The 403,763-nt window shown below is 39.9% G+C and overlaps 1 protein-coding gene and 1 pseudogene across 1 annotated transcript; one reads left to right on the forward strand and one right to left on the reverse strand.

Annotated features, from left to right (window-relative positions):
• Positions 1-95,437: 95,437 nt before the first annotated feature.
• LOC149203916 (26S proteasome non-ATPase regulatory subunit 13 homolog B pseudogene) lies at positions 95,438-95,857 on the reverse strand (annotated as a pseudogene).
• A 10,366-nt stretch (positions 95,858-106,223) lies between these two features.
• Positions 106,224-389,758, forward strand: LOC149203917 (histone deacetylase 15-like). The gene is made up of 16 exons (XM_089402027.1): positions 106,224-106,599; positions 168,340-168,963; positions 169,103-169,199; positions 170,945-171,075; positions 206,141-206,216; positions 206,308-206,372; positions 206,912-206,967; positions 269,147-269,270; positions 269,448-269,573; positions 269,930-269,980; positions 270,072-270,140; positions 325,444-325,488; positions 325,637-325,673; positions 389,065-389,144; positions 389,439-389,521; positions 389,635-389,758. The coding sequence occupies exons 2-16, from the start codon at positions 168,406-168,408 to the stop codon at positions 389,756-389,758; spliced, it is 1,722 nt and encodes a 573-aa protein (XP_089258153.1). The 5' UTR covers positions 106,224-106,599; positions 168,340-168,405.
• Positions 389,759-403,763: the final 14,005 nt, after the last annotated feature.

The raw sequence follows: 403,763 nt of genomic DNA on the forward strand, positions 1-403,763 counted from the left end.
CGATCAATAGAGGTAGCTATGTGTGAATATAGTATTTTCATATAAATACCATCTCTAATCATTATGCTAGATAAATGATCTATGAGGTCTCTAAGAAAGAATTCCTTCACATGTTCTAGTTGTCTGTGCATCATTTTGTAGAGATCCATACAATATTTTTTGTACCCTCTAGTCTTTGTGCATATCATCTCTAATGTCTCTACCTATATGGTCTCTAAGATTTCCATGTCAGATATGGCTTTGGTTTCCATTCACTTGACAATTCACATTGAATGCACCAAGTGGCCAGACATAAATTAGAAGTGTTTCTCCCTTTTGTGTTATTTGTATGATCTATGCTCCCCCTGAGGCTAATATTTTTCTAAATTGATGCCATATTTTTTTCTGATTGCTTTCTCTTCGTATATAAATAGAGCATTCTTCATTTGGTAACAGTGAACTTCAAAATTAAAATATATTTCCACTGAGATTTGATATATATGATTGAGAAAATGAGCATAGTATCCAAAGTCATCATGGCCGTAATGACTATGCTGGAGTTTTTTGAAGAAATCCTTATGCAAGTGTCATATAACGCTTTGAATTTTACTCATATTCAAAAAATATATATATATGCAAGTGTTAAGTTTTGTTGAAGATAGGTCATATGTACTTTGATCATGCTTAATCTTTTACTCTTTTCGGACTCTCAATATACTTTCACTACTTCCTTTCTCTATGCATATAAAAAGTTGTTGCCATTAATATATCTCTTCTTGTAAATATGTCTTGATAGATCCTTATAGTAAGTTGATTATTCATTTATTGCATATGCTTTTGTATCAAATGTTGGCCTTCTGAATGTTGAACCAAATTGATGGTTCCCTACATGAGAAAATTGGCCCAACCTTTATAATTTTTTACTTCTACATTATATTCAAATGATAATTCTAAAATGTATGAAGGCTTTTGTCCTTTTCTTCTTTTATTGACACTTTAGCTTTCTTGATGAATACATCGTGTAGAGAATGAGTTGAGCTTCATATTTCTAGCTTCATATCAATCATTCTTCTATTCTTCTTCTTCTTGTTCATGTGACTGTAGAAGCTCCCCCTCAAATCATTCGTCTCTTTCAAGTTTTCTATTGTCCTTAGATGCTCCTCTTTGAAGTCAAACTAATGAGAAGGAGTAGGGACTACTCCCAACTTTTTCCTTAGATATTCAAATGGATCTCTTGCTAAAGGCTTGGTGAATATATCAACTATATACTCTTTAGTTGATATATACTGTAATGGATCTGACCTGCAAATATATGAAAATGACGTCAATATACCCAATAACTGTAAATAAACACAAAATATAGAAATGCTTCTCTTTATTGATAAAAACCCTTAAGGTAGGGAACCACTATACAGTCACTCCTTAAGGAAGGAGAACACTCCAGAATCCATATGCTTGTCCATACAATATTTCTTGACATCTCTCAATGGGGAGTCTCTAGCCTCTATATAGGATTCATACATACAATACCACGGGTCATTACCATGGTTCTCTCAATACCATCCATCTAATACCATGGGCTTATCACATTATTGCTAACTACTTGTGGTCCCTTACATGATGTGGATTAACCACTTTCTTTATTAACTATGGCCCATCTCATTATTACATTATTCCCTTCGGTACCTCCCTCTGTACCCCATACTATCCCCCCTAGGTATACTACATTCCACCCCCTTAAACATGTTTCGTTCCCGAAACATAAGAAGAACACAAGTAATAAGATCTACTCAAAAGAGTAGTCCAATGGTACCATGCACGTGCATCTAGCCATCCAAGAGAAAGGTGATCCCTCAATCTAGTCGGTGCCTTGCTCGCTTGAGATGGAAGTTGACCCTGGCGGCTCTTCTCTATTGATGTGTTGTGGGTAGATCGTTGCCCCTCTCTATCTGTCGTGCGGGGGTTGTTGTCCTTGTGGCTAATTTGTTGCCATCATGTTGGTTGTTTTCTTGCTAGGTGATGTGGGTGGTGATATGCTAAAGTTTTAACCAACGGTGTATCTTTCTTTAATTCACCACCTAATGGAGCCTGATGGTTATCTGGTACATGTTGTGGCGCTTGCACTTGTTTCTTATCTGCCAGTATTACTTCAACCACTGATTCCTCATTTGATGTGTCCGTACATGCAACATCTTCTACTTCAGCCTCCTTAGACTCTACCTGTTTATTGATGGAAATATCCTGTAATGTAATTTTCTTCTTTTTATGCCAGAGCTTCAGGAATTTCTTTTGCACATTAATATTGATAGTACCCACAGATTCCATCCAAGGGTATCCCAAAACAACATCCACATTATCCATTTCTGAAGCATAAAAATTAGAATGCAATACATACTTATCCATAAAAATCTTCAAAACTTTATAAACTTGAACACCCTCATTATCAACCTGTGTGTTTTCCATGTGTTTTGCTGAAACTTGCATTTTTTTGTCAAATTAACATTTATAAGATTTTGCTTGCAACTAGGATTTATAGAACAATGATCTTATCCTTCTGAATACATCCATGAACTTGTAACAAGGGGATACCAGTAGAAAATAACCCCACATGTTTCTCATTAGCTTGTTTTCCAGCATGAGACCATTTGTCTAAAAGGAGTTTTTCAAATTCTTCATCTAAAAGGTTGTACTTCTTGTTGTCAAGTGAGCTCCACCATATGGCAGCCTCATCTTGTAAACCCCTCCATACACAACTTTTCCAATGTTTTGGCCATAACCACTTTTGTCTGTTTATGAATTCTTCAATAGTAGGACCATTATCGTTTCCTGTAAAAAAATTCTGGCTAGAAGCCATGAAGAGGGTTTTGAAAAAAAATCACTTACTTGGCGAAAAATTTACAATGGCCACAGTTTGGTCAATATTGCTCAGAATATTTATTATGACCTATTTTCGGAAATGGAATGACCATTCTGCATGTTCTCATGTGATAAAAATCCCAATCTAGGCACTGTGGAATTCAGATTTGCATTGCAACTGTCCTACCGTCACCAAAAATCTCTGAAAAAAAAAATAGTTGATTTTAAATCAGCAATATCTCCCTCATCCGGACTCTAATTCGACCGATTTTTTTTTTGAAATTGGGTAATTTTTCAAGAGAATCTAATATATGCAATCGTTTTCTCATAACTCCCCACAAAAATGACAAAAATTAACCAGACATCTGCCATCCATGAATTTTCGTTTAAACAATTATGCAACACAACTGATTTTTAAATCAACAATATTTCCCTCATCCAGACACTGATTTGGCCGATTTTTTTTTAAATTGGGTATTTTTTCACAAATAATTCAGATCTTCAATTTTTTTCTTCAAATTTTACAACAGGAGTTACAGATTTGATCTGCAAACTCGCCGCCCCAAAAAAATCCCTAAAAAAAAAAATTTCTATGTTTTGCCCAAGAAAGTGCTCTGATACCACTTGTAATGGATCTGACCTGCAAATATCTGAAAATGATGCCAATATACCCAATAATTTTAAATAAACACAGAATATAGAAATGGTTCTCTTTAATGATCAAAACCATTAAGGTAGGGTAACACCATACAATCACTCCTTAAGGAAGGAGAACACTCCAGAAGCCATATGCTTGTCCATACAATATTCGTTGACATCTCTTAATGGGGAGTCTCTACCCTCTATATAGGATTCATACATATGTTGGAAAGTTTGCAACAAGATGATGGAGCTTAGTGGAAAGGAGTCGCCTTCACTAAGTGGGCCCGCAGGCAAATTATGGCGCAAGTTCTATTTTTGGATCCCAGCAGGGATGATCACAGCAGGAGTGACCACAGCAGGGATGATCACAGCAGGAGTGACCACAGCAGGAGTGATCACAACAGGAGTGATCACAGCAGGAGTGATCAAATTCTATTTTTAGACTGGATGTCAAAAATAGAAAAGTCAAATATTATTGTCTCATAATAATATTTGGACTATAAACTTGATCTTATTCTCTTAGAGCACTTCAATTTGAGCTACAGATGTGGCACATGCAGCTGTCAGAAGGAAATACGTTTTCTTATGTGTTAGTTGAGCTATGGCATGCATGACTTCAGTTAGAACTCAATCAGTTGAGTTTGGCGGACTTGATTGTAGAGTTGATGGAGTTGTGTTCAGTTTGACTTGGTTAAACTAGTTGTAATTAGTATAACTGCAAATAGACTAATCATGAGTTGTTAAACTAATTGGTAACTCATAATGAAACTATAGAATACATCAATTAACTCAGTTGCATGTCAGTGCATGTTCAGTTCAGCAGGGACAGGTGTTAGAGGATCAGATTGCTATCAGTTGTGACTATAGTTGTGCATGATGATTTGCACAATCAAAGGTATTGAGCTGTGGAGGCAGGCAAGTAGCGGGGGAGATTTGGAGATCAGATCTGAGTTGTATTGTGTGTATCATGTGGAGATAGTACTGAGTACTTGTGAGGAGTATTGTACTATGTATTGTTACATGATTCAATCACTATAATATACAGATAGTTGGGGTTTTTAGCGAGATGCTTTCCCCGGGAAAATACTGTGTTGATATGTGTGATTGATGCTTCTATGTACGCCTGTGAATGGTTCTGCTTCTATAAATTGATGATCAACATAGAGGAGGTTATGTATTATGCATGTTTCGCTTATAAGTGTATAATCAGGATAATCTCTGTGAATGTGTCATATTATTCAAAATTTCTACAACATACAATACCATGGGTCATTACCATGGTTCTCTCAATACCATCCATCTAATACCATGGTCTTATCACATTATTGCTAACTACTTGTGGTCCCTTACATGATGCGGGTTAACCACTTTATTTATTAATTATGGCCCATCCTATTATTACATTATTCCCTTGGTTAACTCCCTCTGTACCCCATACTATCCCCCCTAGGTATATTACATATACTCCAACTTCACTATTTGCTCAGGAACCTACTCTCTAAGTAAATGATACTTTACAAGAAAGGTTTAGTTTTAGAATGTAGCATTGGATTCTTTGACATGCGTATTGCACTTGTATTATAACACTTAATAGAGATGGATTCATTGTATGTTACCTTCATGTGCAATAGAGCTTGCTCCATCCAAAGTACTTGTGTGCAATAAGCTATTGCTACTATGTATGGCTTCAGAAATAGATAGTGAGAATGAGGTTTTCTTCTTGCTCAACCAAGCAACCAATGATTCTCCTAAGTAAAATGCATCGCCGCTTGTACTTCTCTCTCATCTATACAACTAGCCCAATTTGCATCTATGTAGGTTGTCAGCAAAAAATATTTTCCTTTTGGGTACCACAATCCATAATATGTTTTTCCTTTTTAATATCTAAAGATTCTTTTCATTGCTAGTAGATGGATTTGCTTTGGTGTTGACTGATATCTTGCTACTAATCCAACAGCTAACATTATGTACGGTCTGGAAGCTATTAGATATAATAGGTTTCCTGTCATAGACCTATATAGATTTTGATAAACCTTAGGTGATTCATCATCATTACATAGCTTGCATCCAACAACCATGGGAGTGATGACGGTTTTACAATCCTCCATTTTAAACTTCTTCAACATTTCCTTTAAATATTTCTCTTGAGAGATGAATATGCCTTCTATGTTTTGTATGATTTGCACACCAAGGAAGAAAGAAAGCTCTCCAATCTTTGAAATTTCTAACTTTGACTTCAATTAATTAGCAAACCATTGAACTAGAGAGTATTTCTTGCTTCCAAACATTATGTCATCAACATACACAACTACAAATAGAAGTTCTTTTTCATCCGATTTTATGTACAAGTTACCATCTGTTGTACCTTTCTTCAAGCCCTGTTTATTGAATATACTTGTCCAACCGAGAATATGATGCCTATGGACCTTGTTTGAGTCAACAAAGTGCGTTCTTTAATTTACAAACATCATTAGGATTACCTGATAGTTGAAATCCCTCGGGTTGTACTATGTATACTTCTTCTTCGAGCTCTCCATTAATGAAGGAAGGCTTCACGTCTATCTAGTATACTTTGAATTCATCGTGACAAGAAAAAGCAAGAAACATTTTGATTGCCTCTAATCTTGCCACTAGAGCAAAACTTTCTTCATAGTCTAATCCTTCTACCTATGAATAGCCCTTGCATACAAATCTTGCTTTATTTCTAACAATCTGCCCTTGTTCATTCAGTTTATTTTTAAAGACCCACTTTGTGCCCATGATGTTTTTGTTTTAGGGTCTTTATATTAGCTCCCAAGTCTCATTCTTTTCTATCTGGTCCAGTTTCTCGTTCATGGCATCTATCCATTTTTCATCCTTACTTGCTTTAGTAAAGCTTTTGGGTTTAATCGTGGACAACATGGAAATCTGAGCTTGATTTGATGTTTATACTAGTTTTCTCCTTGTTTGGATCCATGCATTATTATCACTACTAAATTGATTTGTTCTTTTGTACATACATTGAAGGTCCTCTACAATGATTTTTTGCTCCCTCTACATCTTCAATTTGTTATTCTTCTTCTTCTTCTTCACTATTTGGTTTATCAAGGGGATTGATAAAACTTGTTTGCACAATTTTTATAGGTAGTTCCTCGTAAAATTTCACATCTATAAAATCAACAATTTTATGTAGTCTTTTATTGTGACTCATGTACCCTTTTCTTTTTGTTGGGTGCCCCAAGAAGATTCCTTCCGCTTCCCTAACATCATATTTTCCTAATTTCTCATCATTTTTTTTATATAACATTTACTGTCAAACACTTTGAAGTGTTTGATTGATGTTGGTCTTTCATTGCATAATAGGGTGTCTTGTCACTATTAGGTCTGGCATGAGCTTTATTTAGTACGTGAACTGTAATGTGAATAGCGTATTCCCAATAGGTTTGAGGTATATTCCTTTCCTACATCATATATTTATCCATTTGTTGAATAGATCTATTTTTTCTTTCAACAACTCCATTCTATTGAGGTGTGTCTGCGATTGTATACCACCTCTTTATACCATGTTCATCACAAAAATCTTAAAATTCATTTGATGTAGACTCTCCTCCTTTGTCTCACCTAATACACTTTATCTTGCAACATGTTTGGTTTTTTGTCAGTGCGTTGAAGACTTTGAATTTCTTGAATGGATCTTATTTATTTATCGAAAAGGCTACCCACGTCAATCTAGAATAATCATCATTCGCTAACATGAAATAACACTAACCTCCAGGCGAATTTGTTCTATATGGTCCACACAGATCCATGTGTACTAGTTGTAGTGGCTTGATGGTTGATAGTTGATATTTTGTCTTCAATGGAACACGATCTTGCTTCCCCATTTGACATGACTTATAGATAGGATTGTGTGGTTTTTTTTTTTATCTTAGGAAGGTCTCTACATATCTCTTTTTGTTGAGACTGATGATGTGGTCAAATTTTAAATTCTTTATTCTTCTATGTTAAAAATAAAAATAAAAATAATATTCCTCCATTTAAGATAGGGATATATTTTAAGAAATATATTATTCATGATTTTTTTATTTTTTCCAAGAGTGGTAAATGGATATAAAAGGGATGAATTTTGTATTTAACGATTTTGATTGTAAAAATTTTTAAATTTCATTAAAGAATTTACTTGTTTAAAGGGGTACAATTTAAATTTGTGAAGATAACAAGTCTTGTTGAATGATTAAATTTTGAAAGTTTTTATTTCAAAATTGAGTTGTAATCTTGAAACTCAAGAAGTTGAGAAGAGCCTAGTGAAATACTCAATCAACTATTTTTAACAATACTATTAATGGGTTAATGTCAAACCCTTGAAAGTGCTCTTTTTGGGTGGAGTGCATAAATGTTTTTTTGGGGCTTTGTGACTAAATTTCATGGTGTGATTACTCTTTCAATCACTAGCAAAACACTTTTCAAGGAAATCTACTATCAACAAAATGTATAAGTTTATAAACCTATTTATTGATTCAGATAGGTTGGATGGCCCCAAGAATTATAAATATTGAAAAGCTATATGCAAAATATCTTAATGTATAATGAGCTATGGCATGGTATTTGTGATGGTGATACTTCTCCAACAAATCCCATTGATGATACTCAACTAGCCAAATCATGATTAAAAGATGGGAATGCTCTTGCTTTACTTCTATCATTGTAGTTGAACATTTGTTTCTCCCTATTGAGAATTCATCTTTTACTTAGTCTGCTTTTAATGAATTTGGAAAGTTTTTTGATACTCCTACATATTTTTTAAAATTTGGTAGCTTGGGAGGTACTCCCATAAGTCTTAGGTGCTTGACTTCTGAAGAGAAAACCCACAAAATGGAGGTTTGCGGGAAAAGTACCCAAGCATGGAGGTTTTGGACCCAAAGTGGGGGCTTAAAAAAAAAAGAATTTATTGTTCATTTTGAGTCATGTAAGCTTAGGTCAGCCAGCAAGGCCAAGGGACATGATCGTTGGGGTTTCCACCCCTTAAACAAGTATATATATGAGGCCAATGGAGTGGCCAAATCACAACAGTGAAGGACTACATCTTGTGGAGAAATTTTTCCCTAAAGAAGTCGTAACCTAGAGATATAACCGCATAAGGAGATAGTTATTCAAGAGAACCGAGTTTGGAAGCTAATTTGTTTGGTAGATGTCGAATTCTATCTAAGAGAGGTTGAGTTATGTTCTTTGAGAGTCGTAGTAGAGGGGCCAGAGGGCCATAGTAAATGGGTCGCAAGGCCCTAGGATTTGTGCCCAAGTAGGTCGAGAGGCCTCGGGATTAGGACATATTTGACCGAGATCATTTCTGGCTAGGCAGAGGGCCTCAAACTTCAAAATAAGGTAGACAAGGGTCTTTTGTTGGGGAGCGAGTGGCCTAACAACCTGTGTAAAGGCTACTGTAGGTGTAAGATAGACTGGTTGCATTGATTGGTTGGACAGATGGCTGCAAGGAAGGTTGTTGAGCTATGTAGGGCTGATACAGGGTTTAAAGAGAAGTTTGTTAGCCAAATGATGGGCTAAAAACAAGGAAAATAATGTTGGCATAGTAAAGGTGGCCAAAGGAAAATCCTACCTACGAATAACAAGTTAACAGTGATAAAAAGCAATTGATCTTTGCATGAGAATTGGAGGAAAAGGACAATTAAGTAAAAAGGACAAAGAAGGACCGAAAGAGTTTCTTGTCAAGGATTACATTAGCAAGTAAGTCAAATTGTTTTGTTTATTATTTTGTGGCTAATTGAGGACCTAAAGGATAAGTCCTCAAGCCCTAGTTGTCTTTGTGTATCATAACATTGTATAGGGGTTGTAAAGGGCCATGATCCCTATTACAGGAGCCCTTTAATTTTCTTGTTGATGAAATGATAAGAAAAATTTTGGGCCATATATATCTTGTGTACTTTTATTGATTTCACTATTGATAAATTTCATTGTGCAAAGTTTTTTTTCTTGAGCAATGCTAGTTTGTTTATGTGTTATTATAGTTATAGACAAGAACTAGAGTGTGTTAGGTTCCTATAATAACAGGCTTCATAATTTTGAATTGACTATGTAAAGTCTCGTAATATTGTACATACTTTTGCTTTCTGCAAAATGTTTTCCCATATTAAAAAATATAAAAAGGGTAAGTCCTAAAAGAAAAGGATCAAAAAAAGAAAATAAAATATGAACCCCACCAAAAAGAGATAAAAATAGATCATGAAAGTGTGCACATTCAAATGCCACTACTCTTAGTTTACTTTTTGCAAATAAGATTGTGTGCAGCTTGTCAAAATGCCACAATCCATGATGATCAAACAGTTTAATCTTGATTCATTCATGCTTTAAATTTCATGCTGATAGATAGACAAAAAAGATCTAGACAAATTGTTTAATCTTGGCAGATCAGTAGTTAGGTAGAGAATAATAGTGAGCTCATTAGTTTAATCTGAGCCATTGGAAGTTATAAGATTAGAATTAGATAGTTTGATTATCAAAGAAAAATAAAGGGTCAGCAAGCTCAAATGCACCCAGTAAATGAAGAAAAATGTTAGGGTAAATGATGGGTAGGCAGAAGCAATTTTCACAAGGCATGGAGAGCATCAATTGGCTCATTTCATATTACTAACTTCCTTCCAAACTCATTTTCCCTTGTAAAAATATCCCTTCCCTTCATTTTAACCTTTTCTCCTTACTTCACTTATTTTCCCTTACTAAAACCCTTTTCCCTAGTTAAAAAAGCATATTTTCATTAGAAAAGTAAATTCCCCTTTACTAATTCCCCCTTTTTCGATTAAAAATGTAAAAACCCACTTACATGTTTAAAAACTTTACCCAATATCCTTTTTTAACTCATGTTCTTACTGTATTATTAACTCCCGCATATATATTTTCCCAACCCCATTTTTCATTAATTCCCCCACTAATTATCCTGGGTCCCCACTTCTATTTTAATACCCATCACATCACTTATCCCCAGGCCCCGCCTATCAAATCCCCGACTCACCTCTCCTATTTGTCCATCCATCGGATCTTCATTCCTCAGATCCAATGGCCAATAGAGCCTATCACACCACCAATTGCCCAACTTTTAACACCATCGATGGGTTGCGAAATGAGTAGTTTCGCAACCTCGCTCCCTTGCTACGTGGCAGCTCCAGATTGTATCACATCCTCCAATCTAAAACCGCTAACCCGCTTTTCACCATACGATAACCACAGTCCATCATTCGAACTGTATGATGAAACCACCCTGCCATTTGAATTTAACCCCATGCCCATATGTTTAACCACTGTTGGTTAAAAGTAATAAACCTACCCTTTACAGTCTTTTCACCATTATTCTGTTGAAGTTTGCGAAAAAGAGCTCTGCCGACCTGTTTTCAAGAGCTTTCACACCATAATTCAAGCCTTTCACCACCAGGAGATAGTGCCGACACAACCTAAAGCTTTATAAAGACCATTGAAGCCTATTTCGTTGCCAGAAAGCCTCAGTTGCTTCCAGAACCCCTTCTACATACTAAAAGCTTCATTTTCCAAGTATTCCTAAGTGTCGAGGCCTGTACTTAAGCAAGAAAGTAATAACTGCTAAATTGAACAAATTAAATGGCCTCCGAGAGTATTATAAATGTCAATCCCCTGCAACCACCTGTAATCGATGTTGAACATAACCCCCTTACTGACAAAGACTTCAAAATCAGTGATACAGTCACTGATTTCAACTTCCTTGAGCTCCACTGCTAGAGCCATGATAAATTCATAGACCAGGCTGATGATATCATCCTCTGGGATTCAAACCTACCCAAGTATATCTTCCCACAAACCTTCCAATTTCCAAAAATCATCAGGCTTTGTCAAGTCAATTATCTGCCCAATGAAAGAGCCCTAGTAACCCCTAGCAAAGAGATTTTGTTCACAATTACTGTAGAATCAATAAACCAGATGTTGCAAATTCAACCTAAGCCTGATGAAGCCCCTTTGTCAATTGAAATCCTCACTGAGTTATATCTAAAGCTTGACTTTCCCAAGAGATTTCAAATCTTCCAAAATTTTCTTCCTTCATCTGTTGAAACCCCAAAGAGTAATCCTCCTTATTTAGCCTCAATTTTTTCAGAAAGAACAAGACAGATTGTTTCAATGTTGTCTTGTATTCTAGGCTATTTTACAGATGAGTATGTTGATGCTTCAATCCTAGGTTTTCTGTCCATTTTCTGCCCAGGACAGCCTCCTGCTTTCACATTTAACTTTGCTCAATACCTATCAGATTCTATCCATGAGCAGTTAGTTAAATTACCTGAAGAAGGTGTGTTCAAGTATTCATCTGTTTTGTTTCATATGTTCTTATACTTCCAATCTGAAAGGTTTGCAGTAAGCCTCCAAAAACTGGACATTGAGGGTAACCCACAATCAGTTGTCTTCTGGACTTCCCTAATTAGAAAAGATTCCACAAATTTCACCTACAAGGACTTCATTGACTCCTTTATTCATCCAGTTGCCAACATGCTAAGCAGTAGCAGTCAACCTAGGATCAATGAAGAAATGAAGAATGGAAGAAATTATTACAGTTGTCAGAGCACAATAGAATAGGACACTGGTTTGTACCAGAACCACACTGAAATTAAGGTGTATGGATGTCAACTCACTCCTTACAAGATGCCTAAATACCTTCCCATGAGGTCATTTGTACTAGAATATATCAGGCGAATCCTAAATTCAGATGAGGTTAATTTTCTATCAGCCAAGAAGAAAACACAATTCAAAATCAAGAACTAGATTGGTCCTTTCATTATCAACAATAGAAATGTTGGTCAACAAGCAGATAAGTGTTTACAAGAATTCAAGTTCAGTGATAGTTTCAAATGGCAGTATGATCCTTTAGGAGTTATCAGCAAGTTAAGAATCAAGTTTAAATTAACTCCTTTTGTCCATGATTCCAAACTAGAGATTGAGAAGTACTCCAACCAGTCAAAGTGGTTGGAGGGTACTTTGAAAGAGGTGGAGAAACCAGTTGAGACAAGTCTTGTCCTACAGACTCCAACCCTACAAGATAGGAATTCCAAGAGACCAAGAGAAGAAGGTTCATATTCAGCTCAAACCACCACTGAAACTAAATTCAAACTAATGTACAGGAAGAAGCCCAAGCTAAATCTTGTAAATGAGCAAGAAGAGATAGTTGAGACAATTTAAGTCATTAATACAGACTCAGTGGTTAAAGAAAGTGCACCTCCAGCAGTGTTAGAGGAAACTCATCAGCCTTCAACCTATAATACTCAGATTATTTAGAAGCAGCATAGTGTTGAAGTCTCTTCATCAAGCAAACCAGTGGATAAAGAAAAAGACATAAGGGAGAAATATAAAGAAATCAAATTGAGAAATGAAGCATTGAAAGTTGAAACCTATGCCCAATATATGAAACAGACTCCTAGTGATCAGAATAGGTTATTTTCAGTTTTCGACTACAAAACTAGAAAGATGCAGATGACTTTTCTACAACCACTGATGCAAGGCCCAAAAACAACAGCAGATTACAAAAAGAAAAAATTTGAAGTTTTTTCCAAGAATGTTCATCCTATAGATCAAATTGAATTTCATAAGAAAGTAGGAGAAATGCTATACTCAACTATGACCAACAAAGCTATGAGTGTACAAAAACTACAAAATTCTCTAGAGAATATCAAAGCAGAGTTAAAACTAGAGAAGTCATCCTCACAAGAAAAGAATAACATAATCAAAACACTTGAAGAATTCTTCATGGGGGTCGGGTATGATCCTAAGAACATCAAAGCAGCTGAAGAGCTTATCAAAAAGAAGAATGAAGACTTGCTGCATTGAACAAGAAGCAGAAGAGATTATAAAAAATAAGAATGAAGACATTGTTGCATTGAAGAAGCAACTGAAATTACCTCCTACTGAACATCCATAAGCAAAAGAAGTTTTGGAGAATGAAGGCCAAAAATATGAAATGATGAATCTCATCATTCAGTTGACAGCTCAACTGAAAGAAATGGAGAATGAGATGGACAAATTGGTGCAGGAAAAGAAGGTCAGCATGGAAGCAGTTATTGTCACTACCATTCCTACAATTACTACAGCAGTTCCATCTACTTCATCAACTCCATTACCAACAGCACTTACAGTTACTACATCAACCACTACATCAGCAATAGATTCAACAACAACAACAACTCATCCCAGTGATGAAGCAGGTAAACTGATCAAAGCCATGCAGGATATGTCCATCCAAACAAATGAAATAAATAGACTTAAAGAACAAATAAAAAGTCTAGAGGATGAAAAGAAGCTAGTTCAAATCATGCATAAAGATGAAACACAGAAGTCAAATAGATTGAATGAAAGGTTACAGAAGTTAGAGAAAGAATAGACACCGAAAGAGCCATTAGCCCAAGCAAAGCAACAATTATGGGCCAGTATCATTAACTCTGTTAATGATATTTGGCCATCCATCCAAGTTATCTTTGATCAGATAGATTTGATCAAGGAAGCAAGTGAGGAAATTCAAAAGGTAAGAGCATAACTTAGAAAGAAACCAGAAGAAGCCTCCAGGGCAATCCAGTTCCTAAATTCTAAAAACAAGTATGAATTGCAGGAGCTTGGAATAACTCACAAAACAGAGACCATATTATAAGTGAAGTAATCACCAAAAGAAATCTGATGACATAGCTTGAGGTGAAATGTCAAAACATGCAACTGGCAGTAGACAGGTTCACGGTCAAATTTGATGCTTTGAGGCAGAAAGATCTGCCTAATCCTTTGGTGATTAATGACAGGTTAATAAAACATGAAGATTATGACAAGAAAATCAGAGAAGTGGCCAAAGAACAGTCCAACAATTCCTCCATGAAAGGAATTCCTACAGGAAAAGTGCTCTATCATACTTTTGAGAATCTCTTTTACCTCCAGCATGAGGTAAAACATCTCTTTATAAACAAGCCTACTTTTGCAAAGTACACAGAAGCTAATGAAATCTACAAAAGAATGGTAAAAATCAAATTACCAGATGAAGAGGCTTGGGAGAAACTGAATGATTTACTTTGAAAGGTAAAAGTAAAACAGGTAAAAGAGCAGTCAAGGTTAAAACAGAGCATGCAGGTTAAAACAGAAACAAAGCAGTCAAAGATTAAAAGTAAAGCAGTGACAGAGTTTAAAGAGTATCAGATGAAAGACACTAAACAACAAAAGAGATAAAGCAACAAAATATCAGTGAAAGCAAACAGCAAAGCCAAATAAGCAGGGACAACTTGCATTAGTTAGATAGCTGTCTCTATCTTCTTGCATGAAGATATTTCATTTTCATTGAAGAAATCCTAAATCAGTTTTAGGATTTTTCTAGTAGTTTTTGTATAAATACTTCATAATTCGAAGTATTAAAGGGTGGATTTCAGTATATTTCTGTAGTTGAACTCATATACAACCTTAGGGTTTATTGTACTTTCCCAGTTGACAGAGAGGACAAACAATAGAAGCATTTCTTTACAGGATGTTGAAAATAGCAACAATAAATGATAAAAATAGAATCCATAATATTCCAATTTTAATTTGTCCTTGAATTAAAAATTGTGAATTAAAATCAAATTTAGTCTCACCAACTACTTGGAAATAATTAATTAATTAATTATGGATTAATTAGTTGGATAAATTTAAGTTAGAAGTCTTTCTAAAGTCATGCAACAGTTATCCCTTAAATTAAGGAGATTACCCCTTAATTAAGGAGATAAGATTGAGTTATACTTGAGTTGTAATTAGGTAGCTCAGTTTACTAAGTTAAGTCCAATTAAATTATTCCAAACTGTTTGAGGAACTAATTGTGAGTTATCAAGAGTTATCAATCAGCTGATGCATGCATGCACTCAACTAGTGTACTCCAGATAATTGAAGATTCCCTCATCGGAAACTCATGCATGTCTATTCTGAGAAAGACCCAGTTGAGCTAAATGTCAAGGACAATGTACTATTAGTTGCATGTGTTTTCCTATAAAGGAAACTCTTGCATGCAGTCAAGGTAAGGTTCTTTGAGGATTATGCAGTTCTGACAGGGTGTGAGATCAGTGTGAGAGATCAGTGTTCCACTTGGTTGAGAGTTTTCCACTTGGTAACAGGAGGATCACCCAGGAGAAACAGCGCAAGGAAATAGGAGCTTGGAGGGCAGAGGAGAAGGCTTGTGAGAAGCTTTGATTGCCTGTGAGCATCCAGGAGGATTGTACTGAGAGCTAGCTAGCCGTGAGATCTAAGGCTTTGTATAATTCTGATGTATTTCCACCTTGTATGATAATACAGATAGTGGGGTTTTTAGCTGAGGCTTTCCCCTGAGTATTTTTTGTGTTTCATGTGCATTGATTCTTCTTCTTCTGGTTATATGTGTTTAGCTCGATCTTGCTCAATCTTTAAGCTTCCGAAAAGCAAATTGATAGTAGAAGTAGATTATAGTATTTTGCTTTAGTTATATTGCATTATCAAGTTAATCTACAGTTAGATTTTCTACATAAGTCTCAGTGTTATATTTGTAGAGAATTTGTAGAATTTCTACATGGTATCAAAGCAAAGTTTATCAGAGCTGTGAACAGTATACTGAGAACAGAATTCGAAGTTTGAAGTTCGGGGTTGCAGGTGAAAATCGAATTCTTATCATACTTCAAGGTTGGCCAATGGCGTTCTATGGCTTGAGACTCGAGTATGCCTTGGAAGGCAGCTCGAATTACATAGCATGGAAAGATAGTATGGAGGTTGTATTAGAAGACAACGACTTGAATGATTTCATTGATCAAGATATCCAAAATCCAGCTTCAACTAATGCACAAGAGTTGGCTGAGTGGAAGAAGTGTGTGGCGAGGGCGAGACGGATCATCCTTGAGGGAGTTTGAGACCATATTGTCTCGAGTCTCCATGGGAAGGATACTCCATATTCAATGTGGAAGACATTGAAGGACCTCTACCAGAACAGTAGCGACCAGAGGAAATTGGCGCTCAAGGATAATCTTCGAAGAATCAAGATGGAAAAGGGAGATACTATTTCCACATATCTGAACAAGCTCACCACTTACAGAGATGAGCTTGGAAGTGTGGGAATAACTATTGCAGATGATGATATGGTGAGCCTCACTCTCCTTGGCCTTCCAAAGAGCCAGAATAGCTACCAGGACTCTATGAATGGAAGGCAGAAACTGGCGGATTGGGAACAATTGTGGTCGGATATCATGCAGGAGGAGATAAGGAGGAGCACACGAGATGGTTTTTCATCCAAGGATGATGATGAAGAAAATCTGGCCTTAGCAAGTGAGGCAAGGAAAGGGAAGGGGAAGGATTCCCATTCCAAATCGAATTCTTCTCATGGAGGGAAGAAGGGTGACAAGTCTAAAGTGAGATGCTTTAATTTTCACGAGATGGGACATTATGCGACTAATTGCCCATCGAAGAAGTCCAAGAAGGGATCCTCGGAAGGATCGAAAGGTGAGGCATTAGCCTCTCAATTCGAAATGGAATTTACCCTCATCGCATGCATGGTATCATCGATGATGGGTTGTGTCTAGTATCTTGACAGTGGAGCCTCATTCCACATGACCGGCGATAAAATTTTATTCAGTACCTTGGAGGGGAAATACCTAAAGATGTGCATAAGGATGAGTGACGACGAAAGGTATAGTGTTTTAGGAGTGGGCATGGTTGCTTTTCAGAGGGAGCATGGAGCTCCTATCACCCTAACATATGTGAAGTATGTGTCTGGACTGAAGAAGAACTTGGTATCAATCGTGATGTTCGAAGACAAAGGCTACGATGTTGTCTTCAGTAAAGGAAATGCATTCCTTAGACACATCACCACGAGACAAGTGAAATAGATCGGTTCATGAGTCAAGAACCTGTATGCTCCTGAGGTTCAAGATGCATGCAAATCCTTGAGGAGCAAGGAAAATGTTAGAGACTTGGTGGTTGAGAGGGAGATTAAATAACCTCTCAACATGCAGTCCCAGAAGAAGTCTCAGACAATTGTGGAGGAGCCACAATTGGAGTGTTGAAAATAGCAACAAGAAATGCTAAATATAGAAGTGATAAATTTAGTACTACTATAAATAGCATTTCGGGATACCTTCCTATTTTAGTTAGTCCCAAAACTAAAATAGAGAAGTAAAAATTTAAATTGTATCTTAGCAGCTGTTTGAAAAATAATTAATTAATTCATCTTGAGTTAATTAGTTGTAGAAAATCAAACATGAAGTCTATGTGGGGACATGCAACAGTTTCTTCGTTGATTGAGGAATTTATCCTTCAAGTAAAGAGATAACGATGAGTTGTAATTAGTTGGCTCAGTTAACTAAGTCAAGTCCAGTTAGATTAGTTCAAATAGTTTGTTGAACTAATTGTGAGTTCAATTAGTTAATCCATGCATGCATGTAATTTCTGCACTTTAGATAACTTAATATTCTCTCATAAATAACTCATGCATGTCAGTTCAGACAGAGACCCAGTTGAGATCAGATGGAGGGACAGTGTACTATAAGTTGCAGGAATATTCCACTGTGAATATCTCTTACATGCAGAAGGAAATCATTCCTTGGTGATTGCGTAATTACTTCTTCATTTTTAGTGAGCGTGATGAGGCCAATTCACACATGTGGCATCACTAAACCCCAAGGAAAAATACGCAAGGAAATAGGAGGCTTGGAGGGCTGAGGAAAGGCATATCTAGTGTCTATTTAGTCTGTGAGTTGTATTGTTTGATTGCGGAGAGAGCAGGATAGCTTGTGAGTTGATTCTTTTTGTAATACTGAACATATTTCCACTTGTATGATAATACAGAGATTGGGGTTTTAGGCTGAGGCTTTCCCCAGGTTATTCTTCTGTATTCATGTGTGATTGATTTCTCATTCTCAGTTATATGTGTTCTATTTTATTTTGATCATATTTGATTAAGCTTCCGCAAAGTTTTTTGTAGAAGTATATCTTGTATTTTGCTTTAGTATATTGCATAATCTATTGATCTACAGTGGGAATTTATGCATGGTATCAGAGCAAAGGTGATCAAAGGAGAGAACTATATACAAGAAGGGAGAAGTTCAAAGTTTGAGGTTCCTGAATATAGAAATTGATTTCTTATCACATCTCAATTTCACCAATGGCGTTCAACGGTTTAAGACTCAAGTATGCCCTTGATGGCAGCTCAAATTATATAGCCTCGAAGGATCACATGGAAGCATTATTAGAGGATAACAGTCTAAAGGACTTCATTGATCAAGAAGTCCACAAGCCGACTGATGTTACAGAATTGGCGGAATGGAAGAAATGTATGGCTAGAGCAAGGAGAATCCTTCTGGAGGGAGTTCGAGACCACATAGTCTCAAGTCTCCATTGGAAGGAGACACCATTTTCGATGTGGAAAACATTGAAATATCTATATCAGAATAGCAGCGATTAAAGGAAGCTGGCGCTAAAAGACAAGCTTCAGAAAATCAAGTGTGAAAAGGGCGACACGATATCTACATATCTAAACATGCTCACCACTTGCAGGGATGAGCTTGGAAGTGTAGGGATCACGACAGCCGATGATGACATGGTGAGTCTTGCACTCCTCGATCTTCCTAAGAGCTGGCATAGCTACCAAGACTCAATTAATGGAAGATAAAAACTGCCAGATTGGGAATGACTTTGGTCGAATCTGATGCAGGAGGAAATAAGAAGAAGCACCAGAGATGGATCCTCATCAAAGCAAGATGATGAGGAAAATCTAGCCTTAGCGAGTAAGGCGAGGAAAGGGAAAGGGAAGGCATCCCATCCGAAATCTGGTTCTTCCCATGGTGGGAAGAAGTTTGACAAATCGAAAGTGTGATGCTTTCATTGTCATGGAGTGGTCCATTATGCTACGAATTGTCCAAAGAAGAAATCTAACAAGGGATCCTCGAAGGGATCTGATGGTGAGGCACTGGCCTCATAGTTTGAGTTGGATTTATCTCTTATCACATTCATGGTTTCATCCATGGTGGGATGTGTGTGGTACCTAGACAGTGGAGCTTCATTCCACATGTCAGGTGACAAGAATATTTTCAGTACCTTGGAGGAGAAGGATCTCTAGATGCGGATCGAGATGGGCGATGATGGAAAGTACCGTGTTTCAGGTGAAGGCACGTATGTGTTTCAGAGGGAGCATGGAGCTCCCCTCACCCTGACTGATGTAAATTATGTACCAGGTCTAAAGAAGAACCTTGTGTCCATTATTATGCTAGAAGATAAAGGCTATGATGTAGTCTTTAGTAAAGGAAAGGTATTCCTGAGGCATATCGGCACTAGACAGACTAAGTGAATCAGGATTCGAGTAAAGAATCTCTACAAGCTAGAGGTAGACGACTGTGCTGCATTGAGTTCCAAAGCTGAGATGGTGCAGAGCCAAGATGTTGGCGAGCTATGGCATAGAATATTGGGCCACTTGCACCATGGAGCCCTGAAGATCATGCAGTAGATTTCTACCGGACTTCCCAAGGGAAAACTGGAGCAGACGAATACATGCAAAGGTTGTACCTTGGGTAAGTATGCAAAATCTTCCTTTCCAGATCGAGATAGTAGAGCTGGAGCAATCCTAGAGCGAGTTCACTCAAATGTTTGTGGACCTTTCTCTACAGCCTCCACCGCTAAACAAAGGTACTATGTTATTTTTATTGATGATTTTTCTCGTAGATGTTGGATCTACTTTATACAAAAGAAGGATGAGACCTTCTTGAAGTTTTGTGAGTTTAAAGCCTTGGCAGAGAAAGAATTTGGAAAAAAAAATAAAAGCTTTGTGTAGCAAAAATGGGGGAGAGTATGTCTCCCAACAGTTTAAAGACTTATGCGCTGCAGAAGGAATTAAACAGGAATTGACGGCACCCCATAACCCACAGCAGAATGGGGTGGCCGAAACTAAGAAAAAATCAATTGTGGGAGCAGCTTGAGTGATGTTGCATGACCAAAGCCTACCACTGCATTTGTGGGCTGAGGCATGCAATACAGCAGTATACATGATGAACAGAAGCCCACACTGTATACTTGGAATGAAGACACCTATGGAGGCCTTTTCCGCGAAGTGACCGGAGGTGAGTCATTTCTGAATCTTTGGATCATCAACTTACTGTCATGTGACCAAAGATGCCCGGAAGAAGCTAGATCCAACAGCTGAGTTGGAAATACTTGTGTGGTACACGGATACACCCCACAACTATCGGGTGTACCTGCCTACCATTCAGAGGACAGTGATACGCATGGATCTGAAGTTTGACGAGCAGAAAGCCATGCAAGTATCACTTAAGAGGGAGCTCAAGTTGCATGCAAAGGAGGAACTTTCAGTTCCTAAGGAGGAGGAGCCTCAGATTGATACGGAGTAGTCGCTTGTAGAGGATCCGGGAGTGGAGACATCCACTCATGCTGAGACTTCCAAAGATGGGTGGAAACGCTCAAGCGAAGCTAACAGGTTGATGCTGGATGTGCGGGAGAATGTGGGACAGCCATATTCTGAGCACAGACAGAGGAGGTCACCCGAGTTGTACACTGGGTACATGGCCCTGGTTGGGGAGTGTGTAGATACCGAACCTTCTTCATTCGAGGAGGTAGTGCAGCAACTAGTCTGGGTTGATGCAATGGTAGAGGAGTACGACTCTATCATTCGGAATAGTGTGTGGGATGTTGTCCCAGGACCTCAAGGCAAGTCAGTGGTGAGTTCCAGATGGCTTTACAAGGTAAAGTAGGCAGCTAATGGCAGTGTTGAGAAACATAAGGCAAGGTTTGTTGCCCGTGGTTTCTCACAGGTCGAGGGGATCGACTATGATGAGACCTTTGCTCCTACAGCAAGGTACTCATCTATCAGATCGATGTTGGCACTATCAGCTCAGATGGGTTGGAAGATCCATCAGATGGGCATGAAGACAACATTCCTCAATGGGAAGATTGAGGAGGAGGTGTACATTGAGTAGCCAGAAGCTTTCGAGACCTTCAATCGTGAGTCACATGTGTGCCGACTCAAGAGAGATTTTTATGGGCTGAAGCAAGCACCCTGTGTTTGGTACACCAGGATCGACAGCTATTTCACCAGGTTGGGCTTCCCCAAGAGTGAAGCAAATGCGAACCTTTACCACATCATGGTAGAAGGTAAACCCTTGATCATTGTTCTTTATGTAGATGATTTGATTTTGATAGGTGATGATCACCTGATCGAGTCTTGCAAGGAGGACCTTGCAAGAGAGTTTGAAATGAAAGACATGGATCTTATGCACTACTTTCTAAGCATGGAGGTGTGGCAGAAAGATGGTGAAGTATTTGTGTCTCAAGGCAAGTATGCCAATGAGATACTCATGCACTTTCACATGGAGAAGTGCAAGCCCCTGCAGACTCCTCTAGTTGGGAACTAGAGGAAGGAGGATGCTACTTCAAGTGAGGTAGTAGTTGCTACTGTTTATCGGCAGCTAGTGGGTTCACTTATGTATCTAGTGAACACATGACCAGACTTATGCTTTGCGGTGAACCAGCTGAGTCAAGCTATGGTTCAGCCTCCCAAGCTGTTTTGGAAGGCAATGAAGCATGTGCTAAGATACCTCAGAGGCACATCTCAGTTTGGATTGTGGTACAGATGAACAGAGGGAGTGAGGCTTCAAGGCTTCACATATGCGGATTGGGCAGGGATTCCATCAGATAGGAAAAGCACTTCTGGAGGAATCTTCAACCTTGGTTCAACCATAGTTTCCTGGTACAACATGAAACAGAGGTCAGTTGCACTTAGCTCAATAGAGGCTGAATACATGGCTGCTAATTAGGCTGCATGTGAGACCATTTGGATGCGGAAGATTCTAGTGGGATTGGTTGGTCAGAGGATGGATCCAACCATGATCTATTGCGATAATCAGAGTTGTATCAAACTATCTGAGAATCCAGTTTTTCATGACAGGTCCAAGCACATTGATATCCGGTATCACCATCTTCGAAACTGTGTGGTCAAGAGGATCATGTTGTTGCGGTATGTTTTGACCAAGGAATAGGATGCAGATATTTTGACGAAGGCATTATCAAAATGAAAGTTCGAGTTCCATAGAGACAGGATTGGGGTTACTGATAATCCCTTTATTCTTGAGAGGGAGTGTTGAAAATAGCAATAAGAAATGCTAAATATAGAAGTGCTAAATTTAGTACTGCTATAAATAGCATTTCAGGATACCTTCCTATTTTAGTTAGTCCCTGAACTAAAATAGAGAAGTTAAAATTCGAATTTAATCTTAGCAGTTGTTTTAAAAATAATTAATTAATTCATCTTGAGTTAATTAGTTGTAGAAAATCAAACATGAAGTCTATGTGGGGACATGCAACAGTTTCTCCATTGATTGAGGGATTTATCCTTCAGTTAAAGAGATAAGGATGAGTTGTAATATTGAGTTGTAATTAGTTGGCTCAGTTAACTGAGTCAAGTCCAGTTAGATTAGTTTAAATAGTTTGTTGAACTAATTGTGAGTTCAAATAGTTAATGCATGCATGCATGCATGTAACTGCTGCACTTCAGATAATTGAATATTCTCTCATAAATAACTCATGCATGCCAATTCAGACAGAGACCCCGTTGAGATCAAATGGAGGGACAATGTACTATCATTTGCAGGAATATTCCATTGTGAATATCTCTTGCATACAGAAGGAATTCATTCCTTGGATATTGCGCAGTTACTTCTTCAGTTTTAGTGAGTGTGATGAGGCCAATTCACACATGTGGCATCACTGGACCCCAAGGAAAATTTCACAAGGAAATAGGAGGGTTGGAGGGCTGAGGAAAGGCATATCTAGTGTCTATTCAGTCTGTGAGTTGTATTGTTTGATTGCAGAGAGAGCAAGATAGCTTGTGAGCTGATTCTTTTTGTAATACTGAACATATTTCCACTTGTATGATAATGCAAAGATTGGTGTTTTAGGCTAAGGCTTTCCCCAGGTTATTATTTTTTGTTCATGTGCGATTGATTTCTCATTCTCAGTAATATGTGCTCTATTTGATCTTGCTCACATTCGACTAAGCTTCTGCAAAGTTTGTTGTAGAAGTAGATCTTGTATTTTGCTTTAGAATATTGCATAATCTGTTGATCTACAGTGGGAATTTCTACATGGAGAAGTGGGAAGAGGGATCACATGCAGCCATACCTCTAGGTGTGAGGTGGGGCGATGTGAAGTGATAGTTCCAAGAAGGCTGAAATTGGGCAGGGTCCATTGAGAGGTTTTATCTCATGGATCATACCTTACTATGAGAGCCCAAAGTACATAGTAGCGGGAAGAATTAGTGGGATTGATGCAGTCAGAGATCAAAGTGGCAGAGGCTAGAGCAGTCAGATAATGAAGAGCGCAGAGAAGGATTGACAACAGTGCATAAAGCTAGAGTCAACCAAATCGCAAAGTTTTCAATTGACATAGGAAATAGCAGTCAGATACTTTGATGACAGATGCATCATTTTGATTCAGGTTGGATGTTTTTTTTGTTTTTGGAGTGTCTAGAGCAAAAACACCAGAGAGAAGTGTTGCATGCATAACATTCCAAAGGTTCACGATCGGGATCGGGTTGAATTCCTTTCTTGTTGAGAGGCAGTGTTGAAAATAGCAACAAGAAATGATAAAAATAGAATCTGAAATATTCCAATTTTAATTTGTCCTTGAATTAAAAATTGTGAATTAAAATCGAATTTAGTCTCACCAGCTACTTGGAAATAATTCATTATGGATTAATTAGTTGGATAAATTCAAGTTAGAAGTCTTTCTGAAGTCACGGAACAGTTATCCCTTAAATTAAGGAGATTATCCCTTAATTAAGGAGATAAGATTGCGTTATATTTGAGTTGTAATTAGGTAGCTCAATTTACTAAGTTAAGTCCAATTAAATTAGTTCCAAACTATTTGAGGAACTAATTGTGAGTTATCAGTCAGTTGATGCACGCATGCACTCAACCAGTGTACTCCAGATAACAGAAGATTCCCTCATCAGAAACTCATGCATGTCTATTCTGAGAAAGACCTAGTTGAGCTAAATGCCAAGGACAATGTACTATCAGTTGCATATGTTTTCCTATAAAGGAAACTCTTGCATGCAGTCAAGGTAAGGTTCCTTGAGGATTGTGCAGTTCTGACAGGATGTGAGATCAGTGTGAGAGATCAGTGTTCCACTTGGTTGACATTTTTCCACTTGGTAACAGGAGGATCACATAGGAGAAATAGTGCAAGGAAATAGGAGCTTGGAGGGCAGAGGAGAAGGTTTGTGAGAAGCTTTGACTGCTTGTGAGCATCCAGGAGGATTGTACTGAGAGCTGGCTAGCTGAGAGAGCTAAGGCTTTGTATAATTTAGATGTATTTCCACCTTGTATGATAATACAGATAGTGGGGTTTTTAGCTGAGGCTTTCCCTTGAGTATTTTCTGTGTTTCATGTGCATTGATTCTTCTTCTTCTGGTTATATGTGTTCAGCTCAATCCTCCTCAATCTTTAAGCTTCCACAAAGAAAATTGGTAGTAGAAGTAGATTATAGTATTTTGCTTTAGTTATATTGCATTATCAGGTTAATCTATAGTCAGATTTTCTACATAAGTCTCAGAGCGAGATTTGTAGAGAATCTGCAGAATTTCTACACAGGATTCATGTGTTGAGCCACTTCAGTGAAGTATATTTCAATTGTTCGTGTTCTTTTCTAAGTTATTCCATAAACTTGAATGTTTTTTTTAAATTTGAATGGTATAACAGGGATGTTATTGCAGAATTTGTTTAAGTGCACTCTATTCTGAACTGTTATTCATTTTTATGTTTTCTTCTGATATCTAGTTTAAAGGATCCTTAATTTCCCTCTAATCCCGATTGACCTCTTTCACCTTCCTTCATTATCCGGTTTAAGGAATCCTTAACTGCTCCTTGATCCCGATTGAAACTCATTTCACCATCTTAGCCCTAAAGATCTATTGTTGCTCAGTTACCTTGCCCTGTAACACTGCTTTTATAATTGGTTTATGTTTTGTTTTCTTGATATATTGACTCCATAGCCCAATTCAAAATAGACAAGCACCTATCCATCTAAATCAGTAATTCCACCAACTGTTATTGGGAAAACTAGTACCCATTCAGAGCTGCTAGTCCCACTAAGACGGGTAGCTATCTTAGAAACAAACAGATTAAGGTTACTTGTGTTTTCCTTTATGAGAGATAGATAAGAGAGAAGCAGAGAGTACCAACCTCGATCTTTCGTTAGTCTTCTTGCTTGTTTCCTCTCTCCTTTGATGAAGCCTTTGCCACTCCTTTCTCGCTTGTCCCGCTTCAAAGAACACCTATAGAGTCAAGGCAGCAAAATACCATCTAAGCATAGAGATCTATAACCATAAATAATGTAGGATCAGATGTACATTAACCATATAGATGCATATACAAACAAGATTCAAAGATATACAAGCATATGGAGGAAAACTCAAATAGCTTTATTGATAAAAGTAGTAGAAGAGAGGATTACAACCAGGCTGTCTAAGCATGAAAGCCCTCTTCACCTCATACAAAGAAAGATCACCCAACAATGTCTTCAAAGAGAAACCAACAGCACTTCCTTGAAAATTACAAAATTCCAGCCCCTGGATCTCTTGGATGAGGGATCCATATATAGATGTTTTCAAGAGAGTGAGTCAGCTTCTGGGATTTTGATTAGTGTCATTTCACTTATAGTTCTTGGTTCCACTTGGAGATTTTAGATCTCTTACTCATCCTTGGGCGAACTCAGAGAGGCAAGTGTCATATGAGCAGTTTCTAGAAGATTCTCTGGGTTTCCACCTAGCACACTGCTTCTGCCATTTATCTGCTCTCGTTCATCACACCCTACAGAAGGGATTTCCAGTATGCATCGCAGCCCCCGTGTGTAATAGGTGGGATGCATCGCACCCTATGCATGGAGCAGTCTGTATGGTCCAATTTTGACCAGTTCTGAGTAGTTTTTCATGGAGAACTTCTGGGAGATGATGTAATCAGCTGACCTTGTTCCTTTAGGGTATGAAACAACACTTTTAGAGGCTTAGAAGCCCTCGGTTTATGGACATACATGATTGGGGTTGCAAAGCCCAAATATGTCTATAACAGTTGCCCCTAAAGCATGAGGTCATAAATCCTTTTGATGTCGGGTGAAATGCTTTATAATGAGGATCCGAGGTTTTTCGAACTGGAAGGTGACTTGTAATAAGATACAATACAATACATTATCTTCATAATATTTTCATGATCTAGCTGAGGCGGGCATTCCCATGCTCAGCTTTATAAATTCATACTCATGTACATAAGACAGACAATCGTCTGTGTGGCAGACTGATGATTCTGGTAGAGCCATCATCCTTTAGTTTGGATGATTATCTGTGCAGCTGTGATGTACATTTGATGTCTTTATTTTCCTGAATATATCGCAGCTCGGATGGATGAAACTAGATCCGGGGTCTTCAAACTCGTTCAATCTTTGCCCGAAGTACAAGTCGATCCATGTGAAAAGATGTTCTGATGTCGAACATGGAAAGACATCACCTGATTACCAGCCAATGATGTAAGCTGTTAACAGGCGCGAGAGGAATCACCGATAATGATAATGACCCTCAAGGTACTGCAGTACAATTCACATGGTGTGAATACATGAGTTGATGTCGAACACCACGTAAAATCTTTCGGTCAAAGGCCATTGATGTAAACCTGTCGCCGAAAGTGAGAAACTTGCCATTGAGGCATGCAAGCTTCAAAGTACTGAAAGGGTTGTCCCTAAATCAACTTCTTGCATAATGAGCTGATGTCGACAAGAAGCGGCCCATTATAGGAGGGCCTTAATGAATCCCACATCTACGACACGGAATGGAGGAAATGATTTTGTAGAGGTGAAAATGATCTGAAGATACAAGGTTCAGGGTGGCGGTCATGAAAAATGAAGAGTGAAGGTAATGCAGCGGATGAGACGTTGGCTAGGTTGGTGAATTCTCTGGGCGACTTCTCTTCAACATATTGGCAACACTGAAATGGATTGGTAGCATTAACCCCAAGGTGGATGGTACGGTGCAACAATGGTGATATGACTGGTGAATGGAATAACCCAACCCGACTCAATCATGGTGACGGAGTGAAAGTGTCATGTTCAAGAGCGACCTGCTACCAATGAAGTTATTCAAGTTTTCTTCCCTTTTTCCCAAGTCATTGCTCACCAGCACCTCTTTATTTTTGTCAAGCTTGAGAAGGATAACATATGCGTGTTCTATAATTTGCCCTTTGGGCAAACCCATCACTATATTTTAATGAGCTTAGCAACAATGAAACTCGCACTTCTTTGCATGGACAAGTTTGTCGCTATTGTTTTAACAAGTTTAACGACAAAGATAACTCGATCCTTTTCAATTTTAGAGAGTCTAAAAAGGGACGTAAAGGCAACTCCAGTGGTCCTTTTTCGTAATGTAATCCCTTAAGTCCGAAAAAGTGTAAAATAATACGAAAGGGATGACTTTTCGATAATTTGAACGAGTCGAACAAGACAAGTGCTCTATCTTTTTGTGTAATAATCCCTCAGGTCCAAAAAGATTAAAATCTAGAGGAGGGATAGCACTTCCGGTCACTTTAATGAGCTGGAGAGGCCAATTGCTCGGCAATATTTTCATATTTTACGAGTGAGATGAAAAGAGCTTAAAGGAGACTCATTTTTTGAGGAACAAGTGATGTTTTTGGATAGCAACTAGTTCCAATTAAGGTTTGGAACTTTTTAATCACGGCAGTGGAAAAAAGGGTGGCTAATAAAATCACTTGTTGCAGTTGTTCCTCAAAAGGGTAAATAATCAAATGGAGGCGTATGATCAGCTAAAAAAAGAGTGGAGGTGATCGTAAGAACACGACCAAGGTTCAAAAGCTAATAGTCATGCAATCAAAATGGTTATTTACCGGAGGTGGGGTTCATTTTTTAATGAGCTTAAACTCTATGGGAACACTTGCTCATTGCTAGGTTTATTTTTTTACGAGCTTGAACTTCGCGTAAAACTGCTCATGGCGAGGTTTATTTTTTTAACGAGCTTGAACTTTACGTAAAACTGCTCGTGGCGAGGTTAATTTTTTAATGAGCTTGAACTTTGTATAAAACTGCTCGTGGCGAGGTTTATTTTTTAAAGATCTTGAACATTGCATAAAACTGCTCATGCCAGACGTATAATAAGGATGTCTCATCGATAGATTCATTTTTTAGGGAGCTTGTCCTGTAGTGGTTCTAGCTAGGGTACTAGACTAGACTCTATATTTAATATCGACCGAGGTGCGTAAGCTTAGAGGCGTGGTCTAAAATATATAGACATAAAGAATTACCGCCCAGGTGATTATGAGGTAAATTGCAAGGCTTCTTTACGGAAGACCGTGATATGCAGCCTATCCTTCACACACCTAGATTGCCCTACTGATGTACTTGACTACAATGCTGGTTATGAAATGCATCTATCAAAGCAACCCATGAATCTAAGTCCTGTGTATGACTGTGGCAATGATTCTAACCTCCTTACAGAGGTATCACTCAGAAAACCTTTGCTTGGTAAACACACACAGCATGCAAGATATTTACACTATTAAACTATATAAAAAGAGCATAAATGATCTATAAACTGAAACAGAGTTTATGAGCATGCATCTATAAGTCGCACAAGGACCAAATCCCTTACAAGATTCTCGTTCCAGATCTTAATGCGGACCATTCAACATAACAATAAACCCTTCAGATGCGCACACCATATACATGTAATGAAACTCAAAACATAAAGGAATCGAAAGCTTATATGACTACAACCCGTATGCTATGTGAATCAACAGTTAAGTAAATCGAAACTATGATGCAACCTGTGTGATACATAAATCGGATTCAATACAACGTTGTGCAAACATACAAATCGAATCTAATACAACGCTGTGCAAATATATAAGGACTGAAATGTAACAAAACGAAGAGCAGTATACCAAACGAAGAACGCAGGGCCTGTCCGCGCCTAAGGGTATACTGACTACCACCGTTCAGCAATCAACCAATGCAAAAGAGTATACACACGTTGTGACTGTAAATGGTTTTGTGTATTAACTAAAACTCTGTTCCGAGCAAATGTTTCAACAACTGATTAACCTTCAAAACATTGAACTAACTGTATTTACACATGCGTACATACAGCCATGTCATCGATGCAGTGAATGTACATAGTGCTGTTGCCGCGTTTATTACATAGCTTTTTCAAAATGTTTCCATACCATAAGTTTCAAAAAGAACAAAAATCAAAATGAAAATAGAATGATGTTGTTGCTGCTTTTATGCGCCAGAGTACCCTGCTTTGACTGAAGTTGACCGCATGCATAGGAGGCTCGATTTGGGTGGGAGATAGGTGTTTGTCCATCCTTGGACATTCCAATTTTCGCCCATGCTTTTCGTTCTCGCTCATCCGCTGCGCCACATGTCAAACGGTAAACTCATTACAGGTTGTGGGTACTTCCTGTAGTCATGTCATCAAAAACCTCTAATTCTGGAACATAAAACCCCTAAATTAATTTCTATGCAATTTAATAGCTATAGAACAATTAATAATCAATATTCAAGGATTTTGAGGGAAATATGATGAAAATGTATGGAGAAATGATATGTTTTGGGGAAGGAAAAAGGGTCTCAGGATGATACCAACATGCCCCATTCGAAACTTTGCTCTGGATCCTTTCATTATGCAAGCTAGGAACGACCAATCCTACGAGTTTAAAGGGTTAAGAACCTACAAACTAAGAAAATAAATGGTCGCTTTTCACTTGCATGCAAAAAGGTTTGCATGCCCCCAGGTATAACGAAGTAGAGTTTCCAGGTTACCATTCAATTTGTAGACAAAACACTTCCTTGGCTCTGTCGGGAAAGGCATACCTTCTGACAGAGGAATCTTATTCTAGTCTAATCCCATTTTCCTAAACAGACGGGTGTGTCAGACTAGTCATATTCCTACGCGGAAACCTACCTTATAACTGGGGTTTTCCTGCCGAAGCAGACCAGGGTGCATGCCTCCTGGGTTTCAGTCACAATCACCGAATCACTCGCGCTCATCAGGTGGACGGATTGGAGATTGATGAGACATTCCTTGCGCAAAAAGACCAGATAGGGATGGAACTTGACTATTAGCTATGTGTGAACCGGGGAATGAAAGCTGGTCTACCAGTTGGACCACTCTGCCTTCATGCGGAAAACACATCACTTGAAAGAGTGAGGAAACATTAGCTCCCATGCTATAAATGTAGTCACACCCAAGGAGTAGGTTGTAATCTAAAGGTCCCTGGACTACCATCACATTCAGATAAACAATTTTCCTTCTCAAAGTTATAGGAAAATTTGGAAGGATCCCTAACGATCAACTGGTTCCTTTGTCGAAGCCTATCATATTTCGCATCTCAGGCAGAAGTGATGGCGAACCAAGCGCTTTCCAAGTAGTTGAGGAAAGGATACTCATAGAAGCCCCTTCATCTATGATAATATCGACCATGACCATTCTGTAAGCTTGTACTATGATTCGGAATGGTACATTAGATGGTAGACAGGGTCTGCCTAGTAGATTCCAGTCGAAGGAAACAACTAGGTTGCTTGGAGGTGGGACCAAATAAATGGTTAGGTAAACCTCTGACGAACTTCCTTCCTGTGGTAAAGGAATGGGTAGATTGCCCCCATGTTCATCGGAGTCTGTGTTTATGAAGAGAATTTGAATGGTGTCGTCCTCATTCTCTTTGGTGACTGTATCATCTGAAGTAGACCTTCTGAAGATAAGATTGGGTCGACTACCGTCTTGACCTGTTGACTATGGTCCGATGTGGACTCAGAGGGTTTATCTTCAATGATAGATGCTTCGACTAACCACAAAGGTGTGTTAGTCAGATTTTCAACTAGCTATGGACTCGGCAAGAGTTTCTTGTATCCAGGAGGAAGCCATAGCGGTGAAGCAGGATGGTTATCCAAGACTCTTTTAGCCTCGTCTAGGAAGGGACAATGGTGGATGGCATGATCGCCTTCACACAATCTACAAGGAAATTTGGATCTTACTTTTTGTCCATTGACTTCGTTTTCACTAGTTGACGGTGTGCTTTCAACATGATCGTCAGCGGTTGAGGACACCGGGTTGTGCAAGCGAGGAGACCAGTCCCTCAAGATCCATGGGATGCAAGGACAATCTCGATAATAGTGGTCTCCCTTGCAAATGACACATGGAGATTTAGGTTTGGAAGGTGCAGTGCGTGGATTTTCACCAGACGATGCATGGTTGCCCCCTTTCACCATTGGCTTCTTCTTCTTCTTCTCCTTCCCTTTCTTCTTCTTCTCAGTTACTTGGTTTTTAGTGTTACTAGCTTCACCAAGCGAAGAGGAAGAAGGAGAGGGAGAAACAAACGAAGTGGAAGGTTGGGGAGCAGCTTCATCTGGTTGTTGATTGGATTGCTAAGGAATTGCAGTGTTTTGAATGATAGAGGTCGAGAAAAGCCATACGGGCAGGCCAATTGTGAGTCCAGGAAGGGACAATGTGGCCATGTGTGGAGCACCAACATCCCCCCAAGAGGAGAGGGGACTAGGATTTCCCTCAAGGGGAAATCCTTGATTGGTAGACTCCATTTCTCAACCTAAATACCAACGAGGGAACAGTGACATTATTTCGATTAAAATAAATTTTATGACGCTTTGACACAACTTGCTTTTTCAATTTTTAAGAGTCGAGAAAAAGCTGAAGATGACTCTAGTTGCCTTCGATTTTTAATGAGAATGAAGTGACAAGTGCTCAAATGGACCTTTTCTTTTAAGAAGTCTGAAAAGGAACGAAAGTGACTGCTTTAGAAATCTAGATAGAGGGATTACCAAACCAATCACAAAACTGCAGAATACTTTTTACAGTACGGCAGTCAATCTTCCCGAATGCTGTGTTCAGTGCATTGCGATCGATAGGGTGGCAGACACGGCTTCCTAAGGATAAAGGATGTAGTCTATTGTGGTCTCCCAATATATACTCAACGGTACGTCTCAAAGAGGAGGAATCACCCAACCTACGATGAAAGCGATAGTTACCAGGCTTTACGACGCCGGAATACGTCTCTAGCCTAGACTTCTAAATGTTGTGCGTTAGGTTCCAAAGCGTTTTTATGTTCATTGAAGTTTATTTTACAGTTGATCTTTCTTAAGAAGTTTGCCTTTAAGGTTCACCGCGTGATGTAGATATACAATTCCTAAATATGCAATCTAAGATGATAAACAGTCGTTTACTTTCTTTTTGCAATGAAAATCCTAGCTACTAAGGAAAGAGAGATGAAATTCTTTCAACATAGAGCAGAGAGCACACACTAGATGCACTTTTCCTAAATCAACTTCAGCATGCAGTCTTAATGCAAATGCACATGCATGTATTGTTTTTCAGTTTCCTTAATGTGAGAATGACAAAAAGAAAACAAAGTATAGATCTGAACTATTCTCTTTCAAAGCGACAGTACTAACAATTTTCTTTTCAAAAAACGAAAGTAGGGTCAAGACGACACTTTGCGATTTTGAATTTAAACTGCTTTTGACACTTGAAATACTAATGATTCAAATCAAATACAATGGCAAAAGTGTAATCGACTATCTAAAAGAGGAATGCTTTGTAATACTCTTTTTCTTGACTGAAAACGACACTTGCGACACTTTCAAATCAAAAGACAACAGTTCAATTAAGCTACTGTTTGCACAAGAGAACTGTAAATGACGAAAAATACATTAAAAAAACATTCACAATTATTTATCGATGGAGGCTGAATAATGCAAAGGAAGATGGTTTCAACAAAGATATATTGATCATAGACAGCAAAACCACTGAATAAAACTGAAGACAATGAGGAAAAAACCAAAATCTGGAGGCAGAAACAGTGTTATCTGATCATCGCACCTATAACACAGGGAAACAGGGATGCATCTCACCTACAACATATGGGAGGTGCAATGCATCCATACTACCAAGAAGAGACAGTGCGATGGTCTAGGGACGAGACTGAGCTTGGTTTTTGCTCACGGTTTGCAACTAAGTTCAGGGGTTTAGGCTGAGCTAGTGATAGGCAGTAAACACAAAGTATAGGGGCTAATATAATGAGGTTATTTGAGCTACCATCAGGGCACTTAGGATGTTTGCAAGCTAGATGTTCAGTTTATAGACCAAACCAGAGATTGACTGAAGCAGCATTGATCTACTTTGCAGTTGCATAGCAAAAGCAGTTCGAAGGCTAGCTGGCTTGACTTCAGGCTCCATCTGTGATTTATAAAGCAAACAACAGTAACAAAACAAACAAACTATTCACTCCCCAGCGGAGTCTCCATTTTGTTATCAGGAAAACTAGTGTCCATTCAGAGCTGTTAGTCCCACTAAGACAGGTAGCTATCTTAGAAACAAACAGATCAAAGTTACTTGTGTTTTCCTTTATGAGAGATAGATGAGAGAGAAGCAGAGAGTACCAACCTCAGTCTTTCGCTAGTCTCCTTGCTTGTTTCCTCTCTCCTTTGATGAAGCTTTTGTCGCTCCTTTCTCGCTTGTCTCGCTTCAAAGAACACCTGTAGAGTCAAGGTAGCAAAATACCATCAAAGCATAAAGATCTATAACCATAAATAATGTAGGATCAGATGTACATTAACCATATAGATGCATATACAAACAAGATTCAGAGATATACAAGCATATGGAGGAAAACTCAAATAGCTTTATTGATAGTAGTAGAAGAGAGGATTACAACCAGGCTGTTTGATCCAGCATCATCCTCCCAGCATGAAAACCCTCTTCACCTCATACAAAGCAAGATCACCCAACAATGTCTTCAAAGAGAAACCAATAGCACTTCCTTGCAAATTACAAAATTCCAGCCCTTGGATCTCTTGGATGAGGGATCCATATATAGATTTTTTCAGGAGAGTGAGTCAGCTTCTGGGATTTTGATTAGTTTCATTTCACTGATAGTTCTTGGTTCCACTTGGAGATTTTAGATCTCTTACTCATCCTTGGGCGAACTCAGAGAGGCAAGTGTCATATGAGCAGTTTCTAGAAGATTCTCTGGGTTTCCACCTAGCACACTGCTTCTGCAATTTCTCTGCTCTCGTTCATCGCACCCTACAGAAGGGCTTTCCAGTATGCATCGCACCCCCCGTGTGTAATAGGTGAGATGCATTGCACCCTATGCATGGAGCAGTCTGTATGGTCCAGTTTTGACCCGTTCTAAGTAGTTTTTCATGGAGAACTTCTGGGAGATGATGTAATCAGCTGACCTTGTTCCTTTAGGGTATGAAACAACACTTTTAGGGGTTTAGAAGCCCTTGGTTTATGGACATATGTGATTGGGGCTGCAGTGCCCAAATATGTCTATAACACCAACAAATCAAAATCAAACCAAATAAAGCAAACCTAGCTAGCCAAAAATCCATTAAGTAAACAAAGTTAAAACACATAGAAAGAGCCCACTCTGAGTTTAGGAAGGCTAGATCCTAAGCTCCAAAGTAGGTTTGTAGTTACCTCTGATATTTCTTTTTAACACATTGAACAACCCTTAGAAATTTTGGAGTGATAACATAGTGCAAGGGATTTTCAACATGGTATTAGAGCTACTTTGAAGGGCAGGTGGATCAAAGTGTGCATAGAGAGAAACTTAAGAGGAAGTTGGTTGACTTATTTTTAAAGGACAAACAACATGTCAAAGATGATTGTTGGCTTGAGGTATGAGGACAAGTTGGATGAGTTTTCCAACTACTGTCCATGGAAAGAAAGAATCGACTAGTATTATTGGTGAATGAAATATGGGAATTTTCTGAAAAGAGTATTTCCAAACCAACAAATCCAGATGATTTGGAAAAGCAAGAAAAGTCACATGGGAAGTCCAAGTTGAACATTCATGATGGAGTTAAGGATAAATTGATACCTCATCTTTCTGAGAAGACCACTGCATATGAGATGGGGAAGGCTCTTCAAGATTTGCTCCAAAACAATAATGAGAATCAGAATATGTTATTAAGGGAGAAGTGTGGGCCACCAAGATGATAGATGGAGAGAATGTGACTTTGTATCTTACAAGGGTTCAACAAGTTTGTGACAAACTTACTACCATTGGTGATAATATTCCAAAAATTGAATTAGTGAGAATTGACTTGAAGGGATTCTCTGAAGAATGGAAGCCATTTAAGAAAGGAATACTCTCTCAAGAGAAGCTTCCAAAGTGGAACAGGTTATATCCAGGAGGAACTTTAGGATGAGAATCTTCCAAAGACGAATTCTGATGAAGAGAATATGACCATTGCTAGTAAGTTGAAGGAGGGTAAAGGGAAGTTCGACAATGGCAAGAAGAAGAAGGATCTAAGTAAAGTGAAATGCTTTACATGTGGCGAGTTTGGACTTTATGCAAGTAAGTTTCCATAGAGGAAGAAAGGAGGGAATGAGAAGAATCAAGAGATGACAATGGAAGCTTTAGCTACAACCAAATAGGATAATTTCACAAGAAATATTGAGGAGGAGTTTTCTATGATCTCTCTCTTCTAAGGGAGAACAATTCATAAGGGTGCATGTTTCATATATAACGGAGCGTCAAAGCATATGGCAGGGTCACGAGAAGTATTTGACACTGTGATAGAATGGAACACTGATCTACGCGTGAAGAATGGTGATAAGAGTTAGAAGGAAGCTAGAGTAGGGATTATACCATTTAAGATGGAGTCAAAAGGGTTGTTGCGAGTCTAGGATGTACTTTGGGTACTGCAACTTAGGTGCAACATGTTCTCTATCTCAGTGATTGAGGCTAAGGGGTTTGAGGTGATATTCTAAGATGGAAAGATGATGCTCAGGCCTCGTGGCTCTATCTATTATTCAAGGGTGGTTCTTGGAGTTGAGGATAATGGTGTATAAGCTAAAGGGAAAGCCTATTCACCAAGGAAAGAAGAAGGTTTCTAAGACTTAGAGGGAGTCGATTTCGAGAGCGAGTATGTGGGTTCAGAGGTAGAATCTGCAACCCAAGAAGAGTGCATCATCAGAAGGAAAAAAGGATACTTTCATAGTTGACAAGGAGGAACCATGGAATGGCATAAAGGCCTATGCTGGAAAGAAGAAGCATGAGGCTTCTAATGCCAGAGACTCTTCCAAGAAAGAGTGTTGTTCATACCACAAGTTATGCTTCTACGATGGATAATGAAACATAAGATTATTGTTGGAGAACAGTCTTGAAGGATGATTGTTCGTCAGCATGGGAACATGAGATGCTTCCAAGGAATGGAAGTACCTACCTCACCATTGGCAAAAATTGTAAAATATAGAGACCCTAGGTTCAGACACAGGGAACAATAAAGGATCCGTTGTCGTCTAGTGTAATGCCAACATTTTCACCTTATTTTTTAGACAGGTTTTCGGCAATAATCACATCAAAATTAATTATCACTGAAAACCTGTCTCAAAAATTGATATGGATCAGAGAATGCTCAATTCAATAATTTTCACCTTACTCGAGAGAGGTAAGGCGTGTCACGCTAGACAGGTCACGACCTTAGTAGGATAGGGATTAGGACCAAGAATCAATGAGATTTGTGCAAATATTATCATTCATGTCTACTCTAGAAATCATGGCATCTAACATATAACCATCACAAAGTGTAACTTGAAAATAATCCAAAGAAAAAAAATACATCTACATTCATTCATAAGAAAAAATTTAAAGAGGTCCATGCAAACTAACACATTCAGAACCATAGATAAATCTTGCAACTCTTCCCGTTAACTTAAAGCATCATTACATTCTAGTGCTATGTCCCTTTAGATAGGAGTAGAAGAATAAGCATACACAGTAGCTCAAAATTATATAAACATAGAACAAGGCTAAGTCCAATAGACTCAACGAAAAAATCTTAATTATATAAACATAGAACAAGGCTAAGTCCAATAAACTCAGCGAAAAAATCTTACCATATGAGCTTTGCCTAATTATTGTTGTCTTTTCCTTTAGCTTTTATAAAATTCGGTCACCTGAACTACCAATATCTTCCTCGAATGCCACGCACTTTACTCCTTGGTTGCATTTGTGGCTCGAATGCAACTGCTCCATCTCTCATTGACAGCCTTTGCGACTCAGTTGCGCTTGCATGTCCCCTTATTTTCTGCTTGCCAACTTTAGTATCTGACAGATTTTGGTGTATTTTCTCTCTTTCCCTTATTTGTTTCCTCCACAACTTCCCTTCGGTCAGACTTGGTCAAAATGTGTCAAAAACTCTATCCCCTAAAAATTAAGGACCCAACAAACCCCAACCACAATCGATTGACTCGTCCTGAGTCAATCCTTAGATGTTGTTGTTGTTTCTTGTTGTTGTTGTAGGGCTCTTGCTAGTTTTGCTTATTCTTGAATTGTTCCTACATATGCCACAGGTTCTCCTTCAAACGAAGGACCCAACTATGGGATAGATTGGATGGCTATGGTCTTGAATTAGGTATATTCACCAAGGGTCGACCGCTAGGGATCTATTAGAGTGATAGCTTGCTCAATAAATTTTGTGGTAAGTTTAGTTGTTGATTGGTTGGGTCATGCATTCAGGATAGAATTACATTGAGTATCTGCCTTTGTGTTGAGTTGCTGCAAATTCTCGAAATGGATCTGTGCTGGTGGTTTCAGTTCGCGGAGCAAAGCCTTGGTGGTGCACTAGTCATCCTCAATTTGTTGGATTTGCTTCTCAAGCATATCATTCTGTTAGAATCTTGATAAGTTTAGCTTCAGATCTAAGAGCTCATCATTCTGAATCCAACGGTGTGAACGACACTCAAATCCGACTTTGTATGCAGAAGTTAGAGCAAGTCAAAGTTCAAGTTTGACTTGTCTACATGGCAAAATTGGATGACGTGGCAAGTCCTTCAGCGAATAAGGAGGAGCCAAGTGGCAGCCCACCATTGGCCCTCACAAATCATAAGCCACAAGTGGAAAGGCATCACAAATCAGCCCCGACAGGTTCAAGGTTTCGATGTGATAAGGCCATCGCAAATCGCAATCACAAATCGGCGAGGGGAGAACATGTCAAAATCGGCCCCCGGCAGTTACTAGGTTGCAATGCGATAACTCGTAGATTGTAAATCACATGTTGCAGGAAGAACAAGTCCGCTTAAAAATGTCGTTGGTTATCTGCCAAACTAAGAATGTGATAAAGTACACAGACGTGAGGTGTTTATAAATTCCGGTGAAAACTCTCGTCTGGTATACCGATATCGTAATCGTAGTGTTATGTCGTCTTAACATGAAATTCAACCCGCTGAACTTCATCGATTCCGATTTGCAATACGAACGACGGGTTATGGCCTGCAGTGCGACAAAATGTTCGCTCTGTTAGTGGATTTTGGAGCAGAAATGAGGATTTCTGTCAGCTTTGGAGCAATTTGTGGAACAAATAGTGGGAGAACTAGGAGAAGTCATAACTTCTTTAGTTCTTATCCAAATGGGATGCAAAAAGAGGCTAGATAGCATTTTTTCATATTATGAACGCATTGAGACATGTTTCAGAGGCATCTGACCATTGTAAATACACTTTTCCTGTAATTTTGAGCATTATAGAGAGGCCCAAACCATTGGAAGCTAGACCAAGGAGACGTAGCCCAGGAGGGGTGAAATCCTTTGTCATGCGCTTTTTGTGTGTTGTATTTTTATGTTCTTTGCTATTATATTGTTGTTGTTCAACATATGTTTTATGTTAAATTATTTATAACATTTACATAAGAAACTCTCATGAGAATTAGTTAATTAAGCAAAAGTATTGAATCCTTAAGCACTTGATAAGCAAATGATAAGCATCATGGGTTTTATTCTGAATGGGGAATTATCATAGCATTACTAATCTGCTCCATTTCAGATCAAGTTGGTATCAAAGCACTGATTTTTTCTTTCTATATTTGCTTGTGAAAATAAGGATTTAATTATTTTCAAGTTTATGTCATGCTTACAAGGTTAAAACTCAAAAGAGGAGACGGGAAGCTGGTTGGAAACCATGAAGTTAGGTCAAGTGGAAGAAGAGAAAGGTTGCCAAAGTCTTCTACACTAGTACATCCTCAAGTTGCAGAATTTGCAATTGAGTCTTCACAGACCATGTCTCATGAAGGAGAACCTACAAACATGACCAAAGATGAGAAGACCTTCAAAAAGGCTTTATTTGATATGATAGAGATGCTGAAGGTCCTCTATGAAGAGAGGAATAGCATATTGCAATGAGAAAGTTCCAAACCTCCCAAAGGATAAGGTTCTTCAGGAGGAGGTAATGGAAAAGGAGTTAATGGCAATGGAAGAAAATCTGCACCATCTTCTTCATCTTCTTCTTCACAAGCATCTTCACCCTCTTCCACTACGACAACCCATACTAATACTCATCATCATTCCTCAAAAGGAACTAGTAAATCACATTTTTTAAAGTTTGATGTTAAATTCGAGTTGCCTATGTACAATGGTGAAGTGAATGCAGAGAAGCTAGATCACTGGATTCGTCAGTTGGAGGTGTATTGTAGAATTCAGAACCTTTAAGAGGATGATATCAAAATTTAGTTGGCTTCATTAAGAATGGAGGGTGGAACCCTCATTTGGTGGGAATCAAGGACTCAAGATGAGATCAAAAAACATGGTAAGATCTCTATTACTTGGTTTGAGTTCATTGTTGCTATAAAAAAACAATTCTGCCCTTTAGGTCATATGCAAAAAGTTGGTGTGAATTTGCAAAATTTCAGACAGTTAAAAGGTCAAAATGTGCGAGTATACTCAAGAGTTTAGGAGAAGAGATATTATGCTAGGAGTAGAATTACAAGCACAAGGCACTCTGCTAAAATACATAGGAGGCTTGCATAGTTATCTTTGTCATACCATTCTTATGTTTAATCCCACGAATCTTGATGGGGTTTGTGTTCAAGCTACACACCTCGAAGTAAGAGGGGAAAATGTACAAGAAGAAGGTAATAAGAATCCATTCCAAAGTCGTGAAAAAGGGAATGAATTTAAAGGAAAGCATAAGAAAAATGCTTCTGTTAAGAAAGAAGAGGAGAAGCCCGTGTGTAGGAATTGTTCCAAGGAGGGTCATGATGAAGCGCATTGTTGGAAGCTTCATCCCAAATTAAGACTAAATAAATCTAACAATAAAGGGAAACAGAGGACAAACGTTGTTGTACAACAAGACTTGGGTTTCGACTCAGGTGATGAATCAAAAATTGCAACCACAGTCACTAAGGGAAAAGCCGTGGAAAAAACAAGCAAAGAGGAAGTTGTGGCAAGCACCATCACAACACATAACTCCAACAACGTTTCAAATGAGGAAAATCGAATTGAGTTGTTCCACATATGAGTTATTTCCAAACACACAAAAATCGATACGTTGTTTGACAGTGGATCTCAGGAAAATTTAATCTCTACAGATTTGATCAAGAACTTAAATATGGAAATTGTGCCTCATCACAAACCGTATCTATTGGGATGGATAACCAAGGATGCCAATTTTCAAGTCACACGAAAATGCTTATTCGGGTTTGCAATCACTCCCAATTTTGTTGATGAAGTCGAATTAGATGTAGTGCCACTAGATATTCCTAGGATTGTGTTGGGAATCCCGTATTTGCGGGATAGGAAAGTTTTTTTCCATCGATTTGAGAACAAGTATCATCTATTCAAAGATAGAGTGGAGTACATTGTAAGAGCCCATCGCATAAAGCTTAATCTATCGTTGGCAAGCACAGGGAAAATGAAGTGACTGGTCAATTCCAGCAAGAGTCTTGTGCTCCTTATGATCAAGCAGAAGAATGACATGGAGCAGGAATCCTTTACAGGCTGTGATGTAAAGCTGAAAGCTGAACTGGTTGATGTGGTCAATCAATATGGAGACATGTTCCAAGAACCAAAAGGATTGCCACCGAAAAGGGGAATTCAGCATGAAATATAGCTACAGCAAGACTGTCCACTCCCGAACATTGGTATGTATCGAATGTCAATTATGGAAAGTTTAGAAATTAAAAAACAAGTCCAAGAATTGTTAGATAAAGGAGTAATTTGTCCCTCTACTTTGCCATGTGGTTCACCAATTGTTTTGGTACCCAATAAATATGGAACCTGGTGCATGTGTGTAGATTATCAAGCTTTGAATAAAATTGCCATAAATAATCGATACCCACTGCCCAGAATAGATTATTTGCTAGATCAAATGAAGAATGCAAAATATTTCACTAAATTAGACTTGAGAAGTGTATATCATCAAGTTATAATAACTGAGGAGGATATTTGGAAGACTGCTTTTAAAACCAACAGGGATTGTTTGAGTGGTTGGTTATGCCTTTCGATCTTTGCAATGCTCCAGCTACATTCATGAGAGTTATGAATGATGTTTTAAGATCCTTTCTTGATGAGTTTGTAATTGTCTATTTAGATGATATTTTTATATTCAACAAATCACAAGAAGAACATGTCAAGCATGTGAGGAAAGTGTTAGATGTCTTGGGAAAAGAACAGCTATTTCTGAAGATGTCTAAATGTGAATTTGGGAAAACTTCCTTAGTGTATTTGGGCCACATAGTTGGAGGATTGTTATAGACATATTTGGGCACTGCAACCCCAATCACATATGTCGATAAACCAAGGGCTCTTAAACCCCCTAAAAGTGTTGTTTCGTACCCTAAAAGATCATGGTCAACTGATTACATCATTTCCTAGAAGTTCCACCTGAAAAACCACTCAGAACTGACCAAAACTGGACCATACAAACTGCTCCATGCTTACGGTGCGATGCATACTAGCTGCTACACTGGCCAGGTGCGATGCATACTGAAAGAGCCTTCTGGGGGGTGCGATGGGCGAGAGTAGACAAATGGCATAGGCAATTTGCTAAGTGGAAACCCAGAGAATCTTCTAGAAATTGCTCATATGACACTTGCCTCTCTGAATTCGCCCAGGGATGAGTAAGAGATCAATGAAATCTCCAAGTGGAACCAAAAACTATCAGTGAAATGACACTAATAAAAAACACAGAAGCTTACTCACCCCTCTACAAATATCTATAAATGGATCCCTCACCTGAGAGATCTAGAGGGTGGAATTTTGTAATTTGTAAGGAAGTGTTGTTGGTTTCTCTTTGAGAAGAAACATTGTATTGTTGGGTGATCTTGCTTTTCATGAGGTGAAGAGGGCTTTCATTCTGGGAGGATGATGCTGGATCAGACAGCTGAGCTGTAATCCTCTCTTCTATTTCTACTATCAATAAAGTTTCTTTGAGTTTTCCTCCATATAATTATGTATTTGTGAATCTTGTTATTTGTGGATGAAATTGTATGGTTAATGTATTTTTGATTCTGAATTGTTTGTGATATCATAGATCTCGATGCTTTGATGGTGTTTTGTTGCTTTGCCTCTACAAGTATTCTCTGAAGTGGGACAAGTGGGAGAAGAGTGGCGAGCTCTATCAAGGGAGAGAGGAAACAAGCAAGGAGCCAAGCGGAAGATACAAGTTGGTCCTCTCTGCTTCTCTCTTATCTATCATACATAAAGGAAATCTTGAAGTGCTTTGAATTGTTTGTTTCTAAGATAGCTACCCATCTTAGTGGGACTAGCAGATCAAAAAGACACTAGTTTTCCCATAAATAAAATGGCGACTCCACTAGGGAGTGAATAGTTTGTTTGTTTGTTACTATTGTTTGCTTTATAAACTACAGACGGAGCCTGAAGATAAGCCAGCTAGCCTTCGAAGTGCCCTTGCTATGCAAGTGCAAAGTAGATCAATGTTGCGTTAGTCAATCTCCGGGTTGGTTTATGAACTGAACATCTAACTTGCAAACATCCTAAATGCCCTTGTGGTAGCTCAATAACCTCATAAGATCATACCCTTGTACTTTGTTTTTACTATCTATCATAGCTCAGCCTAAATCACTGAACTTAGTTGCAAATTTTGAGCAAAAACCAAGCTCAGTTTCGTTCCCTGGTCCATCGCACTGTCTGTAACTGGCAGCCTAGATGCATCGCACCTCCCATGTGTTGCAGGTGAGATGCATCCCTGTTTCCCTTAAGGACAGGTGTGATGACTGAATGATATTGTTTCTCTCTCTAGAATTTGGTTTTTTCCTCCTTGTTTTCAGCTCTATTCAGTAGTTTTGCTGCTTATGATCAGTATACCATTGTTGAAACCTTCTTCCTTTACATTATTCAGCCTCCATTGATCAGGATTTGTGAATTTTTTTTAATGTATTTTTCATCATTTACAGTCCTCCTTTGTCAAAAGTAGCTTAATCGAACTATCGTTTTTGATGCAAAGAAGTGTCATAACTGTCATTTTGAGTCAAAGGAAGAGTGTCGTAAAGTCTTCCTCTTCTAGATAGTCGATTGTACTTTTTCCATTGTATTTGTTTTGAATTATCAATATTTGAAGTGTCGAAAGCAGTTTTCCATTTGAATTTGAAAGTGTCGTCTTAGTCTTCCTTTCGTTTTCAAAAGAAACCATTAAAGTGTCGCTTTGAAGAAAATAGTTCAGATCTGTACTTAGTTTTCTTTTTGGAATTCTCACATTAAGGAAACGGAAAAACAAATACATGCATGTGCATTTGCATTTAGACTGCATGCGGAAAATGATTTAGGAAAAGTGCACTTAGTGTGTGCTCTCTGCTCTCTGTTGAAAGAATTTTACTCTTCTTTCCTTAGTAGCTAGGATTCTCATTGTTAAAAGAAAACAAACGACTGCTCATCATTTTAGATTGCATATTTAGGAATTTTACATCTACATCACGCGGTGAACCTTGAAAGGCAAACTTCTTAAAAAGATCAACTCTAAAATAAACCTCAATGAACATAAAAACGCTTTGGAACCTAACGCAACACATCTAGAGGTCTAGGCTAGAGACGTATTCTGGTGTCGTAAAACCTGGTAACTATCGTTTTTGTCGAAGGTTGGGTGATTCCTCACTTTGATACGACAAGTGCCAGTACGGACTTGTGCTCCCCATACCGTCGAGTATATATTGGGAGACCACAATACGCTGATATCCTTCATCCTTAGGAAGTCGTTTCTGCCGCCCTCTCGATCGCAATGCACTGAACACAGCATTCAGGAAGATTGACTGTCGTACGTAAAATCCTTGGTAATTTCTCTTTAATTTACCACCAAGGTGTATATTGCAATTTTACGATTGGTTTGGTAATCCCTCTGTCTAGATTTCCAAAGTAGTCACTTTCGTTCCTTTTCGACTCCTTAAAAGAAAAGGTCCATCTGAGCACTTGTCACTTCAGGCTCATTAAAAATTGAAGGCGACTAGAGTCATCTTTAGCTTTTTCTCGACTCTTAAAAATTGAAAAAGCAAAGTTGTGTCAAAGAGTCATAAAATTTATTTAATTCGGAATAACATCCTTGTTCCTTCATTGATCTTAGGTTGAGGTAATGGAGTCCACCAATCAAGGAATTCCCCTTGGGGGGAATCCTAGTCCTTTCTCTTCTTGGGGAGATATTGGTGCTCCATATATGGCTACATTGTCCCTTCCAGGAATCACAATTGGCCTGCCGGTATGGCTATTCTCAACCTCTGTCATTCAAAACACCGTGATTCCTCAGCAATCGAATCAGCAACCAAATGATACTGAAGTTGTCCCCTCACCTTCTACTTCATTTGTTTCTCCCTCTCCTTCTTCCTCTTCGCTTGGTGAAACTAGTGATGCTAAAAACCAAGTAACTGAGAAGAAGAAGAAAGGGAAGGAGAAGAAGAAGAAGAAGTCAGTCAAGCAAGGGGGCAACCATGCATCATCTGGCAAAAATCCACACACCGAACCTTCCAAACCCAAATATCCATGCATAATTTGCAAAGGAAACCACTTTCATCGAGATTGTCCTTGCATTTCGCGGATCTTGAGAGACTGGTCTCCCTGCTTGCACCATCCGGTGTCATCAACCTCTATCGATCATGTTGAGAGTACACCATCGAATAGCGAAAACAAAGTCAATGGACAAAAAGGAAAGTTTAGATTTCCTTGTAGGTTGTATGAAGGCGATCATGCCCTTCACCATTGTCCTTTTCTGGACAAAGCCAAGAGCGTCTTGGATAATCATCCTGTTTCACCGCAACGACTTCCGCCTGGATACAAGAAACTCTTGCCAAGTCCATCGCTAGTTGAGAATCCGACTGACATAACTCAATTGTCAATCGAAATGCCTATCATTGAAGATAAACCCTCTGAGTTCATACCGGACCAAAGTCAACAGGTCGAGACGGCAGCTGACCCAGTCTTGCCTTCAGAAGTTCCACCTTCAGATGATACAATTTCCAAAGAGAATGAGAACGACACTATTCAAATTCTTTTTGTTAACACGGAGTCTGATGAACATGGGGGCAATCTACCCGTTCCTTTACAACAGGAGGAAATTTTCCCATTTCGAGAGATTCATCCAGCCGTTTATTCGGTCCCCCCTCCAAGCAATCTAGTCATTTCCTTCGATTGGAATCAACTAGCGAGACCCCGCCTTCCATCTAATATACCATTCTGAATCATAGTACAAGTTTAAAAAATGAAAATGTTTGGCACTATCATAGATGAAGGGGCTTCTGTGAGTATCCTTTCCTCAAATGCTTGGAAAGCGCTTGATTCGCCATCACTTTTGCCTGAGAATCAAAAATTTTCAGGCTTCAACAAAGGAACAAGTCGACCATTAGGGATCCTTCCAAAGTTGTCTATAACTTTGAGAAGGAAAATCGTTCACTTGAATGTGATGGTAGTCCAAGGGCCACTAGATAAAAATCTACTCCTTGGGCGTGACTACGTTTACAGCATGGGAGCTATTGTTTCCACACTCTTTCAAGTGATGTGTTTCTCGCATGAAGGCAAAGTGGTGCAAATCGTCGACCAACTTTCATTTCCCGGTTCAAACACAGCTACGAGTCAAACTTCATCCCTAAATGGTCTCTTTGCGTCAAGAATGTCTCTTCAACCTCCAGTTCATCCACCTAATTACTACGAGTAATCCGGTGAATGTAACGAAGCTTAGGGGGCATGCACCCTGGTTTGCTTCGGCAGGCGAACCCAGCTGGAAAAAAAAAAGGCTGAAACACCATTTCTGAAACATTTATCTCCTCGCACATTATGTGATTGGAAGCTCACACCATTCACCTTTGTCTATTTCGATGGACAAAGCCAAGGAAGTGTTTTATCTGCTCCGCAGACGAGACAATCCTACTTAAATGCAGGGACTTCCATAAGGTAACCTGGAAATTCTCATTTTCTCAACACCTCGGGGCATGCAAACCTTTTTATGCAAGTGAAAAGCAACCAGTTTAATTCTAACCTCGTAGTGTTTTAGCTTAGCTTTTAGTTCAACTGCTTAGGTTAGGTGGATGGTCTGATCCACCATTCACCTTTGTCGGCGGCGCGCAGGCAAAGCAAAGGAAATGTTTTATCTAGGCAAAAGACAAAACTATCCTACCTAACCTCAGTAGTTCTTTAACATTTAGTGTAGTTAACTCTGTAGTTTGGTCATTTCTAGCCTGCATAAAAAGGGGCATGAGCAAAGTTTCGCATGGGGCAAGCTCACTAAAAAATGAACCTACTAATGAGAGACATCTTTAAAACGACTTGCATGAGCAAAGTTTCGCATGGGGCAAGCTCACTAAAAAATGAACCTACTAATGAGAGACATCTTTAAAACGACTGGCATGAGCAAAGTTCTGCATGGGGCAAGCTCACTAAAAAATGAACCTACTAATTAGAGACATCTTTAAAACGATTGGCATGAGCAAAGTTTCGCATGGGGCAAGCTCACTAAAAAATGAACCTACTAATGAGAGACATCTTCAAAATGACTATTGTGAGCAATGTTTCCGCAAGGTTCAAGCTCGTTAAAAAATAAACCCGCCACTGAGCATATGTTAACGCAAGGTTCAAGCTCATTAAAAAATAAACCCGCCTTCAGTAAACGACCTCTGTGATTGCCTTGCTATCAGCCTTTTGAGCCTTGGTTGTGTTCTTACTGTCACCTCCATTCTTTTGGCCGATCATACGCTTCCACTTGATTGTTTACCCTTTTGAGGAACAACTGCGACGAGTGATTCTATTAGCCACCCTCTTTACATTGTCGTGTTTGAGAAGTTCCAAACTTACCTGGAACCAGTTGCTACCCGAAAACATCACTCGTTCCTCAAAAATGAGTTTCTTTTAAGCTCTTTTTAGACTCGTAAAATATGAAAAGATTGCCGAGCCACTAGCCTTTCCAACTCGTTAAAGTAAGGGGAAGCGCCATCCCTCCTCTACATTTTAATATTTTTGGACCTGAGGGATCATTCCACAAAAAGATCGAGTGCTTGTCTTTTTCGGCTCGCTAAAGCGATCGAAAAGTCATCCCTTTCGTATTATTTTATACTTTTTCGGACTTAAGGGATTATGCCACGAAAAAGGATTGCTAGAGTTTCCTTTTTGCCTCTTTTCAAACTCTCTAAACATGAAAAGGACTGAGTTATATTTGTCGTTAAACTCGTTAAAACAATAGCGACAAACTTGTCCATCCAGACAAGAGCGAGTTTCACTGTCGCTAGGCTCGCTAAAACATAGCGACAGGTTTGCCCGAAGGGCAAATTATATAACAAGCATATGTTATCCTCCTCAAGCTTAACAAAAATAAAGAGGTATTGATCAGAAATTACTAGGGAAAAAGGGAAGAAAACTTGAAGAACTTCATTGTTAGTAGGTCGCTCTTGAACATGACACTTTCACTCCATCACCATGATTGAGTCGGGTTGGGTTATTCCATTCACCGGTCACATCACCATTGGTCATCCGTACCATCCATTTTTGGGGTTAACACTACCAATCCATCTCAGTGTCACCGATATGTTCAAGAGAAGTCATTCAGAGAATTTACCACCCAGCTAACACCTCGTCCACTGCAATACCTTCACCATCCATTTTTCATGACCGACATTCCTAAACCTTGTATCATCAGATCGTTTTCACCTCCAGAAAATCATTTCCTTCATTTCATGTCGTAGATGTGGGATTCATTAAGGCCCTCCTACAATGAGTCACTTCTTGTCGACATCAGCTCATTATCCAAGAAGTTGACTCAGGAACAACCATTTCAGTACTTTGAAGCTTGCATGCCTCAATGGCAAGTTTCTCACTTCCGGCGACAAGTTTACATCAATGGTCTTCGACCGAAAGATTTTGCGTGGTGTTCAACATCATATCCTATATTCACACCACGTGAATTGTACTGTAGTACCTTAAGGGTCATTATCATTATCGGTGATTCCTCTCGCGCTTGTTAACAGCTTACATCATTGGCTGGTAATCAGGCAATGTCTTTCCATGTTCGACTTCAAAACATCTTTTCACATGGATCAACTTGTACATCGGGCGAAGATTGAACGAGTTTGAAGACCCCGGATCTAGTTTCATCCATCCAGGCTACGATATATTCAGGAAAATAAAAACATCAAATGTACACAGAAGTTGCACAGATAATCATCCAAGCTAAGGGATGATGACTCTACAAGAATCACCAATCTGCAACAGCGGACGATTATCTGTCCTATGTACATGAAAATGAATTTATAAAGTTGAGCATGGGAATGCCCGCCTCAGCTAGATCATGAAAATAACATGAAGATAATGTATTGTATTGTATTTTATACAGGTCACCTTCTAGTTCAAATACCTCGGATCCTCATGATAAAGCATTTCACCCGACATCAGAAGATTTACGACCTCATGCTTTAGGGGGCAATTGTTATAGACATATTTGGGAACTGCAACCCCAATCACATATGTCGATAAACCAAGGGCTCTTAAACCTCTAAAAGTGTTGTTTCATACCCTAAAAGATCATGGTCAACTGATTACATCATTTCCCAGAAGTTCTACCTGAAAAACCACTCAGAACTGGCCAAAACTGGACCATACAGACTGCTCCATGCTTAGGGTGCGATGCATACTGGCTGCTACACTGGCTAGGTGCGATGCATACTAAAAGAGCCTTCTGTGGGGTGCAATGGGCAAGAGTAGACAAATGGCAGAGGCAGTTTGCTAAGTGGAAACCCAGAGAATCTTCTAGAAACTTCTCATATGACACTTGCCTCTCTGAATTCGCCCAGGGATGAGTAAGAGATCAATGAAATCTCCAAGTGGAACCAAAAACTATCAGTGAAATGACACTAATCAAAAATCCAGAAGCTGACTCACCCCTCTACAAATATCTATAAATGGATCCCTCATCTGAGAGATCTAGAGGCTGGAATTTTGTAATTTGTAAGGAAGTGCTGTTGGTTTCTCTTTGAGAATAAACATTGTATTGTTGGGTGATCTTGCTTTTCATGAGGTGAATAGGGCTTTCATGCTGGGAGGATGATGCTGGATCAGATAGCTGGGTTGTAATCCTCTCTTCTATTTCTACTATCACTAAATTTTCTTTGAGTTTTCCTCCATATAATTGTGTATTTGTGAATCTTGTTATTTGTGGATGCAATTGTATGGTTAATGTATTTCTGATTCTGCATTGTTTATGATATCATAGATCTCGATGCTTTGATGGTGTTTTGTTTCTTTGCCTCTACAGGTATTCTCTAAAGCGGGACAAGTGGGAGAAGAGTGGCGAGCTCTATCAAGGGAGAGAGGAAACAAGCAAGGAGCCAAGCGAAATATATACGTTGGTCGTCTCTGCTTCTCTCTTATCTATCATACATAAAGTAAATCTTGAAGTGCTTTGAATTGTTTGTTTCTAAGATAGCTACCCATCTTAGTGGGACTAGCAGATCGAAAAGACACTAGTTTTCCCGGAAACAAGGAGGTGAGCTGAAGATTGACCCCTCTAAAGTTTCGGCCATGTGAATTGGCCAATACACAAATCAGTCACAAAAGTAAGGAGTTTTCTGGGAGCAGTGCAGTATTGGATGAATTTCATTGCCAATTTCTCTTCCATAGAAGCTCCAATACATGCTTTGACTAGCATGAAGGTTATCTTCCAATGGGGAAGCAAACATCAAAATGCATTTGATGCTTTAAAACAAATGATCACTTCAGCCCCAATTTTAGCATTTCCATATTTGAAACAACCATTTGAAGTACAAACAGATGCAAGTGACTACGGCATGGGTGTAGTTCTTTTACAGCATGGTAAGCCCATTTCATTTCATTTTGAGATTTTTAATGGTGATGTTATTAGTTTTCCTACCTATGATAAAGAGCTTTATGCATTGGTGTAAAGTGTGAAGAAATTGAAGCCTTACTTGATGAGAAAAAAACCATTATTCACACTGATCATCAACCTTTGCAATATCTACAATCTCAAACAAAATTGGAGCAATCAAGGCACTTTCGTTGGATGGGATTTTTACAAAAATTCCACTTAGTAATTAGGTACAAGAAAGGTATTTATAACAGAGTTGTTGATATGCTTTCTAGATCGATTGCTAATGCAACCATTTTACTCAAGAATCATTCTATTTTGCCTGAAAGTTATGTTGAGCAATATGCACATGATGTTGACTTTCAAGATCTATATTTAAACTTGAGGGCCACCAAGTTGAGGAATTAAACTACCATGTTCATGATAAGATGTTGTATCATTTGGGAAAACTTTGTGTTCCACAGGGAGAGAGAGTAAATGTCACAAGGGAGGCACACACTTCTCTTATTGATGGACATTTTAGTGTAAGTAAAACAGTGGCAAATCTTTAGAGGTATTTGTACTGGCCTCATATGCTTGAAAGTGTGTCACGTTTTATCAGATTTTGTTCATTGTGTGCAGTCAGTAAGCCTAGTAATAGAAAACTAGGAGTGTACACAACATTTCCAGTGCCTTCACGTCCATGGGAGAGTGTTTCTATGGATTTTTTGGGAGGTCTTCCTTTATCAAGAAAAGGTCATGATTATTTGTATGTAGTTGTGGATAGGTTCAGCAAGATGTGCATATTAATTCCTTGTAAAAAACAAATTACAGCTGAACAAACAGCTCAACTTTTCTTTCAAAATGTATGGGTTCATTTTGGATTACCTACTTCTATTGTAAGTGATCGTGATTCCCGATTTGTTGGGAATTTTTGGTCAAGTTTATGGAACTTGATGGACACCAAGTTGAAGAAAAGTACAACCTTCCATCTGCAAACAGATGGTCAAACTGAAGTGGCTAACATCCTAAGATGTGGGATGAACAATTGGATTATATTCAAAATGCTTAAAAACAAGCAAAACACTCTTCTACTCTAACTTAACCTTTTGAGGCATGTCTTGGTTATTTGCCTAAATCGCCTTTGGATTTCATCTTTGAGAAAGATGTATTTATAGATGGACATAGTGTCATAGACAGAGCAAAGAAATTCATTGAGAAAATTTAATTGATTTGCCAAACAGTTCAAGAACAACTAGAAAATATTCAAGGCAAGTATAAAGAAAGGCATGATAAGCATCGTGGATCATCAGTTTCAAGTAGGTGATGAGGTTTGGCTCTACATTAGAAAGGAAAGGCTTCAACGTGGAGGTAAAAAGTTGAAACCAATCTGTTATGGTCCATATAAAATTCTCGAAACGATTGGTAATAATGCTTTCAAGCTTGATTTTCCTTCATATATGAAAATTTATTCCATCGTTAATGTTGAAAATTTGAGATTGTATGAGCCTCCTTCGATTGAAGATCAAGGAGAAAGTGTACAGATTCCATCAATTGAAGATTTTTCTCCAAAATTCCTTGATGTGCTTCAGCAAGACATTATACTTGACAGAAGAACAAGAACAACAAAAAAGGGAAATATTGATTATCTTCAAGTGGGTCTCAAATGTACAAATCCATCAAAGGCCAAATGGATTGAAGAGGGAAAGGTGAGGGAACAATACTCTCATCCGTTCCATAACTGAAAGTGATACTTTTGGGGTCCAAAAGGCTTCCAGTGGGGAGGAGTGATCAGGTGCTCAAGATTATGCTCGAAAATAAAAGTGTCAGAATCTTGATACATTTAGCTTCAGATCGAAGAGCTCATCATTTTGAATCCAAGGTGTGAACGACACTCAAATCTGAGTTCGTATGCAGAAGTTAAAGAAAGTCAAAGTTCAAGTTTGACTTGTCTACATGGGAGAATTAGATGACATGAGAAGTCCTTCAGCGAATGAGGAGGCGCCAAGTGGCAGCCCACCATTAGCTCTCGCATATCGCAAGGCACAAGTGGAAAGGCGTTACAAATCGACCCCAGTAGGTTTAGGGTTGCGATGTGTTAAGGCCATCACAAATCGCAATCGCAGATCGGCGAGGGGAGAACAAGTCGGAATTGGCCCCCAACAGTTACTAGGTTGCAATGCGATAACACACAGATCACAAATCGAATGTCAGAGGAAGAATAAGTCCCCTTAAGGCTGCCACTGGTTCTCCACCAAACTACGAAATGCATTAAAGTACCTAGATGCGAGGTGTTTATAAATTCCGATGAAAACTGCCGTCGGGTCCGCTGATATCGCAATCGCAGTTTCCGTTGTGTTAACAACACCTTCAGCCCGCTAAACTTTACCAATTGCGATTTGCGATATGGCTGATAGGTTATGGCCCGCGGTGTGGCGAAATATTCACTCAGCTAGCAGATTTTGGAGCGAAAACGAGGATTTATGCCGGTTTTGGAGCAATTTGTGGAACAAATAGTGGTAGAAATAGGATAAGTCATAACTTCTTTAGTTCTTATCGAAATGGGATGCAAAAAGAGGCTAGATAGCCATTTTTTAGTATTTTAAACTCATTGAGACATGTTTCAGAGGCATCTGAGCATTGTAACATACTTTTGTTGTGATTTTGAGCATAATAGAGAGGCCCAAGCTATTGGAAGCTAGACCAAGGAGACGTAGCCGAGGAGGGGTGAACTCCTTTATCATGTGCTTGTTGTGTGTTGTATTTTGATGTTCTTTGCTATTATGTTGTTGTTGTTTAGCATATGTTTTATGTTAAATTATTTATAACATTTAGATAAGAAACTCTCATGAGAATCAGTTAATTAAGAAAAAGTATCGAATCCTTCAACACTTGATAAGCAAATCATAAGCATCTTGGGTTTTATTCTGAATGGGGAATTATCACAGCATTACTAATATGATCCATTTCAGATCAGTGCAAAAAGGTCATTTTATTGGTCGAGGTCAGGGGTAATCAAGGCTTGGCTGAACAATTGGTGAATTTGTTGTCATAGAGCATAGATCGGTTGATTCTTCTTAGTAAGGAACCTGACCAATCATGAACCTGAGTGAAGATTTATTTTGCCTCGTTGGTAGCTTGATGAAGGGAGGCCTTTAGAGAAGCCACATAAGTAATCTTATGCTTAATATCATTGACATATTGGGTGGCTAGGCCAGGGAGCACTCTTTGGATGACTATGATAGTCCTTTGAAGCTCTCGGTTTGTTGAAACAAGGTTGGCGCATGCAGTTATGATGTGGTCACAACAATCTAAGGTCGTGCAGCATGAGAAGTCCTTCGATGCATTTGGTAATACCTTAGTGATGGTAGGCCTAAGAATCTGAAATTTGGCGCTGATATCATCAACTTTTTGTTGCAACGCTTTCTTTTCTTGGAGAAGTTGATCGCGCTCAGCCGCAATGAAGAGAAACTATCAAGGTATTGTTCAGTGCTTTTGCTTTGTGAGAAACTAGTTTAATGAAAGTAAATAACTAAGAGGATGACCAATTCTAAAGGTTATTGGGTGTCATGGTAGCAGGTGGAGGGTATTGGGATTGCAGCAGTTGTCCATTGGCAATCGATCTCTCAGATTGTCCTTGGGGTGAATTTTTCCACTCTAGGGACTTTATAGTGTGGGTGTTGGTGTGGTTTGGAACAAAATGTGGTGGAGAAATGGGAATGGGGTTGGATGTCGGAGGTAAGATGTTTATAACTTCTTGGCCCTGTGGACTAGAGTGAATATGCTGGTCGTTTTTCGGTTGAGGGCTTGATGCTAGTAACAAGGATAACAAAGGCATGGTAACCGAAACCACGATTGTAGGGTGAACAGTGAGGGCATCACAGTAAGTGTCGATGATTGATTGAATTATGGAATCAACGTAAATCTTGGTCTCGACACTGAGGAGGTTTTTAGTTGAAGGAACATCTGAAATGGTTGTGGAGTGGGAGGTCATTCGCGGTGATGTGTTATGAGGCGTTGGGGACATAGTGGGGGTTGATTTTAGGGTGTTGGATCATGAAGTTCCATAGCAATGCAGAAAATGTATCATTAATGAAGTGGTTCCCTTGGTCATAGGTGAGGCTCCGAGGGCACCCAAATTGAGTGATGATATTCTCTAAGATGAACAAGGCTTTGGCCTATCAGGTGAGATAATTTGTAGTAGTAATAATGTACCTAGCATGTGAGTGATGCATCAACGGATTAATAGGACCCGCAAAGTCCACTACCTACTTTTCGAACTCTTAGAGTTCATGTATAGGTTGTAGAGGAAGCTCATCCCGATGCGATGGTCATCCCACCCATTGGCAAACATCACATTTCTTAATGTACTCTTTAGCATCACGGAAAAGTGTGGGTCACTAGAGTCCTACTGGTAGTACCTTTCTTGTAGTGGCTTTTCCCCTTATATGTCCTCCCGCAACTCCCGAATGGAATTTCCATAACACCTTGTTTTTCATGGTTGAGGACACATCATCGCAATATCTAATCAAGACCCATCTTGTAAAATTGACCTACATTTAGTTGGTAATTTGCAGGTTGAACCACCATATGCCTTCTGTAGGTCGTTGTGTACTCTTTCAGACATTTTCCAGTTATTAGAAATAGTGCGATGTCTTCCAAATAGTTAGGTATGGCCTCAAATCAAAACATATCAACATCTTGTAGTTGGTCATCTGTTGATCCCCCAGCTTCGCCCAACCCTATCTAGGAGAGATGATCAGGCCCTATATTCATCCTTCTTGGTTTCGTAATGAATTCGAATGTAAAATCGTCAAACAGTAAGAGCCATCTGCAAATCCACCCTTTGAGAACAGGCTTATTTACCAAGTACTTTAATGCAAAGTGGTCAGTGAAGAACTTGAATGGACAAACCAGAAGATAGTGTCTGGATTTCTGTAGTGAGTAGACCATTATAAGAGCTTCCCATTTAGTAGTGGTGTAGTTCCTTTCCACAGTGGAATTTTTTCTGTTGGCAAATTAAATCGGGTGATCTAGGTTACTATCTCCAGACTTGGCTAAAATAGCTCCTAGAGCGATCCCTGATGCATCAATATGGACATGAAATTCTTTATTCCAATCCGGGTAAACCAGGATTGGTGCACTTGCCAACTTCTCTTTTAGCATGTTGAAGGCAACGTCACATTCATTGATCCAAGAAAATTGCTCATATTTTTTCAACAACTTCTCCATTGGTGCAATAATCATGGAATAATTACAAATGAAAATGCGGTAGTATCATGTGTGGCCAAGAGTCGATCTTAGTTGCTTGACACTAGTTGGTGGAGGCATATTCAGAATGAACACAACTTTGGCAGGGTTGACACACACTCCTTATTTGCAAACTATATGCCCCAACAACGTTCGAAGAGGGACAACAAAAATGTATTTCTTCAAGTTCAAAGAAATTTGCAGTTGTCTGCAGTGATCAAACATCACTCTAAGCAAGTTGTAGTGTCTTTTCAATAAGTTATACATTTTCTAATAGTCCATATACACCCACAAGAAACTATGAATATAGTAACAAAAGGCAGCAATTATGATCCTTGAAAATATTGTCGATGCATTCTTCAACCCAAATGGCATGACATGATAGGCATAAGATGTAACACCCTCCTCCCACATTTACCCAAGCTAACCAACCCACCGAGGTAAACATGTGATGAAGAGTTACTATGATATGATTCAACTCCCCATGTATAGTTAAGGAAGTGGAATCAACAATATAAGACCAATCTGACCTTCCTCGGGAGCTTCAAAACCTTAAGGATCCAACCAACCCCTCCAAGTGTCCAACTCCCTAAGCCAACTTGGTTTTGTTGAATTAAACCCCCAGTTGCTCCCATGACAAGCCTTCCATGCAACTGGGACCCTCCAAGTTCTCCCAGAGCAAGGCATCCATGCGAGTGTGGCCATTTTTAGGCTATTCTGTGACCAGCGACCCATAATTTTGAGCCACTTTTTTAGGCATAGGACTTAGGCCTTTGCCAAGAACTTCATGAAACTTCCAGAAATGATAAATAAAATTGAGATAAGTCTACTAATACAAAAAAAATTAAACAAGGACTTGACCTAACCCCTACCAACCATGACAAGCATTCTGTCAAACATATCATGAACATGTAATATATAGGTTATAACAACATATCTGAACATTTGGAGCTCATACTTATCTGAGAATATTCAAGAAGGGTTGATGCCTCCTCATAATAGCTGTAAGATCATCCATTAGGTCATGCATTCATCAACATTTCATCTACTAATCAAAACACTATGAGAGCCATAACTCAAGTCTGTCATAAAACATGCTAATAGCTAGTAAATAACTAGAGAAATATTAGTGATGAAACAATTGTTCAAGCCATATAATGACAAGCACATTTACTCATATAATACCAATGGAAAAGGAGCTTATATTAACATATGAAAATCCAACCAAGTCAGGGACTTCCATGTACCACCCGATCATAGATTGGGTTGAACAAAATCTCTCTTTCAGCCAATCACGCTTGCACCATATTCCAAGCATGAATTTGGGATCTCATGGAATAAACCAAGAACACCAAACCAAGGCTTCTAGAGGCCAAACCACCTCAACCCTCCACCAATGATTCCACCTTACAGTTGGACATCACTAACCATCACCAAATCCATATCTACCCAATCTATCCAGGGTTCTAGAGATTTTGTTCCAACCAAGGCTTCCAAGAATAGTAACTCAACCCACATCTATTGTTGGGCTCCAAATAGTTTTTCCAACCAGGGTTTCCAGGACTAGTAACTCAATCCACCAAGGGCTCGTAAGCATTTGTCCAACCAAGGCTTCCAGGATTAGGAACTAAACCCTAGATGTTATAGGGCTTCTAGAGCGTCTGTCCAACCAAGGATCTAGGAACTAATAACTCAACCCACATCCATAAGGAAGATGAGCACCAAATAAGAAATCAAAAGGAAAAAGCCACAACACCATGGCTATCTAGGAAATGGCAAGACTAGGAAAAACCACTCTAAATGCAAGCAATCCTCCATGCCAATGACAGATCATAACCAAGAAACCACATCCATATGCCATACATGCCAAAACTAGCAAGGAAATCATACTTACAACTCGATACTTGCAAGGAAACCCCATTGTAGTTGTTGATCCCACTGTCCCTCTGTGATTTCCTTCTCTTCCTTTGCCTTCTTGCTCCAAATCCCAAGTATGTCACACTCCTCCAAGAGTCCTCCAAGAAAACTCTAAGTGTGCAAGAGTATGAGAGAGAGAATAGGGAAGAGAGATCTAAGCTAAACTTGACAAAAGCTATGAATTGATCCTCAAAAGCCTTTTTATCATTGAGGCCTTTATTTTCTTCATTTTCCTTCAATTTCCCTCTCATGCAAACTTGTGAACTTTCACCTTCCTTTTCTCCTATTTTCCATTATTTTCATAAATAAAATGTTAATTAATGCCTCTTGCCTTTGCCAATTTCCTTTAGCCATAATAAACCAAATGAACACCCACTAGGATGTTTTTACCAACATTGAGCTTGGAATACGTGTCCCATGACCTTGGTCTTATTTGTTTTTCACACGGAAAATCAACCAGGGTTGTTATAGAACCCTCCCCCTTGGGGGAACATTGTCCTCAGTGTTCATTGACACCTATGACCAACAAGATCGTTGAAAACCAAAACATACTGCCCATGGAGCTTTATAAACCAACTCGCTGCAATATTTACAATGAGATCTGTTGAAAACATGACAATCATATTGTTTACAGAAGCTTTACAAGACAACTCATTACAATATTTACAATAACAACCATATATACTCTCATGCACATTTGCTTCAACCAACAAATAAACATATTATCTATGGAGCTTTATAAACATGACTCTATACCATATTTACAATAATATACACATATGCACATTTGCTCAACCAACAAATAGGACATGATGCCTGCATCCGCAATAAGGGAATCCAGAGGCTCACATCTCCACCCTCAAACAAATACCAGGATTCACCTCCTTCCGAGGAAGTCCAAAATCCACTGCTCAATTCAAAGTTGCATCCAATGTCCAATGCTACAATCCTGCCCCACTTTTCCTCTCATTCAACATTTATCGGCTCATTGTTCCAAAGCACACTCCCAATGTGCATCTGATTCCATCTGGCAATGATAATGACCAAAACAAATCCTCAACTTTCCCTTCTCTGCTACATAGTCCCATGGGCAATCCGATCACCCCCTTCCATGAAGTCACACACCTTCCAAGTTTCGCAAGCATCCATTTATCTGTTACACAGTTCCTCGGGCAACCCCTCCCTTGGCAAGGTTTCCTCGCATCAGAAGGTCCAAAAACCAAGGCATATCCCTACCTCAAAACCATCATACAAATCATAAAATGATCATGGAAATCAATGGACACTATTGGGTACCAGTGTCCCGCAATGGCCATGCTCCTGAAGTGCTTTACCAATGTATTGTTGTATGTTCCAATTCCTTTCACTGATGCTGCTAATTCTTGCAGCCGGTTTCAACCACCTATTCGGGCATTTCCATGTTTTCTTGTACCAAGCACATAATTCCCATTAGATTCAAAATGAATTGAAATAAATCCAAATCATACCTTATTGGTGGCCCATCAATAAGATACACTTTCACTTATGTTCACTTCCTGTCACAATAAACCAAACCAGCGCTTGACCAAATCATCATGTGTAAACATATAACATTCGGTTAGTTTAAAACACAACTATCATAGATCAAAATCATGAATCACATGCAATCATCAAAAACTAGAACCATAGATCACATGTAACCATCATAAAACAAAATTATAGATCATATGCATAATAAAACTGAAATAAAATATTGATACTTATCCTTTAATCGGTCTTTTACTTCTACCTTTGTCCTTTGTCCTTTCCATACACACACCAGATTGGTTGCCACAACCAACAAGTGCCTAGTGCCTTCTCTCCTCTTAAATCACGTACACATACACACAATATACATCACAACACACACTTACACTCGATGTACAAAACGACACAATACATACAACTACACCCGACGTACAACACAATGCATATACGTGCACAGAGTACAACACAACGAATACACATGTCACAATACAACAAATACACAATCCTCGTAACATAATAACATAGTACCACACGTGCATAACACAACATGTACGACATGTACACAATACCACATGTACATAGTGCCACCTACACAACATGTACACATCACCACATGTACACAACACCACTTGCACAACGTGTACACAACACCATATTCACGACATGTACACAACACCCCATGTACACAAAACTGCATGCACACAACACCACATGTACAATCATGCACACAACACCACATGTACAATCATGCACATAGCACCACAAATACAACATGCACGCAACGCCATATGTACACAACACCGCATATGCAACATGCACAAACCACCAAATGTACACAACACCATATGTACACAACACTGCATAAACGACATGTACACAACATTATATATACACAACACCGCATGTATACAACATCACAGGTACAACAATATGTACAACATATACACAATAATAGTACTGCACATCCAAAGACCACACTATCTCTACCAAGCAACCTTGCTTATAGTGTCTTTCCACAATCCACGCTTTCCCCAGCATGTCACAGATCACACTTATTTCATTCTGCTGATGTATCCCTCAGCATTACCTGCGATAACATAGACATAGTATAATCACATAATATCAATTCATATCCACATCATATTGACCTCGTTGATCTATCAGGACTACTCTCCCCGCTTGATTCCTCATAAGACCAGGAACCCCTTCATGTCATTCACCTACATAAGCAATCATTCCTCCACAAGAATGATCCCTGACAACCCTATCCGACAATGACATACATATATATAAATATTAGCATAAAACAATCATGATCCTATTAGACAACGACATACATACATACATGTATACATATATAGACATTAGCATAATCATGATCACAACATAATTACCAGATATCATAAGGTCAAGATTAAGAGAACTTCCTTTATCCATGGACAACATACACAACATTGAGAACAACAGTTCCCAACATATACAAGGCATATGTCACCTCAAATCTATTTACTTTACCTTTCATGTTACCTTTCTCATGACTATCCTACCACAATTCAGTTACCTCAATGGGCCCAAATAATCCAACTAGTTGTCATACTCTTTCCTTCAATCGCCCTTATACATGCACTGAGCTTCATCTGGGTCTTACATTCCCTGTCGGGGTTTCATTCAACTCTCCCCAAGCTCCATTAACTTCCTCCTTCCCAACCAATTCCCAAGACCCTCAAAACACAAAAGGCAAGAACAAGAAACAAACAAGAAGAAAACCATGAAAAAACAATAACAATACAACACCACAAACAAAGTGGTATGGCCATACACTAGACATAAACAAAATTGCAAATCAAGAAAAAACAAATCACAAAAGACTAAAAGCACAAAACTAGCAACAAACACCATGACTCAATTCCCCATGGGTTCCCAATGCTTCCAAGGGAAAGCTCAACCTAAGCCTTCTTCAAGATTTCATGGCAGTCTATTTTGCCATGCAATCCTCTGCATCATACTGCCATAAACACATAATTGTCAATGTATAAATAAATATAACAATATACTAGTTACCTTACCTTGTTGTACCCAACACACTGACCTGCAACTAAACCCTTACATATATCATCTCTCAAGGGACTCCATTCCCTTGACGAATACATCCATAACTTAAAATCAATTGTTATACCTGTCAAATACATGTTTAGGAATATACCATATATCCACATAATGTCAGACAAAATTTGGGTTAAGAATACTTCCTATATTCATGCAAAGCACTCATTCATTTGGAATTGCAATTTCCAAACATAGCCAAAGGAATTCTCATCCAATTCATTTTTTTAACCTTGCCTTGCTGCAATTGAACCTTATTATGTACTATCACATCACCCAATTGTTAGTTATATAAATAAATAAATTGTTACATTCTCATGCTATTACCAAGCATGGTGCCCTGTAGTTGTTCACACATGTCAATCATATGTTTCAAAGATCAAGGCATCATGCCTATTAATTATCTTTTACCAAGACTGACAACCATGCCAAAATCAACAGTCAACTCACAATCATTAATCATAATATTAGAAGTAGCACTCACTTATACTCAAGTACCTATCAATTGTCTTAGCACATAATGTTTTAGTACAACCATCTTAAAAAAATATCATTCCTTCATGCAATATTTTAAGCACATTCTCATATCATGCACTAAATCAACAATAAAACAAACTGTAAACATACCATGTTAAATAATCTAAATAAAATCATAATCAAACTCATACCTCAATGTATCTGAACGGAGGATATCACATCCGCACAAGTTAGTCCAAATTATTGCAACACAATATCACAATTATATCGACTCATACTTGACTATCATAACCACAAGCATCTACATATACCCATCTAGATAAACATGATACATATAACATCAATATCTTAAGTACAATTATCATAACCAGCATGCATGTGACCTTAATGCATATAACAATAAGTTACTATCATTCATGACTAACCGACGCATGTACATATGATCACACTGATTAACTAACATCTATCATACATGTAACCACAACAACAATAGACTGACAAACATGTGCTAACATACCTACTACCTACTATCCAAACTTGTATGACGATCTTGTCTTACCCTAAGGTCTAGTGTTGCAACCTCACCTTATGATCTGCATTTCCTACTCCATCTCAACCAACATATCAACATCATGGTGACATAAGTTGCAACAATGATTCTCACAATGCATCTCTAACCTACTATGCATGCATAACCATACAAATACAAATACATATATAATAAACATACGGACACTTGCATGCATAAAAACACATATTTAACCGACATGTATGCATGAAAAACACAGCCCAACAACAACATAATTAACTTCTACATGACGACACAATTGTAAAAATGACTATCACCATGCATACATAACAAGCACATATACAACCTACATGCATGCATGACAAACACACTCCATTCATCCAGTCCAAGTGTTGAACCATGCTCTGATACCACTTTGTAACACCCTCCTCCAACATTTACCAAAGCTAACCAATCCACTAGGGTAATCATGTGAAGAAGAGTTACTATGATATGATTCAACTCCCCATGCATAGTTTAAGGAAGTGGAACTGACAAGATAAGACCAATATGACGTTCCTTAGGAGCTTCAAAACCTTCAGGATCCAACCAACCCCTTTAGGTGTCCAATTTCTTAGCCAACTTGATGTTTTGTTGAACTAGACCCCTAGTCGCTCCCATCAAAAGCCTTCCATGCAACTAGGACCCTCTAGTCGCTCCCACAACAAACCATCCATGTGACTATGGCCCTTTTCAGGTAGTTCTGTGCCAGTGACCCCAGATTTTGAGCCACTTTTTTAGGGCTAGGACTTAGGCCTCTGCCCAAAACTTCATGAAACTTCTAGAAATGATAAATAACATTGAGACAAGGCTACTAATACAAAAAATTGAATAAGCACTTGAAATGACCCCTACCAACCATGAAAGGCATTCCGTCAAACATATCATGAACATGTAATCTACAGGTCATAACAACATATCTGAACATAGGGACCTCATACTTATCTGAGAATCGTCAAGAAGGACTAATGCCTCCTCATAATAGTTGCAAGATCATCTATTAGGTCATGCATTCATCAACATTTCATCTACTAATCAAAACATGATGAGAGCCATAACTCAAGTATGTCATAAAACATGCTTATAGCCAACAAATAACCAGAGAAATATTATTGATGAAACAATCATTCAAGCCACATAATGACAAGCACATTTACTCATATAATACCAAAGGAAAAGGAGATTATATTAACATATGCAAATCCAACCAAGTCAAGGACTTCCACATACCACTCGACCATAGATTGGGTTGAACCAAATCTCTCTTTTAGCCAATCACCCCCGCGCCATATTCCAAGCATGAATTTCGGATCTCATGGAATAAACCAAGAACATCGAACTGGGGCTTCCAAAGGCCAAACCACCTTAACCCTCTACTAAACCACCTCAACCCTCCACCACGTCTCGGGCTCTAGAGCGTTTGTTCCAACCAAGGCTTCCAAGACTAGTAACTCAACTCACAGCTGTTGCCAGGCTCCAAAGCGTTTGTCCAACCATAGGACTAGTAACTCAACCCACCAAGGGCTCCAAATCATTTGTCCAACCAAGGATTCCAAGAGTAGTAACTCAACCCAAGTTATTAAAGGGCTTCAAGAGTGTTTGTCAAACCAAGGGTCCAGGAACTAATAACTCAACCCACAGCCATAACAAACATGAGCACCAACCATGAAACAAAAGGAAAAACCCATAACACCATGGCTATCCAAGAAATGGCAAGGCTAGGAAAAACCACTATCAATCTAGGCAATCCTCCATGCTAATGACAGATCATAACCAAGAAACCACACACATATGCCATGCATGCCAAAACTAGAAAGGAAAGCATACATGCAACTTGGTTCCTACAAGCAAAACCTATTGTAGTTGTTGATCCCGCTATCCCCTTGCACTTTCCTTCTCTTCCTTTGACTTCTTGCTCCAAATCCCAAGTATGCCACACTCCAAGAGTGCTCCAAGAAAACTCTAAGTGTGCAAGAGTATGAGAGAGAGAATAGAGAAGAGAGCTCCAAGCTAAACTTGACAAAAGCTTCAACTAACAAAAGCTATTAATTGATCCTCGAAATCCTTTTTATCATTGAGGCCTCTATTTTCTTCAATTTCCCACTCATGCAAACCTGTGACCTTTCACCTTCCTTTTCTCCTATTTTCCATTATTTTCATAAATAAAACGCCAGTTAATGCCCCTTTCCTTTCCAAATGCCTTTGCCAATTCCTTTGTCAATTTCCTTTAGCCATAATTAACCAAATGAACACCCACTAGGATGTTTCTCCCAAAACTAAGCTTGGAATACCTGTCCCATGACCTTGGTCTTATTTATTTTTTTACACAGAAAATCAACTAGGGTTGTTACATAAGAGCCACATTTAGTCATGAAGGTGGTTTTCTTCTTATATTAACTTGGTGATAACCAGAGAACCTATCTGTGAAGGAGTAGGTTTCATTACCTGCAACATTATCAAGGACTTCATTATTGAATGGAGCAAGAAGGGGGTCATGGACGCACGCATTGTTCAAGCTCTTGTAATCTACATGGACAATAATTTCTTTAGAATATTTCTTGTTTTGCATGACAATCAAATTGACCCACTCAGCTTCATCAACTAGGAAGATGAGGCTTGCTACTGACATATTATCAATCTCTCCTTTCACCATTTCCTTTACCCTTGAGTTTAATCAATATGTTCGATGTTTCACTAGTCTCACATCTGGATTCAACAAGTCTTCATTTCTCCTAATACCCTTTAATTCCTTTGATCTCTACAACGGACGAAGGGAAAATATCCTTATACTCCTTCAGGAGATCGAAGATTTCCTTGGCGGTATGTTCATCCCAATAATCCTCGATGGAGGCTAGTTTTGGTTTCTCTTTCGTCCCGATGTTGCGATTTCGCAACTTCATAGGTTTTAGTTGTGGACCGACCGTTACAGGCCCATATTCTATGTTTTGTTCCCCTTCAGATTCCTCAGAGGTCAAATGCCTTAACCCTTCTAAATCGTCTCCCTCAGGTTCAAGATTTATCTTCCGTAAGCCACATTTTTATGAAATCTGGATTAATAGGTATGATTGAAGGTAGCCTGGTCGCAATAATCCTCAGTGAGATCTCCTGTTGGGAACAAGACCCTCTTGACTGCTTTCAAGGAAATTATTATCCTTTCGTTATTGTCAACAAAGGAGAAATCATGGATGAATTTGGTTGTCATGTGATCCCAATCACTGGTTTGCCTCCTTCTTTCTTCCTCAAGGTACCATGCCTGGGGAATGTTCCCAGAGTGTGGAAAAAGTTATGCACCCATGGACACTTAGGGAGTCCTTCCTCACTCCACGTATATTTACAACTGTGTATATGTTGGTGAGGATCAGTGTACCCTTCATACTTAATGAGATTGGGGGAGCAGTCTTCTGAATACCCGAATCTGCATATCAATGTGGATTTAACCGTCCCCCACCCCTTGAGATGGTTGTGATGGAAACCCCGCCACCTTGTCAATGTCACTTGAAGGGAAACATCCAGTAAGGGTATCTTGTGTGCTTCGAAAATATTCAAATCAACTCCATCGATAAAATCAATAACTAAACCCATACCCTTAAAAACCAGGAAATTGTGTACCTTTCTACCAACCCAGTGGATACGGTGAATAGTTGTGCATTACCATGAGTGGATCTCATGACCTCCTTGCTACCAATCATCCCACACAACTTTTGATCCATCTTTGGAGCTCTGAATACTTCTCCAGCTAATCGACCCATTCGTTATAGGATTGATGTAGTCGTCCCTCTTTCTTGATGTGAGCCTGAATAATTGATCTAGTAGTTCAGGTTTTTCCCTATCGTCCACTGACTCATTGAACCTAGGGCCTTGATAGGGATCCAAGGGTCGAATCACCCTGACTCCATCTACCTTGAAAGTCATTGTTTTCCTCTTTAGGTCAATCAATGCATAGTTTTCGAAGGCCCCATCTATCACCAATAACGCCATATAGGGGTCTTTGTCTCCCATTATGTCTATGACCTCAAATTTTTGATATGTCTTTACCCCTACTATGTTTACTTGTACATCTTCTAGGCATCCAACTAGGAGGATACAATATTGATTCACCATGCACAACTGACTCAAGGAGAATGCCAACTTAGGTCTTCCCAAGGCTTCCCATGTCTTACTTGGTAAAATGTTCACGTCTAAATCCAAATCTAGCATACTGTCCTTGATCTAGAACCCTACGATCTAGGCATCGTCACAAAATTCCCTCCTTATTCTTTTCTTGTTCCTCTACACTCGTCTAGAATGCCTTTTAAGAAAATTGGAAGAGATGATCCCTTCCAAGAGCTCCCCATCTTTAACAACAACTTTAAGCTTCTTCTGCAACTGCCCCAACATCTGCTCATCGTTCATGATCTATAAGAACAACTTGAACCATTCTACTACATGTTGGCAATTGTTTTGTGGTAGTTTTGGGCTTCTAACCTTCAAAAGTTCTCTTTTCTCTCCTTAGGTGCCATCAGTCAGAACCAACTGGTTGAAGATATCTGTGGCATCTTTATAGTACTACTTATGCTGGTTGGAATCATAAGAATTCTTTGGCGAGTCAAGATTTATGATCCTTGTTTGTTCGACATCCCCAGAGTCAGCTCCAGTCCCCCCCCCCCGAGGTGACTATGTTAATGTTTGACATCAAAGTTTGTTCAAGTTCCCACGGTTGTACATTAATGAAATTTTATCCTCTCTGCTAGTTGTGCTCCTTCCATCTAGCGATTAGTTTCGAGCAATCCTTTGTTGCGTGCGTATTGACTATGCATTATGAGCACCAGGGTCTTCTAGGTAGTGGGAAGTCTCTTGCAATGTGCCCCTCTTTATCACAATTATAGCAACAGATCGAACCTCTGCCTCATGTTCTCCCCTTGTTCCTCTTCGCCCTCAAGGAGCTTCATTAATCCTAAACGCAGAATGATCCAACCGGTCATCTAGAGCGTCTAATGCCCTACATTGATCAGTGTGGTAAGTCGGTGAATCGTAGAATCCATAGAAAACATTGTTCGGGACATTAGAATATTTCTGTAAGATTGGACAAAGGCATGGAAGATGTCCATATGTTCAATAAATTTCATCGTATTTGGTTGGAGAGGCACCCTGCTCGTTGGGAAATGCATGAAATTGTGTGCAGCCTAGGTATAAACCTTGCGTACCAATCTGCGCAACTCTGGTGGTGGGTAATGATGTAGAGGTCCCCGCCACTATGGAGGGAGTGCTCGTCCCCCTCAGTCTTGGGCACTCTGTGGTGTGATGCCCTTCAATGTGGTAGTTGGTACACCACATGTGAGTTCGTGCACGTCGTAATGGGTGCATGTCCCTCAGCTTCTCTGTCAGATCAACGATTTGATGCTACAATCGTATGAGAGTAAGATCGTTGGAAACTGATCCTCCTCAATGTCCGTGTGTGTAACCACCCCTGCCACATTTACCCAGTTTCACCAGCTTGTCGAGGTAAACATGAGACGAGGAGCCATTGTGACATGACCCGACCTCTTAGGTTTTGTTGACCGTGCCGCCTACGCCTACCTACAAGTCAGTGAGAAAAGCCTTCAACCCCACAAGGTATGGTTGGTGGCAGGGTACTAACAGAAGGGGTTGTCACACTAAATCCACTCTCTCTTTGTTTAAGCTATCTCCTAGGTTACCTATGGGGGGTGGTCCCTAAATGGAAAACTAAGTTAAAAAAATGTGAGCTTCTAGGAGAGGTGTCAAAGCGAAAGTGGATTACTTTTAGGAATTATGAGCAAAATATGACATGAGCAATAAAAATCATTAACATGATAAAACCATAAAACCAATGCCTTAAGATAAAGTGCTCGAGAGGAATGAAAGATACATTTTCACAAAACAAAAGTAGAATGCTTCCAACAATGAAAGCAATGCAATCCTGAAATAGAAACAGAGATGTTAGCATGATAATTGGTACAAGATATAAAATGATTTCAAAATATAATCAAAGCCTAAATCAAAGCATATAGAGATATCTTACAAAAGGAAAAACAATTAGTGTTCTACTTGTAAAAGGAAAATGAAACAATGCTTGCCAACATAAAATATTCAACAGTGACAAGTAGAATGGATGATTGCAAGGAAAGCCATAAGATGTATTAGCATGAGATGCACTTATATTATATTTGGATGCAATTAGTCTTGGTTATTTTTAATCTAAAATGCCTAATCTAAGTGAGAAGTCCTCCTCTTGAGCTCTTACCAAAGGGTAAAAATTGGGGTGACTGTAAGAAAGAGGGGGCGAGGGCAAGAAGGTGCCATTAACGATACTCGTCCCTTGAGTCTTATGAGACAGCGCGTGCCTTCGTTCCTACAAGGGGATAAGCCACCTTCATAACTGTAGGGTCACACACTTTTACCTTACTTCGTACCAGATGGAAGAACTTTCCAAGAAATCCTTTTTCCCTATTCTTTCTATCAACCAAACTTATGCTTGGAGATTAATTTTATCAAGGATGCAACTATACTAAAATGCCTAATATGGTATGCAAATAAGTTTTCCAAATAGAGATTTGCAGTGCATTCAATATAATAGAAATAGTGCTCAAAGTAAATTGCAAAATCTAAACTCAATTGGGAAAGGAAATTAGCTTACACATTAATTAAATAAGATTACTAAATGCTTTGCTTCAAGAAAATGGAAATGTGCTAAGAAAGATAACATGGATAGTTGCTCAAGATAATGTAAGATACATAAGCTTCATGAACATATAATATTGTAAGTTCCTCAAAATAATTTCTTTGACAAATGGGTTGGAGGTCCTGATGGCGACCCTGCAACAAACGGAATGGGTTAAGAAGGATGGCGTTCGTGGGTACGGGGTACTGCAGTTGACTGCATCGGTCCTGCAGCTACCCCTGTCACCTCCTCGGTACCCGAACCCAGGCTGCAGTAAAAGTCCATTTATTATTTTACCTCTGCCTAGGGTTTTTACTCCGTTGTTTTTACAGCTTAGGGTCTCGTATGCAAGAGGAGGGTTGTGCACAGGTCGCTCTCGCCCCCTTCCCGACGGTTACTCGACTATTACTGCCTAGCTCCCGTATCGGTCTATTCTTCACTATCTGGGTCTTCCGCTCCAGGTTGGTTCCATTTCACATTGCTGTCGGTGCCGGTTTTCCGTCGGACAACCGATTCCAAGGTGGGTAGCCATTTTTTAGCGTAGCTGTCACCATGACATAGACAAGGTGGATTATTCAGACTCTCCCCTGGTGGAAGGCTCCATCTGGCGCTCCACGTTTGCAGCTTCTGAAGGTTTGTACAATGAAAGCCTCTCTAGTAATTTTGTCAATTTCCCTCAGTCCTCAGGTCCTGTTCACTCCACCCCTGCTCTGCCGAAAGCACCCTCATCCTGGCCGCCTTCCTCCATGCCATCCCCGGCTACCTTGGGGTTTCTCTCGGACTGCCTTCACTCTTCTCCGAAAATCGTGGGCCCATCTGAGACGTTGGGTCACTTGCCTGCATCTCTGTCAAGAGCCGTGCCTGAAGTCCCCCCACCGGCCGCCCCCCTCCCAACCTCGGCTCCTTCCATCCCCTTGGGTAGTTTTTCCTCGGTTCCCCTCCTTTCTGAAGTGGTCCCCGATTTACCCCCAAACCCTAACCCTATTCCCCCGCCCGAAGTTCCGGCAGAAGCGAGGGCTTCTGCAAGCCCTAGACGCATGTCCTCCCGTCCCTTGAAGAAACAGAGGTGCTTCAAATCCAGGCCTGTAGACATTATCCTCCGGCTCGAGGAGTCTTGGTGGGGCGTATTAGAGGCAGGAATTATTCTGTGGCCAGACTGAAATCTTGGGCTACGGAGATCTGGGGACAACGCTTGGCGGACATCCCTTTCGTCCAAACCTTCATTCGAGGTTGGTTTGCCCTGCATTTTGCTAGGGCAGACCATACGAGCTGGGTTCTCTCTTCATTTTGGCATTTTGAAAATGCGTCGGTGCTCCTCAAGCGGTGGACGCCACTCTTCGACCTAGAGACTGAACAAATCGGGGTCGGGCTGGTTTGGATTAGGCTCCCTGGGCTGCCTCTTCAATACTGGTCAGAGGACATTTTTCGGAAAATTGGGAACTCCTTAGGCACTTTCATGGAGATTGATAAGTCATACCAGACCACGGGAATGATGGCCTACGCAAGGATCCTTGTGCACTTAGACACCAGAGGTGGACTTCAGGAATACATCACCATTCAATGGAGATCTTTCTCATGGAAACAGCCGCTGGATTACGAAGGTATCCCCTATTGTTGCAGAAGGTGTCATCAGGTGGGTCATCTCTACAAAGCCTGCCCCCTCCTCAAGAAGCACAATCAAGATTCACAAGAGTAGGAACATGACCCGGTAACAGAACAACCCCTTCTTAAGGCAGCAGAGACTCAGACAGTGTAGCAGAACAAAACATCGGATACGGTGGAGGCACCGCCTGCACCAGCATTGAAGAAGAAAGGCAAGATCCCAATTAGGCCCCCCTCTCCACCTCTGACGTGCTCCAGGGATGCAAAAGGTGACGTCTTCTCTTTGGGTATGTCTCTTTTTACTGATGCCTCTTTTTCACAACTTTCTACATCTTTTTTATCGCTCTCTTCCCAATTGCCTCCCCCGGTATTGATTCCCTCGATCCCTCATCTCCCCTCTAACCTTGCTCCGAGCCCCCGAATCCCCCCCCCATCGGATAGGACATTCCTACATGTCTTGCTCCCTCCCGGCGCTGCCGCCTTTATACACTTCATGCTCCCTCTCCTCCACCCCGAGTGCTTCCCACCTGCCTCCCTCCCCCTCTGTTAATTTTGCCCCGAGGTATGCTACCCACTCCAAAACCAAAGAGAGAGAGCTGGATGTAGTAGGTTTGGATGTGGTTCCTGCCCTGCTTTCCCCCAAACCAGGAAGAGGTAGACCATCCAACCTAGACAAGGCAATTGTAGTAGTAGCTGGTGATGAGGTTGCTCAGGGTAAGCAGCTAACCATTGAAAGGGTTCTTAGAGCAAAGGATACCCTCCCCCCTCCCCCTCCATGAAGCTCCTGTCCTTTAATTGCAGAGGGTTGGCTAGCCCTGAGAAAAAATTAGCCTTGAAGCGACTCTTTCAATCTGAAATGGTCGATGTGATTCTCCTTCAAGAAACCTTAAGCATGGCGGACACGATCATTCCCCTCCTGAACTCTTGGCTGCCGGACTGGACTTTCCATGCTCTAGATGTCTCTGGCCGATCTGGGGGGATCACAATAGGATTCAGGAATAGGTCCATTGTTATAAGGAACATCTGGGGTGGTGGGGGATTCATAGGAGCAGACATTTTCTCTAAGGACTTGGAGGATGAGATAAGGATCATCAATGTCTATGGACCCTGCCATGATAGAGAGACTTTCTGGAGAAGACTCTTTAGCACCTCTCTCCTCCAGGCAGACAATGTGATCCTAGGCGGGGATCTGAACTTCTCTTTGGGCTTCATGGAATCATGGGGCCACAGGGCCCAGATAGACCCGCTATCTGTATTTTTCGAGCAACTGCTAGAGGATCATCGCTGGATTGACATCCCTTCTGCTAAGATCTAGCACACATGGAAAAACAATCGCACTGGAAGCCAAAGCCTGGCCAGGAGATTGGACCGTTTCATTATTAAGGAGGCTTTCCACATCAGGCACTCTCGATCCAGGCAATGGGTAGGCAATGGAGGAATCTTGGACCATTGGCCTATTTTTCTGGAAGTTGATGACCGATCCCACAAGACCTCTGCTCCTTTCAAATTCAACTCCACCTGGCTAAGGGACCCCTCTTTCATCAAGCTGATCACCAAGTTCTGGCAATCCCACCCAATCTCAGAGGAGGAGGATCTTGCAAAAGGGTTTGTTAGTAATCTCAAGGACCTTAAGGGCTTATCCAGAGAATGGGCACACAAGAAGAGGGAACAGGAAGACACAAACTTAATACAAGCAGAGCAGGCCATCTCAGTTTTTGAAGAACAATGGGAGGGTACTTTCACCTCTCTGGAGCAAAAAGAGCAATATGCACACTTAACAAAACTGAGGAACCAAATCCTCAAGGATAGAGAAGAAAGTTGGCGACTCAGAAGCCGAGCGATCTGGCTTTAGGAAGGAGATGAAAACACAAAGTTTTACCATCGCTTCGCTAATGGGCGAAAATCTATCAATACCATCTGGGAGCTCCAAAATGATCAGGGACAGAAGGTCAGCACCTCCAGAGAATTGGCATCTTTAGCTAGCTCACACTTCAAAAGCATATATTCGGCCCCAGGAGAGGTCAACATCCTAGAGATCATGCGTGTGGCTGAGCTTTTCCCCCGTCTTGTGGAAGTAGAGGAAGCAGAGGAGTTTACTAATGAGGTAACCTTGGAGGAGCTTGAGGCAACCATCAAAGGGTTTCAAAGAGATAAGAGCCCTGGGCTTGATGGCTGGACCGTAGAATTCTACCTAGCTTTTTTCGACATCCTGGGCCATGATCTACTCAAGGTGGTGGAGCACTGTCGTCTCTCTGGAAAGATGTCCCCAGCTATCAAGTCCACTTTCATTGTGCTCATTCCCAAACTAGACAAGCCTGCCTCTTTCAATGATTTTAGGCCCATCTTGCTTTGCAACTGTCTTTACAAGATAATTGCCAAAATCATAGCAAACAGGCTCAAGCCCATTCTCTCGACCCATATTTCCCCCGAGAAATTTTCCTTCCTTCAGCACCGCCAAATTCACGAAGCTGTGGGAACGGCTCAAGAACTTCTCCACTCGGTGCAAACTAAGAACCTGAAAGGGATGATCTTAAAGGTGGATCTATCTAAAGCTTTTGATAGATCAAATTGGCTCTATATCCGCCTTCTTCTTACACATTTGGGCTTCCCTTACTTGTATATCAAATGCATCATGAGTTGCATTACTGATGTCTCATACAGTGTTCTGCTCAAGGGTGCTCCCACTCCTTTCTTCTCGGTTGAAAGGGGCCTAAGGCAGGGATGCCCTCTTTCACCCCTGCTATTCCTTCTTATCAAGGAAGGCCCTAGTAGAACTATAGAGGCTAAGCACAGGAGGGGAATAATAGTGGGTATAAAAATTATGGACAACTACTTCCTAACCCACTCGCTATTCGTGGACAACGTTCTCATATTCCAGAATGGCAGCATTGGTGACTCCACAGTTCTACAGAATGTTTTTGATCTCTTTCAGAAGGCAACAGGCATGGTTATCAATGTTCACAAGTCCACTCTGACTGCAGCAAGATGCTCCCAACTCGAGATACAATTCACTCTCCACCGTTTCCCTTTCACCTTACATTCTCTGGAGGAGGGGCTGAAATACTTGGGGTTCCGGTTGAAGACTTTAGGCTACAAAATTGCAGATTGGACTTGGCTCATCTCTAAGGTGGCAAAAAGATTGAACTCTTGGTTCAACAAATATCTTTCTCGAGCTGGCAGACTTATCCTCATTAAAGCCGTACTGGAAGTGACACCGGTATATTGGATGACTCTGGCCTGGATCCCTAGGGGGATTCTGGCCAGAGTATAAAAGATCTGCAGCAGGTTTCTATGGAAAGGCAACAAACAGGGAAATCTCTTTGCCTGGGTAAAGTGGGACACTATTGCTAGGCCCAAGAGATGGGGGGGTTGGGGCTTAAAAAGACTGGACATTTTCGCCAAAGCTTTGGCAGCTTATCAATACACAAAGTCTATGGACAAAGGTAGCCTATGCTAAGTATATCTCCCCTTCAAACACTATGGACTGGATTCAAAGGGATCATAGGAACAACAGTAACCTTTCCATTATATGGAAGGCGGTGCTAAACTCCCTTCCCCTCATTCGTGAAGGTTTAACTTGGAGGATTCATGAGGGGAATGCAGTTCGGATAGGTGTGGATCCCTAGATTGGATGTGGGAATGTTCACAGGCTCCCAGCAGAGGTGACGGGCTTACTAGCGGAACAAGGCTACACCCATCTCTGCCACATTGTTGACCCGGCAAACACAACACTTTTTCAGCAGGCTTGGAAGTCGGCACTGGACCTCCACCTTCCAGCCCAATGGCATCAGGCTTGGGAGGGATTTACTGAGGCCCTAACTCAAGCTCACATTAGGATAGTAGAAGGGGAGGATGAAATTGTGTGGGCATATGCAAAAAATGGGAGATACTCGCCCAAGGATGGGTACCTAAAACTCATGGAAGCTACTAAACCTGAGCATACAGAGCCCTAGTGGAGAGCCCTCTGGAAACTTAAAGCTGCCCCCAGAATGCGATTACTCATGTGGACCATCCTCTTCAACAAAATTCCCACTGGTTCAAACCTAATAAAGTGATCCTTCCATGGTCCTTTTTGGTGTCACCTATGTAGAAACAATGAGGAAAGCATTGAGCATCTATTCCTGGACTGTCCTGTTACCTCTGAGCAATGGGACATTGTCCTAGCTCTTTTCCCCTCCCTACAGCGATGGCAAGGAAGGACTATAAGTGAGGCCTGGCTTGGTTGGTTAGACGGGCATCAGGGAAAAGACAGAAATCTGCCCCTTCTGATGTGCTGGGCTTTTTGGACGGCACGGAACCGGGCCATTTTTTACCACAAGGATCCCCACTAGCTCTCCATCAAAACCAGAATCATTGCAGACTTTGACTCCCTGCCTGAAGAAACCTCTCAGGCTCCCCCTAGGAACTTTCAACCTGAACTCATAGATAAATCTATTCCTTGGGCCTATTTTGACAGCTCAGCCCAAGAAGAGGGTTGTGTGGGGGGGGGGGGGCATACTCTACCTGAGGGAATCCCACTGCTTCAAGATCCAAATGAACCTGGGAAGAGGCACAAACAACTATGCTGAGCTAGCCACTGCCAAGCATCTCCTCCACTTTGCCCTAGAAAAACATTGCACACAACTCCAACTGTTTGGGGACTCCAAACTTGTTTGCAACTGGCTTAACAGAACTTCTCATTGTACTGCTTTCTCATTGAGACATATATTGGATGAGGCTCATAGACTCATAGCATCCTTTGATAACTTTGTCTGTCATCACATTTACAGGGAGCGCAACACAGGGGCAGACTTCCTATCAAAGGAGGCAGCACGCAGGCAGGAAGAGGACTGGTTGATTCAGGAAGAAATTGATGGAACTTTCCACCAATTCTACCATAGACCATTCATAGATCTACACTTACATCAGGACACATAATCACTCTGTCTCTTATATATCTGGTTATAATTTTGGATCTTTTACCAGTTTAGTTTATGTTGTCTATACTTCAGTACGTACGGCTTTACAGAATGCTCTTTAAAAATTCTTTTTGACAGACTTTCAGCAAGAACTGTTTCAGTGATATTATTTTTGAGACCTTCATGATCTCCCTGCGTGGAGAATTCATATTTTTTTTGGTACAACTGTTCACCTAGTCGGTTACAGTAGTTTTGAGACCTTCATGATCTCCCTGTGTGGAGACTGCAGTATTTCTCTTTTTTGATTGTTGCTGTTACAACAAAATGTTTCGGAGAGGCAACCAGCCTCAATATGCATATGCTATACGCATCTACAGAATGTAATTTCTCATCGTTAATAGAAATTACGACTTTTCCAAGGAAAAATAAATAAATAAAATAAATTTGCTTTGACAAATGATAAACCAATAACCAACTAAAGCAATGAAGCTTGAAATTTATGTGCTTGCAAAATGAGAAAATAACTTAAATAAATGAACATGTAAAAAATGAGCCTATTGTGAGGCCAACATGAAGCAAATGGTTAAACTTTTCTACTCGAAATTAGATGTCTTGCATAAAATAAATTGCTTCCAAAAGTAAGATTTAGAATTGTACTTGAAAGCTAAACTTGAAATGGCAAAGCATGAAAATAAGTAACAAAAAGCAAATTCAAAAAATTAGCTTGTGAAGGTGATGTTGTGTTAATTTTAAGGCATGCAAGATGAAAAACTTATAAAACAAGCTCAAAATCAAACCACCCACATGTTCCTCCTTTTGCAAAAAGGAGAAAATGATGCCTTGGGTGAAAACCCAAGCTCCCACAAGAAAAACTAAGCTTTTATTAGATGTTACAAGATGAGAAACCTTGAAAAGGTCTAAAGTAAATCTTTAAGAGGAGTCTTTACAATTAATGGGGCTTCTCAAGCTCTAGATCTCCTTCTTGAAACTCAAATTCAGAAAATGAAGTAAGTATAATGAAAAAACTCTCAAGATTGAAGAAGTTAAGTGTCTCTTGGTGCCCCAAGGCTTGGCCTCCAAAGGTGAATGAAATGTTGCACAAAACAAGGAGTCAATCCTCCTCAAAAGCCCACGGCCTTGCCAAGTAGCAACCCTCCTCTTTATCCACGACCTCCTCAAAAATATCAACTTTGAAAGGGTAGAGAGGTCCTACAAGGAAAAGTGTTAGAGTTTGTGTGATCCTTCCTTGATGCTCTTGTCACCAACACTCTACCTATGGGCTGCAAGATCAAGAAACAAATTATTGTAGAGAGAATATGAAAACAATTAATAAAATACAAATAATATACAAGAAACCAAATCAAGTGATGGGAGTGAACCCCATCACTTGGTTTAGTTTAGAAAAAGCTCTCAAATAGCTAATATGAATCAATGAAGCATTATGTCAAAGATTTAAATTTTTAAAATAATTGTTTGTATACAAGTTATGCCCAAACGAATCTTTGCAAGACACTTTTTGTAAGATAAACTAAGTGAATCCAAATAACAAATGAGAGTTCCTTTGAATGGTGCTCCAAGAGTGGGTTGGTCTCCCAAAGACTTCCCCTCACACTTGATCCAACAAAAATTCTTCTACAATATTCAAATAAAACATTAGTCCATATAGATTTAGATAAGCAAACAATGAATTGAAACTTCTAGAAATTCTTTTGAAAATAAACTAGAATTTTCAAACTCTAGAGCCTACTTTCAAATCAAATGCTAATACAAGATAATTGTGCACTAATAAGTTTACAGGAAAAATGAAATAATTCAAAGCATATAAAGATTATATCAATAGCTCATAATGCACCATGCTCCAAAGGAATAACACCCGTGAATGTAGCCACAAAATCTTTTTATTGATATTCTTGAAAAATGTACAAGGTAGCAGTGCTTCCACAAGCACAAGAGCTAGTAGATAATGATACAATATGGGAGCCCATAGCCTCATTACATAGAGAGTTGGGAGAAGATCCCAATTTAGAAGTGATTAAACAAGTGACATGAGGTGACAACCCCAAAGATAAATTCGAATTTATTGAATGAAGTTCCAATGCCAAGTGTAAAAATTGAATTCTGACAAGTGGACATCATTTTATCTTCCCTTATGTACCAAATTCGAATTTTGTGATGGAATGACAAGTGTAGATGGGTGGTAACCCATGTGGGGATAATTTCCCACAAAAATCTCTACCACATATTCTCCCAAATCCTCCCAAATGTGCATTAACTTCACAAATTCGAATTTCCAAGTAAGCAACTTTCTCATTTAATACCATAAATTCGTTTTTGTTTGAGCACATGTCATTTCCTTGATTTTAGGAGTCCACGTCACCTTGGGACTTCACTTTAACTCCTCCATAATTTTCCACCTCATTTCCACAACATTTAGCATGTGCGGATATTTGTTTTTCTCCATTTATTTAATTTATGGCTTAATTAATTGCCAAATTTCCCACTAAACTTTGAAAAAATGGGTTTTGAGGGTTCAAAACACATTTTTAACCCCTCAAAGTGTCTCATAGTAGAAATTTGAGGGTGATAGGTGCAAATTTTATTACTCATACCCCACACAACTTCTCTAGACATCACTTATTACATTATAAACACATTTTTTATTGCAATTTTTGTAATGCGAAAAATCTAAAAAATTAAAAAATGACTACTTAAACCTAACCAAATTCCACGAATTTTTGTGTGTGATCTAGTATGGTAATATACATTGACTCTAGACACTAACATATGTTATGGGTTCAACCTTCAAACCGTCACCCCAACTTTGGGTTAAAAAGTGAGTGAAAGAAACCTAAAAAATTATCTACCTCTAAAAAAAGGAATAATTAAAAACAAAAAAACAAAAAAAAACAAAAAACAACTCCAAGGTGTGCTTGTTTGCTGATCGATTCCCAACATCATGGGCCCTTTACAGACTCAAAACTCATCGTTATTAGTATCACTTATTACAATTCCTTGCAGGGTGTGGAATCTAGGTACAAAAAACATGATGAGAAATAGAAGTAGAGTTTAAAAACTCCGTTAACTGATCATATTTGATTATACAAGTGTCCTTCGGATCATCCTTGGGCATGGACTCTTCGTATAATCATCAAGTTCCACTACAGTGGTCAATAGGCTCCATTAAGGAAGTGGGGTCAACCACATAAGACAAATTGACATCTCATAACATTCTATAGGGGTTGCAGGTCCCTCAGAGGCTGAGTAACCACCCCAGGTGACCAAAAGCTGAGTTGGACACCCTTTTCTCTGACCTGGGTCCTCAAACGCTCCCACAACAAGGCATCCATATGGTTAGGAGCCTCCAACCGCATGCACAAGCTTGCATCCATGCAGTTGCAACCCAAATTTCTCAGTTAGGAGCATGCGGTCCCAAGATCCGAGCTTAGATTCCAGGTCCATACCACTGCCCATAACTTCCTGTAACTTCTCATAATCAATAATGGCATGGAAATAATGTTAGACATACAAGTTTGAAGGTAGAACATGACAAGAATTTTGTCAAACATATTGCAAACAAGTAAGCTATAGGTCATAAATTCATATCTGATCATAGAAGTCTGAGATTCATATGAGAATCACCTAGAAGACCCTATGATCTCTCCACATAGATGCAACACGACTCATTAGTCCATACCTTCATCACTTGTCAATAGCTAAACATTTCATAACAAGAGCCATACAAGATACACATCATATGAAACACATTTAACGAGAAAAAAACCAGCATATAAACCATGGCAACTTAGCCATAATATCACCAACACATTGCCAATAAATATACATGAATCATAATGGAAGAATAACACTTATTAACATAGGAAAAAGTCTGAGACTTCCACATACCACCCGACCATAAATTGGGCTACACCAAATCCCGCTTTCAGCCAACCACGCCCACACATATTCCAAGCATGAATGTGGTATCTCATGGAATAAACCAAATCAAGGCTTCCCGAGGCAAAACCACCTCAACCCTCAATGAGTGATTCCACCTCACGGTCAGACATCACTAATAACAACCAGATCGGTCTCTACCCAAGTTGTCTAGGGCTCTAGAAACTAATAACTCAACCCACAACCTTCCAGGGCTCCAGAGTGTTTGTCCAGCCTGACTCCAGGACTAGTAGCTCACCCCACCAAGGGCTCTAGAGCATTTTTCCAACCTAGACTCCAAGGCTGGTAACTCAACCCAATTTGTTCTAGAGCTTCCAGAACGTTTGTTCCAACCCACAGCCATAAGGAATTACAAGCACCAATCAGAAAATAACAAGTGGAAAAACCCACAACACCATGGCTATCTAGGAAATGGCAAGGCTAGGCAAAACCACTGTCAATCCAAGTAATCCTCAATGCTAATGACAAATCATAACCAAATAATAACATGCATATACCATGCATCCATAAATCAACAAGGAGATCATACATGCAACCTGTTACCTTCAAAGTAATCCAACTGTAGTCGATGACCCCGCTGCCCCCTTACGCTTTCCTACTTTTCCTTTGCCTTCTTCCTCCAATTCAAATGTATGCCAAAATCCTCCAAGACTGCTCCAAGAAAACTCTAAGTGTGAAAGAGTATGAGAGAATGAAAGAATAAAGAGAGAGCTCCATCATTGAATTGTCAAAATCTCAACTGACAAAAAATTGTGAACTGATCCTCATAAGAGTTTTTATTATTGAGGCCTCTATTTTCTTCATTTTCCTGTATTTTTCCTTCAGTTTTCCTCACATGCAATTTTGTGACCTTTCACCTTCCTTTTCTCCTATTTTCCATTTTCTTCATAAATAAATGCCAATTAATGCCTCTTTGCCAATGCCTTTTCCAATTTCCATAGCCATTTATTAATCACCAGTGATCCCCATCACTATATTTTTTCCCAACATTCAGCTTGGAATACGTGTCCCATGACCTTGGTTATTATTTTTATTTATTTACATAGGAAATCAACCAGGGGCTATTACAGTGTGGATATCATGCTATATCCTTGATCTTGGTTGCTTGTTCAAGTGCATCTTATAGGGTGTCAATGTTCTGCTGAGTCAGCGGCATGCAGATGAGTGGAAACAATGTTTTGATGAACCAATCCCGCTGGCGATTAGGATCAATGGGGTAACTCAGCTTTCCAATGGAATCTGTAAACCTTTGCATCATTTCAAATGTTGTTTCTCCCTTTCGCTGCTTGATTTCCCACAGTTCAGATAACCCTGTTGGTTAGTCTGTGGAAGTTTGAATTCTTGAATGAATTCCCGTCGAACTTCATCTATTGCAAATTTTGATGCAGGGTGGACCACTTGATGAACCACCTTACTGTTCTTTCTTAGAGAGGTATGAAATTCAATTAGCTTAGTGGCATCCTGAGTTTGACGCGTCCTCCATATAGCCTCACATAAGTACCAATGTTGTTCGACATCATCATTCCCTTTCCCAGAGAACTTAGGATACCGAGTAAAATATCCTACCATGTTGTCAACCATACACGGTTGAACCGGTGAGACATGTATGAACCCTTGTGAACCAGGTTGCGATGACCCTTGGAGACCTGAATTACAACTATTATTTATACCACTAGAGATACTAGTCTTGTAGGTGTTATGTACTTTGTGAACCTTTCTAATTTTAACTAGCCTATAGATAAATTGAACAAGGTTTTGATAAAGTACCAAAGGAAGGTCAGGGGAAGTGCTACTTGAACTGATAAGCAATGAGTTACTATTCTTGGGATACACACCATCTTCAGAAAATAACCTCCTCGTAGCATAGTGTATGTCATCATATGGGCCCTCCCTTTGGCCTGTAGGGCCCAATCCTTTTGGTGTCTCCATCTCTCTTAGTGGGAGGAAATATCTATTGTTTCTTTTGACCTACGTCACTATAGTGGTCTTGTCCTCTCCCGCTGGGCCAGGCATCACTTTATCTCTATCCCCTTGTTCTGCAACTCTAGTCGACTTACTCCTTCTCGTGCTTCTAGGTTACTCAATACTACTCCTACTTGGTGCAACCCCCTTTGTCGTTTATGGATCTCCTGCAAAGCCTTCTCCTGCCATTCCTCAGTTATCCATGCCCTCCTTTTTTCCCTCAAATATCTAGCCTTCTACAAGTCATCTGCGTCCATATCTCCACCATTTTCATAGCTCATATTTAGGTAATTTTCCTCCCCCTATACCCCTCCCCTAGTACTGAGGCTATAAGTGGCCATGGATTAGCCTTGGATCAGAAGCAGGTTCTCTTCCACCATTGAAACTTTAACCCACGACAAAATATCCTTTAGTATCCTTCCGAACAACCCTGAATTGAACATAGCCTTAACCTTGGAAAAGGACGGGTGGCCTTATGCAACAAACTCAATAATGTAGCCTTCTAAAGTAACTTGTACCCAGAAATCGACAACCCAAGTAAGGACCGTATCGAGCCGATGTAGATCGAGCAAGTCAACCTGAGTCCAGGTACAGGGAGATATAATTTAGCTACCCATCTTTTCTTTTGTTTGCAACCTTCTTAACCAAATGTAAAGATCTTTTGGGAACTTACACCAGAATATCTCGTACTGATCACTCACAAGCTCCACATACAAAACTTCTTCCTTCACTCGCTTCACACTTTATGAACAAAGTTGCACTTGTTGAGAAGTAAACCACTCTACTTGCTCATGCCACAAATCCTGAAGGTCCTTATTAAAAATACTTGACACCATGTTCTAGATCCCTTTAAGACATTTCAGGCCCCTATAATAGAACCATTAATTGGCGGAAAATTGTAAAAGATAGAGACCCTGGGTTCAAACATAGGGGGCAACAAAGGATTCGTTGTAGTATAGCGTAACACCGACATTTTTACCTTACTCAAGAGAGGTGAGGTGTCTCACCTGGGTGTGTCGCGACCTTACTAGGATAGAGATTAGGATCAGGCATCAAAGAGAGTTGCGCAAAGATTATCATTTACATCTACTCTATAAATCATGGCATCTAACATATAACCATTGCAAAGTGTAACTTGCAAAGCATCCAAAGAAACAAAAGACATCTACATTCATTCATAAGAAATTTTTTAAATAGGTCCATGCAAATTAACACATTCAAAACCATAGAGCAATCTCGCAACCCTTCGCATTAACTTAAAGCATCATTACATTCTGGCACTATGGCCCTTCAGATAGGAGCAGAAGAATCAACATACAAAGTGGCTTAGAATTAGAGAGACCATAACAAGGTTAAGTCTAATAGACTCATCTACAACATCTCGTCATATGAGCTTTTCCTACTTCTTGTTGTCTTTTCCTTTAGCTTTTATATACTTCACTCACCTGAACTAGTAGTCTCTTCCTCGAATGCCACATACTTTCCTCCTTGGCTGCTTTTGTGGCTCGGCTGTGACTGCTCCATCTCTCATTGACAGCCTTTGCAACTCGGTTGTGCTTACATGTCCCCATATTTTCCTCTTGCCAACTTCAGTGTCTGATGGATTTCGGTGGATTTTCTTTCTTTCCCTCTGTTGTTTCCTCCACAAATGCCCTTTGGTTAGACTTCATCAAAATGTGTCAAAAACTTTGTCCCCCAAAAATGAAGGGTCCAACACTCACTAAGAGGGAGTGTTGAAATTTGGGTACCTTAGGAGGTACTCCCACAAGTAATTTGTGCTTGACTTGTGAAGAGAAAGCCCACAAAATGGAGTCTTATGGGAAAAGTACCCAGCCTGGGGGTTTTGGACCCAAAGTGTGGGCTTAAAACTAAGAAAATGAATTTATTGTTGATTTTGAGTCATCTAGGCTCAGGTTGCCCAGTAAGGTCGAGGGACGTGACTTTTGGGGTTTCCACCCATCAAACAAGTATATATAGAGGGCCAATGGAGTGGCCAAATCACAAGAGTGAAGGACTACATGATCTCTGTAGAAATTCCTTGTAGATTCAAATTGCTTATGTAATTTGCTAAAACAATTGACTTGAATCTACTCTACTCATTAGCGGAAAATTAAAAGATCAAGAAATCACAACATAAATATGAGACAAGACTCAATCACATATGCTTAGAGATTTATCTAAGGGGAAAGAAACTGCTCAAAACCCCTTCCTATTTTTATTGCATTAGCTAGAAAATAGAGAAGATATACAATGCTTTCTCAATCTGTAGAAACCTTTGCACTAGTATAATTTATCTCACCGCTTCCTAGACAAGCTCTATTCAATACTTAACTAAGTACAAACCTGTCCAAGTCCTTATTTCCTTACATTGTTCCTCAAGGAATTAGCCTCCTATTAATTAGGGAAATTCCCAATTAGAATTATGTAATCCTTGTAGACCGTTCTCTGACTACATGCACCACCTGTACAATTTGAAATTGTCTACAATTGAAGTACAATGCCCTTGAACTCCAAGCTCAACTGGGTAACTCGAGTTATTTGTATGCTGAATGATGAGTTAACTGAAATACCAATTAAAGTTATACCCCACTACTGGACCCTCCACTAGTTCTTAATCAGTTAGAACTAATTAAACTCATAATAACTCAAATTAACTGAACCTGATTTCTAGAAATTAGCAATAAATCATAACTAAACATAACTCAAGTGTCTCCAACTCGAATTAACCAAATTAACTGAGTGACAAGTCCATGTCACCTCATTTAACTACCTCTAAGTATTTTACTGAAATAGAAATTCAATTTTTCTCATAATTAATTTTGTGCAAAAATAATTTAGGAATTTCTTGCTTCATTTTCAACACTCCCTCTCAGCAAGAAAGGGATTATCTGCAACCCTGATCCTGCCTCTATGGAACTTGAATTCGCATCTTGACAATGCCTTTGTCAAAATATCTGCATCATGTTCATTTGTAAGAATGTACTCTTACAACATGATTCTTCTCTGCACACCATCTCGTAGATGGTGATACCAAATGTCGATATTCTTGGATCAACTATGAAAAACTAGATTCTCAGAGAGTTTGATAAAACTCTAGTTTTCACAGTAAATCACTATAGGATCCATCATCTAACCAAATAACCTAACAAGGATCTTTTTGATCCATATAGCCTCAAATGTTGCTTAGATAACAGTCATGTACTCTGCCTATGTTGCGCTGAGTGCAACAGATCATTGCTTCCTATTGTACCAAGAAACCACTGCTGACCCAACACTGAAAATTCCTCCTAATGTGCTCTTCCTGTTTGATGGACTGCCCACCCAATCTGAATTTATGAAGCCTTGCAACTTCACTCCCTCTATTCTCTTGTACCAAAGACCAAACTGAGTGGTGCATCTAAGGTATTTCAACACATGCTTTGTTGCCTTCCAATATAGTTTGGTTGGCTTAACCATAACTTGACTAAGCTGGTTAACTACATAACACATGTTCAATCTTGTGCTCACCAAGTACATAAGTGAACCCACAAGCTACATGTAGATAGCAGCCTCCACTACTTCACCTGAAGTAGCATCCTCCTTCCTCTAATTCCCTGCTAGAGGAGTCTCCATGGGTTTGTTGCTCTCCATGTGGAACTTCTTCAATATCTCGTTGGCATACTTGCCCTGAGAGACAAACAGTTCCCCATCTCCATGCCATACTTCCATACTGAGGAAATAATGCATGAGCCCCAAGTCCTTCATCCCGAATTCACTTGTAAAATCCTCTTTGCAAGACTTGATTAGATTCTTAGTATTGGTTAAAATTAAATCATCGACATATAATACTATAATCAATAGTTTACCTTCAACAAAAATATGGTAAAGGTTTGCCCCTTCTTCACTTTTGGTGAAGCCCAACCCGGAGAGATAATTGCCAATCCTAATGTACCAAGCACAGGGTGCTTGTTTCAATCCATACATAGTTCGCTTGAGTCTGCACACATGCGACTCTCCGTCGAAGGTATCAAATCCTTCCAGCTTCTCAATGTACACATCTTCCTCAATCACTCCATTGAGGAATGTTGTTTTCATATCCATCTGATGTATCTTCTATCCCATATGCATTGTAAGAGCTAAAATTGATCTAATTGAATAGTACCTTGCAAATGGAGAAAAGGTCTCCTCATACTCAATTCCCTCCACCTGAGAGAACCCCTTGGCCAAAAATCTGGCCTTGCATTTCTCGATGCTGCCATCTGCTGCTTGTAGCACCTCGTAGATCCACTTGGAACCTACCACTAACTTGTCCTTTGGTATTGGGACCACTTACCAAACATTGTTTCTGATAATGGAGTCATACTCCTTTACCATGGCATCAACCCATATTGGTTGTTGCACTGCTTCCTCGAATGAGGATGGCTCAGTCTCTACATGCTCACTCATCAGAGCCATGTAGCCAATGTACCAATCTGGTGACCTCCTCTGCCTGCGTTGTGATGTGGGTGCTCCCACATTCTTTCGAGCATCATGAAATAATCTTTTAGCTTCTCTGGTGCACTTCCTTCCATCTATATATGTCTCTGCTTGAGTGGAACTCACCACTCTCTCTACCTCTACGTGTGGTTGCTCCACAAATTCCTGAGGTTCCTCCTTTGGAGCGGAAAGCTCTTGCTCTGAATGCAACTAAATCTCCCTTTCAAGGGATGCCCTCATTGCCTTCTCCTCATCAAACTTCACATCTCTTATGAGAACTCTCATCCCGAGATATGGCAAGTACACACGATAGTCGTGGGGTGTATCAACGTACCCCAAAAATATGCTTAACTCGGATGTAGACTCTAGCTTTTTCCTTGCATCCTTGGAAACATGATAGTAAACTGATGATCCAAAGATCCTAAAGTGTGACACATCTGGTTTCTTCCCTGAAAAAGCTTCCTCTGGTGTACTCATGGCAAGAATCCTGTGAGGACTCCTGTTCTACAAATAAACAATTATGTTGCATGCTTCAACCCACAAGTGCAATGGTAGGCTCGGATCATGCAACATCGCCCATGTAGCTCCCACAATACTTCTATTCTTCCTCTCATCCACCACATTCTATTTTGGAATATGAGGTATTGTCAACTCTTGTTGAATGCCTTCTTTTCACATAAGTTATTAAATTCATTCGACACATATTATCCACTGTTGTCACTCCTGAGAGCCTTCACTTTCCTGCCAGTCTCTTTCTCAACAAGTGCTTTAAATTCAACAAATTTGGAGAATGTTTGGTCTTTCTTCTGCACTTCCTTGAGAAATCATCTATAAATATCACATAATACTTGTGCTTGGTCATGGAGGTTGTCGAGAAAGGTCCACACACATCCGAGTGAACTCTTTCAAGGACTGCTTGCCCTTTACTGTCCCACTCATTGAAGGTGGATTTCGTGTACTTACCTAACGTATACCCTTTTCATGCATCTCTCTACTATAATGCACCCTTGGGAAGTCCTGTAGAAATCTGTTGCATGATCTTCAAGGCTCCATGGTGCAAATGGCCCAATCTTCTATGACATAATTCATTGATGTCTCAACTCTGCACCTTCTCTTCTTTTGTGCTCAATGTTGCACAATCTTCTACATCCAATTTGTAGAGGTTCTTCACCCGAACCTCGATCTGCTTCACCTGTCCTGTGGCGATGTGTCTAAGGAAAGCCTTTCCTTTGCTAAATATCACATTGTAGCCATGATCTTCCAACATAGCAACTGAAATGAGATTCTTCTTCAGACCTGGAACATACATCACATCTTTTAATTTGAGAGGGGAGCCAAACTCCCTCTGAAAAGTAATTGTACCAATACCGATAGCACTATACCTTCCATCATCTCCCATTTCGATGTGCATATGGAGGTCCTTCTCCTCCAAGTCACTAAAGAATTCTCAGTTGCCCGTCATATGGAATGAGGCTCCACTATCTAGATACCACACACTACCCATCACAGTGCTCACCATACAAGTGATGAGGGTGAAATCAAGTTTGAATTGTGAAGCAAGAGCTTCACCTGCCGCTCCTCCTGAGGGCTTCTTACCTGCCTTCTTGTGTGGAAACTTCATGGCATAGTGTCCTAGTTCATGACAATGAAAGCACTTGATCTTCAACAAGTATTTCTTCTTGTTGCCCTGACTGGAATCCCCTTTGGATTGGGATTTCTTCCCTTTCCCTTTCTTTGCCTTTCGAGCCAAGCCACGATTCTCCTCATCATCATGATTGGATGAGGTTCCATCTCTGGTGTTCCGCCTTATCTCTTCTTACACCAAGTCAGATCATAATCGCTCCCAATTTCGTAGCTTCTCCCTCCCATTTACTGAATTCTTGTAGCTGTGCCAACTCTTGGGAAGGCTTAGAAGTGCTAGGCTTATCGGATCATCTTCAACAACTGTAATACCAACACTCCCAAGTTCATCCTGACATTGGGTGAACTTGCTCAAGTACTGTGGTATTGTGTCTCCCTTCTCCATATTGATCTTCCGAAGATTTTCCTTCAATGCCAACTTCTTGTGGCCACTTTTGTTCTGAAATGATTATACCAAGGCTTGCCGCATTGCATATGGGGTATTCTTCCCGTGCATATTCGAGACAATATGATCTCAAACTCCTTCTAGTATGATCCTCCTTGCCTTTGCCACACATTTATTCCACTTTGCCAGATCTTGAGCATCGATTGTTGGAGGCTTAGGAATATCATTGTTTATGAATTCCTTCAACCCATTATCTTCCAACACTGCCTCCATCCTATCCTTCTGAGTAATATAATTCGAGCTACGCTCAAGGGCATAAAGTCTCAATCCATAAAAAGACATCCTACTGGTTCTGAAGAATGATACTGCAAATTCGATTCACCTGCAAAGACAAACTCAAATTCTTCTCTTCTATTGTGATTCCTTCTCTGATACCATGTAGAAATTCCTTGTAGATTCAAACTGCTTATGTAATTTGCTAAAACAAAAGACTTGAATCTACTCTACTCATCAGCAAAAACAATTAAATGATCGAGAAATCACGATATAAACATGAGACAAGATTCAATCACATATGCTCAAAGATTTATCTAAGGGGAAAACAACTTCTCAAAACCCCTTCCTATTTGTATTGCATTAGTCAGAAACTAAAGAAGAAATACAATGCTTGCTCAAGCCCGAGCAACCTTTACACTAGTATAATCTATCTCACCACTTCCTAGACAAGCTCTGGTCAATACTTAACCAAATCCAAGCCTACCCAAGTCCCTATTTCCTTGCGTTTTTCCTTAAGGAATTAGCCCCCTATTAATTAGGGAAATTCCCAATTAGAATTATGCAATCCCTATAGGCCCTTCTCTGACTGCATGCACCACTCATACAATTTGAAATTGTCTACAATTGATAGTACACTACCCTTGAACTCTAATCTCAAATGGGTAACTCAAGTTATCTGCATGCATCGATTATTCTGGTATGATTGATGAGTTAACTGAAATATCAACTGAAGTTACACCCAACCACTGGACCCTCCATTAGTTCTTAATTAATTAAAACTAGTTAAACTCAAATAACTCAAATTAATTGAACTTGATTGCTAGAAATTAATCAATCATAACTAAACATAACTCAAGTGTCTCCAACTCGAATTAACTGAGTGACAAGGCCATGTCACCTCAGTTAACTACCTCCAATTATTTTACTGAAATTGAAATTTGAATATTCTCCTAATTAATTTTGGGAAATTAAATTAGAAATTTATTGCTACATTTTCAACAATCTCGTGGAGAACATTTTCCCTAAAGAATCCACATCCTAAAGAGATAATCGAGCAAGGAGATAGTTGTTCAAAAGAAGTGAGTTTGGAATCTTTTATATTTGGTGGATATTGAGTTTTATCTATAGGAAGAGAGAGCGAGTTTTATTCTTTGAGGGTCACAATAGAGGGGTCGTAGGGTTACAATAGAGTGGTCATAGGGATGCAATAAAGGGGCCACATGGCCTCAGTGTTGGCCAAGCAGGCCGAAAGGCCTCAGGATCGGGACAGATTTGACTGAGATCATTTCTGTGTAGGATAAGGGCCTTAGAATTCAAAAATAATCCATCCGAGGGTCTTTTGTGGGTGCGTGAGTGACCTAGCAACCTGTGGAAATGTTGTTGTAGGTGTAATATAGATTGGCTAAGTTGATTGGTTGCGAAAAGGATAGAAAGTAGGGTTGTTGAGCTATGTAGGGTCAGTACAGGGTTTCAAGAGAATCATGTTAGCTAGAGGAGGGGCCAACAACAAGGAAAGTAATGTTGGCATATTATAGGTGGTTGAAGGAGAAGCCTACCTGTGAGCAACAAGTTAACATTGATCAAAAGGAATTGATCTCTACATGAGCATTGGAGGCAAAGGATAACCATGTATAGAGGACAAAGAAGGACCGAAAGGGTTGCTTGTCCATGATTACATTAGCGAGTAAGTAAAGTTGTTTTGTCTCTTGTTTTGTCGGCACTCGAGGACGTAAAGGATAAGGCCTCAAGCCCTAGTTGTATTTGTGTATCATAACATTGTACAGGGGCTGTAAAGGGCCATGATCTCTGGTACATGAGCCTTATGATTTTCTTGTTGATGGACTGATATGAAAATCTTTGGGCCATATATATTTTGTGTGTTGTTATTCATTTCACTGTCGATATATTCCATTGTGCAAGGTTGTTTTGGTTGAGCACTGCTAGTGTGTTTATGTGTTAGTCTAGTCATAGACCAAACATAGAGTGCAAAGGATTCCTGCACGTGAATATAATTATTTGATCTCTATATTGATAAATGATTTTCCTCCATCTTATAAGCACTTTAATGAAATCGAAAAGCATTAATAAACTATCAACTACAAATTTTGAAACACTCAATTAACGGTTGGCTCAACACTATAACATTTGGTAAACAAAAACAATCCAATGAGGAACTTCTCTTCTATAGTTCAAACAGAGTTGAAAGCTCTAAAGGGTGAGGTAATAGAAATTCTAGGAATTTTCAAAATAATTCTTCTAATCATGGTTGTGGCAGAAGTCATAGTCAAGGTAGAGAACGTGGTTATTAATAAATTTTTCAAAATAGTCATAATCCTCCCAATGCACAACCTAGAAGAACAAGAAATTTAAGTTAAGTAAAAAATGTTTAATAAAATGATATTATGCATTAGATTACTTTACAAGTAATCAAAATTGTAAAGAACTTCAGTTTTCAGATCAAATTCAAAGTCTACTTCATCAACGTAATTGCAAAGGATCAGGTTAGGATGAATAATATGAGTACGTTTTACTACAATACTAGAGGTTGATTAAGTAGCACAAGTTGACACATGATCTGTAAAGAAATTCATTTGAAGATAATTGGATATTAGACGCAAGAGCAACTCAACATATGACGTTTCAAAGGGATTACTTTTGGATCTACAAGGATATTCAGCTAAATCCCATATATTTAGTTGATGGTACAACACATATACCCCAAGGAAAATGTTTACTTAAAGTGCTTCTTCCTAAAATTGATGAAAATGTATTTTATGCACCTACATCTGAGAAAAATTTGCTATCCTTAGTCTTGATTAGATAAGTTGGACATCAAATCATCATGCAAGATGGTTTGATAAAGATAAATTTAGAAAGGGATAACCCATATATGAGTGAGGTCTTATTTCTCAGAATAGGCATTGAAATTGAGAGACCACTTTTTCATAGTGAGAGCTTGTGAGCTCGGGGACCACTTACAGGCATAATTTTAGAAGTGTCTTCCTCCAATGTGAATTGCCACCCCATCCAACCTTTTTCGAGTATCATACAACATAAGAAATAACTAAGAAGCCACTTGAAATTTTGTTCAGACCACCTTTTCAGTAGGGCAATGGACATACACTTGTTGCGAAGCATTCAACAACCACCAAGTTTTCCATATTTTTTAATGTCATTGAGCTAGACATCCTTCCCAAGAACTAGGGAGGGTTCTTCTAACCATCATTTGGTGCATTTATGATTTGTCTTTTGCAGGATGCTGACTAGAGGCCCCTAGTGAATTATTTGCTGCTACTGTAGACAACATCACTATGCATGTCCGGGATTAGAAATCCACTGAGGAAACTCGATGAGCAAGAGGAATTTCTAGGAGTTGGTAAAGTCCTTCTATGGATACCCACCAAATCTAGCAGAAAACCAGAGTTGGGAAAGTATAACGTCAATATTGATAAGGAAAGGTTGTCAAGGGTAGGGAACCACTTACCAGAGGGGGAGAGAGCATCGAGGTGAGCTAAGGGAGACATGTGAAGGGAGTGCAGAGAAAACAACAAAGGTGGGACCGCAGGTCCATTAGCTAGCACAATCAATGAGCTTTGGGTCACAAGAGGGTACAAAAGCTTGCCTTACCGTCATCAAGGTGGCTAGGGAAGTTTATGCCCTAGATGCGACAAATGTATCCAACCATATATTCGTTCTTTCCCATGGATTTGGGGATAAATACACTATATTAGCATATACAGTGATTGCAACAGGTATAGATGGCCAAGAAGCATGATGGATGGGGAGGTTTGAGGCTGCACAACTATTGTGAGAGCTCCTTACAATTGTCCTATAGATTGCATATTTCTATTCATTTCAATTTAAAAAGAAGGTCTCATTCTCTCCCTCCCCCTAATTCAATGTTTAAATTCAATAATGGATCTTTATATGTACAACATTGTGGAGCTAACTTTCCCACTTGGTTAGTTAGGATTAGTTATTACAATATTGTTTCCATCATTATCTATTTGGTTCAGGGAAGTTTCTTGTCTCATTATGTTTAAAACTTGAATATTGAAGTGTATTAAGGAAAAGTGGAGTAGGATCAACATTAAGGGATTCATATCCAAACATCCATCATGACCAAGTAGGTCCCCCTTATAACCCAATGGTAGTTATAACAAGAAGATGTAACCTAATCCCAAAGATTGAAGTGCGGTGTTCTTTAAATTTGGTTTATTATGGTCCACCCTAGCTATAAGATAATTTCATTCACAACAATTTGCCACCTATCATAGGCCAAACCCTAGGTTTGAATGCAAACATAAAAGGAAAAGCAGAGTGTTCAAGGAATGCTAGAGGATTTGCACTCCACATTTCACATTGTGAAGCAATGGCTGCTGAGGCAAAGACAATGGAATGGATGAAGGATATGCAATATGGAGGGAATTGATGGAAGGGTTTGTAGAGGATGAGATTCAATGTAGGAATGAAGAGCAGTGACCAGAGGGTTTGAAGCAAAGGGAGCTTTGTGCTATGCACTTTACATTGGGACAAATGGTTAAGTCATTGAGGTGATGAAGTGAATGTTATGCATAGCAAGAAATGTAAATGTAATGGAAGGTATGGTGAAACAAAGTTCCCAGTATGGGGTGGTATGGGATGTGATGTAGGTGACACATGGGAGGCAACATGCCAACCATCCCTCCCAACACTCATGTGAGTGGACATGCTAGGTAACTCTTACCATGGTGAATTAATGCCACTAAGTGGCAACAAGTTGTTCCCAAGGATCCATTATTGTTGTATGTTTCCTTCTATCTTGTTCTAACGTTATAGTGACTTGGGGTTTATTAGTGCCTTGGATCCACCTATTCTCGTGATTTTCCTTTGTTTATTTGAATCATGCTTGCTTTTTCTATGGTTTACTCCTACCTAGAATGAGCGACCTCAATAGGGCACCCTCCAAGGCATGTTGATTAGGTAGCTACTCCTTGTTATTTTCTTTTGATTTGTTCTGAAAGCTAGGCGGGTATTGCTCATTGTTAGAGATTTTTGTTTTACTTCCCTCTCCCTTCTATGCAGAAGCTTGTGGTTCGGGTCTCTAGTTCAAGTTATCCATCAAAGTTTGCAAGCTTTTGCTTCTACTTCTCTCACACCACATATGTTCACCCTCTCTCTTATTTTTCTGCCCTTGTTGTATTCTCCCCTAGCATGTTGTCCTATTCTTATTTTGGGCATGTCGACCATGCCTTGACAAAAAACAAGATGCTGCCTAGTATGAGGCCCATGGGAGTTGTCAGGCACAACAATGAGCTCAATTAATTGCCAATCTATTTCACTTACTCGCGCCGCTTGATATACAAGTTGACCACGAGGAAGTAGAAAGGGAGATTGATGGAGAAAAAAGGTCCTTATTTGACACAAATATCGTGCAGGAAGTGGTTTCTTGGGTACCTAATACTAGCCATACCCTAGGGAGGCACAACCAATACTTGCAAATGGTTGATCCATATTCGTAAATGAAGACATTGTTGTGGTGCATTTTGTTGGATCACAATGATGCCAAGGAGGAAATTCTCTTGGTGTTATATGAGATTCATTGGCTTTTCAAATTCATGGATAGGCATCTCCAACAAATTGAAGACCAACTCAACTTTATTCCTAATCCCATAAGTTTTCTAGTTAATAGCAAAATGCTTATTGAAGTAATCCTATCATACTCGTTTCTGTTGGACACCTAATCCTAAATGGGTTAGTGTGGAAGCCGAATGGACAAAAGGAGTCCAAGAGACCTTGGGATGTGAAACCCAACGGTCACTACATGTACTATAAATGTAAACCATTTGTTAATAAAATTGTACTGCATGTTTTATCTTTCATATTCTCTCTTGCTGTCCATGTGTGTTTAACATGGTATCAGAGCCATGATGTGTGGCCTGTGTAGTTTTCCTCCTCATGGTTTATCCTCTAGTTAAAAAAAAATAAAAAAAATAAATAAATAAAGAAAAATGACATGTTGGTATTCCTTGAGCATCTGGTCTGAGCTGCCTTGAATAGCACTGGCCTGGTCTTCATTACCTGTAACTTTCCTGACTACCTAACGCCCCTGACAACCTAAAACATTGAAGCTGAGCGCATCAGACTGCGTGCATTGCTGCGAGAATGGCATGATTGAGTGTGAAATGTCGAAATTTTTATGACTTGAGCTATTTGGTTAACGCCCGACCTATACCGCCTCCTCAGCCTATATTTGATTGAACGTTACCTGAGCACTCCTGCACGTCCAGCTTTTCCATTATGAAATTCTGTATTAGTTGAACGTTACTTGAGCACTCCGACACGTCCTGGTTTGTTAGATAAACGTTACCTGACAAACTGCTGTCTCAATTCCATATGCCTGTGCGTTATTGAATGGGTTTATATGCCTGTGCGTTTTGAACGCTGCTGCCGACAAAAGGAGTTCATTCCATATGCCTGTGCGTTATTGAATGGGTTTATATGCCTGTGCGCTTTGAACGCTGTGGCATATAATACATTACAACAATAAAGGCCTTGACAAGTCTCGGGTAACTCAACAAAGTCTACAAGAGGATTATCCTCAAGGATAAGACTGCATTCAGTTCCATCTGCATCCCAGTTAGCTACGCTTGTTGTCACCCCCAGGAACATTTTGAAGCCTACCTTTGCAATAGCTTCTGCTGTCTCTTTAAAATCAACACATCTCGTAATATTTGATTTCGCTAGAAATTCATCTATAAGCCGAATGCCAATGATATAACCCATTTGATCAAGCTGCTTATTAACTTCTTCAACCTCTTCAAAATCAGTTAGTAGCTGGCGCACAATGGCTCCATAGGTGAGAGTGAAGAGCTCGGCATTCACGCGTTCGACATTTGCAAAGACTGCATCGCCTGATCTCGAGGCATAAAGTATCTGGAGGACCACCAGCTCCGGGTATGCGTTGTTCAAGTTTGAATGCGTTTGGTAAGGCAGTTTGAATGCGTTATGCGTTATCAACGTTTGGTTTAATGAATGCATATTGCATTGATTATGGGTGCTCATTTTAATGCTGTCCCATTAAACTGCGGTATTAACGCTGTCCATAACTGTTGATGCCTTCGTCTACGCTTTACTTTTCAATCATGATGCCACTAAATCTGGGGTTCCAGCTTCAACAGCCAACAGAGTTGTGTGGACTTTTTGCAGCCAATTGTCAAGCTTATCCCTTAAGGATTTGATCTGGGGTATTCCCGCACTCTAGGCTGTACCCAAGATACATGCACAGTCGCATCAACTTGGTCAATAACCCCTTCAATTAAATGAACAGAAAGGCTTTTCATGAGGAGATACTCAACATCTTCAATTGATAATTTGGTTCGGTCTGCAATGATACTCAGTGGGACTGTTCTATCTTCTGAAGGACGACTAAATATGATCTCCATCAAGCATAGGATATTAATCTTTTCCAGCAACTTTTTCTCATTCTCTACAAGCGCCTGTTGTGCATTGAGAGCATCCCTATGAACATGACATAGTTCTTGATACCGAGCTAAGTCACCAGCATTAAAAGCTTGTAAAATATAATATAGCCACTCTACACTCGTACCCAGAAGACTCTTCACAATTGGATGTGCGTTGAATTTCATATGCAGTGGTGCAGTGGTGCGTTTGACTGCGTTGAATGGTTTTGAAAGTCGCGGTGTTGTGTGGTCGTGTTGATTGATATATGCCTGAACCATGCATTGGAGAACGATTTTGAAGAGAATGGGCTTACTCTGCAAGTGAAACACTGATCTTGGAATAGTGGTGCGATGAGTGTAGAAGCGTGGTGTGGTGCGGTCGTTTTGGTTGGATGCGTGCCCAAAGTTTGTTCCGCGTTGAAATGTTGGTGTTGGGTTTTTTTCATTTCCGCAGCACAGGAGGAGGATCCCATCAATATCTGATCAATTATGGAGGTTGTACAAAGCTCGGTGGAAGCTAAGATGCCACTTTGCTGGGCGGTGGTAAAATACCATTAGCCAGGCAGCATCTGATATTTCTGGTGGGTTCATCTCTGTGCATTCATACATAAATGAACATGTGGAATAATCCTTTCATTGGCGCGTAGCTCCTACAAGTGGGTCACTGTTTTGTTCATCATTCTTATTGGAATACTGGAGGTATCGTTGACTCTTTATATATTGCATTCTGGCATATGCGTTGTTAGCCCTCCATAAATTCTGTGTGATTTATGAGGGCAGATTGTTCTCTTTGAAGAAGTAACAAGATCAGAGAATATTTTGAAGGAGTATTTGAAGGATTCAAGCAAGTTTGTAGTTGTTATTGCCCCAGTGTGGCATTGTATTTAAAAATTATTATAGTGCATTAATTCCTTGCTTCGACTGCTGCATAAAGAGTTTGGTGGGCTGATTGTAATCGGTTGTTTTGTCAGAACATAATGCTGGTCATGAGTAAACTCTTATTTTCATGTAATGGATTGTAATCGGTGCTCGCTGGTTGAACTCTGATCATTTGCTGCACATGTATAAAGGATATTGCTGTGTACTGTGAGTAGGTATTACTTTTCTGCACTGAGTAGTAGTTGTAAGGTGTAAATCTGACATTAAAAAAAAATAAAAAATAAATGGCTAGAATCAGTGAAGTATTAGAGTTCCTCAAAACTCTAATGTCGTCTACTACTCATGATACATTAAAAGTCAGCAAAGTTTCTCTCACAGATATTCAGGTCTATCTACAAAATGCACAGGAAAAGATTGATTTTTTGCAGATTGAATCATAGCTACAGCAAGAAGAGCTACATCAAAATAGACATCATTCTGAACCTGTTTTTGTTCAGAACATTGAGACTGCAACCCATCAACAGCAAGTCAATAATGTTACTGTTCATTCAAATAAAGCAGCAATTGTACATGCAGATGCAGAAATTCAGCTTGCACTTCCCAAGCCCATCATCAGACCTTGGGAACAACTTGTCCACAACAAGCACAGAACTGGTCTTGGATATGACAAGGACTTGTCCTTTCATATTCCAGACTATGCCAAGCCCATTCAGTTTCAAAGTGCTGGATTCATTCATGACAGTTCAGCTGCTCCTCATGACAGTTCAGCTTCAGCTGTTCCAGACTCTGCCCTTCTTCCACAGCAACAACAACAACAAAAACACATTGTGAAATGCCAACACTATGACCGAGTTGGCCATCTGAAAGATCACTGTTTTGATCTTCATCCATGTGAGCACTGTCATAAAACCAGCCATTCTTCACACAGATGCTTCAGAAACAAACGTCCTGCAAGAACAAAGATTCATCTTGGATGGATCGCTTCTTGGCAATGGGCATCAACAGCCAAGAAGATATTCCAAACACATGTCAGAACTTGTTCCAGAGTATTGAACAGTCTTGCAGTTGAGTTTTCTCCATCTTCTCACCTTGTATCTGACAGGGGGGGAAATGATGGTCATCTACAAGCTTCAAAGCCACATCAAGCGAGCTTGAGCCACAACCTGCCACACCAGTTTCAGAGTTGTAGCCAGAGACAAAGATGCCCGTGAACATGCCTTCAGTTGGCAATCTGGGACACTTCCTCTAGCAGAAGACTTCAGCTTCTGGCCAGTTTTGGAAGAATTCCATGAACAAAATTGAGAACACTTCCTCTAGCAGAAGACACCAGCTTCTTGCCAGCTTTGGAAGAGTTCCAGGAATTGCATTAAGCATTCCAGAGTTGTTGGTCATCCTTAAACCATCACAGGTTGAGACTTCCCTTTTCAAGTTGAAGTTTTACCTTTTATGCGGGGTGAGATCTCCCTTTCATGGTTGAAGGTTTCCCTCTTTAAAACAATAGGATCACTTCCTCTAGCAGAAAACTTCAGTTTCTTGCCAGTTTTGGAAGAGTTCCGGGAACTGCACTAAGCGTTCCAGTGTTGGTGGTCATCCTTAAACCACTACCCTTTATACCAACATTTCAGAGAGCACATTCAGCCTAGTGCTGCCATGCATATTTGCACATTTTGTATTACAGCTCTCTTCTTGGACTCATACATAACCCTTCAGATTAAGGGGGGGAATGTTGGACACCTAATCCTAAATGGGTTAGTGTGGAAGCCGAATGGACAAAAGGAGTCCAAGAGACCTTGGGATGTGAAACCCAACGGTCACTACATGTACTATAAATGTAAACCATTTGTTAATAAAATTGTACTGCATGTTTTATCTTTCATATTCTCTCTTGCTGTCCATGTGTGTTTAACAGTTTCCATTGACATGATTGAGCACAATTTCCCTATTTATTACTACTGGTCATTTGTTTTTATATATATCTCATTTGATAGGTTGAACTATAGAGGTATTTGGACCAAATACTCGTAAGGTTTTTGCTTTATTTTTAAAATTTTCAAGTATGGTTATCTTAGGACTCAAGGTTTTGTCATTTGTCTCATTTCCCTTGTGGTAAATGGGGGCAAAATCAAGACTATGTCGATTTGGTATATCGATTTAATCGATAGAATTCTTGTTTTTTTTAAAAGGTGAATGCAAAGTGAATGACATGCATAATAATGGATATAAAAGTGGTATGGATCTTTACAATCAAATTCAAGAAATTGACTTATGAAGCTTTGCACTCAAATATTATGTATTGAATAATTATGGAGAGAGGTGGAAAAGGCTTGGTGCAAGAGGAAGGACTTTGGTACAAGACAAAGAAATGGTTAGGGCATGTGATGTTGAAAATGCAACAAGATGATGGAGCTTAGTGGAAAGGAGTTGCCTTCACTAAGTGGGTCCGCAGGCTATTTTTGGCGCAAAGTCTATTTTTAGACATATGGATCATGGTCTATGAGTTGCAGGATGTTGTTTATGGATGATTGGTCATGTTGGGAAAAATAGATGGACTTCTATTTTTGGTTCACAGCGGAGTGATCAGAGTCTATTTTTAGACTGCGAGGCTAAAAATAGAAACAGTGAAATATTATTAGCCCTTAGTAATATTTGGACTCTAAACATTATCTTATTCTCTTGGAGCACTTCAGTTCGAGATACGGATGTGGCACATGCAGTTGACAAAAGGAATCACGTGGTTTCTTATGTGTTAGTTGAGCTATTGCATGGAGGACTTCAGTTAGAACTCATGCATGTGAGTTATGTGGAGTTGGATGTGGAGTTGATGGAGTTGTGTTCAGTTTGACTTAGTTGAACTAGTTGTATTTTAGTCTAACTAAAGAATACACTAGTGATGAGTTGTGTGAATTAAATATTAATTAATTCACTAATTATTAACTCATAAAGAAACTAAAGAATACATCTGTTAACTCAGTGCATGGACAGTTCAACAGAGACAGGTGTTAGAGGTAAGTGAAGGGGTGAGTTGTGACTATCAGTTGTGCATGGGATTTTGCACATGCATGGGATTGAGTTATGCCAATGAGGACTGCGCAGTGTGGGCCAATATCAAGGCAATTGTAGCCTGTGCTCATGTGATTTCTCTTGCAGGATTGCGCAATGGAGGCAAGCAAAGCAACGGTGGAGATTTGAACCTGTGGCTTATTCGGATCTGAGCTAGTTTGTGCGTAACAGGTGGAGATAGTACAGAGTACTTGTGAGGAGTATTGTACTATGTATTGTTACATGTTCTCAATCATTAATATATAGATAGTGTGGAGTTTTCAGTTGTAAGCTTTCCCCGGGTTACATACTGTGTTAATGTGTGCATGCGATTGATGTTTCATTGATTTTAATGCTACTAAATTGATGATCAACGTAGAGGAGGTTATGTATTATGCATGTATTCTGCAATAGTGTATAATCGGGATAATCTCTGTGAATAAGTGTTTATTATTCAAAATTTCTACATGGTATTGGAGCAGTTGATCATCAGATCTACTATTTAGGAAGTGTTTACATTCTATTTCTTCAGGCAGAGTCTGTAATCGGGCCAGGTAGCCTCTGGATTCATCCTTCCTTTGGAAGGTGAGATATCCGGTAAAAGCCCATACAGTCAATCTCTGTACGAGAAATACTTTGTTCTCACGAATTTTAGATCAGAAGCGGTAGAGTTTTGAGCTGGTGGAATTCGAATTTGCAGCAGTGTTTTCTTGGTGTCAACGTTGCAATGTCTTTCAACGGATTGCGATTGGAGTATGCTCTTGAGGGCAACTCGAATTATATTGCATCGAAAGACAGGATGGAGGCGGTGTTAGATGACAATGGGTTGAAGGAGTTCATAGAGGCTGAGGTCCCAAAACCTACTGATGCGGCTGAAGCTGTGGTTTGGCAAAAGAAGACAGCAAAGTGTCGAAGGATTCCGTTGGAGGGCGTGAAGGATCACAATGTGTCCAGCCTGCATGGAAAGGCTTCTCCATACTTGATGTGGAAAGCGTTGACAGATCTATTCCAAAGTAAGAGTGACCAGAGGAAGTTGGCGCTCAAGGATAAACTCAGAAACATCAAGTGTGAGAATGGAGACAGTATGCCCCAGTATCTCACGAAGTTCACCCAGTGCAGGGATGAGCTGGGAAGTGTGGGGGTGACTGTCGATGATGAGGACTTGGTGAGCTTGGCTCTCCTTGGTCTTCCGAAGAGTTGGCATTCCTATCAGGACTTTGTCAATGGTCGGGAGAAATTGCCAAGATGGGAGAGACTTTGGTTAGATCTTGTGCAAGAGGAGATCAGATGAAGCACCAGAGACAGTTCTTCATGCATGCATGATGAGGAGAACTGTGCCTTAGCGAGTAAGGCAAAGAAGGGGAAGGAGAAGGTTTCTCTTTCCGAATCCAGTTCTTCCAATGATGGGAAGAAGGTTGACAAGTCAAAGGTGAGATGCTTTTGTTGTCATGAATTGGGCCATTATGCTACTAATTGCCCAAAGAAGAAATCCAAGAAGGGATCCGAGGAAGGATCTGAAGGTGAGGCACTTGCTTCACAGTTCGAGTTGGATTTCACACTCTTCGCATGCATGGTTTCATCCATGGTGGGAAGTGGTTGGTTTCTTGACAGTCGAGCTTCTGTCCACATGACCAGTGACAAGAGTTTGTTTAGTACTTTGGAGGAGAAATATCTCCAGATACTCATAGCGATGGGTAATGATGAGAAGTATAGTGTCTCAGGTGTAGGCACGGTTATTTTTCAGAGGGAGCATGGAGCTCACCTTACCTTGACCGATGTCAAGTATGTACCAGGACTGAAGAGAAACTTGGTGTCGATTGTGATACTAGAAGATGGAGGCTATGATGTAGTCTTCAGTAAGGGAAAGGTTTTCCTTAGACACATCATCACTAGACAGGTGAAGCAGATTGGTTCACGGGTCAAGAACCTGTATGCTCTTGAGGTTCAAGATGCATGCAAAGCCTTGAGCAACGAGGCAACTGATGGAGCCTTGGTGGTTGAGAGGGAGGGTATATTACCTCTCAACATGCAGAGCCAGAAGAAGTCTCAGACAATTGTGGAGGAGCCACGATTGGTGCAGCAGCTTCAGGAGGTTGTGGAGCAGCCACAACAAGGGAAGCTGAGAGGAGATCGAGTAGAGACATCTACTCATGTAAAGACCTCCAATAGGGGGAAACTTCAAGCCAGGTGGGCAGAGGGATCACATGCAGCCATACCTCCAGGTAGGAGGTGGGGTGATGTGGATTGATCGTCCCAGGGAGGAGGGGTAGGATCCTTGAGGTACCCAACCTCTTGGATGAGACCTTGCTACGGGAGGCCCGATGTGGAGTAGCAGGAACTGACTGATTGGGTAGAGACAGATGTGGATGGAGCAGCAGAGACAACGCAGTGTAGGGAATCCCAGGACAGCACATAGCTAGCAGGCTGCAGCAATGCGAGAGGCACAAGTGTTTTGCACAGTGCTAGGTGGCACAGAGAGGTGTGCAATGGTGCGAGATGCATGGAGATGTTGCAGTAGCGCAGATGTCAGAGAGGGAGCACTTGTCAGCAGCAGGTAGAGCTTCAACATCAGAGTATGTTCCTAGCCCAACAGAGTGGTCAGTTGGGAGTGTTTTTGTTCCAAGTGTTGTTGGAGCAAGTGGACCGGGCAAATGTGTTGCATACAGAACAGCACAGAGGCAAGATAGGGGTTGCAGATAATCCATATCTTGAGAGGGAGTGTTGAAAATGCAACAAGATGGTGGAGCTTAGTGGAAAGGAGTCGCCTTCACTAAGTGGGCCCGTAGGCTATTTTTGGCGCAAAGTCTATTCTTAGACATATGGATCATGGTCTATGAGTTGCAGGATGCTGTTTATGGATGATTGGTCATGTTGGGAAAAATATATGGACTTCTATTTTTGGTTCACAACGGAGTGATCAGAGTCTATTTTTAGATTGCCAAGCTAAAAATACAAACAGTCAAATATTATTAGCCCTTAGTAATATTTGGACTCTAAACATTATCTTATTCTCTTGGAGCACTTCAGTTCGAGCTACGGATGTGGCACATGCAGTTGACAAAAGGAATCACATGGTTTCTTATGTGTTAGTTGAGCTATTGCATGGAGGACTTCAGTTAGAACTCATGCATGTGAGTTCTGTGGAGTTGGATGTGGAGTTGATGGAGTTGTGTTCAGTTTGACTTAGTTGAACTAGTTGTATTTTAGTCTAACTAAAGAATACACTAGTGATGAGTTGTGTGAATTAAATATTAATTAATTCACTAATTATTAACTCATAAAGAAACTAAAGAATACATCTGTTAACTCAGTGCATGGACAGTTCAACAGAGACAAGTGTTAGAGGTAAGTGAAAGGGTGAGTTGTGACTATCAGTTGTGCATGAGATTTTGCACATGCATGGGATTGAGTTATGCCAATGAGGGCTGCGCAGTGTGGGCCAATATCAAGGCAATTGTAGCCTGTGCTCATGTGATTTCTCTTGCAGGATTGCGCAGTGGAGGCAGGCAAAGCAGCGGTGGTGATTTGAACCTATGACTTGTTCGGATCTGAGCTAGTTTGTGTGTAACAGGTGGAGATAGTACTGAGTACTTGTGAGGAGTATTGTACTATGTATTGTTACATGTTCTCAATCATTAATATACAGATAGTGTGGGGTTTTCAGTTGTAAGCTTTCCCTGGGTTACATACTGTGTTAATGTGTGCATGCGATTGATGTTTCATTGATTTTAATGCTACTAAATTGATGATCAACGTAGAGGAGGTTATGTATTATGCATGTATTCCGCAATAGTGTATAATCGGGATAATCTCTGTGAATAAGTGTTTATTATTCAAAATTTCTACATGTGAATTAGAAAGAAAAAAAATGAGGATCAATGATATAAAAGGGGTTAAAGAAGAACAAAGACAAGCATAAAAAAGACAAACCCATGAATTGCAAAATTGATAGATTTTTACTAGTTAGCCATATAATTTTGATCATGTAATTTGATAAGCTAACAAGTCCAAACCCTCCACTTGGGGTGGCCAAAGGAACACCATTAACCCGAGTTCAAAGGAAACATTAATCAAATAACTTCTCTAGCATGGTAATTAACCATTTGTGTACATAAAAAGAAGCAAAATAATTTGTTTGACCAAAAACTCCACCAACCTCAAACAAATCAATAAATAGAAAGAAATTCCAAAGAAAAGATAGGAAATGTAAATGGACAAACATCCACAATCCTCTACCAAAAAAATAAATAAAGAAAACATATTTTCAAAAATAATTAAATAATCAATTCAAAAACATAAACTTCATTTATTATAACATATAATTAATAGTTAAGTGGATAAGGGCATTTATTTTGGAATGCAACTTTCAAAATTTTAATTTAGTGTTCAATAATTATTGGGTGGATGGTAGGAATTTAATCTCCACTAAATATTCTAATATTCAAGAACATTCATAATAACGTACACAGATCAAAGGTGGAGATTTATCTCCAAAGTAGTTATCTCTTTTTTTTTCCTTTTAATTAAATTGATTAATTAAAAAAGAAGTCATGTTAACAAGTGCCATTTGAAGTGAGTTATGGTTTTCTGGGCATGTGGTATTGATAAACCATGGTATTGGTCCATGGTAATTTAACAAAGCCTATTTAAGAATCTATATGGTAAAGTGGGGATAAATCTCCATGGTTAATAATATTGTTCTTTAAATGCATAAATGTTTAATTTATATATCAATTCTTTTATAATTAATAATAATAATAATTTAAATTAAAGTTATAATTTAGTTAGTTTTTATGATTTTTTAAATTTTAGAATTGTCAAATGTATCATGTTCTAGAGGGGTAGCTCAATTGGTGATTGAAATTGTGAAAATTGAGAGATGCAAGGTTCAAATGCCACTGTTTGCGACCTTCCAAACCCTCCATTTGAGGTGGGTAATATAAATTGATTTAGCCCTTCCAAAGGGACCAACTCCTCATTTGTAGGTTAATTTGGTTGAACACTCTTAACATGAGATATAAAGGCAACATTAATTAAATAACTTGGATCCATGATGAGAATTAGCCATTTGTTTAAGCAAAAAGAAGCAAAATAATATGTTTGACCTAGAGGTTTATTAGTAGTAGTTATGTGTTAGGTGGAAAATGCAAATAAGGGTTTTGATGTTTATTATGCAATGATGTCTATTAACATTTACCAACATCCAAAATTCACCTAAATAAATAAAGAAAGCATATCTTAAAAAATAATTAAATAATCAATTCAAAAACATACACTTCACTTATCATAACTTATAATTAATAGTTACTCTATAGGTTTATTTATTTTGGAATAGAGTTTTCATAATTTTAATTTAATTATCAATAATTATTAGGTGGATGATATGAATTTAACTTGGATAGAGTATTCTAGAATATTTATAATAGTATACACAAATCAAAGATTGAGATTTATCTCCAAAGTAGTTATGCCAATTTTCCCTTTTTTTTTTGTTAATTGTCAAGTTGTCTGTGTTCCTCTAGGCTTTGACTTGTGGCTTGAGAAACCGTGTTCCTCTAGGCTTTGACTTGTGGCTTAAGAAATTGTGTTCCTCTAGGCTTTGACTTGTGGCTTGAGAAACAGTGACCCAGGGGCATCTAAGTCGTCAAAGTCATATAGGGATCACACTCACGTGGGCCACACCACACCAACCCTAAGTTGATTGTATTTTAGAATGTCTACTCCCCCTAGCACATGTACAACAACCTCCATGAGGTTTGATCTTGAATTGCCTTGCTAAGGAAGCCCATCCTCAACCGTTTATGCTAGTGGGACTTGACACCCTTTTATCCCTTTTAATTAAATTGATCAATTAAAAAAATGTCATATGAATTGATCAATTTAAAAAATGTCATATGAATTGATCAATTAACAAAACTTTCATATGAACAAACGTCATTTGAAGTGAGTTATGTTTTTTTGGGCATGTGGTATTGATAAGCCATGGTATTTTAATAAACCTATTTACAAATTAAGAATCTCCATAATAAAGTAAAGTAAATCTCCATAATTAATAATATTGTTCCATGTTTTTTAAAATGTATACATGTTTAACTTATATTAATTTTAATAAATAATAATAATAATAATTTAAAATAAAATTTGATTTAATTAGTTTTTATCCTTTTTTCAATTTTTACATATAAAGATATATTATAAAATAAATATTTTAATACTTATTATAAACTAATATCTATAAACATTTCTCAACAATTTAATTTATAGAACTATACTAATTAAATATTTAAAAAACAATTTAATTTATATAACTATACTAATTAAATATTCAATTTAATTAATATAACTATACTAATTAAATATTCAAAAAACAATTTAATTTATATAACTATACTAATTAAATATTCAAAATCTACGCACAAAATTCCAATTCACATCTAAATGCTTAACTATCCCAACTAATAAAAAATAATAAAACTTATAAAAATGAATTACCCTTGAAATCCTTATGCATCAATTAAAAAACCAGAGAGGGTTGTAACTTTTTTATTTTTATTTTTTATTTTCACCCAACTAAAACAATTTATTACCTTTATTTACTCACGTCCGCCCAATCCAAACAATAATGGTGAAGGAGATATCATGACTAAAAACACACTGCGAAATGAACTAATGATTAGAGCATGAGTTCGATCAATGCACATGCTTTAATAATCATCATGTCGCTGGTTCATTTAAGGGCAAAGAGATTCTAGCTTCTTCTTTCTTTCCCTGCCTTAAACCGTCTTTCTAATTTAGTAATCCATCTGGGCTCCTTCTAGTCGTCAGGTATTCAATTTCTGTGATCGAAGGGATCAGAACGGATTGGGTCGATCGGTGTTGGTGTTGACGTTTGGCAGGCGTCGATCTGCAGATCTCTTGTTCGCCACATCGCCCCGGGAACCCATTCTTCTTTCAGTTGGTCGGGCTAATTGCAAAATTTAAAACCCTGGGGTGAAATCCATCAACTTAAGGTACCAGCCGTACCTTTTTTCCCCGGGAATTTTTTCGGTTGTTTCTGTTCACTTTTTAAAAGAGCGTTCTCATCCCAGGGTTCAACCACTATTTCCGAGCATTATTCGATTGAGATTGATTAGGGTTTTGAACAATTGGGGAAATTGAAACGGTTATTTTCCTTTTGCAAATTTTTGAAGGGTTTCATAAATTTTTAGCGATTTACGCTTTTGGAACTTGGTGGTTCAAACCCATTGAGGTGACTCACTGGGGCCCTTCATGTTTGGAACATTTTGTTCACCCATTGAGGGTAACCTTGCCAACCTCATAAATTGTGGGGCCTTTTATGCTTGGAACATTTTGTTCAGTCGTTGCGGTAACCTTGCCAACCTCATAAATTGAGGGGCTTACTGTGCACTTCACATGTGTTCCTGAATGGACTCAAAATCCCCCGATTTCCCAATGGAACAAACCTCATTGAATTGAACCTGGATGAGCAAGGGAAAACTCCTCTTGCTTTCCCGTTGCACCACATTTTCTTGTGCTACATATATTTATATATCAAAAATGTATACGCATATATTAAAAATTACTCTACGTAACTGCTACTTACAGAATGGCAAACGATGTGCATTGCTAATTTTTAAACTCTCAGGCAATTTTACTTTTTTATTTTTTGAGGTGTACAAGGTAGCACATCAAATTTCAAACCTTGCTTGTACCGAATGTACCCATTGACATGTGTAGAGATGTGCTTATCGCAACAAAGTAAAGTACATGTAATTATAATAATCTTAACATTGAAAGGGCACATCTCGAAAAAACATGTTTACTCATTTATGTTTTTTTTGGTAAGTAAGCTGTTCAATTTCATTGCTATGATATAAACCATATAAACCATATATGGTTGTGAGCATGAAGTTTACCAGGTAGGCCTATTCAAAGAGAACTGCCTCCCTTATCAAAATAGAACAAAATTCTAATGAAGATTCTCTCAGCACAGAGTTTGTCCAAAACATAAAGAACTAAAAGGGTCTGCCCTGTGGGAAACCAGACCATTCTAGAACGAAAGGTTAAACAAGCAGCATGGGGAGGAGTAGGGTCTGTTGGGTCATCACAAATTTCTGAGAGTTCAGTGGGATTGTTTTGGGAGCAGCTGGGGACATCTAAAATCATTATTCCCCTATTCCTCCTCCAACCAGGAGTTGAGAATGATTTGAAAGTGATTTTGTTTTTCCAAATTTGTTAAGTTGCTTTTGGAGTTCAACCTTGTCACATTCATGGTCAAGAAAAGCATTGGCAATGAATGTGTTCATATGCCAATAAAGTTCCACTGTGCGGTAATACGTAGTGTCTTTGGAGCTGCTAGAGCCTAGATCTAGCACGAAGTCCAGAACAATCTAATTGACAGAGTCATCATCCTAGGAAATACGTTCCTTCTTCAACTTTTTATTTATAGAATGGCTGGTGCATTGGACAACGACTTTGGCTCAATTGCTGGTTTGAGGTGTCTTGGTGCAATTACTATAGAGTAGAATGAGGGAAAACTGAAGCAATAGGGGAACAAAACTGAACCTAGCTGTAGTTGCTTTATTCATGACTACCAAAAGAGGGGGGCTTAATTGGTATCATCAGGAAGCGTGGGAGCCAAGGAGGATAGGCTCTAGAACAATTCATCTGTTTCTGCATGATGATTGCTGTATCTTGCGTCATCATGTAGATTGTTCTACACTGGTGAAACCTTAATTCTCGACCCTCCCAAAGTGGACGGTGATCATTGAACTGATGAGCTACATGTTGGAGGTTTTCCTCATGCTTGCAATGGGAAGTCGATGGGAATGATCTAGTTGAACCATTTGGCATCCAATATGGGCAATGCCTATTCATGTACGCTACCATTCAATGTATATTTCTATCTAATGTCACATACTATTGAAAATCATTCAATCATTCCTATATTTTCATTATCAATTGTATAGTGATGTATCCATATGGATTCATTATGTTATCTTTTTTATGTTGGTTGTTCCCTTGTAAATGAAATGAACTATTGTTTATTACATTGATATTACACTCCCACTTGACCTTTGGTCAAATTTTATGGGTCTTGGCAATGATACTGTTGGCTTTTGGCTGTTTCTCTCTAGTGAAGCATTGTTAAAGAATCCAAAAATTAGTTTGCTACAAAATGAAAGAACAAAATCACAAATCAAGAATGTTTATTTCAAATATTTTTTGAAGGAAGAATATAAAAATTGTAATGTCCCAAATGAAGAAAATTTGGAACAAACCCTTCACACAAAATTATCATGCACTTAACAGAAGATTGCCATGTAAAAACCCAAATACCAAAAATTTGACAGAAACAATAAACCCACAAATTGCACGAAAATCTCATTAAAGGATCACAACATGAAGAACAATGAGAAATGCAGCAACAAAATCCAGCTTTATTATATAGAAATAGATGCCAATACAATAGCTGGGAATGTCCCTCCAAGATATTAATGCTAATGCCGGCCTCCAAACTGAAACAGGAAATCACCTCTCTCCAATCCAACTCTTTGGCATAAACCAAGGTCAATCTCATCATGCTGATGCTGTGCCGAAATACTAATGAGTGGCCAACCTACATCCTACTGTCAAGTGAAGCATGTAATATCCCTCACCTCTAAGGGCTCTTGCAATACAATGCTTCTGACTAAAAATGATACTCCATCAATAGGATACTAGCTCATGATCTCTCGCTAATCTAATGCATAGACATCTGTGTAAGGAACAAGTCTACTGGGTTGATACGGGTCCGTGCTCAACAAATGATGCTCTATCTGGTCAATCAACCAGATCTGTCTAAGGAAACATGCCCCTCACTATAATAGGCAAGAGCAGGCTAGATGTGCCACAAGCCCTATCTATGTACTCTTGGAGAGGGATGCTGCCTGAAAATGCTGTAGCTCAGCTGACTGCCACTACATTGGTTTGCACCTCATCAATGGGTATACCCAAAGATGGATGCACTGCCATCTCTGTGGCCCGATAGGAAACTCCATGCTCCTCCAGTCCACCAATTTCCCGCCAAACTGTCCTGTCATACTCCAACATCTCTTGAGGACAAGTGTCAGTGAACACTGTCACCCTGCCAGCTGTCTGCACATTTGTCTGCTCCTCATCAATGGCTACCCATCCTCCTCCATCACAGGCTCTATGAACCTCCAACTAGCTCTCCCCAAAAGGCTCATCACGAATACTATGCACATCCTCCTCCTCAGCTGTCTCATGCTCCATCATACGCTGCTTAGGCTGACTCATCACTGGTGACACACTAGCTTGAATGTCTCCCATAGGGTCCACTCACTGCTCATCGTAAAAATCTGGCTTGCTGTCAACAACTTTACATGACTCATGCCCCTCGGAAGCATCCTCGTACGAACCCATGGACTCATCCAAAGAAGAATCCTCACCTTGATGGTCAGAAGGAATCTCCTCAGCGTCACTCAAGCATGAGTGGTCAGGTCCCCAAGGTCCCTTGCAGATGAAGCAAATTCCCTTTCTCCTCAACTCATTCCTACTGCATGATACCCCAAACCTGAATAGCTCCTCCTTAGTCAATTGTCTCTTGAACAACCCAATGTTCTGCTCAACCAACCTTTCGGCTAGCTCATAAGCAACAGGTGAGACCAATTGCTGTCTCCTCCAAACAAACAACAATCGAGACTGCAGCTCTCAAAAAATGGCATCACGACCTCTCATACATGATGACAAGATGGACTGCATATGTGATATGACTGTGTCAGAATGATGTTTCCTAATGCTGAAGAAGCATTGGAACATCTGCAAGATAAGATCATCACGCTCAAGATCAAACATGACTTCGTAAGTCCTAATCATGGCCATGCCTCCTAAAATATCAAGCTTCTTCCCAAAGGTAGAGCCTGCACTGTTGTCCAAGTCCTGAAAAGTTTCTACTATTAGCTTGAAGACTCTCCTCATAACGTCATCATTGTAAGGAGCTATAGGGGCGGTCAACATCATGATGCTACTAAGACAAGAGGCAAGTGGAAGTCTAACCCCTTCACAAGGTTCCTCCAAGAACTTGTGTTGTATGAGAGCAAGCATCGTTGGTTTTAGAACCCAAATTAGTTTCTTCCCCTCTAACTGGCTCACTTTGGAAAGGAGGGCATCTAGTTCATCAAGTTTGAAGAGAACTTTCCATGTGACCCTCATGTGCCTCAACTCTGTTCCAAGTGCAAAAATCTTGTGTCCTATTTCCTTCCCCTCCTGCACATCTTGGTTGTTCTTTTTAAAGGCTAGCATAGAGTCCATTTGAGAAGGGTCTGCTGATTTCTGCTGCTAGTTTACTAAGGGGGTTTATAAAGGTTTGATCCATGTTCTGTTTAATAATGACAAGTACGACAAGGAGTGTACAATAGTGACTAGCTGACTCAATTCATAAGCTTTGACTAATAACACACAATAATTGGTTGACTGAAAACATTCAAATGTTTGTGATAACCTCTCTACAACTCCACTGTGTCATAATATTTCTGCTCAACAACACCCTAGCAGTATATATGACACTAGCAACAATGTGCATACACAAATACAATCGAACAATTATTCTGATTCAGTATACTCAACCAACTATGTATAAAGAAGTTTGCGGTTTACACAAGCAAGTAAACTCGGCCCATAGCAGCCAGAACTCAAGACAGGTAATGTTTCTTGTACGTACTCAAAGTGTAGAATTAGACCATGACCCAACAAATGCTCGAATATTCAATTTAGTAAAAATCTCAGCAATACACTATTGTCTCTTGTACCCAAGATTACATCAATTACTATGGACACATGGAGAATATATTTCAGATTTGCAAGCTGATAAGAAAGTGATGCATAAAGTAAAGAACCTGGTTACGCTCCCGATGACTAAAAACAGAGGCTTGTCAAGATAACAATAGTCACATAAGCCCGGAATACATCAGCATACAAAGTTCAGATAACAGGTATGAGGCATTGGTCTCTAGCCAAACGGTGACTGTAATGGACTGTATCATCTTTAGAAACAACGCCTCGAATAACACCACTCGACTAATATGCACACACTCGATTTTATTGCTAGCAGTATGAACTAATTGCGTAGTCCGTTTTGAAGCAAGCCATGTCCCCTTTAAGTCTGATTCACGGTCTCTTATTGCATGTGCACCAGTAGCTTAAGGTCAACTTGCGTGGTTGTTCCTGTGTAGTGTGCGGCCCAATGGATTTGCTTCATATCATCCCACGACCCCATTGTAGTCACACTCAATAGAAGAGGAATCGTGCTAGAAATCGTGTTTGCTCCACTGATAGAACTCGACCTAGCTATGAACTTAAGAACTTGGCCTCTCGGAAAAGAGAAACTAATTTTGGACGTTTGATCTAGCATCGCTAACCCGTTGATGGCAATTGCGATGTTTAGCACCACGCATCACCTCCAACACACGATCTGTTGACTAGACTCTCAACGACGCAAGCCCGATAGTTCGAATACGGCATGAGACTGATGCAACCTTCGTCCAACTCTTACATAGATTTGACCATAATGCGACTATAGTCAACCAGTGTTTGGATTTTGGTCAACGTGGAGAAAACTTGGTTCCTAGTTGATTGATTTCTCGGTTGGCTCAAGTAGCGGCGACTGTGACGGCAATGGCGGCCTTCACTAATGCGGTACTTTGATGGCTTACGTCGACAGCAACACAAATTTGGTTCCCCAAAAATTTGTCTCGGGTTGCTAGCAATTAATGTGGATCCCATTACAAAACAATCAATTCATAGATTGTTATCGGTCTTTAGTTCGTGACAACAAAAATGATTGATACGGTCGCAACAATTATGAATTTCGCCCATCGACACGGTTTTCTCATAACAACTCATGCACAAGATTAAAAATCTGCCTTACTTCAGTGCACAACATTACAGGGAAAACACATTTAGATATATTTCCATATCGCATAGCTCTTTGGACTTTGGCAACAATTACGTTCTAGTGTCGCTTGGTTTACCAATCAAATGTGCCTCGCCTCCCTGCAAATGAATGAGTTTGGCTTTGAATGATGCAGCAAAAATTGTGCACGGCTTCATACGCACTGAATCGAACCACATTACTAATTGCCCATGCCAAAGGTATCTCTCGGCTCTGGGAAAGAATAACATGACTTCTGCAATAAAATTACGGATGGTTGCCCTGACTGGAGATAAATTATTGGACGACTTTTTCTTTTATATCAACGACAAAATTTTGCTTGGTGTAAAGAGTACAAGAATGTGTCACAGTAAAACAAATCAATCTCCAAACTGAGAGAATAACCCTCCAACTCCGCCTTTGGATTAATCAATGCAATTCGGCCTTGACGGGACAATAGCTTCGTTATCTTAGTCTTCGACACATGAAAAACAGCTATAAGATTCCTCAATAATCACTTTTACTCAGAAATTCAGTCTTCTGATCAATGGTTTCTCTATTATCTTCAAAAAAACGAACTTGACTTTAGGGTAATTTGTCTTTTGCAATGACTAATAAAACTGGTCCAATAAGATTACCAGAAACCCTCAAGCTGAGCCAGGACCAAGGCTCTGATACCATTGTAATGTCCCAAATGAAGAAAATTTGGAACAAACCCTTCACACAAAATTATCATGCACTTAACAGAAGATTTCCATGTAAAAACCCAAATACCAGAAATTTGCCAGAAACAATAAACCCACAAATTGCATGAAAATCTCATTAAAGGATCATAACATGAAGAACAATGAGAAATGCAACAACAAAATCCATCTTTATTATATAGAAATAGATGCCAATACAATAGTTGGGAATGGCCCTCCAAGATAATAATGCTAATTCAGGCCTGCAAATTGAAACAGGAAATCAATCACTACACCTGTGGATTCTGAATGAATCCACCAAGGGAAGATGGGTGATCGCCCAATCTCACTAAGTCACCCGAGGGTTTCCGTCTTGGGGCTACCAGTGGAGTAGAGAACCAGTTTCTCAACCTCTCATACAAGAAACAATGTCAAATCCAAGATGTTTCCAAATGACCTTTGCCTCCTCTTTTATAGATCTAATGGATAGATCTCCAAGCCTCTAGAAGCATCTTATTTTATTATTATTCTAGAAGCTCCTCCTTTGACTTTATCTTAAGTGACCCTTTTATTTAATTTTTTTTACTTAAGTCACTTTTGGCCCATTCCCCTAATTAATTATTTTTCCTTAATTAAATGACTAATTAAGGAAAATGGTAAATCTCCCACCATACTCTCTTTGGCCACTGGAAGTCACTTCTCAACATCCCATCTTGTAGATCTTCTCGTCCCAGTTCGAACGAGCTATTACACTGAGCTGTTCCATCAATTAATCTCTTCGGAATGCCACCTCGAGCATAATTAATTAAGTTAGGCCCCATAATAATGCTCATTTTTGAAAGTTGTGGGAATGCGACAGAACGAAAGGCAAACTATGCGAATGATGAAATATGCCGAGTGAATGCCATTAGATCCCATAACAACTCCCTAAAACTCCATCGGGACCCCTGATGACATAAACTTGCTCCATTGACCTGTCCATCCCCTGCCCTAGAAATCCACCCTGGCTGTACTATGAAGAAGAATAAAAATGGGGACATTACAAAAACTCTCCGAAGACGAAAGCACGAGGATGCAGTAGCGGGACATTAGGAGTATAATCAAGATCATTTCACTACAACCAATATATATATGTGTGTGTGTGTGTGTGTACATATATACATACATAGATATATATGTAATATGTATGCATGCATATATGTATGTATGTATATCATAATATTCAAAATTAGCTCGGTAGAACCAGTAATCTGTCAAAGTGGCTTATTCATTAGCCTCCAGCAAACAAACCCGGTTCATCCCCTTGGATGCCTAGGGTTTGCATCATACCAGTGATAAACCAACTGATTTATGATGGAACTGGCTGATTTTTCCATAAATTAGCCGGTTGATTACCAACACGGCCGTGAACCCCATGCGTGGCAGTTTTGGGCATGCATTTTTGAGGGAAACTAGGGGTTGTTTCCCTCCAAAAACAACCCCTCCAAGCCTTTAAAAGCATGTCTCCCCTCTCATTTGCCTCACACATCTCAACCCTAGCAATGCTGACAATCAATGGTAATGCTAAATTCTTAAAGTAAAAGTAACATTTCCTTATCTTTTATTTTCATCCTTATACTTAAATTTTTAACATTACCATGAAATGACTCAGAATGTTGGAGAGTGGTTTTGATTTCATTGGATTTCATATGGAGAAACAAGAATTTTAGATCTCATTCAAAATCCAACAGACTTAATGGTTTTTAAGATTTTAAGATTTGGGGGATTGCCATGTTTCCATTTGATTCTATCATGTGTGAGGGTATGAGTTTGGCATTTGATTAAGAGCAAGAAAATACCTCATTGTTGTTGGCATTGATTGTTGAACTTTGTTGATGTTGGTGGTATTGATTGTTGAACTCCTCTATCATGGCCTTAACAGAAATGTACCCTTCACTCAAAGGAAAACAATTGGTTAGGCATGCTAAGCTTTTTCTACCATATTATAAGGTTGAGGAGATGAACCTTTCACTCAAAACAAAGTCATTGGTTAGGCATGTTAAACTTTTTCAATTTCGACCATATTATAAGGTAGAGCAATCCAAGTTTGAAGACCTTGAGCTAGATGATGTTTATGTAGCTCTTGTTGATGATCCCATTTCTAGTAGTGCTAAATCAATAATGACTTTCATGAGTGATCATGTTGATCAGTGATTTATAGTTTTGATGGCTAGTTTTGCTGCTGCTACTACTACTACTACTACTGAGGTTGCGGCAATGTTTTAAAAATCGGAACTGGTGACTGGACCGATCCACCTAATGAACCGGGTTACTGACCGAAACCGGTTGAACCAGGACTGGTTAGGTCTAAACGAACCGGTTTTAGAAAAATACATTAAATAATGTTTTTTAATGAAACAAAACTATTTTTAAGATTTAAAACCATGATTCCAAGCCAATAAAGACAAAATATGCAAAGTTTGCTCATTTATATACCATGTAAAGGTGAATATATCAAAATGACACCGAGTGCAATACATATCATCGACAAAATACATAAGCAATGAGGCTCTAAATGGCCTCTAGAGTGCAAAAAAAAGCCTACAAACTATGGGGCCAGTGGCCTACTACAAGACTCAAGTCTACATATATGATAATAGTGATGAACATTATCACTTGAAACTTCTCATGAGTCATCATGATCAAACTCGGTTGAGTCTCGACTCCCAAACTTTGCAGTCACAAACTTCTCTATTGGTTTAGTGACTTGAGTCTCAAACTTCTGAAGGTATTCTGCCTTAATATGCCCTATTACTTCATTTGGTGCTCCACATGGCTTTACATGGCCTCCTATCCCAGCCAAGTGTTGCTTGAACCTGTTAATACCTCCTCCTTCAATGGATTTTTGTTAATATTTGCAGATCATTTTGCCAGCGATCACATCACAATGAGCCCATGCAATATCTTTGGCTTTTGGAGGCATGATGACTATTACTTAGCTTAAACTCTCTGTTGTTCCACTACTCTAGCAAAAACTCAACACTCTCCAAGCTCCCAATCAAACTCACAAATACTCCAAATGAGATGTGTGAGACAAATGAGAGGGAGAAGGGCCTCTTAAAGGCTTGGAGAGGGTGTTTTTGGAGGGAAAGGACCCTTACTTTCCCTCCAAAACACCCTAACCACCTTGGATAAATCGCTGTGTGGGTCCTCTGCGGCCGTGGCAGTTAACCTGTCAGTTTAGGATGGAACCAGCCGGTTTGACCACAAACCGGCCAATTCTATCCAAAATCGGCCAGTTCCGTCCTAAACTGGTTGGTTAAGACTGATTAGGGCTCAAAATTGGCAAAATGGGGTGGCTGACCGGGTTTTTCAGCCGGTTTGGACCGGTGGCCTTGCTGACTGGCCAGTTTGACCGGTTACCGGTTCCGACCGACCGGTTTTAAAAACATTGGGTTGCGGAGGAGTTTGAGGAGTCCTCAAACTCCGATCAAATGATGTTTTTGTAGCTTGTGTTGATGATCCCATTTCTAGTAGTGGTGATAAGTTTGATCATAATGAGGAGTGATCATGTCGATCATTGATATGTAGACTTGTAGTAGGCCAGTGGCCCCATAGCTTGTAGCATTGTTTTTGAATTATAGAGGCCATTTAGAGCCTCATTGATTATGTATTTTGTTGCTGATATCAGATATGTATTGCATTCAGTGCCATTTTGGTATATTCACCTTTATACATGGTATATAGAGGAACAAACTTTGCATATTTTGTCTTTTGGTTTGGAATCATGGTTTTAAATCTTAAAAATAGTTTTTTAATTGAAAATTAATTATTTCATGTATTTTTTGAAAGACCGGTTCATTCATATTTAGATTTGACCAGTCTGGTTTTTTTGTTTCCAACTAAAAAATTGGTTTGATAGGTGGACCGGTCTAGTCATTGATTTTGGTTTTGAATACACACATACACATAGACATTTAACTAAATTTTTGTTTGATCTAAAACATAGAAAAACCCTAAACATAAGTTGTGTGAAAGTAATAAGAAATGTTAGGTTGGCCTTTTGTTTGCCACACTTGAGAAAAATGCAAACAGTGTCTACAATTTTTGCATTGTTTGCAAATCATGGCACCGTTCCTAAATTGTTATTGCGAGCATCATAGGAGGATAGTTTAACTTCATTAGATCTATTTGAATATGCTAAGCACTAGGGTAACCATAAGAAAGTATAGAGGGACATCATTTGTTGTGCTCGTATAAGACAAATAAAAATGAAAGTGTAACAATTCAACTGCCAAAACTATCTGATCTATGCTGGAAATGCAAAGTGGCAACTTATTGATTCTTATTTTCCTTAACCTTGATACTTGCTTGTGAATCTTAGTTAATCTTCTTTATGTTCTTTAGTTAGATCTTTTCATCAAACAAATATCAAGAACGAAACAACAACAAAGGACACAAAAATTAGGCTCTCAACCAGGGCAAAACCCCTCCAAGGGGAAAACCCGGAAAATTCCTCTTCTTAGAATCTGCTTCAATTGAGACACAAAGACCCAAACCCTAGACCAAGTCCTTCTCCAAGTACCAAGCCAACCCTCCAACAAGTCTTTTCTTGATTCTGCACCAACCAACTTCAAACTGCAACTTCGACTTGCTAGCTTCAATACGGCAAGTCATCTTGCTACTTCGACCCTGCAATTTCGGCCTTTTAGCTTCTATGGAAACCCTAATTCTGCCTCCTCCTGAGACCTTCCTAGAGCAAGACAACTCCTCTTAAGGTCAACGAGGTCAAGGTAGGGTTTTCTCCCTTCCAGCTACAAGATTTTGCACTTCGTCCTACTGCAACTCAGACCTGCAACTTCAACCTCCTTCTGCAACACTAAAAACCCTAAAAGTTCGCACGTGTGAGAGAGATAGAGCCCCAAAACAAGATATTTCGTCCTTCTTCCTTCTCCTAGACTATCGCTCCTCTTTTATGCTTTTTCTAGCTTTAGATCAAACTTCTTTCTTGATAGATCGAACTTGTGGATGAGTGAGTGCTAAGTGAGGTCAAACTGCTTCTTTATATAGCCTTTTGAAGGGGTCGACTTCTCTCCTTTATGCTGACTTGTAACTATTAGAGCCGACTTGTACTTTTGGAGTTTCCAGGACTTTCTGGACTAAAAAATGATTCTTTTTACAATTACATTTTGCTCGAAAGGGTCTTATAAACATGATGTTGACTCCTTTGGCTCTTGACAATAAGTCCCGAGACATAACAAACCCTAGAAGCATGAAGAACATGCTTTTATCTAAAAGACCACCAGTAATGAACATGAAACCCATGCTTTAATAATAATAACTCTTTCTTTTCTTCTCTTGTTTGTTACATAGGATACATATTGAAATGAGTACAACAATTATGAAGACCAAAACTAGTTACATTTTCAACAGTCTACTCATTGAGGATGTGTGTGACTACGTGCCAAGGTCGAGAGGGATTTCTATAGTATTATATTTCTAAATTGACTAGAATTCCTATTGTAAAAGAAAACTAGTTGCCATTCTGTTGTAAAACTAGCCACCATTATTTTCCAACATGTCTATTGTTGTCACAATTGCCATTCCAAAAAAATAACTAGGAGCATGCTGAAATTGTTAGCTAACATCACCCATGAATTTCCATGTGACAAAATTGAATGAGAAGTGAATCAATATTCAAGTGTGAAAGTATTGTCGTGAATCATCTGTCACATATTTTGAGTTTATATCAAATTGAAATAGAGAAAAACAAAATAGTAATGTAAAGGTTTATTATATATCTAGAAGGAAAGTTATAAATCATAGTTTCAAGGGGGGATATATTATAAAGGGAGCATTCTGGCATTAGATTAAGACAAGTTAATTTTATTATCCAACTAATGACCATTGAAGCAGGTCATTGGGATTGCCAAATATGTCGGTTTTAACCTTTTAAAGTGAATTGTTACAAATAGATTCTTAATAAAAACAGAAAAGATGCAATGGTACACACACATATTTCACACAGGGATTTTACCTTGGACAGCCAAAATTGGGAAAACTAGAAATATTTTTCAATATATTTTTATCTTTATAGGGTTACAATACAATATGTATATCAGGTGGCATCCATAAATTGCCAAACAATCTACCTTAGATTATAATACCACTGTAGTTCCTTAACCAAAATTACAAAACCATGGGTTGAACCACCATGGGCCACAAAACTGTTAAAAGCGAAAATCGTGTGCCAAAAATCGTAAAAACGGACACAAAAATCGCTCATTTTTTTAGGGGGCAACAAGGGACTTTGTCCACCTTGTAGACCCCCTCCCCCCACACTATGTTTGACGCATTGATGGGGATAGTCGAGCAAAGAATATAACACATACCCAACACAATATAATGATGTTGATACAATGTGGGAGCTCAAAAATGGCTCGTATTGAAGTGTTAATCTATCTAAAGGAATTAAAACACTAGAAGTGGAGAGCAAATCTAAAAGAAGGATGTACACTATACATGGATCCAAAATATGAAGTGCACAAAAGGCCAATGTATCAAGAGAAGTGAAAGAATTTGAAGTATATCATGAGGTAATGGTTTAAAAGCGTGTCAAAATCTAAATTGTTTAGTCTAAGCCACTCCTATCATAAATTGTAGAGTTAAGAAAGTGAGAGCCTATTATAAAAGTAAAACTGTATACAAGTTGCAAATTGGAAAAATGTAATTTTAAAAGCAAGAGTTTAATAAGCCAAGGATTTAAAAAGTGAAATGAGAGATTGTTAAAATTGGCAACTAGGGCCAAACTCGATGTGGGTCACCTTATTTATGGCAGCTGATATTTTTCTTGGATTCTTCTCATCGAGAGGTGTAGGATTGATATAACGATTATCCGGTTCCGACATGTATTCATGGAGATATGAATTTATTTCTATTCTTGACAATTTGTCAAGGTCGGCCAGCGCAAGCAAAACAATGTTTTAACTTTTACTCCCCCAGCTTATCCTCAACGTGGCATATAAAAGGAAGAGACCTTGTGGCATAAACTCACTCATCTCAACACACATTCTTCTCTCTCTCTCCTACGCATTAGAGGAGCATCTCTCTCTCACACCTGTGGCTGAAAGGAGGACGCAGATCTGAATTAGGGCAGCGTTGATTTGGGTTGACCGTGTAGCAGAAAGGCTGATTCTTTGCAGCGTTGACCAGCGTGGGTTTGACTGCGGTTTGGATTGGGCAGCCTCTCTTAGGCTAGCCGCATTTCTGTTCAGCATTTCGGACCCGTGTTTGACCACCCTTTGACCAGCGTTGACTGTCAAGGGTTGACCGCAGACCTACACCTTCGTTGACTGCAGTTTGACCATCTTTTTCAGACTGTTTTGGGCTGTCTATCATTGCTGTTGGAGGCTGAGTTGACTGAGGTTGACTTGAGATCAATTTTGACCTGTTTGACCAGCCTTGAGTTTGCTGGTTAGGGTTTTGTTGCAGCTGTCATAAATTACATATTTGTGTAATTGTACTATCTCTCTCTCTCCGCTGAATTATTGAAGAATATAAGAAGAATTGATCAAGGAAATTGATATTGGGCTAATAAGAAAATTTGAAGTAAATTGCTCTTAAGCATAGAACATACCATAATTTACAAAGATCTATATCTTATCCTAGTTGGAACCTCACACTATAGCATGTCCACTAAATCTCAAGCAACAAATAAATTTTCTTGAAAGAAGGGAAGCTTCAATGAAAACAAAATGAGATTAACAATGAAGAAGAAATTTTTGACATTCTCCTACAAGGAAAAGATAATATTGCGGGACTCACAATGAAGTCATTCTTAGAAGCTCCTTCTCTAGAAGACATGAAGATATATTGATTGTGATCCTTTTCAATAATTATAAGTCATTAGAGAAGATGTGGGATCTTTAGAGAAATAGTGAACGAAGATGAAAAAATTTCTCACCTTAAGAATCGTGCTCATAACTTGCTCGTTCATAATGAAATTTCCATTACAAATATTGATAAATGGAAATGTTGTAAGATATGAATGATCCCATGAGAAACCTCAATAGAAAAATTAGGGTCTCATTTTTTTTTCAACAAAGATCTATTAGGGAAAATTGAAGAACTTTCTTGTGTCAAAAATTATAGTAAAAGCTTGATTACATGAATCAAAAAGTTAAAAAACAAAAAGAACTTACGCAAAGATTCATTGATCGACAACGAAACAATGATCAATCTAATTGAATTAGGATATGTTTAGATGTCGAAGTACAAACAATGGATATAGATACCTTAGCAAATTCAAGTGTATCTAGTAATAAAATTTCAATAATCAATCGAGCAACACAAGTGTATGAAGAACTTACAATACTGAAATTGAATCAAGAAAACTCTAAAATTATGATAGTCAATTTCGCTGTTAGTCAATATAGCCGTTGCCTGGTCAAAAATTATAACTGTTGGATGTTCTGCTCTGACTATTTAACATGCAAACTAGATCTGATTCTTCAACTTGTCCTGACGATGAACCACACTGGTTGGTTCGAAACACGTCGACAAATGAAATATCATGTGATTTACGCCAAAAAATCTCTCATAAACTTGATATGGATCACAGAAGCCTCAATTCAACAACAAAGGATCATATTACAAGGACACCTTATTGGTGCCCTAATCATAAGAGTCAACACTTTAACCAATCATTGAATCAATGTTGCTTTGAACAAAGACAATATTTGACCTACATTTGAAAGAAAATCAATTCTATTGCAATTTGGTTTTAGAAATAGCACTAATCCTTGGAATCACATTATATTCTAGAAAAAGTACTGTGTAAAACCATGTAAACACATAGTTCCACAAAAGATTGAACTAGAGTGAATTGAACCTTCAACAACTTTACAATTTTGTCTAATGCTTCAACGATTGTATTGTCTTGTTTGTTGCACCATGACAACATCAAGATCATAGCATTAGGTGAAAGCCTTACATGTAAGAATGAAGATGTAGCTTTTATAGAAATTTGATTTTTTTGGGTCATTTTGCTTACTTCATCTTTTGTGGGAAGCCATAGCTAGCATTATTAAGTTCTTAAAGTAAAATTCGACATTCTCATTTATCTTTTCTTTTCTATCTTTTTACTTAAACTTTTAACAATAACATTAACATTAATAATCTTAGGATGCTCGAGAGTGTTTCTAACCTCGTTGAAGTTCATATGGAGAAAGTAGAATTTATATCCCATTCAAAATTCAACATAATTGATAGTTTTTCAGGATTTCAATGTTTCAAAACTGGTGGGATTGCAAATGTCAAGATTGGATTCTATCATTTTTTTTTCAAAAGAAATATCTTTATATTCCATATGAAGAATATACATGTTTTAGTCCTTGGGGGATTACTCAAACAACAAGGTAGGCTCAAAGCAATTACAAGACATACTCATTATGAGCTCAACATGTCACAAGCAGGAATGAAACTCGGTTGGGGAGGATAACAATCATCCTCCCAACCACTCGAGATAAACCCAGTTGACAAGATTGGATTCTATCATGTATGGGACTATCATTTAATCAAGAGCACTAAGCCCCCTATGCACGTTGTTGTTGGTAGTGTTCATTATTGAGCTCATCGACCATGATTGTAGTGAAAATATACCATTCGTTCAAGCGAAAACCCATGATTAGGTGTGTTAATCTTTTTGCCTCACACATGGTTGCCAATTTGATCAAAATTGGAGGTTGTTGACTTTATAAACAACAAGGTGGATGAACCTAGATCCACAGGTAGTACCAAGCACTAGTACTAATGTCTCTACATGATCAAAGGCAAAGGCCAAAGGAGGACGCAAAGGGTGTTATTGATGATGAGGATCCTGATTGAGGGGATGATTTTGATGATTTGTATTTATTTGTTGTAAGATGATGTTTCTTGGATTTTGGAAGCTATTTAGAGCCTTAATCCATTTTGTTTCAAATATGTATCTCACTTGGAGCCATTTTGTTATATTCCCCTGTACATGCTATATACATAAGCAAACATTGCATATTTGGTGTCTAATGGTTTGGATTTACATTGATATACACAATAGACACACAATTTTATTATTATAATTAAAACTTGCATGGTTGAGAATGGAGACTGAGAGGCTTGTTATGAAGGAGGCACTTGAGTAGTTACCTGAGGAGGAGTAGGGCGAAGAGATGGTGACCCACAATTGCTTGGGGGGAAGGAGGAGATTGAGAGCGAGGAGTCTGACATGCTGGCCTTAACACCACCTTCTATATAGAGTAAGACATCCACCAATGGTCATCCATCTTTGGTGATAAGGGTGTAGGAAATCAGTAGCTAGTTGCTAGTCTAATAATTATAGATGACTCATGATATTGAGATACATTTATTATATTCATGATGTAATTTCATATCTAATACTCAAATATGAAGCATAATGGTTGGTGCTTATAGTGGGTATTATGATTTTTTTCTCTTCTATCTTATATCAATCGGTTTGGGGGAATTAGTAACTGGGCAAAATCTCAACCTTATGACACGGGGTCAATCCTCCGGGTTGCCATTATAACTCCCAATTTTTACATGCAAAGCCCACAATCCTTTGCCAGGGTTAACCAGGGGATTTGAACTGAGGTGGATGGCATTAACACCATTAGTCCCAACCACTTGGGTTGCCCTTGATGTACGACATAATGGAAAGTTAACCTAGTAGATTTCTTTTCAATTTGCATGACCTCATGTGGTTATTGAAGTGACTGAATGTTGGTGATAAGATAAGATAATTTTATCCATGTCCAACTAATGATCACTTAATGAGGTCAATGGGACTACCAAATACAATGATGTCGATACATAGTGGGAGCTCAAAGACGACTCTTATAAAAATCAAGATGCATAAAGTAGAGTGCATGAAGTGTCGATCTAAGTTGAAGCATGAGCGTGAGAACTAAACTCTAGAAGTGGAGAGCAAATTTGAAAGAAGGGTGTACAATGTGCATAGATCCAAAAGTTAGAGTGCTTGAAAAGAAGCCCAAATTTGAAGTGCCAAAAGATTTGGCATATTAGGGTCCATTAGAGCTAGTTTCCATGATATTTGAGGTTGAGTGAAGAAAACTCATAATAGAAGACTACCTAAAGGAAGACGTAGAGAAACATCTGGATTGTGTACTATTCTACTGGTTAGAAGAGGTCAATTATGATTGGGGCCTAGGTGGTCTAGTTTGATTGTTGGAATGGGATATAGTCTAATAAGGTCGTTGAGGTATTTGAGAACTGGGATAGTACCACAAGGCTGCACTAAATTGGACTCGTAGCCAAGGCTAAGATATCTACATCTCTTGGTGCCCCTAGCAGATGGGAGCACTGTAAAAAAAGAAGTGATCATCTTGGTGGAGACTGGTGTGGGAGGTGGATGAATAGTATGGCATCGATGTTTGAGGGCCTCCTGCATGTAAAAGAGAAAACATCTGTGGGTGGGGTACTTGAAGAAGCTGGAGAGGGTCTTTAATCCTATGAATAAGTAATGGTACCTCCCATATATTTTGTAGTAAATGTGGTAGTGGAAGATGAAGTGCACCTTATCTCAACCTCCCAAAGGTGGCACAATTAACATATCTTGTTTAAATGTTTGAGATGGTGCTTTGCCTCTTATTGAAGTCTATGCGAGCCCATTTTGAACTAGCCTAGAGAAAGATGAAGAGTATGCATCTAATGATACATATGTAGAGAGGCCATGCATGTTGATTTTTGTAGCTCGGACAGGTTGTTCTACACAGGCCTTGTGTCTAGGCATGCAAACGCTACCCACATTCTCCTTAGAACACTTGCTCAAGTGTGAACAAGTTGCTGATGTAACTTAGCCTAAGTCTAACTTAGGAAAAAACACATGTTAATATGTTGGCTTATTGAGCTAATAAAAACCTGGGAAAAGTGAAGTAATTTACTTTACTGAATAAGTTTTAATCTTTGTTATTAATCTCAAGTGAGGCGAGATCTAATCTCGACTGTCAATCATTTAGAGTTTAGGGTTAGGGTTAGGGTTTTGGCTTAATGTAAAATTATAAAGCAAGGCTAGGGAGAGATAGAAGACACACTATACAATGGCACTAGCATTAGGAAGAGGAGGAGTGTGATACTCTAGTGTGCTAGGTTTGAGGAAGGTGCAAAGAGCAGCGAGGGAGACAGGTCCAAATTAGTCGAGGAAGATCGAAGGACAAATCTAGGACTTGATCAGGGGGATAACTTCAGGTTTATTGTTGTATATGTAATTCCTCAGTTGGGCCATTATCCTAGGACAAGAGCCCAAGTAGTTTCTGACTAATTTATTAATGAAGAACTATTGATTGGGTAGAAATCCGTGCATCATATGTGATTGAGGTTGGTTGTGTCATTGTGCTTTTGTTGAATATTTTGTTAGGAACCTAATTGTGTGTTTATTTAATAATTTTTTATGCTAGGAATTAAATGCCAAGTGTTGGGTTCAAGAAAACTAACATGGTATCAGAGTTAGAACTTTCAAGAAAAAATGAACTTAGAATCACAGATGCTAGGTTTGTTTTGGATCGTTGGGGCCAGGTTTAGCCACGATCATATGAGTGAAATTCTTGGTCAAATGGTCGAAGATAATTTTTTTAAAGAAAGGGCTGAAATTATGTTTAAGGGCACATTTTAATAGAAAAAAGAAAAAAGAAAACAAGGGATTGTGGTGGTTTCCAACTGAGCCTTTCGACAACCCGAGTCACCAAGGCGACAAGATGGAAAGGTGATCGGCCTTGCGACTGGCAGTAGGGGCTTGCTATAAGCACCCAACTTCCGCTAGCAGCAACCACCAAGCCCGCATCGATAGAGGTCTGGGCATCAACATGGCACACTAGTCAGAATATGTGCGGGTTGGGTTAGGGTTGCTATAGTTTGAAAAAGTTCAAAAAAAGTACAATGCAGGTTGGGCGATGTTGGGACTCAATCTTGGGTCGTGGCAGTTATAGCTGATCAGTGGTTGGTAGATTGCAGTGGGACAACTATCTGGGGCTAAGCGACAAGCTGCAGAATGGTTGTGTGAGAGGCTACGAGTAACGTCGAGAGGGTTGAGCACAAAGAGAATGTCAACTGGGCCAATGTAAGGAATTGAGGACAAAATTGTTGGCATAGACAGTCTGTAGTAGGAGAAGCCGTTGACAACAGTGGGTTTGGGCTCATTAGTGAGTGCTAGTGTTGCGGGGGAGCGCTCCCCCCTCGCTCCCGCTCCCAATCCGCGCTCCGGGCAGGAGCGGCTTGGGAGCGCGCTCCCGATAAAAAAATTTGCGCGCTCTGCCAATTTAGGGAGCGACATCGCTCCCGTTGCTCTCGGAGCGAATTTTAATGCTCGGGAGCGATTGGGGAGCGATTGGGGAGCGAACGCTCCCGATCACTCCCGAACGTTAAAAAATCGCTCCGGGAGCGAATCGCTCGACGCCGGGAGCAATCCGGGCGGGAAAAAAGCCGCGTACGCGAATTTTTTTTCCAATTTAAAAAAAAAAATTGTTTTAAAAGCCCAATGGGGCAAACAAAGAGTTCATTATCACTTGAATGAGAGCTAGAGCAAGGAGAGCAAGAGCAAAGGAGTGAGGAGAAGCGAGGAGCAAGTGCCGAGGAGCGAGGAGAAAGCCTACAGAGAGGTAAGTAACTTAGTAATTTAGTTAGTTTAGTTAGTTTAATTTAGTTAGGTAGTAATTTAGGTAGTTTAATTTAGTTTATTAACTATATTTAGTAAAAAAATTATGAATCTAAATTAAATTAATAGATTAAAATTATTAAATTAATTAATCTAAATAAATTAAATTAATTTGCAGATTCAAAACCCTACAAATATCAAACATCATGGACTTGGCTATATTTCTTGGGATTTTCCTCTTCTTGGTCCCTTTTATGGTTATTATGGTGTTGGAGAGTAGGAAACGGAGGGGCCAAAATGAAGAGGGGGATGAAGAAGCTGGAGAAAGTGGATTTGATGAAAACCCCGGTGAGGAGGAGCTGGAGGAGGGTGAACATGACTCTCATAAAACTAAACAAGACCAAACCCCATTGTGGAAATATGTTAACAGGCCTGAAGCAGGGAAATGGGGTGGAACCACTAAATTTCATTGCCCCCATTGCAACAATGATTACACAGGTTCATACACCCGTGCCAGAAAACACCTCTGCGGGAAAAGGCCATGGGATGGAGACAAACAAATAGGAATCAAAACTTGTCCAACGGTGTCAGCAGCGGATAGAGCCAAATACATAAGGGAAGAGGAGGAAGCCCAATACAAATCAAAAAAATCAAGGGGTTTCTTTGAACCAAGCTCACAATCACAAGCACAAAGAACTCCTTCAGCATCCTCCCAAGGCAGTGGATATGGAGGCACAGGGTCATCAGGTTTAAGGCGTAGAACCATATCAGATTTCCTTGATGAGGGGTGTAGGAATGATGTGGATTCTAAGGTTTACAGGTTTCTCTATGCATGTGGGATACCATTCAATGTTCTTCGCTCACCTTATTGGCACGAAATGGTTTCTGCCATAAATGATGCCCCTAAAGGATACAAGAGCCCTGGGTATGACAAGGCAAGAATCGTTGGACTTGATCATGAAAAAGCAAAAATATCACATTCTTTGAATAGAATGACAAGTTCTTGGACTGACCATGGGGTGTCCATTGTATCTGATGGATGGACAAATGTAAAAGGCAAGCCATTGAGAAGTGTTCTTGTTGTGTCTATTAGTGGTGCCATCTTTCTAACTACACATGATTACTTAGACAAGTTTAGGACCGACATCAACATTGCAGAAGCACTACTTGAAACAATTGACCGTATTGGGCCATACAATGTCATCCAAGTCATCACTGATAGTGCTCCTAATTGTAAGGCAGCGGGAGCAATTATTGAGGATAAATACCCCAACATATTTTGGTCTGGATGTTTCGTTCGCACATTGGACCTTCTGATGCATGATGTTATCAAGAACAAAAATGCACAATACCAATGGATTGGTGATTTGTACAAGAAAGGCAAACAAATGATAAAATTTATTACAAATCATAGCAATACACATGGCCTTTTCCGTAGTCACTCAAGATTGGAGTTGTTGAAGATTGGAAAGACCAGATTTGGTAGCTATTACCTCACCCTTAGGCGCCTTTCGAAGGTAAGAGAGTCATTGGCTAGCATGGTATCAAGTCCACATTGGCAGGTATTAAAGGAAAGGGGTACAAATGCAGTTGACAGGGAAGGTTTTGAATTGGTGGAGGAGGCCGCTCTTGATGGTCAGTTTTGGACAAGTGTGAGGCAAGTGTTGGATTTCACCAAGCCCATTTATCACATGATTCGGTTTGCAGATACAGACAAACCAGTGATTGGCGAGGTGTATGAGCAGATGGATACCATGTTGGGGCAAATAAAAGATATTGTTCATAACAGAGATCCGGACTTGCACAAAATGATTCACGATTTTGTGTGTGTACGGTGGAATAAACTTAATCTTCCACTACATTGCTTGGCGTATATCCTTATGCCAAAATACTACTCTACATCTTGGTTGGACCAACCTGCACCAGGGGGTGGGATTAGGACCAAACCGCATTTAGATGCAGAGGTAACTAGTGGATATTTGCAAGCATTGGAAAAGTTGATACTTGACAGGGAGGAATGTGTAGCTGTGCGCTTTGAAATAGGCAGATACTTCAGTGGCACTGGTTTGTTTGGTACCTTCCATGCAATGGAAGACAGAGACATATTTGATGCTCTCACATGGTGGGAAACATATGGCGGCCATGGACTTTTGCCAAAATTGGCAAAAAAAGTTCTATCACAGGTTGTGAATACTTCTTCTGCAGAGAGGTGTTGGAGCACCTACAGCTTCATACACAATGTGAAAAGAAACAGACTTAATGAAAACCGAGCAGAAAGCTTGGTTTATGTGCACTACAACTTGAGGTTGTTGAGTCATTACTGTGATCGGGCTTATGAGGATCCCACATATTTCATTTGGGACAATCACCTAGAGGATGGTATAGTGCATCTTGAAGAACTGGAAGAGGAACTTATAAGGGATGAAGATGAAGCAGCTGCAGCAGCCATGCCACCTCCACCTCCACCATCCAGTAGCAGTGCTTGAGGTCCGAGTCTTGTTCCTTCGCTGTCGCCACCTCCATCTACACCCTCACGTGGAGGTTCTAGTTCTGGCCGTCGGTCTGTGTGGGAGACTCCTAGAAGACCACCACGACCTGCTTCTACTCCTAGAGATTCTCGTGGCAAGGGCCACATGTAGATTTACAGTTTACTTGTCTTTTCTAGTTTCTATTAGACTTTAGTTTTCATAACTATCGAGTTTTGAGTCCTTGACTCTTGACTCTTGACTCTTTCATATCACAATGATATTTTTTGTAAACAATATATGATTGTGACAATGAAAATTTGAAGTTTGAAGTTGGCAATTATAACTCATTGGTAATGATTGTGAATTATGAATATGATGCTTTGTGAAAGACTAAAGTTGTTTCATTTCATTTCATTATTCATTGTTTCATTTTATAACATTTCATTTCATGTTAACAGTTAGAAGTTAGGACTTAGAAATATCTAAGATATTACTTCTTGTAATGGTTAACCGTTAAACTTAGCTTAGAAGTACAACTTTGGTGATCAATGATGATAAATGTTATATATTGAATTTTCAATTTTGAAAGCTTGAAGTTGAAACTTTAAGATTGAATTTGATGAATCATGATTCACGAGACTCATTATGTTGCAGTTGTAATATGTATTTTACTAACTTGTGGACATGGTTGATGAAAATTATAATTTCTAGAATCTAGATGATTGATGTGATATGGTTTAATGATCAATCTATGTTTTTTTATGTTTTTTATATCTAATTCATCTTAACATGTTTTTGTTGACATATATGTATCAAAAATTAAAAAATATAAAAAATATATATATTTTTAAAAAATCGCTCCCGGATTCGCTTCCAAACCGGGAGCTTCTGAAAATGGTTGCTCCCGCTCTTGTTTTCGCTCCCGCTCCCTGCTCCCGCTCCCAAGTAACACTGATGAGTGCTATAGGTATACACACGAGGTGCGTTACAGGTTTGAGCATGTCACATGGAATCGATAACCACCTAGCAAAACAAAAAGAACGTGGTCAACTGCCCTTAGTAGGCATCAAACCCACCCACAGTTGTCGAGAGGCATGTGAGAGCGAGAAGGTAGGCACAAGCCGTTGGGAGGGCAACAAAGGGCATAGAAAAGGATCATTCCCTTAGGAGCATTGATGTATAGGGAGTTCAAGGAGTAGTGTTGTTCAAGAGTGATCAACAACCACTAGTGGTGTTGGTACGAAGAAGAGTGCAATTGCCGAGATACAATGCTGTAGGTTGACACGACGGAAAGAACAACCTATGCAAGGGTGGTCACGTGAAGGTTGTCACAACCACGAGGTTGAGTAAATGATACCAAGAAATCATGTGGAGGAAATGTAGCAGGGTGTCCTCATACAATGGGAGACATGATCACCAGGGAAATAGCTCGGGGTTAGCTCGTGGGTAGTGAAGTGGTTGATAGCAAGTTGCGCAGAGGTATGATTGTGTTGACGCTAGTAGTAGCCAACCTGACCAGATCGAGGATATCAGTAATCCAGAGCCACCAAAGGAGTTCAGATAGTAGCGCAAGTTGTGGGTATAGAGGAGGATCGTGCTGTGGGCAAAATGCCACGCTGGGCATGATCGAGTAATTGTGGGATGCAATGGGCATCAAGGAGTCACTGGGCAGGGGGTCTGCTGTGAGAAGTTGTGAGTAGAGGTGCTGACAAAGTTCAACTAGTTGAGCATGGTACGAAAGACAGTACTAGTAGAGCTTGCTAGCAGGATTGGCGAAGGTCAACCCTCAGAAGGAGAGAGGGAGATTGTACCAATTGGGGAATTGGCAACAAAGTTTGTGGGTGTCTCAAAGGACCGAGATAACCCATAACAATGCTAGAAGGACCTAACACAGGAGCAATGGCAAGGAGCATTGCAGTGACAAAGAGTAAGGAGTGGGAGTCTTCGAAGGTTGAGCAGCTCAAAGGGAGTCAACCTTCAGGTTCAGGTAGGGAGGAGTAGCCGGTGGTTTCCTCAAAGTTTTTCAAGAAGGTCTCTTGGTACAAGATGACCTTATAGGATTTTCAGGAGCAGGAAGCTTCTAGGAACAACACCAAGGGGAGTTGGACTTTGAGGATCTTTCCATACTAGGTGGTAGAGAAGGCTTCCATTTCAAAGGGAGCAGCGAAGGCTTCCATTTCAAAGGGAGCAACCTACGCAGTGGATGCTCGTCCAGGATCAAAGCTAGTTCCAAGTGGTAGAAGTATCTTCCTTGCTAAGAGAGAGTGTTGACTTTTGTAGCTTGGGTAGGTACTTCTGCACAGGCCTTATGTCTAGGTGTGCAGAAGTTGCCCACATTTTTCTTAAAACACTTGCTCAAGTGTGCACAAGTCACTGATGTAACTTAGCCTAAGTATAACTTAGGAAAAAACACATGTTAATATTTTGGCATATTGAGTTAATAGAAACTTAGGAAAAGTAAAGTAATTCACTTTAGTGAATAAATTTTAATCTTTTCCACTGATCTCAAGTGAGGCAAGATCTAATCTCTATTATTAATCACTTTGAGATTAAAGTTAGAGTTAGGTTTTTGGCTCAATGTAAAGTTATATTGTGAGGCTAGGGAGAAGGAGAAGGCACACTATATGACACTAGCCTTCGGAGGAGGAGCAATGTGATACTCCAATGTGTCGGGTCCGAGGAAGGTGCAAGGAGCAGCAAGGGAGATAGATCTAGCTTAGCTGAGTAAGAGCGAAGGATAGGTCTAGGGCTTGATTAGGTGGATAACTCCAGGTTTATTGTTGTTTATGTAATTCTTCAATTGGGGCATTATCCCAGGACTGGAGCCCAAGTAGGTTCTGACTAATTTATTAATGAACTATTGGTTGGGCAGAAATCTGTGTGTCAAATGTGATTGAGATTGGTTGTGTAATTGTGCTTCCGCTGAATATTTTGTTAGGAACCTAGTTGTGTGTTTATTCAATAAGTTTTTATGCTAGGATATAAATGCCAGGTGTTGGGTTCAGGAAAACTAACAAGGCAAGGTGTCCATCTCTCAACTCCATGAAGTAATTTGCATAAAAGGCCATGCTAAGATGTAACTCGTCCGATGGGTTCATTCAAGTAACTTGCATGAACTACTTGTAGATGTCGCCCTAGATGATCTTGTTCATCTCTTGCATAGTAGGTAAGAGGTGACTTGGTGCATCAAGGGAGTATCTGAACAGAGGAGTCATGTCCATCAAAATACCCATAGACTTTAGAAGATTTGAGACCCCCACAAGTCAACATCGAGCATAGCACATGGGGCTTTTGTATAGAGTTGGAATGCCATGAGACTTTTGTATAAAGTGGGAATGAATTCCAATTTGCTACAAAAGGTTTTGGAAGAATATGGTGTCCATAAGCTCTATATATTTGATTCAAGATTGCAACTGGGAAGTAATCCAAATTACATAATATAGTGGATGATTTTTTAGGGTTGTGAGATTTATGGTGGTGGTACAAAAGGCAAGGATTTTCATTGGAAAATTCTTATAGATTTTCTCCATTTGTTTGAAAGCAAATACTTTAACTAGCTATTTATACCTATATAGTTGGTTTTAGGGTTATATAAAAAACATTATAAATAGTCTTGGGTGGAAAATTCTTATATTTCTTCATGCCCATAAATAATGCCCCTAAATGAGATCCTCAAAATTAAAATATTTTTGGGGACAAGGAATAAGGAAAATTTTGAAATTTCAAAACTAAAAATTTGTAGTTAAACAAAGAGGAACACTCGATTGTAAAAGTTCATGGGAGATGTTGGCAAGAAAATAGTATCAAATTCCCATTGAATACCACCAATGACTATTGAGTGCCAATAGCAGACACTTGGCACCATTGAGTATCATTTGGTTACCAGGAGTTATTTTTGTGAAGTTTTGTATCATTAGCTATTGTTATTGCCTATTAGTTATGATCGGCGATGACAATCATCACTAGAGGCACATACCACTAGAATAACACCAATATATGTTGAAAAGTGTAACTAGGTTTGGTCTTCATAATGTCTAATGTAATCATGATTTTATATATTTGATGAAAAGAGAATTTTATTATTATTATTATTTTAGCATGGGTTTCATGCTCAAGATTATTTTATTTGTGGGTTAAGCACCCATTGAGTGCTTCTATGTTTTGTCATTGAGTGAAAGAAGTCTATTGAGTCATTGTAATATGTATGAGACCCATTTGGGCATCATGTATTAACGCAAAAGAATTTTTATGTAAGTCAAAAGTATCATAAAAGACTCTCCAACACCTTGTCAACAAGTCGACCTATCAATCAATGAAGTCAACATCCTAGAGATGACAAGTCAGCCTATTAGGGCTCCCTAAGAAGCCTATATATAAGATGGAAGTCGACCACATTTGAGGACATGTATTTAGCACACAACAACTTCGATACAACAAGTGAAGAAGAAGAAAAAGCGAAGGAAGGAAGAGGAAGAACTTAAGGATTGTTTTTAGGGCTCCTTCATCTCACACGTGTGGATTGTCTAGGGTATCTTTTGCAACAACAAAGATTGAAATTTCAGTCACTATAGAAGGACGAAATCAGGTGGCAAACGTATCAAGTCTACAAGCCAAAATTCTAAGGAGAAGGAAGAAATTTGAGCGAAGGAGGAAGAAGATCAATACTACCCTAAATCTGTCACACGTGCGAAGTAGCAGTGATTACAGGAGTTCGAAGATTACAGGGCTAGGAGGCCGAAAATTGCAGTCAAGAGTGCAGGTTCAAATTTGTGAAGCTGAGGCAGTTTTTTGAAGGAGTATGACTTGGATTGACTAAGTGTAGAAGCAAGTTCGTTAATAAGAGGGTTGACTTGTTCGTGGAAAGTCTTGGTCTTGGGTCATAGGTCTTGGAATTCGTCATCTGAATATTCTATAAGAAGAGAATAATTCTTGGGGGTTTTTCTCTCAAGAGGAGAGGTTTTGGCCTTGGCTTGTAGCGTACATTTTGTGTCCTCTTGTCTCATTGTTCTTCATTGTTTGATAGCTATTTGATGATTAAAGAACACAATAATAATCAAGTAAAGAAGAGCTGACTACAAGTACATCAAGTTAAGTAAAAGAACATCACAAGATCTTATCAAAGTAAGAGAAACCATCTAATCTAGCTGCCCCTAGATTTCTCAACATCGTATTAGAGCTAAGGTGACTACATTAAGAAGAAGAGGTAGCTTGAAAAATCACTCCATTGAAGAAGGATACATAAGGGACAAGTACAAGAAGAAGCATCAAGAAGGACCGTCCATCACATCACAAGGACAAGGATCACATCATCACAATAAGAAGACGACCTCAAAGACCCTACCTCCATTCTAAAAGAACCTACCACACTTGAAGCATTCTTGGAAAGCTTATACACTCTATGATCATCAACCAAAGGAAGCAAGAAAGAGCATTTCATCATCAAAGTGATCTCCCTCACCTTGAAGAAAGGATCATATCTCAAGCATCCTTGAAGAAGATCATCAAGCAATCATCAAAGAAGTCATCCTCAATTGTCAACATCAAAGGAGTAGTGGAAGCAATCATCATCAAGAAGACATCTTCAAGTGTCAAACATCACCAAGAAGGCATCAAGTTGAAGATATCACCTTCAAAGGAGCATCTTCACTTGAAAAGTAAGTATTCTATATGTTTATGTCGCAATCCTCAAACCGAATGACTTCATTCTGCAAGGAGAACAATAAATTGGTTGGGACCTCGAACTACCTTGCATGGAAGAAGAGAATTGATTTAATTCTCATGGAGAATGAAGTTATTGAATATGTAAAGGGCTCCATCACTGAACCATCTTAAGAGCAATCTCAAGCACTATCGAAATACATGAAAGGAGAAATAAGGGCACAAAGGATCCTCATAGAGTGAATTAAGGATTCTCTCAGCCATTATGTTGCAAAGCTAAAAAACAACGAAGGATATCTATAACAAATTGGTGGAGTTGATTTCTGTGAGAACTGCAGGAGAAATCATATCTTTGAGAACCAAATTATACAAGATGAAAATCTCAAGGGAAGAAGGGATAGCTTCATATTTCATGAAGGTATCTGAAATCAGAGACCAACTACAAGAACTTGGAGAAGTAATGTCTGATCAAGAGATGACCAACATTGTGCTCAATCCACTACTAGATGAATGGGGCAATTTTGTGTCAAGTATCTATGGGAAGAAGGAAACCACTCCATTCAACGATCTGTGGTCATTATGCAAAATTGAAGAATCTAGATTAAAGGCGGAGAACGATGTTGTGTCAAATGAACAATCACAAGCATTTGCAACTATGGCAAGGAAGAAAGGGAAATTTGGAAAGTTTGGGCCTCGAAAGAAGTTTCAAAAGAAAATTGACATGTCTAAGACCCAATGCTATGAGTGTAATAGATATGGGCATTTCAAAAGAAATTGTCCTAAACTTAATGATCCAAAATGGATCTAGTTTTGCCTCCAAATCAAAGTCTTCAAATGCAGATGAAAGTAGGATCAAGTCGAAGTGCTCGTCGATATGATTCCAACAGTGCAAATGGTGCGTAAATCCAAGTCCGGATGAAGAAGTTAAAGCCAGTCAAAGTTTTTGGAAAATTAGGGCAAAAAGTAAAAAAAAAGTCAAAGGTCAATAGTCAACTGTCAACAAGATGATGTTAGCAGGACACGTGTCGTCTCGAGAATACATCACTTGTCTTGGATGATGTCAACAGAGGAGGTGATGTGTCGTGGTGTGATTGGTTGATATGGGCCAATCTAGTGCTGACACGTGGCAACCCGGATTTTTCCCAATGTGGCCTTATTTCCAAAATTTTGGGGATCAGGGAGGATCGAACCCCTGACCTCCCGAAATGGCTAATTTTTCGTTGGAGGGCCGCACCGGACGAGCTATGATAGGTCTTGTTATCGGATATGATAATGTTGTATTTATTGTATTACGGGAGGATGGCCGGAAAAACGCTGGACGGTCAGGGTCAACCCCACGACCGTCGGACCTTTGGATAGGTTAGTTATTATATAGTCCGCCGAACTTATGATATAAACCATATATCACCACCAAACATATTATATACGTTGTATTACCATAATCAATGGCGAAAGGTAGGGCGGGGGTTTCGAACCTCCGACCCACCAAAATCATATATATGCAAGCGCCTTCACACATTCGGCCTAACCATTATGCCAAGGGCGGGACTTGGTTAACCAAGCCACCAAAACATTGTTTAAACTTTATGCAGGTGCTGAACCAGCCAAACCACTAACGCGCAAACCGAGGCTGTTTTTGTTAGCAGAAAGTGGTTTTGCAGGGACAAAGGCGGTTTTGGATTTCTCCAAGGGGTTTGGAGGTCACAATGGCCAAATATGGACAAGTTTATACTCGTTTGACTCAAAATTTCGAGCTAAACGCAATGGTGAGGTCCATTTTCTCATTTGAGCTACTGTTTTTTTGCTCATACCTGTAAAAGCATTTTGAAGACAATAAAGTGGTCAGCGCTGGAAGTTAAAGGATTAGGAGACGTAGCCAGGAAGTCTGGTGAACTCCTTTATTAAATTTTGTTGTGTTGATGTGATTGAATGTTCTTTAATTGCTTATGTGTTTATGTTATTTGCAACCTTTTCGATCCATTGCACTAAGTAATATAAGCAACTTCACAAAAAGTCTATAATACCTTTTTCATTAACGGATCAATTGGTATCAGAGCAGCAAGGTTTTTAAGGTCTGACAAGATTGTGTGAAGATTTGAATGCTTACTAGGTTAAGGCTCAGATGAGGTGAAGGTGAACTTGTTGAGGCGAATCCAGAGATTGGAAGGGTTTTTTCACAAAGAAGGATGGCAGATGAAACCCCACTTGGGTCAGAATCTCAATTCCTGGATAGTTTCATGACGATACATGCAATGGTGGAAGAGATGTATCGCGAGTTTAAGAAGAACAAAGATGAAGGCACTTCATCACCTAAAGACCAAGAAGATAAGGGAAAGGGAGAAATGCTTCCTCCACCATCTCCTCCATCATCACCATCATCGTCATCATCATCCTCTTCTTCTCATAAATCTAGTCCTTCTAAGAAGAAAAAGAAGAAATCCTCCTTGATCAAATTAGATGTAAAATTTGATTTGCCAATTTATGATGGAGAACTTAACGCTGAAAAGCTTGATAATTGGATAACACAAATTGAAGTGTATTGCAAGGTGCAGAAAGTTGTTTTAGAAAGGAAGAAGATCCAGCTTGCTAGCCTTTCGACTTGGAGGAACCACACTTGTATGGTGGGAAGGCAAGACACAAGTAGATCTCAAAAAGCATGGTAAAATCATTTCAACTTGGAATGAATTTGTTTCTGCTATTAAAAAGCAATTTTATCCTTTGGCTTATATGCAACAAGCAATGATGAGTTGGCAAACACTACGTCAATTAAAAGGTCAAAGTGTTCAAAGTTATACTCAGGAATTTCGTAAGAGAGCTTTAACATTAGGCATATCATTGGACTCACCAGAGACATTATTGAAATACATAGGTGGTCTTCATAGTTATTTGAGGCATACCATACTTATGTTTAATCCAACTAGCTTAGATGATGTATTGATCCAAGCAATTCATCTAGAAGCTAGTGGTAAAAATGTAACCCATGATGTTGGGAAATCATCCAAACCTATTGAAAGCAAGAATAAAGGCAAGGAGAAACTTAAATGGAAGGAGAAGAAAGCAAACACCGTGAAGAAAGATAAACCTTCATGCACTCATTGTAAGAAGGAAGGCCACGATGAGGCACACTGCTGGTCATTTCATCCGGAATTGAAATCTAAGAAGTTTGGGAGTAAGGAGCGGAAGAATGTTACTGCTATTCAAAAAGACTTGGGATCAGATTCAGGTGACGAGACAACGGTTACAACTACAGGTATAAAAAGTAAAGATTCTAAAGCATCTACAAGTACCTCTTCGCATTCTGTTGATAATGATAATGATGAAAGGAAAAGAAATGAGCTATTTCACATTAGTGTCATTTCCAAGCATACTAAAATTGATACTTTATTCGATAGTGGGTCACAAGTTAATTTGATTTCTGAAGCATTTGTAAAGAAGTTGGGTTTAGAAACAAAACCTCATAAAAAGCCATATCCATTAGGTTGCGTGTGTGATAAAACTAAGCTACAAGTTACAAAACAGTGTAAACTTCGTTTTGCTATTGGGTCAAAGTTTGGAGATGAGGTTGAGTTAGACATAGTCCCATTGGACATATGCGGAATTGTATTAGAAAGTCCATACTTGTACGATAGAAATGCTATCTTCTATCGAACTGAAAATAAATATCAACTCACTAAGGATGGAATTGAATATATTGTAAGGGCTCATAAACTTAAAGATAACTTCTCTCTCATAAATTTAGGACAGATGAAAAGAATTGTAAATTCAAGTAAACAATTTTTACTTATGATTGTAAAAGCAAAGGATATTGATAAATCCCAGTGTGGAAAAAGTCTGCAAAAAATCCCAATTTAATCATAAAAATGCGATTTTTTAACTGAACGATTTAATCCCCCGACTTTTTGGCGACTTTTTCAGAAAGGAAAAAATCGCGATTTAATCGTTATACTCCCGATTTAATCGGGAGTCGACCCAAAAAGTCTGCCTCCCTCCCAAGCCACGAATAAAGAGGCCGCACAGGTGAAAATGATATAATTTTCTCCTGTTTAATCTTAAGGTAGAGAGTGGAATCTTTCAAACATAGCCCTAGAAATTTGGTGATAACGTTGTGCTATGCAATTTGTTTTGTTGTTGAATCTTAATTTCGAGCATTATAGTTGGTTGGTGTTACTGAGAAAATTAATTGCTTGGTTGCTATATTCTGTTGAATGTTGAAACATATACGACTATTATTGGTTTGCTCTTGCTGGATGTTATGTCTGCAAAATAATAGGGATCTATATGAGATGTGCAAAAAAATACAGAGAAGAGACATTAGCCAAAGGTTAAGTTGTCAGAAGGCTACTATAAGAAACTGAGAAGACTATGAAAAAGAAGTGCATACCTACCTCGACGAGCATAATTGTGAGACATAAGAGAAAGAGAACAAGGAGTATCCAAACTAGCAAGCAAGGAAGTGTAAATAGCTGATGAACATTCCTAAGGATCAACACAATTATGATCATATTTTTTGTGGATAATGTTGAAAAACATTGGTGATAAAATGCACTTAGAATGCAGACTGCAAGAGTGTAACATCCTTTTAGTGATCGAATTCACATGTAAAGAATGACATTGTAGTAAAACATTGAAAACACCTCTAAACTATGACTTCGACTCTAGATGTTAAAAAAAAAAAAAAAAATGAATAATTTTGTGTTTTTTAAATTTTGCCGACTTTTTCAAAAAACTCCCGACTTTAACGAGTTTTTCAACTTTTGGACCCTTGCTGAATTAATCCCGACTTCGACTTTTTCCACATTGATAAATCTAATGCTTTCCAAGGCTGTAATCCTAAACAGAAAGCAGATCTAGTTAAAGTTGTTTCTGATTATGATATTCTGTTTCAAGAGCCTAAAGGGCTTCCACCCAAGCGAGAGATAGAACATGAGATTTATTTGCAGCAAGATGCTCCACTACCTAACATTGGAATGTATAGGTTATCAACTCTAGAGAATGCAGAGATAAATAAGCAGGTACAAGAGTTGCTCGATCAAGGGTTTATTCGACCAAGCACATCACCGTGTGGATCACCTATTGTGTTAGTGCGAAAGAAAGACGGTTCGTGGAGAATGTGCATTGATTTTAGAGCATTAAATAAAATCACAATAAAGAATCGTTATCCTCTTCCTCGTATTGATGATTTGTTAGATCAGTTAAAAGATGCAGTTTACTTCTCTAAATTGGACTTGCGAAGTGGCTACCATCAGATCAGAGTTGTAGAACAGGATGTATGGAAGACTGCTTTCAAAACAAAGCAAGGACTCTATGAATGGATGGTTATGCCTTTTGGCTTAACTAATGCTCCAGCTACATTCATGCGAGTCATGAATGATGTATTTAGACCATTCATTGATGATTTTGTAATAGTCTATTTAGATGATATTCTTGTTTTCAGTAGAACATGGGATGAACATGTAAAGCATGTAAAGCGGGTTTTAGATGTTTTGAAAAGAGAAAATCTCTATGTAAAACTATCAAAATGTGAATTTGGCAGAACATCTTTGAATTATTTGGGTTATATTGTAGGGGGTGGTGAATTGAAGATAGATCCCTCTAAGGTCGAAGTCATTGTAAATTGGCCTAAGCCCAATACTGCTACAGAAGTTAGAAGTTTTTTAGGGCAAACACGATATTGGAGAAAGTTTATTGCTAACTTTTCTTTGATTGCAGCTCCTTTACATGCTTTGACAAGCGTGAAACAGGTGTTTCAGTGGGGAGGCAAACAACAGAAAGCCTTCGACACATTGAAAGAAAGGATCAGTACAATGCTAGTACTAGCACTGCCAGATCTTCAACATCCATTTGAGATCGAGACATATGCAAGTGAATATGCCATGGGGGCAGTGTTGATGCAGCACAGAAAGCCTATATGCTTTCATTCTGAGACATTCACATCAACAGTAGTTAACTATCCTACATATGATAAAGAATTGTATGCATTAGTTTAGAGTGTTAAAAAGTGGAAATATTACATAATGGGTAAAGAAACAATCATACACAAAGATCATCAACCGCTACAATATTTACCCTCACAAACTAAATTGCAACAATCAAGACACTATCGGTGGATGGGTTTTCTACAACAATTTCATTTTGTTATCAGATATAAGAAGGGCATACATAATAAGGTTGCAGACATGTTATCAAGACCAATTATAAATGCATCCACAATACTTAAGCATAATTCAGTAATTCAGGAAAATTACATTGAACAATATGCTCAAGACACAGATTTTAAGGATGTATATGCAACTTTAAGTCATGGTAAGCAGGTAGAAGAATTGGATTATTTCATAAAGGACAAACTCTTATATCATTTGGAAAAGTTATGCATTCCACAAACTAAAAGAGTTAATATAATTCGAGAAGCACATACTTCTCTCATATCATGTCATTTTGGTGTAAGTAAAACAGTTGCACAATTACAAAGATTCTGCTATTGGCCACGAATGAATGAGACAATTTCTAGATATATTAAAGGATGTACTATGTGTGCTACAAGCAAGCCAAGTAATAGAAAATTAGGCTTGTATACTCCACTTCCAATTCCTTCTCGTCCTTGGGAAAGTGTTTCCATGGATTTTGTTGGGGGATTGCCAATGTCTAGAAAGGGTCATGATTATTTGTATGTAGTTGTGGATAGGTTTAGTAAGATGTGTATTTTGACACCATGTAATAAACAGGTCACAGTGGAACAAACTGCAAAGTTTTTCTTTCAAAATGTATGGGTTCATTTTGGGTTACCCACTTCTATTATATCCGATCGAGATTCTCGATTTGTCGGGAAATTTTGGTCAAGTCTATGGGAGTTAATGGACACAAAGTTAAAAAAGAGCACGACATTTCATCCGCAAACAGATGGTCAGACAAAAGTGGTCAACAAGACAGTGATACCGTTGCTTAGAGCATATTGCAGCAAGCATCTCAAACTTTGGGATGAGCATTTGTGTTATGTGCAGCATGCTTACAACCATGCAACACATTCTTCTACTCAGAGATCTCCTTTTGAGACTTGTTTTGGTTCTATACCAAAGTCTCCTTTGGATTTTGTCTTTGGTAAAGACATAACAGTTGATGGACACAGTGATGTGGACAAAGCAACCAAGTTCATTGAACAAATCCAGGAAATTCACTAGGCAGTACAGGAACAACTGGAAAGAAGCCAAGCAAAGTATAAGGTGCGGCATGACAAGCATCGAGTTGAGCATAGTTTTCAAGTTGGTGATCAAGTCTGGTTGTACATCAGCAAAGAAAGACTACAAGGGGAAGGTAAGAATTTGAAACCAATTAGATATGGTCCTTTCAAAATACTTGACAAAATTGGTGAAAATGCTTTTCGCCTAGATCTACCAGCTTATATGTAGATCTATTCCGTCGTAAATGTTGAAAACTTGCAATTGTATGAGCCTTCATTGATTGAAGATCTCGAAGAGCAAGGTTAGTTACCTTCCATTGAAGATATTTTGCCCAAGTATCTCAATGAGCTACAGGAGGATACAGTTCTTGACAGGAGGATAAGGACTCTGTGACTGGGAAATGTTTAGTATCTTTGAGTTGGATTCAAAGGTACAAATTTGAGTAAAGCACGATGGATAGAGATTGGAAAAGTGAAGGAACTTTATCCTCACTTACTCGACAACTAAAACCAACTTTTGGTGGTCAAAAAGCTTCCAGTGGGGAGGAGTGATCCAAAATGGATCCAGTTTTGCCTCCAGATCAAAGTCTTCAAATGCAGATGAAAGTAGGATCAAGTTGAAGTGCTCGTCAATATGATTCCAATGGTGCGTAAATCTGAGTCGAGATGAAGAAGTTAAAGCTAGTCAAAGTTTTTGGAAAATTAGGGCAAAAAGTCAAAGGTCAACAATCAACGGTCAACAGGATGATGTCAGTAGGACACGTGTCATCCCGGAAATACACTTGTCCTGGATGATGTCAGCAGAGGAGGTGGTGTGTCGTGGTGTGATTAGTTGATATGGGCCAATCCGGTGCTGACACATGGCAACTTGAATTTTGCCCAATGTGGCGTTATTTCCAAAATTTTGGGGATCAGGGTGGATCGAACCCCTGACCTCCCGGAATGGCTAAGTTTTTCGTCGGAGGGCCGCACCGGACGAGCTATGATAGGTCTTGTTATCGGATATGATAATGTTGTATTTATTGTGTTGCAGGAGGATGGCCGGAAAAAGGCCGGACGGTTGGGGTCAACCCCACGACCGCCAGACCTTTGGATAGGTTAGTTATTATATAGTCCGCCGAACATATGATATAAACCATATATCACCACCAAACATATTATATACGTTGTATTACCATAACCAACGATGAAAGGTTGGGTGGGCGTTTCAAACCTCTGACCCACCGAAATCATATATATGCAAGCGCCTTCACACATTCGGCCTAACCATTATGCCAAGGGCGGGACTTGGTTAACCAAGCCACCAAAACACTGTTTAAACTCTAAACTTTATGCAGGTGCCAAACCAGCCAAACCACCAGCGTGCAGACCGAGGTGGTTTTTGTCAGCAAAAAGTGGTTTAGGAGGGTCAGAGGGGGTTTTGGATTTCTCCATGGGGTCTGGAGGTCACAATGGCCAAATATGGGCAAGTTTATACTCGTTTGACTTGAAATTTCGAGCTGAACGCAATGGTGAGGTCCATTTTCTCATTTGAGCTACTGTTTTTTTGCTCATACCTGTAAAAGCATTTTGAAGACAGAATAAAGCGGTCAGCATTGGAAGCTAAAAGACCAGGAGACGTAGCTAGGAATTCTGGTGAACTCCTTTATTAAATTTTGCTGTGTTGATGTGATTGAATGTGTCTTTAATTGCTTATGTGTTTATGTTATTTGCAACCTTTTCGATTTATTGCACTAAGGAACATAAGCAACTTCACATAAAGTATATAATACCTTTTTCATTAACGGATCACTTAAGAAAGACAACAAGAAGAGAAAGGAAAGAAATGAAGCCCATGTCATCAAAGAAGTGGAAGAACCAGAGAAAAAGAAGTCAAAGAAGGAAGAAGTGATAGACCTCCACTACTAGAAGATCTCTCACACATTTTCATGTACATTGAAGTTAGCAAGTAAAAATAAGAAGTGTCTCCAGAATGATGGGATGCATTGTAGCAAAGAGTGAAGATGACATCATCATAGAAGCATGGAAGGATAGCTGAAGTAGAAGTTAATATGATTGAAGCAGTCATCATGATAGAAAGGAAGTAGCTCATGACATCTTCAATGAAAGCATATTAGGATAACCGAAGTAGCATTATATATGGTAAGTCATTTAACAAGATAGAAGATAAAGAGATAATCATACATCATCATTATTAGGATGAAGCATTTGCAGAATAAGGATCATTAAGATCCTCCATTGGAATTTTTGTTAAAAGGTTCACCTCTACTTAGAAGAAGCAAGTGCCTCGCAGATAGTCTACATTCCACCTTGTATGGGATCCACTGGTTAAGAATGATGATGGCATGATGACAAAATTGTGCAACATGTCAAGTTGGTTGAAGTACTCTCATCTTCAAGCAAGGAAAGGAAGTTGCCATAGGAAGTCTAGATGACCAAGAGAAGGAAGAGGTATGTATATTTTTGGTAATAAATAGATAAAGTCATGTCATCATATGGTTGTAGATAGTATGGGTTAAAATGCTCCATCTCATGAGTATGATGAAAGAAGAAGAAAACTCTTCCATTAGAATGATGCATGAAGGCATGTAATCAATGTGCCTTGAACTCTTCTACATATTGATAAGATAAAATCAACATAATATGACCTCTCGGAGAATATGAGGTGGTTAGCAACTATGGTTCCTATGATGAAGGAACTATGAAAGATCCTGAGGAAGCAATATGCGAAGAAAGATGAAAGAAGAGTTCATGAAAGATGCATCTATTGTCACGTAAGATAAGATAAGTGATCAACATCTGATGATGGTTAGAAGGATTAGCTATGACATCTCCATGAACAAGGTATGAAGACCCTGATATGTATGCTGAAAAAGGAGAACCTTGGTATTATATGTCTTGGAGATGGATTCATACATGTGCAGGATGTTGATGTTGCAAGAAGCCGATGTCATGATGAATGACCATCATAAAGAGGTAACTTTGATTTGATGTTCATTTTGATTTTTGAAATCATCTGGTTGGCTTGAAACGGGGCTACTGAAAGAGAGTTGTAGAAGTCACCTACAACTAGCACTCATGAGATTGGATGGAAGATCTTGGAAGAATGATGATTTAGAAGAGGTAGTTGTGTGAAGGAAATCTAGATGTGGACTAGAAGGTCACTTCCCGATGAAGAGAAGTATGACATGACTATTGGTTCAATACGATGTTTCATTGAAGGGAAGTGATGAAGAAGATGGTCTATGCCCGACAAGAAGAAGGCTCCATGATGAAGAAGCTGAAGTTCATGACATGATGCTGAAAGAAGGAGCTGAAAGAGGAAGCTTGAGCAAGTCCCTTGTTAAGAGGGAGCTTGGGTATATTCCTTTTATAGGAATGAGTAGATCCTCCCTAGTTGAAGAGGAAGAGATAGACACATCATTTTTGTCTTCATGTTTCGAAGAAAGAATGTAGGATTGGGTAAGCATCTAAGATTGATTCTGATACTCTTTGAGGATGAGGTAGGGCATCCAATAGGTAAGAGTAGTTGAAGAGGAAATTCCATGAGGATGTGTTAATCCAAGATGGGAATGGTCCTAGATGGACATACCTTGAACATCCAGATGGGGTATGTGCTTTGAGAGACAATGATGAAGGTGTCTATAAATCATTGTCTCCCGAACATTGTGCTCTATTCTTGAGGAAGAGATAGACACATCATTCTTGTCTTCATGTTTCGAAGAAAGAATGTAGGATTGGGTAAGCATCTGAGATTGATTCTGATACTCTTTGAGGATGAGGTAGGGCATCCAATAGGTAAGAGTAGTTGAAGAGGAAATTCCATGAGGATGTGTTAATCCAAGATGGGAATGGTCCTAGAAGGACATACCTTGAACATCCAGATGGGGTATGTGCTTTGAGAGACAATGATGAAGGTGTCTATAAATCATTGTCTCCCCAACATTGTGCTCTATTCTTGTGGAGATACAAAGTTGTTAGTTAAGGCCTTGCTACATGACAATGTTGGTTGATATGATAAGATGCACTAAGATGATAAGATAACATATGAGATGGCTTACCAATCCAACTCTTCTTATGAGAATTCTTTAGTATGAGAATGTCCAAGTACTTTGTATGGATTATGAATACCTCCCTAGTTAAGAGGGAGTGTTGAAAAGTGTAACTAGGTTCGGTCTTCATAATGTCTAATGTAATCATGATTTTATATATTTGATGAAAAGAGAAAAATAAATTTTATTATTATTATTTTAGCATGAGCTTCATGCTCAAGATTATTTTATTTGTAGGTCAAGCACCCACTGAGTGTTTAAAGGTTTTGTCATTGAGTCATTGTAATATGTATAAGACCCATTTGGGCATCATGTATCAAGTCAAAGAAATTTTATGTAAGTCAAAAGTGTCATAAAAGACCCTCGAAGATGTTGTCAACATGCAGTCAATGTCATGCCCCTTCTCAAATGTATTAGTCACGGGGTGTAGCTACACATTTTTGGCATCATTTTTGGCTTAGGAGGAGGACCCCACACGCAGACTTAGGAACTATAGGGGAATTCGACTTTATTTTGGCAGCTAGTGGAATGTGGGGGCCACCCACATGAATAATTCGAACTTGGCCATTGCATGAGCTTGGAGGGAATCGAATTAGTGGAAGGAGGGGCCCACATGAGGCTAAGGGGGCCCAAGGTGATAAAAGGAGAAGGAGCTCTCATTTTGCAGCATCTTGATCATTTTACAAACAAACTCATCTTTGTACGCTCTGCTGCTTAGCGAGTCTACCGGCTGTTTAGCCACGAATCTTCCAAGCGGGAGATTCAACCTCTTCTTCGGGGGACCATCCATGCCCGCCCTAGGGAGGCTGTTCCACAGGGATTTCAGAGGATTCAACATAGTCACACACTTCATCCAGCCACGCAGAGAAGGAGACTGCGTATTTCCTGGGTAGCCAGAAACACGCAGGAGGAGTTAGAGCCAGCAAGGAGGTCCATAGCTTGCTGGGAGTTCCAGGATCTGGGAAGGTTGTTGGTTGAGGACATTTTCGCTGGGTTTTGCAACTAGCTAGACAGGTGTTTCAACAGTACGATTTTCTGGGCAGAGGGATTGCGTAGAGGCCTCTGGCAGCAAATTCGTGGTGCTTGGGAGAGCAGTCATCTTGGCCAAGAATCATCCGAGGAGCAAGGAGTCAGTTAGCACAGGTGAATCCAGCATTCTAGTGGTGTTTTCAGAGGGATTTGCAGGTTGTTTCCTGCAAGTCGAATTTGGCAGCAACAGTTGGGGAGAGGCTCCAAGGAGGCCAAAAATCCAAAGTCAAAACCAAAGAAATTCCCTTCTGGGTTTTGTCCAAGGAGTCCGGGGTTGAAAGGATATAATTTTCTGGGCAGTTCTTGGGAACATTCCAGTAGGTCGAAGTTCAGAGGGCAGTAGTTTACTGGGACAACGTAGTGCAGGGTGGTGCAACAACTGGGCAGCCTTCAACTCAGCTATTTCATCACCTGGGTTTTGTCAAGCTTGTCCTTGAGACAAGCCCAAGTGCACCATTCCATTTTATATTGTACCTAGCTCTCAGATTTTATAATATATGGCTCAGCAGTTCCAGATTTTCGGTGTTTCCATGGATGCCTAATGCATGTATTTAATTTTATGTTGCTGCACTATTTATTTGAAAATTATCACTCATATTCCTACTTAGGAACATTACAGTCAACAAGTTGGCCTATCAATCAGTGAAGTCGGCCTCCTAGAGATGACAAGTCGGCTTATTAGGGCTCCCTAAGAAGCCTATATATAATATGGAAGTCAACCACATTTGAGAACATAGATTTAGCACATAATAAGTTCGATATAGCAAGCGAAGAAGAAGAAAAAGCGAAGGAAGGAAGAGGAAGAACTTAAGGACTGTTTTTAGGGCTCCATCTCACACGTGCGAATTGTCTAGGGTATCTTCTACAACAACAAAGACCAAAATTCAGTCACTATAGAAGGACGAAATCAGGTGGCAAAAGTATCAAGTCTACAAGCTGAAATTCCAAGGGGAAGGAAGAAATTTGAGCGAAGGAGGAAGAAGATCAATGCTACCCTAAATCTGTCACACGTGCGAAGTAGCAGGAATTACAGGACGCCGAAGATTGCAGGGCTAGGAGGTCGAAAATTGCAGTGGAGAGTGCAGGTCCGAATTTGTGAAGCTGAGGTGGATTTTTTAAGCAATCTGACTTGGGTTGACTAAGTGAAGAAGCAAGTTCATCAAGAAGAGGTTTAACTTGGTCTTGGAATTTGTCATTTGAATATTCGATAAGAAGAGAAGGATTCTTGTGGTTTTCCTTTCAAGAGGAGAGGTTTTGGCCTTGGCTTGCAACCTACATTTTGTGTCCTCTTGTCTCATTGTTTGGTAATTGTTTGATGATTAAAGAACACCATAATAATCAAGTAAAGAAGAGCTAACTACAAGTACATCAAGTTAAGTAAAATAACATCACAAGCAGTTATCAAAGTAAGAGAAGTCATCTAATCTAGCTGCCCCTAGATTTCTCAACAATATGTTGATGGATTATGGCTAATTTTTGAGTTTCATTTGCATGTACTTGGTACCATTTAGTATCATTGGATTACTATGACTCCTGAGTTACTTTTGAGAAGATTTGTACTATTAGCTCTTGTTATTGGCTATTAGTTTGACCGATGACTACCAAAGATTACCAGAGACTCCCACCACTAGAATGACACCAAATTGTTGATGGACTAAGGCTAAGAAAGATAAACATGTAGATTAGAGTAATAGAATATATGTTAACTATAGCTTTTACTTTTTTCATTTGATGTTTATTGTAATAACTAGGTATGGGGGGTTATATTGTTATGTATTAGATGTATTTTGAGTATAAAAACCTAATGGGTGATAAGTTAGAGGGTGGATGTTTAACTTGGTAAGGTTGGTTGTATAATATCCCATTAGGTAGTTGGCCTATATAATAAAGAAGATGATTAATCTACCATTGTATATGGAAATTGAGAAGCACATTTGTTGCTCTTTTCCAAGTTGACTAGGTTGAAAAAATAAATAAATTTGTCATGGTTTTCAAATCCTAAATTTAGAGAAGCATATCTACCTAAACAATGCAATGCCATAACAATTTGTGTTTAGTTTATAACTTTATCATCGTTTATGTCTACTATGTGTTCATTGATTACCTTTTGGTAGAAGGTTGCTGGGAACATAGATTTGGTGAATCTACTAACTTATTGATATTTGTTTTACACGTAATCAAGCACCTCACCCTAAAGCACATAAGCAAGGGAAGAGACTCAATCAATAATTGGCTCATGAAGTGTCATTGTGAACATGTTACAAATGAGATTTGAAATTGGGTTGGGAGGAAAACAATTTTTTCTCCCAACCATCCGAACTAAACCCAATTTATAGTGCTAATTTATTAATATATTTCCTTGTTCGGCAATATTTTTGTGCATTTGGAGTAGAGAGAGATGTTAAATTTTGACTTTGGCTATGGTAAAATTTGACTTATGAATCATTAGTTAGCAAACAACACAAGTATTCTTTTGTTGGTCGATGTAAATATTTAATAAACAATGTCTAAAGAAGTTTCATAAAAAGTTATTTCTATAAATACCTTGCACAATTTGCATTTAAATCATGATTAATAATTTATTTTGATCACGATCTCTATGTCTTACATATTTAAAGCACTTTGTATGTATAGTAATATACGTTGTTAGAGTATAAAATGAAAATTTAATTCCATTGAGATGGATGGAGTTAGTGGAGATGATTTTTTAAGGTTTTGTTGTTTTATCTGTGTGTGTGTGTGTACACATACATCCATCCATACATCCATATATACATACACAAGTATTCTTTTGTTGGTTGATGTAAATAAATCATGTCTAAAGAAGTTTCATAAAATGTTACTTCTATAAAGACCTTGCACGATTTGCATTTAAATATGTTTAATAATTTATTTTGTTCATGATCTCTATGTCCTACATATTTAAAGCACTTTGTATGCATAATAATTTACGTTGTTAAGAGTATAAAATGAAAATTTAATTCCATTGAGATGGATGGAGTTAGTGGAGACGTTTTTTCTTCTTCAGTTTGTTTTTTTATCTCTCTCTCTATGTGTGTGTGTGTGTACACACACACACATACATACATACATATATATGTGTGTGTAAAATATAACTTTTGTTACCAATTGGGGAAATTCTAGAATCTCAATATAATTTATTCTTAAGTCATTTGTGATAAGTATAATTAAAATAGTGATATTGCCCATTGTCTAGACTCCATAGTGAAGATGAAGTAACTAGAAATGTTTGAGATTTGAGAATTCTACGATGTGAATTGTGTTGAATTATCTCCGGAGTCATCGCATCGGGTTTTTCTTCTTCTTCGGTGTTTCAAGCCATGATATGTGCCTCATCATCAGGAACGTAAGTTAAAGGATGGGAAAGACTGATCCACCAGGCAATAATATATATGGCATAATGAAATGCCATACTAGAAATGTTTCATTGAAGTGTGATTTTGATTTGAACTTGATTTCTATATTTGATGTGTTCTGATTTGGTCAGAATAGAGATCTCTACCAGGCAACCAAGTTTCAATTAAATAGATTGTGATTTTGAAGTGTTGCATTACCCAATATATAGGTGTGATTTTGAATTGAACTTCTATATTTGAAGTGTTGTAATTTGGTTGGAAGAAAGATCTCTACTAGGCAGCAAAGTTTCAACTAACTAGAGTACTACTCTTGCAAACCCATGCATACATGTATTTTATCAATAAATGAGAAAACGATTTAATGCTCAACCTCTTAAAACACTAACTATTTTTATCACCATTCAAGAAATTACACTTGTGGCAAACTATCCTTTTACTAGGTAATCTTCCTAAATATTGTTTTGAAATATAATAAGTGCTTTAGAAAAATCAGCATTTGCACATGTTGGTGATTCTGTTGTATGAAAGAAGAAAGTTGATGAGATTTATTAACTATAGCATGAATCAATGGTCCAAGTTAAAATCATGATCCCAAGGCCTATTTAGATTCGAGGTGCAAAAATTTTCCACATTGAAGAGAGTATCCCTCAGGTGTTGGTTCATTACCTCTGAGGATCCATAGCCTTGATAAAGCATAAAATCATTAGAATGTTGGAGAAGCGGGAGAAGTATGTTTTCATTCTAAGATTGTCTTTCTACCTGCAAGTTGCAACATATCATGCAGTTGACAGATGTTCTTGTTATTCGACTTGAGCATACCAGGTCTGAGGTGACATTAGCACACAATGTTTGGATTCCTCTTGGTTAGCTCCAAGTTTGTTCTTGTCACTATTGGATGGAATTTGACCATCAAATCTCACACCTTGATAGGATCTGTTAGTGGGTCCATTTATAAGAGGTTGAGTCAAAGGGGCACTTCTTATTTAGGTGTCAAGTACGTTACAAGATCTTGGGGTGTTTTCATCGTTTGTATTGAGAATCTTAAGGGTCACTTATTTCTTTTTCTGCTATCTAAATTAGAGATGCATGTCTATGTTTATTTGGGAGAGGAATTTACATAGGGAACATATCCTACATTGCCCTCCTAGGCATGATCATACTAATTTTATTATTTTGTTCTTTCCCAATGTCACAGTTGCCACTCACACCAAGAGGCTCGTTGAGACCCCACACACATTTAGCACTGTATTAGTGAAATTGCACATGTCCTCTTAAGCACTAGGGAATGCCATGAGGTTTTTGTAAAGTGCATGTTGTGATGATACTTCGGTTGGTGGACCTGTGAGTGCACTCACTCTCCATAACAAGAATTGTCCTAGTGGCTTCTAGTATTAGGAGAGTTTCAGTTGAATTTTTCATGATTCCTCTTAGGATCTCCCATCCAGCTCCTCTCAGTTGGGGATTCTCTTGAGGACATCCTTCGATGGTGCATAGGGCTCATCTCTATGGTAAACGTAGGCTTCAGAGTTCCCCCTTTTGTTACAATGATATCTTCATCCTCTGCAGGTTTCAAGGCAAATTTTTCTGCATATGACTCTTCTATGTCTCTTTCTACTTGTATTTGATTGTGGAGTATTAAGCCATTCTTAAAATGTATTGATAGATTTAATCATTTTTTCTTTTAATGTCGCTACTATGTAACTTCTTTCTTGACTGTTCTAGCTGTTAGGAGTTTATCACTCCTATTGGTTCTTATCTCTATTGTTTTATTTGCATCATTTGAGGACATTAGTAAATTATCTTATCTTATCTAAAAAGGGGGGATGTCAAACATTTTCAATTTCAAGATAAAATACATATGTGAGAGAAAATGCATGGTATGGAATGAAATTATTATTATTATTAATTATGAATGCATCTAACAACGGTCATTATTGGATACAAACATAAGTTATTTGTTTGGACTAATCTTAAAATCTTAAAAATTATAACGCTTCTTTTATAGGTACACTAAAGACATACAATTGGGAGTGGGAAATATTTTGGGAGGCTGTCAATCTGTGATAGAAGAAATACTGTTCATTTTGTAGAAAGAGGCATGTTTTAAAATAAGAAGTGATCACATGCTTAACATAGCAAGGGGGTGCACTTGTAATAAAAGCTACAAAGTTAGGATAATTTGTTCAAGGAAATACTAGAGTTCAATTTTGTGTTGTATGGATTTTGGAAGGGCGTCAATTCAAAGTTAGTGTTTCTTCATTTTATCATTTATGTGTCGTCTAATTACTAACGTGGTCAAAATAGCTTTGAGCATGTGAGTCTATTTGGTACTTGTAGCTTTGTGTTAAGAGGTGGGGGAGAAGCAAGCCCCCTCGAGTGTTAAGTGATAAGATGGAGAACTGCTGCAAATAGTTTTGAGATTTGGACCATAGAGTTGGAGGAACTCTTGAAATATTTTTTTTTCATTTAGGGTAGAGCTTCAAAACCAGGGGGCAAATTAGGTGCATAGCTTCATGAGTGGCCAAAGGAAATTCATGCTTCGTATGGAGAGTTCAAAGTCTTTTGTCATAGATTTAATGTCATTGAGAATTTCAATGAAGGTACTTGGAAGAGATGGCATGAACTGCTCAAGGCACCATATTGCTAGACTCATGCAATCTTGATATCTAGAATTATTTCATTTGGAAATTCAATTTGGAACAGTATAGAATCTAGATAGAAAGTTGCTCAGGCCAAATTATGAACAAAAACTTATGATAATAGGATTTGTAGGAAGCTCTTAGAATCATTAGTATGGTACTGTTAGATGACATTACACCCCATGTGCAAGATGCAAAATACCTCTTTAGAAACTTATGATACAGTGAACAAATCAACATGGCTTTTTTTTTCTCATAAATTTGAGAAACTAATTGCATAGTCTAAGGATGGCATAAGGTGATTCAATCTTGATCACACACCAAACTATAAGAGATCAGCTTATTTATGTGGGTGAAAGGATGAGAAGAGGGATTTTCTGTATATGCCTTTAACAATTTCCCTCTTCTTATAAATATTTGTTACAAGTCTCAACTTATGGGTAAGAGCTATACCATAAACATTTGATAGGCTAGGAAGATTGCTTTTGTTAGAGGGGCAAAGGATAAGCTCTATAATCAAAATGACAGTTCTGAATATGCATTTGTAACAAAATGTAAAGGAAAAGGGAGAGAGAGCTTTGGCCAATGAGACAGAAAAGGAAATTAGCGAGAGTGTATCACCAATAATTGAGATTCATTAAAAAAAACTCTAGCTCAAGAAACCATTACAAGTGTTTTGATTGTGGTAAAAGTGGTCATTTTGAGAAAGATTGTAGAAAAAGGAAGTTCGTTTTTCTCGGTCAAGGAAAAAGGGTATTCTGGTAATTATATAGAAGAACAACATAACATCAATGATAAATTTATAGACTATGAACTCGAGTCTTTTCTACTTCACTAGAGCAAAAAATGCATCTAGAATTGCATGGTATATTAACTCAAGTTCCAAAGGGCATATGTCATGCAAAAAAAAGTGGTTTACTATATTGGATGACAAGAAAAGTCTAGGAGAGAAGGTTGCATTGGGAGATGACAGAGTACATGTAGTCAAGGGTCAAAGACAACTTCTAATGAAGATGAGAAAATTAAAGCGGAGTGTGATGTATTGTATCATTGTATGTACAAGGATTAATGGAAGAATTAATGAAGTGTATGATGTGTTGTATGTAATATGCATTAGGCTTAATGAAATACGAATGTTTATTTATGGGATTGGAAGGTTGAATTTGATGGAGACAAGCACCTTGTAATGTACATAATGGAACATTAAGTGGTTGCAATAGGGGATTACAACGTCAATAAGAAGACAACAAGCATTTGGTGAAGATAGCTCCAAAAATGGACTTTGATGCCAAAAGTTTGGACATCTTAACTACCAAATTATAGTTTATGGTTGGCCTCTTGGTTAGTGATAGAAGGGTGTTTGTGAAGCTTGTACGCTAGAGGATCAAAATAAAGAAAAAAAATGTTAAAAGTGCATGAAGAGCAAGCAAGCATTTAGAGTTGGTGCATAGTGATCTTTATTGTCCTACGAGAGTGAATGGGCAGTTGAAGTTGGTGCATAGAGATCTTCATTGGGAGATTTGAATTACTTTATTTCATTTATTGATAATTTCTCAAGGAAAGTTTTGTTTTACTTCTCAAGTTTAAGTTAGATGGTCTTCAAAGTTCAAAACATTTAAAGTTGAGAGGCAAAGTGGAAATGAGTCCATGATTCATAGAATTGCTGTTTGGGGATTGTTACTGCTCAAACTCTTTCTAGATGGAGAATTCCTAACCACAACCACAGAGCGTAGAGGCAACTACTAGGCAAGCCACCCACTGTGACTTTGGTGGTCTTGACTCTTGCCCCACACTTTAGACTAAGGATAGGTCTAGGGGGTTATCCCTAAAGTCAATCTGGCTAGTTCGTTGTAAACGTGGGATGGAAATTAGCTTAGATTGATAGTGTGTTTGGTTAAACAACAATTAATTTGCTCTAGGTGTGAGGGGTGTGATTAAGCATGCAAATTATTGTTTAATCAACACCATTATAACACAAGTTCCAATTACCAAGAGAAGAATGGATTTAAACAAATTTCCAATGTGAACTTGTGTTAAGAATACTGAAAATGATCAAACAAATTATGACAATGCTGAGATGACAGATGATTCACTTAGTATTATTACAATTAGTGCTGAAAGACCAATTCTCAGAATTATACCTCAAGAGTCAAAGATAGACAAACCATTCAACAATGAGTGCTATGTCAATATGCTGTTGAATCACAAGGATGTATGTGAGTGCTGTATATATTCCAGAATGCCAAATTTTTTTGGATGTGTTCAGTATCTAGAAAAAGTGCTTGTAAATAAGCAATCACATCATTGATCCATAGTATAGTGTGAAGTTGCAAGTGTAATTGTACCCCTTAGAATATGAACAGTGATGTGATTCAAACCATTGACAATTTGAGCAGGACTTAAATGTGATAAATGGTGGTTTAAACTTTAGATACTCAAAATTCAAGAGTTATGCTGCTGTTATGATATTTCCAAGTTATTGCACTTCAGATCTAGAAATCATTACTTATGTCACTATCCAAACAACCTCCACTGTAATATTCCTTTTTATTTATTTGGCTAAAAGTTCCCAGAAAAAATTACAGCATAAAATTTTGTCAAAAATATTAAATAAATGCAACACAGATCCACAGAAATTGCAGATAATAATTGATGCAAGAAACCCCAATAATTTTACTAATGACTTTCGAAAGGAGATTACATCAAAAACCTGGAAATATTGGGTCCTGGTTCCCTTACTTCTGCAATATGATTTTCAGCATCTCGGCCCACTCGCTGGATGGATAAGATAACTCCTTGCTGGACCACTTCAAACTCCCTGTAGGACCGATGATTAACTCCAGTGGCTTTACTGCTTGAAATACTGAGAGGGGGGTTGAATCAATATTTCTTAACAATTAGTAACTTATTAATTTTTTCAGAGCATTAATTAATCTTTGATATCAATTCAAAACATAAATAAGCAATAGACAGTAGACACAAGAAATTTTAGGTGGAAACCCCCTCCGGGACAAAAACCACTGAACACTTCTCTAATAACTTATGAGTACATCAAAAGCTTCAGCTCCAACTGAAAAGGGAAGCCCCAACTCCCTAATACTCTAGAAAAGCGTTCAATTTTCCAGCTCCTACTGGAAGGACGCTCCAACGCCCTGGTTTTATTAGCAAATGCTGAAAGGATGCTCCAACACCCTAGCAAGCTTCATCTTGCCCTAGCATCAGCCTACCACCCTGAAGTGTTTTCAGGCTCCAACCTAAAGGTGACTTCAACCACCTGCCTAGCACCACCCAACCTCCTTGAAAATGATAATGAATTTACTACTGTGGACTCCCATACTAGGGATAATGGTCCACTTACAGTAAATCAACTTCCGAAATTTTATGTGGGCTCCCGTACCAGAGACAATGACCCACTTACAACAATTTCCAACAAAATTCTTCCTGTCTATTTTGCTTCAGATGTATATTAATACTCAGATCATGAAGCCCTTGTGCCAACAACAAAACCCTGACATAAACTGTAAGCCAAGTGACTCCAATGAAGTGCTGATCAAAAGTACCTCTGATGGGGATATCAATAATGAAGGCCTGAGTGCTGATGATGATAACCTTATAGTTGTCAGATGCAAATTCTTCTACAAATGTTCAACTTCTATCAACTAAAGAAAATGTCATTGTATGCTTCAAATAATAGGACAATGCAGCCGCAACATAAAAACTCTTACTGCCTTCTTCAGGAATCAGAATGATAGAACACAGCTGCAAGGATGATAGTGAAGAGACTTTCCTCAATTGCAGATGGATGAGTTCTAAAAACTGCTGTGTATAGCCACTGGTAAATTTGCAGAGACCTTTGTTTACAATGATCAGTTCATATACTTCACAGAAGGGACTGATAAGTCTAGAGAGCTTCAAGCATTAGGATCCAGGGCATAGAAAAAGGATCAGTGCAATACAAACCTAATTACTTGCATACCTGTAGCTCATTTTAAATTTGGCTTCTTTCTGAACCGAATTCCCAATTTACAACAATGATCTCAGTTCTGCCTCATATCACCAGATGACAGACCGCAAGTATTCCAGAGAAGTCGCCTCTAGGGATGCACATGTAGTAAATATATATATTAGGCTGCAATGTAAACAATAATGAGCATGCTTCTGGACTTGGACGAAAGCTTCAAACATAACCAATTGACAATTGAGAAGAGCCGCAGAGAACAGGACTTGAAGTTAACCAATACCACTGTGATTTCTTCAGGTTTGCATAGTGATCCACCACAGATTTTGCCAACGCAACTTATGATGAGATGATCTTTCTTGCACAAGAATAGGCCTTTAGAGGTCTGATAAACTTCAGAAATCAAAATGAACTTTGAATCATTAATGGAAGTGCTCAACTCAGGTCATGAATCTCAACAGGAAAGTATGCCAAGCAGTAATAAATCCATTAGCCAAACAAATCAGCACTAAGCCTCCGATGGTGGTGACTGTACTCAAAGTGCCTTGAAATGGATAATCAATGCAAAAACCCCAGGCCGAAATTTTTATAGATCTTGCAGAGTCTAGAAGCCATTCAAAACGTAAATACCAAATTTTTGTGCTCAGACCTTACCTTTGTTCTAGGCCTTAGGCAATTTCAAAAGAAATTCTATTACTGGTTCAAGGCTTTGGTTCCAAAGGGTTAATGCCCTTATTCATAGGTCTGAAATAAGTTCTATCCTTTTATAATTAGTAGTCCCTTATTCTCAGAAAACAACAACCTCAATCCGAAGTATCATGCTCAAGAAGGGTTCTAATTAGCACCAAAGAGTGTCATAACAAAATGACGAAATGTTCCAGAACATGTGTGTTGACTGCTTCTTCAGGACTGTGGCTAGGTAAGTAGACCTTGAGCCACCACAATCACAATGCTCATCTGTTGTATTAGGATTTGATGCCCTAAAGAGGGCCAAAGTGCTTGCTCCTGCAACAGAAGACAACAAGTCCCACAAAACAAACCAAAACACCTTAAACCCTCTCGTCTGATCTGATCAATGCTTCTCAGTGCCGAAAATAGTAATTCAGAATAATGTCATGTTGAGTTTAGGTATGTTCTATGCTAGAGCAATTTATTTCAATTTTCACAGCTAGCTCAATATCTTTTCCAGATTAGCAATCACATTAGCATTAAAGTAAACTGCTGATAGAACATAAATATAAATCGCAGAAAATAAGCCAAGACAAGAGAACGCAAGATGTGGCACCAGCTAGGGACAAACCCCAATGTGGGGAAACCCTTGATCAATTCTTCTTTTATGTTCTTCAATAGTTCAGCAGAGAAAGAGAGAGAAAGATAGTACATTTACAACAAAAGTCAACACTTTGACTTTCTATATCTGTATGAGATCAGTTGAAGACATGTTGCTTCAACTGATTCTCCAAGGTGACTCCTTCACCTATCATAGTGCTGCCTTTCGTCCATTTGCTGCACATAACCGTGTGACACCATGCTGTACTGTCACAGTGTTGAACCTTGATGACTGAGCTGCTCTCATCTGCTCTCATCATCATGCTGCCCATTATGCTGCATCTTCCATCATCATGCAGCCCTATTCATCATCATGCTTAACATGCCCATCATGCTGCATCTTCCTTCATCATTCCTTCTGCTGAGATCATCATGATGCACATTCATATTAGTGTCATCGAGATCAAGTTTGTGAGATCATCTTTTATACAACAAGTCAGCAAATCATGGCTTCCACAGGCTGCTCAATAATCTGATTCAAAACTGATCAACACATTGACCCAATACACAACAACCTTGCCTCCAAATCTGTTGTCCCATGCTGCCCTTGACTGTTCCTAGTTAGGGCACTTTAGCACACTGCAACAGCCCTCAAACAATCCATGAACAGTCCTCAAACAGCCTTCAATCCCTGCGGCCCACCTTAGTGTGATCCCTCTACTTCTACGCTGGAGATTAGGGCACAATACAGCCCCAAAACAGACCCACGCAAGTGCTTTGCTGTGGTGGTATGGCCTGCAGCCTACCACACAGCCTACCTGTAACTTACGTTCTGCCCAAACAGAGTTCTCTTGCCCTTTCAACGTGCCACAACAGACCTGCCCTTCTCCTTACCTAACTCGGCCTCCCAGCAAGTGTGAACAGACTTCAATACAGCTCCAAAAGGCTCCTACGCTGCCTCTTTCCCACGCTGAAGTGTCCTCTGCCTGCAGCCCAATCTAAGGTAAGAAGTTCGAGTTCCTTTTCTGCGGATTAGGCCTCTTCTTAACAATGATATGACCTGCGTATAAGAGTCTTCAAGAACTGCGTATAAGGTCTCCATGATCAACGTATAAGGTCTCACCATGAACAGCGTATAAGGTCTCTGTTTGCTGCATGGATCATCCTCATAAGCCTGCAGCTTACTGTGGTTAGGGCATCACTGCGGTTAGGGCATCATCTTTAGGCCAGCGTATCTTCATTGTGTCTCCTTCACCAAAACCCAAAGACGTGGAGAGGAGGAGACCACACATGAAGGGGATGTGTGTTCCAAATGATTTCAAGTCCTCTATAGTTATACTAAAACATAGATGATGAATGGACACAACTATTGGGCTTCTGAGCCTGCATAGGATGCTGGCCGACTTGACAATATGTCTTATAATACAAATAAATTCATAACTTCATAAATACTTATCGAAATCGGATGATCTTTAGATCAATCCTACACCTCTCGATGAGAGGGATCCAATGAAAATATCAGATACCATAAATAAGATGACTCACATGGAGTTTGGCCCTAGTTGCCAATTTTAACATGTCACAAGATAATTGCATTTAAGTGCATGCCTTGGGAGGGAGGATACACGCCTTTGTATAGTTTTTGGAGGGGCTTCCATAAGGCAATCAAATTCCCTTTTTGGAGGGAGAAATTTGAATTTTAAATTCAATTGTAGAGGGAAAACTCCTTTGGGGTTTTTAGAATTTGAAATTTAATTGCCTTTAAAGTTTAAACCCCCTTATTGATTTGGACTTTCACAATAGATTTGAAAACCCTCCAAATTAGAATTTTGCCATATATAATATTATTTTAATCTTTGGAGAAGAGCCTTGTTGCTTGTGCATGTGTCTTGACCTAAGAGATGCTGCCACCTCAACACCCTTTGGGGTTTTTGCCCACAAGTTGGGTCCTCCTTCAAACAAGCATAACTCTCAAATCGTGAGGACTCTCGGGGCGTGCCACATACCACTGGAATCAGCTTGACGAGGAGAATCCAATAAGAATGATCCACACTCGAGACATCATGAATTGCCATTTCATTTTGGTCAGCAGAAAGTGGGGCATCACCTTGTGCTGCTTGGGTTGACATCAATGACAACCACATATCGACACTTTACAACTACAAAAACCAACCACCACCAGCTAGGGTGTATATTTCAACACTGATACCGGGAAATACATCGAGGGTCTCTCCCTCACACGCAAGCTATTAGAGCTCTCAGAACAATTATTAAAACATCAATACTCAATCATATCCCAAATGAATTTCCATCTTCTCTTTTATAACTTCCCCCTTTCAAAATACTATGGGTGGCATAATATTACCATGGGTCACTGAAATACCATGGTCAGTACCATGGGTCATCAAAAGATCATGGATTTTCTCTTTATATCCCCTTTCAATTTAATTATCCATTTCACTTTTTTGGTGTGGCTTTTCTCTCCAAGTGAAAATGATCAATTAGATCAATCTTCTTGGAAAGGGACATTACAACAACATCCCATTTACCAATTGCAAGAAATTCATAAATTAAATTGTGAGGCAAGTTGAGTGCTTAGTGAGCTGAATATGGCATGTGAATTGTGTCAAATTCAGACATATATATTAGTCCATAAACCATCATCAAACCATTAAGAACATTTAGTGCTTGAAATGGAAATTCCTATTTATGATGAAATGCCTCCAGTTTATGAACAAAACTTGAACCATATCACAATTAAATGGCCAACGTTTTAAGTGTAGTGATTATGAGTTGTCTTGTAGCATAAGAGAATTATCAAATTCTGTGAACACCTTACTTTTAGTGTAGCAGATTTACAACAGCAGTGTATACTAAATGTTTAAAAGTTTATTTCAGATCTTAGCTGTGAACACTGAAAAACATCAATATTAAGCGAATACCCCTGATCACATGAAATATTCCAGTCAAGAAAAGTGCGATGTTAGAAAAAAGATCAAGTCATTCAGCACTTAGGCATTGATTTATTGCCTAAGTGTGATTAGATCATGAATCAAGTTAAATTTTTAAAAGATGAGTGCCAAATATGCTCTAATCCTTAACCAAATGATAAATTTCAGCACTTGAAAATCATGAAATAGACATAAAACATGAAGTCATTGGTTTATTTATAGCATTGTTTTAGTCCATTTTGTCATGTATTACTTAGATCCATCCAAAATGTTGAAGTTAGAATAACTAGATCCAAGTTACTCTCCCTTATTGATATTTATTATGACTATATCAAGTGAGAGATGCAAAAAAGTTCTAAAGATCTAAGCATGAAATGAAACGATTTGAAAACTCAAGTCATTTTCTAGATCTAAATCACTAGGCAAAATAACTTGAGAAAAACAGTCTATATCTAAAAATGATAGCACTTCAAACCCTAGATTGCAAGGAAAAAAATTAAAAGGGGAAATTTTAAAGCTTGTGCTTGGAAAAATAAAAGGATTAGACCAATGCTTTTATCCATTGGGCCATAGGGAAAGTCTAGCTTGAGGCTATATACAAGTGTCTTGGTTGAGGCTTACAAGGCATTCCTTAAATGGTGTTTGTGGGCAAATTCATTGTTTGGTGAACCATACATAATCAATCTAAGCTAATTTGCATCCCACGTTTACAATGAACTAGCTAGATTGATCTTTGGGATACCCCCTTAGACTAGGATTTTCTTTCTCCTTAGTCTGAAGTGTGGGGCATGGCCATTGAAGTGACAGTGGGTGGCTTGCCTAGTAGTTGCCTCTAGGCTCTCCGGTTGTAGTTAGGGATTTTCCATCTAGTGAGAGTTTGAGCAGTTACACAGAGAGAGTTAAAATGGATCTATGTTGGAGAAAGTTAAAATGGATCTATGCTAGTGAGAGTTTGAGCGGTAATAGGGATAATACAAACCCAAAGCCTTCTACATCTAGTGTAGAGTTCATCATACACAAACTACTTGTTTTTTGGCTCTCTTGTAAAATCCTGCTACAGAGACAAAGAATAGGAGCATTGTGGGGATAACAAGGGGCATGCTTAAGTGTAAAAAATCGACCTATGTTACCAGAAACAAGAAACACAGCAAAATGAGAAATAGGGTCAGTGTGCAGAAAACATAAATTCTCTGTTTTGCAATATGAAACATCTAAAGGTTTTTCTAGTACATACACAAAAAATATTAAATTTTTTAACTATCAACACTCATATGAGTACAAATATGGCTGATTTTATTGGTGTTTTAATAATGTATTAAATACTATCTTGAGTTGAGCAGGGACCCATATCAACCTAGTAGACTTGTTCCTTACACAGGTGCCCATGATTGGCAAGAGATCATGAGTTGGTATCCTATTGATGGTGTGATATTCTTAGTCAGGGGCGTAGTAGAGCGGGGACCCCTAGACATGTCAGATACTACATGCCCCAGTTGGCAGTGGGATATAGGTCGACAACTCTTCAACGTTCCATTCTAGCGTGAAGAGAGTGGAATTAGCATTGGATTAAGTTAGGGGTTGGAATGGAGAGAGGTGATGAGTTGGTACACAGTTGATGGGGCAACATTCACAGCTGGAGCTACATCGCAATAGGAGCCATGGAGCATTGATGCTTATTCTTGGTGGCAATGGGATCCAGGAGGATTTGTTGATGACAGTTAGAGGTTGGTTTGAGATTCGGGCATTGAGGGGTCTGTTCATGGTGGGTTGACACAGAGGCATAACGTCACCCAGTGGTTTGTCTGGGATCTGGGCATTGGGTCTGAGTTGCATTGGGCCAACAGATTGGTCCACAGGTTTGGATTGCTTGAGGGCAAGCAATCTTGGGGGAGGATTTGTGATGTTCCTTTTTTTGTTGTTCCTCATGGCATGGTTAGGATGCACTTTCAGGGTTGGAGGTGGACAGGTCATAGGTGCAGGGTTACTTCATCAGCAGGCCCAGGGGCTTTTGGAGATGTTTCATGGGGTTTCTATGGGATCCGATTACATTCACTTGGTGTATTCCATCATCTGCACAACTTGCCTTTCGTTCAGACAGCGTTCGAAAAACAAGGTTATTATTGGGCCTAACTCAATTAATTACACTTAAGGTGGTATTCCGAGAGGAATAATTGATGGAACTCCTTAGTGTAATAGCTCGTTGGAAGTAGAACGAGAAGATCAATAAGATGGAATGGTTAGAAGTGATTTTCAGTGACCTGAGGAGGCGTGGTGGCCAAATTACCCTTTTCCCACGTTAAAAAGAATATTTTAATGAAATAAAGAGAGGGAAAAGTGCTCAATGATTAAAATAATAATAAAATGGGAGGTTCTAGAGGGGTCCATCAAATCTAAAAAAGAGAGGAGGAGGCCATTAGAGGACATGTTGGATTTATGTTTTCTTCTTGTGGAGAGGTTTGAGAACATGGTTATCTACTTCAACGGTAGCCGCAAGGCGGAAACCCTCGGGTGATTTTGGTGAGAGTGGATGAAAACCCACGTCATCTCCTTGGAGGATTCAACCAGAATTCATAGGTGCAGTGATTGATTTCAGTTCAGTTTTGGGAGGGCTGGTTTCAACATTGGAGCAGATCAGTTTGGAGACCAAATTATCTATCTCAGCTATTTCAGTTATAACATCATGTTTTATTATAATGAAAGTTGAGATTATTTCTGCTCATTGTGTTATTGAATTGCACACACTCTACTTGTTATATTTTACATGGCAATCTTCTGTTGATTGAATAATAATTTTATGGTGAAATTTTGGTTGGGTTAAATTTCTGCAAAATTAGTCAAATATCCTGTTTGGGATATTACAAAACTTGAGGCACCTGCAACTTCCTAAGATCTTGCCAAGAGATTAGTAATCATAGGTGAAGCTTTGCATATGGAGACTGAATAAACATATCAATCAAACTAGAAGCATATGTGAATGTCAATTCCAAAATACAATACAATCAAGAAGACAAACAAATAACCAAGATTGTTTGTCTTCTCCTTTGGACAAATGCCCCTATTAAGGCCTACAATAACAAATTCTAGGCCAATGCAATGTAAAGCAAAGTATACCTCCAATAAGATTCCAAGCCACAACACAAAAATCAACACACCATATAGCCTCCAAAGCCTTTTATTATTTCAACAATGATGGAACAATACAATAGCAACAATTCTCCAAGCTCTTCCACACTCTCCAACACTAGCTTGAACAAGAGGGGAATGTTTCAATTTATAGAAAAAGGAGGAGATCCCAAGGCAAGAGCACAAGTTCCATCAAGGGTGCATGCAAGTGCCAAGTGATTAATGCGTGTCTCCTTAAGAAGGAATGCGTATCAATGAGAGGGATGCGTAAGCATGAGAGAGGAGTGAAGAGGGAGTGAACTCCCACACTCTCCAGTTAATTTGTGGATCTCTCACATAAACTCAGCCTAATCTTGGCCTCCAAACTCGACCTTCAAACTAGCCATTCAACTCGGCCTATAGCTCACTTCAACTTGGCCCAACTGGATCACTTTAACTCGCACTTATTGGCAGCCAACTCGTCCTCTAACTTGAGCTCCAAATTCGGCCTCTTAACTCGGCCTTGAGTGCTTACTGTCCCCATAAGTGATTGAGAGTCTCAGTTTGACTAGAGACATGTTTCCAGCATGTTCCCAATTATTTAATATTCTGATTTTTATGTCTTTTTCCTCACATTTTTGAGTAAAAGTATCTTTTCATGAGGAGAAATTAATATTTCCACCCAAAAGTGGGTACAAAGGTACTGTTGGTACTCTGAGCATACACACATGCCATATGAGTCTTCTTAGTACCACTTTTTTATTTGTTACATAAATTTAAATTAAAAATTCTCATTCTGCAGGAAATTTTTAATTATTAAAAAATTCCTAATAAAAACCTAATGCAATTCTGTGAGACTCAATATAATGCATAGCATGGTAATATACATTGACCCTAGACTTAGAAAACACACTCAAGGCCTAGTTATTAAGACGCTGTCCAATTTTGGAGGATGTGAGTGAAAAAACTCAATTAATTATTTATCGCTAAAAAAACAAAAATAACTAAGTGAAAAAACACTTTGGAGCGACTTTCTTAGTAACTAGGTCCTATGGGGCTAAGTCTTTTACATAAGTTCATCATGCTAGTAACATTTTTCACAATTCCCCTATGGGGTACGGAATTTGCATAGAGAAAGAAGAAAGAAGAGAGAAAAGGAAAGAGGGGAAAATTGCCCTGCAGGACTTCTGGATTTGAAAATTTGACAGGTGCCTTGTCCAACTTGATGGTTGAATTCTTCCTTCTCTATTTGCTAGGGACAACTGAGCAGGTAACACAACTAATCTAAGATGCAACTGCGTGCATCCAAACATGACTAATAATAACCAGGAAGCAAGCATAGGACCATGCATGCTCTTGTCAATGACCCAAGAATTAGTTTGCTAAGAATAAAAACAAGAATAAGATTAAATGATTGCAAACCCAGAACAATCTAGTGTTAAGAAAACCATCTACAGTCCTATGCTCACAGATTCAGATAAGCAGTTCCAGAGAATACACATAAGAGTGCAACAACTACATATAAGAATAGTTTATAGTGTCAGATACATTCTTACACAACTCCACTGACCAACAAAAACAACAAAATAGTCCAAAACATATGCACACATAAAACAGAGTGCTCTAGTAAGTGGCTTGGCAAAAAGTGGCTTCTCCTCATTAAAAGTTTCAGTAGTAGTAAATGTAAGCCCTTAGAGCAGAAAACCCCTTTCTCCTTAGAGTTTATAGCATTTATAATCATTTACAAAATAATTGCCCACTCTTGGCCTTGTGGCCAGGTGGCAATTTCAATTTAGATAATTCTTTTGTGTAACTGTCTCGTTAGAAGTTGAGCAGTTTCTTTTGTGTAGCTGTCGAAACTGCTCGTATCCTTTTATTTTTAAATGGGATCCTTTTACATTGATCTTTTCCCTATAAAGTATGGCTAAAGTCATATTTCATATCTTTTTGTCCTTTATGACCTTTAATGGTCAATATTAAAGCCTTGTGATCATCACTCTTTATGGAGGTCAACGACGAGTTAGGTTCTCATTGGCTTGGCTCGTTCTCTTATCCATCGAGGACTTCGATTTTGGTCGGTCCTAAAGTGTAAGCATTCTTCCATTTTTTCTTGTTTTAAGTCTTTTGAATTTGCACATACAAGAGCAATGCCATTATTGATTTGATTTTATATTAAAAACAATAACTTTGGAAGATTTCATGTTATATTAGTATTAAAAGGCCAAGAGTCTAAAGGTGAGGCAACTCCTTGTTTAAATTTTGGCTCATAACTGCTTGAGTGGACCCTTGGGGCTATTCACTATATATATATATATATATATATATATGCCAATGTGCTTATTTTATGTTGCTGTTTGTATATATTTTTTTTCTAGTTTAAGACTAACCTAAGTACCCACGGAGATTTGAACCGGTGACCTATCGCAAGGAGTGCCTTAACAGTGCACCCATTCACCGTCAATCCAAAGCCCCGTGGGCCTGTTTGTATATATTTAACAACATAGGAAAAAATGAATTTATTTTGTATTTTTGATGCTTATTGTAGTTTGCTGATTTTTTGTAACTTTTGGTCGATGTTCCTGATGTCCAGACCCTCACTAATTTTTTGCTGATCCAATTTTTCATAAATGATTTCAAGTCCTGATAGAGATGCATTGTTAGAGTGACTCTCCTCATGATCTATGTCACGGACTAAACCATCTGTGCCACACACTGCATATGCTCTTGAAGATGTGAAGAAGAATAATTTAGAATAGTGCTCCACCACCTTGTATTTACATTTATTTGCAATACATACACGAAGGGTCAGGCCCAGCCATTCATATTTAGTGCATTCTTTCACATAGGTTTGCCCAACCCTTAATATTTGTGATTTTTTTGGCACAGGTCTGACAACCCCTTCATCTGTTGAACTCGTGGGCAGAAAAAGGCTCTAAATGGCTCATTGGAATGGAGTAAACCCTCCTGCAAACGCTAATAACTTGCCGTGGTCGTCCTACAGGGATGGTTTAGGCTTGAACCTGATTTTGGATAGCAACAGCCCTCAACAAGCAATATCAGAGGATGTGAATAACCTTTCTGTAAATCTTCCATAAGTTTTTATGCCTCCGAGTCTTTTGTTGGTTGAAATTTGACGTCATTCCATATTCAAAATCTAGACATGCCTTGTGGCAGAAATACACTCTAACTGCATGTTCTTTCACTGTCTATGGCCTCTTTTTAGTGGTTCCCACTGACTCCTTTGCAATATCTGCACCAGACCAACACTGATCAAACTTTAGCAGCAAGGCCTCAAGGGTAGAGAACCTCTCAAGATGTGTGGGAACAGGATTCGGCCTGATCTTAATCTTTCCATGAAAGTACCGAGCCTAACCCTTGAGTGAGCAAAAATTAGTGATAACAGGGTGGCAAAGCAGTAACCCGGAGAGAGTAGAGTGGGGTGAAATTTGGCTGTATTCCTAGGAGTATTCTGGACTGTTCTAGTTTTGTAGGAAATAATTTCTGGTGATAAGTTCTAAGGCTATTGGTACTGGCTTCAGAATGTCAAAACGACAAATATTACTGCAAACGGCATATATGTTGCTTTTGGGGATTCAACCTAAGATTATATTGTGATCGAAACATTGGTTGTTTTGGGAGGATTTTAAATTTAATCTCTTGTTATTATGTAGAGAAATATTGTATCATATCGTCAAATTGAAGTTATTTGTTGCAGAACCACTTATTGGGCAGAAATTTATATATCTACTTCTAGCCATTCTAAGCTTTTTTTTTGTATGTCTGTTATCTTGCATTTTTCTGAATTTATTTGGATCAGTTTAACAGGTAGCAAGGACTGGATGACTTACGAATAATAATATTATAGAGGTGAACTGGATAGAGTATGATCGACAACTTCCCAATGGCAGCTGAACAGAATTCACAGCCTCCAGAAAAAGGTGAATGCATGGCAGAGCAAAATGGTTGGCACTACAAACATAAGGTAGATTTGTCCTCTGAAAGTAGCATGGATGATGATCAACTTTGTGAAAATGAAAGTGAAGCTGATGACAATGAAGAAGATTGCTCAGACGATGAAAATGATGGCACAATAGAGGATGCTGATCCTGTTCTTCCAGTTTGCCTTAATATTGATGGTAGGATCGAGCATACCCAGAGTTTTGGTGCAGTAACCAGAGAGGACAGCATGTTGGTTGACTCCTCAGAGGGAGACAAGCTGCAAGGCACTGTTGACTTTGGGCAGAACTCTTTATCATCTGAAAGAGAGCAAGTCCATGGCAGGACTTTAGATGAACTGCTGGTTCTGTATGGGCACGAGGGGTCACTGGAAGATTATGAAGATGATAATGGTTGGAGCCCTTATGGAGATTTTGCAGTTCACACTAAGTGGTTTTGCATAAACTGCACTATGCCGAATCTTGATGACACTCTTCATTGTGGTGTATGGTGCAACTTCTTTTTGCATTCTGTCCTTGAAACATGGATATGGCTTATGATTTTTTGCCTGGCTCAGTTTTTTAGTAAAAGTCTATTTAAATATCTATTTGTCTCTGAAATTAGATTTGCTTGTCCCATTGAAGATGTGTGGTGAACATCGTGAGTCTGGAATCCTCAATGAGGGGTATTTGGCACCAGCAGAAGTGTCCAGTTCTTCTAAATTATCTCTGGAGATGCCTGGTGAGGTTTGCATTGAATTTTTTAATACATCTTTATCCATTATGTGATTTCCTTTGAAGTAAGTAATTTTTGACATTATTGGAGGCAGATTTTTTGTTTTTAACGGGATAACAAGATATAAATGACTTTTGGGGCATGACAGGCCTTGATGAGTATGATTTGAGTGTTTTATCCAGTAACTTCTTTCGTTGTGTATACTATTTTGTTGTCAATCAATAATATCAAAATGGTACAGTAAACGTTGGATAACCCCAACTGGGATTTGAGCTTGTTATGTTGTGGTGAAGCAATCTTCCTTTGCTATTTTTACTGTTTTTGGATTGTACCATGAATAACCATGACACCAACTTGTTTTGGCTATTTTTTTCCTTAAATACTCTAATATGTCATAGTTGCAAATTGTTTCTCTGTTAATAGTTGTTTTTGTAACACTAAGCTATGACATCTTTTCTGAATCCTGGTTTCTCTGTTAATTGCTGCTTTTGTAATACTAAGCTATGATATATTTTCTGAATCCTGTTCCATAGATCTGAAGTTTTCTCTGTTCAGAGCTAATTTCTGGTCTTCAGTTTTAGAAATTTGTTTTAAATGAAGTCACGAGTTAGGTTCAACTTATTAACATCTATTGCCAACTAGACGTTCTTCAATGCTCTTTTATCTTGAAAATTAAAATTGTAAATTATGAAGGATCAGGTTCATCATACATGCAATCAGAGTTGGTTGTGAGAATTAATGAATGAAGGGTAGAGGGGGAAGAAATGAACAATGGATTTGCAAAGCCGAAAAGGACATGCGAAAGAAAATATGGTAGATTAGTGTTTAAAGAGGCCCCATATTTACCTTGAATTCATCTCTTTACAAGTATGTTCTGTAATCCATTCAGAACTAGTAATCTTAAGAATAAAGATATCAGCATGGAAATGTTTTGCCAATTGCTATCGGTGGTCATTCACAAGATAAATATAATAGGAGGCTATAAGATATGTTAGACCATCTTCTTATTTTGAACTTGGACGTTAAGAGTAGAGTCATAAACCCATGTTGTTTGTTGGAAAAATAATTGTCTGAAAACTCTACAAAATTTGTTTATTGCATGTTAGGTGGCAGTGATTTATTGAAGAATGTTATATCACAGGTGAATTTCATAAGGATGCGATATATGTTTGGTGCATAACCTTGTGTTGTTATTATTGGTTATTGTTAGATTGGTCTGCCTTTTGTAGAGCACATATTGCTTGACAGAGTTAAACGGACTGTTCTCAAAATCAGATTATTTATCCATGTGTTTCAGCCTTTTACAGATTACATCTGCACTTTCTGGTGATAAAAGTTTAAGAAACTGGAACAGGGTTTGTGCCATACTGTTTCTTTAATTTCTCTTGGAAGTGCCCATCAAATGTATTGTCCATACTCTAAAATCACAAGTAAATATACTCGCATCTGTAAAACATTGTGACAAGAATAAATGTACATTGTAACATCAGAAACCTTTAGTTATGTTAATAATTTCTTTCTTCATGTATCCTGGTGTTTTACAAACTTTATATTTGACCTTAGATAATTCAAAACGATTGTTTTAGGTTATAGGTTAATGATTGACTTAGACATCTGTAATTACTGTGATCACAATGCCGGATGGCTTACTAGGTACTAGGTCGTTTCCTTGAGATGGCTTTGTGACATCCACATTATTTTGATGTTTAGTGTGTCAGACTCTCAACCTTTTTGTTGTCTAATATTTTCAGAAAATAGCAATGGAGTGGCTACTTGTATTACACCTACTCCAACCTCTGCAACTGGGGAGTTGTTAACATTGCTATTACCAGAGAGGCGCACAGTTATTGGGTTTGATGAGAGGATGCTGCTTCATTCAGAGGTAAAAATATGACTAAGGACAACATAGTTAAACAGAGTGAAAGTTGTTATTTTATGCTGGAAATTTTCAACTGAGATTTTCCTTTCATCTGGAATTCTGGATGGAGTGGGAAAAGTCCATGGAGGATTAAGTAATAATCTCAACTAGTTAAATATATATTGGATCTTATCACTTATGTATACCATAGAACTAATGCCATGGATGGATGTGGAAATGATAAAAAATGGGCCTCTATATTATAAGCTTGTAATCACAGTTGTTTCCTCACATCCTTTCTGGTTACCCAGATTAGATCTCATTCAAGGAAGTAATTTTCTGGGTTTGCCTCATTTTTCTGAATGTAATTTTCCTTCAAAAACATGTCACAATCTGCAATAATGAGAGATTTCGATTCCTTTCTATATCCTTGTTTCTCCTCAAAACATCTGATTCCCCTAAGCCTTTTTTAGTTTCACACTGTTATCACCTGAAATTGCCCCTTGAGAAGTATGCCACAAATTTCTTAAACATTTGCAAATGGACAGTTTAGGGAAGGTGCCTTTGTCACTGACACACTCTCTTGTGCTAGATCAGTGCTTGCTGATTCTATGGGGCTATCCCTATGGAAATTTGCTGATTAGATATCTTCAAATTTGTTTTTTCAAACTTCAAAATCAGCAAGGAAAACTTCAGATCTGCAATTTTGTGCCTTTAAATGGCGAATAAAATTCACAAATGGATAAGTTTAAGCTCCTTCTCTTAATGCGACTGCCCCCTTAATCCATGGGGTGAGTAAATGCATGTTGAAAAGTTCTAGGAACACTAGTTACATAATGGGAAATTCAACTAAACCATCAAAGAACTAGTGCAGATGAACTTTTGAAAGAAAATCTTGAAATCCGAATTCTAACCCTGGTGATTTTATTCTGTTTTGAAATAATTGTCATGATGACCAAAAATTACAATTGCCAATGAAATAGAGCAATTCCTTCTTCCGTATTTACTATTTAGAGATGTTCACTTGCACCTAAATTACCAGGAAACAGATCTGGATATGGATCCACCAGATTTTTGAAAAGCCAGGGTCTGGATACGGTGGGGAAACACCACGTACAAAAAATACAACAATAATTTCTAAAAGAAATAAAGAAACATTCAAAGTTAAAAATCAAAACCATTCATAATTCACAACATTAGAACTGAAACCATTATATAATTTATAAATTTGAAGTCTAAAACCATGATGCGTCATGCCTTATAAAAAAGGATAACTGTAGATAAAAAATTGAGTGTCTCACTAATGATCGCTCTAATGATATGGATGTAGAGTAGGTCTAACTATATATCCAAAGGTGGGTCTACGTTCTCATCACCTGAATATTTCAACTCTACATCATGATCAACCTGTCATCTTGAAATCTGTCTTAAAATCTAAAAATTCCCAGCCAGTTATGATGTTAAATGAATACTGTACACTGTTTGAGAACATGCTATAGTCTATGTATCATACTTTTCTAAGGGGAGTCTTCGCCTAGAGATGGATGGTATGGATTTAATTAAATTATTAATTATTAATGACACAACCATCCTTTGTACACAAAGAAAACTGAAAACTTAGTATATACTATATACTATTATGATTTATCTATATATTGTCTCAAAGCTTTCCCAGAGCTTTTCCACTAGCATTATCAAAAATTGAAAATTAAAATTTTAACGTCTCAGACCTTTCTCGCTAGCATTATTATGTGCTGTACTACCTATAGGCTACATGTAATTAATAACTTACAGAATTTTTATTTATTTTTTTTGTTTTATTTTATTTCCAAGGAAAAAATGGCAATTTTATTCATCTTGAATACAAGGAACAAAATTACATTTTGTATATGCTGAAAGCATTCGGTAAGATAAGCCTCTTGGCTTATGAGCTATATGAAGGAAAATTAGTAAAAAATGCATAAAAATGCATAAAAATGCCAAAGTTAAGTGTGATAATAATCACTTAACTTCTCCTTTTCCCCTTTCTTTTGCTGGACCTTTTGCCACCCCCCCTGGGTTGGGATCAACTGAAACCACTGCCAATTCATTTCCTGATGCCTGCGGTAGGGTTTCTTTGTCTGAGTCTGAGCTCTCCAAAACATGAGCTCTCTTTATACCCTCCGTCCCATTTTTGTTGTGTGTCTCCTTTTTCAGCTGTTTTGATGCTTGTATTTCTTCTGATTTGGTGTCCTTCTGCATATGCGTTGCATTGCCATAGTGAGCTGCTGCACCCCCTTCTGCTTGGTTTGTAGGATTCTCCATGGTTTCCTTTTGTTCCTCCTCTGAGAGGTAGGGATTAGAAGTCTGCCATCCTTTTCTTTTTCAGGTCTGCCCCTTTTATTTTTGGCATCTTTTTTGCCTCTGGGCACGTGTTTTGTAGGTGTCTTGTTTGGTAACATATACAACATTTGAATGTTATATTTTCATAATGTAAACATGGGGTTCACTGTACATTTTTGTGTTTTAGCTGAATCCGATTTGGTAGACCTTTACTAAGGTCTAGTTCAAGTTTCAACACATATTTTGGCAAAGGTGAAAAAACCTTTTTCCAATTTTTCAAGGTTCATCCTTTTGAATGTTCCTAAAGTATTCCCGATTTCCTCTAAGACCTTGTGGTGTATTCCCGATTTCCTCTAAGACCTTGTGGTGCCAGAAAGGAAGGGGAAGGTTTGGTAATCTCATCCAAACTGGCATTGTTGAGACCACAATTTTTGTGGCATCAAAATCTGGGAACCAATGGGTGATGAAAAGCCCAACTCTTCCCCAGAACCAGAGCCCATCTTTCATTACTCTTTCCAAATCTTCCTGAGTATCAAACTAAACAGTAAAGAAACACTTGGAACATAGATAAATATCACAGTTGGGTGTCCAATTTGAAAAGACCCACTGGTGTAACACATCAGATCGAGGCCAAAAACCATTGAATCTACAAATCACAACTCTAGATTGGAGAGCAGAGAAAAGATGGTTTACCTCTAATAGATTAACCTCCATGGAAGGTACTTGTTTCATATATTCAACGATGTAGGGTCCTGTGTTGTAGTGGGGCAGATTCGCTAGCTTGGAGCCTTTCCTTTGCGCTGCATCCTTATATGAGACAAGACCTCTAGGGTTCCTAGGTCTTGAAGAACCTCCATGCAACCTCAGGTTCAGGATTATAGTGGAGTTTCTAGAGATGTAGTAATCCCTCATTTGATAAGAATCCCGAAGCAACTTACCTTCAAAAAGAAGGCATTGGGAAGCTACAGGAATGCCCATTCTAATTTCCATACTCAGCTTCAGATTTATTTCTGCGTGTGAATTAGTGAGCCAGAAGGGCCAGAACAATGAGGACTCCCCATTTGGTTTCTTGATAAAGATTTGGAAGGTTTCCTGATCTGACTCTTCCTGTCTTTTGTCCAGCTCAAAACTAAGAGATCGAGAGTGATCTCCTTATGAAATTGTGTCACCCTTGTGCACAAGTATCTGCTTTGCTACGAACTGCATTCCCCTCATGGTTGTGCATGCATATGAGCCCAAAATTGAAGGAAGAAAGTATTCGGGCAACAATCCTGTAATGTTAGCCTAGCACGACCTTTCCATACTTTCTAAGCCTCTGCCAACGACACAAGCTTTGAAGCACTTATTTAATCATTGAACCTTGATTTCATTCTCATTACGAGCCCAGTCGAGGGTGTCTTCCAAAGGGCCTTCGCCTGCCCTCTTGGGCCATAGGCGCTCTGCAGCAGGAAGGTGGCCATTTTGATACAGACAAAACCATATTCAACCCTTGTCTATCGGCATGGAGAAAGCTGATCTCATCATCTCCATTCCTTGGCATGCTTTCGATGCGTGTATCAAGCTTGTGTTCAATGGTGACGCATGTCGAAGCTCTGTAGAGGAAAAGAACCCTAGCACTTTGCGTGAACTCCATCGCTCCCCAACAATGGTTATAACAATGCTTACACAATTATATAACTTAGAGATTAATAATAAGTAATGTAACTAAAAGCCAAAATATAATATTGGCTTTTTAGGGTATCAAATAGGTTGCAGACACCCTTAAAAAGTTGAGAAAAAAAACCTAAAACTCTAGTGTTATTTGCTTGGGATCCAACTTGTGAGGGCTAGCTAGCACACAATCTGTTTCATTTGCATGGGATCTGTTTGCGAGTTTGAAGGATCCATTTACATGGCATATTTTACATGGATCTGCATGGATTCATATTTGTATCCATATCTGAAATGTGGATTTGTGGATCCAACATCAAGATCCTATGGATTTGGTAACATAGATGAGCACAGTCTGAAATATTTCAGCTCAAAATCTCTCTTAATCAAAGAGTCTAAGTGGATTGACAAGAATCACCACTCAAACTTGTTGAGTATGTTGTCATTGATGTCAAAGCCAGAGCAGGTGCAGGATGTCTTCGATGAGATGATGCAGGTGCAGGATGTAGAGCGAGTGCAGATATCGTCATTGATGTCAGGGTTTGAAGGCTATTGATGTGATGATGTCCAGCTTGAGAATGCAGTGATGAAACCCTAGCTAACCCTAGCACTAGGGTTTGGTTTCCTTGGAGGATGCATATACCCTGCATTTGTTGGTGTTCTTGTAGCAGCAGATCAGTGAATTTTTCTTGGAGACCCTTGCCAGTAAATTCTCCTCGTCATACTGGTTCTGTTGATGTGTGGAGCGTCTTGCGGGCCTTCACGTTTTGAGAGATACGCTCAGTCAAAGTTGGTGCACCCAGCCAGTGGTCCAAAACTCCAAAGGGTTGCTGATGTGGCAGCATTCAATTGGCTTAGGAGGGATGCGCGTTGATGTGGCATCATACTGTTTGTTGGATTAATGTGATGATGTGCCAAGTTTCTTGCTGGGCAAAATAAAGTTTAAATTCATAGGGTTTTTGTCATAAATTAAATAATGGGTGTTTATGAAAAGTGTCATCATTTATTAAACGTGAAGAAAGGGTTTGTGGAAAGAATAATTCGTGGCCCCAAAGTCAAAGGTGAAATCAAATAAAAACAAGGCATGAAGAGATAATGAAGGTCGACCCTAACCTTTGGCCCATCAAATTTGAAATTAATATTTCAATGTTCCCTCCAGATTTTTGGGTCAGCTGACCTATCCGAACATTAAAAAAAAGGCACTGGTGCATTCAATTGAGGTATGTGTATTTTCTGCAATTATATTTCGGCACTGTGAAGTAATTTGCTTCTTCCATCTGTGGCAGGAAGGTTCTAATGGTTTGAGGAGCAACGAATTTTTGGCAAATGGTCTGGACCTTATTTTTCTTTGATTCGTCTTTCTTTTGGGACAAGGATTTCATGGGAATTTCTTTTTGCAGGGTTTCGCTGGAGATTATAATTTAGCCTTGGAAGCAACGTATTTTATAATTCCCTGCGGCACTATAGCAGAAGTGATCAATGTTTCGAGTGAAGGCTTATTCTTGATCATAGGGATTTGCTGTTTTGACTCAATCTTACAGATGGCATTCATTCCAACACCAAAGACTTAATTTCAAGAGGTCGTCTTAACTGAAGCACCTTCCTGAAGTTGAAGCAGATCGAAATAAGTCAAGCTGAGCACTATCGGAAGTAGACTAATCTTGAGTGGAGCTGAAGTCCTCCAAAGCCCTTCATTTGAGGTATTCACATTTTCTGAGGCAGAATTGAAACAAATACGGTCTTGAAGTTGTTTGTCCAATCTGAACCTGCATTGATCTTCTGGTTAGGGTGTCGCTGAGCTTGTTGGGTTTATTGGATCTACAGTTGTTGAACACACATTGTTGGATGGTGATCTCTGCAGTTATAAATTTTATACAGACCTTTATTTATGACCAACAACTCAGAAATTTGTTGAAGTTTCTAGCTTACCTGGATTAGTTGTGTCCTCCATACACCGTATAATCACAAAAATTTAGTTCTGGTCCACTATACACAGAATTGTGTACTCATTATGACCAGATCTAGTCTTCGGTCCTCATGAGGTTCATAACTGTATGGTAGTCTGCATCTATGGTTCACTTGGCAACTCTGGGAGTCATGCTCATCATTTATACACTGTAACATGATCTGAAAGACGTAATGCATTAAGACTGTTCTTAATTTGATAGTGACTGTGAGCTGTAGAAGAAAAGCATACCTTCAGTTGTCGCTTCAAATTATCAAATAAGAATTCTATTCACTTGTGCAAACCTTCATACATTGGACAGACCTCCACACATTGCTTATTGAACCAAGTATTGTGCAGACCTTCACACACTGTATGTAACCTTCAGCGCTGATCCTGATTATTAAAGCACAGAATGTCCTTGACTGCAAAAGACTGTTAGCATGAACTAGATGACTAGGCTACTAATATCTGAGAAGCTGGCGACCTTGATGACTTGACTGTTATGGCATATAACACTGATGCAAAGACTGCAATTCCTAATCTCTGTGCGAAGTCTCAGTAAGTATTAAGAAAAGGACCTAATTTTATGCATAAGGAGTAACCTACAATGACCTTGTTGAGGGAAATACAGTGACCCTGTGGATAGTAGGACAGAAACCTTGTTGACCGTAGAGCAGAGCCCTATGTCACCATTGAAGCAGTTGGGTTTTATTAATACATCACAGTTGCAGATTGTGGTCCAGAACAGTGATTGAAGGAATATGGTGGCATTCTTGATCACAACAGTGGAGTATCATCATGCATGGCTGTCCATTTGTGTATGATTAATATGTGTAGGGATTGCCAAGAAGATTGTTTATTGGTCTCTTTCAAGTTTCAAGCTATTACAACTTGAGCAGTTACAGAAGTTGTGTATAAAAGTGAGTTCCATAGAACTGTGTTGACAGAACCTTTAAGAAAGTATTCTAGATGGGAATACTCCTTTGGCAGCAAGTGGATGTGATATTTTGGGTGCCTAGCAGACAGCAGTGACCTTGATGATGACACCAGCGATGTTGATGTGATTTAGCAGTGATATAACTCAGTAACCCTAGACATGACAGTGACCTGCTCTTGTGATGGCAGTGCTCTCACTCTTATGATATATATGACATCAATCTTCGACAATACATATGGTACATGTATAACAGTGATCTTCTATGGTACACGTGACAGTGATTCTCTAAGATATATATAATATATATATATATATATGACAGTGGATTTTCATAATACATATGGCAGTGATCTTGTACCTTGACAATGAAGCATTGGCATGATTATCTGCTGCTAACACTAATACATGTTTTGAGACAGTGAGTGGCAGTGACGTGTGACAGACAGTGTTGACTTTTACATGGCAGTGAACCTTGGCAGCTTGCTTTTGTTGATGCAACTAGGACAGTCATTTGTTACAGCTGGGTTTTGATATAGCAAGAACAGTAGTATGCAATTGCTGTTGGAAAATGTAACTATGTTTGGTCTTCATTAATGTACTTGAGTCATCATGTAATGTTGTCAAAAGAATAAAGTAAATAATTTTTATTATTGTAACAACGACTTATTAAAGCATGGGTTTCATGCTTGGGTCATCATTATATTAGTCAAAGTCCCCATTGTGGACTCCTAGAATTAATATTGAGTTTATAGAGTCATTGTACATTCAAAAAGACCCTTCTTGGGCTTTTGAATCATGTAAAAAGGTTTAGTATTGAGTCAAATATGATTTATGTACCTTCGACATCAAGTCAGCCTAAGGATCCTAATTCAACCCACAAGAAGCCTATAAATACAAGCTAGTCGAAGTCATTTGGAGCATCAACTCTCAAGCAAGTTTGATATCTCAAGAGTAGCAGGAGAAGTGCGAAGTTTGTTGTCGGGAAGCCGAAAGAAGTGCGAGTTTGGATAAGTCTAAGGAGAGGAAGAAAATCAAGATTTTGGTGCCTCTCTCTTTGTGTTTTGTGGTCTGGATTGGGAGATCGAAGTCTCCTAAGTTTCGTTGTTGCTGACAGCTGCGACCTAGTTGAAGTTGTTGGAAGGGGTCAAGATCTAGGAGGCTGACTTGGTGTGGAGGGAAGGTTTGGCCTTGGTCTAGGGTGAAGAGTCTCAAAGAATACTATTGGAAGGAAGAATTATCTTGACTGGGTTTTCACCTCGAGGGGGGTTTTGCCTTGGCATAGTGCCTATATCTTGTGTCTCTTGTTTTGTGATCTTCATATACACATAATATGGTAATTGCTTGATGAAAGATAAGATAATAAAGAAGTAAAAGAATCCAACACATTCACAAGTAATTATCAAGAAAGGAGAATCAAACCCTAATATAACTACTTTGATTTTCCAATATGGTTTCAGATCAAGGTTAGGAAGAGTCGAATATTACTTTGTTGGCATGGATTCTCCCTCGTTGATGAACTATATAAGAATGGGTTGCAACACTGCTGGAAGTTGGATCAAGAGGATCATCTACTACTTGTTCAACAAGGTCAAGAGTCAAGGATTCCTGACTGCCCTTACAGGTTCTCTTACTGATGACAATGCATGGATCATTGATAGTGGAGCATCGAGACAAATGATAGCTGAAAGGAAGCAACTTCATACACTATCAAAGGAGCCATCTTCTCATGCAGTGGAATTGGGTGACAACAAAAGCTATGTTGTTACAGGTCTGGGATCAACATCGTTGAAGCTAGATAATGGATCAAAGTTGTATCTCAACAACATTCTATATGTTCCAGGTTTGAAAAGAATTTGCTTTCTATTTCTGTTTAGAAGATGAAGGGGAAAGAGTTGCGTTTGTTGATGGAAATGTATTGGTTTGGGGAAAAGACTTTAGCATTGATAAAGCTAAGGTTATTGGAGTTCGTGAAGGAAGTCTTTATAGGTCATTACACCACCTCTTCAAGCTTTGGTTCCTATGGAAATAAGTCCTATTGAGCTATGGCATAGGAGGTATGGTCATCTACATTATAAGGTCATCCCTCTCTTAGTCAACTGGTTCATGGTATTCCTAATATGAAGTTAGATCATGAAGGTGTGTGCAAGGGATGCTCTTTGGGAAAGCATACTAGAAAGCCATTTCATAATAGTGAAACTAGGTCTAAAGAGATATTAGACCTCATCCATTCCGATGTGTGTGGGCCCATGTCTGACAAATCACTTGGAGGTCATTTCTACTATGTGACATTCATTGATGATCATTCTAGAAAGTCGTGGCTCTACCTCAAAATTAAAGATGAAGTATTTGATAAGTTCAAGGAGTTTAGGGCTGAAGTGGAAACCCTAACCGAAAGAAAGATAAAAACTCTGAGGTCTGACAATGGTGGGGAATACACTTCTAAGGAATTGATTGCATATTGTAAGGAAGCAAGTATTAAGAGGGAGCTCATTGTTCCCTATTATCTCGAACAAAATGGATTGACCGAAAGGAAGGATATGTCTTCGAACTATGCTCCTTTATCAAGATCTACCGAAATTCTTATGGGGAGAAGCAGCGATGACTGTTGTATACATTAAAAATAGAAGTCCTCATAAGAGTCTTGATAATACAACACCCGAAGAAGTATTCACAGGAAAGAAGCCAAGTGTGGATCACCTTCGAATCTTTGGAAGTCCAACATATATCCATGTTCTAAAAGACCAGCGAAAGAAGATGGACTCTACAAGTATCAAGGGAATATTCGATGGTTATAGTCTTTCCTCAAAAGCATATAAAATCTACGTAAATGAAGGAAGACACATTGAAGTAAGCAGGGATGTCATATTCGATGAAATACAAGCATACAAGAAATAAAAGGATATTCCTATTGATTTTGATGACGAAGAAGTTCCCATATTTGAAGAAGAAGAAGTTCATCATGGAAACTCTACTACAAATATCGAAGAAGGACCAAGTGAGCCTATTCAAGTGGCAGTTATCCCAACCACAAGGAAGAGGCCAAATTGGTTGAAAGCTACATTAGAAGATGCTGAAGGACAAGAAGCTGCGAAAGGTGCCTTCATGGAAAGTAAGAAACCAAAGAGATATTTTGGCTATGTTGCATATATGACAAATTTAATTGGTCTACATTCAAGGAAGCTGCGCATGAAGAGGTTTGGAAGAAAGCAATGCAGGAAGAATATCAATCCATCATGAAGAATGGGGTTTGGGAGATCGTTCTTGGCCCTAGTGACAAATCGGTTGTCACATCTAAGTGGATCTATAAGATTAAACATGCTGTTGATGGAAGTATAGACAAGTACAAGACAAGATTCGTTGCAAGGGGTTTCTTCAAAAGGAAGGCATTGATAATGAAGAAACCTTTGCACCTACAACAAGGTACACTACCATTAGATCGTTGGTTTCATTGGTTGCTACAGTGGGGTGGAATATCCATCAAATGGATGTTAAGATCACATTTCTAAATGGGACCATTGATGAGGAAGTGTACATCGAACAACCCAAGGGCTTTGAAGTGAAAAGCAGGGAATCTCATGTTTATAGACTTAAGAAAGCCCTATATGGTTTGAAGGAAGCACCTAGGGCATGGTATGCAAGGATGGATGCATATCTACTTAGAATTGGGTTCGTGAAGAGTTCTGCTGATCCGAATCTCTACATCAAGGTCGTGAATAATGAGTCCGTCATTATTCTACTATATGTGGATGATCTATTCATCATAGATGTAGAATGAAGAATTCAAGAATGAAAGAAGACGTTGGCAACTGAATTTGAAATGAAGGATCTAGGGTTGATGCACTATTATGTAGGTCTAGAAGTATGGCAAAGACTTGGGGAGATATATTTGGGGCAAGGAAAGTACATCATCAAGTTATTGTAGCAATTCAGGATGATGGATTCCAAGCCGATTACTACTCCTATGATCACCAACCTTAAGAAGTTGAGGAGCTTTGACTCTAGTCTCGTGGATCCTATCACATATCGGCAGTTGGTGGTTTCCCTAATGTATCTGGTAAACACTAGGCCAAATATGTGTTTTGTAGTGAACATTCTTAGTCAGTTTCAATTGGAGCCTCATCATGATCATTGGATAACTACCAAACATATATTGAGGTATCTTCGTGGCACTATACATCAATGCCTAAAGTATGATAGTAAGGAAGTCAAACTAATTGGCTTCACAGACTCTGATTGGGGTGGCAGTGAGACCGATGGAAGGAGCACTACTGGAGGATGCTTTAGTCTGGGAGCTGCTATGATCTCATGGATGAGTAGGAAGCAAGATCCCGTTGCATTGAGTAGTGCCGAGGCAGAATATGTGGCTACATGTGAAGTAGGAAAAGATGTTTGTTTAAGGAAGCTTCTGACATATTTGTTCGAAAAGTCTCTAGGTCCTACTGTGATTAATTGTGACAATCAAAGCTGTATGAAGATGTCTAGAGATCCCGTGTTTCATTCGAGGACGAAACATATAAATTGCCTTAAGATAATTGCTCAATAGAAATGATAGATATATTTGCTCAAAACAAAAGTAGAATGCTTCAAAAAATGAAAACAAAGCAATCTTGAAATGGAGACAAAGATGTTAGCACGATAATTGATACAAGATATAAAATGCTTTTAAAATATAATCAATGCCTAAATCAAAGCATATAGAGATATCTTGCAAAAGGAAAGTCAATTAGTGTTCTACTTGCAAAAGGAAAATGAAACAATGCTTGCCAACATAAAATATTCAATAATGACCTGTAAAATGGACAATTGCAAGTGAAATCATAAGATGTATTGATTGCTGCAAATTTGTTTCTTGTATTTTCAGATTTTGTCAAAGACTCTCCTGTAGTTGTTACTTGTTCGATAGATGAACGAGTAACAGACATACTGACAAAGGCTCTTCTTAATAAGAAGTTTGAATATCTAAGGAACCTGCTTGGTTTGGTAGATATTGTTGATTATATTGATGATAATGATGATTTGGGGTAGCATTGGATGTGCTTTAGCCATGAAAATTGGTGGAGAGGCTAAAGCACATGAGATCTCCAAGACCCAGAAATGGTTCGGACAGATTGTACTCGGTTTGGGAGATATTAAAATAATTAATATTTTTAATGGAGTTCCTAAGTTTAAACTTAGGAAAAATAAAATATTAATGGATATTAATATAAAATTGGGTTAGAAGGTTCCAAAAGTCATGGATCAAGCCAAACCTAATCTTAGTCGTTGATTAGAGATATAATCTCGGCCATTGAAGGACCAATGGGAAAAGTATAAGAAGAGGCTTGAGGGTTAGTTGGAGAACACACCAAAGTGATCAATGATTCATTTTGCCAGAGCGAGGTTGCTAAGCAAAAGTGAAGCAGTGATCAGTGACGAGGGGCAGTGAGTATTGGGCAAAGAGGTAGAGACAATACTGAGAGACTAGCGTAGAAGCAGGGAGGGCGAGGGCAACAATGAGTTTAGGCCACTCAGAGCCCAACAGAGACAACGCAGAGGCCGGAGGGACTGCGTCATCCACGCAGAGGCTGTTGGAGTGACGCAGAGGGTCCCAGAGGCTGCGCAGTGCCTCAGAGGGCTGACACAGAGGGACTTGGGGTTGACATAGGTCAGCAGGAGGCTGGCATAGAGGCCAAAAGGGCCAACGCTGAGCTTTTGTTGTGCCAGAGAGGGTTTCGTTGGACAGGTTTTCTAAATACCTGTTTCCGAATATAGAGGTATTGTTGTCGTGTATTTTTCTTTGTCGGGTGAGCCAGTTAGGCACCCAGTTGTACTCAGAAAGACTGCATAATAATATAATCCTTTGAATAGTTGCACCGGTTTTCCCGCATTGGGATTTTTTGGGGACATTTGTCCAAAAATAACGTTGTCACTTGTGTGCTTGTTTTCTTTCAGTTGATGATCTGTAGATGTTGTGACTGTATTGTGTTTATTTTGTATTTAAATGTTTTAAACAACTTGTTCAGAATTTACAAGTAGAAGAAATAAACCAGTAGAATACAGATTAATTTTCTAACGGATAGACTTAGAAAATTCAACATGGTATTAGAGCATGGTTGTAGATCACAGGAAAACTGAAGGCATCAGTTGAGCAGAGCATTTGTAGCAAAAACAGTTGTCCCGAGTGACAGTAGTTGATCCTTGCAAAAGCGACAGAGGAAGGGTTGACGCAGAGGGGCTGTGTCATTAGTCTGGGCTAGAGAGAGGCCAGTGCAGAGGCTGAGGAGGGCAGAGAAAGGCTCATGCAGAGCCACACAGAGGCTAGGAGGGCTGACGCAGTTGGCTGAGGGAGTTATTTTGCCGGTGCTAGGATTGCACAGACCCAAGAGGCTCAATCCTTCAGTTGTTGGGGCGAAGGAAGCTGTTGGCAGTTTGCGGGAGCGAAGCTGGTTGGGTACTGTGGTTAGAACAGTACCTAACAGGGCAAGACCAAGGCAGAGAGAGTTGCTGTCGAGGCGGATTTTCTAGCCAAGGAATCCGGATCAGTGTTGCAGTTGCACAGACGATCGGAGAGGAGCAACTTGACAGTCGACAGAAGGATTTCTAGGAGGGAAATCGGGACTTAGAGGGAGTCTAGAAGAGAACTTCCAGACGGGAAGTAGAGATATTCAGCAGGAGTTGAACTGAGAACTTCTAGGCGGGAAGTAGAGAGACTCAACGGGAGTCGAACCAAGAACTTCGAGGCGGGAAGTAGAGAGACTCAGTAGGAGTCGAACTTAGAACTTCGAGGCGGAAGTAGAGAGACTCGGAGGAGTCGACAGAGAAGAGCAGTGAGATGGCCATGAATGGGCTGAGAGATCAGGACAGGCTAGACAGAGCGTCCAACTTTGTGGTTTGGAAGCCCAGGATCTTGTCCATTCTAGATAGAGATTGTATCAAGGGCTTCGCCTTGAGAGTGATGGCTATCCCAGTTGACCTGGTAGTTAATGAAAGGTACGAGGAGACAATGGCTAAAGCAAAGTGTATCATCCTTGATGGGGTCAAGGATCATGTGGTCCCACATATTGCTGATAAGGAAACGACAAAGGAGATGTGGGACACTTTGAAGACATTGTACCAGCATACTTTCGTGCAGAGGAAGATGCTCCTGGAGAATCATCTAAGATCATACCAAATGTAGAAGGGAGCACAGATAGATGTTTTCCTCGGTCAGTTGAAGGAGATCTGTGACCAACTGACTTCCATAGGGGCCACGCCAGATCAGGAATTGATGGTAAGGACCACACTTAACGCAGTCTCCGAGGATTGGGAGACATTTGTCCAGAGCATACTGGGCAGGACGAGTCTTCGGATTGGGAAGAACTGTGGGCGACTCTTTGTTAAGAAGAGATCAGATGGCTGACCAAGGCGGGAAGTAGCGGCAAAGGGGTCAAGATCAAGAAGGAAGAGGAAGAGGATGCGGCTCTAGCATTTGCGAGAAAGCAAGAGAAGAGGAAGAAGAAGGACCTCTCCAAGGTCAAGTGCTTCCATTGTGGGGAACTGGGTCACTATGTGAACTAGTGTCCGAGGAAGAAGAGTAAGGGAGAGGCTTCTGACTCGAAGGCAGTGTCAGGGAGGGTGGAGAAAGAAGTCGAGGAAGATGACGATTGTGCCATGAGTGCTCATGTGCCACTTGAGAAGAAGTGGGGATACATTGAGTTGTAGTCAGGAGGACTACAGGCGATGAGGGGCAGGATCCTTGAGGTACCCAACCTCTTGGATTATACCTTGCTACGGGAGCCCCAAAGAGAGAGTAGCAGGATTGGCAGATGTCGGTAGAGATGGATGCAGATGAAGCGGCAAAGAGTGCTACAGTGCAGGAGTCCTTGGACAATGCAAGGCTAGCAGGCTGCAACTGTGCGAGAGGCAAGGGAGTGTTGCAACGGTGTAGGATGGCACACAGAGGTGTGCAACGATGCGAGATGCAGGGAGTTGTTGTAGTAGCGCAAAGGTCAGTAGAGGGAGCACTTGTTAGCGACAGAGGGAGCTTCAACATCGGGAGTGTTTCTAGCCTAACAGGGATGTTAGAAGTTGGGTGGATCAGTTACTTACTTCTCAGTAACTGAGTTGCAGTGCAGTAGCACGATGCAACATGATGAGAGGGGGATGCACTGCTAATGCAGTGTTGGGAGGATGGACCAACATCGAAACGGATGCAGAGGGAGTTGCCGTACAGATGCAACAGTGGCAGTGGCAGGGCCATGGGCAGTAGTACAGGATGCAATAGTGTAGAGGATGTTGGGCGGGGAGGCTTAGTATTAGCACAGGTACCAGTGCCAGATAATCAAAGTGATGCTTAGTGAGGAGAATTACTAGAGCACAGTCCTCGCTAAGAGGGAGTGTTGATTTGGGGTAGCATCGGATGTGCTCTAGCCATGAAAATTGGTGGAGAGGTTAAAGCACATGAGATCTCCAAGACCTAGAAATGGTTTGCATAGATTGTACTTGGTTTGGGAGATATTAAAATAATTAATATTTTTAATGGAGTTCCTATGTCTAAACTTAGGAAAAATAAAATATTAATGGGTATTAATATAAAATTGGGTTAGAAGGGTCCACAAGTCATGGTTCAAGCCAAATCTAATCTTAACATTGATTAGAGATTTAATCTCGACTGTTGAAGGACCAACGAGAAAAGTATAAGAAGAGGCTTGAGGGTCAGTTGGTGAACACACCAGAGTGATCAGTGATTCATTTTTCTAGAGCGAGGTTGCTAAGCAAAAGTGAACCAGTGATCAGCAGCGAGGGGCAGTGAGTATTAGGTTAGGCAGAGAGGCAGAGATAATATTGAGAGACCAGCGCAAAAGCAGGGAGAGCGAGAGCAGCAACCAGTTCAGGCCACACAGAGCCCAACAGAGACAACGCAGAGGCTAGAGGGACTGCTTCATCCACGCAGAGGCTGTTGGAGTGATGCAGAGGGTCCTAGAGGCTGTGCAGTGCCTTAGAGGGCTGACGCAGAGGGTCTTGGGGCTGATGCAGGTCAGTAGGAGGCTGGCGCAGAGGGTCCTGGGGCTGATGCAGGTCAGTAGGAGGCTGACGCAAAGGCCACAAGGGCCAATGCGGAGCTTCAGTTGTGCCGGAGAGGGTTTCGTGGGACAAGTTTTCTGAATACCTATTTCTGAATATAGAGGTATTGCTGCCGTGTATTTTTCTCTGTCAGGTGAGCCAGTTAGGCACCCAGTGGTACTCAGAAAGATTGCATAATAATATAACCCTCTGAATAGCTGCATTGGTTTTCCCGCATTGGTTTTTCCTGGGGACATTTGTCCAAAAATAACGGTGTCACTTGTGTGCTTTTTTTCTTTCAGTTGATGATCTATAGATGTTGTGACTGTATTGTGTTTATTTCGGTATTTAAATGTTTTAAATAACTTGTTCAGAATTTACAAGTAGAAGGAATAAACCAGCAAAATACAGATTAATTTTCTAATGGATAGACTTAGAAAATTCAACAGATAAGAGTATGGAAGAGATTTGTTTAGGCTCTGCGAGTGAAGCATTGCTTGGGAAGACATCTGGCCAACCCTTTTTGTTGATGTCTTGGTCCCAAAGTTGGAAAGGTGGTGTTTGTTATTGAGCTTTGTTTTTGGATACACACTTGGATATTTGGGTTGGTGTTTAGCAAGTATGATGGTACCTAGAGGAGCTGAAAGCTTGAGTCCACCTTATTCCCAATTGGATAGATTTCCCTGGTTAGGATTCTAGTCCATGGCATCATGGTGACTAAATTGTTGAGAGACCAATGGATAGATTGCCCTAGTTAGGAATCTAGTCCGTGGCATTGCGATGCCTAAACTGTTGAGAGACCAATGGATAAATTGCCATGGTCAGGAATCTAGTCCATGGCATTGTCGCGCCTAAAGTTCTTCATGGTTCATATAGTTTGAGATCTTCCATTGTATTTGTACATTATGAATATCTCCCTAGTTAAGAGGGAGTGTTGGAAAATGTAACTATGTTCAGTCTTCATTAATGTACTTGAGTCATCATGTAATGTACTTGTCAAAAGAATAAAGAAAATAATTTTTATTATTATAACAATGACTTATTAAAGCATGGGTTTCATGCTTGGGTCATCATTTTATTAGTCAAAGTCCCTATTGTGGACTCCTAGGATTAATATTGAGTTTATAGTCATTGTACATTCAAAGAGACCCTTCTTGGGCTTTTAATCATGTAAAAAGGTTTAGTATTGAGTCAAATATGATTTATGTACCATCCACATCAAGTCGGCCTAAGAGAGATCAAGTTGGCCTAAGGATCCTAATTCGACCCACAAGAAGCCTATAAATACAAGCTAGTCGAAGTCATTTGGAGCATCAACTCTCAAGCAAGTACCTGGAGATGTGCGAACTTTGTTGCCGAGAAGTTGAAAGAAGTGCGAGTTTGGGGAAGTCTAAGGAGGAAGAAAATCGAGATTTTGGTGCCTCTCTCTCTTTGTTTCGTGGTCTGGATTGGGAGTTCGAAGTCTACTAAGTTTCGTTGTTGCAAGAAGTTATTGCCTAGTCGAAGTTGCTGGAAGGGGTCGAAGATCTGGGACGCTGACTTGGTGTGGAGGGAAGGTTTGGTCTTTGTCTAGGGTGAAGAGTCTCAAAGAATAGTATTGAAAGGAAGAATTATCTTGATTGGGTTTTCCCCTCGAGGGGGGTTTTTCCCTGGCATAGTGCCTATATCTTGTGTCTCTTGTTTTGTGATCTTTATACACACATAATATGGTAGTTACTTGATGAAGGATAAGATAATAAAGAAGTAAAAGAAGCCAACACACACTCACAAGTACCTCCTCTTAAGCCAAAAATGATGCCAAAATTGTGTAGCTGCACCCCGTGACTAATACATTTGAGAAGCGACATAATAGTCGTCCCCTCCCAAATGTTGCTTGCCGTCAAGCAACCTCAAATCCAGGTGCTCCAGTGTATGCTCACACTCCCAGGTGGCATCCTCATTCGGCAAGTTCTTCCATCGTACCAAGAACTCCCTGATGGTTATGCTCCTCAGTCTCCTCTCCCTGCTCTCCAGAATGGCCTCTGGTTCCAACACCAAATGGCCCTCATCATCCAATGGGGGTAGATCAGCTGCTGCGGTCACCTGTTGTCCCAACACCTTCTTCAGGCATGAGACATGAAATACGTTATGGATTCTACTCCCCGGAGGCAGCTCTAGCTCATAAGCCACCTCTCCAACCCGCCTAGTCACCCGGTAGGGCCCATAGAAGCGTGGCTGTAGCTTCTCAGCCCCCTTCTGTTTTAGTGTAGACTGTCTGTAAGGCTGCAACCGAAGGTACACTAGGTTCCCCTCTTCAAAGTGCCTCTCTATCCTGTGCCAATTTGCATACAGTTTTCACTGATTCTGGGCTGTCGCTAGATTATCCTTGAGAGCTTTGAGGATATCTTGGCTCCCTTAGACCTAGTCTTTGGCGTATGGGCCTGACTGTCTCCGAAAATAACATCTGCAAAAGTCAGAGCATCATAACCATAAAGGGTACGGAAAGGAGTCATACCGATAAACATGTGGTGTGAGGTGTTGTAGCAAAATTCGCCCAAGTGCAACAATCGAATCCACGTCCTTTGTTGACCTGTCACATAGTTTCTCAGGTATCGCTCCAACCATTGGTTGACCCTCTCCATCTGGCCGTCCATTTGAGGGTGATAACTAGTGCTAGGAGTGAGCTCTGTCCCAACCAACCTGAAGAGCTCCTGCCAAAAGCCACCCATAAATCTACTGTCTCTGTCGCTCACAATGTTCTTGGGGAGTCCATGTAGTCTGAAAACCTCCCGGAAGAACAACTCGACAACCTGGGCAACCGTGTATCTAGTGGGGATGGCGAAGAAATGGGCAAATTTGGTCAGCTTGTTGACCACCACATATATGCAATCCTTCCCCTGTACCATGGGGAGCCCAGTGATGAAATCCATCGAGATACTTTCCCATTTCCCCTCTGGAATGGGAAGTGGCTGTAATAGCCCTGTAGGGTGAGTTAGCTCCCCCTTGTTCCGTTGGCAGGCCTCACACTCCCTTACGTGCTGCAACACGTCCTCCTTGAGGCCTTTCCACGTGAACCTCTCCCGAACAACCATGTAAGTCTTTCGGAACCCCTGGTGTCTGGACATGGTGAATCGTGAGCTGCCTGGAGTACCCTCTCCCTCAACTGCGAGTTAGGCACCAAGTAAATGCGCCCCTTGTAATAGATGACCTCATCCATCACATGGTAACGCTCATCTGCATGTGTCCCCTCCAGCACCTCGCAGGCCTTCCTGTCCTTGGAGTACTCTACCAACAACTGAGCCTTCCAATCCTGGCAGATGCTCATAAGAGATAACCCAGTCGGTCTCCTGGATAGAGCATCGACCACCACATTGTGCTTGCCCCGCACATACTCAATATCAAAGTCGTAGGCCTGCACCTTGCTGACCCATCTTTGCTGCCTATCATTGAGGCCCTGCTGCCCCATGAAATGTCGAAGATTGTTGTGATTAGTCTTCACTCGGAATCGGTTGCCCACCAAGTACTGGCGAAACTTGGCCAATGCATGCATAATGGCCAGCATCTCCTTGTCATATATGGAATATGACAGCTCATGCGGTAGGAGCTTCTGACTCTCGAAAGCTATGGGGTGCCCCTCCTGTGACAATATGGCTCCAACTCCTACCCCTGATGCATCACACTCCACCGTGAATGGCTGGGAAAAATCCGGGAGTGCCAAAACAGGGCAACTGCTCATCACCTCCTTGAGGCGATCGAAGGCGGCCTGTGCTCCCTCAGTCCATGCGAAGGCCCCTTTCTTGGTCAAGTCAGTCAAGGGTGTTGCCAGCTATTAGAACCCTTTGACAAATTTTCGGTAGTAAGTGCAAATGCCCAAGAAGCCTCTCAGTGTAGTCATGTCTCGGGTACTGGCCAATCCCGGATGGACCGGATCTTCTCCTCATGAACCTTCACCCCGCTTGCCCTAATGATATGCTCGAGATAAAGCATCTCTATCAATCCAAACTCACACTTGGAGAGCTTGGCATAAAACTGTTGCTCTTCCAGAATGCGCAGTACCTCCTCCAAGTGTTGGAGGTGCTCCTCCCATGTTCGGCTATAGATCAGGATGTCATCAAAAAATACTAGCACGAACCTCCTCAACTGCCCCCGAAAGATATGGTTCATGCAAGACTGAAATGTGGCGGGAGCGTTGGTTAGCCCAAATGGCATGACTAGAAACTCAAAGTGCCCATAGTGGCACCAGAATGCTGTCTTCGGGATGTCCTGATCCCGAACTCTAATCTGGTAGTACCGCAAACGTAGATCGATTTTAGAGAAGTACTTGGCTCCTCTAAGGTCATCCATTAGCTCATCAGTGCGAGGAATGGGGTACCGGTTCTTGAGGGTCTTCCTGTTAAGAGCTCTGTAGTCGATACACATCCTGAGGGTCCCATTCTTCTTCACCAGCGCTACGGAACAAGCGAAAGGACAAGAACTAGGCATGATGTGACCCAAAGCAAGCAGCTCCTGAATAGCCTTCTCTATCTTGTCCTTATAGGCTTTGGGGTGCCTGTAAGGAGTAATGATGACTGCCTGTATACCTGGCTCTAGCTCAATGGTGTGCTCAAACCCTCTATCTGGTGGCTACCCTAGTGGAATGTCCCCAAACACTACTGTGTACCTGTCCAGTTGAGCTTGTACGTCGGCTGGTGGTGACTGTGCCTGTCTCCTAACCTCTGAGATCCTCAACTCATTTGCCCATGCAATGTCCCTGTAATATTCCTAATTAGCCATGGCTAATTGGAATATCCGATTTTGCTCAATTTCGCCTTCTATAGCTATTTATAAATAAAAAGGTGAGGAGAGGGGGACATACTCACTTCATGAATAAGGACACTCCCTAGTAGCACAACGTTGTAATTTAAAAGGTGAGCCAATGGGGGCCAAAGAACCACGTAGAGGAGGGGCCCACGTAGACACTTGGAGTGACTGCGCAGATGGTGAGAAACACGTGGCAAGAGGAAAGCTACGTTGGAGGAGGTGAGCTTTGGGATTGAGAGAGGCCAACGCTATAAAGGAGAGAGGAGCCTCCTCATTTTGGTATTCGATTATGTGCATTTGAGCTAGTCACTTCGACTTAGAGCATGCTCGCTGTTTAGCTAGTCTGTAGCACTGTTTAGTGCATTGAGTGTCTCCGTTCGGAGATCTCACCCTTGGCCTCGGGGGACTTTGAGTGCCTACTCGGGCAAGGTATTTCCATTAGTATTCTTGCAGTAGTTTCATCAGCATTTTGGCAGGAGGATTGAGCATCTTGGATGACTGCGCAGTCTTGAGAGGGATGACGCAGTTCTTTCTGGCAGGAGTTCTGGATTGAGGTTTTGCAGGGGGATTTGTGCTGAGAGGTTGAGCAGGGGATCAACCCTTGCATATTGGAGGATTTTGGCTTGAGTTTCAGGCAGAGTTAGGGTGGGTTTATTTTAGTGGCAGCGCAGAGCCTGAGGGATTGCGTGGGTCCTCAAGGGGGCGATTTTCGGGGGTTGGCCATTTCAGAAAAGTTTTCTGGGTTTTTTTGGGTTTCTTGAGTAGAGTCCGATTCCATAGTTTCAACATTTTCTGAGGAGGGGAACAGTGCCAAATCCTCATTTGGTTTCCAGCAGCAGCAGCAGCACGACAGTTCTCCAGCAGCTTGGACGCAGTTCAGAGAAAGGCCATTCCTTTGCTATTCTAAGTGTATTTCTTCACTTGCCTTGTGCAAGTCGAGGTGCCATCTTTCTGATCACCTCTTGTACTCATTCTATTACTTAGTATAACAAAATGGCTTAGCATTTCTCTCTTCATTTCTTGAGTATCTACTTATATCTCATGGTTATATTGTTATATGTTGCACCATTGTTATTTTCATCACTTTGAGCTTCGTGGTTATTATATCATTTATACGTATTTGGTTGGAGTTTACTGGGGTTTGGGGAATATCTCGGAAACAGGATATTACAGTGGTATCAGCGCATAGATCTAGCTCAGCCTGTGGAGCTAGCAATCTATGACACCAGGGGAAATGCCCTACATCTGTTACAGAGGTAGGAGATATAGAGACACTGGGCATAGGTTGGAGAACACCTACGGAGAAGGAGACTGTGTTCCAGCAGTGGATGCAGAACAAGAGGAGCCTGTGGTGGACGCAGGACAGGAGGAGCCTGTGGCGGACGCAGAGCAGGAGGATCTGATGGCAGATGAGGACAGGAAGAGATTTGCGGACATGCTCCTCAAATCAGTACAGGATCTGTCGAGGCAGATTGAGGTGATGGGGCAGAGATTCACAGTAGTAGAGGCTAGATAGCGTGCGAGCCCACGGGTTTTCGAGGTTGGTGGGGGATCAGGTGCATCACACCATTTGCCAGAGTAGCGTGATACTACTTAGCAGGTGGCCTCACATGCCCCTACACGCTCTACCATGCCCACTTTCTTAGGAGCAGACACCGGGGCCGGAGCCCAGCAGGAGGCAGAGCCCGGTCATATGGGCGATTATTTTGCAGAATACCAGGCCTATGGGCAGGAGTTCAGGGAGGCTCTCTCATCCAGAGACTTTGTTCAGCTCCAGCGGGATAGTAGACCCCGCGACCATCACAGAGGGTATCGGCATTATCATGATGGTGACACCCACCGTGCAGCTAGTAGATTCCACTTGCCCACGTTTGATGGTTCATCAAATAGTTCGGCAAAGTCTTGGGTGGAGAAGCTGGACATCTACTTTCAGCTTAACCAGATGTCGGAGACGGAGGCCATCAAGGTGGCGACATTACATTTGGATGGTGAGGCCCAGGATTGGTGGTTCCATGGGATGGTTACACTCGGACACTCCACAGTGACGACATATGCCGAGTTTAACAGGAGTTTGATGGAGAGGTTTGACCGGAGGGATCTGGAACAACACTTTGTGGAGCTGACGAGGCTCAAACAGACTGGGAGCCCAAAGACCTACATTTCAGATTTCTTGAGGGTTTCAGTGATGGTGCCAGATCTATCCACGGCACGAAGGATCTACATGTATGTTGAGGGGTTAGCAGAGCCACTTCGGGGTCTAGTCAGATCTGCTAGACCAACCACCCTTCAGGATGCTATTAGCAGGACCCGGGACTTACAGGATGTCTTACCCAGGACCCGGACACCTTACCCCCAGCGACAGGCTTTTTAGCCTAAGGGGAAGGATGTGAGGATTCCGCCTCCGAAGGGGAATCCAGGATGAGTACAGATTGATGATGATGCCAGGAGGGAGTTGAAGAAGAAGCGGTTGTGCTTCACCTGTCAGGAGCTGTGGGCACCGGGACATAGATGTGCTGTTGGCAAAGCACATTTTATTGAGGTCTTCTCCAAGAGCAGCGGGGAAGAGGATGAGGAGGATGATGTGGAGGTAGGAGGTAGTCATGCCGCGCAGGATCGTTTGCCACCTCCACCACCAGCAGCGGGTGGTGCAGCGTTTGCACCTACCGGAGGGGCCCTTGCAGCATTGCGAGGAGTTCCCAAGTATTTGAAACTGCGCGTACAGGGGACAGTACGTGGCCAATGGGTATCAGTTTTGGTTGACAGTGGGGCAACCCACAACTTCATCGATGCACAGATGGTTGAGCGGAGAGGTATATAGACAGAGAGCTTCAATGGCTTTTCAGTTTTGGTCCCAGGAGATCAGACCATGGTGTGTGCTCATTATGTTCCAGAGTTATCGGTGACGATGGGCACCTACACACTGACTGACCACTTTTTCGTGGTTGATATTCCAGACACCAACATGATATTGGGTGTTCAGTGGCTTGTCATTTTAGGGAAGGTCACGACAGATTGGAAGACCCTAGAGATGGAATGGGATGATGAGAATATAGGGAGGCATGAGAAGATACGGGGACAACACACATATCCGCCTCAGACTGTTTCGGCTCATCGGATGGAGGCAGTCTTCCGGAAGGGAGACGTAGAGTGGGCAGTGGAGCTGTGTGCATCAGAGGCAGGGACTACAGGGCAGACAGTGCACCCAGAGATACAATCCATCCTTGACCGGTATGCCATAGTATTTGGGGAGATTCCGCCAGGACAACCACCGGACTGGGGGTTTGAGCACACCATTGAGCTTGAGCAGGGCATACAAGCAGTGATTACTACCCCCTATAGGCATCCCAAGGCCTATCGGGATGAGATTGAGCGGGCCATTCAGGAGTTGCTGGCTCTTGGGCACATTCGGCCGAGCACGAGTCCTTTTGCTTCTTCCGTGGTGTTGGTGAAGAAGAAGGACGACACATTGAGGATGTGCATTGACTACAGGGCCCTGAACAAGAAGACCCTGAAGAACAGGTACCCCATACCTAGGATCGATGAGTTGATGGATGAGTTGAGAGGAGCACGGTTCTTCTCAAAGATTGATTTGAGATCTGGGTACCATCAGATTCGCGTGAGGGAGTAGGACATTCCCAAGACTGCCTTCAGGTGTCACTATGGGCACTTTGAGTTTTTGGTGATGCCCTTCGGGCTAACCAACGCCCCAGCTACATTTTAGTCTTGCATGAATCACATCTTCTGTAGTCACTTAAGGAAGTTTGTGTTGGTGTTCTTTGATGATATCCTCATTTACAACAGGACTTGGGAGGAGCATCTCCAGCACATTGAGACAATATTACGCATCTTGGAGGAGCAGCAGTTCTATGCCAAGCTCTCCAAATGTGAGTTCGGGTTGACGGAGATGTTATACTTGGGACACATCATAGGAGTGGACGGAGTGAGGGTCCACGAGGAGAAGATCAGGGCCATCAGAGATTGGCCGGAGCCGAGAAACGTGACGGAACTTCGAGGATTCATTGGCATTTGTACTTACTACCAGAAGTTCGTTAAGGGTTTCTCACAGCTTGCTGCACCCCTGACAGATTTGACGAGGAAGGGGGCATTCAGTTGGTCGGATACAGTGCAACGAGCCTTCGACAGGCTCAAGGAGGTTATGAGCAGCTGCCCAGTGCTTGTGTTGCCAGATTTTACGCAGCCATTTGTTTTGGAGTGTGATGCGTTAGGAGAGGGGATTGATGCAGTGTTGATGTAGGGAGGTCACCCTATAGCCTTTGAGAGCCGAAAGCTCCTTCCGCATGAAAGGTTGTATTCTACATACGACAAGGAGATGCTAGCCATCATGCATGCATTGGCTAAGTACCGACAGTATTTGGTGGGCAACAGGTTCAGGGTGAGGACTGATCACAACAGCCTCAAGTTCTTTTTGGAGCAGAAGCAGCTACAGGAGAGGCAACTGAAGTGGATCAGCAAGATCCAAGCATATGACTTTGAAATTGAGTATGTCAAGGGTAAGAACAACGTGGTAGCAGATGCCCTTTCACATAGGCCAGCCACGTTGTCTCTTATGAGCTTGGACGCAGACTGGAGGGCTCGACTCTTAGTAGAGTACTCCAAGGACAGATTTACATGTGAGGTTTTGGATGGGCAGGGGGCGGATGACAGGTACAGGGTGGTCGATGAGATCATCTACTACAGGGACCGGATCTTCTTGACTGAGAGACCTCAGCTCAAGAAGAAGATACTTCAAGCATCACATGATTCACCATTTGCAGGCCATCAGGGGTTTACCAAAACCTACATGGCCATTAGAGAGAGGTTCTCATGGAAGGGCCTCAAGGAGGACGTACTCCATCATGTACGGGAGTGCGACGTTTGCCAGAGGAACAAGGGGGAGATGAGCCATCTCGTCGGATTATTGCAGCCTCTTCCCATTCTGGAGGGGAAATGGGAGAGTATTTCGATGGACTTCATCACAGGGTTGCCCATGGTGCAGGGCAAGGATTGTATCTTTGTCGTCGTTGATTGACTGAAAAGTACGCACATTTTTTCACCATATCCGCACACTACACTGCAGCACAGGTGGCCGAGCTGTTCTTCAGAGAGGTCTTTAGGCTACATGGTCTTCCTAAGACCATCATCAGTGACAGGGACAACCGTTTCATGGGCGGGTTTTGGCAGGAGCTTTTCCGGTTGGTGGGGACGGAGTTGACACTGAGTACCAGTTATCACCCACAGACGGATGGGCAGACATAGATAGTTAACAAGTGGCTAGAGGGTTACTTGCGTAACTATGTCAGTGGGCAGCAGAGAGCATGGCTGAAGTGGCTGCATCTGGGGGAGTACTGCTACAACACTACACATCACATGTCCATCGGTATGTCACCATTCTATGCTTTGTATGGATATCATCCTTTATCTTTTGTTGACGTGATGTTTGGTGCTAGCAAGGCTCCGAGAGCCAAGATTTGGATCCAAGAGAGTCAGGATATTCTCCGAGCTCTCAAGGATAATATGGCTACAACGCAGAACCAGCAGAAGCTGTATGCTGACAGGGGTCGGGTGGAGAGACAGTTTGAGGTAGGGGACTTGGTCTACCTACGATTACAACCATACCGACAGTCGTCACTTAAGTAGAAGGGGGCTGAGAAGCTCAAGCCTCGCTTTTATGGGCCATACAGGGTGATACGTAGGATTGGACAGGTTACATATGAGTTGGAGCTGCCCCAAGGCAGCAAGAGTCATAACATTTTTCGTGTATCATGCCTGAAGAAGGCATTGGGGCAGCATGTGACAGTGACAGAGGAGCTACCACCCACGGATGATGAGGGGCATTTGGTGTTGCAGCTAGAGGATATTATTGATGCCAGGGAGAGGCGGCTGCGGAGCAGGATAGTCTGGGAATTCTGGGTGAGGTGGAAGAATTTGCCGGATGAGGATGCCACTTGGGAGAGTGAGAAGATCTTGCAACATCCATCACTTCAGTTGCTTGAGGACAAGCAACATTTTGCCGGGGGAGACTGTAATATTCCTAATTAGCCATGGCTAATTGGAATATTCGATTTTGCTCAATTTTGCCTTCTATAGCTATTTATAAATAAAAAGGTGAGGAGAGGGGGACATACTCACTTCATGAATAAAGACACTCCCTAGTAGCACAACGTTGTAACTTAAAAGGTGAGCCAAGGGGGGCCAAAGAACCACGTAGAGGAGGGGCCCACGTAGACACTTGGAGTGACTGCGTAGATGGTGAGAAACACGTGGCAAGAGGAAAGCTACGTTGGAGGAGGTGAGCCTTGGGATTGAGAGAGGCCAACGCTATAAAGGAGAGAGGAGCCTCCTCATTTTGGTATTCGATTATGTGCATCTGAGCTAGTCACTTCGACTTAGAGCATGCTGGTTTAGCTAGTTTGCAGCACTATTTAATGCATTGAGTGTCTCCATTCGCAAATCTTACCCTTAGCCCCGGGGGACTTCGAGTGCCTGCTTGGGCAAGGTATTTCCATCAGTATTCTTGCAGTAGTTTCATCAGCGTTTTGGCAGGAGGATTGAGCATCTTGGATGACTGCGCAGTCTTGAGAGGGATGACGCAGTTCTTTTTGGCAGGAGTTCTGGATTGAGGTTTTGCAGGGGGCTTTGTGCTGGGAGGTTGAGCAGGGGATCAACCCTTGCATATTGGAGGATTTTGGCTGAGTTTCAGGCAGAGTTAGGGTGGGTTTATTTCAGTGGCAGCGCAGAGCCTTGAGGGATTGCGTGGGTCCTCAAGGGGGCGATTTTCGGGGGTCAGCCATTTCAGAAAAGTTTTCTGGGTTTCTCGAGTAGAGTCCGATTCCATAGTTTCTGCATTTTCTGAGGAGGGGAACAACCCCAAATCCTCATTTGGTTTCCAGCAGCAGCAACAACATGACAATTCTCCAGCAGCTTGGACGCAGTTCAGAGAGAGGCCATTCCTTTGCTATTTTGAGTATATTTCTTCACTTGCCTTGTGCAAGTCGAGGTGCCATCTTTCTGATCACCTCCTGTACTCATTTTATTACTTAGTATAATAAAATGGCTTAGCATTTCTCTCTGCATTTCTTGAGTATCTGCTTATATCTCATGGTTATATTGTTATATGTTGCACCATTGTTATTTCATCACTTTGAGCTTCGTGGTTATTATATCATTTATACGTATTTGGTTGGAGTTTACTGGGGTTTGCATATTGGAGGATTTTGGCTGAGTTTCAGGCAGAGTTAGGGTGGGTTTATTTCAGTGGCAGCGCAGAGCCTTGAGGGATTGCGTGGGTCCTCAAGGGGGCGATTTTCGGGGGTCGGCCATTTCAGAAAAGTTTTCTGGGTTTTTCTGGGTTTCTCGAGTAGAGTCCGATTCCATAGTTTCTGCATTTTCTGAGGAGGGGAACAGCCCCAAATCCTCATTTGGTTTCCAGCAGCAGCAGCAGCAGGATAGTTCTCCAGCAGCTTGGACGTAGTTCAGAGAGAGGCCATTCCTTTGCTATTCTGAGTGTATTTCTTCACTTGCCTTGTGCAAGTCGAGGTGCCATCTTTCTGATCACCTCTTGTACTCATTTTATTACTTAGTATAATAAAATGGCTTAGCATTTCTCTCTGCATTTCTTGAGTATCTACTTATATCTCATGGTTATATTGTTATATGTTGCACCATTGTTATTTCATCACTTTGAGCTTCGTGTTTATTATATCATTTATACGTATTTGGTTGGAGTTTACTGGGGTTTGGGGAATATCTCGGAAACGGGATATTATAGTCCCCATGTCGAAGATTTGCCTCCATCCTGTGGGCCAAAACTATCTGAGGCGGATAACACTACATGCCTCTCAAGACCACCAGTTTGCCATCTGGCCCCATGAACCCCATCTCAAGTTTCCTCCTGTCTATCGTGACTCGCCCAAGGGAATACAACCACTGGACACCCATCATCACGTTGGTGTCTGGCACATCGACCACAAAGAAGTGGTCCGTCATCGAGTAGTTTCTACTGTCAAGGAGGGCACGTATCTGGTACACTGGATGGTACGGTCACCAGGCACTAGGATGGAGAACCCGTGAAACTCTGCTGTGGTGAGGCCCCTCCTCTGGACCAGCTACACATCTATGAAGTTGTGGGTAGCCCCACTGTCCACTAGTACCGACACCTTCTGCCCCTATACCATACCTCTGATCCTGATTGTCAAAAACCTAGGAATCTCGCATAGAGAAGCAAGGACTCCTGATGAGGCAAGGGATGCCCCTCCCTGTGGAGGAGGTGGTGGTGGTGACCCTCTGTCCCTCGAACTCTCTCCATCTGTCCCACCACAATCCTGCTCCACCTCGTTGTCCTGGTCATTGTCAGAAAAGACCTCAATGTAATGTGCTCTACCTGCGGTGCACCTATGGCCCGGTGCCCAGGGTTCTCTGCATGTGAAGCATAGCTTCCTCCTCTGGAGGTGCTTCCATGTCTCATCATCTAGCTACCCCCTCCCCTGTGCGGTCCTCAATGGTGGGGGTCTAGTCTCGTGCCCCTTCTGTGGGAAAGGGGTTCGTGTAGGAAATGGCGCTCTGGTCTTCGGGATGGCCCCCCTGCAAGTCTCTGGCCAACACAACCGCTTCTTGCAGCATAGAGGGTTTGCGTGACTTCACTAGTCCACGCAGAGGCTCAAGCAAGCCCTCATTGAAGGTGTATACCCTCCTGGCCTCGGACAGATCCGGGACTATCACTGACACGCATAAAATCGGAAAAGTATTGCTCTGGGTTGCCTGTCTGGCGCAGTTGTGTCAGCTCCCTGAAAGATGCCTTCGGATCCCTTTGATCAAATTGCTCCACCACATTCTAGTGAAGTCTTCATAAGAAACTATCTGGGCATGCCCCAAAGTGGTTGGGCCGTGAAACCACCAGTCATGGGTGTTCCCCTCCAAGTGCAGCGTTGCCATCTTAATGGCTTCCTTCTCCGTCATCTGGTTGAGTTGAAAGCATGTGTCCATCTTTTCAACCCAAGCCTTGGCTGTGCACTTGGCAGTGCCATCAAATGTAGGGAAGTACATCCTCCCTATAGTTCTCTGCAGCTCATAGTTTTGGGTCCCTTGTCCTCCGTACCCCTTGTTCCTCTCACTTTGCTTAAGCTTGTAGTGATCTCTGAAGGAGAGTGCTTCTTTGAAATCTTCATCCATTGCCTGCCACTTTCTTAAGTAATCCCTTATCTGGGGAGTGTCTTCTTCCCTTGCTGGTTCGATTTGTGCCATTAGCACGAAAGAGGGTAGTGTAGCCCTAGTGGGCACACTCACTGAAGGGCGCTGCGTTGCTGGTGAGGGATGATCGAAAGGCTGAGAAGCCCCGGAAGTTTCTCCACACAAAAACCCTCTAGGTGTGGCTTTGTCTTGGCTCTGTGATTTGATCTCCTCCAACATGTCTTTTTGCCCCTTGGCCAAGTCACTCAAAGCCCTCAAGAGGCTATCGAAAGCCATCTCCTCCCTACTCTTGGGCTCTGTCATTTCCTCCTCTCCGGCCATTGTTTTCCCTTTTTCCTGCGTGTTTGGTGTAATTTCCAGCTCCCTTTCTTTGCTCCTGCACCTCTTCCTTCGGTAAGTGATGTTCTCCATGTCTTCTCCTCTCATAGGAAACCAACCCCACACCTGAGCCAAGAACTAGGCTTTGATACCACTGTAATGTTCCCAAGTAGGGATTTAAGTGATATTCCAAATAAATAAACAATGCAACAGCATAAAATTAAAAACAAACATTAAACACCCATGAAACACTGTAAATCTGGAACTGCTGAGCCATATATTATGAAATATGAGAGCATAAGTACAATATATAAATGAAGTGGTGCACCTGGGCTTGTCTCAAGGACAAGTTGGACCAAACCCAGGTGATGGAATAGTTGAGATGATGGCTGTTCAGTTGCTGCACCACTTTGCACTGCGCTGTCCCAGTAAAACTGCTGATCTGCTAACTTCGACCTGCTGGAATGTGCCCAAAAACCGCCCAGAAAATTCTGTCCTTTTAGCCTTAGACTCCTTGGAAAAAACCCAGAAAAACCCAGAAGGGAATTTCTCTGATTTTGACTTTGGATTTTTGGCCTCCTTGGAGCCCCTCTCCGGCTACTACTGCCAAATTCGATTTGTAGGAAATAGCCTACAAATCCACTTGGAAACACCCCTCAAATGCTGCTTTCACCTGTGATAGCTGATTCCTTGCTCCCTGGATGATCCTTGGCCCGGATGGCTGCTCTCCTAAGCCCCACGAAATTGCTGCTAGAGGCCACTGCGCAGTCCCTCTGCCCAGAAATGCGTACTGCTGTAATTACTAACTGGCTGGCTACAAAACTCTGAGAAAATGTCCTCAACCCTCTACCTTTCCTGCTCTCGAAACCCCCAACAAGTTAGGGACCTCCTGGTTGGATCAATCCTCTTTTGCATATTTTTGGCTGCCCAGAAAGTATGCAGTCTCCTCCTCTACGTGGTTGGGTGAAATGTAAATCGATGCTGGAGCTCTTGCAATCTTTGTGGAACAACCTCTTTAGGGCGGGCACGGATATTCCCCCGAAGTAGAGGTTGAATCTTCCCTGCAAAAGATTCGTGGCTAAACAACCAATAGACTCGCTAAGCAGCAGAGCGTACAAAGTTAAAGTTTGTTTGTCAAATGATCATAATACTACAAAGTGAGAGCTCCTTCCTCTTTTATCACTTTGGGTTTCCTTAGTTTCTTGTGGGCCCCTCCTTCCACTAGTTCAATTTCTCTCCAATGTACCCCTTGGCCAATTCGAATTATTCATGTGGGTGGCCCCCACATTCCACTAGCTGCCAGAAATAAAGTCGAATTGCCTATAGTTCCTAAGTTCTACTTGTGGGGTCCTTCTCCTAAGCCAAAAATGATGCCAAAATTGTGTAGTTGCACCCAATGTTGCACAAAGCGCGATCGGGATTTAATCGGCGCCGGGAAAAAAGCGGAAAAAATCGTTAAAAGCGGGAAAAAAGCGGAAAAAAGCGGGAAAAAAGCGGGAAAAAAGCGTTTGGCACAAAAATATTCATTTTTTTTCAATTTTTTTAATATCTAAACCATCTACAACATAAAATAAATACATTGACACATAAATATGATAAAAAAACTAATATATAAGATGTTTAATATCATTTCTAGCGCTAAAATCACACATAACATTGAATCATGTCCTGAATAGTAAGTCCTGAGTCCCAACTCACCCTCAAAATATCAACAAAAAATATGATAATGTATCTCATCATGTCATAATGTCATATACAATAAAATGAAAGTCTAATCCTATTGATTTCCTCCAGCTCCTCTCCCTCACCTCTTCTCCTCCTCCTCCGCGCGCAAACAGCAAAATGACATAAAAAAAATCGATTTTCGCCTATTAAAAGCCCGCTGCCCCGTGCCTCTGCGATTTTTTCTGTAAAAATCGCGATCTTTTCCGAAAAAATCGCTATAAAAAAAAGTCCGCGATTTTTTGGTATAAAAATCGCGATTTGATCGGGCAGAGGAAAAAATCGCGATTTTCCGATAAAATCGCGATTTTATCGCGATTTTAACAACACTGGTTGCACCCCATGACTAATGCATTTGAGAATGGACATGACAGATCTCTCTTTCTGAGTCTTCTAGATTTCTTTGAATACCATGTTAAAATGGTAATACCAACTAGATTTATTTTCTCACGACAAATTAATTTATCCCTAACTTATTATTTATTTACCCAAATAATAATTGAGTCACCAAAAAATAAAATCACTAGTATCTTTAACTTCTAAAAGATGCAGCAGAAATAAACTAAAGAGATCAATCACATATTGCAAAAATTAATTAACTCACAAACAATTTTATGTCATTTCATTATCTGGAAAATCTGGGTTTTTCGACCCACAAAGATATAAGGAAAAAATACAATTTGGAACTTGCAACTCGACTCCCTTAGAATGAATTCGGCCCAGGTAAATCGGCCTCAAGGAAATTTGCCTCCAAATGAAATCGGTCTAAAGAAATTGGCATTTAGCAATCATATTTGCATCCTCGAGCAACTCAATCTGTTGTGCCCTATCACTAATCCACAATTGAAAATGTGAAAAATCGATAAAAAATTGCTTATTGCAATTAACCTGTAATTATCCAATGTATTCAATTGTGAGCAAAATTAATATATTGCAAATACTGAATAAAAACACGATTGCAATATTCACAAAAATAAACTGTGGAAATTCTGATAGAAAACCAATCACAAAATGGACACAATATTTTTGGACAACGCCCCTACAAAAACCTCGAAGGGAAAACCAATTCTTCAGTTCTGAGAGTTTTATTAATCTTCAGCAAATTGTGCAATTGTTGAATATTACAAAACTTCTTTGCCAAACCCTGACAAAGCTCCGACAAAATATTCCTTCATCGCCACAAGTCAATCTGCCACTGGAAGGCTCATGGCCTCCCTTTGCAACCTGACACGGCCTCACACTAGTAAATATGGCTTGTACGACTTGACAACGTGCAGATCCTCTGGCATCTTTGATGCTCAAGACCCTCACTGGTGTCAAACCACATGCTATCAGTGCACCCTCTTCACTGCAATGTATGATCTCCAAAGCCCCCATCTATCTCCTCTTATAATCTGTCATTGTGCAATCAAAGACCACGAGCTATTCACAATCAATGGCTAATATCATCTTGACTTTATTCAATCACTTTTCTAGAAGTCACTAGAGAGAAATCAACCATGTCTCAATTATTACTAATTAATTAATCTATTTCCCCAACTCAAAACTCAGGAAAATAATTAAAACTGATTAATTAATTTAATTAAGACATTTCCATTCAAAAGAATAACTTTGTTTGGAGATATTTTCTGTTCTTGTGTTCTTAGCCTCACTGACACCACCCGAGGCTAGAACAACTGTCCAAGCTACATCAACCAATAGAAAAACCCCAGCACTCCAGCAACACGGCCTCCTTTAGACAAACTCGACCTCCTTCCGACAACTCGGCCCTCTTGGATTCGCTCAAGCCCACTCTCACTTCTTCCTTCTCTATGCACTGGTCATGGAGCCACTTGCACTATAGAGAAAATCGCTCTCTCTCGCGATGACTTGCTCACACACTTGTGCTCTTAGTTGTGTCTTCACTTCCATTGCTAACCTCCATTTATAATCTTCATTGAGTCCAAATCTCTAACCCCAATCTCCTCCCTAGAAACATCTTGAAGGTTAATGATTGAGATTATTTCTAAGTCACTTAAATAATTAAATTATTTATCCTTAGAATATAGCCCAATAGCCCACAATAATTAATTGACTTTAATTATTGAACTTTTCCTAAGTTAAACATAGGAAAGAAGACATAAATCACTAGAAGAGGCAAATAATGTCTTCTACATGCTAAGACACCAATCAATTGTAGAAGACCTTCCGATGCTACTCACATCAACAAGACTTTCAGGCTTACTATTTTTCACTAAGTGCCCATTTTCCTTCCTGCCAGTGAAAAGGCACGAGATTCTATGTGAATTCTTTTTTCCAATGATCAATGTAGTGTGCTGACAGCTTTAGACTACGTAGCACTAAAGACCGTAAGCTGGCATCTGGATTTAATTTAGTCTTCTGTAAAGAAATCTTGGTATATTGTGGTAGGTTCAATCAATTAAATGGAATTTGTTCCCTTAGCAGTGACCTTCAATGAAGAAGTGAAGTGAATTGTTATCTAGTTATTGTTTTTGGTGTCTGCTATGCCCACTTTTTATTATATGATCATTGTGTCAACTATTTTCCAGGTATGTCTCTTCTATGTGATTGTGATCCGTATGCTTTTGATGCTGTCACCCTTTTAGTGTGATTTCCAACTTTGGTTTTCTTCAGATGGAAGCTCTATGCATATTGTTAACCTGGGAAATTATGCCTTGGCCTTTCCCCAACCACAATTATTTTAGCTTACTATGTTTTCAACCATTTGTTTGTGAAATTCAGTTGTGATTTAATGCAGGGAGACAAATTTCAAACTAAACAAACAGCATTTGGTAATAAGACGTTTTTTTCCAGTAATAGTTTTTTCCCAAGTCTTATTTTCTAGGGTGATAGTAGAAAAGCACAAGTAGCAATTTCTTCTTGCGTTCACTCTTAGATTTACATGTCTACATGTAACTTTCTTTTATCTGAGGTTTGTAAGCATCAGCATCTGGGAAGAAGCCTATGACATAACTATAATATATTTCTTATTTGAAGTTATGAACTCAATTGTCTGTGATTTTGGTGTTTCTGAGGCAATTGGGCTGTGTTGTAGCTACTTTTATTTGAAGGGACATGCGGCTTCTTGATATTCCTTTCAATCTTTATGTGGAGTCTGTACATAACATTTTAATTAGTTAAACCTTTTTTCTTACTGTGTTGGAGAAGCATTCGTATCTGAGCAGTTCTATTGCCTATTGAAACAGGCTCAGATGAAATCTCATCCTCACCCAGAAAGGCCAGATCGTCTTCGAGCAATTGCTGCTAGCCTTAGAGCTGCTGGTAAGTCCATGTTCTTATCGAAAGTCATGTCCTATTTCAGATTTCCATGTCTTCTTTGGTAAGAGTTGGATGCTTCTGTCTCTCTGAACAGGAATATTTCCAGGAAAAGTATTTCCTATACCTGCACGAGAGGTTACATTGGAAGAGCTCCAAAATGTGAGTGCATCTTGAGTCAAGGCTTTTTGATTTTTCCATCTCAGAAATCATTTGATTCCCTTGTTGCTGTTTGTTCCAAGTAATTTTAAATTTTAATACCAATTGGCTGGGTGAAACTTCGTACATGCGAATATGTGTTTGGGAAATATGTAAATTTACTAGCATCAAAGACTAGCAGGGTAATTGATATTGGATTACGTTTATCTTCATAAGTTTGTTTATTTTGGATGAACTAGAAGTAAGGCAATTGGGTAAAGAAGAGATTATTGTATGGAAAACGAATGCATTGTCTATTCTCAATCAGTCTTTCAAGTTAATATTGTGACTAAATACCATTAAAGCTTTGAAAACTATGATGCAGGCTGTTTTATATTGATTTACTTAGAAGAGTTTATAGATCTATGGGAACTATTTTCTTATATTTCAAGAACTGCATTTGTTTTGTTTGGAAAATCATGTGGAACATATACCAGAGTTTTGTGTCTAAACTGCTGAATTTATATACTATAGCTGTGTTATTAAAATGGTCAGTGGTGCAGATTCATTCCCCACAGCATGTGAGTGCAGTAGAAACAACAAGTTGCAGGCTATCAAGGTACAACTATCTTCCAGTTAGTTCCATGTATGGTGCAAATTTTCTCATAGGTATTCCATTTGTCTGGATTTTATGATACTGTTTCAAACTCCCTTTGCATTTAAGAAGCTTATTTGATCCAAATTTTTGTCACAATGAATAATGTAGTGATGTACATATAAATAAGAGTGATGATGTAATAAAGAAGTCATGTAATAATCATGGTGGTGATTAGTGTACATTTCATGTACGTGGCAGTAATGTCCATTGTAGATATGTGTGCTTGTGTTGTGTACATTGGTGAACTGAAACATTCCCAACATAGTCATAAAGTGTGTCACCTCATTTGCTAAGTCATTGTGTTCATTGAATTTAATCTGTTACCCCTTGAAAATGCATTCTCCATTTCAAATTTTCATGGGCTTTCATTTCTCACCAGGCATAACAGAGGACCCTTGGAATGCAGGAGCAGTTACAGCGTGATGGGGATTTTTGGAGGCATATTTAACCTTTTTGGGGTGAGGACATATTGTCTGAGGCCTTCCTACATGTTTTCCGAGGCACACTCTTTGCATGAGGAGATGCCTTGTCATAGTATGAACCCATTCTATACACTCAGAGAGAAGGATCAAAACTTCCCACATTGGATGAGACGTAGAGCATGATGTGGCAAGAAAAGGGCTAGAGAAAGAATGCCCTTTCTTGGAGTGATGCCACGCGGTGTTAAAAATTGTCTCTATGTTTAGAGAAGGTCCATTGGGGGTATTACACATGCTTCATTGGCATTGTGGTGACAAAAGGAGGTAATAAATGACCTTAATGGAGGAGCATCTAAGCAAAAAGAAGGCTAAACTCACTTGAAAGGATATAGTTTGATGTTGTATTTGATGATGATGAGGTTGGCCCAAGTTGGAAGGGCTCCAAATAAAAGAAAAATCAATTTATAAACATAAGTTGCGGAGAGGTCAGCCCTAGTAAAAGGTCAATAATTAAATACAATTTGAAGTTATGAACAGGTTGGCTTTGTTGAAATGTGTAACTAGGTTCGGTGTTCACAATGACATGTAATTGTGATTTTTATGTAAGAGATGTAAAGAAGAAAAATAAAATTACTGTAATGTTTGCATCATGGGTTCTGTGAGCAAGAGATTAAATTTTTAGTAAAAGATCTTAGGGTTTTTTGTCATTTAGTCATAAAAGTCTAAAGAGTCATTGTCATGTAATGAAGGCATGTTACACATTGTAAAGAATCATATTTGTCTTTGTAAGTAACATTCCAAGATCTTGTCACTAGCCCTCACTCAAGTCGGCTTACCATGTAAAGAGGATTCAAGAAAAGATCATGTCGGTCTAATGGACATGGACAAAAAAGTATATATAGGAGTGCTTGACCTAATTTGGTGGCAAGCAATTCTGTGAAGCAAGTCCAAGAAGAAGTGTGAGAAACATACTAAGAAAGAGCCTCTAGATCAGCGAAGGAGGAAGAGAAGATAGCAAAGGAGAGGGTCATCATTGGAGGACTGTTTTTGGGCCAGATTACCCTCACACGTGTGAGAAATTGCAGGTCCGAAGTTGGCAAGGACAGACTGAAGTTCACAGTCATACAGGGGTGATAAAAAATGGGAAAGGACTTTGCTCAAGGAAGCCGAGTAAGGAAGTGAAAGGAGTCTCCCTCTTGAGGAGACTATTCAAGGAGCAAAAATCATCTAGGGTTTCTGTTGTAGGGTTGCAGACCTACAAGAAGAGGCCAAGAATCTGAAGGAAGCCGAGAAGAGGAAGAGGAAGAGCAACATTGAAGAGGAGGCTAGTGACTTGGTCTTGGGAGGACTCTAGTGTCAAGGGTCTTTGTCATGGTCTTGGTATTCCTCAATTGAAGGTTCAATAAGAAGAATTTCGTTTGAGTTTTCCTCTCAAAGAGCGAGAGGTTTTGGCCCTGGCAGACAAGCCTATACACTGTGTCTCTTGTCTCTTTATTGTTCACGATTTGGTAATTGTCTTGATGAAAAGAACATAATATTAACTTAAGAAAAGAAGACCATAATCAAGAAGTAAAAAGACTATCACAAGAAATTATCATAAGTAGAGAAATCACCTAACTATTGATGCCTAGATTTCTCAACATGGTATCAGAGATAAGGTGCTAATTTCAAGGAGCGGCATCTAATCAAGGAGACACACAAGGATCGAGTTTCAAGAAAATGATCAAAGCAAGTCAAAAAATACAAAAGCGAAGGTTCAAGATCTACATCATACCGAAACCGTAGATCAAATAACTCTACTTCAACAAAAGTCTTGGAATCATTATCAAGGAGGAAGCATAAAGAAAGAACAAAACCATAGAAGCATTTCCAAGATCATCACTCGTCCAAGGAGTGGAAGCCTATTCAAAGACTAAAAAGAAGGTTAGATTGAAGAACTTCATCAAAGTGATCTCTCTACCAAAGGGATCAAGGGTTACTCTTGTAGAAAGAATCTATCAAGGAGTAATCTTCTACTATCTATATCACTATCAAGATTAAGGAGGAAGCATGTGGAGAAAGCAACATCTACTCAAGTAAGTATATGACTTCATCTGGATCTATCAAAATGTCTTTTTGCAAGGAAAGCAACAAATTAGTTGGGGCTTCAAATATTCTTGCATGGAAGAAAAGAACAAACCTAAACCTCATTGAGAAAGAAGTCATGGAACACATCAAGGGGTTAATAACCCAACCTCCCAAAGAAGATACTCAAGCACTTGCAAAATTCATGAAAGGTGAAGTGAGGGCCTTGAGGATTCTAATAGAATCCATCAAAGACTCCCTCATCCCATATGTATCAAAACTAGACACTTCAAAAGAAATATATGACAAATTGGTAGAGTTGTTTTCCGTAAGTACTGCAGGAGAAGTTATCTCTCTAAGGCAAGAACTCTACAAATTGAATATCTCAAAGGAAGAGGGAATAGCCTCATATTTTATGAGGATTTCAGAAATAAGAGATCAACTTCAAGATCTGGGTGAAATAATGTTTGACAAAGAAATGACCACTGTAGTATTAAATGCACTACCAGAGGAATGGGGCAACTTCACTTCAAGTATCTATGGGAAGAAAGAAGCCACTCCTTTCCAGGATCTATGGTCATTATGCAAGATTGAAGAAACCAGACTGAAGGCAAAAACTAATGTAGGATCAAATGAGCAAAATCAAGCATATGTTGCCATGACAAAAAGAAAGGGGAAGATTGGTAAATTTCTTCCTTAGATGAAAAAGAAGAACATGGCTAAGGTTCAGTGCTATGGATGTCAAGAATATGGGCACTATAGAAGAGATTGTCCTAAACTTAAAAGGGACAATAACAAGAGAAATAAGGAAGAAGCCCATATTACCGAAGAAGTGGAAGAACCTGAGACGAAGAAGCCTAAGAAGGAGGAAGTGAGAGATATCTACTATGACTAAGATAATCTCCTTCACTAAAAGGTACTCTTATGTTGTGTAAATTATAGATAGGAAGCATTGTAAATAAGATAGGATGCATCATATTAGAAATTGGCATCATGATAGAAGCATTAGAAGAGCTCGTGACATAGGCAACATGAAGGATGTCTGGAACAAAATCTATGACAATCAACTATGTAGGATATAGCTCTTGGAAACCTCATTGAAAGCTCAAGTGATACTTATGGAAAAAGGAAGAAGTCATCTAGGAAAAGGGTCATCATACATCTATCAAAAGGAAACATCTGTTGATGGGGATACTTTAGATCCTCAAGATTCTCTGATGGAATCTTCATTGAAAGGATCATCGATCATGAGGGGAAGCAAGTGTTTCATCAAGAATTCCAAACTTGTGGAATTCATGGGATGATGGTATGATGACCTGACAATGAAGTAGATCAAGGGAATGAAACTCCTTCATTCAAAGGAAGCTGCTGCAGGAAGTTTGGATGACCCAAAGGAAAGATGAGGTATGTATGCTTACATTTGATATTATGGGAGTCATGTCATATGGTTGCAGGCAACATGGATCAATGCTCTATCTTGAGAAGCATGATCAAAGAAAGGATCTCCTCCCTCAAAGTATGCAAGAATGCATGGGTCACATATTTACTAGATGAAATCAACATAATATGTCCTCATATGGAGTATGAGGTGATTGACTACAATTGAGGAACTCTAATTGGAAGCTCCTGGGAATGAAATATGTGAAGAAAGAAAGGAAGAGATCGTGGAATATGCAACAATGAAAAAGGTAGTCAACATCTGAAAGACCAAGAAGATTTGACTATGATATCTCCCAGAAAGATATGAAGACTCTGATGGAAGTCTGGAAAAGATGGAGACCCTTGAAAATACATATCTTTAGGAGATGTGTCAACATGTATGCTGGATGCTGATGCCTACAGGAAGATGTCATGATGAAAGACCATCACAATGGTAATTATGATTTAAGTGTTAATTTCTTATTTGTGAACTAGTATCTTGATAGGCTTATGCAAGGCTGCCAAAGGGAAGAACTGTGGATGTCTTCCGAGAGGATCATGTAGAAGGATATAAGATCCTTCCAAAGAAGAAAGCATGATGAAGGCAGCACAACGTGAAGCAAGACTAGATGTAGACTGAAGGATCACTTTCTAATGAAAGGAATGATGACAGGACTGACTCATGGATGAACGTGATGCATGGTCTGTACCCTATGAAGAAGTCTTAGAAGATGAAGACTCCATGGCAAGGAAATTCATGAAATCGAAGGAAGGAGTTCTTCAAGCTGTTGGTTATTCCAACATCTCCATCTGAGGAGTTGTTGTAGGTCCTTAATTAAGAGGGAGCTTGGAAACAAGTTTCTTGAAAGAAACTTGGAAATTCCTAAGCCAAGAGGGAGCTTAGGTACATTCCTTCTCTAGGAATGAGTACATTCCTTTATTGGAATAGATATATCCTCCCTAATTGAGAGGGAGAGATAGACACATCATTGTGGTCTTCGCCTGGGAAGATAGAATGGAGGATTGGGTCATCATTTGGCATCTGATGCTCTTTGAGGATGAGATAGGGCATCCAAGATAAGAGTAGTTGGAGAGGACCGATAGTATTTGAGGACTGGGAATCCAAGATAAGAATAATCTTGATGGAACACACCCCGAGAACCCAGGCAGGGTATGTTCTGGGAGAGACAATGATGAGAGTGTCTATAAATCATTGGTCTCGCCAGCATTGAGCTCAGATCTTGTGGAGAGATAGAGCTGTTAGTCAAGGGCTTGCTATGTGACAATGCTGGTTGATATGATGCTATACAAATGGGTTACCAATCTGATTCTTCTTATGATGAATTCTTCTTTGTCATGGTCTTGGTATTCGTCAATTGAAGGTTCAATAAGAAGAATTTCGTTTGGGTTTTCCTCCCAAAGAGTGAGAGGTTTTGGCCCTCGCTGACAAGCCTATATATTGTTGGAAAATGTAACTATGTTTGGTCTTCAGTAATGTACTTTAGTCATCATGTAATGTACTTGTCAAAAGAAAAAAGAATTTTTTTATTATTATTATTGTGACTTATTAAAGCACGGGTTTCATGCTTGGGTCACTATGTTTTAGGTCAAAGTCCCCATTGAGGACTTCTAGGATTTATTCTGAGTCAATAAAGTCATTGTACTTTTAAAGAGACCCTTCTTGGGCTTTTGAATCATGTAAAAAGGTCAAGTATTGAGTCAAATATGAATTATGTAACCTCCACACCATGTTGGCCTAGAAGAAGATCAAGTTGGTCTAAGGACCATATTTGACCTCACATGGAGCCTATAAATGCGCTCATTGAACTCATTTGAATCATTTTTCACACACACAAGTTCGATTTCTATTGTAGCTGGGAAGAAGTGTAGAATTTTATTGTAGCTGGGAAGAAGTGCGGAATTCTCTTGTAGCTGGGAAAAAGTGCGAAGTTCTCTTGTAGCTGGGAAAAGGTGTGAAGTTTGTTGGAGGGAAGCTGAAGTGAATGCGAGTTTGGGGAAGCCTAAGGAGAAAAGAATAATCGAAATTTTGGTATCTCTCTCTCTCTCTGTTTCGTGGTCTGGATTGGGAGATCGAAGTCTCCTAAATTTTGCTGTTGTCGGAAGCTGCTACTTAGTCGAAGTTGCTGGAAGGGGTTGAAGATCTGGAAGGTTGACTTGGTGTGGAGGGAAGGTCTTGTCTTGGTCTAGGGTGAAGAGTCTCAAAGATTACTATTGAAAGGAAGAATTATCTTGACTGGGTTTTCCCCTCGAGGGGGTTTTTGCCATGGCATAGTGCCTACATCTGGTGTCTATTGTTTTATGTGTTGCTGCTTTGGTAATTGCTTGATGAACTAAAAGAAAGAAGATATAAAGAATCGTAATAACATGAAACATTACAGGTAATTATCAAGAATAAGAAAATCTTTCTACCTTTCTGATTTTCTAACATGGTATCAGAGCTTTGGTGAAGAAGGAAGAAAAAGGCAGTCTCAAGCACTTGATCAAGGAACCATTCAAAGGGACTATCTCAGGGAAGGAGTCTACTATATTCAAGGAAGATGTCTAACACAATCAAGGGAGAGAACAAACTTGAAGGGGCCTCTAACTTCAGGTCCTGGAAGAAGAGGATTGACCTAATCCTTGAAAAGAACAAGGTACTGGACTTGGTCAGAGGAAAAGTAAAGAAGCCTACAGAGGATTCCAGTGATGCTGACAAAGTGAAATACAGGGAATTAGAATTGGTGGCCATGACTCTGATGGTAGAAGGAATAAAGGACAACCTTGTCCCATTCATAGCTAACATCGATCATGCTCAGGAAATGTATGAAGCCTTGTTGAAGTTGTTCACTATTAAGAATATTGGTCAAGTAGCAAGTTTGAAGAATGAGCTAAGGACTACGAAGATGACTAAATAAGACACTATGGCAACCTTCTTTGTGAAGATAGCTAGAATCAGGGATGATCTCTTAGCCATTGATGAAATTGTTCCAGACAAATAACTCGTGATCATTGCTCTATTAGGATTGCCACCCTCTTGGGGTGCATTTGCTGCAGGTCTCAACAGTTGGAAGGTAGCTCCCACCTTTGAAGAATTATGGATTGCCTGCACTCAGGAAGAATAAAGGATCTCAATGGTTGCCAATCTTGAAGGAGTATCAAATGCTTACATTGCTTAACATAAGGGAAAGAGATCGAAAGGACCAAGGAAGAAAGTTGACATGTCCAAGATAGAGTGCTATCAATGTCATAAGAAGGGTCACTGCAAGAGTGATTGTCCTGACAATCCAAAGAATAAGAAGAGAGATAGAGATCATGCTAACTTTGCTGAGGAAGGAGACTCAAAGAAAGTCAAGCCCGAAGATTCCGACATTAGGGACTTACACTACTAAGTCCTTTGCTTAGATATTTTGTTTTATATGTTTTAGAATTTATAGGTTTTTAACATATTTTTGGAAAATACATTTTTATTGTTTCTTATAAGTTTGTAGGTGTCCCTCAAGCTTTGGAGGGAGCCCCCAACAACTCCCAAAGATAAGTATCTCATTTCCTTTCAGTTTTGGGTTCATCTACTCTTTTAGTTTTGATTATATTAAATACTAATCACCATTCTCCCTCTTTTGTCTTGATTAGGAAAAACATTTGCAAGGAGTATGAAGGACGATCTCTCAAGACAAGGTTGGTCAAGGAACTAAGATATGCTTTAAATATATTGATTTTTTTATATTGAAAGGATTATTCATTTGATAATCTATTACTGTTAGGATATTACGACACATAGGAAATGGTTAAGTATAACTTGGTCTAGTGTAGAGTTAGGTAAAGTGTGTTTCTTTACTATGTACTTTTGTAACTTACAAGCCGACGGTCACAATATGTAGTGATCCGACGATTCATTCTCTCCTCGGTATTACCGACATTTGATCTGTGGCTTAATACCCGATTGGTCCATGATCTCTATTTAAAGAGCATGGAGGCTCATTTGTAGGGTAATCGTTCATGAGAGAAGCTTATGTAAATTTTCATTCTTTTATTAATAAATTGCCTGAAGTGGCCGTGTTGGCTCAAGCCGTGGACTGTTTCCCTCTTTGAGGGTTTTAACCACGTCAACAATACTGGTGTATTGATTTGTGATTTGTTTGTGAGCGGTGTCCTCTGGTGTTCTGTCTGAGGAACTTACCTTGTAAATTCCTACATGGTATCAGAGCCAAGTTGAGGGACGCATTCATTGGTGATCCAAATCTGAAGCCGGTAGAACTGCATCCGATTGCCGTTTCCTAGATCTACTGTCTCTGACTGCTTTCGGGCCGAGAGGACTGCTCTATTGTGTTAGGAGCATCTGTTCCAGTGAGGAACCCCTTTCGTTTCACACGAAAGGTTTCTGGTAGCCCTAGCTACGTCATTTTTAAGATCTGGAGGTATACAGTGTTTATTTGCAGTTTTTAGTTATTTTCTCTCTGTTTATTTTAGTTTATTTAGCTCTTTGTTTTTTTTATTACCGGATCTATACCTTTCATTTCTGCGTATTCTCCTCGCCCTGCGACTCTGTGCGATCTGGGCAAATCAGAAATAGAAAGGAAGGATTTTCCTCATGCGTATACTCTTTTCTGCTGCGCCTTAGTGTGATCTCGGAAAATCAGAAACATTGAGGAAAATATTTAGTTTCTGGCTAAAGCTAACTTCAAGCCGTAAGGTTTGTTTTTTTTTTGTATGTCTATGTTGGGTTTTGTGTTTTTTGTTTTGTAGGCAAAAAAGAGCTTTCTCAAGTAAGCACACACCCCAAAGCTTCAGTGACTAAAAAAAAAAAAACTCCTTCCTCTTTTCCAAAAATTACTAACCTTTTAATCTAGCTCACTTGGTCCAAAGCTACTTTATGAGAATAGAGGTCTTGAGTTCAAGTATTTCTTTTTGTTGAGTTAATTAGATTAAGTTTGGAAATGGGGCATAATTTTTTTAAATATAACATTATCATTCATTTCCGCACATTCCCGCACTTCGTCGGCATCTTCAACAACTTTTCTTCAAAAAGCCATAACATCTTCATCTGGAAGCCGTTTTCAGAGCCGTTTTTTTTGAGTCAGCCTATTTTTTCGAGATCTTTCCATTGGAACACTTATTTTTATCATCTACAGCTTTAGTTTTTGTTAAAATGGAAAGTCCATGCCAAGTTATTCTTGACAACACCAACTACTTCCAATGGTGGTCCTACATTGTGGATTTACTTAGAAGTAAAAATCTTTACAAAATAGTCTCAGGCCAAGAAACCAAACCGAAAGATGAAGATAAGGCAGTCAACTGGGAAAATAGGCAAGATCAAGCACGTGGGTTGATAGGGACGTCTATTTCTCCAAACCTTAGATTCCATATCGCAGAACTTGATACTTCTAATGAAGCAATGAAATAGATCACTAAAGTTTTTGGAATTAAAAATGAACTTAGAGCCCATCAACTCGAAAATGAGTTGCTTACATTGGACCCCAATAACTTGTCTTCCATTGAAGATTTTCTGTCCAAGTTCAAGACCCTTAGACTTCTCTTGGAAGGTGTTAAGGTTAAGTAAGAAGATGGTAACCTTATCTATTCCATTCTTACTAAGTTGGGACCAGCCTACTCTGTGTTTGTTTCCACCTTCCATTCTACAAGAGAAGCCTTCATTTCTCAAGGACAAGACTACAAGTCCCCTTCCTTTGATGCCTATTGTGATTCTTTAATAAGGGAACAAGAAAAAATCTTACACCTTGGTCTTCTTAATCTTGGAAACTCTTCTAAGAAAGCCTTAGTCGCCCAACAACAACCAAATTCAAAGAATCCTAAAAAGCCGTATCCTAAAAAGAATGGTCCTAAACCAAACAAGGGTCCTAAGCAATTTCAGCCTCAAAATGAAAAATCATTTCAACAAAATGATAAGGCAAATAAAAACAAAGGGAAGAAGACTGATAGACATTGCCACTTTTGTAATCGAGATGGCCACTTAGAATCCAAATGCTTTAAGAAGATGGAAGCCTTGGAAGCAGCGATGAAGAAGCATAACATCCATTTGGAGCACTCTTCAACTTCAACTTCATCTTCAGGAATAACACTTTCTGCATGTGGTTGTCAAACATCTCAGTCTGGATATGCACTAAATGTATCTTCTTCTTCTAATTCTCATGAGTGGCTCATTGATTCTGGAGCTTCTTATCACATGACCAAAAACAAAGCCATGTTTTCTTCTTTAAATGATTGTAACACCAAAAATATATATGTTGGTACAGTTCAGTTTGGAATTCATTACAGTGCAGAAGCATCTCCTCTATTGGTTGGTTTCACTGATTTTGATTGCGCTGGTGACCCTGATGATCGGAAGTCTACTACAGGTTATGTGTTCACTCTTGGTTCAGGACCTATTACATGGGCTTGCAAGAAACAAAGTGCCATTTCTCTTTCTTCAGCAGAAGCAGAGTATCGTGGTGCCGTAGAAGCTAGTAAGGACGCCCTGTGGCTTCATCAGATCCTGTTAGAGTTTGGCTTTCAGTAGCAGCATTAGACTTCACTTTGGTGTGATAATCAAAGTGCCATTCAACTATGCAAATATCCAGTGCAACATCAGCGCAACAAAGACATTGAACTGCACGTGCACTTCATCGGAAAGCTCATTTACGACCATGTTTTTGAAGTGCAATATTGTTCAACAGATGATCAAGTTGCATACATCTTTACAAAGGCTCTCACAGAGGCGAAGTTTACTAAACTTCGATTTATGGTTGGAGTTCAGGAAGTTGTCACTAAGGGGGGATAGGCTCTAATGCCTCCTTCTTTCTCCTATTGTGTCATATTTGTACATCCTTCAATCCTATCCCAAGTTGTTCTTAAGGGGGGGATGTTAGGATATTCTGACACATAGGAAATACTTAAGTATAACTTGGTCTAGTGTAGAGTTAGGTAAAGTGTGTTTCTTTACTATGTACTTTTGTAACTTACAATCCGACAATCACGATATGTCGTGATCCGACTGTTCATTCTCTCCTCGGTATTACCGACACTTGATCCGTGGTTTAACACTCAATTGGTCCATGATCTCTATTTAAAGTGCATGGAGGGTCATTTGTAGGGTAACAGTTCATGAGAGAAGCTTATGTAAATTTTCATTCTTTTATTAATAAATTGCCTGAAGTGGCCGCATTGGCTTAGGCCGTGGATTGTTTCCCTCTTTGAGGGTTTTAACCACGTCAACAATACTGGTGTATTGATCTGTGATTTGTTTGTGAGCGGTGTCCTTTGGTGTTCTGTCTGAGGAACTTCGGTTGTAAATTCCTACAATTACTAACGTTGTTATGTCTAGTGACATGGAATCATAGTGATTCTTGTTTTGGGTGATTCATCACTTGATAAATCTACCCACCCCACTCATATTCTTAACTGATTGTGTAGAACCTTAGACAGGTTCTGGAAAACCCTAACCTAAGGGTATAGTAATGTGAATGTCTGAAACCCTAGGTTGCTTAGGGATATTGTGAAATGCTATTTGAAGTTTTATTGAGGATGTCATGTTTGGGATTTTGGTATGATCAAGAAAACCTAACTTGTCAGGGTTGAATGATAAGGTCTAAAATCCTGAACCTTTGAAGTTTTGGTAATGTTGGTTTTGCCATGTTTCTACATTGAAACCCTAGCTCATTAGAGTTTGGTGGAATGTGTGAGAAAGACACTTATATTGTCTTAGAAATGTTTTCCTTGGTATGGGTGTGTTTGTTTGATCAAACCCTAGTGTAATCGAGATTGTTGTGTGTCTAACTCTTATTGATCATTGTGAAGTTGGGTTTTGACTAACACATGATATGAAATGTCTTTGCATGATGATGAAATCTAGGCATATATAGATCTGTCCTTTTGGTTGAAACCCTAGCTTGGTCTAGATCAGATGTATTAATGTTATCAGACATATGATATGCTTATGTATGGTTATGAATTCCTAGTTATGTGTGTTGACCTAGTTATTGATGGTCATAAGTCTTAGGATCTAATGGAAGTCCTTGCCTGAGATTCTAGGATGACGATATTTGGAAATCTAGTGTTTTGCAGCTAAACCCTAGTAGTAGTTAAACTGTCTAGCATGTGGGATATAACAATCTGAGATCTATTTATATAATGATTGTTGAGATTGTGAAAATGGGATTCTTGGGTTTTGGAGTTGAACCTTAGTAGAAATAGAAATCTTTGATGTATGATGAGTATATGATAATTTGAGATTTGTGTAAGATTGTTGAAATTTGAGTTTTTGGTTGGGATTGATGGTTGATCGGAAATCTAGGGTTTGCAAATAACCCTAGTGGAAGCTGGTCATGTTAGTGACTACGCTGTGATTGGTTTTGATTAATTCTTTTTTATGAAATCTAGGATTTGTATAAAACCCTAGTGAAAGGTCTATCATATGAATTTTGAAAGGTTGTTGTATACTTTATATTTGCCTGAATTGTTTCTAGGGTTTGCTATATGTTGTAGTAAGGTATGTCATACCTTTGGAAGTAACATTGAAACCCTAGATGGAATGAAAGTTGTTATGAAGTAGTCTAGGGTTTGTGACTAAGTCCCTAGCAAGATGATGAAGAGTTTATGTCTCTTTTTTGTAAATTATGTTTGGGTATTTGATATGTATAAATTTGAAATGCTTTCGTGAATTTGATATGGCTAACGTCATGCTTCTATAGATTTGGTTGTACTTTCTATCTAAGTTGTGTAGGTACACAATCTTCAACTTGGTGAAGATGCTTGATGTGACAAGCATGGTGAGGATGATAATAACTCTGATAAAATGGTTGGAAGCCACGAAAGATTCTCCGATGACTAAAAGAAGAAGATGATCCCCTTAGGGAAGCATGAATAGAAGAGATCTCCCTAAGATTAAGAGGGAGTCTGGATAAAGAGATGCTTCTTGATTAAGAGGGAGGGCATAACTTGGTTTTGATTAATGAATTTCGGAGGATATGTTGCTGCATGAGAAGTAGGAAAGGAAAGTATTGAGGAATCTTCTGTCAAAGATTCAGTGGATAGTCCTACTGAGTTGAGGAGCAACATCGAGTATGATCCCGAAGGTTTGTTTTGATCATGTACATGTGAAAGTATATTGTTGATTGGGGTTGTGTTTGTATAGGTAAATCTCTCGAAGGTTTTGATAGCATGTTGGTTACTGATTAGTTTGATCTGCTGGATCAAGGGGTGTTGAGGCATTGTGAGTGAAGCATTGCCTGGGAAGACATCTGGCCGACACTTTGTGTTGATGTCTGGGTCTCGAAGTTGGAAAGATGGTGTTGATTATTGAGCTCTGATTTAAAAACATACTTGGATTTTTGGGTTGGTTGTTAGCAAGTAAGCCTGATGGTACCTAGAGGGGCTGAAAGCTTGAGTCCATATTAGTCCCACCTAGATAGATTGCCTTGGTCAGGAATCTAGTCCGTGGCATTGCGGTGCCTAAATTATTGAGAGACCACTTGGATAGATTGCCCTGGTCAGGAATCTAGTCCATGGTATTGTGGTGCCTAAAGTTCTTAATGGTTCATATATAGTTTGAGATTTTCCATCGTATTTGTACATTATGTATACCCAATGTTGCACAAAGCGCGATCGGGATTTAATCGGCGCCGGGAAAAAAGCGGAAAAAATCGTTAAAAGCGGGAAAAAAGCGGGAAAAAAGCGTTTGGCACAAAAATATTCATTTTTTTTCAATTTTTTTAATATCTAAACCATCTACAACATAAAATAAATACATTGACACATAAATATGATAAAAAAACTAATATATAAGATGTTTAATATCATTTCTAGCGCTAAAATCACACATAACATTGAATCATGTCCTGAATAGTAAGTCCTGAGTCCCAACTCAGCCTCAAAATATCAACAAAAAATATGATAATGTATCTCATCATGTCATAATGTCATATACAATAAAATGAAAGTCTAATCCTATTGATTTCCTCCAGCTCCTCTCCCTCACCTCTTCTCCTCCTCCTCCGCGCGCAAACAGCAAAATGACATAAAAAAAATCGATTTTCGCCTATTAAAAGCCCGCTGCCCCGTGCCTCTGCGATTTTTTCTGTAAAAATCGCGATTTTTTCCGAAAAAATCGCTATAAAAAAAAGTCTGCGATTTTTTGGTATAAAAATCGCGATTTGATCGGGCAGAGGAAAAAATCGCGATTTTCCGATAAAATCGCGATTTTAACAACACTGTGTATACCTCCCTAGTTAAGAGGGAGTGTTGGAAAATGTAACTATGTTCGGTCTTCATTAATGTACTTGAGTCAACATGTAATGTACTTGTCAAAAGAATAAAGATTTTTTTTTTTTTTATTATTATTGTGACTTATTAAAGCATGGGTTTCATGCTTGGGTCACCATGTTTTAGGTCAAAGTCCCCATTGAGGACTTCTAGGATTTATTCTGAGTCAATAGAGTCATTGTACTTTTAAAGGGACCCTTTATGAGCTTTTGAATCATGTGAAAAGGTCAAGTATTGAGTCAAATATGAATTATGTAACCTCCACACCATGTTGGCCTAGAAGAATATCAAGTTTGCTTAAGGACCCTATTCGACCTCACATGGAGCCTATAAATGCAAGCTCATCGAACTCATTTGAATCATTCATCACACACACAAGTTTGATTTCTATTGTAGTTGGGAAGAAGTGTGAAATTCTATTGTAGCTGGGAAGAAGTGCGAAATTCTCTTGTAGTTGGGAAAAAGTGCGAAGTTCTCTTGTAGCTGGGAAAAGGTGCGAAGTCTGTTGCTAGGAAACCGAAGTGAATGCGAGTTTGGGGAAGCCCAAGGAGAAACGAAAAATCAAAATTTTGGTATCTCTCTCTCTCTCTGTTTCGTGGTCTAGATTGGGAGATCAAAGTCTTTTAAGTGTTGTTGCCGGAAGCTGCTGCCTAGTCGAAGTTGCTGGAAGGGGTCGATGATATGGAAGGCTGACTTGGTGCGGAAGTTGCTGGAAGGGGTCGATAATATGGAAGGCTGACTTGGTGCGGAGGGAAGGTCTGGTCTTGGTCTAGGTGAAGAGTCTCAAAGATTACCATTGAAAGGAAGAATTATCTTGACTGGGTTTTCCCCTCGAGGGGGGTTTTGCCCTGGCATATTGCCTACATCTGGTGTCTATTGTTTTATGTGCTGCTGCTTTGGTAATTGCTTGATGAACGAAAAGAAAGAAGATATAAAGAATCGTAATAACAAGAAACATCACAAGTAATTATCTAGAATAATAAAATCTTTCTGCCTTTATGATTTTCTAACATATACTATGTCTCTTGTCTCGTTATTTTTCATGATTTGGTAATTGTCTTGATGAAAAGAACATAATATTAACTCAAGAAGAGAAGATCGTAATCAAGAAGTAAAAAGACTATCACAAGCAATTATCATAAGTAGAGAAATCACCTAATTATTGATGCCCTAGATTTCTCAACGGGCTCTGACCCAATGAAGAAAAGTAAGTATAAGTTGAACTCAATGAAAGAATAGAATGGGTTTAGTGTTGGAAATTTTGAGACGGGTGTGAATCAATATTTCTCTTCAGTTATTTAATTTTCAATCATCAAAGCATTATTTAATATTAGCATCAAGTCAGAAGCATAAATCAACAACGCCATTTAACAATACACAGTATCAAAGACAATAGACATGAGATTTTTTAGGTGGAAACCCTTCAAGGAGAAAAACCACCGAACACTTCTTAATATAGGTCTTTTAAAGATTACATCAATAGAAAGCCCCAACTTCCAAGATTCTCCAGCTACAACTGGAAGGATGCTCCAACTCCTTGATTTAGCAACTCCAACTGGAAGGACACTCCAATGCCCTTGTTTACAAACTCCAACTGGAAGGATGCTTCAACGCCTTGGTTTGCCAACTCCAACTAGAAGGATGCTCCAACGCCCTGGCTTAATCAACTTTGACTGAAAGGATGCACCAACGCCATGCGCAGGCTTTGACCTGCCCTAGCACCCCCCTGCAGCCTTGAAGTGTTCTGAGGCTCCAACCTGAAAAGGACTCCATTCTCCACCTTGCATCACCCAGACACCCTTCAATTCGCCACAGCGGACCATGTTCCACAATTTTTAGACTGGATCCACCCGTGCTCAAAATCAAAATAAATAATACCAAAAACAATCTGTTGACTTTGTCGTTCTGCAATACTGGCACAAATTCATCAGCAGCAACAACTTCCTCTGCTTCAAAAATCAAACCTCTCAGTGTCAACAAATGGCTGCACTACTTATTAACATTTATATCAGTTGACATGCTGACTGACACAATAACCTGCTCATCATACTACCATTTTACTCAATTATCTAAGACCCGCAACATATTCTTCAATGTCACTACTCACGCATCATGATCTTGCTGGCCAACATCATTTCCAAGACAATGCATACACTGTCAATGACAGAACTCTAGCATCATGTTAAGCTTCCTGACAAACCCTAGCAACACTTCTGATCAGCCACAGTGCAAGATACTTTTACAGCTCAACAGAAGCTAACTCAACAATTCTCATGCAGTCGTATATCAGCATGCAAACTTAGTCATTACAGACAAAACTCAGTCATATATGAATACTTGCAGCACACTGACCTAGCTATTCTGCCAAACTTTGCCATCAACAACATATCGAAGGAAATAATGAAGACTCTCTGCACTGTAAACCCTAGATATCACATGGGACAATTTGCAATGATCTTCGATGAGCTGGCTTTAGATTTCCATCAGACAGTATATTTCAACACAACAAAGAAGATTTCACATGTTATTTGCCCCCTTCACTGTGTCACTTATGACAAACTGTCTCAGTCCAGAACCTTAATCAATCAGCTCAGGTCTTTTCTTTGTAAAGATCAACCCTTACAAATCATTACCTTCAGTATAGATTTGAGTTTCTAATACAAGGTTTTATCATTGAGATATCATACCTCAGATTTGCAGTGCTTTGAAATTGATACCTTCAGCAAGCTTTCTTTTGCTTCATATTTCACTTTGGACAGGTTCAAGCAATCACAGATGCAGCTCCTTAACCATTCTCTTAGCTTTGAAGATAGTTTCGCATCTGGCCTGAATCTGTCTCTAGGTAGCTACTTTGCCCACAGACTATTCAGAGGGCAACTACCGTTCAGTCTTAGTCAGTCCAACAAATTAATTTTATAACTGATGTAAATCAGCCCAAAAATACCACTGAAAGAATACTAGGTTTCAGATTTAACTCAGAAATTACGTCATCAAAAGTTGCTTCAGATTAAGAACTACAACTGTCTGCCAAGAAAGGGCCGAATAGGTCCCAAAGTAGGCCTAAAGATCAGCCGCTGGAAGTGCGAAGATGACCTCAGAGGATTTGCATAGAAGAGTCATAAAAATGCCTTAGGCTGCCTGGAATTGTTCAGAGATAGCCATAGTGAATTTACAAGTTGTCGCTAAAAAATGATTTTACAATTCGCTTCAAGGTCTGTCCGTAACTCAGAATACTGTCTGTCCCTTGGAATGCCGAAATAAGCCTTAGGCTTTAGCTGTGACAAAGGAATTGAACTGCAGCCTTCAGGATGCCTAATTTAGAAGGTCAAAACTCTGGGAAAAAAGACCTTTGTTCCTTCAACAATAGTCTGCAAAGAGGGGTCTCAGAGAAGTATGAGAACAAACCCAAAATATCTGAGATCCACTGAAGTTTCTACACCACAGACAGAGGGCGTCAGGAGGTCAAGAAAGGCCTCAGAAGAAACACAGGTCTGCACTTACATAAGCCCTAAATTGTTCCAGACCTTATGCGAATAGGAGCCTCAGCCTCTCAAAAACAAGCAATAAAACTTATAAAAGTTGCTTATGAACTTGCCATGAAATTGCTCCAAAACAAGTTCATATCATGCTATCAATTAACCGCAGATAAACCATCCAGCATAGTGAGTTCAGCCACAGGAAGTCTCAGAATTTATGCCTCAGGACAGAACCTCAGTAATCAATGAAATACTTCAGGAGGATGCCCAAAAACCAGTCAAAATGGAACTTTGGATCAGGGCTAATGGCTGAAAATTTTACCACAGAAAACCCTAGGACAGGTCTGAAATTATGCCCAGAACTGTTTCAGATTACCCAACAAAATTGCCATAGAAGGATGCATATATTCGGCCTTATTCTTCAAAGTTCAGATAAATGTGACTATGCAAGGCCTCAGACTTTTTGCTTGAATATTTCAGGTCGAATGCATTAGTTTCTTGCTAAAAAAAAAGGCAAATGAGCCCTATTTATAAAGGATGTGGAGGCTTTTTGAGGGGGCAGGCCGACCTATTCAAGGAGGGAAGCTGACCCTTCAAAATTTAAATTTTGAATTTCAAATTAAAACATTTTGGAGCCATAAACCCCATGGACATTAGGGCTGATTTACTTTAAAAAATTAGTTGATATGCCCTTGATATTTAATTAAGTCCTTCAATAAAGAATTCTTCTTAGCTTTCAAGATTTGAACAAATATTTAGTCAATAGTTGAACTACCCCATCATCTCATTTTGGGGATTTTGACCACATGTTTTGGGGCACAAACATTAATTGAGCATATCTCCCCAACAGAGATGAGCCACGAGGCATGCCATATATCGTTAAAGCCGGCACAACGAGGAGAATCAAATGGCGACGGTCATGGGAGCGAATTCACCTATCTTCATCCTCAAATTTTTTAATGAGTGTGGGGCAATATGATCAGGTATTTGGGCTTCTAGGACATCTTGACCATTGGATCTTCAATCAATGCAATCCATGACATATATTAGGAGTGTTCAAAGACCAACGTTGGCATCAACGACAACACCATTCAACATTTAACGAGATATTATCAAAGGCTTATTCGAAGCTATGCTCATGTAACCACACCCCTAACAAACCTTTTTTTCTGTAGAAATTAACGAGTAATTTTATTCATCAAAGAAGAATGAAGTTACATTATGTATATGTGAAATAACATTCAGATACAGACTAGAAAAAATAAGCTAAAACCAGCCGAAAATAAACCCCAAAAGGGCCAGCCTGAAGACCATTTAAGGACGAAATAGCTAAACATTCTAACAACCATTTTAAAACCCTAGGGTTTGCATAAGAGTGATAGACCCCAGGGCACAAAAAGGAAAAACTTGCAAAAAAGAGACAGGGCCAAGCTCCCAACGACAAAAGGGCTGAGAATAACACCACAAATACAAAACAAGGTAGAACAACCCACTGAAAAACCCAGGGAAACCTAAAACTGGGCGTAGGCTGCCCAAAAAGCCCCAGTAGACAACCCATAACCAGGCATCGAACATATATGAAATAGGGTAATAAAGCTCAACAACAAGGTCGTGACATCATCCTTGTGAGGAGGCATGAACGTCAAATGATATGGGCATGAACAATTACGACATGCGACGACACATCTAAGCGAGACCCTGAGCAACACCAAGGCCCGAACTAGAACATCGACGCTAGCAAAGAGGATTTCAGCGAAACAAAGAGTCGTAGCGAAATTCAAGCAAAATGAGAAGGCCACAATGAACCATGAACAACATAGAGAGCACCGAATAATAACGATGCCAACATTACAACAAGAGAAGAAAACCCTGATCGCTCGAATGGATGGAGGCATGAAATAGAGGGCCGGGGCAACTAGGGTTTTCGCCCCCCAGCCCTCCGCTCCCTCAACTCTTTAACAAACCTTTTAAAGAAGAACTCATTCCAATGGGTTGACAAGGCAAAAAGGTGTTTTGAAACCTTAAAGGAAATTATGTCCACTACATTTGTACTATCAACTCCAGATTTTCAAAACCTTTTGTAATCGAATGTGATGTCTCAGGTTTTGGAATAGGGGTAGTGTTGATACAGGATGACCATCCTATAACATTTGAAAGTAGGAAGCTCAATAACAGAGAATGTCTAAAATCTATATATGACAAGGAAATGCTCCCCATTATGCACACATTAGCCAAATGGATAAGATATCCTTTGGGAACTAAGTTTTTGATACAAACAGGTCATAATAGTCTTCAACACCTACTCTAACAGAAAACACTTTCTATAGAACAATAGAAATGGATTGAAAAATTTGCCACTTTTGACATGGAGATATTACATAAGAAAGGAAAAGACAACATAGTAGCAGATGATCTCTTTTGAAAACACGAAGAGTCACCATTGCTTACAGTGTCAGTTGTAGTTCTAGAATGGCTCAATGAAATTCAAAGTGAGTATACAGAAGATCCAGAAACATCTCGCTATAATCAATAATCCTGTTTAAAGTTCAAAATTTGAATGGAAAAATGATATTCTTTGGTACAATGGAAGAATTTACCTAAGTCCAAATTCAGAATTTAAGTCCAAAGTTCTCAATGAATCCCATGCTTTTCCAGCTGAAGGACGTGTGGTTTCTTGAAAACCTACTAGAATGCACACCAATCAATTTTCTGGAAAGGGATGAATTCCAAAGAAATAAAAATGAGAACATTATGACCCCCAGATTGCTCCTTCCCTAAATATTTCAAACAAATTGTGGGAAGAGATATCAATGGGCTTTATTGAAGGACTACCCGTGTTAGATGGAAAAGACAAAATTCCCATAGTAGTCGATAGGCTCACTAAGTATGCACACTTCATGAGAATAAAGAAATCAGATTGTGCAAAACAAATCATTGAAGCATTTTGCAAAATTGTCTACAAATTACATGAATTTCCAAATGTCATTGTTAGCGATGGAGAGGCCAAATTTAAAGGGAATTTCTAGAAGGAATTTTTCAAATAGATCGGAGCATACCTCAACATGAGTTTAGCTTATCATCCTCAAACAGAGGGTCACAAAAATTGTCGATAAATGTTTAGAAGCTTACCTTCATTGTTATGTAGCAGACAAACAGAATAAGTGGTTTCAATGGTTACACCTCGCTAAATCATGGTACAACTCTACTTATCACACATCAACCAAAATGACTCCATTTCAAGCTCTTTACGGTTATGAGCCCCCTAAATGGAAGGAATTCGTCATTAATGAAACAAAATTGCCAATAGTGAAAGATCAGTTAGAAGAAACCCAAAATGTCTTTCGGACACTAAAGGAAAATCTAAATATTGAAAGAAATCGTATGAAACAAAAAGTCGATCAATGCAAAACAAAAAGAAAATTTGAGGTTGGAGAATGGGTATTTGTTAAGCTTCAAACTTTCAAACAATTATCCTTGAAGCAACAAGGAAAAAAAGTTGGCACCAAAGTTCTATGGACCATATCAAATAAACAAAAAGATCAACCAAGTAGCATACAACTTGACTCTTCCTGATAAAAGCCACATTCGCTATGTTTTCCATGTATCTTGCCTCAAGAAGGCACTAGGTAAGCACCAAGCAGCGCAAACGCCACTCTCCACATTTGATGATGAAGGGAAGATCGTTTTAGAACTAGAAGGAATCATGACCACTAGAGAAAAGAAATTATGATCACGAGTAATTAATGTTGTAAAGTGTAACTAGGTTCGGTCTTCATAATAACATGTGTAATTGTGATTTTATGTAATTGAAGTAAAGAAAAAAAATAAAATTATTTTTGTAATGCTTGAATCATGGGTTTCATGATTGAGGAATTTTATTTTAGTTAAGGTTCCCATTGTGAGCCTTTAGGTTTTTTCATCAAGTCATAAAGTCTAGGGACTCAATGTCATGTGTTGAAAACATGTTACATATTGTAAGAAGTAATTTTGAATGTGTCAGTAACCCTCCAAGACCTTGTCACAAGCTATTCATCATGTCAGCCTAAGGATGTTTCTAGAATGACATGTCGGCCTAAGCTCCAGTTCAAGTCGACTTATTATGGATGCACAAACCACTATAAATAGGTCAGCTCAACCTCATTTGAAGGACAAAATTTTGATCAAGGAAGAAAGAAGTGCGAGAAGCTCAAGAAGGAAGCCTCATCTCCAAGTGAAGAAGAAGGAAAGATATACGAACTATTTCAGATCTGTTTTTAGGGCTCATATACATCACATGTGTGAAGGAAAGATCTGCCACAGAGAAGGACCGAGAATAGGCTAGTCTAAAAGTCGAATCAAGGAAGAAGGCATTGCATTCATCAAGCTGAAGTGAAGAAGGAAGTCACCCCATCCAAGCAAAGTGGTAATAAGGAATAAAATTTGGTCAATCTACTTCACACGTGTTGTAACTAGGGTTTCTGAAGGAGTCAAGAGTTGCAGGTTTGATCCGAGGAGCCGAGATAGTCAAGAAGGAAAAAGAAGCAAGCAATTTGACCATCGTTGACTAAAGGAAGAGAAGAAGGGTTGTGACTTGGTCTTGGAGAGGTGAATAGGTCAAGGGTCTTGGTCTTGGAATTCGTCAATTGAAGTTCCTATAAGAAAAAGAATTCGTTTGGGTTTTCCTTTCAAGTTGGAGAGGTTTTGGTGTTGACTGATCGCCTACATTTTGTGTCTCTTGTCTCTTTATTGTTTATGCATTGGTAGCTGTTTGATGAAGAATAACACTATAATAATCTAAGTAAAGGGAAAATCCTAATCTAAAGAAGTAAAAAGCATTCACAAGCAATTATCATTAGAAGAGAAATCACCTAATTGCTATGCCCTAGATTTCTCAACATGGTATCAGAGCTAAGGTGACAAAGTCAAGGAAGGGCATCTCATCAAGAGACACACAAGCAATCAAGGATCAAATCTCGAAGGATATCAAAGTGAAGTCAAGAAGTGCCAAAACCCTAGATCGAAGAAGAAAGACTACACCAACAAGAAGTCTTGGAATCCTCAAGTCATCTCAAGAGACCACAAAGACCCTACTCAAGTTGAAGAACTTATACATCAAGTTTCTTACTAGAGAAGCAAGATCAAGGACGTTGTCATCATCTTCAGAAGTTTTAAGGCAATTTTCTCTTGTTGAAGCAAAGGCCTTACTATCATAGAAATTCATCCAAGAAGCATCAAGAAGTCATCATTGATCATCATCAACAAGGACATCTCCATCAAAGGATCTAAAGTGATCTCCTTCATTGTGAAGTCAAGGATCGCTTTTGAAGAGATCTATCTTCATCAAGGAGAAGTTCTCTATCATCTATATTATCATCAAATTCAAAGAGGCAGCGAGTGGAAGAAGCACCTTCACAAGTAAGTATATCTATGTCTGAATTTGTCAAAATGTCTTTTTGCACGGAAAACAACAAATTGGTTGGGGCTTCAAACTATCTTGCATGGAAGAAGAGGACAGATCTAAATCTCATTGAAAATGAGATAATGGATCATGTCAAAGGATCTATCACCAAAGCAGTGAAAGAAGTTGCTGAAGCGCTTGCAAAGTTTATGAAAGGGGAAGTGAGGGCTCAAAGGATTCTCATAGAATTCATCAAGGATCGCCTTGTTCCACATGTATCTAAACTCGACACCTCAAAAGAAATATATGACAAATTGGTAGAGTTGTTTTCTGTAAGCATTGCAGGAGAAGTTATCTCTCTATGGCAATATCTCTACAAGCTAAGGATATCAAAAGAAGAAGGGATAACCTCATACTTTATGAGGATATCCGAAATGAGGGATCAACTTCAAGATCTGGGAGAAATGATGTCTGACAAGGAGATGACCACTGTAGTACTAAATGCAATACAAGAGGAGTGGGGTAACGTTACTTAAAGTATTTATGGGAAGAAAGAAGCTACTCCATTCTCCATTCCAGGATCTGTGGTCACTACGCAAGATTGAAGAAACCAGGCTGAATGCTAAACTGATGTGGGATCAAGTGAGTAAAATCAAGCATATGCTGCTATGACAAAGAGGAGGAAAGTTTGGAAAGTTTGGCCCTCAGAAAAAGAGGAACTTGGCTAAGGTTCAATGCTATGGATGTCAAGAATATGGGCATTACAAAAGAGATTGTCCCAAGCTCAAGAAGGACAATAAAAAAAGAGGTAGAGAAGAAGCCCATATCATCGAAGAAGTGGAGGAAGCTGAAAAGAAGAAGTCCAAGAAAGAGGAAGTAAGAGATCTCTACTATGATTGAGATAGTCTTCCTCACCTAGTTCTTTTCAAGTTCTTGTTTTCAAGTTTTTGTTGTTGTAAGATATGGCTATCATGATGATAGGATGCATCATGGCATCATAGAAGCATTAAAAGCAAGATCTCGTGACATCATCATAGAGAAGCATGAAAGATGGCTGAAATAGAAGTCTATGGAAGGATATAGCTCTTGGTAACCTCATTAGAAGCATAAGTGGCACTTATGGGAAAAGGAAGAAAAAGTCATCTAGCACAAAGCTCATCATACATCAGTCAAAAGGGAACATTTTACTGGATGAGGATACTCAAGATCCTCTATTGGAATCTTCATCAGAAGGTTCACCAATCAAAAGGAAGCAAGGGTTTCATCAAGAATTCCAACTTGTGGGAATTCATGGGATGATGGTATGATGACAAAAGAGGTAAAGCAAATCAAGGGATTGAAGTTCTTTCAATCAAGGAAGCTATTGAAGGAAGTCTAGATGATATAAAGGAAAATGAGGTATGTATGCTTGTGTTTGATATTTGTAAAGTCATGTCATATGGTTGCAGTAACGTGGATAAATGCTCTATCTCGAGAGCATGACCAAAAGAAAGGATCTCTTACTTTGAAATATGCAGGAAGGCATAGGTCACACATTGTCTGGATGAAATCAACATAAAATGTTGAAATATGAGGTGGTTGACAAAATTGGAGGAACTATGAGTGGAAGTTCCTAGAAGGAAATGTGTGAAGAAAGAAAGGAAGAGATCATGAAATATGCTGCTATGAAAAATGCAATCAACATCTGAGGACCGAGGGAAATTGACTAGAATATCTCCATGAAAGCTCTGAAGACTTTGATTAAGTTTGCAAAAAGAAAGAGACCCTTGACAATATATATCTTTTGGAGATGTGTCAATGTGTATGTAGGATGCTGATGCGAACTAGAAGATGTCATGATGAAAGACCACCATCACAAATGTAATTTTGATTTAATGTTCATTCCTCATTTTTGAACGATATCTAGATGGGCTTATGCAAGGGTTCCAAGGGAAGAGCTATGGATATCTTCCACCACTAGGAAACATGGCATGAAGAAGGAAACATGGCATGAAGGAAGGCCATATATGAATTGATGGATCACTTTCCGATGAAAGGAATAGTGACATCACTGACTCATGGGTAAAAGTGATGGATGGTCTATGCCCTAAGAAGAAGTCCCAAAACATGAAGACTCCTGAATAAAGAAAATAAGTTCATGACATCGTGAGAAGGAGTTCTTCAAGCAATTGGTTATCCCATCATCTCCACCTAAAGAGCTGCTGTACGTCTCGAATTAAGAGTGAACCTGGAAACAAGTTTCTAACTTGGTAGAAACTTTGAAGCAATTTCCTAAGCCAAGAGGGAGCTTAGGTACATTCCTTCCATAGGAATGAGTATATTCCTTCATTGGAATAGGTATGTCTTCCCTAAGTTAAGAGGGAGAGATAGACACATCATTCTTGTCTTCACTTGGGAAGACAAAATGGAGGATTGGGTAAACATCTGGCATCTGATGCTCTTTGAGGATGAGTTAGGGCATCCAAGATAAGAGTAGTCATAGAGGACCGATATTCTTTGAGGACTGGGAATCCAAGATAAGAATAGTCCTGGTGGAACATACTCTGAGAGAACCCGGGTGGGGTATGTTCCGAGAGAGACAATGATGAGGGTGTCTATACATCATTGGTCTTGCCAGCATTGAGCTTTGATCTTGTGGAGAGATAGAGTTGTTAGTCAAGGCCTTGCTATGTGACAATGCTGGTTGATATGATGCTATATAGATGGGTTACCAATCCGACTCTTCTTATGAGAATTCTTTAGATTGAGAATGTCCAAGTACCTTGTATAGATTATGAATACCTCCCTAGTTAAGAGGGAGTGTTGAAAAGTGTAACTAGGTTCGGTCTTCATAATGACGTGTAATTGTGATTTTATGTAATTGATGTAAAGAAAATAAAATTATTTTTGTAATGCCTGAATCATGGGTTTCATGATCAAGGAATTTTATTTTAGTTGAGGTTCCCATTGTGAGCCTTTAGGTTTTGTCATCAAGTCATAAAGTTTAGGGAGTCAATTTCATGTGTTAAAGACATGTTACATATTGTAAGAAGTAATTTTGAATGTGTCAATAATCCTCCAAGACCTTGTCACAAGCTATTCATCGTGTCGACCTAAGGATGTTTCCAGAATGACATGTCGGCCTAAGCTCTAGTTCAAGTCGGCTTATTTTGGATGCACAAATCACTATGAATAGGGCAACTTGACCTCATTGGAAGGAAAATTTCAGTCAAGGTCTGAAGTAAGAAAGAAGTGTGAGAAGCTCAAGAAGGAAGCCTCATCTCCAAGCGAAGAAGAAGGAAAGATATACGAACTATTTCGGATCTGTTTTTAAGGCTCATATACATCACACATGCGAAGGAAAGATCTGCCACAGGGAAGGACCAAGAATAGGCCAGTTTAAAAGTCGAATCAAGGAAGAAGGTGTTGCATTCATCAAGCCGAAGTGAGGAAGGAAGTAACCCCATCCAAGCAAAGTGGTAACAAGGAATAAAATTTGGTCAATCTACTTCACACGTGTTGCGACTAGGGTTTCTGAAGGAGTTGAGAGTTGCAGGTTTGATTCGAGGAGCCGAGATAGTCAAGAAGGAAAAAGAAGCAAGCAATTTGACCATCGTTGACTAAAGGAAGAGAAGAAGGCTTGTGACTTGGTCTTGGAGAGGTGAATAGGTCAAGGGTCTTGGTCTTTGAATTCGTCAATTGAAATTTCTATAAGAAGAAGAATTCGATTGGGTTTTCCTCTCAAGTTGGAGATGTTTTGGCCCTGGCTGATCGCCTACATTTTGTGTCTCGTCTCTTTATTGTTTATGCATTGGTAGCTATTTGATGAAAAAGAACACTATAATAATCTAAGTAAAGGGAAAATCCTAACCTAAAGAAGTAAAAAGCATTCACAAGCAGTCTTCATTAGAAGATAAATCACCTAATTGCTATGCCCTAGATTTCTCAACAATTAAAGAATATCTTATTAAGTGGAAGAACCTACCGAAAGAAGAAGCCTCTTGGGAGATAGAATATTTTCGTCAACAACACCCTTTGTTACAAATGCTTTGAGGACAAAGCATTTTCTTGAGAGGAAGGCAATGCTGTAAATAAATAATAATTAAGATAAAATGATTGATAATTAATTATAATTAGTCATGACTATTCAGAAAAGGTGCCTTGGGCTGTATTTAAAGCTGAGCCCTTCATTGTAAAACATCATCTCTTATGTACATTTCTATCCAATATATATATATTATGGCTTCTAGGAGAAGTCTCTTTGTTTTAACATTTTCTTGTTGAATTCGGCCAACACATCTGGAGTAGTGGGTGATGTCACTATCTTTTCAATAGTGTCCCACAACCCAAATTCTCAAGCAACAAGACAATCCTCTCCTTCCATGGATTAAAATTAGCAGCCCCATTCAACCTGTTCTCAACCTTCAAACCTGTAGCCATTTGACCTGCTCAACCCAACACAAAGTCTAGATCTGAACAAATGTAAACAACTTTTGATCTCTCTTACAAATCCCTGTGTATGCTTGCTGATATTGCTTGTTGTTTGTTGAGTTCCCTTTCTTGGCTTTTTGGCTCACTTGGCTATGATACCATGTAGAAAATTTTGCTTAGACATACCCCGGTTTCAAGTTTCTGTGAAATCACATTTAATGCTCAACCTACATGTTTTTACTGCTATTATTAAATGCACAATTTCATAAACTGAAACACTGTAACGAATAAAATATATAAATAATATAAATATAATATAAAAGATAATAATCATAAATAATAGTTAGTTAAGCTAGTAATTAGGTTGAAGAGGCATGTCTAATAGGACATGACTCTTCATGAAGAGACACTTGCTTGGTATATAAGCAAGCCTCTCGTTCTCATTTGTAAATCATTCATTCTCATTCTTATTCACATATTTAATATATAATATTTGTATCCTCATGGATATCTTGATATTCCAAGTCTTTTGGAGTAATTAATTTATAGAAGGAACTTTGTTCGCTTCATTTGGTATCAGAGCAGTTCGGTCCTCTAGGTTGTTTGACTTGTGCACAAAGCTCATTCTTCGATCCAAGTCTTTGACTATCGAAATTCGTCAACCTCGTTGCCGTAATAATTGAAGCATTTTGCTCAATATTTGGGAGTTTCTCCTTTTCTCCGTTTTCTAGGCCTTTGGTCATATAAAAATTTTTTAACCAAAAAAGAAGATATATATATATATATATATCTATATCTATATATATATATATATATAAGTAAATAAATTAAAAAAAGAAGAAGAAAAAAAAGTAAAAGAAAAAACAAAACGGATACAAAATCTCATACCAAGTATATTTAAAACTTTTTATGTGGAGAAGCCCGTGGTTTTAAAAACAACCCATGGTAATTGCCCATGGTATTTTAAAAAGTTAAAAGAAAAAAAAACAAAAACAAAAAACAAGAGGAATATGTTTTACTTTTTACATGGAGAACATTTTAACGGAGGTTTTAAAAACAACCCATGGTATTAGCCCATGGTATTTTAAAGTTAAAGAAAAAACAAGGATACAAAAGCTCTTACGTGAAAGGTAAATATCAATGTGGAAAAAGTTGAAGTCAGGATTAATTCGGCAAGGGTCCAAAAGTTGAAAAACTCGGCAAAGTCAGTAGTTTTTTGAAAAAGTCGGCAAAAAGTCGGCAAAATTAAAAAAACACAAAATTATTCATTAAATTTTTTTTTTTTAACATCTAGAGTATCCACAACATCAAATAAATGCATTTCCACATAAACATGTAAAGAAAGCTAATATATAATATGTATATGAAGTCTAGTGCTACATCACATATCAAAATAGTGAATCAACTCCTGAATTTTGAGTCCTGTCTCAGTCTCAACTCTCAAGAGTCAAAATATCAACAAAAAATATAATAAATGTACATCATGAGTCATCTAAAAGTCATCAAGTAATCAGTCACTGAGATCCTCTTCCCCTTTTACGGGAATAGGGAATGGCTTTGCCTTTTCCTCTAGAGGAAGAAGACCCTGCCCCTGGGGATACAAAATCAAATGGACTCAATCGTCCTCTAGAAGTTGATGGAAGAGGTGGCCTCTGTGCTATGCTGCTACTGTTGCCCATCCTAGATGGTGTCACCTCCTCCTCAGCATCCTCATCCAGCTCTGCTACTGCCTCCTGACCCTGATGTTGCTCCGCCTCCTCCTCCTCTATCTCTGGCTCTCCCTCCTCTGCAACTGCTACATCCTCTAGATCCACACCTAACCAATCTGGGATCGAGTCCAAGATCGGCCTCTCAGTCTCGACTCTCCATGAAGAGGTGGTATCAATATTGTCCAATGAGATGGCTTCCACATCAGTAGGTTTCTGAAGTTGTCTCACCCACAATCAAAGATTGTAGTAGACGTAGACCATGTCATTGAGGCGTTGGGACTCCAATCTGTATTAGGGTCATAGATTGTAAATTAGTACTTAGAAAATTTAAATATTAAAATTAATCAAATGAATTCAAAAAATTTAATTTGAAATCTTTTTAGTTTTTACTTGTTGTGCTTTTTGGAGTGTATTTTGTCAAATACACTCCAGTTGCGCTCACACCCAGAGGAACTGCATGTTTGGCTGAGCACTCAAATGGCAAGCTTTTGGAGATGGGGTACTCTGGCACCATAGCTTGTCCACCAAGCGTCTACAAGTTAAAAGAAAAATGAGAAACATAAAAAAACATTGAAATTCTAAACTTGAAAGTTTGAAACAAACTGAAGCTTACCTGGCATTTTGGTCGTCCTATTCTTAATAGCCATGTTAAAACCAAATGTGCCACCTCCCATCCTATAGACCTCCATCTCTTTAAAAATCTCCTCATGTTCTTGGTCAGATGGCACCATCCTCTCGACACAAGTGAAGAATCCATCCATCACCTCGGCATCAAATCTGAAACCACAAGCGTAAGAAAATGTAGGGTTGAGATAGACACCTGCAACATGAATGGGGTGATAGAGGGTATTGTTCCATCGCTGATCAATCACTCTCCATATGACCTGTTGTTTCTCTAACCCCTCGTCTCCCTTATCTGCATAATAAGCACGAATGGCTTCTTTGGCTCTATCCATGACCTCATACAAGTAGCCCATTGCGGGATTGTCTCCATCAACCAACCGAAGAACCTTTACCAAAGGTTCTGAAATGGGACACACCTCCTCTACTCCTGCCCAAAAGCTTTGATCATATGAAACTAGTCTGCATATGCCCTCTCCCTTTGGTTTGCGGCTAATAGCTAAAGAATGCCAATCCGCTGAGAGAAACATGCTCTTCACCTCCCACATAGAATTCAATAGAGACTGAAGAGATATGAAAGTAGTGGCAAATCGTGTAATGCCAGGCTGCACCAACTCTTTGTTGTTGGTGAATCTTCTCATCAAGCTAAACACAGATGAATGATTATATATAAATTTTGTTATGCTCTTGGATGATTCAATAATATCCCTCACAATAGGAATCTTACCTATATCCTCCAACATCAAGTCAATGCAATGAGCAGCACAAGGTGTCCAAAACAAGTTAGGATACCTCTCCATAAGCATCTTGCCAGCTGCAACATAATTTGCAGCGTTGTCCGTTATGACTTGGACAACATTGCGTGGGCCTACTTCCTGAATGAAGAGGTCCAACAACTCACATAATGCACGTGCATCTTTAATGTGTGCAGATGCATCAACAGATTTCATAAACATTGTTCCCTTGGGACAACTAACCAAGAAGTTAAGAAGGGTCCTACCCTTTTGGTCAGTTCAACCATCTGACATGACTGTGCATCCAGTGTGTTCCCATGATGCCTTAATCTCTACCAATCTAGCAGTGCAATTAGTCTTTTCATCTTGAAGAAGAGGCCCTCTCAACTCTGCAAAGGTGGGGGCTTTGTACCCCGGGGAGCAACAACATCAAACATAGGCTGGTAGAATGGGTTTGTCTTGGCAATGTTGAAAGGAACATCACTCCATAGAAGACACTTACTAACCAACCTGTCAGCTTTTGCCTTTTCATTTTTTCATTGATGATTTGATCCCAGGTTGTGAACCAGCTGTTGTTCTAGGAACAAAAAAAGATGAGATAGAAGGATGAGTACCCATGGGTGAGGAAGGTGATGCTGCTGTAGTAGCACTGCTACTCTCAATTCCCCCCACTCTTGAGCCCCCTACAAGTTGGTTTCTTAGTGCCGCTCTGGTGTCTTTTCCATCCTCTTTATCCATCAATGATTGAATGGCCCGTCGGATGATTTCTGGAGTTGTTTTTGAGCAAAGTTCAATATTTTGCCCTGGAATTTGCCCGAAATGGAATTTTAATTTGTTGATGCCTCCTGACATATGCTTGCCACACAACTTGCAAGTCAAATACATTCTATTGACCCCCCCAGTTTCAGGTGTAATATCAGGCTCACCAAACTCCCACATAGCATCCAAAATCCTTGGCATTTTGTTTTAAACTTTGAGCTTGAATTTAAAGTTTAAACCTGGGCACAAAAAAAATTGAAACAAATTAAATTAGCAATGATCCATCAAAATAGTAGCAATGATCCATCAATTTAATGACAAAACAAAATGTCACTGTAAGAAGGAGATTTTTTTTGAAGAAAACAATGGATTTAACAGGGACAGGTTGCTTGGTTATTTAATAACCCTTTAAAATATGTGGATGAAATAAATGAAGTCTTCCTTCAGGTATTTTAAGATGGATGGCAGAACTTATTGAATAGACTTTTGTTGATTTGCCATAATCATCAAAGAAAATTTGCTTTTGAATTAAAAATTAATTGGTTATCATAAGTTTTTTCTTGAATTTATTTAAATAATTACTGTGAATAAATCTGGCTAATTGGTAGAGGTACGTTTACTGGCATGGGATGCAGATTGCTGTGGATAAGTTTGTGCAGAGTTCGATGCTGGCAGCTGTAGCACTTTTAAAAGTGCAAATCAATAGTTGGGTTTCTAACTTTCTATACCTCTCTCTTGGTATCATGATAATAAAGCCCTTACTGCAAATGAAGAAACCATTGACTGCAGAACTTCAATGATAAGACAATGTACTCCTTATTGCTAGACTGCTGTAAGATGATATGTGGATGAAACCCGTATAGCTGCATGATGATGAGACAACTAACTGTGAAACCCTTATTGCTGACAATTAACCCCTTTTGCAAGACTAGGCTGCTGTCAATAAAATCCTTGCCCCAAGTTCAAATTTCAATAGAACGACTCCTCTCAAAGATTACAGTGATAAGCTTCAGGGTTATATATTAAGATAGGGCATACCTCCACGAATACTCCTTAACCTCTGCTCTTGAATTAGCACTGTAAGACACTGGTTTTTTGTTTTGTTTTGTTTTGGAAATAATCAAACGTACCTCAGGAAATGATAAGAATATAAGTTATCATCTAGGGCATGGGCATGTATTGTAATGGACTTGGTAATTTGGGAGTGTTTTAAGTTATTACATTGCTCCTCCTTTGTTCTTTATGCTTAATATGTTGCCTCTTGTTATAGTTAAAATGTTTTTAACTGGCTTCTTTTTAAAACAGTATGGTAGGTGTTACTACTGGCAATGTTGAATACTTGGCAAATGCTATCAACGAGGTCACAATTTACATACCTTGCCGGCTCCTCTCCACGCAATGGCAGTTGCAAACGGAAGTTGGATTTGCCAATTTGGAATGTAACCCTCGTTCTCTTGATTCTCCACAGCAGCCAAAACAGCGAACAATGAAAATGCACAACAAAAACTAAACTGAAATCACCCTTTGCGGCTCTTTATCCACGAAAAAAATTCATGCCGATTTTTTCCATCGACTCGCGATTAAATCGGGATTATTTCGATAAAATTGCGATTTTTTCGTTTATGAAAAAATCGCCAAAAAGTTGCCCGATTTAATCCTTTTGCCCAAAAAATCGTAATTTTAGGAATAAATCCCGATTTTTTTCGGGACTAAATATTACTTTTTACAGGAGGTTTTAAAAACAACCCATGGTAATAACCCATGGTATTTTAAAAGTAAAATATATTTTGATAACATTGGAGAAAAAATGTGTGATCTAAATAATTTAATCGTTCAAATCTAAAGATTGTGACGGTACCAAGAGTCACGTCTCATCCAAATTTTCTGAGAAAAAAATATTATTATAATTATAAAAAGGATACTATATAAGCCTTATATAGTTATAAAAGGAAAAGTGGGTTTCAAAAAGGTATATATAAATTTTATATAATTATAATTTTATAATATATATAAATTAAAATTATATAATATATATAATTTATAATTATATATATTAAAAAAATTAATATTATATAAAAAATTTATTAAAAGAGTGAACAAAAGAAGAAGAAGAAGAAGAGAATATTTGAAATATATATATTAATATTAGATTTTTAAAAGAGAGAAGTAAATTTAAAAAAAAGAAAAAAGAAAAAAATATGGAATCCCTGAGTTGGGAACAAAAACAATCAATCGCAAGAGATATAGAACAATTAATTACAAGAATGGAGCGATGGGCTGAGGAGAGAAAGAGAATGAATTCCTTCTTCGATTCTCTATATCCATCATCACTTCCACAGAATGATGTTATCCAGTGTACCGAGAAAGTGCAGTTAAAAGATCAAGAGAATGACAAAATAGCCAAAATTCAACAAAGCAAGGAAGTGTTAGAATGCGAACATAAAAATCTTGTGGATATACATTACAAAGAAATAATGGAAAAGGATGAAGAAATTTCTCGTCTCAAGGACCACGTCGAAAAATTACTGGCACAAGTGAAGAAGACTAAAGTCTCAAAGAAAGAACTCAAGCAGCATTTATCAGAACAAGAAGAGGAAAATTTGCGTTTAAAGAACATTAATAAAAATTTATTAGAACAAATCAGAGATCTAAAAGATGAAAAACTTAAAATTCAAAACACTGAAAATAAGGTTGATGAATCAAAAACCAAAGAACTTTTACGTTTGAGAAACCATAATCAAAGTCTGCTCAATCAAACTAAGAAACTTAAGGAGGATAAGAAAGCATTAAAAGATAAGTTGGAACAAGTCACTCAAGTAGAAGTATCAGAATCTCCAGTCGCAACCGTTCAAGTTGAAAATAAGGGAACGAATACCGACCCCGTGAATATGACAACTCAAGAAGACAAGTCAGTTGAAGAAACGACACACGTAGATGTTGCAGTTCAGATAATAGACATCCCAAGTGAATGTTCCATAACCAATTCAACAACATCTTTGCCAGAAGAAAATCTAAAAACTTTATATCGACATCCGAATCATGAGAGTAGACAACTCAACCATGCTACGTATCAGGACCATTCAGACCAGAAACAACAAATTGATGTTCTAGATAATAGTGATGTAACCTCAATCCTGTCTTATGCTAACAAGTCGTTACAAAATTCCAGTGATCAGAATATTACACAGAAGATTAATCTAGGATGGTCTGATCCCTTCTCAGTGCGACAATTCTGTTTGTCTCTAAGAAGATCATATCAGCTTGTATCGACGAAGATGACTGTTCCAAGATAGAAAGACGCTTGAAGCCGAAAAAGAGATCAAGCCTTTTGTCATCAACAAGCTTTGAGGACAAAGCTTTTTGAGGAAGGAGGCAATGTAACGAATAAAATATATAAATAATATAAATATAATGTAAAAGATAATAATCATAAATAATAGTTAGTTAAGCTAGTAATTAGTTTGAAGAGGCATGTCTAGTAGGACTTGACTCTTCATGAAGAGGCACTTGCTTGGTATATAAGCAAGCCTCTCGTTCTCATTTGCAAATCATTCATTCTCATTCTTATTCACATATTTAATATATAATATTTGCATCCTCGTGGATATCTTGATATTCCAAGTCTTTTGGAGTAATTAATTTATAGAAGGAACTTTGTTCGCTTCATACCAAATGAAGCGAACAAAGTTCCTTCTATAAATTAATTACTCCAAAAGACTTGGAATATCAAGATATCCACGAGGATGCAAATATTATATATTAAATATGTGAATAAGAATGAGAATGAATGATTTGCAAATGAGAACGAGAGGCTTGCTTATATACCAAGCAAGTGCCTCTTCATGAAGAGTCATGTCCTACTAGACATGCCTCTTCAACCTAGTTACTAGCTTAACTAACTATTATTTATGATTGTTATCTTTTACATTATATTTATATTATTTATATATTTTATTCGTTACAAACACGAGTCTAATTTACCAATTTTGCTGAGATAAACAGAAGCAAACCCACAAAATTTAGACACAAGAATTTTTGGGCAATAACCCTTGGAAAAAATCTTGAAGGAAAAACCAGTGTGAGATAGAGGAGATTCTTATTTCTTCAGAGAAATATTACAGCAGTAAATGCACAATTGATCTCTTGTAAATCATGCCCAGATCTGCTAGAAAATTGTGCTGTACTTGTTCCTCAAAATCTGTGCTTGACAACCCTCAATGTCTGTGCCCTACTCACTCAGACGTTTGTGCCAAATGCTGTGCAAATGGATGTAATAAATGCTTCTCAGTCCTCGATTTTCATGCTCAGCTGACCCTCGAAATTCATGTCAGACCTCTTTCAAATTTCGTGCTTCTATAGTAGCTTTCACGACACTGTACCTGCCTCGATTTTCACATTGTTACTGTGGGTTGATTTCTGGAAATGTGCCTCAAACTTCATGCCCTACTTAGCCTTGAATTTTGTTCCCTCCTCTCATTGGAAAATGCACTGTACTTGCTGCTGTATGCTCCTTTTCTCTGCTGTATGAATTCTCCTTGCTGCCCTCTTCTCATCCAAAACTGATCAATGACAATGGTGCCTTTTCCTCACTTGAGTTGCCTTTTTGTTTTCCTCATGAAGAGTGACTCAACCCTAAGATCCAATGGTTGAGATTTGATCTTAGCCATTGAGATCAAGGGTGGGGATTTAATCTCTCATTGACCCAACTTAAGTCACTTCATCCCCTTAAGTCACCTTTTCATTTAATGTGCACAAAAAGTCACTTAGACTTTATAATCTCATAAAGTCACTTTAAATTTACATCTCGTAAGGTTATGTTAAGTGTTCATGTTGTACACTTTTTTCCTAGGCAAGGCACCAAGCCTAACGAAACACTTGTCCTTGGTACTCTTTTTTAACAATTCTGGATAGGATGCATTTAACTGATTCATGTAGTTGTTAAAATGTAACCCATTGATTGTGTTTTTGTCAGTCCTTGGACAAGCTCAGTTTGTTTTCTCTTCACATGTTTGAGAACCCTTGATGCAAGCTTGTTTTTTATAGCTAAATCTCACCATATTTTTTATATGAGATCCTCTCAACTTAATTACAATCTAAAGCCATCATAAGAAACCTCCCTCTTGTCCTTATTTTGTTGAATGTGTGTTTCTCGTGGAAGGTGATATGTATCTCTCAGTTGATCACAAGTGTTGTGTTTGTCATGGGAACATTTGTGGTCATCATCAATGGCCTCTCTCAAAAAAATGCACACGCAGTAGAGATGAGCATCTATCTTTTTGCCACATTTTCCTCATGCTTTTTATGAACCCTTCATCTATTGTTGGAGAATAAATAACTTCACACATGCTCACCACATTGAAACCGTCTTCCTATGTGCCATCGGTCCATCCATCAGAAGGCCCTCATGAATGGACTGCATAACTCGCAGAAATATCAAAGTTGTTTGTGAGATGTGTTGCACCCAAGGTTGCAGGGGAGTGCCCCCCTCTCGCTCCCGCTCTCAGTTCGCGCTTCGAGCGGGAGCGGTTTCGGAGTGCGCTCCCTAAAAAAAAGATGCTCCCTGCCTTTCTGGGATGTGTAGCCTTTTTTGCAATTTTTTTTTTTTTTTGCAGTAATGTTCCAAATGCGATTTTTTTTCAAAGAAACAAATAAGTTTTGATTGGGGCAACTTAATGATCAAGCCTATGGCCTTAGTATTGATATGCGATTCATGGTAATGTTAAACTCTTAAAGTAAAAGTGACATTTTCCTTAATCTTCATTCTCATTTTTACTTAAATTTTTAACATTACCATGAAATGACTCAGGATGTTGGAGAGTGGTTTCGACCTCATTGGATTTCATATGGAGAAAATAGAATTTTAGATTTCATTCAAAATCCAGTAGACCTATCAGTTTTTCAGGATTTCAGGATTGGGGGATTGCAATGTTTTCATTGAATTTTGTCATGTATTAGGGTATGGAACTCGTATTTAATCAAGAGCACCAATCCCTCTATGTACCTTGATGTTAGTGACATTGGTTGTCGAACTCCTCTATCATGACCCTCCTAAAAATGCACGCATCACTCAAACAAAATCTTGACTTGACATGCTATGCTTTTTCTATCTTATGTTAATGCTTAGAGGGTGATATTAATGACAAAGATCCCTATACAGATACAGAGGTAATGACAAAGATACCTCCGGATATTAATGCTTAGAGGGTGATATTAATGACAAAGATCCTGATTTTCCAACAAGACTAAAAAATCAGACATTTCTCGTGGTGGCAAGAGGCCCAAGCATAAGCAATAGATAATAGATTTACTTGTCCTTTCTAGTTTCTAGTAGTTTTTATAACTATTGACTCTTTCATATTTATTATGATATTTTTTTAAACAATATATGACAATTTAAGTTTGAAGTTGGCAATTATAACTCATTAGTAATGAATTATGAATATGATGCTTCATAAAATTTGAAAGTTGTTTCATTTCATGTTAGATATTATTTGTTGTAATGGTTACACTTAGATTACAAGTACAACTTTGGTGATCAATGATGATAAATGTTATATATTGAATTTTGAAAGCTTGAAACTTTAAGATTGATGAATCATGAGACTCAATATATTGTATGTTACTAACTTGTGGACATGGTTGATGAAGATTATAACTTCTAGATGATTGTTTTTATATGGTTCAATCTATGTCTTTTTATGTTTTTTATATCTAATTCATCATTCTACATATTTTTGTTGACATATATGTATCAAAATATAAAAAATATATATATTATATAAAAATCGCTCCGGGATTCGCTCCCAAACCGGCAGCTTTTGAAAATGTCGCTCCCGCTCCTTGCTTTCACTTCTGCTCCTAAGTAACACTGGTTGCACCTATTTTGTCACAAGTCCAAGTAAGCAGTTGTACAAAATTTTTCAAAGTTCAGAATTATCAGCTAGCTCACTCTCTAAAGAACTTGACATTAATTTGAAGAATATCTTGTTAAATTGTTGGGCATCTTTTGTCTCATCAGTTGTCCTTTTGAAGATCGTATTATCTCTGCGAATCTAATTGTCATTGAAGTAACTTGTTCTAATTGTGTTTAAAAGAGCATCGATAATCCTATTGTCTATCTCTTTTGAAAAAATTTCATTAGCATCCTTTTTAACTATCGTAATTGTCTCTAAGTGAACATTGTGCCATTATTGTCATTATTGTTTTATGCTTGATATCAATTGTGGACCTTTGGCGTATTGGTGATCTTTTCTTTAAGAGCATTTATTTTGTGATTATCTAACACCTGGGAAATTACTTCTTGGTTATCTCTTGTATCTTGTTGGCACTTGTAAAATTGGCACATTTCCTTGTGGTTGAGATTGTCTCTTATTGACCATTTTAGGTACTTATTGCCATAACTTAAGATCAATCATAAGTAAGTACTTAAAGGAACATTAAACAATCTCACCTTAAGAAGACACTCAATAATCTTGCATCTCATCCTAGAATTAGTCTTGCATTAATAATTTACCTCCAAGCATAAGCTTGGTTGATAGAAAGATAGGAACACCCTTCTCATCTTTGCTTGAGAAGTCTAGTCCCTCTAGTATTTAAAACGGTGACCTTGCAGTTGTCAGAGCCACAGTCTCTACAGCGCCAGAGGCATCGGGTACGTTAGATTTCAAGGAGAGGGATCATTAACCAAGCCTTTGCTTGCTTCACCTTGACTTCTCTCTGCCACTTACTTTAGAGACTAGGCTCAATATAGATAAAGATCAAGGGATACACTTAGTTAGGCATCTAATTAAAATAAACCAAGATTCCTGCATTTCACCTAGTTTGTAGGATTTGCATTTCATCTAGGATAGTCAAGCATCCATTAAGCAATGGTTGTTCATCTGGTCATTTGGTCTTCAATTGATATAAAGCAAGTGGTTGACTCCATAAGGCACTGGTCTCACAAAGTAATTTAATTTAATCTCTAAAAACTTGCTAAAATCAACCAAGTGGTTAGGCCATTCAATCATGTCTCCCGGAGTCGCTGATTGCCAACGAGTCTTACATTCTCACTTTTTATAGGGACAACCCCCCATACCCTGCTGTTGGGAGACAACTAGAATGGAGAGGTCAGGAATCAGAGTGACAACGCTCGACCCGACTCGTTGTTGTATTGCCTGTACTATCTGAGTGACAACATTTTTTAGCGCCATCGCTGAGGACTAGTTTATCTTGTTCTTGGCGCTTCAATGACATTTTTATTCTTCATCTTCTGACTATCCTGCCAAGCGACACGCGCTGTTACCGGGGATAAATTTATTGGACCTTGGCATTGCAACATTCTTCTTAATCAATCTTCACCTTCTCATTATCTCATTATTCCTTATCCCGTCAATGCTACATTTTTTGGCACCATTGTGACATTTCCCTTGTCTCTTCATCTTTTCATCACCTTATTCTTTTTCCTCTCACTAATCTTTTCATCTTTTCTATTTGCACCTTTAGCACCTAGACATTTTGATTGTTTTCATGTTTGGGTGGCGACTCCACTTATTCATCCATTTACAAGAGCTTATTCTAGAAGAAATCTTGGTAGCTTGGTTAACCTTGCTCTCGATCCTAAAAAGGCTCTAAGAGCTCGGTTAAACAAATTACATTCTAGAAAGCATTTAATCTTTCTCGGACAGGAAGCCCTCCCTAATATCTATTTGCTTTTCCTTGATCCTTTAAATAAGGTCTTCAGGGCTTATTATAGGCCTTGCAACTTTGCCAACATTCAGGGGTATCCTCACGATCTTCTGAATGATTCCGCTATCAACAAGCTCCCAATCTTCCCGGGAAATAATGCAGTTAATGTCGATGCTCACATAAAAAAATTCTCAACTTTTTTGCAAAGATATGCTAATGCGACTGCATACAATCATGAGGACGTTAGAATGAAGTTATTTGTCCTTTCATTAGAAGATGATGCATTGGATTGGTTTCATGACAAACTTAATAATACTTTTGATTCTTTGCAAGCTCTCACCGGTGCATTCAAAGATAAATTTGGGGATAAGAGAGAAGGAAAATATTTGGTCAAAGAACTTAACTCTATTAAGAAAAGAGAAAATGAGACAGTGGAAGAGTTCAACCAAAGATTTAATGGTATTCTAAAAAGGAAATGACTCAAGATTACAAGCCACTTGACAAAATAGTGTTGGAGCAATATCTTGAAGCCTTGGGTGTTGACACTCAATATGAGATCAGACGTACCAAGCATGTCACTTTAGCTGATGCTCAGAACGTAGCTGAGGAATTAGAGAAAGATAAGAAAGCTTTGGGTAAATTAGAGATTTGTGGTTTTGAAAGAAGTCCGATTAAGTCTAAAGGAAAAGAAATAAAGGAGGAAGAACGTGACCCAATTAAAGAATTAATTTAGATGGTAAAGGAAATGAGAGGTGAACATGCTCGACAATTAAGTGCCATGCAATCTAGGTTAATTTAGATGGAAAGAAATCAAGCTTAGAATGTGGAACCAAGAAATAACAATAATAACAGAGGTAACAACAATCCATGGCCTAGAAGGAATCCTCCTAATGATCAAAGGCCTCCTACTCCACTTGAGTCTGCTAATGTTGTTGACCAACCTATCCCATTTTGCAGACCTTGTGAAAGTTTTCATGAGGAAAGTTCATGTGCTCTTGCTAAGAAACTCTTAGAAGAAGGAACAAATGAACAAATAAATAATGTAAGTCAAAATTCTTCTAAGGAAGGTCGTTGCACAGACATGATTTCCTCATCCTTCGCCATCAACAATTTCAGTGATGAAAAGGATCCTATCACACAAATGTATGGTGAAAATCCATCTCAGGAACAAATTCTGGAAATTGCTAGAAGTAAGGGTTATACTTATCAAAGGAAAGGTAAAGAGCAAAGTCAAAATAAATAGGTTGCATCTGAAAGGTATAAGTCAGGATTGAAGATAGATTGGGCCGCATGGATTAATAGTATTAAAATGTATGTCCCAGTCTTAGAACTTTTGAAGATCCCTTCGCAAAGAGCTTCGTTCTTCAAAGCTTTGGGTATCGCCCAACAAGATAAAAATAATGAACATCCAAAGGACGAAGAAATCATGATAAAGGACTTAAATTGTTACATGACGAATGAGGAACATCAACCTTTCTTCCTGACCTTGGATATTAATGACTGTTTGCTTCATAATTGCATGTTGGATTTCAGTGCTTCAATGAATGTTATGACTAAGAAGGTTATGGATCAATTAAATTTGAGAATTTATAGGCCTTATCATAACATTTTCTCTATGGATTCGAAAAGGATTGAAGTCCTTGGTGTGGTTAAATATTTACAGGTTGCCTTGGCAAATTATCCGTATAAGATTATCACCATGGACATAGCAATCATTGATGTTCCAGATCTATGGGGAATGCTTCTCTCAAGAAAGTTTGCAGCCGATTTAGGAGGATGTAAGCAGATGATCTCTCATATAAAGAAGTGGAAAGAAGATACCACATTGAAATTCCAAAGAGGCCTGAAAATGGTGAAGAGATTGAACCACAGGGTCATCCACCACAATATGAGGCTGAATTCATTCAACTAGTTTATCACTTTTCTTCGTCTCATCTTCCATCCTATCTTCTGAGCAGAAAAAGAAGAAGGCTTGATTTCAACAGAAGTATGCAACACAGTGATGAACATTTACATCAACCAAAAAGGGTCAAATTTCAGCAGGGGACATCTGACAAGCAACCTATCTTTCAACAAACAAATGTTCCAGATTGTGTCACAGGGATGACATTTGATGCCATGGTGCACCTTTGTGTAGTAATACTAACTCAACTCCCTTTCATTTATGTAATTAGTTAGTTCCTTTTATGCAATTATGTTATATATCTTTACATTTAAGTTTGTTAGAGTATATTTTTTCTATTCCAACAGATGTTCTATATATGCATGGCGATTTGATTATGAGCGGATATCTATTTTGATGGAATTCAGTTTTCTTGGATACAAGATTCTGGATTCTCACATCACTTTGATGAAACGTGTCCCCATATGGAGCCAAATGTTGCATCTATTCTGTCACAAGTCCAAAGACGCAGTTGTAATGAATTTTTCAAAGTTCAGAATCATCAGCCAACCAGTTTTTATGTCATTATATTCCTAATTTCTGCAAATTATAATGTAAATGATACCAGTATGACTGTTTAATTATGTAACAACCTAGGTAAGCCTATGATTTTGGCGATGAATTTCATCTTATGAGGTTTTTTGTCTCACCGCATTATGTGTGTTTTTAAACACGGAAAATCGACAGAGTTTTTCCCTCCAGCTTAAACCCCAAAGCTAGGGTGGAATTTATTGATGTAGTCTTAGGTGAGTCTTAGTGTTTTTAGTCGAGTCTATTGTAAAAGTGATTTGGGATTAATTTAAGCTATTTGGCTAAATCATTTTATTACAGATCAATTGGTCTACTAAATTATTGTGTCGCAAAATTGGGTAATTATTTTGAGAGTCTATAACGAATGGGTATTCCCCCTTAGGGTTGAATTTATAATTATCTGATTTAAAAATATTTTAGTGCATGGTTCCTCACAATTAGACACCATGGCTAAAGTATTTGAGGGTGAAAAAAATAATTAATCCCCTCTAGTGTCAATTAATTAAATTCTCTGGCAAAATAAAATTAAATCCTAAGCCTAAAAATTTGTTAATTTAGAGTCAAAAAATTTAATTTTAGAAAAATTAATTTCTCCAAGTGAAAAATGACCAAAATATTCATGGGTAAAAAAAGAAGTCAGTTTTTGGAGGTCCCCTACCAAGGCAAAAATGGATTTTTAAAGAAAAATTAAGCCCTTGGACCTTGGTGGTTAAGTCAAAGTCAAATTTTTGAGGAAATTAATCCAACAAATCAATATTTGGATTAATAAAAGATGTTTTTGTGAGAAATTTGAAAATTCCTCAAAAATAAATATTTTTGACGACAGAGATTTAATGATGATCAAATATGTATCAATGGTCGAGATTATTTTGACAGGGATCCAACCAACTAGCTGTTATTTTCCACTTGGAAGATTTATCTATAAATTAGAAGCCATTTGCTTCTCAAGTCATGATGAAATTTCTGACTCTGGTCTATGTAATTTTGTAACATTGGTATTGATTCTTATATTGTGCTTAAATTTTTTATAAACTTGTTTATTCATTTGTCGGTGATAAGAACATTCTATTGGTAGATTTTGGGTCTATCTTAGGTGATCTGATTCACCATATGTTTAACAAGTTTGCTTGAAGAAATATATAGAGTTTGCAGGTACACCGACCCTTGGGCTCCAAGTTCACAGACTTTGGAGGAGAGCCGACCTTGTTTGGGCTCTGTGAAATTTTGTTTGATTTTCTTACTTTGCTAAGGCTGTGGGCAATACAATAACTTTTGAAACACATTTGATCTATTGTCAGTATTCATCATTTAAAAAAAAATATTTCTCAAAAATATTTTATTTTCACAAGCATTGTATATTTGTATATATCTTGTAAATATACGTTTTGTAAAATAATTTCTTGTAAAATATTTTTCTAACCCTTGTTTTGTAGCTATTGGGGTTTGGGATTTATTTTTAAATTTTGTACATACTCGGGGCTTTGGGCATCTTTTATCTATTTTGCAGGAAGGACCTAGCTTCAAGGCTAGGGTTTCAAGGTTTCTCTCCTCCAAGGCTAGACGTGAAGCCTATTGTTGCAGCGAGAGAAGGCTGATTCAAATCCTAGAGGCCTAGATCTAGCCTCCAAAAGCCCTATAAATCCAACGCTGAAGCAAGAGAGAAAGTCGCTAGCCCTAAGAGGTAAGTTCTTGAGGTTTTAAGGTCAATTTTAGTGTCTTTTGCTAATCATCTTGGGGTTTTGCAGGGTTTCTAAATTTTTTTGAGGCCTTTAAGGCCTAGTCTTGGGCTAATATACCCCTACCACAGGCTTCTCCTTTCATGCTGTGAGCCACTGTCCTTTTTCCTTCGTGCCGCAAGGCTTATTATCCTCCCTTCTTCCTCGGCAGCCTTCAATCCACCCTACTTTGGTGTGCCACAAGCCCTACTGGTCATTCTTCCTCAAGTTGTAGTCTTTGAGGCCCTTGGAACCCTCACTGTCCCCTGTTTTCCCTTGCGGCAGGCCTGGACATGCCTCAAACCCCTCACGGTAGCCCTTATTCCTCCTCTGTCTGCCCTCCAAAGCTTTGTCGCAACCTCCTCCTTGCCATGGGCTTCTCCCTCCTCCTTTGACCTCCCTCTGCCTCACGACAGTCCTTCCTTGGCCTCTGTGGTATGCCACAGACCCTCAGGGTCTCCATCTTCCTTATCATAGGCCTACAAGCATTCTTTCCTTCTTCGCTACCCCTCTCCTTGCTCCCAGCCTCCATCTCTCTCTTTTCAACCCTCATTGCAGGTCTGTCTTGAGTAGGCAACGATTTTTGGGCACTGATAATTCAATTTGCAAAGGTCTCGTGTGGTCATAGAGATTAAATTTTGTGATTACAGGTGGGCATGCATATTGGAGGATTTTCATTAGCCAAATTTGACATCAACAAGGCCATAGGGCCTAGTGGTTTGCATCCTTACCCTTCCTCCTTTGTCACTATTTCATTTGCAGCTTAATAATACATTACTTACAGTGGTTTAATACATCTAGCAATAGCCAAAAAACGGATCTGTAGTTATCTTGTCAAATTGGAAGGTTCTTTGCATTGTTGGGATTAACATGTTGTTAGTATTTCATTAAATTTTTAGGGCTGCTAAGCAACTTAAAAGACTGAAAATAAACACAGCAGTGGGATAAGAGCTAAGTAACCGGATTCGTTATATAGGGGCCATGTGTCCGAATCCTGCGAATCGGACACGATTCGCTGGGGATTCGAATCCCAGAAGGGGACACGTCGTGTCCTAACGGGATTCGTACGAATCCCATTAGGACACAACGTGTCCCGATTCTGCAGGACATTAAGGCTGATCTCATCACTTTAAACAGATATTATAAGACAAGAATAAGTGATAAGTATAAGACAAATGCAACCTGCAAGTGAATTAGAAAAGCTCACAAATCAATGAGAGATGACAAGGATGGATGAGATACAACAAGCTATCAAGAGAGAAATGCAAGAGGAGATCACAATTAGGATCTGCTTTAATGAAACTGCAAATGTGAAAAGTGCTTGTATCTAATTTAACCAAATACCATTTGTCAATCAGGATTTCAAATAATAAAACGGTGATAGCAATACTTCCCTGTTGCCTATGTGTGCTTTATTAGGATTTCTCTTTTACTTACCAGATTATCAAGTAGAACAAGAGAAGTCTTCAAGATTTCTTAAGCACAATCAATAGGATAAGCTAATCATGTAATGAAATGCAAGAGAGAAGAAATGTGCAATTCAACTAGTGAAGAAATGAGAGAGGGACAAATAGTAATCCAACAAGGCTATCTTCAAGAATCAATGCAATCTGCTGTCCAATATATTTTCAACATGTCACAATAATGCATGAGAAAACCAATGAAGGACTAATGAATGCACCAGACTTTAAGATATACCAATGTTAGTCCACTGTCAACAAGAGATCAGACTGCTGCAGTTTATTGCCAAGTATATAACAGTCAATTAAATGATGAGATCAGCCTTAATGATGACTTAATGAGAAAACTACAGCTGTCAGTGTCTTTATCTTACTATCTTGTAGTTGTAAGTTGTCTTTCATTTATGAATCATGATTTATGTGACCACTGACATGTATTTGAATTTTGTATGTACTATGCATGTGTTAAAATTGGCAACCAGGGAAAAACTTCATGTGGGTCATCTTATTCATGGCTAATAATATTTTTATTAGATTCCTCTCGTCGAGAGGTGTAGGATTGATATAAAGATCATCCAATTCCGATAAGTATTCATGGAGATATGAATTTATTTTGATTATGGAATTATTATCAAGCCGACCTACAACTTATGTAGGCTCAGAAGCCCAACAGTCGCATCTATTCACCCATCAACGTTGTGTATAAATATAAGAGGACTTTTCCTCATTTAGACTCACTCATCTCATCACATCTCTCTCTCTCTCTACTGCGTAGATATGAGTCTCTTCTCTACTGCGCTGTAGGTTCATCTGAACCTCCTCTGGAAGCCGAAACTTTTGGTGGTGGAATGAAGTCAATCCGACGAACGGTTTGCAAGATATCGACTGCCCTAGTTTGAAGCCGGAAACTGCTGAAACTGAAGCTGCAACTGCAGAAGTAAAGATTGACTTGCGTGGCCTAGAAGATCTCCTCTTTGGAACTGCGCTGTAGGTTCATCTGAATCTCCTTTGAAAGCCGCAACTTTTGGTGGTGGAATGAAGTCAATCCGACGAACGGTTTGCAAGATATCGACTGCCCTAGTTTGAAGCCGGAAACTGCTGAAACTGAAGCTGCAACTGCAGAAGTAAAGATTGACTTGCGTGGCCTAGAAGATCTCCTCATCTGAACTGCGCTGTAGGTTCATCTGAACCTCCTCTGGAAGCCGAAACTTTTGGTGGTGGAATGAAGTCAATCCGACGAACAGTTTGCAAGATATCGACTGCCCTAGTTTGAAGCCGGAAACTGCTGAAACTGAAGCTGCAACTGCAGAAGTAAAGATTGACTTGCGTGGCCTACAAAATCTCCTCATCTGAACTGCGCTGTAGGTTCATCTGAACCTCCTTTGGAAGCCAAAACTTTTGGTGGTGGAATGAAGTCAATCCGACGGTCGGTTTGTGAGATATCGTCTGCCCTAGTTTGATAATGAAGCCGCTAATGCTGATGCTGCTGATCTAGGGTTTGCTACTGCTGATATGAATCAGATTTATTGTACTATTTCTCTCTGCTGAATTATTGAAGATAAAAGAAGATTTGATCAAAGGGTTTCCCCACACATTGTGGGGTTTGTCCCTGGCTAGCCGCCACATCTTGTGTCTCTTGTCTTGGCTTGTTTTCTGTCGATCGTTTAATGTTCTATCTGCACTTTACTTTATGTACATGTGATTGCTAATCGGTGGAATATAATAAGAAAAAGAAGTAAACTATTATAAGCATAGAACATACCATAACTTAACAGCATGCTATAGATGAAGATCTATGTTTGAAATCAATGAATTTGTATCATTAATTAGAATTTGTGTAAGAAATATCTAATTTTTAATATATATATATATATATATATATATATATATATATTAATAAAATAATATATAACGAGGTCAACGTGTCTTGTTCCGGGAGGTCAACATGTCCGAATCCGACACTCGAATCCCCGTATCCTACGAATCCCAAATCCCTGTGTCATGTGACTTAGGATAAGAGTGTGTGACAGTCATAAAAAATTTATTTGCATTGACATCATTTTCATTTAGTAGCATCCTAGTACAAGTGTTCTAGAAGATATATGGCAGATTTGATTGATGAGTAGTATTGACTCTTGCTCTAAAGGGTTTCTATCTTGTTCCTGATTTAGAGGTAGCATTGCAATTCTGTTTTGATGACTGTTGTTGCTCATCATCTGAATAGTAGTATTATCACTGGCACATATTTTCGTAACTTGCAAATCAGAATTTGTCGAAGTTGTATGCCTTTGTTGTCATCCTAAAGGAAATACTTTGGTTATCATCGAAAGAAGTGGGCTAGTGATAAGTTGCAAGTAATTATATTGCTTTCGTAGCTAGATTGAACAAGTATTCTTGTGACTTCAATTTGGCAATGGGATCAATTTTACAAAGTAAATAACATTTCTAATCTTGCAACAAGCTCACTCTCTGAATCACTTGACATTAATCTCAAGAATATCTTGTTTAATTATTGAGCATCTTGTGTCACATCAATTGTCCTTTTGAAGATCTAATTGTCTGTATGAATCTAATTGGCATTGAAGTAACTTGTTCTAATTGTATTAAAAATAGAATTGCTAATCTTATTGTCTATCTTCTTTGAAAATTTTTCATTGGCATCGTAATTGTCTCTAACCAAACACTGTGCCATTATTGTTTTATGGTTGATATCAATTGTGGATCTTTGGCATATTGGTGATCTTTTCCTTAATAGCATTTATCTTGTGATTATCTAACACTTTGGAAATTACTTCTTGGTCATCTCTTGTATCTTGTTGGCACTTGTAAAATTGGTACATTTCCTTGTGGTTGAGATTGTCTCTTATTTACCATTGTTAAGTACTTATTGCCATAACTTAAGATCAATCATAACTAAGTACTTAAAGGAACATTAAACAATCTTACCTTAAGAAGACACTCCATAATCTTGCATCTCATCCTAGAATTAGTCTTACATTAATAATTACCTCCAAGCATAAGCTTCGTTGATAGAAAGATAAGAACACCCTTCTCATCTTTGCTTGAGAAGTCTAGTCCCTCTATTATTTAAAACGGTGACCTTGCAGTTGTCAGAGCCACAGTCTCTACAGCGCCAGAGGCATCAGGTACGTTAGATTTCAAGGAGAGGGATTGTTAACCAAGCCCTTGCTTGCTTCACCTTGACTTCTCTTTGCCACTTACTTTAGAGACTAGGCTCAATATAGATAAAGATCAAGGGATACACTTAGTTAGGCATCTAATTAAATAAATCTAGTAGGATTTGCATTTCATCTAGGATAGTCAAGCATCCATTAAGCAGTAGTTGTTCATCTGGTCATTTGGTCTTCAATTGATATAAAGCAAGTGGTTGATTCCACAAGGCATTGGTCTGACAAAGTAATTTAATCTAATCTCTAGAAACTTGCAAAAATCAACAAGTAGCTAGGCCATTCAATCATGTCTCCCAGACTTGTTGATTGCCAATGAGTCTTGCATTCTCACATTTATAAGGCTAACACCCCATAGCCTGCTATTGGGAGACAACTAGAACGAAGAGGTTGGGGATCAGAGTGACAGGTGGCGACCTGAGTTGTTGTTGCAGTGCCTATACAATCTGAGCGACAACAAGATGAATACCATACACTTCTAGTAGACATTATGTTTGTTTTGCTTAAGCATCGAAACCCATTTTTTGGAATTGAACCCTAGGTTTTTTCGTTGATTTCCTTGAAATCCAAATTTGGAAACTCCCTGTTTGTTTCTAGAGGATTCAATATACATAGTCTCTATTGTTAGTTTTTGTAGCATCAGATATGTTCTAGCCACAAAATTTGGTGGAAAGGCTAGAATACATGAAATCTCCAAAACCCATAAATCGTTTCTGGAAATTCCATCTAGAAGTGTGTCATTTAGATTATTAACCGATTTTTAAATATTTCCTAAGTCTAAACTTAGGGAATATGGTTAATTAATCAGTATTAATTGAGATAAGGCAAGAATAGTCTAGAATCTCAGACGGATCGATCCAAGATGATCTTAGCCATTGATTAAGTTTTAATCTTGGCCGTTTGTTCTCCAACAATGGATTATAAGAAGAGATCGATGCGGTTATGGAAAAGACACTTCTGCAGTTTGATTTTTCTTGGCAGATCGATTTCCAGAAAGCAATAACATTTGTTGGAGAGCCAAAGATCGAAGCAGGGTTAGTGAGGGGTACAGACAGTGATCCAAAGGAAGTTTTCCAGATCTAGAGAGGCAACAACAAGGAGGCCGAGTTATTCCTAATGAGGTAGTGAAGAGGACTGCGCAGTTGCTTCAAAAGCAACTCGATTTTGTTGGAGAGAAATTCGTTCTCAGTTCGAGAGGCTGGGCAGAGGGTCCAGAGTGCCGAAGAGACGATTTCCTCAATAGAGGCAGGCAAAACAACTTCATCAAAGGCAGATTCGAGCCACACGTGTGGGAGATAGCGCAGAAGGGCTCATGCTGGGGTTTGGATGACTAGTTTTCTGAAGGGAAGTTGTGTCGGCTCGCGAAAGAAGGGTAATTCCCTTAAGATAATTTTGGCTGGATATCCTTGCTGTTTGGATTTCCAGTTGGGCATCCATAGATTGTACTCGGTTTTTCATTGCTACATAATAATAAAAACCTTCACTGCTGCACTGGTTTTCCCAAGTTGGGTGTTTCCATGGACATTTGTCCAAATATAATTGTCTCATATTTTATGTGTGCTAGCATTTCTCAGTTTCTTGCACTATTTATTTTCTGCAGAATTTTATTTGTGAAGGTTGCAGTGTGTTTATTTCAATATTTGCCGTAGTATATAAATTGTTAAATTAACTAACAATTATAAGAAATAATACTGGTTGCTGCAATAAGATTCCACATTGGAATTTTCACGTGGTATTAGAGCGGGAGTGATCAGCTGGGAAACTTAGAAGTGGAGAAGGGAATTTCATTGTTCAGTGGGAGCAGCAGGCTGAAATTCTCTAACGCTGGGCAGTACCCAGATTGGCAGTTTGAATTGGAGGGCAGGAGTTCGATTTTTAGTTGCAGGGTTGCAGAAAATATCGACTTGCTAGATTTAGTGATTCCAACAATCAGAGGGAGCTGCAACAACTTAGATTTTCGCTGAGTAGATTTCTGGTTGGACACAGAGGATTTTGTAGCAGTTGCAGAATTAGCGTTGGGTGGAAGAGAAAAAGCACACACGAGGGAAAATTTATCTCAGGGGATCTCGAGTCTTAGAGATCAAAATTTTTCCAATTACAGATGGGTAGTCGTTGTGAGCAGATTTTCTAACTCTAGAAGGGAGTGCGAATAACAGAGCAGCAACCGAGCACCGGGAAAGAGGGAGGCTTTCAAGGGTTATTTCTCCATCTTTGAGTTTCTAGATTTTGCAGCTTTGTAGGGGTGGCTGTACGAGATTGCCAGAGGAGGCCGTGTTAGTTAGCCAGAATGCAGATCTGGGCAGCAAATCGACTTCCAGTTGCTGGAGGAAGTGCGAGTTGTCTAGTATAAGTTGCAAAGAAAGGAAGGGTCCCAGCTAGGGACTAGGCTCGATAGGAGATAGTGGGGCACCAGATCCAGGTGGAGGAGTATGAGACTCCAATGTGCCAGATGGGCAGGGTCCAACGCAGTTGCAACAAGGAGATTAGCCAGATTAGTTCCATATTGTTGCAGCGAGACCATCACCTTTGCTACAGGAGCCCACAATATCATAGTAGCAGGTTCAGTGTTAGTAGACACAATTTGTCATTAGACAGTTGCAAATCTAGTTGCAGTTAGTACCCGAGAGACAGTTACAGAGCTAGTGAAACAGGCACTGTGAATTGCCCAGATGCAGTATGTAGGTGCAGTTCTAGCCAGAAGTTTCCCAACACAAAACTTCGCAGTCCAGTTTCTAGTGTAGGAGGATAGTGCGAGTTGCCAGGAGGGAGCAGAAAGATTTCCCATTGCGAGATTGAGACTCAGAGGGAGCAACCCTATGGAAGCTAGCGTTTCAGAATCTGGGGAGATCAGACTCATTATTGCAGTAGTTGCAGCAGCAATGCGAAAGCATCAGTAGAGTAGTAGCAACAACAGTATGAGTAGATCAGACTTCGCGATGATGGCCCACATGCCTCCATGAGTGAGGTGGGGTGACTTGGAGTTGTAGCCCCATAGAACTACAGATATTGGGCAGGGTCCTTGAGGAGTCCACCTCATGGATCAATACGTTGCTACAAGGGCCCAAAGTATTCAGTAGCAGGATGGATCAGTGGCAGTTGATACAGTTAGTACTAGAGTGAGTTGTAGACTAGTAGCAATCAGATACCAAGAAGCGCAGTGTAATGTTGACAACAGAGCAGGTGGCTCAGTGCAGAGTTGGCAGCAACGCAGATTCTTCGGTGATAGTGCAGATGCTAGTAGCAGTTAGAGACTTGGGAGACAGATGCATTAGACTGAACAAATTTGATTAAGTATTTTGGATGCTTTTCAGTTGCAGTTGTTGCAATTGCAGTGTTGGAAACAATATAGCTGTGTCAGCAGCGACATAGATGCAACATATATTAGAGTTGCGTAGTGGTTGGTGGGCAATATGGCCTGACATCAACAGTGTGACAAGAGATGATGCGGAGGCAGGGTGTGTAACACTAGAACATATTCCTCACTAAGATGGAGTGTTAGTTTTTGTAGCATCAGATGTGTTCTAGCCACAAAATTTGGTGGAGAGGCTAGAATACACGAGATCTCCAAAACCCTTAAATCGTTTCTGGAAATTCCGCCTAGAAGTGTCTCAATTAGTTTATTAACCGATTTTTAAATATTTCCTAAGTCTAAAATTAGGGAATATGATTAATTAATCATTATTAATTGAGATAAGGTGAGAATAGTCTAAAAACTCACACGGATCGGTCCAAGATGGTCCTAGCCATTGATTAAGTTTTAATCTTGGTTGTTGGTTCTCCAATAGTGGATTATAAGAAGAGATCGATGTGGTGATCGAGAAGACCCTTCTGCAGTTTGATTTTTCTTGGTAGATCGATTTCCAGAGAGCAACAACAGTTGCTAGAGAGCCAAAGATCAAATCAGGGTCAGTGAGGGGTAGAGACAGTGATTCAGAGGAAGTTTTCTAGATTCGGAGAGGCAGTAGCAAGGAGGTCGAGTTATTTGCAGCGAGGCAGCGTAGAGGACTGCGCAGTTGCTTTAGAAGCAACTCGATTTTGCTGGAGAGAAATTCATTCTGAGTTCTAGAGGCTAGGTAGAGGGTCCAAAGTGCCGGAGAGACGATTTCCTCAATAGAGGCAGGCATAACGACTTCATCGGAGGAAGATTCGAGCCATACGTGTGGGATACAATGCAGAGGTAGTGTAGAAGGGCTCACACTGGGGTTTGGAAGACCAATTTTTTGAAGGGAAGTTGTGTCAGGATTGCTTTTGAAAGAAGGGTAACTCCCTTAGATAATTTCGGCTAGATATTCTTGCTGTTTGGATTGCCAGTTGGACATCGATAGATTGTACTCAGATTTTCACTGTTGCATAGTAATAAAAACCCTCACTACTGCACCGGTTTTCTCAAGTTTGGTTTTTCCGGGGACATTTGTCCTAAAATAATTGTCTCATATTTTATGTATGTGTGCTAACATTTCTCAGTTTCCAGCGCTATTTATTTTTTGCAGAATTTTATTTGTGAAGGTTGCAGTGTGTTTATTTCGATATTTGCCGTAGTAAATAAATTGTTAAATTAATTAACAATTAGGAGAAATAATACCAGGTGCTGCAATAGGATTCCACATTGGATTTTTCACATCCATCCAAGGAGAATCCTACTCCACAATAAACAAACAAAACAATAACTGCGAATTATCAAGTTTTAGAAGTTTGTCATTATTCTCAGATAGAAATACATGTGAGTCACCTATATTGTGAGTCATTCCTAAATATGATAATATTGGTGATAATTATTGCAATAATTTCAGATTACTATAATATTGGATTTCAGAGATCTGTGGTTTGTGTTATTTGAATTTCTGATCGGAGAACCCACAGTAATGGAGTTTTTACACCAACGTTTCGAATCCCAAATGGGATCCATCATCAGGGAAAAGAGAAAGATGATAAAAAGAAGAGCCAGATGGAGGGAATAAGTATTTATTCCCTCCATCTGGCTCTTCTTTTTATCATCTTTCTCTTCATCTTTCTCTTTTCCCTGATGATGGATCCCATTTGGGATTCGAAACGTTGGTGTAAAAACTCCATTACTGTGGGTTCTCCGATCAGAAATTCAAATACTATAATATTATGGAAATTATCACCCTGTTTGTGTCAATATTGCCTTATAACCATATTCTTGATCTTTTAATCCTCATTTTGCAAAATTGAGTTAGGGGATTGAGCTTTGGGGATACTATGACCATTTTCCATCGAGCATTCCATCAAGCAAAGAAGGGGAAATCCACTGTTTTCATTGCCATGATTCATCTCACGAGATACATTTATTTTTGTTTTGATGTGATTTTGTATCATCCTGTTATGACTTATGACTCGGGACAAATATCATATTTCAGTGTCAATGTGTGGTGTACCTCTTGACATCTTATATATTGGTTTTATTTTTGTATTTATGTATCAATATCAATGTTTTTTTTTTTTTTTTTTATCCGTAAGACTGCACTAATTTATATTACAAAAAACCAAAATTTACATCCAATTTTACAAAAAGGGCCGAAGCCTTATTTCTCCGAAGAGAATTTCCCATGACTATCCATTTAGAATACCTGGCAAAAAGGAACCAGTTTCTTTCAACCTACATAACCAGCATGTAATCGACACAACAGGCTTTTGAGCCAACACAGCGGACATATAACTTGACACGATGGACCCATTACTTTGACATAATCGACACGTAAACAGACATGGACGACACATAAGCTTTCGCGGTGGACATTGACCCTTTGACAGACATACAAACTGAGTAAAACAGAAAGAGATGGACCGAGAGTAGCATTCCTGGCCGTGAGAACGGTGAGGCTTCTGAGCTAGTCCTCATCAGTGAGGTAAGGCTCATCTTCCATCGCTAACCCCTTTAGCTTCTTATCTTCCTCCACATCCAGGCGCATCCCTTTCTGAGCGGGCTCGCTGGGACCGGCTTCGACTTCGTCAGCTTGAGTGGGTCGCCTTAAGTCCACCCTGGGGACCTGCATATCCACTCTTGGCACAGTCAGGTTGTCCTGTGGCCTCCGGAGGTCGCTGCAGTGCTCAACAGTAACTGAAACTATGAGCGTGTTGTTCTCCAATGTGCAAGGGATGCGGTATTTAACTGCTGGATGTTCCCGGTGACCACACTCCATGAGTGCTCCCCTGTCTCGCTCAATTCGGTGGCCAACTGTTCGACGCGGACTGCTGCTGCTGCCCGGTTCTGGAGGAATATCAACAGAGGAGGAGGGTGAAGTGGCGGGCCTTTGTGTTGCAGGACGGCCCCTCGAACCAATTCTTCTGCTGCTCATCCTTTGCCTCTCAGGCATTCTACACCTACCTCTCTTGACAGAAATCCTCGGTGAAAGCCTGCACCTGGACAGAGTGTGCTCTGTCGCCTTCAGAATTTGCTCAGGTCTCGTTGAGAAATGCGGGAATGCCACATTGTGATCGCTCTTATGGATTGCCATAATCCTTGTACCGGTCTGCGCATTGAATGTCACCTTAAACCAATTTAACTTCCCAAGGTTAATCCCTATCGCCATGAATTGTTCTGGAGCCGAACTGGTCCTTCCGCTGTCTAATTCCTCCTTCGCATTCATTGCTTGGGCGTGTTGGTTTATGGTGGCTCGTCCGGGCTGGCAGCTGCCCATGTGACGAGCCACCTGCCGCTCATCCTTCGCATGCACCCGCATCCGGGGGTATCAATATCAATGTTACTAGACTCGTAATCGACAATAAATTGGCGAGGCAAAAGAGTGAAGAGATTTAATCATATCGAGAAAAAATCGTTAATTCAATAGAGATGAAGATATACACATATTGAAAAAAAAAAAAAACATTTTTCGTTGATATTCAATAAAGCCATGTCCAAAAAATGCATAATATCAATAAATGTACAAAATATCATGAATGAATAAGTATCTCATATATGTTATGAGTCCAAACATGATCCAAAGTACTAAGTCTTGACTCTAACTAGTGACTGCATAGAACTAGAAGCATCTTCTTCTAAAATTTTACAAAATACTGCATATTAATTAGTAAAAGAACATTAACTAAGAGTCTAAGAGTGAGAACTAGAAGCAATTCCTCCCACTCCTTCGCTTGCTTGACTATCAAAATTCTCCAAGTCATCTGGGCTTAAAAAAGGAGCCTCCTTTAATTGGACCCAATCTGCTTTATTTGTATTATGCAGATCTATCTCTTCAAGGTCGACTGGTGAATGATCCAAACCTATCATTATCATGAAACATGGAAATGTGAATTACAACTTGAATTTTAAAGTGCAAATCAATTTATTAAACCTTCAAATTCAAATGCAATTACACATGAATAAGCCAAGCCTTTTGTTCCTCAAGGCTTAGTGTCTTGACTCTCACCTAGTATTTGCTTGTTGCGAAGTCGTAGATTGTAATGGACAGATACAAGGTCATTTAAGCTCTTTTGTGTCAATCGGTTGCGCTTCTTAGAGTGTATTTTCTCAAACATGCTTTTGTTGCTCTCACAACTTGAAGCATTGCATGATTGGTTTAAGATTCAAATGGCGAATCTCTTCAAATATGTCGTACAACTACCAAAGTTTTGCCACCAAAGACCTAGCAAGTGGCAAGGGTTCGTGAGTAGTAAGTACTAAGTACAAATCAAAGATGATAAATATTGAAAAGACAACAAAATTTAATAAAACGTTTAACATACGAAATAAACAATTTAATGAATTGATGAAGCCTTCAAACCTCAAAGGGTACTTGGCAACATCTTAGGCGTTTCTTGTATAGCACTTGTATAGGCAGATAATTTGGCCGACACCCTATAATCTTGTAGTTTGGGAAAGACGTGGTTTTGAACTTCTTGATTAGGGAAGCACCTTAAGTCCTCTGGCAACCTCCCCATCCTCATTAAATTTGTTGTTACCATAAAAATATTGTGGGTTTAAGGAGTAGCCAACAACATGTAAGGGGGAATGCAATTGCCTATCCATATGTGCATCAATAATGCCCCAAGGAGACATATACTTGGCCTCCTCATCCCCATATCTTCTTTTGATGGCCTCCTTTGCGAGATCCATCGCCTCATAAATGTAACCCATAACGGGTTTGTCACCATGAACCATCTTGAAAGTTCAAACTTTCAAATTCAATGAAATATGAAACTTTGAAAATGAAATGAAGCTTGAAATGAATTTTTAAAAATGAAAATGTTAAAAGACTTGAAGTACCTAAGAACTTTGACAGGGGACTCCGTCACAACAATAATCTCTTAGACATCTTTCTAGAAATTGTCATAAACACGAGTGCAACAATTTCAATTACTTCAAGGGCCTTGGAATGTGTAGATACCATCTACTCAGGTCCCTAGAACATCCTCTTCAGATTTATCTTTTGCTCAACCATAGATTGCAAACATATGAAATTTGTTGCGAATCTGGTCACTACAGGTCAAACAATTTCTTTACCTTTAATGTATTTTCTCATGGTGTTTAGGACAATAGTGTGATTGTACAAGTATTTTGTTATGGATTTTGCCTTCTCCTCAACCTCATGTATACAATGAAGTTTACCAATGTCCTCAAGCTTTAAATCTATGAAATGGGCAGCACAAGAGGTACAAAAAATAGTGGGGTGCCTAAGCTCAAAAAGTCTACTAGCAGCCGTATAATTAGCTGCATTGTCGGTGACAATTTCTACAACATGTTCTCCCCCCCCCACTTCTTGAACGAATTCCTCCATCATTTCACAAATAAGTTGGGCAATCTTAACCTTGTCTGAAGCATCCACTAATTCGAGAAACATTGTGCCTGCTGGATACGATACAAGGAAATGTATAAAAGTTCTATTCCTTTGATCTGTCCATCCATCACTCATGATGGTGCACCCTGTTTCTACCCATAATGAATGAAACTCATATAGCATACATATGGCATTTTCAACACTGTCTAACAACAAATCTGTCCTAAGGCTCTCTGATGAAGGGGGAATTTGCAATAGCAACTACATCAATCATAGCTTGCCAACAAGAACTTTTGTCACAGTGGAAAGGTATGTCAAAATAGTACCAAAAGTTAGCAATGGCCTTCCTTGCCTGAATATGGATCTTGTTTTTCCAACCACTAGCATCCAAGGTAGGTTGGCAATCGAGTTTTCTGCGTGGAGCAAAAAAAGTGTTTATGTTTCCACCTCCACTGTTGAATGTAGGAGGATTCATTTGGTCTTGAGTTTGACTTGGACTTTGAGGCATGTGTGGGAAATTGGTCCCAACATTGGGGATTCAACAGAGGGAGATGACAAGGGGGTATTGGAAGAAGAATGACCTGCTCCAAGAGTTCCTACTTCTACACGTTGCTTTGCTTTCTTGGCATTTTGCTCATTCAACATTTCAAGGGCCAAGATTGCTTGGTGTTTGACATCTTGGTCACCATGTTTTTAGAGGCCTATATCATGGCTGGATATTTGTGCAAGGTGGTATTTGAATCTATAAATGCCTCCACTACATTTCCCTTTGCAAAAGTTACCGAGGAGCATGGGGTCTCTGGGAATCTTGTTGCAATAGGCTCAAGCATAGTCCCTCTCCCTTAGCATTGTTGTTGTTTTGGACTTGTGTTTAATTTGTGGCTTCTGTTAAGATTTGGAGTCCTGGCTTCTGTTTAATTTGTGGCTCCTGTAAAAGACAATAAAAAATTAAAATTAAAAATGTAGATTCAGAAAAATGCCTCTTCTTGATGTTTAGCAAATGCAGATTTACAAAATCTGTATACATGAAGGCAGTAAACAACACCTTTTAAATGGCATATAATGAGAAATAATACCCCACAAAAAGTTTAAAAGGTGTTGTTTACTGATACCCAACAAATAATAATGAAAAACAATGAACATGCGCCAATTTTGAGTAACAAAATTCGTTAACTAACACCTTTTTAGTCATAAATTATAGAAAGTAAAACGTAATATATCCCTCCCGGTCTTATGTAAATGCCATACTGCGTGCTCTAAACTCTAGTGACATGCAATTTTAACTTTGATATAGTCTCAAAGTGTTAAAACTTAATAAAACAAGCTAAAACTAGATTCTGAGTGACAAGATGAAAAATTTTCCATCAATAATTAGTTGCTTGTTGGAACTTGGATATCTGATTGAAAGTTTAATGTTGTATATGTTTGTGGAAATATAGAAACACATATTAAATAATTAATTTTATTAGGAGGTTAACAGTGAACACCCACATTCATGGTTAGTGGATGGGCTTTCTGGTCCCACACTTTATGGATTTAGGGGCAATCAATCTAAACCCTATTCCTATATAAGCTTAATTCATAAAACAAAGGCAATTAATTGGAGAATTGGTGGCATTCATGAAGATAATGAGAATGTAAGGCAAGTGTAATGACCATCTTGAATTACAGATAGAACATGGTTATTAGCATGCATACGAGACATGCATATGATGCTACATATGCATGCATCGCATGCACTGGACTAGTATACCTACTAATTGCCTATGAAGAGAGTCTAAATATGGATAAATAATTTCAGAATACAAACTTCTGTGATTCATAATGTTATGAGAGAGTACTTCTGGTAAATCACATCTCAATTTTTGTTGTCGATGCGTTTCGAACCATTAAGTATTGTTCATCATCAGGAATTGGATGAAAGTACTGATCCAACATAACCATTATATATATTGTAGGGATGCAAAACAGTAAGAGGAATGAATAATGAAGGAAAAAATAAAATAATCAAAGTAGACATTAAGAAATTAATATAAAAAGAAAAACAATCAATCTAGTCAGAATAAAAACATGTTATTTTTATTTTGATATAGTTTTTAAAATTATTATTTTTTTATTATTTGAAATTACTTTGACTTAATACTTTGAAAAAATAATAATTCCAAAAAATATAAATAAAAAGAAATTCCTAAATCTAATCCTAAAAAAATGTTTGTTCTTAATATTTTAATAAAATATAAAAAATCGATAAATGAATTAATAATAAATTAAGTACCTAACTATCATGAATTTCATGAATGTATTAAGTCTAGAATTCTATGATAAAATTTAATAAATCTATTAAACCCATTAATTAATAAGCTCATTCAATAATAAACTCAATTAAACAAACCACTATGCTTACTTTGGTATAACACCCAACGTATAATCGAGTTAAACTCAAATGTTCATATAATAACTTATTAATTATTCAATGAAATTTATTGACGTTAATGAATGACATCATATATATGTGGTATATGATATACGAGATGTGAACAATAATTGACATATATATATATATATATATATATATATATATATATATATGTTTGTTTGACATTATCGATGTCAATCATCATAAAAGTTATTTAATAAATTCATTAAAACCTGGCTCCATTAAAAGTTATGGATAGAAATTACATGTGTATATAAAATCTTATTGTATATGGAATAAGATCTCTTCACATACATACCATAATTTTATACAAAAAAAATCCATTAAATAACTTTATGCATAGGAATTAAATGTCATTTAAATAAATTCATTAAAATAAAGTTACAAGTCATTTAATATATAAACATCTTAAAACAATGAAGACGAACCACCTGAAAACCATAAAGGAAATTGTAGGTGGCAAGTAGCCGGGAGGAGTGGAGAAGATTTTTATGCAAGGGCAATGGATGAATTTCGAGGGAGGAGGAAACCTCTCTAGTATAGGGTGGGAGGTACTATAAGAAGGGACATTCTTTTCATGGGAGAGTTTTTTTAGCCTTTCACAGACAGAGAAGGAAAATCCGAAGGAAAATCCGAGAAAATCACAAAGAAAGAGGAAGATTGAGCCTTAATTGTTATTGGTGCTTTGGACACGGGGGCCAAAAGACCTCTATTTCGAAGTCTTCTGGATCTGGGAACCAAATAGGTTGATCCCAGGTAGGCTGGGAGGGAAAGGGTTGGTTTGGTAGCAGGGGTGGGAGCAACAACAGACCAGAAACACCTTCAAATGAATTTCCAGGTATTTTCTGCATTTAAATTGTTAAATTTTGGTTAAAATTGACTATCTGGTTAATTATGGATATGAGCATTAAGTTTTGATAATTCTTTGGTTAATTATCAAATTTAGGGCATTAAAATTCTGTGATCTGGTTAATTGTCAAATTTAGGGCTTTAGAGCAAGAGTTTTTGGTCTACATTCAACATTGAAGTGTGCTTTGATTTATGAAATTTAATTTTTGTTGAAATCTAAGTTGTAAATATACTCAATTACATTGTATATTCGAGTCAAGTTCAAAGCATATTTGTGCATGTAACTCGTAAATAGAGATAATTGCAACCTTGCTTGATGTTGAGTGTGTCGCCAATAGTAGATTGTGGAAGGATCATTGGCTGCAGTGGGGGGAGAACGTATCTGGACAATGGCGTCTCAGTCTCTGGAAGTAATGGATCCACGACGTCTATGGATTGCGCAGACTCTAGACTCTAGGCGTGGCATATGTATGTTAAATTGTGCGGACTCCAGACTCAACGTGTGAATGTGCTTGCCAAGTCAAGGTCTGAAAATCGCAGAAGTCGCCGGAATCGCAATTAATCTCTGAGTCGCGAGTCAAATTTGCATTGACCACGAGTCAAACTCAGTCAATGCGACTTTGACTTGCCCAGATTTGGCTTTGCTCATTTGCTGGCCGATCCGACTCAGACTCGCGATTAATTGTGATTGATTGCCGAGTGCTATAACATTGAGCAATATGTTTGTTTGATGTTGTTGTTGCTTTAGATGTTTAAACATTGGAAAAAATGATTAATTTTTGTTTTTTTAAAAGTTTCCTGATATTTTCCAACAATCTCCAATATCTTCCCTAATATTGCCGATAAGTTATATTCTGAACCCTTGGCGATAAATTCTCCAAGACAATAAATGTGACATTGCATTTGACTGTTTGTTAGTGTACTCCAAGAATGTTACAAAGAAGCTGCCAGATTTTCTTCCCAAAATGTTCATTACCCAATTTCTGCACTGATTGCCCCTCATGGTTTCCTGCAAGTGAATGTGATGAAAAAAGTTGATTCTTTTGCATCGATTGGAGCCTGCAATTTCTGTATCATATGGTTTCCAGTAGTGATTGGAATGTTCCATTAGAACCACCCCTTGATGAATAGCGGTATGTTGTGGTGGTATCTCATTAGTTCTTTCAGAGTCGGTGGAATGATTATTTGACACTTGATTAATAAAATTGTTAATATCCCTGTCTCTGTTAACCCTTTTGTCTTCATTTTCATTACATGTTGCTGCTGCTATTCCTTCATTTGCAGCCTTATTTTGAACATTTAAAAATATATGAACTCCCTGTGCAGGCTAAATTATGGCATACTGATTAAATGTTTTTTAAATCTTTGGCACAGTTATTTCACAGCAGACACATATGCAAATGAGCATTCAGCTCTTGCAGCAAGACTTGCAGCTGGTTTATGTGCCAATCTTGCAACAGCAGTTGTGAGAGAACAAGCTCAGAATGGGTTTGCACTTGTATGCAGTAGTCTTGATGTGTATTGTTTTGATATTTCCAGGGAAACGTTCACCTAAATTTTTATTGTAAGACTAAAGGGGTGATTGGATATGCGACTCTATTATTTGCAATTAAGACTATACATCTAATTCACATTGAAACATTTTATTTTGGTGATTTTCGTTTCACATAAACAGGTAAGACCTCCTGGTCATCATGCAGGCATTACAGATGTGATGGGATTCTGTCTTCACAATAATGCAGCCATTGCTGCCCGTGCTGCTCAAGCTGCAGGTGCAAAGAAGGTTTTGATTGTTGATTGGGTATGAGCAGAAGAAACATTCACTCTATTGTATCTTATCTTTATTTTATTTTTACTATGTTTTGGTTGTTTGTATTCAACAGCCAAGTTTTTCATTAGTAAAAAGTTTGCTTGCATAGATCCCCTGTTATTCTCCTGGTAAGAATACTTTCATTGAGTGTCTTACTTTTATGAAACATAGTGAAAACCACAAAAGACCAGTAAATTGTCTTACAGAACTGAATCTTTTCTGAGACTGTAGAGGTCAGGTATGCATGGCTATAGAATGTGTTTACCATCAGTAAAGATATGTGATAAGTTGAAGATTACAGGGCTTTTTGGAGCAAGGAGATCTCATCTTATTTTCTGCTTATGCAGGATGTGCACCATGGAAATGGAACACAAGAAATTTTTGAGCGTGATAATTCGGTAATTGCAATGCCTGGTATCTGTGAACTTTAAAAAATTTATAGATAATTCTTGAACAGCTTACTTATGAAGCCATGTTTATTTTTGTCAGGTTCTTTACATATCCTTGCATAGACATGAAGGGGGCCGTTTTTATCCTGGAACTGGTGCTGCTAATGAGGTATATTGATCGGGATTTAGTGCATTCCTTTGTTGTGAGAATGTGAAACATTCCATGTAAAATTTTGTATGTTATCTGATGATTCCAAGATGTGATGCAATTAATGTAATGCGAGTTTCTGAGCTGAATTACATTCCAAAATTGGACTGATTGTCACTTCTGAGAATGCTTTTGTTTGTTATGATACGTCTGTTGCTGCTTTTATACTTGAGAAAATCTTCACGGCAGTAAGGAAAATGTCTTATAATCCCTTCAAATCCATGTTGTGGATAATTGAGGCTTGCCGTTAGGCATTTTGATATTTATGATTTTGTTTCTTGAATCCTTAGAGATATGTATTGGGAATCATAACATTGAATATCAAGTTAAAAATTCAATTTGGCAATGAAAAATGTGTCTATGAATTGCAATTCAAGTTATATATTGTGTTTTATAATCGTATTATGTTTGGATGAAAAATCTTCTTCCCATTTCCAGAAATTGTTTTTCAGTGTTTCCTTGGTTTCCTAAGAAGTCTGCCTCAAGTTATTGTTACTTTTTGGGCCTGTTAGTGCAAATCTAGCATCTTAGTGCAAAGGCCCACTAAGCAATCAAGATTGAGAGCAACAGTGGGAGAGTTACCACTGTGACCTGAGATGCTACTCCCTTAGTTTTTGTGGTGGGATACAATCCCCACAATGGAGGCTTCTCAGTAGATCATAGGGATCAGGCAACCCAAGTAGACTTAAGCTAAATGCCCACTAAGGATTCTACAACAAGACTCATCCAAGGACAAATATACAATGGGTAGGGTTTCAAACTTTTAAGTGGTTTAGGGTATAATTTCAATATTTCAAGAGAGCAAGTTTAAAGGTTTCTATGACTAAATCCAGAGGGCATAGTTTGACCAATAGAGGCCCAAATAGGTTCCTAAACACATGCCAAAAAGAAATTACAATTTGTTGTTATAAACTAGGGTTTCAATCAACAATTTACAGCATGCAAATATTTTATAACGATAATCGAAAAATGGCACCAAAATCTATGATAAAAAAGTATGAAATTAGGGCTGATGAATGAGTAAGCAAGATAATAGATTACAACAATTTTCAATGGATGAAAAAACATAACAACAAAGCAAACCTTAGATGTCAGCCCTAATTTATGGCTGAAAAATACATGTAAGAAGGTATTATCTTTCCAAATGGATCCAACTCCTAACCCTAGGACAATGAGGTCCAAGGCAAATAATGCAAAAAATGATGATTGTGTTGTAACCTAACCCTAATTTAGTCTAGAAAACATAAAATATAAATATCTAGGGTTTTGTTTTATTTATTTATGGGATTGGCACAAGAGATAAGACTAGTGCCTTTCTCTATCAAGGGCTAACCGAGTCTAGGTGTAAAAATCTATGTAAGAAAATTGATGGGAGCGATTTCAGGGAGGAAACTTGTGTTCCTCACACCCTTAAACCCTAGCGTCCTTCTATCTCCTTTGGAGATTCAAAAGGAGGAAGCTAAAACTACCTCAAGAAGAACTTGATGAAAATTTTGTGCAAGGAGATTTTATAGCCATAAAATATCAACGAAACGTTGGTGAGAATTTCATGGAGCCCTAAATCATCAACAAGCACAACATGAAAGAAGATAATTTACATGAAAATAACACATATCATCAAAGAATAACCTATAACCGTCTAAAAGAGTGAATCATCCAACAAAACGTTCTCCACTAGAAGTTTGCTCTACTAGTGCTCCATAGCGCATAAGTGAGAAGAGACAAATAACTAGTATATGTGAACTCCAAGTGTGACAATGAATCTAAGAGTTTCGACTTCCCTCTACTTATATGAGGGAATTAGAGTCAAATTCTCTTAATTTTAGCTTAAAAGCCCTAAAATAATATTATATTATGATTATAGGTTGGATAGGTCACAAACTGACCCCCATAGATAGCCAAATCAATGATAAAACATAAAAATGAGCCTCAGTTAAACCATACATGTGTCAAAATCCATTCAAGGGTGAGGCCGTCCTCCAAATGGCGTGTCTCTCCACCAAAGGTGCAATGGATGGCTCCAAGGGGTGCATTGCATCCCAAAAGTCACGTCTCCTCATCAAATGGATGTAAAATCATCAAACAATTGTCCCTCATCCACATGTCATCATCAAATGTGCCACGTGTCATCAATCCATGCATCATGAAGGGAATATCATAGTGCTAGGGCATGATGTCATCATGTAGAACAATGCACCATCCCCTCCAGAGGGGTCTCTTGTCATCAATTCATTGAGCATCCTAAAAGATAGGGCAACATCCATCAAGTAGATACAATAACAAGCATGGGGGTGTCTTGTTAGAATTGGGTTATATTAGATTTCAAGACAACGTCCAAGCTTTAGAAGACAACGTCCAAGGTCTTGTAGGCTAGTGAGGATGTCATAATCCATGCTGAAGCATCCCAAGGTCAACACTCCTCAATAGGTGTCCAACATTCTCTATCAAAGTGCCCAATGCTGTTGTCAAGTGGATAAGATGTCCTCTTTGAAGTGCTAGACATGGTTGCGGGGGAGCGGCACCGCCCCCCCCTCAAACCCTCTCCAGAAGTGCGCTCCCTTTGGGAGCAAACCTAGGAGCTAATTTCAGGAGTGCACTCAAGAAAATTTCGATGCCTTGCTTTTTTTGCAATTTATATGCGAACATGTTCTAGACGTAATTTCTTTTCAAAGAAACAAATTTTTTTGAGTGGGGCAACCTAATGTTCAAGCTATGGCCGTAGTATTGATATGCAATTCATGGTAATGTTAAATTCTTAAAGTAAAAGTGATAGTCTCCTTTATCTTTCATTTTCATCCTTTTACTTAAATTTTTAACATTACAATGAAATGACTCAGGATGTTTAAGAGTGGTTCCGATCTCATTGGATTTCATATGGAGAAAGTAGAATTTTAGATCTCACTCAAAATCCAACAGACGTATCTGTTTTTCAGGATTGGGGGGATTGCAATGTTTCCATTGGATTTTGTCATGTGTTAGGTGTGAAAATTTAGTGATCCCAAATCCTACTGCACCAATTGATAATGTTTCTTCTATTTGTTAAATTAATCAAACAAATTACTTGCAGTTTCCTACGACAAATATTGAAAATTGTACAATGCAGCCTTCACAAATACAATACCGCGAAAGAAATACAAACACTGGAAGAATAGATGCACACACACAATAATACACTGTTGTTTTTGGACCAATGTCCCTGGAAAAATCCAACTTGAGAAAACTGGTGCAGCAGCGGAGGGTTTTATTATTATGCAGTAGTAAATCTGAGTACAAATCTGTGGATGTGCAAATCTAGCAATCCATACAGGGAAATGATTGACGGAAGTCTAGTGAGAAAAATCTCTCATCGGTGATCCGACACTGAACTTGGCTCAAGATGAGCTGCTCTCTACTGCCTCTGCCCAGTCCTTGCGTTAGCCTACGCAGTTGTTGCGTTACACAACTCGGACCAACATCTCTCTCGCTAACTAATCAACTGTTGTTTGGGAAATGGACTCTCATGGCCTCCGGGCTCCCACTCCGGCTTCTGGAATTGAATCACTGCTTCTCCCTAGCAAAATACAGATTCCCCTCTGAAGCACTGCGTTGCCTCTCTACTATGCACTCACTGGACTGGAAAATCTTCCTTTTGACCTTACTATCCTTGCACTTTCTCACTGATTCGATCTTAATGAATCACCTCTGACAACTGAATGTTGCTACTCTGGAGATCGATTTCCTAGCAAATCGAATTCCTGGTGTCTCAAGTGTGTTCTCCAACCCCCATCGAATTTCTTATAATCTTTCGTTGAGACATCAACGACCAAGATTAAAACGTCATCGATGGCTAAGATTAACTAGAACTCGATCCATGTCTTCTTCTAGAAGATTCTCACCATTACTTAATTAATACCCTTTAATTAATCAGTTTTCCTAAGTTTAGACTTAGGAACCATTAAAAAAAGATTAATTATTTTAATTAAGTCATCTCTAGGTGGAATTTCCAGAAACAATTTTTGGGTTTTGGAGAATACATGTATTCTAGTCTCTCCTCCAAGTTTCGTGGCTAGAACACATCCGATGCTACAAAAATCAACACTAGGATATGGAACTCGTCAAGAGCACCAATCCCTCTATATACCTTGATGTTAGTGACATTGGTTGTCAAAACCCTCTATCATGACCCTACTAAAAATGTACCCATCACTCAAACAAAATCTTGACTTGACGTGTTATTTTTTTATTTATTATCTTATGTTAATGCTTAGAGGGTGATATTAATGACAAAGATCCCAAGATAGGCAATGATTTTGATGATATGTAGCTATTTGTTGTAGCATGATTTTTTTGGATGATAGAGGCCATCTAGAGCCTATTTGTTGATGTATTTTCTGTTCAAAGATGGATTGCACTCGATGCTATTTTGGTTATGTGCACCTTTACATGCTATATAAATCAAAACTTGTAACTTGTGGACCTGTGGCTGATGAAGATTGTAGCTACTAGATGATTGATGCTATATGGTTTAATCCATGTTTTAATGCTTTTTATAACTAATTCATCATCCTACATGATTTCTCAGAAATTAGACATTTCTCATGACGGCAAGAGGCCCAAGCATTAGCAATAGATAATAGATTTACTTGTGTTTTCTAATTTCTAGTAGTTTTTATAACTGTTGACTCTTTCATATTTATTATGATATTTTTTGTAAACAATATATGGCAATTTAAGTTTGAAGTTGGCAATTATAACTCATTGGTAATGAATTATGAATATGATGCTTTGTGAAAGTTGAAACATTTCATTTCATCTTAGATATTCTTTGTTATTGTTTGGTTACTTGGTAATGCTAATGGTAATGGTTACAAGTACAAGTTAAAACTTTAGTGATCAATGATGATAAATGTTATATATCGAATTTTGAAAGCTTGAAACTTTAAAATTGATGAATCATGAGACTTGACATGTTGTATGAATCATGAGACTTCTAAATGATTGATGTTATATGGCTCAATCCATGTTTTTATGTTTTTTTTATATCTAATTCATCATTCTACATGCTTTTGTTGACATAAATACATCAAAATATATAAAAAGATATATTATATAAAAATTCGCTCCCAAACCGAGAGCTTTTGAAAATGTCATTCTCGCTCCCAAGTAACCTTGGTGCTAGATAAGCATCATGAAACCCCTTAAGGGATGACAACTGTACCTGGGAGCAAAGGTCTAACACGTACTCATAGAATCAAGTGAGATCAACATCGTAGTTGCATGAAACGTAAAGGTATCTGAGTGGGCCATATTCAATGAAAAAGTGCATCACATTTCTTTGCACAAGTATCATCTTCAAATGTTCTTCAACCTTATAATTAGAAAACAAGTTATGCTACTTAGGTATGGGAGGGTTATCACAAGGCCCTATTAGGTGCATCTGACCCTAAGGGGAGGAATAATTCTTTGGTCAATCCTGTCAGAAGATAGGTGTGAAAGTTGTTATGATTAGGGGTTTACTTCATGGAGGATGCCGTTGTCTTGTATTGGGCTATGAAGTTCATAACATCCTTGAACATTATGATGTGGAGAGGGAGTAATCGTGGGACATGAGTTACTTACCCCTTTTCTCAACCTGTTTTTACCACCCCTCTTGTGCGCCTTTTTCATTATTATTCAATAGATATAGCTTGGGTTAAAAGCTTTCATCCATTATGGACCCTTAAAGATGAAATTGTTCCTTGTTTATCGGGGTTGTGTAATCAATGTTCCTTTCATTTAAATAGTTCATTATTTATCTAGGAACTAGGTGAGGGCTAATGAGGGGGGTAGAGCTCAGGCTAGGCCTTTGTCCATGCATTTTCTTTAATACCTGCCACCTTATTTTTCATTTTAGCATTTGGTTCACACTCTTTCTTTCCTTTCTATTGCATTGTCTTCTTAGGGCAATTTTTCCAGTATGAGGAAAACAAGGAAGTAATACCAGTGATAGGTATCAGTCAACTTGAATATGGGATGTGCATACATAGGGAAGATGGAAGGTGTTATTGAAAAATGTGTAACTAGGTTCGGTATTCATAACTAGGTTCGGTGTGAAGTCGATGGCAACTTGCCTTTCCTTGACGTCCTTATTTCAAAGAAGGATGATGGTTCTTTCTCCCACCATCATGCTAGGTCCCATCCTTTCCTTGCTCAAAAGCTGGGTGTTCTCAACATCTTACCTACTCGTGCGCCTAGGATTTTTGACGAAAACCACCTCTTTGATATGAAGACTCATCTCCTTAATGTTTTCAATAATAATGGATATAGTAGGCACCAAGGCCTTAAAGCTTTCCTTAAAGCTGGCAAAGGTCCTGTGATTAAAAAGGACCCCAAAAATAGAATTTCAGGGGTTCATTTTCCTTTTATCCAAGGGACCACAGATAGGATTGTTAGGATCCTGAGGAAACATAAGGTTCCTTCAACCTTTAGGCCCTTAAACACCATTCAAAGCTCCTTAAGATCTGTAAAAGACCCAGTGGACCCGAAGAATATGAAAGGTGTTTATGTAATCCCATGTTCTTGCAGGACACCCTACATTGGTGAAACTGGCTACTCAATTAATCAAAGAATTCATGAGCATGCAACCGACATCAAACATGGGAGAACCCGCTCCTCAAATTTCGCAAAACATGCGGAAAAGACGAAACATCACATTTGCGTTGAAGAGGCCCAGGTCATTTCCAAGAATGATCATTTTCATCCTTGGAAGTTTAGGGAGGCCATAGAGATTGAAAGGAAGCCAAGCAATCTAAATAGAGACGATGGCTGGAAAATTAGTAGTTGTTGGGTCCTTGCCCTTTCCTCTTGAAGTTTTTGTTTTTATCTTTATGTATTTTTATATATTTAATTATTTACTTATTTATTTATCAATTTTTATTTCTATATATTTTTATTTTTCTATATATTATATCCTTCATTTTCAATTTTTTTTCCGAGGAAAAAAAACGAACCTTTTTATAAGAAATAAAAAAGTTACAAGCACATGAGTTAACATTCCAGCAGCTTCTGTGATCTTTAGACCACCATCAGTCCTCAAGGAGAGAAACATACTCCCCTTTGAATCAGCAAAAACCAAACAAAAAGATAAACCATAAGCAGTTTTTTCCGCTTACTTTCAGCACTGAACCGTTGCCTACTATGGACAACTCTGTCAAAAGATATTAACCATGTCAAAAAATAACGTGGGCCTCCTTTTACATCAGGAAAACAACCCACGGATCTGTTTTTTATAGGAAAGTTTCTAAAGCAAGACCAATGAAAACGGGAAAATATTAGGCCAGCAAAGTTTCTGTGTCCGGAACATAAGAAAGAGCTGAAGAGAGGCTGCCCATACTTCCTGTAACAGCAAAAATTAAGTGTAGGGAGGGAGATCCGACACACGGATCTGATCGTTCGCCTGTTCAGTTATCCTCCACGAGTCCACAGCGAGCTGCAAACCCTCTTTAGAAAGCCTATCTGCCTCTTCGTTTCTGTCCCTGTAGATATGTTCAATGGAGAAAATATTAAAATGTAATTTTAAGATTTGAATCTCTTCCAAAAGCGGTCTCAACATATAATTTTGACACCTGTATTTTCCAATGACCCAGTTAATTACATTCAGAGAATCACCAAAGATCTGAATAGTGAAGATATTTCTGTTTATGAGCCAGCAAAGAAGAAGTTTAAGAGCAAGGAGTTCAGCAAAATTGTTGGTGCCGGGACCCAAACCCACGGCGGCTTTGAGAGAGTGTGAGGGGTTGATATGAATGGCGATTCCAGCACCTGCAGTATTGTTTTGAGCTGCCCCGTCAAAAAAGGCCCATGGAATTCCTTCCTTAATTTGTACTTCCTTTTTAGGGACTGAGCTTCGAGGTTCTTCAGACTCTGGGATACTAGATAGAATGGCTGAACTTTGTATTGCAATCACCTCCGCTGGAGTAAGATGTTCTCTGAAAATGCTTCTGTTTCTAGCTATCCAGATACCCCAGCAGAGGATGGGGGGAAGATTCCTAAGGTTCCTTTCTGAGTAGTGGTTCCACCAATATTCCCAAGCAGAGAGAAAGGAATCCCCTTCCCAGCGAACATTTTTCCCCAAAAGCTTTTGCATTTCTTCCCAAACTTTCTTTGCAAAAGGACAGGTAATGAACAAGTGATAAATGGATTCAGAGTCTAAGAAACATAGGGGGCATCTACCTGGGCCCTGTTTGAATCTGGATTGAAGGATGTCCCAGGTAGGGATTTTCTTTCTTAAGACACACCAGAAAAAAAGTCTTGCTTTCTTGGGGCACTTCAATTTCAGGAGAGGTTTTGCCCACCATTCTGGATTTACCCACCCTTTCTTCTTCATCAAGAAAGCATACCCCGCCTTTGGGGAGTAGGCTCCATTTTCAGCATGAGCCCACACCAATTGATCCGGTCTGTCTTGAATTCTGACATTTGATCTCTTTAGCTCCTGAATGAAAACCCCCCACTCATTCCTCCACCTGGGATCAATTCCTAACTCATCTTCGGATTTCCATGCTTGACCCCAAATGGTTGACTGACCCATATTTGCGATCTGATTTAAACCAAAAATCCCCTTCGAATCCAGGTGACCAATCAGTTCAGGAGGAAGGGCAAAAGGTTCGTTGCATCCAACCCAAGGGTCTCTTCCAATTCTTACATTTTCACCATTTCCTACCTGCCAAGCCAGACCCTGTTCAATTACTTTGAAAGCCTCTACTGTGGCTTTCCATATCACAGAGAAATTCCTTCCTTTCTTGTTTGTGTTCCTTATCCAATCTTCTAGGGGCATGGGATCTATATATTTTCTCTTAATTACTCTGGTCCATAGGTTTTCTGCTGTGATTAAACGCCATCCAGACTTTGCTGCTAAGGATGCGCTGAAGTCAATGAGATTTTTAATGCCCCAGCCGCCCCAGTCTTTTGGCCTTGCAATTTTGTCCCATGACACCCAAGGAAGCACTGAGTCCTCCTTTGACCCTGACCAAAGGAATTTGCTGCACAGTTGTTTAATCTTGTGAAGAATGCCTTTTGGGATCCATGTCAAAGCTGCCCAGAACACAGGCATGGCCTGTAGGACAGAATTCACCAGGGTCAACCTGCCTGCTCGAGATAACCACTTGAAGCTCCAATGGGATATTCTTTGTTCAATTTTTGCCACCAGCCAGCTCCAGTCCTGCTTTCTGTACAATTGAGGTTTTAACCAAAAGCCAAGATATTTGAAAGGGTTCTCCAATTTACAGGCCTCAAAAGGGAGGTAAGATAAGATCAGGAGTTCCTCCTGTTCGTTGAAACCCTCCAGAATGAGCTGGGATTTTCTGGAGTTTATTTGAAGGCCTGTTGCTTTCAAGAACAAGTCAAGAATACTTTTAAGCTCTTTAATTTCATTTAAGCTTCCATTTGTAAATAATAAAATATCATCTACAAATAGAAGATGGGTAACAAACAAATTTACAGCTACTTCCAAACCTTTTACCAAACCTAATCTTTTGGCATTTGATATCAATCTGCTGAGGCCTTCAGCTGCTAGAAGAAAAAGCAGCGGGGAAAGGGGACACCCTTGCCTCAATCCACTTTGTCCTCTGAAGAATTGGGATGCAGCACCGTTTATTAGTACAACAAAACTTGCATTTGAGATACATCCCATGATCCAACTTATGAAATCCACCTTGAAACCCAGGTGTGTCAGCAGCATCCTTAGATAATTCCAGCTGATTCTGTCATAAGCTTTGGACAGGTCAATTTTTAGCACAACCCCTTTTGCTTTTGAGACCCTGATGCTATGAATGGTCTCCTGAGCCACCCCTATAGCTTCATGGATTTGGCGACCGTCTAAAAAACCGAATTGTTCCGGAGAAATGCAGTTTGATAGAATCGGTTTCAGGCGAACTGCAATGGTTTTTGCAATGATTTTGTAAATGCAGTTGCACAGTGAGATCGGCCTAAAATCCTCAAAAGATTCCGGATCCTCCTTTTTAGGAATAAGGGCAATGAAGGTTGCATTGAAAGGGGAGTAAACCTCACCTTTTCTCCTTGATTCCTCCACCACTTCCGTTAATTCTTCCCCAATCAGCTCGAAGAAATGAGTGAAGAGTTCAACAGTCCATCCATCCGGCCCCGGACTTTTGTCTTTTGCCATTGATTTAATAATACTTTCAACTTCCTCTTTTGTCACCTCTCTAAAAAGGTCTTCAGCCTCTTCCCCCTCCACAAAACGAGGGAAGGCTTGAGCTGTTCTGATAATTTCGGCTAGAGAAACCCCTCCTGGGTCTGAGAACAAAGATTTAAAATGATTCTTCCCCAAGGTTGACAAAGCCTCAAAAGACGAGACCTCTCTGCCCTCTTGGTCCTTTAGCTTCCAGATTGTATTTGCATTTTTCCGGCCTTTTGCGTAGTTGTGGAAAAATTTTGTATTCTCATCCCCTGCTTTCAACCAAATTGCCCTACTCTTTAGTCTCCATTCTTCCTCTTTGTCTAGTAAAATTTTAGCTCGCGCTTTCTCAAGAGCCACAATCCTTTCTTTTGACTCCTGAGAAACATAAGCATCCGCCTCAGGATCTTCTAGAGTTCGGAGTTCATCATCAATTTTAATCAAAGCCTCATTCTGTGTTTTCCTTCTTTCAGATGCCCGCTCTACAGTTGCTTTCTTTAGTCTTTTGAGATTTTCCATAAAGAGAGCTCCTTTATTTCCAGAAAAGTCTCTACCCGTGTGTCTCCAAGTATTCCTGAACAGCAGGTTAAAAGACTCTTCTTGCAGCCATGAAGCATTGAATTTGAAGGGAGCTGCAGGCTTTGGGGGAGGCTTGGTGAGTTCTAAGAGGATAGGGAAGTGATCAGAATTCCCCCCTTCACCCACCCATTGTCTGAACATCGGGACATTGGACACCATCAAGTCATTTATTAGGAAGCGATCAAGCCGTTTTGCTATCCTCTCTTCCCCAGTTCTCCTATTCCGCCAGGTGGGCTTTGCCTTTATATAATTTACATCTATCAGCTTGTGTGCTAGGAGAAGTTGAGCAAAATAATCTGATAGAGGGTCAATTCTGGCCGAGGGTCCCCAAGCCTCCGCATTCCCTAAGGAGAAGTTTAAATCACCTCCGATTATCAGATTTTTTCCTTTTAAGAAATCTTTAGACATGAAAGCGTTCCAGAAAGCTACCCTTGCCTGACATGGCCCGTAAACATTTACAGCCAGGAAAGAGAAATCGAAGTCTGGGAAGATAACCTCCATACCCATCACATTATGCATACCCCAAAAACTCAAAGTTTTCAGTCTGCCATTCCTGCAACCGATGGCGAGACCCCCCGAATGACCTACAGCATCAAGGGCTACAAAGGTCCATCCTGGGAGGAGAGTATTGAGGACAGGTTCAATATCTGCACCCCTTCCCAGGGTTTCTTGAAGAAAAACCAGATCCGGGTTATAGCGAGAGATTAATTCCTTCAAAGCCAGTTTTTTGGGTTTACTGGCTAAACCCCTGCAGTTCCATGATAAACAGATCATTTTATAACTGCCTCAGGGGGTTTTGCTACTCTAAGCGCCCCAGAGATCACCCTTTGTTTGCCGTCAGCCACATCCAGTTTAGCTTTAGCTTGGGCTTTTAACATATCTGATTTTCTACCTCTACCCTTTTTCTGAGAGGGTTTAGACGATGGAGGACCCAATCCACCCACAGGATCTCCCAAATCAGGAGAAGGGTCAGACTTTTTACTGAGAGATCTAAGGTTATAAGTGCGGGCAGGGGTGGAACCGCCAGAGACCGGTATATCAAGAGAAACGACTTCACTATTCAGATCGATGGAAGGAATATCAGCAGTTAATTGTTCAGTGTTTTTACATATATCTTTGCAGATTGAAGTCAGAGGGGGCTCCCTAGAAGAGAGGACAGTATTTGAATCAGGAAAGCAGACAGAGTTTGGAGGGATTGTATGCTTACCTGATGGATCATTTGCAGCGGCCTCAGTTATTCCGCCAGGGGGCATTTCGACTCCGCTCAGAATCTCGGCTGCTTGGGTCGGGACTCCTTCTGTCTGGGCCAGAGCTTCATCCTCCTGGGATTGAACTCCTTCCGTGGGCTTGTCCTCTGAGCTATTTTTCCTTGTCAAATATAAATCGGCACCCACGCTCCTCTCCCTCTGCTCGGCAGTTTTTTGAACCCTCCTTCTGCGCCGCCCCATAGGACAATCCCTCGCCAGATGTCCGATCTCATGGCATCTGTGGCACCTAAACGGAAGTAATTCATAGTCCAACAACTGTTCAAATACATACTCCCTGTATTGCAAATTTATCGAGTCTACAAGCCCTTCACTTGGATTCAGACGTACCAATATCCTTGCCACTGCCCTTTCATGAGTATCTAGAAAAGACATATCTGCTTCCAGAAACGTACCCAGTGCATTCCCAATTGAAGAGAAAACGGACTCCACCTAGAGGAACGGTGGAAGACCAGGTGCCCTAACCCAGACGGGGAATTCCTCCACCTTTTCCTTGGACGCGTCGAAGAGTGGTGACCACCTTTTGAAGAAAACTGGGCGCTTTCCAAAAGCCCAATTCCTTCCTTCGACCCACTCCATGGCTTCTTTGCTATCGAACCTGATCATGAACCACCCTTTTACCATCGTGGCCGTTTTGAAAGATTTTGCCGGGGTCTCCATCCAAAGCCGCTCCGCCCATTGCTGAAGAGACTTGCCAGAGACCGAACGCCCCCTTACACGGCCCACAAGAGTACTTTCGGCCACATCCAACACGTCTTCTACTTGAACATCCATTCCAAGTAACAAGTTCCCAGCTAACCTTCTCGGTTTCAGGGATTTTGACTTCTTACGCTTTTCCCCGACCCTTCCTCGTTCCAGATCCACCTCACTGTCAATGCCCGAAGTGTCTGGTGCCCTTAGTGCTCCATGCACATTACCCGCAAGAGGGTTACCTTCCTTTCCTGGAGGAAAAAGCCTCGGACCTCCTGCATCAGTTCCTTCCTTGCCCTTGTCCTGATCCCCCTTCTCTTCCGACCTTCCAATGACAGGATTTTTGTCATTCTTCCCCTGAATAGAAACCTTGTCAAGATCGGGAAAGACCCCCTTAGAAATCGGGCCGCCTGTAGGCAATACTGCTGATGAAAAAGGTCGAGTGACCGTCAAGGAGCCACTTCTATCCCTGACCTCTCTATCAGAGCCTTGAAAACCCCCTATAGTCCTCCATAGCCCCTGTCTAGAATTAAAGTTTATAATGTCTTCTAGCCCACCCGACGGGCTGAAAATCTTTGAAGGAGAAAGAACCTTACCATCTAATAAAACTTTTCCCCTCTGAGTGCAGGCCTCCTGTTGCGCTCCTGAAGCTTCTACGCGACCACCAGCAATGCCAAGCTCCCCGGCCGTAACTAAGTTCTCCTCCAACGAAACCCTAGACGATTTGCTTCTCCACAGACCTCCTTCTGGAAATTTGTCAGGTGCGGTATAACCCTCTCGACCAAAAAACTTGTCCAGATTTTGATCCGTGACCTCTTTTCCCCAGACCGAGAGGATGTCTTCAGGGGCTGGGTCTAACTCCACCGCCTCGTTGTGGAAAACCATGTTTACTAAACCGCGTTTAAACTGACACCTCACAGAAACCGTTTCCACAAAGCTCGCACCTTGAAACGCCAAAGGGTAAAGCACCGGTTTGATTTGGGTAAAAACCTGTTAAAGACCGTCTCGGGAGAGATTTACAGGAGTAAAACCTCAGGGTAATGCAGTCAACACCAAAACCGCCAGCGCAAGTCCCCCTAGAAACCTAACCGTAGATACCGAAAAGGGGAGACCGCCCATCTGTCAACAGCTAGGGAACCTCGAAGCCACGGACCCACGGAGGGTCTGCCATCAGTCCTGCCCGTACAACTCGTCGTAGGGTAGCCTGTCAGTGTCACCCAGGCCCGAAGCCTAGGGTTTCAGGGTCGAACCCTGTGCCTGCCTCATCCAGCCTCGATCAGATTTCTCTCGAAGCATTTTCAATTCTCCAGACTTCTTCATCCTTCATTTTCAATTTAATTTATTAATTAATTTTATTTCAATTTTAACTATTACTTAGTTATTTTATATGTTTTATTTTATTTTTATATTTTTATAACTTTGAGTTTTAAATTTTCTTTTATCTTCTTTTGGTCTCCGTTTAGTTAATCATAGTATTACTACTTAACTTTATATTCTTAAGACCTCCTTTCCTTTTTAAACCTTTTATTGTTTGCCTTTTTCCTTTTTATTTGAACATTTTCCTTTCTATTGTTTGTCTTTTTGCTTAATCAATGATTTATTTTTGATATATATGCATTCACAAATTCTTATAATAATTCTTATTTCTTTAGTGTATTTACTCTAATTAACTTTTTTTTTTTTTTTGTAAGCTTAGGTGGGACCTTCTCATTTTCGAGTTTTTACATGTCCATTATTCACCCCATTTCCAGGGAGGGTAGCATAAGAATCGAACCCAAGATCTCCGGTTCGGTGAGACTTCATTTCCACGGCCATTGCCACTTGAGCTACCCCATACAGACTATTTACTCTAATTAACTTTTATTAACTCCTAATATTTTAATTTTCGGTTATATTATAATTTTAATTTTGGAATTGTTTATTTATATATAGGTGTTCATATTTATAAATATTCTTATTATTAATTAACTTCTATTATCCTCCTAATATTTCAAAAATGGTTTTATTTTAATCTTAATTTTGGAATTGGTTCTTTAGCTTTTTCTTTATTTCCTAATTATTTCTTAAAAAAGAAGGGTCAGTCACTTTATTCATTGACTTTATGTTCCTTAATTATTTCATTTTTTTTAGTCTCTTCCCTAGTTATTAATCTTCACTTTCTCTTTTGATATTTATATTATTCCTTCATTTTAACAAGAATTAGTTGTTATTTTTAATTTATTTATTAGGGTTGACCTTGATTTCTCCCCTTTGTTTGGTTGTTAATTCTCACTCTCATTTATTCCATGGATTATTTATTAATTAATTTTGGCGACCCTTTGTTTGACCTATAATTAGTTGGTCCTCTTTTCATTTTACTTTATTATTATTTTCATTTTATTTAATATTTTTATTATTTTCAATTTAATTCTATGATTTAATTTATGAAATTATCCCTTATTAACAAATAATTTCTCTTCATTCAAAATTAACCATTACTATCTAGCCGTTAGAATTAATTGTCTCTACATCACACTGTCTATTTAATCTGATGCCAAGCTCTGATTCTCCATCTTGTCCTAATGATGAACCACACTGGATGGTTCGAAACGCATCGACAAATGAATTCTGATGTGATCATCTCCGAAAAATTTCTTAGTAGACATCACAAGGATCTCACACATCCAAGGCTCATCACTGCTTGGGGGGATCGACTTGTCAACACATGACAAGGATCTCGCACATCCAAGGCTCATCACTGCTTGGGAGGATCCACTTGTCAACGCATGGTAAGGATCTTGCGCATCCAAGGCTCATCATCCATGGCCACCCTCTCTAGGAAGGGTCACATCCGTTAGTCCAAGTTGCTTTCTGAAAACCAAGAACTTTCCTTTTGGAAAAGGCTTGGTAAGAATGTCTGCGATCTAGTCATCAGTGGCTATATGATGGAGTCTTACTGCTCCTCTTTGCACCATATCCCGGATATAGTGATATTTGATCTCAATATGCTTGGACTTATCATGGAACACGAGATTTTTTGCAAGTCGAATCCCACTCTTATTGTCGCAGTAAATTATTGTTGTGTCTAGAACATGCTCAAACAACTCTCCAAAGAGCTTCCTCAGCCATATTGCCTCACAGCTAGCCATGCTAGCAACAATGTACTTAGCTTTCTCCGTGCTGAGGGCTACAAATTTTTGTTTTTTGTTCATCCAAGATATCATGGCAGATCCTAAGTTGAAGCAACACCCAAATGTGTTTTTTTCATCAGTAGAGTTAATAGCCAAATCAACATCTGGTATCCATGTAGTCTTATATCACCAACAATATATTTCAATCCCAGATTGATGGTCCAATGTAGGTATCATTATATTCAATCCCAGATTGATGGTCCAATGCAGGTATCTCCACACATGCTTTGCAACAATCTAATGTGCATGATATGGTTTAATCATATATTGGCTTAGAGTATTGTCCACAAAACATATGGATAGTTTAGTGGTCACTAAGAACATCAGTGCTCCAATCAGTTGACGATACTCAGAAGGATTTGCTAAATCAGGATTTGCAACTTCACCACATAGCTTCTTGAAGTTCATCTCCATTGGAGTATTCATGGATTTACATTCTGTCATACCAAATTTTTCAAGCAACTTGACAACATATTTTCCTTGAGAAAGGAAAATCTTACCAGGTTTCTGCCATACTTCAAGACCCTGAAAGTAGTGCATTAAGTGAAGATCTTTCATTTCAACTTCGGAAGGATTTGCTAAATCATGAGCTGCAGCTTCACCACATAGCTTCTTGAAGTTCGTCTCCATTAGAGTATTCATGGATTTACATTTTGTCATACCAAATCTTTCAAGCAACTTGACAACATATTTTCCTTGAGAAAGGAAAATCTTACCAGGTTTTTGCCATACTTCAAGATATAGAAAGTAGTGCATTAAGTGAAGATCTTTCATTTCAACTTCAAAAGCTAACTCCCTCTTACACTAGAGAATAAGAGGTTCACTATCGGACATAAATAAATCGTCAACATATAATACTAAAATCAAAAGCCTACCTTGTATTGTCTTGAAGTAAAGATTTGGATCGACATTACTTCTAGTAAAACTAAGCTCCATCAAGAAGCTATCAATGCGGGCATACCAAGGTCTTGGAGCTTGTCTCAAACCATAGAGGGCTTTCTTCAGTGTACACATATGAGTTTTTCGGTCATGTACTTCAAAACCTTGTGGTTGCTACACAAATATTTCTTCCTTGAGGAAGCCATGCAGAAAAGCAGTCTTCACATCCATTTGGTGAAGGGACCATCCTTGGCTAGCAGCTAGAGCCACAATAGATCGAATGGTTGTATAACGGGCAATAGGTGCAAAGATTTCATCATAGTCTATTCCCTCTTTCTAAGAGAACCCTCTGGCCACAAATCTAGCTTTATATTTTTCAATACTGCCATCAACACCATGTTTAATTTTATGCAACCATTTAGAAGACATAACAAATTTATCTTGGGGTCTTGGAACCACTTTGCATACATCATTATGAATGATGGACTGATATTCTTTAGCCATTGCATCTTTCCATACTTGAGCCGTCACAACTTCTTCAAAAGTGCATGGTTCAACTTGAATAATGTTGCTCATGGCGGCAACATATCATTGGAATCGACATGGTTTCTTGCTTTTTGGGAAGGTTCCTCTGGGAGAAATATGTTTATCAACATCCTGAAGGGTATCACGAAGCCATAAAGGTCTCCTTTTAGCAGGAGGATCACATGGAGGAGGATCCAAAGGATCCATGGGCTCCATGGGTTCATCAACAAGATCAATTTCAGGCTTAGGATTTTCTTGTATCTCTGTTTAAATTGGCAACTAGGGCCAAACTCCATGTGGGTCATCTTATTTATGGTAGCTGATATTTTTCTTGGATTCCTCTCGTCGAGAGGTGTAGGATTGATCTAAAGATCATCCGATTCCGACATGTATTCATGGAGATATGAATTATTTGTGTTAAGGGACAATTCGTCAAGGTCGGCCAGCAACCAAATTGCCCCCACTTGTGCTCAACGTTTTAGTATAAAAGAGGTGGCTTGATAGTCATTTACACACACTCTTCTTGTGATCTCTTCCTTTCCACTTGTCTTTGGGTTTTGGTGGGAGGAGAGATCCTAAGAGATACGCTGCCTTAAGAAGAGCTGCCCTAGATGCTGCCATGGGGAAGAAGGATCTACGCAACTCCTAGAAAATGATGCCCTAGCTCTATGCATGCCCTAGATCTAGGACGCAGTCATGTGGAGAAGACATGCCATGAATCTAGGACACGGTCATGTGGAGAAGACATGCCATAGATCTAGGACACTGTCATGTTGAAGCTGCTCTAAACGCAGTCAAGGTGAAGCCCTAAATGCAGTCAAGGTGAAGCTCTAAACGTAGACCTAAATGCAGTCATGGTGGAGACCTTAATGCTGCACACCCTGCCTTATCTGGGCCCTTGAAGAGATCCCTAATACGCTGTTCTTATGTGTCATGTTGATGCCCTAGACGCAGTCCATGGAGGGAACTTATTCGCAGTTAAGGAGGACTGTTTAGGAGTGCTGTTAGAGGACTGTTTAGGAGGGTTGTTAGAGGTTGTTTAGGAGGGTTGTTAGAGGTTGTTTAGGAGTGTTGTTAGAGGTTGTTTAGGAGGGTTGTTAGAAGCAGTTAAGGAAGACTGTTAGAGGACTTGGTTACTGTCCTAGAGAAGCTCTCTGCTGCCTGAATATGTAAATAGTTTGCAGCATATTGGATGTTGTATGTGCAGCATAATGATATATATTACAACAAGCATGGATGAGTGTCTGTTGGATGCAACATGGTGTTAGAGACAGCATGTTTGGTTGCAACAATGATTAGTGCAACATGATGATAGTGGTGCAACATATAGGTGACAACAAGGATGGGTGTAGCATGGTGCAGTATGGTGCAACACAATGGTACAACATGGTGATGATGGGCATGTAGATATAGCAACAACACGATGCATTGCAACAACTTGTTGATGATGAGTACAACATGATGATGTGGTACTACTCAGTAATGGGAAGCAACATAGTGATGAAGAGCAACTCAGTGATTGGGTGCAGCACAGTGATGGGTGCAACATGATGATGAGGTGCAACACAGTGATGGGTGTTGCATGGTGATGGATTCACTTTGGAGGATCAGTTGAAGCAGTATGCCTTCACCTGAGTTCAGATCAGTTGCCTCATGTGCCATTTATTAGAGAAGATCTCTGCTCTTATTTAGATAAGTCAAAATGTTGACTTCAGATGTATATGTACTATCTCTCTCTCTATTGAAATATTGAAGAACATATAAGAAGAATTGATCAAGGGTTTCCCTACATTGGGGTTTGTCCCTGGCTGACGCCACATCATGTTTATGTTCTATTTGCATTTTACTATCATGCTAAATGTGATTTCTAATCTGGAATTGATATTGAGCTAATATGGAAAAGTGAAGTAAATTTACTATTAGCATAGAACATACCTAAAATTAACATGGTATCAGCGCTGAGACGAAGACAAAGCCCAAGAAAGAGTGAAAGAGCAATCACCAAAGGCAGTTGGAAAGGACAAAAGGCTCAATGGGTTCCTCATCCCACTTCAAATTCACCAAGGGTGAAGTCAAAGCAAAGAATATTATCTAAGTGGCACAGCGAAAGCGTCTAATGGCCTACCTGTAGATCACTTAAATAGGAAGACCAGATCTAAGGGTGGAAGGATAGGCACATGCCTTGCTTGCAATAAGTTTGGCCATTATGCGAGGGAGTGTCCGAATAGAAGGAACACATCACGTGATGATGATAACAATCATTCCAGGGGCATCTTCAATGATTGAAGGAATGACAGGTACCACATCAAAGGAAAAAGGAATGCAAGTCATCAAGGAAATGGCAGACTCTTCAAAGAAAGCAAGAAACTCTAGGTATGAAGAATCAAAAGTTGTTTTTGATAAGCTAAAGGAGAATTATCTTATATTGGCCGTCTCCACTACTTCTCCTCCAGATTCTTTGGGAATCTGGCTTATTGATTGCAGTGCTTCAAGGCACTTCATCGGATAGAAGGAAGCTCTCTCTAATTTGGTAGAGATGGAAACAATCGTGGGGATTATACTTGGAGTCAATGCCACTTATCCCGAAAAGGGTGTAGGGAATGTTACCCCTCAATTGAATGAGGGCAACATGATTCATTTACAAGAAGTTCTTTATGTACCTAATCTCAAGAAGAACCTGGTGTCCATTTCAGCAATGGAAGTCAAAGGTTTCAAGGTGGCATTCATTGATGGAAAGGTACGTGTTTGAAAACAAAATTTTCAAAGATGCTTTTATTCTTGGGTTTAGGGTTGGCAATTTGTATCAAGTTGTAGGAAGTCCATTAGGGACCATGTCAATTAACACATCTCTTCCATAGCACCGAAGGTCTGCTTATTATGGGGCCCTACCCGATGTGAGTCAAATGATGACAAGGATGCCTGAATTCAAGAAGAGTATGAAGGTACATGTCCGAGATGTACCAAAATAAAATCTTATAAGGGGACCATTACCCTCATGTAGCAAGTCCACAGGTTTGGAACAACCCGAGGGGTTTGAGATTCATGATTAGGAATCTCATGTATGCAGGTTGAAGAAAGCTCTCTATGATTTAGAGCTAACACCCCGGGCTTGATATGAGAAGATTGATAGTTGTCTGATGAAGCTGAGATTCACTAGGAGTGAAGCCGATCCAAACCATTGCTTGAAGGTTGTGGATGATAGGCCTCTCATCCTGGCACCTTATGAGGACAACCTCTTTCTGATAGGTGCAGACCGTCTCATTTGCCAAAGTAAGAGGGAGTTGGATTCTGGATTTGGAATGGTGAACTCCAAGCCCGTGACTACCTCGATGAAGCTTAACTTTAAGAAGTTATGTGGTAGTGATGCCCAACCTGATTTGGGAAATGCCTCTAAGTTTCATAAACACATACTAGCATTGGTGTTCTTGGTGAACTCCCGTCCCTATATATGTTTTGCAGTTAGTAGGTTGAGCTCATATATGGTTGAGCCTCACTGGATTGGTGCCAAGAATCATTTGAGATATCTTCAGGGAAAAATCTCTTATGGATCGAGATACACTGCCGGAAGCTGCATGATTATTTTGATGTTGATTAGGCAGGCAGTGTGGAGGAACGCAAGAGCACTTATGGGTGCTGGTTCTCTTTGGGTTCTGCTTCGATATCCTGGATGAGCGGGAAGCAGAAGTCGGCTGCCTTAAGCACTGATGGGGCCGAATACATAGCTGTGAGTATGGCCTCCTGTGAAGCTGTTTGGTTGTGGAAGCTCTTCAGTGAGTTGTATGGACACGTGTTGGATACCATCATGATCTTCTGTGACAACCAAAGGAGGATTCAATTGTTGAGGAATCTCGTGTTCTATGATCACTCCAAGCATATAAACATCAGGTACCACTTTATCTGGGATATGGTACATCGAGGAGCAAGAAGGCTCCATCGCATTGGGACTGATGTGTAGGTCGCCAATATTCTATCAAAGCCCCTGGGAAAGGTCAAATTCTTGACTTTTCGAGAACGACTAGGAGTTGTGGAGAGACTCTCTCCTAAGGGTCCTGTATGATATGGACATTGAGCTCTGGGAGCTCCGGGGGGCTTGGGGGTACATCTTGGAGCGATGAGCAACCATAGGGTGAGTGGTTCAACCTTTCCCTAGTGGTCTGCTATGTAGGCGGGATGAGTGGTTCATCCTTCTCCTGCCTAGACATAGTCATAGGGTGAGTGGTTCAACCTTCCCCTAGTGATTTGTCGTGTACAAGGTGAGTGGCTCAGCCTTCCCTTCGAATACCCTTGGCGACATGTAGGCAGGATGAGTGGTTCATCCTTCTGTTGCTAAGATATCCTACCCATGCAATTTGGGACTCATGGGAAGTACCTCTCATCTAGCCAATGAGTAGGGAAATGAGGATAGGGACCATAGTAGTACCAATGGACACATTGTGTTACTATCGTACTCCCTATGCTAGGATGATATTGATCTAGGATCATTTGGAATTGACTTTGAGTCTGTAAGAGTGATATAAATCACTCTCTTTTGGAACTGATTTCGGATTAGTAAGAGTGGTATGACACACTCTCTTCATTGGGACTGACTTCGGGTCAGTAAGAGTGGTATGAGACACTCTCTTTTATATGGGACTGATTTCGGGTCAGTAGAGGATGGTATGATACATTCTCAATCACTTCTTCTTCTTCTTAGTTCAGTAGAGCAGAGTAGACTAGTGCAGGGCACTGATGGCAGAGATAGTACAGTCTGGCAGATGGATCAACAGATCGAGTTCTTCCTAGTTGAGAGGGAGTGTTAAAATTGGCAACTAGGGCCAAACTCCATGTGGATCAACTTATTTATGGCAAGTGATATTTTTCTTGGATTCCTCTCGTTGAGAGGTGTAGGATTGATCTAAAGATCATCCGATTTCGACATGTATTCATGGAGATATGAATTTATTTGTGTTATGGGACAATTCTCAAGGTCGGCCAGCAACCAAATTGCCCCCACTTGTGCTCAACGTTTTAGTATAAAAAGAGGTGGCTTGATAGTCATTTACACACATTCTTCTTGTGATCTCTTCCTCTCCACTTGTCTTTGGGTTTTGGTGGGAGGAGAGATCATAAGAGATACGCTTCCTTAAGGAGAGCTGCCCTAGATGCTGACATGGGGAAGAAGGATCTATGTAACTCCTAGAAATGATGCCCTAGCTCTATGCATGCCCTAGATCTAGGACGCAGTCATGTGGAGAAGACATGCCATGAATCTAGGACACAGTCATGTGGAGAAGACATGCCATAGATCTAGGACATTGTCATGTTGAAGCTGCCCCAAACGCAGTCAAGATGAAGCCCTAAACGTAGTCAAGGTGAAGCCCTAAACGCAAACCTAATTGCAGTGATGGTGGAGACCTTAATGCTACACATGCTGCCTTTTCTAGGCCCTTAAAGAGATCCCTAATATGTTGGTCTTATGTGTCATGTTGATGCCTTAGACGCAGTCCATGGAGGGAACTTATTCGCAGTTAAGGAGGATTGTTTAGGAGTGCTGTTAGAGGCTGTTTAGGAGGGCTGTTAGAGGCTATTTAGGAGTGTTGTTAGAGGTTGTTTAGGAGGGTTGTTAGAAGCAGTTAAGGAAGAATGTTAGAGGACTTGGTTGCTGTCCTAGAGAAGCTCTTTGCTGCTTGACAATGTAAATAGTTTGCAGCATATTGGATGTTGTATGTGCAGCATAATGATATATATTACAACAAGCATGGATGAGTGTCTGTTGGATGCAGAATGGTGTTAGAGACAACATGTTTGGTTGCAACAATGATTAGTGCAGCGTGATGATAGTGGTGCAACATATTGGTGACAACAAGGATGGGTGCAGCGTGGTGCAGTATGGTGCAGCACAATGGTACAACATGGTGATGATGGGCATGTAGATATAGCAGCAACACGATGCATTGCAGCTGCTTGTTGATGATGAGTACAACATATGATGATGTGGCACTGCTTAGTAATGGGAAGCAACATAGTGATGAAGAGCAACTCAGTGATTGGGTGCAACACAGTGACGAGTGTAGCATGATGATGAGGTGCAACACAGTGACGGGTTTAGCATGATGATGAGGTGCAACACAGTGATGGGTGCTGCATGGTGATGGATTCACCTTGGATGATCAGTTGAAGCAATATGCCTTCACCTGAGTTCAGATCAGTTGCCTCATGTGCCATTTTCTTAGAGAAGATCCCTTCTCTTATTTAGATAACTTAAAATGTTGACTTCTGATGTATATGTACTATCTCTCTCTCTGCTGAACTATTGAAGAACATATAAGCAAAATTGATCAAGGGTTTCCCCACATTGGGATTTGTTCCTGGCTGGCGCCACATCTTGTGTCCTCTTGTTTTGGCTTGTTTTCTGCGATTTATGCTTATGTTCTATCTACATTTTACTATCATGCTAAATGTGATTGCTAATATGGAATTGATATTGAGCTAATTGATATTGCAACAAGAATGCTGCAACTCCCAAGGCTACCAGCTTTACTTATCAACTCGGGGTTCATACAAACTTGGAAGTGACAGTGCTATATGCACAAGTAGAAGTGAAGGTCCTGCCTGTTGTCATTGTTTATCTGGCAAGAGACCCGAGGGGTTCCAAGCTAGACTTCTATAGGGTCAGAAGAAGCTTAATTCTTTGATGGAAGAAGAGCAAACATATTCTAAGAGAGAGCTATTCTACTGCAATAATGAGGAAAACAACATGTAATGCTAAACTACACCATAACCTAACCATCTAAAGAACTATGCTAATAGAATTGCTAAATCAACACTAACCTAATGATGCTACCTAAGTTGCAGAGGTAAAGAGCATCAAACTATACTAGGGTGCAAGCAACGAAACTTAAGCTAAATCGGTTTTCAAGTGGAAGAGCAATCGGAGGTCGAAATCAATGAAAGGCAGACGTAAGGACGCAATAGCGCATAGGGATTGTTGGATCGATCAACAAGCAAAAGATGGACGGTGGAGATCTTATCGCGGGGGCTTAAGCGAATAAATGGATGAACAGGGTTAATGAAGCAGATGAACGACAAAGATCTTATCGTGAAGAATTAAGTTCAAGATATGGGCAGATAGGGTAACGAAGCAGATGAACGACGGAGATTGTATCGCGAGGGATTAAGTGAAGAGATGGGCGGACAGGGTGAACGGCTGAGGTTTATCGCGGAGGTTAAGTCAAGAGATGGACGGACAAGGTAACGAAGCGATGAACAGCTGAGATCTTATTGTGCGGATTAAGTCAAGAGATGGACGAACAAGATTAACCGGAGGATGGATGGCGGAGATCGTATCGCGGGGAAAAGAAATGTGCAGAAATGATGGAGCAGGTTTCTAAGGCGGTAAGTAGTTTCTCGCGCGCCCTCAAGGCCGTAAGTGGAATTCTGAAATTTCACGCGATTAGCCTTACTGCGCGACACGTAGCACGAGAAAACCACTTTTCTCGCGTGCTCTCAGGCGGATAACGATCGTGCAAGAATCCGTGCGAGATTGTGCGATAGCCGTTGGATCAGGCGGGGCTGATCAACGGTGGAGATCGGCCAAGCTAGTTGGCGATCGGGTGACGCGATAGCCGTCAGATCAAGCGAGGCAGATCGACGGTGGGGGTTTAAAGCGCTGGAAGTGTTGAGGTGACACGATAGCCGTCGGATCAGGCGAGGCAGATTGACGGTGGGGACTTAAAGTGCATAAAGTAAGTGGAAGTTGGAAAAACTAATGGACTGGACAGTGATTGGGAAGGTTTGTTGTGGATCGGACGATGAGGAAACGATGCATGAAGAACGTGTTGAAGGAGGTTTCAAAGGGAAAACGACAAAAAAACATAGTGAGGGTGAACGAGTAACTGCATCAAACGACAAACTCCATAGCTCATGCGAGAACCAGAAACCTGTGTTTGGGGTTGCTGAAGGGTCTCTTCCTCAAGTCATGGTCCCAGAGGGAGGAGATGAGGCCGAGACACCCGCGCACAACATCTTTTTTTCTAACTAACCTATGAACTAAAAGAAGGCACATATTAAAGTAAACTGAAGCACAACGCAGATGAACAGAACCAGAAAGTTATTTAAACAAATGAACAGAACCAGAAAGCTATTTAAGAAAATGAACAAGTAAACTAGAAAGCTATTTAAACAAATAAACAGAACTAGGAAGCTATTTAAGCAAATGAACAATGAAAACCAGGAAACTATGCTAGCATACATGTATAGTAAAGAGGAGCTTTGGCTGCTCGGGTTGGGCCCTAACCCAAGAGCTTCAGCCCTCTGAGTTAACTCAGAGCTGGCTTAAAACAGAACTCATTCTCATTATGAAAACCATGGATTACAGAACAACTGTCACAAGTCTCTTGCAACTCAGAAATAAAGTAGAGTTTTACAATGAAAGTCCAAATCCTATTGAGGTCCTAAGCCTCTCTATTTATACATCTGAAGTCTCTAATGACTTCCTTCCCATTAGGGAGGCTTGGCCTCCAACTCAAGAAAAACTGGTTTGTGTCACTTTCACTTGCTCGGCTGTCTTCTAGTCTTCAAAGTGATGGTTGTTTGCACTCTGAGCTGATGGAGGAATATTTGAATGGAGGGGTAGTAAATAAGGAGGATTTACCTCTTATAATTACTCTCCCTTGTCCCATTCCAGTTTTGACCAAGGTCTTTGCCATAGTTCCTTGCTTTTATCCTTTATGCCTGCATTTTCCTTGCTTTTATCCTTTATTCCTGCATTATATGCACATTAGACCACAAAGCAAAATATCCAACTCTAACTCATCTCATAAACAAAATATAATCAAAAGTATGCAATAAGGTGTGAGAATAGTTGGTTTGACTAAGCTAGGAGGTGAATTAAGGCCAATTAAGGCCCATATAATTATCCAATGATGAGGCTCATCATCACCCCCCTACTGAAAGTGTTGCTCATCCTTTGAGCAACTTAGTCATTGTCCCGGTCCTTCATGGCTTTGGTGGCCTCTCTGACATCCCATGCTTCTGCTATGGTCTCTTCTTCTTGTTTATAGAAGCCTGCTTTCCTTTCTACTTCTTCCGACTGCCTCTTTTTCTCTTCTTCTTTTCTCCCTTCTAGCATCCCTAGGAGTAGTGGTGGATTGAGTTTTAGGCCTATTCAATTGACCTTCAACCTTTGCATTGATTGGTTATACATAGGTGTCCTGTGGAGTGCCTCTCAACCTTTGAGGGAAGTGATATTCTTTGATCTTCACGCTGTGTGGCAGTGTTTTCCATCTTCTTTAGCTGGCATGTATATTATCATCTCTTAGCAGCTTAAACATATCCTCAAAATGTGAAATTGCTTGCTCTTGGGCAACAAGATGTCCAGGTGCCAGCTGAGGATCATTTGCAATTAGATTGTGGATGTTGATTAGGGCCATGGGATTTGATTGTTCATCTTTGATGAAAAGAGGTTCATTTTGCTCTCTGGCCAATATTCTTTTCATCTCTGCAGCGCTTGACTTCTCATGGTTCATCAATGATGCCAAAGCCATTAATTGTAGATCTCCTAGTTCTGCATTAAGATCCCAAATATTCATGTCTGTGAGGGCCATGTTGTGCAAGTAAAAGTCAGCAATTTTGGCCCTATCCTCTAGTGCACTTTGATCACAAAGATCAATAAACTGCCTGCAGTCCTGAAATGGCATGGTGCCCCTTTGTGCTAGTGATTTAATCTGAAATTTCAGCCATTGTTCTCTGAGGTAAGGAGCATAGGATTTAGCTGGCATCCTACACTGGATGGCCTCCAAGGAGAGGCTAGCCATACATGTTAGCTAGTTTTTCTTTTCTTGCAGCTGTCCTCTCTATTTTTCTCATCTTCTTCCTTTTGCTGTTCTTTCTCATCTCCATCAGTTTCTTCCTCTATTTCAACATCATCCTCCTTGTGTTTCAGCATGTTCCTCTGTATTAGTTTCTTTTTCATCCATCTCATCCCCATCTAGTTCTGTATCTTCTTTTTCTTGTTTTGCCTGCTCCTCCTTGACAAAAGGACTAACATTATGGGTGAGGGTTTTGATGTCATCCTTTGCTGGTAAGTTTCTGAAGACTGACCATGTTGTAGGGATCCTGAGGGTTTGGAGAGCATCCTTAATGAGGATCCTGATCAACCCATGGTGAGCCAACTGTTGGGAATTCCCTTCCTTTACTTTGCCGCTGGAGTTTATGAGTGATTGCATCAAGAAATAGGGTATGATGAGTCTTTGGTGAACTGGTGTTTCTACCCCAGGTCTTAATTCTTCAAGCATTCTCAAATGGTTGTCATAAAAATACTGTATCTCTGGACTCTTGCATTCTCTTTTGACTTATTAAAGAATTTCCTTTTTGCCACCTTTTCACTTATAAACCAACTATCTCTTAACCTTTGCAACTTTTGATCAAATGATGCATATGAGTGAGTGAGTGGGATACTTACCTGTGGTCTTGATGCCATGCTGCAATTGTCAAAGATCAGAGGTGCTGCGTTGTCTATTTGCTGCATAGTCATTCTTCTTCCTCCTTTGCTGTCTGCTGATGATTTCTTGGCTTTTGGAGGTGTCTGTGATTGGAGATCTGGTGCTGCTGCTGCTGTTGTGGAGCTCCTAGATCTGATGCTGCTGCTGCTGCTGTGGAGCTCTTGGATTACCACTTGGCAATGTTTGGTGTCTCCCTTGGAATTTCCTGATCATGTTGTTGGCTGGTGCTGTGAGGATGCTATAATGAATGGACAGAGGGAGTAGGAGTGTGTGTGGATGCAGGGATGATGGAAATGGTTGAGGTGATTGGTTAGATCATGTCTAGTATGAATTTTGGGGACCTAACCAATCTACCATTCAGTGGATCTTGTAGAAAACACAATCTTCACCTGAATTGAAGCAATGAAGTGAAAAACAATGGAATTGATGGAGGGATGCATGGTAAGGAGTGGACAAGATGAATATATGTGAGGCAGGGTTCCCTTTGGATCTCTTCTTTGCTCTTTGATTGTCTTTCTCACCCACCTGCAAATAAAAATTATGTTTTTTATTTTCTTTTATTATTATATTAAAAAAAAAAACACCCAGGCTGCCTCAGAGAGGTTTTCACCCTAGATATCTGCCCTGGGCACCTCAAGGAAGGTTTTCACCTAGGGATCTTCTTATCCTTTTCATTTTTCTCATCCTTGGGCCGCCTCATGAGGTTTTCAACCCAAAGATGGGACTCAGGCGCCTCATGGAGGTTTTCACCTGAATCCTTATATTTTTTTCCTTTTTAAGTGACCTCATGTGGGAGTAGCTGGAATTTGCTCCACCATCATCACTGTCTTATTGATATTGTCAATGAACTCTTGTTTTGATAAAGGCCTCTTGTACATTTTCAATCGGTGTCCATTAACTAGTAATGGAATGGCTTCTTCATCTATAGTTCTGATTTGCACTGAACCATTGTCATGGCATCTTTCCACCACATAAGGTCCGAGCCATCTTGTCCTTAGCTTGCCCTTGAAGTCTTTATACTTAGAGTCATATAACAATGCCCAGTGTCCCTCTTGAAATTACTTCTCTTTAATGTGTTTGTCATGCGAGATCTTTCTCTGAAGCTGAACTATCTCTGTATGTAGGAGGGCCTGCATTCTGAATTCATCCAAGCCATTCAAATGTAACAATCTTTCTTTCTGTGCATGACTGAGATCCAAATCTAGTTGCGCTACCATCTTCAATGTGTTATATTCAAACTGAATGGACAACAAAGCCTTTTTCCCATAGACCAGCTCATAGGGTGTGAATCCAGTGGTGGTCTTCCATGTTGTATTATAGGCCCAGGTGGCCTCAACTAGTCTCTTTGCCCAATCCTTCTTGCTGCTGCTCACTACCTTGGTTAAGATGTTCTCGAGTGCCCTGTTGGTCACCTCCACTTGCCCATTAGCTTGTGGATGATAAGGAGTGGATGTCCTATGCTTGATTTTGTGATGGCTGAGCAGTTCTTCAATCATGCTGGAGGTAAACTGGTTGCCTTGGTCTGTGACTAGCTCTCTAGGGTACCCAAATTTGTAGAATACATTCTCCCTTAGGAACTCAGCCACCTTTTCTTCTATGGATGCCTTTCTTGCCTTGGTTTCAGCCCACTTAGTCAAATAATTAGTGCACACAATGATGTGTTGTTTTTGCTTTGAAGGAGGGTTGATAGGCCCAATGAAGTCCATGCTCCACTTGTCAAATGGCTCGAAATTCACTTGAGGTTGTAGGGGCATTTCATCTCTTGGAGTAGGCTTTCCCATCCTCTGGCACCAATCACACTGACTAATGTACTTTTTCACATCCTGATGAAGAGTAGGCCAATAATAGCCTGCTTGCAACACTTTGAATGCTGTCCTCTTTACTGCAAAGTGACCTCCACAAGGCCCATCATGACAGGTCAGAAGGATGTCAAAGACTTCCTCTTCCTTACACACCTTCTTAAGATTTGATCTGGGCCAAGTTTGAATAGATTGCCCCCAATCCAGGTGAAGGGGGCGCTCTTTCTGACTATCTTGCTCTTTTCTTTGGAGGGCAAGTTTGGTGGGAACTGTGCTGATACCAAATAGTTTGCTATATCAGCAAACCATGGGGAGAGAATTGAAATAGCAAACAAATGCTCGTCTGGTAACTGGTCATCCACCATTCCTTCTTCACCTGCAGGCAAATTCATTCTAGATAGAAAGTCAACAACAACATTTTTCTTACCAGGCTTATCAACAATAGTTAGATCAAACTGTTGTAATAAAAGCAACCATCTTATAATTCTAGCATTCACATCTGGTTTGTTCATTAAATATTTGATTGCAGCATGATCAGTATGCACAAATGTTTGATAGCTTGTAATGTAATGCCTAAATTTGTTTAATGAATGCACAACAGCCAGGAGTTCCTTTTCGGTTATAGTATAATTTAGCTCAGCCTTTGACAGGTTCTTACTGGTAAAATAGATGGCATAGGGCAATTTCTCCTCTTCTTGACCTAAGGCTACTCCTATGGCTTTGTGTGAGGCATCAACATGAATATGAAAAGGGAGGGTCCAGTTTGGGCCTCTAAGGATTGGTGCAGCGGTTAACTTACCTTTTAGACTGTCTAAGGCCTCTTGGCAACTCTTTGACCATATAATCTCAGAATCTTTGGCCAATAACCCAAACAAAGGAGAGGCCAACTTGCTGAAGTCCTTTATGAACCTTCGGTAGTATCCAGCTAACCCTAAGAAACTCCTGACATCTCTCTGATTTTGTGGAGGTGGGACCCTTTGGATGATTGCTATTTTGTTTTGGTCCACCTGCAGCCCTTGCTGAGATATTGAATGACCTAGAACAGTCCCTTCAGTCATTAAGAATTCACATTTTTCTGGACTGAGAGACAGATTCATTTCAATGCATTTGTGTAATACTTTGCCTAGGTTAGTCAGGGCTTCTTGGAAATCACAACCATAAGGTGTAAAATCATCCATATAGATTTTCACAGCATCATGCACTAATTCAACAAAAATATTCAACACTGCTCTCTGGAAAATAGCAAGAGCATTGCATAGGCCAAAAGGAAGGACCCTATAGGCAAAAGTACCCCAAGGACAGGTGAATGTGGTCTTATCCTGGTCTTCTGGGCAGATTTGGATTTGGTTGTACCCACTGAATCCATCTAAGAATGACAAAAACTTCTTCCCTGCCAGGCCATCTAGCACTTGGTCAATGAAGGGTAGGGGAAAATGATCCTTCTTTGTGGCTTTGTTCAACTCCCTATAATCAACACAAATCCTCCACTTACCATTTTTCTTGGGAACTAACACTAAAGGAGAGACCCACTCACTGTTTGAGATAAGGTAAATGAATGCAGTTTTTGCAGTTCTTCTTTGACTATGTCTTTAAGAGCTGGATTCATCCTCCTTTGTGGTTGCTTGACTGGCTTGCAACCTTCTTTGATGTATATGTGGTGAGTACACATTGAGGGGTGTACTCACTTCATTTCCTTATAACTCTAAGCGAAGGCTTCTAGGTTCTCTCTCAACATGTTGCATAGCTTTTCTTCTTCTAAAGCAGAAAGAGATGGATTTATTTGCAAAGTTTTCTTTGGGCCAAATTCTATGGTTCTGACACGGAGTGGATTGGAATTGGCCAAGCATAAGTCAATTGGATGATTGTTCTGGGTTTCCCTTACTTCTTTTTCTAATGGTAATGAACTAGGAGTTGGACTTTGGAGCATGGGTTCAATTAAGTCATCCTCATCTTGCTGTCCTCCTCCTATGGTTTCTTCTAAATCATAAAGTTTGGCAGAATAAACCTCATCTTCTTCCTCCTCCTCCAACCATAAAAGTAAATCATGCTCTAGGGTAGGTTGAGTAGGAGGGTATAGGACTAACTGTTTGGACATATGCCCATTCTTGATGGTCATATTCCCAGCTCTACAACTAATGCAAGCATCAGCTGTGGCCAACCATGGCCTCCCAAGGATGAGAGGGTAACCAGTAGGCTTAACCTTAGGCTGGAGAACTAGGAAATCTGTAGGGTACTCCCAGGAATCAATGGAGACCATCACATCCTCCACAATTCCCTCAGGGGTGACTGTGGAATGGTCTGCAAGTTGCAGAACTGTTGTGGTCTTCCTCAATGACCCTTGGAGGTTGAGCTTGAGCGTGTTGTCTTTGGTCATCACATTAATGGCAACCCCAAGATCAATCAGAGTGTGTGGGACAATGGTGCCATTGATGTGCACATATAGGGCTTCCAGGGTCTAAATATTTTGGACATATTATTACCTGCCCTAGCTTTAAGTTAGTAACTGCCCAATGACATTAATGGTAGGGGCATCCCTTTTTCTTTTTCTTGGATGCTTGAAGCACTTCTCCTTAATCAGCTTATTGTAAATGGGAACATCTTTGATTGCCTGGAGAAGGGGGATCTTTACACATAGATTTTTCAATTCTCCTAGAAGTTTAGTTTCTTCTGGGGTAGGCTGGAGTGGTTGGGCTAATCTTTCAGGAAAGGGTGGATTTATCTTAAGGTTGCTTTCTTCTCTTTCTTCCTCAACCTCCCTATGTGGAGAGGGAGGTTGGTTATCAGGGAGAATTCTCCCAGATCTTAGGTTGATCTCCTGGATTTCTACAGCATAAGCTGGGTATGATGTCTCTCCACTGTATGCTTGTTGAGCCTGCCTATTGTTTGGGTTTGGATTTGGCTAGGCAGGCATCTGGGGTTGCTTAGGTGGAGCAGAGTGCAGGAGTTGTGGTTGGGTAGGTGGTGGAGGCAATAGGGTTGGAACATTGTTGAATTGGGGCCTCCACCCCTGGTGTGGGGTATTCCACTAATGTTGTGGTTGAACATAAGGTTGAAATGATTGGCTGGCTGGCTAGGAATGATACTGAGATGCATAAGACCAAGGAGGGGGTGTAGACCAGGAAGGATGAGCAGGGGGTCCCCAAGAAGGTATAGCTGTGGTTTGGTTGGGGTTGTAATATGCATGGGATGACCCTTGCATACCCTGCTGGTATGGTCTAGGCCCAGAAGGTCTCCTTTAGTTGATGTAGCAAAGCTGCTCAGTGATCCCTTCAGCTCCTTGATATACAACCTCGAGTCTAGGTAAAGAAGGGCACTTGTCTGTGGAGTGGTTTTCTTCACAGATTGAGCAAATCTTAATACAGTTTAATGGACATTCATTCCTAGGATGCCTCCTGGTGCATCTAGGACAAAAGATGGCCAAGGGGCTCTCTGCTTTCTCTTGCTTCCTTTTGATGTTCATGGTGTTCAATTGCAAGGCAAGGGTTTGTAGCATATCACTTTTGAAATCTTCCAGCATATTTCCAATTTTACCCTTAATGGATAAGTTGGAGGATGATGTACTGGCCATAGGTTGACTAACCCTTCCCTTTTTCCTGGCTACTCTAGAATGGTTTCTAAAGACAATCTTAATATCCTCATAGGGTAATTGGTAGACATCTCCTCCTGCTATCATATGTAAGGTATCAAGAAGATCTTCCCTTACTCCTCTAAGCAGGACCAGTTTTAGCGACTCAGGGTCAAGTGTGCACCTGGCCCTTTTGTAACTGAGCTGGAATCTTTCTTCACAGTCTTCTAAGGATTCATCCTGATCTATGGTCATCTTGAAAATCTCTTCTTTAGTATCCTTTGACCTATAGTAGTCCCTATATTTGTTGTTAAAAGTCTGCTACATCTGAGCCCAAGTTGTGATGCTATCTCCAGGTAAACCCATGAACCAGTGCAATGCTACATCCTTGAGGGTAGATGGAAACAATTTTAACTTTTGCTCATCATCTGTATAGTCATAGGTTCGGCATATAACAACAAACTCAAATAGGAAAGTGTCAGGGTCCTCTGTGGTCAGGCCATGGAAATGAGGTAGAGAAGAGGGGCTTATATTCTTCATCTTAGTGTTTCCATTGGTCTCCCTGATGGGGAAGGAACTCTCAATTCTCTCTCTATTTCCTCTGTCATGTTGGTTTTTAGCCATTGGTTCAGTAGGAATGGGTTCTTCCTCTTCTTCTTCCCTTGTAGGTTCTTCAAATATGTAAGGTTGCTCACCTAAAGGTTCTTCCACTTCACAGTCACCAAAGAAGAGAGAAGGTTGACTGTTGGATGCAGTGGGGGTATTTGTCCAGAATTTCCCTGAATTGTCCCTATTCCTACGAGGCATGAATGGAAATGTTTTTGGGTTTGTTTTTGTAAGATTTTCTTTAAAGCTAGAAAGTACTTGCAGAATGGAAAGGAAAGTAGATAATGACAACTGAAATAAAGGAAGAAACTAGATTACTTTTGCAGAAATAAACTAATGGAAGAAAACTAAGGATAAGAAGTAGAAGAAAAGAAAGTTGAAGACTAGAAATAGAAGAAAGTAGTGATCACATTCTACTTAGACACCTCCCAGGCAACAACGCCAAAAAGTGATGAGCCTAGGTATTGCAACAAGAATGCTGCAACTCCCAGGGCTACCAACTTTACTTATCAACCCGGGGTTCATACAAACTTGGAGGTGACAGTGCTATATGCACAAGTAGAAGTGAAGGTCCTGCCTGTTGTCACTGTTTATCTGGCAAGAGACCCCAGGGGTTCCAAGCCAGACTTCTATAGGGTCAGAAGAAGCTTAATTCTTTGATGGAAGAAGAGCAAACCTATTCTAAGAGAGAGCTACTCTACTGCAGTAATGAAGAAAACAACATGTAATGCTAAACTACACCATAACCTAACTAACCATCTAAACAGCTATGCTAATAGAATTGCTAAATCAACACTAACCTAATGCTGCTACCTAAGTTGCAGAGGTAAAGAGCATCAAACTATACTAAGGTGTAAGCAAAGAAACTTAAGCTAAATCGATTTTCAAGCGGAAGAGCAATCAGAGGTCGAAATCAATGAAAGGAGGACGTAAGGACGTAATATTGCATAGGGACCGTTGGATCGATCAACAAGCAGAAGATGGACGGTGGAGATCTTATCGCGGGGGCTTAAGCGAATAAATGGATGAACAGGGTTAATGAAGCAGATGAATGACAAAGATCTTATCGCGAAGAATTAAGTTAAGAGATGGGCAGATAGGGTAACGAAGTAGATGAACGACGGAGATTGTATCACGAGGGATTAAGTGAAGAGATGGGCAGACAGGGTGAACGCACAGGATGAATGGTTGAGGTCTTATTGCGGAGGTTAGGTCAAGAGATGGACGGACAGGGTAACGAAGCGATGAACGGCCGAGATCTTATCGTGTAGATTAAGTCAAGAGATGGACAGACAAGATTAACTGGAGGATGGATGGTGGATATCGTATCGCGGGGAAAAGAAACGTGCGGAAATGGAGTGGGTTTCTAAGGCGGTAAGTAGTTTCTCGCGTGCCCTCAAGGCAGTAAGCGGAATTCTGAAATTTCATGCGATTAGCCTTATTGCACGACACGTAGCACAAGTAAACCACTTTTCTTGCGTGCTCTTGGGTGGATAATGGCCGTGCAAGAATCCGTGAGATTGTGTGATAGCTGTTGGATTAGGCGGGACTGATCAATGATGGAGATCAGCCAAGCTAGTTGGCGATCGGGTGACGCGATAACCGTCGGATCAAGCGAGGTAGATTGACGGTGGGGGTTTAAAGCACTGGAAGTGTTGAGGTGACGTGATAGCCGTCAGATCAGGCGAGATAGATCTATGGTGGGGACTTAAAGTGCATAAAGCAAGTGGTAGTTGGAAAAACTAATGGATCAGACAGTGATTGGGAAGGTTTGTTGTGGATCGAACGATGAGGAAACGATGCATGAAGAACGTGCTGAAGGAGGTTTCAAAGGGAAAACGACAGAAAAACACAGTGAGGGTGAATGAGTAACTGCATCAAACAACAAACTCCATAGCTCATGCGAGAACCAGAAACCTGTGTTTTTGGGGTTGCTGAAGGGTCTCTTCCTCAAGTCATGGTCCCAGAGGGAGGAGATGAGGCCGAGACACCTGCGCACAACCTGATAGTGATATTTTTCTCTAACTAACCTGTGAATTGAAAGAAGGCACAAATGAAAGTAAACTGACACAAAACGCAGATGAACAGAACCAGAAAGCTATTTAAACAAATGAGCAGAACCAGAAAGCTATTTAAGAAAATGAACAAGTAAACCAGAAAGCTATTTAAACAAATAAACAGAACCAGGAAGCTATTTAAGCAAATGAACAATGAAAACCAGGAAACTATGCTAGCATACATGTACAGTAAAGAGGAGCCTTGGCTGGTTGGGTCGGGCCCTAACCCAAGAGCTTTAGCCCTCTGAGTTAACTCAAAGCTAGCTTAAAACAGAACTCATTCTCATTATGAAAACCATGGATTACAGAACAATTGTCACAAGTCTCTTGCAGCTCAGAAATGAAGTAGAGTTTTACAATGAAAGTTCGAATCCTATTGAGGTCCTAAGCCTCTCTATTTATACATCTGAAGTCTCTAACGACTTCCTTCCCATTAGGGAGGCTTGGCCTCCAACTCAAGAAAAACTAGTTTGTGTCACTTTCACTTGCTCGACTGTCTTCTAGTCTTCAAAGTGATGGCTGTTTGCACTTCGAGCTGATAGAGGAATATTCGAATGGAGGGGTAGTAAATGAAGAGGATTTACCTCCTATAATTACTCTCCCTTGTCCCATTCAAGTTTTGACCAAGGTCTTTGCCATAATTCCTTGCTTTTATCCTTTATGCCTGCATTTTCCTTGCTTTTATCTTTTATTCCCGCATTATATGCACATTAGACCACAAAGCAAAATATCCAACTCTAACTCATCTCATAAACAAAATATAATCAAAAGTATGCAATAAGGTGTGAGAATAGTTGGTTTGACTAAGCTAGGAGGTGAATTAAGGCCAATTAAGGCCCATATAATTATCCAATGATGAGGCTCATCACTAATATGGAAAAGTGAAGTAAATTTGCTATCAACATAGAACATACCTAAAATTAACAATCTCAAATGCATCATCTTGACTATCAACATTAACAGAGGAAGAGGAGTGTCTCTTGCCTTTCCAAGAGATGCATCTTCATCAAATGTTACATCCCTGCTAAACTCTATATTTCTTTGTCCAAGTACATATATTTTGTAAGCTTTATAAGTTTCACAATAACCAACAAATGTACCTTTCTTACCTGAAGCTTCTAGCTTGGTCCTATTTTCTTTTGGCACATGGAAGTAGACAGGGCAGCCAAAGATCCTCAAGTGCCCAACCTCGGGTCAGTCATCGGAGAAAACTTCTTCTAGAGTCTTTTTGTTTAGGGCGCGGTGAGGAGATGTATTTTGAACATAGACAACTGTGTTAGCAACTTCTCCCCATAGAAACTTTGGTAGTTTCTGATCATGCAACATAGCTTTGACTGCTTCCATGATAGTTCTATTATTTCTCTTAGCCACACCATTTTGTTCTGGGTTATATGGTATTGTGGTCTCTTTCTTGATTCCAGCTTCCTTGCAGAAGTTTTGAGCTCTTGTCCACTTCATCTCCACTCAAGTCATGGGATGGTTTGACATCTTCCTCAATCTCGATACAAAGGACTTGGTTCTCACATTCATCAAATGTACCTGTTGATCCCAACACAAGAGCAAGAGCAATAGTAGCAAAGTAAATAAACATAATGAAAGTATACCTGTGTTGAATTTCCATGACCTTAGGTCTAGGTTAGAGTCTTAAAATCACTGACGCTACCACACCGAGAATCTCAACCATAAACTACCTTGCACAGTGAAAATATAAAGTAGTAAATCACATATGCACAGAACAAAGATAATTTTTTAATTTTTCAACCCATCTTCTTTATATTAACAACATATAATACAACAGTGTAGGGCTCCCGTACCAGGGATAATGGCCCTCATGCATCCACTAGTACAAGATACAAAAGTGGGGCTTGGTGTCAGTCCATCGACAACCAATCTGTCCTCAACAAGATACTCTAACCATCTAGATGATGTAGACAACTCTCTCAGTTTCTCTCGGTCATACCCTGTACATGCTCGGCCCTTCGGCTTCCGATCTGCAGCTCTTGCCTCTATTAATGCTCCAAGTCCATCTGGCCACTAAATCTCGACTATCCAATCTGCTCTCTAGTTGTGCCTTAGTCCATCAAGGCCACAACACATCGAGACTCCTTTCGAGTTGTTCACAGCTCCAATTGTGAACAACGCTCAACTACCCACCACTGCTTCTCAGCTACTCAGGGACTTTGGCCCAATATGGTCTTCCTGTGCTGCTCCAATGAAGACCAACATAGGGCACGGAGAGTTGCCACCTATCACTGCAAGATGTCCATCTCCCACAATGAACACGGGCTAGGAGGACTGCCCACCATTTGTTGTAGAAGTCCTTCTCCACACACAACTCTCAAGCTCCACAAACTTCTCCTCGTTGATCAGACCCTTGAGCTCATCAATTGCCACTCTCACAACCACCTTTGTCCATCAAGGTGTTGCTCATTGGGCTCCAACTTGGACAGTATCACGCTGTCCTCCAGCAAACCATAAGTGCCCAATCTCATCCACACTTGGTCTTCTCTCACTCTTCCCTCCAACAATCCACGGGAGACCAAGTCCACGCTGTAGCATCTGCACCTAGTTAGGGTATCCCCACACTTGGAGACCCTTACACATGGCTGTCGACAGACTTCTTCAATCCGCCTTTTGCCCTGCAATAGAGGAGCTATTGCGCAAATCTAGGTACCTCAATGTGTCCTCGCCTAGGACACTATCAATCCATCATACATGGGTCCATTTGCAACGTACCTTGCTGTTGTCCGCTTGCCTCTCGATCTAATGTGTTTGTTTTCACCTTGGCTGCTCGGTAGGCCTCCTAACAATCAACGCGGGCTCCTCCAAACAACTCCTAAGGCCTCTTACAAGCAACCCACAAACAGACCCAAGGAATGGTCAAAACTTTGACCCAATGCACAACAATCTTCTGTTTCTCAATCATTGTGGAATTTGTCACTAGTGTAGGGAATCTAATCACTAGATCTGCCCCTCCTCCTTGACTTCCACAGACTGCCTTTAACTGATCCAAATTCTGGTCAAAGACTTGACCCAATACACATCTCCAATATTGTTGTTCACACCTTGCTGCACTACTGTAATACTGCACCATTGGTTAGGGCACACCACGCTGCCGTCAACCTCTATGCAGCTCAACAAAGCAACCTCCAAAAATTGCGGTTCACCCTAGAAGAGATCCTCCATGCATACGCTGCTTGATAGGGCTGCTATCCACCCTAAATGCAACTCCTAAAGGCCTCCAACTGCTGCCATGGCCTGCGGCCTAGCCCAACAGTGCACTGTAACTTCGGTACCCCCAAATAGTGCTACAATATGCCCTTTAAACATCAGTCCCTTGCTCCTATTTACTGCGGCTTCTTCTGCCCTGCAAACGTACCCAAGGACAACCCTAATCACACCCAAACTACCCTATAATAGGCCACCTTGTCACCTACAACAATGCGGCTTTATCACAAAATATACCCACGTTGTACTTGGCCTCCTCATGCTATCCTTTTGGCTCCTTTGCCGCGGCTAAGCCTCACAAAAAATTCAGAGCTCCCTTTTGGTGTGTATTGCCTAAACTTGGATACTCTAAAACACTCCAATACACTTTGTATTTATACACATACAAGGGCACAACAAATTGATGAGGAGACCCATCTATTGCACTGCTTTTATGCCAAGCCTACATGACTTGGTAACCAATAATTACCTTGTCAAATTCAAAAATTCATTTCTCTCTAACGACAACTCGGATTTGGATGATTCTTGATGCGTTGGAATTGTGTCGTCGAGTACTATCATCCTCATCCATCACATGTCGTACCTCCATCACAGTTTTGGGCCAAATCATGATGGGTGCAAAAGCCCCAAGCTTGGATCTCAAGCCCACAAGCTCATTTGTGGCGCTTTGACCTCCAACCCTTGAACACTAGGGCTTGGAGTACCTCCCAGGCTGCAAAAATCAACAACCTGGTGATGAGACAATTTTTTCTTTCGTTTCTAGATGTAAGAGTGGCTTCTTCATTATCCTTGCACCGGTTTCCTCTTCCTGTATTATTCTGTACCCTGATGATCTTCAGGATCTGCTTTTCTTGATCGCATCCTCAACAAGAAGTTAGTGAAAGAACCATTCAAATACTCATGCAGGAAGAATAACCAATGATCTGTAAAGATAAATCTAAACAAGATCAGTGACACAAAGAAACAACATAAGACTTGAAAATACTTATTTTTTAATGGGGATTGAAGGAAGTTGTTAGCTCCCTCTTGATCCGGCCTCTATAAATTAGCACTGTCCATCAGTGATTTCATTGGAAGAAGAAATGCATCTTTTTGAACACCACTTGGCAAACTCCATCATGATCCACTCTAATCTTAGGCATTTCAGAAACCATCTTTCTCCCATGAGGTAATGCTTTATAGTGAAGATGAGGGAACTTTCCGTGCCATAGTTTATATTGATGGTTACTTATCACGAATCAATGCATGGATAGGTCTTCCATTAATTTTATAAAGATTTTCAAATCTTCATCCCAAAGTGAAGACATGTAATAATAATTATACGTATTGGCTTCATTGTTTGCAATGATAGTAGTTATAATCCATCTTTGATCGCTTTAAAAGAGGATACTTTAGAAAACTATCATTCCATCTTTTGCAAAAGTCATGATTCTTACCTACAACCATTATTGTTAGTAAACTCTAATATCAAAATTACCAAAACTTATAAGATTGTGACCTTTCTCATATAATGTGAGAGAGTCAAAATCCCCCTATCTTCAACATTCAATTTCTATCAGTTATTCTTTAATAACCTTCTATGCATTATACTTCTTTTCAAGACAATACTTTCTTGCACATGCATAAATAGAAGTAAAACTATTCTTTACGTTTGCATGCATCAACAAATACCAAAACTACAACTATTAAACACATGAAATACCTTAATTACTATATGCAAAATTACAATCATAGCTTGGGTTCCTTGAAATCTTGGAAAAACAGTAACAGTAAAAATTCAGCAGTAAAATTTTAGCCGTAAAATTTAACAGTAAATTTCAGCAGTAAGATTCCTGTAGTAAAATGTCAGTGGAAAATGGGCTGCAAATAGAGTTGAAAACACTTTATATTTTAGCAGATAAACACTTTTAGATAGAACATAAATCAAATTCACAATAGAATACAACCAAGAATAGAATGAGACACATAGAATTTAGGTCCAATGACCAGGGAAAATCCCACAAGGGGAAAAGCCAACCAGATTTTTTTTCTATTAGAAATCAATTGTTCAGCAGAGATACAAAGTACAATGAGAGATCAAGAGAATGAATAAGTTCACCCAAATCTAAACAAGCTGTAGCATGAAGATCATTGGTAGTAGCAACAAATGCACACATTGAATCAACCTTCCCTTCAATTGAATCAACATTGAAACACTGAAACACTGAATCAACCTTGGCTCACCAAGTTCTGCTCTTACTCTCCAAGTCTCTCTCCCTCAATCTTCTTCAACTCTCTCCAACTCTTTCTCAAGTTCGAACTCTTCTTTCACAATGCACAAATAGTGAGGGGAGAAAGAATGATGCACATATATATAGGAGTAACGAATTCATGCCATAAATGTTAAAATTGGCAACTAGGGCCAAAATCCATGTGGGTCACCTTATTTATGGTAATTGATATTTTTCTTGGATTCCTCTCATTGAGAGGTGTAGGATTGATCTAACGATCATCCAATTCCGACATGTATTCATGGAGATATGAATTTATTTGTATTCTTGACAATTTGTCAAGGTCGGCCAGCAAGCAAAACAGTGTTTTACTCTCCCAGCTTATCCTCAACGTGGCATATAAAAGGAAGAGACCTTGTGGCATAAACTCACTCATCTCAACACACATTCTTTTCTCTCTCTCCTACGCATTAGAGGAACATCTCTCTCTCACACGTGTGGCTGAAAGAAGGACACAGATGTAAATTAGGGGAGCGTTGACTTGGGTTGACCGTGGAGCAGAAAGGCTAATTCTTGGCAGCTGACCAGCGTGGAGGTTAGTTTGACTGTGGTTTGGGTTTGGGCAGCCTCTCCTAAGCTAGCTGCATTTTTATTCAACATTTCGGACCCCTGTTTGACCACCCTTTGACCAATGTTGACTGTCGAGGGTTGACCGCAGCCCTGCACCTTCGTTGCTGCAGTTTGACCATCTTTTTCAGACTGTTTTGGGCTGTCTATCATTGCTGTTGGAGGCCGAGTTGACTGAGGTTGAGTTGAGATCAATTTTGACCTGTTTGACTAGGCTTGACCTTGTTGGTTAGGGTTTTTTTGCAGTTGTCTTAAAAGTATAGTTCTGTGTAATTGTACTATCTCTCTCTCTCTCTCTGCTGAATTTTTGAAGAATATAAGAAGAATTGATCAAGGGTTTCTTTGCATTGGGTTTGTCCCTGGTTGGTGCCACATCTTGTGTCCTCTTGTCTTGGCTTGTCTTCTACTGTTTACATTTATGTTCTATTTGCATTTTACTATCATATTGTTGTGATTTCTATTCTGGAAATTGATATTGGGCTAATAAGAAAATTTGAAATTAATTTCTCTTAAGCATAGAACATACCATAATTTACATGGTATCAGAGTTGAGGTGAAGATAAAGCCCAAACAAGAGTGAAAGAACAATCACCCAAGACAAAAGGAAAGGACAAAAGGCTCAATGGGTTCCTCATCCCACTACCCGGCCGAAGACAAACTCTGTGAGAAGTCTGACTATCACGGATGGAAGTTGTCTCTTAATCTGACATTGAAAGAGCAAGAAGTGTTGGACTATGTGAGGTGTAAAATTTCGGAGCCTCCATCAAATGCACCAACTGCTACAAAGAACAAGTACACTAAGGGTGAAGTCAAAGCGAAGAAGATTATCTGAGATTCAATTGACAAGTGTCTGGTGGCCTACATTTCCAAGTTGAACACCTCCAAGGAGATCTACGACAGATTGGTAAGCTTGTTTAAAGTTAGTGATGCAAATCAAGTTTTGTTCCTCAAAAATAAGTTGAAGGATATTAAGAAGGGCAAGGATGAGGATATTCAATCCTACTTCTTAAGGATCATTGAGATCAAGAATGATCTTCTATCAATTTAAGAAGTCATTAGTGACAGGGAACTCACTATCGCTACCCTTGGAGGGCTCCCATCTAAATGGTATATATTTAGAACCACTCTTCTCAACAATGATTGAATTCTGTGATTTGAAGAATTGATGTCGAGATGCATTCAAGAAGAGACTAGGATGGTGGAGTAAGAAATGCCTTCAAGCAAAGGCAACCCCATTGCTTTCTCCTCTCATGCCAAAAGGAGAAATAATTCTGGGTCCAAGGGTCATTTCAAAGGAAAACCCGGATCGAAGGGTGGAAGGAAAGGAAGATGCTTTGTTTGCAATAAATTTGGCCACTATGCAAGGGAGTGTCCAAATAGAAAGAACACATCACATGATGATGATCAAAATCACTCCAAGGGCAACTCCAACAACAATCAAAGGAATGGCAGGTTCAATGGCAAAGGAAAGAGGAATTCGGGAAATCAAGGGAATGGTCAACCCTCCAAGAAAGGAAGGAACTCCAGGTATGAATCAAATGTTGTTAATAATAAGCAAGATGAGTATTATCTGATATCGGCCCTCTACACTACCTCTCCTCTGGACTCGTTGGTAAATTGGCTTATTGATAGTGGTGCCTCAAGGCACTTCACTAATTACAAGGAAGCTCTCTCTAATCTGATAGAGAAAGAGACAAACTTGGAGATTATTCTTGGAGACAATTCCACCTATCCCGTAAAGGGTGTAGGGAATGTTATTATTCAATTAAATTAGGGTAACACGATCCATTTGCAAAAAGTCTTATACCAAGAAGAACCTGGTGTCCATTTCCGTAATGGAAGACAAAGGCTACAAGGTGGCATTCATCGATGTAAAGGTATGTGTTTAAAAAAAGAATTTTGAAGATGCTTTCACTCTTGGGTTCCGGGTTGACTCTTTATATCAAGTTGGAGGAAGTCCATTGGGAGTCATGTCTTGCGACACATCTCTACAGTCTGAACTATGGCATCGGAGGTTTTCCCACCTTCATTATAAGGCTCTACTCGATGTGAGACAAATGGTGACAGGGATGCCCGAGTTCAAAGTAGAGCATGAAGGTGTATGTCCAGGGTGTGCCGAAGGAAAGCTTAAAAGGGGACCATTCCCCTCAAGTAATGGCAAGACTACAAATATATTACAGTTGGTCCACTCTAACATATCTGGTATGATGTCCGTAAACTCTTTGGGAGGATATCTATATTATCTTACTTTTACAGATGATTATTCTCACAAGACTTGGATCTACTCTTGAAAAAAAATGATGAAGTGTTCCTTGGTTCTGTCACTTCAAAGCCTTGATCGAGAATCAAACCGAGAAGAAAATCAAGATATTAAGAACTGATAATGGGACTGAGTATGAATCCAATGAGTTCCATGACTTTTGCAAAGAAGTTGGCATTAAGAGGGAGACCACAACACCATACACTTCTTAGTAGAATGGTGTGGCTGAAAGGAAGAATCGTACGATTATGGAAGCTGTATGTGCCATGCTCCATGATCAAAGGCTTCTGAAGTTTCTATGGGCTGAAGCTGTGAATATTGCCGTATATGTTCAAAACCAATGCTCTCATCAAGCATTGGATTCCAAGACTTCCGAAGAAATGTTCACTAGTAAGAAACCTGATGTCTCTCATTTTAGAATTTTTGGAAGTCCCGTATATTTTCATGTGCCAAAAGAGAAAAGAAGCAAATTGGGTGCATCTGGAAAGAAAGGAATCTTTGTGGGCTATAGAGAAAATTTTAAGGGCTATAGAATCTATTTGGCTGGTCAAAGGGAAGTCGAGATAAGTCATGATGTCACCTTTGACGAAGATATGGCTCTTAGCAAGGTTGACAATCTTCCTATTCTAAGGAAAGATAAAGAAGCTGACACTAGGAAGCCGAATGAAAAGGAAGATGAAACGATGCCTGATGTTGAAGAACTTATGGATCCTATTGATCCCCCTTCGCAAGAGCCTTCCTCCTCTAGGAAGAGGCACTCATGGCTTAGGGGGACTCTGGAAGATGCTGAGAGACATATTGCTCCTAGAGGGACGTTCCGTGAAAGCAAGAATCTACCAGGTATCAGGGATACTTGACTATTATGAGCACCATCATTCAAAACGAGCCTACATCGTTCGAAGAAGCCGTGAAGCATAAGTATGGAAGGATACTATGAACGAAGAATACGAGTCCATCATGAAAAATGATGTCTAGGATGTGGTCCCCAGACCCCAGGAAAAATCAGTTGTCACCTCGAAATGGCTTTACAAAATCAAGCATGGAGCTGATGGGAGTGTTGAAAAGTACAAGGCTCGCTTTGTTGCTCGAGACTTATCTCAAAAGGAAGGTGTGGATTACGATGAGATATTTTCACCTATTGCTTGATACACCACCATCCTTTCGATCATAGCCCTTGCTGCTTCGCAAGGATGGAACCTACATCAGATGGATGTCAAGACTGCGTTCTTGCATGGTTCAATTAAAGAGGAAGTCTATGTGGAACAACCCGAGGGGTTTGAGATTCATAATCGGGAATCTCATGTATGCAGGTTGAAGAAAGCTCTCTATGGGCTAAAGCAAGCACCCCGAGCTTGGTATGAGGGGATCGATAGCTATTTGATGAAGCTGGGATTCACTAGGAGTGAGGGCGGACGTAGCCAAGTGGACCAAGGCAGTGGATTGTGAATCCACCATGTGCGGGCCGATCCGAACCTTTATTTCAAGGTTGAAGATGATAAGCCTCTCATACTGGTGTTGTATGTTGATGACCTCTTTCTGACTGGTGCAGACCCTCTCATTCACAAATGTAAGAGGGAGTTGGCTTCCGAATTTGAGATGAAGGACCTAGGACTGATGCACTACTTCCTAGGGTTGGAGGTCTGGCAAAAGCCAGGAGAATTTTTCCTATCTCAAGGAAAATACGTGGTGAAGATATTGGAGAGATTTGGGATGGTGGACTGCAAGCCCGTGACTACCCCGATGGAGCTTAACTTCAAGAAGTTATGTGGTAGTGTTGCCAGACCTATATTGGGAAATGCTTTTAAGTATCGTCAACTCATAGGAGCACTAATGTTCTTGGTGAACTTCTGTCCGGATACATGTTTTGCAGTCAACACGTTGAGCCAATATATGGTTGATCCTCATCTCTCACATTGGATTGGTGCCAAGAATCTTCTGAGATATCTACGGGGCACAATCACTCATGGACTGAGATACAGTGCCGGAGATGTGAGTCTGCATGGTTATTCTGATGTTGGTTGGGCAGACAGTGTGGTGGACCAAAAGAGCACTTCTGGGTGCTGTTTCTCTTTGGGTTCCGCTTCGATATCCTGGATGAGTAGGAAGCAGAAGTCGGTAGCATTGAGCATCGCTGAGGCTGAATACATTGCTACGAGTATGGCCTCCTGTGAAGCTGTTTGGTTGCGGAAGCTCTTTAGTGAGTTGTTTGGACATACGCTGGATACTACTGTGATCCTCTACCACAACCACAATGGGATTCGTTTATTAGAGAATCCCGTATTTCATGATAGCTCCAAGCGCATCGACATCAGGGACCACTTTATCTAGGATATAGTACAATGAGGAGCAATAAGGCTCCATCATATTGGGACTGATGAGCAGGTCGCCGACATTCTGACGAAGCCCCTAGGAAAGGTCAAATTCTTGACTTTCCGAGAACGACTAGGAGTCGTGGAGAGACCCTCTTATGAGGGTCTTGTATGATATATATATTGAGCTCTAGGAGCTCCGGGGGGCTTGGGGTACTTCTTGGAGCGATGAGCAACCATAGGGTGAGTGGTTTGCTGTGCACAGGGTGAGTGGTTCAACCTTCCCCTGTGATACCCCGTGGCGACATGTAAACAGGATGAGTGGTTTATCCTTCTCCCGCTGAGACATCCTACCCATGCAGTCTGGGACCGATGGGAAGTACCTCTCATCTGGCCAGTGAGTAGGGAAATGAGGATAGGGACCATAGTAGTATCTATGGATGCATGGTGTAACTACCTTACTCCCTATGCTAGGATGACATTGATTTGGGATCAATTGGAACTGATTTTGGGTCAGTAAGAGTGGTATGAGGCACTCTCTTTATTTGGAACTGATTTCGGATCAGTAAGAGTGGTATGACACACTCTCTTCATTGGGACTGACTTCGGGTCAGTAAGAGTGCTATTAGACACTGTCTTTTATCTAGGATTGACTTCGAGTCAATAGAGGATGGTATGATACATTCTCGATCACTTCTTCTTCATTGTTCAGCAGAGCAGTGCATTGATGGCAGAGATAGTATTGACAGGCAGATGGAGTTCTCCCTAGTTGAGAGGGAGTGTTAAAATTGGCAACTAGGGCCAAACTCCATGTGGGTCACCTTATTTATGGCAGTTGATATTTTCTTGGATTCCTCTCATCGAGAGGTGTAGGATTGATATAACGATTATCCGATTCTGACATGTATTTATGGAGATATGAATTTATTTGTATTCTTGACAATTTGTCAAGGTCGACCATCAAGCAAAACAATGTTTTACTCCCCTTGCTTATCCTCAACGTTGCATATAAAAGGAAGAGACCTTGTGGCATAAACTCACTCATCTCAACACACATTCTTCTCTCTCTCTCTCCTACGCATTAGAGGAGCATCTCTCTCTCACACCTGTGGCTGAAAGGAGGACGCAGATCTGAATTAGGGCAGCGTTGATTTGGGTTGACTGTGGAGCAGAAAGGCTGATTCTTTGCAGCGTTGACCAGTGTGGAGGTTAGTTTGACTGCGGTTTGGGTTGGGCAGCCTCTCTTAGACTAGCCGCATTTTTGTTCAGCATTTCGGACCCATGTTTGACCACCCTTTGACCAGCGTTGACTGTCAAGGGTTGACCGCAGACCTACACCTTCGTTGACTGCAGTTTGACCATCTTCTTCAGACTGTTTTGGGCTGTCTATCATTGCTGTTGGAGGCTGAGTTGACTGAGGTTGACTTGAGATCAATTTTGACCTGTTTGACCAGCCTTGAGTTTGCTGGTTAGGATTTTGTTGCAGCTGTCATAGAATTACATATTTGTGTAATTGCACTATCTCTCTCTCTCCGCTGAATTATTGAAGAATATAAGAAGAATTGATCAAGGGTTTCCCCGCATTGGGGTTTGTCCCTGGCTGGTGCCACATCTTGTGTCTTCTTGTCTTGTCTTGTCTTCTACTGTTTACATTTATGTTCTATTTGCATTTTACTCTCATGCTGATGTGATTACTATTCTGGAAATTGATATTGGGCTAATAAGAAAATTTGAAGTAAATTTCTCTTAAGCATAGAACATACCATAATTTACAATAAAGGAGTAACTCTCATGCCAAGAGGAGTGTAACTCATGCCGATTTAGGAGTAACACATACCATTAAAGAGGTATGCATGCCTTTGTAACTTATGCTTTTAAGAGAGAGTATAACATATGCATTAAAAAGTGGGTAAGAGGAATCTTTTATGACATGCTTTTATTGAGTGTAAGAGAGTATAAGTGAATCTTTTATGATGTGCTTTAATAAGTGTAAGAGTGTAAGAACATTAATGATAGTGTAAGAGGAATATGCCATGCCAATAATGAGAGTGTAGGAAAACATTATTGAGAGGCATGATTAACTTGAATTTCATTTTAATAGTAATATATTAGTATCATAAGAATAATAATAATAATATTAATGATATTATTGATGATTAAGTCAAAATTAAACTAGTAGGATTGATTGATGATCAAAAGAGATTTTCGATCAACAATACTTGATTACCAATTGATGCAAGGTGATTTACTATCTTGAGACTTTCTAACTTTAGACTTTCTGTTTTTAGACTTTTTGTATTTTAGAAATTCTATTTTTAGACTAACTATTTTTAGAAATTCATCCTTGAGCTGCCAAATTTTCAACATTCTCCAAGTACTTGTAAGTTCAAAGAAGAATTACAATATGAATGTGACAAATAATTACCTCTTGTAGAGGAATTGAAAGACTTAGAGGGCAAAAATTACAATGAATCTCTTTTCAAGAGAAGAGAAAAGTGCTATTTGAGATTAGAAGTGATTACAATGAATTTACATTGGTATTTTGGGCAGATCCAAAGGACAAACACTTCTACAAAGGTTGCAATATCTTCTTGAAGAATATTGAGTGAACTAGGTCTCTTGAAACGGGTTTCAAGGAGGTAGAATGAAATTTGATGCTTGCTGTCCCAAAGTAATCTCTCAAGTGCTTTGAGCTTCAAGTGTTGAGCACATCGATTAACACTCCTTGAAAAGCCTAGGACTGTCCAAAAAAATTAGCAAATTAGAGTAAGTTAGAGAGGCAAATCAGCTTGAAAAGCAAACCCAAAATCTAAACATGTGTTAGATCCTAAAACCCAAATGAAAGAACACAATTCCTTCCCTATTTTGCTTAAGAGAAAACCAAGTAAACTTGGTTTCTCTTGAGAAAAAGGGGATGATGTTATAACAACAGTAAAATCAAAGCCCAAATGCTTAGATATTCAAAGTATAACATGAACAAAGTAACCAAAAGAATGTGGTTTTGAGTAAAAGTGGATTTTCTTGGGGAAATATTGATTGTTTGACCCCCAAAGTGGGTCTTAGGATAATGTTGGTGTTATGAGCATGTTCTGAGTTGCTAAGGTCTCATGTGGCGGGGTGAGGTCCCACGGATCCTCACTGGTCTAGAGTCTAGATATGAAACAATATCAATCGTTCTCTTTGTGCCCTTGTCTGAAGGTAGTACCTTGAAAAATGTTGTGATCCTCTGTGTGGGGTCTAGTCTGATGGGAGGGTGAAGAATATGCGCTCGGAACCTGAGAGCCTCCCTACATATATAAGGTCAAACCTCTTTGATCGGGATACTTGAAAAAGTCTACGAGGGTCTGAGAGTCTTTGAACAAGCAATGGAACCTTCCTCTGATCTCGTAGTAGATGGGGCATCCAAAAATGAAGTGCACCTCTGTCTCTACTTCCTGTAAACGACATACATGGCAGATTCTGTCTGGTCTATCATTCTGGTGGTTCGTGTCTACCCGAAGTCTATGAGAACCTAATTTGAATTGGCCTAGAGGAATGTGAAGAGCATGCATACAGTGGTGAAACGTATATTGGGGTCGAATAATGAGCCTGTCTCTCAACTCCAAGAACTACTCAGCATAGAAGGCCATCTTTGGGTGTAACCCTCCTGAAGGATTGACCCAGGTGACCTGGACGAACTGCCTGTATATGTCCTCCCTAATGATCTTGTTCAACTCTTGTCTAGTAGGTAGAAGGTGACCAAGAGTATCCAAGGAATATCGGAAAGGAGAGAGACGATCCAACTACATGGCCACTAACTCTAAGAGATCTGAAACTCCTGTAAACCAACATCTAGCCTGTCCTGATGGAGTAGAACGAGCAGTAGACTCAGAAGAGCAATATGACAAGTAAGGGTAATGCTCCCTACTCTTTATCGAGTCTGCAAATCGCTGGACACGATGCAAGAATGAAACCAAATTGAAGACTGTCTCAAGTCGGAAGGGCTGAGCTCCAAACTCTGCAAGGATGATGTGCTGAGGTATTGTCTGTTTGCATCTAATGATGCGACAGAGAAGAAGAGTTTGGACTCTCTCAACTGAAGCCCAATCCGACTCAAGTAAAGACGATCCCTAAATCTCTGAGCCATATAGAATAGTGGGACGGATCAAGGTGTCCATGAGGCTCATCTTGGACGAGATGTTCTGGAAGTGATGTCGAAAGTACTATCTCTCGAGAAGGTCCAAGGATCTATATCCCTTTGTTGATCTGAGGCTGAAGTGCTAGTCGCAAACTAAAGCGGGGACCTGAGAATTGCACCCCCAAGTATGTATACGTGCTAGTGATCTCAACCTCCTCCCCTCTGAATAGGAAGTGAAGGTCCGAAGTTTTCTTCACCCCATTGAAGATCATAACCTTGGTTTTACCCAGGTTGACCGTCAACTGTCGAAGATCGCAAAACAGAGCTAAGGCATCCAACTGCCTTTGTAATCCTTCTGGAGATGAGGAGAGGAGGACCACGTCATCAACAAAGAGTAGAATAGATATCATGACTTGGTGAAGAAGGCAACCATTAGTGTCCTGGATATGTTCGTGTAGAAAAGCCTCCAACTCATCAATATAGATCCCAAACAGGTTAGGGGACAATGGACAACCCTGTTTAACCCCAATAGTGCTTTGGATGAAATCAAACATCCAATGAGCCATGCGAAGATGACAAAGGACAGACTCATATAGTCGCGTAATAGCTGTTAATAGGGTTGCTAAGATGCCAATATCTTTGAGTCTCTGGAGTAAGGCTTCCCTTGGAACAGAGTCAAAAGCTTTCCGAAAATCTATGAAACAACAATAGATTTTCGAAGAGCGATGTCATGCCTCCTCAATCACGACGCAGAGGGTGAAGATGTGGTCAATGGTTTGATGAGCTGGTCCAAAATTTGCTTGTCCCCTAGCTCTGAGTTGTCTTTGCTCAAGGTAACTAGAGAGCTTCCTATGTAGAACAGTAGCATACAACTTTGAGAACGTGTGGCCCACCATGATCGTTCTGTAGTTATTGAGATTTGAGCTGGAGCCTGATTTGTGGATTAGATGGATGATGTGGTGTTACCATGTCGGTGGAAAACCTTCACAGACTACATGGTTGAAGAGTTCAACTAAATAACTAACCAAATCACGGAAACCGTGTTTAAAGAACTCTGCTTGGTAGCCTTCCTCATTAGCTGCGTTGCTACTGCTCATCACCCAAATGGCCTCTCTAATATCTTTGTCTGAGAATAGGGAACATGAAGGGGGTGGGGAGGTAACATGAATTTGGCCCTGCCCGGAATATCATAAAGGTTGGAAGTGTGAGAGAACATGGATGTAGGGTCGAGGTCAGATGGAAGAGGGGAGTGTCGAGGAAGGATGGTATGCTAGAATTGTTGAGGGGAGTGGGCAAGGAGAACAAAAAGTTCTCGTCTTCTATGAGAGACAAAGAGTCATTTCTTGCGATGAAGGAAATGATGGTAAAGAGCTTTGAGGTCAGGGTAGAAGGGTTGAGAGTGGGTGAAAGCATATCGAAGTTCTCGATGTAGAGTCTTGCATTCGTCATCGTACCATTTGTTCATGGGGCAAGATCCAACTTTTCGGGAGGTGGAAGTGGAACGAGTGGAGTGAGGGAAGGATTTGAGTGCTGCTTCCCAAATGGCAGATGAAAGATGAGTGTATTTAGTGGAAGCAGAACCAAGCAAGGAGAACTGGGTCTTTGATGGGAGCATCTTGCGTAGGGTAGAGGAGAAGATGTCAGGGTTGCCTTCGTCAAATCGAAAGGTGGTTTAGGTTGGGCCCCGAGGGGAAGGATGGGGTGGAAGGGGAGGGTCAAACCGGAGAAAGAAAGAAAGAAGTGCATGATTAGCCAGGGGGATGGGGGAGACCGAGAGATGGCGAATAAAAGCGAGCTAGTTCTGGCTAGCCAGGACATAATCAAGTACACTCGCACCCCCGCCATATGGCTGAGATGTGAAAAAGCGAGAGTATGGGAAACAGGGAAGACCATTTAGAATTAACAACTCATGTGATTTCCCCAACTGCAATAGATGCTTACCATAAACTGTTGTGGGCCCCAAAGCATCATTTGACATCCGATGAAGCCCAACTGAATTTGGATCTATCCCCTGGGTACAAAACACATCCTCTGATCAATCGTGGAGAGGGATTTGGAGATCTCTAGTACGAGCATTGAAGTCACCTAGGAGGATGACTTCCCCAACAACAGAGTATTGGGTGATGCCGGTGTACAAGTCTATAAAGGGGTCCCCATTTGAGCCATTATGGATGGAAAATGGTGAAGAGGTTGGGGGAAAGTAACAGACTGCAATGTAGATGTCCCTCAGATGAGAGACTCTGACGCTAATCTGAATCCACATAAACTTAGCAAACTCGTCTTCGGCTACCACAGATACCCTGTTCCGGAGTGAGTCACTAGCCAAACAAGCAACTCCACCTGATCCTCTGACCCCTCCCGAGCTCCTTGTCTCCTGCCTGCGAACTGAGAACCAATGCTAACCCGCGATATCTAGGAGAGGCTGAACCATTAACTCAATTTCTGCCTAGAAAATTCCCAAAAGGATCCCTTAAACATGGCCATCTCTGAACTCAATTGATTCTTTAGTTGGGTTCGGAATTAATGATGTTTTGGACAGCATGGACTTTATCACTACCTTTAATCAGTGAAGGCAATGTGGTCGAATGTTAAGGGCCTAAGAAACCACTGCTGGACAGTCACATTTTGTAGGATTGAGACATCTTTTGTTTGCACAAAGTGATCATTTCTGTGTTTTTTTGTTTAAGATTGGACTGTATGGAGGGAAGATTTCAGTTCTTGTGGTGCTTCTTTCTTGAAGGATTATTGGCAACAAACTGCTCTAGTTCGATTCAAATGGCATAAGGAGTCAAGGAAGTGCTTGAACGGGTAGAAAATGGCTTAAGTGCAACCCCTTCGATGAAGAAATGCATGCCACAACAGCCAAGATCTGGCTCCAGCTAAAAATGGATGAAATTTGTAGTGCTTGAGGAGCTCAATTGTGGGCAAGTATTGACTGGATTAAAACTAGGGATCGAGCTACAAAAATCTGTGATCAAATCTCTCAATGGAAGGATACCTAAAGCTGAGGATATTGAGGTGGAATTTGTCTTCCACTGCATAATGGTGTTCCAATTGCGTGGCCTTACTAAAGAATGTAGGGTGGCCATGAAAACTTGTCATGGTGTGCTCTGTTGTAGACCTTTCTGAAGTCCAGAGAAGGATACGTGAAAAATTGCTTGGTTTGGATGAGTTGATCATTGCTATATTGGATATGGCCATGGACAAGTTGTTTGAATCAGATAGTTTCCGTAGTGAATTTTAGTAAGGTGAACTGTGATTTTGGCCAGTCAGACCGAATGTTGCACAAAATTAAAAAACAATCATCGGGGTCCAGTATTGTTGTGTTACTTGTGTATCAAAAGTGCAGCAATTCTATCTAGACAAGTACATGTATGTTCATGAGTTATTTGTACATAATTTCATAGTTTTGTAATAATCCTTAGTTTTTTTTCCTTTGATATTTTGTACTCATTAATTTATGCAAAATTAGGCCTCATATATATAACTAGTGTGTTTAGGGTCAATTTGTTAAATAAGAACCTAATTACTCCATATAGGTAACCTGGGCCATGTTAGGGCTATAGTCCCTCTGTAATATAAATTATTAAATAGGGCTTCATGAGCTTTCTTGTACTCAATCTTATCTATCGTCGAATACTTTAGTTTCTATCAATATAAAATGTAGTGTGCAGGTGCTCCATTGATCCTTTAAAAATTATATTTTGAGAAATGCTTGTGCTTCTGAATATCCCTTGGCTGATCTATTTCAGTAGTAAATGGACATTTGGTTGTGGCAGCAGTGCCATTTTGGGAGCAGCTATGCTGCATATGGTATCAGGGCCAGTTTTCGATCTATAGGGTAGAAAAATGGTCTCTTTTGCGGAGGGCATAAATTTCCACTGGAGAGTTGGATCAAAGTTCTGTACTTTTGGTAGAAACTAGACTGAGAGGTGCTTCCAATGAGAAGTCAATCGTAATTTTGGAAGCAATATGAAGTGTGGTACATCTGCTTAAATTTGTCTTTCTGGATTGGCCCAAAAACAGTCAATTCATAATATACCAAATATTATTATTTGTTGGAGGTAGTGGCAAGTTACTTTGTACTTGAAGCATGTGTGGGTATTGGAGGCAGATATATGTTGTGGATGTTTGACCAATTTTTAGGAGTTGGTTTGGAAATGCATCAATGTTAGCTAAGAACATACATGTTGCACGTGTTCTAAACTTCTATATGTTAAAATACATCATGAATCGTGAAATTGGAGAACAGATTAGTAATAGTTGTTATGTACTTTCTATTTTGTTACTTAGGCATAGAGAACATTGCATTTGATGGGGACAGTGAATCTTTTAGGGTTATTGCTTGGGGTCAAATAATTATGGATTGATTTAAAGTTATCTCTTTCTATATTTTATTATTTTTCTTTCAAGCGAGATCTGCATGGCAGTGCCTTCTATACTGTATTTTTTCTGAAGCATCCCTACACTAATCTTAGAGGAGTTGTTTAGTGATTCCAGGATGCAACCTATCTTGGTATGATACCGTAATTGGTCAATCTGCTAACTTTTCTGAGTACATTTTCAGTGACAGAATTATTGGGTTTTGTCTGCATGTCATTGTATATGGTGGTGCTATTGCTTTCCTTCAAGTAGAAGAATTTGTTAAACCTAAAATTATGTCATTAATATATTATAACTAGTCTATTGAAGAGTTTTTGTAGTTGGCCTATTGCAATTTGTGGTATGATGACTTTTACTTTCACAGCTGATATGGAGAGGAATAACTAGACATTCTCAAGTGGCTCTTCAGGTTGGTAGCTTTGATGGAGAGGGGTTCTCAGTTAACATTCCCTGGAAGTGTGGAGGAGTTGGTGATGAAGACTATATTTTTGCCTTCCAGCATGTTGTCCTTCTAATAGGTTGTAATTGCATTAAAGGTCTTCTGTTCTATATTGCAGATTTTGTTGAATAATGGGCTTCAGGGTTACGATCTTGGTTGGTATTCTTGCAAACGAATTGTCTATGTTGTACTGGAATTTTCAGTTCCAAATACTTAGGAATAAACATGGAGTGCGGCTAGTTGTAAATATGTTGTCTATAAAAAACTCAGTTTGTTATTTCTTCCAAAATTGTGCTGTTAGCGTCCATGGATTTATTACTGTTGAAATCTTCATATGATTCTACTGATCTTTTAAAGAGTTACACATTTTTTAACTGGTAGAAAGTGAAATTCATACTAGCAGAGGAAATGAGTATCAGATTATTTGTGATTTAGGTTCCCTTAGTATTCAAAATGGTGACCAGATAAATAATAGCTATTACAAAATTGATATTAAAGTTTGAGCTAGTACTGTCTTTTGAATCGAAAGGTATGACAGAAGAAACTATTAAAAACTGGATAAGGTAGCTTATTGCTTATGATCTCTTTGTCTTTACTGCTAGAGCTTGCATAATCATCCTTCTTGAATATAGGTGGGATTCCAAAGTGGGGGAGCTTCTGAAAGAAATCCTCCCATCATTTGTTTGCATGGAATTGTCCATGGCAGCTTGCTTGAATCTAAGAATTTAAATTTCAGCTGCAGTTAGGCTTGGTCAGTCATTATCTGCTTAAAGAAGTCCATTTGAATTTGGAATGCCATCCTCCTCTGGGTTGCTGTATTCAGGTTGTCTGCGTCAGATTTCTGAACGAACTCCTTGAGTGCTGCCTGGTTGCCCCTATGTTTCATCTACAGCACAGCCTTTTTTCTTCTACCCAGTTTGATGGAAAAGCTTTTAAAGCCAGCATTCTAGTACTTGAAATGCATGGAGATTGAAAGGGGTATCAAATAGCCTGGGCTGTACTGTATGACATTTCATGATTTGGACACACTGTATAGTATGGCTTAGCTTGTCCCAGGCCAATTTGGTATGATTGTATTCCGTTACAGTGCATTTCTTGAGTTGCTCAGGCCCACCCAAGTATCTGTCAGGGGCATGGGGCACATAGGGATCCTGTAAATATGTAATCTGTGATTAATGAACATTGAAGACACAATAACATCTAATAAGTTTCAAAATCTACTTATTTAATTTTTATATTCATTTGGAAAAGAATAGAAATTTTTTGAAACTCTAAGAGCCTTGTTTTTCCTCCAAGAAACTACTTCGTTTCAGTATTTCCTCACACTGTTTCAAGCATGAAGTGCTTCCTATAGCAGCAGCAAGCATTTTACTTGTATTTTGGAATGCGTTACTAGACCTGCAGGGTCTTGAATCTTGATGTTGGATCCATGGATCTGCGTTTCAGATCTGGATAAAAGAGGAACATAAAGAAGATAATAAGAATACAAGAATAACACAAGTAATTATCAACATAAGAAAATCTTTCTGCCTTTCAGAATTTCTAACAGGCGCCTTAAAACCTTGATCTTGTCTTGATTTCCCTCAAGGAGACAAGACCATAGTAAAGGGGGTACCTCAAGCATAAATGGCCCTTGCCATTCTTGTCCTAGCTTCTTCTCTCCTGTAATGTTCCTAAGTAGGAATATGAGTGATATTAAGCAAATAAATGGTGCAGCAGCATATAAAAATAAAACATGCATTAGACATCCATGAAAACGCTGCAAATCTAGAACTGCTGAGCCATATATTATAAAATCAGAGAGCTAGATACAATATGAAATGGAGTGGTGCACCTAGGTTTGTCTCAAGGACAAGCTTGACAAAACCCAGGTTAGAAATAGCTGAGCTGAAGGCTGCCCATCTGCTGCACCTCACTGCATTGCATTGTCCTAGTAAATTACTGCCCTGCGGAACTTCGACCTGCTGAAATGTGCCCAAAAACTGCCCAGAAAATTATATCCTTTCAGCCCCGGACTCCTTGGATGAAACCCGGAAAAACCCAGAAGGGAATTACTCTGGTTTTGAGTTTGGATTTTCGGCCTCCTTGGAGCCTCTACCAAGCTGTTGCTGCCAAATTCAACTTGCAAGAAACAACCTACAAATCCCTCTGAAAACACCACTGGAATGTTGGATTCACCTATGCTAACTAACTCCTTGCTCCCCGGATGGCTCTTTGCCAAGATCACTGCTCTCCCAAGCCCCACGAAATTGCTGCCAGAGGCCTCTGCGTAATCCCTCTGCCCAGAAATTCGTATAGCTGATACACCGGTCTAGCTGGCTGCAAATCCCAGCGAAAATGCCCTCAACAAACAACCTCCTCAGCTCCCGAAACTCCCAGCAAGCAATGGACCTCCCTGCTGGCTCTAACTCCTCCTGCGTGTTTTTGGCTGCCCAGGAAATATGCAGTTCCCTTCTCTGCGTTGCTGGCTGAAGTGTGTGACGGTGTTGAACTCTCTGAAATCCCTGTGGAAGAGCCTCCCTAGGGTGGGCACAGATGGTCCCCTAAAGAAGAGGTTGAATCTCCCGTGGCTAAACAGCCGGTAGATTTGCTAAGCAGCTGAGCGTACTAAGTGTGTTTGTTTGCAAATGTTCAAGATGGTCGAAAATGAGAGCTCCTCCTCCTTTTATCACCTTGGGCCCACTTAGCCTCATGTGGGCACCTCCATCCACCCATTCGATTCCTTCCAAGCTCATCGAATGGCCAAGCTCGAATTACTCATGTGGGTGGCCCCCACATTCCACTAGCTGCAAAAATAAAGTTGAATTCCCCTATAGTTCCTAAGTCTAAGTGTGGGGTTCTCCTCCTAAGCCAAAAATGGTGCCAAAAATGTGTAGTTGCACCCCATGACTAATGTGTTTGAGAAGGGACATGATAGTCCTCCCCTCCCAAATGTTGCTTACCCTCGAGCAACCTCAAAGCTGGGTGCTCCAGTATGTGCTCACCTTCCCGGGTGGCATCCTCATCCGACAAGTTCTTCTAGTGTACCAGGGACTCCTTGATGGTCTTGCTCCTCATTCTCCTCTCCCTGCTCTCCAAAATGGCCTCTGGTTCCAACACCAAATGGCCCTTATCATCCTGCGTGGGTAGATCAGCTGGGGCCGTCACTTGTTGTCCCAACACCTTCTTCAGGCATGAGACATGAAATACGTTATGGATTCTACTCCCCGGAGGCAGCTCCAGCTCATAAGCCACCTCCCCAACTCGCCTAGTCACCTGGTAGGGCCCATAGAAGCGTGGTTGTAGCTTCTCGACCCCCTTCTGTTTCAACGTAGACTGTCTGTAAGGCTGCAATCAGAGGTATACTAAGTCCCCCTCCTCAAAGTGCCTCTCTGTCCTGTGCCGGTTTGCATATAGTTTTTGCTGATTTTGGGTTGTCACTAAATTATCCTTGAGAGCCTTGAGGATATCTTGGCTCTCTTGGATCCAGTCTTTGGCCTTTGGGGCCTGGCTGTGTCCAAAAACAATATCAACAAAAGTCAGTGCATCATATCCATAGAGGGCACGAAAAGGAGTCATACTGAAATACATGTGGTGCGTGGTATTGTAGCAGTACTCGTTCAGGTGCAAGCACCGAATCCACGTCATCGACTGACCTGTCACATAGTTCCTCAGGTACCCCTCCAACCACTGGATGACTCTTTCCGTCTGGCTGTCTGCTTGAGGGTGATAACTTGCGCTAGGAGTGAGCTCCGTCCCAACTATCCTGAAGAGCTCCTGCCAAAAGCCACCCATGAATTTGCTGTCTCTGTCGCTCATAATGTTCTTGGGGAGCCCATGTAGCCTGAAAACCTCCCGGAAGAACAATTCGACAACCTGTGCAGCCGTTTACCTAGTGGGGATGGCGAAGAAGTGGGCAAATTTGGTCAACCTGTCGACCACTACGTATATGCAATCCTTCCCCTGTACTGCGCGGAGCCCAGTGATAAAATCCATCGAAATACTTTCCCATTTCCCCTCCGGGATGGGAAGTGTTTGTAGTAGCCCTGCAGGGTGAGTCAACTCCCCCTTGTTCCGCTGGCAGGCCTCACACTCCCGTACGTGCTGCAGCACGTCCTCCTTGAGGCCCTTCCACGTGAACCTCTCCCAAACAACCATGTAAGTCTTCTGGAACCCCTGGTGTCCAGATAATGGTGAATCGTGAGCTGCTTGGAGTATCCTCTCCCTCAACTGCGAGTTGGGCACCAAGTATATGCGCCTCTTGTAATAGATGACCTCATCCATCACACGATAACTCTCATCTGCATGTGTCCCCTCCAGTACCTCGCATGCCCTCCTGTCTTTAGAGTACTCCACCAATTGCTGAGCCTTCCAATCCTGGCAGATTCTCATGGGAGATAACCCAACTGGTCTCCTAGGTAAAGCATCGGCCACCACATTGTGCTTCCTTTGCACATACTCAATGTCAAAATCATAGGCCTGCACCTTGCTGATCCATCTCTGTTGCCTGCCATTGAGGCCTTGCTGCCCCATGAAATGTCGAAGACTGTTGTGATCTGTCTTCACTTGGAACCGGTTTCCCACCAAGTACCGACGAAACTTGGCCAATGCATGCATAATGGTCAACATCTCCTTGTCATATATGGAATATGACAACTCATGCGGTAGGAGCTTTCGACTCTCGAAAGCTATGGGATGCCCCTCCTGTGACAATATGGCTCCAACTCCTACCCCAGATGCATCACACTCCACCGTGAATGGCTGGGAAAAGTCCGGGAGTGCCAAAACAGGGCAACTACTCATCACTTCCCCGAGGCGATCAAAGGCGGCCTATGCTCCATCAGTCCATGCGAAGGCACCCTTCTTGGTCAAGTCGGTCAAGGGTGCTGCCAACTGCGAGAACCCATTAACGAACTTCTTGTAGTAAGTGAAAATACCCAAGAAGCCTCTCAACATAGTCACATCTCAGGGTACTGGCCAATCCCGGATGGCTTTAATCTTCTCCTCGTGAACTCTCACCCCATCTGCGCCATTGATATGCCCGAGATAAAGCATCTCTGTCAATCCAAACTTGCGCTTGGAGAGCTTGGCATAAAATTGCTGTTCCTCCAGAATGTGCAATACCTCCTGCAAGTGTTGAAGGTGCTCCTCCCACATCCTGTTATAGATTAGGATGCCATCGAAGAACACTAGCACGAACCTCCTCAGCTGTCCCCGAAAGATATGGTTCATACAAGACTAGAATGTGGCTGGAGCGTTGGTCAGCCCAAATGGCATGACCAGAAACTCAAAGTGCCCATAGTGGCACCAGAAAGCTATCTTTGGGATGTCCTGCTCCCGCACTCTGATTTGGTGGTACCCTAAACGCAGATCAATCTTAGAGAAGTACTTGGCGTCTCTAAGCTCATCCATCAGCTCATCAATGTGGGGAATAGGGTATCGGTTCTTATGAGTCTTTCGGTTGAGGGCTCAGTAGTTGATACACATCTGGAGGGTTCCATCCTTCTTCTTCACCAACATTATTGAAGAAGCGAAAGGATTGGAACTTGGCCTGATATGGCCCAATTAAAGCAACTCTTGGATGGCCTTCTCTATCCCGTCCTTATAGGCTTTGGGGTGCCTGTAAGGGGTAGTGATAACTGTGTGTATACCCGGCTCCAGCTCAGTGGTGTGCTCAATTCCTCTATCTGGTGTTTGCCCTGGTGGAGTGTCCCCGAACACTACCGCATATCTGTCTAGTAAAGCCTGTATGTCTGTTGGTGGTGGCTGCACCTGTCCCCCAACCTTTGAGACCCTCAACTCGACTGCCCATGCAATGTCCCCATGCCGGAGATCTGCCTCCATCTTGTGGGCCGAAACTGTCTGAGGCGGATAAAACTGCATGCCTCTCAAGACCACCAGTTTTCCATCTGGCCCAATGAACTCCATCTCAAGTTTCCTCCAATCCGTCGTGACTCGCCCAAGAGAATACAACCACTGGACACCCATCACCACGTTGGTGTCTGGCACATCGACCACAAAAAAGTGGTTCATCATCGAGTATTTCCCCATAACTACTGTTAAGGAGGGCACGTATCTTGTACACTGGATAGTACGGTCACTTGGCACTAGGACTGGGAACCCTTCAAACTCTGCTGTGGTGAGGCCCCTCCTCTGGACCAGCTGTGCATTTATGAAATTGTGGGTAGCCCCACTGTCCACCAGCACCGACACCCTCTGTCCCTGTACAGTGCCTCTGAACATGAGTGTCAAAAGCTTAGGAATCCCGCATAGAGAAGTAAGGACTCCTCCTGATGAGGCAAGGGATGCCCCTCCCTGTGGAGGTGGTGGTGGTGGTGGCCCTTTGTCCCTTGAACTCTATCCATATGCCCCACCACAATCTTGCTCCACCTCGTCCTCCTGGTCACTGTCAAAAAAGACCTCAATGTAATGTGCTCTACCCGCTGTGCACCTATGGCCTGGTGCCCAGGGCTCTCTGCATGTGAAGCACAACTTCCTCCTCCAGAGGTCCTTCCGTGTCTCCTCATCTAACTGCCCCCTCCCCTGTGTGGTCCTCGGTGGTGGGGGTCTAGTCTCATGCCCCTTCTGTGGGAAAGGGGTCCGTGCAGGAAATGTTGCTCTGGCCTTGGGGATGGCCCCCTGTAAATCTCTGGCACACACAATCGCTTCTTGCAGCGTGGAGGGTCTGCGTGACTTCAACAGTCCACGCATGGGCTAAAGCAAGCCCTCAATGAAGGTATATACCCTCCTTGCCTCGGATAGATCCAGGACCACCACTCATACACGCAGAAAATCTGAGAAGTATTGCTCTAGGTTACCTGTTTGGCGTAGTTGTGTCAGCTCCTTGAAAGAAGCTTTCGAATCTCTCTGATCAAATCACTCCACCACCCTCTGGGTGAAGTCCTCATAGGAAACTATCTAGGCATGCCCCAAAGTGGTCAGACCGTGAAACCACCAATCATGGGCTTCCCCCTCCAAGTGCAGCGCTGCCATCTTAATGGCTTCCTACTTCTTCATCCGGTTGAGTTGAAATTATGTGTCCATCTTTTCAAACCAAGCCTCGGCTGTGCACTTGGCAGTGCCATCAAATGTAGGGAAATACATCCTCCCTATAGTTCTCTGCAGTTCATAGTTTTGGGTCCCTTGTCCTTCGTATCCCTTGTTCCTCTCACTCTGCTTGAGCTTGCAGTAATCTCTGAAGGAGAGGGCTTCTTTGAAGTCTTTGTCCATAGCTTGCCACTCTCTGAGGTAATCCCCCATCTGAGGAGTGTCTTCCTCCCTTGCTGGCTCGATTTGTGCTACTGGCATGATAGAAGGTAGTGTAGCTTGAGTCGACACGCTAACTGAAGGGCACTGTGCTGCTGGTGAGGCGTGATCGAAAGGTTGAGAGGCCCTGGAAGTTTCTCCACATAGAAACCCTCTAGGCGTGGCCCTGTCCTTGTTCTGTGACTTGTTCCTCTAACATTTCTTTTTGCCCCTTGGCCAAGTCACTCAAGGCCCTTAGGAGGCTGTCGAAAGCCATCTCCTCCCTACTCTTGGGCTTTGCCATTTCCTTTTCTCCAACCACTGCTTTCCCTCTTTCCTTCGTATTTAGCATAATTTCTAACTCCCTTTCTTTGCTCCTGTATCTCTGCCTACGGTAGATGATGTTCTGCTAGTCCCCTTCTCTCATAGGAAGCAAACACCACATCTAAGCCAAGAGCTAGGCTTTGATACCACTGTAATGTTCTGAAGTAGGAATATGAGTGATATTAAGCAAATAAATAGTTCAACAGCATATAAAAATAAAACATGCATTAGACATCCATGAAAACGTTGCAAATCTAGAATTGCTGAGCCATATATATTATAAAATTAGAGAGCTAGATACAATATGAAATGGAGTGGTGCACCTGGGGTTGTATCAAGGACAAGCTTGACAAAAACCTAGGTGAGAAATAACTGCGCTGAACGCTGACCAACTGCTGCACCACTCTGCACTGCGCTGTCCAAGTAAACTACTTCCCTGCTGAACTTCGACCTATTGGAATGTGCCCAAAAACTGCTCAGAAAATTATATCCTTTCAGCCCCAGACTCCTTGGACGAGACCCAGAAAAACCCAGAAGGGAATTTCTCTGGTTTTGAATTGGATTTTCAGCCTCCTTGGAGCCTCTGCCAAGCGGCAACTGCCAAATTCGATTTGCAGTAAAAAGTTTGCAAATCCCTCTAAAAACACCACTGGAATGCTGGATTCACTTGTGCTAACTAACTCCTTGCTCCCTGGATGGCTCTTGGCCAAGATGACTGCTCTTCCAAGCCCCACGAAATTGCTGCCAGAGGCCTCTGCGCAATCCCTCTGCCCAGAAATTCGTACAGCTTATACACTAGTCTAGCTGGCTGCAAAGCCCAGCGAAAATGCCCTCAACAAACAACCTCCTCAACGCTTGGAACTCCCAGCAAGCAATGGACCTCCCTGCTGGCTCTAACTCCTCCTGTGTGTTTTTGGTTGCCCAGGAAATACGCGGTCCCTTCTTTGCGTTGCTAGCTGAAGTGTGTGACGGTGCTGAACTCTCTGAAATCCCTGTGGAAGAGCCTCCCTAGGGCAGGCACGGATGGTCCACCGAAGAAGAGGTTGAATCTCCCACTTGAGAGATTCGTGGCTAAAGAACTAGTAAAATAACTAAGCAACTGAGTGTACTAAGTGTGTTTGTTTGCAAATGTAAAAGATGGTCGAAAATGAGAGCTCCTCCTTCTTTTATCACCTTGGGCCCCCTTAGCCTCATGTGGGCCCCTCCATCCACCCATTCGATTCCCTCCAAGTTCATCGAATGACCAAGTTAGAATTACCCATGTGGGTGGCCCCCACATTCCACTAGCTGCAAAAATAAATTCGAATTCCCCTATAGTTCCTAAGTCCAAGTGTGGGGTCCTCCTTCTAAGCCAAAAATGGTGCCAAAAATGTGTAGTTGCACCCTGTGACTAATGTGTTTGAGCAGGGACATGACATCTTCCTAGAATATTGAACATTTCACCATACTACTTTCTTGACCTACAATTGGAGGTTTTGATGACTCTTCTCCTGTTACACTCTTCTTCCTTGTTTGATGGAGACAATCTTTGGCTTACGACAAGAAACATGGGAGTATTTCTACCAATATTGCTTCTTTGATCTTTCAGCCTTTGAGCATCATTATGCTCTTTCTCAAATTTGGTCCTCACCTCGCACAATCATCAATGCCCTCTACCCCCTTCATGCAAAAGATAAGCCTTCACTCTTGTTTAAAATCCCTTGTACACCTTATCTATTTTTCATAATTACACGTCCATTCACGTGAACTCCCACCACTCATTGTTTGAGCTTAGTAAGCTAATTTCAAAGAGGAAAGTATTCTAACTTTCTTATTGCCTACCAGCATTAGTGTGTCTAGATACATGAGAAATGCATCTTTTAGAACTCATGAATGCTGCTAAAATAGTAAGGGCATCTGATCACCAAATATAAGGAAGCCCACAATTGTCTTCTAGCTTGAAATTCAGCAAAGGACCCTCCCAATACTCCAAAACCTAAGTTACCAAGAAACAAATCCATATCTGAAGACTAGGGATCTAGGTGTCTATCCAATGTCAGATCTCCATGAGCAATGCCACCCTCCCTACTTCGGGATCTAGACATCAACACATAGGCTGACCAAATGTCCTCCCAAGCATCTTGTTGTCACAAGATGCTTCATCTCTCCTTTACAATTAAATCAGATATATATCCAATAGTCCAAGCATGCTTTAAATGTTCAATTTTTTTTATAGAGAGTTCCTGCACAATCACAACTGTTATATAAAAATTAGTTAATTAAGTAGTTATTAGGTAAAGGGCATGATCAAAAATCACGCCCATTCACCAAGAGGCACCCGAGGCAGTATAAAGGCAGGGGCCTCCCACAAATTGTAATCATCTTCTATCTTTCAATAATAATAAATTTGAATTTGCTGAGCATTTGGATGTGTTTGTGCCATCTGGTATTAGAGCTCGACGGCCCTCGTGTTGAAATTTCTAAGTCTAACACCTCAGAAATTCCTCCTGCATTATCTGGTTTATTTCACCTACTTGTTTATTCCTTATCAATTTATTTATTCATATAAATACTGAAAATAAACACAAATGCAACCTCAACTCATATACAGATCATCAATTGAAATAATAGACAAACACACAAGGGACATCGTTATTTTTGGACAATCGTCCCCGGAAAAACCCAATGCGGGAAAACCAGTGCAACAATTCTGAGGGTTTTATTATTATGCAGATTTCTTGAGTACAACTAGGGTGCCAAACTGGGTCACCCAACAAAGATTTTTACACGGCGGTAATACCTCTTCTCGAAAGCAGATATTTAGCTTCTCAGCACTAGTCTGCCCCACGAAAATCCTTTCGGCGCTTCTCCAAGGATTTGCATCAGCCCTGCTAGCCTCTGCGTAGCTCTAGAACCCCCTGCATCAGCCCTGCTAGCCTCTGCGTAGCTTTGGGACCCCCTGCATCAGCCCTTTGCCTCTCTGTGTCAACTCTCTGGCCTTTTGCATCCCCACGCAGGTCCCTCAACCTTTGCGCAATCTCTAGGTGCCTCTGCGTAGCCTCCTTAGTCACTGCGCTGACCTTCTGGCACTATCTCTGCCATTTTTCTATGTACTCACTGCCGCTAGCTGCAATTTAGATCACTTGTTCGAATTTTCTCAGCAAACACCGCTCCAGAAAATCGAACTGACTGATCAATTTTGGTGTATCTCCATTTGACCCTCAAGCTTTCTCTTATACTTTTCTTGTTGACTCTTCAACGACTGAGATTAAGTCTCTAATCAACGACTAAGATTAGATTTGGCTTGATCCATGTCATTTATGACATTCTCACTCAGTTTTATATTAATATGCAGATTAAGTCTCTAATCAACAACTAAGATTAGATTTGGCTTGATCCATGTCATTTATGATATTCTCACCCAGTTTTATATTAATACACATTAATATTTTAATTTTCGTAAGTTTAGACTTAAGAACCCCATTAAAAATATTAATTATTTTAATATCTCTCTAACCAGGTGGAATTTCCCCAAACCATTTTTAATGGAGATCTCATGTGCTTTAGTCTCTCCACCAATTTTCATGGCTAGAGCACATCCGATGCTAGCAGAAATCAACACTCCCTCTTAGCGAGGAATGTGCTCTAGTAATGCTCCACCACTGAACATCACATTGATCCTTCCCCACCGGTACCTATGCTAATGCTTGGCCTGCTGCCCAACATCCACTGCACTGTTGCTTCCTGTACCGCTGCCTGTGGCTCTGCCACTGCTACATTTGTACTGCAACTCCCTCTCAACATGCTGCCCATGCTACCCATAGCACTGCCACTGCTACGAGCTGCACTGCAGCTCAGTTACTGAGAAGTAAGTAACTGATCTACCCAAATTGTGACATCCTTGTTAGCCTGGAAGCCTCCTGATGCTGAAGCTACCTCTGCTGCTATCCTGTGCTCCCTTTGTTGCCTTTGCACTGCTGCAAAGACCTCTGTGCCTCTCGCATTACTGCAACCTCCATTGTGCCTCTCACACTGTTGCAAACCTCCTCTGCGCTACTACAAACCTCTGCACTCTAACACTGCCTTGTCGCTCCATCGCACCTTGCTCCACCTGACATCCGTCATCATGCGATTATCATTCAGGGCTCCCGTAGCTGGATATGATCCAAGAGTTTGGGTACCTCAAGGATCCTGCCCCTCATCTTCTGTAGTCCTCCTGACTACAACTCAATGTCACCCCACCTCTTCTCTAGAGGTGCATGAGCACTGATGGCACAGTCGTCATCAGTCTCGACTTCTTTCTCCGCCTTAGCCAGAGCTGCCTTGGAGTTAGAAGCCTCTCCCTTATTCTTCTTCTTGGGACACTGGGTTGCATAATGACCCTACTCCCCACAATGGAAGCATTTCATCTTGGAGATGTCCTTCTTCTAGCTCTTCCCCTGCTGTCCCGCAGATGCTAGAGCAGCATCCTCCTCCTCTTTCTTGATTCAACCCCCTTTGCTACTACTCCCTGCCTTAGTCAATCATTTGATCTCTTCTTGGCGAAGAGCTGCCCACATCTCTTCCCATTCTGGAAGATTAGCTCTGTCCAAAATGCTTTGGACAAATGTCTCCCAATCCTCGGAGAGTGCATTTAAGGCGATCCTCACCATGAACTCTTGATCCGATGTGGCCCCTATGGAAGTAAGTTGGTCCCGAATCTCCTACAATCTGAGGAGGTATAGATCTATCTGCTCCCCCTTCTGCATCTGATACAACTGCAACTGATTCTCTAATAGCATCTTCCGTTGCACAGAAGTGCCCTGATACAATGTCGTCAAAGAATCCCACATCTCCTTTGCCGTGTTCTTCTCAACAATATGTGATACAACATGATCCTTGACCCTATCAAGGATTATGCACTTTTGCTTTCACTATTGCATCCTCATACTTCTCATTATCAGTTGGGTCGACTGGGATAGCCACGGTTCTCAAGGCGAAGCCCTTGATGCGATGTCTATCCAACACTAATAGGATCCTGGCCTTCTAGATGACAAAGTTGGAAACCCCATCCAACCTGTCCTAATCCCTCAATCCATTCACTGCCATCTCCACTCCTTCTAGAGTCCCTCTGAGAGGAAATCTCCCTCTAAGTCTTGATTTCCCTACTGGAAATCTTCCCGCCAACTGTCGATCGACTCCTCTCCAATCCTCTTTGCAACTGCAACTTGGATCTGGATTTCTTGGCTAGAAATCCATCAAGGCAACGACTCCCTCTACCTTGGTTCTGTCCCGTTAGGTACTATTCTGCTTTGATAGCAACAACACCCCACCAGCTTCCTAATCCACAATCTGCCCACAACTCCCTATGCCCCAGCAACTAAAGAAATTGAGCCTTTCAGCTCTGCGCAATCCCGACAAAGGCTGAATCACTCCTTTGGCCAACTACGTCAAGCCTACCTGACTGAGTAGGATGACATGGCTCTTCGTGAGCCTCTTCTGCCTCTCTCTGCCTCTGCGTTGGCCCTCTCTCTGGCTTGAAATGATGACGCAGGCCCTTTGTGTCACTCCTTCTCTGCTGCTTTCTGCTTAGGAGCAGCTCTGTCTCTCGAGACAGCTGCTATTGCTGCAAATACTTCTGATTATGCTGGCGCCTTCAATCCTCCTGTGATCTGCAATGCTCTGATACCATGTTGAAATTTCTAAGTCTGACACATCAGAAATTCCTCTTGTATTATCTAGTTTATTTCACCTACTTGTTTACTCCTTAGCAAGTTATTTATTCATATAATTATTGAAAATAAACACAAATGCAACCTCAACTCATATACAAATCATCAACTGAAATAATAGACAAACACAAGGGACATCGTTATTTTTGGACAATTGTCCCTGGAAAGACCCAATGCGGGAAAACTGGTGCAATAGTTATGAGGGTTTTATTATTATGCAGATTTCTTGAGTACAACTAGGGTGCCAAACTGGCTCACCCAACAAAGATTTTTACACGACAGTAATACCTCTTCTCGGAAGTAGATATTTAGCTTCTTAGCACTAGTCTACTGCACGAAAATCCTTCCGGTGCTTCTCCAAGCCTCTGCGTAGCTCTGGAACCCCCTGCGTCAGCTCTCTGGCCTTCTGTGTCACCCACGCAGGCTGCTCAGCCTCTATGCAGTCTCTCGCTGCCTCTGCGTGGCTCCTACTGCTTCTACGTAATCTCCTCAGTCACTGCGTTGACCCTTTGGCACTATCTCTTCCTCTCTGCTATGTACTCACTGCCCTTCACTGCAACTCAGATCACTTGTTCGAATTTTCTTAGCAAACCAAGCTCCAGAAAATCGAACTGACTGATCAATCTTGGTGTATCTCCATCTGACCCTCAAACTTCCTCTTATACTTTTCTTGTTGACTCTTCAACGACCGTGATTAAGTCTCTAATCAACGGCTAAGATTAGATTGGCTTGATCATTTAGAACATTCTCACCCAATTCTATATTAATACCCATTAATATTTTAATTTTCCTAAGTTTAGACTCAGGAACCCCATGAAAAATATTAATTATTTTAATATCTCTCTAATTGAGTGGAATTTCCCCAAACCATTTATGGATTTTGGAGATCTCATGTGCTTTAGCCGCTCTGCCAATTTTCATGGCTAGAGCACATCCAATGCTACCACAAATCAACACCTCGGTTCGTCTACTACTGCACCAGTGACGTCCCTGTCTCAATTCTTCATTTGCTGTGAGTTTCTTCATCTGTCCGCTGTCTTCTTGCACCACGTCTCATCCCTCCGCTAATTTCCCTGCCTGTCCAGACGCACATAATTGCCGCTCATTCCTGTTTCGTGTCAACCATCCGCTTCTCGACCCTGTTGATTCGCTGCTGCCTGTCCTCAACCCTGTCCGCTGCGTAACCCCTGTTGATTTCGGGTAGCATCGGATATTCTCTGGCCACGAAAATTGGTGGAGAGGCTAAAACACATGAGATCTCCAATACCCAGAAATGATTTGGACGGATTCTAAACAGTTTGGGAGATATTAAAATGATTAATATTTTTAATGGAGTCCCTAAGTCTAAACTTAGGGAAAATAAAATATTAATGTGTATTAATATAAAACTGTGTTAGAAGGGTCCAAAGGACATGGATCAAGCCAGAGTTAATCTTAGCTGTTGATGAGGGACTTAATCTCGACCGTTGAATTGTCAACGAGAAAAGTATAAGAGGAGGCTTGAGGGTCACTTGGAGAATACACTAGAGTGATCAGTCATTCTATTCTCTAGAGCGGGGTTTTGCTAAGAGAGATAGAATCAGTGATCAGTAGCGAGGGGCCGTGAATACAGAAGCAGAGAGGAAAAGAGGGTACGAGGAGAATCAGCACAGAAGCCGGGAGAGAGGGATGCAGAGCCACCTAGAGGCGACGCAGAGCTAGCTAGGGCCCACGCAAAGGTAGCCAGGAGCTGCGCAGTGCCTCAGAGAGCCAACGTGAGCGACGCAGATGCTCTAGAGGTTGACACAGTGCCTCCAGAGGTTGACACAGGGGTTTTTAGGCTGATGCAGGGCTAGGAAGGGCTGACACAGTGCCTAGAGGCATACACTGTGGTTTTTGTGGGGCAGATTGGAGCTGGGAGCTGTCGGAGTGTTCATCCGGGGTTTCAGCTGAAATATTTTCTTTCGAGTAGAGGGTACTACTGCAGATATTATTCTCTATTGGGTGAGCCAGTTTTGGCACCCTAATTGTATTAAGAAACTGCATAATAATAAAACCCTCGGATCGCTGCACCGATTTTCCCACATTGGGTTTTTCTAGGGATATTGGTCCAAAAACAACAGTGTCACTTGTGTGCTTGTTTTGTTTCCTTTAGTGGATGATCTGTAATGTGTTGAGCATGTACTTGTATTTATTTCCAGTATTTACATGGTAAATAACTTGTTAAATAACAGAACAAGTAGGTAGGGATAAATCAGTAAAGTACATGAAGGGTTTCTAATAGATAGACTTAGAAATTCCAACAACCCCGTCCTTGTCTGTCGCATGCCTTCTGTCCTCCTAGGAATTGTTGACCATCACATCTCTACCCGCTCTTCGCCGCCGAGTCAACGTGCCTATACCGTCACTGGCTCATTGTGCCCCCATCTTCACCGTTGTCTACCTGTGGCCCCATCTTCTTCGTCATCCGATTGTTTCCACCGCCATGTCAACCTTCCCCGCCACGTCTCCCAACCAATGTCTTCCTTTCCGCCGTGTCCCCTTATTCGTCATTCCTTCGGCCTCGTTCCCTATTGCCCGCCCAACACACCATGTCTGTCCAGCACAACGTTTTTTATAATGTAAATAACTATATAGTTATACAACTTTATATATATATATATATATATATATATATATAATAAATTAGTTAATTTAATTTAGTTATTAAAAAAACTATATGTTATATAATTAAATTAATTAAATTATTTAAAAAAAAAATTTAGTTTGAATTAAAAGCTCGTGGAAAAATATACACCTGCACAATCTTGTTCAATTTCGTCGATTACAATGATCAATTTCAGCGAAAAATTGATTGATCTTGAGAATAGGATTACTAGCCACTCCAATGATTTCAACCAAGTATTAGTCGATCTTGAGAGTAAGGTTACCTGACATTCCGACGATATCAAGAAGCTTCAAGATACGACAAATCGGATAGAACAACAGCTCAGGTAGAACCATCTCAAATCCGAAATGAATCATAATCAAACAATGTTAATGCTGAGAATTTTTTTGTGACAGGATGAAGGTTACACCCAAACAACTACTCCAAGATGATGGAGGTAATCAACAACACAATTCATTAGATTCAACAAATTCAACAGATTCTCATGAAAAAACGGAGTCTCCAAAAAAACCATCCACGCACCATCAAGGAAATAGGAACGCGACTTTTTCAAATAAGCAGCTTTGGAATACATTCACCAATCAATACCCTCTTTTCGCTCCACCGTTAGCGACGTATCAACAAAGAACAAAAATCGAGCTACCCAAATTCTATGGTAACGAAAAATGCAACTTTGCATGGCTGAATAAAGCAGAAGAATATTTCGAGATTTACGATATTGACAATGATGACGAAAAGATTAGACACACTTCCATGAAAATGGAAGGCGAAGCATATAATTGGTATATGTGGTGGAAGAAGACAACATTGGCTATCAGTTGGTGAAAATTTAAGGATGCATTCTTTAAAAGATTCCAAGTTGTAAAGGAAGATCAGTTCTTTTCAACACTCATCAAGATTGCGACAACGAGATGTGGATGAATACACTCGAGAATGGGAAGCCTTAGCAACATGATTACCTAGGTTATCAGAATCTCGTCTCATTCAATCATACATCTCCGGACTTAAAACTCATCTACAAGTAGAACTTGAGCTTCATGACATTACGTTGATAGAAGTAGCAAGACAAAAAGCAAACGCTGTTGAAAGAAAATTTGAAAACATATTGTGGTCAAAATCGGAGAAAGTATATTCGAGATGAAGAATTCCCTAGTCTATGGATATACATAATACAAGATATGTTCCACCACATCTTCGTGAAGGTGAAAAATCTAACGTGGAAATGCAAAGGATAAAAGAAAGCAAGTGCAAATGTCGTGGCAAGAAGTGGGACCCTAAACATAGGTGGTGCTAAAAGAAAAGAGTTAAAGAACCTATATAACTGTGAAGCAACTAATGATTCAAATAGTGATGAATCAGACATAGAAGGAATAGAAGATACCCCAGAATTCTCTCCAGAATTAGATGACGGAACTATTCCACAAGTGTCACTATCAACGATGACAGGTATATCACAACCCCAAACTATAAAATTAAAAGGACATATAAAGAAGAACAACGTAGTGGTTCTCATCGACTCCGGTAGCACCCACAATTTTTTAGATGCAACCATGGCAAAGAGACTCAACATTTTCACATTCCCCTTGCCCAACATGAAGGTGATTGTAATTGACGGTAAGAAGATTGAAAAGGTAGGGAAATGCCATAAGGTCAAATTGTAGGTTCAAGACTTTAATTTAGAATCCCCGTTCTACACTGTACCATTAGGAGGAGTAGATGTGGTCTTAGGTATCCAATGGCTACGAACCTTCGGCGCTCACTCTGCCAACCATAAAGAGCAGTTCATAAGCTTTAACTAGGAAGGGAAGAGGTACAAGCTATATGGATTCCAAGCACCAAAGAATCAAATCTTGTCATCATCCCAGATGATGATGATTCGAACAGGAGCACCAACTTATGTAGTACAATGTCACCAATTAGAAATGTTATCTGCAAACATGATCAACGAAGAGTCACCAGAAGTACAAGAGCTAATTCATAAGCATGAAAAAGTATTCCAAGACCTGCCCATGAAAATGCCTCCTAACAGGGAAATCGAGCATACAATAGAAGTCAAAGCAGGATCAGACCCGTCAACATCAAGCCGTATTGATATCCACATCACCAAAAGAGTGAAATTGAGAGATTAATCCAAGACCTTTTAAAATGTGGGATCATCTCGAAATGTAAGAGTCCGTTTGCTGCTCCAGTGGTATTGGTAAGGAAGAAGGATGGATCATTCAGACTATGCTTTGATTATAGAGGATTAAACAAAATAACAATTAAAAACAAATTCCCAATTCCTTTTATCGACGAAATGTTGGACTTAAGGTCAGGCTATTACCAAATCAGAATCAGGTTGGAATTCATACCAAAAATTGCGTTCCGAACACACGAAGGTCACTACGAATTTAAAGTAATGCCCTTTGGGTTAGCCAATGCACCAAGAACATTCCAAGCCACTATGAACGAGTTATTCTGTCCATATCTTAGGAAGTTTGTATTAGTATTCTTTGATGATATTTTAATTTACAAGAAGCACCTACAACATCTGGATAAAGTTCTTACACTACTGAAATAGCATCAGTTCTACACCAAGAAATCCAAATGCACCTTTGGGAAGGAAGAAGTAGAATATCTCGGACACATAATATCCCATGAAGGAGTAAAAGTGGATCCTAATAAAATCAAAGCTATAAAGGAATGGACCAAACCAGTTAATATATCCAAGCTAAGAGGGTTCTTAGGATTGACTGGATACTACCAAAGATTTATTAAAAACTATGCACATATAACTACACCTCTAACAAACTTTTTAAAAAAGAATTCCTTTCAATGGAATGAGGAAGCAGGAAGGTGCTTTGAAGAACTGAAGAAAGTTATGTCTAATGCCCCGGTATTGGCAACTCCAAATTTCCCTAAACCATTTATCATTGAGTGTGATGCTTCTGAGTTTGGTATAGGTGAAATGTTAATGCAAGAGGGGCATCCAATAGCTTTTGAAAGCAGGAAGCTCAATAAAAGAGAACCTCTTAAGTCCACATACAACAGAAATGCTCGCTATTATGCATGCACTGCCTAAGTGGAGACAATATCTTTTGGGAAGTAAGTTCTCCATTCAGATAGACCATAACAATCTCCAATACCTCCTTCAACAAAAAAACACTTTCCGAAAAACAACAAAAATGGATCGAAAAAATTGCCGCCTTTGACATGGAGATACTACATAAAAGGGGAAAGGACAATGTAGTAGCAAATGCCTTGTCTAGGAAGGATGAAGAACCAACTTTACTTGCAGTCTCGGTTGTTGTTCCTGAATGGCTTAATGCTATTTGAAGTGAGTATGCCAAGGATCCAAAAATAACTGCGATAATCAATAACATTCCAGACAACTCAAAATTTGAATGGAAGAATGATATTCTATGGTACAAAGGAAGAATCGATCTTAATTCAAACTCCAAGTTTAAATCCAAGGTACTCGAGTACTCACATGATTCACTATCAGCCGGACATGTAGGATTCTTTAAAACTTACTACAATGCATGGCAATCATTCTTTTGGAAGGGGATGAGTCACGATATTCAGAAATATGTAGCAGAATGCGACAAATGTCAAAGAAATAAAAGTGATACTATTACAACACTTGGATTACTTCACCCTTAAACATTCCGAATAAGAAAGGGGAAGAAATATCGATGGACTGTATTGAGGGATTACCTGTATCTGAAAGCAAGGATAATATTTTCGTAGTAGTCGATAGACTCACCAAATATGCTCACTTTATTGCAATGAAGAAATCAGACTCAGCTAAATAAATCGCTGAGACATTTTTGCAAAAATATTTATAAATTACACGGTTTTCCGAAAGTCATTGTGAGTGATAGGGATGCCAAATTTAAGGGTAATTTTTGGAAGGAATTGTTCAACCATATAGGAACCTGCTGAAATATGTGTTCTGCTTACCACCCTCAAACAAATGGACAAATTGAGGTTGTCAATAAATGTTTGGAAGCCTACCTACGTTGTTATGCTACAGAAAAGCAAAATAAGTGGGCTCAGTGGTTGCATCTCGTTGAATGGTGGTATAATTCTATTTATCATACGCTAGCAAAAATGACTCCATTCCAAGCTTTGTATGGGTACGAACCTCCAAAATGGAAGGACCTAGCTATCGTCCAGACAAATTTACCAGTTGTTAAAAACCAACTAGAAGAAACCCAAAAAATCGTCCAAACCCTAAAAGAAAATTTAAATAATGCAAGAAATCGTATGAAACAACAAGTTGACCGAAACAAAACTGGGAGAGAATTTGAAGTTGGAGAATGGGTATTTGTTAAGCTCCATGCATACAAACAGTTGTCCTTGAAACGAAAAGGAAAAAATAAATTGGCACCGAAGTTCTATGGACCATACCAGATCAACAAAAAGATCAGCCAAGTTGCATATAGTTTAAGCCTTCCGAATAAAAGTCGTGTTCACAATGTCTTCCATGTATCCTGCCTTAAAAGGGCACTGGGCGACCATCAATCAGCACAAACAATGCTTCTATCTTTAAATGATGAAGGAAGGGTCATTTTAGAACTGGAAGGTATCATATCCACCAGAGAAAAGAAGCTTCGATCTCGTGTAATCAAGGAATACTTGATCAAGCGGAAGGACTTACCAAAAGAAGAAGCTTCTTGGGAGACTGAAGCATTTCGTCAACAACATCCTGTCGTTATGTATGCTTTGAGGACAAAGCATTTTTTGGGAGGAAGGCAATGTTATATAAAAATTAGTTAATTAAGTAGTTATTAGGCAAAGGGCATGATCAAAGATCATGCCCATTCACCAAGAGGCACCCAAGGCAATATAAAGTGAGGGGCCTTCCACAAATTTTAATCATCTTCTATCTTTTAATAATAATAAATATGAATTTGCTGTGTCTTTGAATGTGTTTGAGCCAACAACCCTAATCAATAATAAACATTTAAAGATATATTCAAGTAAACACAAATCTTCGGGGTCATCAATCATCCTGATGCTACTTATATCATTATTAAGTTATCAAGTACAACTGTTGGAAGCTCTCTTATTTTATTTCTTCAATAGCACCAAATACAACCCTCGGTACTTCTCAAGTCTTTTGCAAATCCATCTGTAGTACTTTTATTCAAGGTATTCGCCATGGCTGACATAATATGTCCTCTCTCTTAATCAGGGAGATATACCCTTTCTTTTATCCAAGCTCCTTGTCAACTTAGGGAGATCAACAACTTCCTTCTTCATTCTTTCAAGGCATCATTTCTTTCTCATGGCATCAAGGTCAATTTTGATTATCATCGTTCTTATAGCTTCCTTCACATCTTCAACATCTTGAAGATTATGTACCTGCAAAACTTTAATAGCAAGTACAACGAAATACAACATACAAAAGCATGAAGTCAACTATGTCATTACAATGGAAGCATCAAAACATTTGGGCTTTAGACATCAAGTACCTAAACCTAGTTAGGTTCATAATCATCAAGGGTCACATCTTTTTGAATACTATACTTCAATATCTTGCTAGGGTTTTGTCATAAACCCTAGACTACATCTTTGAGACACAAAACCTTATATAACAATCAAAAAACAATATAATCATAGTACTATACATCTAAGATTTCCACAATATGCTATTAGAATTTCATGTCAAACTCTACTAGGGTTTGTTGCAAACCCTAGATTTTATCATCAAAGCTAAACAATATCATCATGTCCTAGAATATCAATCTCTACTAGGGTTTTGTTACAAACCCTAGATTTCCTAGAATATCAAAATCTACTAGGGTTTTGCTACAAACCCTAGATTTCACTATCTCCTAGATAAAGCCAAAACATCAATACATCAAAGTTAGATATACAACAATTTTGACCAGACTAGGGTTTCAATCATGTGGAAGAAGATACACCAAGGATTCCATTACTAGGACCTTACTTTAGTTATTACAAGGGTTTTGTTCATAAACCCTAAATCACCAAACCCTAGAAATTTAGGGTGCTAGATTAGACTAGATTTATCATCAACCAGGGTAAGTAAACTTCGAGGCATGTGTCTAAAGTCTATAGACATAAAGGATTCCTAACTAAGTGTTTATTATGATAGGTTACAATACTTCTTTACAAAAGGTTAAGATATGTTTCCTCTCACCTTAACACTCAAATCACCTAACTTATCTAACTGTCCTAAGGATACAACGTATTGCTAGACTGAGATTTTAATCCTCTTACAAGGATGCTATGCACAAAAGCTCTGTCTAGTTAACACTTAAGCATTCATGGAAAATCAAAAGCACACTAAAGTTTAAATGCATGAAAACAGAGTCTATGGAGATGCTTTAAAATATAATGATGGATCAAATCTCTTACAAGATATGGTTCAATGATCTAACGATAAAATCTTCAAGCTATCACCATAAATACCATTTGTGAGAATTTCTAATCAAATCGACAAAGTTATAAACATGGAAATAACCCTAAACACTATGCGTTCTATTCAAATTCAAACACTGCTAAGGAAATGAAATTAACAGTATACCAATCCATGCAGTGCCCCTCCACGTTTCAATGGTACACTGAAGTAAACTCAAGCAACAAGAGTATTAATGCATAAACACTGCTGGAGTAAAACCGTGACTATATTTAAGTGCTGAAGATTGAAATCACATACAAGAGTTCTGTTCTCAAACGATGCACAAAGATAATAATCGTAACTGTTCTTGAAAACAAAAAAATACGCAGTCTTTATCTGCCTATCCCTATCTGAATCGAATGTACATTCATTAAGCAGATGTTTCTGCTTTTACAATGGAATGATTTTTGGTCATTTCTAATCTAAACCGATTTCCAAAAAAAAAAACAAAACGAAACCGGTTTGGGAAACCATGGCTTTTACTGCCTTTGTAACCAAAAGGCTGGGGTTTGACCAGTGTGGACCGCATAACCAGGAGCTTTTGATTTGCTGTAGAATCGATTTTTCACCATGCATGTACATTCCAGGTTTCGTTCCTATCCATTGCTTTGGCTTGCTTGTCATGCCACGTGTCAGATGAAAAAAATTTACAAGATGTTATGACTTCCTGTAATCTTTTTATTGAAAATTCCTAATTTCTAACATAAAAATTCATGAATTAACTTTAATGCAAATTAACAACTATAATGCTATTAATTAATCAATTTCGAGGGATATAAGGGGTCTATGGAGGAAAAAGGTAGACAAATGATGGTGTTTCTAGAAGAAAAAGATGGTAATGCAATGGTACCAACATCTCCCCCAAGCTCAATGACTTAGCATGTCCTCATGCTAATCCTGATGTGCTGCCTCTATACTCTGTTCCTGCCTGTACCTCTGCTGCTTTTAACAATGCATCTATGTTCTTCTTAGCTTGGGCATCTTTCTGAATGTGGAGCTCATGTTTCAAACTCTTGTATTTCTCCTTGAGGGCTTTCTTTTGGGTATACCATTTGGTTGCCCACTTGCAAATGTCAGTTTGTTCAGCCTCGAGTTCTTTGATTTGCTCCTTCAACTTCTCATTTTTCTGTTGAGTCTCCTTACTCTGAGTTCTCAACATTTCGTTCTCCCTCTTAATGACTTTCTCCAGCATGTTGGCCTCCATCAGTTCTTCTTTTAACTTTTCAATTTGCTTTTCCAGCCTCCTTTGTTTCTTGATTGCAGGTGGTGACTCTTTTCCTTGCCTATTGTTGCTCTCAACCTCCATTTCGGCTTCTAGTCCAGGCTGTGAGTGAGCACTGCTCTCGATGTCCATCGGTGCATGTGCATTTGATTCTAGTTGATCTTCTTGTGGCTGGGTCTTTTATGCTCTCCTGGATCTTCTTGTATATGTAGTGAAAATTTTATCTTGCTCCATTTTCTGGGCAGCCTCTTGTCTCATCTTTCTCGTCCTCACACTACTACTGGGTGGAGGGACATTGCTTGATTTGCTCACAGGGATCTCTTCATCAATGTCAAGCATAAATCTTGAGTGCTCTTACTGTTCTTGCTCATCCTCTCCATCTTTAATTTGATTGGCAGCCAGACATTCCTTCCATGTTTTTCCCCTTCTTTGTAATTCAAATTCAATTAGAATTTTAATTAACCAAAAATGACACAAACTTTTATCTTAATTACCCTTTTGCTTTTCGATAGTTTTTGACATCTTGGTCAAGCTTTGCAAGAGGAAATATGGTAAACTAATGGTGCACTGCCCTTTTAAATGTAACAGGAGTTTGATGTGGTATAAATAGACTATGCTGTAACGACCCTCACACGTAACAAATTTTTGAATGATATACACCATTTCGTCCCATGGATGCATGAGCCAGCTCCTAGGGACACCCTTCTTCCAGTTAACAGATGAAACCCTCGACCTGGACATGAATTGGGTTCACGATTTTTCTTTGAATTGTTTTGTTTTGAAGTATTTTTCTCCTTCTGGGCTGATCCCCAAGGATTGTGCTATGGTGTCTTCTGAGATCCTAAATGAGAAATTGCCTATCAATGCTTTCTCCCCATTAAATGTAAAGGTAAACTGTTTAGTTACTTCCTCATTGCTCCCATTAAACTTCTCCAAGAAGGGTAGCCATTGTTTTTCTCTTGAAATTGCAATGCAGTCATCGTGGTACTGAGAACTATCAAATGTGTTTGGCTCTACTCTATTAGTCATTTTGACAGAGAAAATCCTGCTCTAACCCTCTTCGTTTATGCTTACTAATTTAACAAGGGTATTTTGGTTTGTTACCTTTGCTTTTCGCTCCACACAACTGACCTGGTGGCGCCCTTTGTTCTTCGAGATCAGCTCCTTCAATGGCTTAAGCGGTGACCGGATGACTATCCTTGAATTATGGCGGAGGTGGAAACTTGTGAGCCCAATTACTGTGCTTTCCTTTCGTAGCACTTGCTGTTCTCGGCCTTTGTTTTTGAAATCACAACACTTGAATTGCTAGTATGGAATGCCCTTTTTACAACTGAGAAAGAAATGGAATTTTAACAACCGACTTGACCCAATTCACTATAATAATAACAGAGTGTATTCATATTTCAATGACAGAGGAGTAGCTGTACTGGGTTGTATGAGTACCATCAAGAGAACGCCGTAAGCATGTACGGAGTATTGGAGTATAATAACGGATAGTTGTTTGCGTGAGTCGACTTGGTCGAACGATCATGTTATAACTTAGCCAATTCAAAGACAATGAATGAAACCGTGTAACATTTGGCTTTCCAATAGTTCACCACCTGTCCCTTGCTCATTGGTACTTGGCCGAATAGGGAGATGTTGGACCGATAGTAAAGTTTGATGGCCGATAAGGAGTTAATAACAAGGCTGGGAGGGTGGTATAATAGAGGATTTAAAAATCATAGGAGGAGTATGGGGATAGGCTAGAGTGTTGGGAAATGATAGGAATTAGGAATATGACAAGGGTGATGGATATGTGGGTGTTTTTGAAATTGATCATAAGCAGTCATAGTCATCACATTTAACACTAAAATAATTTAAGAATTTAAATGTTAAAAATAAAAATTACAACAATACATTACACTTTTATTGGTTGATCAAGAGTTGAGTTGGCATGCATAGGTAGGACTGGTCTTTCTTGTTCAGATATGACTAATCTTTGCTGTCCATAACAGGTCCCTCTGAGATGAATTTGGATACAACAGGTCCCTCTGAGATCTGGAGAATGTTTGTGCAGCTTCTTTGAAATCTGGAAAAGAACTATATGTGTGCAGCTTCCTTGATCTTTGGTGTTTGATGGAGCCTCGGTGACGAGCAACCTTTGAATCTCTGTTGAAACTTTGTTGAAGCTTTGCTGAAGTAACTTGAGATAGCAGTCTCTAACAGGTCCCTTTTATGTTTGTTGAACAGGTCCCTCTAATGTTGGTGCTGGTAACATGGTCTTCTGAACAGGTCCCACTGCATAGTGCTTAAACAGGTCCCTCTGATTAGAACAGAGACAAAAACAACTTCTTTATTGAAATACTGAAGTGCTGAAACAAACTCTTTGAGAATTTACAATGAGGAGATGAGATAAGAAAAAAACAAAAATGCTGATGCTTCTCCCCCACTAAAGCTTTGACTTGTCCTTAAGTCATTATTCAATCGATGAATCAAACAGGGAACAAAAAGAAAAGGAATTCTTACCAGCCAAAGAATTGGTTTTCAAGTAAGAATTCTGGGTTAGAGTGTGCCAGAGTCTGGTTTTCACATCTAAACCATTATTATTATTATTATTATTATTATTTTTTTTTTTTAAATTTCTAAATTGAAATGAAATGAACTAAGGTAGAGATACTACAGCTGAAGGCTGCAATATCTCAACCTCCCTTTGCTGAGATACAGTTTGAAGAAAATCTTGCTTGCTGATGGGCTTATGGTAAAGTTTCAAGCGATGGCCATTGACAATAAAGGGGTGGCTTTCTCCATCAATGGTAATAAGCTTGACTGATCCATTGTCATAAACTTGAACTATTTCGTATGGGCCCATCCAATGTGTGGTAAATTTGGCTTTATGATCTCTGAATTTAGAGTCAAAGAGTAAAGCCCAGTCTCCTTCTTTGAACTGTTTCTTTTTGATATGTGCATCATGCCACTGCTTCCTTTGTTTTTGGATGAGGAATGTTGTCTCCTCTGCTTGTTGCCTCATTTCATCCAGCTGGTTCAAGTGCTGAATTCTTTCTTGTTGTGTTTCATTAAGATCAATTACCAAATCTGCAACCATCTTAAAAGTATGTATTTGAAACTCAATAGGAAGCATTACCTCTTTGCCATACACCAACTGATATGGTGTAAATCCTGTAGTATTCTTCCACGTGATTCTATAAGCCCAGAGTGCATCTTTGAGCTTCTCCTCCCAATTCTTTCTGTTCATTGCTACGGTCTTAGTGATAATTCCTTCCAATGTTTTATTTGTGGATTCCACCTGGCCATTGGCTTGTGGATGGTAAGGTGTACTTCTTCTGTGCTTGATTTGATATTTTTCTGTGATGTCCTTAACTAACTTTGAAGTAAACTGAGTACCTTGATCTGTTACTATCTCCCTTGGTACTCCATACCTTACAAAAATTTCTTCAAAAAGGAAGTTTACCACTGTTTGTTCAGTTGCCCGGACTAGTGCTTTGGCTTCAGCCCATTTTGTTACGTAATCAGTACATACTAGGATGTACTTCTTACCATTGGAAGTTGGATTAATGGGTCCTATGAAATCTAGAGCCCATTTTTCAAATGGCTCTAGGTGTACTTGAGGCTGAAGTGGCATCTCATCTGTAGCTGTTGGCCTACCCATTCTTTGACAGCTATCACAACTCTTCACGTACTTCTTGGAATCCTTAAAAATAGATGGCCAGTAGTATCCAAGACTAAGAATCTTGAATGCTGTTCGTTTAGCTGCAAAATGCCCACCACACGGTTCATCATGGCAAGATTTTAAAATATCAATTATTTCATCATTTCTTACACATCGTCTAATAATCATATCATAACCAGTGTAAAATAAATCGCCATTAACCCATGAGTATCGAGCACTTTGTTTGACTAGCCTCTTCTTTTCCTTTGGAGTAAAGTATGGAGGTGTTCTTCCTGTGGACAAATAATTGGCCAAGTCAGCATACCAAGGATTCACTATTGAAATTGCAAATAAATTTTCATCTGGAAAAGAATCTTCAACCGGAACAACCTCACCTTGATTTTGCAGTCTAAAAAGAAAATTTGCCACCTGATTCTCCTTACCTGGTCTATCTAACATTGTGATGTTAAATTCCTGTAACAATAACAACCATCTGGTAACTTTGCCACTAGTTACTGGTTTATTCATTAAATGCTTAATGGCAGAATGGTCAGTGTGTACAAAAACCTCATAACCAGTTATATAATGTCGGAATTTATTCACAGCATGTATGATGGCAAGCATTTCTTTTTCTGTGACTGTGTAGTTTAATTCTGTAGGTGTTAGATTTTTGCTAATGAAATAGATGGTGTAATGACAAGACTCCTCTTTTTGGCCTAATGAGGCACCTACTGCAGTATCAGATGCATCTGTAAAGATGTGAAATGGTAAGTTCCAGTTAGGTCCTTTTAAGATTGGTGTGGTTGATAACTTTTCTTTGAGTGTTTCAAATGCTTGCTGACAATTCTCATTCCAGTTGAAAGCGCTGCTAGAAGTTTAAACAGAGGTGAAGCTATTTTACTAAAATGTTCAATAAACCTTTTGTAATAGCTTGCATACCCAAGGAAACTTCTTACCTCTTTTTGAGTCTTCGGAATTGGCAAATTGGCAATGATCTGGATTTTTGATGGATCAACTTTAATGCCTTGAAAAGAAATATAGTGGCCTAATACTATCCCCTCATTTAACATCATAAAACACTTTTCATTGCTCAGGGACAGATTAGCTTCAATACATCTCTTCAAAACTTTTTCAAGATTCTCTAATGCATGCTCAAATGAATTACCATACACTGAAAAATCATCCATGTAAACTTCAACACAATCATGAACTAAATCAGCAAAAATAGCTAATACAGCTCTCTGAAATGTAGCTGGAGCATTGCAAAGTCCAAATGGTAAAACATTATAAGCATAAGTGCCCCAAGGACAAGTAAAAGTGGTTTTGCCCTGGTCCTCTAAGGCTATCTTGATCTGGTTGTAGCCACTGAAACCATCAAGAAAAGAGAATGATGATTTCCCAGCTAATGTGTCTAGCACTTGGTCAATAAATGGTAGTGGGAAATAATCTTTGAGGGTTGCTTTGTTTAATTATCTGTAATCAACACAAAATCGCCACTTACCGTTTTTCTTGGGCACTACTACCAATAGGGATACCCACTGACTGTCACAGATAGGATAGATAAAATTGACTTTCAACAGTTTTTGTAATTCCTCTCTAACAATATCCTGAAGCATGGGATTCATTCGTCTCTGCGGTTGCCTCACTGGTTTGATATTACTATCCGTATAAATATGGTGAGTGCATGTTTCAGGGTGAATTCTGTGCATATCGGTGTAGTCCCAAGCAAATGCTTTCTGGTATTTTCTCAATAATTGAATCAATTTTTCCTCCTGAGATGAGTCTAGGTGAGTGCTAATATTTAAAGTTTTTCCTGGACTAATCTCTATGGTCTTACTCTGTGTGTTTGTGATAGATTGAATGGGAAAAATGTTCTGAAATGTTGTTTGCAAAGATTGAATGGTGCATGTTTCCTGAAAATTCTGTGCCAAAAGTTCATCTGCAGCATGGTATTGGTCATTTCTCAAATCTTCGGAAACATCAAGTTGAGAAAGGAACAACTCTACTAAATCATCATTATTATGTTCTTGAAAATCATAGATTTGGTTGATGCTGAAAATAGATTGAACTTCTTCCTTGTCATTGTATTTATCGTCAAGCCATAAATTGTGTGCTACTGCTGGTGATTGTGCTGATGGGTAAAGAGTGAGTTGTTTTCTTTCAGTTCCTCGTGAAATAATCATATTATCTGATCGACATCCTATGAATGCATCAACAGTTGCTAACCATGGTCTACCAACGATGATAGGGTGTCCTCCTAAATTGGATTTTGGCTGTAGAACTAAAAAGTCCTCTGGATACTCCCAAGAGTCCAGTGAAACAATTATGTCCTCCAAAATCCCTTCAGGAATCACTTTAGACCTATCAGCGAGTTCTAGAACAATTGTTGTGTGCTGCAAGTTTGTGAGCTGGAGTGTTTTCATGGTTTCAAGAGTCATCACATTTATTGCGGCCCCAAGATCAATTAAAGTGTTTGGAATATGTATGTTGTTAATGATTGTAGTGACTCTGGGAATACCGGGATCAACATACTTTTCCATTGAGATGGTGTTTGTCATAAGGCCAACTAAATGTCCGATAACATGAATGGTTTGTGGATCAATTCTTTTCCTAGTAGGCTTTTTAAGGCATAGTTCTTTGATGGCTTTAGTATATATGGGAATGTCTTTTATGGCTTATAGTAGTTGAATTTTTATATAGACATTCTTTAGTTCATCTAAAACATCAAACTGTGGTATAGACATGGGAAGTTTTGTTTGGACCAATTGGTCTGGAAAAGGTGGTGGATGCAACGGTTGCATTTGTTTATTTTTGATGTCATCATTTTGTTTCCTTTGAATTGGAGTTTCATTTTCATTTTCTTCGTTTTCTTCTTGTTTATCAGCTGTTGGAGATTCTTTGTGAAGTATCTTACCAGACCTCAAATTGATATTTGTCAAGGGTAATGTGGGATGAGGTTCCCTCATCTACATTGTAGGCTGGTCTCTCTGCTCTGTTATTTGGATTTGGTACAGGTTGAGCAGGGATTTGAGTAGGTCTAGGAGGTTGTGGGTTAGATGGAAGTTGTAATTGTGGTGGATTTATTGGTGGAGGAGCAGGCAATGCTTGTTGAGTGGGTTGAGGTTGATGTGGGTAAACAACTTGCTGCTGAGGATATTGCTGATATGGTTGAGGATATGGCGAATATGGCTGATGATATTGTTGATATGGCTACGAATATGGTTGGTATGGTTGAGGATATGATTGATATTGTTGAGAGTATTGCTGAGATGGTCTCCATTGTTGTTGTGGATAATTTTGGTGCTGCCATGGCATGGGTACATTCCACGAATTCTGAGCATACATCTGATCATGTGCAGGAAATTGCAAATTCTGGTTTGGGAACATACCTTGAGGTGCTGGTTTTGGCTGCCATGGTCTCTTTGCGCCCATGTAATACACATTTTCCATATCTGTGTTAGCTGCCACATTACAATTCTGCAAAACCTTGACTTTAGAGCAATGAAATATATCATGATTTTCAGTACAAAAGGCACAAACTTGAATGTTTTCTAATGGGCAGTCTTTTAAGGCATGTTTCTTCCGGCATTTTGGACAAAAGATAGCCATCATTTGATCTTCCTCTTCTTGGCTTTTAGAGTGTCAATTTGAGTTCCTAAGGTACTTAATAGATCTGTTTTGAATTCTTCTAACAGGTTCCCTATTTCAGCCCTTGTGACACTTGCTGAAGCAGATTTTGTGGCTTTGGATGATATGGTTCTCTTTCCAATTTTGGCTTTGCTCCTAGAATACTTTTCACATAACTCAGCGATTTCTTCAAAAGGTAAAATGGAGATATCACCTTTGCCCATCAAATTAAGATCATCTAAGTATTCCTCTCGAATGCCCTTCAAAAATATTGTTCGAATCAGATCAAGAGGCATGGTTCTGTGTTTTGATTTTTGTAAATTGTAAACAAACCGCTCTAAGTACTCCTCTAAATTTTCATCCGCTTGTTGGTTCATCCTAAAGATATCATCTTTGGAATCTTTCGATCTACAATAAGGTTGGTATTTCTTTAAGAATATTCTTCTCATGCCATCCCAATCAGTTATCACATGTTCACCAAGCCCCATGAACCATCGTAATGCTGATGCTTTTAATGTTGCTGGGAAGAGTCTAAGCCTATGGGCATCATCTGTGTAACCATATGTTCGACATACAATGTCAAACTCAAACAAGAATGAATCTGGGTCTTCTGAAGCCATGCCATAAAAGTTTGGTAGCACAGATGGAGGTATGTTTTTCATTTTTATTTCGTCATCCTCTTCTGGTTCTTGGATAGGAAATTTAAAGGTTGGCTTTTCCTCTTGACCTTGATTTGGTGGTCCTCTTTCTGATCCATGTCCTTCTTCAGCCATTTTGATAGGTTCCTCTGTTGATTTAATTTCTTGTTCAGTGTCACTTGTTTCAAAGAGAAGTTCAAGGAAAGATTGTTGAGTTACTGTGCTACTTTCTCCTTTTATAGAGGATTTAGGGAAATGTTTCTTCTGTGATTTGTGTGCTAATAGAATTTGCCTCTCGATGAGTGTGAGTCTTTGCCCTGATTTCTGTTTATCCTCTAATTTTTGTATGGTGACTTCCTCAGCTGATGTTGTGTGTTCAACTTTTCCTAAAGGGTTTGCTCCTGATGGTAGGTTAGTTTTTGGATGGGGGGTTTTTATGAATCTACCTTTATTATCTCTAGATCTAGGCATAAGTAAACATGACTTCTAAAATGATGAATTAAAATTAAATCTATGTTTTTGCGTGTTTTTGTTTATTTAAATTTTTTTATTTTGATTTTTTTTCGAAATCTTCTAACTACGCCTCCCCGACAACGGCGCCAAAATGTAGTGGCCAATCTAGGGTGCTAGATTAGATTAGATTTATTATCAACTAGGGTAAGTAAACTTCGAGGCATGTGTCTAAAGTCTATAAACATAAAGGATTCCTAACTAAGTGTTTATTGTGATAGGTTACAATACTTCTTTACAGAAGGTTAAGATATGTTTCCTCTCACTTTAACACTCAGATCACCTAGCTTATCTAACTGTCCTAAGGATACAACGTATTGCTAGACTGAGATTTTAATCCTCTTACAAGGATGCTATGCACAAAAGCTCTGTCTAGTTAACACTTAAGCATTCATGAAAAATCAAAAGCACACTAAAGTTTAAATGCATGAAAATAGAGTCTATGGAGATGCTTTAAAATATAACGATGGATGAAATCTCTTACAAGATATGGTTCAATGATCTAACGATAAAATCTTCAAGCTATCACCATAAATACCGCTTGTGAGAATTTCTAATCAAATCGACAAAGTTATAAACATGGAAATAACACTAAACACTATGCGTTCTATTCAAATTCAAAAACTGCTAAGGAAATGAAATTAACAGTATACCAATCCATGCAGGGCCCGTCCACGTTTCAATGATACACTGAAGTAAACTCAAGCAACAAGAGTATTAATGCATAAACACTGCTGGAGTAAAACCGTGACTATATTTAAGTGCTGAAGATTGAAATCACATACAAGAGTTCTGTTCTCAAACAATGGACAGAGATAATAATCGTAACTGTTCTTGAAAACAAAAAAATATGCAGTCTTTATCTGCCTGTCCCTATCTGAATCGAATGTACATTCATTAAGCAGATGTTTCTGCTTTTACAATGGAATGATTTTTGGTCATTTCTAATCTAAACCGATTTAAAAAAAAAAACAAAACGAAACCGGTTTGGGAAACCATGGCTTTTACTGCCTTTGTAACCAAAAGGCTGGGGTTTGACCAGCGTGGACCGCATAACCAGGAGCTTTTGATTTGCTGTAGAATCGATTTTTCACCATGCATGTACATTCCAGGTTTCTTTCCTATCCATTGCTTTGGCTTGCCTGTCATGCCACGTGTCAGATGATAAACCATTTACAAGATGTTATGACTTCTTGTAATCTTTTTATTGAAAATTCCTAATTTCTAACATAAAAATTCATAAATTAACTTTAATGCAAACTAACAACTATAATGCTATTAATTAATCAATTTCGAGGGATATAAGGGGTCTATGGAGGAAAAAGGTAGACAAATGATAGTGTTTCTAGAAGAAAAAGATGGTAATGGAATGGTACCAACAACTTGTTAGATGTTGAGGGAGGTTTCTCTTCAAAATCTGCTACATAAGAGTTAGCGAACAATCCAAACAATCACTGCAAAATAAGTTAAGTATTAGTGAAAAATACAACAAGATAAAATGTATCTATACAATGATAATTTACAAAAGGCTAAGCTAAAGAGTGAGAGTAAACTCTCGTCTTTGCTTGGCCATCTTCAAGCTCTTAGATAGCAAATGAAAGAAATGAAGTACAATGCTTTTTTTAAAAGAGATTTAAATTTAGAAGTCCTTGGCTTATGTACAAGCTATGTGCCAAAACCCTTGCAAAACCACATTGTAAGATAAGACTATGAAGGCTCAAAGAACAAATGTGAACTCCTTAAGAATGTATCAAGAGTGGGTTGGTCTCTTCAAAGACTTCCCCTCACGTTTGATTCTGTGATTCCAATTTCCAACAAGATGTTCCGTCTACAAAACTTCAATCAAGAATGAGTTCCATATAGATTTAGCAATAAACAATGATAAGAAACTCTAGAGATTTATTAAAACAAATTAGAGCATTTTATACAAAGAGCATACTTCTAAATCAAATGTCAATACAAGATAACTCTACATTAACAAATGTAGAAGAGCATATGGAAACAAATTAGATCAAAGCATGAGTAAAATGAATTATGCCAATGATCAACAATTCATCACACTCCCAAAGGAGGAACACCTCATGAATGAAACCCTAAAGTCTTTATTGATATTTTTGAAAGTGTACAAGGTGCCAATGCTTCCGTAAGCACAATAACTAGTAACAATATGATACAAATGAGAGCTCAAGGCTCTATTATATAGAACTATGGGAGCCAATCCCAATGTAGAAGTGATTAAACAAGTGGCAAGAGGTGAAATTTCCAAAGAGAAATTTGAATTTGTTGAATAGAGCTCCAATGCCAAGTGTAAAAATCGAATTCTGGCAAGTGGACATCATTTTTTTCTTCCCTTATGTGCCAAATTCGAATTTTAAAATGGAATGACAAGTGTATATGAATGGTAACCCATGTGGGGAGAATTTCCTACAAAAATCTCCACCAAATATTCTCCCAAATGTGCATTAACTTCACAAATTCGAATTCCCAAGTAAGCAACTTTCTTATTTAATGCTATAAATTCGATTTTATTTGAGCACATGTCATTTCCTCGATTTTAGGAGTCCACATCACTTTGGGACTTCACTTTAACTCCCTCATAATTTTCCATCTCATTTCCACAACATTTAGCATGTGTGGTTATTTATTTTTCTCCATTTATTTAATTTCTCTAGATTTCCCATCAAACTTAGGAGAAGTGGGTTTTGAGGGTTCAAAACACATTTTTAACCGCTCAAAGTGCGTCATAATAGAAAGTTGAGGGTGAGAGGTGCAAATTTTATTACTCATACCCCATACAACTTCTATAGACATCACTTATTACATTAAAAACACAGCTTTAAGCAATTTCTGCAGTGGGAAAAATCTAAAATTAAAGAAAAAGTACCTAGACCTAAACAAATTCCACGATTTTTTTGTGTGATCTAGTATGGTAATATACATAGACTTTAGACACTAAGATGTGTTATGGGCTCAACCTTCAAACCGTCACCTAACTTTGGGGTAAAAAGTAAGTGAAAAAAACAAGAAAATTATCTGCCTCTGAAAAAGAAGAGATAATTAACCAGATAAAAAAACACTCCAAGGTGTACTCGTTTGTTGATCGAGTCCCAACATCCCAAGCTTGTTACAGACTCAAAACTCATCATTACTAGTATCACTTATGACAATTCCCTGCAGGGTGTGGAATCTGGGTACAAGAAAGATGATGATAAAATAGAAGTAGAGTTTAAAAACTCTATTGACTGATGATATTTGACGGTACAAGTGTCCTTTGGTACATCCTTGGGCATGGAGTCTTCATATAATCATCAGGTGTTGCTCCAGTGGTCAACACGGTGCTTAGAAAATTCTGTAAATTTAGCGCTAAGCTCCTCTCAAATAATGCACCGAAACCCAGAAAGGGTTTGGTTTGGTTATGACCCCTGAAATTCGGCCCCAATTACCACGTCCTCGTCCAATAGCCGGGAAATACGACCAGTCTGCAAATATCCTAAAAAAGCACTTCAAAAACTCCCAAAATGTTGAGCCTCACTACCCCAAAGTTCTCCTTATTCCTCCTAGCAAAACCCAGCTCAAAAGCGTTTCCCTCAAACTCCCATGTGTGGCCAGAAAATGGCGATTTCCCATGCCTTGAGTGTACAAATTTGTACTTCCTTCAATCAACAACATCCTTCCCCAAAACTCATCAATTAGCTTGATCTTCCCTTGAAGCTCGTATGTCAAATTTCTCTTGGCAAACTCCACCTGCAAGATAGTTGAAATGGGTAAAGCGTGATCCCCTCCTACGTCCTCTTGGAATACGCATTGGCTGAGAGGAAGGCTATGTGTATAGGTCTGAATCCCTCCAAACTCTTCTCTAACTTGGCGCAGCTTGACCTCCCCAGGGTGGCACTCGTAGTCCACCGAGAGAAGAGTGAGTTCTCCCCTTGGAAAAATCGGTGCTAAACAATAGTGTGGCCTGGCTAAGCAACTCAAGCAACAATAGAAAGTATGATTGACAAAAGACCCCAAAAGTGGCTGAGCTTCTTCTATTTATAATATATGAGTTGCCGTTCCCATATGGGTCCCTCTAACAAGCTTTTCGACCCCTTCCTTGGCAATTCGAATTTCCTCCTAGGCGAGTACATTTTACCAATGCGTGTAGCCCCCACGCTCCACTAGCAAAAAGATTTTGGCCTCCCCTTTTTCCTTAACTTCTTCCAAAATTTTGTGGGTCCCATAGTCACAAAAATGCCAAAATTGTGGAAATAAACTTAAGGTAAATTATTTTAGGAAGGGACATTACAGTCCTCCCCTCCCAAATGTTGTTTGGATGCTCAAGTATGTGCTCACCCTCCCAAGTGGCATCCTCATTCGGTAAGCTCCTCTTGCATACTAAGTACTCCCTAATGGTTATGCTCCTCAGCTTCCTCTCCCTAGTCTCCAAAATAGCTTCCGATTTTAGAACCAAATGCCTCTCATCATCGAATGGAGGCAACTCCGTAGCTGCTGTCGCCTGCTGTCTCAACACCTTCTTGAGGCATGAGATATGAAAGACGTTATGAATCTTGCCACCTCCCCAACTCTCCTAGTCACCCTGTACAACCCATAGAAACATGGCATTATCTTCCTGGCCCCCTTCTGTTTCAATGTAGACTGATGATATGGTTGTAGCTGCAGGAAGAATAAGTCCCCCTCCTCAAACTGTCTCTCAATATTGTGCTTATCCACATACATCTTCTACTAATTCTGGGCTGTCAATAAGTTATCCTTGAGAGCCTTGAGGATATCTCGACTCTCTTGGATCCTATCTTTGGCCTTTGGGGCCCTACTGTCTCCAAAAACAATGCCAGCAAAAGATAAAACATCATAACCATACAAGGCACGAAAAGGTGACATACGAATGGACATGTGGTGGGTGGTGTTGTAGCAGTGCTTGCCCAAATGAAACCACTGAATCTGTGCCCTTTGTTTCTCGGTCACATGGTTCTGTAGATAGCCCTCCAACCATTTGTTGACCCTCTTAGTTTGACCGCCCGTCTGCGGGTGGTAGCTAGTTCTGGTGTGAGCTCAGTATCCACTAATCTGAAAAGCTCCTGCCAAAATGTCCCCATAACTCAACTATCTCTGTCACAGACTATGGTCTTAAGGAGTCCATGCAAGCGAAAGACCTCCCTGAAGAATAACTTGGCCACTTGTGATGCTGAATACCGTGTGGGAATTAGCTAAAAAATGAGCATATTTGGTCAACCAATCCACCACCACATAAATACAATCTTTGCTCTGTACTATAGGGAGCTCGTGATAAAATCCATGGAGATACTCTCCCACTTCCCCTTAGGGATGGGAAGTGGCTGCAACAACCCAGTTGGATGGGTCAACTCCCCCTTATTCCTCTGGCAAGCCTCACACTCCTGCACATATCTCAATACATCTCCCTTGAGGCCTTTCCATGTGAGACACTCTCTGACTGTCATGTATGTCTTTTGGAACCCCTGGTTTCCTGATAATGGAGAGTCATGAGCTACATGGAGAATCCTCTCCCTCAAGTTTCAACTATGAACTCGGCACCAAAAATATACACCCTTTGTAGTATATCACGTTAGCCATTACCTTGTAACACTCATCAGTGTGAGTACCCTCCAAAATCTCACATGCCCGCCGATCTTTGGAGTACTCCACCAACAAATGTGCCTTCCAATCATGGCAAATGCTCATGAGTGAAAGTGTCGCGGGCCTTCTGGATAATGCATTTGCTACCACATTGTGTTTTCACTGGACATATTGAATATCAAAGTCGTAGGCCTGTACCTTGCTGACCCACATCTGCTACCTGTCACTGAGGCTCTACCGCCCCCATAAAATGGCGAAGACTATTGTGATCAGTCTTCACTCGAAATATGTTGTCCACCAGATACTGTTGGAATGTGGCCAATGCATGCATGATGGCCAACATCTCCTTGTCGTAAATAAAATACACTTCTCATGCGGAAGGAGCTTCCGACTCTCAAAAGTGATGGGGTGTCCCTCCTGAGATAAAACTACGCCAACTACCTCACTTGATGCATCACACTCCAAGGTGAACGACTGAGTGAAATCCGAGAGTGCCAAGACTGGGAAACTACTCATCACCTCCTTGAGGCGATCAAATGTTGACTATGCTCTATCTGTCCATGCAAAAGCCCCCTTCTTTGTCAGATCTGTGAGGGGAGTTGCTAACTGTGAGAAGCCCTTTACGAACTTCCTATAATAGGTGCATATGCCTACAAATCGCATCAACTCAGTCACATTCTGGGGCACTGGCTCATCCTGGATTGTCCTGATCTATCCTCGTGCACCCTCACTCTATCTGCGCCAATGATGTGCCCCAAGTAGAGCATTTCTGTCAGCGCAAACTTACACTTGGACAACTTGGCATAAAACTATTGCTCGTCTAAAATGCACAACACCACCTCCAGGTGCTGCGAATGCTGCGCCCACATCTTACTGTAAATCAAAATGTTGTCGAAGAACACTAGTACAAACTTCCACAACTGCCCACAGAATACATGATTCATGCACGACTGAAAAGTGGCAGGTGCGTTGGTCAACCCAAAGGGCATGACCAAAAACTCAAAATGCCCATAGTGGCACCTGAAAGCTGTCTTGGGGATGTCCTGATCCCTCACCCTAATCTGGTGGTACCTTGAGCGCAAGTCTATCTTAGAGAAATACTTGGCTCCTCTAAGCTCATCCATCAACTCATCAATGCACGGAATGGGGTAGCAGTTCTTCAAAGTCTTCTTGTTGAGTGCTCTATAATCAATGCACATGTGCAAAGTCCCATCCTTCTTCTTCACCAGAACAATTGATGAAGCGAAGGGACTAGAGCTTGGCCTAATGTGCCCCAATGCCAACAACTCCTTAATGGCACGCTAAATCTCATCCTTGTATGCCTTGGGATGCTTATAAGGAGTCACGATAATTGCCTATACCCTCGGCTCGATCTTAATCGTGTGCTCAAATCCTCTGTTAGGTGGCTGCCTTGGTGGTATGTCCCCAAACACTATCGAGTACCTGTCCAAGATGGCTTGTATGTCATGGTGTGGTGGTTTGGGCTGTTCCCTAACCTCCGAAATCCTCAGCTCCACCGCCCATGCTAGGTTCGCATGCCTCAAGTCAGCCTCCATCTTGTGCGCTGAAATTGGTTGTGGAGGATATGAATGCATACCCCGAAGAACCACTAGCTTGCCATCCGACCCGATGAAATCCATCTCCAGGTTTCTCCAATCAGTGTGACCCGGCCAAGGGAGTAGAGCCACTGGACACCGATCACCATGTTGGTGTTTGGCACATCCACAACAAAGAAATGATCTGTCACCAAGTAGTTCCCCAAGGTCATTGTCAAAGTAAGGACATATCGGGTACACTGCATAATATTGTGCCCCGACACCAGAATTTAGAACCCCTCGAACTCTTCCGTAGTGATACCTCGCCTCTGAACCATTTGGGCATCAATGAAATTGTGGGTGGCCCCACTGTCTACCAAGACTGAGACACGTTGTCCCTGCACTGTGCCTCTAATCTTCAAAGTCAAAAATTTGGGGATACCATGCAAAGAAGCGAGGACTCCCCCAGATGATGCGAAAAGTGCTCCCCCAGGTGGTGGTGGTCCCCTCTTTGCCTGAACCTCATTGTCTCCCCCGCCTATCTCCAACTCCACATCATCCTCCTAGTCGCTATCTAAGAAGACCTCGATGTAGTGGGCCTTGCCCGTTGTGCATCTATGGCCTGGTGCCCACAACTCCTGATAAGTAAAACGTAGTTTCCTCCTTCGAAGGTCTCTCATGGTCTCCTCATCTAACTACCCACGCCCCTGGGATGCTCGCTGTGGTGGGGGTCTAGTGTCATTCCCATTTTGTGGGTAGGGAGCGCGTGATGCAATGGGTGCTCTAGTCTTGTGGATTGCCCCTGGCAAATCCCTGGCACAAGTCACAACCTCTTGCAAAGTAGTGGTTCTGCGAGACTTCATCAGTCAATGCAATGGCTCAAGCAACCCCTCTATAAATGTGTACACCTTCCTGGCATCAGACAAATCTGGCACCGTGACTGAGACCTCAAAAACTCCGATATGTACTGCTTTCGGTGACCAGTCTGCCTAAGCTGTTTCAGCTAACTCAAGTGAGCCTTCGAGTCCCTCCTATCAAAACGCTCCACCGCTCTCCGTGTGAAGTCCTCATAAGAGGCCACGCTGGCATGCCCTAGTGTGGACAAGCCATTAAACCACCAATCGTGTGCCTCCCCCTCCAAGTGCAAGGTAGCCATTTTGATGGCTTCCATCTCTGTCATCTGATTGAGCTTGAAATAGGTATCCAACTTCTCCACCCAAGCTGGAGATGTGCACTTGGTAGATCCATCATAAGTGGGAAATATATCCTCCCAATAGTACGTTGCAACTCTAAACTTTGTGTACACGGTCCACAACTGTACTTGCCCTTCTCATTTTGCTTGAGCTGGCAATAATCTTTGAAGGACAAGGCTGCCTTGAAATATTACCCCATGGATTGCCACTCCCTAAAATAATCTCCCATGGGCCATGGGCATTTGATCATCCGACCCACCTTGCTCACTAGGCGCTGAAGGTAGAAAAGTAGGCAGCGTGGTCTTGGTTAGTCCATTGAAAATTGGTGTGTGAGTGGCTGGTGATGGTGATGAAGGTGAGATGGATATGGGATGGATACGTATTAGTCTTTAGCTCATGTTTAATTTTGACACATATAGCCTCATGTAAGAACTCTGATTTGGATGTGTAGCCTCATCTATTATAGACACATGTTTTTGTTGGAAAATGTAACTAGGTCCAGACTTCATTAAATGTATTTGAGTCATCTTGTAATGTACTTGTCAAAAGAATAAAGAAAATTATTATTATTATTATTGTGACTTATTAAAGCATGGGTTTCATGCTTGGGTCACTATGTTTTAGGTCAATGTACCCATTGAGGACTTCTAGGATTTGTTTTGAGTCAATAGAGTCATTGTACTTTTAAAGAGACCCTTCTTGGGCTTTTGAATCATGTAAAAAGGTCTAGTATTGAGTCAAATAATTTATGTATCCTCCACATCAAGTCGGCCTAGAAGAGATCAAGTCGGCATAAGGACATCAATTCAACCTCCCTTGAAGCCTATAAATAGAAGCAAGTTGAATTCATTTGGAGCATCTCATCTCAAGCAAGTTCTATATCTCTAAGGAAGCGGGAAAAGTGCGAAGTGGGTCTAAGAAAGCCGAAGGAAGTGCGATTTGGGTGGAGTCTAAGGAGAAGAAGAATAACGAAATTTTGGTGCCTCTCTCTCTTTGTTTCGTGCCCTAGTTTTGGAGATCAAAGTCTTCCAAGTTTTGCTCATGTCAGATGCTGCTACATAGTCAAATATACTGGAAGAGAGGTCGAAAATCTGGGACGTTGACTTGGTGTGGAGGGATGGTTTGGTCTTTGTCTAGGGTGAAGAGTGTCAGAGAATACTATTGAAAGGAGGAGAATTCTGACTGGGTTTTCTCCTAGAGGGGGGTTTTGCCCTGGCATAGTGCCTATATCTGGTGTCCATTGTTTTATGTGCTTTCGCTTTGGTAATTTCTTGATGAACTAAATAAAGAAGATATGAAGAAACCTTAATAAGAAGTCAAGAACATCACAAGTAATTATCAAGTATAAGAAAATCTTTCTGCTTTTCCTATTTTCTAACATGGTATCAGAGCTTTGGTGAAGAAAGAAGAAAAAGGCAGTCTCAAGCACTTATCAAGGAACCATTCAAAATGATTATCTCAGGGAGGAAGTCCAATATATTCAAGGAAGATGTCTAAACACAAGCAAGGGAGAGAACAAACTTGAAGGAGCCTCAAACTACAGGTCTTGGAAGAAGAGGATTGACCTTTGAAAAGAACAAAGTTCTAGACTTGGTCAAAGGAAAAGTAAAGAAGCCTAGAAAAGATTCCAGTGATGTTGACAAACTAAAATTCAGGGAACTAGAATTGGTGGCCATGACTCTAATGGTAGAAGGAATAAAGGTCAACCTTGTCCCATTCATAACCAACATCAATCATGCTTAGGAAATGTATGAAGCCTTGTCAAAGTTATTCACTATTAAGAACATTGGTCAAGTAGCAAGTTTGAAAAATGAGCTAAGGACTACAAAGATGACTAAAGAAGACACAATAGCCTCCTTCTTTCTTAAGATAACAAGAATCAGGGATGATGTTTTGGCGATTGATGAAATACTTCCAGACAAAGAACTCGTGATCACTGCTCTATTAGGATTGCCACCTACTTGGGGTGCATTTGCTGTAGGACTTAACAGTTGGAAGGAAGCTCCCACTTTTGAAGAACTATGGACTGCCTGCAGTCAGGAAGAATTGAGGATCTCATTAGTTGCCTATTCTGAAGATGTTTCAAATGCCGACATTGCACAACATAAAGGAAAGAAGTCGAAAGGACCAAGGAAGAAAGTAGAATGCTATCAATGTCATAAGAAGGGTCACTACATGAGTGACTATCTCGACAATCCAAGAAACAAGAAGAGAGAAAGAGATCATGCTAACATTGCTGAAGAGGAAGATCCAAAGAAAGTCAAACCTGAAGAACTGATATAAGGGACTTACACTATTAAGTCCTGTTGACGGTGCTGGATTTGCCAACATTCACGGGATCACCCCAATATGAATTCCCAACTGGACCTCACACCATTTGGTGTGGGAGTCCCACCCAGTACTATGGCCTGGTTGCCATTATCTTACAGATTTGCCTCAACTCTTGCTTGTCAGCACCGGAGAGTGGTCTGCTTTGTCTTTGAGAAGTGAGGTTCGCATGCCTGGTGAGTGTAAGTGTCACTTGTGTCAATGGTTCTTTCACCATAGAGGGAAAGCGTGGGAGTGAGTGCCAAGTCGGTTGCGAGAAGTCCCAACTCTGCTAGGAACACACAACACAATAGGACATGCACAACTTTCGGGGGAACAGTCCATACGGATGCGACAATCACAACACACAAGGGAAGATAACATGTATAACAATTAGCGGATTAGTCCGCGCAAGTACAATGGTTATTATAGCAAGTTCTATGTGAAAGGTCTGTCTGATGCCCGGGAGAGTAGTCTACACGGGTGAGACAACATTAACATATACAACACATTTCCATTAATAGATTATGTATTAGAACAAGTGAAATAGTTCAAATGTAGAACACAGGTTAAAGCAACATGCATCACAAGTGTTAAAAATTAGCCTTACAACAGTTACAATACATGTGTGAAAACGTGTTGGCCTGTTAGTAGGCTTTTGTATTAAGTGAAAGTTCCAAGACACATCGTTACACCATACATCACTAATGCCGTGTGAGGGGTGTTGGAGCCATTACTTACTCCTCAAAGGAAAGATTACAGACTCTCTTGGCTATTTTGGAGGAGTTTAGGTGAAAAGTCCTTTGCATGTACAAATGAGGGGGTATTTATAGCCAAGGGTGAAACTGACCCTTGTGGCTATTCGACTACCCTCATAATTGTTTGACTTCCATGACTTTTCGACTTTACATGACTCTTTGTACAAGAAGTGGGTCTCTTGGACTTCCACGTTACATTCCATTGATTGACAACATGGCCCACAGTAGAGATGTAGACGACATGATTCATGACACGACACGACATGACAGTGCTGGTACATTTGTGCTGTTGCTGGAGTGCATGTTGAGTTGCAGTGTTGCTGGGTGATGGATGTCTTCATGGCGTGTCACACCTTCATCTCCGCATGGCAAGGTGCACGAAGTCTTCGATGGTCGTTGGTTCGCTTGATGTTGCTTTGGCACGTTGCTCTGCGCTTGTATGTTGGAAGGCTTGACAGGATCATCTGTTCACGAAAGGTGCATTTTTGTCCGTTCGTCCGTTCGTGAGCACATCTTGCATGTTTTCTCGTCCATCCATCCGCGAATACATCTTTGCATGATCATCTGTTCGTGAGCACATTTCTTCGCATGCATCGTTCGTTCGTCCGTTGGTGAACTTGTCCTTGTGCATGTGCTCCCTTCGTTGATCCCATTCGTTGTCGCGCCATGTTTGTTAGTGTATTTGTACCTGCATTCACTCATGACGAGACGACATCAAATCCAAAAAACCTCCTAGTCTACCATGACACATGATCATTTCGGATGCGGGTGACCGGGAGAGGCAACAAGGTTGCGAGGTGGGATGATGGCTCCGGGCACTGCTGGTGAAAACTGCGCAACAGTCACTGGGTGATGGAGATGGGTAATTTGAGTTGACAGTGACTGTTCACGAGGTCTGGCTCGACTGTAAGGCAAAACTGCACAAATTTGGGGAGGGAAAGTCTGGGCTGCAGGAAGGCAAGGCAGATAGAAAATCTGCGCATTTTCTCGAACGAGTAGGCAGCAAGGGCTTGACAGCAAAATTTGCGCAATTTTCTGGAGGAACAGACCGGGCTGCATGGAGGATCGACATGTAGAAATTGCACAGTTTTTTGGAGGAATTGGCCGGGAGCCTGGCAGCCAAAACTGCGCAATTCGTGGAGGGAACTGGCAGCTGGTTGCTGGGTCACTGGCAACAGAAACTGAGCAATTTCCAAGGGGAGCTGGCAGTGAGTTGCAAGGAGCTTGGCAGCAGAAACTACGCAATTCATGGAGGGAACTGTCAGTCTGCTGTTGGGAGCTGCTGGTGAGAGAAACTGCACTAAGGCTGGGGGGTTGACCTACTGATCATCTCTGTGCAATTTCTGAGCTGAGCGGATTATTGGGCAGCAGAAGGCCTGCTCATGAAAACTGCGCAATTTTCTGGATGAGCAACTGGTTGACTATTGGGAGGACTAATTGGGAAAACTGCGCAATTTTCTGAGGGAGACAGGGACGGGCACTGGTGTCTGTCCGGCCTGTCTGCGCAATTTCCTCAGTTAGCAGAGCGGGCAAGGTCAGTAGTCTCTCGCAATTTTCAAGGGGAGTCATTCCCCGGGTGGCTGCCGAGTCTAACTCTTCGGGTGGCCAACATGAAGGTTGATTGAATTGCTTGCGGGCCGCACAACTTGAAAAGACTTGCTTGGTGTTTCTGTGTTGTTCTGGGTGACAGTTGATCAAGTCGATGGCAGGGTGATGGTCCGACTGTCAGAGGGAAATCCGATTGTCAGAACTTCAACAAAATGACTAAGTGTGTGAACGAGTAAAAGATGCAAATGTGATCTTACAAAAAACACACCAACATGACTTGACGACAAGACGACTCAAACCAACCCGACAAACATGTTTTACATGACTGACTGACGGTGCAAGCGACAAGTGCGACACTCGTGATTGATCGATCGACCGTGACTACGCTTGTGCGACAGTGGATGTGACTCTGTGTGTGAGTGCGACAAATGCTTTCATAGCGAACACAAGTACACACGAAGCGAGGACTTTGGGCATAATCAGAACATGGTCGCAAGCATGAATTTGACATCAACATGCAAGACTTGGTGAAATGAACAAGCAAGGCGAATGCTAAGACTCGCACGAGTTCATGGAGTGAACTTGAGTGCCTGCAATCATCAAGTGAAACTCTCGAGGGAGGCTCTCAAATTGGGTGTAGACCAAAATTTTGGAGGGTGGTTGTAGCCGCTACAATAGTTGGTGACACACTGGTAAAACTCCAACTTCTCTGTTTTGGTTCATTGCTAGCACAGGGCCTTGGTCTTTCGGGGAGTATTGAATTGCTGTGTGGGTTACTTTGACTTCCCCACTTACCCCATGGACATACATGGTTCACCTTTTGCCAACTCAGTCAAACACAATCAAAATTTCAGCTTGATCACAGTGTTTCAAATTCGGGAAGGGTAGTTTAGCTTGCGAGTTGAAGATTTTCAGAGTATAGGTTTTAATCTCTAGTGTTGCTCTGCTGCTAGCAGGCCTGGACAATACCTCGGTGGAGTCACGCAGGAACACACACATTGCTCTAGTGCTAGCGAGCTTGGTCAATAACCCGGTGGAGTTGCATGCTTCACCTCTCTGTGCAAGAAGCCTTTCTCTTCTTTTGCCTTTGTATTTATTAAGAGGACTGTGCATCGAAACTTGTTTATTTTTGGGGCAGAAGAGGGATCCCAACTTATTCAGAACAGAAGAGGTTGTTCCTTCAGAGAAGCATGTAAGACCTCTGACATAGGTTTGCTCATTTAGATTTTCCCCTTATTTGTTTCTAGTAGTTGGATGAGTTTTAACACACAGAGCAGAAAGCTGAGTATAGGCACGGGGCTTCCCAGTGTGGACACAGGTTCATGGTTGGACCAAAACTTCCCTTGCAGATTATTCGTATTTTCCGTCAAGACTTCATCGACCGAAGGTTATAACCAAGCACAGAGAAAACGGACGCAAGACTGACCAAGTGCTGCAGCGTCACAAGTCTCTTCAAATTTCAGCCACATGCTCTATTCAAAAGCCAGAACGTAGTAGTTGGCAACACTTATTTCTGGAAACAAAAATAGTAAGGTATTAAGCAACTCAAACAAACGAAAACAAAAATAGTAAGTGAAGCAACCAAATCAAAAACAGAAGCAGAAGTAAAAGCGAAAGCAAAGCGAGTAAGCAAATACACAAGCAAGCAAACAAACAAACATGGAAAGAAAGAAAGCAAACAAGCATGCAAGTAAGCAAACTGAAAGCAAACACTACTCCTACTCCTAAGCTAACAGTGCATGGGCCTGATCATGTGAAGTGATATTTCCAATGCAACCACTGGCGCATTGGTTGACCCATGTTGGTGAAGGCTTGGTCCACGAGCAACCCAGTTGTGTGAACCAACAAATTTGAAAGATACAACAATGAAAACAGACACACTCCAAGCTTACAAGTGTCCACAGAACAAAAATGAGTGAAAGCGCATGACGTGTACTATGTAGACTTGCCATGATGCTGTGCTACACTATGTGCAAATGTTGAGTGTAAGCATTCCCTTGACCATGATATGCAAGCAAAATTGAGAAAGGTAGACCACTTACGTTGGGCAAGTGTGCTCGCTGTGTAAGATTCCTCCAATGCATGAGCAATGGGATCGTGTAGTTTGAGTGGAGGAAGTAAAATTTGAGTGTTAGATTGATCTTGAGTGCATACAAATGAGTGATGAGGAGCCTTGAGTGTTTGAACAATTTCCTAATCAAAAGTGAAACCAACCTCAAGACAGCGAGGGCCCGAGGTAACCATCAGCTTGGGCTGAAATCTGTGGGGTTTCAACTTCGTTGATAGATGGATCTTCGTAGACCAATGGCTTAGATAGATTAACAACGAGTGAATCAACATCGTGATCAGATGATGAGGTGAAGAGATCAGGACAACCAAGATCAGAAAATTCAGGATGTTGGTCGGCATCCTCATGGTTTGATGAATCACACAGAGGGGTGGATGAGAAGGAAGGATGCTCACCTTCTACGTTTCTGGAAAGAGCGGATGAAAAATCAAGTGGATTTTCAATGAATTATTGGTCGTCTACGTTGTTGGATGATGGGCTGACATACGCTGTGTCCTGCGAAAGATCAACAATGGGTGCATCCATGGATGGAGATACACATGAAAAATCAGGGATGGCAGGATCAACAAGGATGCTAGGAAAAAACGGAGGAGGTATAGACAGACATGGATGGTCCCCTGTTGCTGGTGGATGTTCAAGCTCCCCATCATGCTCTTCATGAATGCTAGCGCATGTTGGTTGTGCAACACCAACTCCGTCGATAGATTGATCCTCATTCAAAACAAGTGTAGAGTCCGGAATGGAAGAACACAAGGCAGTGTCATCCGGAGGATGATCAGAATATGAAGATGGAGGTTGAGGTACAAAATACATGTGACGAGGTATGGGACTCAAAACCAAGTCTACGCGAAAATCAGAAGGAGCAATGTCGGGAGGACGTGATGGTTCAACAATGTGTGTTCATGCCCTCCCAAATCATTATGCGATGGTGGAGCTGTTTGATGGGAGGGTGGCGGACAGTCACTTGTGAAAGCGTTCGAATCCGTCTGTGATTGCGCAACTCCATCATTTGAAGAATGCTAAGCAGGGTTTGAGTTTGAACTTCTTCTCGAGATGAGTAGATTTCTTATGACAGTACTCGAATCGGTCCCAAAGATAGAAAAATTTCATCTGGCTCTACGGAACTTGAAACTGCAAATCACGGAAGCGCTGCCAAAAATCCATAGGTGATTCATGCGGATCCTTCCGTTGTTTATGCAGTTTTTGGTCAAGATGTTCTGGATCAAAATGATAGAATGTGTCTTCAATGAGATCACATAAGTGCTCAAGTGAGTGCACGCTGTCAGCCAGTAGGCTGCACAACCATTGATGTGGAGATTCGCGAAGTGTGTATGCAAGCAGCAAGTTGGCCTGTTCGTCAGAACATCCATCTTCCTCATGAAGCATGGAAAGAAAGTCATGTAAGAACTCATGCCAGGCCACTTTGCCTTCACCATCATACGTGTAAGTGGACAAGTGATCAAAAAACTCCCTCGTGATGGTGACATCTTCGTGATTCGAAAAACATCGTGGAGGGAGAAGAGTGCAAGAATCCATGATAGATATGCAAAGGTTCAAAACTGGATGAGAGGACACAACTTGTCATCTGACCCTCCTTCTAGCGCCAGAAATGTTGACGATGCTGGATCCGCCAACATTCAAGGGATCACCTCGGTATGAAATCCCAACTAGACCTGACACTGTTTGGTGTGGGGGTCCCATGCGGTACGATGGCCTGGTTGCCATTATCTTAAGGATTTGCCTCAACTTTTGCTTGTCAGCACAAGAGAGTGGTCTGCTTTGTTTTTGAGAAGTGAGGTTCGCGCACCTGGTGAGTGTAAGTGTCACTTGTGTCAATGGTTCTTTCACCGAAGAAGAAGAGAGTGGGAGTGAGTCCCAAGTTGGTTGGGAGAAGTCCCAACTCTACTAGGAACACACAACACAGCAAGACATGCGCAACTTCCGATGGAACAGTACACACGGATGCGGTAGTCACAACACACAAGGGAAGATAACACATATAACACTTAGCGGATTAGTCCGCGCGAGTACAACGGTTTTTATAGCAAGTTCTATGTGAAAGGTCTGTCTGATGTCCGGGAGAGTAGTCTACATGGGCGAGACAACATTAACAACATATACAACACATTTCCATTAATAGATTATGTATTACAACAAGTGAAATAGTTCAAATGTAGAACACAGGTTAAAGCAACATGCATCACAAGTGTTAAAGATTAGTCTTACAACAGTTACAATACATGTGTGAAAACGTGCTGGCCTGTTAGTAGGCTTCTAAATTAAGCGAAAGTTCCAAGACACATCGTTACACCATACATCACTAATCCCGTGTGAGGCGCTGGAGCCACTACTTACTCCTCAAAGGAAAGATTACAGACTCTCTTGGCTATTTGGGAAGAGTTGAGGTGCAAAGTCCTTTGCATGTACAAATGAGGGGGTATTTATAGCCAAGGGTGAAACTGACCATTGTGGCTATTCGACTACTCTCATCACTGTTTGACTTCCATGACTTTTCGACTTTACATGACTCTTTGTACAACAAGTGGGTCTCGTGGACTTCCATGTCACATTCCATTGATTGACAACATGCCCCACAGTAGAGATGTGGATGATATGATTCGTGAGACGACTCGACATGACAGTGCTGGTACATTCGTGCTGCTGTTGGAGTGCGTGTCGAGCTGCATTGCTGTTGGGTGATGGATGTCTTCATGGTGTGTCACAGCTTCACCTCCGCATGGCAAGGTGCGCAGAGTCTTCGATGGTCGTTGCTTCGCTTGACGTTGCTCCTTGTTTGTATGTGGGAAGGCCTGACATGATGATTTGTTCGTGAAAGGTGCATGTTCATCCATCCATGAGCACATCTTGCATGTTTGCTCGTCCTTTTGTCCGCCCATGAGCACATCTTGCATGTTTTCTCGTCCATCCGTCCGCGAACACATCTTTGCGTGATCATCCGTTCGCAAGCACATCTCTTCGCATGCATTGTTTGTTCGTCCGTTGGTGAACCTGTCCTTCTACATGTGCTCCCTTTGTTCATTCAATTCGTCGTCGCACCATGTTTGTTACTGTACCTATACGTGCATTCACTTATGACGAGACGACATCAAATTCAAAAAACCTTCTAGTCTACCATGACACATGATCATTTCGGATGCGGGTGACTGGGAGAGGCAACAAGGTTGCGAGGCGGGATGATGGATCCGGGCACTGCTAATGAAAACTGTGCAATAGTCACTGGGTGATGGAGATGGGCAATCCGAGTCAACAATAACTGTCCGTGAGGTCTGGCTCGGCTGGAAGGAAAAACTGCGTAAATTTTTGGAGGGACAGTCCGGGCTACAGGAAGGCAAGGCAGACAGAATCTGCACATTTTCCGGGATGAGCGGGCAACAAGGGATTGAAAACAAAATTTGCGCAATTTTCTGGAGGAATAGGCCGGGCTGCATGGAGGATCAACAGGCAGAGATTGCACATTTTTTTGGAGGAAGTGGTTGGGAGCATGGTAGCCAAAACTGCACAATTTCTGGAGGGAATTGGCAGCTGGCTGCTGGGTTACTGGCAGCAAAAACTGAGCAATTTTCAAGGGGAACTAGCAGTCAGCTGCTGGGAGCTTGGCTGTGGAAACTGCGCAATTCCTCGAGGGAACTGTCAATCCGCTGTTGGGAACAACTGGCGAGAGAAACTGCATTGAGGTTGGGAGGCCGACCTGTTGATCATCTCTGCGCAATTTCTGAGATGAGCGGACTGCTTGGCAGTAGAAGGCCTGCTTATGAAAACTGCGCAATTTTCTGGATGAGCAGTCGGTCGACTGTCAGGAGGACTGACAGGGACAACTGCGCAATTTTCTGAGGGAGACAGGGACGGGCATTGGTGTCTGTTCAGCGTGTCTGCGCAATTTCCTCAATCAGCAGAGAGGGCAAGGTTAGCAGCCTCTGTGCAATTTTTGAGGGGAGGCAGTCCGCGGGTGGCTGCCGGGTCCAACTCTTCGGGTGGCTTGCATGAAGGTTAATTGGATTGCTTTCGGGCATCGCATCCTGAAATGACTTCCTTGGTGCTTTTGCGCTGTTCTGGGTGACAGTCGATCGAGTCGATGGCGGGGTGATGGTCTGGCTGTCAGAGGGAAATCCGATCGTCAGAACTTCAGTAAAATGACTAAGTGTGTGAACGAGTGAAAGATGCAAATGTGATCTTACAAAAACACACCAACATGACTTGACGACGAGATGACTTAAAACAACCCGACACACATGTTCAAAATGACTGACCGACGGTGCAAGCAACAAGCGCAACACTCGTGATTGATCGTTGATCGACCGTGGCGACGCTTGTGCGATAGTGGATGTGACTTCGTGTGTGAGTGCGACAAATGTTTTCATAGCGAACACAACAAGTACACACGAAGCGAGGACTTTGGGCATAACTAGAACATGGTTGCAAGCATGAATTTGACATCAACATGCAAGACTTGGTGAAATGAACAAGCAAGGCAAATGCTAAGACTCACATGAGTTCATGGAGTGAACCCGAGTGTGTGCAGTCATCAAGTGAAACTCTTAAGGGAGGCTCCGAAATTGGGTGCAGGCCAAAATTTTGGAGGGTGGTTGTAGCCACTACAACACTCGGCTACACACTGGTAGAACTCCAACTTCTCTGTTTTGGTTCATTGCTAATACATGGCCTTGGTCTTTTGGGGAGAATTGAATCGCTATGTGGGTTACTTCGACTTACCCCATGGACATACACGGTTCACCTTTTGCCAACTTAGTCAAACACAATCAAAATTTCAGCCCGATCACAGTGTTTCGAATCCGGGAAGGGTAGTTTAGCTCGCGAGTTGAAGATTTTCAGAGTATAAGTTTTCATCTTTGGTGTTGATCTGTTGCCAGCAGGCCTAGAAAGTACCCCGGCGGAGTCACACAGGAACACGCAGATTGCATTAATGCCAGCGAGCCTGGTCAGTACCCTGGTGGAGTTGCATGCTTCACCTCTCTGCACAGGAAGCCTTTTTCTTCTTTCGCCTTTGTATTTTTTAAGGAGGGCTGTGCATAGACATTTATTTATTTTTGGGGTGGAAGAGGGATCCCGACTTATTGGGAGTATAAGAGGTTGTTCCTTTAGAGAAGCATGTAAGACCTCTGACATGGGTTTGCTCGTTTAGATTTTCACCTTCTCCATTTCTACTAGTTGGATGTGCTTGAACACATAGATCAGAAAGCTAAGTACAAGCATGGGGCTTCCCAGTGTAGACACAGGTTCATGGTTGGACCAAAACTTCCCTTGCAGACTGTTCATATTTTCTGTCAAGACTTCATCGGCCGAAGGTTATAACCAAGCACAGAGAAGACAGACACAAGACTGACCAAGCGCTATAGTGTCACAAGTCTCTTCAAATTTCAGCCACATACTCTATTCAAAAGCTAGAACGTAGTAGTTGGCAACACTTATTTCCAGAAACAAAAATAGTAAGGTATTAAGCAACTCAAACAAATGAAAACAAAAATAGTAAGTGAAGCAACCAAATCGAAAACAGAAGCAGAAGTAAAAGCGAAAGCAAAGCGAGTAAGCAAACACACAAGCAAGCAAACAAACAAACATGCAAAGCAAGAAAGCAAACAAGCATGCAAGCAAGCAAATTGAAAGCAAACACTACTCCTACTCCTAAGCTAACGGTGCATGGGCCTGATCATGTGAAGTGATATTTCCAATGCAGCCACCGGTGCATTGGTTGACCCATGTTGGTGAAGGCTTGGTCCGTGAGCAACCTAGTTGTGCGAACTAGCAAATGTGAAAGATACAACAATGAAAACAGACACACTCCAAGCTTACAAGCGTCCACAAAACAAAAATGAGTGAAAGCGCATGACATGTACTATGTAGACTTGCCATGGTGCTGTGCTACACTACGTGCAGATGTTGAGTGTAAGCATTCCCTTGACCGTGATATGCAAGCAAACGTGAGAAAGGTAGACTACTTACGTTGTGCAAGTGTGATTGCTGTGTAAGATTCCTCCAATGCATGAGTGATGGGATTGTGAAGTTCGAGTGGAGGAAGTAAAATCTGAGTGTTAAATTGATCTAGAGGACGAGAGACGCAGAAGGAGGAGTGACGCAAGGGACCATCCATGTTTGTCCGTACATGGATGGTCCCCTAAGGAGAAGAGGACGAAGTTGGAACCCACTGTAGAGAAGGGTATCCTGGTGGGCTACAGTGAGATGAGCAAGGTTTATCGTATATATATTCCTGCACGGAGGAAAGTTGTCCTAAGGCGGGATGTGAGATTTGAGGAGGAGAGGGCCTTGAGGAGGTCTCAAGAGTTTGATCAGGTAGAGCAACAGGCTTCTCAGTAGGGGGCCACCCCACAAGTATCAAAATCTTCAGGTGGTACACAATAGTCAGGAGGATGACCTTCTTCATGGGTTACAGGTTCATAGAGTCCGATATCACCAGGTGCAAGATCTCAGAGCCCAGGATCACCACAGACCACAGGAGGACCTTCCTTGTCAGGAGGAAAGGCTCCAATTAAGGATTTTCCCATTTTCAGTTGAGGAGGCTACTATAGGGAAGAGGAAGCCAAGATGGCTTCTTGAGAACCTTAAGGAAGCCCAAGAGGCAGTGGGGAAAACCAAATTGTCTGTGAGGGAGAGTAGACCACTAGAGAGGTTGGGTGGCTTTGTGGAAGATGTTGTCGAGACAGAGCCAACTAGTTATGAGGAGGTTGCTAGTCAGTAGATTTGGAAGGATGCCATGGTGGAGGAGTATGCCTCCATCATGAAGAATGATTTGTGGGCGGTAGTGCCAAGACCTGAAGGAGAGTCAGTGGTGACTTCCAGGTGGCTCTACAAGATTAAACATGCTGGAGATGGAAGCGCGAAGAAGCTCAAAGCTCGTTTTGTGGTGCGGGGGTTCTCCCTAGTAGTGGGAGTTGACTATGAGGAGACCTTTGCACTAGTTGCTCGTTATACCTCCATTAGAGCAGTGATATCTATAACAACTAAGATGGGGTGGAGGATTCATCAGACGGATGTGAAGACCGCCTTTCTTAATGGTGTTATACAGGAGGAGGTGTACATTGAGTAGCCACAAAGATTTGAGGTGTGTGGGAAGGAGTCTCATGTGTATAGGCTTAAGAAAGTCTTATATGGACTAAAGCAAGCACCGAGGGCATTGTACGAGAGGATAGATGCCTACTTGCAGCAGATGGGTTTCCAGAAGAGCGATGTAGATCCAAACCTCTACTTCATCATGGGTGGTGATGATCCACTCATGTTGGTTTTGCATGTGGATGACTTGTTTACTACAAGAGAGGATAGACTCATCCAAGACTGCAAGAGAGATTTGCTTTAGAGTTTGACATGATTGATGTGGGATTGATTCATTACTTTTTGGGGTTGGAGATTTGGCAGGAGGATGGGCATATCTTCATTGTCCAGGGTAGGTATGCAGGCGATATCTTGAGGAGATTTCGTATAGAGGGTTGCAGGCCTATGGCTACTCCTATGATCACCAACTTGAAGAAACTGCATGCTTCAGATTTCGAGTTGGTGAACCTCACCTTGTATTGTTCGCTGATTGGTTCATTGATGTATCTGGTGAACACTAGGTCGGATATCTGTTTCGCAGTCAACACATTGAGTCAATTTATGATGGAGCCTAGGAGAGTGCACTGGGTGGTTGCGAAACGTGTATTGAGGTACCTACAGGTCACAATGAACTATTGTTTGTGTTAGTTTCTATAGCATCTGAGGTGTTCTAGTCTCAAAACTTTGTGGAATGGCTAAAACACAAGAGTTCTTCATAACCCATAAATCATTTTTGGAAATTCCACCTAAGAGTGTCTCAATTAGATTATTAGCCTAATTTTAAATATTTCCTAAGTCTAAACTTAGGAAAAGTGGTTAATTAATCATTATTAATTGAGATAAGGTGAGAATCATCTAGAAACTCACACTGATCGACTCTGATATGATCGTGACCCTTGATAAAATTTTATTCTTGGCAGTTGGAGGTCCAACAAAAGATTATAAGAAGAAGTCATTGGGTAGATGGAGAACACACTTAAGGGGTTCAATTTCCTTAGAGAGTTTGATTTTTTCTAGAGATCCAACAGTTGCCGAAAGAGTTCGAGCTTCACTAGGGAAGCATAGATAGAGAGGGGCAAGGACAATGATCCAAAGGATGTTTTCCATATCTAGTGAGGCAACAATAAGAGGCTAAGTTATTCCTAGTGAGGCAGCACAGAGGACTGCGCAGTCAACTTCAAAGGGCAATTCGATTTAGCTGTGGAAAAAATCAATTCAGCTTCCAGAGGCCTAGAAAGTCTTCCAGAAGGTCAGAGAATCATTTTCCTCAGCAGAGACGTGAAAAATGAGTTGATCAATGGCAGTTCTAGGCTAGACGTCCAAGGGTTTGCACAAGCATCGTGTAGAAGCCGGCGTGAGGGGTCCAGAAGAACGAGTTTGTTAGGCGAAGTTGTGTCTGGGTTGCTTGTGGAGGAAGGGAAATTCCCTGAGATAATTTGGCCAAATTTTCTTGCTGTTTGGATTTCCAGTTGGGCATCCATACATTGTACTCAAAATTTCTAACTATTGCATAAAATAAAAACCTGCAGCTGATGCGCCGGTTTTCCCAAGTTGGGTTTTTCCAATGACGTTTGTCCAAAAATAACTGTGTTAATTTTGATGTGTGTGCTAGCATTGCTTAGTTTCCGACGCTATTATTTTCTGCAATTTATTTGTGAAGGTTGCAGTGTGAATTATTTGATATTTGCTGTAGTAGATAAATTGTTAAATTATTTAACAATTAGAAAAATAATTTCTAGTTGCTGCAATAGGATTTCAGACTTGAAATTTTCACTGTTTGGGTTATGTCAGGGGTGATGGTGTTAGACTAATTGGTTACACGGACTTAGATTAGGATGGCAGTGCTAGTGATAGGAAGAGTACTTATGGATGTTGTTTCTCGTTGGGCTCAACAATTGTGTCATGGTTTAGCATGAAACAAAGGTCAGTGGCACTAAGCAACGCAGAGGCAGAGTATATGGCAGCTAGTTTTCTGGTTGCGAGGCACTTTGGCTTCGTAAGATGCTACATGGGTTATTTGGTCAGAGGCTGAGACCAACTACGATATACCATGATAATCAAAGTTGTATCAAACTGTCTGAGAATTTAGTATTACATGATTGGTCAAAGCATATTGAGATCATATACCACTTCATTAGAGACTGGGTTCAGAGGGAAGCTATGAAGCTTGAGTATATAACCACTAATGAATAGGCAGCAGACATTCTCACCAAATCATTGCCAAGGGGCAAGCATGTATACTTCAGAGACAGGGTGGGAGTGGCGAGAAACACCTTCCATGGTAAGGAGTGCTGAAAATAAGGGTACCAAGGAGGTGTTTCCTAATGCATTTCTCCTTTTGGCATAGGAAGACACTTCAAATATTTTTTGTCTAGGGACATTATGCGTTTTATTAATGTCATGGAGCAAAGTACCTTTTATGAGTTGTGTACCATGTACTTTAATTTATTATTGTCACTTGTATCATAAAGTGATTTTATGAGAAAAATACATAGTACACTTTATATTATTAAAGTGACTTTTATGTTTTAAAAGTGATTTTATGAGAAAAGAAGTGCACATGGTACAAAACATGAAAAAGTACTAGGAGGCTCATTAATTGAGGGGGACCACATGAGGGAGGGGGTCAAGTGGGGGACTTGATCTCACCCGTTGATCTGATCTCATAGGTTGAGATTTAATCTCAGCCCTTGATTTCAAGGGTTAGGGTTCTCCTCACTTTAGAAGACAAAAAGGAAAAAGGAGAAAGGGAGATTCATTATTCTCATGATACTTGAGGAGGGGAGAGCAAGGAGCAAGGAGGAGCAACCATTAATTGTAGGAGGAACTCAACATTATAGGGGGCTTGAATTCCAAGGAAATTGTTGACTCGAATCCAAGAACTCTGCTGGCTCGAATTCCATGGCAACCCAAATTTCTAAGCACAAAAATCAGACTATGAGACTCGAATCTCAAGGAAATTTCAAGAGCTGGTTTGGCTTGAAATTCGAGGGCATCTTCAACAGGAAGAACATGCATTTCGAGGTAGGAAGTCTGGCACTAAAACCGACGCCTGTCTCTGCATTTATTTTTGGGTCTGTCAATGGGCTTTTCGAGGCTCTTATAGTGCATTTTTCGAGGCAGTGTGGAGGTAGAAATTTCTGGAAGAGTTATGTCGTACCTAGCACAAAAATCAATCCATTGTCAGAGGGTTTTTATGCATAGAATTCAAAGCAAATATTAGTTTGAGCTTGTGACTGTGGGAGCTCGAATTTCTATGTAATTTGGTAATGATATTAGCAAGCATTAAAGGGAGATAAGTTGTTTTATCCCAGCTGTGTATTTATTTCCTCAAGAGCAATTAAAATCCTCCTTAGATCTGGTTTTCCCCTTGTGGGTTTTTCCGGGGTCATTAGACCAAATCACTGTGTAAATTTCTGAGTGTGTCTGCTAGCATTTATTTCTTGTATCAACTGTGAAAACAAAAGAGTAGAGTAGTCTTTGATGTTTAGAGTTAAATGCATGCTAACATATATATCAACACAATGTTATGATGGCGTTTGGGCATTAAACCTATTCAAAAACTTGAAACTATGAAGGGCTACAAAATACAAAAAATTTCTACAACATACACACCCCATGTTTCCCTTGACATACTCTTATATATGAGTACGTCATATATATATAGAGTCACATGCATGACTACGTAGAGGGAAACACACACACATGTACATATATATGAGTTTGCAGAGAAAAACACACACACACATATATAATGTATATACATATGCATATATACCATGTTCCCCTTGACGTATTATATACAAGTATGTCAAGGGAGACATGGTATGCACACATATTCCCTTGATGTACTCGTGTGTGTGTGTCTCTCTCTCTCTCTCTATATATATATATATCCTTTGATGTACTCGTATATGTACGAGTACGTAAAGGGATATATGAGTAATTTGAAAGATATATATGTATATACAATGTACACTATAATAGGTCACAGGTGCAAATCTAGAGGAGGGTAGAGTATATGCTCTTTCGTAGCTTTAGCAGTCAAATTATTGGGCGGAGGTGGTTACCTTGTCTCGCAAATATGGAGGTCTGATACACTAATTTGGTGTTTGGCTTGGTTGTGACCTTAAAATTAGATTATTATATATTATATACATACACATGTATCTTTATATATGCATATATACACCACTTTTCCCTTGACGTGCTCATATATATGCACCACATTTTCCTTGACATGCTTTTTATATACAAGTATGTCCGTCGTCAAGGGAAACATGGTGTGTGTTTGTGCTCTCTCTCTCTCTCTCTCTCTATATATATATATATATATATATATATATATAGAGAGAGAGAGAGAGAGAGAGAGAGAGAGAGAGAGAGAGACCTTGTTTCCCTTTATGTACGAGTATATATATAAGTACAACAAGGGAAATGTGGTATATTTGCTATAATGATGTGCTATTTTATAAATATCAAATTATGTTAAAATTTGGAAAGGAAGAATTATGAATAAATGAGCAAGAACATTCAATGAAAATTCATAAATGACAAGCAATGTTCCACCATCTTGTATATTGGGATCCTCATCATTAGTATCACCCTTTGCCTCATTGTCTTGCCTCTGCTTCGACCTCTGCCTTGATCCTCCAGAGACATTCGTCAACACCATCCAATTTTGATGAAATTGCATATTCCAAACCTTAAACTATGGTAGAAAAAGCTTAACGTGCCTAATCAATGATTTGTGGTCAAGTGAATGGTACATTTTCGGTAACGTTGTGATAGAGGAGTTCAACAATTAGTGTCACCCCCCAAACATTGGGGTATGTAAAGGGGTTGATGATCTTGATTATATGCCAATGCCATACATTCATACATGATAGAATCAGATGAAATTGATTCAACTCTGAAATTCTAAAAACCATCAAGTCTATTAATTGTGGATGGGATCTGATGTTGGATGAGGTTGGAACCACTCCTGGACATCCTAAAACAATTAATGATGATGTGAAAAATTTAAGTAAAATTCGACATTTTTTTTATCTTTTGGCATTTCCTTTTTCTTTCCTTCTCTATACTTTTACTTAAGAATTGAATATTACCATTAATTGCCAACATTTTTGGTCAAACTTAGTAAAATATAAGTAAAAAATAAGCTAAACCATTTTGAAAACACACTATACTAACAATGGTATGTCTCAAAAACACCTTACCACATGTGTTTTCATGTTTTTGTATGGAAATGTATAGGGCAAAACCCTCCTGCAGACAATTCTTGCAACATATTCATAAGCCGTTTCATTCGACATCGACTTCCAGATCAGCGAGACTTCACATTTTTTGTAGACATGTAGGTAGCAGATTGGTTCCGGCTAGGGGCCTTGAGGAGGCGTCACTTATGATAGAGTTCCACTATTTGCCCCTCCATCGTCTTAGTATTGAGAGCTCCATCACTGGATTCTTCTCAATGTCCTCATGTGTTAGGAGGGTTGTGGAAGATGGTTGACTTCTGTTCATGATACATCCTAGAAAACTTATTCCACGATTCTCTTCAAGTTGGATTATGAAATAGTGTAGGGCCCCGTTCTCAATGGTTGATGACTTTGTTCAGGAGTTGTCTTCTTCCCACCTATCACCCCTTGAAAATGCATACCTCATTTTTTATTTTCACGGGCTTTCTTCTCTCACAAGCACAGCAAATCGTTAGTTACATGATGTTAGGAGAAGATTTAGAGGGTATGCATCTTGTATCTTGCCAAAGCATCATTCTATTTGCTGGGGGTAAGATTAGAGGTGTGGAGGAGTAATGTTGGTTTGAACTGTGAAGGACGAAGATGAACCCATGAATTGGAGAAACACATGTTAATGAGGGAATGATGTACCTTGTTCGAGGCCCAAAACATGACACATTACAAGGAAATGAATTAACTAGCATAAAGGAAAATGCCCTACTTGTAAAGGTGCATGTCGTACTGAAAAGGCACTTGACATGGTCAAAGGCCCACTTAATGTATAACAAGCGCTACAAGGAGTTGGCTAGAGCATCACATGTGCAAGAAGGGGTGCAAAATATCCAATGGAGGACCTTTCACGTATTCAGAGGTGCATTCCACCTTTGAAAAGGGGTGTTGTCATAAAGACACATTGTTCAAGTCATGTTTCACATATTTGGAGGCACATTTCACCTTTTATGACCCTTGGGGTCAATGACACATTACTTGATGCACTTTGTGGATGCACATTTCAATTTTGATGAGGGCTTTGAGGTGAGAGCATTTTGTTCAATGCATATTGTACATATTTGGAAGAAAGTTCTTTGTGTGATGAGAGGCATTGCTGGCATTGAAATAGAAATATGACAAGTGGCAAAACTGGATCTATTCAAAACGTTTATCCAATTACAACGCAAATAGCAAGGCATCACTGCACCTTAAGAGGATTCCAATGCCTTGTGAAGAGAGAATATTTGATGGGAGAGTTGTTGGAGGTGAACATTATTAAAGGATATCATTCTTGTTTGTTAAAGGCATGGTTGGAAGATAGGGAATTTCCCTTTAAACACTTAGTTGAATACCATTAAGTGGATTGGAAGAAGGATGAGTTTGAGTGGAGGTTTGTCATCTTTTTCTACTTTTCATGGATTGATTTGATGGAAATTCTTACAAATTTCTGTTGTAATCTTTGAAGAAGGGCAACTTTGCTCCAACAAGAAGATATTAGGATTGAGGCTTCACCCTCCCTATCCCTTTCTGTAATCATTCTTCTTTCAACTGATAATGCTGCTGCCATTTCTGGAAATTGAGAGGCTGTTGATGCCCCTTTTCTTGTTCATGGTTGTATGTTATACAGTATACTTGGCTGTTTTGTAAGTGTTGTGAGGTATGTTTGTGGAAGGGCCCTCCTTTAATTTTCTGCATATTGAAAAAACATATGTGGTCAGTTTGAGAATATTGTTAATAGCCGAACTAGGTCTCTCATCACATTCAAACCCTCTTGTTCATTTGTCTTGACTGCATAACCCAATTGGATAGGCACTAGTCTTGGTAAATTCCACCGTCAATCTTGTTCGCAAGAAAACATCATAAAACATATATTTTCTAGGGTTTCCTCCTGGTGCCAGAAAAGAGTTGGTCTAAATTGAATAGAAGAGTTGCTGAGGTGACAATGGGCAACCTACCTAAGTGCCCCTATGATTGCACTTTGTTAAAGGACTTCACAACAGTTGAAGTGCAGGTTTGGGAGGTAACACTTCCTCACTCTGCTTCTAGCATTGACTTGCCTTGACATCCCCATTTTAAGTTCAGCATGGATTTTATATCTGTATTAATATTTTTGATCCTATTGTGTAGCTCTTTAGCTTTTGTTTTTATAGATCAATGATAGGAGCTGCATTTGACTCTGGCTATGTACTTGTACTGGTTGTACTTTTGGGTCCCATTGACCTGCTATTGTGGTTGTTTCTTGGACATTAATACTATTATCTCATCTAATCATATCTTATCTTATATCCAATCTTCCTAGGGTTACTTGTTTAACCCATTTGCTCTGAGTTTCTAACCAGTGTCACTGCATCGGTGAATTTGAAGTTTAAAATTCGAAATTCGCCAAATATTAAGGTGAATTGAATTAATTCGACTCAGATTTGGTGAACCCAAGCTGAATTGGATTTCAAATTTCGATTGAATTTTCAAATTCTCTGCTCAAAATTCAACCGAAAATAAAAAAATTTAAAAATCATAGGCTCTTCTCATGGTTTTTGTTCTTTCTTTGTAGTTTTCCCACCTCTCTAGTTTTCATCTCGCCAAGGTCGCGCGGCAGCTGTAATAACAACTTTCTTGAGCTACTCTGCAACTATAGACTGTGCATTCCGCCCTCCTCCGCAAGTCTTGACTCTGCCTGACAGTTGAGTCATGGACATTGCTGTGTGCACCCAAGACCCTCCTCCACAAGCCCTCAAAGTGGATGCTGTAGACATGGCCCCAACGCTTCCAAACTTGTCCATGTTCTCTACAGTCATCCACCCAACAAGTTTTGACTTTTCTCCATGCGGGTTTTCATTTATGATATATATGTTTTGAACTCCATAATATGTCGAATTTAATGCCAAATTTTATCAGGGAAAATTTTCATTGATGAGTTTTTGTCAAACTCGAATTCAAATTCAAACCAGGCGACTGAGATTCTAATTTCCAGTCCAAGGAAGAGGTCGAGTCCTGGATTAAATTAATTATAGCTTTCGAATATCCTTCCCAACTTGTGGCAGGTCTTGATCCTTTCTGCTCATGCCTTCATCTCAGATTGGTTATTTGAGTGAGTTCCTATATTGTCCATGCAAATAGCTGTCATATATCCATATTATCTCCTAAAACTTCTTCAGTGCCTGACCTGCCTGGATTGGCTTTTGCAGCTCCATCAAAGTTCGGCTTTTAACTTCCTTTCCTAGGAGGTTTCCTGGGGACCTGTCAGCTGTTCTATATCAGTAATTCAAAGAGTTTACTGGACTGAAAGCTGTGACCTTTTATGAAAAGGGGAGGTGCTTTCAATCAAGTTATAACCCTTGCGTTTCTCCTTATGTCTAGGTTGATACAAAAAGAAAAACCTCTCAGCCATACTAGTCTACTAAGCATATTGAACAAATGGTAAAGATAGTTGTCGCTTGCTGCAAAACTTACTGGATTATTTTTATTTATTTATTTATTTCTCTCTCTCTCTCTCTCTCACATATTAGTGTCCATTGATGTGCTTCTGCGTGAAATGGAAGGAAATTAAACTTTTATTATAATATGCAGCAGACTGAAACAGGATGTATGGGATGCCATAAAAAACAGAGTGCATAGGGTTTAGACTGTTCTATATGGCGGTAAAAGATTATGCGTTATGTGGCAACTTGATATTTGATATTCTGAATCATGGAACTGCATGTGTTAGCCAGTACACTCTGAGGCCTATCAGTTGTATTTCATGCCCTAGCCTTGAAACATGCATAGGAGAAATGTTGGTTTTAGAACTTATATGTTCTTAGTGCAAAAATAATATCTGTATTTTGGTTGAACATTCTAGATAACAAAGTATTGTTAATAAACATCTGGTACCCTGTTTGAAGCAAAAATCCCTGAAATATCCAGATTGTGTTGCATATGTTTTGATCATACTTTTCCATCTCCAAAATTTAAAGTCGGAGACACTTCAATTAGTTTTATCTTGTAATGCAAACATTTAAAAGGGGAAATGGAAAGAAGAGACCTAAGTGGCCCATTTGAATGAAGTTGTCTGTGTCTACTTTGACTTCATAATCTTTAAGTTTTCTTTAATGCACTTTCTGTTATCAGCGTTACCATTGTTGACTTCAGTATTGATCATTTTCTCCACCAGTACACGTTTATGTGGAATACATCTTCAGAAAATCTTATTATGCATGGAAAATATGTATATAGGAGTATCTTGGTTTTGTATCGAGGAAACATCACTTCTTATCTGTATGGAACATAATATCCTGCTGGCTTTGAATCTCAGCTGAACAGTTTGCACCTGATTTGACAATCATATCAGCAGGATTTGATGCTGCAAGGGGTGATCCTCTCGGTGGTTGCCAAGTAATGTTTTCATCTAGTATCCAGTTTGATTTCTACTATAATATTTTACATGTATTTGCATGGTTAATACATTTAGTAACATGTTAGATATTGATGTAGGCATTCCAGGATAAATCTATAAAAAAAGATTATACATGGCAATTATGAACAGTTATGATACTGGAATAGTTAAACATATGTTGCCAACAGAGGGAGTCATTGATCAGTCTTTATAAGAAGATTCTGATAGAAGTGCTTACAATCTTGACCTCCTTCCATTCCTAAGGCTTTTGACAACTTTTGAGTTCTTTGCAGGTCACTCCATTTGGTTTTGCATATATGACAAAGATGTTGAGTGACCTATTCAAGCGAAAATTGCTTGTTATTCTAGAAGGCGGGTTAGTTATTTTAGAATTAGCAGAGAATTTTTCTGTTTCATACCCTGTATCTTGATCTTTGGTTTGCTAGTGTTTTGACATTTTGTTTACTGTTATCTCTTGCTACTTGACAGTTATAATTTGCGTTCTATTTCAGCTTCAGCTACAGCTGTTGTAAAGGTATTGACATGTTTTTGCAATCAATATTTTGTATATTTTTATGTTCAGGAGTTAAGTAGCAATGTTTTGCAGTCTTGATAACATTGGCATTGGCAGAAAATGGCAAAGGGTCAAGAAAATAATTTATTGGAAAGATGTTAATTTTAGATAACAATGGTATGTTCTATGCTTTAACACAATGTACTTCAATGTTCCTTATCAGCCCAATGACAATTTACAATAGTAGCAATCACATTAACTTATACACATTGATAGTAAATGCAGATAGAATATAAAAACATGTGCAGAAGACAAGCCAAGAGAAGAGGACACAAGATTTGGCGGATGCCAGGGAAAAACCCCAATGTGGGGAAAACCCTTTGATCAAATCTTCTTATTATTATTCAATAGTTCAGCAGAGAGAGAGAGAGAGTACATAGATCAAATTTACTTGCCAATTACATAGTCAAAACAGCCCTGTCAAAATCAGCAGTCAACAACTGTCAACTGCAGCCCTAACCAGAAAGTCAACGCTGGTCAAATCAGCACAAAACGTCCTCCAAGCAGCTTAGTTAACAGGTTCAATTTGGCCTTCCAGGAGAGTCAAAGTCAGCCCAAAACAGTTTGGTCAAACCCAGTCAAAGGAGAGAGAAACACTGCTGTAATCTCTGTGGTCAAATCTGAAATCAACGCTGAAGTCAACCTGCCCAAAACACCTCGGAATCTGTGCCCAACAACTCGGCTTAGAGAAATTGGAATTCTGCCCTGAAGATCGAAGTCAAACTTGGTCAAATGAGGCTTGGTCAATGCTGGTCAATGCATGTATGATTCTCTGAAATTTCTGCCTGTTTTATCCCTGAAATATTTGGCGTCCTGCCACACATGCGAAGAAGAGAGAGGTTGTCTCCAAGCTGTACGAACCAATCAAGAGAGGAGAGAGATGTATGATGTGATCAGTGATGTCCAAATGAGGAGAGAGGTCACTCCTATTTATACAATTTATTGAGGGTGAGGAGACACATCCATTGGGCTTTTTGAGCCTACATTTCGCTGAGGCTGACCTTGAAAATTTGTGCATGAGAGAGAATAAATTTGGAATTCCACTTTTGCTTGTCAGAATGAGATGATAATTATATCAAAATTGGACCTCTCGAAAAGAGGAATCCAATGCAATAATCATCTCCATCATATGAGCTGTCCTAAGGTGGAATTTGGCCCTAGTTGACAATTTTAACACTTTCTTTCAACTAGGGAGAATTCCACCTTCCAATCCATGTGTCATCATGTATCATCTCTGTCATCACTTCTCTGCTGAACTATGAAGTAATAATGAAGAAGAAGTGATTGAGTGAGTCAGTACTTGATCCCAGATCAAGTTGTTGAACGCCATGCATCCTAGTCATAGGGAGTACGACAGTGGACAATGCGTCCGTCGATAGTGCTATGGTCCCTAACCATCTTTTCCCAACTCATTGGCCAGATGATAGGTACTTCCCATGAGTGTCAGACTCCATGGGTAGATGTGTGCTACACTCATCCTATGCATATGTCAATCATAGGGGAAGGTGAACAACTCACCCTACATACATGTGTCCGCAATCGTATGGGAAGGTGAACCACTCACCCTGTGTCTAGCGCACCACTAGGGGAAGGTGGACCGCTCACCCTTTGGTCGCTCATAGCTCCAAGAAGTACCCCTAGCCTCCAAGAGCTCCCAGAGCTCAGTGCCCAACTCATATGAGACCCTCATAGGAGGGTCGTTCCACGACTCCAAGTCTCTCTTGAAAGGTTAAGAATTTTACCTTCCCCGAAGGTTTCGTGAGAATGTCTATGACCTGCTCATCTGTCCTGATGTGTTGGAGCCTTATTGCTCCTCGTTGTACCATATCTCGGATAAAGTGGTACCTGATATCAATGTGCTTGGAGCGGTTGTGGAACACAGATTCTTCGATAAGCAAATCCCTCTTTGGTTGCCGCAGAAGATCACAGTGGTATCTAGCACGTGCTCAAATAGCTCACTGAAGAGCTTCCTCAACCAACTAGCTTCACAACAGGCCATACTCGCAGTAATGTATTCTGTCTCAATGGTGCTCAAAGCAATTGATTTCTGCTTCCTACTCATCCAAGATATTGAAGCAAACCGCAAAGAGAAGTAGCACCCAGACATGCTCTTACGATCCACCACATTGCTAGCCCAATCGACATCTGAATATCCATGTAGCCTCAAGTTCTCGACAGTATATCTCAGTCCATAGTGGATTGTGCCCCGAAGATATCTCAAGAGATTCATATCATCAATCTAATGAATTTGACGAGGCTCGACCATAAATTGACTCAACGTGTTCACAGCGAGACATATGTTGGGATGAGAGTTGACCAAGAACATCAAGACCACCACAAGTTGACGATACTCGGAAGGGTTCGCTATTCCAGGCCCAACAACACTTCCACATAGCTTCTTAAAGTTGAGTTCCATCGAAGTAGATACGAATTTGCAATCCACCATCCCACATCTCTCAAGCAACTTCACAATGTATTTTCCTTGAGAAAGGAAAATCTCACCTGGCTTTTGCCAAACCTCGTCCTAGGAAGTAGTGCATCAGTCCTATATCCTTCATCTCGAATTCAGAAGCCAACTCCTCTTCCATTGATGAATGAGAGGGTCATCACCTGTTAGAAAGAGATCATCCACATAAAGGACCAGAAAGAGAGGCTTGTCCTTTTCAACCTTGAAGTATAGGTTCGGGTCAGCATTGCTCCTTGTAAATCCCAGTTTCATAAGATAGCTATCAATCCTCTCATACCAAGCCCTAGGGGCTTGCTTCAACCCATAGAGGGCTTTCTTCAACTTGCATACATGTGTCTTTCGATCTTGAACTTCGAACCCCTCGTGTTGTTCTACATGTTGAAGAAAAGTGTAACTAGGTTTGGTGTTTGTCAATGTAATTTTGATCTTTGTACTTGTCAAGAAAAAGAAATATTATTTTTGTATATTATATGAATGAGTTTCTTGCTCATTCCATAGGTCTAAGAAATTCAAAGAGTCAAAATTATGTAATGTGCATGGGTTGTCCTAGTGTCAAGCAACCCTCCAAGACAAGCACCATCCTCCAAAGAAGAGAACTGCCAACTAAACAACATGAAAAATAGTGAAGACGGATTTAAAGCATACACAGATTATATGTCGGTTCAATAAGAGGGTCACCATGACACGTCGGATTAAATGAGTGGGTCAAACCACTATAAATAAGCGTATAAGCTCAGAGTCAAAGAAAAGCAATCTTTTGGACACACTGAAACTTCAGATGGCACAGCGGGATCTCGCATGAAGTCAAGGTTGTAGGTTTCGATTAAAGGAGGTCTCGATAATCTTCGATGAATATTACAGTGGCACAATCTCTTAATATATATATGATTACACTGTAATATTAGTACTCTGTCTTAGTGGAAAAGCACTCTGTCTCGGTATCCCTACACTGTCTCCACGCAAATGCTGTCTCGGTATCCCTACGCTGTCTCCACGCAAACATTGTTTCAGTAACACAATCACTGTCTGGGGTTTTAATGATTACAACATTCAATGCCATTGCAATCACTGTGAGATATATGTTCGATACTCAAACACAGTCAAGGTATATTCTCTGCATTCAAACTTAGTGATACTCTGTCTCGGTTTCATTGTGATCACAATATTCAACGAAGTTATTCAAAACGCAGTCAAGTCTTGTTGTATATATGATAGAGAGAACTGTACCGTTCTGAAGGAGTTATACAGTGATGACAGTTCTGATGCATTGGTAAGTATGATCTCAATTCAAGAAGTGCGCAGTCATAGCCTCAATAAAAGTAAGGAGGAGCGTAGTAACCATTGTTATGAAAGGATCTAAGTAATCCTATAGGAATACTCTATCTCGAGACTCAAAAATAGTCAAGATCTCGGTGGTGTAGACACAGTGATGATCTCAGAAAAAGCGCAGTGATGATGACGATCACAATTATGCAAGAAGAGGATTGGTGTCTTGGTCTTGGAGTGGCTCAGTAAGTCAAGGGTCATGGTCTTGGTGTTCGTCAATTGGAATCTCTATAAGAAGAATTTTGTGTGGGTTTTCCTCTCCAAGAGGGAGAGGTTTTGGCCCTGGCAGAATGCCAACACTTTGTGTTCTTGTCTCTTTGCTTTTGGTAACTATTTAATGAACTAAAGAAGACACACTCTAAGATAAGCAAAAGTCAAATACTTTACAAATAGTTATACTGCAAGAAGAATCTCATTAATTCAATCTGCCCTAGATTCTTCAACATGGTATCAGAGCTATGGTTACAGTCAGACGAAGGGCAGAAAAGAGACATTCAAGGATCAAATTTCTAGCAGGGCATCAAAGCAAGCTAAAAGGATGTCAAGATCTACATTGCAGAATCAAACCCTAATCTTGATCAAACCCTAGATCAAAGAGCAGTCTACAACAACAAGAGCTTTTGTCTCCATTGTCATCATCAAAAGGCCATCAAGGCACTCATCAAGTTGTCCACAAAGCAAGATAGCTCGAAGGACCTCAAAACGAAGATCACATCAGCTTGAAGAAAGTTGAAACCCTAGCAGCAATCCTGATCTATACTACGAAAGACGAACATCTGATGAAGCAACAAATCATCTATTGATGAAAGGCTTTCTCATTTGAAAAAAGATCATCCAAGAAGAAGTCCTCATACATCTTCTTCATCAACATGATCAAAGTGAAGATTTTTTCTTCACAAATCAAGTAAGTATCTTTTTATAATCAAGTTAGGTTAAATGACTTCATGTCTGCAAGGAGATCTATGAATCGGTTGGGTCATCGAAATTCCTTGCATAAGAAAGGAGGATAGATACAATCCCCGGAAGAGAAGTCATTGATGTCTATGCAAAAGGTCTATGAAGGAGAAGCATTGTTTGAATGCATCAAGAAGACTCATAGGATTCGTATGAAATCACTTAAAGGTCCTTGCATGGAAAAAGGAGGATTGTAATTATCCTCATAGTTAAGAGAAGTCAGTGAACATATCAAGGTCTCCTTTGAATTCATGGGAGGGAACTCTTAAGGTTCTCTCATCCCTATGTAGCAAGAAAGGAGACATAAAAGAGATATGTGAAATACTAGAAGATATACTCTCTGAAATGAAGTAAAGAAGATCATATCACTTAGACCTGATTGAAGGTATCAAAGAATGAAGGAATATCTTCATGAGATCTCAATTGAGAGATCTAGGAAAGATGATAAGAAGGTAGTCATCATTGATAAGCGAGGTAACTAATGTCGGTGAACAAGAAGGTTACCTCATCTGACAATTTGTGGTCTCTATGCTAGATAGAGAAAGACAAGTTGCAGACAAAAGTATTAAAGGTTAAAGAACTCAATCATGTGCAGAAAGGAAAGAAAGGTTTGGTCCTCAATCAAGACAGAATAGTATAAGGTTCAATGCTATATGGAAAGAAGTTCATATCGCCAAAAAGATGGAGGAAGTTGAAGAAAAGGGCCAAGGAAAGAGGGAGTAACAGATCTCCGCTATGAGTGAGATGGTATTCCTCACAAAAGGGGTCCTATCATAAGCTCCTAAATCTTTAGATATGATCATGATAATAAGATGCATTGTGGCATCATGAAAGCATTGGAAGCAAGAGCTCGTGGGAATCATGAAGGACAAAATCCACTACAGTCAAACATTAAAGGATATAGCAGGAACCTCATTGGACATTGAAGAAAATAAAGGAGTCATCTAAGGCTAATCATACATCAAGTCAAAAAGGAAACATCTGCCAGTTGGGGATATACAAGATCCTCAAAATTCTCTGATGGAATCCTCATCGTAGGGTTCACTAATCTTGAGAGGAAGCAAGTGTTTCAACAAGAACTCCAATGTATGGAATCCATGAGATGATGATATGACATGAAGCAGATCAAGGGATTGAAGATCTTTTCAATCAAGGAAGCTACTGGAAGAAGCCTCGATGACTTGAAGGTAAAATAAGGTATGTATGCTTGTGTTTAATATTATAATGTCATGTCGTATGGTTGCAGGTAATATGGATCTTTGCTTCTATCTTGAGAAGCATGATAAAGAGAAAAAGGATCTCTTCCTCTGAAAAGATGCAGAAAGGCATAAGTCACACTAGATGAAAACAACATAATATGTCCTCATATTAAGTTTGAGGTGATTGACTACAATAAAGAAAATCTGATTGAAAGCTATGGAATGTGTGAGGAAGGAAGAGATCGTGAGATATGCAACCATGATGAAGGCAATCAACATCCAAAAGACCAAGAAGATTTGACTAGGAAATCTCCTAGAAAGATATGAAGACTCTGATGAAAGTCTGAAAAGAATGAAGACCCTTGATAATGGATATATTTGGGAGATGTGACAATATGTGTGCAGGATGTTGATACCTACAAGAAGATGTCATGATGAAGAGCCATCTCGTAAGGTATGATTTAATTTAATATAATGCTTTAATTTCTTGAATAATATCTGGATGAGTTCTTGTAGGGCTACTAGAACAAGACTTGTAAGTACAAGTGAACCCAACATTCATGCGATGGATGGAAACTCTTGAAAGAAGCATGGAGAGAAAAGAGGTAGCCATATGAAGAAGGTTCTAGATATGTACCAAGAAGGCCACTTTCCATGAAGAAAGGAATGCTATGACAGAATAAGAAGGAAAGTGATCGATGGTTGTTGCTCGACAAGGAAGAAGCTCAACTAAATTTCATGACATCAAGGAGAGAAGTTGATCAAGTAGCTGAAGGATCCACAAGGAAAAAGTTGTTGATATATAGAAAAGTCCCTAGCTAAGAGGGAGTTTTGACAGGTCCCTGATCAAGTGGAAGTTTGAATTAAGATTACTCCTGATTACAAAGGAGTGACAATTATGTTTTCCATGTCATGTGTCATGCACTAGGCCAGGACTAACAACCGTAAGTCTAGATGAAGTCCATGAATGTAAATATAGACACATGATAGACACAACATTCTTGTCTTCACTCGGGAAGAAAGAATGGGAGGATTGGGTAATCATCTCGCATCCGATACTCTTTGAGGATGTGTAGGGCATCCAAGATAAGAGTAGGCAAGAGAATCAATATTCTTTGAGGGTTGGGAACCCGAGATAAGAATAGTCCTAGAAGGTCATACTCAGTGAACACCCAGGTGGGTATGTACCTTGAGAGACAATGATGATGGTGTCTATAAATCATTGGTCTCGCCAGCATTGTAGCTCATGGTCTTGTGGAGAGATGAAGTTGTTAGTCAAGGCCTTGCAATGTGACAATGTTGATTGATATGATGCTATACAGATGGGATTACCAATCTGATTCTTCTTATAAGAAATTCTTTAGATTGAGAATAACCAAGAACCATTGTAAATACCTCCCTAGTTAAGAGGGAGTGTTGAAGAAAAGTGTAACTAGGTATGGTATTTGTCAATGTAATTTTGATCTTTGTACTTGTCAACAAAAAGAAATATTATTTTTGTAAATTATATGAATGAGTTTCTTGCTCATTCCATAGGTCTAGAAAAGTCAAAGAGTCAAAATTATGTAATGTACATGGGTCGACCTAGTGTCAAGCAACCCTCCAAGACAAGCACCATCCTCCAAATAAGAGAACTGCCAACTAAACGGCGTGAAAAATAGTGAAGACGAATTCAAAGCATACATAGATTATATGTCGACTCAATAAGAGGGTCACCATGACACGCCGGCTTAAATGAGTGGGGCAAACTATGTTGCAGGAAACGTGGCATAGAGGTCCGTTTCGTACAGAAACGGGTATGAAACGCGGAAACGCGTTTGGTACGGCCGTGAAACGCGTTTCCGGCTGTACTGCCACATTTACCGAAACAAAAACGTGGCCAGTACGGCTGGAAACGCGTTTCAGGGCCGTACGACCCACGTTTCCTCATTAACTTGTGTTTTTTTAATTTTTTTTTTTAATTTGTTTTTTAATTTACTTGTAGGGTATGTTAGTGATTTCTAGATGTGTCTCTAAAGTTATAAAAGTGAATTGCAGTTCATCAGGAAGTTTGAGGCATATGCAGTTCATGGTAATGTTAAATTCTTAAAGTAAAAGTGATATTCTCCTTTATTTTCCATTTTCATCCTTTTACTTAAATTTTTAACATTACCATGAAATGACTCAGGATGTTTGAGAGTGGTTTCGCCCTCATTGGATTTCATATGGAGAAAGTAGAATTTTAGATCTCACTCAAAATCCAGCAGACTTATTTGTTTTTCAGGATTTCAGGATTGGGGGGATTGCAATGTTTCCATTGGATTTTATCATGTACTAAGGTATGGAACTTGTATTTAATCAAGAGAATCAAGCCCTCTATGCAGGGGAAACTCCCAATAATCAAGATCATGTAGGGTACTAGGGTATGAAACGTGTATTTAATCAAGAGCACTAAGGTCATTCGACTATGTAGGAGGAGACTCCCAATACAACAGTGGTCCTTCTAAAGAATGGGATGTGGATGCAGAAAATCCTCATTTGGATCTCTCTCTTGCAACCTTATAGTCTTTATTGTACTTGCAGCCTCATATATTAATATAAATAAATGCTGATTTTGAGATTTGATATATAATAAACGTTGCTTTTAGATATTCCGATATTTTTATTTTCATTATGTGATCATTCATGAGAAAATGTGATGTAAATTAAATCTTAATGTTTAAGTGTAATAAATTATAATGTATCATTTATGCTTTATGAATGCACATATATATATATATATATATATATATTCGCGTTTCCTCGTTTCCAAAATTTGGGGAGGTCACGTTTCGTATCGCTTCCCGTTTCGGAAACTCGTACCCGTTTCCCCGTTTCGTGCAACTTAGGGGGCAAATCACTATGAATAAGCGTATAAGATCAGAGTCAAAGAAAAGAAATCTTTCGGACACATTGAAACTTCATATGGCATAGTGTGATTTCACATGAAGTCAAGGTTGCAAGTTTCGATTAAAGAAGGTCTCTATAATCTTCGATGGATATTATAGTGGCACATGCTCTTAATATATATATGATTACACTGTAATATCGGTACTCTGTCTCAGTGGAAAAGCACTCTGTCTCGGTATCCCTACACTGTCTCCACGCAAATGATGTCTCGATATCCCTACGCTGTCTCCACACAAACGTTGTTTCGGTAACAAAATCACTGTTTGGGGTTTTAATGATTACAACATTCAACGCCATTGCAATCACTGTGAGATATATGTTCGATACTCAAACACAGTCAAGGTATATTCTCTGCATTCAAACTCAGTACTCTGTCTCGATTTCATTGTGATCGCAATCTTCAACAAATTTATTCAAAGCACAGTCAAGTCTTGGTGTATATACAATAGAGAGAACCGTACCGTTTTGAAGCAGTTATACAGTGATGACAGTTCTGATGTATTGGTAAGTATGATCTCAATTCAAGAAGTGCGCAGTCATAGCCTCAATAAAAGTAAGAAGGAGGAGCGTAGTAACCATTGTTATGAAAAGGATCTAAGTAATCCTACATGAATACTCTATCTCGAGACTCAAAAATAGTCAAGATCTCGGTGGTGCAGACATAGTGATGATCTCATAAAAAGTGCAGTGATGATGACGATCACAACTATGCAAGAGGAGGATTGGTGTCTTGGTCTTGGAGTGGTTCAGTAAGTCAAGGGTCATGGTCTTGGTGTTCATCAATTAGAATCTCTATAAGAAGAATTTTGTGCAGGTATTCCTCTCCAAGAGGGAGAAGTTTTGGCCTTGGCAGAATGCTAACACTTTGTGTTCTTGTCTTTTTGTTTTTGGTAACTATTTAATCAACTAAAGAAGACACACTCTAAGATAAGAAAAAGTCAAATACTTTACAAATAGTTGTACTGCAAGAAGAATCTCATTAATTTAATCTGCCTTAGATTCTTCAACACTACATAGACTTCCTCCTTAAGCGAGCCATGCAAGAAGGCAGTAAGGGCTATGATCGAACAAATGGTGGTATATCGGGCAACCAATGCAGATATCTCATCATAGTCTACTCCTTCCTTTTGAGAGAAGCCTCGAGCAACAAATATGGCCTTGAACTTTTTAGCACTTCCATTAGCTCCATGTTTGATCTTGTAGATCCATTTTGAAGCGACCACTGACTTCTCCTTGGGTCTAGGAACTACATCCCAGACATCATTCTTCATGGTCGATTCATACTCCTCGTTCATCACATCCTTCCAAACTTGGTGTTTCACAACTTCTTCGAATGTACAAGGCTTAGATTGTACAATGGTTCTCATGGAAGCTAAGTACCCTTGGTATTTGTTCGGCTTCTTGCTTTCACGCAATGTCCCCCTCGGTGCAATATGTTTTTTTAGCATTTTCAAGAGTATCTTTGAGCCACAAAGGTCTTTTTCTTGAAGTGGAGGGCTCACTAGGAGGTGGATCAATGGGATCCATTGGACCTTCCACATCAGGCATCAGGTCATGAGACGGAGGTTCATCCTACTTTCTTGCATCATCATTATCATTGTCCTTCCTAGGGATAGGAAGATCTCAGAATTTCCTAAGGGAAAAATCTTCATCGAAAGTGACATCATGTCTTATTTCCACTTCCCTTTGACCAGACACTAGACTCTATATGCCTTCGAAGTTTCACTGTAACCCACAAACGTTCCTTTCTTCCCAAATACATTTAGTTTGTTTCTTTTCTCTTTCGGCACATGAAAATATACGGGACAACCAAAAATTCTAAAATGAGAAACATCAGGTTTCTTATCGGTGAATACTTCTTCGGGTGTCTTGAAGTCCAATGCTTGATGTGGGCATCTATTTTGAACATACACATTGGTGTTGGCATCTTCTCCCCATAATAACTTCGGCAGACCTTGGTCATGAAGCATGGCACGGGTGGCTTCTATGATAGTACGATTCTTCCTTTCGGCAACTCCATTTTGCTCGGGAGTATATATATTAGTGGTCTCCCTCTTAATCCCAACTTCTATACAATAGTCAATGAAATCATTTGACTCATATTCGGTCTGATTATCGGTCCTCAATATTTCGATCTTCTTCCCTATTTGACTCTTGACCAAGGCTTTGAAAGAGTGAAAGCATTTGAACACCTCATCCTTCTTCTTTAAGAAATAGATACATGTTTTGCGAGAGAAGTCATCCACAAAAATTGCATAGTACAAATATCCACCCAAAGATGTCACAGGCAACATACTTGATAGATCAGAATGGACCAATTGAAGAATATCAGTAGTTTGACTTGACTTGAGGGGAATGGTCCCCTTGTATGTTTTCCAACTGCGCAACCCTTACACACACCTTCATGACCTAAGTTGAATTCGGGCATACCTGTGACCATCTTTCTTACATCAAGTAAGGCTTTGTAATGAAGGTGAGCAAATCTTTGGCGCCATAATTCGGATTGAAGAGAAGTATCGCAAGTCATTGCTCCCAACGAACTTCCTCCAACCTAATAAATACCTTCAACCCTAAATCCAAGAGTGAATGCATCTCTTGGGTTCCTTTGCCAAACAAAAACCTTCCTATCAATGAATGTCACCTTGAAACCTTAATCTTCCATCGCAGAAATAGAGACCAAATTCTTTTTTCAGATTAGGTACATGCAATACTTCTTGTAAATGAAGGGTTTGACCTTGATTTAAGTGAAGAGTAACAGTCCTGATTCCTTTCACGGGATAAGTGGCATTATCCCCAAATATAAGCTCCATATTTGTCTTCTTTTCAATCAAGTTTGAAAGAGCCTCTTTGTACCCAGTGAAATGCCTTGAGGCACCACTATCAATCAACCAATGATCCAATGTATCCAGAGGAGAGGCGGTGGTGAGGGCAGAAATAAGATAATATTCTCACCAACATTAACTTCTTCATACCTGGAGTTTCTTGACTTCTTGGGAGGATGACCATTTCCATTTCGATCAGCGGGAGCATTCCTTTTTCCTTCCTTGTTGAGCCTGTTGTTCCTTTGATTGCCATTGCCCTTGTAATTGTTGTTACGGTTGTCATCATCTCTTGGAGTATCCTTCTTGTGAGGACACTCTCTAGCAAAATGTCCAAACCTATTGCAGTTGAAGCATCTTCTTTTTCTTCCTTGTTTGAATCCCGGCTTGAACCCTTGACCTTGTCTTCTTGGACCAACATTGTTCTTCCTCTTAGCATGAGCGGAGAAGGCGGTAGGATTGTTTCCATTTGAGGGCTTGTCTCTTTCCATCATCCTTATTTCTTCTTGAGTGCATCTAGCCAATAATTCATCAAATCCCAGAATCTTGCCATTGTTGAGGATGGTAGTGTTAAACACATCCCATTTTCTTGTAAGGCCTCCAAGTGCAATAAGAGTGGGTTCCTTGTCACGAATGAATTCTCCAATAGATAGGAGATCATTCTTGATTTCGGTAATCCTCATGAAGTAGGATTGAATGGATTCTCCTCTATCCATCTTGATGTCTTTCAACTTGTTCTTGAGAAAGTGAACATGATTTGCATTATTTTACTTTGAACATCCCAACGAACTTGTCATACATCTCTTTAGATGTTTCCAAAGCAGAAATATAGGCAACCAAAGGCTTGTGAATAGAATCAACAATAATTTTCTTAGCTTTAACCTCACCTTTATTGTACTTTGTGCAGACGCGGATGCATTTGAAGGAGGCTCCACTACGCTTCCTTTGACATAGTCCATGGCATCATTTTCTTCCAAAGTCAAATCTAGAGACATCTTCCATGCATGATAGTCGGATTTGTCTTTAAGCTTGTCCTCAGATTTGAAGTAATATGTAGTCGTCATTGGGACTAGTTCCAAGTTTTAATCCAACAACTTCCCTTAGTGATTGCTTTTCTTCACTCTTGCTTGGGATTTGTCTTCACCTGAGCTCTGATACCATGTTAATTTTACATAACAATGGTATGTTCTATGCTTTAGCACAATTTACTTCAGTGTTCCTTATCAGCCCAATGAAAATTTCCAATAGTAGCAATCACATTAGCTTAAACACATTGATAGTAAATGCAAATATAACATAAAAACATGTGCATAAGACAAGCCAAGACAAGAGGACACAAGATTTGGCGGATGCTAGGGAAAAACCCAATGTTGGGAAACCCTTAGGTCAAATCTTCTTATTATTATTCAATCGTTCAGTAGAGAGAGAGTACATAGATCAAATTTACTTGCCCAATACATAGTCAAAACAACCCTGTCAAAATCAGCAGCCAATTATAGTCAACTGCAGCGCTAACCAAAAAGTCAACGCTGGTCAAATCAACACCAAAACATCCTCCAAGCAGCTGAGTTAAGAACAGTTCAATTCAGCCTTCCAGGAGGGTCAGAGTCAGCCCAAAACAGTTCGGTCAAACCCAGTCAAAGGAGAGAAGCACTGTTGTAATTTCTGTGGTCAAATCTGAAGTCCACACTCAAGTCAACCTGCACAAAACACCTCGGAATCTGTGCCCAACAACTCATCCTAGAGAAACTGGAATTCCATCCTGAAGATCAACGTCAAACTTGGTCAAATGAGGTCTGGTCAATGTTGGTCAACGCAGGTTTGATTCTATGAATTTTCGGCCTGTTTTGTCCCTGAAATATTCAGCCTCCTACCACACATGCGAAGAAGAGAGAGGCTGTCCCCATGCTGTACGAAGAGGAGAGAGAGATGTATGATGTGATGAGTGATGTCCAAATGAGGAGAGAGGTCACTCCTATTTATACAATTCGTTGAGGGTGATGAGACACATCCATTGGGCTTCTTGAGCCTACATTTTACTGAGGTCGACCTTGACAATTTGTGCATGAGAGATAATAAATTGAAAATTCCACTTTTGTTTGTCAGAATGAAATGATATTTATATCGAAATTGGACCTCTCGAAAAGAGGAATCCAATGCAATAATCATCTTCATCATATGAGCTGTCCTAAGGTGGAATTTGGCCCTAGTTGCCAATTTTAACAAAAGATGGGCAAAAAAATCGGCAAAATTCAGAAAATTACGACAAACATTAAAAAATGCAAAATATATGTATTTTTTTGAAAATTTTAAACATATAAAATAACATCAACATAAGATAAACACAATGG

Source organism: Pinus tabuliformis, chromosome 2_1 (genome assembly GCF_031772625.1).
Source record: "Pinus tabuliformis cultivar Carrire ecotype Pingquan chromosome 2_1, CPIR1, whole genome shotgun sequence".
In the NCBI taxonomy this organism is placed as follows: domain Eukaryota; kingdom Viridiplantae; phylum Streptophyta; class Pinopsida; order Pinales; family Pinaceae; genus Pinus; species Pinus tabuliformis.

What these genes read in the sequence shown, in the direction of transcription:
- LOC149203917 (XM_089402027.1), top strand. Translation starts at nt 168,406, where the DNA reads ATGATCGACAACTTCCCAATGGCAGCTGAACAGAATTCACAGCCTCCA. An exon ending in ATGACACTCTTCATTGTGGT is followed by an intron (nt 168,964 to 169,102) that starts GTATGGTGCAAC and finishes GTCCCATTGAAG; the next exon opens with ATGTGTGGTGAACATCGTGA. An exon ending in ATTATCTCTGGAGATGCCTG is followed by an intron (nt 169,200 to 170,944) that starts GTGAGGTTTGCA and finishes TAATATTTTCAG; the next exon opens with AAAATAGCAATGGAGTGGCT.